This window comes from Myotis myotis, unplaced genomic scaffold (assembly GCF_014108235.1).
Source record: "Myotis myotis isolate mMyoMyo1 unplaced genomic scaffold, mMyoMyo1.p scaffold_m19_p_21, whole genome shotgun sequence".
Taxonomy (NCBI): Eukaryota; Metazoa; Chordata; class Mammalia; order Chiroptera; family Vespertilionidae; genus Myotis; species Myotis myotis.
Window position 1 is genome coordinate 13,394,138 of NW_023416326.1, and position 487,587 is coordinate 13,881,724.

At 51.0% G+C, this 487,587-nt stretch overlaps 2 protein-coding genes and 1 pseudogene across 4 annotated transcripts; all 3 read left to right on the forward strand.

The window, feature by feature from the left end:
* The first annotated feature begins 31,031 nt into the window (after window positions 1-31,031).
* Window positions 31,032-99,135, forward strand: EFCAB2 (EF-hand calcium binding domain 2). 3 transcript variants are annotated; one of them, XM_036355036.1, is made up of 7 exons: window positions 31,032-31,382; window positions 60,948-61,032; window positions 82,978-83,050; window positions 95,337-95,416; window positions 96,242-96,284; window positions 96,378-96,444; window positions 97,977-98,285. In XM_036355036.1, exons 1-7 carry the CDS (start codon window positions 31,352-31,354, stop codon window positions 98,198-98,200), a joined length of 603 nt encoding a protein of 200 aa, XP_036210929.1. In that variant the 5' UTR covers window positions 31,032-31,351; the 3' UTR covers window positions 98,201-98,285. The 3 variants fall into 3 exon arrangements, with proteins under 3 accessions (XP_036210929.1, XP_036210931.1, XP_036210930.1); XM_036355038.1 differs by lacking the exon at window positions 97,977-98,285 and adding an exon at window positions 98,959-99,135 and having other exon boundaries at window positions 31,052-31,382; XM_036355037.1 differs by lacking the exon at window positions 97,977-98,285 and adding an exon at window positions 98,558-98,920 and having other exon boundaries at window positions 31,064-31,382.
* A 20,474-nt stretch (window positions 99,136-119,609) lies between these two features.
* KIF26B (kinesin family member 26B) lies at window positions 119,610-476,568 on the forward strand. Its single transcript, XM_036354955.1, has 15 exons — window positions 119,610-120,618; window positions 121,296-121,697; window positions 250,657-251,193; window positions 287,604-287,770; window positions 373,940-374,120; window positions 414,680-414,886; window positions 419,545-419,638; window positions 420,704-420,966; window positions 424,337-424,520; window positions 433,820-433,979; window positions 461,589-461,751; window positions 462,604-465,946; window positions 468,382-468,584; window positions 469,108-469,258; window positions 470,285-476,568. The coding sequence occupies exons 1-15, from the start codon at window positions 120,556-120,558 to the stop codon at window positions 470,431-470,433; spliced, it is 6,267 nt and encodes a 2,088-aa protein (XP_036210848.1). The 5' UTR covers window positions 119,610-120,555; the 3' UTR covers window positions 470,434-476,568.
* Window positions 317,715-318,773, forward strand: LOC118678945 (annotated as a pseudogene).
* Window positions 476,569-487,587: the final 11,019 nt, after the last annotated feature.

Genomic DNA, 487,587 nt, shown 5'->3' on the forward strand with positions numbered 1-487,587 from the left:
TATTTTATTAACCAATATCACCCCAATGAATTCAGTAAATTAAAAAAAAACAACTTAGATCGTCTCTTAGATGCCAAAAGCGCAGGCAGGGTCACCATCGATCAGAAACAACGCGGGAAGACAGAGAGACAGAAGCTTGGTCACTGCAGCAGAACTGAGCCCAGGTGATGCCAGGCAGGTGGAAGGAGCAGGAGCCTCTGAATCCACAGGCGCATGGGCACTGAGACTGGCACTGCCTTGCACCCCACAATCCAATACTACAGTGTCCAGATGGTCTCCTAAGTCAGCTCTATACTCAGAGACCATCCCTTTTAGACCTTCTGATGGGGGACCCTTTGCTCAAGCCAGGAGGAGCACAGTGAAGAATGAAGTTGTTGATTCATTCTTCCATTCGTCCCTCAAAATGTCTAGGCAGGAAAGTACTATTGAGCAACAGCTATGTAGGAGGCACGTATCTATAATAATAAGAGGGTAATATGCTAATTAGACCGGGAGACCTTCAGGATGTCCTTCCGGACAACCATGGTGGCGGGGTGGAGGCAGAGGTGGTTAGGGGTGATCAGGCTGGCAGGGGAGGGCAGTTGGGGGCGAGCTGGCCAGCAGGGGGGGTGGGTGTGCAATTGGGGGCGGTCAGGCAGGAAGGGGGGGCAGTTGGGGAGATCAGGCGGGCAGGCAGAGTGGTTAGGGGAGATCAGGCAGGCAGGCAGGTTAGCGGTTAGGAGCCAATGGTCCCAGATTGCGAGAGGGATGTCTGACTGCTGGTTTAGGCCAAATGGGGCCTAAACCGGCAGTCGGACATCCCCCAAGGGGTCTCCTATTGGAGAGGATGCAGACTGGGCTCAGGGCCCCCCTCCCCCACCGTGCACGAATTTCGTGCACTGGGCCACTAGTCATTTAATAAATGGAAAAGTGGCTAGGGTGATGAGTCACAGCAGTACCATCATGTGGAAATTCAACCTGATAGTCAGGCAGAAAGATTTCCAAAAGCAGCCATTTGCATGAGGTTGGAACAGAGGCCTTCACTGTGAATTATTTACAAAGATCGTTCCCTAGGAGAGAGATAGGAGCCTGACAAGCTTTTTATATTTGTGTCAAGCTCTTCTAATTCTTGGAGGGTAATTTGGGGGAATTTGCATACTTCTGAGTGGCTAACCCCAGTCCCACAGAACACATAGATATACTTTTCAAACTGAATAGGATCTTAATTTCCAATGATGGGTTTTGTAAATGCAGAATCAGTGCAGTACTTCGAGTGAATAATGGGTCTGAAGAAACGATGCAATTTGCAACTTCCTGCCTTCACTGTGCACTGAAGTTACTATTAACTGCTCCAGTTATAACCTGCAAAGGAGAAAAATACGCACCAGCCCAGTCATTTGGAAATGGTTTTGCTATGACTGCACTTGTTTACTTGTTTGCTGTTTACCCTAAGCAAGTTGTTTTTACCTCCGTGTTCCTCACTTTCTGCATCTGTAATACAGGGATGGCCAAGGGAAGGGAGTAATAAGGGTTGTTGAGATTACATGAGTTTACATGTATGTAAAGGGCTTAGAGATCAATGGCTATTACATGGTGAATGCTTACCAAATGCCAGCTATTATTATTAGTACTAGAGACCTGGTGCACGAAATTCGTGTGTGGGTATGGTCCCTAGGCCTGGCCTGCGATCAGGTCCATCCTTCCCGACTGCTGGCAGCCGCCCTGACCCCTGCCAGAACCCTCGTCTCCCCCCGTTCCCTGTTCCCCATTGGGCGATTGGAGCCTGCTAGCCAGGGGGAGGGACTGAGAGGTTGGCCATTCCCCTCCACTCACTGGCCCTGCATCCCACTGCCAGTCGCCTTCTGTGTGTTGGGCGACTGACGGGGTGGGGGCCTTGACCTGGTGCCACCTGTGTCCGCAGCTACTCACCCCTGGTTCTCCGTTCCCCATCGGTCATCAGAACCCGTGGCAGTGGGGAAGGAGCAAGAGGTTGGCTGGCAGGTCTTGATTGGGCGATCGGGGCCTGCGGGCTGGGGACCGCTCCTGCGTTGAGAGTCTGCCCCCTGGTGGTCAGTGTACATCATAGTGACCGGTCGTTCCTCCATTTGGTCGATTTGCATATTATCCTTTTATTATATAGGAGGATTATCATTGTTAAAATACATACAAACCGCCACTTAGTTCATATATCCCTAGAATATTTAGTGCTTTCATTAAAACAATGCTAGTTTTTAAATTATTGGGTGAAGATATATTATTTTTCTTAGTGACTACCAAATTCTTTGGGTATAATGAGAATGTTAGATATTTCAATGAATTAGATTTGTCAGGATGAAAACTGAAACATGAGAGGATTAGGTGACAAAATATAGGTAAAGCACAGAGTCTCTGTGAAGATAACTTTGCAGGGAAAACTGTATTGTCTTCTAGATCAAGAACAGCATGAAAGAAGGTAGAAACAGCCGCAGAATATAAAAATGGGTTGCAAGCTGAGCCATGTAGAAATGACAGTGACTGGGGTGTGTAAGTACTAGCAAAGAAGCAGAGATGAGCCTGGTCGTGTAGTTCAGTTGGTTAGAGCATCATCTCAATACACCAAGGGTGCAGGTTCAATCCCCGGTCAGGGCACATACAAGAGTCACCAATGAATGCATAAGTGAGTGGAACAACAAATCTCTTTCTTTCAAATCAATAAATGAAAAAAATTAAAAAAGAAACAGATGAATGTGCATAATCAAGACAGACATAGGAAGTGATGTTTGGGTAGGTTTTATCATTTCTACGGGAGATTTAGGTACTGAATCAAGAATGTGGTGAGATAAAAAGAAAAAAAATGAAGACGATGGGTAGAAGGAATCGAATATCGGAGACAGCACTGCTCTAGCAGAGAGAGCATGGCAACCACAGGAGGAGGCCTTTCTGTGCCTCAGTTTACCAACTATAAAATGAAAATGAAATGGAGGCACCTTTGCTCTACATTGCAAAGTTAGAAATACAAAAGGAGTAAATGTTAAAGTTCCTTATAAGAGATATTTGTGAATATTGTCACATCATCACATATGGATATTGTCATATATCTCATATTGTCATGTATTTTCTTTTCCAGATTAATTTTGGAATCACTCTGCTAATTTCTAATGAAATTCCTCTGGACTTTTTGTTGATCCTTAATTCAATGTGTAGGTTAATTTGGGGAGCATAAACAATTTTAACATTAGGTCTTTCCTAATGGGACCGGGACATGCCTCTCCATTTTCGCTAATCTTTTGCGTGCTACAGGGGAAATTTTGACTTTTCTTCCTAAAGGCTCCTTACATTTCTTATTTTGTTTATACCTAGACATTTTACATTCTTTGGTTGCTTTATTGATTGATTGATATTTTTATTGATTTTAGAGAGAGGAAGGGAGAAGGGGGGGAGAGAGAGAGAGAGAGAGGGAGAGAGAGGGAGAGAGAGAGACAGAGAGAGAGAGACAGAGAGAGAGAGAGAGAGAGAGAGAGAACAAACATCTCAATCGGTTGCCCCTGCAACCTGGGCATGTGCCCTGACCAAGGATCAAACCAGCGACCTTTTAGCGCACAGGACGATGCTCAACCACTGGCCAGGGCGGTTGCTATTTTAAATTGGACATTTTCCCATTATATTTGTAACTGGCTTATGGGAAAACTATTTTTAAGATTGATTTTATAACCAGTCACTTTACTGAATTATCTTATTCTTCCCAATAGTATTGCAGTTGATTCTCTTGGAGTTTCCAACTACACAGCCATAGCAAGTGCAAAAAGAGAGAAAGAAAGATAATAATCTCTTCTTTTCCAATCATTAAACTCATTTTTTTTCATTATTTCTTAGAGTGGCTAAAACTACCAGAACAACATTGAATAATCGTGGTGACAGAGTACACACCTTTCATGTTTGCTCCAGATATTTAAGTGAATGTCTGTAGTGTTTACCATTAAATATGTCAGTATTCGAATTCAAAGAGAAAAATTGTATCACATGACAGAAGATTCCTTTGCTTTTTCCTTACTTCTGCTTTTCCAGTTGATTACCTATTAGAGTTCCTCTTGCGCAAAGTACTTTTCATAAGGCCCCATTTAGTCTCATTTTGGTCAAAAGCCTTTAGATTCATCCCAATTTAAAACTCATTATTGGGTTCATGGATTAGTAGTCATAATTTGCATCATCATCAGGGCATGAAATGTGAAGCCCCTTCTCAATCAATATGGTGAAAATTACATTATATTCAGAAGAAGAAATATTATACGTAAGTGCCATGTTTGTGTGTGTGTGTGTGTTTAAAGCATATTTTTATTGAATTCAGAGAGGAAAGGAGAGCGAGAGAGAGATAGAAACATAAATGATGAGAAAGAATCATTGGTCAGCCCACACTGAGGATCAAGCTCTCAACCTGGGCATGTGCCCTGACCAGGAATCTAACAGTCACCTCCTGGTTCATGGGTCAACGTTCAACCACCGAGCCATGCCGGCCAGGCGTGTGCCATGTCTTATTAGATGCTCCAGAGAAATGATTCTCAAAGTGGGGTCCACTGCTCACTTGAAGTACCTGTTAGAGGTACAGACTGATGACTGTACCCCAGGCTCACTGAAGGAGAGGTTATGGGGATGGGAAAGGGGAGTTGCGTTTTCAATGAGCCTCCCTTACGGTCGAAAACCCAGTCACAGAGAAAAAAACGAGCAAGCAAAACATACAGAGCTTCAACAATGAGAGGTGTTGAGTGCATTTGAACTTAACCGGCACTGAGTGCAGAGCTAAATCCGTCAGGCTATCGTGAATAACCTGGTTGTGAGCATGATGAAGCCACAACCCCCTCCAGTCGCTGTTTGTCCAGGCTTCATTCTGGCCATTTCTAGAAATTCCTTTAACCACTGATTTTCCTGGCCGGGCCGTGGAGGCTGCAGACAGGAACGAAGAGGAGGCAGAGATGCTGGAACTTTCTTCTTCGGCTTCAATCAGAGAAGCCCCACTTTCTCTGCTACAGATTTTAAGGTTCTGAGCAATATTTTAAGAATAAAAGTTTGACAATGACTGATTTATCGCCGTCAGCAGCATCTGAATTTTACTATAGAATCAGGTCGTTTTATGCTGGTGCACATGGTTAAGGCAAGGCTTGACTTGAGCAAGTTTGACAAAGTCCTTTTTATGTTTTCCTTACTTTATATATTTGTCTCAGAACATGAAATCTCTTTGACGCTTTGCATGTAACGTGTAAAATGCTTTATATAAATGACGCTTTGCATGTAACGTGTAAAATGCTTCTACAGCCCTAGCCAGTTTGATTCAGTGGATAGAGCGTCGGCTTGCAGACTGAAGGGCCCCGGGTTCAATTCCGGTCAAGGGCACATGCCTGGGTTGCAGTCTGGATCCCCAGTGAGGGGGCATGCAGGAGGCAGCCAATCAATGGTTCTCTCTCATCATGATGTTTAAAACATATATTTTTATTGATTTCAGAGAGGAAGGGAGAGGGGGAGAGAGATAGAAACATCAATATTGAGAGAGAATCATGGATCTGCTGCCTCCTGCGCGGCCCACACTGGGGGGATCGAGCCCACACCCTGACATGTGCCTGGACCGGGAATTGAACTGTGACCTCCTGGTTCATAGGTCAACACTCAACCACTGAGCAACACTGGCCGGGCTCTTTATATTTATTTTTCAAGACAAATTTTATTTTCTCAGGTAGGACTTTCCTTTTCTCCTGCAGTCGGCAGAGCTGAAATTTCAAATGCTTTTTGTTGTCGTTGTGTTCTATAATCTGTTATCATTGTCCACGGCTCATAACAAAAATGAATTAAGTTGAATCAGAAACCTGTTATCTATTTAACAAATACCCTCTGAGTCCATCCTGCAGTCCTAGCAGTGTACCAGGACATGGGAAAGAAGAAGGGATGGCCGTGACCTTGAGAAGCTCACCACCTTCCTGATGCACTGGAGAGAGGAAACCGTGCCACACGTATTGATGTCATGATAAGGATGATCCTTAATGAATCATCATTTTTACCATTTATTTTAGTTTTAATAAATAATTTATTGGCTGAGAGAATAATTGATTGGCTGCCTCCTGCACGCCCCACACTGGGGATCGAGCCCACAACCTGGGGATGTGCCCCACCTGGGAATCGAACCAGGACCTCCCGGTTCATAGGTTGACGCTCAATCACTGAGCCATGCTGGATAGGCTATTTTATTTTATTTATTTTATTATTGTTTTAATATATTTTTTTATTGTTGATAATATTACAGATATCTCCCATTTCCCCTCCCTGTTACCCTCCTCCACCCAGCCTGCCTATGTCTTCATATTTTTACCTTTTAAACAAAATTCCTTAGCAACAGTTGCTTGTGAAATACACATTTGAAATGTTAACTATATGGGATTGCTCTGAAGCAGAACTCTAGTAATATTTCCTCGTGGTTGCCAAAACAAACTCAAAGCCAAGACAATGAGTGGGGTGAAGTAATTAATAATACTTTGGTATAAGCACCACTAACAAAGCAGTAAAGACAAAAACATGGAAATGACAGCTGCTATAATACATATATTTTCCCTCCCTGTCCCCTTAGTGCTATTATACTACTTCATAAAAGAGAGCTTTTGTGGCCAGGGTGGCTCAGTGGTTGAGCGTCGACCTATGAACCAGAAGGTCAAGGTTTGATTCCCCATCAGGGCCCATGCCCAGGTTGCGGGCTCGATCCCCAGTGTGGGATGTGCAGGAGGCAGTCAATCAATGACTCTCATCATTCATGTTTCTATCTCTCTCTCCTCCCTTCCTCTCTTCAATAAAAATATAATTAAAAACAAAATGAAAGAGCTTTTGTGGTAAGGCATCTTAGTGGGAGGAAAGAATGTGCAGATATAACATACGGAAGGAATTTTGTCTTACCTTTCCCTTCATCCCAGCTTATGTTTAGCCTGGAGATTGCGTAGACATATTCCCATGAGGTCGGGTCCCACGTGTTTGGGTTCAATAACATACCTTACAGTTCTCCGCAGCCAGACTCTCACCTTGCACTTGGATGTGCCCTGCACGGTGTGAGCCCATACAGACGTTACATATGGTTGGTTCTCTTTGCTTTGCTGTTCTTTCCCGCGTGGCACAGGGACACTTGATAGTGTCCGCAAGGGCAGTGCTTTTCCTCACCTCCCAGCTCCCTCACTTCTGTGAATTAAAGTTAGACACTGCTAGAAGGTTCTAGAAGGTTCTTTGTTTCCTGCTTTGTTGGAAAAGCTTTCAGTGGCCATATCTGTGATCACTGGTGTATTGAATGTCAGGCCTCGAATAAGCATTCTGCCCTGAGCTGATGGCCAACTAAGAGGCTAACCCTGGACTTTTCATGCCGCACAAAGGAACTTTTCTTTGGATTCAACATATACAAGTCAGAAAAGCTCAGACCCAGCTCCAATGTGGATCCCACTCTATTAAAAAAAAAAAAAAAAAATTGAATTGAATTCACAGAATCCAGGCTAAATACTGCCATTAACGGAAATTGCATTCGCCACATTTCCATGAAAATGGCAGAGAGACCCAATATAAATGCCATAAAAAAAGAAGGAAATCTTACCTTTTGCCACAGCATGGATGGACCTGGAGATTGTTATGCTAAGTGAAATGAGCCAGTCAGAGAAAGACAATGCCGTATGATCTCATTGGGATCGATGAACAACATGAACTGAGGAACAAAATAGAAACAGAGGCACAGATACATGGAACAGACTGACAGCTGTCAGAAGGGAGGGGGGAGGGGGGACTGGATGAAAAAAGGTGAAGGGAGTAGCCAAAGAACAAATATGTATAACCCATGGGCACAGACAACAGTGTGCTAATGGCCAGAGGGAAGGGGGAGTGGGAGCTGGGAGGAGGGGGGGCAAAGAGGGGAGGAGTGGGGACATCTGCAAGAGTGTCCACAATAAAAATAAATAAAAAATAAAATGCATAGTCTATCTTGAAACAAAATTTTCTACAGCAATACAATTTATTATTATTATTTTTTAAAATATATTTTTATTGATTTCAGAAAGGAAGGGAGAGAGAGAGAGATAGAAACATCCATGATGAGAGAGGATCATTGATCAGCTGCCTCCTGCACGCCCCACACTGGGGATGGAGCCTGCAACCTGGGCATGTGCCCTGATCAGGAATTGAACCCTGACCTCCCGGTTCATAGGTCAATGCTCAACCACTGAGTCACACCAGCTGGGCACAGCAATACAATTTAGATAAAATATCTAAAATGCTAACCTAAAAAACAACAAATAAATAAATGCCAGAATACATCTTGGCTTTGAAATCCTCCTACGTGTTAAAAAAAATTATAGTCTTGCCCTAACTGGTTTGGCTCAGTGGATAGAGGAACGGCCTACGGACTCAAGGGTTCCGGGTTCGATTCCAGTCAAGGGCATGTACCTTGGTTGGGGGCACATCCCCAGTAGGGAAGTGTGTACAGGAGGCAGCTGATCGATGTTTCTAACTCTCTATCTCTCTGCCTTCCTCTCTGTAAAAAAAATTAATAAAATATGTTTAAAAAAATTACAGTCTCTCTCATGTAAGAATCTAGGGATCATTTTCGTCTTGTAATTTAATTTCTTGTAATTCATGTTCTTCTCATGTGCTCTCTGAAATTTTTTTTTAAATAGTACCAGTTTTCTTAAGTAGAAAGTGGAGTCCTTAAACAACTCCAATTAAGTGTGAAATATGTTAGGCACCGCCTGCCAACCGGTCATGTTTGGGGTTGTGGTTTTCAAAATATATGTAATTAGGTTCTCTGTTAAAATGATCCCCGAATCAGCAGGCCTGTGTCCGGGAACACAGGACGTGCTACTGGAGAATACATAAGGGGAAGCGCGGGGCCCTTTCCGAGGTCGGATGATAAAGATGAACGGGCTTCAGGCAATGAGGCAGCCGGCAGCCTGCGCCCCGGGCCCTGCGCTCCTGGGAGCCGCCGGCGGGACCCCGGGGGACAGGCACAGCCCCGCCTGACAGCCACTCGCGCACGGGCGGCTCCTGCGGCTCGGGGCGCACGTCCACCCGGAGTCAGGCGCGCGCGGGGGCTGCAGAGCTGGCCCAGCGCCGGGGGCTTGGCAGAGCCACGGTCCGTGTCCCTGTCGCACCACAGGGGATCTTGAGGGATGCATCTGCTGTCAGAAGCCAGCTTGCCTAGGCATGACGTATGTGCATACTAGTACAAGTTTATCTTATAGAGCAAGGCAAGGAGAGGTACCCACACACATCCAAACGTCAAAAGCCCTGTCTGCTCTGAAATCCCCCCCCCTTTATTTTATTTTTATTTTTTAAATTATTGATTTTTTACAGAGAGGAAGGGAGAGGGATAGAGAGTTAGAAACATGGATGAGAGAGAAACATCGACCAGCTGCCTCCTGCACACTCCCTACTGGGGGTGTGCCTGCAACCAAGGTATATGCCCTTGACCAGAATCGAACCTGGGACCTTCAGTCTGCAGGCCAATGCTCTATCCACTGAGCCAAACCATTAGAGCCTGCCTCCGCCCTTTAAATAAATATTTATTGAAATAATCAGAACAAGAAGTGCAAATGTTTATTTTAATATTTTAAAAATATTTTTAAAATTGATTTCAGAGAGGAAGGGAGAGGGAGAGAGAGAGAAACATCAATGATGAGAGAGAATCATTGATTGGCTGCTGCCCCACACCGGGGATCGAGCCTGCAACCTGGGCCTGTGCCCTGACTGGGAATCAAACAGTGATCTCCTGGTTCATAGGTCGACGCTCAATCACTGAGCCATGCTGGCTGGGCTATTTTATATTTTTATTGAGTTTTAGAGAGAGAAGAAGGGAGAGGAACACAGAGAGAGGGATGCCCAAACAACTTAGCTACACTGGCAAGGGCTGGCATTTTCTCATGGTTTTATAAGGAGGGGCGGGCACATTTACCTACTGGGACTGTTTTAAAGCACCTACCTTTAGTTGTCCAATTTGACATGTGCCTAGTGCTTTTGGTTGTCCTTTTATTTAGTATTTGCTCATTTTAGGAGGAAAAGAATAAATAATAAGAGTATGAACCCCCGTTAAGCTGGTAAGTCTGATCGAATTTTTGGCTTAAATACCTCAGAGGCTGTGTATTTTCTGCTGTGACACATCAAAGGTACATGGTACCTAGTGGCTTATCTTTTTGTGATGACATTATCTGCTGACAGGTACTATCAACCTGATACATCCATTGTACTGGTAAAGTTCCCCACCAGCTCTCCCTCTATGGTTTTAGCGGCCCTCAATAGTCCTTTATTAGAGAGTTTATTCATTAAAGATTGCAAAATGGCAATATTTTAATTGTATCACTCCTTCTTTATTAGAAGGCTCTCTTCTCATCAATTATTTGATGGCCTGAGAAACAGCTCATAGAGAAAAGACTTGATTCTTTTGAATCAATGCTTGATTCTTTATTTTTATTTACTCATTTTTGGCATGGAGAGCTGTTTCCTTCCCATCCTTCAAAGGTGACCAACAAATCTATTTTTGGAACGTTACTGCAAACCCGTGGATATCATCATGCCCGCTGTATCTCAATATGCTGCAGTTTATTTACTTATTTATTTAATGCTCAAAATAGCCCCTTTCGGCTAGTGGCCCTGGCCCCTTCTGCCTGACCCGGAAGGCTTTGACAGTTTCCTTGCTTCTGGTGTAGCAAGATGTTCTGGGTCAGAGGAACATGTTAAATGACACAATGAAGAAGCGATCAGCAAGACGGAGAACGTAAGAAACATGTAGGACAGTGATGGCGAACCTTTTGAGCTCGGCGTGTCAGCATTTTGAAAAACTCTAACTTAACTCTGGTGCCGTGTCACAGATAGAAATTTTTTGATATTTGCAACCATAGTAAAACAAAGACTTATATTTTTGATATTTATTTTATATATTTAAATGCCACTTAACAAAGAAAAATCAACCAAAAAAATGAGTTTGCGTGTCACCTCTGACACGCGTGTCATAGGTTCGCCATCACTGATATAGGACAAACTATTCGCTTTCTTCAGGAATAAATTGCAAAGGGGAAAAGGATGGGGGTGTGAAACCTATAGTTTGGAAAAGACTGCAAAGACATCGGATAAATGCAACGTTGGAACCTTGTTTGGATCCTGATTTATTTATTTATTTTTTGAAGCTGTAAGAAAAAATGTATGAGAGGCCTGACCAGCGTGGCTCAGTGGTTGAGCATCCACGTATGAACCAGGAGGTTACAGCCGTAGGCCCGGGTTGCGGGCTCGATACCAGGTGTGGGGCATGCAAGGAGGCAGCCGAACAATGATACTTTCTCATCATTGATGTTTCCATCTCTCTCTCCTTCCCTCTCCCTTCCTCTCTCAAGTCAATATAAATATACATTTAAAAATAAATAAATAATATATGAGAAAATCAAGAAAATTTTCATGCTAGTTGGCTTTTTTGATGATATTAAGGAATTACCATTAGAAAATTCAGATGGAGTGGTTGGTTGTGTGAAAAAGACTATATTGCAGAGATACATTACCAAAGCATTTATGGATGAAATTATATGCTTTCTGAAATTTGTTTCAAAATAATCTAGTTGGGGTGGAGAAAGTAGGGGTGATATACTAGTAGGTGGGGTGAGATTGCCTATGTGTTGATGACTTGCAGCTGAGCAATGACTACATGGCGGTTCCCCATGTTAATTTCTCTGGTTTGATATATGTTTGAAAATTGCATAACAAGAAGTTCAGAATTTATTTTACTAGAGAAATCACCCTAGAAGGAAGCTGAAGAGGAAGAAATGACGGTCGAGCTACGCCATCTCCGTAAGTTAAGGCTTGACTAATGCCGAAACGTGCTAGCCGCCTGCAGCCGCGGTAGCAGCGTGTGAGGCAGGGCTGTGACTGGGCGGGGGCAATACTACTTCGTGTCACTCGGGCGGGTGTGCCACGGGCCTGTGCTAGGCGCTCTGCTGCATTTAACTCATTTAATCCTCACAATCACTTTATGAGGTTGGTGCCATTAAAATGTCCACTTTACAAATGGACAACCTGTGGTTCAGAGAGACCATTCACTTGATAGACAACAGAGGGAGGCATCACCCATGGTCTGGCTCTGGAGCCCAAACTATTTTTTTGCTTTTTTAAATTCTCACCCAAGGATATTTTCCCATTTATTTTAGAGAGAGTGAAAGAGAGAGGGGAAGACAGAGAGAAATATCGATGTGAGAGAAACACATCGATTGGTTGCCTCCTACAAGTGTCCTGACCAGGGCCGGGGCCGGGGAGGAGCCTGCAACCAAGGTACATGCCCTTGATCACATTCGAACCTGGGACCCTTTGGTCCACAGGCCAACACTCTATCCATTGAGTCAAACTGGCTAGGGCTGGAGCCCTTCCTATCCTATATAATAAAAGCCTAATATACAAATTGTCCCCTCGACTGGGAGTTTGACCAGGGGGCAGGGCCAGCCAGCCAACTGCCTGCGGCCCCTCCCCCCAGCCACCCCTGCCCCCAATCAGTCCCCCCTACACCAATGAAGGGCAGGGCGGGCCTGCCAACCGCCTGCAGCCCCTCCCCCTGGCTGGCCCAGCCTGATCAGCCCTGATGGGTAAGGCTGGCTGGAACCTACCCATGCACGAATTCATGTACCAGGCCTCTAGTATTATTAATAAAAGCAATATCCATAGCTCCCTGTTCTAAGCGCTTTATGTTGATTAATTCATTTAATGTTCACAACAGTAGCCTTTTGGGGAAGGCTCTCAATAGACCCTTTCACTGATGAGAAAATTGAGATCTAGACAATAAAGTAACTGCAAGGCCACACAGCTAGCAAGTGGCAGAGCCAGATCCCAGGATTAGCTACTGGGCCTCACTGACAGCTAACTGGGCAGGGTGCCTCCCTCCTGGTTTAATCAACATTTATTGAGCTGCCTTTGTCAGAGGAGCTGGGTGTGGTGATGAACAAGACACATTTTTCTTGCCTTCTGGTAGCTTAGAGTTTCCCATGTCATCATGAATCTCTGGGATGCTATTTAGGGGGTGACAGGACTAACACCCAGAAGCTCATGCTACCTGTTGGCACGTCCTTGTTTGCGGTTGAATTAGAAAGAGGCTGAACCAGCAGCCCCAAGAAGGGCTCTGCGGAACCTTAGAATTTCCGAGTAAGTCTCTCAAGGAAGGTGCCTGGGGATCCTCTTGCTTCACACTGAGAATCTCCATGCTGGGGCCAGCTGTTCACTGTCCCCCAGGACACCATGCTCATTCCTGTTCTGGAATCTTCTTTCCTACTTTGGCTCTCAGTGAGCTTCCTTTATGAAAAATCTCAATGCCTTATTGTTTGCACTAATCATTTTAGTTTTTAATTATATACAAACCTCAACTGTTACCTAACAGATTTACTGTGTATATTGTGCCTCTTAAGTTGTAAATATTTGAAAGACAGAGCCTAGCTCTTCTACTTCATTAATATTCCCCCAGCAAGCACCAAACTATGGAGTGAGTGCTCACTACATATTATTGAAATGAATAAGTTATGTTCACAACAGTGTACTAGTAAGTTAGATGGCAATATATAGAGTGACTAAGAGCACAAGTTCTCTTTCTCTTATTAGTTGTGTGCCCTAAGGCAAATGATTCACATCTTTTATGCCTTAGTTTTCTTACCTGTAAAATGGACACAACAGTTTACTATACTTCATGCATGTAGAGTGCTTAGCACAGTGCCTGGCGCAGAGTAAATGTTCAATATGCTAGCAGCTAGCATTTTTATTATTATTCCCACTGCCTAGAAAAGTAAGGCTTTAGTGACTAACTAGAGCATTTATTCCTACACGTGATGTCAAATTAATCAGAAGGTTGCTTGGTAAGCATGATATAGTTGGCTGGGCAGGCGGTGGCCTGTGGTGGAAGAAGAATGGGCACTCCAGCTGGACCAGAGTTCAAATCTCATCTCAGCACTGACTGGCAGACCTTGGTTTTGGTGAGCCTCAGTTTGTTCATTTGAAAAATAGAAATGATAATAATAAAAATTTCATTGGGCTTTAGTGTGGTTCAGAAATGATACGCTGAGGCAACTAGCCCAGAGCTTGACAGAAAATGGATCTTAGATAAACTATTCTCTCAACATCAGCAAGCCCGTGATGTCCCTCTTACAAAGACTATATGTGCTTAGCATATGAGACATTCCTGGTTGTGCATTGGCTCTTCTTTTCTAGAAAGTTCTGGCCCTCTAAACTAACTAATACCTCTGTCCCTCTGACTTCTTGGTATTGAACTATATCTCTTGCTGTTCTATACTCCCAGGGTACTTGATACATGGTGAGCACTTAATGAATTTATATTGAATGACCCAATAACTTAGCTTTTGTAGATGCATATAAACCATCCTCCCCCTGTTAATACATTCTTTCTCAGCTTATCAAGCCCTCAATCTACCGATGACTGATCTCATCTATTACATTTTTTGTGCTTCTTAATGTTTTCCATTGGATAATTTTCACTCCAGTGCCCCTTAATTACGCTATCCGATTTGAGAGCAGATAGGAGAGGGAACATCTCGGGTTGGCAAAGGACGTTTCTGAAAGGGTTGAGGAACACCAAAGGAAGAGTGTGTGACTGGAACACAGAGTTCAAGACTGAAAAAAAAAATTCAGAGATAAGATAAGCTGGGGAGAGTGGGGACAGATTGCAGAGACGCTTTAGGATCGGGCTGAAGAATCTGACTCGACACCTTAGGCAGCTGGGAAGCCCTGTTGCCACTCCCCCGAGGCAGGCGCGTTCAGTTCCTTTAACTGTTTCGTCTGGTTATTTAAACCTACTTGTTTCCTTTTGTGGAGGATGGCTCCCAGCTCTTGCTCCATCACCTCTCTTCCATCTTCCGGATATAGTCACATCATCATTTTTTTTTCCCCTGAGAGAATAGTGACGAAAACAAGATGGAGTCAGTATAGCTAAGCTGGTTTGAAGTGGAGTCAGAACATCAAGCTGGCAAAACTGGTTCAGATCAGAGTGGGCTGAAATGGGAGGGGATGATGTTTATCTTCCTTTAGCCTGAGGACTTGTAAACTTTTCAGTGGTGCATCAATAGATAGCCTATAGATAACCATCTAAAGAATTTAGGATCACCTAAGAACCTTTAAACAGATTGCCTACATCTGCGAGATCACCATCTTGGACTAACCAGAGGCTAATTCTTCTCTCAAGAACGCACTTTTTACTATAAGAAATCTCAGGGTTTCTTTCTCCTTGGGAACACTCTGGTATCATCTAGTTGTGTGTGTGTGTGTGTGTGTGTGTGTGTGTGTGTGTGTGTGTGTGTGTGTTTAATATGTTTTTATTGATTTCAGAGAGGAAGGGAGAGGGAGAAAGAGATAGAAACATCAATGATGAGAGAGAATCATTGATTGGCTGCCTCCTGCACGCCTCCTATAGGTATGGAGCTCACAACCCGGGCATGAGCCCTTGACCGGAATCAAACCCAAGACTCTTCAGTCCTCAGGCCAACGCTCTATCCACTGAGCCAAACTGGCTGGGGCTAGTTGTGTGTTTTTTTATTTGAAAATCATAAAACCCTGAATAAAACTTTGTCTCTGGATTCATTTATTCTTGGTCAACAACCATTTACATTATTTTGACTGTGGAACTATAGTTCACAGCTAATTACATTTTAGTTCCTATACAGTTTTCCCCCTGTTGTTAATGATTGCTTCACTGTTTCATGTACTTAGTTTTCTACATACCACTAATTCAATCCCAAATGCTCTAGTAAAGATATAACTGATCAAACAGAATAAATAATCTACTGGGTTTTTTTTTTTTAAACTTGTCATATTAACTTGGATCACAGAAGTTAATATTTTACATTTTTTCTCATAGTGTTTTGTCAGTTATCTTCTTCCAATATTGAAAAACAACAACCAAAAAGTGAAATGATTCAATGATACTGACTGGGACAAATACCCAACTAACTAAGTTGGTAAACAAGCTAGGATGGTGAGTGCAGGAGCTTATAGAAAAAAGCAGGATGTTGTTGACTGCTGAGGCAAAAGTCCCTCAAATAATGCTAATATTAAATTATGTTTCCCAAATACAGTGGATTCTTTTCATCAGTATACCTGTTTTTATTCATCTCTGTGTCCCCAGCACACAGGCCACAATGTCTTTGGCACAAAGTAACTAGCACATATTACCTTTGTATACCTGGGATACACATCATCTAATTTTTGTTTTTGTTCTATACACTAACAGTGAGAAATCAGTAAAGGAAATTCAGAAAACAATTATATTTCTAATAGCATCAGAAAAATCAAAATACTTAGGAATAAACCTAACCAAAGGTCTGAAAGATTTTTACACTGAAAGCTACAAAACATTGCTGAAAGAAATTAGAGACACCAATAAATGGAAAGACATCCCATGTTCATGGATTGGAAGACTTAATATTGTTAAAATGTCAATACTTCCCAGAGTGATCTACAGATTCAATGCAATCCCTACTAAAATAACCAATGACATTTTTTCCAAGAATATCCTAAAATTCATATGGAATCTCAAGGGACCCTGAATAGCCAAAACATTTGTGAAAAAGAGCAAAATTGCAGGACTCACTCTTCCTGATTTCAAAATCAGGGTGGTATTGGCATAAATATAAATATAGAGACCAGTGAAATAGCATAGAGAGCCCAGAAAAAAATATACATACATATTTGACCATTCATCAAATGCTGTGAATCTATAATCCAGTAATGTCCTATAAATATAATTTATTTTCCAAATACCATTTAAGTTCTTGAAGATAGCTGTCATGTTCCCCCAAATTGTTTTTCTCTAGACTAAAATCCCTAGTATCATTACTATTCTTCCTGTGTCACAGATTTAATTTTTCTCACCACCAAAGTCACTTTCCTATAGATTCTCTTCAGATTGCTATTGTTGCCTGGCTGTAGTGGCTCAGTGGTTGAGCATCAACCTATGAACCAGGAGGTCACAGTTCGATTCCCGGTCAGGGCACGAGCCCAGGTTGTGGGCTTGATCCCCGGTGGGGGCGTGCTGGAGGCAGCTGATCGATGATTCTCTCTCATATTGATGCTTCTCTCTCTCCCTCTTCCTTCTTCTCTAAAATCAATAAAAATATATTAAAAACAAATCAACACAAACAGATTGCTATTGTTCCCATCAACACGGGGGATCCAGAGTTCAAAACATATTTCAGGTAGAGTCTGTTATAGAGCAAACACAAGAAATACCCTCTGTCTATTAACTTCATTCACTAGTTGTATCGTATTATTAACCTCTTTTGCGGTTCTTATCCATGGAAGTACAAACCGTCCTCGTTCCCTTCCTTCCTTCTTTTTCTCTTCTCTCCTCCTTTAAGTCACACTTTAAGCCTTAATGCCCATGTCTTCTCATTGTGAAAGTGACTGTGAACGCCTAAGTTTAGGATTCAACATTTATCCTTGTCAAATTGCATTGTTTTAGCTTTGACCTATCACATTTGCCTATTATAATATTTTAATCTTAAACTTCCTATTTGATATAAATTATTGTGACTTGAAACTTTGTGACAGCTAAAGATATGATCAGCACAATACAAACATCCTCATTCATTCATTCATTCATTCAATCGGTGTTTATATGTCCTACCATATTATAGTCATTACTCTGGTCCCAAGCATTAATAAACTGTTGATCAGCACAGGGCCAAAGACGAAGCCTTATGCACCTACTCCTGGGAATAACAATAGCTGCTAATAAACATTTTGAAGGATAAGGTTATTTTACCTTACCCTTATTATCACTCGCCTAAATATCTTTTCATCTAGTTTCTATGAGCATAGTTTGTTTACACGTGTCTTCAGGCTTCTGGCATATACCTTGACGGAATTAGATACACATTGTCAGCATCCCACCCTTTTTCTAGACTAGGAGATTCTGTGTTTCAAACAACATTGTGGATCATGAGAGCGAGGTGCGCATCTCAGCTTTGCACTCACCACTGTGAACCAGTGGCCAGTCACATTAGTTCTCAAAGCCCCGGTTTCTCATCTCCAGAGAGGACAACAAACCCAATCTTGCAAGGTTGTTATGAGAACTAGGCATAGTGCATTAAAAGAATATTACTTTTTGAATTTGGCAGATGAAAAAATAGTAGAAAGAGAAGGATTTCCAGGAAGGTGGAATTAGATTTTTTCAAGTCATTTATAAATTCATGAAAAGGTTTGATTCAGGGATTTGCAAATCAGAGAACTGAACAGTGTATACAAAACTGATTATCAAATAATTTTAAAACGTTTTATTATCTTTAACTTCAATGAAACTAGTTTTCTACTTTGTTAAAATATGCAACGTGATCATTTTGCTTATTTCCTTCATAATCTGTAGCAGAGGAAATTTTATTTTCTTTGGACTTCCTATGTAAAATAAGGACTTTGTACAGGATTCTGAAAAGATTATATACTATGACATTGGTCTGGTTAGTCGCAGAGGAAAGTAACAGGATATTAATCAAAGAATGTACATATTTGCATGTGGTTTTTTAAAAGCAGAGAGAAATAAACTGGCAACTGTATCTAGGCCGGGATTTTAGGTGAGTGGAGGAAAGGGAGGAATTTGAATTTTATGCCGCGTGCATATATTACTGATTGAAATAATAGTTAAATCTTTTTAACTTGTGGAAAAAGAATCTATAATAAGCTCGATTTAGATGTTAAAATATCAGAATCTATATTTTCAAAATATTCTGGGCAACTGTATAACTTTTATATATAAAACTTTTGTGACTATATATTTAAATTTTTGCTGACAAAATTGTATCATATGAACAATCAACAGTTTACATAAATCCTGACTGCCTGTTTAGGGTTAATGACATAACCATTATTCAAACAAGATTGTGCATAAGAGAGAGATATTAAAAATATAAGCCTCTCCAAGGACTACTTAGATCATTTAGCTTTATGACACAAAATGAGAGTCGTTCAGTTTTAAAATTTCATGCAAAAATACTTGTTTAGAAAACATTTAAGTCTTGAGGTATTAGATGGCATCGTGGGACTTTTCACTGTCCCAGCAACTGCTATGAAGCAGGCGACAACAACAGAGATCTGTATTAGGTGGTTTGGGAAACACCAGGAAATGAAAGCCAAAATCCTTGCTCTTGGACAGTGAATAACTACCTGAATATATAATAACTGCGTAAGAAAGTTCATAAGTCCCTGGCCGGGTAGCTCAGTTGGTTAGAGCATCGTCCCCATATGCCAAGGTTGCAGGTTCGATCCCTGGTCAGAGCACAGAAAAGAATCAACCAATGAATTCATAAACAAGTGGAAAAACAAATCAAGGTTTCTCTCTCTCTAAAATCAATCAACAGAAACAAATTTTTAAGTCCACAAGAACTTACAAAGCACAAGAACCAAATGATCAAAATTACATTAAAATATTCTGCAAATATTTCTTATAAGTACATCGCACAGTAGAAGGCTTGGCTCAGCAGTGGAACATCTGGAATACCCACTGATCGTCCAGTCTCCTGCACGCAGTGCAGGGTGACTCATGATTTGTTTCTTCAGTCTGCCCAGCTAACTAGAAAAAAATGATCTGCAGTATAAATCAGCTCTTTTTAAAACGACACATGGAACTTACTGCTAAGCAAACATCATGTTGGGGGGGCACTTCCTCCTACAAACCTGGTGAAAAGTTGTTATCCCCATTGTGACGTTCCTGGTACAAAAATAAATACTCAATACATGTGAGGCCTCTTCCTTCCTTCCTCTCTAAGCTCAGCAGCCAGGTCTCCAACGCCTGCGCCGAACGAAAGGAGCTAAAATTTTTCCATGCAAACAACTGTAAGCCTACTTTTGCCCAACCCCTGTGTCAGTGTCTCCTAACAGGACCGTCCAGCAGCGGACAGTGGAGAAAAACCTCACTGAAGGAGCCACTTGAGCAGGAGGAGGTGGGCCAACCCTCTTATAACTCCGTTGACATTCAGGGAAAAGTCAAAGTCAAAGTCACAAACTCAGACCACCCGGAAGAACGCCGGCCTTTGACCTGGAAAGCATCTAGTTGTTCTCTGGGAGAACATGGCAGGCATTCTGACATCTCCCCCGGGTGGTTTTAACCCAGACCCAGTGGGATGGAGCCTGAGAGCCATGGATTTCCCTTTAGGGGTGTGCATGCATTGCTACTCCTACAGCACCTTTGTGGAGAGCAAGCAGGCAGGGACACACCTACCCAAAGGTAATATTCTGTTAAACAATGACCAGAACTCACTCAGGAGGTTCCAGCGGACGTCTGAGGACTGCCAGGGGCAACAGACCCAACTAGAAGGTCTGGCTGTTGTTCAAGCGGCACACGGGGTTCTGCAGTCCCTTCCCACCACTCAGATGGAAACTGCCCGGGTCGCAGTTCCAGGGACAGCGTGGTGATCCTTTAACCAACACGCCTCTTCCACACTCTGGGAGCTTTTCTTTTCTTTTCCAGGCCGTGAAGAAACTCAGAACCATAAAAACACCACGGTGAGCACCAGCTCTGCGCTGCAGCTTGTGCCGCACGCTGTAGACGTGCCGAATACACTCCACCAAGCCAAGACATCATCAGGACACCTTGCAAGGAAGCATTCTTGTTCTCATTTGGTAAACGAAAAGGCTGAGGCTCAGAGAGGTCAGGTAACATGCCCAAGTTCACAGCGCTAGTGGCAGGGATAGGATTTGAACTCAGGACCCACTAGGATTGATACCCACACTCATCCCACTTGGGACACAGCTCCATAATTATATATGGAGTCACAATGCTTTTGGTAAGGCAAGAAGCCTCTAGCAACACAGGATTCTTTTTTTTTTGTCTGAAATGAGAAAATATATGAAAGCACATAGCCTGACACACAGTAGGCAATTTATTTATTTATTTATTTATTTATTTATTTATTTATTTATAAATCATTAGCTTACATCCTGGAACATATGCCGTGGAGTGCGATAGGCATACAAAGATATTCTTCTATAGGGCTTTAAACGGGGACAGCTATTATGTCTTTAAAAATAGCAACACTCACATGGCTCCCTAGTAAGTCCGTTGGCCAAATTAAAAATAGATTCTAAACATAGCAAGAGCAGAAAGTCAACCTCAGATACCAAGTCGTGGAAAGCAGGGACAGTGGTTGCAACAAAGAAAGGAGAGCGTGCATACACTGATTAGCATTTGTATAAAATCATTCACCTCCATTTCACATTTGGTCTATCACTTCTCTACAGCAGAAAATACACAAACACATGCATATATACATATGCAAATAAGTAAGCTAGGATATTTTTATATAGCATCATTTAGAAACCTATCAATTTCGAGGCTTCCGCACTTCCTAACACATCCTGGATAAGCTACAGCAACATGCATTTCCTTCAAATCTTTAGGTGGAGGAGAGAGGATAAAGTATAAAATGTTTTAGGTGGCCCTAGCTGGTTTGGCTCAGTGGATAGAGCATCGGCCTGTGGACTGAAGGGTCCCAGTTCGATTCCGGTCAAGGGCACGTGCCAGGGTTGCGGACTCGATCTCCAGTATGGGGCCTGCAGGAGGCAGCCAATCAATGATTCTCTCTCGTCATTGATGTATCTCTCTCTCTCTCTTCCTTCCTCTCTGAAATCAATAAAAATATATTAAAAACAAAATGCTTGGGGTGCAGATGCACACATGGCTAGACCATAGAGGACTAGAAAGTATGGGGACAAAAGCTACATGCATAATGACTCCCTCTGAGCCCCCTATGTTCACAGTGGCAGACTTAGAAAGTCAGGTTAGCATTCTGTCCTGCCATTTGAAACCGGAGAGGCTGGCTTGCCAGAGAAAAACTCCAACCCCTGTGTGAGGTCCTCCTCCCCAGCGCTTTCAGGAGAAAGCATGGAGCTTCGCCTCTCCTTTCATCCCCTACTTCACACATGTCTGGGGCACGCAGTTAGTTTTCTTTCCGTTGCTAGGGAGCTCCAGCTGTGGGTGTGATCACTTAGGGAGGAGCCATGAAATCTGCATCCTTACATCACAGCATCTTGCCCAGCCGGCGTGGCTCAGTAGTTGAGCATCAACCTATAAACCAGGGGGTAAGGGTTCGATTCCTGGTCAGGGCTCATGCCCAGGTTGTGGGCTCAATTCCCAGTGTGGGGTGTGCAGGAGGCAGCCAACCAATGATTCTCTTTCATCATCAACATTTCTATCTCTCTAGCCCTCTCCCTTCGTCTCTGAAATCAATAAAAAAATATTTTTTAAAAAAATCACATCATCTTGTTTCACAAACATGAGGAAGATCATGATAGATGGATGTGTATTATAACTTGAACTAATGGCTCATTGCATCAAGCAAACCTTTCCGTGAAAATACAAATGTAAAAACAGATACCTCTGATGAGGAGAAAAGAGAACCACAGTTCCCTACTGATGGGAATGCAGACTGATGCAACCATTATGGAAAACAGTATGGAGTTTCCTCGAAAAATTAAATATGGAACTGCCATTTGACCCAGTGATCCCACTTCTAGGAATATATCCCAAGAAATCCAAAGCACCAATCAGAAAGAATGTATGTACCCATATGTTCATAGCAGCACAATTTACAATAGCTAAGATCTGGAAACAGCCCAAGTGCCCATCAGCAGATGAGTGGATGAAAAGCTGTGGTACATTTACACCATGAAATACTATGCAGCTATAAAAAAGAAGACTCTCTTACCCTTTGAGACAGCATGGAGGGATCTGGAGATTATCATGCTAAGTGAAATAAGTCAGAGAAAGACAAGTATCACATGATCGCACTCATATGTGGAATCTAAGTAACAAAATAAACTGATAAACTGAGTGTGGAATCTCAGAGGGAAGGTGAGGGAGGGTGGGGGGAAGGTGAGAGGTAATCAATCAAAGACCTTGAATGCATATATGCATAACCCATGGACACAGACAATAGGGTGATGAAGGCCTGGGGCGGGGGGTGGAGGGCCTGGAGGGGGTCAATGAGGGGAAAAAAGGAGACATATGTAATACTTTCAACAATAAAGAACTATTAAAAATTTAAAAACACACACACAGAGAGAGAGAGAGAGAGAGAGAGAGAGAGAACCCAGTCAGGGAGGCAGTTCTACAGAATCGGGCAGCAATAGGTTATTTGCGGTTGTGGCATAACCACGGTTGTGAGGAATTTAGAAAAAAACAAAAACAGCAGATACCTCTGGGGAATGAATGTTTGGGAAACTGAAATAAAACAACCCAGTGAATGGGTTTAGTCAAAATACTTAAAGATACATTACAAATGGGTGTAACCCACCACGTAGCACCTGGAGAAGACGCCATAATGCAATGACACCCTTCCATGGTGTTCTGGGTAACTGGTAATTACCACATATTGGAGATACAAACCACTGCTGGGGACGCTGTGGTAGGGTGAGGGATTAGTGTGGACTGTACCTCATTTGAAGGAGAAAGTAGCTTTGGTGGGTGAGATTTTTCAGTCAATAATTTAGTAAACTTATGGACAAAACAACCCCCAAACCGAGACTGTAGCTTAAAAACTACCAGCTCTAAAAGTATCTGGGCAAAGGAGAGCAGCTTTCATGTTTGCGGACGCCTCACTGTGCGTGGCAGGCTGTCCCTCATTCATACTTTATACACACTTCATAAATATTTTCTGAAGATGGGTGAGTGTTCTTTTTCCACGAATGGGGAGGGCGGCTAAAATGAACAAGACTCCCACCCCCCAGGAGTTAGCAGCCACCTTCCTTTTATTAGGATTGTGAATGTGTAAGAAGAAATGAGAGGGGCTGGAGAACTAGTTATACCCTTTACCAGTTAACCAGCTGTCCCTTGGCCTGCCCCTCCCCCACCCCCATGCATAGCAGACTTTCCCTTCCCATCCAAGCCTTCCTAAAAATAACTTCCTTTCTCACCTCTCCTGTCACCAGGATTCGCCTCTGCCACCACCACCCCCACCCCCACCCCGCAATCTCACACCTGCCCTTCTTAAAAATATAGCTGACCTGAAAAACAAAAAAGTATTACAAAAACCCAGCAAACCCTGTGAAGATGTTTTTTAAAATATATATATATATATATATTTTATTGATTTTTTACAGAGAGGAAGGGAGAGGGATAGAGAGTTAGAAACATCCATGAGAGAGAAACATCGATCAGCTGCCTCCTGCACACCCCCTACTGGGGATGTGCCCGCAACCAAGGTACATGCCCTTCACCGGGATCGAACCTGGGACCCTTCAGTCCACAGGCCGACGCTCTAGCCACTGAGCCAAACTGGTCAGGGCTGTGAAGATGTTTTTAATCTTTGTCCGTTTGTACTGTTTTATTTAGTGATGGTCTCTGGCGGAAGGGGTTACAGATCCGTGGTCCAGGGAAGTTACTGGGTAATGTGAAACTTGATCAAGGAATTAGCTCCCAATTCACAAGAATGTTTAGTCTCAACGGATTGTTCTTCACAAGCATTTTGTTGAGGGTAAGTGGCCATGAGCACAGGCCGGGCCTATAGCATCAAGGTGAGTTCCAGCACTGAGTTATTCTCTCTCAATTCTAAAGCTGCAAAGGGCATTGGAATCACCTATAACACAAGATAATAGTACAAATGTACTTTTCAGTACATTTGGTGACAATAGATGTCAATTTAAAAAAATCCATAGGCAGTACATCTATAACTATCTATTTATTTATCTATCCCCGAGGCTATTTTTCTTTCGTCCTATAGGAGCCACATGGACTAGCATTGATCTGTGTTGACTCTGGGAAGGAAAATTAATGAGGTACTAGCAGGAATGGAAGGGTGAAGGAAGAGCCACGGGTACCAGACACACCCTCTTATCATCTCAGAGGGGGTCAAGAATCATTGAGCAAAAAAGAAAGAGTATAGAGAAAGAACTCATGGACACAGACAACGGGGGCCAGGGGTGGAAGGGGAGGAGGGTACAGGGGAGATAAATGGTGATGGAAAAAGGAAAGAATCAGGAACCACATCTGTAAACGTTTTCTAAGGTTCCAGGATGTTCATTGCATCCCCATTTGCTAATTTTATTGTCCTGTCTTTTTTTTTTTTTTTTTTAATATATTTTATTGATTTTTTACAGAGAGGAAGGGAGAGAGATAGAGAGTTAGAAACATCGATGAGAGAGAAACATCGATCAGCTGCCTCCTGCACATCTCCTACTGGGGATGTGCCCTCAACCCAGGTACATGCCCTTGACCGGAATCGAACCTGGGACCTCTCAGTCCGCAGGCTGACGCTCTATCCACTGAGCCAAACCGGTTTCAGCTGTCCTGTCTCTTTAGGTCAGCAGTGAAACCTTGAACATTTAAAAAAAGTGCTCTAGCCCTGGCTGGTGTGGCTCAGTGGATGGAGCATCAGCATGTGGACTGAAGGGTCCCGGGTTCAATTCCAGTCAAGGGCACAGGAAGGGTTTCAGGCTCACTCCCCAGTAGGGGGCATGCAGGAGGCAGCAAATCAATGATTCTCTCTCATCATTGATGTTTCTATCTCTCTCTCCTTCTCCCTTCCTCCCTGCAATCAATAAAAATGTATTTTTTAATATATTATTGATTTTTTACAGAGAGGAAGGGAGAGGGATAGAGAGTTAGAAACATGGATGAAAGAGAAACATCGATCAGCTGCCTCCTGCACACCCCCTACTGGGAATGTGCCCACAACCAAGGTACATGCCCTTGACTGGAATCAAACCTGGGACCCTTGAGTCCGCAGGCCAACGCTCTATCCGCTGAGCCAAACCGGTCAGGGCAATAAAAATGTATTTTAAAAAATGCTCTATAATGATATTAACCAATACCACCCCAATACATTCAACGAACAAATGCTCACAGGGTAGCAAGGAAAGTGGAGCTAGATTGGGATGATCCAGCCCCTTTCACATCCCCTCCTCACCCCATTGGATGGACGATGCCCCCTTTGGGAGACAGGGGAGCAAGCAGGTTGAGACCTTGGGGTTCGGTACAGGGTATCCAGGGTTAGATTCTGAGGCAGACCCGCAGGAGAGGCTTTGGGGGACTCAGCAGGAGAAAAGCCAGCTTTTCTATCCGAGAAGCAATTTGGGAATGTTGTCTTGGTCTCTTCACCTTTAATATGGGGATCATACTAGTATTCTTCTTTTAAAAAAATATATTTTATTGATTTCAGAGAGGAAGGGAGAGGGAGAGAGAGATAGAAATATCAATGATGAGAGAGAATTGCTGATTGGCTGCCTCCTCCACGCCCCCTACTGGGGATTGAGCCCACAACCCAGGCATGTGCCCTTGGCCGGAATCGAACCTGGGACCCTTCAGTCCGCAGACTGACGCTCTATCCATTGGGCCAAACCAACTAGGGCATTAGTATTCTTCTTATAGGGTTATTGTGATGACTAAGTAAGAGTCAGCAGAACATAGTAAATGCTCCTAACGTGTCACTATTGGTCTTAGAGCCATTAGAGTCACACACCCTAAGGTTCCAGCCGCGGGCAAACTACGGCCCGCAGGCCGGATCTGGCCCGTTTGAAATGAATAAAACTATTGAAAAAAAAGACCATACCCTTTTATGTAATGATGTTTACTTTGAATTTATATTAGTTCACACAAACACTCCATCCATGCTTTTGTTCCGGCCCTCCGGTCCAGTTTAAGAACCCATTGTGGCCCTCGAGTCAAAGTTTGCCCACCCCTGGCTTAGACCAAAGAAATTAAATCAGGCCAAAAGTCAAGGGAGAAGTCTAGATTGCCTTCATGTGTCAATTGGTCAATCTCCTTATCTCCATGTAGCCTCTATGTAACCTCAGATGGGGAAACTGAGGTGAGACAGAAGAAATAACACGTTCAAAATCATATAGCTAATGAGTATTGGAATAAGGCTCAATAATGGGTCCATTTACTTCCTAAGACTAATTTGCTTGGTTCTTCGATACAGGGTTATCTCCTAATGTAAATGTTAATATAAATGAAACTTCATTTCAAAGATTTATTTCGGGAGCCAGAACTAAAAAATCATTCCAAAGCCTTCCACACCTTTCCTCTACTCCCCCCCACGCACCCCCAACTTAAGGAGGAATGGGTTATGTGAGCAATTGTAAACATTTATTCAGTCTCTGGATCAGCTCCGGCTCTTCACCTGCCTGGTCTTATTTCCTTCCACTATTTCTTCAAACAAATTCTCTATTCTTTTCTCCCTTTCTGTCTCTTCTGGCACACCTGCTATTCTAATGTTGTTACATTTCACACTGTCCCACAGCTCCCTTAAGCTGTCCTCCTGTTTTATAATTTTTTTTTTTCTGTTTGGTTCTCTGATTTTTTTCAACCCTGTCTTCTAATTCACTGGTTCAATCCTCAGCTTCCCCTGATCTGCTGTGTATTCCTTCCAATGTGTTATTTGTGTTATGTCATTTTTTATTTATGACTGTTCTTTTTTTTTCATAGTTACTATGTCTTTTTTTCATGCTGTTCAGCATCTTTACCATCATTACTCTGAACTCTGTTTCAGATAAAAAAATTTTAAAATATATTTTTATTGATTTCAGAGAGAAAGGGAGAGGGAGAGAGAGAAACACCAATGATGAGAATCATTGATCAGCTGCCTCCTGCCTGCCCCACACTGGGAATTGAGCCCACAACCTGGGCATGTGCCCTTGACCGGAATCGAACCTGGGACCCTTCAGCCCGCAGTCCCATGCTCTATCCATCCGCTGAGCCAATAGGGTGTGCTCTCAGTGCTCCAGGCCACTCCACCCTCCCTCTGCCGGAGCACAAGGTGGGTGGCTCCACAGGGAATTTTGTGCGTTGGTCCTTTAATTTGAACGCCTGAATTTCCAGCCCTCCTTCCCTGGCAGACAGCACCCGCTGCTTTCACAGCCAGATGTTATGTGGGTACCCTTCTGAGTTCTGGTGCTCTCTGCTGGGGGGCCCAGCTTGGGGATTAGATCCCAGAGTTCTCAGCGGCAACCCCCCACAGCTGCGTTATCTCCCCGGGGCTGCAGTTGCTGTCTGTGGGCGCCTGGCCAGCACTTGGGAGCCTCTGCCCCTCCTACCAGCCTCTATGGTCTCCACTTTCCGTCCTCGGGTGTCAGGGTTCTCTCCTGCGAGCTTTCCGTTCGTTATTCAGGAAGTTTTCCTGTATTCCAGTTGTAATTCCAGTGTGTTCCTGGGAGCATGTCCGTGCAGCATCCACTTACTCTGCCACCATTTTCAGTCCCCCTGGTCTTACTTTCAATGAATCAAGAACAGAGACTCACCCAATTTGCTTCGCAAGGAGCGTCCCTGAAAATGCGCCTTAGGACAGGAAATGTTTAAGTAATGGGTTAAACAGTGACTTGCCGGGGCGATGTGTTCTTAAGGGAAACAGAAAGAAGCATGCTTTTGAAAGAAATAGATCCAGGAGTATGATTTTCCAAATGCTTTAAAGAGTTGTGGTTTCACCTGGCTGGCGAGGCTCAGTGGTTGAGCATCGACCTATGGACCAGGGTCCCGGCACATGCCCTGGTTGCGGGCTCGATCCCCAGTGTGGGGCCTGCAGGAGGCCGCTGATCAATGATTCTCTCTCATCATTGATGTTTCTACCTCTCTCTCTTCCTCTCCCTTTCTCTCTGAAATCAATAATAAAAAAAAAGTTGTGGTTTCACTAAGATTTACTTAGAAGCTGCCCGCAGAGCTGCAGTCCCAGCTTCCTGCTCTGGGCACTGAAAACGCTCTTGTCCAGGGCCAGGAACGTCACACAATTCTCCCTATGATGACAGGACGGAGCCTGCTGGAAGGCAGGCAGGCGAGAGAAGGTGGGCAGATGAGGGAGTCCCTCCTCCTCTCCTGCCACGCAACAGCCAGGCCTGTAGTTTAACTAGTTTTCTGGGCAGACAAGGACAACGTGCATGCCATCATCTGGCTCCCTTCGAGTCCCTAAGAGACCCTGCCAGTTGTTTTGGATGATGTTTTGAAGAAGTTAAAAAAAAAATAAAAAAAAATAAAAAAGGTAGGGAGGAAGATGACTAATCTCCCCCAGAATGTTTGTCCTTGGCCTTCTTCTAGAAATATTCAGGTTGCTAAATGGACTAGAACAATGATATATTTATAAAGGAACAGAGTAAAAAAAAAAAGAAAAAGAAAAAAAGCAGCAGCGTAGCACTAGAACCGGGATACCATTATCAGCTTCCCAAGGATTAAAGAGAGAATAGAATAAAGTACTTAGGAAAGTTCTTTCTATTATCATTAACTGTAATGAAACCATACCAGTGTTCTGTTTGGTTCCGATAAGGTTTTCCTTTTGAGATCACAGGGTAAAGCTACTGCATTATGGGTAGGGGTAGCATCTTCCTCCAAGGGAAGACACTTCATGTGAAGTGTCCTGGGAAGGGATGTGTCCTCAGTTAGGAAACTGGGTCTAGAGCTCAAGGCATCTAGATTCGCTCAAGGCCACTCCTGCTTGGTAAAGTTTAGGAAATGGCCAGGTGGAAACCAGGAAGGGGCCACAAAGGGAAGAGGGTGAACTCCATCATCTAAAGCAGACCCTGTCATTGCCCAAAATGCTTCAGTTTTAACTTGTTAGTCCCACCTTCTTGCGTCTATAAAATCTTCCATCTTGGAAACTCATCAGAGCTTCCTTCTTGTTGCTAGATGGGCTGCTGCTGGATTCATGAACGGTTAAGTAAAACCAATTAGATCTTCGAATGTACTCGGTTGAATTTTAACAAAATGAAGTCATTGCAAATCCATGTGAGAGGCTGTCTGATATGAATACAGGACGACAGAGAAAGAGGTTGTTGACAGGGAAAGCTGCAAATAAGCCTGACCTTCAGGAGGTCACTGACAACCAGGAGGGAACATGTGTGACTGTGAGATGGTGACTGCTGGGAGAGGGAGAGAGGAGGGAAAGGCATTCCAGAAAAGGGGAGCTGCGAACAGCACCTGAAAAGGCACAGAGGGCAGGAAGTAAACCTGGGACCAGAACCCTAATGATCTATAAGGCAAGAGGGACTCTTTACAAACAAATGACTAGACCAGAATGACTATGGAAGTTAAATAGAAATAAACGTTAATGATTACTTCCTCACATTTTGGGGTGTTACCCATTTACTGTACACAATTGTGTTCACTTGGTGTAAATATCTACCTTCTAAAATGAGCCATTTTATGATGATTTCGTCATTTGTATTCAGTTTCAAAGAGAATGCTGATCACAGCACCACTTGAGAATACCTTTTATATAAAAAACTCATTTTTACGAAAGAATAATAGTTTGCTGTAGGGTTTAGTGGAGAGACTACAGAAACAGAATCAATAAAAGGGGCATTAAAACTTAAAATCATTGAATCCTAATAACTTGCCTTGGGAAGGCCTCTTAAAATGTAGTAAACAGTTTAGAAACTTATGTAACATCATCATTTAAATTAGTACAAATACGCACTTACGATCACCTAAGATTAGCTTGACATATATTCGTTTGACCCTCATTAGGCAAATGATCAAAAAACCACTTTAAAGAGAAAACATTTTTATATTCGTGAACGTATCCTTAAAAAAAAAATGAGACCAAAACTTAACACCATATTCCAGCTGCAAAGCGGGGTCTAAAACTTCCCGGTCCCTGGAGGTCAGGCCCCACTTCACAGCCAAGCAGAGCCCGACGTACGGAATCTGATCACAGCGCGTTGGTTGCTAGGAGAACCTTCTATTTTGCATCAGAAATCGCAGCCCTGACGCCGCCGCGCTTGCGCCCTTTCCACACGTGTCTCTGCAGCCAGGCCCCTCTCCGGCTAATAGCAGCTTAATGGCTCCGGTTTCCTCCCGCACCCGCCCGTTTCCGTCCAGCCCCAGTTCTGGCTGCGCCGTCGCCGGCCTGGGAGCTGGCGGCGAGCCCGGGACGGGAGCAAACGAGGAGGCGGGAGGCGGAGTCCCCGCCCAGCCGCCCGCGGGCGCTGGGGGGAGGCGGCGGGGTGGCGGGGGAGTTCGGCTGCACCCAGCTCTCCTGCGTTTTAAAATCTGCAGTAAAAATACAATCGAGCAACGCCATGTCGTCCCAAAAGGGGGGGCGGGGAGGGGGGAGCTGTGATGTCTCCAAATGCGTCGGGAAGCAGGGAAAGGAGGCGCGCGGAACGTGATTGAATAAACGCGGGCTCGGGTTCTGCCGGGGAAAGGCTGAAGCCGGGCCGCGGGGTGCGGACGGGACTTCAGGTCTCGCGGGAGTTGGAGGGTCGGGGCGCGAAGTGGGGGGCGCGCGCTCGGAGCCTCCCCCTCCCCCACCCCCCGCGCCCGGGGGGTCTTCGTCCCTCGGGATTCCGAGGCCGAAGCCCGTCAGGCCCGACTCGCCGCGGGGCGCGAAGGGGGCCAGGGCGCCGCGTCCTCGGGGAGCGACAGGCGTCTCCCAGGCGACGGGCTCCACACAAGATGGCGGACGAGAAAGAAAAGGAAAGCGCAGGTAGGCCGCCCTCGCCGCCGCCGCGACCCGGCCTCAGGAGGCGCCGGGTGGGGCCGGGCCACCCCCGGCCTGGGGCTCCCGCCGCTGGAGCGGGTGACTGCGGAAAGGCCGCCTGCAGAAGGGCCGCCTGCAGGGGACGCCGCTCCCCCCGGCTCCCGCCGCGCCCGGCCCCGCCCTCGCCCCGCCCGTGCGGCCGCCGCCTCCTCCCTCGCAGGCCTCCCTCCCCCCGCTCCGCGGCCTCCCTCTGGGACCGAGGCTCGGTGGCTGCGCGGGTTACGGCCGAGGCGCCGGGCGGGGCGGGCCTCAATGGCGTCCTTGCTCACGGCCGCCCCCAGACCCTCGCCCGGGCTCTCGGGGCCGCCGCCCGGGCTGTGGGCCACTGGCCGGCCCGGGGGGAGACGGGTCTGCGCCGACAGCCGGCGGGTCCTCTCCGGCCGCCCCGCCCGGCCCGGCCCGGGCGACGGCTTCCGCGGCCACCATTTTGGCTCCTGGACGGGGACATGGGGGCGGAGGGGCGGCCCCGAGGTCACAGGTCGCCTCCGAAATGTCTGCTCGCGGCCGACATTTTCAACACAAAAACACGACGCAGTTTAATGAGGACGAAGCCCTGGCCGGTGTGGCTCAGTGGACAGAGCGTCGGCCTGCGGACTGGGGGGTCCCGGGTTCGATTCCGGTCAAGGGCACAGGCCCGGGTTGTGGGCTTGGTCCCCAGTAGGGGGCGTGCGGGAGGCAGCCGATCCATGATTCTCTCTCATCGTTGATGTTTCTCTCTCTCCCTCTGCCTTCCTCTCTGAAATCAATAAAAATATATTTAAAAAAAAAACAAAAAAAGACGGAGAGCTGACGGGGCGGGGACGCGCATGGGCGCGGGCACGGGCGCCCCCGGCGGTGGGAGGACGCGCGGCGAGGCTCGTGGCCGCGGGGCGGGAGGAGCCAGGTACCCCGTTTCTTCGCGTTCCGCAGGGATTGCAAACCCGACCCTTGGTTGCCGTCCTGCCAGTTACTCAAAGGTGATCGACTGTTTGCATTTGGTGGTTGTCAGACTTATCGCAAAATTACATAAAAAAGAGATCAATATTTTAGGAAGGAAAAAACCCTGCATTTGTCTCCTTTCCTGGATGCTTACGCCACACCGGCACCCCATTTTTCTCAGCGTGGAGCTAAGCGTTTCAGGTGAACAACCAATATTTACAGGTGGAGACACCAGTTCTGAGAGTCATTATTGGTCAAGGCGATCCCAGGAAAACCGGCGGAGAGACGCGTGAAATGGGGCCAAAGATCCCGCCATTGATAACAAACAGGCTGTTCTTTTTTCAATGGTCCCGTTACCCGGAAAAGTCAGAATTGTTTTATGCATGTTACCTTTCCTCAAATGTCCTGATAATTTCATTGTGCTGCTGTAAAGTATTACCTCCTAATCAAATCATATATTTTTAGATTAATTTAGAACTTCCCGTAAAACCCAATGATTGAATTTTTATTAAGTTCTTACTCATACAAACGGAAAAATTATCAGGAGAAAAATTAAGTAAATTGTGGAATTTTTTTTAAAAAAGATTTGAGCAGGTCAGCATGAGAAAATGCGCTGGATTAAGCTGCACATACACATTTCTTCTTTACCTTTTCAAACATAAAAAAATGGGAAGCTTTCCTGATTTTTCAGTTTTCAAAAATAGTTTTCTATTTAAAATAAAGCCAGAGGAGGAAGCAAGTCTGTATAAGAAGTAAGGACTGTTAAAAAGCTGGATGGCAGGTGAGTGCAAGAGTTACCGTATGATCGCTTAGCAAGTTATGTCTCATCACTGGGGTGTACGCCTAAAACTAATATAATGTATGTCAACTGTAATTGAAAAATAAAAGATGATTTTAAAAAGAGCTGGATGTCATTCATTCAGTTGGTGCAGATATAATGCCTATAATATGGAAGGAATTTGGAATTCAAAGGTGAAAAAAAGTCTTTCCCCCAAGGAAGGTGCGATCACTAAGGACAATCAGAGATCAGAAATGAAGGGGACAGTTAACTGGCGGAGCAGCCCGTGTGCCAGGTGCTGTGCCAGGTGTGCGACATCCCCTCCTGGTCTGTGGCTAGCAGCCAGCGTCACTGGGAGCTGATCAGAATGAAGGATCTCAGCCATGACCAGAGCCTGCATTTTAAGAGATCTGCCAGTGATTCATATGCACATTAAAGTTTAGAAGCACTGTTATATGCTATATCTCATTTATTCTTAACAATATTATGAGTTAACTATAATGCAATTTGAAGAGCATGATGAAATGAAGGTGTGTTGTCTGAGGGTAACCTAGGGACTCATTTATGATATCATCTTTGTATGGACATGGACATTCCACTCCTACATTTGGTTTTCAGTTCTGAGGATTTAGAAATTACACGTAACCAATTAATCAGAATTGCCAGGTTTTGGGATTCACTCAAGCTAACTAAACTCATGAACAGGGATGTGCACACCTGAGTAATGATTTATTAACGTCAATAGGGTACGTTGATACACTGACCAGAAAGCTGATCTCTGCAAACTATAATAATGAAAATGTAATATGCTAATTAGACTGGACGTCCTTCTGGAAGTCCTTCCGGATGACTTTCTGGACGAAACCGGGGCTGCAAGGGAGGCCCAGGTCCCGGGTGCTGGAGGGAAGCCGGTGCCCACAGCGGATGGGGGGGTGGGGGTGGGGGGGAAGGAAGGCCTACTCTTCCACGAATTTCGTGCATTGGGCCTCTAGTGTTAATAAAAAGTTTTGGGGAGGTGAATTTATATTGCAAAAGTTGCTTGATGAGCATAAACTCACACAAAAGAAAGGTTAATTTTGGAGGATATATACATGACACTGTAAGATCCGGAGGGTGGGGACCATTTTCTGATCAGTTACCCTAAGTAGTGTTTTGCAGCGTGCCCAGCACATGGTAGGAACTCAGTATTTGTTGAATTAGATCATTTGAGTTAATTAAATGTGTTTATGTTTTAACCAAAGCATTACTTTCTGTTTCCCAAAAATCTATACTTGAAGTATATAAAACTATTTTTAGGGTTCCCCCCCTCTTTGTTACAGATAAGCTATATGCTTCTATTTCATATCACCCAACAATTTTTTGAGAGCCAAGTATTCACTGGCTTGTCTTTAAAAAACAATTACAAAAGTCCTCTTTGTAGAAATAATGTTTTAAATAGCTCCTCTTGAATCTTAAGAGTTTTTTTGTTGTTGTTTTGTTTGTTTGTGTATTTATTTTAAAGCTGAAAGGAGGATTATGTTTCTGAGTAGTCATCATATCCAGCTTTTCAACATTTAGGGATTAATCTTAATACAAGTATTGAGAATACAGGAGTGGGCAGAAGTAAGTTTACAGTTGTAACATTCTTTTGAGTTAATAAAGCTATTGTAATAATCATAATCTACATGTCTTTTTCCATATGAATAAGTGTAAGCCTACTTTTGCCCATCCCAGTATTGGTTAGAAAAAGTTAACTCTACGGCAAGGGCTCTTATGTTCTATTTATAAAATTTTTCTGTAAGATTGTGTATAATGAAGTTGCTATGCTTACTTGTAGTATTTTGTGCTTTACCATTGTATAATTTAATTTTTCTGAGATTAAAAAATGTTGAAATGGAAAATCAGTGCAGAGTCTTTGGATCTTTACATCTTATTTTATTGGTTCTGTCTCCTAGAGAATTTTATATAGGAATGGAAGGATCTTCTGTTTGTAATTCAAATCATCCCTAGGAAACAAACTGCTTAGAAATAAAATTCTAACTTTTGGCAGGCCAGTGAGCTTTGGAAGATATGTCAGTTTTTCAGTAAGCCTCAAGTACTCAAAGCTCTCGTTAGGATTTACTATTATTGTTTTTACTAAAATATTCTTTGTTACTTTGCATGCTTTGATAACATTGCTTGGTAAATTTCCTCCAATATAGTTGTTAACTCCTAGATGGAAAAGTTTTACAAGTTTATCATCATCATTGTTATTATTTCTCTGTAATCATGCCATTCCCCTCAAAACCTAACATTTGGAAATCTAAGGTGAAAAAAACCAAATTACTGGTGAATATTATTTTTTAGAAAAGGGAACTGTTGATAGTACAGAATATGGTATAGAATAGTAGAAAAAGTGAGCTTTTGAGTAAGACCTGAATTTGAATTCTAGCTTCTCCAACCTCTATCAGATCTTAGCCAAGATTGTTAAGCCCTAAAGAACCTCAGGTCCTTCAAATGTAAATTGGGAATAATTGTATGTATTCATAATGTTGTTGTAATGGGGACAGTGTCTTTTTACTCATGTTTATATCCTCAGTACCTCCCACAATGCCTGACACTAAAGGAATGCAGAATAAATAGGAAGGGAAGTGCTTGGTACATTTAGGGAATAGCTATTAGTAAATGTGTGACTTGGAATCTAGGGCAGTGATGGCGAACCTTTTGAGCTCGGCGTGTCAGCATTTTGAAAAACCCTAACTTAACTCTGGTGCCGTGTCACATATAGAAACTTTTTGATATTTGCAACCACAGTAAAACAAAGACATATTTTTGATATTTATTTTATATATTTAAATGCCACTTAACAAAGAAAAATCAACCAAAAAAATGAGTTCGCGTGTCACCTCTGACACGCGTGTCATAGGTTCACCATCACTGATCTAGGGGGTAGAAAAACTTAAATCCAAGTCTTACCAACTATTGATCACATATGATGCATTTATACATATATTTGGGGCCATTTAACAAGTTTTGTCCCTGTTTTAGACTGATAAGTCTCTAGGTAGAGACTAATTGAAGAAGAAAACTGGCTTATTGAAATTTAACTTACTTCCTCTAATTCAGAAAAACTGGACTTAAATTTATCTTTGATTAATGTATAAAAACTTGTCAAAAATTCCTTACTTAAAAAATCAAATGGACAGTGTAATACCACTTCACACCCATTAGATTAGCTACTATAAGAAGTATTGATGAAGATGTGGAGAAATGGGCACCCTTGTATATTGTTGATGGGAATATAAAATGGTACAGCTTGCCCTGGATGGTGTGTCTCAGTTGGTTGAAGCGTTGTCCTGTACATCAAAAGGTGGTGGGTTTCATTCCCAGTCAGGGCACTTACCCAGGTTTCCAGTTCCATCTTTGGTCAGGGTGCATGCGGAAGCGGCTGATCGATTTTTCTCTCTCTCTCTCTCTCCCTCTAAAATCAATAAATAAAATAAAATGGTGCAGCTGCTGTGAAAAATAGTATGGTAGTTCCTGGAAAAAAAAAAAAAGATACTGAATTACTGTATGATTTAGCAATTCCACATCTGGGTTTATACCCAAAATAATTGAAAGCAGGAACTCAGAATATATAATTGTATATCCAATGTTCATAACAGCATTATTCATAATGACCAAAAGGTGGAAACAACTCAAGTGTCCACCAATGAATGAATAAACAAAATTTATTATACACATACAGTGAAATATTATTTAGCTTTAGAAAGGAAGGAAATTCTGACATGTGCTACCACAAGGATGAACCTTAAAATTATGCTAAGTGAATTTAACCAGTCACAAAAAGACAACTACTGTATAATTTCACTTACTCGAAGTACCTGGAGTAATCAGACTCGTAGGAACAGAAAGTAGAATGGCAGTTGCCAGGGGAAGGGGAAAAGGGAAGTTATTATTTAATAGAGTTGAAGTTTTGCAAGATGGAAAGAGTTCTGAAAATCGGTTGCACAACAATGTGATTGTACTTAACACTTCTGAACTGTACACTTAAAAATGGTTAAGAGGGTTAATTTTTTATATTTTACCACAATTTTTAAAAATCAAATGGACATGTTGAGCACACCCAAAATGAAAAAAAAAAAAAAGGGTACATTGGCCCTAGCCAGTTTGACTCAGTGGATAGAGCGTCAGCCTGCTGACTGAAGGGTCCCGGGTTCGATTCCGGTCAAGGGCACTCGCCCAGATTGCAGGCTCGATCCCCAGTATGGGGCATGCAGGAGGCAGCCAATCAATGATTATCATCATCGATGTTTCTCTCTCACTTCCTCTCTCTTCCTTTCTGAAATCAATAAAAATATATTTTAAAAAATTGGTATAGTGTTTTTGGAAGGCAATTTGGAAATTCCTATTTAAAAAGATGATATTCACATGCTGTGATTCTTTAATATACTGCTGGGTATTTTATCCTTAGGAGTATATTACTGAGTGTAATAAAGTAACTTCTTTTTTAAATGCAGCAATACATTTGGAGCCAAAAACCAGGGCTTGAATTTGGGCACTGCTTCCCCTTGGGCATCTCATTTAATTCCTCTGAACAGTGGGAGAGAGAAGGGAGTTTGTGTGATGTTTTTCTCATGATTAAATTGGGGTATGGAACTTGGGAAGGAAGACCACAGAGGTAAAATGCTATTTTCTTCACATCATATCAAGGGTGCAGACTATCAATATAATTTATATCACTGTTGATGTTGACCTGGATCACCTGGCTGTAGTTTTGTCAGGTTTCTTCACTGTAAAGTTACTCTTTTTCTCCCTTTTCCACACTGGACTCTTGGAAGGAAGTCATTATGTAGAGCCCACACAGAAGGAGTGGGGAGTTTGCTCTGCCTTCTTGAGGACAGAGAATCTACATAAATTATTTGGAATTCTTCTGCACAGATTTGTTTCCTGTCTCCTATCTATTTGTTTACTCAGCCATTCCTTTATGTCAGTGTAGACTCATGAATGTTAATTTATACTTAGAACTAGAGGCCCAGCGCGCAAAATTGTGTGCGGGTGGGGTCTCTAGGCCTAGCCTGTGATCAGGGCCATCTTCCGCCCGCTCGCCAGTCCCCAGTCCCGTCCTGCCCCGCCGCCACTCACCCCAGTTCCCTGTGGTTCCCCGTTTGCCATCCAGCAATTGGAGCCTGAAGGCCTGGGGGCGGAAAGGAGGGACCGAGAGGTGATCAGTGCACCTCATAGCGACTGGTTGATTGGTATTCTGGCTGTTATGGTCTCTGGCCTTTTGTTATTATTTTTTAAATATATTTTATTGATTTTTTACAGAGAGGAAGGGAGAGGGATAGAGAGTTAGAAACATCGATGAAAGAGAAACATTGATCAGCTGTCTCCTGCACACCCCCTACTGGGGATGTGCCCGCAACCCAGGTACATGCCCTTGACCGGAATCGAACCTGGAACCTTTCAGTCCACAGGCTGATGCCCTATCCACTGAGCCAAACTGATTAGAGCTCTGGCCTTTTATTATATAGGATTATAATTCAATGCTGCTTCGTTTTGTTGTTCAGATTGTTACAGCTCTAGCCAGTGGTTTCTGTGTCCATTTGATATAGGCCGAGTCAATGTATGGGCAAATATTGCAAGGTTCTTGATTAGGACTGGTCTTACTGTCCTGAAATGGTTTTGGATGGCTTTTAGCTCTGCCCTTTGGCTCTGGGTTCCACCCTCTGTGTCATGCTCCTTTTTATGAGAGAGAGTACATGTTTTTAACTAAGCAATTTTCTAAACCTGTTTACTACCAATATAATTTTTGGGAGTCCAGTTGTTTTGTTTTATTTTTTTCATTTTGTGCTGTCTTTATCCTCTTTCAGTCCATGCTGGAGCTGCAAATATAATTCTCTTAAAATCTTCATGAGTCTCTTATGAATCTTATTGTCTACTGGACAAAAGCCATATACACACATTTATTTGAGATAAGCCATTCTCTACTTTGGGCTTCTACTGAGATAGCTGAGAGATATTAGGCTTCTTTTGAAGCCTTCTTGTTTGATTAAAAGGATTTCTGAGACACATCCTTAAACTCCTAAGAGGTTCTTTTGCTAGTTTGTGTGGTGCCTGAGACTCTAGATTTGATCTTTCTGAGGTCTTAACAAAGGATTTTACAGTCGTATACTTTGTTTCATGTTTAAGTTGTGTTTTTCTGCCAGTGCCTCAAATTTGATTTTTGCCCAGAAGCCATTTCTTATCTTAGCATCCATTGCCATCTGGAGAGGCAGGTAATTTCATAACTAGCAATTCATGGCTCCTTTTTGTTTAAGTTTTTCCTTTCGACGATCTTTCTCCTCCATCCTATATAATAAGAGCTTAATATGCTAAATGTCTGATTGTCTGGTCAGCCGTTCAACCAATCAAAGCATAATATGCTAATGAGATTCTAAGGCCGCTCAACTGCTTGCTATGATGTGCACTGACCACCAGGGGGCAGACGCTCCGACTGGTAGGTTAGCTTGCTGTGGGGGTTGGGCCTATCAGGACTGAGTGAGATGGGCCAGACATGCCTTGGAGCCCTCCTGCGGTCCCTCCCCAGTTGGCCAACCTCCCATGTCCTTCCTGGCCCCAATTGTGCACCAGTGGGGTCCCTCTGCCTGGCCTGTGCCCTCTTGCAATCCGGGACCCCTCGAGGGATGTCAGCCAGTTTTGGCCTGATCCCACAGGCCAGGCCGAGGGACCCCACTGGTGCAAGAATTCATGCTCTAGTTTTATTATATGCAGCCAGAAGGAACCAAGGTGCACCTTTAGTGGTTTCCCTAGAAAATTTTTATCTAGACCTTTAGTTTATCACGAACATTTTCTACTTCCCATGTTAACAGCATTTCTTCTGCTGTTCATAAAAAGGGTCCCCTCCACAGTTTGCAGTGTGATCTTCCTCACTTTCCTTTAAGCTGTAACCCACAGCTTACTCAGAGGCCAGCACTTCCTGACTCTAAATCCTCTCCCATATTTTTTGGCATTTGTTATGGCAGCATCTCACTTTCAGGTACCAAAATTCTGTATTATCTATTACTAGTGGCCTGGTGCATGAAATTCATGCACATTAAAAGGGGATTAATTGGAGGAAATATTTTAATATTGCTATTTGCCCTTTCTCTATAATAGAAGTGTCAGAGATGAAAGAAAATTAGTAAAATGTATATGAAAATCTTTCTCCTGCCAGAGTCTGGGGTGCACCACGGGACCCAGAGTCAAGTCTCCGCCCACCCACGTGCACCTCAAAATTGCATGAGACCCAGACCCGTCTGCCTCCCCCCACCATTGGGCTAGATTCAGACCCGGCCAGCCCCACCCTTGTCAAGCCCCGCCAGGCGGGGGGGTGCAGCCTCAGGTCCCCTGGCCCAGGGTGGGGTTGTGGCCTGAGGTCCCCCAGCCCGGGCCTGGGTGGGGGCACACCTTGAGGTCCCCCATTAAGCCCTGCTGGGTGGGGGGTATGGCCTGAGATCCCCTGTCAAGCCGTGCCAGGTGGGGGACATGCCTTGAGGTCCCTGGTCAAGCCCTGCCGGGCAGGGGGCGCAGCTTCAGGTCCTCCGGTCCTGCGCTAGGAGGGGGGTGTGGCCTCAGGTCCCCTGGTGCTGGGGCGGGGGTGTGTGGCCTGAGGTCCCCTGTTCTGGTGCCGGGGCAGGGGGTGCAAGCCCTGCCAGGCGGGGGAGTGGCCTGAGGTCCCCTGTCAAGCCCTGTGGGGGGTACAGCCTGAGGTCCCCTGTCAAGCCCTTTGGGGTGGCGGTGGTGGGGAGGCGCAGCCTCAGGTCCCTGCTGATTGCCCATTAAGGCTCGTTTCAGGAACTCGGCCTCCATTGTGGGCGCCGCCATCTTTGTGGTGGAGTGACGGTCAATTTGCATGTTCCCGCTTTATTATATAGGACTAGAGGCCTGGTGCACAAAAATTTGTGCACTCGGTGGCGGGGGGTGGGGTCCCTCAGTCCGGCCTGTGCCCTCTCACAGTCTGGGACCCCTCAGGGGATGACCACTTGCTGGCTTAGGCCTGCTCCCCAGGGGATTGGGCCCAAGCTGGCAGTCAGACATCCCTCTGGCAGTCCGGCAGCCCTCGGGGGATGTCCACTTGCCAGTGGGGACCAGGCCTAAGCTGCAGTCGGACATCCTTAGCGCTGCTGAGGAGGAGGGAGAGGCTCCCACCACCACCCCTGTACTGGCAGCCGTCAGCCTGGCTTGTGGCTGAGCAGAGCTCCCCCTGTGGGAGCGCACTGACCACCAGGGGGCAGCTCCTGCATTGAGCGTCTGCCCCCTGGTGGTCAGTGTGTGTCATAGTGACCAGTCATTCCCAGTCTTTCTGCTGTTAGGGTCAATTTGCATATCACCCTTTTATTATATAGGATAGAGGCCTGGTACATGGGTGGGGGCTGGCTGGTTTGCCCTGAAGGGTGTCCCTGATTAGGGTGGGGGTCCCGCTTGGGTGCCTGGCCAGCCTGGGTGAGGGGATGAGGGCCGTTTTCAGGCTGGCCACAGCACCTTCAGTGTGGGGGTCCCCGCTGGGGTGCCTGACTAGCCTGGGTGAGGGGCTGATGGCTGTTTGCAGGCTGGCCACAGCCCCTTCAGTGTGGGGGTCCCCACTGGGGTGCCTGGCCAGCCTGGGTGAGGAGCTAATGGCTGTTTGCAGGCTGGCCACAGCTCCTTCAGTGTGGGGGTCCCCACTGGGGTGCCTGACCATCCTGGGTGAGAGTATGAGGGCTGTTTGCAGGCTGGCCACAGCCCCTTCAGGGTGGGGGGGTTGCCTGGCCAGTCTGGATGAGGGGCTGAGGGCCGTTTTCAGGCTGGCCACACCCCCAGCGGGGACCCTCACCCCATGAGGGTGTGGCCATCTGGGTGAGGGGCTGATGGCTGTTTGCAGGCTGGCCACAACCCCCAGCCACCCCAGCTCCCAGTGGAGGCTGGCTGGAAGCAGGTATCTGGGATTTATTTATCTTCTATAATTGAACATTTGTTGCCTTGAGTGCAGGCCACAGCTGGCCAGGGCAGGCAGGAAGTTTGGCTTCCTCCATTGCTGGGGCAACCAAGCCTCCTGCTTGCTCCAGCTGCTTGGCTGCCAGCTGCCATCTTGGTTGGGTTAATTTGCATATAGTCACTCTGATTGGCTGGTGGGCATGGCTTGGGGGGCGTAGTGGAGGTGCAGTCAATTTGCATGTTTCTCTTTTATTAGATTAGATTACTATGATCTATGTGGTATTCTGTCACTTTTGCCGTGTTCCTGCCTTTAAGAATTTAATAGTTTAGTTAGTGTTTATTAGTGCCTATGAGTTCTAAGTATTGGGTTAGACCAGTGGTTCTCAACCTGTGGGTCGCGACCCCTTTGGGGGTCGAACGACCCTTTCACAGGGATCGCCTAAGACCATCGGGAAACGCATTTATAATTACATATTGTTTTTGTGATTAATCACTATGCTTTAATTATGTTCAATTTGTAACAATGAAAATAAATCCTACATATCAGATATTTACATGACGATTCATAACAGTAGCAAAACTACAGTTACGAAGTAGCAACGAAAATAATTTTATGGCTGGGGGTCACCACAACATGAACTGTATTAAAGGGTCACAGCATTAGGAAGGTTGAGAACCAGTGGGTTAGACCAACTCATGCCGTTCATTTGGTATTTACAGTCCTGAAAGGAACTGCTACCCCAGTTGAAGCTTAAAAGGATCAACTAACTTGTCAATATTTCACTAGAGGACACAGATTTGAATCTAAATTTGGATAAGAAGACAGGAGCCTGGGCCGTAGGTAAAAGAGAGGAAATATTCTATAGGATTATTGCCTTTGTATTTAAATATGAATTTTCTTCAGCATACTTGTATTCAGCTGTTTACTTCTGTTTCATATGCAGACATCTTGAGTTATTTTCTTTTCTTGTGTTCCCTTCTTTATATAGCTCTGACCTTCTTCACCTGTCCTTTCTCTTCCTCCTGACTTTCTTTTCACTACTTTGTATGGAGTCCTTTGGTGCTTGAGACTTATTCTCATGTAAATAAATTTCTTTACCAAAACTTTTTTTTATTGTCTAAAGTTTTACATATGTCTCCTTCTTCCTCCCCCTTCCCCCCAGCCGTTCCCACCCCGGGCAAACCCCCACTGCCCCAGTGTCTGTGTCCATTGGTTATGCTAGTATGCATGTATACAAGTCCTTTGGTTGCTCTCTAACACCCCATCTCCTCTGCCATTTGTCTCTGGATTTATTTTTGTTCATCAAATTATGTTGATCATTATATCCCACAGATGAGTGAGATCGTGTGATATTTATCTTTGTCCGATTGATTTATTTTGCTTAGCATAATGCTTTCGAGTTCCATCCATGTTGTTGCAAATGGTAAAAGTTCCTTCTTTTTTATAGTAGTGTAGTATTCCATTGTGTAGATGTACCACGGTTTTTTAATCCACTCATCTACTGATGAGTAATCCCACTTCTAGGACTATATGCCAAGAAACCAGAAACACCAATCAAAATGGATATATGCCCTGGCTGGCTTGGCTCAGTGGATAGAGCATCAGCCTGAGGACTGAAGGGTCCCAGGTTCGGTTCCGGCCAAGGGCACATGCCTGGGTTGCAGGCTTGATCCCCAGTAGTGGGTGTGCGGGAGGCAGCCGATCAATGATTCTCTCTCATCGTTGATGTTTCTATTTCTCTCTCCCTTTCCCTTCCTCTCTGAAATCAATAAAGAAATAAAATAAAAAAAATGGATATATGCACCCCTATGTTCATAGCAGCACAGATTTGGAAACAACCTAAGTGCCCATCAGCAGATGAGTGGACAAATACTTTTTTTATAGAACACCCCGCTCATTCCTTTTTCTTAACTTAATCTCCCCTTTCTCTTAGCCTACCACTTCTTTTGGTGCCATTTCAGAGTAAGGACTATTCATTCTCCCATGTCTTTTTGCCTTCAAGTAGAAGTTGAATCAGCCCACTTTAAATTCCAAATTAATTGCTTTTTCATTCTTACATAAAAATTCTTCCTTTGAAATTTGTTCTTCTTCACCTTTTCTCTTTATTACTGTCTCCCTTTTGCTTACTGTTTGCTGATCAAAGCCTTTGCCATTTCTTTATCAGTTTTCTGTCCATTCCAAATTCCACCATCATTTTGGATGACTTCAGTGACTAGGTAGGCCATTCATCCAACACAGTAGTTTTTTTTTTTTCTCTCTCTCTCTCTTTTTTTTATTATTATTAAGGTATTACAAATGTGTCCTCATCCCCCCCATTAACCCCCAACCTCCCCCCCGCACACACAAACTCATGCTCCCATCCCCCCATTGTCCATGTCCATTGGTTTGGCTTATATACATGTATACAAGTCCTTCGGTTGATCTCTTCCCCTTACCCCTGCCCTCCCCTACTTTCCTTCTGGGGATTGATAGCCTGATCGCTGTTTCTCAGTCTTTGGGTCTGTCCCTTTTCATCAGTCTATGTTGTTCTCTATAATCCACAAATGAGCCAACACAGTAGTTTCATAATTCTTTATTCTTTCCAACTTCAGTGATCTTCATTTCCATTCTTTTTTAACATCTTACTCTCATATTTAGATCTTGTGAGATGAAAGGGCGAGGGCTACGCCCTCCATCTTGCCCCAGGGTAAGGGCTACGCCCTCCATCTTGCCCCAGGGTAAGGGCTACGCCCTCCATCTTACCCTGGATCCTCCAGTTTTGGGCAGCCATGTGCTAGGCAAGGAGCTTCTTCCCGGAAGCCCAAGCCTCTGCTAGCCACACCCAGGACTTCTTTAAACTAACCAATGACAATCAAGGGAAGTGCGCGCCATAGATATGATCACATCCTGTGTAACAAGACGCCGACTTGCGCCTGGCCAATTGGCAGGGCCCACAGTCCTTTCTCCTCCCCTTACTCCAACCCCCTATAAAACCCCTCTCCACACAGAGTTCTTTCTCTCTGCCACTTGACTTGCCGTTGTGTCAGTGAGTATGGTCGGGGAGCCGAGCTAGCTCGAATAAAGACTCTTTGCTTTTGCATCGGACTCGGCTGGCTCCCTGGTGGGCTTTTGGGGATCTTGAAATCTGGGCATAACATGAGACACTTTGAAATCCTGACCCTTTTATACTATCCACTGACCACAATCTCCCAGCTTTCCACTGGTGTTCTGTTTCCTTACATAAATTACCTGCTGTTGGACCTTATCAAGACCTCTGATTTCTTCAATCCTTCTATCTTTCCCCGTCCCAATTTATCAACCAAATAAAACAGATAGTGGCTAATGTAAGTAGGAAAGGAATTTATTAGAAGTTAGCAGGGAGCTCACAAAATCAACAGGGAATCTGGAGAATGAACTTGGACAACACAACCAGCCCAAACCAAGGAGGTTGTACGGCCAAGGTCATGCTACAAGGACAGTTTGGTTAATTTTCTACTGCTGTGCTGAAACTGGACAACCAATGGGACCAGGCTGCCTGTCACTATTTAAGCCAATTAAGCAGAGCCGGTGTTGAGTCATATATGAGTGTTTATTCCAGTCCTTCCGGCAGCATGGGAGAACAGCAGGTCATCCATCAAAATCTGCTCTGCCCCCCTCCGTAAGCCAGCTGCTTATATTCGGTAGGAGAAAGATTACATGGGAAAGTAGGCAAGAGGAAAAAAAATATGGGCATAATGGTTACACGTTGCAGGCAATGTGGGCTCCGGGCAGGCCATCATTATTTGGGCAACAATGTTGTTAATCTTTCTGTGATAATAGGCAGTTCTTGGATGAGAATGGGCCCCATTCCAAGGTTGACTCCCAGGGCCCAGGGGTGTTCAACCCCCAGCCAGGTTAGAATGTGCTTTCTCTCTCTATATTTTTTAAAATCTGTTTTTATTTATTTCAGAGAGGAAAGGAGAGAGAGAGAAAGAGAAACATCAGTGATGAAAGAGGGTCGTTGATTGGCTGCCTCCTGCATGCCCCACCCTGGGGATCAAGCCCGCAACCCAGGCATGAAAACTGATGAAGAAATGCCAAGGAATTGAACCATGAGCACTTGGTTCATAGGTCAACACTCAACCACTGAGCCACGGTGGGTGAATGTGCTTTTTTTAATCAGAATAAAACAATCATGGTTAACAGAGCATGATTAATATTTCTTACAACTAGTAGCTAGTCCCCAATATTCTATTTCTGTCTCTAACAGTACTGCTGCCCTTGAACCAATGTTAACTAAATTCTTGCTGTTATTGCTTTTTCCATCCCCATATGTAATTCAAAAACTCTCTACTTTTTTGTATTAGCTTCTTAAAATTCAAAATCCTGCACAAGAATATTGATTGGCTGAGCCTGGGTCACGTTCCTATTCCTTTACTACCCGAAGACTGGGAGAGGGAAGATCTATCCTTTTTGGCTTCTTTAGTGAGATGACATTGTATTCTGCTAATACACACAACAGGAATTCCCTCAAAATAGGAAGTATTTGGATCCTGGTGGCCAAAAAAAAAAAAAAAAAAAAAAAAAAAGGAAAAGGAGAGGAAGAGGAGGGGAAAAGCAGGAGAGCGAGGTGGAAGATGAGGTGGAGAGGGAGGGGGAAGAGGAAGAGGAAGAGGAGAAGGCAGAGGCATCCATGAATGTCTACTTTAGCCTCCTACTGGCTTGTGTGTGTGGGGGAGGAACTTTGCTTAAAACTGTTTGATCTAACTTCAACCTCCTTATTCTCAGTAGAGGATCTTTGTATTCTTAAAAATGGTCATCATTAGCCCTGAACTCCCTCAGCTTGTTGCCTCTACCTTGAAACACATGTTTAACACTCCTTTCCGGCCTTCCCTGTTATTTTAGTAGAAGAGCGCTCCTTTTCTCATTTGTATTCATGACCTCATCCACTTTTTTCTTCTCCAGAACTTACTTTCATTAATTAAGCCTTTCATCTTTTTAGTTAAGAGCATTTATTAATATCTCCTTTATGCCAGACATTGTTCAATGCCAGAGATATAAAAATGAACTTGATATAGATGTGAAGGACTTAATATTTAGTGGGAAAACAGACACTAAATATTCCTATTTTCTATTAGAATGTCAGCACATCAGTTCTGTTCTCTACGGTGTCTCAGTGTCTAGTATATCATAGGTTTTCAATGAATATTATTTCATGAATGCAGAGAAATAAGCACAGAGTGATGTGTAAGCATAGAGGACGAGTACTTGGCCTAGTCTAGAGAATGAGAAGGGAGATGGTGTCTGTGTGGGTGGAGGCTTGTTGGAAGAGATCGAAAGAGTGGCTTAAAGGTTGACAAGTTTGCCCAGCCAGCGTGGCTCAGTGGTTGAATGTTGAGCTATGAACCTGGAAGTTACGGTTCAATACTTGGTCAGGGCACATGCCCGGGTTGGGGGCTCGATCTCCAGTGTTGGGCGTGCAGGAGACAGCAGATCAATGATTCTCTCTCATCATTGATGTTTCTTTTTCTCTCTCCTGCTCCCCTCCTCTCTGAAACCAATAAAAGCATTTAAAACAAAAAAAAAAGCAGGGAAAAAATGGGAGAGTACCAGCTTGAGAGAGGAGCAGGAACAAAGGTAGGGAATGGGGGAGAGGTGGATGGTTTGAGCAGTTAAAATAGTTATTAACAGTTAACATCTATTTAATATTTACATACATATTGTAAGTATTTATATACATTTTCTCTTAATACTTACAATGTTCTGTGTTTAAGGCATTATTCTCATTTTAGAAAAGTATGTTTGATCTTTAGGGAAACTAAATAGCTTGCCCAAGCCCACTTAGTCTATAAAGGTTAGAGTAGGAATTTGTTTGGGGTTGTTTCTGGCTGCAAAGCCTGATGTTCTTTAAAACTACCCTGTTAATTAATGTAGTGATTCCCAAACTTGGCCACTCATCAGATCCCCTGAGGTACTTAGTAAAAATACCGGTTCCTGGCTCTATTCAGGATACTGAATCAAGTTAATATAAAGGATATCATTTTTAAGACCACATTTAAGAGTTAGTATCTAGTAAACACCCATGAGATTGCGTGGGGGATGGAAGGTACACAATAAATGCGTTCTTACTGTTTAACACAAAAAGTACTTCTAAGATTCTTATTTTATCAACATTGATAAACCTTCAGTCAGTATACAACATATTTTAAAATATACATGATAGTCTGAAATGTGGCATCTTTTGTAGTAGTTCTGTTATGAAAGTGTGCTTGTTAATTAGTAGTTCTGGTATTATTTCACCATCTGATCATCTTGTAAAGTGCTTATTTCCACATATGGTCATTTCACTTTTGCTAAATGGGCACTCTATAAAAAGTAACATTTTCTAGAACACCTGCTAACATGACATTTCTGTGAAAATAAACGTATTATTGCTAATATTTTCCTCCAAGCTTGGCAAAATTGCATAAACTTACTGAAAACCTACATATTAATTTTAGCTTCATTTAATTTTTGAGATATTATTTCTGATTTTGAATTAGATGTAATCATGAATTAAATAGAATTACTTGGATTACCAACCAACCAGTTTCTCATATATATCAAGGTTATAGTTTAAGCATGTTCTGTAGCTAGAAATTGTTTCCAGAGCACAATGATGAATTATGGCTTTATTTACAGTTCTATATTTGTAAAAAATATTTTTATTGATTTCAGAGAGAGAGAGAGAGAGAGAGAGAGAGAGAAAGAGAGAGAGAGAGAGAGGCTGCTCCCTGCACGCCCCACACTGGGGATAGAGCTCACAACCTGGGCATGTGCCCTGACAAACCCTGACCTCCTAGTAGTTCATAGGTCGATGTTCAATCACTGAGCCAAGCAGGCCAGGCTTTACACTTTTATTAACATGACTAATGGAGAGTTAGGTAAGATTTTTTTCCTGCTGAAGGGGAACTGAGTATGGATCTTTAAAAAACATTTTTAAGATCTCAGTAAACACATTTTTTCATTTGTGGTGGCCATAGTCAATACAATGCTTTTAAAAAACAAGTGATTAGTCCTTACAGTAGAGAAGAATAAACCAAACTCTGGTCCATGACCACATAAGCATTTTTCAGAGGGGATTTTTCCTGTAGTTGAGAGGGCTAAATGACATCAAATTCTCTTTCATCTTGAGATTCCGTGGTTTTTAATTGTGACTTTATTTCTGCACTGACCTAAATATGTCATTAGCCAAGCACTTCATGGAAGTTTCTAAAAATTTGTATAACATCTTAATCTGTTGTGTGTTAATAACTAATGAAGTGCCCTAACCAGTTTGGCTCAGTGGATAGAGCGCCGGCCTGTGGACTGAAGGGTCTCAGGTTCGATTCTGATCGAGGGCATGTACCTTGGTTGCGGGCACATACCCAGTGGGAGGTGTGCAGGAGGCAGCTGATCGATGGTTCTCTTTCATCGATGTTTCTAACTCTATCCCTCTCCCTTCCTCTCTATAAAAAATTAATAAAATATATTTAAAAAAATAACTAATGAAGATATATGGACTCCAATTAGTACTTTTGTGGCAAAATTGCACCAGATGTTACTGGTGATTGGACTTCGGTTCAGCAACCTTGGCACTTGAGCTCTGGCTGAGAAAGAATTCAGATCCAAGACTCAAATACAAGGAAAATTTTATTTAGAAAGTCACAGAGGGTCAGGCTGGAGTGGCTCAGTTTGTTGGGCTACATCCCATGCACTGGAAATTGCTGGTTGCATTACCAATCAGGGTACATGCCTGGATTGGGTGTTTGACCCCCAGTTGGAGAGTGTACAGAAGGAGACTTGATGTTTCTCTCTCGCTTCAATGTTCCTCTCTCTCTCTCTCTCTCTCTCTCTCTCTCTCTCTCTCTCTCTCTCTTTCTCTCTCTTTCTCTCAGCATACCCTTGTGAAGATTAAAAAAATTAATTAATTAAAGTTAAAAAAAAGGCACAGAGGTAGAGGAAGTGAGCTGTGGAAGAAGTGAGCCAGCTGGGCTGTGTGAGCTCAGGAAATAAGTTACAGAGGAAAAAAATGGGCCCTTGGAACTTAGGAGAAAGAAAGCAAGGATGTACACGCCTGGGGGGAAGGAGAGGGCAAAAGGTGAGGGGCGCACTCCAGAGAGAAAGAGCACGTACTGAGTCCTCCATCCTGAGGGTTTTTATTTGCTCTCTAAAGGCAGAGATCTTAGGGCAGGGGTGGGCAACCCCTGGCACACGTGTAACTTTTGCTAGCACGCGAAACCCTCTCTTATAATCTTCCATTTACAATTTTTGTGAACATTTGAATAACTTAAATGTTAAATTCCAAGGAACTGGCAAGACACTTGATGTTATGTTTGGTTACATAAAGGCTTTTGAAAAGAAACTGGAAGTCTTTAAGAGGGATGTGGATGGTGAGAGATTTAGATATTTCCAAACCTCAAGAGGCACATCAAAGACCTCCCAAAAGGTGACAGAACAGACTGTCAAAGCCTTCAAAAGCTGTTTTTAAACATCATCAAGTCAACTATTGAGCAGTTCTTCTCAAGATTTGCGAAATTCAGAGAACTGGAAGAGACAGCAAAATTCATGAGGTTTCCAGACAGCATGAAACTGGAGGAACTAAACTTACAAATGTTTTCATGGATAGACATGGCTGACTTTGAAATGCAGTTGATTGAATTTCAGAGTAGCTCAATTTGGAAGCAGAAATTTACTGACCTTAAAGTTGACTTGGAAAACATTGAAAAAAAGCGATTAGAGACAGGAGTACCAGAGAGAAGTGTCGAAAATGAACTATTGAGGACTTGGAATGCCATTCCAGAAAATTTTTTCTGTTTAAAAAACTTTGCAACAACGTTACTCTCCATGTTTTCATCCACATACGCTTGTGAATCTTTGTTCTCAGTGATGAATTTTGTTAAGTCTTTTAATAGGAGTAGCCTGACGGATGAAAGTAGTAGCTCGTGCATATCTCTGAAGGTCACGAAATAGAAACCTGATGTAAAATCTCTGTCATCAGTGACGCAGCAGCAAAAGTCCCACTGATAATATCAAATGGAGTCATAAAGTTTTCTGTCGGACTATCAGTGTACATGTATACATTGAAAAATAAATGTATTTTTCATCACATACTGTGTTTTTGTCACTCGAATGAATTTTATTATTTCTTCAAGGTTCTTCACATACGTACACCTTAAGAGATATCTAGTAGGCGTAACATGTTCTCAAAAAATTAGGGTTGGCACGCAGAATAATTTTGAGTCAGAAATTTTGCTGGTTTCGGCACGCACTCACAAAAAGGTTGCCCACCCCTATCTTAGGGAAAATCCCAGGGGAGGATCTCAATGGAATATTCATCAGCTTTCCAGGTGTTGTTCTTTCAGGGTTGTGGTTCCTACTTATTGGTTGGTGCCAGGGTAGGGGGTCATCAGTCATCACATCTGGTCCTACAGTCCACCATGGCATGTGTGGTGCCACCTTTCCCCCCTTCCCCGTACCCCCTCTGTTAGCCTTGCTGCTTTTCTGGGCCTGGAGCTGAAACACAACTGAGGCCCGGTTTGACCAAAACTCTGTCAATAGACCCGAGACTTTATTCCTAAGGTTATTTGATGTGGGTCAGAACCTCATTGTCCTGAGGGATTAATGCTTAAGGAGTGGTCATGCAAGAGCTCGCATGGAGTCCTTTCAGGCTCTTCTCCAGCTCCTTTGTTTCTCCTCTAAGGGAGTCGACCACATGACTGGCGACAGGCCAGGGGAGGAAAGTCAGGGGAGGGTCTGAACAGCATGACTATCGATATGGAAGTCAGGGGGTCTAAACCTCAAGGACAGCAATGCCCCAGGGGAGGAGAGGCCATCCCGGGGGTGAGGTCCCTGTTTTCCCAGTTTTGCCCATTGCTAGGCACCCGGGGCTTTCCACCCTGGTGATAGTCCATGCCAGGCCTGTTGCTCTAGCTCTGCGCACGCCTGTCTGTCTCCTACAGTACAATTTACACAAATATATAGAGAGAAGCACAAAATTTTTTACTCAGTGATTATACATTTTGTTCACATTACATTTCATCCTAATAACTATATAGGTTAAAATATATTTCTTTTTTTTTAAAATATATTTTATTGATTTTTTACAGAGAGGAAGGGAGAGAGATAGAGAGCTAGAAACATCAATGAGAGAGAAACATCGATCAGCTGCCTCCTGCACACCTCCCACTGGGGATATGCCCGCAACCCAGGTACATGCCCTTGACCGGAATCGAACCTGGGACCCTTCAGTCCGCAGGCCAATGCTCTATCCACTGAGCCAAACCGGTTTCGGCTAAAATATATTTCTTAAAACATAATAATTTCCTTAGGTACTGCATTCATTATATATTCTAATAATCCTCAAGATTTTCTTCTATATAAAAGTTATTTTTTTCATGAGATATTTTAAAATCAGAGGCATTGTTTCAGTTGTTTTGAAATGTTGATTTGAGCAGTGTAAGTTGCCAAATATTTTTGCAACCACTAACACCCATTATTTAGACATCATGCAGAGACAATTGTTATAGTTACACTTTCATTTAAATTTGAATAGTTTAAATGTATTGCTCTGACAATAAAATTTTCTAAAGCTTTTATTAGTTTGCCACATAAAAATGTTAATAGGTTAATATAACTTTCTGACATGTTATGTACCATCGTATTTTAGCCATTCTTTGGCAAGAATATACAGACAGTCTGACTATAATTTTCATGAAAAGGGCAAGAAGGGGAAAGTGATGCTTTAGTTTGGGTTTGGCTTGCTAGTTGGCTTCATTACCTGGAACCTTGGATAACAGTGTTCAGAATTGTTAAACCCCTTTTATTGTTTAATATGTGTGCCCTTTAATTTTATAACAACTGTACATTTGAATTAGGATGCAGTGTATATATTTACCATTTTAAAATGCAGTTCAGTGACATTAAGTACATTCACATTGTTGTGCAACCATCGGCCACCATCTATTTTCCGAACTTTTTCATCATCCCAAACAGAAACTTTGTACCCGATAGTACTCCCAACCCCACTGCTGGCAACTACCATTCTACTTTCTTTTCTCTATGAGTTTGACTATTCTAGATACCGCCTGTAAATGGATTCATGCAGTACTTAACCTTCTGTGTCTGGCTCATTTCACTTAATGTCTTGAAGACATTCAATCATTTTGTAGCATGCATCAGAATTTAATTTCTTTTTAAGGCTGAGTAATATTCCATGCTATGTATATACCACATTTTGTTTATCCATTCATCCATCTATGGACCTCTGGGTTGTTTCCACTTTTTGGCTATTGTGAATAATGCTGTTGTGAGCATTGGTATACAAATATCTGCTCAAGTTCCTGATTTCAACTCTTTTGAGTGTTCATCCAGAAGGGGAATTTCTGGGTCATATGGTAATTTGATGGTTAACTTTTTGAGGAACTGCTGTACTGTTTTCCAAGGATGATACTATTATTGTCATCATTTAAGTAGAGGAAACAGGCACAGAGAGACTCAGCCACTTGCCCAAGATCTCACAGCTCGTATGTAGAAGAGCCAAGTTTGAGCCTAGATGTCTAGCTCCAGGGCCAGTGCTCTTAATCAGATTACTATACGTACTGTCTCTGCTGTATCAGTTTTAGCAATAATGGAACATTATGCTCTCCTAATTGGGGAAGATTGGCTGATACCAATCTTTTGAGAATTGGACTATATCAAACCAATATTTTTCTTCCTAATATTTCCCTTTTGGGGTTGATTTTTTTTACATGACTAAGTTGTTATAATTTGTACTCTGAAAACTTTTCCAGAACAGTTCTAGATAATTGTACAGGAACGTCTTTAGCATTAGTCTACAAAATAAAAACAACAATGAAAGGACACTAACATAGTATATTAATAACAAGAAGCCTGACTCAAGAACTGTCATTACAAAACTTAGAAACATTTCCTTTAAAAGGATATTCTATACGTTGGCTGTTTCACTAGCATTTCCCAATGCTGTGTACTTTCGGCATCTGTGTAAAAATGCATCTGATGCTATACACTTAAACCAAAGTACCCCTAGAAATACAGTATAAAAGCCCTAAGCCCTTAATATCTCCCCTTAACTTGTGTGACAGATTAACATATAATAGCCATTTCCTTTTAACATGTACTGATTCCTAGAGCATTCAGAATACCTTACATCATTAAAGTATGATGTTCTTCATGGTTTAAAAAATATATTTTTTTATTCTTTTCAGAAAAGAGGGGAGAGGGAGAGAGAGATAGAAACATCAATGATGAGAGAGAATCATAGATCGGCTTCCTCCTAGGGATCAAGCCTGCAACCTGGTCATGAGCCTTCATCAGGAATTGAACCATGACCTCCTGGTTCATAGGTTGACGCTCAACCACTGAGCCATGCCGGTCCAGCTGGGTCTTTGCGGGTTTTTCATAAGTACCCTGTTGAGGAAGTTCCCTTTCATTCCTAGTTATTTGAGTGTTTTATCATAAAACAATGTTGAATTTTGTCAAATACTTTTTTTTTTTTGTCAATTGATATGATCATGTGGGTTTTTTTCCCCCCTGTATTCTATTAATGTGGTATGTTACATTGATTGATTTTCATATGCATTCCTGGGATTAATCTCATTTGGTCATGGTGTATAAACCCTTTTATATGTGGCTGGAGTTGATATGCTATTTTGTTGAGGATTTTTGTGTCTATATTCATAAGGGATATTGGTTATAGTTTTCTTCTGATGTCTTTTTTTTTGTATCAGGGTAACATTGACCTTATAATATGCATTGGGAAGTATTTCCTCCTCTTCAATTTTGGATGAGTTTGTAAGGGATTCAGTTAATTCTTTAATCTATCCACTTTAGATGTGGCACCATATATATGTTTGCATCTTAAATTTATGATTAGGAGCATACACCACAAAAATACATTCAACAAAAAACAAGTGGAGACATGATCCACACTGATATGTAACTTGCACTTTCAATATTGGAAAAGTAGAATAGAAGGCATGTAAAGAAGTCTGATGAGATTGCTTTTCTCAATTTATTGATTAATTGAAAGATAAATAAGGACCTGTTGTTAAGCTATTTTATAGCAATTTTTACCCTTTGAGTATAGGTACATTAACAAATGATGGAAGGCATGAAATAATGGCAATATATTTACCATATACAGTGGTATTTTGGAAATTTTTACTCTCTCTCTCTCTCCTATACTAAGGCTTTTGAGAATATTTCTACCACACAGGTTTTCTGGTCAATACTTAAGTAACTTGGCTTTGGAAAGGTAAGATTGGGAATGGGAATTATCGTAGAGTTGAGAAATTTTTGGCTATTATTAATATTTAAAACATTATTTTGCTATAAAAATTTTAAGCAAACATTTCATATTGGAATCATTTGGCAGGAAAATAAATGTCTGGAAACCTACCCTTACGTTATTAAGATGCTTCCAAAGAAAATGTTTATTTTACAGGGACACATTTGATTTAAAGCCAGTATATGTACAGACACATCAGAACTTATTGATGACGTTAAGTGAGGAATCACTGTGCTAAGCTAAACTTAGAAATTCATCTTTCACTTTAATCAAGTAAAAATAAATTTTAGATGGCTCAGCCGATGTGGCTCAGGGGTTGAGCTGACTCATGCACCAGGAGGTTGCTAGTAACCCAGGGCGAGGGGGCCCATGCAGGAGGCAGCTAATCGATGTTGAGGTCTCTCACTCATCCATGTTTCTATCTCTTTCTTCCTCTCAGTTCCTTTCTCTCTAAAGTCAATAAAAACATTAAAATAAAGAAATGAAGTTTTAAAAAATAAAATAAATTTTGGATGGATCAGAGTAAATATATTCTTATTTGTAGAAGAAAAAATAATTGACTATTCATCAGACATTCAGAAAAAGGATGATTTTGTCCTCCTTCTTGTTTTTTTAAAGAATAAGTTTCTTTTTCTTCCCTCTCTCTTCTGTTTTTTTTCCCCCCAAAATAAATGGAAGTTGTAATGTGTTCTTCCCACAACCCATTGAATTGTCTTGCATATACACTGGGGGCACATCTATTCTGTATTTAGACAAAAATGAAACATTAGAATAATTCCCCTCTAAAGAATTTTTGGATAAAATGAACATCATTTGTACTTGACTTAGGAATGTGACATTAGCACAGTATAAGAAAGTGTGCTGTAGCTTTGCGGTAGGCTGCCTTGGGGTGGTTTTCTATCAGCAGCAGTGGAAATATTCACAACTCCGATCAGGACTTGGACTGAGCATCCTCTGATATTCCTGCTAAGATCCTAACTCAGGAACAGCTGAGTGGAGAGATGCACAGGGCCAAGTAGGAGGGAGGGGCGTGGAACTTCCACGGGCTCTCTGGGTGCGATACTCCTCCAGGACCTCCACCTGTTCACCAACCCAAAAGCTCCTCAAAGGATATGTTTCTAAACTTTATAAGATAAGGAATCTCAACAGCTGTGACTACCCAAGAATGAAAGATAATGGACTTAAAAGATATTCTTAAATTTAAAAAGCAGATATCAGCTTTGTGCACTGGCAGTGTTCCAACCAGTGAGATCTTCCCAAGGTACTATCATGAGTAATAAGGACCTTTCCAGTGCCTCACACAAATTCAAATGTATTCAACTCATTGTATTTCATTTAGATAAGAAGACAATACACAAGGGTGAATTGTGCAAGATGGATCATCCTATATAATAAAAGGCCAGAGGCGTCATGACTGAAAGGACCAGAGACCAGACCACCATGGCCCCTCGTGGGCTGGCCCCACTCCCAAGCAAGCGGTTAGGGGCAATCAGGCAGGCAGGCAGAGTGGTTAGGGGAGATCAGGTAGGCAGGCCAGTGATTAGGGGTGATCAGGTAGGCAGACTAGCGATTAGGGGTGATCAGGTAGGCAGGTAGATTGGTTAGGGGTGTTCAGGTAGACAGACCAGCCGTTAGGGGTGATCAGGTTGGCAGACAAGTGGTTAGGGGCAATCAGGTAGGCAGGCCAGCAGTTAGGGGAGATCAGGCAGACAGATGGCCCCTCACCAGGCTGGCTTTGTCCCCAAGCAAACGGTTAGGGGCGATCAGGCAGGCAGGCAAGTGGTTAGGGGTGATCAGGTAGGCAGGTGAGTGGTTAGGGGCTATCAGGTAGGCAGACGGCCCCTCACAGGGCTGGCCCCACCCCCCAGCAAGCAGTTAGTGGTGATCAGGTAGGCAGGCAAGTGAAAGATGGAGGCCTAGGCCAACCAAGCCATCGCACCCCAGCCTGTCACCTGCAGAGGGAGGCCACCAGTGGCAGGGGACGGGGGACAGCGCTGCACAGATGGCAGGCAGTGGCAGTGGTGAGGGTGGGGCCAGCTGCCTGCAGCCTGGGAAGGAAAGCCCCAATAGGCCCTGATCTCAGGCCAGGCCTAGGGGACCGAGGGTCCCGGATTGTGAGAGGGCACAGGCCTGGCTGAGGGACTCCCTCAAGTGCATGAATTTTTGTGCACCAGCCTCTAGTTAAAGAATAATTATAACAATGAAAAATCAGAAACAACCTAAATGTCTACAATTTGGTGTTTGGTTAAATAAATTATGATAAAGCTCTATAATACAATGCCAGTCACTAAAATGATAATATAATATTTTTGAGAGTGAAAGACACTTAGTTTATTGTTGAAAAATTGGATTACAAAAAGACAAGAGTAATTAACTGTGGTAGGATTTGAAGTGATCCTTACTGAATCTAAACTCTTCCATATCCTTTTCTTCCTCCAGTAATCATGATGATCAGAAAGGATATAAGACCGTTTTTTATTTTAGAAAAAACGAATCCAAACTGACCTGGAAAATCGTTTGACACAGGTTGTCTTTTAAAAAAATCAGGTAGGCAGGTAGATTTTCAAAATCTTTATTATTGAAAGTATTACATGTCCTGGCCAGTTTGATTCAGTGGATAGAGCGTCAGCCTTCAGCCCAAAGGATCCCGGTTTCGATTCCTGTCAAGGGCACGTACCTCGGTTGCAGGCTTCTTCCTGGCCGGGCCCAGGTCAGGGCATGTGCAGGAGGCACCAGTTGATGTGTTTCTTTCACATTGATGTTTCTCTCTGTCTTTCCCTCTCTCTTCCACTCACTCTTAAGGATCAGTTGGAAAGGTATCCTCAGGTGAGGATTAAAAAAAAATTATTATATATGTCTCCCATTTTTCCCCCATCGACCTCTTCCAGCCTACTGGCTAAGTCTTTATTATTTAAAGAGCGCAAAAAATTTAAGAAAAAAAATGGAGGAACTTATGGAGAACATGAACAGATAATATATAACAGAAAATAGAGATGATAAACCTATGGATCATTATTCAGATTCATTTGTAATCAAAGAAGTGTAGATTAAAATGAGATGGCATTTATTTTTACTTGTTAAATCAGCAAAAATTGTTCACTGCCATGTAAGAAAAATTAATATCAATAATTGTAGGATATTCCTTTGGTACTATTAAAAATGGAAGATTATGGAGATTATGTTGCAGCCTGGAAAAAACATAACAGTTGAGTGAAATAATTAGGAATTAAGGTTTTTAAACTAGTTAGGTGGGATAGGGAATGAGAGAGAGCAGGATCCCTCAAGTGAGAAAAATCTGGATTCAGTCCCACTCTGCCACTTAGTAATTCTGCAATCTTGGGCCAGTGTATGAACCTCTCTGAACTTTGATTTTTTTTTTTTTCTAAAAATGAGATGCTTACCTCTCTGATTGTAAATGTAGACATAGCACCTGACCAGAAGCTGATATAGTGTTCATTCAGTAAGTTTTTGTTGAATGAATGAATGTGGTTACTAAGTGCTATATGTAACAGGTGTATATGAAGAAAGATTAGAGGAAAATACAGGAAAATTATGGTGCTTATGTAGGGTAAAGGGAATATGAGTTAATTGACATTTTCCCCATTTTCTATAATTTGATGGTATTTATAATTAAAATAATTATCTAAACTCATACTTTTAAAAATCTTTTCCTTTTGGGTGTCCTATTGTACTTACCATTTGAAAAACAAATCTTGAGACTTGATTGCATTTAAAATATTATTTCAAACACCTTGGTGTCAACCTCAACCCCTTTCTTTCTCTCTGCACCTTACATCAAACCTATCAGCAAATCTTGTGGCTCTATCCTTTAAAGTATATACCTGAAACCCTACCATTTCTCACCACCTTCACTGCTACCATTCTGGTACAAGTCACCATCAGTCTCTGACCTGGAATACTGCAATAGCCTCCTCTCTGGTCTCTCTGACTCCACCCTTGTTCCTTTCCAGTATATGTACTGATTTTTAGAGAGAGAGGAAGGGAAAGGGAGAGAGAGAAACATTGATTTACTGCCTCCCACATACCGCCTACCAGGGATGGAGCCCACAGCCAGGCATGTCCCCCAACTGGGAATTGAACTGGCAGTCTTTCAGTGCACGAGACAGTGCTCAACCAACGGAGTCACACCAGCCCGGGCTCTGGCATATTCTTAACACAATAGCCAAAGTGAATATAAGCCAGGCCATGTCACATCACCGCCGAGAAACCTGCAGTGATTTCTCATCTCATTGAAAGTGGAAGACACAATCCTTAATGTAGCCCCTGTATAGAATCTGTCTTCCACCCCAAAACTCATCTTTCTGACCTTATTTCTTGTCATTCTGCTTTTCTGTTCTCTCTGCCTAAAAATTATTCCTGCAGTTATTTATAGGGCTCTTTCCCCTCCTTTGGTTTGCCTTGATGTCAACTTACCACCCAGTAGGCCTCCCCAAGCCATCATACCACCCTTTTCCTCCACCGACACTCCTAGCACTCTTCACATCCCTTCCCTGCTTTGTTTTTTCCACCACCATTTGTCTTACTCCAAATCTTTTACCAAATATGTGTAAAAAATAAAAAAATCCCAGGGAGCCCTAGCCAGTTTGGCTCAGTGGATAGAGCGTCAGCCTGGGACCAAAGGGTTCTGGGTTCTATTCTGGTCAAGGGCACATACCTTGGTTGCAGATTTCCCGGCCTGGGCCCTGGTTGGGGTGCACAGGGAAGGCAACCAATCAATGTGTGTTTCTCTCACATCGATATTCCTCTCTCCCATTCTAACATCAATGGAAAAATATCCTCGGGTGAGGATTAAAAAAGTCTCATGGAGGCAGAGATTTTTTGTTCCTTCCTATAACCTGAGCACCTAGAATAGTGTCTAGTACAGCCGTGGGCAAACTACGGCCCGCGGGCCGGATCCGGCCCGTTTGAAATGAATAAAACTAAAAAAAAAAAAAAAAAAGACCGTACCCTTTTATGTAATAATGTTTACTTTGAATTTATATTAGTTCACACAAACACTCCATCCATGCTTTTGTTCCGGCCCTCCGGTCCAGTTTAAGAACCCATTGTGGCCCTCGAGTCAAAAAGTTTGCCCACGCCTGGTCTAGTACATAGTAGGTACTTCATAAATAGTTTTAAATAAATTACTTTTTAATTGTCTCAAAACCAGTTGTTGCTTTTGTATGCTTCCCATCCCCCAATTTCAGCCCTCAAGTGTAGGAAAAGCAAAGCAGGTGGGCAACTAGTGCACCCCAATCAATATTGGTGGCACTGATTCCTTGGCCTCTCAGGCTACGCTTGAGATAGAGGATAGGGTGTGTGGGAAATGTTCTATATCTTCATCTGGGTGGTGGCTCCATGACTAAATACTTATGTAAAAACTCATGAAGCTGTGCATTTAAGATTAGTGCACCTTTGGTACTATAAAGGTCTAAAAAAATTTTGTTCCCTTCTTTGAGATCGCCCAAGGAAGTTAAACACGCTAAATGACACATGAAGACGATTAGGAAAGAGTTCTGCATATTCTTTCTTATTGAGAATTTGTAGTTTATTGAAATTTTTCTGTTGAATTCAAAATTAAAGTAAAATAATTTTTATTTACTTTGTCTTTTACAGAGTTAGCAGTAGCAGACTTGCAAAGAAAAGTCAGAGAGGCGTTTGAAGTGTTTGACCATGAGCTGAATAATACAGTGGATGTGAGGTTTGGAAATATTTTTTTTGTTCTTATTCTAAATTACTGATATAATTCATAAAATAGAAGAGGGCTCTTTTTTCTTTTTTAAACATTCCTTGGATTTATCATGCTATTTTAAGTATTTGTGTTGCCGTGCCCTGTAAAAGGTCTTTTTGCTAACTACTGCTTCAGATCCATACTATTTCTTATTCTTTATAGTCTGGTGAAAAGAATATATCTACATTGCCTGTTCCAAACTAATTCTGTGAGTTAGAGAAAATCTACTGTAGCAGTAGTGCTAGACACAAAGTTGGCATTCAGTAAATATTTGTTGAGTGAATGAATAGATTTATTTTAAAACTAGAGTCCCAGTTTATGAAAATTCATGCCCTGGAGGGGGGTCCCTCAGCCTGGCCTGCTCCCTCTCACAGTCTGGGAGCCCTCAGGGGCGGGAGGCGACCCGGGGATCAGGGGAAGGCGATGCCCCATCATACCTCTGCTGCTGCCACAGCTGGCAGCGCAAGCCTTGGCAGCCCTGGGTGGCTGGGCAGCTGCCATTCAAGGCTTGCCTGTGTCTCAGGCTGGCCCTGGGTGGCTGGGAGGCTGAGGGGACTGGGGGTCTCTGGAGGCAGGCACACGGAGCAGCTGGGCCCGCCTGGGCGATCTTTGAGGATGGGGCAGCAATTAGCATATTCCCTCCTTATTGGCTGTGGGCACCACCATCAGCCACAGTGGGTAGAGGGGAGCCCAGGTATTGTGTCTGCCACAGCGAGTGGGTTTTCCATCACTGTGTGCAACATGAGATGCCTTGCTGCTTTCCACCAGCTCCCAGGGGCAATTCTGAGGTCTGGAATCAGACTTCCTGAGTTCCAGGCCTGGCTTTGTGACTGTGAGTGACTTACTGATGCCCTCTGGGCCTCAGTTTCCATATTCCCCTCATAGGAGTATTTGACACAGCAGGGTTAGGAGACCCCTGTGTGTCCCACAGACCCTTTCAGGGGTCTGTGAAGTCTAAACTATTTTCATAATAAATCAAAGACAGTATTTGCTACTTTCAATCTCATTTTTTTTTCACAAGTGTGTATGGAGTTTTTTAAAAGCTACATGTTATGTGATATTGCAACATATTGAATGCAGAACCAGATAGTAGAATTCAGGTGTCTTCTATTAAGCCAGACATGAAAGAGACTTGCAAACATGTAAAACAGCCATTCTTCTAATTAAAGTTATTTTTTGGTTTGGAAAACGTAGTTTATTTTCATGAAAATTATGTTATTAATGTAAACGCAGAATGGGTTTTTAAATTGTTCTTTCTAAATAAAGTAATAATATTTTTAAAATTTGATGTTTGATCTCTAATGTGGTACTTATAGATAAATATAACTCATATTAACAAACTCTTTGAGGATCTCAGTCATTTTTAAAAGTGTAAAGGGGAACTGAGATCCAAAAATTTGAGAACTGCTATTGTCAATGGGCATTTTATTATTTTATTTATTTATTTATTTAAAATACTAGAGGCCCGGTGCACAAAAATTTGTGCACTCGGGGGGGGGGGTGTCCCTCATCCCGGCCTGTGCCCTCTCGCAGTCTGGGACCCCTTGGGAGATAACGACCTGCTGGCTTAGGCCTGCTCCCGGGTGGCAGAGGGCAGGCCCAATCCCTAGGTACAGCCCCTAGTTGGGCTCAGAGTAGGGCCGATTGGGGAGTTGGGGCACCGCCCCCTGTCACACTCAAGGCTGGGTCGATGGGGAGGTTGTGGTACCACCCCCTGTTACGCACAGAGCAGGGCCAATCAGGGGGTTGGGGCGCTGCCCCCTGTCACACTCAAGGCAGGGTCGATGGGAGGTTGTGGCGCCACCCCCTGTCACGCACAGAGCAGGGCCCATCAGGGGGTTGGGGAGCTCCCCCCTGTCACTCACAGAGTAGGGCCTATAGGGGAGTTGGCACACCGCCCCCTGTCACACACAGAACAGGGTGGATCAGGGGGTTGGGGCACCGCCCTCTATCACCCACAGAGCAGGGCCGATCAGGGGGTTGGGGCGCCGCCACTGTCACACTCAGGGCAGGGCCGATGGGGAGGTTATGGCTCTACCCCATCACACACAGAGCAGGGCCCATGGGGTGGGGGGGTTGGGGCGCCGCACCCTGTCACACACAGAGCTGCAGGGCGATCAGGAGGTTGGGGAGCTCCCCCCTATCAGGCACAGAGCAGGGCCGATCAGGGGGTTGGGGCGCCTTCACCTGTCATGAACAGAGCAGGGCCGATAGGAAGGTTGTGGCCCCACCCCCTGTCACACACAGAGCCACAGGGCGATCAGGGGGTTTGGGCGCTGCCCCCTGTCACACTGATCCCGGTGCCGGGAGGCCTCTCAGCTCCGCTGATCCCAGTGCTGGGAGGCATATTACCCTTTTACTATATAGAATAGAGGCCTGGTGCACGGGTGGGGGCCAGCTGGTTTGCCCTGAAGGGTGTCCTGGATCAGGGTGGGGGTCCCCACTGGGGTGCCTGGCCAGTCTGGGTGAGGGGCTGAGGGCTGTTTTCAGGCTGGGACTGAAGCTCCCAGCTGCTCCTTTTTTTTTTTTTTTTTTATTCTGGGCCAGCTTTAGCTCTGAGGCTCCAGCTCTTAGGCCTCCGCTCCTGAAAGCAGGTATCTGGTTTGTTTCGGTTCTCGAAACTCTGTATCAACTCCAGCTCTGAGATCCCAGCCGGGTGAAAGCTGGTTTCTGGGGTTTTGTTTAGCTATATTTGTTACAATGTTTGAAACTGCAGGCTCAGAGGCCTGCAGCGGCCGGCGGGGAACGTTGGAGTCCTCCGTCACTGAAGCAAGCAAGCCTCATGTTAGTTTCAAGCTGCCTGGCTGCCGGCCGCCATCTTGGCTGACAGTTAATTTGCATATTGCCCTGATTAGCCAATGGGAAGGGTAGCGGTCGTACACCAATTACCATGTTTCTCTTTTATTAGTGTAGATATTATTATTGATTTCAGAGAGGAAGGGAGAGAGAGATAGAAATGTCAGTGATGAGAGATAATCATTAATTGGCTACCTCCTGCACTCCCCCTACTGGGAATCAAGCCCACAACCCAGGAATGTGCCTTTCACTGGAATTGAACCCAGGGCCCTTCAGTCCACAGGCTGATGCTCTATCCACTGAGCCAAACGGACTAGGGCTGTCAATGGGCATTTTTAAAACTCTTAGAACATTTTTAGTTGGTGACAGATTTGCTTGGGAGTTAATGCTTAGAACAATATTAGGTATTATTATTTAATTCCACTTTATATTCTTGTGGTAAATAATTTAGATTTATTTTTCCTCTATTTAATCTGGGTTAACAATGTTATATTGTACATACAAAATTCTCATAAGACCTTTTTACTTATTTCTGTTTTGATATTTTAAGTTCTGAAACAGTTCATTTTCCTTGTTAAATAGTTTTGAAAGTTGAGGTATATTTTCAAAATCATTAGGAGCAGTTTTATTTTGCCTCATACAAAACATAGGACATAATATATTTTGACTTACATACATTTTCCTGTTCTGTGTTCAGATTTAAATCAATAATATTGATTGAAAATTAAGGTTTTGAATAGACAGTATATTTATGTGGGATAAAATTCAAAAGGTATCAAAAATATATAGTGACAGGTCAGTCTCTTCACCTCTAACTCCTGGCTATCCATTTCACCTTTCTAAAGGCAAGATTTGTTATAAGTTTCTCTGATTCTTCTAGAGATTGTCCATGCAAATACAAATGTGTGTGTGTATGTATGTATTTTTATTATAAATATATATAACATAAAATTTAACATTTTAAAACCTATTTAAAAGTTTAATGTCTGATTCAGTTTGGAAAACTATACACACTGGTTATGCAGTTTATTTCTTTAAATCATTAAAAAATTTCAGTTAACAGCTGACAGCTGTATTGTTGGTTTTAGGTGTACAACATAGTGATTAGACATTTATATAACTTACGAAGTTATTGCCCGCATAAGTCTAGTACTCATCTGACACCATTATTAGTTGTTACAATACTAGAGGCCTGGAGCACAAAAATTCGTGCACTTGGGGGGTCCCTCAGCCTGCCCTGTGCCCTCTCGCAGTCTGGAACCCCTTGGGGGATGTCCACCTGCTGGCTTAGGCCCTAAGTTGGCAGTCAGACATCCCTCTGGCAGCCCGTGAGCCCTCGGGGGATGTCCGACTGTGGCTTAGGCCCGGCGAGCGGGGCTAAACTGCAGTCAGACATCCATAGTGGTGCTGAGGAGGCGGGAGAGGCTCCTGTCACTGTGCTCGCAGCCATCAGCCCGGCTTGTGGCTGAGCGGAGCTCCCCCTGTGGGAGTGCACTGACCACTAGCGGGCAGCTCCTGCATTGAGCGTCTTCCCCCTGGTGCTCAGTGCGCATCATAGCGAACGGTTGTTCCTGGTCGTTCTGCTGTTAGGGTCAATTTGCATATTACCCTTTTATTATATAGGATTATTGACTATATTCCCTATGCTGTACTTTTCATCCATGTGACTATTTTTATAACTGGTGATTTGTACTTCTTAATCCCTTCCTCTTTTTTGCCCACCTCCCCAAACTCTGTGTCTATGAGTTTGTTTCTTTTGTGTTTGCTTTAGTTTGTTTTTTAGATTCCATATATAAATGAAATCATATGGTATTTATCTTTCTATAAATTTAACATTTTAACCATTTTAAGGATACAGTTCCCTGGCATTAAGGACATTCATATTACTGCCATCTATCTCCAGAGTTTTTCATCTTTCTAAACTGAAGCTCTGTACCCTTTAAACCAGTGGTCGCAAACCTTTCAGACCTCATGGACCACCAGTGTTTGGGGAACCACCATTTGGTGACTGCTACTACAAAGGTTTCCTTAAACCAGCAGTTGCCAACCTTTCAGACCTCACAGACCACCAGTGGTCTGCGGACCACCGGTTGGCCACCACTGCTTTAAACAATAACTCTCCATTTCCCTTCTCCCTAATTCCTGGAAACCACCATTGTACTTCCTATTTCAATGAGTTTGACTATTCTAGGTTCCTCGTATAAGTGGAATCATACAATATTTGTTCTTTTGTGTTTGGCTTATTTCACTTAGCATAATGTTCTCAAGGTTCATCCACATAGTAGCATGTATCAGAATTTCCTTACTTATAAGGCTGTATATGTGTGTATGTACCATACACATATATTGTTTATCCATCTGTTCATGGACACTGAAATTATTCTTAACTTTTGGCTATTTGAATAATGTGCTATGAACATCAGTGTACAAATATCTGTTGAAATCCCCGCTTTCAGTTCTTTTGGGTATAAGCCCAGAAGTGGAATATCTGGGTCATGATAGTTCTGTTTAATTTTTTAACACCACACTGTATTGTTTCCCGGGAGCTACACCATTTTACATTCCCACCAGCACAACACAAGATGCTTCTTTCCAGTTTCTCCACATCCCCTCCATAACTTGTTAGTTTCTAAATTTTGTTTTTTTTCAAATAACCAGTCTAATGGGTATGAAGTGGTAATCTTGTGGTTTTGATTTTTATTTCCCTAATGACTCTTTTTTTTTTCCTTTTTTTAAATTTTTTTTTAATTAAATCTTTATTGTTCAGATTATTGCATTTGTTCCTCTTTTTCCCCCCCCCATAACTCCCCTCCTCCCAGTTCCCGCCCCACCCTCCGCCCTCACTCCCCACCTACTGTCCTCATCCATAGGTGCATGATTTTTGTCCAGTCTCTTCCCGCATCTCCCACACCCCTTCCCCCTCCAAGAATAGTCAGTCCATTCCCTTTCTATGTCCCTGATTCTATTATAATCACCAGTTCATTCTGTTCATCAGATTATTTATTCACTTGATTCTTAGATTCACTTGTTGATAGATGCATATTTGTTGTTCATAATTTGTATCTTTACCTTTTTCTTCCTCTTCCTCTTCTTAAAGGATACCTTTCAGCATTTCATATAATCCTGGTTTGGTGGTGATGAACTCCTTTAGCTTTTCCTTATCTGTGAAGCTCTTTATCTGACCTTCAATTCTGAATGATAGCTTTGCTGGATAAAGTAATCTTGGTTGCAGGTTCTTGGTATTCATCACTTTGAATATTTCTTGCCACTCCCTTCTGGCCTGCAAAGTTTCTGTTGAGAAATCAGCTGACAGTCGTATGGGTATTCCCTTGTAGGTAACTGACTGTCTTTCTCTTGCTGTTTTTAAGATTCTCTCTTTATCTTTTGCTCTTGGCATTTTAATTATGATGTGTCTTGGTGTGGCCCTCTTTGGATTCCTTTTGTTTGGGGTTCTCCGCGCTTCTTGGACCTGTAAGTCCATTTCTTTCACCAGGTGGGGGAAGTTTTCTGTCATTATTTCTTCAAATAGGTTTTCAATATCTTGCTCTCTCTCATCTTCTGGCACCCCTATAATTCTGATGTTGGTACGCTTGAAGCTGTCCCAGAGGCTCCTTACACTATCCTCGCATTTTTGGGTTCTTTTTTCATTTTGCTTTTCTGGTTGGGTGTTTTTTGCTTCCTCGCATTTCAAATCATTGACTTGATTCTTGCGCTCCTCTGGTCTGCTGTCGGGAGTCTGTATAATATTCGTTATTTCAGTCCGTGTATGCTTAATTTCTAGTTGGTTCCCCAATATAACATCGAGGGTCTCATTAGTTTTCTTGTAGATCTCATTAAGTTTATTGGCGGCTTCTAAACAGTTTTTGAGAGACCTTAAAAGTGTGGTTTTGAACTCTATATCTTCCATTGACAATTTTGTCCTGTTTCTTTGTCTCCGCATTTTGTTATGCTTCCTTGGTGCACCCCCTAGTGGTCTTTGTGCGCAGTCTTATAGTTAAACCTTGATTGTTGTAGCTAATACCAGGGAGGGTTTGACCTCCAGGCCAAGTGGCTATGAGAATCAGCTGTGTCTGCAGTGAGAGAACTTCTGTCCTCTAGGGAGGTGCTAATCTGGCCTTTGCCTGAGGCTATCGGGCAAATGCCTCTGTGAAGGGCTTGGGTGGGGCGGGTCGCACAGGATCAACAGGGTGGGCCGGAGAGAGCAGTTATGGTGGCTCTCAGTCCTGTCCCCAGGGGCTCTGCCTCTCTGAGTCCCAGCACCCGCTGCAAAGCTCGGAGAGAAAGCTGCACTCGCTCTGACCGAAGCCAGACAGTCCCGCTTCTCCCGTTTGAGTCTGGGTCCCCAAAGACTCGCCCGGATCTGGAGCTCAGAGTCTGTGACTCCCTCCCGATTGAAAGCGCCAACTGCGCCCTCCGCCGCCAGCCCGCTCCACGCACTCCGCACCTCAGAATTTGACTTCAGCACTGCGCCTCCTCTGAGTGTCTGTATGCGTTTCTCTTTCCTCCTAGTTGTAGGACTTCCACTCAGCCAGCGTTCCTGTGGTTCTGGGTGATGTCCGTTCCGTCTTTTAGTTTCACTTTTGAAGTAGTTGTTCAAGGCAGCAAACTCCGGCGTTAACCTATGCCGCCATCTTGGTTCTCCTCTCCCTAATGACTCTTGATGTTCAGCATATTTTCATGTACTTATTGGCCATTTTTACATCTTTGCTGCAGAAATGTCTATTCAAGTCCTTTGCCCATTTTTAATTGGATTGCTGTTTGTTTTTTATGTTGAGTTATATGATATATGTATATTTTTAATATAAGTGAGAGACTATGTAAACCTTTTGCATTTTTCACTGGTCAGTATATCTGTGGTTATTTCACTGGTCAATATATCTGTGATCTTTAAAAAAATTTTTTTATTGATTTTTTTAGAGAGAGAGGAAAGGAGAGGGGGAGAGAGAGAAATATGGAAGTGAGAACAAAACATCGATTGGCTGCCTCCCACACACCCCACCCCCTATTGGGGATTGAGCTGGCAACCCTTTGGTACACAAGACGGTGCCCAACCAACTGAGCCACACTGGCCAGGGCTGTGATTATTCTTTATTAATACACTAGAGGCCTGATGCATGAAATTTGTGCAAGGGCCTTGGCCCCAGCCCCCACCTGCTGCCGCTGTGGCTGGGGGCCTCTGCCGCGTCTACCACGCCCCCCACCTGCTGCAGCTTTGTCTGGAAGGAAGGACTTCCAGAAGGATGTCTGGTCTAATTAGCATATTATGCTTTTATTATATAGATAAAGAGCTTCCTCATTTATTTGTATGAATGAACCTTAATATATTGAATTAATCTCCCATCAGTGGCTATTTAGGTTGTTTCAAGACTTTTATTATAATAGTTCATGTTGCAGAGAACGTCACAGAATGCATGTTATTTTGCAAAAGTGAGAATTTTTCTCTAGAATAAATTCTTGGAAATATGTCAAACTGCATGAGGATTTTTGGTAGGTATTGCTATCTTGACAATATATTCTCTCATTTAATTATTTGAGCGTGCCCGTTTCCCCACTCCTGCTTAAATAAAGTTAAAATGTCACACTTCAATTTTTTTTTTTTTTTTTTTTTTTTTTTTTTTTTTTTTTTTACCAATCTGATATGTGAGAAATAGAAGCTTGGTGTTAATTTTCATTTCTGTAATTGTGGACATCTTTTCATATATCTAAATATGATTTGTATTTCCTTTCTGTTTGAACTGGCAGTTCATGACCTTTCCCCATTTTTTCCCCATTTTTTCAATCTCTTTATACATTAAAGATCTTAGCCCTAGTGGATAGAGCGTTGGCCTGTGGACTGAATGGTCCCAGGTTCGGTTTCAGTCAAGGGCACATGCCTGGGTTGCAGGCTCCATCCCCAGTGTGGGGCTTGTAGGAGCAGCCGATCAATGATTCTCCCTCATCATTGATGTTTCTATCTCTCCCTTCCTCTCTGAATAAATAAAAATATATATAAAAAATAAAAAAGTCAAAGGAAAAAATAATCTTGGGTGAAGATTAACAATAAATAAATAGCCCTGGCCAGTTTGGCTCAGTGGATAGAGTGTCCAGCCTATGGACTGAAGAGTTCCAGGTTTGATTTCGGTCAAGGGCACATGCCCAGGTTTTGAGCTTGATCCCCAGTGGGGGGCATGCAGGAGGCAGCCAATCAATGTTTCTCATCATTGATGTTTCTATCTCTCCCTTTCTCTCTAAAATCAATAAAAATATATTAAAAAAAAAAACAAATAAATAAATCAATCCTATATAATAAAGAGGTAATATGCAAATTGACCATCACTCCAACACACAAGATTGCCACCCCCATGTGGTCAAAGATGACCACCACAAGATGGTCAGCAGGGGAGGGCAGTTGGGGGTGACCAGGCCAGCAGGGGAGGGCAGTTGGGGTCAATCGGGCCAGCAGGGGAGCAGTTAGGCATCGATTAGGCTGGCAGGAGAGTACTTAGGGGATGATAAGGCTGGCAGGCAGAAGCGGTTAGGGGCAATCAGGCAGGCAGGCAGGCAGGCAGGCAAGCATTTGGGAGCCAGCAGTCCTGGATTGTGAGAGGGATGACCGACTGCCCATTTAGGCCCGATCCCGATGGGCCATTGACATCTCTCGAGGGGTCCCAGATTGGAGAGGGTGCAGGTTGGGCTGAGCGACACACACCCTCCCCGTGCACAAATTTTGTGCACCGGGCCTCTAGTAGATAAATAAATAAAAAAAATAAAACTGGGTGTTGTAAATGTTTCCCTCCACATCCCGCGTGGTTCAGGGTTCAGGATCTGGAAGAGGAGCCGCACACAAATGAAAGAGAAGAGACAAGAGATAATTTGGAAATATTGGGGTGCCGGGGTCCAGGCCCAGCAGGCCAGGGGCTCCCAAAGGTGTGGACGGAGTCGGCGAAGAATGATTTAGATGGAGACAGCGTTCATAGCTCTCTAGCTCTCCTTAGTCTCCGTGGATCTTCCTGTGCCTGGCTGAGGCCACAGTCCCGAGGCAAGCTGAGCCTTTATTTTATAGTCAGAGGTAAACAAGGTAGTGGTTACCATAGTTACACAGTTCTTGTGAGTTTCACTTGTTTTGGCCACTTCGTGCACTTCCCTCAGCCCTTTAGCTTCCCAGATAAGATCTGGGGAGCATTATAAGGTCAAGTCTAATTATGCTAAGAGGACTGTGCTCTCTAAGCTGGGACTTGTTTGTGACTTTGCCAACAGTTCAGTCTGAGGCTTAACCCTATATCGGCTCCCCACAACTGGGGTTTATTCATGCAATGATAGTTCACACATTTGAATGATAGGAATGACAAACTATGGGGATGTGTGTAACTTGGATAAATTTCAAAAAATGTTGAGTTAAAAAATTACAAAAGGAAGAAAACATATGTGAATTTTAAACACACAAAATAATAGTGTCTATTGTTTATGAATCCAAAGACATTCATGGTTGTGGTCAACATTCTCTTCAGAATTGTGGTTGCATCTGCAGATGGGGAGGAGGGACGGAGAGTGGGACTTTAGCTGTTTCTGCAGTTTTATTGTTAAGGAAAAAGAAGCTGAAGCAAAATTTGGCAAACTGTTAATATCTATTAAATCTTGGTATTGGGTATATCAGTTACATTTTTCTATACTTTTTCTGAAATATTTCACAATTACACATAGAAATATTTTTTGAAGAGTGGTTTACATCTTGTCTTTTCACTGTCTCACTTTCCAGATGCTTTGTAAAAAATTGGCTTGCTAATATTAGATTTTTGATGAACTGTGATTAAAAGAATCACTTAAAGTTTTTTAAAAAATATTTTTATTGATTTTAGAGAGAGGAAGAGAGAGGGGGGAGAGAAACAGTGTGAGAAAGAAACATTGATCAGTTGACTCCCTGCACACTCCCAGACCAGGGATTGAACCTGCAACCTGGGTATGTGCCCTGACCAGGAATTGAACTGGCAGCTTTTTGGTGCACGGGATGATGCTCAACCAACCGAGGGGGCAAAAGAATCACTTAAATTTGTAAAAAACCATCTTAAATTCTGTCTCCTGAAATAACAGTTGTTAACGTTAGAGAGCTATCACTCTAGACCTCTTTTTATCTATGTGTGCTAGGATAAGTGGATAGAAGGGTAGGGATCAAATAAGAAAGAAAGAAAGAGAAAGGGAAGGAAGGAAGAAGAAACAAGTTATGGGAGAAAAAATTCAGAGCCAGAGGCTGAGATTGGTGGTCTCAGGGAGTGTACTTCCTGGGGCTTCTGGGCATATAATTCCTGTGGCCTCTGGGTGTGTACCCTCTGTGGCTTCCAGGTTCATACTCCTCCAACTGTTCTCCTTAATGTAGAAATAAAATATTGGATTCACTTGAAAAATGTCAGCCCTATGAAGTGTGGGAGACTTAATGCAAATGCAGAACAGAGAACAGTTTGTGGCAGTGTCTTCCTTAGCTTTGAAAGGTAGAGGGGATACAAACCAAAGCATTGCCGTGTGCTCAGAGGACCACAGGCATAGTTGGAAATCTGGCTCCCTCTTCTTTTTCTGTTGGTCGTGTTCTTTGAGGCCAAATAATCTTTAAGTTTCCTCAGGTAATGCAAGTGTATTAAAGGGTATATTTGGAAGTGTGACACAAGGAGTAATTATTCCGATATGCCACCTCCATGACTGTAGTGTGAATGAAAAAGGGGCCCCCACTGAACCTGACAAGCTCAGGGGAAGCCTGCATCGTGGCCTTACAAACTCAGAGACGGACAGTGACCACATAGGACGGTCTGAAATGAACACTTATTAATTAAACGCGGGTGGTCATGTCCTAGGCTGGTATCTTCTTTGGCAAAGGTCAGTCTTTACTTAACAGAGCCTGTGTATTGTCTTTTTGCATCTAAAATAACATACTAATATCAGGGTAATTTCTTTTTCCAAACCCCTCAGGACACAATCACTGCTCCAGAGCAGAAAACACCCCCCCCCATTGTTATTATATGTTAACTAGAGGCCCAGTGCACAAAATTTGTGCACTCAGGGAAGGGGGTCCCTCAGCCCAGCCTGTGCCCTCTCACAGTTCGGGACCCCTTGCTCCTTACCACCTGCCTGCAGCAGAGGCTGGAGAGGCTCCCACCACTGCCACTGCGCTCGCCAGCTGTGAGTCTGGCTTTTGGCTGAGCAGCACTCCCCCTGTGGGAGTGCACTGACCACCAAGTGGCAGCTCCTGCATTGAGTGTCTGCCCCCTGGTGGTCAGTGTGCGTCACAGTGACTGGTCTTTCCACCATTCAGTCGATTTGCATATTAGTTTTTTATTATATAGGATTGTTAATTATCCTATACCTGCCTATGTAATAAAAGTATGTGTTTATTTCTTTTACTTTTTATCCAATCCCAGATCATTCCCCTCCACCCTTTGTTTTCTCCTGCCTCCCTAATCTATCACCTATGGATTTATGTCCCCCCCCCCCCCTTAGGGGTTCCCCTTTTGATTCTGATGTATAAAATAAGTGGTAAAACTGCCATTTTCCAGAGCATTTTCTCAATCCATTGAGGTTTTGCTTCCTGGCAATTGTCATCAGTTTGACTCAAACTCAAAAAATTTCTTACAGGTTTGGATGTTTCTTACGTTGACAGTAGTGTTAAGCCACTGGGTGGAGGAGTTTGTTAGAGCACTGACCATTATCCTCACAGAGAGGCAGTATTGAATTTTCTCCAGAAGAACCCAGGAAGGTTAGGGGCCCCTACACATCTTGGTGGGTTATGTCCTAGGCAAAAGTTGGTTGGTAGGGTGGCCTGTTCAGAGGGGGCTGAGGGGGTATAGAAGAAGAGCCATCATGGTCTTGCTACTCCTGTCAAGCATGACATGAAGAGTATCTCCCTTTATAAAACTTCCTCCACAAATCAGAAACTGTGGACAGCAGATACATTTGTAGTCACATAACACAGTCCAGGAGTTGTTTGAAGTTGCTCCCGATTTACTTGGTGGGGAGTGAGAAAGGGCCGTCGGGGATAGTAACGAGTGGTTCCACCTTGCACACAGAGCAGGTAACCCCATTTTCACAGTCAGTTGTAGCAGTGGCTTCAGTGCTCTGTGAATTCTAGATACAGGGGGTGACAGCACCTCATCCGTTCCATCTGCAGAGATAGTAAGGCAAGATAGCCACGTCTGTTCTCCGCTGGGGAGGCGAGCAAGACAGGATGGGATGGTGCTCTTGGAGTGGCACGGGAGGGCAGGATTTGGCTCCATTAGCAGGGTCCCAAGGAGCATGGGAATTCGTTATTTCTGTCTTGGAAGGACTCAGAAACAAGTGTTCAGAGGTGCCCATGTAGAATGCAGCAGTGAAACCAGGCCAGAAGCCAGCTATAAGTGCTGTAGTTCAAGTAGGCTTTTGGTTAATTTAAAGGCATGGCAGCTACTAACCCATAGCCACCTTCTATTTCCTTTTTTTTTTTTTTTTTAATTACTGAGAAGTGCCACTCAAGTCTCTACTTTTTTCTGAAAACTACTGATGCATTTACAAAACAATTTCCAACCTACTACTGAGAGCTTATTTAGGCCATCTTTCCTTCGCTCACCTAACTCTAAGAATATTGATGTTTTTAACTAAAAAATGTATATTTCTTGTCTCTCTCAGATATAAACTTAATAAAGACAAGATGGCTTTACTTTTGGGTTCTGAAATGTGTATAGCATTGTCTTCTATTTACATATAGTGTCAAGAATATTACCAGAGTGTATATAATTAGTTGTGTGGAGTTTTTAGGAAATGAATCAATTAAGGTGGGTTAGGGGTCATTTAGTGATGGATCTTGTTTGCTGCCCTAAGGAGCCCAGAGGGTATTATACTAAATGAAATAAGTCAGTCAGAGAAAGGCAAATACCATATGATTTTACTTATATGTGTAATTTAATGGACAAAATAAATGAACAGGGAAAACAGAAGCAAACTCATTGATGCAGAAAATAAACTGATGGTTGCCAGGTGGGAAGAGGGATGGGAGGCTGGATGAAAAGGTGATGGGGTTAAGAAGTACAAATTGGCAGTTACAAAATAGTCACAGGGATTTAAAGTATAGCATAGGGAATATATAGTTAATAATCAACACTAATAAAAGACAAAGATGCTAATTGACTGTACCTTTGCTATGCCCATCAGCCAATCAGAAGAGTATGCAAATTAACCCAACAAAGATGGCCGTTAAATTTGCATACTGCAGGGGGGCGGGACAGCACAATCCGCCACCCGTCCGCCACCATCCGGGCCTCCTGTGTGTGACCCAGGGCGGCAGGGCAGGGCAGCGTGATCGGCCGCCCACCACGCCACCATCCGGGCCTGCCATCTGCGACCCAGCATGGGATCCGGGCCTGCCATCTGTGACCCGGGGAGGCGGGGCAGGCACCGTGGGATCGGGCCTGCCATCTGCCACCCGGGGAGCGGGCCTAAGCCAGCAGGTGGTTATCTCCCGAGGGATCCCAGGCTGTGAGAGGGCACAGGTGGGGCTGAGAGACACCCCCCACCCCCCAGTGCACAAATTTTTGTGCACTGGGCCTCTAGTATTGTAATAATTACGTATGGTGTCATACTTAACAGGGGGTCACTTCATAAGTTCTATAAGTGTCTAATCACTATTCTGTACACCTGAAACTAATATAATGTTGAATGTCAACTATAATTGAAAAAGAAAAAAAGATTAATGCATTCAACCACATAAGATGTTTTTAAAGCTAAGAAAATTTAGAAAAATCAAGAGATAAATGTTATTTGCAAAACACTGATATCCCTCATATGTAAAAGTGGTAATTCTCTGAAATTATGATTAGCCATAAATCTCCATTCTTTGACCATAGAGAAAAAAGAAATTTAGTATGCCATTTTTGTAAAATTTAATTTATTCATTACTTAAAAAACATTTTATTTTGAAATTAATTTTAGAGTTATAGAAATCCAAGAAATAATACAGTGTTCCTGTGTATCCTTCGCTCAGCTCCCCCTAATGGTCATATCCCACAGTGCTAATATCTAAAGATCGTACTGGACTTTGACCAGCTTTTCCACTAATTTCCCTTCTCTCTTCCAGGATCCAACCCAGAACCCTATGTTGCATCTCATTGTCTTGTCTCTTTAGTCCTCCAATCTCAGACAGTTCTTCAGTGACCTTGATATTGTTGAAACGTCCTTGCTCAGTGATTTTTGTGGAATGTCCCTCATGTTAGGTTTGTCAGATGTCCTCTCATGCTTAGATTAAGGTAATGCATTTTTGGCAAGAATATCATAGAAGTAATTTCATATTCTTCTCAGAGCATGACGTCAGAGCATACTTGATGGTGCTATACTAGTATTTAATTCCTGATGATGTTAATCTTGCTCCCTTGGTTAAGGTAGTGTCTGCCTGTTCCCCACTATATACACTTATTATTTTTTCCCTCTGTAATTAGTAAATGTCTTGGGGGAGTTACTTCAAGATTATGCAAATATCCTATTTCTCTTCAAAATTTGCCCATTGATTTTAGCATCCATTGGTTGATTTACTTCTAACAACGATTACATAGTGATTGCCAAACGGTGTCTCAGCGTTGTGTACAGAAGGAAACTCCAGGACAGTGCGCTCTTTGTCTGGGCGGCAAGCAGCCGTTTGGCAGTGCTGAATTTGGAATTATTTAGACCTTTCACAACAATGACAAATGTTTCAGTCAGTTGATTTAGTAAATGTTAGGGTTGCCGAAGGAGGACTGCATGAGGCCAAGAGTGGTAAGGGATTCTAAATTAATTAGGTCATCTGGAGACCAGATGGGCTGAGCCCCCAAATGGCGCCAGCACCCAAGTGTGGGGAGGCAGAGGTTTCCAGGGACTCTAGGTGGGCTTTTTCTTTCTTTCTTTTTTTAGTATATTTTATTGACTTTTTACAGAGAGGAAGGGAGAGGGATAGAGAGTTAGAAACATCGATGAGAGAGAAACATCAACCAGCTGCCTCCTGCCCACCTTCTGCTGGGGATGTGCCTGCAACCAAGGTACATGCCCTTGACTGGAATAGAAAATGGGACCTTTCAGTCTGCAGGCCGATGCTCTATCCACTGAGCCAAACCAGTTAGGGCTAGGTGGGCTTTTTCGGCCGAGAACTCTCTGGGTCGGGATCCTGGGAAAGTCAGGAGGGGAAAGATAAAGATCTGAGCAATGGAATGTGGTCTGAGCGAAAGGGAGTGTGGGCGGTGACGTGGTCTAAAGGTCAGTTCCAGGGCAGGGGTATCGATTTAATGATTTGATCAGACCTAACAGTAAACATTTTTAAAAAGTATATTTTTATTGATTTTAGAGAGGAAGGGAGAGAGAGAAACATCAATGATGAGAGAGAATCATTGATTGACTGCCTCCTGCACGCCCCCAACTGGGGATCAAGCATGCAACCCTGGACATGTGCCTTGACTGGGAATCCTGATTCATAGGTTGATGCTCAACCCCTGAGCCATACTGGCTGAGTGTTTTAGTAAACATTTATTAAACCCTTGCTATAACCAAAGCATCTATGAGAAATATGCAAAAGGCATGCTGGTGCCGGTTTGCTCTGAGTCTTTTTCTCTGCCACTACTTTTCACCTCAAATCATTCGAACCACCGTGATTTGTTCTAAGAAGATATTATTGCAAAGGCTGCTGAGCGCCAGAATCTCCAGAGTCAGAGGCTGGGGACAACTTCCTGTTTTGCTCCATACTAGTTACGTTCTTAGAGGTTGAGTCAGGTAACTTCTGCAAGTCCTAGTTTCCTTACTTTAAGACGAGAGGCCCGGTGCACTAATTCGTGCATGGGTGGGGTCCGGCCCGCCCCATCGGGCTGAGTGGGGGTGGGGCCGGCTGGGGGTGGAGGAGCCGCAGGTGGTTGGCTGGCTGGCCCCACCCCCTGGTCAAACTCCCAGTTGAACTCTGGGTCGAGGGGACAATTTGCATATTAGCCTTTTATTATATTGGATGGGGATTCTAATATGGGCTGATATGAGAGTGAAATGAGTGAATGTATATGAAAGTATTTTTTAATTGAAAGGCATTTTTCAAACTATGAAGTTCTACAAATTAATTTACTATTTAACAAGTATGTATTGATTCCTCCAGTGTGTAATCTCCTTCTGGGTGTTGGAATATAGCAGTGAAAGGCCTCTGTCCTCATGGAGTTTACACTTAAGAGGAAAGAGACAGTATAAAAGTAAATAGATAAATAAATGCAATTTCAGGTAGTAATAGTGCTGTAAAGTGAAAAACCAGGATGATGTAATAAAATGTGCTATAAGAAAATAAAACAGTGATGTATTAGAGAACTAGGGGTGTTAGGTGGGATGAGACAGTGCAGACATTGTGGTCAGGGAAAGTGTCTCTGGAGCTCAGTGTTGAGTTGAGATCTTTAAGTTAGAAGGAGTCAGCCATGTAAAGGACTGGGGACAGCCAGTACAAAGGTCCCGTGAAGGGGCGGGGGTTAGTGTGTTACAGAAAACCAGACACGCAGTCCTGTGATGTAGCGAGAGTGGTGTGCAATGGGGTAGAACCTGGCAGCGGCAGCATGATGTCGCCGTATAGGCCATGCCCAGGAGGTTAGGGTATCAGTGCAGTGGGAAGCCGTTGGAGGGTTTTACGCAGTGGAATTACATGATGAGATCTTTATTTTGAAATGATTATTCTGGTTGCTGTGAGGAAATGGATCGAGGTGGTTGGTAAGAGAAACAGATTGACTAAATGGAGGCTATTGCGCTGGTCCTGGCGAGAGAGAATGGTGGCCCAAAGAGAGTGGTGGTGGCAGGAGTATAATAACTATTATTATTGTTATGGGCTGAGTTTTGACCCCTGAAAGTCATGTCTCTAATGCCCAGTACCTCAGAATATAACCTTATTTGGAGATAAGGTCTTTAAAGATGTGCTTAAGTCAAAATGAGCTCTAATCGAATCTGACTGCTTTCCTTATAAAAAGAGGAAATTTGGCCCAGCCGGCGTGGCTCAGTGGTTGAGAGTTGGCCTATGAACCAAGAGTTCATGGTTCAATTTTAGGTCAGGGCACACACCCAGGTTGCAGGCTCGATCTCCAGTGTGGGGTGTGTGGGAGGCAGCCGGTCAATGATTCTCTCTCATCATTGATGTTTATATCTCTCTCTCCCTCTCCCTTCCTCTCTGAAACCAATTTTTTAAAAAAAAATATATGTTTTTTTAAAAGAGGGAATTTGGCAGAGACACGAGGGATGCATGTGCAGGGAGGGAAGACCAAGTGAGGACACTATGAGAAGATGGCCGTCTGCAAGCCAAGGAGAGAGAGAGGTCTCAGAAAAGCCAGCCCGCCAACACCATGATCCTGGAGTTCAGCCTCCAGCCTGGGAGGAAATACATTCTGTTGTTTAAGCTGCCCAGTCTGGTGTTTATTATGGCAGCCCTAACAAACTAATAGTTATGATCATGACGATGGTGGTCGTGCTTTCTCATTAAATTAGATCATATGTGTACTTCTTGAGTGTATGTGCTTTCTCCCACTGGATTGTGCATTCCATGGTTAGAGCAGGGACCTTGTCTAATGCTCGACAGTAACCTCAGTGCCTAAGGCAGTGCCTGAGCCATAGGTCAGGGTTCTTCATTTGGGGGCTGCAAACTCTTGCACATAGGACAGGGTAAGAAATAATCATGTAACAAGTTAGAACCAGAGAGTTTTCTGAAAGCATATTTCAGTAGCAGAAAAATGACTCACTTCCTTAGAGGGATATTTGGAAAAAGAGGCTTTTTTTTTTTTTTTTTTTTTTTTTTTTTTTTTTTTTAGCAGTTCTGCAAATAAGGAGATTTAGCCATTATTTCAACTTCATTCCATGGCTTTGTCAAAGTAGGATTAATTTGTGAAAAACGCCTTCCTTGAGGGCAAGGCTTTCTCTGTGTTGTTTGCTCTACTATAAGGTGGTTCTAGGCACATGGTGGTGCGCAATAAATATTTATTAAGTGAATAAGAATAATTTCACCTCTTTTGTTCCTTCTTAGGAATTTTTGAATTGCTTTTAATAGTCTCTTATACTTAGCCCAATGTCAGTTATTCCATAGAGGGTAAAATATTTTGCCTGTTCTTTTCTCCCTTAGCATTGCATCAGCTGTCTTGAATCAGGTCTTCACTTTCTGATGTTTTTGACCTTAGATTGCCCTTAAACTGAAGTCTCACAACCTAGCTCAATGGCACTGGCTCCACCTTGTGTCAGAAACGTGATATCACACCCACTGCAGGCTGGCTTGCCAAGAATCAACCTGCCCCTCCCACCCCCCTCAAACATTTTAAATGGCCCAAATCTCTACATAAATCAAATGGTGATGTCACTCTTGGGCAACCTTATTGTGACTCATTTGTTGTGAAATGACTTTGTCTCCATGTTTAGTACTGTCTGTATACTCCAAGTACAGAAACAAATTCTTAATATATAACCATAAAGGCTTTTGGAGTTAGTTTGTAGTTCATACCTAGAATTAATGGCTTGGTCTTTTTCTGGCCTCTTTTTTTTCTTGCCCTGCTCCTTTTTCCTTAGCTGACCTTTGGGAGCCTTACTACACCTAAGTTGGCTGTATGGTTCTCCCAGAATGGCAGGTTCCCAGCTCCTTCCAGAGGCCATCTGGAGTTCTTCAGGGCCCACCGACCCCTCTGCTGCATTCCCAGGTCTTGACACAAAATTCCAGAGTGAAAGGAGCTCACCCTGTCACTGTATTCTGTCCTCTGGGCGTGTTTCAGAACAGAGAGCAGGAGAGCTCTGAGTCACCTGTGTTCCTGCTTTAACTTCCCTTTCCTGTCCTCCCAGGGACTCTGTGCAGGACCTGGGGAGGCCTCCTGAAGAAATGCACCTCATTCCATTGCCTTTTGAGGAAGGAACACATTTGAGAAGAATGGCTGTTAGTATTTAAACATCGCCGCCCTTCCTCTACCTCTGCCCTAGGTTTATGTTCTTAGTCACCCTCTACCTGGCCTTTACTGGGCAGTGCCATCAGCTGGCCTTCTTGGGCCAGAGGTCACTCTGATCGTTTTGCTGGGAACTGCTCATCTTTTGAGAGCCTGAGCCCAGTGCTCAGTACACGTCAACTATGCAGCCCGGCTCTCATCCTGTGGCAGCAGGAGCAGCTCACAGCGCTGCCTTCCTCATTGTTCCGCCATCTCTCCACATACTTCTTAAGAAAGAATTTGCTGCAAGGAACAGTAGACCCATAGCAGCCTCATCCCAGCTCATACTGCACGGTATTTTAGATCTGCTCAGTGTTGCCAAGTTTTCAATTTCAGTTCTACAGTGCTGTGTGAACAGGTTGCAACTCATGTATTTCACTGTGAAACTGAAGGTTAAGACATCCTTGATAATCAACATTTCAAGCCAAAGTGATAAAAATAGCATAACACAAAAAAAGCCAGTTGTTTTATAAGTAGTTTATAAAAGGCAGGATTTCTGTTATTATTCCTTATTACTTTGGTTTGATTGCTGAGACTGAAATGTGCTTATGTGTATATTTAAAATACACACTTTTTCATAAAAAAATTTCAAACTGCTAAACAAATAGAAGGAATGGTGCACCGAACTGCTATGCACTTTCACCTAGATTCCCCAGTTCTCAACATTTTGCCAAATGAGCTGTTGCTTGCATGGACTCACTCTCTGTCTCTCTCCATATACAGGGTGTCCTAAAAAATATTTACACACATGTTGAATAATTATAAAGGCAGTGTTTTTAAAAATACATTTTATTTTCAAAATTGAGCTATCAGCTGTTAAAGTGTGTGCACATGTTTTGGGACACCCTGTATGTACACACTTATGCATTTTATTATTTAATGATTATTTTAATTTTGCTGGACTATTTAAGTTGCAGACATTGTGACCTTTTTCCAGAAATACTCCAGTATATATTTTCTTTTAAAAAATGTTTTTATTGCTTTTTAGAGAGAGAGGAAGGGAGAGGGATAGAGAGATAGAAACATCATCGATTACCTCCAGCATGCCCCCTACCGGGGATTGAGCCTGCAACCTGGGCATGTGCCCTGACCGGGAATCGAACCAATGACCTCTGGGTTCATAGATTGATGCTTCAACCACTGAACCATATCAGCTGGGCCAGTGTATATTTTCTGAGAACAAGAGCATTCTCTTACATAAGCTACAGATTTTGTGTGTATTTTTAAAGATAATCTTAGAATCAGAGCATTGGGGAGGACTTTAAGAGTCATTTGCTCATTCCTCTGCTTCTTGCAGATAAATTCTTTGACAGAACAAAATTGATGTTTTCCAAGGGTGATAAACAGGGACCAGGTCTGTAACATAAGTGTGTGAATGAGAAGGTATACGACAGTTCTCATGACATGTATGTATGCACTGTATAAACACACCAACACTATGCAAATAAAACCTTCTCTGAGGGCCAGGTCTGTCCCCGGACCATCACTTTGTGACCCTGGATCTCTCTTCCAGGCGCCTGTCGGGTGGAATTTCCAGATCTCTCTTTAGAAGCACCTGTTACAGTCAAGAAGTTCTCCTTTAAGTCTAATTAAATTCTCAGCTGAGATTTATGCAAGTCAGCAGTGTGCGATGGTTAAAAATACGGATTCCACTTGCCTGTGTTTGAATCCTTTCCTCTTTTTACAAACATCTTGGGGTAATTACCTAACTTTTCCTCATCTGTAAAATAATAGTACCTACCACACAGAGCTAATGTGAGGATTAAGTGGATATGAATAGTTAAAGCACTTTAAAACAGAGCCTGGAAGACTTATAAAAACTTGCTATCACTGTATTCTATTAATACTAACCCGACAGCCTGGAGGTATTTTTTCTCACCTCCAGACAGATCATGATTATGGTATAAGGGATATGAGTGAGATGTGAAGACTGTTCTTTCTAGAAGTCTAGGGGAGATGTCTGCTCCTAAGCCAGAAAGCTAATAACCTGCTTTTCTCACCTGCCAGGGACTTTGTTTCTGTTCTCATCCCGTTCTACTTGTCCCTCCTCTCAGACTCTCCCCAGCTCCCAGATTCCCCTCGTCCGGTGGAGGTTGAATATGTTGGCTATAGCGGACTCTGAGCAAGTTACTTAACTGTGTCCTCGTCCCAAAAAGGAGGTTCAGAGTGTATGTTCTAAGACTCTTGACCACTTTCCCCCCAGAGAGATCGGAACCATCATCAGGTCCCTGGGATGCTGCCCGAACGAAGGGGAGCTGCATGATCTGATTGCGGAGGTAAGTGGCCGAGCAAGGGTAGTCAGCAGACTCTGCGACTCTGGCTCCTTATAATTGAAAACCTTTTTACCCGAAAGTAAAAATGCCCTGAGCTGCTAAATGTGCTCAATGAAAACATGAGGGTAGCTATGTGAATTATCCAAGCAGCAGGGTCTGAAAGAATTAATATCAGGTCTTTGAGAAAATGGCTGTAACTAAGTAACGCAATGAGAGCCCACATTAGGTGGTATCTTCTCTAAAATTAGCTGAAAAAAGGCTGGTAGCCACAGGGACTGACTATATACAGAAAGGGTATTGACAGATGACAGGAGCATCTATCTATCTATCTATCTATCTATCTATCTATCTATCTATCTATCTATATATAAAGCCAGTGACCTTAATGGCCATAACGACCATAATGATGGGTCGCTGTGACGTCCACTGTGGCCAGCCAACAAGCCCGATCGGGGTGGGGCCAGCTGGCCAACCTCATGGCCCCTCCCCCCCGCCAGCCTGCCCCTGATCAGACTCTCCCACCCCGATCAAGAGCCAAGAGCTGGCCGCCAGCCAAATGCCCCCTCCCTTCCCCCTGGCCAGCCCTGTTCCCAATCAGCCCGCCCCACCACAAGAGGCCCGTAGCCCCTCCCATTGGCCCGCCTGCCCCTGATTGCACTCCCCCACCCCAATAGGGGGCAGGGCTGGCCAGCCAACCTCCTGCAGCCCCTCCCCTTGGCTGGCCACGCTCCTGATGGGCCCCCACCACCCTGATCAGCCTGCAGCCCCTCCCCCTGCTGGCCCCGCCCCTGACTGCCCCCCCCCCCACCCCAATAGGGGGCAAGCCCACCAACCTCCTGCAGCTCCTCCCCATGGCCGGTCCTGCCCCCAGTTGGCCCCCCAACCCCAATCAGGGGTGGGGCCCGCCAGCCAATTGCCCATGGCCCCTTAACCCAGCCAGCCCAGCCCTGATTCGCCCCTATTGGGGCCAGGCCAGCCGGACGCCACCCTTGCATAAATTCATGCACTGGGCCTCTAGTTATAAATAAAATCAGTTCAAAGGGGATAGGTAGAAGCAGAAGTAGAGATTGTAAGGAATTTATATTTATTTGGAAATGTTGATGAAAGGGGCCACATGCTAACCTGACAAGCTCAGGAAAGGCCTACATGGCAGTCTTGCAAATCTAGAGACCTAAAGTAATCCAAAGGATGGTCTGAAATTAAACTTTAACTAAAAGCAGTTATGGTAGGTAGTTACGTCCTAGGCCTGTATCCTCACTGACAAGGTCAACCTTTACCTTAACTGAGCCTATCTGTCTTTTTGCATCTATAATAACATATCCTTGAAATGTCTGGGTAACTTGTAACTTCCCTTTTTCTGGACCCCTTGGGGCACAACCTAATGTGCCTGGGTGCCAGACAGATAGCACAAATTCCTTTATTCCCTCATGTTAATTGTTGACTGTTGGCTATCCTACACCCATCTAAGTTTGTGTCTATCATGTTACTTTTTATCCAGTCCTAGAGATTCACCTCTCCTCCCTTCCCCTCTCCCCCGCTTGGCTTTCTCCAGCTTCTCTAGTCTATCACCAGTGGATTTCATGTAATCCACCTATGTCCCTCCTTTGATTGTAATGTATAAAATAGATGAAAACCTGCCATTCTCCAGAGCACTATCCCAATCCATTGAGATACTGCCTCCCGGCAATTGTTGACAGTTTGGCTCAAATTCACAAAAGTTCTTTACGGGTTTGAATAAAAACTAGCTCGGAACAAGTAGTAAACAATAAAATAATAAGGACTACCTTGCATTGATCAAACAGTCTACGAATGAAATAAAATTGATTATTTGTAAGAGTGTAGAGGAAGGATAGCCTTATCTCATGCAGCTGTACTGAGCAGCCCAGGCCAGAGCTTCATGCCTGTTTGGTTTTCCAGAAAAGTGTCTGATCTGATTTCAAGTGCAGCTTTCAGTTCAACGAAGCAGAGGCCCAAAAGGAAAATTGCTTCTGGGCAGCCACCCGGAGAAGAGTGTTTTTCATAAATGCTCTTCTAGGTATGTGGGTTTTGGTGGAAGCCAAGGACAACTAAGAGAATAAGAGGAAAAGAGAAGGAAGTGGGATTTTATTCCCTTATTCCTCGCACCCAGCACAGTACTTGCTTGCTTAACGGGATGCAGAGGAGAAGCAGTTGAGGCTGGGTGAGCAGCTTAATCTCCGTATCAGTTTCTCCATAATAATACCTATTTCAAAGTTTGCTTCGAAGGTGAGTGAAATGATGTATAAGAAGGCATGTTTTGAGTCCTAAACACTATATAAAGTTAAGAAATGGAAGATTAGAAAGATGATTCTTTTGCCCGCATGCCAGCACCTCGGTAACTAAAAAGCACTACCAATTTTTCATCATCATTTTATTAAAAGTATTCAATAAAGCAGGAAATCTTTACATTGTTTTTCTATTGTGGGATCCAATGAAGCTATTACTTTTTGGCTACACATCTGTTTTGCCCCTAAGAATATATTTCCTGGGCTCCCTCTTCAACATTACTGGCCATTATATGCGACCTCAGCTTCTGTGGTTACACCACTCTGCCTGGCTTCCATTACTTGGGGGTGGGATGGGGCTGCTGGCCAGTCATTCCCTGGATATTACCACACCCAGGTCTGTGTGCGCCTGTTCCAGTTGGCTGTGGCCTGCAGAGGGCCACCCAGAACTTCTCAGGGATGCCCGTGCCTTTCTCACTAGCACATTCCTCATGTCCTTGGTGAGGGGGAGTCCTCGGAGCCCTCCCAGGGAACATAATTCTCTGGTGGGTTTTCTGTTTCATAATATACCTATTCCAGCCAGCCCCCTTTTCTCAGCTCAGCATTTCTACTTCTCTCAGGCTGGTCACCACTTACGCCAGGTGCCTAAGGAGCCACCCTCTCCTGTCATCCTTGCCTAGGGTGTTAGGTCCTGTGTCCTGAGAATATGCCCAAAGCCAGTGAATTCTTGCTGATCCAGTCTTCTATTCCAGCACCTTCGACAAACGTTCAGCCAATATCAGGGGCACTCCCTCAGCTCCTCCTTGTTCGTGCTAGCTAATTCCTTGGGCTGTTTCAGTGTATAGACTCTTTCTTCCCTTAGCAGGCCTGCACTTCCCAGCCTGATGGCTATTCTAGGGTTTAAGCCCAGTATTCCGTGTGCCTGCTAGGGGAGGAAAGGGGCAGTTTCTGAGGGCACTGTGGCCTGGCCAGGGACGTGTTCTGCAGCGCAGCGGTGTGCTGCCTCCTACCTGGGTGCAGACCAGCGTGTCTGGGGTCTCCATCGATGTCTCCACCCCATGTTTGAGTGTGCCAGGTTTTTCCAGCCAGGGCCCTGACCTTAAATACCGGTCTTGGCTGTGCAGTTCCAACTTTCATGCCTTTTATTTGTGGATGTCAGGCTGTGGCCCACAGGCCAATCCTCCCCACAGCCTGCTGTGGACAGCATGCTAAGAGCTGCTTTTACATTTTTCATGGGTCTGAATCCTCTCAACAATAAAGATAAATGGAAAAGAAAGACAAAAAGAAGTGCAGAGGCTGACCACCCTGCTTGATATGTTGCCGAGTCTGCTCTTGCACTGCCGTTGGAAAGGGCTTCTTTGTAAGCCATCAGGGAGGCTCCCGGCTTTCACATGTGGTTTGCACCTGCTTGGCAGTGGCCCTCAGTTCCTCCTCATTCTCCTGCAGGGCATCAGTGCAACTCACAGTCACCTCAACTGTTTGCAGGCAGTGTTCTCCCCATCTTTCAAATGCTTGAATCATGGCGCCTGCAAAGGCATTTCTCTTCCATGGATTTTCCCAGGCCACCTCTGGTTAAATCTTTAGCAGTGAACGGCCAGCGACTGTCCCCAACACCACTCCGGACAGATCCTTCTTGCCTACTTGGCAGAGAGGGAACCTGTCTCAGAGCTCCATCTCATCACCTGTTTCCTCCGGCCACTCCAGGCACCACTTGTGACACTTTGGGTGCTGAGAAGCAAACAGTGAGCATTACCTGGTCAAGAGGTTTATTGTGGAAAACAGTGAGGGGAACATCAGCCAGAGGAGGCCAGGAGAGCCATCAGAACACAGTACAGGTCTGATGCCTGTGAAAGAGGGAGGGAAGGAGAGAGGGAGGGCCTTAGACTGAGCAGCTCTAGGAGTGGGGAATTCTCAGTCCAAACTTGCCCATCAGAGGAGTCCCCCTCCTCAGCAATGGCACTTATGTAAGTACCCCCACCACTCAGTTACTGGCTGAGAGCAGCATAGTGTGGCCTTGGCATAGACTTGATGGCTAGAGACAGCATTTAATGATGGTTCCTGTGGTTGGGGGTCTGAGGTGGGTTTTCATGCTGCCGCAGTTGTCGTCTGGGAGAGCCGTAATGTGAGCCAGGGGTTGAATGTCCAGTAGAATATGGCCAGAGAGTTGGCTGCCCTGGATTTTCTACCTCTGAGCTCACCATGGCCTGCCTCTAGTGTTCAGGAACGGAACCGAGAAGAAAGCTGCTTAGGGATAAAATGAAAACCCTCATCAGGGCCAAGCAGCAGGGCCTGGGAGAGTGAGTGGAAACATTCCCAGCCAGGTAGGTCAGTGACAGATCAGAACGGGGCCTGGCTTATCCTGGAGTTCCGTCCAGGGGTAAAGAGATGATTCGATAGCAGCAGCGACTGCTAGTGTTGTCCTCAGCATAGCAGTCTCTTTAGTCAAACAGCGTTCCTACACATCTGGCATTGTGGAAGGCGGGAGAATGGAATAGATCTCTGACTTGTGTCCGGTTAAATGATAGAGTTAAAGAAGTGTAGACCTGAGGTCCTTTGGGGATTATCTAGTATTGGCTACCAGCCATTACTTCAGAATAGAAACAGGTGAAGTTGGGCTGGGAGTGGGTGCTGGGAGGAATGTGTTGTACAGAGAGTACACTGAGTGTGTTGTTTCATTGTAGTTGGAAGAAAATAATAAATGGTGCTAAGGCATGATCAACAGCAGGGAAATCGACAAAAGTGATTTTTCCTCTCTTACATACATGTACAACATTTATAAGTAAAAGTATTTCATAATTTTATATAGAACACAACCAGGACTAATACAAATTAAACTAATACAAATTTTTATTTTAAATATTTTATTGTATAAGTAACATTCACATTACAGAAAACTTTTAAATAGAGAAAAATATCCTTTCCAATAATCCATCACCTTAACATAATCTTTAGTATTTAGTGTACTTCCATGTTATTTTTCTGTACATGTTTTTAATGACTGTAATCTTACAGTATAATTCAGTATGTACAATTCTGAATCTTGCTTTTTTCATCTAATTATAACAAAACCATGTTATTACAGAGTTTTCATTATTAAAAATACATGCCAATTAATTAAAATTGGGCAAGAAAAAAGTAAGGGAATGATCTCTGTGGTAGCCATCATTCAAACACAACTGGAATACTTTTCTTTTTTTAAAACTCAATATTACATCAAAACAATTCTTCCACACTCTTATCTAATTTTTAAAAACTAACATTTCAAGAAGGAAACCCTGTCATACAACAACATGGATGAGCTTTGATGATATTATGCTGTGTGAAATATGCTAGTCACAAAAAAGGCATATACGTCATGATTCCATTTATGTAGGCAGACTCTTAGGAACAAAGTCTTTCTGTTGAAGATGCATTGAGTTCAAATACAATTGCTTTATAAAATGTAAAAATGAACAGTGATATTTAAAAATTAACATGTTATTATATATGTGATTTTGAGTATATCTGTGGACCTAATACGTTTATATATTCAAATTGACCAAAATTCCTTTAGGGAATTTTCTCATTAGGGAGAATGAGGATCACTCTTTATTCATCACTCTATTCAGATCTATATTGTTAGTAACCATGGCTCCCTTGCTTAAACCAAATCTCAACCCAGGATGAAGCTTTCCTCCCAGCTATTGCATGCAACAGAGTTTCAAACAATTGCTTTTGGTGTAGATGGGTGGAAGAGGACCTAGTGGTGACCATGGCTCCAACACTTACTGCTTCTGCCAAGTAGGAGAGGACACCACTGGGGTAGGAGGGACACTCGGGCCCAGGTGGAGAGAAGCTGACACTGAAGGGCCTGAAACACTTGGTGTAGCGGAGCCCCTCAGGCCCCCTGCCACTCCTAGAGGATAAAATGGGGAAGTTAAAGGCTTGATGGCCACTGATTCCCCCACGGCTCCAAATTGTAGAGACTCACAGTTGGAAGGGGCCTTATCAATGACCTGAGTTAGCCACCTGTTAATTCTTGGAATCTGATGGTTCAGTCATTTTTTAAAAATATACTTCCAATAAATAATAAGAAAGGGACTTAAAACCCCAAAGAATCTCATATCCTAATTTTTGCACAACAGCCTCTGGAATGTTTAGAGTAAATTATTTTTCTAAAATAGGCAGATTTACAAATTTCATATGATAGTTTTGACAAATGTTCAATGAATTTTTATTATTGTATCCAAGGTAGAGAAATATTTTTTAAATTATATTTATGGTTTGTTTTGAAACAGGATTTATGTTAAGATTTTTATATGTGGTATTTAGAGTTTAACTTGAAATATCTTATGGTTTTCATATTTTTACTACAAATAGTTAATTCATTTGCATATCGTATTTGGTGACCTGGAACTTGTTGAAATGGAGGTGCTTAATAAACCATCTTAACTACTGATATTATCTTGCTTTCGTGAAGCATGAAATAGTTCAGTTTATTGACTGATCGTTGTGTCACTGGGGAGAAATGAATTTCCACTGTGTGTTTTATTGTACCTGTTCAGTGAGTTTAGCATTAGAATAAATAAGGCTTTAATGAGAAGAGAGATGGCTGCTGATTTCACTGTGGGAATGGGAGCAAAGAGCTCTGGGCTGTGGTCCTTCCAAAACACCGGCGCCGGTGAGGACCAGGACGGGCACTTCACCTCCCTTGTACCCTCAAGACGCAAAATAGATGAAGAAAATGGACTTTTACCAAAGGAGAGTGAGAAGCAGTATTTGCCTCATGCTTTGAGATTTAGATATGTGCTGTTATATTTTAAAATCCCACGATATTTACATATTTATTGAGACTCCTTCATATTGGGCAAGAGGATGGAAAGAGGCTGAGGAATATCTGAAGGCACTGGGTAGCCTCTTCTTGTGGCAGTGGCTTTTCCCCTGGGCACTACTCCCATCATTCGGAGGAGGAGGAGAAGTCGGGTTGGTGTGTCAGGGCCTTGGTCTCCAGGCGAACATCTGCTCACACTATTGAGATGAATTCACTATACATGGTTTGTTAGGCTATGCTGGGGGATCTTCCTGCAAAGAGGTTTAATACATTTGCATTCATACATGCTGTCTCTATTACTTTCCCATCATTACCTCCTTTCAGCACATTAGCCTTTTCTTAGGTGAAACAAACTAGATTTTGCCTCATGTTTGCAATAGCAAGATATATTTGCTTTGTTTGTTTTTGCCTTTTGAAGAGGAGGGATGTGTTTGGTGGCTGTCTGTCACTCTCCTTGTATCATTCCAAGAGGCAGGTAAGGAAGCAGTGGAGGTGGAGGCCTCACGGCTAATGCACATACCCTGTCCACTAGGCACGGGTCCAGGGACGAGGGACGGGCTGGTAGATGTGCCCAGCAATTTAATACATTCTCACCACACTCCATGCTGCACTGTATGGTTGGGGGCAGAAACAGTTAGGTCTGTATGGTGAGCCAAGGACGATGTGTCTGAAATTTTAGCACCAGAAATTGATTCTTTCAGGAGGAGGTGTCATTGCATGAAATAGAACCCAAAGTGTGTTCACTATTGACAGAAATAATCTATAATAATAAAAGCATAATATGCTAATTAGACCGGACAGATGAACGACCTTCTGGACAAAGCCACGGCGGCCGTGGCGGCTGTGAGGGCTGAGGGCAGCTGTGAGGGCTGAGGGTGGCCATGGCAGCGGCTGGCAGCGGCATGGTGATAGGGGCGGCGCCTTCCCCTGATTGGCCTGGTCGCCTCCTACAGAGGGAGGCCAGAGTGCGGCTTAGGCCCCCTCCCTGTGGGCAGCGGGCCTAAGCCATCAGTAGGACATCCCCTGAGGGCTCCTGGACTGTGAGAGGGCGCAGGCCGGGCTGAGGGACCCCCCCTCCCCTGCCCCATGCACAAATTTTCGTGCACTGGGCCTCTAGTGATTGTAATAGAATCTCAAGGTTGACAAAGCACCTTCATGGCATCGCGTGAAACCTTCACAACAACCATGTTCTCCCTGAATTACAAACAAGGACCTGAAGCTGGGGATGACTTTAATCAGAATGTTTTAAACTAGCCTTGGCCTAGCATGGTGACTACGTTGTTATATTTTTCTATGAAGAGGCAACATCATTTTTTAAAGACCCTAAGCCATATTAAAGTGAAGTGATATCCCCAGCATGACTTTGCTGTTAGTGAAGAAATGGCAATGAATTCCTAGTCTTTGAACTTGTCTGCTGTAAGTTAGGGAATCTTTCTTGACTTCATTATAAGTTGGTTAATTGAGTTTTCTGCTGAGAAAGTAGGTCTGAAATGTATCATTTTTTTCTCTACCAACTCTGTAAAATCAATTCTAAATTTTGACTATCTGCTTTGCTAATCTCCAGTAGATGAGTAAGGAATTATGCTTGATGACAGTGATTCAGAGTCTCTGGATTAAAATGTACCATGCATAGTTAGTAAGTAAATATTTCTCACAGTTCCAGGTCAGGAGTCTGAAGTCAAGGCGTCAGCAGGCTTGGTCCTGCTATGAGGGGAGGACCTGTTCCAGGCCTTTCCCCAGGCTTGTGCATGACTATCTCTATGGTCACGTGGTGCTCTTCCTATGTACATGGCTATGTGTCCACATTTCCCCCTTTTATAAGGCTGCCAGCCATAGAGGTTTAGGCCCTACTCCAATGACCTCATTTTACTTTGATTACCTCTGCAAGTACCCTGTCTCCAAAACAGTTATATAGAACTTCAACCTATGGATTTTGGGAGGACACAATTCAACCCCAAATACTCCCTCTTACTCTTCATCTTTCTATCTTTATCACTATCTCTGTATGCTTACTATATGTGTATATGTACATATTATATTTGTGTGTTTATATATATGGTTCAGTATTTGATATATTTCTATTAAATCTTAAAGGCATTGCAATACATGGGATTTAAATAATCATTGAGCCATCACTGGATAACAAACATTTCTAGAAAGTAGTATATTTATATTATCTTACTAATGACCTCATAAATTAGCTATTATGCACCAGAAGTAATAGAACCTGTCTTATCCTCCCATATCTCACACCTGCTTCTAGATTCTCAGAAGGGCTACTCTACTTTGCTCCTTGTTTCTCTCCTATGATAAAGGAATAGACCATCTCTTTAAAATGCCTTTTAGATAAACTAATGGAATCCAAATAAAGCATGGAGTTTAGTGAATAATTGTGTATCAATATTGGTTCATTAGCTGTGACAGTGAACCAATATGTACTATAGTAATGCAAGGGTTGACAATAGGGGAAACTGGGTGGGAGGAATATGGGAAATCTATATCTCTTTTCTGTAAATCTAAAACTAAAAAGCTTATTTGAACAGTAAAAAACCTTTTATAATATAAAATAGTGTTTGATATATATAAAACAGTCTATTTTAGTGTATTTAGAGTCATATATCTGTTTTATGCCATTGCTCATGGATCTTTTTGTATAAAAAATGGATAAGATGTGGCCTCGAGGGGACAGTGTTGGGTCATAGACAGATTTTCACAATCTGCCCAAGTTGAAGATGAACTTACTTTTCCTTCATTTTGCGCTACATGGCTTTTATTCATTGTCCCTCTGTTTAAAAACGCCAAAGAAAATTTATGCCTCTTCTGCTATCCTGATTGGTTGGAGATCTGCTTTAACTTATTATTTTTGTGCAACTTTGGCTCCACACTGATCTGTCAGGCCAGAATGAAGTGCAGAATTTTCACCCTACTGTTCAGTGTTCAGAGCACCAAGGGCTCCTGGAGGTTGTATGGAAGCTGGAGTGGGTGCAAGTGGGGCTTTGTTAGAGAATGTCATGTGTTTGTGAATTCTCACGGAGTGGAGGGTGTGCTGTCGAGCTGAACTCCATCTGGAAAAACTAAAAACAGCTTGTAGATTGGTGAGGATGCTCTTGAAATAAAGTGGGATCTCTCTTTCACAGTGGAGACTCTTTGCTCTACAGTGGTTGTTGGGGGTGGAGGGAAGGAAAGCAAGCCATTGCTCTGGAGTAGATTTCTTTTAAAAAAAATATATTTTATTGATATTTTACAGAGAGGAAGGGAGAGGGATAGAGAGTTAGAAACATCGATGAGAGAGAAACATCGATCAGCTGCCTCCTGCACACCACACCGCCTACTGGGGATGTGCCCGCAACCCAGGTACATGCCCTTCACCGGAATCGAACCTGGGACCCTTCAGTCCGCAGGCCGACGCTCCATCCACTGAGCCAAACCGGCTAGGGCAAGGAGTAGATTTCTCGAGGAATCAGAATATAAACTCAACATTTTACTTTAAAAATTATCCCTCCAAAGGTAGTCTCTTGAGATTGACATTTTATTTTTAAGAAGCTCCTGGGTTTGGGAATCAGGGTGTGACCCATTCAGGCACATCAGGGCCATGTGAACATTCATTTGCAAAATGCTCGCCTTGGACCTAGAGGCAGCTGAAGACAATTGGTCATATATTGATGGTCTTAGAAACACATCATTCTATCATTAGACGGAGGACATATTCTGCCAATAGTGGAGTCTAAGGACTCCACTCATACTAGGCAAGGATCTAGTATAAACATTAAACAAATAGTGGTCATTCGGAAGACAGTGTGTTCCATGTAGCAGCAGCCTATAGATTTCTTATTTTTGTTCAAAGAATAAATCTGTTAAAAGCTCTTCTGTTGAGTTGGGATTTATGAGCCTTTTAATAGGATTTTTGAAAGGCAGTGGAAAATTTACAGCTCCTGGTAAATAACCTGACATGAAAGTTAAGATCGATGGTGTTTTGTTCAGCCACCATCACAGTTGAACCTAAGGGCAAGAGTCTTTCTCATTCTCATCTAACAGTGCTGGGTACCAAACACTCTCTTTCCAGGTGTAGTGTTCTCCTAACTAGTAGTGGTAGAACAAAGTTCTGTTGACCATCTAGGTATTTTTTTAATATATATTTTTTATTGATTTCAGAGAGGAAGGGAGAGGGATAGAGAGATAGAAACACCAATGATGAGAATCATTGATTGGCTGCCTCCTGCACACCCTCCGCCCCTCACTGGGGATCGAGCCCACAACCCAGGCATGCGCCCTTGACTGGGATCGAACCTGGGACCCTTCAGTCTGCAGGCTGATGCTCCATCCACTGAGCCACACTAGCGAGGGTGACCATCTAGGTGTTTAATAGCTATTTTACAGTGACTCAATACATGGTCATTGAGATCATGATTAGTCCCCTAACCTGGCCCCTTATGCAGTGTTCCTTCTCTCAGGGGAAACATCGATCCATCCCATTGGTGCAAGTTAGAATCCTATGAGTTGTCCTTGACTCTTCTCTTTTTTCCTCATCCTTGCCCACCAGGTCCTATTGATTTTACTTCTGGAGTAGTTTTTGATACCATCTACTTCTCTCTCCATGGCTACCAGTCTAACCCAAACCCTTAGATTTATTGCTACAGAAGCCACCTTACCCACAACCAGTGTATCTTTCAGACATACGTCAGTGATTTCTCATTCGCCTTAGGATAACAACCGAAGTCACTTTCATAGACAGTAAGGCCCTGCAAGGTCTGATCCCTGTCTCTGCAGGCTCATCTGGAAACATTCTCCTCACTCCCTAGCTTCAGCCTCCTGGCCTCCAAGGCATCACATCACACAGGGTCTTAGTGCCTGTAATTTCCTCTTCCTGGGAGTCTCTTCACTGCAGTCTTTGTCTGGTGACTTTCTACTCATCCTTTACTCATCAGCTCCAGGGTGATTTCCTCACGAATGCCTTTCCTGGTCTCCTGGCTGAGAAAAGTTTCTTTTGTTCTGTGCTCTAATAGGCTCATGCCCCTTGACTTCATTGTTCATACATAAACTTATAATTCGACACTCAGCTGTGTTGTTTTTTGGTTAATATACGTCCCCACTAGCAGAATATAATAAACTCTGGGAGCAGGGACCATGCCCAAGGATGCTCATTATCAAATCCCCAACACTTGGCACAGAGCTTGGGAAAAGTAGCTGCTCAATGTATTTGTTGAATGAATAAGTGACTTTTTTATTGAATGTTTAGGTAGAGGAAGAAGAACCCACTGGATACATTCGATTTGAAAAATTTCTTCCAGTGATGACCAATATACTAGTGGAAAAAAGGTAAGAAAGTAAGTGCAATGGTAAAGTAATGACTATAATTACATTAATTGCAAATTGTTTTTTTTTCACGTAATATATTATCATCACCCAGTATTTTTCCCAGGATTGCTTCCTTCTAACTTTTCACTATACTCTGCTAGTTGGTATTTATTTAAAAATATCAATCACTTCAGTATTAATCTAATAAGCAAAGTGTAATTAAAGGGCAAATAAGCTACAAAAAGCATAAGTCAACAACATTCTTATTATTTTGAATTATCAATGATAAATAAGAATTAACCCTAATTATTTTTCTTGAGAAAAAGTAGCATTATCTTAGTATATTTGGTTTATTATAAAAATTTTGTTCTGCCCTAACCGGTTTGGCTCAGTGGATAGAGCGTAGGCCTGCGGACTGAAAGGTCCCAGGTTTGATTCCAGCCAAGGGCATGTACCTTGATTGCGGGCACATCCCCAGTAGGGAGTGTGCAGGAGGCAGCTGATTGATGTTTCTCTCTCATCGATGTTTCTAACTCTCTATCCCTCTTCCTTCCTCTCTGTAAAAAAATCAATAAAATATATTAAAAAAATTTTGTTCCAAGATAAATTGATTTCTATGATGATGAAAAAATTAATAGGTAATATTAAACATGCCTGTGATTTTGAACTATTTCCCGTGGATGTGGAATGCTTCCAACTTTCATATCTAGAAACCAAAAAAGTTCAGTGAAGGAAGCATTATTTTTCTAGTATGTTAGCAGTGTTTGTTTTATTTTATGTGATCATTTATTATGTAGAGCCTGAGCTAAATACTGTGGTATTTACGTCTTTTTTTGCATAACTTAGATACAGACCAATTCCAGAAGAAATCCTTCTTCAAGCTTTTGAGGTATGTAAGCTCCAGATTTTATTTATATATATATGAAAAATTCATCATGTAGAATTTATTCATCAAATAAAAAATATAATTTCTGTCTTCTAGGTATTAGATCCAACTAAACGTGGATTTCTTTCTAAGGAAGAACTGATCAAGTATATGACTGAAGAAGGTAAGAATTATTTAATACATATCTTGTAACAGTGACTTATTTAAATGGTTAACAATTATGCAAAAATTCTAGGGGATACTTTAAAATCAGTCATTCTGGTTAAAAAGTTATTTACTATTCCTATTATTTTGGTATTGGGATGGTTTCTGTTTAGTAGTAGGTAAGAGGAAAAGGGTATGTAGTAAGGGGAGATGGATTTTTGCCTTTATAGGACTTCATTAAAGTATAATGATATTTCTATAAATTGAAGGCATTCTATTCACTTAGAGTATTCCCAGAATAAAAGGTATGCCACCTAGAAAACATGAACTATTGAAAATTTTCAGTTTTTTATGCTCATGGAACCAAAGATTCTTGCTTTGAACTTGAACTGTGCACACATACACACACACACACAGACTTATACATAATATCTCTACACCACATAAGCCAACACATTTCCTGTAGGAATTCTCTTTGCTTAGGCTGGTATGTCAATTTGTTTTTCTGAATGTCAGTAGCCTAATGGGCATTCTCTTGGCTATTCTCATATTGGTCATCTCCCCTTCTTCCATGCAGAGTTGTTAGAGTTCTGTCTCCTTTGCTCAATTTACTGGTTCACAGATTGAATCCTGATTCAGAGTTTCTCATCATGTGATACAAAATAAAAAGTACAAGTAATTTTGCGTAGGAAAGACTAGCACACGTAGTTCTCGTTTATTAGTATTCTTTTAAGGACTTCTTGTGCCCATCAAAGTTTATTGGTAGCATATTTAGTATTTAACAATCAGGCATAAGATTCAGAATTTGTCCTTTTAAGCATTTCAAGTAGTCTTTCTTTCTTTCTTTTTTTTTTTTTTTGTTAATCCTCATCTGAGAATATTTCATCCATTGATTTTTAGAGAGAGTGGAAGGGAGGAAGGGAGTAGGGGGGAGAGAGAGAGAGAGAGAGAGAGAGAGAAACTTTGATGTGAGAGAGACACATCAGTTGGTTGCTCTCGGGGCTCGGGATCGAACCTGTAACCCAGGTAGGTGCCCTTGACAGGGACTCAAACCCTTGCGTGCGTGGGCCGATGCTCTAACCACCGAACAACACTGGCCAGGGCAGGTATTCTTTTTTTCTTATGGATGTAAGCATGATTTCAAAAGAACTCAGTACATTCCCTTTGTTTGATAACACCCTCATCATTATCATCAAAATCCCCATTTGAATAATTCCTGGGTTATTAAATGAATTCCAATTTAGAAAGCATTGTTTGTAGAGGCAGGTGACTTAAGCTCAGAAGGCAGGTGATCCCCAGGCCTAGGTGACTTATCTGCTTGCATAAGACTCTACAGGTAAGGTGACAATTTGTATATTTCTGTATTTTTGTTTAAGATCAGGACAAAGTTTTTCTTAAACAGTCGACAGCCTTTCCAACATTCTTCCTGAGTTGGCTTCTCATCTTGTTAAAACCAATATCCAAGATGGCCCTCAGCCCTCAGCTCAGCCGTTACCTGAATCTGACTAAAGCCCACAGATTCTCTCTCCACCTTCTCGTTTCATTTGACAGCAACACTGGACGAAACTGTGAGAAACAGAAAGGAGAGCTTTGAGCGCCTGCTGGATGGCATCTGCCACTGGGGCAACTGCCGTCACTGCGTGGGCCAGACCTGGTTAGGGAATATTCAGAGATGTAATCGTTACAGTTCCAAGTCTCCGTTATCTGATCTTCAGCAGTTTTGTAAAGCAACCATTGAATCCGCTCTTCACACTCTTACTAACCATAAAAATTAGACTCCCTATAAAACCGGGACTTCAGGTTACTCCTTGGGCAATTTCAATAGTTTTAATTTAAGTAAATAAACAGCCTTATTCATGATGTCTTGATGGCCTCTGCTATTTTGACTGGACTGATAGATTCCAAGGTTGCTTGAGCTATGACATCTGCGAGGTAAAGTAAGTCCCAACCCTGCCCGGGTGCAGCAGCATGCTCTCTGGGCCCCTGGACTGTCATGGCGGGTGGCTCTCGGCCCCAGGGAGAGTGACACGACGGGGCTGGTGGGGTCCCGTGGCAGGTGAGCTGGCAGTGGCAAGAGAAAGAAAAGCACCAGAGGGCTGTGAATGATGAGTTTCCCTTCTTGTTCCTGCCAGGTGAGCCCTTTTCTCAGGAGGAGATGGAAGAAATGCTGTCTGCTGCAATTGGCCCAGAATCGAATTTCATTCATTACAGGGACTACATAACCATGATGGTGATAGATGAAAATTAAACACTCCGAAGGCTCACTTTCTAATTGAGAGGATAATTTTTAAAAATTGCTTATCTTTGTTCATTTCACATTATATCTTACAATTCCTTAATATGCTAGTCAGTTTCTCATGACAACTATTTCAAGATATTCTATTTTTTAAAAGATGATCATAACAATTTAAAACAAGTTTATTTGGTATGTCTTGCATTGTGGGATGACAAATTGCTAATTATTTAAAAACTATTCTTAAAACATTTCAACATTATCCATGGATGGTTGTTAATTTTCTGCAATAAAATCTAGGTTACCTTCCAATGAGTTAAGCTGACAAAATGGAAAATGCCTGGAATGACCGTAGGTTTGGCATGTAAAGGTCTGGGGAGGGAGCAGCTTGACCACAAATGGAAACAGTAGCATCGTGATGAAAGCTCCTTTTTAGAACCACACGAAGCACTCCAGCAATCTGAATGTGGAAGCGAGGTATGAAAGTGAACATTAATAATCAGTTCCTAATGAATGCCAATTACGGATCTCATTTGAGATGATAATAACTTACTAGTAGTGTAAAAATGTAAATGTGCTGATCCAGTGTGTGTCACCATTTGCGGAAGAGCTAAAGGAGCTGAGATAATTGAATCCAGAGAAAAGAAGACTGAATGGAATTCGCTCATGTAAGGAAGTGGCAATTATCTCCCCGTCTTTAGAATGCGCACCTCTTCAGACTACCTGTCGCCCGCCCTGATGCTGGGTGGGAGCACTGAGAGATCTCATGCTGTGCAGGAGGGGCGGCTGTGAAAGGGCAGGGTGCAGTTATCGAGCACAAGGAGTCACAGCGGAATCGGTGCAGGATTACAGGCAAAGGGAAAATCACGTCAGGAAAATTAATAATCTCCCATAGCCTGTATGTGCTTACACACACACACACACACACACACACACACACCCCTCTGTTTAAAGATGCTGCACCACTACATGTGTGTAGATACATAAAAGCATTTCATGTTGCCTGTGATCTGTCTGCTAGTACCCGAGACGCTCACTGTTCATTCAGGGAGCAGTCACTGTCGGAGCTGGCGTTGCAGTCACAGTTCAGTGAGGGGACCTGCAGGTCAGCCAGCAGCCGCATTCCGAGGGGCACATTCAGGGGCTGTGGACGCACCTAAGAGGGCAGCTGACAGCCTGGCGGGAGCTCCCTGGGAGACGAAAGACTGTTGTGAGTAGAGGGCTTCCAGAACCGGTAGCACTGGACTGAACACCAGCCATCACCTAAGTGGTGGCCGGGCACAGGGCATGTCCGCAGGGGACCCGCAAGCACAGAACCCCCAGACGTGTCATGAAGCATGGAGTGATCTGGGAACTGATGTCTGGTGTGTGTGAGATTTGAAAGTCGTGCGAGGGAGATGAAATTGGAATGGTGAACAGGAGCTGTGTCATTAAGGATATTAGGTTAGCCGTACAGTTGGGGTGTTAGTGTTAGAGTTTGGACTTTTTTTTTGAAGCTCAGAGAAAGAAAGATTATTTGTAAATAGCACAGAAAGTAGACGTGAAGGGTCAAGACTAGGTGGATGGGAAAAGTCAACATGAGCCTCAGGTCTCTGCGTGGACAGTGGGTGGATTGTAGTGTTATTCACTCAGTAAGAAACCCAAGAAGCCAGGCAGGGTTGGTAGGCAAAGTGATGTTTGGTATGGACATCGTGGGGTTGAGGAGCTAGTGGCGCACTCTGGGGAGAAATCCAATAATCAGTTGGATCAGGAGGAGGAAAACCTGGCGAGGACGTGGGTTGGGAGTTCCTGTGGGTAAACCAGGCTCGGACTTGCTGGGCACAGGACAGCGCTGAGCAATTTGCTGTAAGCCCGTTACCCTGCATGACCCGGTCCTGCCGAAGCAGTAGCCCCAGTCCCTCATGGTCAAACGGTGACGTCATGGTCTTCCAGGCTGTCTCAGGATTGGTTGCCCCCAGGTCTCTTTCTAGAACTCTTCAGAAGTTCTGGCTGATGTCAAACTTCACGCCCAGTCTCAGGAAGGAGTCACAAGGGTTAGCTTTATGGAATATGATTAATTTTTCATCTTTAGCACAAATTCGTTGGTTTTTTATTTTTATTTTTTTAAATTAAATCTTTATTGTTCAGATTATTACATTTGTTCCTCTTTTTCCCCCCCATAACTCCCCTCCACCCAGTTCCCACCCCACCCTCCGCCCTCACTCCCCACCCACTGTCCTCATCCATAGGTGCACGATTTTTGTCCAGTCTCTTCCCGCATCTCCCACACCCCTTTCCCCCCCAAGAATAGTCAGTCCATTCCCTTTCTATGTCCCTGATTCTATTATGATCACCAGATTATTTGTTCACTTGATTCTTCGATTCACTTGTCGATAGATGCATGTTTGTTGTTCATAATTTGTATCTTTACCTTTTTCTTCTTCTTCCTCTTCTTAAAGGATACCTTTCAGCATTTCATATAATCCTGGTTTGGTGGTGATGAACTCCTTTAGCTTTTCCTTATCTGTGAAGCTCTTTATCTGACCTTCAATTCTGAATGATAGCTTTGCTGGTAAAGTAATCTTGGTTGTAGGTTCTTGGTATTCATCACTTTGAATATTTCTTGCCATTCCCTTCTGGCCTGCAAAGTTTCTGTTGAGAAATCAGCTGACAGTCGTATGGGTATTCCCTTGTAGGTAACTGAGTTTCTTTCTCTTGCTGCTTTTAGGATTTTCTCTTTGTCTTTTGCTCTTGGCATTTTAATTATGATGTGTGTTGGTGTGGTCCTCTTTGGATTCCTTTTGTTTGGGGTTCTCTGCGCTTCCTGGACCTGTAAGTCTATTTCTTTCACCAGGTGGGGTAAGTTTTCTGTCATTATTTCTTCAAATAGGTTTTCAATATCTTGCTCTCTCTCATCTTCTGGCACCCCTATATTCTGATGTTGGTATGCTTGAAGCTGTCCCAGAGGCTCCTTACACTATCTTCATATTTTCGGATTCTTTTTTCATTTTGCTTTTCCAGTTGGGTGTTTTTTGCTTCTTCGCATTTCGAATCTTTGACTTGATTCTTGCGCTCCTCTGGTCTGCTGTTGGGTGTCTGTACAATATTCTTTATTTCAGTCAGTGTATGCTTAATTTCTAGTTGGTTCTTTATCACAATATCGAGGGTCTCATTAGATTTCTTGAGGATCTCACTACATTTATCGGCGGTCTCACCAGTCTTTTCGAGGGCCTTACTAAGTTTATCGGCAGCTTCTAGACAGTTCTTGAGAGACCTTAAAAGTGTGGTTTTGAGCTCTATATCTTCCATTTCTGACATTTGCATCCTGTTTCTTTGTCTCCGCATTTTTTTTATCTTTTCTTGGTGCACCCCCTAGTGGTCTTTGTGTGCAGTCTTGTTCTAGTTAAGCCTTGATTGTTGTCGGCAGTACCGGGGGTGATTTGACCTCCAGGCTAACTGGCTATGAGAGTCAGCTGTGTCTGCAGTGGGAGAGCTTCTGTGCTGGATCTCTAGGGCGGTGCTAATCTAGCGTTTGCCTGAGGCTATCCGGCAAATGGCTCTGCGCAGGGCTTGGGCAGGGCGGGTCCCCGGGGATCTACAGGGCAGGCCGGATTGAGCAGTTATGGCTGCTCTCAGTTCAGTCCCTAGGGGCTCTCCCTCACAGAGCCCCAGCAACCGCTGCAAACCTCAGAGAGAAAGCTGCCTTCGAGTTCCGACCGAAGCCAGACAGTCCCGCTTCTCCCGTTTGAGTCTGGGACCCTAGAGACTCGCCCGGATCTGGAGCTCAGAGTCTGAAACTCCCTCCCGATTGAAAACAACAACCGCGCCCTCCGCCGCCAGCCCGCTCCGTGCGCACTCCGAACCTGAGTATTTCACTTCAGCACTGCGCCTCCTCTGAGTCTGGGTATGATATTCTCTTTCCTCCTAGTTGTAGAATTTCCACTCAGCCAGCCTTCCTGTGGTTCTGGATGATGTTCGTTCCGTCTTTTAGGTGTACCCTTGAATTGGTTGTTCGAGGCAGCAATCTCCGGCGTTAACCTATGCCGCCATCTTGGTTTCTCCTCTCGTTGGTTTTTTAAAGGCCATCAAAAAAGTACAACACAGGCGTCCATAGAAATCTCACTTTGTCTCCTAGTTGTAGAATAAAGTTAGCATATTTGCACAGGGAACATTTTTCTTTGTACTCAGACCATTTCGGTTCAGATTTTGTCCCTCTCATTCACCTACTCAGCCCTCAAGATCCAGTCTAAGTCAGCACGGCCCTGGCCTGGCAGGAGGTTGCTTGGTGCAGAGTTCTCATATCCTTGTGACCTGGTTTCTGCAGAGCCCGCTCTGCCCCAGCTCTGGGGCCTTGGGAAGGACAGCTGGTTCCCACACCTCTGGGCAGGGAGCTGCAGGACTCAGCCTGGAGACCCTCGCCTCCATCCGGCTTTGCGGGCGACTCACTCTGGGTCAGGTGCTTCCCTCCTGTGCTCCTCTGTCTGGCCCAACTTCAGTCTTCTCCCTCCTCCAGGAGCAGTGCCGATTTAGTCCCCTTTGCGTGCACCCAACGTCCAAGTGGCAGATGCTGAGGGACAGAAAGAATGTCGAGAGGGCAGGCTGTGCGATGGTCACGGGCAGGACCGTCTTCCGTGGAGCCGAGTGAGGTTAGGTCTCTCTCCTTCCTGCTGTCCTCCCTCCTGCCTTCAGAACTGCTTGCTGCCAGCTAAGGACCCGTGTTGGTGCAGCCAGTTCCTTGTAGAATATCGGGGTCACTACACTGCCCCTGAGGGCAGCTCAAATCCGCAGCCAGCGTCCGGGGTGCACATGCCCCGCACGTGCCAGGCGTGGCGGCTGGCTCCGTGGCCTGCGCGTGTCAGGAGCGCGCCTGCCAGTCGTCTACTTCAGAGGCACCTGGGCGGGTGGTGGTTAAACTTCCAGACTCCAGCCCCTAGAGTCCCCGGGGTGGGGCCCAGGAACCCGCGTGTTCCTCAGGGGAGTTGTGCGCACAGCAATGTAAGAACACTGTCCAGGACGGTAGAATAGGGGATTTGGAGCTGGGCTTTGCCACTTACTGGTCAGGTGACTGGTACCGACGCTTAATGCTGTGTCTCTGTGTCTTAATTCGTAAAGTGGAAAGAACACCTACCTTACAGGGCTGGCGTGAAAACTAAATGAGGGAATAAAAGTGGAAGTTCTTTAACATGTGATTATTTGTAGGAAAGCAGCTAGGTAAGAAGAGAGGAAAGAGGGAGGAGTGAAGAGGAAGGAAAGGGGAATGGGGACAGGGAGGGAGAGACGGAGGCGAGGCTCGCTATCTGGGGTGGGCAGGCAGAGGGTGGCAGAGCAGCTAGGTAATAACTGCTCATCTTGGAATGAGGGCGGTGAGCTGCCTGAGGTACCGGTAGGGAGATGCCGGGTTTGCTACCAGGGTGCTGTTCATTACAGACTGTAAAGTCTATTTCTAGAATGCGAAATTAGGAGGTGTTTGTCTTTCTTTTATAAGAAATGGTGCTAAGACACATAGCATAAAATTTATCACCTTAACCACTTTTAAAGGTACAGTTCGATAGTGTTAAGTGCACTCACATTGGGAATGGGTCTCAGAATGTTTTCACCCTGCAGGTCTGAGCTGCTGCACCCAGGGAACAAGGCCCCTACCCCTGCCTCTGCCCCAGCAGCCACCACCCCACCTCCTGCTCCCTGAGTCCGGCTTCTCTAGGAACCTCACAAGTGCAATCGACAGTGTTTGCCTTTTGTGACTGGCTTATTCCCTTCGCACAGTGTCCTCAGGGCTCATCCGTGGTGTAGCACGTGACAGGATTCCTTCCTTTAAAGCTGGGTAATATTCCATTGTTGGCTCGACCACATTTTGTTTACCCATTCGTCATCCATTCGTGGGCATTTGGTTTGCTTTCCCTCTTGGCTATTGTGACTAATGCTACTAAGAACTCGGGAATACATCTTTGAGGCTCTGCTCTCAGTTCTGTTGGATACTTACCCAGACGAGAGATCGCCGCATCTTTCCTCTTTTTAAAAAATTGCCTATCAGTCACAGTGCTTTTAGAGCCGCATGAATTATTCACTGCCCCCTGGAGCAAACTCTTATCCATTTGTGGAAATGGTGTTTTGTTTTTCTAAACTCACCAGGTTGAAATGTTGAGGCAGCTTGCCATTTAGATGGGAGGTTAGCTAGACTAGCACGTCTAAAATTCAGGACAGTTTTACAGGAGGGGCTCTGCAGAGCACCGGGTGGCCCCTGGTAATGCCAGCAAGTCTTCTGTCCTCAGTCAGAAACCTTGAACCAGCTTCTCACCATTGATGACTAAATTCCTGACATTTATTCAAGTATGGATTGAGTATCGCCCTGAAGCACAGCTTAAAACGTGTCAAGGTTTGTTTGTGTTCTGAATGCTTAGTTTTTAAATGTCTTGCTAAAGGTGTTGGCTCCATTCTAAGCCTGGTCACCAGCTCAAGGCGTGATATTCACTTAGGCAAAGTAATTATTAGTGACAGTAAAGGTACATATATTTTCCAACTAGTATTCTTGATAATTTACAGTATTTTTTAGTTCTCATCAAATCAAACTAGACTATCATTGTTTTACCTTGTAACATGGCTGACAACACTCAGAGTAGAATCGAAGCTCACTTCCACTTACAGTATTAGTAGACGCTTCAAGGTTACTTCGTAGGAAACTTTTTAAATAATATTTTTATTGATTTCAGAGAGGAAGGGAGAGGGAGAAAGAGAGATAGAAACATCAATAATGAGAGAGAATCATTGATTGGCTGCCTCCTGCACGCCCCCACTGGGGATCGAGCCCACAAGCCAGGCATGTGCCCTGGCCGGGAATTGAAGTGCGACATCCTGGTTCTTTGGTCGATGCTCAACCACTGAGCCACACCAGCAGGGCTGTAGGCAAGTTTCTAAGCCTCTTATCTGTTTGTGAGGGCCAAACTAGATGACATCTGTGAGGCCCTCCACTTAACTGGGCACCCAGACATTTAGTGATGACCCTGCCCTGAGCCAGGTGCAAGTGCACGGGGTGAAGGCAGGGCAGTTTGGATAGTAGGTACAGCCATTTACTTCGTTCTTTTACTTAATTTCTCATAAGAAATGCTTCTTGTTTGTTTTTTTTTTTAGAAGCATGCATTTTATTCTTTATAATTTCGTGTGTGACAGGTGGGGTTTAAAATTGCATGTGCTTTTACCAGAAGTATAAGCCCCCATGTGACCTGCGTGCCGGTCAGATCTGCTCCAGGTGACAGTTCTGGTGACTCAGCGTTTGCATTAGCAGTCACACTGCTGTGTTTGTCACAGTGAGTCTGTCTTTTTCTCATGGGGGTGGAAGTGAAGTGTTCGGACTAGAGGTAAGTAAGTTGTAAATTGATAAAACAGTTTTTGAACATCATAGGGCTATAAGAAAAAATGATTTAGAATAACTACTTACGTAAATAATATGGCAGGAACTTATAAAAATTCTGAATATAACAATTTGCTAAATAAACACAAATAATGAACACATATTTTAGTTTATTTTGATATTTAATATATTTAAATCATATATTTAAAATAATATATATTTAAAAATAAGAAACCACTCACACACCTCAGATTCGCAACTTCTTAGTTCTGTGTTTCTTCCATTTTAAATTTGGTCATTCTACAACACATTGATTACCTCTGCACTGGGAGTTGTAAGCCAGGTAGAAATTTTTTTAATTTCTGCAATATTTAGGGTTAACCAGATAACTTCAGAATTTTCTTAAGCTAGGAATTAGGGCTTCATATGATATATAAAATAGAATTATTTCCAAACAGTTGTAACTTAACTCCAAAGAAAGGTTGCATTCTAAGTCCCTGAAGGACATTACCCGAATACCTGGCTAACATCAAGGGCTCGGGGCCCTGAGAGCAATGAAGCAGTAGGGAGGCTGAGAGGGCAGGCATCAGCACTAACTACCGAGAGAAGTGCAAACCATGGGCCCCAAAAGTAGACACCAGGAGAGGAAGGTGATCAGGGTTGGATATGGAAGCTGTGAAACCTACAGGCTGCCATGCCCAGGGCGGCCAGCAGAGGGGGCAGTTTGGGTTTCCATGTGCATGCACATTGCACAAGTGGCGGTGGAGCCAAGCAAGGGCCAAGGTGTGGAAAGTCATGCGTGTGCGTTCAGGTAACAGACTTTGCGGTACCAAGTGGGGTCAGGCTGTTCGCTGGCCCCGGCACTCTGAGACTCAATGCTGCACTCCACCACTGTCTCCTTTAATAACAGTAAAATTAAAGGCTGCTCCAGCGCTTGATAACTCTCCTGCAAGTTCTTACCCCACCCCTGGGCCTCTGTTCCAGTCGGAGGACCTGGCTTATTATTTGACAGAGAACATAGGAACCTTTAGACTTGCATATTCTCAAATCTCCCTTGTCAAAGACCACGTGGCACCTTTAAGATCTGGGACCAGAGGTGCAGCTGCCGGGCACAGGCCCAGCAGGGATTGTCGCTGGGAATGTCTGCTCCTTGAGTTGGCATGCTCCTGCCTCCCCACTGCCCCCTGCTGTGCTCAGTCCCCTGTAGGGCCCAGGCTTTGGGAGTTCCCTGTGCACCAGGTTAGGCTGGCCAGGCAATAGGTGATTTTCATTCTGGACAGTTTCCTCCAACAGACAGAAGCAGCCCCTGACTCAAAGCAAGGTATGATCTATCTGTTGTTTCTTCTCAGTTTCTGAACAGAAGGTCAAACTGTTAAAAAAACAAAACAAAAAACTCCTCATAAGCTCTTAAGTCTCTGCGATTTGGGGTATGTTTTAAAATTGTGATTAAAAAACAAAGTTTACCGTCTTAATCATTTTTAACTGTACAGTTCAGTAGTGTTAAGTATATTCACATTGTGAAACGGATCTCCAGAACTTTTTTATCTTGCAAAAGTGAAATTCTGTATGTTCAGTATTCTTCTCTCACTCAGCTGTAACTATCCCCAGAAGGAGGCAAGTAGGAGGCAGCCAGTCAATGATTCTCTCTCATCATTGATGTTTCTCTCTCTCCCTCTCCCTCTTTCTTCCTCTCTGAAATCAATAAAAACATATTAAACAACAACAACAAAACACCAGGACTGGGGACACCTTGAAAGTTCTCTGGTCTGCCCTGACTTGTTTGGCTCAGTGGATAGAGCATTGGCCTGTGGACTGAAGGGTCCCAGGTTCGATTCCAGTCAAGGGCATGTACCTTGGTTGCAGGCTCATCCCCAGTAGGGGGTGTGCAGGAGGCAGCTGATCGATGTTTCTCTCTCATCGATGTTTCTGACTCTATCCTTCACGTTTCCTCTCTGTAAAGAATCAATATATTAAAAAAAAGAAAGTCCTCTGGTCGACCTCAGCTCTTCTGCATGATGTAACTACTGTTGTTTTATATGAATTTAGTTATTTCATTTAAGGCCAACTGTAAGATGACTGGAGTTTAAAAGAGATAGTTACAGCTGAGAGAGAAGAGTACTGAACATTTTACAAATGTGTGTGTCTATGTTTAGAGAGGAGTGATTTTTAAACTTCTTTATACTTTTTTTACTGTGATAAAACTACGCAGCACAAAAGGTACCATTTTAACCAGTTTTGGGTACAGTAGTGGCATTAAGTACATTCACATTGCTGTGCGACCATCACCGCCTTCCGTGTCCAGAGGTTTATCATTCCAAATGGAAGCTCTGCACCCACTAAGAACCACTCCCTTTCCTTTATCCCTGAAAACCCGTCTTCCTCAGCCATCTCTAGCTCCTCCCTGTGGAAACCACGGCACCCAGCTCAGTGCTTGGCCAGAGGCCCGTGTCCGCCATTTTTCATGTCAGGCGAGGACTTTTTCACGAGGAAATTCATTGGTGCTTCAAGAGCCTGCCTGAGTGTTTGGTAAAATATGGCCCAGTATCTTATTTCTTAATTAAAAGTGTATTAAAGGGAAATGCTACCAGTTAACTGATTTAAGTTGTTAGTTTTAAAAACACTATTGCCCACTTGTGAGCAATGAGGAAGGAAGGGGGTTACTTCTTGGGTCCTCAAGTGTGGTTGTTAACCTGGGACGGCAGTTCTCCCAGAGACCGGCGACCTGCTCTTCCGTTGAGAAGGTGGCTGGCAGGACCTGGCACAACCAATTCATCTCCCCAGTCGGCCGTTTGGCAGCTGTGATGTGGGTCTCATTCATTCCTTCACTCGCTCATTTATTTGTTCATCAGTAAGTTCCTTCCTTGAGTGACGCACAACAACCATGGGCAGGGCTTGCTGCCTGTGGGGGAGTGGCATGTGAATGGGTAAATCCCAACCCCAGTGGCAATGGCTTCTGGGGTCATCTAGACAGGAAGTGACAGCTGAGCTGTGACTTAGAGGAAGTGGCCGGGCAGGGGGGCTGTTTCAGGTAGAGGGAGCATTTGCACAAAACCTGCAGAGACAGCTGGTGGTGTGCCTTCTCTGAGAGGGGCAGCTGTCAAAATGGGCACTCCTGTGGCAGTGAGAGAAGTGCTGGGCTGCGTGTGTCTATTTTGTACATAAATATAAACTCTTCTATACTTTTCTAAAGCTTTCAGCCACCTTGGGTTCTGGCTCTGACCTTTCTTTGTCTTAAACTATAGATACAAAGATTAATGTCAGCAAAGTAGCATAAAAGCTGGTCTTGTAGAAGTATTTTATCAGCTAAACACGGACGGACTGTATACTGAAATCCCGGCTCTGTGACTCCTGACAGGGTGCTGTGCGGTAGAGTATTTTGTTTTATCTCCCTTCTGTGACTAATGCTTATGGAGCCGGCAAGGATGTTACCCGACAGAGGATCAGTGCCAAAGCCTCTCGCCCTGGAAGGAGGACGGCTGCTTCGCTTCATTCTTTGCACCAATACTGAGATGCTCCCAGAGCTGCCCAGGGTTAAGCAGTCTGTATACAGCTTGTGGTTCCCAAATCTGGCTTCCTTCTATTGGAAATGATAACAGCGAAACTAAAGCGCATTCACTTAGTTTTAAATATGCATCAAATGGGAAATAGTGACTGCTGGGCGGGCAGCAAAAAGCCACAGGAACGGTCCATGAAGGTTACTAAAACTTGAGCCACTTTGAAACCAGGTGGGCCTGCTCTGCTCTGTATTTCTATTGTATTGGCAACAGAAAGGTCTTAGTGTCAAGAATATCCAGGATCTGCCAGGAGAAATAGACGAGAAGGGGATTAGAATGAACTCTGGCACCCAGCATGCATTTCTGATATTCAGACTGTAGAGCAGACTCTTCCAGGAAGTCCATGGAAAATCTTGAAGGAAAGAAAAAGGGCCGAGAATAATCTATGGGCACGTGGGCTGTGCAGCGCTGGTGAACTCAGGGGAGGTTGTCATGTTGCCTGGGTGCCCTTGAGGTTCACCTTGAAGCTTCCTCTGGAGAGCTGGGAGAACCCTACCAAATACTTTCGAGGGCTTTTAGGAACGAATGAGAAACCCTACAGCAGCGGTTCTCAACCTTGGCTGCACATTAGAATCACCTGGGAGTCTTTTTAAAATCCTGATTCCTGGGCCTCATCCTCCGGAAATTCTGTTTCTTTGTGATGGGGTGGGGCCACAACATTAGTAACAAAGAAACAGAATTTCCAGAGGATGAGGCCCAGAAGTCAGGATTTTAAAAAGATTCCCAGGTGATTCTAATGTGCAGCCAAGGTTGAGAACCGCTGCCCTAAAGGAAGGAAGATGCTACACGTTATAAAATAATGACAATTGGTGGAGTGCTTTGCTTTCTAGCAGACACTATATAGAAAATGGTCCCTGCATGGGAGAGCTGGCAAACTCTCAGGAAGAGGGGCATGGTTGACTCACGCAATGATAAAGCTAAGTTAAAGGACACAAAAAGAGGACTTCTATGGGCATGTATACACACACACACACACACAGCGATTTCTGGCTGGTGTTCTGTGAGTGACTGCTGAGCCCTGCTGTGGCTGTGGGACCAGTGGAGGTGTAATCTGCCTCACTGAACCGCATCCTACATGCACTGCCAGGATGTTTTACTCTATTCACTCAGCCTGGGAAGGGCAGGCAGAACACAGGCCACGGGGAGAGAGGAGAGCCCAGGGAGGAAGTTCTAGAGCTCTCTTCTCTCTCCCAAGCCTGTCTCCTCTGTGTACTCCCTTCTGCCAAGGGTCAGGAGAAAATGGGGTGACACCTTCCCCTCCCTGTCCCTGTCCCATGTCACCTCCCAGCACAGCACTCCCTGCACTGCCCAGACTCATGACAGACAGTGTGGCCTTTCTACTTTGGAAAATGACAATCCCCAGAAGATGGGCAGAAATGGACGCAGTAAGTGATGGAAATTACTGGGTATCAGGAGAGATGATGTCCCGAAAGAGAAGATTGGGGAGGCGTTGATAGGGTGGAATTGCCTGAGATTCTCTAATGACATGAAATTTGCTTATTTTCTGTGGCTTCTGCTCCAAATAAGAGTTTTGTTTCTCACATGATGCAGTGTGCAGTATAACCCAGTGTTCATCACGGGGACCCCCAGGGGGTTGGCCAGAGGCCCACGGGCCTGATGGAGGGAAGTTGGGATACTGGCACCCTAACCAGAAAGAAGCAGAAAGAAAACAGGCTGTCATGGACTGGATGCGTGTGTGCTCCCCAGTGCACATGTTGAAATGTAAGCCCAGTGTGAAGGTTGTTATGTGCTAGAGTGGGGCCTGTGGGAGGTGATGAGGTCATGAGGGTGGGGCCCTCGTGAACAGGATTTACCTTCATAAGAAGAGGCCTGAGGTGCCCTTGACCCTTCCCCCCTGTGAGGGCGCAAGGAGAGGTCAGCAGACTGCAACCTGAGAGAGCTCACCCGAACCTGGCCTCGCGGGCACCTTGGCTTTTGACTTGCAGCCTCCAGGACTGTCGTCTCCACTAAATGCCAGTTCCAGGAGGCAGGCCTTCTGTGTGATTTGCTGCTGTATCCCCAGGACCCAGGACAGCGCCTCGCTTGTCTTAGGCACTCAGTAGTTACTGAATGAATATGTTGAGACATCTCACTAACCCTAACCCTCCCCCAAAAGTATCACCCTAGGCCAGCGATGGCGAACCTTTTGAGCTCAGCGTGACAGCATTTTGAAAAACCCTAACTTAACTCTGGTGCCGTGTCACATATAGAAATTTTTTGATATTTGCAACCATAGTAAAACAAAGATTTATATTTTTGATATTTATTTTATATGTTTAAATGCTATTTAACAAAGAAAAATCAACCAAAAAAATGAGTTCGCGTGTCATCTCTGATGCGTGTCATAGGTTCGCCATCACTGCTCTAGGAACACAAACTTGGTTCACACCCTTCCTCTTCGGAACGATCAACTTTGGACTGAAATTGACTCTCACCTTTGGAATTTAGCATGAAAGGAACTGATGAGGATAAAATGACTAAGGATTGAAATGAGAGTCCAGGAGTGGAAAGTCTTTCTCAGCTTGTGGGATAGTGACCTCCCCGTAAGCTACAATAGTGACCACGTCCACAGATGAACATTGCCAGTTTTCTGATGACTGGCAGCCCGCACGTGATCCTATGATCCCCAGGACACCAGTAGATCATATGCAAATATTGTTTGCATATTCATCAAGATACCACATGGACAGTGTAAGCTGCTTTAATTATCTTCAAGAAGAAACAGCCGCCTCTGGCACATGCACTCGGCTGCCTCTGTTGGCAACCGACCTGGAAATTATTTCAGAAGACAGATATTAAAGAGGAGTGGAATCTGTTCTGTTCTGCCCTCTGCGTAGCAATTAGAAGTTGCCAGGCTGATTCTAGATTTTCATTTCTGATTCATACTTTTAGACATATTTTAGCTATAAAATTAATGAGCGACTTCTGAGGTATAAATAATGAACAAGCTAAATTGCATTTTATGAAAATATAAAAGTCCCATGAAGCATTCCCAAAGAAGTTATGTTGGTTTAATAATTAAGCAAGAAGGAATATGGAATAAGAATTTCATTCTCAGCCAGGTAATGGACCTTAATTTTTTGCATTTTGTGCTTAGGGTTATAACAGGGAGTCACTGTTTTCACCTAGGGATATCAATGGAATAAATAAATTGGTGTTTATAGACGCTCTGGACTTTTAGAAGCCAGTATGTAATTTTTTCATTCATAAAATGAGTGGGTTTTTTTTAACCTAACCTGAGGTTAGGTTAATAATCCTAACCTGAGGATGGATGGATATACATATATATATTCATATTCTCATTGCTTTTCAGAGAGAGTAGAAGAAGAGGGAGGGAGGGAGAGAGAGAAAAAGAGAGAATCATTGATGTGAAAGAGATACATGGACTGGTTGCCTCCCACACGCACTCCTACTGGTGACAGGAAGTGAACCTGCGATCCAGGTACATGCCCTTGACCAGGAATCAAACCCGGGACCCTTTGGTGCATGGGCTGACACCCTAACCACTGAATGAACAACACTGGCCAAGGTATAACCTAAATCTTGAAGTGAAGCTGTCAAATCCTTAGATGTGAAGACATGAGAAATCCATCAATCATCTCTCTAATTTATGTGTCAATGAATGGTTTGGTCACATCATTAGAATCTTTCAGCCTAATAGAAAATAAAATTATAGGTAGTTTCTTTAAAGACTAACTCTTTAGGCTGCTAAACCCACAGAATGAAAACCCTTGAAACTACAAGAATTCTAAAAACCTAAGTTGGACCTGAAAAAGCCACCATTAAAACTAAAGTTAGGGAGTACTTTATACACAATTGAATTTTCCAAAGGAAATGATGACAAACTGGGTAGCAACAACATGAAACCTGTATAGAGGCACTGGAGAGTGGCCCAAAGCAGGCAGAGACTGGCGGGGATTTAAAGACTCGGAGGGTGGATGGGAATTTCCAGTCTGCTGGGCCTGGGGATTATAATTTGAGGAGGTGGCCAGTCTTATTGTCTTGAGGTATTATCACATGGTGGAGTTCAGGGCTGTGACTGGAGAGGGAGAAGGAAAATCCTGTAAAGGAGAGAGCCAAAATGAGGCAACCCTAAAATCCACATTAAATTTCCCTCAAGTCCTTGGGTAGCAGTTTTGAATTTTGCATACATGGAGGAGTCCAGAGGAAAGAAGCATCTAGAAGCTGAAAGAGTTGAGCAGAGATTTCAGCTGCTATCTCTTCAGGGAAGCAGAGCTTGGAGTACAAGACCCAAGTTAGAGGGGCTCAGTGTCACTTTAGGCTTCCCACTGAAACCCCAGAAGTGCCATACATTAAGGCTAAAGAACAAGTCCCAGAACGCAGAGATTTTCCTTAGATCTAAGGGCAAAGCCTAAATAGAACCACTTTTACAAAGCATAGAGCCAACCCTCACAAGTCCAAGGTGATCCACCACTAACTTAACACCTTGCTGACCCGTCATGAGATAACTTGTATCTGCACTTACATTAATTAAATAATTTGAAGGTCTGAAAGCACTGTAGAGTTTTAAAATTACTTAAATTAATGTAAGTGCAGGCATGAGTTATCTCATGACTGGTCAGCAAGGTGTTAACTGCCTGCTAGAACACAAATCAATACTCCTCAAAGGAAGATAATAGAATCTAGTATCTCTAAGCCGTAATATCCACAATATTCAACATACAGTTAAAATTGGATGTGAAAGATATAGGAAGATGTGATTCACAGTCAAGAGAAAAATCAGTTAATAGAAAGTGACCTCCAAATGAGCCAGATGTTGGAATTAGCAGACAAGAAATTTAAAGCTGCTACTATAACTATGCTCAAGGATTTAAAGGAAAAAGAGGTAGAGTCAAGCTGGCGTGGCTCAGTGGTTGAGCATTGATCTATGAATTATGAGATCACGGTTCTATTCCCAGTCAGGGCACATGCCTTGATTGTGAGCTCAATCCCCAATAGGGGGCATGCAGGAGGCAGCCCATCAATGAGAGAGATAGAAACACCAATGATGAGAGAGAATCACTGATTGCCTCCTGCACACTCCCCATTGGGGATCAAGCATGTGCCCTGACTGGGAATCGAACCATGACCTCCTGTTTCATAGGTTGACACTCAACCACTGAGCCACACTGGCTGGATTATGCTTTTATTGAAAAGTATCTAATATGAAGAATTCACTGGATAGGGTTAAAAGATATTGGAAATAGCAGAAACAAGGGTGGTGAACTTGAAGGATCAACAGATATTATCTAATCTGAAGACTAGAGAAGTAAAGATTAAAATAATAAACAGCTTCAGCAACTTATGGGATAATCATAAATTTCCCCAAATTTGGTGAAAAACTTACAGATCAACTTATAGGTCCTAGAAATTCAGCAAACATTAAGCTGAATAAATACAGAGAACTGGATCCAGTAATACCATAATCAAACTGCTGAAAACCAATGGTAAAGAGAAAATCTTCAAAGAATCCAGGGGAAAAAAGACACATTACATAGAGGAGAGATCACATAAGAATTACTGCTGACCTTCAAGGAAGGCCAGAGGCAATGAATGGCATCTTTAAAGAGCTGAGTGGAAAATAACTGTCAACCAAGACTTTTACATCCAGTTAAACTAGTCTTCAAACACAAAAGTGAAACAAGGAAATGACCCATTTGGAGAGCTGGCTCTTTAGGGGGGAAAAAGTCCTAGAAATGGTAAAACTGAGTAAAATATAAAAACTACGTATTTAATTTTTTTCTCATTTCACTAAAAGACAACAGATTATTTAAAGTAAATGGATGATTATATTGTGGGTTTTATTTTATATACTGAGGGGTCCCTCAGCCCGGCCTGTGCCCTCTCACAGTCTGGGACCCCTCGGGGGATGACCATCTGCTGGCTGAGGCCTGCTCCCCAGGGGATTGGGCCTAAGCTGGCAATCAGACATTCCTCTGGCAGCCCGGCAGCCCTCGGGGGATGTTCGCTTGCCAGCGGGGAGCAGACCTAAGCTGCAGTCGGACATCCTTAGCGCTGCTGAGGAGGCAGGAGAGGCTCCAACCACCACCGCTGTACTGGCAGCCATCAGCCTGGCTTGTGGCTGAGCAGAGCTCCCCCTGTGGGCGTGCACTGACCACCAGGGGGCAGCTCCTGCATTGAGCATATGCCTCCTGGTGGTCAGTGTGTGTCATAGTGACCAGTCATTCCCAGTCTTTCTGCTGTAGGGTCAGTTTGCATATCACCCTTTTACTATATAGGATAGAGGCCTGGTGCACGGGTGAAGGCCGGCTGGTTTGCCCTGAAGGGTGTCCCGGATCAGGGTGGGGGTCCCACTTGGGTTCCTGGCCAGCCTGGATGAGGGGCTGATGGCTGTTTTCAGGCTGCCTGCACCCCCTTCAGGGTGAGGGTCCCCACTGGGGTGCCTGGCCAGCCTGGATGAGGGGCTGAGGGGCTGAGGGCTGTTTTCAGGCTGCCCGCACCCCCTTCAGGGTGGGGGTCCCATGGGGGTGCCTGGCCAGCCTGGATGAGGGGCTGAGGGCTGTTTTCAGGCTTCCCAAACCCCCTTTAGGGTGGGGGTCCCCACTGGGGTGCCTGGATGAGGGGCTGATCACTGTTTTCAGGCTGCCCGCACCCCCTTCAGGATGGGGGTCCCCACTGGGGTGCCTGGCCAGCCTGGATGAGGGGCTGAGGGCTGTTTTCAGGCTGCCCGCACCTTTCAGTGTGGCGGTCCCCATTGGGGTGCCTGGCCAGCCTGGACGAGGGGCTGAGGGCTGTTTTCAGACTGCCCGTACCCCCTTCAGGGTGGGGGTCCCACTGGGGTGCCTGGCCAGCCTGGATGAGGGGCTGAGGGCTGTTTTCAGGCGGGCCAAGCCTGCAACTGAAGCTCCCAGTCTCTCCTTTTTTTCTTTCTTTTTTTTTTTATTCTGGGATTTATTTACCTTCTGTAATTGAAACTTTGTTGCAGTTCCAGCCCCAATGCCGGCTGTCTGAAAGCAGGTATCTGGGGTTTGTTTAGCTTCTATAATTGAAACATAGTTGCATTTCGGAGCTGTTGCTTTCAGGCTCAGAGCTGGGCGCAGCAGGCGGGGAACCTTGGCTTCCTCCATTGCCGGTGCAACCAAGCCTCATGTTCGCTTCAGCTGCGTGGCTGCCGGCCGTCATCTTGGTTGGCAGTTAATTTGCATATCACCCTGATTAGCCAATGGGAAGTGTAGCAGAGGTATGGTTAATTACCATGTTTGTCTATTATTAGATAGGACTAGAGGCCCGGTACATGAAAATTCATGCACTGACTATCAGGGGGCAGATGCTCAATGCAGGAGCTGCCGTCATAGCGACCGGTCGTTTCATTGTTAGGGGACAATTTGCATATTACTCTTTTATTATACAGGAGGATATATTTCCTATATAATAAAACCCTAACATGCAAATCGACCGAATGGCAGAACCACCAGTCACTCTGACGTGCACTCACCACCAGGGGGCAGACAATGCAGGAGCTGCCCCTAGCCTGCAGGCCTCTACTGGCAGAGGGCGGGGCCGGGGAACGGGTGGTTCCAGGCCAGCTAAGGCAGGTGCCAGCGGCCACCCCCCCATCACCCCGCTGGTTGCCCTGCAGATTGGCCCTGATCGCCAGCCGGTCCTAGGGACCCTATCTGTGCATGAATTTTGTGCACCGGGCCTTTAGAGTGTGTGTGTGTGTGTGTGTGTGTGTGTGTGTGTGTGTGTGTGTGTATATCTCCTATATAATAAAACCCCAATATGCTAAGTATCCAGTCAACTGGTCGGCCATTCAACCAATCAAAGTGTAATATGCTAATGATGTGCTAATGTGCTCGCTATGATGTGCACTGACCACCAGGGGGCAGACACTCCAACCGGTAGGTTAGCTTGTTGCTGGGGTCCAGCCTATAGGGGCTGAGCAATGCGGGCCAGGCACGCCCTGGAGCCCTCCTGTGATCCCTCCCTGGCTGGCCAACCTCCCGTGTACTTCCCCGCCCCGATTGTGCACCTGTGAGGTCCCTCCGCCTGGCCTGCGCCTTGTCACAATCCAGGACCCCTGGGGGATGTCAGAAAGCCGGTTTTGGCCCAATCCCACAGGCCAGGCGGAGGGACCCCACTGGTGCACGAATTCGTGCACTGGGCCTCTAATATATATATATATATATTTTTTTTTCACAGATCAAAATAGCACAAAGGAGGGAGATAAAATAACTACACTGTTGCAAGTTTCTTATGTTTTGGGTGAAGTCACACAATGCTAACTCTAAGTAGTCCATGATAAATATGCATATTATAAACATTAGATCGAAAAGGATGAAAGAATACTAAAAAATATCCAGTTAAGAAGGCCGGAGAGACAGGAATGAAAAACAGGGCAAATAGAAAACAGGGGTACTAGCAACAATGTGAAGCTCAAAACTCGAGTTAAAGCGAAAAAGTCAAGCACTAAAAAATACATGTTGCATTGATTTTCAGCCAAAAAAAGTTCAAGATCAGGCAAAACTATGGTGATAGAAGTCAGAGCAGTACTTGTGTGTGAGGGATGGGGTTCACCTAGGAGGAGACAGAACTTTCTGGAGTGGTGGAAAGTTATACTTCCCTTGAGGCTGTGGATGAACCTCATTGGCTCGGAGGCTGTGGAAAGGTCCTTGAAAGGGAGAATACCTTTATAAGAGTCATATCAATGTACGCTTAAAATTTGTGCATTTCTCTGTAAATTTTACATCCAGGTTTTAAAAGCCTCAAATCCAAACTCTCTTGCGGGGCCTGCGACTGTAAACGTTGATCAACAGAGGGCGCTCCGAGCTCACCAAACACGTTTTAGGGACTCAGCCACTTGGGAATGCAAATCAGGCAAGCTGTGTGCCTCAGTCTCCACGGTAGCTCTCCCCGGGCCCCCCACCTTCCCCATCCCGGGCAGTCCATGTCGCCGGGCCATACGCTGCTTTTCGGCTGATAAGCAGCGGGTAGCTAATGGCGATGCTGTTTCCCGCCCCATCTCCCCGGAGAGCAGATGCCGCTGGGATCTGGCGTGGGCTGCCTGGAGGTGTACCCGCCCCCCACCCCTCGACCCCAGGGTCTTCTCTTGATAGGATCGCTTTTAATTTGCAAGTAGGAGCGTAAAGGAAACTTGCGCCCTGTTCTCGACATCTTCATTTTGACCTCCATTCCTCGCTTTGGTGACTGTAATATCCCCACGCAAGGGTTGTGGTGGGCGGGAGGGTGGGTGGATGGCAGCGTGGATGGCAACGCGAGGGAGGCAGGCTGTGTGTGTGTGTATGGCGGGGGGCGTTGCCCGGGGTTCCAGCACCCCAGAAAGCTGTCTTCCCGCCCCTCCCCATCACAGAAGGAAGCTAGTGACAGAAAGGCACCAAACGTCCTCTGCGCCCTCGCCTACCCCCAGGCCGGGTCTCTCCGGGCGCCGAGATGCCAGCACACCTCACGTGACCCCACCCCGGGCCGGTCCTTGCAGAGGCGTCTCGCGGGGTGTTAATTAAAGGTCACAGCAAAACAGACCCGCCGGCTCACCAGGAGAAATGTACTCCCGGGAAATGAAAAATGACTCCCCGGAGCAGCCACGTGTGGAGCCCGGCGAGGCGGGCTTCCTGCGCTCCCGGGCGCTGCGCCTCGGGTGGGTGGGGGGTCCGAGAGGGGGCGATGACTGACGCGCCCGGGACTCCGTGGGTCCCGAGGAAGGCGTGGAAGGACGGGTGCTGAGGGCACCGGCCCGGCAAGGCGAGGCCAAGTCCAGTTCGCACACACCCCTCTCCAGGCCCGCGCCGTCGCGCCGTGCGTGTGCAGCGCGGCGAATCCCTCAGTTTCCCCTGCCCGGGCTGCCTTCTCATCCCGGGCTCCCCTGTCCCAGCGCTGGGCGACTGGGCACCTCGCAGATAGGGGCGGGGCGGGTGGGGACCCCGGTCCTCGGGCTGGGGGTTGTCCTGGGGAGGGGGCCCGTGGCCGGCCGCGGGTCGGGAGGGCCATTCCAGAAAAGGTTTGCAGGGAAGGTCTGGGAGAACAAAGGGCGGGGGGAGGACCCGGCGCGTTTGCGGACTTGTCTGTGACTCAATCCCTTCTCCCCGGCGTTTCAAAGGCAGAACTGCACGCCTCGCCAGGAAGAGAAAGAACCTGGGGGAGGGGGAGGCGCGGGCGCAGCTCGGTCCAGCCCCGCGGGCTCGGCGCGGCCCCTCGGCCCCGGCGCGCGCGGCGGCGTTTCATTAGAGCCCTGGACGCAGGCCCCTCGCCGGGAAGTTCCCCGCCGGGAGCGAGATTTACGGTCCCCTCCCCCCGCCGGCTCGCGGCCTCTCGGTGTCAGGCAGGAGCGCCGCAACCTAAAATGGAGCCGGGCCGGCGCGGCGGCGGCAGCCAGGCGGCGGGCTCCCGGGCGGCGGGGCCGCGGGTCCCCACGCTCCGCGCTGCGCCCGGGCGCACACGCGCGCTCTGACCGCGGACGGCGCCCGGCCCGCCGAGCCGCCCCTTTCCCTGCCCTCGCGCGGCTGTCAGGCGGCGCGGGCCGGCGGATATTGGCTCGCACACGCCGAGGCTCCTCCCCGAGCTGGATCTTTATATTTTGGGAGAATTTCTTTGAACTCAGTTACCGAGCTGCGGGGAGGAGACGAGCGCCCACAGCCGGCTCGCTGGCGGGGGCCCGGCGGGGGCTCGCGCACCTTCTCCGCGGCGGCCACGTGCCCCGATTGTGAGCCTCCTCTCCCGCGTGGAGGAGCACGCACTTCCTCGGCTGCGGGAAAAGCCGGTGATCTGGCTGTGACCGTGGAAAGGGAGCGTGTGGCTGGAGGAGCAGAAGAGGATGCGGGGAAGCAGTATTTGAAGAAAGGATAAGCCGCCCACTCCAGCCCCTTCTGCAAATTGGTGCTCTTACTTCGGGGGCCCGTGTGCCTTTCTGCCCCCTCCCCCCAATTAAGGAGCCTTGACTTGAGGACCAAAGGACAGCCCCCCGCCACCGGAGACCCTTCTGGGCTGCAGACCTTGTGGATGTAGCGCTGGGGGACCATTAGACTCTCTTCTGGAAAAGCCACCATGAATTCGGTCGCTGGGAATAAAGAGAGGCTCGCCGTTTCCACCAGGGGCAAGAAATACGGGGTAAGTTGTGACGGGTACGAGGCGGAGGCGCGTTCCCAGACCCAGGGCGGCCGGGGTCCCCCTTCCCGGGAGCCGCGCGGCGCGGCAGGGCGGCTCCGAGCTCTCCGCCGGCTCCGAGGCGCCGCCGCCGGGCGTGCGTGCGCAGAGGCGGGTGTCGCGGGGACCCGCACACTCGCCCGGCGCTGGGAATTTTCAGCCCTCGCCGGCCTCCCCTTCCCCGCACCCCTAACTTTCCAGCATTCCTGCACTGAAAGGGAGAGCGGCGCCGAGCGGGAGGGGTTTCCATGGATTCCCTGCGGTTCCTTGGGATCATTTCCCGGTGCCTTCGGGACCCAGAGGCTGCACCCCGAATGAATGAATGAAGTCGCAGCCCCCTCCCCCTCCCGCCCACCCCGGGATAGCGGCTCCCAGGATCCCGAGCCAGGGCTCTGGCTGGGTGGGTGTCGGGTTCAAAAGCGCGGGGCTCTGAGTCTCCGGGTCCCCCTGCAGAAACCACGGGACCCCCCGAGCGAGCCATGTGCCCCGCCGGCGCCCGGGAACGGCGCTGGGAGCCCCGGGGCGTTGGGGACTCACTTAGGGAGCATTGAACGCGGCCGATCTGGCCGCGGGGCTCGGTCGGGCCCTCGGCGGCGCGCAGTCCCGGGCGGGCGCCCTGACCCCGGCGTGTCTCCCCGCAGGTGAATGAAGTCTGCTCGCCCACCAAGCCCGCGGCGCCCTTCTCCCCCGAGAGCTGGTACCGCAAAGCCTACGAGGAGTCGCGCGCGGGCAGCCGGCCCACCCCCGAGGGCGCGGGCTCGGCGCTCGGCTCGTCGGGGACCCCGTCCCCCGGCTCGGGCACCTCGTCCCCCAGCTCCTTCACCGGCTCCCCGGGCCCCGCCTCCCCGGGCATCGGCACCAGCTCGCCGGGCTCCCTGGGCGGCTCGCCGGGCTTCGGCACCGGCTCCCCCGGCTCGGGCAGCGGCGGCGGCTCCTCCCCCGGCTCGGACCGCGGCGTCTGGTGCGAGAACTGCAACGCCCGCCTGGTGGAGCTGAAGAGGCAGGCGCTGCAGCTGCTGCTCCCCGGGCCCTTCCCCGGCAAGGTGAGCCCCGCAGCCCCGGCGGCTGCCCCTCCCGCGGCCGCTGCGCGCCTGGCCTCGCGCCCCGGGGGCGCTGCACGCGTGGGGCGGATTCGGGCCGGCGTCGGGGACCCCGCCCGTCTCTTGCGCGCGGACACGGTGGGACGCAGAGCGCGCGGGCTTTCCACGTTTGGGGCCTCACCGCCCACGGGGGTGTGGGGGGGTTCAGGTGACTTGTCCTGCTGTCCCCCACTCCGGAGAGCCCCTTTGTGATCCCCGCACCTGCCCGCCATCCTGCTGGACCCCTCTCCCCGCGCGCCCGCAAACCTTTGCTGGGGTGTGGAGGGGGGGCTGGCCGGGGACGCGCCGAGACCCGCTCCGGGGAGTCCTGCCTTCGGCCCCGCGGGCATGCCCTCCCGCCGTGGGCATTCTCTCCCCACCCACCCGCGATCCTTTCCAGAAACGCGCGGGTGGGGAAGTAAAAGCGAGCGGGCTTGGTGCTTCTCCTTGCCTGTCTGTGGTCCTCCCTTCCTGCCCGGATCACAAAAGCCAGCATCTCCCCCAACGTCCACTCTGTCCGGGGAGACGCAGGGTGGGAGCCCCGGGGAGCACCGCTACCCCCTGGTCGCTCCAGCACCGAGCGCACGGGGCTCCCCATGGCAGGGCTCCCCATGGCAACCCTGCGGGCCCCGGCGCGGAGCACAATGCGGTTGTATTTGCGCGGTTGGGCCCAAGTGCTATCAAATGATAATATTGACTCTTGCGCTTCAAAGAGTTCTTATCGGTGGTTAAAATAGCAAGAACACAGGGGATGGCTGTGCGGGTCTGATAGGGTTTGTTCAATGGCGTTTCTAATTTATGTTTCGGTGACTTGAAACGCTGTGGTTACGAGTCGTGGACTTCAGGGATTAGGGCCTCTGTTTGCCTCCCCTGCTTGTCCAAACACACGCGCATTGGTGGTGTCATGTGCGAGGGTTACATGAAGCAAACACCACGCCCACAGACGCTGTAAAACTCTAAACGGGGAGGATCCCCACCCTGAGAATTGGTTTTGTGAATCCCGAATCTACCGCCGGAATAATTAACTCGTGGATTGCTGCCAGCGTGCCATTTTGGCAGTTTGGTGATACAACCCCAAGAATACATCTCGGGGAGTCTAAGACTTCTTTCCCTCCTTCGTTTTCACACGGTTTCTTCACTCGCAGGTTTATTTAAGCTCTTTGGGGCGTCTGTCAATGTTCTCTGATTTCCTGTGGCATTCAAGGCACCGTGTTAAGCACAGCAATGAAGTCACACGTGCCCACAGTCCTTGTCCACGTGGGGCTTATATCCTCACGGAGGACACAGACCTTAACCACAAAATGCACAATTCGTGATTTATGCTTCTACCAAGACGAGTGTGGGGTGCTATGAGAGCGCATAACCAGACCAGACCATGTGATAAATTTGGGAGAACCTTGGCTGTTAAATAGAGAACATCTGGTATTTGGAAGTCCTAATAAGTTGTGGTCTTCCAGATCACTCTAGAACATTCTTGAGGGCGCATTTTTTAAATCTTTATTGTTGAAAATATTACTTAGGTCCTCCTTCCCTCCCCCCACATTAACTTATTCCAGCTTGCTCCCGTCTCCCCCACCCCTGGCCCTCACCACCTCGTTGTGTGTGCCCATGGGTTAGGCATACAAGTTCATCGATTGATCTCTCCCCTCCCAGCCTCCCCTGCCTTCCCTCTGAGCCTGTTCCTGCTTCTGTAGGACTCATTCCTCTAATAGCTTCATGTTTGAGTGCTCTTGTATGCAAAGGGAAATCAAAATATACCCTTCTCACACGGATGGAGGAAGGGAAGGAAATCGATAGGAATAAGAAACACATGTTGGACGTAGATCCATCCATCTTGCCTTGTGGGGTCACGTGACAAAGGAGAGCTCTGGTTTTGTGGAAGCAGCCCGGAGATTCCTTCACAGGGTCGCAGCGGGCAGCTCCGTATATTTGCCCGTTTTAGTTACGGGATGAAATAAAAGAGATGCTGGGAGACGGATCGTATTGTCACAGTGATGGGTCTGCTACACCTCAGTGCCCTACGCCCACGGGGACAGTCACACGGGGTCCCGGTAGGTGCACATGGGAATATCACACAGTGCCTGGAGCTTCATATGTGACATAGCATGATGGAGCATGACCGTGGTACAGGGAGTGCCCACGACTCCATGAGAGCCAGTGGTGATTTGGATCACCTTGTTGTTAGAAACAATAATGTCCACTAAAAGGATCCTGCATGTCTCCGGGAATAATAACTTCAGTGTTAGCGTTCCTTTCTAAAGCATCGGTACCCCCGGATGAGGTACAGTTTTCATCACACCGCGGAAGTTTGCAACGTTTTAATCAAATAAGCGCTGTGCTCTCTCTCCGTGTTCCCTCGAGCACCACGGGCGGAGACCCATGTAACTCGGAGACAAGACCTCCCTCCTCCCCGGGCAGACTTTATGAGCGAACTGGGGACCCTCGCAGCCCTCAGGGCGGAGGCGTTAAGTTTCATTAGAACAAGAGTGTCATGTGGCTCCAGCGTGTAGTTTGCCCTCCGGAGGGAGAGTCTGGAAGATAAAGGCGTGTTTTGGAGGGGTGATTAGCCAAATCACCTTTGTAATTCGCTTAAGATGCTTAGCTGTATTGGGGGGAATATTTTCTCATAGATAGGGTATTACTTTCTACGAGGTGGTATTAGCAGCCTCCTGGGCAGGCCGGACCAGCACGTCCAGAACCTCATCATTTTGGGGTGATCTGGGCTTAGGTCTTTCTCCAGCGCTGATTACTGTTGTGACATTGAGTCTGTCGGTTTTTCCCTGTATGTTTCACTTCCCCACCGACACACGAAGGAAGGCAGTGACTCACACTGTTAGAATGTCATGAAAATTACTTGAGATGAGGTTAGAAAGGTGCTCCATTCTTCACAGATGGACGTGAGCGTCGGCCATTATTAGACAAGAGTCTGGTTGGTTTGTTTATGTTTCATGGGATGTAAGATTTTCCTTACAAAACATCTGCTTTCAGTTTCTGCTTTCGTCGGTGCATTTCCCAAATATCACACCGGCATATGATTTCTCGTGAGCGGTGCCCCTGGTAGGTAGAAGCCCTATTGAATTCCCCCAGTTGTGTCTCTGGGACAGTTGGTTAAGAAGGTCAGGTGAGCTCAGGCCGGTGTGGCTAGTGGTTGAACATCGACCCATGAACCAGGAGGTCACAGGTTCGATTCCCTGTCAGGGCACATGCCCCAGGTTGTGGGCTCCATCCCCAGTGTGGGGCGTGCAGGAGGCAGCCAATCAGTGATTCTCTCTCATCATTGATGTTTCTCTTTCCCTCTCCCTTCCTCTCTCTGAAATCAGTAAAAATATATCAAAAAAAGAAGGTGAGATGAAGTGCTGAGCACTCTCTGTAGCCAGGTGACCACTTCAGGGATGGGGGTAATGTTAATTGAGGCAGGAAGCGGAAGGAGACCCAGGTTTGGGTGGAGCTCAGAGCGAAGGACATTGGTATTGGATTTGGTGCTGTGCGTTGCGTTTGAGGCAGATTTAGGAAAACACAGCCTCTGGGATGTAGGACGTGACAGCTGTGAGCTCACGTAACCCTTAAAAATGCCCTGGATTCAGCCTTTCAGATGGCAGCTTACCTGGCCAGGCCCAGACCGGTGCCCAGGGCAGACTGTGAAACACTCGGGTTCGTTTTACCCCCTCGGCCAGTGAGAAGGGACCGCCTGGGGGTAGATCAGTGCTTTCCTAGCTGGGAAGTGGAAGTGGTGAGAAAAACACAAAGGAATGTGATTTGCAAAGTGTTGGGATTTTAAGTGAAACAGCCCTCTTACCCACTGCAGCGTTTCCATGTGTAAATATAAAACCATTTTACATCCACTGGCAAGCGCGCCCTTCCTGTTTTATACACAGTCGAGGCACCGCGCCAGGAACAGGGGCCAAGGCATGAGTCTCCCGTTCTGGGCGAGCCGGGATCATTCCGATACCAGCCGCAGAGCAGCCCTGCGAAACCTCAGCCCGAAGGAATTCCCTGGAGTAAGCAGAAACGGTCCAGCTTGGCGAGAGGTTATCAGACATCTGTTCATTTCCATATCAATAAAAGAAAAAATCTTCTTTTATGTAAAAAAAAGAAAGAAAAAAAAGGACCAGGAAGACATTCCTATCTGATTTGTTCTCAGTCACATACTCCGGGTCCATTTATGCCCCAGAAATACCAGGAAGATTAGCCAGGCACACTGAGAAGGGTGGCCAGGAGTCACCGAGATGAAAGCAAACAATGTGTCACGGGGTTTAAAAACACCAACCGTGGCCTCTAAATAGCCGGGGCCCAAGTGAGTCTAGACTTGGAGATTTCATCTGTACGTTCGCATTTTCCCAGCTCCAAAACGGGGGGTGGGGGGTGGAAAAAGAGCTCCACTTAAAAGGTCCCCTGGAAGCCATTGTAAGACACTCTGTAAGTAGATAAAATACACCGCCTTTTCAATAGTTATTAATTATGAGAAAATTCTATCGGAAACCTAAGAACACATGACTATTTTCGGAAAGCTTCATTCGAATCTTTTCCATCTCAGAAGTAGTCGAGATAAACGACTAGCTTACAGATACTGTCAGTAATGGAGAAGTCCCGTTAGCATTTATCATTCAAAAAAAAAAAAATTTCTGAAACATTTGAGGGATTATAAGAACATTCCTAGTCGAGACATGCGAGCAGAAACCTCCTCTTTAAGGCTTGGTGAGCTATGGATTGATGGCATTGCATTCTACCGGACTTTTAATTGTGAACCAACTAGGTCAATTTTTATAGTGACTTAATTCACTTTGTAAGAATCCCTGGCCTGTAGTAATTCCTCCCACACTCTCTGCAGATAGGATTATTGCATTAGAAATGTGATTTTTAAATGACCGAGGCTAGTCGTTTGTCAGCATTTGGAGGGATTAAGTCAATAAAATTTAGGCAACATTATTGTTGCTCTTTGGCGTGTCCGAGATCGTACTATTCATCAGTGAGTAGTAATGGCGACGGTAACGGTGATGATTATAAATGGCTCACAGTTACCATCGGTAGGTGCTAGGCGCTGTGCTGGCATGCACCACATCGATGCACAGGAACATACATGAATCTCATAGCAAAGCAAAGATGGACCTGATTCCTTTACCCCCCGATTTCCAGGTGATCGAAATGATTTAAGTCACAAAAGAAAGCAGCATTGAAGATGCAGGGAACAGAGAAACCCCAAGATGCTTGCATCCCAGTGCCATTGAGGGTCCCTCACTGTTACTGTAACTGCCCGAGGGGGGAGCTGTGCGTGAGAGAGTACGTTCCAACGCCTTTCCCTGGGCTCACAGATGGTGGGGGGTGGGGTGGGAAAAGTCTGTGAGCCGTCAAGATTCTGAGCTGAGTCATTTTCTCGGCTGGAATGAAGTGGAGGAAAAGGACCTTCCGCGTGTTTAACATTCACTCCGTTGAGGCTGTTGTCCGCTCTGTCTGTGCCGATCTCCAGCCGGACGGCCCAGTGCCAGGTCAGCGGGGACTTCCGCTCTGGCCGTTCCTGGCCAAGATGGCAAACGGATGGTGCCCTGAGGGTCCACTCTCTTTTCTGGAATGCAACCGCCGACTTCCTTTTAACCACTGTCTTGAGTCACAGGCTGATCGTAGCATCTTTTCTTGTTTCGTTGGTCAACCTCCTCTACGTGCTTACCCTCTAGAAGGGCTGCCCCTGCCCATTCATACTGACATGCGCCATCAGAAACACCTTCAAGTGTGTTCGCAGAGGTGCAAAGGGAGGGAGGATACACCGGCATTCCTAAATTACTTTGGAAATATTTATTGGAATAGTAAATCGGGCCCGGCCGGTGCGGCTCAGTGGTTGAGCATCGACCTATGAACCAGGAGATCAGGGTTCGATTCCCGGTCAGGGCACAAGCCCAGGTTGCGGCCTCGATCCCCAATGTGGGGCGTGCAGGAGGCAGCCGATCAATGATTCTCTCTCACTATTGCTGTTTCTATCTCTCTCTCTCCCTCTCTGAAGTCAATAAAAAAAACCTAAATAAATAAAAGTTTTGTTTTTTAAAAGAAGCTCCTACTGACGTCCATCCCCATGAAAGCGTCACCCAGAGCCCTTTACCACCAAGTTCACATGGACGCCCCCTCCTCTGCTTCGCTGGGATATGAGGGTGGTCACGGCACGTCCCGAAGGCTTTCAGAGTCGAGGGAATAAGTGACGAGAGCAGAGATGCCAAGACGTGGAGGCTGACGGTCACCTTGTATATTAACCTGGGGGATAGTTGGCATCGCTATGATGTTGAATCTTTCCCAAGGACATGGAACGTCTTTCCATTTGAACAAGTCTACTTTTCAGCAGTATTAGAGGTTCTTCTCGTATAGGCTTGGCACATTTTTTGCCCAGTTTATTCTTAGGTTTTATGTCTTTTGTTGCTATTACAGATGAGCTCTTCACTTGCATTATCTCTTCTAATTGATGGTTGTTTATATGTAAGAAGGATAGTGATTTATATATAAGTTTTATATCCTATTACCTTACTGCATTTTATTAATGTATTCATTAGTTTTTAAAATCGGTACTCGAATTTTCAAAAGAATTTATCTTCTGCAAATAGAGATGTCATTACTCTTTTTCTTTGCTGCTTTTCCTCTAATGATTTTCTCTTGTTTGTTACATTGATTAATGCTTCCAATACAATGTTAAATGGTAGTGATATATATACATATGAAAATCACCATCAATTTCTACTTTACTTTGTGTTCTTAGTGAGGAATGGGTGTTATATTTTGCCAATTGTCTTTCCAGTATTTAGGGAGATGATCATAAGATTTTTCTCCTTCTATCTATTATTATTGTGAATTATAATTGATTTCCTAATAGTGAACCATCCTTGCATTCCCGTAATAAACCCCACAATATATTTTTTTAAAATATGTTGCTGGATTCAGTTTGCTAATATTTTATTTATGGTTTTTGCTTTCTTTTTTTTCAATATATTTTTATTGATTTCAGAAAGGAAGGGAGAGGGAGAGAGAGATAGAAACATCAGTGATGACAGAGAATCATTGATCGGCTGCCTCCTGCACGCCCCACACTGGGGATTGAGCCCACAACCTGGGCATGTGCCCTTGCCTGGAATCGAACCTGGGACCTTTCAGACTACAGGCTGACGCTCTATCCAATGAGCCAAACTGTTTTTGCTTTCATATTCATTTGCCAGTAAGCGCTTTTTTACTCCCACGTATGTGCCCAGCTACAGTGCTGTGCCACATTATAATCAAGCTGTAAAAAAGGCTAAAATTCTTCCTCCGAGTCTATTATCAGAGAGAGACAGGGAACCAAAGAGTTGCAGTGCCGTGTACTGAGTGCCAGGCTGGAGCTGTGCTGGCTGCTGGGCGAGGCGCCAGCTGGCTGGAAGGGTGAGCAGGGGTCGCCTTATGAACAGGGTGACACACCGACACTCCAGGCCGAGGGAATGACAGGCCTCAGGCACAGAGGTCATGCCCGCTCAGTGCCCCTGGGAACTGGCGGTGTCTCGTCACAATAGCAGGGTGTTTGCATGGGTGAGTGACAGGCTGGGAAGGAAGGTTCCAGAAGGGTCCCAGGCTGAAGGGCCTTGCAGGCTGCAGGCTGATGTTATCCGGTGGCCGTGGGCAGGCATTCAAGGGCCTCCAGGAAGGGGATGCAGTGATCAGTTATGTTCATGTAGGAGAGATTGCTCTGATGGTGAGAGGGACGGTGGGTGGGAGAACAGTGTCGCGGAGCCCGGGTAAGGGGCTCCCTGGCCCGAGTGGAAGATGGCGCCGACCTGAACTAGGCAGTAGCAGCGGGAATGAAGGGACCGCGTGGACCTGGCCAACCTTGTGCCCAGAAAACCCATGAAGGTGGCAGCGGAGCTGTGGTGGGAGGGAGAGGAGGAGGTTAGGCGTCCTCCCAGACTTCTGGCCGGGGCACGGGTGCGGATGGGGCTGCCGTTCATGGAAGTGGAGAATACAGACAGACAGACAGAGGGTTTTTGTTACTGTGGGTCTGATTTCTGAGGATGGCTGTGGACAATAAAACTGGGCCGGGTTCTGTAGAGCTTGAGGTGGAATGTTCCAGAGCTGGGGGGCTCTAGGGTGCACCAGAGCTGGAGATGTGGCTCTGGGAGACATCACCCTGAAGAAGGCGGTGAGTCCTCAGACGGGTGAGGTCTCCACGGAGCATGTGTTCGGTGAGACAGGAGACACCTGAGCAGGGAGTCGGGGACTCTCTGACATCGCAGGGACGGGTAGCTGGAGGAGCGGGGAAGACAGACCTAGGGGAGGCCAGAGAGAGGGCAGGGGCGTGGAGACGGGTGTCAGGGACCCCGAGGGAGGAGAGAGCTTCAGGGGGTAGAGGTGACAAGAGGTCAGATACCTGGACAGCCAAGGAGGCGCGCGAGGCTGAGGTTCCCATTGAATCGGCAAATAGGGGGCCTCTTGGGGGCTTGGTTAGGACATTCTGGCGCCTGGGGAAGGACAGGCACTGACAGTGTACGTGGGAGTGGACGGGGAGGGGAGGGCGTCCGCGGCAGCCTGCCAGGCGTGGAGACTCTGAGAGGTTAAGAGAGACCCGTTTTTTCAGCTCTTGTGACCTTAAAGGTGAAGACCCGGGTCAGCCACCTGGTGCAGACCAGGCCACCTCACCGAGTGTGTGGCCCTGGGGAGGCCGCTCAGCCGCTCGGGGCCTGGAGACTCCGCTGCACATTGGGGCAGTGCCGACACCGCACCAGGGCTGTTATGAGACGACATTCAGCCATCGCCTCCTGTCTTTAGTCCAATGGCGTTGAATTTTATTTTTTAATCTATTTTTTATTGATTTCAGAGAGGAAGGGAGAGGGAGCGAGCGATAGAGACATCAATGATGAGAGAGAATCATGGATCCGCTGCCTCCTGCACGCCCCACACTGGGGATCGAGCCCCCAACCCGACTGGGAATCCAACCTATGACTTCCTGATTCGTAGGTTGAGGCTCAACCACTGAGCCACACAGGCCAGGCCCAATGAAGTTGAATTTTAGAAAAGGCTACCTCCCCTCCCCTCTCCTCCCCTCCCCAGACTCCATCTCTTCTCCCCAGACTCCCCCTCTCTCCTTCTTCCTCTCCCCTTCCTATTGCCACTGCGCTGACACCACATGGAAAAGCACAGCCAGAGAAAAGGCAACCGCCCAGCTCCCCTTCCTGTCTTCCCCTGCAAGTGAACACAGCACCTGGGACCGCCCTTCACCTGCAGCAGGTGGCTCCCTGGAGAAGTTCCGAGAGCTCAGTTGCCACAAACAGCGACTCCTTTTAGCAGTCGCCATGAACATGGACGGAGAGTCTGTCACAGAGGGAAGCCCCCTCCTTAAGCCCTGCCCCTCCCGGCCCTGCCCTGGGGGGAGCCTGGCAGGGAGGCATCTCAGCCCTGGATGAAGGCGAGCAGCCCTCCCGCAGCTGCGCACCAGGAATCCGGGCTTATCTGCCTTCCAGTCCAGGGCTGTCTTTCTCAGACAGTTTTCTCTGCAGTTATGCTTTGCTGATCCTATCGCGTCGGTTCTGACCAGAGCCCGTGAGAAGTCTGGAAGTAGAGACACCCTCCCCCACCCAGAAGTATTTCCTGCACCATCTCAGCTGGCAGCAGGCATGACCGCTGACCGCTGACCAGTGCAGGCGGCTCCTAGGAGCTGGAGGTAGAAGGAGTCGCTATTTTTGTGCTGCTCCATGGGGACCCGATCGGAGGCTCTGGTTAGAGTGTTTTCCGATAAGCAGAACTGTATCTAAATATAGCTTAGGCGTCACAGACCAGGGGACTGCTGAGGGCCTTTTTAAGCCAGTTTTTCCACTTAATGGAGCTAAGCTCAGTGCTGTTACCACCACAAGGAGTTCTTGGGAAGAGTTTTAGCTCCCCATCCAGCATGGTTTTAAAGCCTTCGCTTCGTTCTTACACAGAAAATGGCTTTGCTTTTAAAGCTCGAACTGCGAAGGCCAACTTCAGGTCCACCTTGTAGCACAGCAGCGACACATGTCAGCTTTCAGTCCTTCTCTATCTAATCGGAGCGATGCCTGAGGTGCGTAATGGCTAATTCAGGGTTTTTTCCCTAAGATAACACAGGAACTCATGGAGCTTGAGCTGCTCCTGGGCCGTAATTCCGTCTTTTAATGAGCAGTGATGAACGCCTGTGCCTTCCCATGAACGCTATCGTCTTATTTATGGCGGTTGCTTTCTTGGGCGCTGTAATCACTACTTCCCCACACCCCTTGCCACCCAACTGGCGGTTTCAGGCAGCATCACAGTCTGATTTATTAACCGATCAGAAACCACCACCACCACCAGCCAACACCGTTGAGCTCCCTAACCAAATGGTTACACGGAAAATGGACAGTTGAGTTCAGGCAAACAACTAGCACCCACCATTGTTTAAGGAAATAGTCAGCCCTGGCCGCTTTGGCTCAGTGGATAGAGCTTTGGCCTGTGGACCGAAGGGTCCCGGGTTCGATTCCAGTCAAGGGCATGTACCTTGGTTGCAGGGTCTTCCCTGGCCTGGCCCTAGTCGGGGTGCATGCAGGAGGCAACCAATCGATGTGTTTCTCTCACATTGATATTTCTCTCTGTCTACCCACCTCTCTTCCACTCTCTAAAAATCAATAGGAAGATATAGATATAGATATAGATATAGATATAGATATAGATATAGATATAGATGATATAGAGGAAGAGGAAGAGGAAGAGTCAGGTGCCTGGCTCAGTTGTGTATCTTTCATGGAGGACGGCTTGGTCTTGGACCCGGCAGCTGAAGAACTGGCCTGGAATGTCCTCCCGGAGGCCCCACAGCTGTGAATGTGAGCATCACCATGGCTCCGTGGGCTGAGGGATGGATGGGGGAGGGGAGAGAGGAGAGGAAGAGGATGGCGGGGAGGAGAAGGAGGAAGCAGGAGAGAGGAGAAAGACGGAAGTAAAGGGGTGGGTGGTTCCTAGGCCTTGGAGGTTGTCTACAACCCCAGATGTTTAGGTGAAAAAGGACTGTCCTGCCCTGGCCGGTCTGGTTCAGTGGATAGACGAGCATTGGTCTGCGGACTGGAGGGTCCTGGGTTCGATTCCGGTCCAGGGCTCCATCCTTGGCTCTGGTCGGGGGCACGTGCGGAGGCAACCAAACGACGTGCGAGAGAGACACATGGATGTTTCTCTCTCTCTGTCTCGCCTCCTCCCTTCCACTCTCTCTAAAACTCAATGGAAAAATATCCTCCGGTGATTAATTAAAAAAAAGAAAAAGAAAGCAAAGGACTTCCTTTATAAGACGAGGTGCAGGGAGTCCCCAGCACTAACTAGCACGCGATCCCAGGCACGTGGCATCCCTGGCTTGCGCTTTCTTTCTCTTTTGTAAACCACGGGGGCGGGAGTCGTGGTCTTTACACCCCTTCCAGGCCTTCGAGTCTCTGAGGCTGCAGAGGAGCCCGCACTGGATGGAGCCCCGTTCGTGCCCCAGATTCCAGAGGGGATGCTTCGCACAGTCCCCGATGGTCTCTGGCTGAACCAGGAGCCCGAAGCCGGTCCATGAGCTGCCAGGTCTGTGGGCCTCGGCCAGCAGGGCGTGTCCCCTCTCATGGCTGATGATTGGAATTTGGGCCATGAATAGACGGACAGGATTCTTCCTGCTTCTCAATACAGCTGTTTACTTTACTGTCCTCTGTTTGTAAGCAGAAGTCAATGTGGGCCTACAAAGGGACAATGGGTTTTAAAAAAGCAGTTTGGCCAGGAATGCTTGAGAAAATGTATTGTCCCACTTCTCTGACAGCCCAAACTTAGCTTTACATTTTAAAAAATGTGCTGCCCGTCCAGCGTGGCTCAGTGGTTGAGCGTCGACCTATGAACCAGGAGGTCGATTCGATTCCTGGCGGTTCGATTCCTGGTCAGGACACATGCCTGGGTTGTGGGCTCCATCCCCAGTGTGGGGCGTGCAGGAGGCAGCTGATCAGTGATTCTCTCTCACTGATGTTTCTCTCTCTCTCTCTCCCTCTCTCTCCCTCTCTGAAATCAATAAAAACATCTACATAAAAAAATAAATAAAAATAAAAATGTGCCGTACTCACTAGGATTTAGAAATAATTTGTGGGGAGCTCCTGTGCGTAGCAATCCAGGAACACCAGAACTCCAAGCATTTTATTCCGCATTCCTAAAACATTCTCCCCCTGAATTTCCCCCCAAAACCTTTTTAGCTCCCCTGTGATTTCTCCTTCCGTCTCCTACTCCTTCAAGCATCTGGATGGGGCCCTAGTTGTCCAGACCAATGTTTACGATTCCCGTGCCCGTGACACGGGTGTAATAACCCTGCAGCTTTTGATGCTGTGGTCTGCAAGCCACTCAGCAAGGCCGATTAAGTTCTTACCGATTTCATTTGTCTTTATCATCAGGCCAGGTGGCCTCTTAAGCTGTCTGCTTCCTGTGACTGTTCCCCTCCTATTTCGACGGTAATAATTTATATTTGTATTTGAGTCTAAACACAACGCGGGAAGCACAGATAGGAAAAGCAGAACTTCGTTTGGCCGCGGGCAGCCCAGAGCTCGTTAGGAGGAAGCACGGAGCAGCAGGGAACCCATTCATTACTCTCCTTCTTTCACTTTTTTTTTTGTACTTGAAAAAAAAAAAAGTCAACATCTTCCTCAAAGTTCCTCCTCCGAGAGAGGCAGGTCCGCACTAGGACTCTCTGCCAAACCCTGACCCTCCTAGAGGCTCAGCCCCCCCCCCCCCCCCCACCTCTCCCAGTAAGGCCGCCGTCAGAGCGAATGCTTCTCTATTCACAGCTCACTTCTGACCCATCCTCGCACCCGGGTCTCCGCACTGACTTTCAGGGGCGCGCTCTGCGGCCAGGACCCCGGCTCCGCAGGTCGCCGGCCGCCCCCCAAACCCTCCGCGTGCTCCCGTGGGTTCTGTTCTCAGCCGCTCCTCTCATCGCGTCTCTGGCTCTTGTTCCCAAACTTGCTCCTGTCGTTCTGTGTGAAATTGCCAAGGAGGGGCCTTTTTTAATTTTAATTTTTATATTTATTTATTCATTTTATTGCTTAAAGTATTACAAAGGGTATTACATATGTGTCTTTTTTTTTTTTCCCCCTGCCCTTGACTATCCCCTGGCCTCCCCCACCCCCCAGCGTCCCATGTCCATTGGTTATGCATATATGCATGCATACAAGTCCTTCGGTTGATCTCTTATACCCCTTCCTCCTGCCCCCCAACTTTCCCCGGCCTGTCATTCTTTGTGAAATTGCCAAGGAGGGGTCTTTTTTTAAATTAAAAAAAAAAAATATATATATATGTATGTATTGGTTTCAGAGAGGAAGGGAGAGGGAGAGAGAGATAGAAACATCAGTGAGGAGAGAGACTCATTGATCGGCTACCTCCTGCGCACCCCACACTGGGGATGGAGTTGAGCCTGCAACCCAGGCATGTGCCCTGGCCAGGAATTGAACTGTGAACTCTTGGTTCATGGGTCGATGCTCACCCACTGAGCCACACCGGCCGGGCGATTTCTGGTCTTTTGAAAGAAAACTCTCCTTTCCACTGTGTGAATGAAAGCGTCACTGGGGCTGAAGGAGGGGGTGAGGGGTAGGAGGTGATGCCTGGGCTAGTCCTGGGGGTGACACGCCGCCGTCCCCCGACACGTCCGCTGTCCCCTGGAAGAGTGAAATCACGGGGACCCGAGCCTGAGCGTGGGCTCCCCGGGGGTGTTGGTCTCGGTCTTGATGGACCAGCTGGTGGAGGTCCCGCATTCCTTGTTGGTCGACATGCCCTTGTTCTTGCTCAGCTTAACGCGGTTGTATTCACTCGGTCTTGCAGAAGAGCAGACTGGATGCTTAGAATGGGCCCCAGGGGTCCCAGGAGGAAATTTATTCTCCCTGGTTGGCACTCAGCCAAGAGGGCAAGCGTGAGGCCCCTCACCCAGACCCGGCCCCTCGCCCAGACGTGGGTCCCTCACCCAGGCCCGGCCCCAGGTTCAGTGTCTCCGTCGTCCGAGAAGTGGCCCTGCACAGTGGTGAGATGGTGACACGTGGTCACGTCCACGAGGAGGGTCTGGAAGAATGAAGGACTCTCTCTCCCTGGAAAGGCTTGCGGCTGCCCCAGAGCTTGAAGTGAGAGGAGACGTGCGGCTGCTGGCTTCGGATCATTCGGTGCGGGGCAGCGAGGAAGAGGGCTGGCTTGCCACAGACATCCCTGGGGTCGTGCCAGGTCTGGAGAGCAGTGGCGTGGAGTTCACGGCTCTGGCTACGGGCACCTTCGGTATCTCTTTAGTTGGGTCGTGGACTGTCCAGACCCCCTCTGCGAAGCTTACAGAGGGCAGAATTCAATTTAATTTCTCAGTTTAAATGAATGCCATTCGCTATTAACATCGTTCCTCACCTTTCCGCCTGGAGAGCTCAGAATGTCCTCTGTAGTCGTTAGCATTTTGTAAGCGTAGATCAGCAGACGGAAGGAACCGGGGTTGTGCGGCCTCGCATCGCTTCTGCGGTTGAACGCAGGGCTCCCGGCACCCGGCCCTCTGGGTTCTCATCTTTGCTTTGTCGTTTACCAGCTCTGAACGGAGAGAAGGACGGACTGCTTTCTGTCACGGTTTCCTCACTTGTCTCTTGGGGTTAATAATAGTTGCTTCGGCCCAGCCAGCGTGGCTCAGTCGTTGAGCATCGACCTATGAACCAGGAGGTCAAGGTTCGATTCCCTGTCAGGGCACCTGCTGGGGTTGTGGGCTCGATCCCCAGTAGGGGGCATGCAGGAGGCAGCCGATCAATGATTCTCTCTCATCATTGATGTTTCTATCTCTCTCTCCCTCTCCCTTCCTCTCTCTTAAATCAATAAAAAAACAAACACAATAATAATTGTTGCTTCATTGGCATGATTTGTCTGGCACATAGTAGGTGTTCATTAAATGCTAGTATCCAACTGCCGTCTTGCAGAAAAGTAAAACCTTACAATTTAGGCCAGTGATGGCGAACCTTTTGAGCTCGGCGTGTCAGCATTTTGAAAAACCCTAACTTAACTCTGGTGCCGTGTCCCATACAGAAATTTTTTGATATTTACAACCATAGTAAAACAAAGACTTATATTTTTGATATTTATTTTACATATTTAAATGCCATTTAACAAAGAAAAATCAACCAAAATAATGAGTTCATGTGTCACCTCTGACACGTGTGTCATAGGTTCGCCATCACTGATCTAGAGGGTGCTGTCTGACTCCAGGATTCATTGGACACATTAACATTCAGTTTATTCATTTTCATTCTCGCATTATCCACTTCTCTAGCCATCTATCTGTTCCTCTGCTTGCCCAACATTTCTTGGCCTTCACCATGTAGCAGTGTGGTCTCTGGGCCTGGTGCTGGGGATAGAAAGATGGCTAACACACAGCCCTGCCCTCGAGCCCTCACAGCCTGCTGGGCCGGGTGGGTACAGACACACCACACTGAGTGCAGCTGGGAGCACACGGGGGAGCAGCGCCCACCGCTCCGACCATTGTCTCGGCCCATTGCCAGGACTTTGCCACAGCACAGCACCTCTGTAAGGAATGGCATGGCTGGCTAGAGATGGTTTCTTAGAAGTAGTGCCTGCAGCCCTAGCCAGGTGGCTCAGTGGGTACAGCGCTGGCTTGTGGACTGAGGGGCCTTGGGTTTGATTCCGGTCAAGGGCATGTACCTCGGTTGCCGACTCTATCCCCAGGCCTGGTCGGCTGGCATGTGGGAGGCAACCAATCAATGTGTCTCTTTCACATCAGTGTTTCTCTCTCTCTCTCTCTCTCTCTCTCTCTCTCTCTCTCTCTCTCTGTCTCTTCCCCTCCCTTCCACTCTCTCTGAAAAGTCAATGGGAAAATGTCCTCAGGTGAGGATTCCCAGCGCCAGCAAAGACCTGGTGACTGCTCAGTTGAGTCTCATACGGTGAGTGGAATTGTGGGACACGGTAGCAGCACCAGCCCTCCTTCTCGACCGCATTAGTCACGGCAGCAAAAGGCAGAAGCCATGCAAGGGTCCGTCATGGGCGAGTGGATGAACAAAGCCTGGCAGGTACACACAGTGGAGCGGACACACCCTCCAGCCTTAGAAAGGACATGCCCACACAGGCTGCCACGTGGATGAGCCTTGAGGGCGCTATGCTGAGGGCAAGTAGCCGGACATAAAAGGGCAGGTACGGTGTGATTCCACTTAGAGGAGAGACCTAGAGCTGTCGCATTCATGGAGAGAGACCGATGGACAATGGTGGTTGCAGGGGGGGAGGGGCCTGGGGGAGGGGCAGTGGAGAGCTGTGGCTCAGATGGGCGAAGAGATTGTTCGGGAAGATGAAGAAGGTTCTGAAACCCGGCCAGTGTGACTCACTGACCACTGAGGTCACAGGGGTCACGGTCGGGCACATGCCCAGGTTGTGGGCTTGGTCCTCAGTAGGGGGCGTGCAGGAGGCAGCCGATCCATGATTCTCATCATTGATGTTTCTCTCTCTTCCTTTCTCTCTGAGGTCGATAAAGATTTACTAAAAAAAAAATAGGTGTGGAGTACAACAGGCCTGGTGTACTCAATGCCTCTGAACGGTCCACTAAACAATGGTTGAAATGGTAAATGTTATATTCTGTATATGTGAACACACACAGACACACACGGCAACACGGACTGTGCCACAAGTCAGTGTGCGTGGGAGAGGGACCCCCTGGCCTGTCCCCGGGAAGATGCTATCCCGGGATCGCTCGTGAAGGGCGACTGTGATGACATTTGTGGATCTAACCAGCAGCTGCATCTGGGCACATGGTGTGCGACATCACTTCTCCTCCTCACGGCGGCCCTGGGGCTTGGGGAGGGTCCTGTCCCCGCTTTGCAGGTGAGGAACCTCTGCCAGGTTGGGTACCCGGACCAGCATCCTCTTCTTCTTTCTCTTCCTCCCTCCCACCCTCTGAGGAGGAGACCGGCCTTGGCCAGCCAGGAGCCGTCAGCTCCTCCCTCTGCACTCACTCGGGGTGGCGTGTGTCCCGGGTGGGACCTCCGTCACTCTGTTCTGTAGAAACCAGCGCAAAGCGACTGTTTTGGTTTTTTTTAATCCTCACCCGAGGATATTTTCCATTGATTTTAGAGAAAGTGGAAGAGAGAGGGAGAGACAGAGAGAAACATCAGTGTGAGAAGCACATCAATTGGTTGCTTCCTGCACATGCCCAGACCAGGGGAGGAGCCTGCAACCCAGGTAACTGCCCTTGACCGGAATCGAACCCGGGACCCTTTGGTACCGCAGCCAAACCGGCCAGGGCGTAAGGGACTGTGTGATTGGTGCCTGTGCTGGTTTGGGACGGTTCCCAGGGCAGTCATCGTCACTGAGTAGACGCACGAAGCCGGCAAATACATCTTTGTGAGGGCGGCGCGCTAAGTGGCTCCCTGCAGAGCAGTTATTAACACGTGACGATAATTACGTGGCGCAGCTTGCAGTAAGCTCAGAAAAATGACGGTAGCGCCGGAGCTCGGCAGCGGCATGTTCGGGGGCGCAGCGCCTTTCCTAAATCCGTCAGCGCGTTTCGTGCGCCTCGCTTTGTTGGAGGAAGACCAAATGGGCTCTTTCGAAGGTCGGATACGTTGATATAACTTTATATTTGTTCAGCTGCTTCCTTCAGGTGACCGGGCCAGCCTCTGCCACCTTTCCCTTCTTTCTCACAGCATCCTTTTAAGGAGTTCACGGCTGGAGACGGGGTCGTCTGTCTTAACTTCATTTAAGAGACAAAGAAAGAAAGAGGATGGAGAGGCCAAGAGACTTTCTTTTTTTCCTCCTCCTCCTCCTCCTCCTCTTCCTCCTCCTCCTCACAACTATTTACACAGCATTCTCTCTTTGCAGGCCCTGGACCCTCAATTAAGGTCACCAGTGAGCTCAGGCTAGAGTCTAAGCCAGTGATGGCGAACCTATGACACGCGTGTGAGGGGTGACACGCGAACTCATTTTTTTGGTTGATTTTTCTTTGTTAAATGGCATTTAAATATATAAAATAAATATCAAAAATATAAGTCTTTGTTTTACTATGGTTGCAAATATCAAAAAATTTCTATATGTGACACGGCACCAGAGTTACGTTAGGGTTTAAGCCCCTGCCTACTCTTTTTTTTTTTTTTTTAAACAGATAAGTATATGTTTTTGTTGATTTCAGAGAGAGGAAGAGAGGGAGAGAAAGATAGGAACATAATGATGAGAGAGAATCATTGATCGCCTCAAGCCCACAACCCAGGCATGTGCCCTGACCGGGGAATCGAACCGTGATCTCCTGGTTCATAGATCCATGCTCAACCACCGGGTCCCGCCGATGGGCCCCGCCCATCCTTTTCTGTGCCCTGAGCTTGTGAGTCTCAGGGCTATGGAAATGCCTGACTTTGTATGGGAGCCCGACACTGGGGAAAGGATGAAGTCTTATTCTATTCCTTAGCTCCACCGAAAGGGAGTGCAGGTCTGAAACAAGGATCTTGGGAGGCTGAAACTCACCTCCTTTCTATGTCTCGGTGCAGGTTCAGCCTCATTCGCTTTGGGTGGTAGGTGGTCTGCGCTGTGAGTGTGAGGAGATTGGATTAGGGGGTGACATGAGACTGGAGACCAGCAGGGTGCTTGCAAGAGGGAAGATGCAAACACCAGCTGAGGGCAGGTTCCCATTGGCTGATATCCATCAAGATTCTGTCAAGATTTGAAAAACAAACAAACAAAACCAGGAACAAAACATTAAAAGATATAAATTTGTGGCAAGGCTCTGAAAGTCACGGAGTCCAGCCATGATTTGAAAATGACAGAGAAGCCAACATCTGAGTTCTCCGGTTTCCTTTATTGTTTTAATCTCCTCAAAAGCCTCTTTTTGTTGGTTCCATTTCTAGTTGTTTCCTCTTCCTAGATATGTGCAAAGGCAAGAGCCAAGAGCCGGGGAGCATGGCTTTACTTAGTGGTGAAATCTCGTTCTCATACACTTTACCTTAATGTCTACTCCCCGTGAAACTGGCATTATTACTATTGTTATTTTTAAAAATGTATTTATTAATTATTAGCAGGGGGAGAGAGAGAAACATCCATGTGTTGCTCCACCTACTTAAGCATTCATTAGTTGCTTCTTTGTGCCCTGACCGGGAGTGGAACCCACAGCCTTGGCATAGTGAGATGACAGTCTGAGCTACTCGGCCACTGGGCACACTGGCATTGTTTTTCAAAAACGATTTGTTGGGGGAGACATAGTTCCAGATCTGTGAAGGCCATTCCAGGATCAACTGGTGAGCAGAAAGTCCTTTCCCTGGAAGGGGACCAGAGAAGCTCAGGAAAGATACAAGGTGTACAAGGTGCCGAAGGGCCATGTGTCAGCTACTCCCCCAAGACGCTACTCCCCTGAAGACACCATGGGATCTAGTTCAGCTCTTACTCTTAATACAAGGCTCAGGGACACCTGGTGGCTCACTTCCTCCTGTGAACCGTGCCTTCAGCCACAGAGGAAGGAAGATGGCTGACAGGATGGCCACAGGTGATGGTCCTCTGAATTTCAGGTGATCCTTCCTGGGACCTTTGTAGGTAACGTTGACCTCTGAATAGAACCTGGTGTGATGCACCTGACTCTCTGTACTTTTATTTATTTTATTGATTTCAAAGAGGAAGAGAGAGGGGTAGAGAGTTAGAAACATCAATGCTGAGAGAGAATCATTGATCGGCCGCCTCCTGCACACCCCCTACTGGGGATCGAGCCCGCATCCTGGGCATGTGCCCTGACCGGGAATTGAACTCTGACCTCCTGGTTCATGGGTCGATGCTCAACCGGAGCATGCCTGCCGGGCTCTCTGGACTTCTTGGAACAGGTGGTTTGCAGAGAGCTCTGCACACCACTTGCCAGAACTTCTGCACAGACACCCAGAGGTGTGGCCAGTCCCCTATTTCATGAACAAAGATAGCCCTTCTTTATTGAGCCCTCATTCCCACTAAGACAACACAGTGTCTTAATAAAAGGGAGGGGATAAGTAACCCTGTTCAGAGCTCCTTGGGGGTTTGGATTGTGGGGTGTCAAAACCACGAAGAAGCTGGGCTACGGTGGGTGCATGTTAGCATGACAGTGCAGACGTGGACAGTGCAGATGTGGACAGTGCAGACGTGGACAGTGCAGCAGTGGACAGTGCAGACAGGGACAGTGCAGACAGGGACAGTGCAGACAGGGACAGTGCAGACGTGGACAGTGCAGACAGGGACAGTGCAGACGTGGACAGTGCAGATGTGGACAGTGCAGACGTGGACAGTGCAGACAGGGACAGTGCAGACGTGGACAGTGCAGACAGGGACAGTGCAGACGGGGACAGTGCAGACGGGGACAGTGCAGACGTGGACAGTGCAGACGGGGACAGTCCAGACAGGGACAGTGCAGACGTGGACAGTGCAGACAGGGACAGTGCAGACGGGGATAGTGCAGACAGGGACAGTGCAGCTGTGGACAGTGCAGACAGGGACAGTGCAGACAGGGACAGTGCAGACAGGGACAGTGCAGACGTGGACAGTGCAGACAGGGACAGTGCAGACGGGGATAGTGCAGACAGGGACAGTGCAGACGGGGACAGTGCAGACAGGGACAGTGCAGACGGGGACAGTACAGACGGGACAGTACAGACGGGGACAGTACAGACGTGGACAGTGCAGACAGGGACAGTGCAGACGGGATAGTGCAGACAGGGACAGTGCAGACGTGGACAGTGCAGACAGGGACAGTGCAGACGGGGATAGTGCAGACAGGGACAGTGCAGCAGTGGACAGTGCAGACGGGGACAGTGCAGACAGGGACAGTGCAGACAGGGACAGTGCAGACGGGGACAGTACAGACGTGGACAGTGCAGACGGGGACAGTCCAGACAGGGACAGTGCAGACGTGGACAGTGCAGACAGGGACAGTGCAGACGGGGATAGTGCAGACAGGGACAGTGCAGACGGGGACAGTGCAGACGGGGACAGTACAGACGTGGACAGTGCAGACGGGGACAGTCCAGACAGGGACAGTGCAGTCGTGGACAGTGCAGACAGGGACAGTGCAGACGGGGACACGATGAGTGGCTCATCTGAGCAGCCAGGAAGGCATGTTTCGGAGCCTGGCGACCTCCCCGGTGACTTCCCGGCCTCCTTGTCTGAACACCGTCTCTGTGAAGCCCTTGTTCCCTCGCTGCCTGTGGAACCAAGGGGTGGGTCCACTGCCCAGGGTTCTATTTCACTTGTGGGGTGTGTGCGTGTGCATGTGTGCATGTGTGTGCATGCACATGGTGTGTGTGTTTCCCCCTGGTCCTCTCATGATGGATGGCAGCGGCGGCGGTCTGGGCCTGTTTCTGATTAGTGACATGAGCCTTCCCGTGAGGCTAAGAGGAAAATGCTCTCCTTAACCCCGGAACTTGGTCTTTCCCGTCACAGGTTTAAGGGCCCCAGGTCCTGGGTTTCAGCCGAGAACATGAAGGCTTGGAGGGGGGAGTTGGGCGTTTTGTTGAGAGAGAAGGTAGGGGAGTTGCATTAAGAGTTGGCACAGGGATGGACTGGGCGTGGCTTCCCCTGGGGGGAGCGGCCTTAGAGGGGCTGGGGGTGCAGCAGGGAGAACCTCTGCGGAGTCTTCTTCCCCAGGGGAGCCACGGGCCACCTCTCCCCACTGCCCTGCGGCAGGAGACAGCCTGGCCTCAGACCAGGCCCGGGCTCGCAGCTGCTTAGTTAAGTGATTCTGGAACATTCAGGAAACAGAGCACCTACTAAGCGCCGGGCACTGCATAGGAGCTCAGAACTTCCAGGAATAACCAAATAACCGCGTGTGACCTCGGGGTTGTCCTCAGGGGCCAGGGCTGCATTTTAAACAAGAGGACGCGGCCTGAGGCTTCGCTCGCTGTCCAGGACTTCTCAGCCCCTCAGTGGCCGCCTCTGCCCTGGCCTTTGTCAGTCTCCTGCTGGGCTTTCTTTGTTTATCTGTTAATCCTCACCTGAGGATATATTTTTTCCATTGATTTATTATAGAGAGAGTGGAGGGGGTGGGGAGAGAGAGAGATGGAAACACGGATATGAGAGAGACTCCATGATGGCTTGCCTGCTGCACGTGCCCCAACCCGGGTGGGAGATGGAACCTGCAGCCGAGGTCCGTGCCCTTGATTGGGACTCGAACCCGAGACCCCTTGGTGTGTGCGCCGATGCTTTAACCCCTGCACCACACCAGCCAAGCCTCCTGGTGGTCTTCAGTCCAAGTGACTTGGTTAGACCCCCACGACTTCATTAACTCACTCGTTCACTTGTTCATCCCCCAGGCGCCCGTGCGACCCTCTGCGGGGCGCGCCCGTGTCACCTGCTACAGAGAGAAAAACAGACGACACGCAGCCTTTGGCCTCAAGAGGTTTACCAACTCGTGGGGGACACATGCCCGTCAGCACACAAGTCCCCACGGGGCTAGGAGGCCACAGGGCAGGTGTGGAGGGCGGCAGGGCGGCCACTCGCCTGAGCCTGGTGGACAAGCAGGTGTTTCCCTGGACAACGGGTCGCGGGGAGGGCCTCCTGCAGACCCGCAGCTGTGGGAACTGGGCCTGGAGCACCTGCGGCCGTGTGCGTGTGCGTGTGCGTGTGTGTGCGCGTGTGCATATGTGAGCGTGTGAGTGTGCATGGGTGTATGTGTACGCGTGTGTGTGCGTGTGCCCTGGTGGGCGGTGCGGAGGCGGGCGCGCAGGTGCAGGTGGTGGGCCCGGCCCAACCCGGCCGCCGTCTCCTGCCTGGCGCTGCAGCCGGGACCGGCCTGCGCTAGGACAGTCCTTCCGCAGCGTGGACAGCGGACAGCGGACAGCGGACAGCGGACAGCGCTGGAGGGAGGCCCCCCGCAGCCACAGGCAAGACCCCGGATAGCTTAAAGGGGCGGCTCGCCTTTGAGCTTGCTGGCGCCGCTGGAACATTGTTTCCCGGGCCGAGGGAATGCTCGGAGGGAGCCGGGGTCTCGGCGTCTAAGGCGGTCTCCTGGGTGCGCACCTGGAGCTTCAGACGCTGGCGGTGGGGCGGCGGCGGAGGGGGGACTGGAGTCTCTAAACCCGCGGCGTCTGCCCGCAGGCCGAGTGCGCTGGTTTTCCTGCCTGAAGTCGGTGGGCGGTGCGGGCCGGGCCCTGTGGACGTGGGAGGAGGACAGACCCGCAGGAGCAAGTCACGGGAAGTGTCACACACGAGCCTGGCCGGTGTGGCTCGGTGGGTGGAGTGTGGGCCCCGACTGAAGGGTCCCGGGTTCGATTCCGGTCGCGGGCACGGACCTCGGTTGCAGGTTCCCTGGCCATGCGTGGTCAGGTGTGTGCGGGAGGCAACCCACCCATGTGCCTCTCTCCATCGATGTTTCTCTCCGTCTCTCCCTCTGCCCACACTCCCTCCTGGAGTGACCGAGCAGATACCCTGTGGACAGTGGGTGAGACGGGGCGGACATGGAGAGGCTGAGCCGGTTCTTGTGCGGGAGAGGAATTCGCCAGAGCTCTCAGGCCCTCTCCTCTGCGAAGTTTCTCCTCTTTGTCTTTCGCACACACCGTCAAACCCCTTCCCCCTTAAATCACTTGTGTTCAGCTTAACCTCTTTACCCTGAATCCCCTCCCTTCTTTCCAGCAGTTTCTGCTAATGGACCCCCGGGCTGAGACTGCCCCGGCTTTGTGGGTGCCATTAGCGCTCACCCCGAAGGCGGCCTGGCCCGCAGGACGCGGTGGCCCATCTTTTCATTGGAAAGTGGGTCATCGATGAGCGCGGATGCCAGTTTACTGCTCGGGCTCTGGCCAGACCCCCCTGATCTCATTATGGTGTAAATGCGCAAGATGGTATCACAGGGGCCCAGAGAAGTCAGGAGAGGAAAATGCAGTAGCAAAGGAAAAAAACTCAAAATCCCCAGCCTCAAGAACGGGAATATTTCTTTTATGGCATTATAACTCCGGTAAAAATAGCGCGGCTCCGTTGGAAAGAAACTGGAGTCTCTCTCTCTCTCTCTCTCTCCCTCCCTCTCTCCCTCTCTCTCCCTCTCCTCTCTCTTCTCTCTCTCTCTCTCACCAACCACAGGTTTGAAAGTGCTTTCTGGTTTTGCTTTCCTCCTTTGATTTTTTTTAAAAGATTGATTTCCCTGGGAAATGATGATTTTAGGGGAAAGATGAGACTTATATTTTCCATGGCAAATCCTTTTACGTTCAGCTCTGTGAGATGGCGGGAGGAGACGGGACTCCTGAGCTGGGCGAGGAGGAAGCCTGGCCCGCCGGCCAGCTGTTGCTAATTCTGAACATTTGTGTGCAAGTCTTTTTGTGGACATAGTTTGTGTAGGCCAAACTATTGCACAGAAAGAATAAGAACATAGCTCGGCTGGTGTTGCTCAATGGTTGAGCATCGACCTATGAACCTGGAGGTCACGGTTCGATCCCCAGTCAGGGCACATGCCCGGGTTGCAGGCTCCATCCCTGGTGTGGGGCGTGCAGGAGGCAGCCGATCCATGGTTCTCTCTCATCATTGATGTTCCTGTCTTCCTCTCCCTTCCTCTCTGAAATCAATAAAAATATACTAAAAAATATAAAGAATAAGAATGGGAGGTTTTATGTTTTTAAATAGCTTTATTGAGACAGTTGACATGCCACAAAATTCACCTGGCTTAAATGTACAACTCAGTGGGTTTTAGCTTATCTCCAGAATTTTGCAGCCATGAGCACCATCTGCTTTTAGAATACTCTCACTCCAGGAGGAAATGTTGTGGCCATTAGGAGTCACTTCCCCTTACTCCCACGCCCCCTTCCCAGCCACAGGAAACCACGAATCCATGTTCTGTGCGTGTAGATTTGCCTGTTCTGGACATTCCATACACGTGGAATGTGGGCTTTGCGACTGGCTTCTTCCACCTGGAACAGTGTTCTTACGGCTTACCACACTGGTCCGTGGACCAACCTCCATTCCTTCTTACTGCCAGGTGGCCTTGCGTCCTGTGGATATAGCATGGCACGTGTCTGTTCGTCAGTGGCTGGCCGAGTGGGCTATTTTCGGTGTTTCGCTAGGTGTTTCACTGTTACGGAAAATGCTGTTAAGAACATTTGTGTGTCTTTGTGTGGACATAGCTTTTTTTTTTTTGGTTAGTCTTCACCTGAGGATATGTTTCCATTCCTTTTTAGAAAGAGTGGAAAAGGGAGGGAAAGACAGAGAGAAACATCGATGTGAGAGAAACACATTGATTGGTTGCCTCCTGCATGCGCCTGATCAGGGCCTGGGCCAGAGAGGTACGTGCCCTTGACCGGAATCGAACCCGTGACCCTTTGCTCCACAGGTCAATGCTCTGTCCACTGAGCCAAACCGTCTAGGGCTGGACATAAGCTTTTTAAAAAATATTTTTATTGATTGCAAAGAGGAAGGGAGAGGGAGATAGAAACATTAACGATGAGAGAATCATTGACTGGGGATCGAGCCCGCAACCTGGTCCTGTGCCTGGGAATTGAACCATAACCTCCTGGTTCATAGGCCAACGCTCAACCACTGAGCCACACTGGCCAGGGTGGACATAAGCTTTCATTCCTTATGAGGAGACGCTGGCAGTGGAATTGCCAGCTCATATGGTAACTCGATTTTTCACATTTTGAGAAACGTCCAAATCATTTTCTGAAGTGTCCGCACCCTGTCCGTCCCCACCAGCGGCAGGTGAGGACTCACACTCCTCTGCACACATGCTCACCAGTAGTTGCTTTGTCCGTCTGTGATTCTGGGGCTGTGCAGTGGTATGGCATCGTGGATTTGACTTGTCTTTCACTGATGACTAATGAGGTTGAGCATCTTTTCATTTGCTTATTTAAGGCCATTTATCTGTTTTCTTTGGAGAAATCTTTAATCAGATCCTTTGTTTTTTTAAAAAATTGGGCTTTGTTGGTACTGAGCTTGTAGGAGTCTTTTGTTTTTCTTTTAATGAAAAGCTTTATCTTTTTCAGATTTTAAAAAAATATTTAATTAAATTGATTGGGGTGACATTGGTCAACATGAACATGTAGGTTTCAGGTGTGGGCTTCTGTGTTATAAGATCTGCATATTGCACCGTGTGCCCACCACCCAAAGTAGGAGTCTTTTATATACTCTGGATATAAGTCCCTTATCAGATATGTGATTGGCCAGTGTTTTCCCCGATCGGTGAGCTAGCTTTTCACTTTCTTGATGATGTCATTTGAAAAAAGTTTTATTTTTGATGAAGTCCAACTTACTAATTTTTCTTTTATTGCTTTCTTTGCTTTTCATCTCGTATCTAAGAAATCGTGGCCTAACCCAAGGTCATGAAGATTTATTCTTACGTGTCCTTCTGAGAGTTTTACAGTGTTATCTCCGACTTAAGTCCAAGATCCATGTTTGAGCTACGATCATTCACTTCTCCTGTAGTGAGACATTTTCCCAGACTCATTCAGGTTTCAACAAGATAGATTTAGAATTCCACTGGATTTTTTTTCCTGCTCTTTATTTTCTAACAAAACATACAGAGTGGCCGTTACATGCTGGGTAGAGTCAAGATTCCGGGATTGGCGTGAGAGCTGGTCCGCGACAGGCGGGGGCTGGAGACCCTGCCAGGACCTCTAACATCAGCGGAGGGGGGAGCTGTCACAGGCAGCTCGGAGGTGGGAGACGGACTCCAGGCCTTTGGCACGAAGCAGAGGAAAGCTTGGCCTCTTGACCAGCATTGGAGGTGACAAAGGCGCCGAGCACCCGCGGGAGGCCGGGTGGCGGGCACAATTGAGTCATTGTGGCACCGGGGCAGCCCGCCAAGCGAGCTGTCAGAGGCAGACAGCGATCAGGTTTGCTGGGTGCTGTCATGTACTTATCTGATAGAGCTGTCTCTCCATTCCTGCTTTGTGGGGTTTTCATACCCCGCACTCAGCCTCCTGCACAAGGCATAGGAGCTTTCGTTTTTGTGTTTTGGTTTTTTTTTTTAATCCTCACCTGAGGATATTTTCCCATTGATTTTTATTATTTTTTAAAATATATTTTATTGATTTTTTACAGAGAGGAAGGGAGAGAGATAGAGAGTTAGAAACATCAATGAGAGAGAAACATCGATCAGCTGCCTTCTGCACATCTCCTACTGGGGATGTGCCCGCAACCCAGGTACATGCCCTTGACCGGAATCGAACCCGGGACCCTTGAGTCCGCAGGCCGACGCTCTACCCACTGAGCCAAACCGGTCTCGGCCCCATTGATTTTTAGAGAGAGTGGAAGAGAGAGTGAAAGACAGAGAGAAATATCGATGTGAGAGAAACACATTGACTGGTTGCCTCCTGCACGCGTCCCAACCAGGTACGTGCCCCTTGACTGGAATCGAACCTGGGATGCTTCGGTCCTCAGGCCGACGTGCTATGCACTGAGCCAAACCGGCCAGGGCCATCAGAGCTTCTTAAGCTCACCTCTGGTTTTCCTCCCAAGGCCCCCAAGGATCAGGGGGGAAGTAGGGGAAGGTGAGATGCTGGGCTTAGTTTCACCCCAAAACCAGACTAGTAACTCAAGCTAGAAGTTGCTAGATGGAATGACCTCATAGGATGTTCCCTCTTGAGGCACAATTGCAAAAGTAAATTGAGTGGTAGCCTGTCAAGATGAACTTGAATACTTTGTAACTTGAGCTCCAGGCCAGGTCTCAAAACGCTTTGTGGGCGCCTGGCCAGACACAGCTTAGCGCTACAGCGGATTGAGTGATAATGGAGAGGGATTGTGGGTTGGCCTTGGGTGCTGATCTTGGCATTTGTCCACACACATGTGACTCATCATGTGCACACACACATGTGACTCATCGTGTGCACGCACAATACACGGAGGGTGTGTGCACGGACTCTCGGGGAAGCTGGTTCATGTTTACTGCTCTTCCATCCACCACTTGATTTTAAAATCTTGGGGAAAGGATCGAAAAATCAGTTGTATTCATCCCTCCTGCATATAAAGAAGGAAAGAGCCAATATTTAAAACTGTGAGTTTATGCGACACATGAGAAATGGACCGTCAGTTCTCATCACAGAATGATGTACCCGGGGTTGGCCCTGAGCGGGCAGTTTCTCCTTGGTGCAGACGCAGTGGGCTTCCCAGGGGGCCTTTTATTACATATTAGAGCAGCGGTTCTCAACCTGTGGGTCACAACCCCTTTGGCGGTTGAACGACCCTTTCACAGGGGTCGCCTAAGACCATCCTGCATATCAGATATTTACATGACGATTCATAACAGTAGCAACATTACAGTGATGAAGTAGCAACGGAAATAATTTTATGGTTGGGGGTCACCACCACATGAGGAACTGTATTTAAAGGGCCAGAAGGTTGAGAACCACTGGACTAGAGGCCCAGTGCACAAAGTTGTGCACGGGTAGCGTCTTTAGTGGCTGCTGGCTGCTGGCCGGGGCCATCCTTCCTGCAGTTAGCCAGTCGGCCAGCCCTGCCCCCGGGTCGAACTCCCGGTTGAGGGGACAGTTTGCATGTTAGGCTTTTATTGTATAGGACGAAGTGCACCTGCACCTGCTGTCTCTGGGGAGCAGAGGCTGTGCCTTGAGGATGGATGGTTTTCAGAGATGGTGGCTGTGTGGGTGCCTCCTCCCGCACCTGCGAAGGGTGAGCTCAGTTACTTGCTGTTGCAGCAGATAGAGCCGTGTGCTGCACGTGCCCTAGCTTTGCACTGACAGCCTGTCTGTTAGTTAAACCTTTCTCTGGGTATTCACGTCCCAGTACAATGGGAAACCATATGATTCTAGATTGGAATCTAAGACACTCAAATCCACAGCTAATTTTCAGAGCCAGTTTTTGTGTGCATTGCTTCTCTGGGATTATGCTAATCATCCCATTCAGATTCCATCCAGCCCACATCTTTGAGAGCCTGCTGTGTGCGAAGGCGGTGGAGACACTTAATGAGGCCTCAAGAACAGTGTACCGACAGGGGCGTCTGGACAGTCTCCAGAGAGGCCTGTGTGTATCTAAGCTGAGTCTAAACATCCGTTCCCAGCTGTCTCGTTCCTCTGAGAGTCAGCGTTGTGCTCAGCCGGCGGGCACTGTGGTCTCTCTTTTTTCTTTGCAGAGCCTGGGGCGTGGCACATTGGGCAGTCAGCGGGTAGGTTAGCGGCCAGCGTCAGGAATTCCATCCATTTGCCGCCACTTTACTTGTGCATCTCATGTGTACATTTTCCTCCAAATGGTTCCCCTCCCCCCCAAACTGTGCTAGTTTCTTAAGTGACAGCAACAAGGACAGAGTTCCCATCCCTAAGTCATGGGCTGAGTTGGGTTGTGGAGATGCTGGACAGAAAAGGGACCCTGCTTCCTTAGCCTCGGGTTAAAGGTCATGCGACTAGCACCTTCGTGAGTCTCATTTTCTGCTTTATCTGGGTGTAACTAAGATCAGGGGAACAGCCTGAATAAGTTCCCCCTGGGATAAAGCGACCTCTCCCTGCCTGTGAGGTAAAAGGAATTTCAATAACTTGCTGTTGACAGGAGTTGTTTTTGGAGAGTGACCCTGAAAGGGATGGGAGTGGGAGGTCACGAGGTCAGGAGTCGGAACCCCTGCGGGTTCTAGTCCCGCTCTCTGCTCCGAGAGTCACGCGGTGGTGATTGACACCTCAATTTGGTCTTCTGTAAAGTGGGAGTCTTCATACCTGTTCTGCTTATCTTTGTGGCAAAAATCAAATGCAACAGACCTAGCCGGTTTGGCTTAGTGCAGTGGTCGGCAAACTCAGGAGTCAACAGAGCCAAATACCAACAGTACAACGATTGAAATTTCTTTGGAGAGCCAAATTTTTTAAACTTAAGCTATATAGGTAGGTACATTGTTATTAACTTAATTAGGGTACTCCTAAAGCTTAGGAAGAGCCACACTCAAGGGGCCAAAGAGCCGCATGTGGCTCGAGAGCCGCAGTGCTCCGACCACGGGCTCAGCGGATAGAGCATCGGACTGCAGACCAAAGGGTCCTGGGTTCGATTCTGGGCAAGGGAACGTACCTTGGTTGCAGGCTCCTTCCCGGCCCGGGCCCTGGTCAGGGCTCGTGCAGAAGGCTACCAATTGATGTGTTTCTATCTTTCCCTCTCTTTTCCCATTCTTTCTAAAAATCAATGGAAAAATATCGTTGGGTGAGGATTAACAAGAAAACGAACAACACAACAAAATCAAATGCGACAGGTGAAGTGTGTACTCAGTTACAGCGCCATCATTATCATCGTCAACACCAAAAGAACGATGAGAGTACTGAACAGAAGGCGCAGTACTTTCCTACCGGTTGAATTCTCTACAATAGAAGAGAACTAGACCTTGGGGTAGCTGGTGGGGTGGCTGATGGTGTGGGTATTTCTATGGTCACTTGCTCTGGGCCAGCCTGAGCGTCAGTAACGGAGGGTCCGGTTCCTGTCTTGACTGATGGCAGCACGTCCACTTGTGCTCTGGGAGAGGGTGGCCGGCGAGGCTCAGGCATTCTCAGTTTTGTGAGGGAAGTGGGTATTTATGTCAGGAGCTGACGCGATGGCAACTCCGTCTCCTGGCTCACCAGCTAATAATAAACAGTTCCTCGGACATTTATTGGCCACATGATAGAGTGGGTCGGTTAAGGGCCTGGGAGAACAGCTGCAAAGGATAGAGAATGAATTCATGTTCTTGAGCTCCAGACTGAGATCGTGAAAACGGGGGGCTGAGGGTTACTTCTCTGATCTTGGAGAGATTCACGTTTGAGTGATGAGAATCTGAACATTGAAACAGGAATCAAGGGGCAGATTTAAGACGCTGTAGAGCAGGTGTGGCCGCTGAGCCAGGTGAGGGCGTGGGAGGTGAGGCCACGGCAGGAGCAAAACGCCTTTTCGCCGGCGGCCTCTGCTTGTGCCAGGATCGGGTTTTCGTTGTCATCTTTGGGTTTGATTTAATAGCTCAGTTTCGGAGAGATACTTTAACTTTCCCATGTTGCTTTGCAAACAGATGACAAGATAAGTTTTGAGAAACTAGCCACCAAGTAAATTCCGCTTACAAAAATATTTAAACTTTAAAAACTGTCTACTGATGTGCATTGCTGGTGGGAATGTCAAATGGTGCAGCCACTGTGGAACGTGGTATTGTGGTTCCTCCAGAATTAAACATTGAATCGCCAGGTGATCCAGGAGTTCCATTTCTGGGCATATACCCAAAAGAATTGAAAGCAGAGAAGGGGAGGAGAGATGAGGGAGGGAGACATCAACTGGTTGGCTCCCATTCACTCCTGGATTGAGCCTGAAACCTCGGTCTGTGCCCTGACTCGGAGTCAAACCCGCAACCTTTCGGTGTACAGCATGACGCTCGAATCAACTGAGCCACCCGGCCAGGCCGCTTCACATTTAAATAAGGGGCGTGCAGGGGTGGTGAGCGACCCTGTCCCCACAGATGCTGGGAGATGGTCACCAGGGTTTCAGCTGCACCTTGTGTGAGTTCTTGGAAGACCTGGTCACGTGAACATGAACCTGCGATGTGTAGGATTGCGTGTCTGCATTTTCACTTCTTCCGTCCTCGCCTTTGATCTTCTCAGGCAGACCTTCAAGGCTGGGGAAGGAGGCGGCTGTGTAGGGGGTGCCCTGGGGAAGCCATGGGCTTGTCATCCTCCTTTGTGGGGACCAGAGCCCTCGCCTGGGACCCCAAATCGTCTTCTAGGCCCTTGCAGGGTGTCTGTCTGGGGTAGGAGGCTCCTGGGCCGTTCCTGTCTTTTGCCTGGTTTCGGGACCTTATGCATTATGGTCACAAATATGACACAGTGATCAGACGCCGTCTCTATGGCAAGACCCCATGTAGCAAAACTGCTTTTCTCCTGGTCGATGAGATTGAAAATATAATGTCTTTTCCCAGAAGCTACTCTGTGGCCCAATTTGAATCCTGTCGATGCCCACTTTGCCATGACCAGAGGTCAGTTCCTGCCTCTTTGCCTGGTTCCCCAGCCTCCTACCTGGTCTCCCACGGCCAGTTTTACCTCCGCCCCTGAGGCTCTGCATGGAACTTGCATTGTGGTTTCCAAGTGTATTTTCAAGCACAGGCTCTCATGTCATCACTGATCTGCTCACAGCCTCCTTCTCCCACTGAACGGCGAGCTCCCTGTGATGTCTCCCACCGGCTTCGTCTCCTGCATGTGCACTGGGCTCCAGACCAGACGTTTTAAAAGGCCGCTTGCTGCAGAATCACTTGGAAAACTTGTTAAAACATAGATCGCTGGGCCCCACCACCAGAGTAGGTCTAGGATGGGCCTGGGAACTTGCATTTCCTTTAAAAATACATTTTCATGGATTTCAGAGAGGAAGGGAGAGGGAGAGAGAGATAGAAACATCAATGATGAGAGAATCATTGATCAGCTGCCTCCTGCACACACCCTACTGGGGACCGAGCCTGCCCCCCCCGGCATGTGCCCTGACCGGGAGTCGAATCATGACCTCCTGGTTCATAGGTCAATGCTCTAGCTGTGGTTAGAACAGACCTCACATTCTCCCTTGAATTTTATTTAGTGCTTCTTCCTTCATTTGAAAGCTCTCCTTGCCTCATTCTGCCCATCAAAGTCCTGTGCATCCATCAGGATGCCGCCCTGGCCGGAAGCGCCTGCTGCTCCTCCAGATGGCTGTGCGCACCCCCTCTTTTGACCGCTCACGGTTCTGTGCCTCCCATCAGCGGCGCCCAGGTGCTGTGGTTCCCTGTATTTCGTCTTATTTCCCCCTTCTGCATGGTAAACGCTTCGTGAGGAACAGCATACTGGGAAAACAGCTTTTGAGATAAGAAACCCGACTTCTGGCTCATTCGTTCTGCGTTTACAGATTCTGGCGAATGCTCGGTGCTCCTGCAGGGCAGGAGCACATCTGGCCCATATTGGGTTCTCCGCAGCGCCCCACTAATTCCTGGCCTGCAGTCGGCCCTTCATACATATTTGTTGAATGAATAACAGGCTGAAATCTCAAGATGGTGCAGGCTTGAGAAAGACAGGACTCCAGGGAGCCACCTCACTTGCATGCCTGCAATCCTCTTAGAAACCGGGCCTCCAGGAGAACGGTTATTATCTTTAATGAACTGGTGTGTGGCATAGTGTAAACCTATTTATTATCCCTCAACACTTAGCCTTGAATAGCATCCATCAGGCGGGAAGATCAGAGGCGGGGCGGGGCCTGCCCATCCCCAGGGCACTACTTTTGCAGAGCGGAGGACTTTGAAGGGCAGCGAAGGCTGATCTTTGATTTTAGAGCAATGTAATTATAGTCACCTTGTTCTTACAGCACACACTCGCTCTCCAGACGTCGCTCGCGGCCAGGGACGAGCAGGTTCGAGAGGCCAGGGAGGAGGGGTATCCATTGTTTTTGTTTAAAAAAAATACATATATATATATGTGTGTGTGTGTGTGTGTGTGTGTGTATATATATTTAAATATATTCTTATTGATTTTAGAGAGGAAGGGAGAGGGAGAGAGAGAGAGAGAAACATCAGTGATGAGAGAGAATCATGGATTGGCTGCCTCCTGCATGCCCTGCACCAGGGATCAAGCCTGCAACCCAGGCATGTGCCCTGACCTGGAATCGAACTGTGACCTCCTGGTTCGTAGGTCAACACTCAACCCCTGAGCCCCATGGCTGGGCGAGGTATGCATTTTTAAGGATTTATTTTCAGAACTTGATTTTCTTAATATATAAATGTAAATAACGCTCACTGTAAACAACCAAGCAGTACAGAAGTAGATACCCAAAGTTAAGTCTCCCCGGGGAAGGGTATTTTAATAATTCAAAGTGGTATGTAGAGATTTTGACGTTTTAATGCCTCACAGTAAAGGGAACACGGCTCACAATACAGACCCCGATCGGCCAGTGTATCTGGGGTGATCCCCGCACGGTTTCCCGGCTCCCTCAGAGTTACTAGCATGCTGTCCGGCCCTGAATCTCACAGCTGTGTTCCAGCTTCTCACTATTGCCCTGTGGTTTCCAGCTCACTCCTAAGCAGATGCCCGCAATCCGGCTGTGGGAGAAAAAGCGAAGGAATGCCATCCTCTTTGGGGATTTCCCCTCGCCGCTTCCTTCCTTCCTTCCTTCTCCCAACAGATACTGAGGGCTCCCTCCGGGCTGCCTCCCTCGGGCACTGGGCCAGGCAGCAGGGGACAGTGGTGAGCAAAGCAGACCTGCCCTGCCCTTGGGGAGGCTGGCCTCAGGGGAGCAGTCAGTGCAGTCTCCGGAGCCAGGGGGCCTGAGTTCGAATCCCAGGTCAGGCACTTACTCGTGGCGCTGGGCCTCAATTTCCTCGTCTGTGAAATGGGGATAATAACATTACCCACCTCAAAGGTTATTGTCGGGATTAACATAAACAACGTGTACAATGGCGAGAGCAGAGCCCAGGACTTGGTACGCGCTCACTAAATGTTAGCTGTTATTTACAGTTGGGGTGGGGACAGGCATTAAATGAGGGCTAATGAAGTATGAAGTTATAAACCGAGACACGTTCTACAAAGGAAGGATGAAGGATGCTGAGAGAGAGTGTCACAGGGGGCCTAATTTAGAGTGGGAGTCAGCAAACACCTGAGCAGCTGGTGGGGGCAGGGAGGCTTGGGGGGCAGGGCGTGGGGTGGGGGGTGGGGAGTCTGAGCTGAGGCTGGAGCCCCAAGCAGGGCGGGGCTTCACTCATGTTAGCGATGAGGCCACAGAGGCCTAGGATTATCGCTTTTCCCGGGTTAAGACTGGTGACAGAGCCACCGCATGACACAGTGTCCTTACGCCCAGAAACCCCGTCCCTTCAACGTTTACCGCTTTCAGTTCTTTGCTGCTGCAAATCTAAGTGACCTCACACTGGTGCCTGGTGGGGGGCCGGTCCTCATACCAGAAGAGGGCAGAGTGGTGGTGACCATGGCATCCCCTCTGCAGGCGCACACGGACTCCCCTCCCTCCCTCTCTCACTCCCCCTTCCTTCCTGCCTTTCCTCCTGGGGGCGTAGGGTGCAGGTGTGTGTTGGATGGTAACGAGCTAAATTAGGGGAGAATGCAGGCTGCTCCTTTGTTTCCAGATTTAAATAATCTGTTGTATGTGTCTCTTTAGGTATGTCTCCTTCCCCCCACCCATCTATCCATCCGCCCCTCCCTCCCTCCCTTCTTCCCTTCCTTCTCCTATCCCTCCTTCCCTCCTTCCATTCCCCCATCCATCCATCCATCCATCTACTCACCCATCCACCTACTTGTTCATTCACTTACCCATTGCAGTCCACACATATTTACCCAAGGGCAGCTGTCAGTCAAGCATTTGCGCAGGTATTTTTGATAGTCACCTCACCAGGCCTGTTCTCTGCCTGCAGGAAGCTTACAGCCCGTCGGCAGTAATTCCACAGCATCTTGTCACGTGTCCACACTTCATATGTGCTCTCTGTATGGGATTCAGACAAGTAGCAGAGGTGGTCCTAACCCCACAAGGGATGGGCAGTCTCGTTGGCCCACCAGGCTGTTCCTGCACTGGCTGATTGATTCTTAATTTCCAATATAGGGGCATTGAGATTCCCACACGTCACCGATGGTCGGGGAGGGGCTGGGACAGTGGGCGCAGCGCACGGCCGCCGCCCCGAGGAGCCGAATGGCAGGAGCCGTTTCTGTACTTCCCTTCCGGTCTCTTGGGCCCGGCTGATCTTGTCTAGAGCCCTGATAATCTCCCAGACAAAATATTTAAATCCTCTGCAGCTCTAGGGACTCTGGGGAAGGAAGAGTGTGGCTGAAATCCTAAATATTTTGGAATATAATTAATGCAAGTGTTGCCCGGCAGATGCTGCTCACCACAGCCGCTACCCCAAGAGAATGGCCGAGATCCTTGCATATGGAAATGGACATGTGCGTGCATACATTTCTCCATCCTCCCAGCCCCCTTTCCTCTCCCCTCTGGGGCTACCCTCAGCTTCCCCCTTCAGCCCCTGGTTGCCTTCATATATATTTTTGTCTTTGTTTTTGGAAAAGGATGAAAATGATCACTGTCTAACGGACGTCGGCGCGGATTATTATTGTTATTTCTCCCAGGGGAACTTGCCTTTTCATAGGAATCAAAGCTTTAATCCAAAGGAATGACTCTCTAATTGTTGAATTTCAAATGTGCACAGGGCTGATTTGGGGGTAATAGGATTTCCCATGCATTATTAAAAAAAAACAACCAACTTTTATTTCAGAGAGGAAGGCAGAGGGAGAAAGATAGGAACATCAAGGATGAGAGAGAATCATGGATCGGCTGCCTCCTTCCTGCAAGTCCCCTACTGGGGATCGAGCCTGCAACTTGGGCATATGCCCTTGATGGGAATCGAACCAGGGACCCTTCAATCCGCAGGCCAACGTTCTATCTGCTGAGCCAAACGGGCCAGGGCTTTCCCATGCCTTTTTAAATCACAGTGTGTAGGTCTAGGCGTAACTGGCTCTATTGGTGAGGCCGTAGTGCCAGGCATTTCTCAAATAGGGTGACGGTCATTGTGCTGCCCTGGCCATTCTGTTCTGTGGAAAAGGAAGGTAACTGGGTTTTTAAAAAATGTTTAGTAATCCCCACACCCTGTGCTCAGTATCATCTCTACAACAACCCCGAGAAGGGGGCATCGCTATTGCATTTTACCCACGAGGCAGCTGGATATTAGGGCAGGTAAGGGACCTGCCCGAGGCCACAGGGCTGAGAATTGGCGCTGGGCTCGACCCGGGCCGCGGGACGGATCACCTGCCGGAGTGAAATACAGTCTCAATATCCGCCGCCTCACCTCCAGAGTTTCAGGTTATTACAGGTCAGTTTCATTTTGAAATAACGTAGTTCGAATGTAGATGCCGTGAACGCTCGGAATAAAACAATCCTGACAACAGAGGAAGCGGTTGTCAACAAAAGGGATTTGTTGGAAGAGAGGGCCTGTTCCGTGCGGGGAGGGCTTGCTCCTGGGGCCCCGAATTCTCGGTGTTTCCGGTTTGTCCCATCTGCCTTCTAACGGCAGCCCTGCCCAGGGTGTCTGCATCCACAAGGTTATTAGCCACCTGGGTAATTGCACCGTGGTAGCTTTTAAGACATCCACCCAGAGGCAAACGGCAATAAATGAGTTGTAATTCTAGGCCTTAGATCTCTGCTCGGATGTGAGCAGCTCCGCACTTCCTTGGGGTCACAGCCTGAAGAAATCACAGCTGACCGCCACCAGGACTCATTCTCTTTGTAACGGGGCTATAAAGTGGGAGCAGGCCTCCCTGGTGGGGGAGCGGGTGAGAGGCCCCACTCCTCATGCTGCCTGCCCAGCTTCTGCCGGTTTTTTTTAAAAACAGGGACAATTTTCCACCCTGGGCTATTTCTCACCACAGGAGGCAGCTAGACTTGCTGCTTCGGGAGGAGCCCGTGATTTCCTGTTTGGGTTTTAAAGTTGCCCTTGTCTGGGCTGTTGCTGTTTTATAAGCCCAGCTGAAGGCGGGGGCCGGGGGGCATGGGGGTGACAGAGCAGCATTGTGTGGAATGGCTGGGCCGGCCACATGGACTCAATTACCCCGTTCTGAACCGCGGGCCTGGGTACCCGTCCCCCTGCGAGCCCTCCCACGCGGCCGCCACTCACTGTGTCACTGAGTGTCACTGAGACCCGGGAAGGGTGGGCAGGCGAAGCTCACCTCTACCCCCGGTCCCTCCGTACCCCGCCCGCGTCTTCGCTGCCGACTCCCTGTGAAGACAGGTCTGCGCATCCCTCCCTGAACCAGATTTGTCCCAAGGCCACGATGGAAAGGCATCTCTTTACACGGAGTCCACGGGCGGACAGGTTTAGGGAAAGAGCGTGGGCTTTGAGGCCCGCCGAGCCCAGTCCCAGTCCCAATCTCTCTCTGCACTGGGGAGTGGACGGAGTTCGGGAAGGGGGTTCGTGCCCAGAGGACAGATGGGCAGGAGGAGGGCTGCTCCAGGCATGTTGCCCCCGATGGTTTCTGACACGGATGTTGAATCCGTAGCCGTGGTCCCCTCCCCCTACTTTTCTCCCCGAGTTTCACTCAACAAACACACATTGGTCGTCCCGTGGTGTTTCGAGACGTGTAACTGACTTTTATCTGGGAAGATGCCCAGCAAGCATTTCAAGTGGTAGCTGACCATGGGGTGGACCCTCCCTGTTGGTGGGGACTGCATTGCTGGGACCCCCAGTGGCCTCCCGGCCAGCAGCGTCCACTCGTACAGATCTCAGGGGTTTCCTTGCCTGTTTCATCGAGTCAGGCTTTTCATAGCGTCTTGTGGTTTCCATGCACTGCCTCCTGCCCCCTCCCCAAGCCCTCGCCTGCCTCCCACACCGTGACCGTCAGCATCTCGGCTCTCGTCACTATTCCCTCGACTCTGAAAACCTTCGGAATGTGCCGTGGCCACACTCATATCCCAGCGAAGCAGAGGAGGGGGCGTCCATGTGAACTTGGTGGTAAAGGGCTCTGGGTGACGCTTTCATGGGGATGGACGTCAGTAGGAGCTTCTTTTTTAAAAAAACTTTTATTTATTTAGGTTTTTTATTGATTTCAGAGAGGGAGAGAGAGAGAGATAGAAACAGCAATAGGGAGAGAGAATCATTGATCGGGGGCCTCCTGCACTCCCTCCACTGGGGATCGCGCCTGCAACCCAGGCATGTGCCCTGACCGGGAATCGAACTGTGACCTCCTGGTTCGTAGGTCGACGCTCAACCACTGAGCCACACCAGCCAGGCAGCAGGAGCTTCTTGAATGTAGTGGGGATTGGAGGCCTGTGCCCAGAGGAGTATGAGCCCCCGGCTACTTGAGCCAACGCACTGGTGGCTTACAGGATCGGCAGTTAGCGGACACCGTCACACAGACACGTTCTGGTTCATTTCGCACATTCTCACAGTCATGGTCCTGCCAGTGACACAGGGAAACGATGTGGGGGGACCTGGAGGGTCCCCCAGGCCGGGCAGGAGGGACAGACAGAAGCCACTGCCGCTCCATGGATGACAGTCACGCGCTCGTGCGCTACCCCAGCGGGAGCGCTAGCGAAGGTGCCATTTGGAACGTCACCCGGGAGCGGGACTAATTTGCAGTCATAGGAAAACGCATCGTTGGTGCTGTAAGGCGCTCTTAAACTCCCCTCGTGGCTCTGTCTCCATCTCCAAGCAAGTAATTCCCCTAAAATTTTCACGTTTTTATCTGTTCCTTATAAAGGGCTTTATTTGCTGAGGCATTTCTGAATTGCTCATTAACAGCCCTGACTGGGGCTGTAAGAGCGAGTCGCTGTGTTTGTTCAGCCTCCTCTGCAAATCCAGGCCCCCCGAGCCCCTTCCGGCACATGGAGGCCTAACACAGCGGTTGGTGCGCGCCAGGGTGCCGGCGTCTAGTAAGAGGACCATTGCTATAGCTTATTAGTTTTGTGAATGCAGTTTATCCTCAGCAGAGTATACCGGAGTTATTTCTATAACTCATGGTGGTGATTATCATTAAGGTGTGTGGGAAGGATATTTATTCTTGTTTCTGTTGGATAAAGTAGCGAAGGCACAGAAATAACCTGCCTGTTGCATCTTCTCCTAAGAATCTAGGGAAATAGTGCTCGAAGTGCATAATAATCTATATATATAAAAGCCTTAGCAACTGAACAACCAGTCGACCGGTTGCTATGATGCACACTGACCACCAGGGGGCAGACGCTCAATGCAGGAGTTGCCCCCTGATGGTCAGTGTGCTCCCACAGCCAACCTCTCGTGTCCGGCCAACCTCCCACAGTCCCTCCTCCTGGCCGGCCGGCCCCAATCGGCCCCGATTGACCCCAATTGGGACTGGGTGAGTTGGTCCTGATTGGCCCCGATCACCGGCCAAGCAGAGGGACTCTACCTGTGCACGAATTCATACACCAGGCCTCTAGTAACAATAATAATAAGCTCAACCAGCAACATCAGTCACCGTAAGAACGATGCGTTTGCAGACTGCATTTCCACACTGACTACACAACTGTCCCCAGCACGTGGGGAGGCACAGAGCCACATGCCACATGTGTGGCATTGCTGGCGCCCTGGCTGCTCAGTCTTCCGGGGGCTCTGCCGCCCTCGCTGGTCCTGGGCTAACAGAGTGGTGTTTGTGGGAACTTTGCCGATTGCTCTTTGCTGCCTATGTTCGGAGAACGGTGAGCCGGCCAGAGTTCTCTTCCTTGATGCGCACTGTGGGCGCTCTTGTATTTACTCAAACCTCGTGTCCTGAAGTGTCCGAGCCCCTTCTCACCCTCCGGCTCCCTGTGAAGGCTGCAGGCATAACTCTGGGAAAACCTTCTGCTCAGCTGGGGAGAAGTGGGGTCATTGGGTGCAGAAGTGGATGTGAAGCTTAGAACCTTCATCATAGCTACACCTAGTGTGGTCCCCATTTTTTCTACTGTTAGCATCCTGGTCTCTCTCCCCCCCCCCCCCCAACTATCTTTGCACAGAAGAGAATGCGTTTTATGTGATAAGTCTTAACGTTGATTTTCTCAGTGAGTGGTAAAGGGAAGTGGGACTAGAAGATAATTATTGAATCAAATGATGTGTTTTCTATGTGCATTCATGTGTGTTTTTTTTTAAAAAAGTAAGATTGCTTTCTTCTTGTAAAACATATTTTGATTGATTTCAGAGAGGAAGGGAGAGGAAGAGAGAGATAGAAACATCAGTGATGAGAGAGAATCACTGATCGGCTGCCTTCTGCACACCCCTTACTGGGGATCAAGCCTGCAACTCAGGCATGTGCCCTTGACCAGAATCGAACCGGGGACTCTTCAGTCCACAGGCCAATGCTCTATCCGCTGAGCCACACCAGCTAGGGCTGCACTAATGTGCTCTTGACATTGAAAGGGCAGCTTTAGACGGTGGAGGAGCATGAGGCAGTTGCACAGAGCGATGCAGCAGAGCCTGGTCTGCTCAGCTAGCCTAGTGGCCGCTTGGCGGGTGCGAAGCCTGGAGGCCGGGCTGGCCAGGAGCTCTCACCTGGTTCCGTGCTGCCTTCAGCTGCAGCGCTGACGATTTGGGGCGCTCAGGCCACCCCCAGGGAGGCCTCTGCAGCACGCCACTTCCGCTCCTTCTAGCTTTGCCCTTTAAAAATGAGATACTGCAAATCAGTTTAGAAAAAGTTTTATTTTAAGTGGAAAATTAAAATATCTTTATGTTTATAAAAGTTACACACGCACATTGTAATGATTAATTGCAGTGGGTTAAATCTGAAGAGAAACATTACTTGAGCTACCAGCTGTTAAGTGGGTGTACATTTTTTTGGGATAATTATATCCCCAAAATATATACTCTTTATAAAGTGTATAAGTATATATATATAATACCATTATATGTAACATATAATATATAATGTGTGTGTTTGCATATATATACATATATATGTAAATATATGCAAACACACACATATATATATACAAACACACACATTATAAAGAATGTAGAAAATATAGAAAGAAGCCAGGAATATAAAATCAATGCAGAGACCACAGAATTCAGGGTGATTTTGAGGGGCTGGGCGCTCACGTCTGAACGAGCGTGACGACACCTCAGTGGTGTGTGCTTTGCTGTGGGTCAGCCCCGCCCCTCTGAGGGAGAAGTGTGTGGCCGGAAGCCTCGCTGGGGGCTGGCCCAGAGCAGAGTGGGTTCGTGGCTGCCGAGCGAATGAATGAAGAGGATGCATGGAATAAGGCAGGACGCGCCATAGGAAACACGATAGATTTCTGGGGCGTCCCTGTGAATGACATCATAGGGTCTCTACGTCACTAGGATGTGGGGCTTTTCTCCCCTCTGTGCTAGGTTAGCGGTTCCCACTTTCCACTCCCCACCTTCCCACAATCCTACACACACACACACACACACACACACACACACACACATCCATGTTGCACACCGTCACCCATTTTGGTAAAGGAAAGCGTGCATTTCCCTCATGCCTTAGTCATTTGCACACCAGGCAGGGGCTGAGAAACGTGAAGCCAAAAGGAGCTTTCGTGGCCCTGGCCGGGGAGCTCAGTTAATTAGAACATCGTCCCATATACCAAGGTTGCAGGTTTGATTCCCGGTCAGGACACATATAATAATCAACCAATGAATGCATAAAAAGGTGCAACTACAAGTTGATGGTTCTCTCTCTCTTTCTCTCTTCTCATCAATCAATCAATCAATCAATCAGAAGGAGCGTTAGCAAGAGTGCTGCCTGGGGGGACTCTCGCAGGCTTCCTTCCAGCAGGTTGCTTTTCTGCACAGACGATCCTCCGTTAGCTCATGCAGGGCCCTCACGTTGGCGCTCCCTCGCCTGTTCTCATTTCTGCCAGGGACATTTTCTTGGCAATTGAAACCAAAGCGATGGGTTGGCGGCGGGACTCGGCTTGGCTGGGGGTAAAATAACCAATGATTGCACGTAATTGCGGAAAACAATTTCGAGTTTTGTTAATGAGGTGCTCTAAACAACGTCTTTTAGCCCTTCATCCACTTCACAGCGAAGTCTCAGGAGCCCACGTGCTGTAATTCACATTTCTCTCCATTCACACCGGCCTGTGTTCTGTAACCGACAAGCTGGTCCTTTTCAGGTGGTTCTTTCTCTAAGGCAGTGGTCGGCAAACTGCGGCTCTTTGGCCCCTTGAGTGTGGCTCTTCCACAAAATACCGCGTGCGGGCGCGCATGTTCAGTGCGATTGAATCTTCGTGGCCCGTGCGCAGAAGTTGGTATTTTGTGGAAGAGCCACACTCAAGGGGCCAAAGAGCCGCATGTGGCTGGTGAGCCGCAGTTTGCTGACCACTGCTCTAAGAACATGAACTAAGCAGGCGACGAGGCTCCTCCGCGGACCCGCCGGCAGCTCCTGCTGGGCCTGTCTCCGTTTGTTCTTCGTTCCGTGTTCTTCGTGTTCTTCGTGTTCTTCGTTCTGGGAGGATGTCCTTGGTCAGGGGGACTGAGGAGGAGGCGGGGAGGCAAGGGAACAGCTCTATAAAGTGATGCCTCGTTTCCTTTCACCGGCTTCCTCCCGCCCAGGGCCCCGCATCCCCAGGCTGAGCCCATATGTAGGGTTCACAGCAAGGTTTCGGGAGGGAGGCGTCTCAGAGGTCAGGTGGGGGTCTCGGAGGTCAGGTGGGGGCCTCGGAGGTCAGGTGGGGGCCTCGGAGGTCAGGTGGGGGTCTCAGAGGTCAGGTGGGCGTCTCGGAGGTCAGGTGGGCGTCTCGGAGGTCAGGTGGGCGTCTCGGAGGTCAGGGGGGGTCTCGGAGGTCAGGTGGGGGCCTCGGAGGTCAGGTGGGGGTCTCGGAGGTCAGGTGGGGGTCTCGGAGGTCAGGTGAGGGTCTCGGAGGTCAGGTGGGGGTCTCGGAGGTCAGGTGGGGGTCTCGGAGGTCAGGTGAGGGTCTCGGAGGTCAGGGGGGGGTCTCGGAGGTCAGGTGGGAGAGGGGTTGCTGGTGTGGCCCTCGGTTATCATTTCCCAGTGCCACGTCTCAGAACAGGACGGGTGGGTCACCAGTGCGGATCCGTGAGCCTGGCTTGCCCGTGTCCTACCTTCCGAATATGCTTGCACCCGAGACCTGTGACGGCTTCCATGTGTTTCCCGCACACCCTCGCGGCCATGGCCCTGGGCTGGGCGTGCAGGCGTGTGAGGGTGGACCCATGTCCTGCTGGCTGTGTTTCCCAGCCAGATGTCAGCCCCTGGAGCCGCGGAGCCTGTCTTTCCTGCTCTGCCTTTGGACCCTCTACGGCACCTGGACGATGAGAGAGTGTTAACAAGCGGGGAGAAGATGAGTACAGATGCAGGGGCAGCACCAGCAAAGGAGAAACACGGGAGGTGCGGAAAGGGCTGTAGAACGAAGAGCAGGGGCAGGGTGTTGGGGGAGGGAGGGGCAGGCAGGCTCAGGGAGAGACGGGAGGGGCAGGGTGTGGAGGTGAAGAGCAGGGGCAGGATGGCGGTGAACTCGGAGAGCGTGTGTGCACACGGGGAGAGGGCGCCTTTGCCTTTGACTGGAGGATTAGGCCTGTTCAGGAGGTCAAAGGGCGATGCAGGTCGCAGGGGGTGTTGAACGGCCAGGTGAGGGTGGGACTTGATTCATTCACTGGCCATGAGGTTGTTTTTAAAGGTTTTTGAATGTCAGGCCATATGGTCCTTCACACAGTGAGGCAGAGTCAGGAGCTTTAAAACAATATATATTTTTATTGATTTCAGAGAGCGGAAGGGAGAGGGAGAGAGAGATGGAAACATCAATGATGAGAGAGCATCATTGATCAGTTGCTTCCTGCACACCCCACCCTGGGAACTGAGCCCACAACCTGGGCAAGTGCCCTGACCGGGAATCGAACCAGGACCTCCTGGTTCATAGGTTGATGCTCAATCTCTGAGCCTTGCAGCCGGGGAAGTCAGTGGCTTGTGCATGGCGGAAGGTGAGGTGTGCTGGCTCCTTTGGCCCTTGGAGAAAGACAGTCCTAGGACAGGCAGGGGAGAGGGGCCCTCAGGGTCCTGTCTTGAATGAAGGTCCAACCTTCTCTCTTTGGGGCCCTTTCCTTTGTTCCCAGCAGAGTTCAGCAGGATCTCATTCCAGTTCTGTGGGCCCTGGGGCTGCGTGAGTGACAGTCAGGTCACCATTGAAACAGGACAGTAACGGTTTCCAGAGGAACTGTCACCCAGGGAGGACACGCTGACCACAGAGCCAGGGAGCCCAGAGCCTCTCGGGCCCAGGTCCGATCTCGGGTCACTGGTTCCCCACGTGGGGAGCTCGGGGGCTGCCCAGCAGGGACCCACAGTGATTCCAGCCCCCTTCCCAGATGCCCCGGTTTGCTGCAGGGCCCAGGCTGTCCCTGCAGGGGTGTAGCCAGGTCTGCGGCCTTTTCTTCCTTAGAGAACCTTCCTTTCGGGAGACACAGCTGCCTCCCCCAGCTCCGCCCTCTCTTTCCCCTCCCGTGATGCTGGGCTGGCTTTGGGTTACCAGCCTGGTTTGTTTCTTGAGACCAAAACTCTATCCTGAGGAAACATGGCAACCTCAGGCTCCCGCTGCGCGTGTGTGTGGGCTGTGTCTCTCCGTGTGATGGCTCACAAAGGGAAAGACCAGCCAAGTGTTGCTAAACATGGGCCTGGCCTGGCTGGGCGTGGGGTCCCCTGAGCTCCGTCTGAGCCCCTGTGTGGCCTGAGGCTCCCCACGAGGGATGCAGTAGGAAGTCCCTGGAGCAAAAGATCCACCGCCCCAGGGGTGGGTCCCCTCCCTCCCCACCACCCCAGGGGTGGGTCCCCTCCCTCCCCACCGCCCCAGGGGTGGGTCCCCTCCCTCCCCACCGCCCCAGGGGTGGGTCCCCTCCCTCCCCACCGCCCCAGGGGTGGGTCCCCTCCCTCCCCACCTCCCCAGGGGTTGGCCCCCTCCTTCCCCACCACCCCAGGGGTGGGTCCCCTCCCTCCCCACCACCCCAGGGGTGGGTCCCCTTCTCCCCACTGCAGCTGCCCAGCTTTCTGCCTCCTGATGGGACCAAAAATGCTCTGGCTGCAGAGCCAGCTTTGCAAACCCAAGGCAGCCGAAGGCAGAGCAGTCGCGGCAGGCGGTGTGGACGTCTGCTGTCCCAGAGCCCCATGTCAGCCTGGGAGCGGGCTCTTTCTTCTCCGAGCACCTGCTCAGGGACGTGCCTCGGCCGAAGCCTTCGGCTGTGACGGTCGTGTTATAGCCCTCGGCCGGAGCGTGGAGACGGTCCTCCAGAGTCTTCGTTATGCTCCTTTGTGTTTCTGAAAGAGTTCATGCTCGTTTCTTATAAAGACAAGAATCCTCTTCTCTTCCTTTGTCCACAGCAACGAAAGACCTTCTTGCAGGCGTCATTTAGTTCTGTCTTGGGCGCAACTGTTTTTCCTGCGTCTTAGACAGTGCAGACTGCCTTGTGGCTGGCACCCCAGCTATCAAACGCGTCTGCTTTCCACTCGGCAGGCACCCGGAGGGGGGCCTCCGGATGTGCCCTGTGGTGGTGGTGGTGCCCCTGGGCTTGAGGCCGGGGGGTCAGGGAGAGGCGGTGGATGCAGCTCCTCCTGCCCCTCGCCAGCACGACAGCCTGTCTCTGGGGGGAAGTGGGAGGTGGGGTGCGGTCAGGTCAGTCCTTGGAGTCCCCGTCTGGGAAGCATTTGGGAAAGAAGTGTCTGGCTCACCTGCGTTTTACAGGCTGGGAAGCGGAGGCCTGGAGAGATGCACGGCTTGCTCTCGACACCATAAACGGGGTGGAGCTGGGCTGGCAATTCCGAGACCTTGGAGGGCCCTGTGCCTCTCCCGCTGCTCTTCTCTGGCGATGGGTGCAGACCCTGGAGGTTGGTTTCTATGTTCCTCTCCATCCTCAGCAAGCCCATCGCCTGCTCCCATTCTCCCCTCTTGACAAATAGTTGTGATGCTTCGAATGCGTTTACAGTGAGAACTCAGGCAGGTTTTCTCTGCCCCCGTCCTCTGGGGCCCGGCTTCGCCCCAGTCCTGCCGGGTGAGGGGGCCGGCCTTTCCCCGATTCTGTGAAGGGCAGCAGCCCCGCCCCATTCAGCTCTCCCGCTGGCGTGAGTCAGAGCTGGCTGAGGTTTGGGGCCCAGGCATGCACCTGATGGGACTGGGTGAAGGTGCCTGAGGGTGTCATGGGCGGGACCAGCCACCTGGGCGTGCTCCGCCCGCTTTACCTGGTTGTGCCCCTCACGGGCGCTCTGCAGTGGAGGACCAGCCAGGTAATGAGCGCCTGACGCCGTGGATGCAGTGGGATGACTGCAGCCCGTTTCCGTGACTGTAATTACAGCAGGAGGCCCGCCATCGCCATCGCGTGGGTGGTCTGCCGGGGGCTGACTGAGGGAGAGGTTAACCCAGTTAGTTTCAAGCTGGAGGAGATAAACAACAGGGACACGGTTGTAGCCTGCTGACGGATACACCTTTAAACCCAGGGTGGCTTTCCAAGGGGGAACGGGGGCGCCTCAGGTAGCCGGAACATTCTTTTTTTTCAATTAACCTCGTTCGATTTTGACTTCCTTCAGGTTCAAAAGCATTTAGGTCAGTCTCAGATTTTTAAGAAAGAACCTCTGGAGGGAAAGGAAAGTCACCAGGCCCTAATGGGGCTGGCTGACACAATTAACCCCCAAGATAGACGCTCAGGCTGCGGTGGGGGGGTGGGTGGTGGGTGGAGAGGGGCCACAGGACTCCTTCAGGCTGCCCTTCGCCCAGAGGGAGAGCCTGGCGGCCGGCCTTTTTCCTCTCTTGCTGTCTGGTTAGGTGAACGTGGCCCGCTCCGGCGCCTGCTGAGGGCTCCCCGTTTCCCAGGCCCCTTCTCGCCTGTGTCTTCTCTTCTCCTGAGAAGAGGGGGTCAGCAGGTTCTCTACCCCCCAGGCGGTCACATGGGCGGGGTTCAGGGACAGGAGGGCCGCCTGATGATGCAGGGCCCAGGAGGAGGGAGGGGCTGAGGGCGGGTAGGGGCCGGGGCAGGAAGCAGGGCCAGGCTGCTTTCTCTTAGGAGCAGGGCTGTCACTCACTGGGGCCGGGGCCATCAATCACTCGCCAAGTCCTCGAGGCCTTTCATCATCGTTAAGAAGCGTTTGTGCAGCGTGGATGCTTGCGTGGCCCGCTCCGGACCTCCCGCCGCCTCACTCCTCACTCATGTGGATAATGAAGGACACGGCGCCTCCGCTCGGCTGCGGGATTGATTCCCTGATGGAGGGTGGAGCCTGATTGATTGATTCCCTGATGGAGGGTGGAGCCTGGGTGCCTCGAGGGGACCGTGGGGTGGTCAGTTCACCTGGAACACACATTGTTCTAAAGTTTGAAAACGACATGCAGTTTGCTGCTTTCCACACAGCGAGACTGGCAACTTCCACAGCCCTTCGCACCCCTTCGCGTGACATTTTCCTCCTTTTTCTGCAGAGGGGCCAGAAGCTGAAATTTAAAAAAATATATTTCTATTGATTTCAGAGAGGAAGGGAGAGGGAGAGAAATACAGAAGCATCAGTGATGAGAGAGAATCGTTGATCCACTGCCTCCTGCACACCCCACACTGGGGATCGAGGCAACCCGGGCATGTGCCCCGACCGGGAATCGAACCCTGACCTCCTGGTTCATAAGTCGAGGTTCAACCACTGAGCCTCGCTGACCGGGCCAGAAGTAGAAATTCTGCCCGCAGGGAAGTCTGTTTCACAGGGAGGAAGGACACAGAGGTGGGATGTGAACTCTGACTTGGTAATTTGGTGGAAACCTGATAAATGGGAGGCCCTTTGAGACGGGTATTCAGTGGCTGAGGGTCCCAGGTACACCTGGGTTTACCGTCCGGCGCCCACCCAGGGCCTCTGAAACGTAGACAAATCCCGTGTTCTCACACATCTGGTGTCAGGGCCACAGGAGCCATGGGAATGCCCACACCCAGGATACTGTTCTTGGCCATTGATCTGTGTCTCCTAACGGTCCGGGCATTCTCCTCCCTGGAGACTGGTCTGTCTGCCCACAGGCCAGACAGGTTTCCGAGTGGGAAGCCAGACTTCGTACCCAGGGCGTCATTTCCATCTCAGGCTCAGGCTCCAGCGGTTGGAACACAGTGAGTGCCTGTCAGACGCCTACCTCCTAACCTTCTCTGTAAAGCGAGGGAGCTAAAGGAGTTTAAGCACAAGTGGTCGCCATACCTTTTAGCATTCACACCGCTGCTTACCTGTCATCTGATTCCAAGCAAAGCATAGTATGTTTCCTGGTACAACTCCCCCAAATAAGTGATATCTGAGCAGAGTAGACAGGCAACTGAAAAGTATGGTAAGAGAAGAGCCTTTCCTACTTGCGACATATTTGCTCTTATGTTACCCAGACGACCCCACTTTGCTGAATTGGCAGGTGCGGCCCTGCTTCCTGCTGTCTCATTAGGGCCCAGCCCCATTAGGGCCTCTGTACCCTTGGAGGCCATGTGGATAGAAATCTTTGACGTTGATGCATTTGGGTTTACTATAATATTCTGACATGAAGATTAATGCAGAAAATTAGCATGTTCATGTCTTCCACTTTTCGGTTTGATTTTTGTTTTATCCTTTTCTTCTTCTTTGGGTATCTCTGACCTTGAGGTTCTGTTCTAATTGTTCCATCTTCATGTTATTCTTTTCTGAAATTATTGACTTACTAGAGGTCCGGTGCATGGATTCGTGCACTGGTGGTGTCCCTTGGCCTGGCCTGCGGGGATCAGACCAAAACTGGCTCTCTGACAAACCCTGAGGGGTCCCGGATTGCCAGAGGGGGCAGTTCTTGGGTGATGCACCCCGGAATCAGGCTCCCTCCTCTCTTGTTCCAGGTGCATCACCCGAGAACCGCAGCTGCCAAGTCACCAGAGCTGGGCAGCTCCTGCGTTGAGCATCTGCTCCCGGTGGTCAGTGCACGTCATAGCTACTGGTCAGACAGTCGAACGGTCGGCCGGTTGGCCGGTTGCTTAGGCTTTTATATATATATATATAGATAGCTTGAGTTCCATTTTCCTGGAATCTTCCAGATTCCCTCAGATTTTGTAATTTGCATCACTCTCAATTTCAACCATCCATCTGTCCATCCACCCATCCGACCATCAATTCATCCATCCATCCGTTCATCCATCCATCTGTTCACTCATCTGTCCATCCATCCGTTTATCAGCTCATCCACCCACCCACCCACCCATCCATCCTTTGATCCAGCACATGCCCATTCAGTGTCTGCTCCGCGTTAGGCATATGCTGACTTGGGGACTCAGAAGGTCATTGAGCCTGGCCTCTGCTCCGGAGAATCTCACGGTCGGTCCTGTGAGGATGGAGCTGGGCCCCGGGGAGCTGGGATAGCAGAAAGTGCGTCTCTGTGTGTCATCTCTGTATGTGTGTTTCTTCGGAGACTTACATAACCAGTGTCTTTTGGCCTCAGGAATAATCTGAAATTGTGCCCTCAGCTTTATCGCTTAGCATGGTGTCACTCAGCATGACCTCACCTTCCTTCCGACCTTTTGCATTTGGCGGCGGTGCTGTATGGCCTGCTGTTTCTTTAAGAGAGACTCCTTCTCCTCGAGTTCCGTTTTTATTGGCATGACTTGCTCAAAAATAATAAATAGGACTCGGAACCACCCAGCGCTGCGTTGATATCTTAGGGAGATAAACCACCATTTCTCTCGCTGAAGCTCCTTGCAAGAGCAGATGCATCTGTAACAGAGAAGCAGAGAGCGAGCGTGTGCCCTGGCAGGGGACACTCAGAGAGACCGACCCCCCTCTCTCCCACCCCCACCCCCACCCCCAGTCCGCCCCCCAGAGCCCCGGAAGAACAAAAGGCAATTCACATCGCAGGATATTTCTCCTATCGCCACGGCACCAAACTATTAAAAATAAAACTGTCCCTCAAGGCAAAACATTTCATTTATTTTCCTTTGAATGAGTAACTTGTTTATTAAGATGAACTAAGTGGCTAAATCTAGATTGCACGCAGGCAAGAACATTTGATTTATTGCAGCCTTTCGGAAAACGCGCTTTCTGTTCTCGGGAGTCGTCGCTGGACTGTGAATGAAGAAGAACTCGGCCGGGAGCCGGGCGCTGGGTGGGAGCTCAGCGTAGGCCGCCCCTGCGGGTGTGGCGCGTCACCCACCTCTGCCCTGGGCGGGTTGGCCCTTCGGGACCAGGTCAGGGAGTTGGGGGGTTTAGCTGGGTTTAGTGATCTCCAGGGGGACCTAGTCCTGCCTCAGCTGGAGGTAGAGTTTTCATTTAACCGGTGACCATGGAAGTGTTCCCTTTGCCTCGTGCGTATTGGAGACCATGTCCCCCGGCTCCCGTCCCGGTTCTGAGAGCACCTGGGGCTTCGTGTGTCCTGACCCCGCCCAGTCTCGGCCCCTGGGGAGGGCGTTTGTCTCAGCAGGGAGGTCCCACTGTCCTCATATCCTCCCTCCTTCCATCTGTCCTCTGGCGTTGGGTTTGGGAACCTTGCCCCCAGCTGGACAGGTAATTCCATGTGGTGAGTGGTGGGTGGTCAGGAAGTGGGCGTGACATTTCAGAGCAATCGGTCATCTGTGATGTCAGTGGGAGGACCAGGTGTCCCAGCTGAGCACGGGGATGGAGAGAGCATCCCTCCCTGGTCAGCATCCTCCCTGGTCAGTACCCTCCCTGGTCAGCATCCTCCCTGGTCAGCATCCCGGAGGAATGAGATGTGCGACTGTGTGATGTTCCAGTGAGAGCGTGTGTGTGTGTGCATGTGTGTATGTGTGTGTGACTGTGTGATGTTCCAGTGAGAGTGTGAGTGTGTGTGCATGTGTGTATGTGTGTGTGTGACTGTGTGATGCATGTGTGTGTGTGACTATATGATGTGTCAGTGAATGTGTGTGTATGAGTGTGTGTGCAAGTGTGTCTGAGTGTGTGTGCCTGTGTGCCTGTGAGTGAGTGTGTGAATGTGTGTGTCTGAGTGTGTGTGACTGTGAGTATTGTTGAGTGACTGAGTGTGTGTGAGTGTGAGTGAGTGTGTGTGTGTGTATGTGTGTGAGTGACTGTATGTGTGTGAGTGTGTGTGTAAGTGACTATGAGTGTGAGTGAGTGTGAGTGTGAGTGAGTGTGTGTGTGTGAGTGACTGTGAGTGTGTGTGGTGCGGGCTGTGGCCAAGCTTGAGATGTGTTCTTTGAGACATAAAATACTGTCTTTTGCAAAAAGAGGCTGAGATGTCGCAGCTGGTTCTCCTTACCTCCCAGCAGCACCAGCATTGTTTCAGAAGCCACAGACTCTCCAAACACAATGGAAATTCCAGGGTAGAGGCTGTGGGTTCTGGGACTGGGATGGGTGTGGACGGGCGTGGGAAGAGGACCGCAGCCGAACCGCCTTGTGCTTCGTGGGTGACGCGTTTCACACGGCTCCCCTGTGCTCAGCGTTGTCCCAGGTTAAGCCTGGGAAGGAAGGGGGTCCGGAGGGACCAGCCCCCGGGACAAGCCGCGGCCATAAACCAACTGTCGGCCGGGGCGGCCCCATTTGGCGTGACCTTTAGTGACCGCCCGGGGATCCGGGAGGCCCCTGGGATCAGCTACACTCACAGTGACATTTGTATAAGTCCTCTGATTAGTGGGAAGTTAACTTTTCCCCCCAGTCTTGAAAACTGCGCAGTCTGGCCCCAAATTTTTTCGAAGTCACAGCAGACGGGGAGCTAATGTCGCCACCAAGTCTCGTGGGGTCAGACCCATGAAAGAAAAGGAGGAAGTGAGCAAAACCAACCCAGCCTCCGCGGAACAGTCCCCACGGCCTGAGGTGCTCAGCAATCTTTGTGGCGAGTGTGACCCGCGGGGCGCGGGGGTGGCCGCCGACTCTCTGAAGTTGGACGGAAACAAAACAATTTTTCCTCGTCGTCGTCGTTCTCCTCTTGCTCTCCTGCTTCCCACTTCGCGTTTCCATTCAACTTTCCACTTGACCAACTCGGACCACCTGACCACACAGCTCAGGAGGTGCGAGTTAGTGGTGGAGCTGAAGCCACATCTAAGAACGCCTGTTTACCCACGGACGTGCAGGGCACCAGGCATCCTGGGTTCCAGGTCTGGCTGTTCTCTGAGCCAACAGGAACCTGTAATCCTGTCGGGAATTAACACCTGCTTCCCACTGGGCTGCCCTCACCTGCGTCTATCCTGGCTCTTCTGCGGCTCTCGCCCCAGCTTCCGACACCTGTGCAGGTGGCTGAGGCCAGAGAGAGGACACCCCCACCCCCAGCCCACAAGGGGCAGAAGGAGTTAAGCCTGCGTGTATTTACCCTTAGCAGAACACATCTAGCTTTTATTATTATTGATAATATTATTTTAGGACTTGGGATAAAAAGACCCATAAAAACGAGTGCATAAGACAACTTTCACGGAACACGCATCCTGCTGGTTTATTTGTGAGTGAACCATATGGTCTAGTTTTCCCTGAGACGCGCGAGGGGTTCGGGATTAAGGGAGCAGGCACTTGGCAAATTTGGTTTGCGTTTCACTGAACACATTGTGTTAAAAGAAAATAGAGCCAGGGTGCTCAGTGGCCCCGCATTCTCTGAGGGCTGACTGTGCGCAGGACGTGCTCAGGGATTCATATCCGTTACCTCACGGGATCCTCACCACAGTCCCGCAGACGGCGCCTTCGCACAAGGGCAGCCCTGGCACCGAGCTCGGGCCCTGGTGACCTGGGGGAGATGCGGGTGGAGCAGGGAAGACCTGGAGCCCAGGCACTGCTCAGCAGGGCCAGGGTTCATTTCTAAAACCCTCCACCAGGGAGGGAGCTGACACGGGGGTCTGACCTGGCCTGCAGATGAGCTGATCTGGGATTCCAGGGAGCCAGCTGCACCCTCCCTCTCTCTTTTATTTTGTTTATTGTGACTATGATTATTATTTTGTTAATCCTTACCCAAGGATATTTTTCCATAGATTTTTAGAGAAAGTGGAAGGAAGGGAGAGGGACAGAGAGAGAAACATTGATGTGAGAGAGGCACAGAGAGTGGTTGCCTCCTGCTCACCTCCCAGCCTGGGGCCAGGGATTGAGCCTGCAACCGAGGTTCCTGCCCTTGACTGGAATCGAACCCAGGACCCTTTAGTCCTCAGGCAGACGCTCTATCCACTGAGCAGAACTGGCTAGGGCTGCACCCTCCCTTCAAGGAGCTGGGCACAGTGGGGACTGAAAGCAGGGTCCCCCTGGCCGTCAGGGCCACAGTTGCCTGGGAGTCGCAGCCCATCGCGAATGCAGGCGTGTGTACCTCTGAGGTTTGGAAGGGAAGGTACTGCTGAGCCGTGTGCTGCCTGCAATGGTCATGCTGATGTCATCTCATTCACAATGGGCTGAAGTTTCTCGTTTGCGGTGAGAAATCCCGGAGGACGCGCCCTCTGCCCGGGACGGTGGCCTGAGGAAGCCTGGCTATTCCTGTTTGTTCACTCAGCACCTCACAGGCCCTGTTCCGTGTCACCGGCTTGTCTCTCAGGTGGCATTTCTCAGATTCCTGAAATGCAGGCAGTGTGTTCTGAATGGACTGGAGAGAACGGCAGGCTGTGAATTACCCAGCCCTCGGAGGGGCCGGCCCGTGTTGTCCTTTAGCGCGTTCTGAGGACGCTGCCCTTGGCGTGCCAGGCGACACGCAGTTCCAGCGGACAGCACAGCGGCGAGACAGTCGTCTGCTTTACATGGTGATCCCCGGCATTTCGTTCTCCGAGGAAGACGCCCCGAGGCATTTGAGAGGCTCTTCCTGAGGGAGACGGTGGCAGCGTGACTGGCCGTGCCACCTCGCCTGCTCGCGGTGCGGCCACATCCGTGCAGGGAGCGCTGTGCTTTTACAGGCCTGGGCTGTGGGCATAGCTCTGCAGGCTCAGCCACGCGGGAAAGACCTGTGCTGGAGGCGCCTCTCCTGGTCTAGACCCGGCTGTTGTGCTCGCCGAATCAGAGGGAGGCTGACGGGGGGACAGTTAAGGAGGGTCACGGCGTGGGAGAGTCTGGTCGCCCTCTGATTTCCAGTGTAACTCCCGTCCCGCCCGACCTCTTCTCACTGCTCCCAGCTGGTCGCCAGAACCAGACTCCAAACCGCATCACGTGTTTGTGAGAAAAGACACAGTCACACACACTCACAGCCACACACACACATACACACACACACACACACACTTCACAGTCACACACACACTTACACACACAGCCACTCACAGTCCTACACAGTCACACACACACACACACACACTTACACAGCCACACACACGCATACACACAGCCACACACACACTCACACACACAGTCACACACAGCCACACACACACACACACACACACACACTCTTACACACACAGTCACACACACAGTCACACACACACACACACTCACACACAGAGTCACACACAGCCACACACACAGCCACACACACACACACTTACACACACACTTACACACACAGTCACACGCACACTCACACACACAGCCACACACACACACACAGCCACACACACACACACACACTCACACACACAGTCACACACACACTCACACACACACTCACACACACACACACACACACAGCCACACACACAGCCACACACACACACACACACACACTTACACACACAGTCACACACACACTCACACACACAGTCACACACACACACACACACACTTACACAGCCACACACACTCACACACACAGCCACACACACACTCACACACACAGTCACACACAGCCACACACACACTCACACACACAGTCACACACACACTCACACACACAGTCACACACAGCCACACACACAGCCACACACACATTCACACACACAGTCACACACACACACTCACAGCCACACACAGTCACACACACATTCACACACACAGTCACACACACACACTCACAGCCACACACAGTCACACACACATTCACACACACAGTCACACACACACACTCACAGCCACACACAGTCACACACACATTCACACACACAGCCACACACACATTCACACACACAGTCACACACACACACTCACAGTCCTACACAGTCACACACACACACACACACACACACTTACACAGCCACACACACTCACACACACAGTCACACACACACTCACACACACAGTCACACACAGCCACACACACATTCACACACACAGTCACACACACTCACACACACACTCACAGCCACACACAGTCACACACTCAGACACTGACACTGCTGTGATTTGCTCTGATGTTTCTGGTCCGTCTGTTATGACCCATAGTGACTCCTCTCTTCTCCCAGTCCTTCCACCACTGGCCCAGGGAGGGATTCAGTGTGAGGGTCGGCTCATCGCCTCACAATCAGACAGTGAAAGTCGGGAGGGAACGCCTGGCTCTCGAGGGTTTTCAGTCACCGGTCACCCCAGGACGGAGCTCTGCGGCTCCCTTTACATCGGTCGGCGGTCGTGGTCCCACAGGGAGCGCGGGGACCTCGGAATGATCGGGAGAAAGACTCAGACAGGACACTGACTCGTGGTGGAGGCTGGCTGTTCAGCAGGTGGGGGCTGAATGGCGGGAGTGCAGTTGACAGAAGCCGGGGCTGTCTGTCCGCGGCCTCCGCTGGGGTCTCAGTGAGCGGTCTTTATCCTCACCCGCTGATGGGATCCATCACGCACTGGGCCCTGAGAGAGCTTGTGGAGTGTCTGTGAGGACCAAAGCCCTTGACCATGTGCCCTGCGGCTGTGCCCAGGATGGGCAGTGTCGGGAGCACGGGGCCTGCTCTTGTCCTTTCCTGCGGGGACGAGGCCAGGCCGGAGCCCGGCTTCCTGGCACAGTGTCGCTGCTTCTCAGGGGAGGGCAGGGCCCTGGAAACTCCTAATTCGCTTACCTCAGACTGCAGACCTCTGAGAGCTTTGTCGAGTAACTTCGTGTAGCTTTTTGGATGAATCATGGGTGGATTTAAGACTTACAGATGCATGAAGGACTTAAAGATACAACTTTACTTCACTTACTTCTTTAGATTCATGTATGCGTGAACTCATATGGCATTTGTCTTTCTCTGAGGGACTGACTTCACTTGGCATAATACCCTCTGGTCCACCCATGCTGTCACAAATGGTAAGATTTTGTTATTTTTTATGCCAAGTACTATTCCATGATATATATGTTCCACAGCCTTTTTATCCACTCACCTGTTGATGGGCTCTGGACTGCTTACATAGCATGGCCATCCTGTACAATAAAAGGCTAATATGTAAATTGAGTGAACGGCGGAACTACCGGTCACTATGATGTGCACTGACCACCAGGGGGCAGGCCTAAGCCGCCAGTCGGACATCCCCTAAGGGCTCCCGGACTGCAAGAGGGCACAGGCTGGGCTGAGAGACACCCCCCCCCCCCGTTGACAGGGGGCAGTCCCAAAACCCTTGCACCAACCCTGCGGCTCTGTGTGTGACAGGGGGCAGGGCCACAACCTCCCCTATCCACCTTGCTCTGTTCGTGACAGGGGAAGGCGCCCCAACCCCCTGATCAGCCCTGCTCTGTGCCTGATAGGGGGGAGCTCCCCAACCCCCTGATCGCCCTGCGGCTCTGTGTGTGACAGGGTGTGGCGCCCCAACCCCCCCTTCATGGGCCCTGCTCTGTGTGTGACGGGGTAGAGCCATAACCTCCCCATCGGCCTGCCCTGAGTGTGAGAAGTGGCGGTTGCCCCAACCCCCTGACCGGCCCTGCTCTGTGAGTGATGGGGCAGTGCCCCAAACCCCTGATTGGCCCTGCTCTGTGTGTGACAGTGGGTGGCACTGCAACCTCCCCATCAACCCTGCCTTGAGTGTGACAGGGGACGGTACCCCAACCCCCCCATCGGCCCTACCCTGAGCGTGACTGAGAGTGGCATCACAACCCCCCCCAGTGCATGAATCTCATGCCCCGGGCCTCTGGTTGTAAATAATGCTACAATGAATATGGGGGTGCATATATTCTTTCGAATTAGTGTTCTGGGTTTCCTCAGCTATATACCCGGAAGTGGAATTGCTGGTAAAAAAGGTAAATTTATTTTATTTTTTAAAAGATAGAAACAAAAAGATGCGGCCTTGGACATCTGTTCTCCAGATGTGACTTTTGAAAAGACCCATCGGTGAAGTTCCTCCTTTTAAACCTCAGCCCAGCCACTCAGGCGCCCCCTGCTCGGGGGGCTCTGCCCTGCAGTCATCGGTGCTCCCAGGGTTGGGTGCCTCGTCCCCGTCTCTCTGGTCTTCTGTGGCATCAGCCCAGCTGCTCTTTGCTGGTGCCCGTCCACATGCCACGCTGGCTGCTAGCATATCTGAACTCCCCCACATGTGCCTCATAGCTGCGTCCTGGGTCTGAGTCCCCTGGCCCCAGGCCACGCCTCTAGGATTTCTGGGACCCACAGCAGCCACGGAAGGGTTAACACCAGATACAGCAGGGCGTCTCCAGCCCTGCCCTCAACTCTGGCTGGTTTATAGTCTAATAGGAAGATAGACGGACAGGCATTCGCGCCCCCCCCCCCATTCTGGTTGTTGAGGAAGCCATTGTGATGGACAGAAGTCCATGTCCCAAAACTTGTTACATATCATGACTATCCAAACATCCTGGACAAAAATGTGGGCCCTTTGCTGTGACGAGAGGACAAAGGAATTCCGCTGTATGCAAAGCTATGCGCTGGGTTCTTGGGAGACGTTGTAATAATAGATGGTGCATGAAAATCTTGCTTGTCAGCGCAGAACACACACACACACACACATCCTTAAAGGAGCCGTGTGTCACAGTGTTGACACTCACGGAGGGCAGAGACGCGGGATGCGGAGGGTCTGAGAGCCAGAAAGCAGCCAGGCTGCCTGGGTCTGAACGATGTTTTCTGTGTTCCTTCGATGCCTGCCACCCACCGGGCTGCACTGGGTTTTGGGAAATTTTTACAACTGTAATTGACCGGTGGCCGGGGGGGAGAGGATGTCAAATCAGTGACATTTTAAGGCAGGATGGGCCGATGCAGAGAGAAGAGGCGGATGGGTGAGCACATGGGTGGGGGCAGGTGTGGCCAACTGGTGGGGAGCTGGGCTGCAACTGTCCTTTCGTTCTTGTATTTCTCTCTCTCAGGGATGCCATGTTCTTTGGAAGCTGGTTTAGTCCAAGTTCATGGCCTTTTGGGCTTCCTCCACGTGAATAGGAGTTCACTTTTTGAATAATAAGAATAATATGTCACAGGGGGGCATTAGGATTTTAGAGGTGCTTAGGTGGGGTGTGGCCAACAAAAGATGGGGAACCACTCACTGCTCTAGAGTCTCCTGGTGTCCCCAGGGCCAGTGGTCGCCAACCTTTCGGACCTCACGGACCACTGGTTGGCGACCACTGCCCAGGACTGTTTGAGAACAGCTTTCCACATTGGAAGGGACATCTGTTTGGTCCAAGACTTAGGCTATTTCCTGAACACGGGGACAATACTTAAAATTCACTCATTTTTCATGATTAGCAAATAAACACGCTGGCTTCTCCATGCGCCACCGTTCAGCAACTAAATAGTAAGGAGCTCGAAATGGCCATGTGCCCATCACAGCAGGGGTGTAGGTTTCCACGTTAACACTTGGCGGTTTTAGGGTGAGGCCCTCTCGAAAAAAAATCTCTCTTTAAGCTGATCATCCCTCACAGTAGTTCAAACTGAACTTGATTTGTGAATTTGCTTATTTTCTTTTTGTCTTACAGTTTTGTTAATCCTCACCTGAGGATATTTTTCCATTGATATTTAGAGAGAGGGGAAGAGAGGGGGAGAGACAGAGCAAGATGTGAGAGAGAGAGACATCGATTGGTTGCCTCCTGCATGCGCCCAGACCAGGGCCAGGGTTTGAGCCTGCAACCATGGAACGTGCCCTTGACCGGAATCAAACCCGCGACCCTTTAGCCTACAGGCCCATGCTCTATGCATTTGCTTATTTTCTCTTTTCTGTTTGAGATGTTTGTCAATATTTCTGACATGTCTCGTCCCATGGAAATAAAAACAAATTGACATGTCAATGAAATTAAGTGTAGATTGATCTGTACCCCAAGACGTGAATAAATTTAATATGTTGCATTCTCCCCCCACCTCTCTCTCTGTCCCCCGTTCCCCCCCCCCCCCCCCCCCCCCCCGCTTGCAGAAGGCCTTGTGGAGATTTTATAGCTCTTGGAAACTCCCGTGGGTTACTGTGAGAGAGACGTTTGCAGTTGGAACGGAGGAAGTGATGTGGTTGGGGTGGAAGGCCCTGGAATGAAGGAGGCCGAGGAGGTGCCTCTGTGATGTGGACGGAGCAAGATGCGTGCTAATGGCCACACACAGGACTCTTGTCTTAGGACAAGGACGTATGTTAGCCCCCTGCTCTGTGGACAGAGGTTATTACAGTTCAGCTTAGACACAGGATCACAGAGCCGACCTGGGAGGGTCCCTGTGTTAGTGTCTGTGCAGGGCAGGCAGGTCAGAACAACCCGAAGGCTAGGTCTGAAGGAGCCTTAACTAGTGTCTATAAATTACACACGGAGAAGCGGGAGAAATGCTGCGTTCCTACCTGGTAGGAGGTCTGTGTTGAACGCTGTCCTCCAAATGTCTACCCGTCTTCAAAACTATGACAATTTTCAAATATTTAAATCTATAAGAAATAATGAGCATGGTCCACATAGCCTTCATGTGTTTAGCATGATACCATATTTCCTTTGATACACTTTTTAAAAAATTATTTTTATTGATTGTAGAGAGGAAGAGAGAGGGAGAGCGATGGAAACATCGACGATGAGAGAGAATCATAGATCGGCTGCCTCCTGCACGCCCCACACTGGGCACATGCCCTGGCCGGGAATGGAACCATGACCTCCTGGTTCATAGGTTGACACTCAACCCCTGAGCCATGCCAGACGAGCTGGATACACTTTTTAATGTAATAAAACACTGTCGAAGGTCCCTCATTTCGCCCATCTTCCCTTGCCCATTCTACCCTAGAGATAATGGCCATTTGCTTCATCCGTGCTTCTGTGGGCACCTACAGAGCTTTGTGAGTCGGAGCATTACATAGCAGCAAGGTGCTGCTGCATGTTTTCAAGTTACTCACAGCGGTGGTCGCACCCTCTCCGTAGCCTTTGGAAACTTGCTCATTTCAGTTGATGACAGTGTCAAGACTCCCCTGCTGCTTTGTTCCTTTAACTACTGCCAACCCTCCAATGAAGGACCACAGCGTGACACACTCAGCCTTCCTCTTGTGACGGACACAGGCTGGTTCCAGCTTTTCACGATTACAAGTGATGCCACAGTAGATAGCTTTGCCCTAGACTTGTCATGTGACACGTCCCACGTGTCCTGCTCACAGGCTGCACACGACATCGGCTCTGCCAGCTGTTGTTCCTACGCAGCGGCTTCTCCACAGTCGCTCAGTCCCTCTGTATCTTCAGATCTGGACTTTTCTCCGTCCAATGACGATGAAAGGGTGTTTCTTCGTTTTCATGTGTATTTCACGGGTTACCAGTGAGACTGAGCGTTTTCCATAGTTTTCTTAACCGCGGGGATTTTCTCTTCTTTGTCCGTTTTCCTCGTTGTATTGCTTGCCTTTTTCAGATCAATTATTGTAGTTGAATCTTAGGAGGTTTGAGTGCAAGTCCTCGTGGGTTATTGTGTCGGGGTTCCCGAGACCTCTCGCAGGTTGGGTGACCCCCTGGGGGGCTCACAGCACAGACTCATTGCAGCAAAAGGATGCAAAGCGCAAGTAGCACAGGGAAGAGGGGCCTGGGGTGGGGGCCAGAGGAAATCAGGCTCGAGCTCCCCAACGCCCTTAAGCACCCAACTGTGCCCAGTGTGAGATGCTGTCCACAGAGAAGCTTATTAAGACTCTGGGCCCAAGGTTTTTATTGGGGGCCGGTCACAAAGGCACCGCCTGCCCAGCACAGAGCAGAGTTCCAGACTCCCAGAGGGACAGCAGATACTGCGTGAGCCGGAATATTTGTACCGACCACCAGGGCAGGCGCAGGGAGCCCCTCTTACCAGTGCTGGGGGTGGTGGGGACCCCAGTTCCCCAGTGCCAGCCAAGGCCAGCCTTGCACACACACCTTTCTGAGGATGCAGCCTCAGGTCTGCTATGTGTGTGTGTTTTTTGTTTTTGTTTTTTAGTTGTTGTTAATCCTCACCTGAGGATATTTTTCCATTGATTTCTAGGGAGAGTGGAAGAGAGAGGGAAAGACAGAGAGGAACATCGATGTGAGAGAGACACATGGATTGGCTGCCTCCTGCATGATCCCCAACCAAGGTCTGGGCTGGGGAGGAGCCTGCAACCGACGTTCGTGCCCTTGACCGGAATCGAACCTGGGACCCTTTGGTCTACAGGCCGACATTCTATCCACTGAGCCACACCGGCCAGGGCAGGTCTGCTATGTTAACCCTTTCTACACAGATTCATTTCAGATATCTTCTCCTAATCTGTGTTTATATTGCCTTTGGTCATAAAGTAGTCTATCTGTTTTTTCTGCAGTGCTTTATATTTTAATGTCATGCCAAAAATGTCTTGCCTATCCATTCAGAAAGGTAGCTCCTTATCTTTTTCTGGAATAGATTCCTCTCTCTATATGAGAAATGCAGCAAACTGGTTAAACTCTTTTAAGTGTAATGCTTGGTAGAGTCTCTTGAAATTTTTTGTAGATTATGATACTATCTGCAGTTATGGCCATCTCTTCTTGTCAATCCTATTTACTGCTTTTTCTTGTCCTACTTCTGTACGTAGGCTCTGTAGTGCCGTGTTGACTGAGAGTAGCGATGGGGGGCATCCTTATCAGTTCTAAGGTTTTTAAGGAAATGTGCCTCTCATCGGACCATTAAATATGATGTTTGCTGTGCGATGCGGGTAAATTTTCTTTTATCAAAGTAGGACGTTTTTGTCCCAGTTTGCTAATATGTGAACATTTTTATGAGTGGGAATTGAATTTTATGAAGTGCTTTTAAAAAACATCTATTGAGGTGATTACAAATTTTGTTCTTAATACATTAATGGGAAGGCTACATTGAGATATTTCTTATATTATTTGCATAAGGGTGCTTTGGTTGTTATTATTAAATGCACTGAAATTTTATTTAGGAGGTTCTCTTCTCTGGTTATGAGTGAATGTAGCTATAACCTTCTGTTCTTGTGCTGTGCTCATCTGGTTTGGTTTCAGAGCTACAGCTATTTTGTCAAATGACTTGGGATGTTTCCTCTTTTCCAATTATTTGGAAGAGTTTTCATAAGACTGAACTGATAAAATTGGGTAGAATTTGCCTGTAAAACTATTTTGACTGGGGATTATTGTTTTGTCAATTTTTGGCCACTAATTTAATATTAAAAAATGATTTAAGGATAGTTCAGTTTCCCTATTCTTTTTCTTCTTCTTTTTTTTATTGGTGGCACTATTATAGATGTCCCCATTCCTCCCCACCCCTCTCACCAAAACCCCTCCCTTGTCCATCTGACCATCATACACAGATTAAAACAAATTTTGATTATACTCTCTATATAATGTAAGTCCTGCTTTCCCCCTTCAACATTATAGGCATTTCCTAGATCCTTAAACATTCATGGAAAAGATGACTTTTAAAGCATTTACTTTAACAGTGGTTTTACCCGCGATTAACTTTATTTTTAGATGTTCACAGGTTACACGTGTAACGTACATAAGGTGGTATAACTAGCAGTGCTGGGCGCGGAGTAGGCACACGGTAATTCCTGCTGGACATCGCACCCAGCACTAACCAGGTCCTGTAACTTTCCAGAGCGAAGTGTTGCAATTTCCTCATGCTTTCCAGGGTGAGGGTAAAGGCAATTAGTTCTCTGAAAATTAACCGAGGGGAGGGGGACCTTTCCTTTTCTGCGAAAGGAAAAATAACATTCTTTTTGAATGATGACTCATTGTTGAAACGCATCCTGTCTAAACTGATGAGCTCAGCCCGGCCCGCGTGGCTCAGTGCTTGAGCGTTGACCTGTGAACCAAGAGGTCAGGGTTCGATTCCCGGTCAGGGCATACGCCCGGATTGCAGGCTTGATCTCCAGGAGGGGGCGTGCAGGAGGCAGCCCATCAATGATTCTCTCTCATCATTAATGTTTCTATCTCTCTCTCCCTCTCTCTTCCTCTCTGAAATCAATAAAAATATATTAAAAAAATAAACTGATGAGCTCAGATTTCTAGGTCTGAGCAATTTCTGTTGAAGCACATTTGTAGGCATTTCTGAAAGTGCACATAAGGGTGGCAGGTTCTTAGTTCTGAGGGAGGAGGACCCTGGGGAGGAAATATTTTTTCCCTTTTGTTGACCGCAGTTCAGCCGGCATAGCATATGCTTTTTCTTGTGCTGACGGCCACGGGAACCGCACCAGGTAGTTATCTGACCAGTGGGGTTAGATGGAAGGACCTGGGTTCAGCAACCTCGGTCCTTGGGTTCTGGCTAGGAAAGAATTCAGAGCCAAGACCCAGACTGTAAGAGAACATCTGTAATAATAAAGCATAATATGCTGATTAGAACAGACGGCCGAACAGCAGAACGACCATCCGGATGACCTCCCGGACGACTTTCCGGACAAAGCCAGGGCTATGAGGGCCAAGCCCCTTGCATGAATTTCATGCATCGGGGCCTCTAGTTTATTTAGAAAATCACAGAGAGAGAAGACGTAATTCGTAGAAGAAATGGGCTTAAGAAACAAGTTATAGAGGCAAAGGAAGGGCCTTTGGAGCTTAGAAGTGAGGAAGGTCAAGGTGACCTTGCTTGGGGGGAGGGGTGAGGAGGGGAAATGCATGGGTGTGCTCCCAGGAGGGAGTGTGTGCTGGTCCTCCCTGCTAAGGGTTTAGGGGTGGAGATTTTAGGGGAGGTCCCAGGGGAGGGTCTCAGTAGAACATGCATCACCTTTCCAGGTGTGTCTTTTGAGGGTCTCCACAGGCTGGCGTCCCAGGGACCTGGATGTGGCTGCTGAATTTTCACCCCCTTGTTTTCACTGTCACTTCCTCATCATTCCCGTCACCCACAGGTGTCCCCTGATAGCCATGCTGAGAGGTAAGACAGAGCCCCACCTTCTGGGAGCCTGGCTTCCGTCCCACCGAGAGGCAGGACCCACCCATGAGAATAAGCAACACGATGGGTTGCCTGGGCCAAGTGAACCGTGAACTTCAGGGCCCACGTGCAGGGAAGAGGGTCTCGGGGTCCCCTGGGGACTGAGCGGGGCTCCTGCCAGGGCAGTGTGGTGTTGGTATTGGAGCAGGATCAAGGCTCATCCTCCCTAGCCTGCAGACCTGAGCAGGTAAACAAACGGGACCGTAAAACACAGAGGCTGAAATGAAAGTTCGCCTCGCCGCGATTAGCATCTGGCCCCGCTCCAAATGCCACCTGCTCTGGTGGGGGGAGCGATGGTGCCTCGCTCCCAGCGTCTTCCCCCAGCGTCTGACCCAGGGCCGCGGTAACAGCGCGCTGCGGTTTGCCAAGGATAACAAGGCAGAGCCGCTACCCGGCACGGCTTGGGGGCAGCAGATGGGAGAGCCGGCAGGGCCTGCAGGTGGGGAGAGATCCGCTGCCAGGCAGGGCCGGGGAGGGCTGCTGACTCACAAGGTCTGCGAGTGAGTGACTCCACCTGCCTTTGTTCCCGCTTCCCCCTGTGGGGACCTGCTTGGGCGCTGGCTCATGGACGGGCCCCTGGCAGAAAAGGCACAGGCACTGAAATCACAGGTGCCCCCATTCTGTGCCACAGCCGTGCGTCAATCACATCACAGCAACAGTCATCCAGTCGCCAAACCTGTGCCACCCCAGGGGGTGGGGCGTGGTCGGGTGATGGAAACAGTAATAGGTCAGGAGATAATACACCTTAAAAAGCCACTGAAAGAAGAGGTCTTGGCCCAGCCGGCGTGGCTCATGGCTGAGCATCAACCTATGAACCAGGAGGTCACAGTTCAGTTCCCGGTCAGGGCACGTGCCCGGGTTGTGGGCTCGATCCCCATTAGGGGGCATGCAGGAGGCAGCTGATCAATGATTCTCATCATTGATGTTTCTATCTCTCTCTCCCTCTCCCTGCTTCTCTGAAATCAATGAAAATATATTTTTTAAAAGTTAACAGAATAATTCTGTTAAAAAACACACAGAAGAGGCGTTGGATTGGACGGGTTCTTAAGAACTTCCTCAGCTTGGTTCTTCTGGTTTGTGTGTCCACCTTGGTGTGCGTGTCCAGGTGAGGGGACTTGAGGAGCAGAAAAGACACCATGTGCCCCCAAATGTCTTGTCTTCCCGGCCCCGGTGGGCTGCCACTGCGTCTCTTCCTGTTGGACAAGGAATGGCGCTGTCCCTAGAACGGGCAGGGGGCGAGGGTCAGTTCCGGTGACATAAACACCCTCGTCAGATGAGCTGTCTGGATTCTGGAGAGGAAGGCCTCGGGGTGAGCACAGTGAGCCCGAGGGGCGGGAGAAAGCTGCTGCCTGGCATTGCACCTGGCCACTGACCGCAAACATCACCTCCTAGGAGCCTGAATAAGCCCCCTGCAATGTTCAGAAACATTTCCCAATGTCGATAATAACTGGAAAATGATCTTTAAAAAGGATGAGTTTTCTTTTTTCTTTCTTTTTAAATTTTTTTTATTGATTTCTGAGAGGGGAGAGAGAGAAAAATCAATGATGAGAGGGAATCATGGATTGGCTGCCTCCTGCACACCCCACACTGGGGATGGAGCCCGCAATCCGGGCCTGTGCCCTGACCGGGAATTGAACCCTGACCTCCTGGTTCATAGGTTGACGCTCAACCACTGAGCCACACCGGCCAGGCTCTCTTGAGTTTCCTTGAGGGGGAGCGTAGCTGGAATACAGCGTGGGGATGGGTGCTGTTGAGCTGCTGTCTGATGGGTGGAGGGACATCCCCTGCTGCTTTGCTGGGGGTGGGGCTAGGCGAGGGCCAGGCGAGCCAGGTGAGAAGATGAAATATAAGAACACTGATCCAGTTGACTTGCAAAACGGGCCTCTCCCAGTGGGCTGTGTGCCTGCCCCGTGGAGTTCCGTGGGAGCAGTGCCTACAGAGCCGGGCACCGTGCTAGCTGACGTGTAAGTCTGCCTGTTCTTGGTGCTTCCTGCCACTCACGGGCAGAGTGTAATCCAGGCCCTGCAGCGAGGGGGTGTGGAGTGTGGGGAGGGCCAGGGCAGCGGCGTGCAGGTTTGTCTCAGCCTGGCTGCCAGCGTCCATGTGGCCCAAGGCAGGTCTCTTAGCTTTTCTGGGAGCAGGTACCTAGGAAAGGAAATGAGTGTTGGCTCTTCCTAGGGGCCTGGAAGGAGCAGCCCATGGGCACGCTCTGGCGCTCCGTGGACGTGATGTTTTTAGTTAAGGCTTTCAGGGAGGCCCGTGGATGAGCAGCTCTTGAGCCTGTGCACTGGTGAGCTGTCACACCCCCCGGTGGAATTTCCTGCCTCTGAATGGCAAGGACGAGGGAAGTCCTCACACATCTGTTACCTTCTTATAGTCTCCGTGGCACCTAGCCTAGGCCGGGAACCAGCTCTCCCTACATACCTATGGGTAACTGCTTGGCTAGTTGATGCTGCAGTTTGAGCTGTTAACCCTTGCATTTCTTTTTCTTTTCTTCAGTAAATTATTTATTGATATAATTTACATAACAATTTTTTTAATTGTTTAAAGTATTACAAATAGTAGTACATATGTCTCCTTTTCCCCCCTGACCTCCCCCTGGCCTCCCGCCCCCCCCGCCCCCCTCATGCCCTCACCTCCCTAGTGTCTGTGTCCATTGGTTATGCTTATGTGCATGCATACAAGTCGTTTGGCTGATCTCTTACCCTGTCTAGCCCCCCTGCCTTCCAGCTGAAGTCTGACAGTCTGTTCCATGCTTCCTTGTCTCTGTATCTTGCATTTCTTGATGGTTTTTTACGTGCAAGAGTCTGCAATCTGGCAGCCACCAATCATCTCGGACTTCATATTCAAACCACCGTTCTTCACAGCAGCCTGCATGTCCTCCCTTGGCCACTGATGAGTGTGGTCAACATTTTGCAAATACCCTGTCTGAACTGGGGCATGAAATAGTCCCTGTGGGGCACAGCATCTCCACTGACAGGCAGATTGGTCATGAACTGGTATTTGTCTTTGGGGAGCCTGGCTTTCCTCCTGTGTGATGTATACACCTCAGTGCACAGAAATCAAGATGGCACCGGGCGAAGGAGCCAGCCACCCATCAAAGCCACTGATGGCAGACGCGACGAGGGGCTGCCAAGTTTGACGACTGGCTGTAACTTTGTGCTCGATTTTATTTCCTTGTGGGAGAGGCTTGTTTGCGTCCTTGTCGACTCTTAGGAGACGTCGGGAGGCACAGGGAGGGTCTTTTAAACATCTGCCCGTGCTCCGCTTTTTAATTTCTTTTCCAGGCATCGTCTCCAGCGAGGGGTGATTTCCTACCGGGAACTCTCGGGAGCCTCACTCCGGAAGTGAAATGGAATTTTCAGAAGGATGGGAGCCAGATGCTCATTTCGCGCACACATGTAACATCAACAGCAGGGACACTGCAGCCAGTGTTTGGGGTCGAGGCAGGAAGCGAGCCTAGTCCCAGTCATGCATGTGGATGATGGCAAAGCAGAGCCGTGCCTGGCGGGAAAGAAATGCTCTGGGAGTGTTCCTCTTCTTCCTCCTCCCCCCTCCTCCTCCCCTCCTCCCCCTCCCCCTCCCCCTTCTCTCCCCCTCCCCTTCCCTCCCCCGCCTTCTCCTCCTCTTCCTCCTCCCTCTCTTTCTCCTCCTTCTCCTCTTCCTCCTCCTCCCCCTCGTCCTCCTCCTCCTCCTCCTCCTCCCTCTCCTCCTCCTCTTCCTCCTCCCCCTCCTCCTCCTCCTCCTCCTCCCCTTCTTTTACTGTAGTCAGCGTCCGCGGCAGGCTGCACACGGGGTCATGACAAGGGACTTCACGAGGCTGCGCAGATCCACGGGGCCTTGCCTTTGCAGCCCCGTAGGCCGGAGGGGCCTTGATGGGCAGGTGTCCTTTATTAACAGCGAGAGCGGGCTGCCTGTGCCCTCTGGGACGCCCCCCTGCTTCTGACCTGTTCATGCCCCTGAATTGCCCGAGGTCACACCTCCAGTTGCTCACTCCAACCTGCAGAGAAACGGAGCTGGGCCTGCGCTCACGTCTCTGTCGCATCTGCCCGCAGAGCTCTAGGTTTGGGGTCTCGGCATTTCAGCGCTTCCTCCCAACTCTGCAGGCGTGAGGTTAGCGTGAGTGATGAACTGACGCGCTCTAGGGAGCAGCTCTCAGGGCATCAATCCAGGACTTTCCAGAGATGTGCAGACACTTCTCACAGCCACATTCACAGACACGGCTGAATACGTGCAGGTCCTGGGGCTGAGGAGGCACAGGACGGAGAGCCAGAGGCAGCCCTGGTGCCGCTGTCTCCTGCCTCCTGCCCTCAGGAGCTCGGGGTCATTGGCCCAGGAGCTGGCCGGCCATGAGGCTCCCTGGCCCTCTTGGGAGACATGTGACCTGCACGACCCATTTCAGAAAAACACGTAATCATCGTCCGGAGGATTCCCTTCCTCGAATCAGCATCAGTCCCTGAACCAGTGCCCGTGATCCCAAAAAATTCACTTGGGAAAAAGATGCAGTTGGCGAGCAGACACCATTGTGCTAAGTGGAGGCGCCGGCTGGTTCTTTTGTCGTCATGTGGCCGCAGTCCGCTTCGCGGAGGCTCCCCCTCAGGATCTGCGCCAGCCCCCCAACCCCATCCCCCCAGTATTTAGATGATTAAACTCACAGATGGCAGATTCTAAGCTATTATGCCACTGATTAAAGAATTGTTAAGGCAGATTTATTTCTCTAAACACAAACACATGCACAACTGAGATTTGGGCCCGAACTTGGCGAGACACAATAGCGTTTTGTTTCTGTCCTCGAGATGCATTTCACGCTGTCCCTGTGCTGTGAGCCAGCGGGGCCTGGCGTGCAGATCGCGAGGCCCGTCTCCAGGAGCTCTGAGCGCGCAGCCTCAGTTTCAGAAAGAGCCTCCGTCCTCCCAGTTTTTCCTTCACTTTCTTCCACTGTTACCGGTGTGCTCAGATGGGACAGTGTACATAAGCATGCCTTGCATTCGGTGGAGATTCACGAGTTCTGATTATTACGTTCATTACGTTTATCAGCAATCTGACACGGGTACTCGTGGTTCAACACGCATGGTGCTTGCTCCACAGACGGTGACTTTTTAAGGGAGCAAGTAGAGAGTTGGGGTGCATTGCTACCCCTTCTCTGTGTCCTGTTAACGTTTTATGCAAATAAAGTGGAAATCACTGCCCTAGGCGGTTTGGCTCAGTGAATAGAACGACAGTCTGCAGACTGAAGGGTCCCAGGTTTGATTCTGGTCGAGGGCACAGGCGCAGGTTGTGGGCTCGATCCCCAGTAAGGGGGCATGTAGGAGGCAGCCGATCGATGATTCGCTCTCTCATTGATGTTTCTATCTCTCTCTCCCTCTCCCTTCCTCTCTAAAATCAATAAAAATATATTTAAAAAGGAAAAGAAAATGGAAGTCACTGGTCCTGGTCTCATGCCAGCTGGCTTCAAATTATTGTTCTTAAAAAAAATAAAATAAAAGCCCTGTTATTACTCACTGATCTGATTTTGTATGTCAACCCCCCCCCCTTCCATTTTACAAATTATATAATAAAAAAATTTATCGAGGTTTCTGGCTACAAAGGCAATATACCAAATTAAGTTGTATTTATTTGCTTAGCCAGTAGTTTGATGATGAAAAAGTGCCCAGGAATAAATCTAACAAATGATGCACAAAACCTTTGTGGATAAAATTATAAAATTTTTTTCAAAAGACCTGAAGAATTTGAAGTGGACGGAGAACTCATCTTCATGGTCGGAGGCGGGGATGTTGTAAATATCAGTTCTCCACAGAATGGTCTAAGGACTCAGCACAATTCCAATCAGAACGACAGCAGGCTTTTGGGAGGATGCCGTAAATTGATTCTCAAATTTATGGGCAAGAATTGAAAGGGATGGGAAAGTTATTATAAGCTATAAAGAGTTAAGGTAGTGTGGCTTCAGCACAGGGAGAAGCAGGGACCAAGGAACAGAACAGAGAGCTGGAAACAGGCTTCGCGCAGGGAAGCTCAGTGTGACAGGCACACACGGACGTGTGGGCGAAGGCAGCTGAGTCGTATGTGATGCCGGACGACACAAAACCATGAACTTAAAGACTGAGAAATTGGACTGCATGTAATTAAAAACATCAGCTCATAAAATAATTACAGAGTGAAAGAACCTCCACAAATGTAGAGAAGTTATTTGCAATGTATTTAATGGAAAAAAGATGAGTGTCAGAATATATCAAGAAATACTGTAAATAAAAGATATAGTTCAATAGAAAATTGGCGAAGGACTTCAACAGGCATTTCAGAGGAAAGGAGACAGGAATAGCTAAACATATGAAAAGGTGCCTGACCACCGGGATTCAGGGATTCCAGCTTAAAACTGTAATGCAATACCATTTTATACCAGCCAGACTGGCAACAGGATGTCTGACACTGTCAAGTGCTGGCGACGGGTGGGAGCATTGGGAAATGTCTAAGGTGGCGTAACCATTTTGGGAGGAAACTTGTTCTCACCCCTATTCTCCAAGTAATGGGCTCACAGTCCCACCTCGCCAGCCCCTGGCATAGACTCTGGGGGGAGGAGAATGAGTTTTGGAGTCAGACCAGGAGTAGAATCCCCGTTTTACCCTCTCAAGTTGAATGAACTTGACCTGTGACTTTCTGAGTCCCTCTCTCTCTACAATGAGAGCAACTAGGCTGTTGTGTGTCATGACTGAAGTTTCTGGCCTGGAGCAAACCTCGCTAAATGTCTCTATTTTTATTACTATCTGACTGGAGGCCAAGTTCCTTGGGGGCCTCGTCTCGTCCCCCTGTTACTGCCCGCAGCGCAGAGAGTGGGTGGGCTTGATTGAAATTTGCAAGGTCTCCACTCAATGTCCACTTCATATGATGCACACTTAATTCTCCACCAGCCCTCCTGCCTGCCGCCCTGCTGTCACCTCTCTGTGACCTTTGCTGCTGGAGTCGGCCATAGCGTTGACCTTCAGCCGGCAGCGTACACATTCAGAACCCAGGAGGTTATTGCACGGGGGTGGGGTGAGGTAGGGGGAGGGAGGGGTGTGCTGTTTCTTTATCACGGGGCGCCTTTAATGCGGCTGGAAAGGTACAAACCCAGCACTGAGCAGGACAGGGTAGAGCAGGGGCTGTCGGAGACCAAGGGGCACCCCGGCCACCCTCTCTCCACGCAGCCGTCTCAGATGAATTTAGTCTTTTCTGACTGTTGCCTGCAAGCACCGTTGTATGTGGTTTCTGCGCGCAGCCGTGAACCAGCGTGGCTCAGAGCAGGTCTGCGGGGGCATCTGCATGGGAGCGAAGGGCAGAGGCAGTACCTCCAGGGCATTTCAGATCCCAAGGGCTGGCAGATCCGAAGGAATTCTCAGATTCCTCAGGTTCGGGTGAGAATAGCTGTCTTGATGGCTTAAACATTTTGGAGCGGCAGGTGTTTGAGTCAGGGGGGACAGACATTTTTCCGAGCTTCAACGGATGAACGCAGGAGACCAGCCCGATGCCGAGTTTCTGTGCATCTTGGGGTCTTTCTTTGGTCCAAGCGTTTTGTTGCTCAACAAAGACTGGGAAGCTCATCCCCATCACCGTGAAGATCGTAGAGGGCGACAGTCGGCCTGGCCGGGGCGCTCGGGGGTGGAGCGCCGTCCGGATGCGCCAAGGTTGCGGGTTTGCTCCCCGGTCGAGGCACACACAGGATTCCACCACTGAGTGTGTGGCAAGCCGGCTAGTTTGTGGGAATTTGTTCTGGGAGCCCCAGAAAACGGATGCAACCTGGGACGTGAGTTCGGGACATTTTTGCTTTTAGATTATTAGCAAAATCTGGGAGAAGTATTTTAGACTTTTTTTTGCAGCCCAGCCCACCTCTTCCCAGAGGGAGCCGCCTCCATGTGCAGCTGTCACCTCCATGGGCTTCTGTTGGTGGTGCCCCTGCAGTCCTCAGTGTCCTGGGCGTCTGGGGTGCCGTAGGGCTGTGTTGTGGGGAGTGTCCCAGGCAGAGGCTGAGCCTGGGCTGTAGATCTCTGACCTGCTTGGGCCAAAATGACTCTGTCTCAGATGAGCTACTTATGGGGGTTTAATTTAGGAGGGTTTTTTTTTGGGGGGGGTAGGCACTCTGCCACTTACACAAGAAAAGCCCATGAAAGCCGGACAGGTGGCATCCTCTCTCCTTCCTCTTCTAATGCCACCCCCTGCCCTGACAGTCTGGGCAGCACCCTGAGGGGGCAGCGGCTCCTGCAGCCCCGGGGGCACCACGCTGCTGTGATTTGGAAGTAGAGGCGGGGCTTGGAGGAATCAGTGCTTCCCATAAATCCCCAGCAGTGGCTGCCTCACTCCGGCCTGTGCATCTGATGATGGGTTCCCTCCCCTCTCGTGACCTCCTGCAAATATTCCCGTCCTGGGCCGGGGTCCCCGCTTTCCACACGGCCCATGGCCTTTCCCCCGGGGGAAAGGTGTAGGAAGGTGGTGAGTGGATTATTCAATGAGGGGGCTGGGCACGTGGGCAGGCGGGAAAATGATTTTAAAAGGGTCAGGGGAGGAAAGGGAGGGAGGCGAGAGCAAAGGGAGAATCTGCCTCTGCACTAGAGGGCTGGCATCTCCCCGAGTGAGTGTCGCCGTAGAAGTCACCCCTCAGACTGCGCCAGGTGCACCTTCGAGGGAACAATTTGCTTGTATTGTTCGCGCCGTGTCATCAGCCGCAGGACTCATTCCGCTCGTTATCACCTCTTCTGTGCAGCGCGCATGTCTTTTCCCGGATTTGGCCGCCCACACGTCCCCCTTTCGAGCCACGGGCGTCATTAAGGGCACTTTGGACTCTACAGGCTTCTTTCTCGTTTTCAGAGCTGCCTTCAGGTCATTACTTGGCATTCAGATGATCAGCCCCGATCAGTCGCCTGGACAGAGAGGCAGGCCCTGCTGCCTGTGTCTGGCCCAGCCAGCGCGTTCCCGAACCAGAAATTCTCTTTCTTCCCGGACGTCCAGGGTGGAAAACAGCCGCTTGGTAAATCTTCATTGTTAGAGGCAACGGCGAGACAGAAACGGGTGATGGTGATGGGAATCCCGTCCTGTCGGAGCCTCCTGGCCACCCCAGCCGTCGCCTTTCACACTGGTTTCCGTGTCTTCCTTGCATTTTCTTCCTCCTCCTCCTCCAAAGAAGGGACCCTTGTGCGTGGGACCCGTGCACAGGCTAAGAGCACCCCCAGCTCCGCACTGCTCCCTGCTCAGCCCTGAGGAGGCTAGCTGGCCTGCTGGGGAGCTTTCGGGGGATGAAATAGCTCTCCTCCGATTCCTTCTGTTCAGAATCTGGCTTCCTCTTCATCCCGCCAGAGGTGGCCCCTCGCAGGAAACTGGGAAGAGTGGCTGACTGCGCCCAGTGACCCCATGAATGGGCTCGTGCTGGGGACTGTGGGGCCCAGGACTCTGAGCGGGAGGTGTCTGAGAAGGAGGGCTGGGGTCATCTTCCTCTTTGTCCCGGGCACTCACGCTCCTTGGAGGGCAGAGGGCATGGGCTTTCCAGGTCACAGGAGACTCAGGCGGGAGAGGCGGGTGCCTGCCTTTGATTCCACCTGAAATGTCTGAGTCAGGGCAGCATGGCCTCCATCAAAGCTGGCGGTTCTCATTTCTCCCCGAGTAATCGATCCCGGCCTCCCAGACGCTTTCTTGTTAGTGTGGCTCCCCTCAGCACTGATGGCAAGTCCTTAGACCACCTGCCTCCTCCTCTCCCTCCTCCGCAAGTAGGCGGCCCCGGGGGCCATGGAGAAGCCCGCTGGCCGCGGCCGGGGAGTGCCTGGAGGTGGGCTATAGCAGTCTCAGTCCTCTGCAGCCACTCTCTGTGCTTGTAATTTTATTATAAAAGATGTGTGCAAAAGTGTTTATAGACATAAAGTTTAAAAAATAGTAGTAAAACCTGGCCAGTGTGGTTCAGGGGTTGACATCAACCCTGGAACCAAGAGGTCGCTGGTTGGATTCCTGGTCAGGGCACATGCCTGGGTTGTGGGCTCGATCCCCAAGGAGGGGCGTGCAGGAGGCAGCCGATTGCTGATGTTCCTCTCTCATCGATGTTTCTATCTTTCTCTCTCCCTTCCTCTCTCTCTAAAAATCAATAAAAACATATTTTTAAAAAGTAGTGTGTGTGTGTGTGTACATATATATATGTGTATATATATATGTATATATACATATATATACATATATATACACACACACACACATATATATACACATATATATACACATATATATATACACACACACACACACACACACACATATATACACATATATATATACATATATATATACACACACACATAGGTGGTATAAATTCTGGCTCCAACCCCTACATTGAGATGCAACTTTCATTTCATCTGCTCCACCCAGAGCCTAGTCTGAGAGGTGTGTGTGTCCACACTTTTCTTGGGTGGGGACAGGTGTCGGCCTTTGGAGAATCCTGTTTTGTGTGGAATCTCTGACTTAGATTTGTCCACTTCTAAGGATATTAGGTAGAAAGCCTGGTATAGAGCGTTGAAATAGCAAAACAGAGATTGGTTACCTGTTGTCCCTGCCGTGTCTCCAAACAAGCCACCACAGAACTCGTTATTAAAATAATAATCATTTCCTCTTGCTCCCTTGTCTGGGACTCAGCCAGGGTCTGTGGTCCCGGCCGGTCCCGCTCAGCTTGGCATGCCCGTCTGTGGGTTGGCCCAGTCCATTCCTCACGTCTCCCGAATTATTAGAATGTGGCTGTAAGTTCAAGGCTGATGAAGAGATTATTATAACCTGCTCTTTGGCTGGAGAGATCGCATTCTTATTAAGAGCCTCTGGTCTGAGGGTCCCTGAATGCCTTGTTCCTACTGACACCCGCCCACAGGGAGAAAGGGACAACCGCCTTTAACGCAGCTAAGGAATTTCAGCGAAAAGGAGCTGCTGCTAACAGTTTCCCCATCTTTACTTTTCTCACAGCTTCTGGGCTTTGATAATGACCTTTTGAGTATCCCGATCAGACTATCAGAGGTCTTACAAAAAATGAAAGGGGTGATAAGAGGAGGAGACAGCTAGGAATCCCACCGACAAAGCCCATTTCCTTGCCCAGATGATTTTCTCTCACTGCATTATCCCTCCTCCTGCTCTGTCTCGCGCTGAGCATTATTCCTGGGAAGAACTTTTCTGTTTTCCAGGAGTCCATCTGTTCTTCCTACTCATCTCCCACCTAAAGCCATAATGTTCCACTCTGAGCATCAGCATCATTTTCACAGCAGCTGAATGCGATTTCACTCACAGCAGAGGATGACGTCTGTGGAGAGTGAGCAGCGTAACGTTATCAACCCTTAGGACAAGGGCCCCACCTCACAGAAAGCTTCATAGCAACCAGTGGAAGACAGGACAATGGGCAGCATGCTTGGATTCGGGATAACAGAGCCTCCACTTTACCCATCTGTTCTCAAGGTCTCCAGAACGTAATCTCCTCCAGAAGTTGTAGCCGACACCACAGAGTGCTGAGCAAGGTTCCCCGGAGAACAAGGCACTCCTGGGAGGAAGGACGTAGGAATGTGTGCCATGAAGAATAGGATTGGGCCCGGCTGGCGTGGCTCAGTGGTTGAGTGTCAACCTATGAACCAGGAGTTCAAGGTTTGCTTCCCGATCAGGGCACATTACCGGGTTGCGGGCTCGATCCCCAGTGTGGGGCGTGTAGGAGGCAGCCGATCAATGATTCTCTCTCATCACTGATGTTTCTTTCTCCCTCTCCCTCCCTCTCTCAAATCAATAAAAAATATTTTTTAGGAAAGGGTGGGATTGGACCCATCCAAGATGAAGTCTTGCCCTGCAGCGGTGAACCCCTGGGCCAGTGCAGCTCCTAGAGAGACAGCATCCAAAGACAGATGGCAGGGGCCTGAGTAGGTTAAGCAACGAGTGGATGCTGATTTATGCCTAGTTTCCTCGTGTTTTGAGGAGGAAGAACAATAGGACACATAGGACTAGATCTGCAAATTCACACTGATTCCCAATAATGAACAGTAAGAATAACCCAAAGGTCTTGATTTCTCACCCACATACCTACAATCTCCTTGATACTTCATGCCCTGTTTTCAGTTTACTCTTGTTATTTCAGGAAGTAGTTTTTTTTTTAATCAACAAGAGGAGAATTAATCCAAATAGTGCAAATACGTTTTCGTATCTGCCCTGCATATGACACAGGTAACTAATGTGATGAGCGCCATCGTATTTGGTGACATCTGAGATTTGTGCTATCTTGTTCTACGTGCCTTATAAATAGAGGAAAGCTGTTAGAATTAGTGACAGAAAGTTGCTCAGAAATAAGATGTTTCCCTCTCAATCACCAGTAATTTTTGCATCCTCACCACAAATGATTGATCAAGTCAGGCGACCTTCTTCATACAGGGCAGTGTTATTGAACGTTAGTTAATCACAGGTCTGGCTAACGGGTGGGGTCTGAAAGCCTCTTCTGTTTCTTGAATAGAAAACTCTCATTGAAAAAAACCGAGACGTTGTCGAACCCTTCTGCTTTCCCCTTCAATTATTATTATTGTGATTTTCTACTCAGCAAGTGTATAGACTTGAAAAAAAATCACCTAATAAACATTTATTAGAGGCTGCTTTATGCCTGATAGCAGAAAATTAGCAGGCTCCAGATGCACCACTTTAATTAATTGGTGTCATCAGCAGTGGTATGCAGCATCATGGGTGGAAATTGCTCACTTAAATTGTGGCTTTGTGGCTCAAATGAGTTTCCCCTCCCCCTTGAATAATTATATAGTTAGGGCTTGTGTTTTCCTATCTCATCTATCTGAATGTTTTTCCTTCTTGTTGTGGAGGGTGGGAGGGGATTCCAATAAAACTGTTTTTATGGAAGGATAGGTTCCAAATTGGCATTTATTCTGCAGGAGAGTTGGGAGTTTATTCCTTGAATTTTCTCAGTTCATTCAAAAGTCCAAGAGCTTCGGAGATGTAACAGATACAATAGGGCGCGTGCCATTCTCCTTCTGGCAGGTGCTCCAGGTTGGAAATACAAGGAGCAGCCCTCTGCCTAGAAAACTCTTCTCCGTTTTTCCTGGCTGAGTTTGCTCATCCATTAGGTCTCTGAATAGATATTATTTTCTCTGGGACGTCCCCTCAAACTGTTCCCTCTTCACCCTCAATCCCACTCCCAACTCTGTTAGTGATCCTTACCCCTGCCTTTGTACTTAATCTGTTCTGTTTTGGAATTTCTCTTTATTGCCTATATTCTCTTCTACTTGGAACATGAGACTGTGTCTTGTTACCGTTATATCTTCAGCATCTAATGCAGAACTTGGCATTCAGTAGGTGCTCAATAAAACCCACATTGAATGAATAAATGGGTGAATGAATGAATGGAAGCAGTATCTATCACACTGAGGTGGTGGGATTTTCTATACTTCATTCATTTCTGCATCCCCAGTGCCTACTTGATGTATTAGTTATCTATTGCTATGCAATAAACCTCTCCAAAACGTAGTGACTTAAAATAATGGTCATTTGAGAGATTAACCAAAGAACTTATATGTGTTACCTATGGACACAGACAATAGGGTGGCAAAGGCCTGGGACCGGGTGGGAACCCGGTGGAGGGGGGGTCTGGGGGGAAAAAGGAGGACATCTGTAATACTCTCAACAGTAATGATTAAAAAAATACAGTCACTATAAACATTTGCAAAAAAACAACAACAACGGAAACCAGTCCTTTGTTCAGCCTCGAGTCTACAGGCTGGCAGTGCCGGCTGGGCTCAGCCCGGCAGTTCTTCTGGTGTCAGCGGGGCTCCCCCCTGGGTCTGCAGTCGGTTCCCCCTGGATCTGCAGTTGGGGGGCTGTGATCTTTTGTCTTCCACAAGGTTAGACGGGCTTGTTTAAGAGGCAGCTGGGCAGGTCCCCAAGGAGTGAGCACAAGGGTGCAAGTCTCTTGCCTAGGCTCAGGCTGGCACAGCTCCCGCTGAATTTCACGGCCAAAGAAACCACAAGGCCAGGCCACGATTAAAGGGAGGGAAAGAGACTCCACCTGTTCATGGGGATCTGCGCAGGCACTGCAGTGGGTAGGGTGCAGGGAAGAGAATAACTGAGGACATTTTTTGTGATAATCGATCACACTTGGCAGAGAGGAAATGCAAAAAAAAAAAAAAAAAAAAAAAAAAAAAAAAAAAAAGCTTGAATTGAATTAAATTTGATATATTAATTTAGCCAAAATCTGGGAAAACCTTTTAAAGAAGATCGTTTGTCTTTGTTTCCATTCCACATTTCCTCCGTCTCTACTTCCTGTTACCCTAACACTCAGGCCTTGCCGCTGCCCTGCCCGTGCCCTAGTTCTGTTCCACGGAGGAGTGTTTATTGGGCACCTGCTGTATTACTGAGCACCTGGTAGAGGCCAGACTCTATACTGGGGGAAACGTAGTTCTTGTCTTATAGTAAAAATATTTGTCTGGCCCTGACCGGTTTGGCTCAGTGGATGGAGCATTGGCCTGCGGACTGAAGGGTCCCAGGTTCGATTCTGGTCAAGGGCATGTGCCTTGGTTGCGGGCACATCCCCAGTGGGGGGTGTGCAGGAGGCAGCTGATCAATGTTTCTCTCTCTCATCGATGTTTCTAACTCTCTATCCCTCTCCCTTTCTCTCTGTAAAAAACCAATAAAATATATAAAAAAATATTTGTCTGAGTAGACGTTACAAGTGGGATTGGTTACAAAGACATAGGATGGAGAACAGGTAACACCGGATCTGTTGAGAGTATGACCTTCAACCTGAGATTGAGTGGAGATGGCCAAGCCAGGAGCACTCATGACAGAGAAGGCGGTGTGGAGTGCTGTCGGGCGCTGTCGGGGGCGGGAGGATGCGGGGAAGGTACCAGGAGGAAGAGAGTGCGCTGTGCGAGGACCTGGGCGGGCAGAATGGCTGGAGCCCAGGGGCCAGGGATGGAGAGCAACAGGAGCAGGTCTCCCCGGGCTGGACAGGCCCTGAGGCTATTAACCAGGAGGAAGGAACCGCTGCTGAAGGGTTTTAAACAGGAGAGATAGGACCCATAAACTTCAAGAAAACCCCCCTGGCTGCCTAGGGAAGAGATTAGAGGTGCGCAAGGCTAGATAAGAAGTCCGTTCCCTCCTCCGCCATCGAACTCCACTCCCCAGCCAGGTGCTGGGGAGAGAGCAGTCCCTCTAAATGGAACTCACGCTGCAGTCACTGATAACCTTGTCAGGGCATTTGTGCGAATCCGTCTGGAACGTGCACTCAGAGTCCGCCTGAGCCTGTGCTCAGCAGCGACTCTTCAGCCTTCGTGTGCAGTGGTGCTTGGAAGCCGAGGGACAGAGAGGGACTGAGAGTCACTGCCCAGCACAGAGCCTCCCATCATCCTACCTGGGCTGCCTGCAGGGGAGGGGCCGGGGCCACTGCTGCCCACGTTCTCCAACAGGCCAGTGCCTGCTCCCCTTCAGGCCACGTGGTTGTCCACCTTTGTACCCTTTCATGGGGCATCATTTAAGAAAATATATACATTTTTATTGATTTCAAAGATGAAGGGAGAGAGAGAGAGAAACATCAATGATGAGAGAGAATCATTAATCGGCTGCCTCCTGCACGCCCCGCACTGGGGATCGAGCCTGCAACCCGGGTATGTGCCCCAGTGGCACTCGGACCTTGACCTCCTGGTTCACAGGTTGATGCTCAACCACCGAGCCACACCGGCTGGGCCATGGGGCGTCATTTAAGAAGCTCTGCAACTTGTCAACACCTCTTACTACCTTGGGCGCCTGGTCTTCAGGGCAGGGCGGAGGGTTTCCTCTCGGCTTTGCCTGGTGGGAGCATCTAGAACAGTGGTTCTCAACCTTCTGGCCCTTTAAATACAGTTCCTCATGTTGTGACCCAACCATAAAATTATTTTCGTTGCTACTTCACAACTGTCATGTTGCTACTGTTATGAATCGTCATGTAAATCTCTGATATGCAGGATGGTCTTAGGCGACCCCTGTGAAAGGGTCATTTGACCGCCAAAGGGGTCGCGACCCACAGGTTGAGAACCGCTGATCTAGAAGCACCGCTTCCCTAGCTCCCTGGTGCTTTGGGAATGACGGACAGGTCTCTGTCAATGGAGTGAACCTAGTGTGTGTCCGCAGCTCATGTCCCATCCAGCCCGCCCCGCTCTCAGCGGGTCCCGGGAGCAGGGTGGTACCTGCCCGCGTCTCCCTAATGGGACGTTCAGAGCCCTTCCCCGGCCAACGCTCCACCACCAGGCCCACCGCCTTGCCGGGCCCTGCAGTCAGACATCCGGGGTTTTCTTTAAAACCCAGCTCCCGCTTACCAATCGTGTTCAATGTCAGGTTACCTGCAGAACCGAGTCATTATCTTTAATGTTTAATAACTGGGCCACAAAGATAACACAGTAGAGTCCGAGAAATGCAATTTAGGGAGGCTTTCGACTCGAGCCCTGTGTGTGTGTGTGTGTGTTTAATCTTTCACAGTCCTGTCCCCGGTGCTGAGAGAAACCTCGTTTCCCCTCTGTCTTCTTCTCGGCTTGTCCCTTTTATTCTGTCCTTGTTTCTGCGGGGCCATGTCCTGCTGGGCCCCGGTGGGGGTGTGCCGTGTGGGAGTTGGGAGCAGAGGCGACTTTGGGGACGGAGGGCCCTGAGCTGGGTCTGCGCGGCAGGACGGGGCGGTGGCCACCTCGAGTCTTGCAGGACTCCTTGCTCTGGGTGCAAACGAGCAGTGCGTCCCGGCCTCCCGGGAGGGGTGACGGGTCCCCCAGGCTGGGCGGCTCGGGCCCCACGTACAATGTAGCTTCAGAGCAGGTGGACGGCTCTCAGCGCTGAAGGGGTTCTGGGGTGGAAGCCGGGCGACGAAGAAGAAAGAGTTCTTTCTTTTTATTTCTGTTTGGGAACACGTACAGCCTCTGTCTTCTGGGTTGAGCCTCAGGTTGGATTTGCTAGTTAAAACTCCGCGTTCCCGCGGGCAGCGTCCCCCGAGAAATAAGGCAGTCGGCCTGTTTTGAGTTCTCCCTTTAAGGCGTGTAGACCATAATGGTGGCCCTGTTTGGGATCCTGAGGGGATGTGGACAGGAAGTCTGTGGCAAGGTTCATAAAACACGGAGAGCTTTTCCAGAGAAGGGAGCCATAGACGTGTGAGGCCCCGCCTGGGGCGGGCAACCTCCCTCTGAGCTTTCACTCCAGGCCAGAACGGGAGAGGGTCTGTAACACGTTCCCTCCCTTCCCTCCCCTCCCCTCTCTCCCTCCCCCACTCTGTCCTCAAGGAAAGAACCAAAGGCTCAGAGTCCAGCTGTGCATGAGAATCCCTTGGACAGTTTAGCCACATCCTCTCCTGTTACATCTTCGAAGGAGGAGACTCAGGCGTGGGGAACCTGCTTTCGGCCCAGGGCCTTGTGGATATTTTGTCACATCATTCTCGGGCCATACACACTTATCAGCCTAAAAATTGGCCTGCTCTATCTGGTCAAACATTTAATTAGCTCACTCCTCATGCTTGGCAGGGCCAGGCCAGTTGGTTTCTCGGGCCTCATACGGCCCATGGGCGGGACGTTCCCCACCCCTAGAGTAACTCTCTTCTCGGAATTTTACAATTTTCCCTTTATGACTTACTTTATAGAGAGTTGAGTTGCCTTCTTACGTAGTCCAGGCCAGCAAGCCTGTGCCTTCAACAGCTCAACATGGCATCCGGCACCCAGCGGCATTTGCTTTTCCATCGAAACCCCCGGATAGCTCCTCTAGGGCTGTTATGCTGGGAATAGGGCGGGGGAAGTTGCTAAAGGTGGAGGTGAGGGAAAGGGCTGAGGCCAGTTTTTTTAAAAAATAAATTTTTATTGATTTCAGAGAGGAAGGGAGAGAGAGAGAGAATCATCCATGATGAGAGAGAATCACTGATCGGCTGCCTCCTGCATGTCCGGGATCAAGGGGATGGAGCCCACGACCCGGGCATGTGCCCCGACCAGGAATCGAACCGTGACCCCCTGGTTCATAGGTCAGTGTTCAACCACTGAGCCACGCCGGCCGGGCGAGGCCAGTTCTTAAAGCAGGTGCTCCTAAGGGGGCCAGGCTTTCGTTCCATGGGCCCTCGGCTGTTGACTGCTCTGACGTTTGCTTAAATATATCCCAGTCCTCCCCTCATGCAGAAAGGCCGCAGAGCCTGGGAGCTCACAGTAGTCGCCACCCCCGGGAAGACATGCGTAAGGAAGCAGAGACGTGGTAAAAACCTCCACCTGGACCACAGAGAAAGGCCCCCTTTCCAAGCCTTAGGTCCAGCTCCATCTATGGAGGGAAATGCTCACACACACCATCGGTTTAACATTCTCACTGAATCCATTAGACACACCAACAAATGGCCGGTTCACTCAGCTGCCTAAGGGATGTGTAACAAAACCGAACCGATCAGCTGCTTGGATCCAGTGGTCACTTGTGGGGTAGACACGCAGGCTCGGGACGGGTGTGAACTGCTCAGTGACAAAGGGCTGAGGTCAGACTCCAGGGAGAACGGAGAACTCTGACCACGAGCGTAGCAGTACCTCCTGAAATAGTAAATGCAGCCACGGCCCCACCCCGCGAGCTCTCATCCAATTTCCCAGTAAGTGGTGTTTTCCGTTCATGTTGAAAAGCATCTGAGCAGGTGTTGACACTTTTGGGGGCGTGGTGGGCCATGAAGGAGGTAACGGGGGAACTTTCCAGAAGTTCAGGACATAGAGATGGTGATTCTATTTAGAGTTGTCTTAATTCCTTTTTTTAAAAAATATTTTTATTGATTTCAGAGAGGAAGGGCGACGGAGAGATAGAAACATCAATGATGAGAATCATTGATCAGCTATCTCCTGCACGCCCCCTACTGGGGATCAAGCCCACAACCTGGGCATGTACCCTGACCGGGAATCGAACCGTGACCTCCTGGTTCATAGGTTGATGCTCAACCACTGAGCCACGCCAGTGGGGCCACACAAACATTAATTTCCTGAATATCATCAGCTGTACTTATAAAGACGATTCAGGCCAGAGGGAGCTAGAAATGGCCACAGCGCACAGTCTTGGGCAAACAGAAGAGTCGCCACATGTCAACCGTGTGTCATTGGTGTTCAGAGCGATCCTGGGGCGGCAAGGCCTGGCCGGGACGGGAGGCGCTGGCACAGCCGATTGGGCGATGAGCAGAGCTGTCCGCGCAGCGAGAACGCGTGTATTGGACGGCGCCTTCACTCAGGGGGCCAGGTGGCGTTTCTGTGGTTTCACAACTGTGACTGTGGACTGAGTACCGAGCCTGTTCGTGTTCCTGCCCCGGCCCCCTCCTCCCTCCTCCCGCCTGCCTTTTAGCTTCACCTCCTTCCCCGAGCTGGGGTTGAATAGCCGCATTGTTTTTCTCTTTTCCTTATTATTTTTATTGCACCAGTGCCAGCCTCGACTGCCTTCAGCCTGCCCAGCGTCCAGCACAGGAAAGAAAATCCTTTTCCCAGCACGTCTGACCAGATGAATGGCTTTCACTTTGCATTTCTATTCAATTCTGGGTTTATTATTTTTATTTCTTTATATATTTTTATTGATTTCAGAGAGGAAGGGAGAGGAAGAGAGATAGAAATCAATGATGGAGAGAATCATTGATGGGCTGCCTCCTGCACGCCCCACACTGGAGATGGAGCCCATAACCTGGGCATGTGCCCTGACCTGGAATTGAACTGTGACCTCCGGGTTCATAGGTTGACGCGCAACCGGTGAGCCACACTGGCTGGGCCTGGGTTTGTTTTTTTCAAGTTCGGATCACAGCCTTGATGGATTGTGAGAGGACGAGTTCCGATCCCTTGTCGACTTTTCCTCACCCAGATGACCGTCCTCCATCATAGGAAATGTAAAGTTACTTTGCATGTAATGTGAGAAAACATAATAAAATGATAAAAATATTACAAAGCAATATTTGCAAAACATTTTAGAATTCTCAAAAAACACTTCATGTAAATAACCTCTCTCGATCCTTACAACAGTCCCGAGAAGGAGTGGAGCAGGCATCCCCACTTTTTAGGAGGAAACTGAGGCACAGAGAGGTTAGGTGGTGTGCCCACAGTGGCCCAGCTCACACTGGTTAGAGCTGGAGCTGGAGGCTTTATCTCCTGGGTCCCCACCCAGCATTCTTTCTGCCGTCTCACAGTACCTACTGGAAAAGAAAATCGAATTATTGTAAATAATGCCAGCGTATCTATCATTTCGAGCTACTTACCAGGTCATTGTTGTTCTTTATTAATAAGTCATAGTGACCATTTGAACTTTGCAAAGTCATCTTTGATACTCTTTGTCCTTCAGTCAGTCTTGAGACAAGTGTCTACACTTGACCCATTTTACAGACGGGTAAAGTGAGTCAGAGATTGAGCACTATTGGAGGAGAGACCCTGAGAAGAGGACTGGGCTCAGGGCCTCTTGAACTGCATCTCTGCTGTCCAGCAAGGGAAGTGGAGGCTAGCAGACATCAGATGCAGCAAATTCCACCCTGAGAAGCTTCTGGAGACTTCCAGGAGTTTGGGTGAAAATGGCACGTGCTGCTGCCCAGCTGGACCTTCTGGGATGGCTCCGGGAGGGAGGGAGTGTGTCTTATCTACCATTTCTGGCACCCAGGGCTTGTGATGCCACAGGAACGAAGCAACACGGTTTAGTGGGCCTCTGAGGGTACCTGTTTCTTCTATGGGGAATTACAATCCATTGTTTTGCTCGATGGAAGTTTATTATATTACGATTTCAGACACAGCCCTTCCCACTTTAAGAAAAGATTTTTCATGCCTTTGGTAAGTTCCTTTTTTTTTTAAAAAATATTTTTTAATGATCTCAGAGAGGAAGGGAGAGGGAGAGAGACAGAAATGTCAATGATGAGAGAGAATCATTGATCAGCTGCCTCCTGCACGCCCCACAATCGTCGTCCTATCCCTGGTAGAGGCACAAATGGACTAGAGTCTCATTGAAACTACAGTGAGTTGTGATGGCTCCCAGGTGGCCCGGGACTGTGGCCGCCCCGGCCGCCCCTCCCGTCCCCGAGTTGCCAGAGGTGAGGCGGGCTCCCCGGCGGTGCTGCTCAGGGTGAGTGTAGGGATAGATCTTGGCACTGAGCGTGAGCCGGGATCAGCCTGTTTCCTGTTGGAATTGATTTTCTGTCCTGCTTTCATTTCCTATTGTACATTCCTTTGGGGTCAGCAGCTTTGCCTCACAAAGGCAGGCTTTCCCCTTTGGAGACAGTCCGGGGTTCTCTTCAGCTGCGTGTTCATACAGATGGGAAGCCAGGCAGTGCCGGAAAGTGGCTGCCCGGCCGAACCCTGGCTGTCCGGCCTGGTTATCCTCTGGGGATTGGACTCCATGGGGGTCTAGGACTTGGGGGGGGAGTCCCAGGGGTCCTGTCACTCGCGCTGTATCGGAGCTTGCGGGCCCTTCTTCGTGCGTCTGTTGGGCTTTGCTCTCTGAAGCCTGCATTGGAGAGCTCCTGGAAGAGAGGAAATATTGGGTTGCTGTTATCATTTGAAGTGTTTACTGCTGAAATGATCTGGTTCAGAGCTTCCCAGCCTATTGGTGAACCACAAAGCTGACTTGGAACTCCAAGAAATCCCTCATCAAGCTTTCTGCCCTCCAGTGCCCGATTACTTGCCAGAAAACATGAGATTGCAGCTTCCAGACTCTCAACACCTGGTGAGCTGCGTGCAGAAGCCCTTAGCACCTTAGGATGCTAAGTACAGACGACCCAGTTGTTGGTCCCCTTTCCAGACCCCCAGTCTCACTTGTTTTTTTTTGTCGCTCCATTTCTTTCCCAGGGGTTCTAGGGTGTTGAATCAAGTGGAATAGCAGTGTCAATAAACTACCATTTTATGTAGTTCGCCAAAGATGAGGGGCTCTGTTTGATCTGCTGCTGTGCCTTGCAGCAGCACTTCTGCGAGCCATCACTCTCCATCCGACTTCGTGGGTGTATGCTTAGTACATCACATCAGTCCGTTCGCTCCTTCACAATCAAGGCCCTGCTTGTTGGTGTGTAACCATGGCGGTGGGATTGTATCTGTCAGCGTGGTATTATCAGTAGTAGTTAGAAACACCGAATATAAATGTGCCGTAATGCAAGAGAGAAAGCCAGTGATGTGGGAAAGATATCGAAGGACTTGTTTTGGAATTATTTTTAAAACTTGATGGTTGATGGTACGCAAACATGTCCCAATGAATGAAGGCATATGCGAAAGCGTCTTATTCAGCTCTACATTGGACACGGTATGATTTGGCTGTAGGATTGAAGGAAGGTGTTCTGTAAATTCAGCAACAGAGAAGGTATTAGCCTCCTTACTGCTCCGCTGTTCGCCCCTTGTATGTGTCACGGGAGCAGGAAGAAGCACTGAGGATCTCCCAGTGCATCGGAATCGTGGTCATTTCTTCCAGAACGCGAAGGAGTACATGGTGGTGGCGATGGGGAATGGTTATCTGTACGGCGACTAAGAAAAACAGAATAAACCAAGAGGTTTGAGTTCTGTGCTCAGTTCGGATTCTGACACCTCCAGTGACTTGAGCAAGTCTTCACCTCATGGACCTGAACTTGCTTGTGTGTGGAAAGACCGGGTCAGACCGAATGCTCTTGCAGGCCCCTTCCAGTTCTTGCAATGAACTCAAACACCACTGACGTGATTTATTTACACGGTCTCAGCTGAAGTACGTTGGGGTTGTGGATTGTTTGCATCTGGGTAACGGCCTGCACCACTAACCGAAGGTACAATGAAGGAGGAGACGTGGACCCCCCAAACCAAAGCTGGGAGCAACTGCTCTTCAGAGCGGGCGCTGATGAAACCGTCTGCCCCTTCACGAAGGCCCGAGGTTTCAGAAGGGACATCTCGTTCGGCTTTGTGACATCATGGCAGGAGGAGGAGGTGTGAGGCTGTGGAGACACTCCTCCAGGTGCTGGCTTCACCACAGGGCAGCGTCATGATTCTCAAGTTCATGACTTTGTCGGAAAGTTACCCGGTTTCCCGATCTTCCCTGCTCCACATGAGGGTCCTGGGGGAGCTCACGGAGCGGAGAGCCCTCTCACTAAAGGGGAATAAAGAAAGCATTCCTGTCCTGGGAGGTCCACAGCCCCTGCTCGGAGCAGATTTGCACGGTCCTTTAGAGAAAGGAGAAGCATCCGTGACAAGTAAGCCTGGGGGCCTTCACGTGGGTTTCAGCCTCCTCCCTCCTGCTGCCGAGAGCTGAGTTACCATGCACTTCCTCGGGGGAGGTTCCCAGCCGGAGACCCAGGGCTGCACCCCACTCCCCTCTCCGATCCGTCCAGGCCCTAACAAGGCCAGAAAAGGGCTCAGCAGGTGATGGTCAAAATGGTGGGGCGCCAGGAGGGTGTATCTGGTGAACATGTTTTAGATTCAGCTCTAAAGGAACTATTGGCCTTCCCTGACTCCGAGGAAGAAGTATTCCTTCTCTTCTCCTCTTTGGCCTGGGGAGCCTTGTCTCTCCTACTCTCTCTGGGACCAGCTTCAGCCGAGTCTTCAGTTTACAGACAAACCCAGGTTGAAATAAAAATCAAACGTCACTGCATCCCGCAAGCCTCTCTTACTGTCCTAACTGCCCACCCATTGTCCAGCGTTTTGTAAAGAATAAATGTTTATTTTTTGGTTACAGTTCACATGCAATATTATGTTAGTTTCAGGCGTATAACATAGCAATTAACATTCATATAACTTATAAAGTGATTACCACAATAAGTCTAGTAACCACCTGGCATTATACATAGTTATTACAGTATTATAGACTATGGTCCCTGTGCTGTAATTGAAATCTCCATGACTTTTTATAACTGGCAATTTGAACATCTTAAGTCCATCCTCTTTTTCACCCATCCCCTTCCATCCAGCAACCATCAGTCTAGTCTCTGTGTCTTTGAGTCTGTTTCAGTTTTGTTGGTTCATTTATTTAGTTTTATAGATGCCACATCTAAGTGAAACCATAGGCTTTTGTCTTTCTCAGACTTCACTTAGCACTGTACCCCCGAGGTCTATTCATGTTGTTACAAATGGCAAGCTTTCACCCTTTTTCATGGCTGAGTGATATTCCACTGTGTGTGTGTGTGTGTGTGTGTGTGTGTGTGTGTGTGTGTGTGTGTGTGTGTACTAGAGGCCTGGTGCAGGAAATTCGTACACTCGAGGGGGTGGGGGGGTTCCCTCAGCCCGGCCTGCCCCCTCTTGCAGTCCTGGTGCCTTTGGGAGCAGGCCTAAGCCAGAGGTCCCCCCTGTGGGAGCGCATTGACCACCAGGGGGCAGCTCCTGCATTGAGCGTCTTCCCCCTGGTGGTCAGTGCATGTCATAGCAACCGGTCGTTCCACCATTCGGTTGATTTGCATATTAGCCTTTTATTATATAGGATAGTGTGTTCCTTATTCATGTGTTGGTGGCACTGTCCAGCTTTTTGAAAGAAAAAAAGTCACATCTACTGCCTCACAGTGAACTCTCTTCTTCATCTTTTGCAATTGGTCGTAAATTCCTCACACTGCCCAGAACCCACTCTATAAACTATGGCCAACAGCTTTCTCGTCACCAAACCTAATCGTGGACTTTGAAGCTCTTCTGTCTTCATTGTTTTTGATTTTTTTAAAAACAGTGTCAGATATGATTGACTTTCTATTCTGGGATTTATTCCTTCTTAGGCTTTCTCTCAGAGCATTATGACGAGTCCCAGATCAAAGTATGTGTAGGAAGCTCTTAGGAACTGCTCACATGGACTCAGTAAATATTACCTGTTGTTACTTGGGAACACCAAGTGTGCTTCTCGTTGGCGGCTACCTGCCTCTTTCTTCTCTGTTGGTTTTATTTATTCTTTGTGCTCCTTAAGTACCGCATCTCCCTGTGCTGTAGGCCTTAGCCCCCCTCACTCCTAAATGTGCCCAGAGTGGATTCCCTATGAAGCTGGTGAGTTGAAGCTTTAGGGCCGCTCACCTGCACAGACCTCTCCCAGGGTGTAGGACCCATGCACGCGTGTACACGGCCCCGTCTTTCCTCGGGTGTTCCGAGGTGAGCTGCCTCCCTGCAGTCGGCTAAGACCCTCTTAATGCCCCTCTTGGCCTCCATTAGACTCCTCCCGTCAGGGCGATGGGAGGAGCTGTGGGCATCTTTGACATCCTGGTGAGCAGAAGTTGAGCTGGAGACACAGTTAGTCCCATGCTGGGGGTTATATTTATGTGGTTCTCAGTCACCCCTATGTTTAGTTATTGCTGGGGGTCCCCGGGTAGGAACGGCCCACCAGGCCCAGAGGGTGTGTCGTGCTAGGAATAGATGGTCTGGTGTCGGGCACCTGAAATTGGAGCAGGGTGGAGGAGAAAGGCATGAGACAAAAGCTAGACCGAGGAAACCTTTCTAAACGGCCAATTTGAAAAATCCCCACCATGCTAGAGGAAGGAGCGAATCATGTTTCTATCCTCTCTACAAGGACTTACATTACAGGATTGTGTCATGTGAAGAGAAAAATCAAAAGTGCACGGACAAGATATGTAGGAAAACCAAACGCACAAGTGACAAAGGAAAACTTAGACCAACTGGGATACCGGAAAGTGAAAAAACACTTGCTTCAAATAATACCATCAAGAACGTGAAAACCACCCCACAGAATGGGAGGGAACTTGGCAGATCATTAACCTTACACATCTGTAAACCTTGCACATGAACTGTGTGCCGTGATTCCTCAGACGGGATGGGTTCTTCATCCAGGTGGCCATTCCCTTCTCCCTCTCTTGCAGCCCTTAGCATAGTGCCTTATGTTGCATTTAGGATAGTGCAATTAGGTCTGTTTTTTCTTCTTCTTAAATTTCTATTCATTGACTTGAGAGACAGAGAGGTTGAGTGAGAGAAAGAGATTGATTGGCTTGTCGATCCACCTATCCAGGCATTCATTGGTTGGTTCTTGTGGGTGCCTTACCTGGGGATCGAACCCGCACCCTCGGTGTATCAGACGATGCTCTGACCGACCGAGCTACCCACCCAGGGCCTGTGTTTGTTTTAATATCTGCGTCCGACTGAGAGCAACTCCAGGCCAGGCAGTGAGCTTGCTCATGTTAGCGTCCCTCGGAGCGGCGGCCCCTCATCTTATCTGCCTGATACGTGATCAGTTGTTGTCACTCATAGAATGAGCGGATCACGGAGTTATCAGAAGTGATCTTTATCTCACACTGAGCCTCCTCTTTCGCAAGGTCTTTCAAGAACAAAGCGAGAGCGAGCGCATGAAGACATTTTTGGAAACTTAAAACTCTGCCTGTCGGGTATTACTATCATCTGTCACCCTGGTAACTGTTCAAATTAGTGTCAATTAACTCCTGGCGGCACGCTGAAGATTCCTTATCGTGTGCGTTCGTCAGATGAGGTAATGCGCTTTCCTGGGTACAGTTGTCACTGGCGAGATTGGCAGCGTTTCATGGTTGTAAACAGAACCGTCTCGTGCGGGGGACCATGACAAAGAGGGAGTCGGGCGCCAGAAGCGCTGTGGTAACACGTGCTTCTCCGTTCCAGCGAGAAGGAACTGTGATCTGGCAAATGAATGTGTGGGCCGGCGTGTCCTCAGCTCCCTGCTGGTGAGGGGCCTGGACACCCTGGTCCCGGCGTCATCGCCCCCCTGAAACAGCCTTCTCTCCAGGGAGCTTTGTTTAAAAACAGAATTCTCTAAGTAAATATATTTATCAAGCGAAAAAGATTTCAGATATACAGAAACACACAGAGTATGATATAGCAAACAAAGCCACCACCGGCATTTAACAAACGCTAGCTTTTGCCGTATCTGCTCTGGATTTTTTCTTTTTTTTTCTCTAAATATATTTTACTGATTTTTCACAGAGAGGAAGGGAGAGAGATAGAGAGTTAGAAACATTGATTAGAGAGAAACATCGATCAGCTGCCTCCTGCACACTCCCCACTGGGGATATGCCGCAACCAAGGTACATGCCCCTGACCGGAATCGAACCTGGGACCCTTGAGTTCGCAGGCCGACGCTCTATCCATTGAGCCAAACTGGTTCCGGCTGATTTTTTCTTTTTTAATGAAAAAACCTTTCAAAGACAGTTGAATGGTTTCTTTCCCTTCCCAATCCCATTCGCCTTTCTTCTCTTCAGAAGTAACTATCACCTGGCCGTCATGGCTCAGTGGTGAGCATCAACCTATGAACCAGGAGGTCACGGTTTGATTCCCGGTCAGGGCACGTGCCCGGGTTGCAGGCTCGATCCCCAGTAGGGGGCGTGCAGGAGGCAGCCCATCAGTGATTCTCTCTCATCATTGATGTGTCTGTCTCTTTCTCTCCCTCTCCCTTCCTCTCTGAAATCAGCAAAAATATATTTTAAAAAATTTAATGGAAGATCAGCACATGAAATACAGGCCAATGGGTGTGAAGTTCTCTTTAGAAGTGGCCTACAGACTTGGTCATGACCTTCAGGTAGTGAAAGAAGTGCGGGGATCAGTGACACAGTTTAGGGCCCTTAAGATAAAACCATCCAGTGGACCAAGGAGGAATCGCTACCCACTTCCCTCGACTCAAACTCAGCTCAGGAAGAGCCACCTGGCGGTGAGGCCAGGGTGCGTCGTCCCTGGGACGGGGTGGCCCTCGCTGGCCGGAGGGCGGTTCTCGCAGGCGTCAGTGTGTAGGTTTGTGCCTCATGGAGCTGTGGCTGGAGCTGAGGCTGGGCCCTGTGCTGCCGTCTCTTCCCATGACAGCAGTGCCTGTCGGCCCTGTGGGGGAGTTAGCCTTGCCTGCTCTTTCCAGAAATCCCCCTAAGTCAGAGCCAGCCCAGCTGGATGGAGGGGGGTGATTGGAGGGGGGGCGCGGTTATAGGTGTGTGAGATTGAGGGCCTCCTGGGGTGTGGGCCGGGCTGGGGGCTGGGGGGGTGCACAGCAGGGAAGGCTGCGGGGGGGAAATGGGTGCTGGGCCTGGAGGAGCCTGTGCACCCCTCCTACCTGTCACTTCTGCGCCTCCCTTCCCACCAGGTGAGGGTTGCTCCGACATCAGCTTCCGATCACAGCTCTGTGATGGACCTCGTACCGAGGATGCCACTGATGGCCCGTGTCAGGTTGTTGGAGTTAAAAAATATATTTTAATTTGTTTAGCTCTCCGGGGAAATTACCGGAGCCTACGTGTGATAATCAACTTTCACATGAGCTTTCAAAAACCCTGAAATTATTCGAGCCACAAAATGAGATTTTTAATCTACATAAGTACGGAAGTCCCCCCTTCCCCCCCTCCCCCTATTTTTTTGAGAAGAGGGGAGATTAAAAATTTCTAATTTATTCCTCCCCTCCCCCCAGGACACCATCGTTAGCAACTGGTAGGAAGTGATCAAATGAAGAATGTATTGCATTCATCGCAAACATTTTTTTCCTTTTTTATTTGAAACTTAACACCACCTGCTCTAGAGAGGTGACACGCATGTGCTAATACATGCTTCATGGTAACATGTCTCTAGGTGCCGGCATTATTTGATGATGATCCCCATTAGAGTTACTGTTTTCTGGGTACGGAGTTTCATTTTGGGAAGATGGAAAGTTCTAGAGATGGGCAGTGGTCACGGCTACACAGCAGTGTGAGTGAACTTAACCCCCCGAACTGTACGCGTAAAAAGGGTTGAAATGGCCAATTCCACGTATGTTTTACCACAATCAAAAGTAGTTTGCCATGATGATGTGACTCACGAACCCCCCAAATTCAGCCAGACGCCCTGAGCACACCAAGCTGACCGGACTGTGGCCGGACAGGACCGCACCACCTTGCGGCCCTCCGCCTGCTCCCGCCCCGGCCAGTGTGGGGCTGCGCGCCAGGAAGATGGCTCAGACCCAGAGCGTTTTGGTTGCCTGGCAGCTTCTTGGTTACGAAAATCATTCCCCCATGAAACTCATGCTGGCTCAATGGAAACGTTCTCCCACCTTCCCCCCGAGATGAAAGCCCAGGACAGCGATTTCCAGTTCTGTGTTGAGCTACCACCAACCTCTTTTGTTTTATTTTTCTCTGATAGAATTTCCTTAAAAAAAAAAAAAAAAAAAGACATGAACTATTTCCTACCCTGCGTTTATGAAGTAACGATTCATTTATCTCTTTCGTCCCCTTGAAAACTACCCAGACACACATAACCACCCAGCAGCATTCGCACTGGCTTCGGCGCTGGTTTCCCCACATCCGGGTGACATGGCTGCGCATTTGTTACTGTGCCGACGTGTGAATCGGTGCGATTTCCAGGGGCTCTTGTCGTGGCTCAGGGCACCCGGTATCACCGTCCAGGAGCAGGGCGACCTGCATGCACTCGCGTCTGACAGGGTCCCTTTAAGAACCCCGGCACCGGTGCGCTGGAGGCGCGGAGCCCGGTGATGGATGTCCCCTGGCCAGGGCGGCATATTGGCTCTGCTACGCGGGTGATGTACGAGGTCCACGCTCCAGGTGGTTTGGGCTTTCCGTGCTCCCTGCCTGGAATCCCGCCGCCGCCGTGTTTGGTGCTTTGCTGTTCAGCGAGAGGAAAATAAATCCAGGGGCCCCTGGAGAGGGGGCGCCTGTCTGCCGTTCTGCGTTCGTAAAGGATCTTAACGCCGAGGCCTCCGTTTTCTTACCTGCGGAGGGATGGAGTAGAACCAAGGTCCCTTCCAGCTCTGGAAATTCTGAGTCCCCGCTCACTGGTAGCACGATTAAGGGGGGGGGCTCACCGATGAAGGGGGGCCTCACCGCCCTGACATTGCCTGCCTGGCAAGCCCAGGGGGCTCATGGCCTGCGGGTTTCCAGGGGCTGCTACCACCCCACCAGCTGGGTGATGTGTTTGCTCTAAGCCTGAGGCCAGAGAGCAGCCAGGGGCATTGTGTTGTGGGCAGCGCTGAGGAAGCAGCCTGGTCCCCTACAGCCACCTGGGGAGTGAGGTCCCGCTCGGAGCCTGAGGACATCTGGGAGGTGCAGCCTGGCCCTGGAGGAAAGCAGACCGCCTGCCCGAGGGGTTTCGTTTACCAAACCGTCCTGGATGAGACCCATCCAGACGCCGCTCCTGCCTGCCCATTCCCTGTCCCTGTCCTCCACCTCCAGACCAGGGGAGGCACAGCTCACCGCCTTGGGGTGTCACCTGTCACCTTCCTTGCCAGCCGGCAAGGTTTTCAGATGAATAGAGTTAATCCCTAAACAAGAAAACTGCTAAAGTAGAATGGCCCCTGGGATGTATCTTTCAATCGTCAGGGGCCCTGAAATACGGGGCAGGCACGGAATTCAACACTTCAAGCAAGCGAATGCCCCAGAGGTTATGGGCCTCACGCCGCCTGACTTCCAGGTTGGAGCAGCGTCAGACCTGGACTCAGGTAAAAGCAGAGGCAGGCAGATCCGTTGTTTCTCTTCGTGGTTCGTATTGCCTCCGAAATGAGGACCGAGAACGCTGAGCAGTGACCTGGGAGAGCCGTACGCACATTAGGATTTGACTCTGGGTCAGTCCAGCAAATATTTATTAAGGACTCACAAAAGGCAGGGCACCATAAGACAAACACAAATCAATGAATCAATACCAACACTTGTCACCGGCTGGGGGGAAAGACAATACGATGAATGACTGGCAAATACAGGTGTGAATTCCACTTACTCTCAGTGAGATGAAGGAAGAGGAGGCGCCAGGAAAGGGAGGCTCCACAGGCGCCCATCCACCCCAGCGTCCCCCAGGGGCGTGGCCTCTCCCCCCTCCCCTGTCGGATCTGTTTGTTCTGGGAGCTGTACAAGCTGGGAGGACCACGTGACTGCTAGCATCTGCTTGACCCATGGGCTGTGGGTGGTGGCCCAGCGCTGGGACTGTCCTGGAGTTCAGGACTGTCCTCTCAGGTGACCTTCCACAGTAGGGACTTTGCTGTGACTCCTCAAGGCCACTTGACTAAGTCAGGAGGCAGCGAGCACAGTCTGGGAGACTGTAGCAAACGCATTCGCGTCCCAGGGTGAAAGGTGCTGAAGAAAAGTCCGTAAGCGGTGCATCACTTGACTCCTCTGCCTGCTGATGTGTCTGTCCTCCTGGCCATTCACGCGGCCAGGCTGGGTCAGCGTGGGCTTGTGAGACAAGCGCCAACAAGACAAGGTGAAGAGAAAAGGGTTGCTCAGGAATGAGGTAGCTTTTACCATCTGAGACCAGCTAAACCAAGACTGACCGGGGGAAGAAAGGATTGTGTCTTCTCCCTGGACAAAAGGATTCTTTTGCAAACAGGAGCATGCAGGGGTATTTGGGTCATGAGGGGAAGTCCAAGATCCATGAAGAATCATGCACCGCAAGAAAGAGCTAGGGCTGGGGCAGGGCGGGGAGAGAGACACGTGCAGTGACTCTTACAGAAAAATGCATCCTGAGGTGTCGGCAGATACAAGGAGTGGACCATGTTTTGCTTTAGGAGTTAGCAGATCTGGCGGAACCACACTCTTTTCTGCAAGAGATAAGAGCCACGTCAAGGCCTACAAATAGGCCAGTGGGCGGGTGGGCAGCCAGGAGGAGCTAAAGGTGTGGCTGGCTCCAGAGACTGCAAGGGTTCTTAGCAAGGATGGGGCAACCTGGCGAGATTTTTTGAGGCCCGAGTTTTGAGTTTCATGTGATCACTGTGCTGTTTAGAAAGTAGACCCGGCTCGGCCAGCGTGGCTCAGTGGTTGAGTTCAACCTATGAACCAGGAAGTCACGGTTTGATTCCTGGTCAAGGGCACATGCCTGGGTTGTGGGCTCCATCCCCAGTGGGAGGCGTGCAGGAGGCAACCAGTCAATGATTCTCTCCCATCACCGATATTTCTATCTCTTCCTCCCTCTCCCCTCCTCTCTGAAAACAATAAAAATATATTTAAAAAAGAGAGAAAGACCCAAGGAGATAAATTCTGTACAGTCATGGGTATTTTTACCCTTTAAGTTGTAACTCCCAGGATGTAAGCAACAGAGAGCAAAACACAGGCTCTACAGTAACATGTCCAGATCCAAGTCATTTATTGACTCAGACCCGTAGGGCCTCTGTCCTCAGGCCTTCATCCGCCGGACTTTCTGACTTGGAGACTTGTCACGCTGTCACCATGTAGTATAAATAACAGCCTGCTGAAGGGTGGGTGACAGGGTGGCACTTTGGCGGGCCACCCCTTGCTCAGCATTCCTCACGAAGTCTCCGTCCCTGGCCGCGTGCCAGGCCTGACAAAGAGCCGTGAAAGCGACTTGGCATAAAGTGATTTTTAAATATTGTTGCTGAGCTCATTTCATGATGACATCTTTCGTGCTTGGCAAAACAATTACTATGCTTTCTTGAAAAATCAAGTACACATTGATCAGATGCTTTCCCATATATGGGTGCGGAATAGTCAGTGGTCACTGAGCCCTGTCTGCGCGTGCCTCTCACGCAGCCCCTGTCCTCCCTGCAGGAGTGTACCCGCCGGTTGTGGCTGGCGGGAATCGGGCTCTGCCACGGGGTCACCAGAAAAGCGTGTCACGGACCCACGCGTGGGAGATCGTGGTGTGGCAGGATGGTTTACTGTGGGTTCCCAATGTCCCATCTCCGTCCGTCCCGCCGTGGAAAAAGTCCAACCTTGTCTTCGTCGGGGCCAAAACAAAGGCCCGTGTCCAGAGTCTCTGTTTCATATTAAACGTGGTCTGCGGGCCCGGTTGCTGCTAGACCTCCATGGATGGCTGTGACTTCTTGGCAGGAGAGAATGTGAACAAAGGGGTGAGTGTGGGGCAATGTGGGGCAAGGAGCAGGAGAGAGAGAGAGGGGGGGGGGAGAAAGAGAGAGAGAGAGAGAGAGAGAGAGAGAGAGAGAGAGAGAGATACGGAACCTGTAACCGTGGCGTATCAGGACAATGCTGTAAATGACCCATGGAGCTATCCAACCAGGGCCCATTATTAACATCTTGCATTAGTGCATTAGTCTGGTGCATTTGTCATAATCAATGAGCCAGTATTGGTACGTTATTAACTAGAGTCCATGGTTTACATTAGGGTTCACTCTTGGTAGTATGCATTCTGCGAGTTTTGACAAATGTATGAGGACACGTACCCACCATTACAGTGCCACGCAGAATGTAGTTTCACTGCCCTAAACCCCCGATGTCCCACCTACTCATCCCTCCACCCTTTCTAGTGCCCAGCAACCCCTGAAGCTTTTACTGTCTCCATAGTTTTGTCTTTCTCTGAACATCACATTGTTGGAATCTTATAGGATCCTTCTGCTACCTTTAAAGTCCAGTATTCCACCCCCCCCCCCCATTTTTTTGTTTTTATCAACAACAAAAATGCACTGTTTTCTTCTCTTTCTTAGTTAAATTTTTTTAATGAAGCTAGGTACATAAATAAGACCCCCTCCCCCCAGACCCCCCATTATCTCCCATGCCTGTTCTTACCATTGGCTGGAATGTAGTCAGTAGACTTTTCTCTTGGTTAAGATGTCCTTGCGTAATATAGCACACCTGACTGCTGGTCGATATAAGAATTTTGCTCTTCTGAGAAAAATCAGCAAAAATCTTCTAGGGTAGCCTAAGCATGGTATGTATGCTTTCTTGTAAACCTGTTTTACAAGAGAGTTGTATCGATTGTGATGGAGAAACAGAGGCACTGAAAGAGAAAAGGCCTTGCCCAAGTAAAGGCATTGGGACAGTGATGGCGAACTAAGACACGCGTGTCAGAGGTGACACACGAACTCATGTTTTTGGTTGATTTTTCTTTGTTAAATGGCATTTAAATATAGAAAATAAATATAAAAAATATAAGTCTTTGTTTTACTCTGGTTGCAAATATCAAAAAGTCTCTGTATGTGACACGGCACCAGAGTTAAGTTAGGGTTTTTCAAAATGCTGCCACGCCGAGCTCCAAAGGTTCGCCATCACTGCTGTAGGAGAACAGAAAATGAAAGCCAGGAGGGGCGGGGGGAGGGGGAGGGGGAGAGAGAGAAAGAGAGAGAGAGAGAGAGAGATGCTGCAGAATATAGCCATGAGTGGTCAGTGCCTGGAAGGGAGAGATCAGGCCCGTGAGCTCAGCCGTTCAACACAGAGGCTCTGCCTGTGGTCCTCATACAAGCTAGTGAGTCACCTGGAAACACCTTTAGCTCCTGGAAGCTGTGGGGGCCCAGGCGGTCCCCCTGGATCATGAGGGGAACCAAGACAGTAACATTAGATCTCACCTTCCGCTCACCCTGGAATAAAACAAGGCAGACGCGTGTCCTGCCAGGAGGCAGACCAAACACATGACTTTTTTTTTTCTTTTTGCGTGAAGGAATTGAACACTAGCATTGATTGATGAAAGAGACGACATTCTGAAACCATGTTGTAGTTAACAGGGGAATAAGGAATGCATCTAGTAACGTAGGCATTTGCTTGGGGTACCTCCCTGTTAGCCATTTCCTGTTGCTTGGGAGGTAATTGTTTACAATCATTGGAGCTATCCGTAGTGTCAAACAGATGAAGGGTCATAAACATTTTAAAGAGCTTCTTGCCTTTTAACAAGGACGGTATCTTACTTAAAAGGTAACCCAGGCTCTGGTGAGCAAGGATTCCCGGCGAGCGCTCGCCCCTCTCGGCTGCCGTCGTGCATGTGGGTGTTTTAACCTGGTCAGTCAGCGGCAGCGCGGACAAATTAGTGGAAACAGCTCTAGCGTGTGGGTCAAAACCTCTTCAGTTCGCTCCAAAGTCATGTGTTGATGTCATGTTTGGGGGACCTGGGAAAGTCACTTGATTTCTTTCGGTGTCTCTTGCCCTGTCTGAAATGGGAGCAATCATAGCGACCCTGGGCCCTGACTTGGAACGGATGGGGGTAATGCATTCGGAGAGTTCTGTGCTCTCAGTGCACAACTTGAAGTTACGCAAGTTTCAGATGAAAAGCGTCTTACCATTAATATTTATTCATATGACATATGTGTTACTTTGTATATGTCTCTTATTGATGCTGATTGCATCTGTGTGCATAGCCACATATGTATGTGTATACCCATGTATGTGTATGTATATGTGTGTGTGTGTGTATGTACCATACATGTGTTTTGTGCTGTACAGTTTTACAGAGCTCTTTGCAGGCCTCATTTGACCCTCCCAACAACCTCAGAAGAGGGATTAGCTTATTTTTTTAAGCTGCTTTCCTTTTTTTCTTTCTTCTTTTTTTTAAATTGAAGTTACTGGGGGTGACATTGGTTAATAAAATTACATAGGTTTCAGGTGGACAGTTCTGTAATACAGCATCTGTCTGTTGTGCTGTGTGTTTCCACCCCAAGTCTCCTCCCCTCACCACTGATCCCCACACTTCAGAAGAGGGGTGGCATGGCCTTGCATTCATCTTATAAATGTGGTTGAGGGAGGTTGTGGTTCCTGAAACTTGATAACATTATCACGACTTTGAAATATGGCGAAAAGAACAGCATTATAGACAAAGGTCACAATTTCACGTGCTTTTGTAATAACCAAATTGGGAACAAGTTTGGAAACGTTACAAAAATCTGATTAACCAAAATCAGGAAGGCTAGCCTTCAGACGAAGGTCTCTCACGAGCCCTTCTCATTTATCTTGGTGTCTTTGGGAGGAACAAGCAGTATCTTTCTCGGAACCACAAACATGCCTGTTGGGTTAGAGTTCTAAGGAAGGTTCTGTTCAGTACAGGGTTCTTCAACAACCTTAAGAAAGGTTCCCAGGGGCCCACTCTCCATAGAACCACCCATTCACGTGGTTGGTAATTTGTTAATTAGTCCATCTATCCATTTATCCATTTGCTCAAAAGCATTTTCTAAGCTCCTACTGTGTGCCTTCGAGGAGTACCCAGCTGCATGGGTGGGCAGGAGCAGACCGCGCACAGTGGGTCTGCTTGCTGCACCGACCCAGCTGAGCAGGAAATACATTTTCAGGCCTGGGATAAGCCCCATGTGGTGGACAGAGTTGCTGGGGGGAAAAGTGAAGTCAATATATTGTTGAGGACATGTGATCTTCAAGACTCTTCTTATAGAACCTTGCGGTGGACTCGCTGGCATGAAAAGAATTCTTTCAGTGGGAGCAATAAACAGTGACGGTGTTTCATACACGGCTCACACGGTCATAGAAAACCTCTGTGAGGGGCCGGGGGAAGCTCTGCGGAGAGAGAAGTTCCTACAGAGGCCGTGGAGGGTAAAATGGAGCTGAGTGCTCTGGGTTGAGATATGTTCTTTTCTCTCGCTTATCACTTTTCCTTAGCTTAGTGCCCAGGCCACCTGAATATCTCCCTCGACTTGAGACATCTACTCTGGTCCCTACACAATCTTTGGTGTGTGCTCTATCCTGAGATACCACCCACAGGGCCAGGCAGGAGACACGGCCCGTGACTCCACACATCACTGTCACGGTCTTGCCAGCTTAACACAGCGCGGGATCCAAGATACCATGTCCCTGAGACAATGGCCATCTGTTGCCCGTGCCCTCACACACACAGCCCAGGGAGAACAGTCGTGTCCTCCTCGGTAGACCCACAGGAATTTGTACTCACGTTAAGTTGAACCACATGAAATTGCCATTGTTCACCGTTTTCACCTACCAAATGGCAGTTTCATATCCTCCAACCTACTGTTTATGTCACCTAGGGTTATGTCACTTTATGGGTGTTTCTGTAGCAATGGGATAGGGCCCTTTCATCATCTATCTTTGAGTCCTTGTCACTTAACAGAGTTCCTGACCCATAATCGACGTGTAACAAAAAATACACTAAGAGCTGAAAAGAGGCTAAAAGTTCTCCTGTGTATTCTGTTGACTAAATGACAGTGTTGGGTTGGGCCAGTTAACCATTTATAGGAAAGGGCATTGAAAGAAATCACAATGACAGAAGTTATACGTCTCTGCGTTTATAGGCAGAGCCATAATACGTGTAGATTTCTGAAGTGTTTATGGTTTTTAAATACTTAAGGTCCTTCCTTATGACAAAACCACGAGCCTTATTGGAAGTCCTTCCGGCTTGGGGGAAGAATCTGATGTCCAGTGGAGGGAAGGGGTCCCTTTCGTCGGGATCAGGCTCACTTGTCATGAAAGCCCCTTTGCCCTCAGGCCCCGGAAATGGTCAAGACAGGCTTACGAGTCCATTGCATCCAACCTCCTGATTCCAGCACTGGGTGCTTCATTCAGCACAACCCAGTGAATATTTGAGCCGCTTCCCCTGCGTCAGGTACAAGGTGGGGCTGTAGGCTGTAGGTTGTGATGGAGGCTTTCCAGCCGGAACTGCTGCTGTGGGCTTGGCCGTGACCTCCGCCTTCTCCGGGGGAGGTCCTGAGAGTGCGAGCAGAGCGCGTGGTAAACTGGGCCTGATGCAGGGCTGGGCAGGAGTTCAGCCCACTGCTCGCCCACTCAGAAGGGCAGCTGTGTGACCCCGAAGAGGACAGATGCCTCTGAGGTCTGGGGGAGCTTGAATCCCTCCCAGGGAGCTGTGGTCTTTGCAGGGCCCTCCGTCCACGGAACCTAACTGACGTGTTCCAGATGTGACAGGAGGCATCCACAGCGACACTTCATCTCTGGACTTCATTTTTGCTGCCACAGAGGTGTTCTGTTCAGAAAGAAAACAGGCTGTGAGAACCCTGTTACCCAACAGAGATATCGGTAACGCGATTTATAGGTGGGCCGAGGAGGGTTACTCAGCAAAGCAGCAGCACTTCCGGACGGTGGTCAGTTTGTTCCACGCACACAGATTCAGTGAAATGGCCTTTTTTCCTTCCCACCCAGGTGGCTATCCTGTCCTCGGCCCAGAGACTCAACGGCTGTCGGATTGATGCCAGGGCAGCCAGGCACAGGTCCTGGGCCGTTTTCTTTACAATTCCTGTGGCCTCACGATGCTCAGAAATGTTGCCTTCCACGCAGAGGCCAGGAAAAGTGGGCACGCGTGCCAGGGCTGTGCTGCGTGCTTGGCGCAAGGGCAGGCAGCTGGTGAGGATGGAGGCAGCCCGGCTCCCGGGGCTCATGCTTCACACGGGAACTAATTCAGGACAATCTTGTGGTTTCCATAGATCTGCCAGGCATTTCTCTGTTCCTAAAAATTATATTCGTGTTTTCAAAAATTCATCTACTTAACCAATAATGGGGAAACGTCGTAGACCTGGAAGGTGATTTGACAATCATCCTCTGGCCCAATTCCGGTCCAGTTTGTCCTTTTGTAGATGAAGACTCAGGCCCAGGCTTAGGGGGGGCTTTTCTCCTTGCCTTCCCTTCCTCTCTCTGTCTTCACTCCTCCTTCTCTCTCACAGTTTTTCTTCATTTCTCTCCTGTCGGACTCTTTACAGCCTGAAGAAGTAGAAAAATAAAATAAAATACCATGGCCACAGCAATGTTGGGACCAGGGACAGAATCAAGTTTTGTGGGGCCTCGAGCCTTAGACAATCAGAGGGCCTTTCCGAACAAGAATGCAGTGTCTTCCGACCTGATTGTGGTAAACTCACACAATGGTAACGTCAAGAAAGCGGAGAAGAATGCCCTAACTGGTTTGGCTCAGTGGATAGAGCATCGGTGAAGGGTCCCAAGTTCGGTTCCGGTTAAGGGCATGTACCTTGGTTGCCGGCAGCTCCCCAGTGGGGGGTGTGCAGGAGTCAGCTGATCGATGTTTCTCTCTCATTGATGTTTCTAACTCTCTATCCCTCTCCCTTCCTCTCTGTAAAAATATCCAGTAAAATATATTTTAAAAAAAGAAAGCGGAGAAAAATCAAAATCAAAGAATGGAGACCCATTGTCTTGGAAGGGACCCCTGCAACAGAGGGCCCGAAGCTTAAGCTTTCATCTCTGGTCAGAATCATTAAGGCTTCTTCCTTTATTTTCTCCGCCCCTCCCCCCCGCCACACACACAAACCCTACTCATAAGCTATGTAAATAGAACAGTTTTGAGGGTTTGAATAAAAAAACCTTTCTGTATATAGTGGTGTCATTTTAGGTGGTCAGAGCACACAGAATAAGTGTAAAGGAGCCTTAATTATTCAGATTGCTTATTACATAGATTGTTTTAGTTGCCTTTTCTTTCTTACTTGTTTCCTCCCTTGCGTTCTCGTCTCCCTGCCTCCTCCTAACTCTTAGCTGTGAGATTTCCTAGGGTCCACATCTGCAGGGTGCAGTCGAGGCTCTTGCCTGGGATCCATGAGTCCTGACCCCCCTGATGCCAGAGGGCTCTGTGGCTCTGGAATGTCGAGAATCCGTTTCACAGCATTTACTGTGAGGGAGCCTTGCCTCTGACATCTTTTCTTCTAAGACGTCTGCAAAACATTGGCATGCGTTTAGCCTTTTTTTCCTATTAAATACTAGAGGCCCTGTGCACAAAATTCATGCACGGTGGGACGGGGGGGCCTCAGCCTGGCCTGCACCCTCTCCAATCTGGGACCCCTCAGGGGATGTCCGACTGCCAGTTTAGGCCTGATTCCGCAAACCGGCAGTCAGACATCCCTCTCGCTATCCAGGACCACTGGCTCCTAACCACTCACCTGCCTGCCTGCCTGCCTAATGCCCCCAACTGCCTTCTCCTGCCGGCCTCATCGCCCCCAATGGCCCTCTCCTGCCAGCCTGGTCACTCCCAACTGCTCTCCCCTGCTGGCCTGATTGCCTCTAACCCCTGCCAGCTTGATCTCACCCCTAACTGCTCTCCCCTGCCAGCCTGATCTCATTCCTAACTGCTCTCCCCTGCTAGCCTGGTCTCGCCCCTGACTGCCTCTGCCTTGGCCCCCACCACCATGGCTTTGTCCGGAAGGAAGTCGGACATCCGGAAGATGGCCGGTTGACCTGGTCTAATTAGCATATTACCCTTTTATTAGTATAGATACTTTCCAGTGTCTTTAAGGCACTAGACCAGGGGTGGGTCTGGCCCATGGTATAAGGCCTGCAAAATCATTTGGCCTGGTCCTGCCTAGACATTAGGGGTGAGTTAATGAAGTGGTGGACTACATAGAGCAGGCTAATTTTTAAGCTGATAATTTTGTATGGCCCGCGAATGATGTAAATATCCAAATGGCCCTGGGCAGAAAGCAGGTTCCCCACCCCTGCACCAGACCAATGGGAAAAAGGATGCTTGTTTATATATTTACGAAGGTAATGCTTTCAACGATAAAATAGAGTTCATCAGACCTCACGAACTCATGACTTCCAGAAAGGACTGACTGTCAGCCATGGTCTCACCTGACTTTGGAGGAATGTCTTTATCGTGGACACGCCAATCAGCCCTCCGCCAGGCTGGAGCGAAGAGTGGTGGGGAGCAGGCCTATCTGGGCCTGTCACAGCCGTCAGGGGAGCGACAGTGAGGAAAGGCAGGAGGCCCAGCGAGTGGCCCTGCTGACAGGCCGCGGGCATAGCCCACAGGGGACCGGAGACTGGACACACTCACTCCTGCAACAGCCATCATGGGGGCCATTTATGTCCTTTTTGGGTCTCGGGCCTCACATTTGCAAAAATGAGGGATTATACTAGGACTAAGGGCCCTTATGGTTCTGGTTTATTTCTTTCAATCGGTTATTCTCATTCATAAATATATCTCCAAAGCGGGCCAAGATGATGAGAGCCCGTAGCTGTAATTTTACTTTGTAAGGCTGCCTGCGGCGTCTCACAGTCACGTTAGGTGGTAATTACCTGCGCTTGTTAAGCGTGCAGCTCAGTCGAACGCCCGTGCTAAGCTCTAAGCGTCCGGCCTTCACGCGTGCTGTGTCTGTGATGTGGTTCATGCGGCCCACAGAGTGGCCGGCTGCGCTGTGACACCCCTACACTGGGCTCCTCCCACCAATTCCAGGGGTGTGGGGATGCCCCGGTCGGTTTCTAAAGGCCCAGGTGCCGCTGTGACCACTGCCCACCCGGTCCCCGCACTCAGGGCCTTGGTCAGGACGAGGACAGCACCAGGGTTTCGGACAACGGCAGTGGTCTCTCCCGGGACTGTGGGAAGAGGTGGGGGAGATGCGACTGGGACGTAACCAGGGTCTTTCATTCAACCTTCCAGTGAGGGCCGTGTCTGACAGCTCTACGCCAGGCGGCACCTGTGACGTGTTGCATGTTATTACTGTCTTAGGATCTGTTAGAGGGCAATTTTGTCCAATTTTCTGTCATTTTACAGTTCTGTGCAAAAGGCACTAAATTGTGGGTTAAAATGCAGACATCTGGATATCGCTGGATAAAACCGGCCAGAAGCACAGGCCCTCAGAGTGTCAGTCTGTTTGAAAAGCTTGAGCTATTTCTGCATCTTCCCTTTTTTTGGAGGTGGGGGCAGGAAGGAGGGGGCCCTGGTCCCTGGTCCCTGGTCCCTGGTATGTTTCCGATGGCTGGTTCCTCGGGGAGTTTGCAGGGTTTCCACTGACTTCATCCTGGGATTGGGCTCCATCCCGACGCCCCAGGGCCGGGGCTCAGAGAGGCGCTGATCCTGAGAGCTGTCAGCCACCAGCTGTCGCTAACGCAGCCGGAGAGGGAAGCAGGCATCGCCGTGTTGTGCATTAGAGGGCAGAGCGGGTTTTAAAAACATATTCTTATTGCTCTCAGAGAGGAAGGGAGAGGGAGAGAGATGGGAACATTAATGATGAGAGAGAATCATTGATCGGCTGCCTCCTGCTCGCCCCTTACTCGGTGGGGATGGAGCCTGTAACCGGGCAGATGGCCTGACTGGGAATCAGAACTGTGACCTGTTGGTTCATAGGTTGATGCCCAACCACTGAGCTGCACTGGCGGGGCCAGAACAGTTTTTATGAATACTGTGTTGTTCTTGACTGTAGCTGCAAAGCTCCACCCCCCACCCCCAACGGGCTTTCTTGGGATTTGAACCAGAGCAGGTGAGGTGCATGGAATGAACTGCGGGCTCACCGGAGGATCCCTGGGAAGAGTCTGGAGTCCAGACCATCCACACGGAATGACATGGTTCAGTCCCTCCCCCCCCTTTCCCACTGATTGGTTGGAGGCCTTGGTGATGGGCATCACATCCATCCACTCACCATTCACTTCACCTCCCTGTAGTCCCTCCTTCCTGTCTCCACTGTGTGACCTGGGGGTTCATTTGATGACATCACAGTGGACACTGAGGAAATATTTGCTAAATAAACAATGGAGTGGTGGGTATACAATCAAAGGATATTTAATATCAGGAGCCCGAGTTTTCTGCAAGGACACAGTCCTCTCTGGTCCCAGGGCCCCACGGGGTGTGGGGGTGGCTGTCACCTCTTAGAGCACAGACCCCGCCTGGGCCAGCCTGAGGAGGGGTCAGGAGTGGGGGTGCTGGCTTCTCCTGACAGAGGGGTGTGCTGAGCCCCTCTGGCGGGCGGGTGATGAGCGAGAGCGTAGCTCTCTGTGAAATCGAGTTTAGAACTCGAGGCAGACGGCCTGGGACAAGCAGCAGGAACACTGGCATGGGGGGGCGGGCAGGGTGCCAGAGGGGGTCTGACTCAGTCACTTATTCTCCTAATGGTTTCAAGGTCAGGGACAGAAAAGACATGTGCATAAGTGAGGTGGGGGGACCCCAACAAAGACAGAAAACCTGAGTTGGGACCAGGCGGGATTGGGGCTCTGGAGGAGGGGGCTGGCCACCCCCCGAGGTGACCTGAGACCGCAGTCCTGAGACACTGAGCGGGGCGACACACCCCTCCGAGCAGGAATGGGCAAGGGAGTCAGGGGCATCTGCGATAATGATGAAATAAGCCAGTATCAAAAGGACAAGCATTGCATGATTTCCACTTTTGTGGGGTCCTGGACAGTCAGCTCATGGAGACAGAAGCAGGGTGGTGATTGCCGGCAGCTGGGGGTGGGGCTGGGGGCTGGTGCAATGGGTTCCGTTTGGGAAGAAAAGCCGTCTGAACAGGGTGGCGGTGATGGCTGCACATCAGTGTGAATGCGCTTAACGCCCCTGAGCTGTGCGCTTAAACATGGTCTCACATGTCCGACACCGTATCTGTTTTACCACAATTAAAACAGAAAGATTGGAACGCTCTGTGTTCTATTCCTAGAGCCTTCCTTCTGACCTCTCTAGACCTTTCACTTCTGGGAGGCGGGGGGAGGAGGATTTACTAGGGGCTCAGGGGACGCAGGGCAGTTTGGTGCCCCCCCCCCCCCCCCCGTCACCCCTCCACTAGGGACAGGAAACAGTGTTTGGGGCCGCGGTGGCCTCTGTGGTGTTTAATTTGCAGCGGAAGCGGCAGTAGCACCTTTAAGTTCACCTTGAATTCTGCGAGGCAGCTTTGCCATCTGCATCGACATATTTCAAGCGTCCCTTCGCTGCCTACTCCCTTAATTGGTGTTTTGCTCGTTCCTGATGCCCAGGAATGTCGTTAAAGGTTCCTTCCTGGTCTTAGCTCGCACTGTCATCCCCGCAGCCTGGTGATTAATGGCGGGGTGACCGCCCTCTGCCTTCGCCTTCCTCCACCGCAGTGCACCTGGGTCTTTACTGCCCTGGAAGCAGATGTCTTCTCAAAGAGTGAAATTCCTCCCACGCAGCCCCTCCTCCCCCAGCACTTAGGTGAGAAGTCGGGGGGGAGTCGAGGGGGCACAGGAAGGAAGGGGGGTGCAGCAGCCCTGCAGGAGCCTTCAGAAGAGCCACCCCAGGCCTTCCCAGACGAAGGATCTCTGACCCTGCTGGGCTCAGTGCTCCCCGGGGCACCCACAAAGGAGAAGGGTCACGTAGGGAGGAATAGGGGGCCGCCTATTCCTGTTGTCTGGGGATGGGCACATTTTTGAGCTTCTCTGTCTCTACCTAGGCCAAGCGCTTCCTATCGTTACTGTCGGGTCTGCCTCATGGTAACCCTGTGGGGTAGGCCTGCCTGCCCCTTTGGTTTTGCACATGAGCAAACCACAGTGCAGAGCGAGGATGTAGCTGGACCCAGGCCATGCGTGTTTGGTGTCAGAGCTGGGATTTGAACCCGGATCTGGGTGATCCCAAAGCTTGTGCCTCCAGGCCTAGTCTGGAGTCCCCAGCATGTTCCAGAGGCCTGCCCGTGGTTCCGGTCATCCTGATGAAAGCAGGAGATGGACAGGCGGCGGGGCCAGGGCGAGTGGGTGTCTCTGCCTGCTCCTGCCTGCCCTTGCCTTTCTCACCCACAGACACTCTGACCAGCATCTGGTTTCTGGCTTCTGCTGCCCAGCTGGCCCTTCTGTGCTAAATGTGGCTGCCTTGCCGCCCAGGCAAGGGCACGGCTTGGTGACCTCCGTGGCTCCTCTCAACCCATCCCCAGTGCTGGCTGGCCCCTTTCCTTTATGGCCTCGCCTCGGCCTCCCCGGCCTGGCCTCCCACCCTCGTGCATCTGGTTCACCTGTGGCCCAGGGTGCTGCACGTGCCTGCCTGCAGGAGGTTGGTTTTCTTAACCGGAAGAATCAGCATCTTTGGACTGGATAAGGCAGAAGGATCTAAAGGGTGTCCCAAAATTCACGCAAGAAGTAATTTTGATAGAAAACTCATGTTTATAATTAAAAATTGTAAATTTTTTATTGATTCATAAAGTATACAGTATAGGGTTATGGATGGAATAGCACATCGGGTAAATGGCCTCCACGGCTTTGCTGGCACAGACGCAAAGCCATGGTCTTCATTGGTCTTCATTGTCCCTGCTCCTGGGCCATCATTGGTACTTGGTCATGCTGATCAAATTGAAGGGATTGAAATCAAAGGGCAACAGATATTAGAATCTGATTCAATAAACCAAGTAAAATTAGGCTTTTATTTTTTGTTGTTGTTGTTAATGCTCACGCAAAATTCAAATCTTGTGTGAATTTTGGGACAACCTTTAGCAGGGGCTGAACAGGGAGTGAGGCTTGGCAAGGGAGTCAGAGCTGGACTTTCCCTCTCACCTTTTCCTGGAAAACTGCCCTCCTCTCTAGCTCGTACCTTTATGCTCCGGGATGCTCCTCAGAGCAGCGCCGCCCGCGGCTCCCGGGAAGGAGACGGGTGGGCCATGGCGAGGCCTGCACAGGGGCCCACGTGGGGCAGTGGGTAGCAGTGAGGGCGCGCGGCCAGGCAGCGGCACAGTAGTTTGTGCGCGTTCTGTCCAGGCTGACGGTCGATCTGGACACTCGGTGAAGGTCGTGGCGACCTTGATCAGCTCTGGGAGGGGAGGTGGTTTTGATTCTCTGTGAAGGGGAGTCGTAGGGGGAGATGCTCTCTGTAATGATGACTGGCACCTGGGAGAGCTGCCCTCCTCACGCGCATGCTGCGGGCGCCTTGCAGTTCGTACCTTTTCTTTCCCCAGACGCTCGGGGGGCCACAGAGGCGGCAGCATTAAACTGTGAAGACGGCCCTTTGCTAAGGAGTCCATTTCAAATGAAACTGAAACCCAGGCGCGGATTTTTGGTTCACTTCCCAGATCCCAGGAATTTATTGCCTCATTAACACTCCCATAAGCAGTTTTAAATGATTCCAGAGCAGGCTGGCCGCTTGGAATCGCAGGTCATCTTCTTGGCCTCAGGTCTGTTAGCGAGTTCACGACTGACTTTTGCTTCCAAGGGGGCCCCCGATGGGGAGGAAGGAGGCAGGAAGGGGTACAAAGAGGAAATGGGGGTGGGCGGGCTTCTATGGGGGTGGGCAGGCCTCTGGCTTAAGTAGAAGGGACTTTATTGTGTGTGTGTGTGTGTAGGGGGGGGGTGGGATTTAGAAGTTTTGTAAATAAAGGTGGTTAGTCATTTAGCCTGGTGACATAGAGGTACGTGTGTGTGTGTGTGTGTGTGTGTGTGTGGCGGGGATTTAGAAGTTTTGTAAATAAAGGTGGTTAGTCATTTAGCCTGGTGACTTAGAGGTACTTGAGGCGTGTGTGTGTGTGTGTGTGTGTGTGTGTGTGTGTGTGTTGGGGATTTAGAAGTTTTGTAAATAAAGGTGGTTAGTCATTTAGCCTGGTGGCATAGAGGTACTTGAGGCGTGTGTGTGTGTGAGTGTGTTGAGTGTGTGTGTGTGTGTGTGTGTGAACAGCCATGTGTCTTTACTGACTTTGATCTGTTTCCACTTTAGGGCCAAGATGGTTTGCAGCTTTAATTATCTGTCTCATAACGCTCTAGTGCAGTGATGGCGAACCTTTTGAGCTCAGCGTGTCAGCATTTTGAAAAACCCTAACTTAACTCTGGTGCCGTGTCACACATAGAAATTTGTTGATATTTGCAACCATAGTAAAACAAAGACTTACATTTTTGATATTTATTTTATATATTTAAATGCCATTTAACAAAGAAAAATCAACCCAAAAAATGAGTTCGCGTGTCACCTCTGACACGCATGTCATAGGTTCGCCATCACTGCATGTAAGCTCCTTCATGGCTGCATTCATGTGTGTGTGTGTGTGTGTGTGTGTGTGTGTGTTTCATTTTTCTGATCATTTATTAGTAATGTATCCCAAGTACTTAGAATAGTGACTGGCACACAGGAACACAATTACTATTTGTTGAATGAATAAATAAATGACCGTGGATGTGTGTGTGAGTGCGGTTGTGTGTGTAGGTAGGTGCACAGACACGAGTAACATCTCACCTGCACGTTACTTATGGAACAGCCTGGAGTGTGGAGAATGGGGAGACGTCAGAACCCAATCCACAGCCGGGGAGTAGCCTCGTGGAGGTGATAAAGCTCAGGCCCAGGTTTCTTTACTCCCCAGAGAGACTTTTCGTCCTCACAGCCAGGCCTGCTTTCTGCTGGGCTGGCCCAGAGCAGGTCAGAAATGGCCAGTTTGAAGGTAGAGATCATCAGAAAGACAAAACCAGCAGTGACAGCCGACAGCCTGACAGGAGGAGGGAGGACAGGAAGCAGGCCTGCACGTCCTGAGGACAGCCTCTGGGACCAGCTCTTACACCGACTGTCCCTTTGGACATTGCGTCCTACAGCATGGGTGAAAGTAATGGTGTTCTTAGTAGACACTGAACCATCAAGAACTTAAAATATGTCGCATCTCTATATATAAAAGCCTAAGCAACTGAGTGACAGGTGGACCAGTCGCTATGATGTGCACTGACCACCAGGGGGCAGATGCTTAATGCAGGAGCTGCCCCCTGGTGATCATTGTGCTCCCATGGTGGGAAGCACCACTCAGCTGACCAGCCCATCCTGGCGGCCCACCAGCTGGGCGGCAGCCACTCACTCCCTCAGTAGCCCTGCAGGTCCAATCTCTGGAGGACAGACCAGGCACCAACGGACCTGTGCCACTGGCATGATCGTGACAGCACTGCCGGCCTCCTGGAAGTCGGCCTTGGGCACTGCGGCTGCTTCCCCTCCCTAGACGCTCCGCAAGGAAGAAAGGATATAAAAGCGGCCTCCAGGTGGCTCCTGACAACTGGCACAAACATCAGCAGGATGGATCCGAATCCCAGGCCAGCAAGGGCACCTTACCGCCCGCCAAGAGGGCCAATTGCATCCTGGCCCCCCACCACCGCCCTTGGGACGGGCGCCAGATGCAGGGCTCATGGCTGGCGGTGCAAGCCTCTCCCAATCGGGACTGACTGGGTGAGAGCCCGGGGCAGGTGCAGCAGGGCTGGGATGAGAAGGAGCGGCAGGCAGGAGCAGCAGGCAGTGTTGGACTGCGGGTTTCTGCCCGATCCCCGCCAGCCACCCGAGGGACCCCACCTGTGCACGAATTTGTGCACTAGGCCTCTAGTAACTTTGTAAGAAGACAAGGTTACCCCTAACTCTGTAGAAAGAGTCCTTTGGAATGGGGTAAATAGCTGTTTCTGGAAGTATGTGCTTCCTTGATCTATACCAGCAAGCCAAATCCAGCTCGCTGCTTGTTTTTATTAATAAAGTTTTATTGGCAACTTTTGCGCTCTAGTAGCAGAGTCGAGTAGTTGCAACAGAGAGACATGGCCCGCAAAGCCAAAAACACAGGGGCGGGCAAAAGTCGGTTTATAGTCGTGAGTACGCAAAACACAGTTTGTTCTTGTCTTATTATTTACTAATTATTGCACTAGTTTCCATAGGAACAACCATAACCCCGCTTTTGCCCCACCCTGTACTTATTGTCTGGTCCTTTATAGAAAAGGCTGGCTGATCCCTAATCTAAAAGTTGGGTCCCTCCTGGATGTCCCTTTCTGCTTGTGTGCACATCTGATTCATTTGCACACGTAACCACATGGTCCGTATACATGCATGTGTACACATGCCCATCCCTGTGTGGTAGCAACTGCAATTACCATGTTAACACCGCATTCCTCTCACTTGCCAAACGTATAGAAAAGACCTTGGATAAAATTAGCCATTAGCCTTCCCGCTTCATTCAGGAGATGGAATGTGTGACCTCTGACTCAAAGGGCAAAGACATTTGGAGGCCGATGGCCCCTTAGACACCCCGCTGCACGCTCCCCGTCCCCCATGGCTCCTCGAGCACAGAGCACAGGCGTATAGACGGACTCAGAGCTTCTATAGGTGTGAAGGACTCGACGATCATGTATCCCACACTACGTAAGGTGCTGTGGGATAGTGAATGGAAGCCAAGCTCAATGGCAAGAAATGTGCACCATAAAATGCATCGTATGCATCATAAAATGTAGGCTGTATTCCAGGTTGAATTTTGCTTCCAGGTGATTGCTGTGGCCCCGGCCACTGACGTAGTGGAGAAGTTTCCGGCTCAGGCGGCACTGGTGGATGGCTCTGTGCTCATATATCTGTGCCATCTCTGACTGCGTCGAACTCCTTGCTCAGCCTCACTCCTATGCTGCACTCGATCCTGTTCATTTTCAAGTACCAAGAGCCAGAATCCACCACGAAAGGCAGGCTGCCGAGACTAGAGGCTCCTATGGAGAAAACGTGCGCGTAACATTAAAATAAGCGCGAAATCACAGTTTGGTTTGGGGTGGTGAACGGAGTGCCTTTTTAAAAAATTAAGATATCATTTATATTTGACCCTTGTAATGTGTAAGTTCAGTAATTTTTAGTGTATTTACAACATCATGCAACTATCTTTTTTAAATATACAAGCTGTTTGTTCATTTTTGAGGCACTCCACGTAATCCACACGGAAGTGGCTGTTGGAGTTGCACTGAAACCCACACACGTATGCTCCGTTGAGATTTTACAGATGCCTGTGTGCCCGGGACTGCTGAGCATGGGTCCTGGCAGTCCCGGGTCCCTGAGTTTATTTTACACAAATGGTTCATTCCTGTTGGGCGGGGTCCGGGAGCACCAGGGCCACTGTCCCAGGCTTTATCCTAACTGTGGGCCCCAGGCTTACCTGCTTCTGGAAACCTCTCTCCCTCTATTACAGTGAAGCACAGAGTGTACCAGACCCTGCTCTGGCCGCGTTCTCGCCGGAGTCTGTGAGAAATGACATGGGACCGGGGGACACCCCTGATTTATAAAGGGCGGGTTTCTGCAGGTCCCGTCCTGAGCTCGCTCCCAGGAGCCTTCGCTGGGGAAGCCAGAACCCAGAGGACCTAGAGGAAAGCCCAGGGACGCAAAGGCGCGTGCATACACTTGCGTGCACGCAGCAAACGACATTCCCCACACGGAAAAGCTCCTCCAGCTTTGTGAGTTTCATTTCCCAGCTGGTGGCCGGGCAGGCGGCGCAGCCATATGGTGCCAGGCTCCCGGGCTCCCCTAACTCTGCTTGTCGGTGCCATTTCCCTTCCCTCTGGGTTCACACGACATTGACTACCCGGATGTCGATTTTCTTTTCACTTCCGTTCTGGATTTTCAAATTCTCAGACTACAAAATGAGTTGGAAAGTAATTCCTTGTTGCCTCTTGCGATGAGCGAGAATCTGTGCTTGGGCGACCGCTCCGGGTGACGGCGACAGCACATCCCCTAACCTGGCGCCACTTTGGTGGGGGAACCCCACTGCCTCCCGAGCCCTTGGTGGGTGGCGCGTGGGTTGTGTGTGGATTGCGTGTGGGTTGCACGTGGATGGTGTGTGGGTTGCATGTGGATGGCGTGTGGGTGGCGCGTGGGTTGCGTGTGGATGGCGTGTGGGTTGCATGTGGATGGCGTGTGGGTTGCATGGGCATCAGTAGTAGAAAACAGGCCTGGCTGCTTAAGGGTTTCCACACATTTGACGTCTTGCCTTCAGTGGGTTTTTATTTCAAGACCAGCAGCCGTGGGCAGACGGAGTCATTCATAGACTTACAGCATCAGGGCCAGCTGGTTGGTTTTCGGTAGCCAGGGGCCCACAGAGGCGCAGCCCCGGTGCCTGTGTGTTTCACATAGAATTGCCTTTCCGGAAGTATGCTGTCCTGTGGTTGAGAGTGTTGGTGATGTGGATTGAAACAGGAGGCAGCTGTATAGATGGGGAAAGAATAGACTCTCACCCTAAGGCTACAGCCTCTAGTGATTTTGCCTTTGAACTTTCTTCTGAAGTCGATATTTTTTTTTCTTTCTGTTTTTTCCCAAGGACTTGGGGCCCCAGGGGCTAAAGGCACCACTCCATGATTTCTCAGCAATTCAGGGCCGTTTAGGAGGGTTAGAACTCGCACTGCAGAGCCTGGAGGCCGGGAGCCAGCTGCAGGAGGCCTGGTAGGCGGAGGGGGAGAGAGACAGCAGAGGGAGAGGGAGGAGGCAGGAACCTAAAGCAGGATTTGGGTTCAGGTTTATTTTGGAAAGAAACCATCATAAACATAGACGCCAGGCCTCGGCCTTCACTGTTAGTTTGCTCAGGACTGAACCTGAAAACGAAATTCCTTTGTTATCTGCAGTGTATTCGTTGCTTGGGCGTGATGTATTGGAAGAAGATAGTTAATCCATTTTATGTGGGGATCACTTGAGATTTAAGATTAGAGCTGGTTAACGACTTTAATGTACAAAAACTTGAAAATATTTAGAAAGTTGCGTAAAATCTATTTTTTTTCCTACCATGGCGCATGCATTCATGAGAAATAAGCCCCACTTTTGCCTCTGCTCCGCTAAGGTCATTACTAACCTGCACCCCAGTCTGGGTCCAAAAGAGCACAACGAAGGCCAGGGTGGAAACGAATATCACATTTTCACAAAGTTCTCACTAAATTCTTAAACTTTAGATTTTTCTACTTTTATTTTTTAAAAAACTAAAAAGATATATATTGTTTATTGATTTCAGAGAGGAAGGGAGAGTAAGAGGGAGATAGAAACATCAATGATGAGAGAGAATCATTGATTGGCTGCCTCCTGCATGCCCCCTGCTGGGGATATAGCCTGCTACCTGGGCAGGTGCCCTGACTGGGAATCTAAGCATGACCTCCTGGTTCATAGGTCGATGGTTAGCTGTTGCGGCCAAAGGTAAACTGAGTGGGGGGGTGAAAGGATTAAGGAAAGACAGATAAGAGAATGAGAGCTGGGTCTCGGTGGGACGCTGCTCCCTGATGAGGAGACAGCGCCAGCGCCCACAAGCCGTGTCTTTATTTTATAGCAGATGCCACGAGGCAAAGTAGGGGCGTGATCACGTGGTTTACAGCATTCTCGTGAGCTCCAACCTCACTCAACTACATGCACCTGAACTCTACCACAAGGCACGTGGGGCTACGTGTTCGGACCACAGGTTCAAGCTTACAACCACAGCCGTTGGCTATGATTGTGCTGGGAGGGCCCTGCCCTCCAGCTGGGACTTGCACGTGGCAATGAGAGGACCCTGTCCTTTCATTAGTCCGAGGCTTGAACCTGGCCAAGACACTGTAGCCGCGCCCCACAGTCAGCCACTGAGCCACGCTGGCCGGGTAGATCCCCCCCTTTTTTTTTTTTTTTTTACTTCTAGCAATAGTTTGGAGGTAGGAGAGGAGTCACCTTCGTAACTGACATTTAAACGCATGCTTTTCTCTGAATTGAGATGGACCTCATTCACGCCAGCGCAAGGACCGAGTTTATTATTCTTGTAGGCTGACGTGTCTGACAGGCTGCAAAATCTCAAGTGAAATAGATGTGTTAGCGCGCGACGTTGACTTGTAATTCATGGAATTGCTGCCTCCCGGTAAAGGAAGGAATCAGCAGAGGTGTGCGTTTTATTTATGTGGCAAAAGCCAGAAAACACACAGGAAAACCTTTGCTCTGCCGGCACAGCTGAAGGTGAGTGTTCCAGGAATCCAGAATGCTCCCTGCAGTCGGTCCTCAGGAGCAGGGGTACCGGGAGGCCCAGGGATTCCCGGGGTTGGTGGAATTGCCAGGCTTGCTTGGGTGCCCCTGCCCTGCTTTAGCCGGAATACTGTGCATGGATCCTCCCCCCTCTCCTTCCTTCCTCCTCCCCTACTCTGTCTCTCTCCCTCCTTCCCTCTCTCCCTCCCTCCCTCTCTCCTTTCTTCCTTGTTTTCTCCTCTACTCATCAGCTGTTATCTCCCAGGTTGTTGTTTTTTTCTTGGTGGTTTCTCATCTCCTCTAAAGAGACCCGGAGAGCTCAGTCTTCATACCTCTCCTCTGTCTACACTCACTCCATCCCTATGTCATCCCTCCTGTCCCAGACTTGCAATACCCTTGGCCTGGAGTGGACTCTAGCCTAGGCCTTGAACCTGAACTCCAGACTCGATACCCACCCCCCCACCCCTGCCCTCCACACTCATCTCACTCTGGCCTTGCTGGCCTCCCTGCTGGTCCTAGGTATGCTAACTGTGCCCCCACCTGGGGTGTGTGTGTGTGTGGTGTGTCTGTATCTGTGTGTGTGTGTGGTGTGTCTGTTTCTGTGTGTGTGTGCGTGCGTAGTGTGTCTGTGTGTGTGTGGTGTGTCTGTTTCTGTGTGTGTGTGTGTTCGTAGTGTGTCTGTGTGTGTGTGTGTTTGGTGTCTGTGTGTGTGGTGTGTGTATGTGGTGTGTGTATCTGTTTGTGTGTATGTGGGGTGTGTGTGTGTGTGGTGTGTGTATCTCTGTGTGTGTGTGGTGTCTGTGTGTGTGTGTAGTGTGTCTGTGTGTGTGTGTATCTGTGTGTATGTGGGGTGTGTGTGTGTGTGGTGTGTGTGTGGTGTGTGTGTGTGTGTATCTGTTTGTGTGTATGTGGGGTGTGTGTGTGTGTGTGGTGTGTGTGTGTGTGTGCGTGCGTGTGACTCTCCCCGCCTGATGTGCTGCCCTCGATGCCTGCTGGGGCTATTACCTGCAGGTCTGTGTTGAAGTGGCCGTGGGGGAGGCCGTCTCTGAGGGTGTAGAAAAGGCCGGCCCTGCTCCAACTACAAAATCCCCTTTGACCCGCCTGCCGCATGCCTTTCCGTGGATTTGCTTTTCCTCGTTTTCCGCCAGAAGAGAGCTCCAGGCTGCAGAGACCTGGCTTTGTTCTCTGCCCCGTGGCCAAGGTGGGGCGCAGAGTAGGTGTGCTGAGTGGATGCATGAAGTCACCGCAGGAAATGCTAGGCACATGCCCTGTAGAACTCCATGCCTTTAATTTTAAAAAGTAAATGGGTTCATATTTACGAAGTGAATAAAGTCACAGATGTGTGAGTCATTCCTCCTCCCTTCTGATTTAAGACACTCACAGATGCACCTGAAAGGGCGAGGACAGGCTGCAAAGGGTTACAGCGAGCTCACAGTGGATGCTAATGGCCAGAAATAGTTTAAGTAACAGCATTAGCAGCTCAGTGGTTTTGCTAAAGGACCGCAGTATTTTTTAGAAGGGAAGCTTCAATAATCCCATTTTACTACTTCCCCAAACCCTTGAAAAACACAGTACTCATTAGTGTTGAATTCTTTACTAGATATCCACCCCCAAACCCACCCTGCTACTAGTTGTCTGGGGTTTAAACGTTTTTAATAATGCCTCGATAATATTGGCTTAATGAATTAAGTTCTCAGAAAAGTGGCCAGGCTTGGCTTACAATAAATCACGTTATGCTTTTTGCAATAAAAGCAACTGAAACTCTGCTTGTAAGTAATAATGGGGAAAGATCTGGCATTAATCAAACCAGCGGCCACAGCTGGGCTCTCTCTGGTGGTGTTAATACGGAACGTATCCGTATTTGAGGCTTAAAGCACACAGTTAGGCAGTCCTTTGAGAACAAGCTTTTGCAAAAAAAACCCAAAACGGTGGGGAATTGCACCTGAAACGTCCAGAAGATCCTATTTTCAAAGTCTCTGTCTTAGAACATTTTATAAAATTACGTGGCTAGCCTCTTGACCATTTAGCTCCTCCTGGGATAAAGGTGTTGGGGGTGTTTTTTGCGTAAGTAATTGCCCTTCACAGTTCCTTGAGGGGATGAAGACGTTGGCCTGGCCCTGTTCGGGTGGGGGGATCCCTCCCAGTCTGTGCCAGGTGCCAGCCCAGCCTGCCCGGGTGGGGCATCTTGGGTACAGCAGAGAGCCATCCATCTGGACCGTGGCTGATACACAGGAAGATCTTGCCGCATCAGAATCGCCTTTTTCCTGAAGGAGATTTCTTGAGAGCTTTCTACTAGTTTCAGCAAAAAAAATACTCCCAACACTTTCTTCCTAGGACCAACCACATGGTCAAGAGGCTAGCCACGTAATTTTTTTTTCTAATGTTCTAAGACAGAGACTTGGAAAATATAGTTTTCGAAATGTTTCAGGTGCAAATCCCCACCGATTTTTTTTTTTTTTTTTTTTTTTTTGCAAAAGCTTGTTCTCAAAGGACTGCCTAATTGTGTCCTTGGTGTAGCATCTCATCCACCCCGAGACCCTTGCCCTTCTCAGAAGCCTGCTAGTGTCCTGGGCCACAGACTGTCTGCCAGTCCTGTAACAGGGTGGGGAACGTCTGGCCTGCGGGCCGTATAAGGCCCGTGAAACCACTTGGTCTGGCCCTGCCAAGGCATGAGGGGTGAGTGGATTTAATCTTCCAGCAAATATAGCAGGCCAATTTTTAGGTTGATAATTTTGTATGGCCCCTGAATGATGTTATAAACATGCACATGGCCCTTGGCAGGAAAAAGGTTCCCCACCCCTGGCTTTAGCAGATAAATACAACTGTTCTGTCCAATCCTAGGCTCCCATGTGCTAGGATGGCTGGAGGCAGCAGCGAGGACAGTCCTGGTGTCTGTCTGTCTCTCTCTCTCTCTCTCTCTCTCTCTCTCTCTCTAACGTGGGCTTGTGGGTGAGCCCCTATAGGAGCATCTAGAAGGAATCATTCAAAGCAGACGGCTGCAGCTTTTGCTCAGATCCTCAAGCTGTTCTGCAGCTCTCCGTCCCGGGAGGGCCCTCTGTGGGGGGAAGACGCCACACCGTGGGCACGTGTGTGGTCGTGTGTGGAAATCTCGCTGCCCGGCAGTCACCCTGGCCGGGGTTCGTGGGGGGAGCCTGCGTGGAGGATGTCTGTCTGGTTCTCTGGCGTTGTGGGGTGTGACCGTGAACCAAAGCTGCCAGGAGGTGTGGCCAAGTCCCGGATGGAGGCCTTGTGTCCCTCTGCCCCAGCCCTGCCTCCTGCACGGGCAGAGCTGTTCCCACGAAGCTTTGCTCACGTCCAGAGCTGTGCACGTTGGCCTGGGGCACCCTGGGTACAGCAGAAGGTCTCCCTCTGGCCAGTGGCTGATAGAGACAGATCTTCTACGTCAGTGGAGACTTTTCCACTAAAGATCTTTATGGGAGAGAGAAGGGCAGGAAACCTGCGGACCGTCCCAGGATGGCTCCCTCCCACCCCAAATAAACAAACATGTCCCCGATGGATGGTTAGGTCTGCGCCTCCAGACAGGTCACGTCTGGGTCTCAGAGCTAGTCTGTCGGGTGTCGCTGGGACTCCCTCTGCCCACAGGTGTGGGGCACCGTCTCTGATGTGTTATGAGGCCATTGTGCCTTCCCTCACCGGGCCTGCTGTCCCGAGCAGCCTCCAGGGGGCACGAGTCGGGGTTGTCCTTACTGTGAACATTACGGCACGGTTTCTGCCCCCAAGGAATTTGCCTCGATGGTGGAGATACAGCAGGCACCGCTCTAACTCGCCAGGGAGAGTTTGCCAAGTGGTGTGAGTAACTCAGACCAGAGAGGAGCCATGGAAATCTGGGGGAGTCAGACCTTACGAGGGGGGACAAGTATTTTGTTTTTTTAGCTGAATGGTTATAGAATTGATATTCAGTGAGCTGTACACGTCTCCAGTGTATGATTTGCTACGTCTGGTCATAGGTACACACCCATGAAACCAGGGTCACAGTAGTGAACATGCCCGTCACCCCACATGTTGTCTTTTGGTTTCTGAGGTGGGATGGGAACTGTCGGGGTAGGAATGCAAGCAAAGGCCCAGCACAGGGACTGCAGGACTCCCGTGGACAGAGGGGATGCCACCCTGACTGTACGGGAGGGTCACGTGAGGACCCTGAGAGGCGATGATGAGACAGCGTGAAGTACCTTACATGGGGCCCAAAACCAGGGGTGCAGGGCAGGCCCAGCGGAGCCAGCAGGAGTGTTTGCTTGTGGTGGGATATGTCAGGACAGAGCTTATCTGCTAAAATTTCATCTTATAGAAGCAATAGCAACAATGTCAAATTTTAGGTGCTTTATTATTATTATTATTATTTTTATTATTTGGTAGTAAGTCCAGGAAAACATAGCCAAATACATTTCTGCAGTATTTCATGCATACAAAATCAATTAACGGAGAAAGAAACATTAGGCAATTTCATAATTGGATAATTAACAGGCTCCTTAATAGCCTTGTACTAATACAGCTACTTGCAGATTGAAAATAAATCCATTTGCCATCTGATGGTACATGGGCGCCTGCCCATAAAGAAATACATCTAATCCAGATAGCCTTTAATAATTTAAAGTGAAATTTCAGTGTGCCGTACTAGGATCGCAATTAGTGTTTCATATTTGTGAAGTCCATGTTGAACTTTGGAGTCATGTTGAACATGAACTTCAGAGTTCAGGGAAGCATTTTAAGTGGGAAGCACTCTCCCATCCTTAGCTCTCCCTCCATTGGGATTGGGTCCCAGCTTCCCACGGCTAAGGGGTAGACGGGGAGCAAGATTTTCATGTTGGAAGGTAGGTAGGCTAATGTGAAGTCATCTTTCTCTTTCTCCTCTCCTGGGAGGGGCTGGCAGCTGCCAGGAGATGCTGGAAGTGATGGCTCTGAGATTCTCACTGAAAATCCTGCAGAGGCCCTTTGGAGCATTATGTACTCCAAACGGAGAAACTAAGAATACTTTCCAGTTGAGAAGCATCGCATGGAAACTCAGATCCATGGAAATGAACTACTCTTAACCTAGAGAAGAAGGCGAGGAGCCATCCGGTCCCAGCTCAGGAATGCCGGGACCCATTCTTATTTGGGTTTCATTTAAGAAGACCCTGACTTACCCTAATGCAGGAGGTGGTCAACCAAAGATCAGTTCTAAGTCACTCTTAATTCCAAAAGTGTTTGTTAAGTCCTCCCAGATAATAGGCTGCTTAATAGCCTCATATCAATATAGTGACTAAAATCCTCATCGCTGTCATCGTCATCATCATCATCGGTGGCGCTATAGGCCTATATACAAGGTGCTGTATCACATACTGAGAAGTATAACACCTATAGTAAGAAAAGCATAATATGCTAATTAGACTGGACAGCTGAACGACCTTCCGGACGTCCTTCTGGATGACCTTCCGGATGAAGCCAGGGCTGTGAGGGCTGGCCGAGGCAGGCAGGGCTGCGAGGGCCGAGCCCCTTGCACAAATTTCATGCATCGGGCCTCTAGTTGATTTTGATTGCTTACCATTTATGTCGCATTTATTAGAACCAGGATGATGCTAAACATGTCACATGTTTTAACACATTTAATCCTTGCTTAACACGATATAGGGCAGGGGTCCTCAAACCCGCGGGCCACATGCAAATACAAATATTGTATTTGTTCCTGTTTTGTTTTTTTACTTCAAAATAAGATATGTGCAGTGTGCATAGGAATTTGTTCATAGTTTTTTTTAAACTATAGTCTGGCCCTCCAACGGTCTGAGGGACAGTGAACTGGCCCCCTGTTTAAAAAGTTTGAGGACCCCTGATATTGGGGCTGTTGTCAATTTCTAATTTTACACCTAAGGAGACTGAAGCTGGGATAGGTTTTTAAAATATAGCTCCTGGTCACACAGCTCCTACATGACCCAGGAGGGACTTGAACCGCCCATATCCTTAACCAGAAGTCTTCAGAAGAATCAAGAGACACCATCCATGTTATGCAGTTGGAAAAGATGAGACTTAGACATTAAAATACTTTTTCTGTGGTCGTGATAAGAAACCCCTCGCTTGTTCTTTCAAGTAATTCATGAACTGTTCTTAATCATCTTAAGTTCTAATAAAAAAAACCCAACCCTTTTCCTTTGAAGCAGATAAGTCTTATCATCTGCGACACTTTCCACGCGTGGCAGCGGCAGTCCGGCCATTCCTGGAATCCCACCCGCCTCTGACTCCCATGGTCTTCCGTGTGGGACCCGTCACTCAAACCCCAACCTCCCTGGCGTCTTGAACAGGCTCCGTTTCTGCTTGAATCTGAGCAGAATTGTGTAGGCTGGGCACCGTCACTACATTCCGGGTTAATTTGGCTTCTTGTGTAGAACAGCTCTGGTCTGACATTTAACATCTCTTCCTGCGACGGGTTTTGGTCTCTCTGATCTCATTACCCAGCGTGCCTTTACATCCATCCTTTTCACCCGCTCGGATCCTGGGCGTGTGTGATCCGTGTTGCTGAGTGAGTGCTTTGGGCCCACGGAGCAGACTAGTGATCATGCGGACCCTGGGGTTCAGAGGAAGTTTCCAGGGAAGTTCCGTGTTAACGAGGCAGGTCTGTGAGGTCAGGGCATGGTGAGTTGCTACTGCCCCTCCATTTCGGCTGTCAGGTCACACCTGAGCAAAAAAATTCTCACACATTCTGGTAGATTCAACGTGACCACTGGGTGAACAGCATCTCACGTGAGAAAGACAAGACTCCAGCTTGTCCTGGTCCTGTCTGTCCCTTTGGCCTTCCACACCCGTCTAGCACATGTGGACGTGAGAGGTGAAGGTCAGGGGGCTGGTGACCATCGAGGAACCAAATCTTCCTGGGAAAGACATTACGTCTGCTGGCTGGCATTTTGGGCCCATCCTTCGGTTTCAGATGTTCAGATGCCCCTTTCTGCCAATGCCGAACTAAGATTCTGCCAAATATCTGACTCTTCTTTCCATTTCTACCGACATGGAAAAACCACTTTTTGAGACATACCTGAATCCAAAAAAATTTTTTCATTGTAAAATTTTTCTGTTTAGCATTAGGCAGCTGGACTCAGGTTAGATGATCCAATTGTGTTGGCAACATCCGAAGCAGCATCGTCAGGAGCCGGTCGAACACAGGCCTTCTTCTCGCCATCAGGCCTGACCAGGGTGCTGACCTTGGCTGTGTCAATGTCATAGAGCTTCTCCACAGCCTGTCCGACCTGGTGCCCGTTGGCTTTGACATCCAGTGAACACAGTGTATTGCTGTCTTCCAGCTTCTCCATGGCTGCTGCGGTGGTTGGGGGGATTTGATGAGGGCAAGCTTGTTTCTCCTGGGGGCGCTCTTCTGAGGATATTCAGGCGGTCTTCAGACCCTCAGTGTCTTTGGCTGTCAAAGGTGGGTGACGTGTGGGTCTTTTCTTTGTGGCTGTGGACGCCTTTCTGCACTTGGTTTGCCTTCAAAGCCCTTGCTTTGGCTCCTGCTTTGGGAGGGGCAGGGGCCTCCCTCTTAGCTATTGGAGCCATCTTCGTAAAAAGCCGAATCCAAATATTTGAATGGTTATGAATGAGTGTTTGTATTCTTGGTTCAGATTCACTTGGGGTTTGCCATCCATTGTTTTGCAAACTTTCACTTTCATGTGTTTCTATGTTATTAAGATAACTAGAGGCCTGGTGCACAAAATTCGTGCACTGGTGGGGCGGGGCGGGGGGGAGTCCCTCAGCCAGGCCTGTGCTCTCTCGCAGTCTGGGAGCCCTTGGGGGATGTCCATCAGTTGGACATCCTTAGCACTGCCGTGGGGGTGGCAGAGGCTCCTGCCATCACCGCTGCGCTTGCCAGCTGTGAGCCCAGCTTCTGGCTGAGGGACACTCCCCCTGTGGGAGCACACTGACCATCGGGGGGCAGCTCCTGCATTGAGCACCTGCCCCCTGGTAGTCAGTGTGCATCATAGCGACTGGTTGTTCTGCTGTTTGGTCAATTTGCATATTAGCCTTTTATCTTATAGGATTGTTTGGAGGCGGGTGGCGAAGTCAAGGCTAGCGTGATGGTGGGAGGTGGTGGAGATGTTAGAAGTGCTGAAAGCACCAGCATGGCCGGGGGCGTGATTACAGGGTCAGCTCTGGCCTTGGGAAGTACCATCTCCACGTTTGGCGACGGATGGAAGAGAAAAGGGATGGACGTGGGAGGTTTCAGACTTCCAGCCTGGATGCCGGAGTGAATAACAACAGTATTCACTTCACTCCTCACTGTTGGAATAAAAACAGGTTTAGGGGCAAATACAGTTAATTCTGACTTGTCAAGTAGAAGGGTATTCACCTGGTGATGTTTTCCCGGGGGTCAGGGTATAAGGTCAGAGTTGAGGAGAAGGTTGGGCAGGGATGGAGATGGAGAACTCCCAGTCACGGGCCTGGCCTTGGATGCCTGCGAGAGGAGAGAGAGATTTCACAGCATCTCTTAGATCGAGTCTTCCCAGGACATGAGTTAACCGATGATGGCCATTAGACGACAAGAGGCCTTCAGAGCCTGGCAGCACCCCTTCCCTGAAGTGCCCCTAAAGGAAGCAAGGGACCGGAAACCGTCAGGGGCATATGCTTTGTTCTCTGTGGCGGTCACTGCTCGGGGAGACTGAGGTGCCCGAGCGTTAACTTCATTCATCCCACCTTCCTTCTGGGGAACTTCTCCAGTTTTCTAATCGGTGACGTGTTTTCTTGAATTCCTCTTCCTGGCAGATGGGGGATAAACATACTTTTGTATTATTTTTGAAAGATGAGAGTGTGTTGAGCACAGAACCTTAACCTTGAACGTTTAGGATGACCACGTTGCCCAGGTACCCCAGTGGCCCATTGTCATACGTGCAGAAATGAAAAACGGGACTTTAAAAGCCAAGGGTCTCCCTGGCTGGTGTGGCTCAGTTGGTTGGGTGCTGTCCCGTGCACCGAAAGGGGACGGTTTCGATTCCCGGTCAGGGCAGATGCCCAGGTTGCAGGTTGAGTCCCCAGTAGGGGGTGTGTAGGAGGCAGCTGACTGATGGTTTGCTCTCACATCGATGTATCTCTCTCTCTCTTCATCTCCCTGCCTTTCTCTCTTAAAATCAATTTAAAAAACCTTCTAAAAAGTGAGAGGTTCAGCTGGTGCCTGGCTTCCCGCTGTTCCTAGTTGAGTCTTTCCTGACGTCACAGGATGAATCAGCACAGACAACATGAATGTCTCTGAAGGCCTCGAGCTGGGAAGCATGCGATTCTGGTGCCTGATTCATTCCTCCTGCGGCCCAGGTGCCTGGGTGTCAGCTGGTCAGTGCTGCTCTTCTCTTTGTCTGCGGGGGCCACTGGGGCCACGGCGTCCTGCTGGCGTCTGCGTCAGGGAAGCTTAGCATGCGTGAGTCACCCACGGTTCTGAAGGCTCCTGTTCTCTTTCCTTCCTGCTATCACCAGAGGCTCTGCCTCGCAGCGCTCTCCTCTATTCCAGCACGCACAGAAGGCTGTGCCTGTGGGCCGTTCCTCTTTGAAGGTTTGAGTTGCACTGAATATTTATAGCGTGTGGACAAGCACTTAAAAGGGGTTTTAGTTCCCCCAGGATGGATCTCTTGCCTTACGGAGGCCTTTTGATGATAAGAATTCCCACAGGCTCCAGATCAGGCTGCGTCACGTTAGGAACTCCTCACGGACATCAGGGGGCAGTTGCTCATTAAAGGGCCCATCTCAGCTTTGCCCTGGACAAGGCGACAGCGGGCTTGTGGCTGGCTGTGGCCGCGTTGCTCAGACTGGTGGTCAGCTGCGTTGTTGATGCCTTGGGATCCAGGAGGGGGGCACCGAGCTGCGTGTGTATGTGTGTGTGTGTGTGTGTGTGTGTGTGTGTGTGTGTGTGTGTGTGTGTTGATTGATCTGGACTAGAGCTAGAGGTGGCAGCACAGGGACATGGCATTAGGTAGTCCAGGCACCAAGAAGTGCCCTTGACTGTGAATCAGGACAGAAACCGTTCCCACACATGCTGCAGGGCCTGGCTCGTTAGGTGGCCGACATGTGTTACTTGTTAGTTGTTAGAAGTTGCACAGCAAAGGGCAGTACGTGGAGCAAAGAAGGCACCGCCTCCAGGGAGAGTAGTCGAAACCAAGAAGAAGAGAGAACAGGCTCACGGCGGTTCTGTAGAGCAGATGTGCCATCCAGCTGCAGATGCCCGAGTCGGTGCAGCCTCTATAAGGACCTAAAATCAACTGCCACGTGCAGATGGCCCTGGTCGTGTGTCTGCCTCCTTCCTGTGACGCTTCTGCCCATGACTGGGGTCACAAGCACTCTAAGTGAGCAATCAGAGGCTTCTCGAACCCAGTCTGTGGGTGCCTGATGGCAGAAGCCGTGGGTTGCGGATTGGTTTTGAATGGTGGTCTCTGATTTCTCCCACCGCCGTCTCCAATTTCTCCCACCACGATGGTGGAAGGTGGAAGTGAATAGATGAATTATGAAACACCTGAAGGATAAACACCATGTTGTCATTAAAAAACCACATTTTCAAATGACATTTGCGGATACGGGAAGATTCTCATTATGTAATGTTATGCGAAGAAAAGCAAGAGGCTATATCTCGACCCATATGGGGGTCCAAATAAATTCCTTTTGAACAAATGACCATTTCCCAGATGAATGGGGAGAAAACCTCAGATGTTGGTGCAAAAAATGTGAGTCCGTTGATGACTTCCACTCTTGGGCTCCTGCAGTGAAATGTTGTGGACTCGTGGCCAAGAGGTCTGGGCGCTGTCCAAGCTCTGAACCCTTTGGAGCTCATCTGGAAGCAGAGGGGACAGTCTGCTCTGGAATGGTCCAGAAGGGCCCCTGTGGGCCCCACGTGCTCCGAGTTGCCCTTTGAGACTGTGGACAGAGCACAGGCATCGAGACAGACCCCGCGGGCAGGTCTCCTTGGTCTGCGTCACTTTGTCAGCCGGACCTGATCAACCTTGACCTCCTCTTGCTCCCCATTGTTTCATATGACCGTCTCGAGTTTCTACCTCCGGAGCCACTCCTTGCTGCTGCTGGGTAAAGAGGCCTCTTGATTTATTAATCAATTAATCAGTGCACGCTGAGGGGCTGTTCAGGGTAGTGAAACAAGGAAAACAAGATGCTGGGGACTGTGATCAAGATGGATCGTAATGAAGAACGGCCCTCCCGCCGCTGAGCTTCCTGCCGCCCTGGTGACCCACACCCCTGCCCTCACCCTCATCCTCAGCTCATCCAGCCCCGCTCGGCCCTGAGGGGGCTCCCCCCCCCCCCCCATAAAAGCTGACAGCAGGTTTCAGGAAGGCAGGTTTTCTCCTGGGTCCTTGAGGAAGATAGGCCTCGAGAGAAGCCTCATCAGTTATTTGCAACAATTGTTGAATCTCAAAAGTTCAACCAGGCCCCAGATATGGCCGGTCGCCCTGTCCACAAGCATGGGCTCTGTGTTCTTCTGTCCCCGTTTCCCTACAAATGGAGCCGGAAGGGCCTGACGACAAAGGTGTGTGTGACCGATGACAGGTTCCGGGAGGCTAAGGCAGTTGTCCAGGGTCACACAGCTAATGCGTGGCAGAACTGGAGCTGGACCCCACGTGTTTTGATACCCAGTTAACACACCTGCTGCTTAGTTCTCTGTGCAGTCCTGCCTTCCTGGAAAAAGTAAAGCAAAGGAAATGAAAGAAAGCGTCCTCAGTCATTTCCTGATCTCTCTTGAGTCAGGGCTTCCGCGCTAACGGGTTTTTAACAGCAGTTTTAGATGAACTTCGTGGGGACAGTAACTTGGGCTGTCTGTCAAGGGGATGGTTTTCTTCTGATTGATCAGGATATCGGGATTCGGAATCAGGCACGGCCAGCGTGCCCCTCAGAGGTCGGCAGAGTGAGTCTGCGAGGTTGGCTGGCCGCTGGAGCTGGCTGGGTCTCGGGCCAGGATGGTTGAGTCTGGTTTTCTCCCCGTGGCACGTGGCACACGGTGCTCACGAGGCTGAGGTTTTGCTGGAACAGAATCTCTGCTCGAGGTCACAGGCAGCACCTCCATTCGTTACCAGCTTCCCATGGTTCCCAGGGGCCGGGTCACAGGGCACTTGTCCAGAAGGACTGTGCTCAGCCCGCCGCACCTGGACAAACATGTGTGCCTACTAGTGACACGGTGGGGGACCCAGGTGCGGTCATAATCCTTCAGACACAAGGAGAAGAACCTGCAATGTATTGACTGGCCTGGCAAGGAGGGTGCTGAGAAATCTTTCATTTTTAACAATTTCTTAAATCTCTGCTATAAAAGCCTTGTGTTTGTGAGATGTGCTTGTCACCTAGGGGCTCTTCTGCCTTATTCCTGTGCTCATTTCTGTGGGATGTCAGTCCAGCGCTTTGAGTAACTCTAGGACAGCGGTTCTCAACCTGTGGGTCGCGACCCTTTGGGGGTCGAACGACCCTTTCACAGGGGTCGCCTAAGACCATCGGAGAACACATCTATAATTACATATTGTTTTTGTGATTAATCACTATGCTTTAATTATGTTCAATTTGTAACAATGAAAATACATCCTGCATATCAGATATTTACATTACGATTCATAACAGTAGCAACATTACAGTTATGAAGTAGCAACGAAAATAATTTTATGGTTGGGTCACAACATGAGGAACTGTATTAAAGGGTTACAGCATCAGGAAGGTTGAGAACCACTTCTCTAGGACTTAGTGTATGTAACTCTAGGACTTAGTGTATGTAACTCTGGGACTTAGTGTATGTAAACCGGCATCTGAAGCGTGCTCACCAGGCTCCCCTTTGTTCTGCTTGTGTGTTCCACAGGACCCGGCCTTCTCAGCTGTCATACACGACAAGCTGCAGGTCCCCAACACCACCCGCAAGGCCTGGAATGACAGGGACAACCGCTGTGACATTTGTGCGACGCACCTGAACCAGCTGAAGCAGGAGGCCATCCAGATGGTGGTGACCTTGGAGCAGGCAGCGGGCAGCGAGCACTACGACGGCTCCCCCGGCTCGCCCCCACCCCTGCCCAGCATCCCCGCGCTGGGGGGGTCCCGGCACGTGGGCGGGCTGCCGCAGCCCCGGGACTGGGCCTTTGTGCCCGCCTCCTATGCCTCCTCCAACTACGCGGCCTTCGTCACCAACAAGCACAACGGCAAACCCAGCAGCCTCGGCGTCAGCAATGGGGCCGAGAAGAAGAGTGTGTCCCCCACCCATCAGGCCAAGGTCAGCCTCCAGATGGCCACCAGCCCCAGCAACGGGAACATCCTCAACTCCGTGGCCATCCAGGCTCACCAGTACCTGGATGGCACCTGGTCCCTGTCAAGAACCAATGGGGTCACCCTGTACCCCTACCAGGTGAGTAGCCGCTGAGCAAGGCAGAGCAGGGCTGGTCGGAGTCAGAGCAGAGAAGCGGGCAGGTGATGCTGCCTTTCTCCACTCTCGTGCTTCTGGAAACTCCCCAGCTCAGAGCCTGATGCTTCCACGTGGCCCCCGTGGACATTGCTAACCACGGATAAAACATGCGAGAAGCCACTGACCCACGGAAGGGAAGGTGTAGACTCCCTTCCCAACCTCTCCCACCTCGAGGGACCATAACCCTTTGCTGTTTGCCGGGAGGTTACCACACGGGTTTCCACTTTGGTCATTATCTTTTCTCAGTTGTTGAAGTTAGCACAGACTCCCAAGTTTTCCTATAGGAATAAGAGAGCAGGTCTTAAATCTGCCAAGGAACTGAAACAAATTCTCTTAATTTTTCTTGGCTGAGTTCTCTGTTGGACGAGGGTTGGGTTTGCTGTATGTGTTCCCTTTGTCCCCGGCGAAAGCGTTGACTGACTGTGGAGTGAGAGGTGCCCAGGGTCATGCAGTGTATCAGTCAGGGAAGATAACTGGTGTAACAAATGAGCTCGGGGTATGTATTTCTCATATCTCTGTTGTGTTGATGTTTGGGCGGAGGGTGGCCTTCCACTGAGATGTAGGGACTCGGGCTCCCCTACCTAACATGCCAACATGTTGCAGGGGCCTTGGGGCTTCAGAGCCTTCCACCAGATCTTGCACAACCAGCCAGGACCTGGGTAGAAGGATGTGCACCAGACCATTTTATTTAGAGTAGCAAAACTCTAAACGATGCCTGGTCACATAAATTAGGACCCATTCCTATAATGGATAGTACTTATATAATGGAATATTACGCTACCATTAGACTTCACATTTCAGCAAAATAGATAATGGCATGGGAAAATGCACTCGGTATATGAAGCAGCAAGCAGGGAAGAGGGAGTGTGGAGGATCTCACAGGGAGGCTTGGGGGCCCAGCCTGGAAGGGTGTCGTTAACGTCCATCCACTTTCCAGTGGCTCCTGGCCCCACCTTCCCTCTGGGGAGCCTGGGAGAGTCAGTCCGTCCATGTGCCCGAGAGAAGCAAGCAGCAAGTTGAGTGGACACAGAGCGTCGTTTTTGTTCACGGGGCACAGGTACAGGGAAACATAAATGAGTTGACCGTGGCCGATAAGCTTCCTGGTAACTTTTCTAGAGTGCAAGAGGGAATATAGATCGCTTCTCATGATTTCTTGCAATAAAAATAAAAATTGGGAGCATGGATCATTATTTTATGAAGTACACATTCTTGGGTGGGCAGACATTGATTCACTGGGTGCTCCGTAGCTTACAACATACAGCGCACCCAGGATTGTGTTGAACCCTAGAACAGGCCTACGAGGGGGGCAGGGCAGATGTCAGCTTTTCGTTTGAATTTGAAGTTGAATGGCCTGTGGCTACAGTTAGTGACAGAAGCAAGACCAGCTCTCTCCTGCCGAGAGGAAGGGGTTCCCCTACTTGGCTGCTCCCGGCGCCCCCAGAGCTATCTGCTGCCCACAGCGTTTCCGGGGTGGCTCCTTTGCAGACACGCACCCCAAATAAAAGGGCTCCTATTTTGACCTGCAGGGGCCCGGCTGCCACTTCACTTTCGGGCAGAACTTCCTGGGCTGTGGGGATAAGTATAACGAGGAGCCAGTGGCACCCTGGGTGGCTTCGCGGTCCAGAGCTTGAACTTGACCATCGAGGGCAGGAGCAGAAGAGCTTCTTCCCGTTGGCGAATAGCATGCCTCCTCCGTTTGCAATTTTAAAACAGGCGGTTTTGAAAATGACAAAAAGTAACCCATGTCTGTGGTAAAACAAAATAAAAAAAAAATATGAAAAGGTTCAAATAAGACTTTAAAAAATCAACATCCCCCAGAAATAGATGGTGTAACATTTGGGTCTATTTCTTTAAGTCCTCTGTATACCCACAATTGATAAAATGGTGACCATGTCCCATTCTGTGATCTGCCTTTTGCTGGATATACTGGGTGCATTTCCCATGGCGTTGTCTATTTTGCTAAAATATGATCTAATGGTAGCACAATATTCCATTATATGAATACTATCCATTCTGTGACTGTGACCTAATTTATGTAACCAGGCATCAATTCGTAGAGGGCAGGGTCTTGCTACTCTACGTAAAACGGTCTGGTGCACATCCTTCTACCCACGCCGGATTTCCATCGCGTCTCAGGTTGTGCTTGTCACATGATCCCGTTTCAGGGATGACTCCCACTTCACCCTCCCGGCCCGAAGCACAGGTAACATGAGCCAGTGCTGAGTAGAAGGTTCGGCTGCTGCCCAGCGCAGATGAGCACAGACAGAGGACCCGGAAGCGGCGCTTTCATGTACAACATTCCAGGTGTTGGAAGGCTGGTGTGAGGCGGAGGGATAGCTGGAGATGCTGCCTAAGGGGAAGATCAGGGTGGTGGCACATTTATGTAATTTGGGCAATGATGCTCTCTGTCCCTCCTCTTCTCCAGCTCCGATGAGGAGTTTCCTGAGCAGTAACAGATGTTTATTGAGCTCTAACCGAGTGCCAGGCGCTGTGCTAGGTGTGGGCGGAGCTCCTGCTTCGGGCTGGAAACTCAGGTTCCTGTCTGTGGTCCTTAGGGGAGGAGGCAGCTGAGCCTCCTCTGATAAGCCAGGGAGGTCAGTGCAAAGGTGGAGAGATGCCCAGGCCGCGTGGGGGACACACAGAAGGGCTCCCAGTTCAGCCCATGGGGCAAGGGTGGGCCGCTGTGGCCTAAAGCCAGCTGCAAACAGCATTCCCGCCAGCCACAACCTGCGATTGTCCTGGGCGGATCTGATGGCTTCTGGCCAACCCCAGAGCAGCCCGATTCATGCATTTCCCTCGAGCAATAGCTGAAGCTCGGGGAGGAACTCTCTCTGGGATAAAGCGACTCGGTGCCTGGCTGGGAGTCAACGTCCCCGTGGCACGGCCGTCCTCCCGGTGCCCTGCGGCGCGGGCTCCGGGCCAGGCCAGACTGCGTGTCTCCTGCTGGGGACATCTCCCTGCTGTAAATTCTCTGCAGTTCACCGTCTGGCCCGCCTGGCAGAGATGGTTGACTGCTCTGAGGGTGACCTCACTTTTCCTGCTCACTCTGCCTCCTTCCCCACAGAGCAGCTGGCCCGCTGGGGCGGTGCCAGGGCCGGTCCCGGACAGAGAGGCACCCAGGCTCTGTCACTGCTGGGGTGCTGCTCCTCACTCACAGCCCGGGCCTGAGAAGCAGGAGGAAAGGACACTGTCCTTTGACATTTTAAGGAGGATGGCAAAAACCAGGACAGGTTTGTAGTGAGCAGGGGAACCTGTGTGTGGGTGATAGGAGGCTCTCAGATCCATCAAGCCCCGTTACCCACAGCACCGGGCAACCATCTGTGATCAGCTTCCGAAGAAAGACTTCCTTCTGTGAGCTTGCAGACATCTGCCACAGTCTGTGTGCAAACGTGAAGGCAGAAAAGGCTCTAGAACAAGCATGCCAAACTCAAAGGCTAACACGGGCCAAATAAACGAGGCACGTGGCCCGCGGGCCGCGAGTTTGACATGCTTGCTCTAGATCAGTGATGGCGAACCTATGACACGCGTGTCAGAGGTGACACGCGAACTCATTTTTTTGGTAGATTTTTTTTGTTAAATGGCATTTAAATATATAAAATAAATATCAAAAATATAAGTCTTTGTTTTACTATGGTGGCAAATTTCAAAAAATTTCTATATGTGACACGGCACCAGAGTTAAGTTAGAGTTTTTCAAAATGCTGACACGCCGAGCTCAAAAGGTTCGCCATCACTGGTCTAGAACCTTCATGGACCTCATGAGTTTTGACTGATTAGTTCCTTGTAGTCAGCCATACATTAACTGGTTTTGAAGGGCAGCTGCTTTTGCCTGCTTTCCATTCATTACAGTAAACAAACTGCAGAAAAGACTGTACACATAACATCAGCATCATAGAAGGTTCCAGAGTCACAGAATGACAGCATCCACTCCTGTAGGATGGAGGAGTGGATGCCTCGTTCAAGTCCGTGGCCCCGCCCGTTGTTGAACCTCAGTTTAGTAGCTTAACATCTTAGTCTGTTTTCTTCCTATGAAATCCCTACCTTGTACGACTATTGTGGAGGGCAATTAAGAAAAAAATGAAACTGTTTTATAAAGGATAAGGCAGGGATACCGATGTGGATTGCCTATTTCAACCCCCTCGTTCGCTAGAGGAGAACCCCGAGGCTGAGAGAGAGGAAGTTTCTTTTGTTCAGCTTCCTGAATCTTGGTGTGGTCTCTTCTGCTGGATCACAGGCTCACTGAGGACGTGGGTCCATTTTATTCTCATGTCCCTCCCAGCAGCTAAATGTGTAAAACTGGGTGCTCGTTAGAGAAAGCTTCAGTCTCAGGGAAACACGAAAGGTGTTTCTTATGATGGGCCCTAGATTTTGGGGAAAAATTGCAGGCCAAAAAAATCTATTCGAACCCTAAGATTTTTGGTGGAAATCCAAAAATCTTTAACCCAAAATATCCTTGACGATACTCATTAAGTCCTTGGTTGCAATGACTAGAATTTTGATGCCACACTCAATCCAGGGAGATTTGAAAGGTAGAAGTACCTTGTTTCTTAGGGTTTTGATAAATTGACCTTATCAAGAAAATTCAAGAAGATGTTAGATTAGTGCGTGAGTCACAAATCCAGATGGATCATTCAGCATGCATTCCTCGAGCGAGGGATGCGGCTCTGGTGAGAATGACCCTGCTTTCTCACCAAGCACCGTGGGAACCCAGGGCCCAGGAAATGCTAGACTGAACTCCGGCTGAAGTCAGGGAGGGAGTTTCCTATTACATCTTTAGAAATGCATCGTGTCTAGAAAGCACGGGCATGAGGGAGGTTACTCTTCAAGACGGGTGAGCACGAGGGACGTGGCAGCAGCACCAGCCAAAAGCCACCCCAGTTCGCTAAGCCGTGGGGTCTCTGCAGGACCAGGCCTTGCTCTGCAGCGGTCGGAGGCCTGGGGGGGACAGGGTGCTGCCCCTTTATTAAAAAAATATTTTTATTGATTTCAGAGAGGAAGGGAGAGGGAGAGAGAGGGGAACATCAATGATGAGAGAGAATCAATGATCGGCTGCCTCCTGCACGCCCCACACTGGAGATCGAGCTCACAACCTGGACATATGCCCTGACTGGGAATTGAACTGTGACCTCCTGGTTCATAGGTCAACGTTCAACCACTGAGCCACGCCGGCTGGGCAAGTGCTGGCTCTTTTTCTGGAGGACCTCCTAGTGCTGGAAAGACAGGCGAGCCTCAGGGAGGCAGCTTGTGCTCCGGACTCAGAGCCCTTGTTTGTGATGGACTCACGGAGCCCAGAAGCAGCCGATGTCCAAGGCGCATGGTGCCCCTGTGCGCTGGGTGTTCTGGCTGAGCCACGTGTGGAGGAGGAGCAGGGCCAGGTGCTTGCCGTGGTCCAGGAGCAGAGAATTCCCATTCACGTCCTTTGCTCAGCCGTCTGTCCCCTGAAATACACAAGCGCCCTTCCGCTTCCGGCCCCGGTGTGTCCGTCTGCTGCCCCCTCGGCGCTGCTTCTGCCCAGCCAGGGCAGGAGATGTCCCAGTCTGCAGATGTGACATCAGAAGGCCTTTTTTTAGCATCACGGGTTTTGTTTTGTCCTGTTTATGGAAGGTCACGGGAGTTATTTATCCTTATGCTTCATGACAAACCATGGGCTTAAGAAAAGGAATCAGTTGTGTATTTGGTCGCAGACAGGACTTCTCAAGGAAGTGCTGCTCCGGGTGGAATTCCAAAGGGGTTGTCACATCCCCGAGGCAGGGCCACGGTCGGAAGGGAACCCGCAACCGTCATCAGGAAATGTCAGAAAGTGTTTCTCTGGCCGTTGCCCTGGTGTGGGAGGCTGAATGAGGCCCCCAGACATTCCTGCCCTGACCCCCTGTGCATTGTCAAGTGGGTGTTTGGCAGGTGTGATTAAGTTGAGGACTGAGATGGGGAGACCATTCTGGGTTATCCGGGTGGGTCTGCTACAACCACGAAGGCCCTTATAAGAGGGAGGCGGGAGGTCAGAGGCAGTGTGAGCATGACAGCAGAGAGCGGAAAAGGGCAAGAGGCCACGCTGCTGGCTCTGAAGCTGGAGGGTGGGGCCAGCAGCCAAGGGGTGAAGGCGGCCTGTCCACCAGGGGTGGGGAACCTTTTCCTGCCCAGGGCCATGTGGATATTGATCACATCATTCGAGGGCCATACAACATCATCAGCTTAGAAATGAGCCTGCTGTATTTGGTCAAAGGTTAAATCCACTCACCCCTGAAGCCTTGGCAGGGCCAGGCCACATGAGTTTGCTGGCCTTATGTGGCCCTTGGCCTGGACGTTCCCCATCCCTGCTCTGGAAGCTGGAAACGTCAAGGAATTTACGTCTCTCATGAGCCCCCAGAACAGCCCTCTGACCCACTTCAGACTTGCGACCTGTAGAACTCTACGCGTAGAGACTGCATTTGCGTGCTTTGAAGCTGCAGAGCCTTGGTAATCTGCCTCAGCTGCCATAGGGACCCAGGCCCCTGGCAGGCGTTGGTAGCTGAACAGCTGGGCAGGAGATGCTGGATGAGGGGTGCGGCCCGAGGAGGTGCTGCAGAACCTGCGGTGTGGCCAGGACCCGGGCTGTGCATCCCGCCCACCAGCGGCAGGGCCCTGTGGGCCAGACAGCACATTAGCAAGTCAGATCATTTCATTTGGGCGCCTCCACAGAATGAGGGGTGACTCCCTGCACGCTGGCTTTCCGTGGTCTCAGACTTCCCTGTTGTCACAGCATCATAACACGCAGGCCGCAGCCCTCTCCACTGTAGTAGCAATTAGCTCCATGTACGGCTCATGCTATGGACAGAAAGCACTCCATACTGGCAGGCAGGGGGTGGGGGGTGGGTGCAGAGGGACTTGAACTTGTGGGGAAGGAAGCTCATCCTCCCTGCAGGCTCTTCGGACCTGGCGCATGGTCTTTCCTAGAACCGCCCCGATCGCTTCACCATCGCGAGGATCCTGTGCATGGAAAGTGCTTGGGAAATTGTGGAGCAAAATGTGTGACTGGGATCACTTTTGAAGTTGGTCGGCAGGAGGCAGTCACTGGGGGTTTTGGAGCGGGGTAATGGGCTTTCCCTTGCCAGGCAGCAGGAATCCTCACCCTCGGGTGCACACCAGTTACCTGGGAGCGTTAAGGAAATACCAGTGGCCCTGGCTGGTGTTGCTCAGTGGATGGAGTGTCAGCCTGTGGACTGAAGGGTCCTGGGTTCGATTCTGGTCAGGGACACATGCCTGGGGTGTCGGCTCAATCCCCTGTGTGGGGTGTGTAGGAGGCAGCCAGTTGATGATTCTCTCTCATCATTGATGTTTCTATCTTTCTCTCGCTCTCCCTTTCTCTCTGAAATCAATAAAAATTAAAAAAAGAAAAAGAAAACGCCAGTGCCTAAGCCATACCCAGACCTACTCCATCAGAATGTCAGGGGCTGGGACCCAGGCCTTGGTGTGAGCCACCAGGGTCAGGGATCACAGCTTCAGAGGGCTGGTCAGAGGAGAGTCTCTAGATCGGGGTGGGGAACCTTTTTCCTGCCCAGGGCCACTGGATATTGATCACATCATTCGCGGGCCATACAAAACTATCAGCTTGAAAATTAGCCTGCTTATTTGGTCAAACATTAAATTCACTCACCCCTAACGCCTTGGCAGGGCCAGACCCAATGGTTGTGTGGGCCTTACCCAGCCCGCGGGCCGGACGTCCCCACCCCTGCTCTAGATGTAGACTGTCTTTCACAGGCACCTCTTGTCTTCCACAGCTTCCCGCACCCTCTCTCACTTGAGCCATCCTCCCCAGTCTCGGTTTCTTCAGGCAAAACTTTTGCGTTCTCTGTAGAGTTGGGGGGCAGAACCAAGGAGTCCCCACTGTCCGCTGGGGGCTGGCTCAGGGGTGACACAGCTACTGCTGCTTTAAATGACCAAGTAAGCAGAGTTATTTTACAAAGTCTGAAGCTGATAGTCACCGATGGCTCCTCCCACGTCTCCAACGAGGAGGACTCGATGTGGGGTCAGGCCACACGCGCTGCTCACGCACCAGGAATAAAAGCCCAGCCCCTTGCTCCCCGTGGCCTGCAGCCGGCACCCTAATGTGATGAGCCTGCGTTTTCTCCTGGAAAGCTCCAGCTGCCATGGAGATGACAGGAGACAATGAATGGTGAATGCTTGGCACGTGTCTGACACTGTGACCCTCAGTTCAGGAACTTGGGGCGCCATCTTGCCTTAGTCAACCCAGGCTCACATGGCTCGAGACCCAGAGGAGTCAGGGGCGTCTTTCCAATGTAAGAGCCAGTGGGAGAGGCCGTGGGACAAAGCTCGAGACAAAGAGGGGCCCAACCCCCTAAAAACGCTGTTGGCAATGCCGCCGTCTGGTGAGACAAGCCCTCGCTCACGGGCCCAGGGCCTCTCCTGGCACCAACGGGGTCTAAGTTGACATTTATTGGGGGAGCGCAGCTAATACTTATAACGTCCAGATATACATTATAACACGGCATCTGCACGCACTGTTGTGTGCACCACCTGCGGGGTCTCCCTGTACCGCAGGGATGTGCGTTTAAATTCCGCGCCCGCCCAGACCCTGCAGCGAGGCCGCGGCCGCCTGAGCAGATCTGCGGTGGAGGTGGCACTGGGGTTGGTGCAGTGGAGGGAATGTCCGTTCTGCACGAGAAATCTGGCTCCTGCGATCACATTTAAGAATGTATGTTTTTATTGATCTCAGAGAGGAAGGGAGAGGGAGAGAGAGACAGGAACATCCATGATGAGAGAGAATCATGGACCGGCTGCCTCCTGCCTGCCCCCCACTGGGAATCGAGCCCCCAACCCAGGCATGTGCCCCAACCGGGAATCGAACCCTGACCTCCCAGTTCACAGGTCGATGCTCAACCACTGAGCCATGCCGGCTGGGCTGGCGTGGTCACATTTGACCACACAAAACTTCAGTATCCTCTGCTCTAGTATCAGTGTCCCAAGTAGATAGTAAGCGTACTGGGAGGATTAAGCCCATTCATTCTAAAATATTTTTTGAGTTCTAAGCACTGGCTTTAAGTGAAGTTTCACACACACACACACACTTGCAAAATGACATCATGACATCCCAGACTGAGAAAGTCTACAGAATGGGCACCTGGGCTACTTCAGGGTGTAGAGCGTGGCCGTCTGCCCTTCCTGCATTTGGAGCGCGTTTGCAGGCGAGGGCCACACCCCGGGCAGCACGCAGACCCTGGGCCCGGGGGGGACGGGCCCCAGGAGGCGGAGGCAGCTCCGTGAGCAGCGGTCGGGTCGGCTGTGGTGAGTGTGCGGACGCAGCTCCTGCAGGCCCCGCCCGGCGGCCTCAGCCCAGGGCACGGCGCCAGCCAGCGAGATGGGGGTTGGCGTGTCTGGTGCAGACAGCGGGTTGCTTGCCCTCCCAGGACTGATGGCACTTTCTCTGGACGGCGACTTCGAGGGGCGGCAGGTGCCCAGGGAGGCATGGCTGCCTCAGGCCGGGGCCCACGCCCTCCGCTCCCTGAGGGAACAGCCAGGCTCCCAGGAGGCTCGGGATTGAACAACCGGGCGCAGCCGTCTGCGGGCCCTCGGGTCAGAGGCAGACGTGCTGAGGGTCAGAGGGATGGAGGCGAGGCTGCACTGTGTACAGGAGGTGGGTGAGGGTGAGGGTGAGGGTGAGGTGGGTATAGGTGAGGTGGGCGAGGGCGAGGTGGGTGTGGGCGAGGTGGGCGTGGGAGAGTTGGGTGAGGGTGAGGTGGGTGAGGTAGGTGAGGGTGAGGTGGGTATAGGTGAGGTGGTTGGGGGTGAGGTGGGCGAGGTGGGTGAGGTGGGTGTGGGTGAGGTGGGTGAGGGTGAGGTGGGTGAGGGTGAGGTGGGCGTGGGAGAGGTGGGTGAGGAGGGTGTGGGTGAGGCTAGGCGGGTCAGAGAGGCTCGTGCAGCTAGTTCTTCAGGACCCAGGCCTTTGGGCGTGTTCTCCTGTCGCTGTCTGGTCAGTGCCCAGACATGGGAAGCAGTGACTGCTGTGACCGCCCTGGAGAAGGCCCTCTGTTTATTCATCCGCGCAGCCAACGTCTGAGCCAGGCGCTGTCCTGTCCCTGGCGACACAGAGACGGGCGTTAGGCCTGAGGGGGACTTTGCCTGTTGTCAGAGTGTCGGTGTCGGAGCCAGGGAAGCGCGGTCGACTGCTCTCTCCTTTCCTGTGCTGCTGTGTGGGCGTGGGGTGCGGAGGGCACCCGGGGTGTGTGTTCAGGAAGGTGTCAGTGACCCCCGTGCCCTTGGTGGTGGGCAGAGCTGTGGCCCACGCTGCTGGCGGTGGGCTCAGGGCTCCTGCTGCCCAGCGGGTTGCAGCTACGGAGCACTCACCTTCGACCACCCAAAGCAAGACCCTTGCCCGCCCCCCCCGCCCCCCCCCCCGCTCTCGGTGTCCCCAAACACCGCAGGGTCACAGGGACCCGCTGACCTGGCTGTGAGACCTGCGTAGCACCGTGTCCGCCTTTGAACAGCCTCCTTCTTGAGCTGCCCATTGATGAGCTGAGTGATGGGTGACTTCATCAGCTTGACCTATGAGATGTCCCCACTCATTCGTCCCTCTGACCTGGGAGGAGAAGGAGTTTAGTCGAAGAAGCTCATTCAGTCAGTGTTTTCAGACACCCACCATATGCCAGGTGTCAGGGGTGGGAAGTCCAGATGAGTGAGGCTTAGCCCCATGCAGGACAGGCTGGGGTCGGTGCCAGGACAGACACACAGACACCATGCTGGGGGGAAATAGGGTAGGAGCCAGGGATACGTTCCATCCAGGTATCAGGAAAAATACACTGTGGGTTGTTTCGTGACTATGACTTAGATGGACTTTTATCTGAGCAGTAATCCAGAAATAATAGTAAGTCTTGTACCAGTGGCTAAAGTAGAGGATGTGTTACCCAGCCTAGCTCTTGATTCCACCTTAAAAAAATATCTTTATTGATTTCAGAGAGGAAGGGAGAGGGAGAGAGAGAGGGAGAAACATCAATGATGCGAGAGAATCATGGATCAGCTGCTTCCTGCACGTCCCCTACTGGGGATCAAGCCCGCAACCTGAGCATGGGCCCCGACTGGGAATCGAACCGTGACCTCCTGGTTCATAGGTTAACGCTCAACCCCTGAGCCACGCCGGCCGGGCACGATTCCACCTTTAACAATATCTCCCAGTGTCCCTGGCACGCACGGTGCTAGCAGCGGGCAGGGCTGCCCGCCACCTCCCCTAGGGACCTGGCCTTGGTGTGGCCCCGTGCAGACCGGGCAGAAGGGGAGGCGTCAAAGACCAAGTTCAGGTTCCACTTTCCCCTCTTCTGCCCACTCGGCCTTGGGTCATTCCCGCAGGAAGTGGCCAGGGCCCTGGGCGGCCGTTACCAACTTCGGTTGAATGTGTTCTTCTGTTTTTGAGGCAGAATAGGCCGTTTTGAAGCCTGGAGTTAAGAGGCCGCTCCTCTCCCCCTGGTGGCCCTTTGTTGCTCATGTCATGAGACCGGAGGCGTTTCCAGTCGTGACGTGGACCCTCGCACGTAAAGCTCACTCTCAGTGTTTGGTGAGATGCAGTCTTACAGGAGAAAGGCCCACGCTCTGAGCCTTTGGTGGTTTTGTGATACTATAAGAAAAACACTCTCCAAGATTTACACAATAACTGTCTTTCTGGGCTGATGCTTTGTGAAGGAGTAGAAAAGTATATGAAATAGATTTAAAAGATTTTTTTCTTTGAAAAATGAGACTAAAATGACTAGTAGAATTATGTACCTTTAATTATCAGTTAAAAAAACCAGCTGCTTGCCCTGACCGGTTTGGCTCAGTGGATAGAGCGTCGGCCTGTGGACTGAAGGGTCTCGGGTTCGATTCTGGTCAAGGGCATGTACCTTGGCTGTGGGTACACCCCCAGTAAGGGGTGTGTAGGAGGCAGCTGGTCGATGTTCCTCTCTCATCGATGTTTCTAATTCTCTATCCCTTTCCTTTCCTCTTTGTAAAAAATCAATAAAATATATATTTAAAAACCCCCAAAAAACAAACAAACAAAAAAACCCAGCTGCTTTAAATGCCCAGTCACAGAGATGTCACAGTCACAGAGATGTCACAGTCCCGATGGGCACAGATTTGCTCTTTTTCCTTGTGTCTTGCACACGTGACGCTGTTCGCATTGACCGCCGGGTCTGAAAACTGCCGAGATAACGACCGTGATCATGAACCTGGTCCGATGTATTTCCACCACGAAGGGCGTGACTGAGCGGGTCCGGGTTCCGGCCACACCTGCCGCCCGCTTCCTGTGAGGAGCGAGTTGTCATCTTGGCGGGCTGATGCCGAGACTGCCTCACGGGCAGAGGACTGGCCTCCTCTCGCTCCCGCCTTCACTGCTGGGAGCCTGACCTTCAGTCCCATCTGTCCGTCTAGGATTCGGTTTCTACCAGGAGTGCTGCTCGAGGTGCGACTGGGAGGAAGGGAGGATGTCAGATCCGGGGGTTGGTTCTGAACTTGGGGCCTGCGCACAGGAAAGCCACTTTGGGCTTGAAGTGTGCCGCGTCGCGTACGTGCCGTCTCCTCCGAGGTGACCTGGGGCGGCGGGCAGCGGCCCTTGGACTGGTGGAGCCGCCGCGGGAGTTAGGCTTACAGTCTGCAAGAAAGCGTATCCAGGGGTGCATTCCAGCTCGGATGGGAGCAGGAAGTTCAGTTCCTGTCACATCTGGGGCTTGATCATTCAAGATTTCACAGCAGTCTACTTCATGCACACTCACTCACATGCACACCCCCCCACGTGCACACACTCACATGTGCACACATCCACACGTGCACACATGTGCACACATGTGTGCACTCACATGCACACACGTGCATACATGTGCACCATACACGTGCACGCACACACGTGCACACACGTGCACACATGCAAACGCATACACACACGTGCACACACACTCAGCCCTCCTGGCTTCACGGGAAAGGTTATAATTTATCCTTTATTGCAGGAATTGGCTGACAAAGAGCTATTGCTTACCTTCCGTCTGCATTAACAATGGGATTATATTTCAAGCTCAGTGTACGTAGTTGTGTTTCTCCTTTGAAGGGTTGTTCTAATCCCTTGAATATGTGAAGCAGTAAATTACATTTTGGAGGAATGCTGCAGTTACTTAGGGTGTTTAAATTTTTAAAAATTGCCTTTTGTGTTAGTTTTCAAAATCCAATTGACACGTAAGTGAGAGTCCATCACTCGCCACGATGACAGGGGAGACGCCGCCCACCGCTGGGAGTGCGGGCGCCTCCTGCCCGCAGAGGTTCACTGATGTTTACCTTCAGATCATGCCGCGCCTTTCATTTATTTAGTTTTTGATTTACTATCGATTTATTTAGCTGTAGCTTGCCTATCACAGCAGTTCTCAAAGTGTGCAGAATGAATGATTAGAGTCCCTGAGACCCTTTCATTGGCTCCATGAGATCGAAACTGTTTTTGTTAGGTGGTGGTAAGTTGGGTGGTGGTAAGTTGGTGGTGGTAAGTTGGGTGGTGGTAAGTTGGGCGGTGGTAAGTTGGGTGGTGGTAATTTAGGTGGTGGTAAGTTGGGCGGTGGTAAGTTGGTGGTGGTAAGTTGGGTGGTGGTAAGTTGGTGGTGGTAAGTTGGGTGGTGGTAAGTTGGGCGGTGGTAAGTTGGTGGTGGTAATTTAGGTGGTGGTAAGTTGGCTGGTGGTAAGTTGGTGGTGGTAAGTTGGCTGGTGGTAAGTTGGTGGTGGTAAGTTGGGCGGTGGTAAGTTGGGTGGTGGTAAGTTGGGCGGTGGTAAGTTGGGCGGTGGTAAGTTGGTGGTGGTAAGTTGGGTGGTGGTAAGTTGGGCGGTGGTAAGTTGGGTGGTGGTAAGTTGGGTGGTGGTAAGTTGGGCGGTGGTAAGTTGGTGGTGGTAAGTTGGTGGTGGTAAGTTGGCTGGTGGTAAGTTGGTGGTGGTAAGTTGGGTGGTGGTAAGTTGGGCGGTGGTAAGTTGGGTGGTGGTAAGTTGGGTGGTGGTAAGTTGGGCGGTGGTAAGTTGGTGGTGGTAAGTTGGGTGGTGGTAAGTTGGGCGGTGGTAAGTTGGTGGTGGTAATTTAGGTGGTGGTAAGTTGGCTGGTGGTAAGTTGGTGGTGGTAAGTTGGTGGTGGTAATTTAGGTGGTGGTAAGTTGGCTGGTGGTAAGTTGGCTGGTGGTAAGTTGGTGGTGGTAAGTTGGTGGTGGTAATTTAGGTGGTGGTAAGTTGGGTGGTGGTAAGTTGGCTGGTGGTAAGTTGGGTGGTGGTAAGTTGGTAAATTGTTGGTGGTAGTTGGGTGTTGGTAAGTTGGGTGTTGGTAAGTTGGGTGGTGGTAATTTAGGTGGTGGTAAGTTGGCTGGTGGTAAGTTGGCTGGTGGTAAGTTGGGTGGTGGTAAGTTGGTAAATTGTTGGTGGTAGTTGGGTGTTGGTAAGTTGGGTGTTGGTAAGTTGGGTGGTGGTAATTTAGGTGGTGGTAAGTTGGCTGGTGGTAAGTTGGTGGTGGTAAGTTGGCTGGTGGTAAGTTGGGTGGTGGTAAGTTGGTAAATTGTTGGTGGTAGTTGGGTGTTGGTAAGTTGGGTGTTGGTAAGTTGGGTGGTGGTAATTTAGGTGGTGGTAAGTTGGTGGTGGTAAGTTGGCTGGTGGTAAGTTGGCTGGTGGTAAGTTGGGTGGTGGTAAGTTGGTAAATTGTTGGTGGTAGTTGGGTGTTGGTAAGTTGGGTGGTGGTAATTTAGGTGGTGGTAAGTTGGTGGTGGTAAGTTGGTGGTGGTAAGTTGGCTGGTGGTAAGTTGGCTGGTGGTAAGTTGGTAAATTGTTGGTGGTAGTTGGGTGTTGGTAAGTTGGGTGTTGGTAAGTTGGGTGGTGGTAATTTAGGTGGTGGTAAGTTGGCTGGTGGTAAGTTGGCTGGTGGTAAGTTGGCTGGTGGTAAGTTGGTAAATTGTTGGTGGTAGTTGGGTGTTGGTAAGTTGGGTGTTGGTAAGTTGGGTGGTGGTAATTTAGGTGGTGGTAAGTTGGTGGTGGTAATTTAGGTGGTGGTAAGTTGGCTGGTGGTAAGTTGGTAAATTGTTGGTGGTAGTTGGGTGTTGGTAAGTTGGGTGTTGGTAAGTTGGGTGGTGGTAAGTTAGGCCTGGGAGGGTCGGACCTGTAGGGTGACCTGGAGGAGCCATTTAAAACATTTCCTTAGCTCTTTTCTTTGGGGTTGTTCAGATCCCCCCGAAAAAATGTTGGCTTCCAGTTTTCTGGGAGCAGAGAGGAAGGAGACAGGGAGACCTCGGATTATTATGTAAATTGGCTGAATTGCTACTTCATGAGTTCCCTTCGCCTAACTTCGCCTGACAGGTTCTAGTCTAGAGACCCTGGGTTTTATCCTCTCGGAGGCTAAACCTTTAGCCCCTGCCAGGTGGAGGCGGACTCACCTGGAGCAGAGAAAGGGCAGAGCTCTAACTGCGTCATAAACAGGATTCCAGCCAGTCCCCTTGGTTCAGCCCCACCGTCACCCCCACTTCCCGAGGTACCCGGTGCCGTCAGTTCTTGAGTCTTTGTGGGGTGTTGAGGTGTAACCTGGGCTGTTTGCAGCTTTGCCCATCACTAGCTTGAGACTCGTCTTTTTTGGATCTAAGTTACTTAGCACTCACCATCCTGGTTCCAGCTTCCAAAACGGTGCTGCGTTTATTTCCTGCCATTTGTTTCCTTTGGCCTTGCGAGCCTGTGTCCTCTTAAAAATTTCTTATTGTCATCTTATTAGGATTGCAGTAAAGAGCATTGCTAAGGCACGTATTTAACCCACCATCTCCAACCAGAAGTGTTTTTTTATATATAAAAGGCAGAAATAATACCTCTAAGGTATTTTCTTAGAAGGTGAAATTGCTAATAGTAACAAGCATTTATTCAACTCCTACCACTTCTTGAACAAAGATTTAAAAAAAATTATTCATTTCTGAGATCTTATAGACCTAATAGAAAAGCAAGCAGTTTGATTTTAATGTTGAGCAGTCATATGTAATCAATATCAGGTTCAAACGCAGTAGATCTGGGCACGGGTATGTATTGAAGATAAAGTCGCTATTGAGGCGTTTTAAGGTTGCTCTGGCTTTCCGAGATGGGATTTCCTGTGACCTCAATTTACTTGCATTGGCCCATATGTAGTTCATTCTCTCCCTTCCCTTTCCTCTTCCAGAAATGGCTCAAATTATGAAATTAAATTAAAAGGTAAGGTAGGTGTTGGTGGAGGCGATGCAATGTAAGGGAAATAATGGAATTTCCCTGTTCACTGAGGAGCTACAGGTGCAAGTAGACTTTCTTGGAGACGACCACCTGGGAACAAGTCCTCTAGACCCAGTGGTCATTGGAGCCTGTGCCTATGCCGCAGTGGGAGTATTTACACCTTGGGAATTGGCAGTGCCACAGATCAGGGTCTATTTTTCTGGAAACTGGTTTTTAAATCTTTTTTTCAGCCTAGACCTGACTTTGCTCACAGGGCAGCCCAATGAAGCCCCAGAGCTTCGTAATTATGTCATTATATGTCCGTTACGTGGCCTTGTATGTACTCACCACACCGTGGCCCAGGGAGGCCAGGTGACACAATGGGCGAAATACCACATTTAGAGGCAGACAGCTTGACATTTCGACCCTCCCGTGGCTACTTCCAGCTCCGTGACCTCTGGCAAATTCCTCTGAGCCCCAGCTTCAGTTTCTGAATCGGTAGAACCTGAGAAACAGTTTCCACCTCGCAGGATTGTTGTAAAAAGTAACGACTGTGACAGTCGGCCCTCCGGACACCATGCCTGCAGGAAGCCTGGCTTTACGGGGAGGGACCTCTGTGGCCTCGTCCTGTATTTCAGCAGGGTTGTGACATCTTTGGTTAGGATTCTTATTTTTGTAACAAAATACTAACTTTACCTTATGTTTATCTGGTCTCCAAAATTTATGAAGCCACTTAATCAAGAATCTAGGATCTGTACCTTTCAGACTCTCCCCAGAGAGTGTAATCTCAAACCTTCTCCCCTCCAGGGTCAAAATCCCGGAGGAGGAGGCGTGTGGTTGGGGGTCAGTAATCTAAAGCACAGCTAACACGTGGTCCAGCGGCTCTCAGTTGCTTCCTGAAGTCAGATGAAAATACTAAAGGAGATATTTACATATCTGGGCCAAATCCACACGTAACCCTTTTAATCACCCACGCTGGCTTGTGTCTTGATCTTTCACCTTCCAGCTGTGATCAGAAATTACGATAAGGGGCACTTGTGTTAATTCTGCCTCAGCACTGGCTGTGCATTTTGAATAGAGGATGTTGAGTGGCCATCACGTGGCTCCATTTCCCTGGTGTACACGCCCGTCCTGCACGAGACACCCGTCTTCGTTACAGGGAATTACCTTGTCTTTTCTGAGGAGCTGGCCTGTTCTCCCCCTTCACACAGAGATGCAAACTCAGGCCTCCCTGCTCACCTGTGGGCCAGCAGCATCCAAATCCAGTTTCAGAACCAACCCCAGGAAGGGTGTAAGCTTTCTGTTTGGCCCGTTAGAGGTCTCCTCTAGGTCCTGGTTGCTATGACCATATCTGTTTTATTAATTATCTTGTATTTGCCTTTTTATAAATGAGAAATCATACATCATGTAGTGTGAGGCTCGGTTATGGATTTGCCGGATTTTTGTCTGGACAAGAGAAGACAGAGGGGAGCATGAACCGTGTTCAGGTGTTTGAGATGCTGTATTTTGGGAGAGATGGGGGACAGGAAAGTTGTGCTCCTGAGGACAGAAGGGGAGCCCCCAGGGAGCTTTTCCATGAACTGATACACGCGTTCCAAAGCGATTTCTCTGGCGCCTCCATCAAGCGTAGTGAGGCCCAAAGAGGAAGTTCCGCCCCTGCTCTCCGTTCTGCCTTTCCAGGGAGGCAGTTTTTGCCGCCTGCAAAGGAGAACTTTCTAAGAGTCAGTTACCCCACAGTGGTCTGATTTCCAAAATTATCTTTCAAAGCAGGAGCTTCCCATCTCTGCAGCACCCCAAAGGGGCGGAGTGACCCAGCTCCCTGAATAGTGCCCCTGCGTCAGGAGAGGGGGTGGGCCTGTTGACTTCCGAGGTCTGGTCCTCCTCCGCTTCCATGATTCTCTTTTATGTGGAGGTTTTTGTATTAAATGGGAGGTTTAGGTTGATTCCGAGTAAGTGGGTGTTCCGAGGTGGGGAAGGAGAAGACAGTCAAAATGCCGTCACAAACCTGCCTCTCCCCTGGGACCCAGGCTGTTCCCACCGGTACTGTGACCCTTGGGCACTCCTGGCAGCAGGTGGCGGCTGTGGTGGCAGGGTTCCAAGGAGCCTGTGGTTGCTTCCTTATGGGGAGTCTTACCCGCTGTCTGAGCCACTGTAAGGATGGCTCCAGCCACCCCAGGGAAACGAGTGCAGGAGACAGAAACCTGGGCCAGCACTGAGACTAACGACCCCAGTCCATGCTTCTTTCTATGGAGACGTCAGGAGGAGGGACTCAGGTTCAGAGCGAGAGCCGGGGCAGGGCAAGGGAGGGGGCCTGTCACCAGATGCAGGCCAGGCACCACTCCCCCCCTTCTGCAGTGACGTCCAGAGACTGTCTGAACCATTTGAGAGTGAGGTGCATGAGCCTTTAAAACACACACACACACACACACACACACACACACACACACACACACACACACACACACTAGAGGCCTGGTGCATGAAATCTGTGTGTGGGTATGGTCCTAGGCCTGGCCTGTGATCAGGGCCATCTTCCCCGCTGCCTGCAGCTGGCCCTGCCCCCAGCCATCACCCACCCCCGGTTCCCCATTAGCCATCCAATGATTGGTGCCTGAGGGCAGGGGGAAGGAACCAAGAGGTCGGCTGTTCCCGCACACTTGCCGGCCCCACCCCTGCTGCGGGTCGCCCTCTGTGTGTGGGGCAACTGGCAGGGTGGGGGCCTTGGCCTGGCGCCACCAGCGTCCCCGCCACCCACCCCCAGTTCCCCGTTCACCATCAGGCAATTGGAGTCTGCGGACCGGGGAAAGGGACCGAGAGGTGGTCAGTGCGCCTCATAGTGATTGGTCCAGCGGCCGTTCTGGTCGTTCCACCCTTAGGGTCAATTTGCATATTACCCTTTTATTATATAGGAAGGATGTATTTTTATTGATTTCAGAGAGGAAGGGAGAGAGAGAAACATCAATGATAAGAGAGAATTATCAATCGAATGCCTCCTGCACACCCCCCACTGGGGATTGAGCCCACAACCTGGGCATGTGCCCTGACCAGGAATCGCACTTGTGACCTCCTGGTTCTTGGGTCGACACTCAACCACTGAGCCACACCAGCCAGGCTGCATGAGCCTCTGTGCCTGGGTACTTCGTGTGTATTTCCTGGGAGACAGGATGTTCTTTAGTGCAGTCAGAGCACAGTTTCAGATTCAGTAGAATTAACATTGACGGATGACTTTCTCTGCTCTGCCATCCGCTGTGCATTCTAGTTTTTTGTCAGTTGCCCCAATAACGTCCTGTATAGCATTGTTTCCCTTCCGGGGCAGGGTTCTGTGAAGGGCTGGTGACAACCCGTTGTCATGTCTCTTTCTGGAGATCTTTGGACAGTAACATTATTACAGTTAACTGGTCATTTTAGCGGCTGAGTCTAATTCTTTAGATGAAATGACTTCTAATCTTAGGCTATATTTAACCCCTTTTGTTTACTTGAAAACCAAGGCTATATCCTTGGAAACCAAATGTCCTTCCATAGAAAATGCTTTTACATGGGGGGGTGGGTAGGGACGGGGATAGAGCATGGGGTGTGCACTTTAGACAGGGGTGACTTTTTATCTGACTCAAAACACACACATGCAGATCAGGGACTTGGGGAATCACACTCTGGTGACCCCGTTTTCAATCCGCCTTCTTGCCAGAGGCCTTTCCTTCATCCTTGAGGAGAAACAGAGACCATTTTGAGATTCTTGTATTTATTTATTTTGAAACACGCACTCTTACGAATCTAGGAACAAATAAAAAGAAAATTTACCTATGCATTTACTCAGCGCTCTCATTACATGATCTCAGCACTTTTCCGTGGTTTATGAGTCAACAGCAGCAACACACGTGTAACTGAGCATTTCTACACGTACAGTGTCGTGGCAGCTCAGGAAAAGGTACATTCAACAATTTTGGTCTCCGCCCTTCAGAGCAACTTGCTTCACGGGCATCAGTATGCATTTCTAGCGATAATAACACAGCAGGGAGACATGCAAGACACAACACAGACTCAGAATTGTGGGCAACGTTTAACCCCGAGAAATGGAACAATTTGCCAAAACTTACTTTAGAAAAACCAGAACTATAGCCTGGCTGGCGTGGCTCAGTGATTGAGCGTCGACCTATGAACCGGGAGGTTATGGTTCGATTCCTGGACAGGACACATATCCAGGTGTACAGGAGGCAGCTGAGCGATGTTTCGCTCTCAGTATTGATGTTTCTATCCTTCTCTTCCTCTCCCTTTCTCTCTCCCAAATTAATAAAAAACGTATTTTTTAAAAATCAGAGCTACAATACTGACTTTTTGGTTTATTCCCTCACTTGGAAAATGCCCTATATGAATGTCTTCTTTAGAATCCACTCTAACAGAGGGACGGTGGATATAGAAGATACCATTTTTTGAAGGTTACAGAAAGCTGGTCCCATAGATTCTTTGAGAAACATTTTTAAATGAAAAAAAAAAAATTTGGCTTCTCATTTTCCAAGGGTGCAGTTTTATATAGAAGGGACCGCGTGGTGGTCTGTGTGTAAGAGGCTCAGGGGCTCTGATTGGCTGGGAGAGAGGTCAGATTGGTAACTTTGAACTTACCTCTGATAACTCTTGACATATGCTGGGGTCCAACCCCAGCAGGTCCAGGGGTCCCCAAAGGTGTGGATGGAGTCGGCGAAGAAGGAATGACATGGAGACAGCGTTCAGTTGATCAGCAGCCTAGCCAGGATCTCTAGCCAAGTTCTGGTCAGGATCTCCAGCCAGGTTCTGTGTCCATGTTCTCTTGCTAGGTTCTCCAGCCAGGTTCTATAGCCATGTTTCCTCGCTAGGTTCTGTCCAGGTTCTCCAGCCAGGTTCAGTCACCAGGTTCTAGTCAGGTTCTCTTGCCATGTTCTATCCAGGTTCTGTAGCCAGGTTCTGTCTCTAGGTTCTGTGGCCAGTTTTTGTCCAGGATCTTTTGCCATGTTCTCTCCAGCGAAGTTCTTCTGTCTCTAGGTTCTGTGTAGGTTCTGTGTCTAGGTTCTGTGTCCTGTTGTCTTGTTACATCTGTATTTATACCAGTTGATTCCAATCCTATCTATCTCTATTCCAAAGGTTAGGGCGTTTCTTATCTCCATTCCAGGGAGTAAAGATTATGTAGCTTAAGCATGATTGTTTGTAGTTAAAGTGATTAATTACCCACTTGGCACTTAGTTAAGGGGTTTTATTCCCTCCCTAACTTCAGGGGAAAATCCCTACCTGGGGAAACAACCTTTCTCAGAGAGGTGACCTTGGTTAAAACACATAGTGCCAAGAAGGTGAGCAAACATATTAAGAACAGTATGCCATATATGCCAGGTCCCTTGAAACAGCAAGGATGGACCGGCTCCCGGCAGACATAGACTTTTTTGTTGTTGTTGTTGCTCTAAATATTTCTCCTTTCACCTAGTTTGGTTTCCCTTTACCTATTTTACTATGAATCATTGACAGAAGAAATGGACTTTAGAGGTGACATGATTTTAATACTTTTGAGTTTATGGTATCTATAGTTTGTAGATTCTGAGTTTACAGTGTCTGGCTCATGGTATCTAGTAACTAGTATCTAGTTTATAGTGTCTGTTAGAACACATGCAGGTTGCCTTGTGGATTCCTTTATATTTCTGTTGGACAGTGTATTCTAGAAGGAAAGGAAATGCAAGCCAAAGCCCCAACTCATTTAGTGAATGTGAGGGTGCGTTCCTGTGGAAAGATGAAATCTGGCGAGTCCCCATTTTGGGGGGGTTTCATTAAGCTTCTTTAATTAAATCTACTGTAAACCTGCTCCAAGGTCCCAGCTGGGACGAGAATTGGATCTTTTTGTTTGCTTACAAGAATTCTAAGAAAATACTGAACTCATTTAAAAAGTGATTCGTTTTTAAAAGTTTCGGAAAAAGCTTCCCTTTTACTGAGACTGGAGGTGTGATTGATAGTGAGTCCTTAAGAGGCTATAGAACTGTGAGACGTCTCCAGAAATCTCGGAAAGGACTTTCCTGGCCTCACAGAGAGGCAGCCAGGGAGACGTAAGGGCCCTGGGAAGCCACGGATCGGCCATAGGCTGTGTTCGCACCTTCCCTCCAGCAAACGAAAATATTGGCAAAGATAAAATTTTTATTCCTAAGTGTCTATAACCGGATTTATGGGTGTAACTTGCTGGGTGTTATTGCCTGTGTAAACCCACGTAACTGTGCACGTAAAGCATGTTTTTATTAGTTCCGACATAAAGTTTTTATGATAATGGCAAACAAAGGGCCAATTTGGCTTAGCTGAGTTTGTTCTTATGACTCCGCTTTGGAGAGATAAGCAACAGCGCAAATAACAGCAGGCGACAGGGAGAAGGTCGGGCTCCCAGGCCGGGGCGCCTGGCCCCATGGGCCACCGAGGTTGGAGGCTGCCTGCTGGGAAGCCCCCAAAGCCTGGCCAGAAGGTAATAGGGTGCAGCTAGGGTGCGGGGGGGAGGGTGGCTGCCGTTAGCTTTCAAGTCGGTTGTTGAGCAGTTATATACCCAGTTGGTCACTGTGGCGTATTCAAATTTAGTTTCTGAAAAGGCCTGCATAGCTGCTATTGAAAGAACTCCCACATACTGGATTTCAGCTGGAGACTTACAGAGAAAAGAGGTTCAAGTGGCTATTGTGGGCCTTCTCCCACTCTGGGAGTTAGACAAAGCACACCCAGAACAAAGTTCCTTTAACGGGGTGCCTTCATCTGAGTCCCTCCTGTCTGCGGTTTGGCAGGCTTGCGGGGTGCGGAGCGAGCCCGCGCCTCTTGTTCCCACCACCGCCTTTTCATGTTTGACCCTTGAATGTGGCACATGATCCCCACGGTGACCTGGATTGGAGGGGAGTTTTTCTAGAATTTGAAGATAAGGCGGCTTTCAGACAAACGGCATTTTCCTTCCCAAACGACTAGTTAAAAGTTGATAGTAACTATGTAATCCGGAGCAAGTATGATTCCTAAACCAAAAAAAAATATTAAAATTCCGGAGACAGGATTTGACACATGTAAATCTACTTAGGGGACAGTAACATGAAATAGTTTAAGTTGAGTGAGGCTGGAAAATGAAAGATGCGGTTATCAGAGATAGGCAACAATGAGGACTATCTTAGAAAGCAATCAACTGAGACAGCAGGCAAGCCTGGGACACGCTAGGTTCACGCTGGGCTAAGGTCTGTCTGGGACATTGGTGCAATGACAGCTGGGTGGGTAGAGAGCGGCACTGGCCTAGATTGTAGACATTGGGAGTAGTTATGCATCAAGATCATGTGTGAGGAGAGTTCTCGTCCAGGCATCTGGTATACCTCTCCCTCAGTAGAGCTGCACCAGAGTCACTCTGGACAGCCGGCTACTTTGATTGACCTGAAAGATCTCTACAGAAGGAAGGACCTTCCAGAACTTCTAGCAGCCTCACTTTGGGGACGTGTTCCCCGATCCAACCTGAGGTTCTTTAGTCTATGTATTTCTTCAGGAGACATGTTTACCGGTTTTCAACTGCGTCTTCGTATGTTTGGCAAGTTGTTTCTTAACATTCTTTCCCCCAGGGGAGGGATAGTCATTCTTTCTCAGAGACACCGCTGGAGCGGAATTCCTCTCCTAAAATTTTTATTAATTTCATTGGGATGACACTAGTTAATAAAATTATATAGGGTTCAAGTGTCCAGTTCTATAAAATATCATCTGTATATTATGTGTTCACCACCCAATGCCAAGTCTTCGTCCATCACTGTTGATTCCCCCTTTATCCTCTTCTACCTCCCCCACCCGCTTTCCCTCTGATAATCACCATGCTGTTGTTTGCTGGAAGGACAGTTCTGGTGTGTGTGTGTGTGTGTGTGTGTGTGTGTGTGTGTACGTGCACTTACTTAGACTCTGGGGGGAAAACAACCGACTAACTTTTAAGTCAACTGTGAAATGAGTGTACGTTGTCCTGCTCTGGCTGTTTACGAATGTGCTGGTGGTAAGCCCTGTAGAAAGTCAAATAGCAGAGTGTCCCCCACTTCCTCCGCGGGGGTGACTTGGAGTAGGAACAGTGCTCCAAAGGCAAGCTTTGTTTCTGCCTTCACAGAACTGACCTTCCAAAATGGAGATGGCGCTGTTCATGCGGACAAGGGGAACTAACGTCCTGTGTCTTCTCAGTTGGTCTTGAACTTTGTAGATGTTGGCCACCCTGTCTTTCTGAGATGGCCTGGTGGATGCCATGCTCTGGATCCAGACCTGGCTCTTCCTCTGCATAGAAGTTCTGTAGACGTCACATTCCTTTGTGTTAAGGGCAGATTCGTGGTTTGGGGAGTTGAGGAAGACGACAGACTTCACTGAGATGTTGATGTTGCTCTTTCTTGAGGCTTCTAAGGGAATAATTCCATTTAGGGGAATTGCAACAAGACCGATTCGTTAATACAGCTTAGTCTTTTAACTCAGCATTGAATGAATAGCTTTTCAAGTGTGTATGAAAGGCAAGAATCCCAAAAGATCGGTTCTGTTTTCAAGAGTAGACCCCAGGGACTCAGGGTCTGCAACAAAAGGGCAGATATGGAAGAGAGGAAGCCCAGGTCTAACTGTGTTTGAGAATAGAGTGCGCTGGCCAGGGCCCCTGAGGGGGCAGGGCCTGCCAATCTTGCTGGCTCTGGTTTGTCAGGAGGGGAATCTAGTCAGATTGCTCACAATAAGCGTGCTGGCATTGACTTTGCTGGGCCTGACCCACATTATAAAGTTCGAACAAGTGGAAAGTATAGCTGAGCTTTGGGAAAAGCCATAGCCTGTACAACAGAAGAAAAATCCCAACATCTTAAGAGAACGGAGGAGAAACTTGAGCGGGATCACCACGTAAAGAAATCAGGACACTGATGGAATGTTACAGCCACAGCAGAAAAAGAAAGTAGAATATTCATTTAGTGAAGACATAATGAGATTATACAATTCCCCGGTGCCAGCTCACAGAAGATCCTCGTCTCTTTGCTAATTGTATTCAAAGCAAGGGGGTGCTGAGAGACTATACAGACCTCAAGGAATCTGACAACAGCAAAATGAATTTCAGAATTCGGTTTTACAACTTACGAGGCCCAAGATTTTTAAATATCCCTAAGTTTGAGAATTCAGGGTTAATAAAGAAGGATTTAAGGACTATCCAAACATTATTAACCTTCTAGATCAGTGGTTCTCAACCTGTGGGTCGCGACCCCTTTGGCAGGTGAACGACCCTTTCACAGGGGTCACCTAAGACCATACTGCATATCAGATATTTACATTACGATTCATAACAGTAGCAACATGACAGTTATGAAGTAGCAACGAAAATAATGTTATGGTTGGGGGTCACAACATGAGGAGCTGTATTTAAAGGGCCTGAAGGTTGAGAACCACTGCTGTAAAGCATTCTCAGTGTCAATTTTACTAGTGAGATAGGCAATGAAAACACACATATGTAAATAAATGTATTTCATTACTAATCTGAATTAACTGGGTGAACCGATTTAGAAAACCATCAACTGAGAGTCCGCCCTGGGTCAGGTGGCAGGGGACAGGCCGATCCTGAATGGGATGAGGACCCAGAGTTGCCCAGTGAGCAGCCCTGCTGAGCTGATCACTGAATTCTGGATGGTAGGGACGATATGAAGGGTTTTTTTTAAAAAAAAATATTTATATTGATTTCAGAGAGGAAGGGAGAGGAAGAGAGAAACATCAATAATGAGAGAGAATCATTGATCGGCTGCCTTCTGCACACCCCCCACTGGGGAGCAAGCCTGCAACCTGGGGGTGTGCCCTGACCGGGAACCGAACCGTGACCTCCTGGTTCATAGGTCCATGCTCAACCACTGAGCCACGCTGGCCGGGCGAGATGATGTGAAGTTTAAATGGCCAGCTTTATAGAGGGAGTGATCCCCAACTCAGACGGAATAGGCAGAGGAACAATCCCAGACCTCTTCCTGAGATGATTGGCGGTCAGCCCGCCAAGGTTTGCCGCCTCCTGTGCAGGTTTCCAGTGAGGCTGTGAAGCGTTGGTCTTGAGTCGGAAGCCGCTGTTCTTTGTGGAGAACGATGCTCGTGAGTGTGTGTATTTATTATTCTTGATGCCAGAGCCCTGACTTTGGGAGCTAAGTTGCAGCGAGGTTAATCCACTTTATTAAGGCCCCACAGCTGGCCACTTGGCTAGAACCGGGCCCCTGGCTTATGACCAAACTACGGGCGCTCTTTCTGTCTTCCAGGGATTTGCAGTCATTTTGGAATCCTCCCTCGTCCTGCTGCTAGTTTCTAATATGCATAAGTAAGCCCTGCAATTGGCAGGCTGCGCCGCAGACGAGGTGTATGATTTTGGACAACTGGCCTCACCCATCCGGGCCATGTCCCTTCACGTGGACACGGTGAACGTTGGCCTAGAATACACCTAAGGACTTTTCCGGCTCCATCAAAAGGTGGTTTTGAAAATTGCTTTTGGATGGTGTAGCATGTGGCCTTTCTGCAGCTGGTAACCAGGAGAGCAGAGACGTGAGGTCAGTCAAAGCCGGGACCACGGAAGTCCGTGCGTCGCTGTGGAGCCGCCAGCGGACCCCTAGACTCAGGCCCCTGTTCCCCGTCCGAGTTCTGCGACAATGTTGGAGAACGTTGTCGTCTTCTTTGATGTGTCCAGACAAATGTTCAATCAGGGACACACTCTAAAGATGATCAGGACTATTTCTAAATGCCCCTGCGTTATATTTGGTCGTGACATGAGGAACCACAGGACCCTTTCAGCTATGTTACCCCACTTCACCCCAGACAGTCTGAGTTCCCCCAGCTGGGGAGTCAGGGCTGAGAGAGTCCCTCGTGCTGTCATCCACCAAGCCAGACCCAGACGTGGTTCTCATCATTCAATGCAACGTTGACTGAGGCCGAAGCATGGTCCACCCTTTGGTGGGCACTGGGATCGCACTGGTAGTTCCATTTGGTCCAGCCCGTTTCCAGTCTGACCGTCTGTCCATTGAGGCTGTGGTTTGGAGCTGCCAGGGCTGAGCAGGGTGAATCCTACCATCTGGAGCCAGGCTTAGCGCAGCCAGGCTCAGTGCTGTCGCCTCCTTAAAGGTCCCACACAGGGACTGTGTTCTGAGGGCTCCTGCTGCCGGGGCTCCAGCAGCTGCTGGCCTCGCCCTTCTGCCTTATGTGGGCTACCATCCCAGCATCCTGAGGGGTGCATGCATGTGTATGTGTGTATGCATATGTGTGCGTGCATGTGTGTGTGTGCATGTGTGTGAGTGCATGCCTTTGCTTCCCCAGTTTTGCCCAGAATGCAAGGTTGCTTTTGCCTCTAGCAAACTGGCCATTCTGCAGACTTGAGGTGGGTCCCTCAGAGCCAAGAATGGTCTACAGGTCCTCTTGACTTTTTCCTCAGAGCAGAATTAAAATAGGAGGAAGTAAGGTGCCCACAAGGAATGCATATTTAAGATTCCAGGCCACAACGCACCGCTGGTTTTCTGGAAAGTTTTCCGAGCATTGGCCAAGACTCGGGTGAAGGACTGTGCCACGTGCCCTGGGAAGGGCCTGCTTCTTAAAGATACATGACCACGTCCTCTACAGACAAACAGCCGGCTGGGCAGGGGCGGAAAAGGCCATGGGCCCTGAGAGGATTAACTGCTGCATGAGCTCCAGCGAATCTGATGTGCAGCCTCTGAGTCTTATTGTGTCCCCACCCCCGTAGGAAACGGTGCCGTTCTGCAAGGGTGACCTCCCGCAGGGATTCGGGAATTCAGAAGTTCCAAGCCCTTTCCCAAAGGTTAGGAGTAGTTTTCTTAATGGAAAAGAGAGAGAGTGGCTCCGTTTGTGCCCTGGATCTTCCGGTTTCTGTGTGTACCTTTATCTTCCAGGCCTTGGGGTCAGAGTTTAGCGGAGACTCCTGTCTAGTACCAGGGGCTCCTGGGCCGGTGCTGGGCCCTCAGTCTCTGGCTGGCTCCTCCTCTCCCGGGAGCCCTGGGCCTAGGGTCCCTTGTCCAATGTTCCAGAGGAGCCCAGCTCCCCACCCGTGGCTCTCACCCCCTCACACTCATGCTGGCCGAGAGGGACAGTCACTGGTCTTCTCTCCCCCTTGTTAAATCTTTTTATGTAAATTTCTTTTTGTTTTTCTCTTTCTTTTTTCTTCCCCTTTCTCCTGTTTCTCTCTGTTTCCCTGGGTCCCTGTGCTTGCCTTTTCTTTTTTCTTTTTTAAATATATTTTTTTGATTTTTTATAGAGAGGAAGGGAGAGAGATAGAGAGTTAGAAACATCGATGGGAGAGAAACATCGATCAGCTGCCTCCTGCACATCTCCTACTGGGGATGTGCCCGCAACCCAGGTACATGCCCTTGACCGGAATCGAACCTGGGACCTTTCAGTCCGCAGGCCGACGCTCTATCCACTGAGCCAAACCGGTTTTGGCGTGTGCTTGCCTTTTCTTTCCGCCACTCAGTCACGTGTCTCCCCGCTATACCGAATTACATGTATGCTGAAATACGTTATTTTTGTTGAATACAGCTTTATGCACCCTAGCCATAGTTTTTTAAATCAGGTGAAAATAACCTGTTTCTTAAAATCAAACAAACTCCAGCAATCCCAATTCAGCTAAATGAAGTTCATTTTTATTTGCATGTATTTGTTAAGTAGTGTATTAATTGATGTATTTATTGGATATATTCCATATCTAAACTCTGTGCTGTGCTGGTGATACTGAGGTGAGCAAAACCCAGTCTATTGTTTTTTTTTTTTTAAATTTATCTTTATTGATGAAAGTGTTACAGATATCCCCTTTGTGTGTGTTTTTTCCCCATTGACACCCTCCTCCCCTCCTAAGCCTTCGCCACACTACTGTCTGCGTTCATGAGCCATGCATATATGCGTACAAGTTCCCCGGTCCATCTCCCCTCCCCCCACCCCCACCATCCCTCTGAAATTCATCAGTCTGTTCATGGTTCTAGATCTCTGGATCTATTTTCCTCACTAGATTCCACATATGAGTGAGATCGTGTGATACTTACCTTTCTCTGACTGCCCAGTCCCTATTGTCACAGGGCTGGCCATGGTTAGGCAGAGAGACTCGTGTCACCAGTTACAAGACAAACAACTGCTCTTATAGCCTAAGGACAGGGCTGGGGACACACGGAGGGTTGGCCTGGACCGTCAGTGTGGGGACGGGTGCTCAGGACACGCGTTCTTGGGCCCTGGCTCTTGGCTGGGTGTTTGGGGGTGGGGAGCAGTGGGAACCTTCCCCCAGTAGAAAAGCAGCTCCCAGTCATCCATACAGGACTAACAGGGTCAGTCCGCCCGGCCTTGGGAGTCGCCCCTGGTGTGCTGACCCCGAGGTCAAGGTTGGGCTGATACGGCTTGTGATTTCCTCTTGATTACTCAGTCTAAGTTCGCTCAGTTGCAAGCTGAACATGAGATCAGTTACATCAAGATCCAGACCACCTGATTTTAGTTTCATTCGATTATAAAAGTCACAAAGCACTTGGATAGCGCGAACTCTTTGTGCACATTGAGAAATTATTCAAATAATCGTGCTCTCTGCTCTTTATCAAGTCTTTTGTTGTGGCCCCTGTTCTGAGTGGGAGCCAGAGTGGAAGAGCTATACTGGGGCCAGGTACACCCGAGGACAGAAGCCACGCCCGGCGGCATTTCCTCTTCCAAGGCTTTCCATGGGTGGAGTTGAAGCTGTTACTTGATAATAATGGTGCCTACTTCATAGGGTTTTTATCAGGATTAAGTATGACAGGACATATGCAAAGCTCACCTGATGCCGTTCCTCAAAATCATGTCAGCTGGACTCCTTGTGTCGTTAACATGTCATTGAACATGTCACCACAACCACCCCGCAAAACAGCATTGAGGATTAAGTATTAACATTATTGGGATTCAACGTATCTGCCGGGTGAAGTTAAATGCACACGTAGAAATACTGCAGGCTCCATGGCACGGCTTTAGCATTTGTCAGAAGATACTCTATACAAGGATATTTGAGCCATGGGCTGCCCTCTTGGAAGGAAGGAATCTCAGGGCAGACGCCAGAACAGAAGTGTCAGTGGTCCTTGCTTCATCCTGCAGCTCAGTCCTTTCTGAGGCCTGTGGGTGGCCCTGCCCCTTTACCCTCTAGCAACACAGAGAAGGAAAGAAAACAGCCATCAGTCGGAGGGGCCCGATTGAGTCCCGATAAGGGGCCTCCTGCAATGGAGCTGCCTCTTCTGTTTGCCGAGGCTCATCCCACAGGGCAGACCCGGGTGGCGGTGCGGCTGTAAATACAGGTGGAGGAGAGGAGGGCCTCTCTGGCCCTCACCAGCCCGGTGTGCGGAATTCTCTTCTGCAAGAGGTCACTGAGTCAAATGCTATGGCTGGATAATTTTATGGCTGCTAATAAAATTTATAGCCGAAGCAAGCTGAGATAATAAGGGTAATCAGGCACCCAGCCCTGGGACAGGAGAACCCCGCCTGGGCCCCTTGGTGCTGGCCGGGGGCCAGGCAGCAGGGGTTGTCTGTCTGTCTGACCCCTCCAGGCCAGTGGCAGAGGCTGCGAGGACTGGGCCAGGCCCGGGGGCAAGCTGCAAGCTAGGTGGTAACTGCTGTGCTTGGGGGCAGCAGGCCAAGAGCCACAGGAAAATTATCTGTGGTATTTATTTAACTAAAAAAAAGTTTTTAATCTTCACCTGAGGATATTTTTCCATTGATTTTCAGGCTGAGTGGAAAAGAGAGGGAAAGACAGAGCGAGGCATCGATGTGAGAGAGAAACGTCGACTGGTTGCCTCCTGCACGCTTCCCGACCAGGGCCTGGGCCAGGTCAGGGAGCCTGCAACTGATGTACCTGCCGTTGACTGGAATCGAACCTGGGACCCTTCAGTCTGCAGGCCGACGCTCTATCCACTGAGCCAGACCAGCTAGGGTTCTGTCCTATTCAAATGCCTAACAGCAATCAGTGAGCATAAGAAAGGATCAGAACCAATGAGTTCTGGAATACCGAATTGTGGAAAGCAGGTTAACCGACTGCTTGGCATGACATGACTCGGTGTGACTCGGCTCGGTGTGATGTGGGGCTGGGGCACCCTGACCTGCCCAGGCTCTGCAGGAAAGGAGGTTGTCCGGCTTCCCAACCTCCCAGTACTTCCCTCTAGAGTGGGGTGTTTCTTTCATTTCTGTGCCTGCAAAGAGAACATAAGCGTAACTCAGGGAAGGAAGCCTTCTGGCCCCAGAAGGAGTGGTACCAAAGCAAACGCCATGCACCGTGGGTGCTAAGGCAGGAGCCCTTTGTGCAAAGTGCAGGCTGCCAGGGGGAGGGCGGAGTCTGCTCTGTGCTCCGAGAGGGGATTGCCGCATCTTCCTGCAGCCAGAGATAAGACTCAGATAAGAAGATAAAAATAGCTGGGGTGCATTTACACCTCAGAACACTATGAAGCAGCAAAAAAAGAAGGATCTCTTACCCTTTGAGACAGCCTGGAGGGACCTGGAGAGTATTACGCTAAGTGAAACAAGCCAGCCAGAGAAAGACAAGTGTCATGTGGTCTCTCTCATATATGGAAGATAAAGAACAAAATAAACTGATGAGAAAAATAGATCCAGAGACATAGCAGCATAGAACAGACTGTGGAATCTCAGGGAAAGCAGGAGAGGGCGGGTGGAGAGAGATTAATGGGTGAACTTATATGTATACTAGAGGCCTGGTGCACGAAATTTATGCACGTGTAGAGTCCCCAGGCCTGGCTGGTGATCAGGGCCGATCGGGGCCTTCTAGCTGCTGGCCAGGGCCTTCCTTCCACTGCTCCCATCTGCTGGCTGGGGCCTTCCTTTGTTCTGCGCACCCCCTGGTGGTCAGCACATGTCATAGCTGGTGGTCGAAACTCCCGAGGGGGCAATTTGCATATTAGCCTTTTATTATATAGGATAAGCATAGCCCATAGACACAGACAATAGGGTGATGAAGGCCTGGGGCAGGGGGCAGGCTAGAAGGGGTCAATGGGGGAAGGAAAGGGGGCATCTGTAATACTTTCAACAATGAAGATAAATTATTAAAGTGTGGCCTGGATGCTGCACGGAGCAGATGACTTTCTGTGCACATCAGCATCCCCGTGGCTGACGTGGGGCATTGCGTGCGCAGTGCACTTAGTTTGATCTTTGGTTTGGGAATACATTTTTAATCTTTTTTGTTGGCAGATATGCTTCCCTGGTTTATATTTCACATGGGCTGTCTGAGAATGTATCCTGGCATCCTAAGTGTTCGGCAGCCAACAGCGTAGCTGCATCCCATGACTGTACCAAGGGTTACCTTTTCTGAGAGAATTGTAAGTTGGTTTGTGCGCAGAAATAGTTATTGGGCACCCACTGTTTGCACAACCATGAGAACATTAAGTAACAGGGTTAGTGATCAGTGACAATCAGAGATGTCCCCAAACAGTGAGACGGTGACTGCCCGAGAGAAAATGCTGTTACATGTTAGCTACACGTGATTAAATGTGGTTGGAGACGGATGCACCTGCCGCCTCTGGGTGCCTCTGCACAGGAAATGGATGCTGCCGGTCCCGGCAGCCTCGGCAGAGCCAGAGGAGGCAGCTTTCTGGGTCAGGAATGCCATTTGAGACCAACCCCACCCGGAGACGCTGGCAGCTCAGAGTCGCTGGCAGCAGGGGGTTAGAGGCCAGTGGCTCACAGACTGCCATTCGAGATGTGGAAGCGACCTGGGCTTGTGAGAGCCAGACATCTTTTGTCTTGACTCTGTGGGCAAGCGCATTGCCAAACTGAAGATTTTCTATTTCTTTGGGGATGAATTTACAGCCCTTCATACTGAACGATGAGAGCAAATGTGTATGTGGTTGAAGACGTGGAGCTGGCTTTGTCTGTGAGGTCTGCGAAGAGCAGCCTCCGTGCACATGAGTGATAGCTGGGGCTCTCATGCATGCTGAGGGCCCACATGGACAAGCACACACGTGCGCAAACACACATGCACAAGCACACACATGCAAATGCGCATTCACAAGCACACATGTGCAAACACACATGCACACACGCTCAAAAGCACACACGTGCAAACACACATGCACAAATGTACACAGGCACACACATGCTCAAAGCACACATGTGTAAACACACAGATGTGCAAAAATGTACAGGCACACATGTACAACATACGTGCAAACACGCATAAGCACACATGTGCGAACACACATGTGCACACTCTCCATGGTGTTTTGAAAGTAACAGATACCATTGCTTCAGTGAACTGGTTCTGAGGAGCCGAGTGGAGAGCTAACGGCAGGTTTTAATCAGAACTAAACCCAGAAAACCCTGCGCTGAGACATCTAGTCCCCCGCCCCCTAGTCTGTGAGTAGGACCTACCCGCAGGGTTCAGCCGGCTGCACACACACCATCAGAGGAACAGACTCCCCACCGGAGCCTCAGTTTCCCAATGTGTTAGCTGGAGGGTTTCGCACCTGAATCTCTCTCGGGTGTCGTGAGAGAGGACACTGATCCAGAGCGGCCGGGTAGCAGAGGCCAAGCCTCGTCCTCTGTACACGGGCTCCCGCTGTGGTCCCTGCGCTGCAGCAGGCACTCCGGCTCCCACCCTCGGGGCATTTTCTCTCTGTGGATGTGGGAGGGGCCGAGAGCAGCCCCGGGACAGGAAGTGGTCCTGGGGGGGGGTAAGGAGGGGAACTGGACTGAGGGTGGAGTGCAGAATAGAGATAGTCTCAGAGTTAAATAAACCGGGTCCAGCCCTGGCTCCCCCACTCCCTGTCCCTGGGTAAGTGGCCCCATCCTCCTGCCCATCAGCTGCCTCAGGGGGAAATGGCTAAATCTTAGAACCCAGCTTCCACAGGCGACACCTGAGGGCTCCCACCCAGCCCATCCGCCAGCCCTGCGCGTGAGCCCCACGTGGCCTGGGAGCAGGAGGTGGGGCCGCTGAGCGGCTGGGCAGGGGCAGGGAGCCTGGGGGCTGGTCTCCCCAGCCTCGGAGCAGCCCATGCTTTCGGGCGACTTACACACAGCAGGGCCCGGGCCAGAGCTGGCAGCCGCAGCCAGCCCCCCGCGACGCTTTTGAAGGGCGTGCGCTTGGGCCACAGGTCTGAGAGGCCGCAGCCGCGACATGAAATGCGCCGCCAGGAGAATGCTGCTCCTGGGAGGGGTGTGCCACCACGGGTGGGGGCAGCGACAGAGCCTGGGGCGAGAGTGACATGAAGGGATCACGCCTCAGATCTTTTAAGGACTGCGGTGTCTGCCCCACGCCACTCAGAGAGCCAGTCCCGAAGCGGGGAGACTGAGTCACGGTGAGGCCGAGGCGTGTGGCAGCGTCTCACGCATACGTGTTGTAGGACCGACCAGGGGCTGCAGCTGGTGGCCCGGGTCTGTTTCCTCCAGAAGCAGGTGGGAGGTGACCCAGGTCCAGCCCCTCCTCCTCCTCCGGCCCCCACGCCCAGGGGGGGCCTCAGGCTGCCCCCCACGGACACTGGGCTGTTTTGTGGTGAGGACAGTGTGATGGCCGTATCTTCAGCCCCCTGGTTGTTCCAGGGGTCCCTGCAGGAGTGGGGCAGGTGGTGGAGGGGACCCCACCGCAGCGGGCAGCGGAGGCAGCCCAGGGAGAGGTGGCCGGTCCCTGCCCTGGGCAGCGCCTTGCTGAGCCCGGGACGTGCTCCAGTCACCGCGGCCTCTGCTGCCTCCACTCGCGCTCTCATGTGGGTCGGGTTTCCTTACAGCGCGCTGAATGAATGAGAAGGAGAAAGTGTGCGTGGGCAGAATTTCAGCGGCTCAATGCCAAGGCTTTCCAAGTAAGCGCATGAATTTAAGCCAAGTGTCAGGTCGCCGGGGCTCAGAGTAATGGCTGTTCGGCCAGTAATGAAAAGCGCAAATGCGTTTGTGTTCCAAAGGGTAACAAATGGGACTCTCCCCATCTGCTCGGTCACAAAGAGGAAACTGCCCCCTGCCCTCACTCTATTGCACTTGCATTTTCTAGGCAATTAGAAGCACTGTCCACTCAGCTTTAAGAACTTGGAGCTGGCTGCAGGCTTTTTTTTTTTTTTTTTAAATCCTCACCCCAGGATATTTTTTCCATTGATTTCTAGAGAGTGGAAGGGAGGGAGGAGGCGGAGAAAGAGAGAGAGAGAGAGAGAGAGAGAGAGAGAGAGAGAGAGACAGACAGACAGACAGACATTGATGTGAGAAAGACACATTAATTGGTTACCTCCCCAGGGCTGGGGAACCTGCAACCGAGGTACATGCCCTTGACCACAAATCTAACCCCCAACTCTTTGGTCCACAGGCCGATGCTCTAACCACTGAGAAACCGGCCAGGGCTGTCTGGAGACACTTTTTTTTTGAACTAAAGTTTCCCCTTTTTAAAACAATTTTTGGTTTTTACAAATAGACCAAAGTTTTAATGTCACAGGTTTTCGAAATAGCACTCTGGACTTGCCTGCATTATTATTCCATTTGTCACGGGATTAGCGCTTTCCTGGAGTAGATTTCTACACAAGTATCTCATTGTGGCCAGAAGTATAGCTCTTCATGGTATATGATGTGGATTTAGGCAACACGGACCCGGCCCCAGCGGCTAGAACTTCTGTTATGAAGGCAGTGATTGCAAATAAAACGGGAGCCATTTATCTTAATGATCCAGGAGGAAAATGAAATGATCTCACCCTCCCCGTGAGCCCCCCTGAAATTCATGGCGACTCTGTCTATTTCTATGAGCTTTTGGAAGTCATCTGCGTGCCGACTGCCTACAGCAAACAACAAGTGATGCTTCAATTCCTTATGCCAGCATCAGCAGGCTCATGTCTCCCTTAACAAAATGATGCCTTGGCCCCCTCGTCTGTTGGAGAGCACTTGGGGCCACTCCTGGTAAGACACTAGCCGGCAGTGGTCGATGGTACCGGCCTGGTCGTGGGCTGCAAACATTGCGGATAATGGTTCGTGCTCTCCCCTCCAAATGCAGGGGAGACAGACATAATGGAAACTTACAATGTCAGCGGGTGATTTTATTCCATTATTCTGAACGCAAGTGAGGAGGCATACTGGCTGAAATGCTGAGAAACGGCCGTGGAGGGGCCCTGAGCACCGTGTATGCTGTGTGATGGGGGGATGTGCTCCTTTCCCTGCCCCCCGACACTGTCAGTGGTGGTCAGGGCACGTGGCGAACCCCAGTAATGAGCTCTGTGTCCGTTTCCTCCTCAGATCTCCCAGCTGATGACAGAGACGGGCCGGGAGGGCCTGTCCGAAGCGGCGCTGAATCGCTACAATGCAGACAAGCTGTCCGCCTCCGGCGCCCCGGCCTCGCAGGGCTCCTGTGTGGCCACCGAGACCTCCACGGGCACCTCCGTGGCCGCGTCCTTCTTCGCAAGGTAAGAGAGGTTTCCAGAGCCTCGGTTCTCTCAGATCAGCCGTCTGGTTAGCCTCTCACGTGGGCCAATTCCGACAAAACACTAGGAAGGGTCCTGGCTGGTGCGGCTCAGTGGGTTGGGTGTCTCGTGCACGGAAAGGTCGCTGTTTGAGTCCCAGTCAGGGCACAAACTGGGGCTGTGGGCTTGATCTTCTGGAGGGGGGTGCATGAGGCAGCCCATCAGATAATCGGCTGTTTTACTCTCACATCAATGTTTCCCTTGCTCTCTTTCTCCCTTCCTCTCTCTCTAAAAATCTATAAAAAATATCTCTATATAAAAGCCTAAGCGACCGAATGAGCGAACAACCGGTTGACCGGTCGCTATGACGTGCACTGACCACCGGGGGGCAGACACTCAAAGCAGGAGCTGCCCCCTGGTGGTCCGTGTGCTCCCACAGCGGGAGCGTCGCTCAACCAGAAGCTGGGCTCACGGCTGGTGAGAGCAGCTGCGGTGGCACGAGCCTCTCGCGCCTCATGGCAGTGCTACCGCACGGCGGCAGCGGGCACAGAGGGGCCGGGATGCGGGGAAGCGGCGCCCGGCCCCAGCTCGGGCTCCTCCCTGGCCGCCTGCCACTTCCCGCACCGCTACATCCCATGGCTGAAACGGGCAGTTCGACAACCCCCAAGGGGTCCCGGATTGCGAGAGGGCGCGGGCCAGGCTGAGGGATCCCACCAGTGCATGAATCCGTGCACCGGGCCTCTAGTTGAAAATAAAACACTAGGGAGACTTTGGGGCCATTCTCTGACCTCACCCTTTAAGACAGGACTCTCCGCCTCAGCACTGTGGGCATCTTGGGCCAGGTCCTTCTGGGTTGTGGGGACCGTCCTGTGCGTCGGAGGGTGAGTAGCCTCCGCTCCTGGCCTCCGCTCACTGCATCCCTATGGCACCTTCCCCATCGCACACGTCCCCTGGGTGCTGAGAACCGCGGTTCTGAGAACTCGTGGCTGTAAGGGTGCTATTGCGTGGGGTGAGGGCCTTCGTGGGTGCAGCCTGTGGCCGGCGTGTCCAGATTTATCTTCTTATCGCAGAAGGAGCTGCTTAAGCATGAACACTGTGGAGATGGCAGTTTTCTTCCTGCTTGAGGGACCCGCTGGGAGTCACCAAATACCGCCCAGCTAATCTTAGAAACTGGAAACACAAGGAACAAAAGAGAAAGGCATTTCAGCCATCTTCTCTGCCTAATTTAGCAACTTGGTGGAGACAGGGCCACAGACGGGGGACAGCTGGGAGTCTGACCTCAGTCCCCCGACCTTATGAATGAGGAAACTGGGGACCCGCCGCCTGAACCTGGGGGTTCATTCGCAGCAAAGCCCGAGACAGAACCCGAATCCTCTGCTATTTTTTCCCCTCTGCAGCTCATTCTTTATTTGGTTCTTGGAACTTAACCTTAGAAAACTTGTCCTGCCTCAGATTGCTAAGCTCCCGACATTGAAATAAATAGGAAATCAGATGACCCTTGGGTTCCAGGGGTCCTCAGTTCCAGGTCTGCCTCAGTTTCCTCCTGTGTAAAGCGAGGAGGACACCCACCCCTAGGGCTGCTCTGAAGATTGCGATGAGTGTGGTACAAAGGACTATGCAGATGTTAATTCAGAATGGACGTAGCTAGCATGTCAGTAGGGGAATGTTGGATGGCTTTTCCCGTCACCCTCATGAATGGTAACATCGAAAGCACAGACGTGAGCAAGGGGCTCAGGTTGCAAGAGGAGGGTCGGAGGGCTGATACCCGGGGTTAACATGCAGGCCAGGCAGCAGGTGGGCTTGTGGAAGACTGGCTTTGAGGTCCCGATTATACCGTGGTGCCATGTTTATTGTCCTATGAGCAATCGGGCCAACTTGAATGCATGGGGAGTAACAGGAAACATGTATGTGCAGCCACCATCCATGGGGGCCATCGTGCTGGCTCTGGGTGGACATGGATTCCTGTGTTGTTGGGACCTTTGGATGGGCTCCCTGGGAGGCCATGTCTGTGCCATTCAGGGAGGGAATAGAGAGATGGAACAGAGTATGAGGAAACGCCACAGCACAGAGGACCCCAGGACCTGGGCAGGCCATCGGAGCAGTCCAGAGGGGAGGTGACTGGAGTATTGAGGAACCTGGAAGCCGCCTCCTGGCAGGCTTAGTCCGGAGAAGGGTCCTCAGCTGCCCCGGGGCCAGCACGTCAGAGAGATGTGGTTGGTTCCATAGGTCACCCGACCATGTGGGCAAAGGCTGAATAACACCTAGTGATGGCAGGCAGATAGCTCCCAGGTCAGCACGCAGGCGAACTCGCTCACCAGGCAAACTGCCCAGGAGAGAGCGAGGTCCCTGTCCCTGGGGAAGGTCAAGCTTGCATTGGAGGGCGACCTGGCCTCACTGCGGGGGAGAACAGGCCGTGCTCAGCTGGGTGGTGATCTTCAGCAGACCTCCTAACCTGAAGTTCTTTGAATGGGAAGAGCCTTCAGGTCAGAGTTCACCCACAGCTTTTTTTTCCCCCCAATGTGTTGACTGACTAACCCCGGAGGAGGATTTGAAGCAGGGAAGCGAGGGGTTGAGGCTCTGATGGGAGTGTTTAGGGAGAACAGGTACTTCCTGCCGCCGGACAACCCCCAGCATCTCCGGCGCTGGGGCATGGCTGTCGGACTGAGATCCCTGGGAACATCCGAGGGCAGGACAAATGCGTGCTGGGGGCCAGCTTTCAGGGTCACCCGGGAGGACTCACAAACAGGCAAGCGAGCATCAGCGGATGGAAGGGCAGATGGCTGGCAGGCCGGTCCCGAGACTTGATTGTACAGCCAGGGGCGAGTGGGGACACTGGGTGAACCCAGGACGGCTGGGCCGGAGGTGGCGGCTGGGAGGCCCTGCAGGGAGTTAGCGGTGAACTGCGATGGGACTCGTGGTTTCAGAAGCCCAGCGGCTGTGGTGTGAGCGTGCGCAGAGCTGGACACATCCCCAGGGCGGCCTGGATCGTCATTTCATCGAGGGGGATGCTGATAGCACTCGGGCCTTCATGGCGCAAGGCGTTAAAAGCCCATGGATTGTCAAGGGTTTACAGTGTATAGTTGCAGGGGTGGGGGGGAGTACCATGTGAGAAAGAGTAATTCTTCATATAGGTACATACATGTAGGGAGTAGAACACATGTAGGGTTACAGGTGTGAGTATGCGAAACACGGAGTTTATTCGTGAATTATTATTTATTAACTAGAGCCCTGATGCTCGAAATTCGTGCAAGGGGCTCGGCCCTCGCAGCCCTGTTTTGTCCGGAAGGTCACTCCACTGTTTGGCCATCTGGACTAATTAGCATATTACGCTTTTATTATTATAGATTGTTGTGTTATTTTACTTATGAACAACTGTAAACCTACATTTGCCCCGCCCTGTATCTCTCTCTCTCTCTCTCTCTCTCTCTCACACACATGCGCACACACACACACACACACACACACACACACACGTACATTCATTCCCCCTCACCCCCTGCCCTGCTGTTCTTGTCAATCCCTCTGGGCTATGTCACTCCCAGGGAGTGAGGCAGCATTCTAACCCCCATCCCACACCCCCCGTCCCTGATGGGGCCTAAGCAGAAGATGGAGTGTCTTGCTCACGGTCAAGAGACAGAACCAGGGATGCCTCCTTGGACCCCCGAGGTCCACGGGATATGACGGCAGCCTGAGCGCGTCCAGGGCTTTCTGTCCCGGCTGAAGCAGCGCCGTGTGCGGCAGCTTTGGATGCGGGTGAATCTGGATCTGTCGCTGGAGCCCAAACCGGAGCCCTTCAGCGACTGTGGGCTGATGCTGAAGAACAGGGTCCTTCCGCACAGGGTGTCGGGGCAAGGTCAGCGCCTACGCCTCAAGCCCGTGCTCACCACTGTCCAGTGCCTTCTGCTACTGGGCAGTGGAAGCACAGTACCCCCAGTTTGCTTATCAGAGCTCTGGGTAGAGGTCGGGGTGGACCCTGTTGCATTTCAGAGATTTAACGTCTATAAAATAAGAATTCCAGTCCTGAAAAAGGAATGATGCTTTTGGCCAGGGCCACCCCAGGTGTGGTCTGTGGTCTGTGGATGGTGGCCAGGCTGATGGTGACTGGTCTGTGATGAGGGGTAGAAGTGGAGAGGAGGCATTTAGGAACTTCGGGAGCAGGTGACAGAGTGACTTTATGTCTGTGGAACCCAAGAACTGAAAAGTGGGGTTGAGCTCTGACTGGTGTGACTCCTGGGCTCCGAAAAGTTACTGGTTCAATTCCGGGTCAAGGGCACATGCCCAGTTGCCGGCTCCATCCCCAGTTGGAGGTGTGCAGGAGGCAGCCCATAGATGTTCCCTCTCACATTTATGGTGTTTTTTTCTCTTCTCTCTCTCTCATCCCCTCTCCCTTCCTCACTCTCTCTAAAAAAAAAAAAAATCAATAAAAAATATTTTTTAAACTTACATTTTGAATATAACTAGAAATTCTTCATCACAGTCTGAGAAGCACTGCTTTAGAAAGCGGTGAAGCCCAAAGCGCCTGTCTCCTGCTTCTCTCCCCAGAATTTCCTCCCCTCCCCGAATTTCTTTATGAATTTAAATCTCAGCATCTTGGTGAACTACCTGTGCTTCAGGATTACTGTGCCCGGTTGCTGGAAGAACACGTTATTTTGAGGGGAAATATAGTAACACTGGCATAGTAAAAATAACACTGAAAATGTTAACGGTAACCCAACAAGGATGTTGACACAATTGGTCATCGAGTTGGTTAATGATCGTGTTGGCTTTGAACTCTTCAAACGAATGGCCTTTGCATGATTCCCATGTCGCTATGAAGTGGTGCAGGAAGTAGGTGTGATGCGATTTTCCCATTTGTTGACGGTTAATTTTGGATAAAGATTTCATTATGTACTCAGCCTTAAAGGTACGAAGTTGTAGGCCAAGGCGGTGGGGACTTTATTTTTATGTGAAGAGCCGTGAACAAATCCTGGGTTGTGCGTAGCATTGCCTTGAACCCTGGTCCACAAGGCAAGACGCCTCTTCCAGATGATCTCATCTCTTCGCATCGACGTCCTTTCCCAAATAACCGTTAAAAGCCGCGTCGTCGTTGTTTTCATTCGTGGAGCAAATGAACCTCTGGAGGATTTTCATCGACAGGGTTTGAAAGATGGTGAGCACTGCCAACTGTCACAGGCCCTTCAAAGAGAGGAGTTCCGCATGGAGAAGTGTAGAACCCTGCCCTGTCCGGCTGTGGCGCTAGTGAGCACGTGTGGGTTCCGTCCAGTCTGCAGACACCACTGCCCAGGGGGATAGTGTTTGCTTCCAGCTGTTACGTTTAGGTCACAGCCTTTGTAAGACCATTACTTTTTTTTTATCAAATTCAAGTCAGATTTTCAAGCAAAATTATTTCAGGGCCTTTTTGATGATCAATGATGTTTTGTTTTGTTTTTAAGTTCCCTATATTCTTAGTGTAAATAAATGCCTTTAAAACCGGTTTCCCTAGGTTTTGGTTCACTCAGACGACTCAGTGCCTTCAGATCCTCGCCTCTTTGTCCTGTTGCTCATTATGTGGTCCGTCACATTAGTTAGAGCGTCTACCTCTTTCTCTCTTCCTTTCTGTTCTTCAGGAACAGGGTCATTTTGTGCTTCCTTCTTCAAGATTGTATCTTTTACACAGTTTTTTTTTTTTTTTTTTTTTTACTGTTGATTAAAAATACCTCCGTCCTTGGGTTTGGAATTTCTGGGTGAATTTCGTGTTCACCTCACTAACCGGTTGCTCTGAAATTCTGAAATTCACTCTGTGGGACCCATTTGCTGTTTTCTCCTTCCCACTTGCCAAGCTGTCCCTCATTTCCTTCCCCCAACTCCTTCAGCTCCTTGACTTTGTCCCAAACTCACTGTTTTCTTAGGGATGTTACTATATTTCTGTCCATCTCTCTCTCTCGTGTGATTCCTTCCATCTTTGGTTTTTGACGGCTCCTGTGTTACCTGACGGCCGTCTCCAAGCCCCTGGAGCACATGGCTGGCACCATGACTGACTTGATTGGTGTCCCACTGAGACCAGAGGTTGTGGTGGCCGTAAAACCAGGACCTGCTCAGGTTCCTGGGGTCCACCAGCTGAGCCGAGAGGGTGGACCCTGGCCTCTGAGGCCCTTGCTTAGGTCGAGGTCGCTCCACGCCTCACCCCTGGTGGGACCTGTCTCCGTGCTGTGTACCCAGGGGCTGCGGTGTCTACAGGGGAGGTCCTGCCTGGAAGCCATTTCCACATTCCTGCCCACAGCCAGCTCCGTGGGGCCTGGTACACTGGTTACGGCAAATGCTTTTCTTATGGAATCTGTACAGCGAAGGCTTTTGTGAGTCCCTGGCAAGTTCGCACACAACAGGAGTGCCTGGCTCCGTGCTAGGAGTGTATTAAGTCCAGGAAGGATGAGGAGGGGAGTGAAGCTGCTCTTGGTCCTCTGGGTCTTCCATCAGGTACAGTTCCCTCCAGGGAAGCTCAGGGCTTCCCGTTGTAAAGACACCGACGATTATGACCAGAGAAAATCCATGCCCTGCACGCCACAGCTGGTCTCGGGCGGCCTCGGAAGTGGGAAATGGGGACAGGTGCACGAGACCTGACTCTTACCTGCCCGTCATGGTGGAGAGAGGCAGCGTTTCCGCCTTGTCTTACAGAATGGAAGTCACTTTCTAGCACCGTGTCCGCTATGATAAAATGATGCCTCTACAAAACAAAACAAACAAAACGAAAGTTATGTTCTTCCTGTTTCTGGTTTTGTTGTTATTGAAGCACCTTGCACCTACCCTGTACCTACCCTGCCCCTTCCCTCTCGCCAGCGTCCCACTCTGACTGGTGTCTTTTGTTCCCTTTGCCTCATCATGCACCCTCCCCCCTGCCCAGCTCCCGCCCTAGTCCAGGCTTCCACAGAAGAGGGGCTTTCCCTGAGCTCCTATGGGACCTCGTGGTCGGGGCCGACATGTAGAATCGGAACAAGAGCAACAGTTGAAGGAGCGGGTCGGCGAGTGGGGCTTCTATGTGGCGCCGCTCTGCTGGCTGGGCCCAGTGCCCCCTGCTGGGCCCCATCCACCCAGATGGGCATCTTTTTCTCAGTTGTGCAAAGGTACAGCCTGTGCTCCCGTTACACCGACTGTCCCTGCCCCTTCTCTGGTGGCCAGGCAGCGGCGGGTGTGATCTTTGAAGGCCTGAGCGGGAGGCTAACCCCCGCCCTCTGGGACTCCTGCTTGTTTATTTCTGGCAGGTCACACCTTTACATTTCTTGGAAAAGACTCCATGGACTTCTCAGAAAACAAGGGACTCTTTCTCAAGTGCACTGGTGAAGCGAATGTTTAGGAATCAAAGTTAGTGTAGGAATATAGTTTCGCTGGAACGCACATCAGTCACAGTATGAAAGGAAAACATTGAGAGGCACATGTGTATTTAGTGCCATAGGGTTACAAGGGCCCCCAGAAAGTTTCAGGTGTTTGCGGAACAAAGCGGTAGATCCTTGCCCAGCTCAGTGGTTGAGAGTCGTCCTGTGAACCAGGAGATCACAGTTTGATTCCCGGTCGGGGCACATGCTCAGGTTGTGGGCTTGATCCCCAGTAGGGGATCCATGATTCTCTCTCATTGATGTTTCTCTCCCTCCCTCCCTCCCTCCCTCCCTCCCTCCCTCCCTCCCTCCCTCCGCCTTCCTCTCTGAAATCAATAAAAATATATTTAAACTAGAGGCCTGGCGCACGAAATTCCACACCCCACCTGTGCCCACTCTCAATCCAGAACCTCTTGGGGGATGTCTAACTGTGGGGCTGGCCCTTCCCCCTCCCCCATTGCCACGGCCAGTCACCTTCCTCTCGGGAGGCAGATGCTCAACACAGGAGGCAGCTCCTGCATTGAGCGTCTGTGCCCTGGTGGTCAGTGCACATCATAGCAACTGGTTCTGCCATTGGGTCGATTTGCATATTAGGGTTTTATTATATAGCATAAAAGGGGGTAAATCCTTGATGGCTTATGAGAGGCAGCAGTGGTGCTGAAGGAAAAGTGGCCTAATTCAGTGCCTGCACTGTTATCCTTTATGTTCAAAAAATAAATTCTAAAACTCTCCACATAGAGAACCGAACCCCACGGCCCCCAGGACTATTCGCTTTGGGGCTGTGCCGAGCGTTACAGAGCGGCATTCATGGCCGGTCCATGCCATCCTGGCTGGTGATCTGTCCTAGAGAAAATGGCCAGTGTCTGCAGCCCCGTCCCCACCTCCCGCTGCAGGGTGTGTGTGAAATAGGGCATTTTCTGATTAAACAAGCCCTTTGTCCGACGGATGGCTGGTTGGGGTGTTGGCAGTCAGCTCACAGCATCTGGGAGTCATTTGCACAGCGCTGCCTCGGTGAAAACCCAGTTCCTGCCTTGGTGTGGATGTTTGAAGGCAGAGGGAGCCTGAGGGACCCAGTGATTGCTGTCCGGTGTCCCCAGGGTTAGGCGTTTCCGTTCTTAGTGACACTTTGAATGTCTTCTTGACTGATGTGGGTGAGGGTGGGGAAGAGGGTATTGGGCACAGCCAAGGAAAGGCGGCGGCCTGTGGTGGATCCAGCCCTTGCCACGGCCACGCTGACGTCAGGCAAGTCACTGAGCCTCTCTGAGCTTCGGTTTCTTCTACCGAATGGCGATCACCAGGTCTCCTTCCCAGGAGTGGGGCAGGGTTAAATGCACGGCGACAGTTCTGTGCAAAGTCCATCTAAATCCTAGAGCTGATTGAAGACGGGGCTTCTTAAGGAGGAGGGAATCGGCCCTCAGTGGGAAGTCCACGAGTTCTCAGCGTGGTCTCTTGAGTAGAGGGCTTGTCAAGCTGCCTTTGCAGCGTGTTCACCTGGCACTTTGTAACCGGCCTCAAGACAACCTGGGCCTCTGTGGCCAGGTGCAGGGCAAGCATCATGCCTCCGAGGACAGAGGCGCCTCCATGGGGCGAAGGAGACGCTGAGCCCTGAAAGCCTCAGCTAGACAGAGCCAGGCGCCCCTGCTGGTGGGAAGCGATGTGGACCCACGCAGAGAGAAACTCCGCCCTCCCCAGCCAGCGGGGCTTCCTCGAGCTGCCTGTGCCGTTCTAAACCTCTCGAAAGGCCTCATTTTGTAGCTTTATGCTCTAGAAAAACTCACACACAATCAGGGAGACAGCGAGGGGAAGGGAGGAGCACCGAGGAATGCTGCTACCACATGGCTTGGTGGTGACTCAAGAGCAGGGAGCTGGGACTCGGCCATGACACTGACCTCGGACATGAACCAGAGCAGGAAGTGAATAGAAGCGAAAGGGGGAAACATTCCCCTCGTTTGCTGATAGCCTCGGGGTGTGAATGGGGGCTGAAGAGCGAGAGTGAGGCGGGGGGTCCACGCAGACGGAGCACAGGGTGACCGGGTCCTGGAGGAGAGGGTGGGTGGGGAGAGGACACCGTTCTATCTACAGGTTTCCTTAAAATGTGGTTCCCAGGCGACGCTTCCACCACCACCTACTGCCACGCCACCGGAGCGCATTTCCTTTCGTCAGTACTTGCTCCTGTAGCAGCCATGGCCTGCATTTGTGGAGGGTCCCCTGCACTACTCTCAGTTCTTTACAGAAATTTAAACTTTGAATCCTCCCGCGCCCCCAGGTGGTCCTCTTACTGTCCCGTTGTTTGGATGTGGAAACCACGGTCAGTGGCCAGCAGGCGATGAGCAGGTGCCTGAGCCCGGCCATCGGAGCCGTGAACCGAGTGTAAGCCACAGGGTCCGGCCGTTGGTCTCTCTGATCTTGGCTGAAGCCGCGATGCCTGCAAGAGCCCCTGAGAGATGCCCGTGGAATGAGTCAGCAGATGCTCCCAGCGCCTGTGCTCTCCTGCCGCCACACTCAAGGCTGTGGTGGGCGGGTTGCCATGTGGTCTCGGCACGAGGATGGCGAAGGAGACCAAGGGAGGCCGCGGATGCGCAGCAACCACAGAAGCTGCAGGGAGGACATTGGACCAGCTTCTGTTCATTGGCCTCATTTCTCTGGTTACTAAAATATTGCTTCCTCTGTCACTCAGGGAAGCAGTCAGGAGGGGTGTGAACCTGCTGAAGGGTTTTCAGGGACTTACAAGGCTTTCTCCACAGTCTGCCCTTCCCCCCACCCTCTGCCTCTCTCCCTCTTGCTTACTCTGCTCTGGGTACCGGGACCTCCTTGCTTTCCCTCAAAAAGTGCCAACCATCCATACCCCCTGGGCTTTGCTCTCTCTGTTCCCTCTGCCCTCCCCAGGTAATGTGTGGCTCAGGCCTCCTTTTAGACCTTTGCTCAGATGCCACTTACTGGCAAGGTCTTCTCTGCCCTCCCTGTTTAATATCACAACTATTCCGTCTCTGCATGTCATACCTATTGTCTTCAGAATATTTGTTGAATGAATGAGTGAGTGAGTGAATGAATGGATGAGTCTCAGGCTAAAAGGGACATGGGCAGCTAAGTCTCTGGATTGTTCTCCACTCCAGTTCTTGGAGAAGTCCACATCTTTCCTCAGCGCAAACGACATGCTCAGGATTTAAATTGTTCTTTCAGCTTCAGGACTTTTTGGGGAGATAGCATCATAGTACAGCGTGGGCAAAGGCTTCGCTGGGAAATTGAGATTCTTATCAAAGCGTAAGTACCTCGTTGTCTTTTCACGAGGTTTGCAAGAGATGGGCCAAGCGGTGCTGCCCGGGACAGTAAACCCAAGAAGGAGTTAAAGCTCAGAAAGGAGCCTGAGTTATAGGACAAGCACCGAGGCCGTGGGCTCCCATCTTTTTTCCTGTCTCGCGGAAAACCTGCCTTTCCCTCCCTTGAACAAACCTCTCTGCGTCCTGTCCCGTGTTGATTTATTATTTTAATTCGATAGCTGTCTTGGTGAAGTATGTAAAGCATTTGGGGATAAAGTCATGTGGAAGACATTATGGGAACTAAAGATGGATTGTGTTACGTGGGACCGGCTAGAGCGTCGGGGTGCTGATGAGTCACGTTGCTGATGAAAACACAAATCTGTCCCTGCATCGTCTGGCGACGGAGGAAGAAATCGGCTCCTCGCTGAGAGCGGGAGGGAGGATGTGGGGAGCACAGCTGTGATGCTTTGGCTGGACGGAGGTAGAACCGAAGCACGAAGAGACCTAGTTGAAGGCTCGGCTGTTTATGCTCCCAACGTGTCACTGAAGGTGGGGTTCTTGTCTTCTTGCCTCTAAAATGGAAATCGTGAATTTTCCTTTGCTTCTACCTGGTTCCTAAGGTGTAGATTTTATGAGAATGGGAACCGTGTGTAACTGCCCCCCCCCCCACACACACATGCACACACACGTCAGTCATGGCTGGTGTAGAGGACCAGCTCAGTAAATGAAAGTTGCAAGAACGAATCAGCCATGCTTGCAAGCTTAGGCCAGCCCTGCTTCTCACAGGGTCCAACGCTTCAGGGAACGAAAGCGGAACAGCAGTGGGATTGTGCTGGAAACATCTACGCTTGTTGTGCAGCTTCTGGGCTGTCCTTATCGCAAGCACCAGGATTCTCGACAAAAACCATTCTGATGACACATATGTAATATCTTAATAAAAAAATGTATATAAAAAAAACAAAAAAAACCCATTCGGATGGATAAAAAACAAAAGGAACCCTTTTCCTTGTTGATTTCAGCACAGATTCCGCAGGACACTCTTTCTGATCACCTCTTTCTGTCGCTCATGCAGAACCAGGGAGCGTCGCTGTAATCCGATGCTTCTCTTAGCACCTGGCTGCTTGTTTGTGGAGGGCACTGGAATTTGGGAAAGGGGCTTTTATGAGCCTGGAAATAATGGCCTGTGTCATTTTCTTGGCATCCTCCAAACCCAGAGCCTTAAGAGTCCCCATTCGTCCTTTTAAACCCCAGCAGAGGACAGAAAGGGCCTGGCAGTGACAGAGAAAGAAAAACCCCTGGGGCACCTGTGGTGAGAGGGTGTGACCCGCCCCAGACGAGCCCCTGGCCTGGAAACCAACAACAAGCACATAGAAACCACCCCCCACCGTTTACTGCCAGTCTTCTAGGTGCTTCAAAAAAATAAATGTAGTTCATTTTCCTCAAATAAATTTTCATTTATTATCATCTCAGGCTCTTTGGTGCTCAGCCTGATGTGACGAGGTGGCATTTGTGGGGAAAGCAGACTCCAGTCTGACCTGACTATCCAACATTTTAGAGGCACCTTCTAAGGTAGTGATGGCGAACCTTTTGAGCTCGGCGTGTCAGCATTTTGAAAAACCCTAACTTAACTCTGGTGCCGTGTCACACATAGAAGTTTTTTGATCTTTGCAACCATAGTAAAACAAAGACTTATATTTTTGATAGTTATTTTATACATTTAAATGCCATTTAACAAAGAAATATCAACCAAAAAAATGAGTTCGCGTGTCACCTCTGGCACGCGTGTCATAGGTTCGCCTCTAGGGATAAAATAGCTAGTAAACAGCCTTAAGCCCCTATATGTACTTGAACCACTTACAAGTGTTTAAATACCAAAACAAGCGCTTGTTTCCACCCTTGAGGAGCTCCAAGCGTCAGGTTGAAATTGAGAGGGAGTGGAAGAGGGCCAAGGATTACCGGCAAGGCTGCAAATCTGCCCTGGCCCGAGTCCAGGCTGTTCCCAGAACCTCCCCTCCTCCCCCGCTCCTCCACAGCCCCTCACACAGCACTGTCTCCAGGTCCCCCCGGAATTCTCCAGGTGGATGGAGGTGGCTGCAGCAGGTCCTGTGGGCCCCCAAGCCCCCATGATTCTCTGCTCATCATCCTCTGAGCAAAGCCTTTTGCTCCCGGCCTCAGCCCTGTGACTGCCCCAGGGTTTTCTCCTGCTGCTGGAGCCCCCTGTGCTCACGTGCGGGGTAGGCCAGGGTGCCAGGGAGGCGGTCCTCTTGGGGCTGACAGGGGGTTGGGGAAACGTACCCCCAGCTTCATTGGTCCTTGGTTGGGATAACACTGAGACAACGTCCACCGTGTGTCTCAGATTTCGTAAGTAGGATTGAGCCTCAGTTGCCCACATCAGCTTCATGCCACCCCCCCCCCCCCCCCCGTCTCATTTTCCCACTCCCCTCCTGCTGCTTCCTGGAATTACCTCCTGATTAAACCTGCTAGCACTCTCATCTTTTCTCAGAGATGCTTCTACAGAAACCCAGCATAAGATATTGGCAATATATCCTCATCCACCCATCCATCTATCCATCCACCCATTTATTCATCCTTCCTTCCTTCCATCCATCCATCCATCCATCCATCCATCCATCCATCCAGCTGTCCATTCATCCCCCCTCCCTCTCTCCCTCCCTCCCTACCCCTTCCCCCCTTCCCCTCCCCCCAGCACTTGGCAAACCCATACTGTATTCCAGACATTATATTAGACACTGAGGATAGCAAGCAGCAGCCATTGCTATCAGGGAGCGCCTAGTCCAGGGGTGGGCAAACTTTGACTCGAGGGGCACAATGGGTTCTTAAACTGGACCGGAGGGCCGGCACAAAAGCATGGATGGAGTGTTTGTGTGAACTAATATAAATTCAAAGTAAACATTATTACATAAAAGGGTACAGTCTTTTTTTTTTTTTTTTTTTTTAGTTTTATTCATTTCAAACGGGCCGGATCCGGCCCGCGGGGCGTAGTTTGCCCACGGCTGGCCTAGTCCAATGGGGTAGCCAGTCCTCTGCTGGACAGAAGCAACAGGGACGCTCAGGACACATGCTTCCCATCGTCGCTCTCCCTGAGTCTTCAGGTTGCCTGGAAGTTAGAGATGACTTCCCACACCTGCGATGATCAGAAACTATCTTAGCCACCTGCTTCCTTATTGCTGGTCTCCCCTCCCAGAACGTAAGATCCAGGGCACTTGTCTGTCTCGTTCCATCCTCGCCTCCTCAGCTCTCAGAACAGGGCTGGATCGCAGTGAATGCTGGGTGAGCACCTCTCAGAGGCCTGGTGGGGCCTGCCAGGAGCCTCTCTGTGGCCCGGCCCCGGAGGAGCCCACCTGTGTTACAGTAAAGCTAGGCTCCTCTCTGAAGGCAGTGTCTCCAACGCACCCTGACAGCCTCGCTCAGGCAGGAGGGAGAGGAGTCCGTCCCCCCCCTCCCCCCAGGCCACCACGCTGAGGGCAGGGCTTCCTTCCAGTCCCCCCTCCTTGGGAACTAAGGACTTTGCCCAACCCTTACTGAGGCGAGCGCTCTCCTTTAACACAATGGAGGGTGATGTGCTTTCCTGAGTCTGTTGATCTAAATGTTAGTCACGCCCCAAAACACCTTCAGAGCAGCACGCAGACTGGGGTTTGACCAGACAGCCGGCACCCCAGCCTCGCCAGCTGCCCGTCACACCGAGAGCCAGCACCGAGTTTCACTTGAGAACACTTCCCATCCCTGCGGGCTGCCCTGCGGGTGCTCAGATGGTGTGCCTCGCGGCCCTCCCTCGCTCACCTTCATCTTCCTGTGCTTCCGTGGTCTCTGCTGTTGGCATGTTTAACTGAATCCTCATGCCTCGTGGATAAATTGGAGGGTCCCTTATCATTGACAGGTTAAGATGTGAGCATTTAAGTTTAGCCTTTACACCAAAGCCTAAGAAAATACAACCGGATATCATTCACCTTTAAGCTTCGCCGTGGTCCTGATCGCCCACCACAGCCTCATGGACGTGCAGTGGGTTTACTACTTGCACGGTCTTATTTCCTTTGAGCTGGACCCGTGAGGGAAATTGATTTATGGAGCCTAGATCCTGCTTAGTTGTGGGGAGGGAAGCAAAGTGTTGTTAAAGCAAGTGGCAGTAAATTTAAAAATCTCTAGTATTTTTTTACACATTCAGGAAAAAAAGTCAAACTTACGTTACTATTGCTGTGGGGGCTCATAAATAAAAAACAACAAGTCTGTATCCTATACACCTGGAAATTCAAAATTACAAATCTGTTCATTCCGTGATTCTCCCTTTGCCAAAGGGGAATGGGGGGTGGTGGTGTTATGGCTCTAACAGGCTCTCCCATCATAGCTTTATAATCCAAGCAGTGATTCCTCCATGTCTTTTGACTGTTGCTTAAAATAATTTTTTTTTTTGGGGGGGGGTATAAGAAAGTTACTTACCTGAAATGTAGACTCTAAGAATTTGTGCCATTATTTTCCCCCTCTAACCTTCCTCTTTCGTTACTTGTTACTTCTCTCTCTCTCTCTCTCTCTCTCTCTCTCTCTCTCTCTCCCTCTCCCTCCCTCCCTCCCTCCCTTCCCTCTCTCTGGTTTTGGATTTGGATTTTTTATTTTGCACATATTTCAAAACAAGTCTAGTAGCATCAGAAACAAAACATAAGAAAGTCTTCTTTACGTTCTCTCTGCTCTGAGCCATAGCTGCCTCCATGGACTCCAACAATCCACCCCCGCAGGCTGGGAAGAATTTGATTGGCTCGGTTGTGTTTGGGCACCTGCTCACACAGAGCTCCCAAGAGTGGGGAAATGCTTTTCCTCCCATCGCTGTGGGAGGGCTTGCTACCTGGGCCAGGTGGCTCTGTGTGCGAGGTCAGGACTGAGCAGCCCTGTGACAATGTCCTGCAGAAGCAATGACACAACTTGGAGCCCCCATATGCGTTTACTTCTTCATTTTGTTCTTTGAGAACTATGTTTACTTTTTTTTTTTTGAGAAAGTGCATAAATCAAGGAGAAAGAGAGGATATACTTTAATTAGATTATTAAGTAAGCCTTTAAAAATAAGTCATACTGAAGCAGTAGAAATAAGTTTTCACTACCATACCACCCAGCCCTCCACACTTAGGGTTTCCCGAAGAGAAATGAAGGCATGTTCCCACAAACACTTGTACATGAATGTTCATAGTAATCCTATATAATAAAAGGGTAATATGCAAATCAACCGAATGGCGGAACAGCCGGTTGCTATGATGCACACTGACCACCAGAGGGCAGACACTCAACACAGGAGCTGACCCCTGGTGGTCAGTGTGCTCCCACAGGGGAACTACTGCTCAGCCAGAAGCTGGGCTCATAGCTGGCGAAGGCAGTGGCCCGCCTCTGCGGTAGCGCTAAGGATATCCAACTGTGGATCAGACCCCCTCTCCATGGGGAGTGGGCCTAAGCCACAGTCAGACATCCCCCAACGGGTACCAGACTGTGAAAGGGTGCAGGCTGGGCTTTTGTGTGCCACTTTGCAGGGTCAGGATTGAGGCCCCCTTCCCCCGCTCCCCCTCCCCCCCAGTGCAAGAATGTCGTGCACCGGGCCTCTAGTATTATTCATAATAACCAAAAACTGACAACAACTCAAGGGTCCACCAACTGATAAATGGATAAACAAAATGTGGTATATGCGTACTGTGGAATGTTACTGAGGGTATTTAAATTGTTGGTATATATAGCAGCATGGATAAGCCTCAAATAATGATAGTGAGTGAAAGAATCCAGACTCCCCCACAAAAACAGAAGACTGCATATGGTATGATTTCATTTATTTTAAATTATAGGCTCTACAAACGAATCTATAATGACAGAAAGCAGAGCATTTGACTAGGAATGGCCGTGAGAGGGAGAGACAGACAACAAATGGGCATGAGGAGAATGGGCGTGCCCATTGCCTTGTCATGTGTACATAGACACAGGTGTACACATATGACAAAGCTCATGAAATTGTCTACTTAAATATGCACAGTTGATTCTGTATCAGTTATACCTCACTAAAGCTAAACAAACGCGTTTTACTGGGATTAGAGAAAATGTTTTGAGATGGGGAGAGAATGGCCTTAGAGAGCGAGTACAATGTTGGGATATTTGGAGGGAAAAGTGTTCATAATGGGAACCCATAGAAAAGCATATTGAAGGGACCTTCATTAACATTTTCCCAAGGGATCAAGATGAAGACGTACCATGGGAAATTTCCAAATGCGTGTGCAAAACTAACTTCTTCCAGGTAATACCACATCGTCAGGGTAGAATGAACAGGAGAAGAGATTGGCAGAGGCGCTGTAACGAGAGCAAGGAGCGGCCGTTGAGGTAAAACCACTCAGACAGTTAGTTCTGTGAGACGGTAGAGAAGCTGAGGACTTGATGCCTGTAGGACCCTGAAGATTATGGCCAGGGGCACCAGCAATGGCAGTGTGATGGACATGATCATAAAGAATATTGGCAATAAAGGGAAAGGTATCATTTCCCCTTGGACAAAATGAAACTCTGCACCTACAAGTTCCTCTGAAGTTCCGGCAAGTACACCTTGTGATGCAGGAGAGAAGCCAAACCACGCAGTGGTCCGTCTCTCCCGGGAGGTGCGCATACCGTGACCTCAACATTCCGGAGCGTCCCCACCAGCCAGTGCGAGCAGCGGGCGCTATTCCATTCTCTTTTCCCCTCTGTCTAATGTGCTGTTCACCTCCTGCTGGGACTGAGCCTGGATTATCCGTCTCCACCTGAAAGTATAGGACGTCCTGTTCCCGCGTCTCTCTCGGGGTTGCTCCTGTTGCCCGTTCCCGTCAGAATCACACCCTCGCTAGATGGTTGGAGGTGACCGATGGAGTGACTGATGGATGGGATGGTCATCTTCCCTGTGGTGGCTTATCTCGGTGGCGTCAGCTCTGCCCCTCCCCTCCCTTCCGAACATGGGGTGGGGCAGGCCGGCCCTGGGGCTGGTGGCTTCCTTGCTGGCTCACTGGGTGCAGCTGCTGTGCTCTTGCCCATTCAGGTACCAGCTCCCAGGGTGCTCAGGTCTCTATGTGCAATGCACTTGATACCCATGGCGCTCACGGGGCGTGCTCTAGATCTGATGCTTTCACTCAGGCCTGTCCACCTTGTCTTTTGTCTTGAGTTTGGTTCTGTCTGCCAAGTGAGTAAGAATATGCCGAGTACTGGGATGCCAAACCATAACTCTTCAGAGGACTCATCTTGGGAAGAAGGAGTGAACATGGACCTTCTGGGCGTGTGGCTGGTGCCACGAGCCCGGAGGAGACCTGGGGTTCTCTGTGTGGAGCTGTGGAGCGTCATGCAAACATCGCAGGGCTGTATTCAGTCGGACGTTTGGTAACTGTTGTTAGATTCAGAATGGGCCACAGTCTACGAAGTGTCGAATCCTCTCACGTACATAGAGCGACCTTGGGTTTTAATGACTTCATGTTCATTGAGAAATATATTTCAATGGATTCCAGATAGTCTATGGATTCCAGGTAGCAGGGCCTACTAGGCTTTGGCTAGCCCCGTATTTTGAAAACCAGAAGCACCCAGCAGCTAGCAAGTCCTTACAGCGATACCAGACATTCACAGCCCAGCCTTCTGAGAGTGAAGAGCCCTGGTGCTCAGTTTAGCACATCTGTCCGTGAGGATCGAGCCTCTGGGCTGTTTTTGGCTCACAAGTTCAGAATAACATCATGTGGAGTTTGAACCGAAGTGAATATAGCGGCAGACAGCCCATCACCATAATAGAAAGGCCGGAGCCGCAGCTGCCATGCACATCAAGGCGCTCGCTTTCATGGCGCTCTGCGCCCCCACGGGCCCTGCTCATATGGAAGCGATTGGGGTGAAGAGAACCCAGATGTTTCTAAAAATCAGTGAGAACGATTTGCAAGCCCGAGTCCAGACACAAGCTGGACACGCCACAAAGGAAATGCATTTCCCATCACCTGCTTCGGAGGAGGCTGTAGATGACTTGTCTTTGAATTGCGTTTGCTGTGAAGTGTCCAGTCATCGCTGCCACGGTGGCTGGACCGGGAGGGCGGCATTTCCTTCGCAGACCCAGTTCCTGGGAGTGGGTGCGCCCTAAGGGCTTTGTCCCCATCGCCCTCTCCGTGGCTGACAGACGTTTCCACTCTGTACTGTTAACTGGGTACGTCACTAGGAGCTGGGAAGTGCGTTCACTAACCACCTGGCTAGCCTCGGGCCCCTTACACGGGAGACAGAAATGATAATGGCTTTTCCATTTGAGACTGGATTATGGAATTCTGTAATCAAGATTACTTCAAGCCCTCAGTTGACTAAAGAGGTAAAATATCCTTGATACTTTACAGCTGGGAGGAAATGTATCCAACAGAAGACAAAAACCTCCATCTCAAATAACAGTGTGTTCGAGGACATTCACCTACCAAAGATGCCTTTAAAAAAATTTTTTTTTATTGATTTCAGAGAGGAAAGGAGAGGGAGAGAGAGACAGAAACATCAATGATGAGAGAGAAGCATTGATTGGCTGCCTCCTGCACGCCCCCTACTGGGGGTCGAGCCCACAACTTGGGCATGTGCCTTTGACTGGATTCGAACCCGGGACCCTTCCATCCACAGGCTGACGCTCTATCCACTGAGCCAAACCAGCTAGGGCTGTAGATGCCTTTTACAGTCGGCTTGATATTTTAGGTGGTTATTGCCAATGCTTTCCGCTAACGGAGTCACTGCAAGCGGGTTTACCATACGTGGAATCTGCCCTTTCCTGTGTGAGCATTCTCCATCCTTGTCCGGGTGAGAGATGTCCATCTGTGATGGACGAGGCGAGAAATGCGTCGGGGTGGCCTATACGTGCGTTTTGCCTGGGGCAGCAGCCAGGTTGGATAGAAGAGGCAGTGGGTGCCTGTCTAGCAGGGTGTGCCGAGCTTGCCTCGCTCTCATTCCCCTGAGCGGCCCTCACCGGCTTCCCCAGTTGGCCATCCGCTCTCTCTCTCCTCTGTGGACTCTGTGGTTCCATCAGCAAGGTGCGTTCTCTGGCCGACAACAGAGCAGCTCCTTCCAAATCCCTGAGCGTACAGGCTGAGGGAGCCTGCCGGGCACCCGCATCAGTTGACTGGGTTCAGATTTGAACATGAAGTTTGGAAGGGGTGGGGGTAGGGACTGGCATCGAAGGAAAATGCCTCCTCACCTCACCTGGTCCTGGCTCTGGGTCTCAGCCTCCTAGTATTAGTGTGTTTCTGTCTGGTTCGTGTAGGATCGTTCTTTTAAAAGTGGCTGCTCTGCGTCTGGTGCAAAAATATTCATAAATGCTATCCTACTGCTGTGAGTCATGGCTTTAACTATTACAACGGCCGTTTGTCTTGCTTAATGCTTTTTGACCTGGGTCCTACCTTGTCTGGTATCAGAATCACGGACTCTGGGGAAAACTGGAGGTTCTAGCTAGTCCGCAGTTTACATACAATGACACTGAGGCCCAGGGTCGTGGAAGAGGGTGAAATAATTATGCTCATTAAGATAAAAATGCCGATCGCTTTGCTTGTGAGTACTGATATGGTAACAGCCTCAGTGTACTTCCATGTGGAGATGGCATCATGCTGAAATTGTGCAAATAAAAACTACAGCGACTTTCCTTCTCACATGCAAGCCCTGCACGGGCCACAGGACAGCCAAGCGCTTGGGAGGGGCGGGCAGGTGAGCTCAGGCCGCACGCGGTTCCGCTCAGGGAACTGACGCTCACACCCACACGAGGGGCGCTGGCGAAGGAACGCCCATCGGGCGAAGCAGCGTGAGCCGCCTACTCGGTAATTTGGAAGTTTGGTTTTAGTAATGAGATTCTGGGCCTCCTTTCTGAGCTTCTAGAAGTTTTTTTTTTTCTTTAATGGGGGCGACACTGGTTAATAAAATTAAACAGGTTTCAGGTGTACCATTCCATAATCCATCAACTGTATATTGTTTTGTGTTCACCAACCAAAGTCAAGTCTCCTTCCATCACCATTTATCCCCTGTTTACTTGTGTTTTTTTTCTTAATTCCTCATCTTTTTTCACCCAGCCCCCCCAATCCCCCCCGCCACACACACACACACACACACAACTGCAGTCTGCGCTCTGTCTCTGTGAGTCTGTTTCTATACTGTTTGCTGGTTTGTTTGGTTCATTAGATCTCACATGTGAGTGAGGTCATATGGTACTTGTCTTCTCTGACTGGCTTATCTCATCAGCATGATGCTCCCCAGGTCCATCTGTGCCATCACGGAGGGTCAGCGGTCCTCCTTTTCCGCCCAGTAGAAGTTTCGTGAGGGAAGAAGGGAGCTGTTTTGCTGCGCTGGGCAGAGCTGAGTCCCCTGATCTTTCCCGTTTGTACTTCTTCCCGGAACTCTCAGTCTCTGCATCATCAGCGGCTGCATTTGAACCGTTCCTCGCCCCGAGACCTTCTCATTTTCTCCCAAGTAGCACTTGTGTCGGCGCTTCTAGCATCTCAGGAGGCGCATCTGGAGGTGGAAATAAAATATGGCTCCATTTCGGCCTCAGCAGCCCCTTCCAAACGCATTCGTGCCTCTCCCAGCACAACGGGCTGCGTGAACGGGAAGAAAGAAATGACATTTTGGTCCCGCAGGCTCCCCCTTTGTCTCCCGGGGGGCTCAGAGCAGCAGGGGCAGCGCAGGGAGGCCCTGGCCCCCAGCACGCAGTCTTTCCCTTTGAAACGTCCGCTGGGAGCCGCCACACAATGCACTTTGTCCAGGGCTGCTGCTGGGGTGGGTGGACATGAGAGCACCATTGAGGCCTTGGGCAGGGATCTGATCTGCCCCAGAAACTGCCCCAGTTCCCGGTCAGGAGCCCCCTCCCCAGCCTTTCTTCTGTCCTGTTGCTCTCCTTTCTATTGTAGGAATGTGGGAACGCTCTGGAGATGGAAATAACCCTGGGGCCCGGCTTTGTTTTCCCAGGTGGATAAATGCCTGGATATCTCTATCCACCGGTGGAACTGCAGTCTCCGCTTTAGATGATAGCAGACTTACTTGGGACAAACGCAGGAGTTCAAGGAGAAATAAGTGCAAGGTAGTATTGTGTGTATGTTTCTTAAAAGTAATTTATTTTTTATTGATTTCAGAGAGGAAGGAAGAGAGAGGTAGAAACATCAGTGATGAGAGAGAATCATTGATCAGCTGCCTCCTGCATGCCCCACACTGGGGATCGAGCCCACAACCTGGGCATGTGCTCCTACTGGGAATTGAACCCTGACTTCCTGGTTCAAAGGTCGACAACACTCAACCACTGAGCCACGCTGGCTGGGCTTGTGTGTATGGTTGTTAAAAGCACCTAAAAATTAAATGCGTGGTCCCCAGGCTGTGCCAGGCAGCCCGCTCCCCTCCTCACTGGTCCCTGCTTGACGCGTCTGCTCCCGGCTGGCTCCGTATCAGGTTTGTTTGGTATCCAAATCTCTCGCCACCACCCCTTGCTCGATTTGAATCCCTTCAAGTATTTCTGAACCCCTACACGTCTATCAGTGGTTGAGCATCAACCTATGAACCAGGAGGTCACGGTTTGATTCCCGATCAGGGCACATGTCACTTGGTCCCCACCGGGCGAGGGCAGGCGGGAGGCAGCCGATCGATGAGGCTCTCTCCTCATTGATGTTTCTATCTCTGTCTCCCTCTCCCTTCCTCTCTGAAATCAATAAAAATATATTGATTTTCAGCTAATAATTAAAAGTCAGCTTATAATTAAAAGAAGAACTCTACTTCATTACTTTCTAATTACAGTTGCAGCGTATGTGATAAGCAATACTTAAGCTGGCGATGCCACGGGAAATGAACTACAGTGGGGCCTTGACTTACGAGTTTAATTCGTTCCGAGACCGAGCTCGTTAAGGAGCTCATTAACTCAAATTACTCTGTCAACTCAATGCAAAAAATCGGCTGAGGGACAGCTGGTATCTTAAAAAACTCGTTAGTCGGGACACTCGTAAGTCAAGGCCCCCCTGTATTGAGCTTGCCTTCTTCTCTCAGTCATTGAGATGAGCCCGAGTGGGTACAGATGGAATATTTGAGAAGTGAAAGGGCGTCCCAGGAGCCATTCTCCCAGGAGTGTGAGGAGTTTGTTCTGCATGGCCCCTGGGCGGCAGGGGTCTTGCTGCTCCTCTCTGGGGGTCCCTCAGGACCTGGCGGCCAGGCCAGGAAGGGGTGCAGCCACCCAGCAGTGGTACCACCTTCAGTTCATCCTTCCCATCTATACAACCGAAGCGTCCTTCCTCGGTCTCAGCTTCTGCAATTATCTAATCATTTATGTTTTATTCTAATTGTAAGACAGGCCCCTTGAAAAATATTTGAAAACAATGTAAGGGTGTAAAGAAAGGAGACACCCATGACTGAGCCCAGGCTTCTGAGTGTGTTTCCTTCCAGTCTTTTTTCCATGCATAGATAGTTATTTTACAGAATTGGATTCCTATGCAGATGCAATAGTGTTGTATCCTGGTTTCTCCACTAACACTCTCTCTTAAACACTTGCCCGTGTCATTTAACATAAATTTAAAAATAAATACATATGAGGACTGCAGGTTATTACATTGTGTAGGAAACATTTAACAAATACTCTATTATATATTTAGGTATTTTGCTTTGACAAATGATGCTGTAGTGAAAATCTTTGCCCATAAATCTTTGTGTACATCTTGAGCTATTTTCTTGGTACATAATCCTAGTAGGACAATCATTGGGTCAAAGTGTTTGATATTTGTAAGGCGCTTGACACATAACGTCCAATTACCCACCAGCAGTATGTGAGCGCCCAACTTCCTGAACCTATACCAGTAGCAAATATTACCTTTGCCAATTTGATAGTTTAACTCTGCTCATTTTACAATTTGTCCAATGTTTTTTGCTCATTTGCTTGAAGACTTTTTGTGTCCCTTTTGCCATAAGAAGTACTTGTGCTAAAATGTTTCTGTCCTTCATTCATCCCTCCCATTAGGACATTTGGGTTTTTCCTAGTGGTTTTTAAGGACTCTAAAATTCTGCTGTTGTGAAGTGTGAACTAAGTTAGCAAAACATTTTAAATTTTAATGAAGCAACAGTAGTCGGTCTCCTTTTCCCTGTAACCCTGTTATCATTTCCAAGCTGTATGCCAGGAACAGAGCTGTGCATACTCAAGGGGCTGCATAAATGCTTCCTGCTGAGAGGGTGATCCATTACCGAAGCACGCCACTGAGGCACAGGCTGGTTAGTAGAGCTAAGATGCGAATTTTTAGTTCACTCGGAGTTACAATAGGAAAGTTTTTTATGAGTCATCCCAGAAAATGAAGACAGAAGAATAAAAATAAATTATATTCATAAATGTGACCGGACATCACAAAGGACGAATGTTATAAATCAAAGTAAAAGTACAACTCAGAATTTTAAAAAAATGAAGCAATACTTCATGCAAAATATAAATCGAATGATCTATATCACTTACTTTAAATCTTTATTTTCTGATAGTATTTTAAAGAAATAAAACATTCCCAGGATCATAGAATTACTGCATCCCTTTCTCCCATCTCATCCCCCCTTTCTCCCCAGAGGTGGCTGTTATTCTGAATATGGTACTTTTCACTCGAGTGCATGTTTTCATATTTTTATGACTTAGGCATGAATCTGTAAGGAATCTGGTGTCTTGTTTTTCATTTTTAAACTTTTATAAATGGTATCATGCTATAAATTTCTTATTGCAACATTTCTCTTCTCATTTAATGTCAAGTTTGGGGGCATTGATCCATTTCCATGGTATTTCATCATGTAAATTTCACAACTTATTTATCCACTTTCCCACTGGTGTTCATTCCACTGTTTTGCTCTTGCAAATGTCACTGTGATGAACAATGTTGATTGTGTCCCCTTGCTCACATATGTGGGTTTCAATGGAATGGCTAGTAATGGAATGGCTAGGGTAGCAATGGAATGGCTAAGTCATAGCTATGTGCACCTCCTTTCCCAGAAAGTGCCCAATTGTTCTCACGGGTTTAAGCTATTATATAAATACCTGAGTCCCCCCATGGACATTTAGATTAATAAAACCAGGGACTATCTTGTGAGTGCTTCCTGTGGACCAGGAAATGTTCTAAGGGTTTTTACATGTTTCGGCATATTTAACCCTCACCTCATCTATATATATATAAAAGCCTAAGTGACTGTTCGACCGTTTGATCATTGCACCATTTGACCGATAGCTATGACATGCACTGACCACCAGGGGGAAGATGCTCAATGCACAGGTATGGAAACATGAAACAGACTGATGAATCTCAGAGGGAAGGTGGGAGGGGAGAGGGAGGGAAGAGATTAGTCAAAGATCTTAAATGCATACTAGAAACCTGGTGCACGGATTTGTGCACCGGTGGAGTCCCTCGGCCTGGCCTGTGGGGATTGGGCCAAATCCATTCACTGGGCCTCCAACATCCCCTGAGGGGTCCCAGATTGTGAGAGGGCGCAGGCCAGGCCGAGGGACCCCACCCGTGCACAAATCCATGTACCAGGACTCTAGTCATTTTATAAATGAGGAAACCAAGACACAATGAACTTGCAGTTCTTTGCCTAAGGTGAGACAGTGAGCAACAAGGGCCCGTTCAACCCAGGCCATGTGGTTCCCAAGCCCCATCTCTGAACCCTAGACTATGCTCCCGGCATAGAGAGGTGCCACCCAGGCCACATGTATGATGGTACAAAGAAGCAGCCAGTTGGCCCACAGGAAACCTCTGAAGAAGGAGGCAGCCTTGCTAGAGTTGCTGCTCCACGGATTAGGAAAAGGCACCAGATGGCTGCTTCATGTGCCCAAGTCCACAGAGCAGCAAGGGGTCCAAGTCCAAACCCAGGCCCGGCAGCAGCAGCAGCGAGCCAGCCACACGGCTTCTTTCCCGGCTCCCCCACCTGTGTGAGCCCGAGGGCACGTAGCTCCACCTTCATGCCCTTCCGTTTCTTCTCTGGGTAGACAGCTGGCAATAGGAAGGTCAAATGCATTTTTTAGGAGTGGAAACGGATATCATCTTGTACCTGCACCTTTCAATCGCAGCGCTTTAGTCCCCATTCCCAGTGCCAAACTTTCAGGATTAATTTGCTGCATCTGGTGGTAACAGGGCACTCCGTCTTCAGACCAGATTCCTTGCCCAAGGGCCCTCATTTCCTAATGAGTAATCGCTGCAATGTTCAGAGAAAATGCTACTGGTCCCATCCTGTGTGGACATTCATCAAACATGACGCAAGCCCAGTCGGGAGCGGTGGCGGTGTCCTTAGCCTGCAAATAAGGGCATGGAATTCACTCTCCTGACCCTATAATTTTCCAGGGTTAGCGCTTCCTTCAGCGTTTGGAGCGGCCGATGACGACACTGTTCTTGGCCCTACAGCCCCAGGGAGGGGACCAGGCCCGAGTCGGGCTCACGGAGTGGCTGGCCGCAGTCCTGCGTCCACTTGCCTTTTACCATCCAGGCCCCTTTGTAAAAGGAGAAGGCGGAGGCGGGAGGAAGCCGCCGCAGGGACGCACCCGCCCTGTGCGCACATCACAGACACGCAGCATCGACAGACTAATTACAGCTGCGGGTTGAGCATGTCCGCCTTCGGCGCTCGGTTTGCAAACAGCCAATTATTTCCATCCTGCAGGCTGCGAAACACAACTCCAGTGGCTCCTCAGTTACGTCTCCAGGGAAGTCCAGCTGGCCACCGCCTCCCCTCTTTTGCTTCGATTGATTGATTGATGGGTGGAGGTTGGGATTCTCACTCCTCTTCCATCCCCGCCCGGTTATTTATTGATTTTGTTGAGTCTTTCGGACCTGCCTTCAGACCAGCGGCCGGGAACGTCAGGGTTCTGTCATCTCACCTGTGTGCAGCCTTCTCTGCTGTGGAATGTGCTTCCAGGAAGAGTCACCAAAGCTTCATACTTACACTCCCTCAGGATCACAAGGACCTCTGTCCCCGGGCATCCATGTGTCTTCCCTCTACAACGTGAGGCTGGTCACTAGACAATGGGGTGGAATACAGGGGGGAATGTGACCTTGTCATGAAGGGCTTTAGGATTGACTGAGTCGATGAAAGGATGCTAAGGTACTTTGGGGTCACGGGGACTGGGAAAAGAACTAAGTTCTAGAGAAAGCAGCAGAACCAGAAGGCAGTATGGAGGTGGTGGAGTGGGTGAGACACCCAGCACACGGCCCTGGCTGGGCCCCTGCTCTGTCCCGGCGCATGGAAGAGCGAAAACCCCTGACATGAGGACTTGTGACTCGTTGCAGCCTGATGCCAAATCTACGATTCCAGGTTCATAGGTCGCTCCCCGGCCCTCTCACTTGTTTCCGCCGGTGACCCAGTAGGATGAGGAAGGCAAGAAAAGCCCTGGATTAACTGTCGCCCGCGTTATGGACAGTTTTCTTACAGCTGAGTTAGCTTACCATCTTCTCTCTGGATCATGTTGCTCTTAGGTCAGGAATGAGCAAAGGTGGCCAAGGGCCACATCCAGCACGAAGCCACCTGAGCTTGTAAATAAGGTTTCGTTGCGACACAGCCGCCCCCGTGTGTTTCTGGATGGTGTGTGGCACCTACGATACTGGAGGTGAGTAACTGAACAGAGACCGCTCAGCTTAAAATGTTTACCAGTTAACTCTGCAAAAAGTTTGCCCGCCCGCCACCCCCGCCAGAGAGAAGACGTCAAGAAATGCCAGTGTGGGAGTTCCTGGAAAGCCCTCTGGCCCCGCAGAGCTGTGCGAGAGATGGGTGTGCTTTCTGGAAGAAATGCAGGCGTGTGGTCAGGTGCCAGCTGCCTCCTCTCCCAGTGGCAGGGAGCACGGAGCCCGCGTCTGTGTGGGGGCAGGTAGCTGGCTCCTGAGCGAGGCCACCCTCCCTAGAGGGATTTGGGCCATCATGGCCCAGGTCTGTTCAACAGACATTCTTGAACTTCTGCACTCAGAACAGGAGATCAAAGATGAGGAAGGCAGAAGCCGGCCCTTCTGAGAAGTGGGGGAGGCAGACATGCAAGCAAATTTTGCGAACAGAAGTGCCCAAAGTGCCCGGCCGGCGTGGCTCAGTGGTTGAGTGTCAGCCTATGAACCAGGAGGTCACGGGTTGCAGGCTCCATCCCCAGTGGGGGGACATGCAGGAAGCAGCCGATCAATGATTCTCTCTCATCATTGATGTTTCTGTCTCTCCCTCTCTCTTCCTCTCTGAAATCAATAAAATATATATTTTTACAAAAAGTGACCAAAGTCAAATCTCCCAGCTTGAGTCCCTGTAGACACACGGGAGCAGGGTTGGCGGGAACCCCAGGAGTGCACCTCGCTCTCCGCAGGAGACTGGAGGAGGCCCAGCACTGAGGCTCTGGGGTTCCCCTTGTTTCTTTCATTCCCGTGAGAGACTTTTCCTGTCCATCCCCTGAGTCCACGAAGCCTCCCAGAGCCATCTTCCCTGGCCCAGCTGAGCAGACACTCAGAAACACGTTCTTAGGGGGAGGGGAGAGCCCCTGAGTCCTGGACCAATTCTCCAGCAAGGTTTGGGGGAGCCCATTTGAAAGCCTGGGTCGCTGAAACCCGGACTCGCTCTCCGGCTCTGCTATCTCAGCTCACTTTCCCAACCTGTGATCAGTTGGCTGAGCTGATACTGTGTTCAGCAAGCAGACAGCGACCAGCCAGCATGCGTGACGACAGCAGTCAGTGTAATCTGTTGCAAGAAGCCCACCAAGGAGGAAAGAAATTAATATCCATCTTTCCCTCCAATTAGCCGGAGCTGCTTGAGCCCTGCCTTGGCCCGAGGGAGCCTCCGGGCCTGCCTGTGGCTCCCGGGGAGGCTGAGAGCTCTGTGCGCGGCTTCCAGGGGCATCTGTGGTCTCCGAAGTCTGGCTGCGCGCATGGCGTGCTAAGTGGCGCTGTCTCAGGCGAGGACAGTGTCTTCCTGGAGGTGGAATGCAGAAAGGCCAATGAGTTCCCATCGCCGCAGGAATTTAATGTGAGGTGTCGTGAAGACGGGAGATTCTGACTGGGAATGGTGGAAGAATTTTACAAACTCCAGGAACCCACCTTATCACTCAGGAATACCATTGAGAGTATTCCACCAAAGAGTGAGTGAGTTACACCAAAATCTGGTCAAATGGGGCCCGGCTGGTGTGGCTCAGTGGTTGAATGTTGACCTATGAACCAGGAGGTCACGGTTCAATTCCTGATCAGGACACATGCCTGGGTTGCAGGCTTGATCCCGAGTGTAGGGCGTGCAGGAAGCAGCTAATCAGGGATTCTCTCTTATCACTGATGTTTCTGTCTCTCTCTCCCTCTTCCTTTATCCCTGAAATCAATAAAAAAATTCTGATCAAATGCAGCAGCTTCAAGACACATCGAGGGAATGCCGTTACACGGACAGACTTGTTTTTCTTTTCTATATAATATTTTTTAAAAAGTTAATCTCTAAATTGTTTTAAAGTCCAGTTTTGCACTAACTTCCTGAAACATATAACTTGTGCATATGTTACATTAGTGAGTATTTCCGCCAGCAGATCAATGCCACAAGCAGACCCAGCTCTTTTCAGTCTGTCCTCAAACTTCTGCCAATTCCCGCGTCTCTGACAAGAGAGGAGCCCGCGGTCAACACAGGAAACATACCAGGAATGGAAACGCCCATCAAAAGAATACGCTGGTCTCTGACTCCACAGCTGCTACTGCCGACCCATCGGCGGCGCTGGGCTGTTTGAGAGCCAGGGGCCGGGGGGGTCGAGGCTGCAGGAGATGGGGGGCCAGACAGAGAGAGGCGGGTCCACTGACCTGGTGAGCGCGTGTGTGTGCTTGTGTGTGCGCATGTGTATGCGTGCGTCTGGGCACATGTCTACACACACGGACTTGTGTGTACATGTGCATGTGCACACGTGTATATGCAGGTGGGCATGCAGTGAACATGTGTGTGTGCGCGCGCATGTGTGTGTGTGTGTTTCTGTGTATGTGTGCACAGCACAGGGTGTTTCTTACTGGACAGGGTTGTGGCATCTGTATCCAGAAGACAAGCACCCAGAGTTGTGTGCTAAGAGGGCCCCGATATCGCATCTAAGGAGCAGGGCGGTGGCATGACATTCTCCCGAGAGGGGTCTTCATTGCAAAACGTCCTGTGCGTCATGTGCCATTTTTATGAAAATATGAGGAGGTTGGAGAAAAGAATAAGAAAATAATGAGGCTTTTGCTGGAAAGAAGGGAGCATTTGCCAAAGGAGGGAGCCGGGCTTAGAGAGTTATCGTTTGGGCCCCTTCCCCAGCGAGCTTCTAAAGTGAACGCGGCCAGTGGGTGCCCCCAGCCATGGGGACGGTCATTTCTTCAGGTAACCCCCAGCTCTGGAAGACGAGGGTCCTCAGAGACCCCAGCATCCAACATCAGTGTGTCTACTTCCTTCATGAAGTCTCATCGCTGCTATGACCTGATTCCCACAAGCTCCAAATTGGTTGTGGTTGACACTTCCCTGCAGGTGAAAAAAGCTTTCTTTGCTTTGGTGACTAATGGTGTGTGAGCTGCCCCTTTGAGGGCCAGTAAGTAGCAAAGTTTTGTGGGCATGCTGACCATCACCGATTCCATCAATATTCTGCACCGCGACTACAAATCAGCCTTGGGACAAATCTAGGAGCTGGAAGAACACAAGATGGAAACTTGGAGAGAAATATACTTACAGGACTCCTTAAACTACGTGCCTGCATTTCTCCTAATGCCAGCTGGTTTGATGCTGTCTCTTCATGAATCCGGAACAAGATTCATAGGCTGCCAGTTACTGACCCAGAATCAGGCAACACCTTGTACATCCTCACCCACAAGCGCATCCTCAAGTTCCTCAAATTATTTATCACCGAGTTCCCCAAGCCAGAGGTCATGTCTGAGTCTCTGGAAGAGCTACAGACTGGCACCTATGCCACCATTGCTATGGTCTGCACTACCACCCCCGTCTACGTGGCTCTGGGCATTTGCGTGCAGCACCGAGTCCCGGCCCTGCCTGTGGTGGATGAGGAAGGGCGTATGGTGACATCTCCTCCAAGTTTGGTGTTATCAATCTGGCAGCAGAAAAGACCTCCACAACCTAGATGTGTCTGACCAAAGCCCTCCAGCAACGATCACATTGCTCTGAGGGTGTCCTTAGGTGCTACCTGCATGAAACTCTGGAGACCATCATCAACAGGCCGGTGGAAGCAGGAGTTCACCGACTTGTAGTGGTGGATGAGAATGAAGTGGTCAAGGGCATTGTCTCACTGTCAGACGTCCTGCAGGCCCTGGTGATCACAGGCGGAGAAAAGCCCCGAGCTAGGGGAAGGGGTCAGGTGGCACCGAGGGTTATGCCCACTCAGTGCCTGCACCAAGCTTGGAACCACAGATGGAACCTTGAGAGAATTGTGACTCTGTTCCCTGCCCAGGAGACCTCTACCCTTCTACCTGAGAGCCAGGGAAGATATGGGGAAAGGAAGGAGAATGGATTTGTAGCTGTCCTATCCTCACACATGAGGAAAACTTTCAGCCCAGCCCCGTGGTCGGCAAACCGCGGCTCGCGAGCCACATGCGGCTCTTTGGCCCCTTGAGTGTGGCTCTTCCACAAAATACCACGTGCGGGTGCGCACGTACAGTGCGATGGAAACTTCGTGGCCCATGCACAGAAGTCAGTATTTTGTGGAAGAGCCACACTCAAGGGGCCAAAGAGCCGCATGTGGCTCGTGAGCCACGGTTTGCCGAGCCTCAGTTTGCCGACCACTGGCCTAGCCCATCCCAGCTCCTGTCCACTTAGACATGCCCATTCTGGGTGAACTATGGGCTCTGTGCCACTTGGACAAATTCTGACCTCTAAAAGAGCTGGTCTATGCCTCTCTCTCTGCCCCTGACTCCCCCCACCACAGCACAACTCTTCATAAAAATATTTTTATTCATCCTGTTTCATGCTGTATGGAGGAGGCTGAGTCCATTTAGTCACATTTCTTCCCATAGTGGGAGTGGGGAGGATCATGGGGAGGAAGGCCTTTGGGTTCCTGTGCGATATTCATACGAAGAGAAGTGGGGTTGGGTGGAGGAGGACTGTAAGGGATTAGTTAAGGCTATTGCTTTTCATGGAAAACCTAATTAAAATGAAGAACCTCTTAAAAAAATTTAGTTTTTGGAATTCTTCTACCTTAAAGGAGAGAAAGAGAGCTTGGGGGGCTGGGGGGGGGGAGGGCGAAGGGGAGACGCCCTTGTTACTGAGTTGAGTGACGTTTTTCTTTATTAAAAGGTTATGAAGTCTGGCATTCGAGCCGGCTGATAACAGCTCAGTTACACCCTGTGGTTTGGTTTGGTTCGTTCCTGCGAGCTGTGCTCTTGGAACAGTTTGCATCTAGACTGTTGGATTAAGGGTTCTTGCAGGGGAGATATTATTGATTCAGCAAGTAAGGCTGCTTGCTGAAGTAGTTATTTAAAATATATATATGTTTTAAAATATATTACATACACACACTATGTCCAAACACACTAAATACATGTGTGTGTTGGTTTGTTTTGTAACCTCAGCTGGTAGAAAGAGAAGGGTGTCGCCTGGCCAGAATGACTCAGTGGTTGAGCATCGACCAATGAACCAGGAGGTCATGGTGCGATTCCCAGTCAGGGCACATGCTTAGCTTTAACGTGGGGATTTTATAGTTCCCTTTTCTCTTCATTTTATTTTTTGTGTGTGTGTGTGGTTCATTTTTCTTTGGTGGTATCCATTAAGGGGGGTATCCATTAAGGGGGTGGTAGCCGAATTGATTGGCAGAGTCCTCAGGCATTTCGGGTGTATTATGAATATTTGGATGTATTTTAACTTTCCCTACCTGTAGCAAAAGCTATGTGCCCTGACCGGGAATCGATCCCTGGTGTGGGGCGTGCAGGAGGCAGCCGATCGGTGAGTCTCTCTCATCATTGATGTTTCTATCTCTCCTTTTCCCGTCCTCTCTGAAATAAATAAAAATTTATTTTTTTTTTAAAAAAGGAGAAGGGTCTATACTGGGAGAGTCGTTGCCACCTGGGGTATAAAGAGACTCCAGCTGCCACTGCAGTGACCTGCCTCCTCCCCCACCAGCATGGCCCCCCGTCCAGCACCAGCACCTGCTTGTCATGTGGAAACACTGCCTTAGTTTGTCGGCTGTGCTTCTGAGCTGCGGCGACAGACACACTAGGTCACTCCGGGAGAATGTCGGGAAGGGGTGACCTGCCTTCACTTGGCATTGTCTGGCTCCTTATCTCAATTAAAATCAAGCCCTTAACTTGGCTTTAATGTGGGGATTTTGTGGTTCACTTTTCTCTTCATTTTTTTTTTTTTTGTGTGTGTGTGCAGTTCATTTTTCTTTGGTGGTATCCATTAAGGGGGGGTGTAATCCATTAAGGGGGTGGTAGCTGCATTGATTGGCAGAGTCCTCAGGCATTTCGGGTGTATTATTAATATTTAGGTGTATTTTAACCTTCCCTACCTGTAGCAAAAGCAGTCGTGGCTTAATCAGGGTTATCTTTTACTCCGGAATTAAACCATGTTTTTTGTGGTTACTGTGAGGTGAGCACAGCGAAGTGACTTTTTCAAGTGACTTTTGTATTAGTCAGATCTTTCAAAACTGCCACACAGACTTGTAAAAACTTGCACTCCCACGTGTCCGTGATTGAGTGGCATTGTTGCTGCCGTGTTTAACGAAAGGACAACCTAGAGCTCTAATGCAATGCATCCCAAACCCAGTTGCCTTAAACATTGAATCCTTTTTACCGTCCACCTATGGTGTGTGCAGTGCCGTGCTGCGCTCCGTGAGGGGGATGTGATCCAGTCCCCGTCTTTAGGGACCCAAGATCTCATTCGAACGTCTTAGAGGTGCACAGGGAAACGGATGCAAAAGGCAGTGGAGGGATATAGGCCCGTTGAATAGAACCAGAAGGGAATTCCCTGGGGTCAGAGGAACCGGAGGTCACGGTGGGTTGGAGTGGGGAGTCATAGGGAAGAAGTGGGGTTTGACTTAGGTCTTTAAAGAACCAAGAGGGTTCGGATGAGCAAAATGCTCCAGGGCACACGTTCTGATCACTCAGAGTTTGGGACTCTCGGCCCAGGGTGCTGTGTTGGGGTGAGTGTGACTGGAGGGCGCCTGATACCAGGCTTAGTGGCTGTGGCCGGTGGGGCGCTCCCTGAGGGATTGTGAGCACGGAGAGCCTGGCATTGCTAATGGATCGGTCAGAAGGGGGATGAACGTGGCTGTTGCGATGGTCGAGGCTGCAGTTACTGAGGATCTGGATCAGGCGGACGCGCACAGAAAGCAATGGATTCGAGTCATGGGAGGGGAGGGGGAGGATTGGCAAGGGCAGCCAAGCAGTTCACGCCTGAAGAACGCTGTGGTCTGGAGCACTCCACAGTCCTTGTCTGACCTCCTGAAGGACGAGAGGCCTTCCTGGTGTGTTTGAAATTCCCTGACCATTGGTGCACAATCTATGTATATAAAAGGCTAATATGCAAAGTGTCCCCTTGGGAGTTTGACCGGGAGACTGGGAGTTTGATTGCTTGCTACGCGATGTGTGCTGACCACCAGGGGGTGGCAGGAAACATGGCAGGCTGAAGGAGTGAGGGAAGGAGGAACATGGGGCGCTGAGGGAGCGACAGAAGGAGGAGGCGGGGAGGCGGGGAACCTGATCGGCCCTGATTGCCGGCCAGGCCTAGGGACTCTACCTGTGCACGAATTTCATTTACTGGGCCCCTAGTTTTAAATAATCTCTATGTAACTTTCCGATGCTCATTTCCTTCTGGATTCCCCGGCACAGTTTCACATTTTCTCTTTCTCTCCTCCCCCTCTTTCTCTCTCAGAAATATATATGTTTGATTTGATAACTGGCTCAAGAATTTCCAGTTACATTCTGTTCCTCTTCAGCTTCTGGAGACACTTGGGAGGTAGCCAGTGGGAGAGAAAGTGAGAATATAAAAATAAACCCACAGATTTGGGCTTGAGCGACAGGAAGGATGAAGCTGCCATTAGTGAGACAGAAAAGGCATGAGAAGGAGGAAGATGGGAGTCCGGTTGGAAATGCGGCGTTGAACTGCCCCTGACATCCAGGAGGTGCTGTCTCGCGGGCGGTTAGACAAATGAGTCTGGCGCGCAGGAAGCCGTCTGGGCTGGAGATATAAATTTGGGCTCATTGGCATAGAGACGGTGTTTAAAACCATGAAACTGAGCAGGGTCACCAAGGTTCCCATTTATCTTAAGGACCAAATAACATAAACGCGGGGAGAATGGTAATATTTTCTGTTTACTGAGTTCTAACAATGAGCTCATGTCATAACTGAAAACACAGCACAGATAAGCTTCCCCAGAAACACACGTGTAACGTGGTTGAGCTACGTTACATATGTCCACGTTTATGTGTGCAGGCACCCGGGGTACATGTACAGAGTCATCGGAAACGCCTGGGGCCATGGCATCCCTGGTGGGTGAGGCCTCTCCTTCTAGCTCTGCTGTCCACGTTGGGGTTGTTTTCCTGTCCTCTTACGGGCGCCTTGCTTTGTGGTGGGTATGTGAAGGCGCAGGAGTGGCTGTTCGGCTGAGACGTTTGTAAAACGTGGGCGGAAACCTTACCTACTAGTAACTTGACCCATTGGCGGGCAGAGGACGGTGAAGAGCAGCCCTCGACGTTGCTAGATGTCTGACCGCTGTACCACGGCATCAAGTTCATCCGGAAGAGGTGAGTGGGACGCTGACTGGCCCAGAAGCGTGTCAGGGAGGAGCAACTGTAGACCCGAGGGGTGGAGCCAGGAGGAGAGGGGACGAGGAGGAGTGGGAGTTATCGTCAGATATTTGAACGGGCACAGACTTGTATGTTGCTCTAGACCAGTGATGGCGAACCTATGACACGCGTGTCAGAGGTGACACGCGAACTCATTTTTTTGGTTGATTTTTCTTTGTTAAATGGCATTTGAGTATATATAAAATAAATATCAAAAATATAAGTCTTTGTTTTACTGTGGTTGCAGATATCAAAACATTTCTATGTGTGACACGGCACCAGAGTTAAGTTAGGGTTTTTCAAAATGCTGACACGCTGAGCTCAAAAGGTTCGCCATCACTGCTCTAGACAGAACTAGGATTTGCGGGTAAGGGTTGCAAGTAGATGAATCTGCATTTAAATAGAACTTCCGTGCACCCACCACCCTGTTGGCGTAACATGTGTCAGCGGGGTGACCACCAGTCGGGGGCACAACCAGAGGGACTCCCTTGGGCCAGGACCTCTCAGCTCTGCCAGTGATGAATTCCATGGGTCTCCGTTGGCATGTCTCACAATCTAACGATGGGATGGTGTGGGGGAGGTAGAGGAGGGAGTGGGGGGCGGAATGGTGATGGAGAGAGACTTGGCTTGGAATCAGGAAATATTCTCAGTAAAACAGACAGAGATCACCTGGTCTAATCTCACTTTATAGAAAAAGAGATGACAGGATCCACACAGCAGTTTATCGGGAGGAATACGTTGATTCAAACCTTCTCCTCTTAGTCCCTCTCCCAGAGTTATGTTACGTTTCAGATTGGGCAACAACTGCCACACGAGAAGTACTTGTCACGTGCCAGGCATTGGGCTGGCCGGGCCCTGTGCATGCATTTCCTTCTTTAAAATGTCACCTGTCAGCGGTGTCTCTTAGGACCGGCGGTGGGCCATTACCTTTCTGACTGTGAGGGGTTCCCCATCAGCGGTAACTGGCAAACCCTCTCACCAGGCCTGGGCACAGGGAAGGCCCACAGCCACCGCTCAGCTGGGCAGGACCGGTTTGGGTCCTGTTCCCCCTTTTCAGTCAGTCTGTCTGGAGAACAGTGGGATCCCGGGCCATTCTAATGCTCCCCCGGAAGTAAGGAGAGACACCTCCCAGCTTTCTGTGTATGCACTGCTCCCCGGGGCGGGCTGGTGGGAGAGGACCCGCAGTACGCAGGCAAACTCTGGACTCCAGCATCATTTAGCGCCCTGGTCCGTGCTGCAGAGCAAGCATGTCAAACTCAAAGGCTAACCCAGGCCAAATAAATGAGGCATGTGGCCCGCGGGCCGCGGGTGTGACATGCTTGCTGTAGACAGAGAGATGCCACACTCGTCCCAGCTCTCAGATCTCCCCACATGGAGCTAATGTTTGAAGAGATTCTTTCTTTCCCTGGAGTGTCAGACCCCCTGTCAACTCAACCCGAAACAAGGAAGAGGTTTCCTTTTCCATCACGCGAGGACAGATGTGGCCATGTGCTGGCAGCATCGGGCGCGATGAAGGCAAGAGCTGTCATTGCCAAGCACCAGCCTTGTTTACCTCCCAGAAGCCCCTGGGGCCCGAGGCTGGGGTTTCACCCGCAGACCCTGGTCCACGTCCTCGCCACCCTGAGCGGACTCTGGCGGCGTGTGACAGTGTGTCATCATGTCACCATCCTCTCTCTCATCAGCGACACAGCGGCATCCACCACTCGGCACCTGCTCGGGCCCCGGGGGCACTGTCCTGTCCTCGCTAATGAGGCCCAGAGCGAAGGAAGGAAAGGACGAGGGGGCAGTCGTGTGGGTGGAGGAGTCGGTGTGAGCCACGGCGGAGAAGTGAGGGGCCATTCCGTGGGAGAGACATCTATTTGTAGGTCAGAGCTTCCCGTGAGTGACCCTCTGTCACCAACATCAGACGGGATGTCTCCCTGGGAGCGGTGTGTTCAGAGGCCACGCTGTTCTGCACGCAAATCCAGAGGCAGAATGTAAACATCATTAGCCGGCTCGCCAGCGCCGGGAAGACACTGCCCGAGGGCACCTGCTTTCCGCCGTGTATGCCAGCCGCCCTGTCTCCTGTGGGTGGAGAAGAGAGAACACCTCCGGGTGGGATGGGTGGGCAAGGGCATGGGACTCACTTCACTGATGGACTGTGGAGCCTTAATTACCATCTCATCCTTCTTTAAAAAATATTTTTATTGATTTCAGAGAGGAAGGGAGAGAGAAAGATAGAAACACCAATGATGAGAGAGAATCATTGATTGGCTGCCCCCTTCTGGGGATCGAGCCTGCAACCTGGGCATGTGCCCTTGACTAGAATCAAACCTGGTACCCTTCAGTCCGCAGGCTAATGCTCTATCCACTGAGCCAAACCCGCTAGGGCAGCAACGTCCCATGCCTCTTGAGCCTCCCCGTGGGTGGGTATGATTACCAGCAGTGCTCCCACCAGTGAACGGCTCCCCAGGGGCACATGTGGATCCAGGAAGGGGGTGTGTGAGTGCCCGGTTCTAAGGGACTAGTGAACGCACCAGTGTCTCTGACGCTGGGGGCTTGGAGCACGGGCGTGTGTGCGGTGTCGTGGTAAGAAGCGCCTAGATCAGGGGTGGGCAAACTTTTTGACTCGAGGGCCACAATGGGTTCTTAAACTGGACCGGAGGGCCGGAACAAAAGCATGGATGGAGTGTTTGTGTGAACTAATATAAATTCAAAGTAAACATCATTACATAAAAGGGTACGGTCTTTTTTTTTTTTAGTTTTATTCATTTCAAACGGGCCGGATCCGGCCCGCGGCCCGTAGTTTGCCCACGGCTGGTCTAGATCATCACTTCGGAGCGTCCACGCCATAGGAGAAAGCCTCCCCTTTGGGTGTGAGCGGCACCTTGGCTGGTGGCAGCTGGCACTCCTGGGCACAGCTTCACTTGGAAGGCAGGGAAGTGGGTGCCCGTCAGCGCTTCTGGGCATTTCCTGTTCTGTCCCCTCCAGACCTCAGGGGCCTCATGGGCCGGGGTCTGAGGTTTCATGTGGAATCCAAGAGCCTGGTGGCGGGAGGCTGTCGCAGATCCGATCGTAAGAAAAACAACAGTTACACATACAGCACGTGCACTGCCCCAGCAGGTGCTGAGCCTTCGTGTCTCCGAGTCCCCACGGGTTCTAGTGTCCCCTTATAGGTGAGGGAATGAAGTTTCCAGAGGCCAGGAGAGTAGTCCAAGGTCGTCAGTTGGGGTGGAAATGCAGGTCTGCATGACCCCAGGGCCCAGCCTGAACTGCAGCCTCTCCCAGCCCTGGCTCCGCCCAGCCTCCTGTCACCTCAGCCACCTGACCTGGCTTCAGGGCAGCAGGGGAAGTGCAGGAATTACGCTTAAATCCTTAAGGAGACCTAGCTGGTTTGGCTCAGTGGATGGAGCGTTGGCCTGCAGACTACAGGGTCCCAGGTTTGATTCCGGTCAAGGGCACATGCCTGGGTTGTGGTCTCGATCCCCAGTGGAGGGCCTGCAGGAGGCAGCCGATCAGTGATTCTCTCTCATCATTGATGTTTCTATCTCTCTCTCCCTCTCCCTTTCTCTCTGAAGTCAATAAAAGTATATTTTTAAAAAGTTATAAATCCTTAAGGAGGAATTTCACCCACTGATTTGGGAGGGCTTGCGGAGCACGTCTGCCCGCACACGTTGCCTCAGGTACCCGCCCAGGTGGGCACAGAGCTGCGAGTTCCCATGACGACCGGCCGGTGCGGTGGCTGGATCAGAAGGTTGAAAAGGAGAAGGCAGATCTCAGCTCTGGAACATTTGTCTTGCTAATTTCATCAGGGTTCCTGTGGAAACCCCACATTCTGATTACTCAGAGCAACTGCTTGGGATCGAGTCAGGATATTTCTTTCTCTCTTAGCCTATCAAATGTTTTTCTCTTTCTTTTCAGCTCTCAGTAACATATTAGTCCCATGTTGATATAAAAACCTGTAAGTCAGATTTCTTCATCTACCTTTGTGTTTTCCTTATGTCTTTTCTTCATTCTGATGCCTCTTCTTGAACTGGAGCTCTTCACTATAATAACGGTGTTTGGTCACGGAGACCTTAAACCAGGGCGCCTTTTACTTCTCCACTCCAGGGCGGTTCACCTTCATATCTTTTCTCTTTCCCTTTACCTCTCCCCTGGCTGCCTTCCCTCCATGATCAAGTGCCAATCATCGTGGGTTATCTTTTTACTCACTCTGGCCGATATTCCGCACCTCGCCTGCTAGAGAAGGTGCTGAGGAGCTGTCCCGCATTCTGCACCTCTGATCTCACACATGCAGATGAGCTGCGCGCACCTGACGCAGTCACCGGAGCCCTGTTCCTGCGGGGCCCACAGACGGTGCGTGGAGGGCGCTGCCCATTGCCGTCACCAGGTCAGCGGGCAGATGCACCACTCGCCCTGTAACCAGACACGGTAGCTTCTCTGACGCATGTTAACTGACCAGTCTCTGCTACTCCACGTAGTTGCTGGGATGCGCTTCTGGAGTATTGGCTCACAGACGAGACTGATGGAAATTGTGTAGCGCCATGAAACAGGGATTAGAGCATCGTTCAAAGATTGGAGTTTGGATTTTGTTCCAAATCACGGATTTGGAGATCGTTCGAGCAGTTTGGAACTTTTTGTGTGTGTCTTTAACACAGTATATAGAGTGTCCCCCAAACTGTATACACAGCCTTTGAATGATTATAAAGGCCGCGTTGATTAAAATACATCACATTTTTTTAGCACCCTCCTCCCAGCTGTTATCCCAGCTGTGGAAGTGTGCACACGTTTTGGGGACACCCTGGAGTGCGAGGGCCTGTGACTGTGCCCTGAGAGGGGCTTTTCCTCTCTGGGTTAAGGGGGATGACAAAAGATAAGCAGACTCCTGAGTATGTAAGTCTGTTTTCCCAAAGGAAACTGAGATATAAAAATAACACTGACCAAGTATCCACCAACAGATGCCTGGATAAGCCAAATGTGGCTTCCCCAGGAATTGCCCGTGAAAAGGAATGACGTTCTGACACACGCCCCAACATGGGGAGCCTTGCAGACATTATGCGGAGTGACACGTGCAGGCACAGGACAGACAGTGCCCTGCCACGTCTCTGAGGAACCCAGAGGGGGCAAGTTCATAGGGACGGAGGCCTCGCCGTCGTTATCGGGGAAGAGACGGGAGTTAGTTTAATGGGCACAGACTCGGTTGGGGAAGAAAGTTCTGGAGTGGATAGTGCTGATGGTTGCCCGACAGTGTGACTGTACTTAATGCCACTGAAACGTACACCTAGAAAGGGTGAAAGTGGCAGTTTTTATGTTATATATCTATTTACCATAGTTAAAAATATTTAAAAAAAAAATGCTGCTCTGGCCCTAACCGGTTTGGCTCAGTGGATGGAGCGTCAGCCTGCAGACTCAAGGGTCCTGGGTTCGATTCCATTCAGGGGCGTGTGCCTTGGTTGCGGGCACATCCCCGGTGGGGAGTGTGCAGGAGGCAGCTGATCAATGTTTCTCTCTCATCGATGTTTCTGGCTCTCTATCCCTCTCCCTTCCTCTCTGTAAAAAATAAATAAAAAATATTTTTAAAAAAATGCTGCTCTGCAGTGCCCTGTGAACCGGTGCCCAGTGGAGCCCTTCTCCGTGGGCACAGTCCTTCGGGCGACGCTGTCCCTGGCACATGGTGACCCTTCCCCCAAGTGACACTGACATTTCTCCATCATGTGGTGGATCAGTAAGGGAAGGAAAGAGGTAAAGTCCCATATCGCCCTGCATCCTGGTCAGCGGTCATTCGTGTTCCGGTTAAATGAGAGTGTTATTTTTTTAGCACCCTCCTCCCAGCTGTTATCCTAAAGCTGCTGGCATTTTCTCCGGCTTGACCCTTCCGAAGGGCTTGGGAGGAACCCGCGCACCCTGATTAAAAATAGGAGGCATATGCTTTCTCAAGGGTTAATGCCGGCAAAGGGAAGCAATGTGGGTTCTAATTTAAGTGCACATTTCTTAAGGCTCCTTTGTAACCCATTCCTGTTTTAGCCTCTCCCTGTGGGCTAACACTGCTTCACTGAGCATTTCTTAAAAATCATTGAGAAACTCCAGAAAAAGATTCCTTCCTTCCTTCCTTCCTTCCTTCCTTCCTTCCTTCCTTCCTTCCTTCCTTCCCTTCTTCTTCTTCTTCTTCTTCTTCTTCTTCTTCTTCTCCTTCTCCTTCTCCTTCTCCTTCTCCTTCTCCTTCTCCTTCTCCTTCTCCTTCTCCTTCTCCTTCTCCTTCTCCTTCTCCTTCTCCTTCTCTTCCTCCTCCTCTTCCTCTTCCTCTTCCTCCTCCTCCTTTTTTTTTTTTTTTTTTTTTTTTTTTTTAATGAGGGTCATACTTGGAGCAACAGAAGGAAGAAAAGCACTTGTCAGTTGGATAAATCATTTCCAAGAAAGAGGTTTTGGCAAAGTGTAAGATTGAGCAGGCAATTCAAGGGGAAAAGGAGAAAAGAACATCACAGGTAGTACTACACAAATGGTTTTCATACAGAACTTTGAAATACATCATTTCCTTTGTAGTATCTCATTTAATGCTCACCATGGCTCAGCAATACAGAGATCATTGTTTTCCAGTTGAAGCAATGAAACTTCAGCTTTCATAGGTGGCCTGCTCAAGGTCACACAGGCGTAGGAAGACGACCAAACTCTAGGAGAGTCACGCCCCTGTCCACAGCACCTGCTGTCCCGATGCGTAAGGCCCAGGCCTGAGGCTGGCTTTGTCTCATGGTGCTGGCTCCCCACTGTCAACCCTCGTGGCTCCATGTACATGTGAAATGAACCTCTAATTGCAGAAAATAGAGGCCCCGTGTGTTGAGAGTCCCTTGAAGCATTTCGGCAGTGCCATGTCTTTGCGTGTGTCCTGTACATACAGTCATGCCCTACATTTCTGAAATGGCCTGGAACTCCTGAATTTGAGCTCTTAAGGTGAACAGGTTTAAACAGATGGGAGGCTCATACATAGCTAAGAGTGCGCCACTGCCGGGACTTTATAATTTGCGGGGCCCAGGGCAAAAGCGGCCTCTTGCTCAAAAATTACTGAAAATCGCAAGATGGTGATAAGCCGATGCGAGCACCTCTGCAGGTCGCCTCTGCACGGTGCACAGGGGGGCTGGGGGCGGCCTTCCCTCACCTTCCTTTTGTTTGTTTCAAATTGTTTATTTCCCCCCAGCTTTATTGAGGTATAATTGACAAATTGTAAGATACTTAAAGTGAGCATTGTGATGATTTGAAATACTGATACATTGTGAAAGGATTCCCATCTGGTTAATCATCACATCCACGCCCTCACATATTTCGTGTGTGTGTTGTGTGTGTGTGTGTGTGTGCAAGAGAGAGAGAGAGAGAGAGAGAGAGAGAGAGAGAGGAAGAACATTTAAGTCAGGGGTCCTCAAACTTTTCAAACGGGGCCGGTTCACTGTCCCTCAGACCGTTGGAGGGCTGGACTATAGTTTTAAAAAAAACTATGAACAAATTCCTATGCACACTGCACATATCTTATTTTGAAGTAAAAAAACAAAACGGGAACAAATACAGTATTTGTATTTGCATGTAGCCCGCGGGCCATAGTTTGAGGACCCCTGATTTAAGTCCTACCCCCTAAGCCAGTGGTTCTCAACCTCGGCTGCACATTAGAATCCCCTGGGAATCTTTTTAAAATCCTGATTTCTGGGCCTCATCCTCCGGAAATTCTGTTTCTTTGTGATGGGCTGGGGCCACCACATGAGTAACAAAGAAACAGAATTTCCGGAGGATGAGGCCCAGAAATCAGGATTTTAAAAAAGATTCCCAGGGGATTCTAATGTGCAGCCAAGGTTGATAACCACTGCTCTAAGCAAATTTGAATTATACAATAGAGTATTATCATCTCTGGTCACCATGTGAAGGCCTCATTCATCGTATAGCTGCAAGCGTGTCCCCTCCCCCACACTTTTATGGGCCCCGTGCCTCTCTCCTTGGCACAGGTGAGGAGTTAAAGGAAAGGTGGCCGGCCGTCCCGAGACCTGAGCCCTCTTCTCAGACCCACAGTTTTTGGTTGGACGTCTGCTTTGTGTCCTCAGGGCATGAGAATGTTCCATGGGTGCAGCGCCTTCTCTCTCCATTGCTTTGCTGGCGACTGTTGGGCTCATGTAGCTTGAAAAGGCCCCCCCGGCCACATGATCAAAGGGAGCAAAAGGCTTCACACCCCCCGACGTTGGACCACAGTTTTGCCAACAGATCCCAGTAGTGGACGCACTCCCTGAAAACACCGAATAGACACCGGTCCTCACAGGGTGGGCGTGCACCAGAGAATGCGAAGGGGGGGAGGGACTGGTGGTGGTGTCTGTCACATCTTGGGCTGAGCAGGACCCCACAACCCGGTTCCTGGAGGAACATGCTCCTGGGAGTGATTCCCCGATTAGCCTGGGAGACCCCGCCGCCTCCTGGTGGGCCCATGATTGGGGTTAGATCTGGACCAGAGATCACATCACTCCGCTGGGCCCTGTGCTCCTCCATCTGCCTCCTGGTGGACGGAAGGCCAGGGTCTGGGCTGTAAGGAGACTTACAGTAGAGGGAAGCGTTTCAGCCGTAAGATGATGATTATAATTATCCCGAGGCACCACAGCCGGGCTCCATTTGCATTTCAGACGCTGAGATCAGAGGGCAGAGCTCTCAGAGGTTAATTTTGTGAGGGAGCCCTTAACAACAGAGGCGGGAGACGAGATTCTGTGGGCCGTGGGCTGGGTGTGCAGTTGGAAGATGCAAAGATCCTGGTAAGATGAAAGCTCCGCTAGGACTCTTAAGCAAGCTGCACGCTCTTTTATTTGCAAATGCCCTCTCGCCTCCATCTCGGAGGACTCCCTGGGCTCCAGCTCCCCGGGGTCCCTGTGGATTTCAGGGACAGGAAAGCAGCTCCTCCTGTCTTACAAGTCACTGCGAGGCAGGGCCAGCTAGTCCCGGCAGCTCGACCTCCGCGCTGGGGACCCAGGGAAGGGCCGTGTGTTGATCGTCATACGCGTGTCCATCATAAAGCAGTTCCTTCGGCATCGCAGGCTTTTTCTTGGACAAACTTATTGAAACGCAGCCCAGGGAGGACTAATGCATCCTATTCAACCCCCAAGAGCAGAGGAGAGAGAGCGCCTCTTTTGTTAAATTGCAGTTGCATTCAATTACGAATAGACATGGGCTGGGCTGGTGATGCCCATGCAGGGAGGATATGTATACCTCCTGGGAGGAAATCTGATGGCTCGTTTTCTTTTAAAATGATCCAATCTGCGATCAAGTCCTGGGGTGGAGACCCACGAGGTGGCCAGCCACACGGGCTGAAACGACTTGCGGCAGCCCGCAGGTGTCTGCTCAGCGGCCCACTTCCAGGGATAGACAGACTCAGTGCATCTTAAATATATTTCTATTGATTTCAGAGAGGAAGGGAGAGGGAGAGAGACATAGAAACATCAACGATGAGAGCAAATCATGGATCGGCTGCCTCCTGCAGCCGCCCTCTGCTGGGGATCGAGCCCACAACCCGGGCATGTGGGCCGACTGGGAATCGAACCGCAACCTCCTGGTTCATAGGTCGACGCTCAACCCACGGAGCCACGCCGGCCGGGCCAGACTCAGTGCATTTTAAACACAGGACTGCATCCCTCTCGAAAGATTTGATTGTAGTGTTTGTGAGGCTTGTCATTTTTTTAAAGCAAGAAAACGTGTGTTCCATTTCTGAGTCCTCTCTGGGCGGTGGGTGGGCAACGTCCAGGGTTATCAGAAGGAAGAAGCACACTTGTTGCTCAGAAAGTCTAATGCGACGTGGCTTAGTGGCACACACACCAGAGCTCTCTCTCAGACACGGCGACTGATGTTCCCATGATTCTATCCGTGCTAGTGACAGCCAACACCCGCTGCATGCCAACACCCCTGGCACGCGGCTAAGAACTTCATCCTAGTTGTATTATTTAATTTTTACAAAATCATATTGACGGAGAGCCTGTGACTAACCTAGTTTTATAGAAGGAGGGTCAGAGGGCCGGGGAGGATAAGACACATGTCCCGGAACAGTTCACGAGGCAATCGCCTGTGGGTAAGCCTACGTCTTTCTGTGTCCGAACCTCGCGCTGGTAACCGCCGTGCTGCCGACGGAGAACTGTGTCACGCCCCGGGATAGGAATCGGTTTCAGCTTTCCTGCTCGCGACACTCAAAGGTTGGCCTCTGCCTTCAGATGGCGCTTGGCAGGAATGTGGCTGTGATTGAGGTGTGATATCTGCAAAGGGCAGAGCCAGCACAAAGGAAGGATGGACCGGAGTCGCCATTCCCACCCCCAGCCTGAGTGTTCTATCCCTGGGGACTTCCGCCCGGGCCCCCTGCCACCCGGCTTCTGTTGAACACATCTTTATCATCAGTTCTTCTAGCCCAGCGGTTCTCAACCTTCTGGCCCTTTAAATACAGTTCCTCATGTTGTAACCCAACCATAAAATTATTTTCGTTGCTACTTCATAGCTGTAATGTTACTACTGTTATGAATCGTAATGTAAATATCTGATATGCAGGATGTATTTTCATTGTTGCAAATTGAACATAATTAAAGCATAGTGATTAATCACAAAAACAATATGTAATTATAGATGTGTTTTCCGATGGTCTTAGGCGACCCCTGTGAAAGGGTCGTTCCACCGCCAAAGGGGTCGCGACCCACAGGTTGAGAACCGCTGTGCCTGTCAGCAGGCGACAGAATAGACAGTAGGCAGTTTGCTCTGAGCGTCTCATTGAAAGCAATGCCCATTTCCCATTAATTCTACTACTGAATTTTTTTTTTTTCTTCCTCAGCATTGAATCCTTGGGACATGGTGTGTAGGGTGAAAATATTTGGGGATATCTGAGGGTGGTTTTCTGGTACCTCTAGTGTTGCCTGTGAGTCTTTCTCTCAAGAATCCCAAGTCCTTTGTGAGTTCTCATGTATAAAATACACTCCAATTGTAGCCGGAGACATAAAAAGCGAGCAAGGAAATGGTGTTTTGAAGTATCTATGATATTGGCAAATCAATCAGATCCTTGTAATTTTCCATTTTTTTACAGAAAATTCGGCCACATGCCCATCTCTTCTGTAATGAAGAATTCTTCCCCTTTCGTTTTGTTGCTTAGATTGGCATTGGCCCCACGAGAAATCACTGAACAGATTTAATTCTGCTTATTCTTTCTTTTGAGGCAGCGTATTTCTTCTCTGCTAGAATTACCCAAAGAATGAAATGAATTCCAACCAGAGATGGAAGGGCCTCAACATTTGGGTCAAAGCTAACACGTAAGTGGCTTTGTCTGGCAGTTCCAGCATTTTCACATTTCTCTCCTGGACAGAAAATAACTCTATATTGCAATTTCAGAATTACAAGCAGTCCACATCACTGACTGCTGCTGTTTCCTGTTACTTGGATGTAACACACCTAGTTTCATTGTCTAGGGCAGTGGTCGGCAAACTGCGGCTCAGCAAACTGCGGCTCGCGAGCCACATGTGGCTCTTTGGCCCCCTGAGTGTGGCTCTTCCACCAAATACCAACTTCTGGCATGGGCCACAAAGTTTCAATTGCACTGTACGTGCGCGCCCACACGTGGTATTTTGTGGTATTTTGTGGAAGAGCCACACTCAAGGGGCCAAAGAGCCACATGTGGCTCGCAAGCCGCAGTTTGCCGGCCACGGGTCTAGGGCATTCTGCTCATGTGCAGGGAAGCTGCATGGGCAGGGGACCTAAGAGTCCTGGGCCGGGTGCAGCGTGTGGGGCCCTAACTTGGTCAGGTGGGCAGAGCTAGCCCGAGCCGTGTCACCAGGCCTGACGGGCCCGGGCCTCCAGGGGCTCCTTGTTGGGGACAGAGAGCAGGGAGCCCTAAACAGCACAAGGGATTGAAAGCCCAGCAAACCGAGTTCTGGGTCAGGTCTTACCTCCTGTGTGAACTTGGCTAAGATACAAGCTGCTTTTTTCTTTCAAAAATTTAAAAAAAAATTATTTCAGAGAGGAAGGGAGACGGGGAGAGAGAGAGAAACATCAATGATGAGAGAGAATCATTGATCGGCTGCTTCCTGCACGCCCCGCACTGGGGGTTGACCTGACTGGGAATTGAACCATGACCTCCTGGTTCATAGGTTGATGCTCAACCACTGAGCCACACTGGCCAGGCCTAAGCTGCTTTGACCTCAGTTTCTCTGAGGATACAATGGAGATAATGGACCAGGAAATCTCTTAAGTTCCTGCCAAGTGTAAGTTCAAGGATCACAGGAGGGCAGGCTGTGATCGATGCTCTTCCACTCTCTGCATCTGGGAGGGAGGGGTCGGGGAGCAGTCCCATGGAGCCCCCTGAGGACACGGGCTGAGCCCTGCCAGGTGTGGTCCAGGAAGTGCCACTTGGCGGCCTTTCTAGGTCCTTGATGTATTTCACTAAAGCAGAGTCCGATTCCAATATTCTCTTTGCTTAGGGCGAGACCCACAAGCCGTGTGAGCTTTCTTCCGACGGGGAGAGGGAGGGTCCTGGTCCCTAGAATACAGTGCTATGCTGTCAGCTTTAGGGAGACCTTCCCGTGACCCCAGTTCCTCTTTGTGTGCAAGGAGAACAGTAAGAAAACGGGGCTAAATCGGGCCAGGAAGGAGCCAAGATGACAACAGCTCCCATGATGTTTTAAAAGAAAAACAAAGGTGCAAACCCAGCAAATAAGGCCCCGGGGCCACTAAGGTCTTCAGTGGACTTGGGTGCAGAGGGCACTTCCATTCGTCTTTCAATGGGGCTTAGGTTGCTTCCACATCCGGCTGCTGTGAGTCACGCTGCCGTGAACTCGGGGTGCCTGTGTCAGATGGCAGAGGCTTATCGGGGTGAGCACTTCATCAGTTACGTGGAGTCTACTCACGAGGCTATACACCGGAAACTAATGTATCGTATGCCAACTGTAACTGAAAGAAATATTTTTAATGAAAGTTAACTGAAAACACAAAAGAAGGCTTTCACTCTGACCTAGGCCAGCTGGGTGCTTTGCAGTGATTTGGGTCGGGATTGTCAGCCTCCCTCCCGTGCGGGTAAGTGGGCCATAGGCTTCCTCCCACAGAACCTTTCCAGGTGGTGGTGTAAGGAGGAGAAGTCTTACCCCAAATTCTGCCGGAGTTACAGCATGTGCCAGCAAGCTCGCAGGGCGTTCCCCGGTGTCAGATGGGAGCTAGAACTGAGGGTGCCCGTGTCAGATGGGAGCTAGAACTGAGGGTGCCCATGGCAGATGGGAGCTAGAACTGAGGGTGCCCGTGGCAGATGGGAGCTAGAACTGAGGGTGCCCGTGGCAGATGGGAGCTAGATGTATTGGTGAGATCACTTTGTAAGTTACATCGATGGTGAAGAGCCACATCGCTGCCCTTCCGGTCCACACTCTGACAGCTTCTGCTAACGGGCACACCGTAGGCAGGTGGGAGTTGCAAGGATTCTACGTTGGCGTATAGCTTGTAGCATAGCTCCAAACGCAAGAAGCAGAAATTAGAATTAAAAGGATAAACAAACAAACCCATAGTCATCGTGGGGGCTTTAACACCCCGCTCTCCAGAACTGATAGGACAGTCAGACAAACAAACCAGCAAGGACGTGGATGATCTGAGCGACGCTATTCACCCACTCACCCGCGTGATGGACACAGACCACGGAACTCAGCATGAAGCGGCCATTTCTTTCCTAAGTTCCCCACGCTGACCGGCTTGCTGGCTCAAAATACACGTCAAAGGCCTGACTTCATTCAGACTGTGTTTTGGACCCAATTAAACTAGAGATTAATGACAAAGAAAAAAGAAAATGTCCAAACCTTTGGAAGAAAGAAATGTCAGTGGAAATGAGGCACTATTTTGAAATTAAATGATAACGAAAAGCTGGCCCATCAAGTACTAACTAACTAACTAACTGACTAACGAACCATCCTGCAGCGTGAATTCCCAACTGAGGCACTTGAAATGTTAACTCACTATCCCCAGAGGGTAAATCATTATTAATCCACACATATAACCCACTATCTATGCCCAAGGACTGTGTTTTAAAGTAAGTTGCTGACAGGGTAACAAGAATGGAGATCATTAGAGTAAAGCCAGTGTTTTAGGTGAGAAGTCCAATTATTAAATAAAAAACAATGCTTGGATGAAGCCATTGTGAAACACACTTATTCTATTCTCGTCCATCCAAACCCCCCCCCCCCCCGCCTCCCCCCGCTAATTCTATCATGTTCTATTCATCCATCTAAAGAATAATGCAACTGAACGTGTGATTTCCAGGTGATTTCTCAGCTTTCAAACATCACTCATAATCTGTCAATTTTCCACCTTCTTCCCCGTCTCTGGGTGTCTCTTTCCCTTGTGGGAGTCTTCCCGGGGGCAGAGGGAGGTGGGCGGGCTGAGAGCCTGGTCGGCCACACTTTAAGTTCTAACATTTCAGCCCAAAAGCTTTATCGATCAGAGACCTCGAGGGCAGCCAGTGATGAGTCAGCCTGGAGGGAGGTTATCAGTGTTGGCTCCCGGAGCTTAATGAGAAGCTCGTGGAATATCATCCTTTGCTCCGCCAGGAAAATCTTCACTTGAGCGGCCTCTGAGTTCAGGAAGAACGAGCTGAAGGCAGAGGCTGTGAACCACGACTGAAAACTGTGCATCCACAGCATCTCCCAAAGAGGGAGGGCTGGGCAGGTGCAGCACTTGGCGGTCCTCTCACCAGGGGATGGTTTCTTTGAAGGGCTATCTGATGGCACTCGGTCATCTATGCTGGCTTCTTCTGGAAAAGCTAGTGTGGAACCCTGGAAGGTGTGGCTCATTGGGTTGGGCGTCATCCCATGCACCCAAAGGTTGCCAGTTTGATTCCATTGCCAGCCAGAGCACCAAGTGAATAAATTGTCTCCTGAATAAGAGATGGAGATAGATATACATATAGGTACACATTCTATATAATAAAAGCCTAGTGGCGTGATGCGACATCATCACAAGATGGCCAGCAGGGGAGGGCAGTTAGGGGGGACCAGGCCAGCAGGGGAGGGCAGTTAGGGGGGAGCAGGCCGGCAGGGGAGGGCAGTTGGGGGTGATCAGGCTGGCAGGGGAGCAGTGAGGCATCAATCAGGCCAGCAGGGAAGTGGTTAGGGGCAATCAGGCAGGCAGGCGAGTGGTTAGGAGCCAGAAGTCCTGGGTTGTGAGAGGGATATCCAACTGATGGTTAGGGATTGGGCCTAAACCGGCAGTTGGGTATCCCCCGAGGGGTCCCGGATTGGAGAGGGTGCAGGCTGGGCTGAGGGACACCCCCCTCCCATGCACGAATCTTGTGCACTGGGCCTCTGGTATAGATATATATATCTGTAGAAAAGATAGTGTGGAATGTCAAGTTTTCTTCCTCTCAGTAATAGAGTCATTAATATTTGACTCCCTTTTGTCTGGAGTTTTCAGTAATTTAGTCGCTGCCCTCCTGAGCTACCCCTGGGAAAGGCTCATCTTGACTGTTTGCCCCTTGTTCTGACCTCCATGGTTCAGACTCTGAGTGCACCGGGCAGAGAGGCAGGAGCAAGGCTAGTCTCCCTCTCGCCTGACCTTTGCCTACCTGAGCTTCCACACTGGCTCCCACTGCCCTCCCCCCCGCATCAGGTAGTGAATGTGGCTGAAGAAGTGTGTGTGTGTGCGGGGGGGGGGGGGGGAGGACGAGGAAATGAGCAGGTGCCCTTTAAGAGAATCAGACACAACTCCATGAAGAGGCAGCAGGTTGCCAGACGAGTGTGGCCACTGCCAAGAGAACTTTGCATTTTTGTACCATTTTTATCTCCGTCGGTATCTTTCCAGCAGGCCAGGCAGGACTCGGGTTCCCTTTGCTCAGGGAGAAAGGTGTGTGGAAGCTCCCGACGTGGGGCAGCTCTCAGTCCGCGTCCTCAGCGGTGACCCATATTAGAATGTGAGAGAGAACTCTACAGTGACGGTGTGTGTGTGTGTGTGTGTGTGTGTGCATGCGTGTGCACGCACATGCGTGCCGGTGGCTGCCTCCCCCTGGAGAGGGTCACAACACGTTACAAACATCACCTAGGTTAATCCAATATCATCCGAGTATGAAGAATTTAAATAAATCTGCTCGGACGGACGAAGGGACGCAGCCAAGGCTACGCGGTGAGGTTGGAAGTCAGAGCCCCTCCCACACATTGACTTCCCGCCATGCCTCTGGGAAGGAAGGGAGAGGTCAGCATCTGATGTTCCTTTCTCAGGCCAGGCCAGCCTACGTCGCTGGAGGCCCACAGCTGACCGTAGTAAGCAGGTGCCTGCTGACGTAGTAACCTCTCAGTGGCCGAGAAGTTCCCACTCACAGATGTTCCAGATCTCCCCTGACAAGCCAGGGAAGGGGCCAGGCGGGCCGGGGCACGGCTTCGAAATCACCTGATTCCTGGAAACGGCTTGTCAGTCACGTGGCTTCCAGATGCACCAACTGCAGGCCTGGGCCAGGGGGACGGGGGACTGGAGAGAAGCTTGCTCAGTCGGGGTTCTGCCTGTGGTGTTCTGGCTGGTAGGATAACGGGTGCCAGGTGAGTGGCGTGGAAGGCGTGCAGGGGTCCCTTCCCTAAGGGGGGGTGCTCCCTCCTCCGGATTCAGGGGAGCCTCAGTGGGTGGGAGTGGCTTTCCTCCCTGCTCCCCGACTCTCCAATGCACACTGTTTCGGGCTGGGTAGCTGCCTGGCACCCATTGGAATGTAGACTCTCGCTAAGGACATTGGGAGTTTTCAGACTCGTGCCTTAGACACCCATCCATCCCTCAGCCCAGAGCAGAGCAGGGCCTTCCAGGCATCCCTTCCAGACCTGAGAGCCAAGGATGAAGTTGCTGACTTACCTCCAGAGCCGATGCCGCCAGGGCACCGACCTCACCCCCGGGAGTGTGACTGGCTGAGTTCTGGGAGTGACAGTTGTCCCTTTAGAAATGGTTTGATCTGAAGAAATATGCCCGGCAGGCGTGGCTCAGTGGTTGAGCATTGACCTATGTACCAGGAGGTCATGGTTCAATTCCCGGTCAGGGCACTTGCCCGGGTTGTGGGCTCGATCCCCAGTGAGGGGTGTGAAGGAGACAGCTGCTTCATGATTCTCTCTCATCATTGATGTGTCTATCTCTCTCTCCCTCTTCCTTCCTCTCTGAAATCAATGAATATATATATATAGTATTGCTCATTTAGCCCACGTCCTGATTCCTAAATAAGACTCATTTGCAATAAGTTTAGCTCACATCTGAGGACTGAGCTCTTCAGACACATTCTGAGTTTTCCGAGTTAGAAAAAAGATGCGGCTCTGTGAAGCACAATCCTGTAACACTGGCCCACACACTAGGCTGAGAACGGGGTTTGTTGTAATAACACCTGGTGTAGTACCTGTTAACATGCTCAGTGCCCGGAGCAAATTGGCAGGCGCTGCCTCTACTCTCGCCAATAACTTGTCAGAGACCGACTCAGAGTTCCTCCCAAACTCTCAGAAGAACATCCAAGATGCGGGGTGTGCGTCGTCCTCAGCCTTCACCAGGGCAAGGCTGGCCCCGGGCCAACTCGAGGGTCACCCGGAATTCGAGGGGGAACCCTGCAGAGCCGGGAAGGGGCCTCGGGAGGGTGGGCGAGAGGCTGGGTAAGAATGGGATGAGTTCCTTGAATGGTGTCTTCCAGGAAGTTCAGGGTGAGGGTCAAGGTGAAACTCATTCCCCTCCCCAACTCTGCTCCTTGCTCTCTGGAGCTCAACTGCTGCCTCCATCCCCTGGCAACCAGAGGCAAGTGTGCATGGAACCAGGACTCCGTGATGTCACAGAGGCCAGAAAGGGGGGTGGGGGTGGGGATGGTGGCTGGGCACTGCTAATAATTAGAGACTAAGCATCTTTGGGCTTTATCTCAGCATCCTGGCGATCCTGGGCTCAGCACCGTTCTCCCCATGTCGCAGATAAAACAAGACCGTAGAGAACTTGAGTCACTTATACAAGGGGCCCCTACAACCAGACCGCTGGGCTCTCCGTCCTGACTTTGCCTCTGAGTAGCGATGCCGCCTCGAGAGAAGCTTTGAGCTTCCCTGCGCGTCAGTGTCCTCCTCTATAGGCTGAGGGCAGTAACGCACTTGGCAGCGTTGGACTGAGGGTTAAGTAAGACGATGGGCGGACAGCCCTGCGCACCGGCCTGGCACGGGGTCGGGGCTGCCTGGGTGTCTGTGGTCGAGGGGGTTGGTTGCAGCTGCGCTGAGAGATTTCATCTTATGTTGGTTTCATACCAAGGCTCTTGGTTACCTGTTGTTCTGTGACTTTACAAAAGCAAGTGGGATAAATTTCCAATTTCTCTTACATCTGAAAAGGGATGATAGTCCTGCTTTAGAGGACAAAGCGATCATGGAGGTGTTTTTTGTTTGTTTGCTTTTATCTGCAGAGCACTTTTTAAGTGGAGGCTAATTGCTGTCCAGGGCTAGTCTTTAGAATTCGTGTCACCATTAGACTCTGTAATGTGAAGAAATGCAATTGCAGTTTTGCTAAGATTAGCCACATAGTTGGAGGCATACAGCCGTCCACAAGAGTCCTCGTGCTTCACCAACACGCAGGCCTGTCGAGCCTTTTGCTAGATGTGGCTGCTCCACTGTCTGCAGAAGCAGCCCGTCCTCGTCATGCACACACTGTGCGTCCCTGGTATGTTGGTAACTGCTGCCTGCAGCACACACACCAGCTGGGCATCTGGGGGTCCTCTGAGCATCTGGCTGACACAGACACCCCGAGGCAGCAGACCCTTCAGACCACAGACTCCGCGCCCAGCCAGATCCCTCGGCTCTCCTTTCTGATAAAGTCATTTTGTCTATTGTTTTATGACTCCTTAATACCAGAGCTCTGTATATTATGACTAGAGGCCCGGTGCATGAAAATTCATGCACTGGAGGGGGGGGGTCCCTCAGCCCGGACTGCCCCTTCTCACACCCCCGGAGCCCTCAGGGGTGGGAGGTGAACTGGCGATCAGGGGAAGGCAACGCCCCATCACACCTCTGCTGCTGCCACTGCTGCAGCGCAAACCTCAGCCGGCCCTGGTTACCTGCGTCTTGGCCGGCCCTGGGTGGCTGAGGGGACTGGGGGTCTCTGGAGGCAGGCACGCGAAGTGGCTGGAGGTGGGCCTGGCCTTGCTGTGCACCTACCACCCCAGCAGGGCTAAGGGGGACTGGGCACTGCCATCTTTGAGGGCATGGTGGTCAATTAGCATATTCCCTCCTTATTGGGTGTGGGTGCTACCATCTTTGAGGGCGGGGCAGTCAATTAGCATATTCCCTCCTTATTGGCTGTGGGTGTCCCATCTTTGTGATGGTGTGAGGGTCAATTAGCATATTCCCTCTTTATTAGATAGGATTTCTACCAACTAGAGATTCAGAGTTTCATGAAAAACCAGATAAAACATACCCACTTCCTGTCCTGGCCAGTGTGGCTCAGTTGGTTGGCGTCATCCTTTGCACGAAAGCCTGCTGGTTCCACCTGGGTTGCAGGCTCAGTCCCCAGTAGGGGGCGTGCAGGAGGCAGTTGATCAATGTTTTGCTCTCACATGGACGTTTCTCTCCTTCCTCTCCCTTCCACTCTCTTTAAAAAAGGAAATCAATAAAAGCCCACATATTTTCTTGCATCTTTTCAAGATCCAGATGGAGTGAGGAGAAGAAGCAACAATTATTCTGGAAAACCATGACTAGTTTACCTTAGACTGCAAGCTCAATGAGGATCAAAGCTAGGCTGGCCTTATTCCTGGTACTCCCTACAAATTTGGAGGAAAGAAGCAGAAAGGAAGGAAGAAGGGGAGGGAGGGAAGGAGGAAGGAAGGAGGGAAGGAAGGATCAGTTATGATTATAAACATTATCTGGGTGTGAAGAAAATGCCTCCAGGACAGGAAAGAGAAGTAAAATGTCAGTGGGACTAAAGGACCCAGGATGTCAGCCGGTACCAAATCCTTCCTTGCTATGGTGGGGTGGTGGGGGGGTGTCTCCCGGAAAACCTATCTATATTGAATAGAAAAGCACCTTACAGTGAACTATTTAAACCACACATACATTTTCCTAATTTGTCTTTTACAGATTACATCTAGAATTTCATGTGTCAGTTTTCCTCATGCTTCTACCTCCTTCACACATGGATTTCATGTCCACTTGGCTGTATAGGGTATGAATTAAACTCCTAATTTGTGTAAAATGCCACGATTCTCGGTAGTGCCGGCCACCCTGTATATACCATGTGTCAAGTTAAGATACTGGCTTTCCCCCATAATGGCATTTACAGTCTTTAAAAGTGCTTCCTTTTTCTCATGCAGATCTAACTGAATATTAGAGGTATTTGACCTTTCCTTGAAAAAGAAATGTTTGATGTCCTGACTATTCTCACAAAAGACCTCTGTTCTCAAATGCATTCTATGGAGAGAATTCCTCAGTTCTTTAAAGGGAGAAAACCCTCTCTCAAGTCCCCAGACGGAAGATCAAGGGCCTCGCAGGCCCACTCATCTGAAGAGAGATTGTGGCCCATGGAAGAAAGCTCGATGCTGATGGATGCTTCACCCCCCGGACAGACCAGTGGCCGTGGAGCTGGGGCGTCGGGGTTTTAGTCTTGGCTTTGCCGTGGGGTGGCTGTCTGCCTTGGGAGGGTTTGCGCATCAGTCTCTTCTCTCGTAAGACTCTCATGGTTTCCAGCGCCACCCCAGCCACACTGTGGGGTTTGATGCCACATGGCTCCTCATGGGCCTATCCCAGGGGTACGAGGCGTTCTTCAAAGGGTCTCCTAAGTGGGGTGATGTCCCAGTGCAGGGGCTCCCTGAGAGGCTCCCCGAGGGAAGGAGCCTCGTCCTGCCTGGGTCATTTTCTTATCCTCTTCGGGGCCACTGAACACATACCAGTTCCCAGGCTTTCAGAGCATCCAGTCTTCTCTGCCCACTTAGCAGGTGTGGGCAGGACTGAGGGGGGCAGAGCCAGGGGGCAGGGAGTGGGGGGGCAGGGGCAGGGGGCAGGGCCAGGGGGCAGGGCCTGGGTGGGTGGGGTTGAGGGGGTAGGGAGGGGCGCAGGGTCAGGAGGGTAGGGTTTGGCTGTGGGAATAGAGGAGGCTCTGGGCCCAGTTTTGTCCAGTAGCTGACTCCCACCCATGCTCACTCCCCCTCCTCTGGGCTTAGACCTTCACTGTAGAAATTAACTCCTCTCTGCCTTCCTTGCTGTACACTTTCCTCCTTCCTCACTCTCTGTTCTTTCTCTTCTCCCCCCGTTAACATTGGTGCTGTGTCAGGGCTGTCCCATCCCAGAATGAAGCTAGGAAAACAGGCTACAAAAGACTATAGGAACCTACAAAGGAAATGGTATGGTTTAAATATCTTAAATGTACACATCCTTAACTTTCTACTGAAAGACAGACTGCATAATGACTGACCTTTGGAAAATTAGCCAATAAAACATAGTATTTTAAAAGAAAAAAAGCTAAAGCTATGCCCAGGCTTCCACAATGCTTAACAGCTCCGAATAGTGGCAGAGGGACGGTCCTCTCATTAGCAGACTTGGGATCCATATTTGGGGACAACGGAGATCTTGAAGGTACAGAGGGCTGTAGACGAGGCCTGTGCACAACTCGCATCACATTATACTGCCCCTCCTTCAGGCTCACTTTCTTTTCTGAACAACCTAGATCTTGAAAATAATTACCAAACATACATGTAAAATGTGTGGACTTGGTGGCTCCACACGTCAAGGAACACACATGGCTTTTTAACCATCTCTGCGTTGGACTTTTGGAATACACATGGCTTAGTTTTGTCTTGGTGTCTTAAATGATTAAGGATTTTCCAGTGTTTGGTATTTCCCCTAGGGCAGTGGTAGGCAAGCTCATTAGTCAACAGAGCCAAATATCAACAGTACAACGATTGAAATTTCTTTTGAGAGCCAAATTTTTTAAACTTAAACTATACAGGTAGGTACATTGTTATTAACTTAATTAGGGTACTCCCAAGGCTTAGGAAGAGCCACAGTCAAGGGGCCAAAGAGCCACATGTGGCTCGCGAGCCGCAGTTTGCCGACCATGGCCTTAGGGAAATTCACAGGTAACGTAGGTCTGATTCTTTTAGAGTTTAAAAAAATTCTAACTATTTGCTCACCGCTAAACATTCTCCCTTGCATACGAATACATACATGTTTATGTAAAATGTTTCAGTAGACCTTAGCTTCTTGGGTTTCTTTTCTTTTTAATTAGTACTTGGCATAGTATTTCCTTATGAAAGGAAATAAGGAAATACAGTAGTCTCTCTTGGGCTCCCTGCAGACACAGTGGGTCTAATTTCTATGTCCCCCAAGCCAGTCCTTGTCACACACCACTCACTGTGCTTGGAGCTAGGAAGGAGGACGTAACTGCAGACCACAGCCAGGGAATGTCGTTCACTTAACTGAAAGCTCTTCCCTCTACTTGGCCATCCTGAATTCTTCCCATAACCTCATACGCTGACAAGTTATCCAAATCTTCCAGGAAACAATTCTTAATTCCCTCATCATTTATGCAGTTTTCATTTTGCGCAATAAACCGAGGCTGTCACTTAATCTGTATCATGCTCTCGTCTTTATATTCGTGTTGATTTGTTTTCTTCCAAGTCAGTGGATGGCCCAGGGCACGTGCCCTTGTTCCACTTTTTGGGGTCCCCTGAGGACAGAGCATTACTGATGATGGGAGGGGTCTGTGGGATCATCTGAACCATGTTTTCCAAAAATATGTTTCACCATAAAGGCCCAATTTCAAAGGAAATCCTCAACACAACGAACGGATAAAAGTAGAGCGTCTCTGGTTGAAGGGGGATCGCACTTCCTTGTGCCCCCAGAGCTCACCGCCTCTCATTTCCTCCAGACGAGGGGACTCAGACCTGGAGGGAAAATCAGTTGCCCAGCATTTGCTGGGCGGGAGAGGGGGGGGGGCGGTTTGCTTTGTGTTGTCTTGCAGCTCTGACATCTCTAGAGGCACCTGTGTGGGGATTGCAGGTAGTTAAGCTGCAGTGACTGAGGGGGTGGGGTTCAAGGGCCCAGCACAAGGACACCACTGCTCTGTCCCAGGGGGTTGCAGGTTGGGTTCTCTGGAGACCGAGGTGGAGTTGGCCACGCAGAATGTTTATTATTGACACCTGTGGGATGGTGACGAGACACAGGGGTGCGCAGAAGGACCATGCCAAACTGCCTAAGGGGCCCCACAGAGACTCGCTGACCCACAGGGACACGCTGGGACATAAAGGGCCCCTGTGGTGACCTTTCTTGGACTTTAATGGCTTTCTTGGGCCCTTGAACCCCCACCTCCATCCGTCTTTGGATGTGGGCCACCCGGGGAAGGCCATGCTCTTGGGAAAAGTGGCTTTTTGCAGCGGAGGCAAATCCTAAATGAGCTGACTGCCGGAGGCTGGCTGTCCACAGCTGGGACAACAAGACCTCCCTTGAAGCACGATCTAGAAGGCACTTCTGTCTCCTTGTCTCCACTGCAGAGGGCCACTGGGAGTTCTGGAGAGCACAGGGAAGTGGAGAGGAGGACGCTGGAGGCAGTTTCCCAGCCATCTGCTAGGCCACCCAAGACTTCCCCTAGGGATTCCCAACTCCATCATTCGGAGTGGGATGCTTGCTAAGCAGATGTTTTGACAAATAGGCCAGTCTTCAGATAGCTGCCCCTTTGTGTTTTAAGATGGAATCCTGTGGATGTTTTTCATTTTCACCAAGTTTAGTGGCATTTTCATCTGTGAGGGCTTACTTCGGTACAGTGGCAAAGGCAGCGGTGTATGTGTGGAAGGATTTGGGTTCTAGAGCTCATTCTGGAAGTCATTAGCTTTGTGACCTTGGGCAGGTCATTTACCTTTTCTGACCTATGATTCCTCAGTTTATGGGGGACTTGATACCAAATAAAACACTTCGAAACTAAAATAGTATTTAAAATGCCCCTTAGATAGTGATAAACCCCAGAGTTGTTTTGAGCCCTCTTACTCTAGCACTCATCTAACCATCCTTCACTCACATATTCACTCATCCATCCATCCACCCATCCAACTCATCACCCCTCCATCTATCCATCCATCCATCCATCCATCCATCCATCCATCCATCCATCCATTCATCCACTCCGTCCATCCACCCATCCATCCAACCAACCATCAATCCACTCATCCATCCATCATCCACTCCATCCATTCGTACATACATACATACAACCAACCATCCATCCATCCATCCAACTATCCATCTACTCTATCCACTCCATTCATTCATCATCCATCATTCACTCCATCCATCCATCCATCCATTCATCCATCCATTCATCCATCCATCCATCCATCAGTTCATTCAATTATTAATATGAGTGATTCCTAACTTTTCATTTATAATTGCTCCAAACTTCTTAAGCCAAATCAGTGGGAGATTTTTTTTTCCTGCTGGTTTTGGTGGTCCTCCAGGGTAGGTAGTAAAGCTCTGCTCCCACTTCATGCGGCCCAGCTCTGTTCAGGACACCTCTTTGCCACCACTGATGGCAAACGTGAGACCTTCCTGAGCCCCAAACACATCCGCTTACCAGAAACCACCTCCACACATTGCACGTCTCCTGGGCCCACGCCCTCCGGTGCTCCCTTTGCTTGTCCTGCGAACACTAGGGGGTCAGTTCTTTGCGATTTTTTTCCTCTTTATTATCCACTAAGTCCTAACTTTCTAGACCAGGGGTGGGCAAACTTTTTGACTCGAGGGCCACAATGGGTTCTTAAACTGGACCGGAGGGCCGGAACAAAAGCATGGATGGAGTGTTTGTGTGAACTAATATAAATTCAAAGTAAACATCATTACATAAAAGGGTACGGTCTTTTTTTTTTTTAGTTTTATTCATTTCAAACGGGCTGGATCCGGCCCGCGGGCCATAGTTTGCCCACAGCTGTTCTAGACCAAATCTCAGATGTTATAACTTGTTTAAACTTTTTGTTCAGTGTATTATGCACACAAAAATAGTATCTGGAACATGGAGGGATGCTCAGTTTAACGCCCACTAAGAGAGCAAACGTCTGTGTACCAACCACACAGGTGAAGAAACGCTCTCATGATACATTTGGCCGTTTAATCGGTGCCTGTTTACTGAGTGCCTGCTTTGTGTCCAGAACTCCAGGATGTGTAGCACCGGCTGAGAGATCATCTAGTTTATGTGAAACAGCTCACCGCCATCTAACGGGGAGAACGGGACTGGCTGATAATAATCAGCGCGCAGAGGCTGCTGTCGGAAATGCCGGCAAACGCGCCTGGCGCCACCCCTGCCCCTGGTCCATGTCCCGGCTCCGTGAGGGTTAGAACGGCTTCCAAGAGGATGAGACTTCGGACTGAGTTTTCAGGGACGGTTTGTCTGGGGAAGAGGAGCATTCTGGGAGTTATTAGCCTTGAGGACATGCGGCATGTTTGGAACGTGGCAAGTCATTCCTTCTCGTAACTCTCATTTGGTTCCTACGATTCTCTCTCCTGGCTCATCCCTTCCCACCTCCCCACCTCCCCACCTCCCCACCTCCCCACCTCCCCACCTCCCCACCTCCCCACCTCCCACCTCCCCACCTCCCCACCTCCCCACCTCCCCACTCATGTTAGTCTTATTCTGTCCCTCCACCCGCCACAAACGCTGGGTTCTCACAAGGGTTCCCTAGGGCAGTGATGGCGAACCTTTTGAGCTCGGTGTGCCAGCATTTTGAAAAACCCTAACTTAACTCTGGTGCCGTGTCACATATAGAAATTTTTTGATCTTTGCAACCATAGTAAAACAAAGACTTATATTTTTGATATTTATTTTATATATTTAAATGCCATTTAACAAAGAAAAACCAACCAAAAAAATGAGTTCGCGTGTCACCTCTGACACGAGTGTCACAGCTTCGCCATCACTGCCCTAGGGTCTCATTTCATTTGATTTTTCATTCGTCCGGCCACTCCCTCAACACCGATGACGACATGGGTCTTCTCGAACTTCACCAGAAGTTTGCATCTGACTCACCGGGGGGGGGGGGGGGGGCTTGGGAAACTGCAGGATCTGTGGGGGACGGTCGGTGTTTCTAACGGGGAAGATTGGGACCATCGCTGGAGAAACACGTGTAGAGCGGGAGGGCAGTAGGGGACATTCAGGAATGCGTTGCAGGTGGTCTTGTTCTGCCCACCTTCATAGCTGCCCCTCCCAGCGCGCCTGTTAGTTCCTCCTCCTTCTGTGTCGCCCCTGCCCCTGTGCCCCCTGCAGAACCCCGTGTGTGCCTGTCCCTGCTCCATGTCACTCCGTCCCTCGGGCATAATCTGTGCCTTGCTCTGTCTGTGGAGGGTCCTGGGCTGCAGTGCCACAGACAGTGGCGTGTGGCATGCGGAGAGAGATGAGTCACACGAAAGTCCCTGCCTTCTCCTTTTTGGGGGGCTCCTTTCCTGAGGCAGGAAAAAGAAACAGGATCCCCCAGAGCTGGGGAAGGCACGATCAAGGATGGTGTCAGAGGCAACAGGCTGCCCCTCTGACATGCACTTCCGTCGCCAAGAGCATCTGAATAGTTTGAAGACACGTGAACTGCGAGACGAGACATTTTCACTGGAACACATGCGTGTGGATGTTATTCTCATGGGGACGTTTGCCTGCATGCGTGTCTACACGTGTTTAGTGACAGGGACGCACACGAATCCGGAACCTTGGTGCCGTCGGCTTTGTCTGCTGGATGTGAGTGTGGAGGGGAAAGGAAAGATCTGAACAGTTTCCTTTTGCGAGTGTGTGTGGCCGCTTCTGTGCTCAGGGAATTCCTGAGCTACTGTGGTTAATGGGAGTTTTAGCGAGTGTTTCTGTCTCCGCTGGGCTCTCCCTCCCTCCCTCTCCCTGGCTCTCCCCTCCCTCCCTGCCGCCTCTGCTCTCCCCTCCCTCTCTCGCAGATAGCAGGCAGGAGAGGGAGCTGGCAAGCAGCCTCCTGACTGGACTGGCAGCCTCTGTGTCCCTCCATCCATGCGCTGTTCTTGGAGGGCAAGGCGATGTTGGGGCCGGGGCTGAGCTGGACGGGGCAGGTGGCCGGCAACTCTGGGAGGCCAGGGTCCTGGCTGAGCCGCAGGCTGGAGTGGCAGGAATGCTGCAGCGGGCTCTGCTCTGAGGATCCCCAGGCCCCCATGGATTTTGGGATTTCCCAGCCTCTTCTCCTTCCCTTGGCACTTCCCTGCTTCCCCCTGAGATGGCCCAGAGCTGCGAGACACTGGAGAGGAGCTGTTTGCTAGCCCACGGGAAGGAATGGACTCTGCTCTTGACGAGGTAGCCAGGATGTCTCGATGATGGACTGGCAAGCGGTGTAAGTAGCGGTTGTATGTGCTCCTGTAGTTGGATGGTCTGTCGTCGTGGCTTTTTTCTTTGTCCTGTAACTTTTTCAGCAAATTTCTTTTTGAGAAAAGTGAAAAGAAAATGTAGAAAGTACTTGAAAGAAGTTAGGAGGGGCCAGATTTTATGAGCTGTCTTCCCGTTCGACTGACTTGCAGGATTCATGGACAGCTGTGTGAGCCGAGATGCCCAGACTCCCCGGTAGAATCTGCAAACATCCCCCAGGATTTGACTGAAACAGGAAGTAAACGAACCAGGTTTTGAACTGACAAACTGACGATCGTGGCTATAATCTGACTTTTTCTGGATTGCTAAAACACTCGGCATGATTTTAGAATCAAAGACGGGTTTCAGATGTGTTCTCTGGACAGGATCATAAAAGAAGGTGGCCTGTGGCTTTCAGGAGAGGTTCTTTCTGGTGACATAAATGAGACCTTTTGAAAAACATTTGTTCATGTTAAATGTCGATTATGTTTCTCTTCCATTCCAGCTTGTGAGACGGGACACTTCCCCCTTGTGGCACCGAGTGTCTGGTCACCCCTGGGTGCAGACACTGTGGTTTGAAAGCCCCTCTCTGCCAGGCACGGGGCTGCCCGCTCTGCTGTGCTAGGGCTTCATGTGAGCGCGTGCACCCCCCAGGATTCAGGGGCAGAAAAAACGCACAGAGTAACTCGGGGGCCACATTCAGTTTATTTCACAGGAGACAGGAACAGCATCGAAAAGGTTAGAAATACAAATGAAAGAGCATGCGTTGCCTTCTCTTGGAAGCTTGAAGCGAGGTTAGTTTTGTATAGAAAGAGTAACTTACGCTTTCTTGATCAAAAACCAGTCTTTTAAAGGCCACTTTAAAGGTCATACCCTAGTTAGGTGAGGACATCAGAATAGATTGTGGATTCCTTGTTTTTAATGACCAGTTGCAACTTTTTCTTTTAGCGTCTGGGCAGCGGCGTTAATGCAGATGTCTGGCGTCTGAACACCTGCTCAGGGTGGGCGTGGGCTTTCTGAGAGGGCACTGCAAAGAGCTCCGGGGGACCTTGGCCTTCCTCTCCTTCACATCACACCCCAGGCCGGGCCTTGCCCCTCCCACCCCAGCCCCCTGCCTGCTCCCCGCCCCCGTCCTTCCCTCTGAGTCCTGGAACCTCATGAAAGCCGCCTCTCAAGACTCCCCTGCCCAGCTGCACAGAGCAGTGCTGTACGCAGCGCACACGGCTGCCAAATCTGGAATCGCATGAGCTCAGTGAGTCCTGAATAGTGAGGCAGTGCTCTCAGCAGCCGCATGAGATCCTGGCCGACTTGGACATCATCAAGGGCCGGCCGTGACCCTGAGCACCTGAGGGGCCCAGCGTGAAACCGAACTGAACCCCCAGAGGCTTCCAGATCCCTGCTGGCAAGGACTCCCAGGGCCACGCCTTTTAAAATCTGCCCTTTGTTATCGGGGAACCTGAGACAAGACACAGGTTGGCAGCCTCACGTGGGTCTGCGCACGAGGTGGTTGCGTCGCAGGGGAAATGCTTTCAATCGTGTGCCGTTTCGTTTTGGCTTCTTGTTTAGACGGGCTGTGCCGGGCTCGGCATCTGGAAGATGGGGGGCGGGATGGGGAGTGAAACCATGAAGCAGTGCATGCTGGGACAAGGGAAATTACTCACGAGCAAAGTCACATGGAAGAGGAGTAATTCTCTCACTCACATCCCCGCCACCTTCCCAGATGTGGTTCCGTTTGTTCAAGCAGGTGCGTCCCTTCAAGCAGGTCTCCTGGCCTCGCCGAGACAGAGATGCTCGCGTGCCATGTGGGAGGGTGAGCAAAGGAGGCGGTTTTCCCCAGAAAGATAAAAAAGCCAACTAGAAGCAACCTTTCGGGTTGCTGCTCACTTCAACAGAGCAAGCCCCCTGCCCTTGTCCCCAGCCGTCCTGCTCTGCCTCCTCCGGCCCCGCCTGCCCGTCTGAGCCTCTGAAGGGTCCCCTGGAGCGGCTCGTCCCCCAGGACTCTCCTGTGTCCTGTGAAGGCCACCGGGAGCCGCCAAGGGCAGGGTTTGCGTGGAGGGCGGAGAGCGCTTTGTGGCGGTGAATGAGCAAAGGGGCCAGATATGCTGATACCTGCAGGCAGCCTTTGAGAGGCAGCCGATTGGCATCAGTAAAACTGCTGAGCAATGAACAAAACGGGAGTCAAGGTGAGAGGAGCGGGGGGAGGCGCTGTCTCTGGGGAGTTAAACCAGTTCTGTGAGGCACCCAGCAGCTCCTTGATGAGGCCGGATGGGGAAGGCCAGGGCCCTGCAGGTGGACGGAGCTCCCATTCCGGCCTCACATTCTGCTGAAATGCTTGCCCCCATGCACTGCCCGCCCTCGCATGGCCCTCCTGTCCTGCTGGGCTCTCACTCTCTCTCTGTCTGTCTTCCTAGCCACTGGTTTGCACCCAGAAGCTGGGAGCTAAGGAAGTTCTCACAAGCTGAGGTCTTCCCATCCTCAGCTCGGAGGAGAGCTTCCTCCAAGGGCCTCCTCTATCTCCTTATTTTGCCCTTTTCTGAACAAATAGGCCTCCGTTTGACATCTGTCACCATTCTCCTCACCACCAATACTGTTCCTCGCTCATGGCACCTGTGCTCGAGGTTCTGGAGAGTTCTGCAGAGCCAGTGCCCTGTCGACACAATGCACCCTCGCCTTCCCTCCCTTCCTCCCTTCCTTTCTTTTTTATTACATTTTTATTGATTTCAGACAGGAATGAAGAGGGAGAGAGTGAGAGAGACATCGATGATGAGAGAGGATCATTGATTGTCTGCCTCCTGCACACCCCACACTGGGGATCGAGCCTGCAACCTGGGCACGTGCCCTGACCTGGAATCGAACCGTGTCCTCCTGGTTCATAGGTTGACGCTCAACCACTGAGCCACGCCGGCCGGGCACACCCATTCTTTCCTTCTTTTGTTTTTAGTAGAAAGTACTTGCTGGCATCACCTTCGTCGGTTCTTTATTTTGCATGCGCCCATTCTTCACCTCCCCTGCCCACTCTTCCCGGGGACGGGCTGAGGGGAGAGTCTGTCTCTGATACACACGGACAGCAAGGCAGACCCGCGAGAAGGGCCCGCGCACCTGTTCCTGGCGGGAGGACGGACTTGCCATCTCTCCTGGACCGTTTTCCTTCATGGCTTCCTCTGGGGCCCGGGGAAGAGCTGCTGTGAGATCACATCGAAATCAGCAGAAGCGACTGGTGTTGGGCACATAGGAGCTACTGATCAGCACGTTGCGTAGCTTCTCTAAGCTTCTGTTCTTTGCATCGATGCGATGCGTGCAGAGCTTACCTCGTGCGGTTTTGCGAGAATTAGATGCTCACACGGGGACTTGGCCCAGTGCCTGGCTGTGGGTCTGTAACTGACATGGTGCTCTTGGTCTCCTTCAGCAGCGAGCCTGCCTGTCGGGGGCGGGCCCAGGCCCTGAATGCGGGGGCTCCGGGGAGACCTGTGCTAGAATGGAAAGGGTGGGAATCCAGGCCCAGGTGTTTTAGTCCCAGCTGTTAGTAGCCACTTGCATGACCTAGGACAGTGATGGCGAACCGTTTGAGCTCGGCGTGTCAGCATTTTGAAAAACCCTAATTTAACTCTGGTGCCGTGTCACATTCAGAAAGTTTTTGATCTTTGCAACCATAGTAAAGCAAAGACTTATATTTTTGATATTTATTTTATATATTTAAATGCCATTTAACAAAGAAAAATCAACCAAAAAAATGAGTTCGCGTGTCACGTCTGACACGTGTGTCATAGGTTTGCCATCACTGCCTTAGGACAATGACCACCCTTTCCCAGGCTCCAGAAATGGGAACCCTTCCATTTCCCTAAAGGGTTACTCCACGATTCATGCTGGTTCCTCAACCCGGCATGTTCTCCTTTCCGCCTGCTCTTGGCTGATTCCTTTATTTTCTTCCCTTCTATGAAACGTTCCCAGGTCCCCTGCTCCTGGGTCAGGGCCCCCTCCACAATTCGGGGACCCCTGCCTGCTTTATGTGAGCCTCCACCCCTGACATCAGTGTGCCTGCCCGCCTCTCTCACTAGGCTGCAGTCACCTTGGCCATGACCCCTCTGTCTTGAAGCTCTGCATTTGGTATCAAGACCAGGACCTGGCCCTGGCTGGTTTGGCTCAGTGGGCAGAGCGTCAGCCTGCGGACTGCAGGGTCCCAAGTTCTATTCTGGTCAAGGGCACATGCCATGGTTGTGAGCTTGATCCCCAGTAGGGGGCGTGCAGGAAGCAGCTGATCAATGATTCTCTCTCATCATTGATGTCTCTATCTCCCTCTCCCTCTCCGTTTCTCTCTGAAATCAACAGAAATATATTTTAAAGAAATAAAAAAATAAATAATAAATAAAAGCAGCAGTGGGGAGAGAGAAGACGTGCTGGGCCCAGACAACACACGCTGCCCCCTCTCTGGGCTTCATGGTGCAGGCGGCCCATCCCAGGAAGAGCGGGGACCTTGCGTCTGACCCGCCAGGGTTGGTCTCCAGCCTCAGACTTGGGTCTTTGCTGTGCTTCTCGCGGATTCTCTCTGGAGCGATGCTGGAATCTGGTTTTGGGTGAACCAGGCTCTTCTTGGCATTAGGTGGGTTTTTCCTTCAGAAAATGGCCTTTGCAGGAAAAAAATTAGGCATGTTTCGCAGCCATAGTCACTCCCAATGGCCAGTCCTGATGCCGAGTCGCCAGGCGGCCCAGTGGGTGACCGCGATCTTGGTCACGTGCTTTGTGAATGGGCTGCTCTGTGGGGACGCGTGTTGCTAACACTGTGCACGTGTGTGGGAAAGCCCACGGCAGCGCCACTGCCACCAGAGCGGATACACGGCAACTCTACTGTTCACCCTCCAGGCCCTGCCCGGGGCTCCTTCCTCACTCACTCTCCTGACCCTCGATGTCTCCACAAATGAGCCACCTGCTGCATGTTGGGGGCAGGGCGGGGGGTGTGGGAGTAATGAGCCCACCGGCCTGCCCGCCCCCATTGGCCGCTCCGAAGGGGATAGAGGAATCCTGCGCGGCCACCGATCAATCGGAGCTGTCAGCTCATAAATATGTGAGCTCCTCGCTAGGTAATGAGCTCCCTGACAGCCGAGCTGTCATTCGCACGTTCTCGTCAGCCGAACACAAAGTCCCCGTCGCCAGACAGTCCCTGGACACTGGGGACTCCAGCCGGTGTGAGTGGGGAGGGGCTGGCTGGTTGCTCTGACACTGCTGGCTGCTCTCCAGCCTGCGGTCCTCGCCCTCACCCACACTCCCCGCCCCCATCCCCCCCTTCCCGGCAGGGGCTGTCTCACCTGGTATTTTGATTCCTCCGTGTAGATGACATTTTTACAGGATGGCACTCAGAATAGGAAAAGAGTTGAATATATAAATGGAGACGGGAAAAGTAGCTGCTAGCTTTTAGCTTTTGGCCATAGTGCCTACATCCGTACAAGTTTCAATCTCTATTGTGTTATGTTTTAAACTCTATCAGGTGCTTAATAACAACCATTTCAAGGGTTTACTGTACATGTAACTTTAAAGTAAAGGCCTGCAGATGGGAGTTAGGGCAGGAAGCAGATATTCGGGACACAAACGTTTACTGAACACCTAATACGTTACAGGCACTCTGCAGTGAATCCAAGAGAGGAGTGATTAAAACAATCCTATTGTAACGCACGGTGGCGGGGAAGGGGTCACAGGCCGGGAGCCTCGGTCTAGAAGGGTGAGCAGGAAGGTGGCTGGGAGGGAGGACGTCTTAGGGGAGCTGGCATGAGTCTCTGCTTATGCATAGAGGCAAGAACGTGTAGGGCAGTGGTTCTCGACCTTCCTGATGCCACGACCCTTTAATACAGTTCCTCATGTTGTGACCCCACCATAAAATTATTTTCGTTGCTACTTCATAACTGTCATTTTGCTACTGTTATGAATCGTAATGTAAATAAATATCTGATATGCAGGATGTATTTTCATTGTTCGCGACCCGCAGGTTGAGGACCGCTGGTGTAGGGCATCATGCAATTATATGCCTATTGCATGCACATTGAAACAAAATACTTCTCCAGATTCTCAAAATAGGCAATGGTTAGTAACACAGATCACATCGATTAGGATGGCATGATGGTGAAGATCAATTGTATCAGATAAGAGTCAACGTTATGTCACATTTTCACGCCGATTAGAAACGGTGGGTCCTGGGTCAGGCGTAGGAAAGGATGTAGGAATGGACCCCCGCCTGTGCTGAGAGCCTTGGTTCTGTGACTCAGGGGGTGGGTGTCTCATTCTACTTGTTAACTCGTCTTAACTGAGTGTCCGTTCCTGCAAATCACTGCTCCAAGAGAGAGATCCGACTATTGAGTCCTAAGGACTTGATTTCACTTGAGAATTCAGAAGAAATCGGAAACTGTCGACAGTATAGCACAGGATTGAGTAATTCAGTCTTTTTACAGTTGTAATGAATAGCTACCTACTTGTCGGCATTCTGTTAACCAGTTACTTTATTAAGGTGCGCACCCCAAATTTACGATAGTGGGAAAAAGTACTGATGAGCCTTCTAAAACACCCAGGGAGGGTGGAATCAATGTTTTGGATGCTTTTAATAGCAAGTCAAAGTGTCATGTTGCTTACAAAATCTATAGCATTTTAGAGCTTGGGAGTCGTTCGGGATCATCTGTTTTGATGACTTTTTCACATCTTTGGAGAAAGGCATTCCGGGTGTGGGAACTGTGCAAACGTCTGAGAGCAGAGTTGGTGGGCACTCCCACACTCCGACACATTCATTCTTGGATCCATCTGGGCACCCAAGTGTTTTCATTCAACAGATATTCTTAAAGACGTTACAACACGCAGACTAAACATTTAAATGAGATACTGCTGTCCCTTCCAGGAGCTTACAGTCCTGTGAGGAGGTGAGACATGCGGTAAAGAGTGTAAGTGGAAAGTTATTTTTGAAACAAAAGTTCAGAAATGGAAAATTGCTTCCAGGCAAAATGGACGACTGTGCCTGAAATAGAGAATGTGTGCATTAACTCGGACTTTGACACCTGTATTTGTTTTACGTAAGGAATTTGGAGTCTCCAGCAAGAGAGAAAAAGTTGGTGAGATGAAGTGTTTTGACTTAACGCCTGTTTTTGTGCTGGGGGGAGCAGAGCAGGGTGACACTGAGCTGTTGAATTGTCACTCTATTAAGAACATGTTGTTCAAGCACAAGAGCATAATTGATTTAATTACCTTGAAAATACAATTTTGAAAAAATGGTTTTTAAAAATTGAGGATTCATTAGGGAATAATAAATGTAAGCAGTACCTAAAGGCACGTCTCCCATCCCAACTACCCCAGGGACCAGCTCAGGAACGTGGGCTTGGAGCCCCCTCTGGAGGAGAGAGGGAGCCCTCCCCTGCTAGCCTGGCAGCCAATGGCTTCTCCCCTAAAGGTCAGAAATGGAGAAAAGGATCGTCTAATCAAATTGACTTTTGGAATTAACCTTATAAAGCAGAAATCCACAGCCCTCACCTCCTGGAGAACCGGGGGAGGATGTCTGCTTCATTAGGCAACTTCAAAACATCCCTCCCTCGATGCAGACGAATAAGGACATGGACAAATAATTACAATGAAGACAATAATTATATTTGTTTTATGAGCAGAGCCTGCAAAGCCCCATGCCACAAAATCTCTTATGGAGTGTCATCATTTAAGAAGCCAATGGACTCTAAAAACAAACAGAAAAATCTGTTTATTCGTTCACTCATTCTACAAGTGTTTCCTGAGCACCTGCTGTGTACCAGGCACCATTCACAATAAAAGCCCTGGCTCTCATCGGCACGGCTTCCACTGGAGAGGTGATAGTAAGAGCCCTGACCAGCGCCTTCCCTTAGGGGCACTGTGGTGTGAGTGAGTGTGGGCAGGGAGGCAGGGGCACGGGTGGGTCTGGGAACCCTCAGGAGACTAGAGCCAGTGGCTGGCAAACTCATTAGTCAACAGAGCCAAATAGCAACAGTACAACGATTGAAATTTCTTTTGAGAGCCAAATTTTTTAAACTTAAACTGTATAGGTAGGTACATTGTTATTAACTTAATTAGGGTTCTCCTAAGCTGGCCTTTGCTAAAAACGTCCTCAATCTGATTGAGGTACGTTCGCTGAGGTCGACCCCTTCCAACTCTCCCATCCACACTTGTCTTGTATACTTGTTTCCTCTATCTCAGTGATGGCGAACCTTTTGAGCTCGGCGTGTCAGCATTTTGAAAAACCCTAACTTAACTCTGGTGCCGTGTCACATATAGAAATTTTTTGATCTTTGCAACCATAGTAAAACAAAGACTTATATTTTTGATATTTATTTTATATATTGAAATGCCATTTAACAAAGAAAAATCAACCAAAAAAATGAGTTCGCGTGTCACCTCTGACACGCGTGTCATAGGTTCGCCATCACTGGTCTATCTCCTTTCCGAAAACCGACTTCTGCGCATGGACCACAAAGTTTCAATCACACTTTACGTGTGCGCCTGCACGTGGTATTTTGTGGAAGAGCCACACTGAAGGGGCCAAAGAGCCGCATGTGGCTCTCCAGCCGCGGTTTGCCGACCACTGGACTAGACCATGCCATGCCCTTTAAAAAGCAGTACACAGTCTGATTTTAGCCCTCCAACAAAATGAAAGCCTTCCCCAGAGATGATGAAGAACTTGTTACTATAACTCGATAGGCTGGTTTTGGAAGATACTTAGAAACTTACATATATCCAGTCTGCCCCAAAGTACAGCTTCACAGAACCTCTGGGTGGAGGAATCTTAAGCTAAAAGCCACCAACCACATAGACCAGTGATTGTCAACATTTTTCATCTCACGGCTCACATAAACTGATTACTAAGATTCTGCGGCACACCAAAAAATGTAATTTTTTTTGCATATCTGACATAGAAAGTAGGTATAATTTTGATTCATTCACACTGGACGGCTATTGTTGCATAGGCTATTGTCATTTTTATATTTGACAGTCTAAGGGGGAAGAGGTCAGTGCCCCTGACTACATAGTTTTAAAAATCCTTGCCGCACAGAAGTGGGAAATCGCGGACCTAGACCACTGTTTCCAGACTCTTGTATGGATGAAAAGCATGTGAGGATCGCAGGGCTGGCCCATCAGGAAGATGAGCAGCCAGAGTTTCTCCTTCTGTGTCAGTGGTTTGGGCCCACTGCTCATCCGACCACCCCTGCTTATTGTGGAGCGCGGCTACAGTGTTTGGACAGGTTCAAGCCTCAGACTAATGAGAGGGCACAGTCCCACATGCAAGTCCCAGCTTGGAGGGCAGAGCCCTCCCAGCACAATTATAGCCAACAGCTACAGTTGTGAGCTTGAACCTATGGTCCGAACACGTGGCCCCACGTGCCTGAGTGATGTGGGCTTGATGGAGTTCAGGTGTATGTAATTGAGGAGGATCAAAACCCATGAGAATGTTGTAAACATCTTGACCACGTCCTTACTTTGCCTTGTGGAATCTGCTATAAAATAAAGACAGGGCTTGTCGTCTGTGGCGCTCTCTCTCCATCCAAGAGGGTGGCGTCCCACCCAGACCCAGCTTTCTTCTCGTGCCTGTCTTTTCTCCATCCTTCACCGCCCCCTCTCAGGGTCCCTGAACCAGGCTGAGCTGGTGCGGCACATAAGGCGCCCAACGTGGGGCTGAGTATGCCATGGCCGTGCCCGCTCACCACAACTTATTCGCTGGGACAGGCGGTGCTGGGAACACAGTCGTAGGGAAGGCAGACCTGGCTCCGGACTTTGTGGAGCTCTTGATGCTGCAAGGAAGACCCATACGACGTGTCACTTTATTGACCATTTCAAGGTCATGATGAGCTTCTTCATTCTGTTGATTTTCCAGGTCTTAGTTGCATTTAACACGGTTGCCCACTCACCCCTTCCTGCCCCTCACTTGCTGGCGCCCCTTTGCAGTCTCCTTGGCTTCCTTCTCTGTTTCCTCCCTAGGGGGATGTTGAGGTTCCGCATGTTCTATCAGGTCACTTTCTGTTACGCTTCTGCTCTGGACCTCCGGGGCCATGGCGTCCCTCCTCGGAGCCTCAGTGGCCGTCTTCGTGCTGGAGACACTCCATTCTGAAAAGCTACCCAGATAGGCGACGCCTCACACGGCACATGATCCAAACCAAGACTGATGTCTTCAAAAGAAGTGGGTTTTTCTATGGAGTCAGAGGCATTTTCCAAAATGAAAAATCCTCTCTATTTCGGACCCGTTTCTTGGTAATTAGGAGGCACTTCTGTGCATCTTCAAAGGCAGCATCGGCCAAGTGTTTGCATTGGTTGTTGTTAGTAATTTGTTTGGCGGAGTAGGAGGAAAGCACAGAAATTTAAAGATAAAGTGTAGCCCCTCTCAATGGAATATCATTCATAAAGAATACGAATGTCTCTGAAATTTTCATAGAAATCAATGCGAAATAAGATTTAATTTATTAAAAACTCAAATCACAAGCAATTCATGGAAGCATATCTGCTGTGAAGTGTGAGGATCCACATGAGGAGAAGGTGATGGATTGGGTTTGGTTGATTATGTGACGTGAATTGCATTCTGACCACCGGCACAGCGGGTTGGACCAGGGAGCAGGACTTCTTCTCCCACAGTCTGTCCCTAGGAGCCCTGCTGGTACATATAAATGCTATTTTCCTTATAATAATATTATTTTCCTTATAATAATATCAGACCTGGGAATATTTTTTAATAAAAATTTTTAAAAATATTTATTTTTATTTATTTCAGAAAGGAAGGAGAGGGAGAGAGAGATAGAAACATCAATGATGAGAGAGAATCATTGACCGGCTGCCTCCCAGGATCGAGCCCTCAGCCCCATCATGTGCCCTGACTGTGAGTTGAACTGTGACCTCCTGGTTCATAGGTCGATGCTCAACCACTGAGCCATGCCAGCCAGGCCAGATCTGGGAATTTTGATATTAGCCAAGGGTTCTGAGTCAGAGAACTAGTTATAAGTACCAATGTGTGTTAGTCAAGTTGAGATAATACTCTAAACCCACATGGCTACTTAAAATACTGTAACCATGCTCTCGATTCTGTGAATATGGGTCTCATTTAACTTAGGATCCTAATAAGTCAGAGTAGCCCCAGCATAAAATTCTGTTTCACTTACTGTAGATTTCAACTACTAAAAATAACACACCCCTAGAACAGTGATGGCGAACCTTTTGAGCTCGGCGTGTCAGCATTTTGAAAAACCCTAACTTAACTCTGGTGCCGTGTCACATATAGAAATATGTTGATATTTGCAACCATAGTAAAACAAAGACTTACATTTTTGATATTTATATATTTAGATGCCATTTAACAAAGAAAAATCAACCAAAAAAATGAGTTCGCGTGTCACCTATGACACGCGTGTCATAGGTTCGCCATCACTGCCCTAGAAGAAACATCAGTGACGTGTGCAGTTCCACAGGCTCTAGCGTCATAACAGAGATAACCAGGAAGTCAGAACGTCTTCACTCAATTTAGATAAATCTCTCTGTTGCCTACAGTTTCTCTCAGAATAATTTGCTTTCTGTAGATCTGTGTTTAATTGTTTCAAACACACTTATTAGCTACACGACAAAAAAGTAACCATGAAGGATGTAATAAAGACACAAGTTGAGAGAGATGAATTACTTGAGGGGAATCCACTGAGTTATCTGCTTATTTTTAATTTGCTTATTCTTCCTGCCTTCTCCCTCCCTCCCTCCCCAGACCGCCCCCCCCACACACACTCATACTCACACTCATGCACAGCCCCAAGCTACTTAGCCATAGCATTAGAGAGAAAATCATTGTAAGAAAGGGAATAGGAAGGGTGGAGGGAGCCCCTTCTTCATGCCCAAGTTAGTTCATGTCCTGTCTCTGGTGGCTGTTCCTGTCCCATGCGACGTCACAGCATAACCACCCTGCACCTGCAGAAATAGGCAAATAAGCAGGTCGGCTCAACAAAACGTTAAGTTTCAGGTCTTTGTTAGCAAAAGGACTTGGCCGTGGAGTCTCCAGAGGCCACGATTCCTATGGGATCTCCTTCCTTTCACAAGTTATTTTGCTGGAGTAATCAATCGCTCATCTATACCGTCTGCTTCGTGGAGGCCACTTCTCTACTGAAAACAAAAGCTGCCTTCTTTCCTCTGCTCCGGGCTCCTGAACCTGGCCGTGAGCGGTGTACTTCGTCGCAGGGTGCGTTCGCCATGGTTTCCCGCCATCTGCGCAGGCTCCATCCCAGGTGGCCTGGCAGGGCAGTGGGTGGGAAAGGGCTGTGAGTTCTGCCTCTGTCCCTCTCGGGCTGCCGCAGGCCGGCAGTCTAGCACACAGTCCGGGTCTTTCAGTCTAGCACACAGGCGGGGGCAGGCGTCCCAGCCACCACTGTGTCTGATCCCTGCAATGCGCAGACCCCATGCAAAGTGCTGTCCTTTGAAACAGCTTAATTATTTCTTCAGATTTCAATTGTAGTAAATAATTTGTTCAACAAGGAGAGATTTTGATATGAAAGGGCAAAGAAGAAAAAACTTCCTTTAGCAAGCAAAACCAGCGGTTGTGTTCAGTTTTAATTAACCAGGAAGCCCCCAAACCCCAGAGCGTGCCACCCCGCATTGACGATTAATTAGCGCTGCTCTGAAGGGGCTGCAGGCATTGAGCTGGGAGGTCTGGCGCGAGGCGCTGTTTTCCCTGCCAGCGCCGTCCATCCCCAGCTCCACACCTTGATGGCCACGTGCTGCTTCAGGCCACAGCTCCTGCGAAGTGTGGGTTTTCACCTCAGTTTGCAATTTCGCATGATCAGCAGAGGAGGAAAGTGAGACGGGTGCACCGTTTTTTTGTAAAAGACATTAAAGATGAACAATGCAATGCTTTCCAGCTTTCGATGCTTTTCAAGAGGATTTTCTACCAAACTGCTGAGGAAGATACATATTAAGGAAAACTCCTAAGGAATGAGTGGTCACCCTTGGCCTTTAAATGGCCATCCGTTTATGGTAGGTCATGTGGGTTCCTTTTTTTACATTACATTAGCATATTTATATACATACGAGTATATATATATATATATATATATATATATATATGTATATATGAATGGCTTAACTAGAAACTACTGGAGTTAGCATCTAAGAGGCAGCATGATGTAATGAAAAGAACATTAGACGCATTAGATTCTTGAAATCAAATTATCTGGAATATGCGTATTCCTTGAAGGAATCTTAATTTTAGTTGGATCGCCCTTGAACTCTAGAGGTTTATATATACATATATTATGGACAGTGGTTTCTCAGCAGAAAAATCAGGCACTGCTGGCCCAAAAGAAATGGGCTTTAATAGTGTAGGGTTGTCTCTTTCTCTGTCTATGCTTACGGGCAAGTGAACTAGTTACATGGTTTCATCAATTCCATTTCATAAGGCGAGGCAGCTCTCATGTACTCATGTTTATGAAAGATACCAGGAATGGCAATGAACTCAAATCAGACCTATCTAGTCTGGATTTTTAAACACGTTCACCTTTACGTAGGTTTGGCGTCGTAGGTATTCACAGTTCTGTTAATTTTTTTGTGTTGTTGGTCCTCACCCGAGGATATTTTTCCATTGATTATTAGAGAGAGTGGAAGGGAGGGCTATAGACAGGGAGAGAGAAACATCGATGTGAGAGAGACACATCCATTGGTTACCTCCCGCATGTGCCCCGACCAGGGCTGGGGATTTAACCTCCAACCGAGGTACGTGCCCTTCACCAGAATTGAACCCCGGGCCCTTCAGTCCAAGGGCCAATGCTCTATCCACGGACCAACCGGGCGAGGCCTCTGTTAATTTCTGTGTTGAGCCCATTGGCCAGGGCCTGGCTCCGGAGGGGGTTACCTGGTACCGAGCAGGCACCAGCGGGACATAAAGATCTGCAGACGGCGAGCATCTGGTCAGAGGGATGGATGACTGGAGAGGCCAGTGAGCGCAGGAACCAGAGCCCGGGGACCTGCGTGCAAACAGGAAGGACACCAGTGTGGTCTGTCCAGGCCGGAGGACCCAGACCCAGGGCGTGGCCCGGGCTGCACAGCAGGGATAAGAGCGGGAGGAACGGGGGCGCAGCTAGGTCGTCACACCTGGTGCATGACCGCTGGCATCAGATCAGACAGCAGGCCAGGCTGTGCCCCCCTGGCATTGCCCAGGGACCTTAGTCCACACTCTGCAAGCGGAGTGCCCTGGAGAGGCCCCTCCAGCCTATGTGTTTCCTATGCTTTGTCCTCCCTGATAATTCAGCTCTGTCTTACGAGTGTGTCCAGCGGGTTGGAGCGCATCCCTCCAGGACCCCAGGGAGCGAAGAAGGGGGCCCGGAGGAACACTGACTCGGCCGTGAGGACGAAGCCGGTCGCCTCCGAGTCACAAGCTGAAGTGCGCGTCACGTGGTGTCAAAGGCAGTTTCCACGTGTAGTGTCCCCTTAGCCTTTCCCAGCACACGTGAAGCAGGGTATATTTGGGTTAGCACATCTTCCAGCGTCCTGGAAAGAGTGGGGGTGCTCGCTCCCAAACTAAGAGAGGTGCTGAGGCTCAAGCAAGTTGAGGGCATTGCGGAGGCCACCGCGTCTCAGAAACAGAACCTCCCTGTTTGGGGGGCGGGGGCGCCTTACTCTAGGTCGTGGCCTGGAACGTGATGTCTTAGCAGCGCCTGGGGCTGACTTACTGGGTTTGCCGAACACACAGAAACAGAGAAGTGTAATGAGAAAGGCCACCCGTCCGCAGGCTGCCCATAGAGTGTGGCACCAAGTCGCCAGGTTCTGGGTGAAATTCAGTCCATTAGAGCAGAGGTTCCCATCCTTCTCTGGGGCCCCTGGACCCGGCCCCCTGCAGATGGCATCTCAGCTGTTAGTGCAGCACCAGGCTTTACACAGAGGAGAAGGTTTGCCTTTGAATAGCTTTTGTAAAAAAAAAAAAAAAAAAAAAAATAGTTTCTGAATGGGTTCCCTTTTCTCCCATGAGTCTCCCCTTGAGTCATATTTTCATTTACCCGACATATTGTCACTCTGTCCATGGAAAAATCCAGACACACATGGATCAGCAACATCCACCAACAGCATGGCTTTCAAATACTTACGCATAGTTGGTATACAATGTTATATTGGTTCTGTTGGTTTCAGGTGACAATGTGGTGGTTTGACATTTTTATACCCGACAGTGCGATCACTGCACTAACTCTAATGATCTAATGATCATTTGTCACCCTGCGAACTTACCACAATGCTACTGACTGTATTTTCCCCTCTCCCTTCTCACCCGCCCTCTCCTGTCGTGCCTTTGGGCCTGAGTGAGTGCTCTGCTCCCCAGACATCACAGTCCAGGAAAAGCTTTCAGCTCCAACATGACGGGAAGCTCTTTAGCGGGTGCTGGGCTTACGGCTGCGTGCCTGCAGGCTTCTCCCAGCGCCTCTCTCCATCTCTGCTGCATGTGGTGGAGCCCACACAGTGATCAGGGACTGCTGGTGACGTGGATCCTTCTTACCTGTGTAGCTTAGGGGGGGACTGTCGAACCCAGAGCAATTGCTGGGTGACTCAGGATGACCTTAGGGATGTGGATAGCCTATGGATTGCACAGTTCTTTTGTGAATTCAGTGAATATTGATTGACTGCCTCCTAAGCAACTTCCAGCATTCTGTAGGTGCGGGAGAGGCACGAGGGGGCCTAGCGATGTGCCGTGGTGGTGGTTGTGGTTGGATGGTTCTCGTCACAAAGGACTCGCTCTGGGTTGGGGTTATAGAAACAGAGAAGCCATTTCCCTGTAATTTGCCTTTCTCATCCTCATTCTGGGCATGACCTAGCTCACTCAGCTGAGACATTTTCCCCCTGTGATACGGAGCTATGTTGCTAAGCAACTGGATCAGTAATTGGTAAATGCTTATATATGATTTGATTTGAGTTACATATAAAAATATGTAACTGCTTTTTTTTTTTGGTCTTTATTACTAGGCAAGTGATTATCATTTGGTTTTATTTTGCCCAAATAAAATAAAATAACTGCTTTCATTTAGCAAATTGCATAATAGCACGATGCACTGGAAAGGCCCTGGCTCTGGAAGACAGAAAACTTAAATCCTAATCTCAGGCCTGAGAAGCACTAGTCCTGTGACCGTGGATGAAATCCGGGAACTGCTGAGCCTTCATTTTAAAAATCTGTCATTTGTAGTCCAGTCACCTCCCCTGCTCACCTCACAGGCGAGTGAGGATGGATGTCACCATGTGTGGAAAATGTGTCAGGAGGAGTGAAACATGCCGAGGTCCAAGCATGACCGACAGCTGCAGGCCGCTCCCTCTCGGGACTTGGCGTGTGTGGGTGTGGATCCACAGTGGAGCCATGAAGCACCGAGTGAGCGTATTCTATGCCATCAACAGGGCACACAGCCACGGGCAGGCCCGGGAGCCGCAGACGGAAGGAAACACGTGGCATTGACCTTCAGCGAGTTAACAGTGCAGTGATGGAGGAATACTAATAACGTAGAGAAGTGAAAGGCCTCATAGCAGGACAGCATCTCACTAAGCGTGAAACCGCAAGGCATATACTCAAGTCCAATGAATGTGAGGTTTCAGGGGAACGGCTGGTGGTCCCTGAAGGAGTCCGTGAGGGCAACGTGCACAAGCCCTTGAAGAATGGGCTCACTTTTGAGAGAAAAATAACGGGAAATTCGGAGCCATCATCACTATGGGTCAACGTTATGCATTGAGTTGCAAAAATCAGTCCATTTTCTAATTGCAACCGTGCCCGGCTATGGCATCTTCACAATATTGTTGGAGGTTGCCGGCCGGCCATGTTTTGCCTCCTAGCAGTAAACATTTTATTTGAAGTCATGTCATGAATTATTTCCTGCACTAATGAAATGGATCATTTACATAAACATCAGGAAAAAAAAACCCCAGACCCATATGCTTTGGGTCTCTGGGGACATGGAAATGACCTTGGTGACAGCCAATTAGAAAAGGGAGAGGTGAGGGAGGATGCCCTATTCCCACTTGGAGAGTTTCCAAAAGGGCTACCGTGCTTCGTGGCAGAGCCAGGAGACTGTGAAACGGGTGCTGTGTCAGGATGGAGCCGGGCTGGCGTGTTTTCTTTCCATGTAGACAGACATCTTCACTGTTTCCGGAAGCCAGCTCTGCCCCAGACCACTGCCGCTTGTCACGTGGCCTCCCGCTTCACAGTCTATTGTATTTCCCTCTCCCCCGTGTCACTGACCCCGCGGATTCCTGGAGCTGCTGCGATCTGTCACGTCATTGCTCATTATCAGGTAGCCTCCATCCTCAGAGCACTGACATGCCTTCTAATGGCACGGAGGCCACGGAGCCCGTGGCTGCCCGGCCATTGTCACGTTCAGTCGCAGCTTGGGTTGTCTTTTTCGTGCTGATGGTGGGGATTTCTTCCTCTGGGGTCAGGACCCTTTCTCTGCGGCAGATGTGGCTGCTCTGGGGGCCTCCCCCGGCCTCCTCTGCGGCAGATTTCCAGTTGCCATCTCTCCAATCAATCGCCTGGTCCGATCGAGGGGTGCTTGAATGACCTCTTAATTTTTACAAACCGTTACCCACCTCTCAGAGCATCCCACACTGAACCCCCCCCCCCCCCCACCACCATTGGGCAAGATGAAATGCGCTCAGGACGTGGTTAGCAACACATAGTGCGTCAGAATTTTTCAAAGGAAAGCAAATCTTTTAAGAAATGCCTCTGCCGCCCGCTGTTCCTGCCTGTTGCCTAAGGAAAGTTCTGTTCCTGAGGAAACTAATCATTCTTAGAAGATCGATAGGTCAATATTTCAGGAATCCCTGACACTAAGGTTGGGAGGCCCCAATTTAGTTCTCATGAGAGGCACGTAGGCCGAAGGGCTTTCCGTTGAAGCATTTCACAATTCCGGAAACCCAGCGTAGAGTAGTCTGCCACACAAATGCCAAAAAATGTAAAAGACAGAAAATCTCCGTAAGTTCTCCTTCAATCTACGTAGAGACCTAAGGCATTTCCCCCACCTAAACCAGTGAAATTCAACAGGTAATTGTTGACCTGATTTGTTATTTTAGATGTGGGTAGATTTGGACAGGGAGAAAAAGTCACCCGCCCATGGGAAGGTCACCTCAGTTCTACGCTGGTGTCTGAAGTCATGTGCCATCACAGTGATGTGTGAGGGTGGCTGTCTCCTGGGGGAGATGAGGAAGGCTACGGAGGCAGAGGGGGAGAACCCAGAGGGAATAATCGAGCTCAGTAGGGTTTCATTCTTGCCATCGCTCTTCTCCTCGCAGCGTGATCATGCTGAGCATGGCGCCGACTTTTCCATAGGTGTTCAGAAAATACTAATTTCATCCTGCTAGAGGAACTGTCTTGTTTTTCCTGAAATAAGGCGCAGAGAATGAAATGAAGCTCATGGAGGTTTAAAGCTGTATGCTGCGATGAATAAATAGCTTTAGGAAAAATGTGATACTATCCGTGCTAGGAATGAGACGAGGAAATATTACTTATAATGGCTGTTGAGATTAATTTTTTGTTGTTTGAAATCTTGTACAACCACCACTCATTTGTTTTTTCTCCGTATGAACAAAGAACTTGTAAGGCATTAATTACACAAAATACACCTCTAGCCAGAATGTCTCTCTACCTTTTCAATTCTTTCCTGACTGCTTCTCCTTTGTGTCACTGAATAATACAATTATACAGGAGTGATTCCCTGACCTTCACCTTCTCCTGTCTGCATGTCTGAGGTACTATATAAAAAGAACAGAAGCTGCTGACTTCCAAGAAATTGGAACACATGAAATAGAGATCCAACAGCTGGTTATGATGATGTCAAAATTAAAATAAATGTTCCTACAGATTACAGAGATGGCTGTAAAATGTGACTTATTAATTTCTAAGTTGTGGAATTCTCATATATTTTTATATACATGTTTAAGAAGAACATAATTGCTAAAATGTATTTTCTAATTTTTCAATTGCAGTGGGCATGCAATATCATATCAGTTTCAGTATACAACATAGTGATTCCTCAAGAAAATGATTTTTAAATGTAATGTCAAAATAAACTCCTCCATTACTATTTTTTCTGCATGGAGGCCAACAGAGGCTTCCCTAAATGGAATAGAAATTCCAGGATCCTTGCAGAATCTCGGCATTGGCAGAGATTTTGGAGTCGTCTGATTTTCCAGATGCGTGCTCACTTATCCTGATATTCTATGCAAATGGGTTTTTAGCCATTACTTGGAAACGTCTAGTCAGTGACAGAAGGCTCACTATTCCATGAAGCAGATCCATTGCTCATGGTTTATCCAAGCTCACCAACATGCCCCTTATCCCTACTGTTACATCTCACCTTATTTTGCCCCTGGGTAGAGATTTTAGGGTGCAGTATGAGGCACACAGACCTAGATTCATTCTGGGCTCCACTATTTAGTATTACATACCTTTGAAGTACCACCTATGAAGCTCTTCCTGTGTACTAGCCACTTTATATGCACTCATTTAATTTTCATAAAAAGTCTATAAAAGTAGGTTCTATTTTTGCTGTATCTTGCTATGCAGAAAGTGAGGCTTGATGCTAATATTTGTGATAATGATAATGATGATAGTGTTATTGAATGCCAGCTATGTGCCAGGTGCTGCGCTAGGCCCTTTATGTACATTATAAACATTACCAGAATTTGAGTGACTTGCCTATTATCTACCTAGTATCTGGAAAAGCTGCATGTTCAAAATCAGGTCAGATATGAAAAGGACTCTGAATTTAATTCTTTAAGCCTCATTTCTTTGTCTGGTCAATAGGGAATACTATTATCTTCCTCACACGGTTTCCTGAAATTAAGAAAGTTGGCCGAGGAAATTATTGAGAATTCTTGCTTGAAAAATACTTCCTGGCACATATCATTTACTCACATTTTTAAAGACAGTTTTTTAAAAACTCGCTTCCTTCCCCCTTTTCCAGGTTTATATTCCCCAGTCTCAATATCCCTAGCTCCTTCAGTCTTGAGTCATTCATTCAACAAATATGTCTGAACTCTGTCCTATCAGAACTTACATTCTAGTCAGGAAACAGCCACTAAACAACACACATGATAACTAGTCATCCTATATAATAAAAGCCTAATATGCAAATCGTCCTAACGGCGGAATGACCGGCAGCACAACCAGTCGCTATGACACACACTGACCAACAGGGGCCAGATGCTCAACGCAGGAGCTGCCCCCAGCGTGCAGGCCCCAGGCCAGCCAAGATGAGTGCCAGCCCCCGGCCCAATCACCCTGCAGGTCGCCCCGCAGAGGGAGGCGACTGGCCGCAGTGGCGGAGGGTGGGGCCAACAAGTGGGTGGGGCCAGGCGGCCAAGGTGGGTACCAGTGGGGGCCCCCCGATTGCCCGCCGGTTACCCCACAGATCAGCCCTGATTGCCAGCCAGGCCTAGGGACCCTACCCATGCACGAATTTCGTACACCGGTCCTCTAGTCTATTATGTTAGAAGATAATCATTGCCATGGTGGTGAGGAGGGGTGGGTAAGGCAAGCAGGACAGGTGAAATAAGGACATTGGAGTGGGTGGTGTATCATTTACTATGGCTATGTAACCAGTGACCCCTAAAATGTAGTGGCTTGAAGCAGCAGTGATTGCTCATGGTTTCCAGAGTTCAGAAATTCAGACAAGACATAGTGGGGATGGTTATCTCTGCCCCATAATGCCTATAGTGACTATTTTTCCTAGAGGAAATTGCGAAGGGAGGACCTAAGAAAGCAAGTGTGTCAGGCAGAAGGACGCGCTCAGTGCTCTGAGGGGTCCCATAAGGTGGGGCCGAGACCATCGCACCCAGGAGCCCTGAGGGTCGTTGGGGGCCTCACAAGGGCAGTTTCAGAGGAACAGTGAGCCGGTCACCTCATTGGAATGGGTTTATAGCGAATGCGAGGAGAGTTGGAGAAGCAAGTGTACACAGGTTCCATGAGTTCCGTTGCAAAGATGAGCAAGGAAACAGAGCAGTAGCTGACTAGGGAAGAAGAATCAAGAGAAGGATTTGTGTTTTAGCTTTGAAGATGGGAGAAATAACAGCAAACTTGTATGCCGTTGGAGATGATCTAGTATAGAGGGAAAGTTTATATTGTGAGAGGGAAGAGAAGAGAAGGGGTGGGGAGGGGAGGGCAGAGGAGAGAAACCCTGGTGTTATGTTCTTGTGTCCTTTTTTGTGCTTCACTTTCCCCTTGGGCAGGGAGTGTGGGCGTGGGTGGGACAGATAAGAAAAAGGAAAGCAGCAGCAGGCCCTTCTAAGTTGCCTTTCAATAGCATTTTCTTCTTCTCCCTTCTCCTCTCTGTCCTCCCATTTGGACTGGGAACCCCAACTGGTGAGGGAGTGGGAACCACAGCAACCGACTGGACAAAAGAATCCTATTGTGAATGGAGAAGCAGCACCTGCCAGTCGTGGGTCACCATCTCCCCCTCTTCCTGACCCTCTAAGGCACAGGCAGCCAGGCTGCCAGGAGAGCATGACGCTGACACGCACGTCCATCCACACGAGTCACTGTTGGTTTAGGGAGAGAATCTCAGAGAGAATGAAAGCTGCCACGCGGCCCCGCCTCCTCGCTGACCACCAGCTCTGCCTCGCCTGTCGCTGGAGGGAGAGTGGCGAAGAGGCCATGAAAAGAAACGATTCCAAGGTTTTCTGTCCGCCGCCTGGCGCGAGGAGTTCTGTGGAAACCTTCCAGTGCCCTTCGTTTTCATCACCCTTCACCTGAGTGCCCATAGGGTTCCCTACGTTCGGGATTGGGGCTGTGAGGTGTCATTCCAGCAAGATCTGTTCTTCCTCCCGTATCCCATTGCTCTCTATTCATTCTCGTGGATCCGATGTTCAGTTTTATGGCTCAGAAAAGCTAAGCTATGAAATAGTAATTCTTCGCTATACTTGTGCAGTGGTAGTTTTGTAGCTCAGGGGACTGGTCGGTCAAAAGCATGATAATTACTACCCTAGTCAGTGGTCAGCAAACTGCGGCTCAGCAAACCGCGGCTCGCGAGCCACATGCGGCTCTTTGGCCCCTTGAGTGTGGCTCTTCCACAAAATACCGACTTCTGCGCATGGGCCACAAAGTTTCAATAGCCCTGTACGTGCGCGCCTGCACGTGGTATTTTGTGGAGGAGCCACACTCAAGGGGCCAAAGAGCCGCGTGTGGCTCGTGAGCCGCGGTTTGCTGACCACGGTCCTAGCTGGTTTGGTTCAGTGAATAGAACATCGGCCCGTGGACTGAAGGGTCCCAGGTTCGATCCCGGTCAAGGTCATTTACCTCAGTTGCAGGCTCAATCCCCAGGCCTGGTTGTGGGTGTGGCGCATGCAGGAGACAACCAATCGATGTTTCTCTCTCTGTCTCTCCCCCTCCCTTCCACTCTCTCTAAAAATCAATGGGAAAAACATTCTTGGGTGAGGATTAACAGTAGAAAAAAAGCTTGATAATCACTGATACAAAAGTAAAACTGACTTTTCCAGATCCTCCCAATGCGGAGGCCGGGGAGGGAGAGGGAAGGTGGAAACGATGCTGATTTTATCTTTTCGCTTCGCCGCTGTTGCGACCTGCGAGGTTACCGCTGGGAACACCGGCTGGTGATCAGGTTTTGACCTGCAGAACGAAGTCCTGGCCGTCCATTTGCTTAAGCAGCAGCTCACTGTGTTGAATGATATTTGATAAGGACATCGAGATTCTTTGAACAAGAGTCTGGAAACACTGCGAATTAATCCAGAAATGAGTATAGCATAGTCCGTGAGATGCCTTTCGCCCGACCCTGTTCCCTGTGTTCTCCCTCTTCGCTGTGATCAGACGATGGTGCGTTACCTGACACAGAACATTTGAACGAGGGAAGATGCGGTGGAAATAGCCAGTGTTGTCAGTGGCGTGGCAGCCTCGCCCCCGCCCTCCCGGCCCCTTGGTGCCCTCGCTGGCTCCGACCCACTCGCCCTCCCACGTGCCCGGGGACCGTATTCTGTGTTGGGAGACCACCCCGCACAACCAGCCTGTTTCCGGGCAGCAGCCCCATCCCAGCCCTGCACAGCCGTCCGCATTCATTCCGATTTGCTGTTCCGTTTCTAAAATCAGCTGGACTTATTCCCCCACAGCTGGGGCGTGTGTTTCTCTCCCACAGGCACGTACATAGGGTGCCTTGATCGGCCTCCCCGTGGCCCTTCATCAGGCCGGCCTGGCTTTACAAGGCGCTGGTATTTCTCCATCAGGCGTAAGGCCCCTCCCTGGAGTTCATGCTGGAGAAGTTACGGCGTGATTAGCCTGATAGGTGCTGTTTACCCCTAAAGACGCCCGGCCTATTCCTGCTTAAGCCGCGTGTCTGTGGGTAACAGACAATCCTGTGTAAATCTCCACCGCAGACCCGGGCACTTTTACGGCTCTTGGCTGCCGTAGAAATGATTGGGGAGCTCGTTAAGTCGACTCCGCTGTAGTTTAGGGCGGCTATGGAGCCCACGGAGGATGGAGAGAGAACGATTAAGCTTCAGCGAGAACGAGGAGGTCCTTTAAGGGCGAGAGAATGAAGTCACATGCATATCTGTGATGGCACCAGCCTTTCCCCTTATTGTTCACTTTCTGCATTTTCCCTCCAGAGCTGCCCAGAAGTTGAATCTGTCCTCTAAGAAGAAGAAGCACCGACCTTCCACTTCCGTGGCCGAGCCCCCTCTCTTCGGCACCAGCTTCAGTGGCATCCTGCAGACCTCTCCGCCCCCCGCCCCGCCCTGCCTGCTGCGGGCCGTCAGCAAGGTGAAGGACACACCGGGCCTGGGCAAGGTAGGCACCCCGCCGTCTCCACTGGCTCAGGGTGTGGGGCCCTGTATGCGGGGAAAGGAGAAAACCAGGGCTCCGGTTTATTTGTTTAAAACAGGAGGTTGACCTATGAACCAGGAGGTCACGGTTCAATTCCTGGTCAAAACACATGCCCAGATTGCGGGCTTGATCCCCAGTGTGGGGCGTGCAGGAGGCAGCTGGTCAGTGATTCTCTCTCATCATTGATGTTTCTCTCTCTCTCTCCCTCTGTCTTTCTCTCTGAAAAAAAGAAAGAAAAAAGGAGGTAGCAGGGAGAAAAGGAGACAAAGTGGAATTCATTGGAAGTCCTGTAGGGTTTTCTTTGGTTACATGTACTAAACAGTAAATTCAGACATTCCAGTTAATGGAGATCTGATTTGATTTTGGCACAAAAAAGGGGTTTCCCTTGTTGGACAGAATTGTCACCCTTGAAAGAAACACAAAAGACGGCGGGCAGAGGCAGGAGGCAGACACAGCGCAGGAATTAGACCTGAGGATGCTTTGTAGATGCGGTGACATGCTCACTGTGTTCTCCTCCTCGGAGAAATCACAGCTCTGCTTTGGGGCCTGACTCCTGGTGGGGCTTCTGGGGAGCGACTTCACTTGTCCTGTTCTAGCCAAGAAACGCAGTTTGAATTTTGACGAAGACTTAGAAAGAGAGGCAGGGGCACTGTTTCCAGGTGTTGCTCAGCTACGTTGGGATAACTTGGTTTTTCAATGCTCTCTCGTCTGATAAACATCTGGGTGAGGCAACTGCGGTTGAGTCTTCAGTTGGTAAAGAAGCGGAGATGGGTAGAAACCTGAGCGAGAGAACGAGGTGGCTGTTTTACTCCTCTGGCTTCCGGCAGGCACGGGGAGTCAGTGCCAGCGCCATGGGAGGCCCCGGCTTCATTTGGAAACGTGCAGATCTGGCCGAAGGTTGCTGCGGCCGTGTATTTCGGTCACTGATGCTCTTTCCCCTGGGCCCTCAGACATGGTTGTGCCAGGTTCATGGTCATCAGTGGCCTCAGCCATGAGGCAGTCCTTCTGGTGTTCACCTGGGGCCCTCTTAAGGAAATACAGTGGAGTTTAATATAGAACGTAAGTAGTTGATGCTACATATCATCTAGAATAATAAAAGGGTAATATGCTAATTAGACCGGACGTCTTCCAGACATCATTCTGGACGTCCTTCCTGAGGAAGCTGGGCCTGGGGAAAGCCAGCCAAGTCCCAGGTGCCAGTGGGAAGCCGGTGCCAGCAGCCAGGGGAAGGAATTTTCGTGCATCGGGCCTCTAGGATATATATAAATCGGTATGTTTGATGTTGATAAACTTGATTCAATTGCCAAAAGCAACCTAATTATTTAAACCCCAGAGCTGGGGCCTCATGAGGGGGCAGAGGGGAGCAAGCCCAGCCCAACCCCCACCTCATGCCCAGCCCCCAAGGACTTCCTCAGTGTTACGGTCACTGAAGGAGAAACGCACGAGGCTGAAAGGGGTAAAGAATTATGGATTTACTAGAGGCCCGGTGCATGAATTTGTGCATCGGTGGGGTCCAGTTGGCGGGCCCGCCCCGATCGGGGCTGATAGGGCCGGGCTGGCCGGGGGAAGGGGATGCAGGAGGTTGACTGGTTGGCCCCGCCCCCTGGTCAAACTCCCTGTTGAACTCCCGGTCGAGGGGACAATTTGCATATTAGCCTTTTATTATATAGGATTAGGTCATCTGGAGACCAGATGGCCTGAGCCCCCAAATGGCGCCAGCACCCAGGGGTGGGGAGGCAGAGGTTGTCAGGGACTCTAGGTGAGCTTTTTCGGCCGAGAACTCTCTGGATCCGGATCCTGGGAAAGTCAGGAGGGGAAAGATAAAGGTCTGAGCAATGGCATGTGGTCTGAGCGAAAGGGAGTGTGGGTGGTGACGTGGTCTTCAGGGCAGTTCCCAGGGGAGGGGCAGTGTGGGAGGGCTTTTAGGGGTCCATTGAGAGCTCCCCTCTCATGACGTAGACAGGAAGACTGAGGCCCAGAGAAGGTAAGTTTTTTCCGGTGCCTCCTGAATCAATGCAAGGAGTCCTTTATTTTCTGCTGTCTCACTGGGCTGCACCTAGATACACAAGCCCTTTCAGAATCTGGGCTGGAGATAAGCGTGTCACAGAGCCATGATGATAGCAGACGAATGCTGGGAACCAGCTGCCTTCATCCAGTGGAGAAGGACATGTGTCCCTTTTCAGAGTCATGGTTGGGAGAGAAGAGGCAGGAAGAGGGAGAGCAGACACAGAGGAGATCTGGGCGCTCCATGCCACCCCTCCCCTGGCTCCCACTCCCTGCTGTTTCTGGGGCAACTACCCACAGCCACCTCTACTTGGAGCCATTGCTGGCCACTGAGCACTTCTCCTCAGCACCTAGAGCAGATCCAGGCTCACGGTGAATATTTATTGAGGACCTACTGTGTGTCAGGCACCGGTGCTGGGCGCTAGGCTTGCACTCAGGGCAGAGGAGGCAGAATCCTGCTCTTACAACACTTGTAATCTGGTGCAACATGCAGGACGGTTTGATCTAAGAAGGTGGAATTACAGACTTAAAACATTTCTGCCTAACTTTGAAACGATGTAATGAAACTGTGCTACTGCGTGGCCTTGTAAAGACATTCATAATGAACTGGTAGAGATGATTAGTGGATCAGAGCAGCTTGGTCCCTGTTTGTATTTCACTGATCTGGCTTATATGTAAACGATGTGGCTAATCTGTTTGGAAATGGTTCCTTCTCCTAAGTCAGTATCCACTCGTAGTGAAATTTGTTTGCACAATTAATTAACATCCTTGTTTAAGGCTCATGTATCAGTGTGTCACAGCTTAATGTCAGAGCTCTTTGTCTTGGGTGATGAGCTTTTAGAGCAATTCCCATGATCTGTTAACTCACTATGTCTATGACTCTAGCCCAGCCGTGGGCAAACTACGGCCCGCGGGCCGGATCTGGCCCGTTTGAAATGAATAAAACTAAAAAAAAAAAAAGACCGTACCCTTTTACGTAATGATGTTTACTTTGAATTTATATTAGTTCACACAAACACTCCATCCATGCTTTTGTTCCGTCCCTCCGGTCCAGTTTAAGAACCCATTGTGGCCCTCGAGTCAAAAAGTTTGCCCACCCCTGCTCTAGCCATACCATGGGTGCATACATGCTTTTATTTTTAAAAAATTTATTTTTCAACAATAGCTGACATACAGTATTATATTATTTATTATTCTCAGGTGTACAGCATAGTGATTAGACATTTATATACCTTCCAAGGTGAGCATTACTCAGCCCTAAAAAAAGAATGAACTCTTACTATTCGTGACAACGTGAATGGACCTAGAGGGTACTATGCTAAGTGAAATAAGTCAGGCAGAGAAGGACAAATGCCATATGATTTCGCTTACACGTGGAATCTTTAAAAAACCAACATACATGAACACACAAACCCATGGACGCTTTTGAAGGTAAGAATGGTAATGGCGAAATCGCGTTGGTGATGACAGTCTGCCTGGGTGTTGGCTAATTCTCTTCCCAGAAGAATATCAGGAGGGAAATAATGTCTTCATAATAATTCCTTCATCATCTCTAGGAATGCCTTCCCCCCACCCCAGCATGCTTGGGGATAAAAGAAAACTCTTGGAGATGACTACCAGCAGCGAGAGGACGGACTGTGGAATTTGCAAAGTTCACTAAAAATTGGATGGAGCAAATGTGAAGGGGGATGGTGGGAAATTAATTCGGGGACAGAGTGAGGAGGGTTTGCCACACCTGACTCATTCAGTGAGTATCCACAGCCGTACTGCGTTCCAGGTACTGCAGTAGGTGTCACCGCAGGGGACAGCACATAGGGGCTGAGTGGCTACTCGGGCCACATCCCTGCAAAGGGAGAGGAAGGAGGGCGTATCCTGATCTCCATGAACTCTAGGTCCCCATGAAATGTTTGCCTGGCGTCAGCCCCAGCCACCACTCCTGGGCTAAAGTGATGGTTCCTTCTCTTCGGGTCCTCTGTTAGCCTCGTCTGGGCAGCAGAAGGGGGTGTGGCATCCGCTGTGTGGATCCCCGTCACCGCCCATGCCCATGCCCATCCGCCTGTGCATTCCTGAGCAGCTTCACTGAGCTTCCTCCTCCGTGGACGGTGCAGCCCAGGGCAGGGCACCTGGTGGAATCCTCCGACTGGTAGTTGAGAAGCAGACTTGCTTGTCTGGCCAGATTATGTCTCTTACGCATTAAAGGCTGGACCCATTCGTCTCTGTTCTTCTCAGTCCTGGAGTCGAAATCGCACCTGTCTCTTATTTGGCACTGTTTTCAAACCCAGTAGCAGCATATTTGACCTCTATTAAATGATATGACCATATATTCTCTCTCTCTCTCTCTCTCTTTCTCTCTCTCTCTCTCTCTCTCTCACACACACTCACACTCACTACTTGGTTCATGTCACCAGGTCCTGTATTGTCTATAATTAGTCTATTTCTAAACTTTCTCTTGTTTGGTGTGTAAACTAATAGCATAGGGCAGTGGTTCTCAACCTTCTGGCCTTTTAAATACAGCTCCTCATGTGGTGACCCAACCATAACATTATTTTCATTGCTACTTCATCACTGTCATGTGGCTACTGTGATGAATCGTCATGTAAATATCTGATAGGCAGGATGGTCTTAGGCGACCCCTGTGAAAGGGTTGTTCGACCGCCAAAGGGGTCGCGACCCACAGGTTGAGAACCGCTGGCCTAGGGAAAAAGGCACCTAAAAGCATCACTCCCTTTACAGAGTTACGGCCATTTTTTAGGGTAGAAGTCCTTCAGTTACCGAGCCCTTAGCAAACACCGCGTGGAAAGGAAGCCAAGAGTCTTGTCCAGTTGACATTCTGTTGACAAGAAGGGGAAACAATGCGAGAGAAGCATTTGATTAAGACCTTGACGAGTTGCTAACGTAGCTCTTACTCATTTATCAGCAAGTAGACGTGGCTGGTGCAGGGGTCTCTGGCTCAAGAAGCGATGCCACGTTCCATTGAGGAGGGATTGTCACGCCGTCCAGCCCACCGCGGGCCGGGGTGTTTGAACAGACAGTGTGCAGATTGTTGAATTCCTCATCCTTATTTCTACCATCCCTCGTCCTGCAGCTCTGTCAGAGAGAACAGGTAGGCAGGTTAACTTCAAGTAGGCGTGAAGCCATTTCAAGGAGCTGTGCAGCAGTGGATCCCTTGTGATGGAGAATCCTGGGTTCCACGTCTCACTCACCCGTGACCACTCCCTCCTTAAACGTACCGATGGGAAAAGCGACTTGTGCGTTTTCTGTTTTGGTGTGTGCGAGCCGAGCCGAGGGGAAGACTGTGGAAACGCACACGTGCACATTCATCGGGATGAATTAAATTAAATTAAATCATCAACACTCCCGGGAAATACACTCGTGTGACCTTCCCTCCTAATTACAGTTGCCTTTTCTGCGCTCTGTTGGTTTTGGTCGAGCCTGCGAAGGCCACGTACATAGCTCGGGTTCGGGTCTTCCTCTCCTTTTCTTCCTTATGTTGGCCCCTCCTCCAGCCCGCGTCTCCAGAGAAGGGGGACTTGGGGAAATGTTCCCGCTCATTGATCTTCGCCGTCTCGTCTCCTTTTTCCCACGGAGGCCGAGGTGTCCCCGCAGTCCCAGCGCCGCCGTCTCCGGCCGCACATGTTCAGTGTGCAGCTGCGCCATCCCCGAAATTCAGGGCTCACAAGTACAGGTGCGGACCCTCAGGGGCCAAACCTGAATGACCTAAGTCGGGGGGACTTTTTCCTACACCCCCTGCCACCCTAAAGGGCGTTAGCATTCTTCATTCTTGCACACGGAAGGGACGTATTAGGGGGATATTCTCTATTGAGGGGCGACTGGACAGGAAGGTCAGGGTAAAACATGCCTGAAAAAGGGCCGTGCCAATTTGGTTTTCATTTTAGTATGACGGCCTTTGGCACTGCTAGTCTGGGTATAATTTTCTCTTGTCTTCATTGTTAGGTGGAGAGCTTGAAGGGTAGGCAGCACATTTCAGCTTAATTAGATCGTGATAAGAAGGCACAGTGTTCCACATAAAATACTCGTTTTCTGGCTTTCTTTGCCCAGGATGTCCACATGGAGCAAACGGGATGGAAACTGGCTAAGCAGGGAGGAGGCGTGTGGTCTTGACCCCAGAAAGTGACCTGCCTGATAGCCCAGGTGCATTAGTGTAGCATTGGGGGCATAGAAAGAGGAAGCAAGTTTATATCCATTTTCTTAAAAAAAAATTATTTTTAATTGATTTCAAAGAGGAAAGGAGAATGAGAGAGAGAAACATCAATGATGAGAATCATTGATCGGCTGCCTCCTACACGCCTCCTATTGGAGATCGAGCCCACAACCCGGGTGTGTGCCCTGACCAGGAATAGAACTGTGACCTCCTGGTTCATAGGTTGATGCTCAACCACTGAGCCACACCGGCCGGGCTCCATCTATTTTCTTTATGGCAATTCTGCATTTTCCAGTTCTCTGAACTGCCCGGCCTGCTTTAAGGCAGGAGCTGGGGTCTTCTGAAAACCTCCTGGTTTACGTTCCTGGGACACTTGGCCTTCCAGACACTGATGTCTACAGCCATCGGCACAAGAAGCATGTGGGCCAGCTAGCTTCATCCCTGCATTCCTGGCAAAGTGCCCTTCTCTGTTTCACTCATCGGGTCATAAACTCATTGAGAGCAGGGAGTATGTTCTTTTCATCTTTGTGCCCCATCAGTGCCCGCTTACAAAAAGGACCAAGACTGAGTATTTTTATGTAACTCTGTGTAGAACTTGTGAAGTCCCAAGCAGGTAGTCAACGCTGGGAAGGACCCGTCCTGCAGGATGAAGCTGTGATGATGAGACAAACACTACGGGCATCCAAAGGACAAGACCCCACTGGCCCTTGGCCCCACTCTCCCTCAGCATGGGAGCTACCTGGGCAGAGTGCCGTCAGGTGCTGCCTCCTGCTGGCGGGCTGGCACACTGCAAGGAGGACTCTGCTCCGAGGGCATCTTGTCCAATCCTCACATTTTCAATACAAGGAAACTGAGCCCCAACAAAATGAACTAACTTGTGAACCCATTTACATGAGAGAATTTTAAAGTTTGAGTCTAAGAGATGGTCAGTCATGAAGACTTTAGGGCAGAATTTGAATTCTGGGACTTTCAGCCTCAATTCTACTGGCTCTGCTTTTTATTATTTACTTATTTATTTCTTCACGTGAGGATATTTTTCCATTCATTTTTAGAGAGAGTGGAAGAGAAAGGGAAAGACAGAGAGAAACATCATGCCTCCTGCATGAGCCCTGGCCAGTGCCCGGGCTGGGGAGGAGCCTGCAACCGAGGTACGTGCCTTTGACTAGAATCGAACCCGGGACCCTTTGGTCCACAGGCCAACACTCTATTCACTGAGCCAAACCAGCCAAGGTTGATTCTGTTTTTTAGACATTAAGTGGCGATGGTAGGCATGTGCGTGTGTGTGTGTGTGTGTGTGTGTGTGTGTACGTACATGTGCAAAGAGAGGAATAGGGAGGTGATTTTTCTAAGGGGCCTTATAAAGACTAGAAACCTTTATCGTAATTGGAGGATAGGTCTGGGGCCTCCCAGAACACCTGTAATCCCTAATTAGCATCCTGAATTATGGAATGAAAACATGAGATAAAATGAGGGAATTCTCTCTGGAATAAATGCCACTTTCTCAATTAACCAAAGGGCAATAAGATGGATTATAATGCCAGAATAAGGCTTTTTTGATCATTCTTTGTCCAAAGAAAACACACAAATTTTAGTCAGCTCAGCACAATTAGACAATTACTGATACCAAGAGAAGGGGAATAGTAGGTATATTTTAAGCTAACATTTCTAGCATCTTATCTTTCTGTGTCTTTCTCTTGCTAATGGCTGAAAGGAAAGTTAATCGTGATTTGCTGTAATTATCCCATTAAAATGGGATTGATAGTCATTTTTATAAAGAATGGGGAGTCCAAACTGCTGAGTTAATTAGAAAGTTTTCCTTTGTGCCTCAGAGTAGAAAATGCTCCTCTTGCCTAGCGAATGGCTTGTATAACAAAACATTTGAATTCCTTTCTCATGCTTCATGGAACTGAACTGTATCATTACGGAGGGGGCGTCACTCTGATACCTTATTAAAAGCAAAATATAGTTTTCTTTAGATTGGTAAATGGTTTCTGATTTAAAAATCCTCTAGCTACTCAGATCCGCACTATAATACCCTCTGTGTTCGCTCAAATTGCTTGACAAGTCCTCCAGTTCTGTTCTGTAACTACTGTCTTAGTCCGCTCCAGCTGTTATAACAAAAATACCATAGATCGCGTGACTGAAGCAACAGAAACGTATTTCTCACAGTTCTGGAGACTGGACATTCAAGGTCAAGGTGATGGCAGACCTGGTGCCTGGTGAGGGATCTCTTTGGTTGGACCATGGTCATCTTCTTGCTGCACCTCACATGGTAAAGAGGAGAGATGGGCAGGGGAAAAGGAGACAGAGAAAGCCAGCACCCCAGTCTCTTCTCATAAGGGCACTAATCCCAGCATGTGGGCACCACCCTCCTGACCTAGTTATCTCCCAAATCATCATCTCCCAATGCCATCCATCACCTTGGGGGTTAGAATTTCAACATGTACCTTAGGGAGGGACACAGTCACGCAGCCCACAACACTGACCTCTAAGCCCCAGCATTGGATTAGAGTGGCTGACTTTTCAGATAAAAGAACCAGAAATAGAACCATTATAGTAGCTGTTAGTGCCAGAGACGGAAGTCCTTTCAAGTTTCCCTCCCTGTCCCCTTGGTCCGCTCAGTGACCCATGCCACAGCCAACTACTCAGAAGTCTCGTCCACGAGTGGTTCAGTTGAGATCTCTTTGCCACCAACAGTGAGCACTTGGTGGATTCTTTAGTGGGCATTCTACCAGCTGTAGCTTATCAGATTTTTTTCTTGTGAAGCAAGCCAGCGATGATAAATCTGGTCTCTGTTTCCTGGCGCTAGCTTCCTGGGCTGGTAAGTTCTGTTCTCTTCTTCAGGAGTGTGAGCTCACAGAGGCATGCCACCCGCTGTGGGAAGAGGTGTGCTTATCTGCCCCACCCCAGGTGGCCCAGCTGACCGCCAGGGCCCTGCAGTAAATGCTCAGCACCCCCCCCCCTTACCCCTAGAACACAGCTACCTGTCCTGCACTTGAGACCGTGCCTGTGTCTGAACGCCTGCAGCCGTTCAGGTTGGGGAGGAAGGCAGAGGATTGAGACTGTGCAGTGAGCGTGGCTGAGCTGTGCTGACGGAGTAGCTGCTGGGGGACAGGCAGTGTCCTGGAAAGGCTCATGGGGGGTGGGGCAGGGAGAAAGACAGAGAGAGAACAATTGTGGAGGCTGGCAAATCCGAACTCGGCAGGGTAAGCCAGCACATGGGGCCCCGGGGGATAATTACAGTTCAAGTGCAAAGGCAGACAGTCTGCTGACACAGTTTCCTCTCCTTCCAGGCCAGTCTTTCGTTTTTTCACTAAGACCTCAACTGATTAGACGAGGCCCACCACATTATGGAGGGTAATCTGCTTCCCTCAAAGTCTATTGCTGTTAATGTTAATTTGATCTTTAAAAAAACCCACAACTGCCTTCATAGAAACATCTAGAATTATATTTGACCTAATATTTGGGGGCCTGGACCCAGCCTGGTTGACACATAAACTTAACTAGGTGAGTGAATGGCTAGAAGGGACCACGGCCTGGGTCTCCTCTCCTGCTCTGAAGATCCTTCCTACCTGTGTGAGGCCTTGCTGCTCACACCCCCTTTACCTGTATCATGTCCCTGGATCTTTAACACAACCTGAGAGGTGGGCGTTGGGAGGGAGGGGAAGTGTCTGGCCCTGCTGAAAGGTGAGGACACACCCACCCGCTCTTCCAGACCTGCCTATGCGCCCACTTTTGTCCACAGGCCGTATCTACCCCCAACCGGCTCCCTCGCTTCTCTGATGTTTGTACTGATTCTTCTCATGACCCACTTGCTGCTTCAAGTGGCGTTGCTGTCATGTTTTATGGGTGCGGTTTATCTTCTCCGCTGAGTCTTGAGGGTGGGACCTTGGTTTCTATGCTCTCATACCCCCGAAATGCTTAGCCCAATGCCAGGCAGACAAAGCTCCCTGAACCGAAAGCCATGAGAACATAGAGTATAGCAGATATTTTCGGAATACATTTATCCATCATCCATCCATCCACGTGTCTGTCCATCGATTCATGCGTAAGGCATGTATTATGCACCTGCTGTATGCCGGCTACTTTGGGATGCACGGAGGAGTTCAAAATAGTCTCTGTTCTCAAGGATCCCAGAAATTGCCATTCGAAAGAGTTAAAAGCCATTCTTTAGGCAGACAAGGCAAACTAAAAATACCTCTTGTCATCATCCCTCCGATTCTCAGGGCGGACAGGGCCGCAATTTGTGCATTGATAATTGGCTTCCCGGCGAGTTTCCTCCTTCTCACTGAGCGCACGGCAATGTCCCGCGTATTCACACTGCAGCGTGGGGCCGCCCGAGATGCGGCAGGCGGCAGGACGTATTCTTGTTCCATTTTTAACACTTGGATGTGCTACCTGCAAGTCCCTGCAGTTCCTTCGTGTGAACGAATCTCGGGGCGTGCAAAACACCTGCACTGACACAGGCTCTTCCTGAAGAAAACTCACTCACCCTTTGCTTATGGATAGAATCCCCTGACGCGTGTGATAAGGAAGTTGTACCCCACTCCCCCCAACAGGTGGTGTGGAGCGAGGGGCTTGCTCAAGGTCACACAGAAAGCAGCCTACCCTCAGGTTAGGCCCTCCATCCCCGTGCACTCCCCACTCTGCTTCCCTGCCTGTCAGATGCTGGTGCTGCCTCGTTTCTGCGAGGAGGTTGCTGCTGAGATAGGAAATGGGCATCAGCAATGGGGGATCTGGAGTTACCGTGAAAGCTATGCGTACAGTGGGGCCTTGACTTACGAGTTTAATTCGTTCCAAGACCGAGCTTGTTAAGGAGCTCGTTAACTCAAATTACTCTGTCAACTCAATGCAAAAAATCGGCCAAGAGACAGCTGGTATCTCAAAAAACTCGTTAGTCGGGACACTCGTAAGTCAAGGCCCCACTGTACTTGAGGGCGGTAGCCTAGAAGGGGGTGGGAGATGGGGCTAGAGGAGAATGAAAGGGATTTTTGTATTAATTAGAAGACTTTAGTTTCAAGCAACAAGGAACTCAAACTCTCAGGAGCTGGAAGGGCCTGGAGCGGGCCGGGGTCCCTGGAACCTGACGTAGGAGCTCAGACTCCCGGGAAGGGCTGGGATCGCCCAGATTCAGGGGGTGGGTGGGTGGGAGGAAGTGGCCGATCCCACTGTCAGCACAGGGTTGGAGGAGGAGGAGCATGTCCAAGGAGAGGAAGAGCCACCCTCGGGAAGGCTGGCGGACACGTGAAAGCCACCCTGAATTTCCAGGTGACTCACAGGAGGCATCCCTGAGCGCTCAGGAGGGACCCAGGGCGAGATAACGAGCCTCCAGTGCAGCCGTGGCCCATGCCGAGCCAGCCAGCGTGTGCTGAGCCATTACCGTGTGCTTTTGAGACAAGGGTTTCTTTGGGAGCTCCCTTTGTGGACGGCCTTTCCACAGCCATCTAGCAGTTTATCTGGGAGAATAGTCACTCCCAGAGCTTAGCGAGAAGCGGCAGGCAGAGCTTAGCCGGGAGTGAGGGGGAGACATGCATCGGGAGGAGAGTCTAAGCCCTTGGAGGCCTCAGCGCCCTGGGGCAGGTGCGTCTCTCTATAGAGACAGGTGCAGCCCCGAGCCAGCACTCTGCCTGCGGAGGCATCGATTTCAGGCGGATGGTCTCGCATCCACCAGGGAGTGCGGGCCACACCTGCTCGGCCTGTAGAACAAAAAGGCCCAATTTCTGCACGTTAATCTTTTTGAAAAGGTTTGTTTCTCCGGTTACCACAGTCACACACGGCTCCACAGCCATCCCACTGGCAGGAGGGAGCACAATGCGGATGACCCCCCCTCTCTGAAATTAACCGGCCTAAGAGTTCTTTGTGAAACACACGCCTGAACAAGGTAGTAAGTGAGGCCTCTCAGTCTGAGCCAGTCTGACTCCCTGTGCTACCAGGAAACGCTAGACCAGCACTGCGAGTGCCTACTCAGGAGCCCCAGGCAAGCCCGGCCGTGGCTCAGAGGTTGAGCGTCGACCTATGAACCAGGAGGTCGCGGTTTGATTCCCAGTCAAGGGCACATGCCTGGGTTGTGGGCTCCATCCCCAGTGTGGGGTGTGCAGGAGGCAGCCGATCCATGATTCTCTCTCATCATGGATGTTTCCATCTCTCTCTCCCTCTCCCTCCCTCTCTGGAATCAATAGAAATACATTTTTTTAAAAAAGAATTCAAATCCCATTCACGAGGGCTCCATCCTCGTTACATAATGACCCCCCAAACGCCCCACCACCTATCATCACCACCTTTGGGGGCTAGGATTTCAGTATATGAATTGGGAGGGAATGCAGGCCAAGTGGGGACACTATGCTTTCTCCCGGGTGACTGAGGGCTCCGGCGGCTGTGCTGGAGGATGCGGGCCTGAGCCATGAGGGTGGCGGAAGGCCTCTCCCGTGGGCCCGTGGAGCTCAGGCCGTGGATGCTTCAGCCAGGCAGGTGGGGCTGAGGTTGCCGTGACTCGTGGGTGGGGACGCATTGCGTGGGTCTTGGGAGAGATGGCTGTGGGGGAAGTGAGTCCATGTTTAGGACCCGAACTAGGATTGAAACTCCGAGGAGAAGCAGCACAGGTGAAACATGGGCGCATTTGCCTAAAGGTCCCAACTGAGGCCCACCTCAGAGATTCCCACCCAACCCCAGACAAGGCATTTAGCCCGCAGCTCTCCATGGTCAAGGGGCACGTGGCGATGCGGAGGGAAGTGATGGCAGCTATTCCTGGACCCCGGTTGCCGGCAACCTTGGATTTCGAGGATGAGAAATCCATCTTGGATACTCACAGGGCCGTTGATTCATAGAAAATTGGGGTCTGGGATAGAGCCAGGGCAGCATGGAGCGGCCACGGCCTGCATGTGGGCCCAGCAGGACTGAGCCTGGATTAGGACAAGGCTGCCCTGCCTCCACTAGAACCCAAATGACCCCTCACTCTGCCCAGCTACCGCATGGCTTCCCCTTCAAGCTCCTCAGTGGACACGCCACTCAGTGGACAAGCCACTCAGTGGACACAACACTCAGTGGACGCTCGAAATTACACAGCGCAGGGCTGTGGAGCTGCTGCCCTCCAGCTCTGCCCCCTGACTGCCCCTTGGACGCCCATGACCAGTTGTTAGTCCTGCAGGGAGGCCACGCCTCCTCCCACTTCCAGCCTCTGTCCCCCTCCCTACCGCCTCCCCCCTAATCTTCCTCCTTTACTCTTATTGTCTTCAGGCTTGACTTCGGGTGCTATTCCCCCAGGACGTCCCCTGAGGCCCCCGCTGGCCCCTGCCCCTGTGCGAGGCCCCCACTGGCCCCTGCCCCTGTGCGAGGCCCCCGCTGCCCCCTGCCCCTGTGTGAGGCCCCCGCTGCCCGCTGCCCCTGTGTGAGGCCCCCGCTGCCCGCTGCCCCTGTGCGAGGCCCCCGCTGGCCCCTGCCCCTGTGCGAGGCCCCCGCTGCCCGCTGCCCCTGTGTGAGGCCCCTGCTGCCCGCTGCCCCTGTGCGAGGCCCTGTCTGCATGTCCTGTGCTGGGATGAACTTGGCCTCCTCCCCTCCCCGGGAGCATCTGACCAGGCCTCGTCCCCGTCCCTCCGGCACCAGCCAGGGGCTGGATGGTGTCTGCTCACTCAGGACCAGAGCTCAGGCAGGGGCAGGCCCGGCGCCCCCCGGTCATTACCCGGCCTGCCTCCCGGAACACTCCGTGTGCGGAGTTTCCGTCACTGTTGACCCGCTAACGGTGTAACTCACGCTTGGGAAAGACTCGTCTATTTGCAAAGCACGACGCCTGATGTCACTCGGAGACCTCCGCGTCGCGGGAGGTGGTGACGGGGAGAGGGGAGGCCGCGCCTTCTCCGGCGGGTGACTGAGCATCGCCCACGATGCCCTCAAACCTGTGACAGGAGCCGAGGCCGATGCTGCCAGGTCACGTGAGCGAAGCAGCTCCTGGTCACCCTCACGTGGAAGCCGCCACGTGCGTTCTCGCAGCCTCTGTGGGCTGCGGGCTCATCGCGTGGAAATCAAACGTAAGGGATTCTGGTTTCTTTATTCAAAGTTTCACTGCCCGATGGACAGCAAGTCACAGGGCTTTGCTTTTTCTGGGGATCGCCTGTTTTTCGCGATCAGTCTCGTCAACATTTTGGCTCCCGACAGGAGGTTTTGATGCCACGCCATGTGCCACGGACGTATGAGACCCTCCCCGCCTCCCTCCTGCTCCTCTGCCCTCGTCTCTGCCAGGGACGCTCATCTCTCCGTCATGTCGGCCTGGAAAATTGCTGCTCACCCCTCGAGGCCTGGCTCCCATGTCACCTGCCCCCTCCGCCACCCTCCTGCACGCGCCGCACCCCCCCTGCAGACCGTGAGCGGAGGGGCCGGGCTGGGACCCACCGTGTTGGAGTGGGTTCACGTGGATACAGACCCCCACTCACTGCAGCCACGGAGACCCGCTGTCTGCCGGTTCCCCTCCTGGCGGGACCCAGGCCCGAGACACGGCCTTCCCTTCTCGGAGGGAGGAGAGAGCCTGTGAGCTGGGCGTGCGCTACCGCACACAGGCCCGGCTGTTCTAGTTCTTTCCCAGGAGAGAAAAGCGTAGCTGCGGATGCTGCTTCCTTCTAATCCCGCCATGATATTTGTTGTAAAGCTCAGAGCTCGCCGGATGTTGATTTGCTTTATTATAGTCTGTTGTTAGTTATATGAGAAGAAACAAGAGGGATCTGGGGTCTTGTGCTGCTTCCGCGGGGCACAGGGGTGTAAAGCATCCCACTGGCTTCGTGTAGGTTCTGTAGATCTTTGCTTTTCTGGGGAAGGGGGGAACGCAAGCCATCAGTCCCCCCAGCCCAGGGACTCTGATGTGCATCTCAGGTTGTTACTTGGCTGTCAGGTGGGCTGTCTCCCCTGAAGGCATCTTGCCTCCAGCACCCGGCTCCCTCCCACCGCACCCCCACTCCCTGTCCCTCAGGGTTTTCTTCAGACAGCGGGACCCGTGCGAGACCCTGTCTCCACCCAGGTAGCCTCCCCCAGACCCCTCTGTGCCCGGGAGAGAATCAGTTTGGGACTTTGGAGTCTCACCTTCAACATCACAGTCCTTAAGGGTGGCAGGTACGATGCAGGCCACGCCCATCTGGTCCCGTGGGAGGTCTGGTGGGTAGCAGCCAGCGCAGATGCGACAAACAGAGGGTGGCCCCTGCCCCTTAGGAGAAACCAAAGCACCCCAGGGAGGGGCGAGAGCTGCCCCCGGCCCATCGCCAGGCACCAGGGTGCTGGAACCTTCTCAGCTCCTGGTGGCTGTTTATCAGGAGGGGCACCAGGCAGACGGGGGCGGTGCTGAACCCCACAACACCACGCTGTTCCAACTTGAGCTTGGCCTGATAACAACGAGAAGCAGTGGTGTGGGCACAAGCGGACAGGCAGTGGGTGTGTGTGTGGGGGGGGCAGCCTGGGCCGCTGCAGACACGGGGAGCCACAAGGAGACCCTCTGGTGTGTGTAGCTTCTCTTCCTGGGAGAGAAAGGGCGTCATCCTCACGCACACCCCCAAACGTTAGTGACGGGCTTTATCGCTGAGGGTCACGCAGTGTCACTGCGGAGAGGACACTGGAACATTCTCTGGGATTCTAACCCTTGTTGACGTTTGAGTCCCAGCCAAGCGGGTAGCATTCCTGTTCTGATGTAATGAGAATAGTAGCTGATAAGAGTAGTTAGCACATATTATTGTATATTGAATGCTCTTCTGAGTGCTGTATATACATTAACTCATTTACATACCAATACATTTATATAATCAACTCATTTACATACATCAAATCATTTACATATATAATACACACAGCACATTTACATACATTAACTCATTTACATATATAATACACACAGTACACTTACATACACAAACTCATTTGCATACATAACACATTTGTATACTGTCTTAGTCCATTCAGGCTGCTATAACAGAACTCCATAGACTGGGGCTTAAACTGCAAATGTTTATTTCCCACAGTCTAGAGACCGGAAGTCCCAGATCATGGTGCCGGCAGATCCGGTGTCTGGCGAGGGCCCACTTCCTGGTTCCCCAGCGGCTTTCTTGTTCCTGGGTCCTCACTGTGGGAAGGCCAAGGGAGCTCTGTGGGTGGGATCTCTGTTAAAGGGCACGAACGCCATTCAGGAGGGCCCCACCCTCATGACCTAATCAACTCCCAAAGGCTGCACCCCAGATACCATCACATTAAGGGTAGTTTCAACATAGGAATTTTGGGAAAGATACAAACATTCAGTCCACAAGACATGCATGAACTCTTTTAGATACATAGCCATTTACATGCATGAGCTGATTTACATACACAGCCATTTACATACACAGCCATTTACATGCATGAAGTAATTTACATACATAGCCATTTACATGCATGAACTCATTTACATGCATGAGCTCATTTACATACATGTCATTTGCATGCATGAAGTAATTTACATACATAGCCATTTACATGCGTTCACTCGTTAAGCCACCTGATGAGAAACTGAGGCAGAGTCACGTGCCTGAGGCTAAGCAGGTCACCTCTAGCTCCAGAGTCCGAGCTCCTGGCCGCTGGCCCACGGCCCCCCTGCCTCTGCCGCTTGGACCGGGGTCCACGGCCCGTCTCAGTCTCATCCGCGATCCCCCCTGTAAGGAGGTGCCTGTGGTTTAGCAGCAGTTTCCTCCGCCCCCGACCCGCACAGCAGACCCGCACAGCACTCTGCAAGGGAGGCAGAAACCCATCCCTAGCCGTGGCGGGTTCAGGGGGGACGAGAGGGCTTGCCCAGCTTCCTGCCCCCAGGCCTCCTCTGTATGGTCCATGCCACCCCTCGAGCAGCTGCGGTCACCGGTTCACACCTGGATGGTTGATGGGGACCTCAGGAGGGGCTGGGTCAAGCTTGGGACTGGCCCTCCAGGCTCTCTGTCTCCTCCAGGGGACTCGGCTCTGAAACACTGCCTGTCGGGACTAGTGGCCGCCTCCGCGAGCAAAGCCCTGAGCCTGGGAGGGGCCGGGCGTGCGGGTGGGGAAGGGTCAGGGACACTAATTCTGTGTGTGGCTGACTTGCCTTTTTCATTTAATATGACAGTCAGACTCTTCAAGTCACATCTGGGTGGCAACAAATGGCAGTTCTTAGGTTATGCCCTTAAGAGAGGAGGACCCTCACATTGCCTTAAGGGATCTTCAGGGAGGAATGTACCCCAAATCTCATGGCTGGCTCTGTGTGTTGGCAAATTCTCGCCAGAGAGCTCGGCAGGCCTTGGGGGTGGAGCTCTGTTCCCAGTTTCTATGAACGCTGATTCCAGCCGTGTCTTCATGACCAGTCAGTTCCCATCTGTGAACAGTCACTGAGTCTGCCTGTTTGCACGTGGCCGCGGCCCCAGCCCCTCCACCCAGGCTCTGCTCTCTGCCTGGCCAGCCCCTTTCTCTTGGGGAAATCCTGGAGAAACCCCATAGAGTCCCCCTCCTCTGTGCCCCAGCGCTTACAGGCTGTGTTGTCATTATTGACCGAACGTCCCATCAGAGAGAGAATTCCTCGGAGCAGCTTGAAAAGCTCATCATCATCTTTGCATCCTGCTCTCCCCCCCCCACCCCGCCCCCAGCACAGGAGCAGGCCCTTCAAACGCGTTTGCTCAGGGAATGAATGTGGGTCACCGGCGAATGGTTCTGAAAGAGTCTGTTAGCGGTGGGAGCCAGCGAGATCCACACGCCGTGCATTAGGTGCCACTGCAGACACCTCCACGTCCCGTGGGGCTCTGTCATCTTCCTGTCGGTGCCTCTCTCTGTGTCTGCTCCTTCTTCAAAGTGTCCTCCCAGCCGCCTCATCATTGTCCTAAAGCCCAAAGCCATCACCACCCTGAACAGCTGGATTGTGGTGAACAGCTAAGCAGGTCACGCGAGGCTCAGGCACAGCGAGGCTCCCAGTATCCCTCCTGCCCCCCCCCCCCCCCGATGCCACCTCCCACTGCAGCCACACGGAAGCCTCCGTGTCCCCTAAACGGGCCACAGCCTTTGTGTCTCTGAGTCTTTGCGCCTGTTTCTGTGTTAGAAGAGCTTCCCACGGTCTCCTCCTGTGGCCGGTTCTGCCTGCAGTGTCCTGCCCTTCCTCCGTCTCGTGGACGGTCTGCATTCTGGCCTCTGTCTTCCATACACTGAGCCCTCCGCGGGCAGCAGAAGCTGGGTCCAGTCACCAGCGCGAGTCCTGCCCCCACGTGATGCCCGTGGTGCCGCCCCCGCCCCTTCAGCTGCCACGGCGTCCCCTGTGTGAGAGCCACGGCGAGGCCTGGCTGCAGGGATGCGGACGCAGGGACGGGGCTGCCTCGGCTCGGCATCCTCCATCAGGCAGCCACGCCGGCTTTTCCACGGAACCCAGGCCTCCAGGTGCACACAGGGCCCCGCCCATCCCGGCGGACGTCAGAGTCCAGGGACCAGGGACCGCTCTCCTTTCCAGAGCAACATTTTAAAGAGCAACATGCGAATTCCCACCGATTTGGGAGCTCGCGGTGGTGGAGGGTTTTACTAATTCAGACGTCACTGTCAGGAAAGGTGCTGCTGGTGGCCCGAGGGCACGTTACGTTCTCGGTTCTGACGGGGCCTTGCCAGTTGGTTGTGCAGCGTTCCTCGATCGTGAGTTCTAGTTTGGGGGAGAAATTCAGGGTGCGACACGGTGCTGCCAGGTACTGTCCCACCTCCGAGATGTGTCCACATGGAACAAAGGTGACTGCACCTGCCCACATGGTCCTCCCTAGAGGACACTCCTAGTTCGTTCATGGCGATAACGCGTACGTTTCCCACAGGAGGCATCCGCCCTGCTGCAGCCACACCAGCCCCGGGCCAACGTGGAGTAGTCATGTTTGGCTGTGGCGCCTCTCTTCTCTGCGGTTCAGCCTTTACCTGCTTCCCGCCACAGCCGCCCGCCACCTCCTACCCCCAAATAGGTTCCACTATTCATTTTCCGTTCTCTCAGGGTCCTGCAGGTTAAAGGCAAATTGAATGATAATTGCGCTCACTGTACAAAGTCTCTTCTGGAAGACGGCGGAATGTGAATGAAAGAGGGAACAAGTGGATAAATGCCAACTACAACTGCTTGTGCCGACATTTACAAAGCGGGGGCAGAAAGAAAAGATGGGCAAACGTATTCTCTTCCTCACCTTCCTCCAAAGCAAACGCGTTCCGTTACCCCACCCCGGTTTCTAACCCTGCCTTCTCGAGCCCAGAGCGCGGAGTCCAGCTCGGAATGGCAGCTGCCCACTCCCAGATCCAGTTCCCTGTGGCCAGCCCCGCCCCCAGCCAGGGCACAGGGTCAGGGGCAGCCACCGGCGATGAATCAGGTGGCTCCTGTCTCAGGACACAGTCAATGGTTATTGTCTCTGCAGACCAGACCCGTAAAGGCCGGCAATTAGCATTTCCCCGGAGACCTTCCAGATGCTGCGGGAATGACAGGAGACCTTCCAGATGTGGCGGGACTGACATGGCAGCCCTTCCTGCTGCTGATTTATTCCTCCTCCCAGGAGTTCCCACAGAGGTCAGCCCTGGTGGGTTTCAGGAGCTGTTTCGCGGCTTCTGATTCAGCCACCCTTTCGGTGCCCGGTGCTGGGCAGAGCTGACCCCCAGAGTCCCACCTTCCCAAAAGGTGACATGGCAGACGTGCCTTCTCCAGCCACCATCCCCCCTCGGAGCACCCGTCCCTCCTCCGGTCCCCAGGAGCTGCAGAGTAGGGCCATGGGAGAGAGACAGTGGCATGAAGTGACCCATCCCGTCCCCACCAAAGCTGACAACTTACGGGATGACCAGGGGCAGGAAGACATGCTGTCCTTCCAGGGAGGTTTGGTTGGTTGGGGGGCTTTCTCACATTCTTCAAAGCAAACCGTGCTGATGAAACGGATGAACCGTCTCCCTCGCTGCCTGGTCCCCTTAGCTGACCTCTGCGAACTCGGGGGTGCTGTGTAGCTGGGTGTCAGGACAACATGTCTCTCTCTTTAAAATACTAAGCGTGCAAGTAGGACAGGGCTGCAGGGGAGTGTGTCATTGCCTCTGTTCTCTGTCACCATTCCCTGGCCCAATGTTTACCTGTAAATCAGAGTCTTAGGTTAGAATGAAAGGGGGAAGGGCTCTCAAGGCCTTGTTTAAAAGCCCTAAAAGGCACGTGAAGCATCACAGAGCTCGGGCTCGTCCCTGGCTGTGTGTAAAGGCATCAGAAGGAACGGTGACGGGGGGGCGGGGGAGGTGAGGGGGATGGGGTGGAGCCCCCTGAGTGTTTATTGAGTAGCCGGTGGTCTGGACCAGTGGCGTCACCCTCTGGCCTTTGGGGTCTCAGGGCTCCTTGAGGGATTGCTTACAAGGAGCGGAGGTCATGGAGAGGCGGTCCGTGTTCTGAGTTCTCTTGCGTGTTCTGACTCATCGCTCGGTGTCAAAGCAAGGGCCAGGGACATGGGAAACAATAAACAATCGCAGGACTTTCGTGAGCTCCGAGGACCTGAGCGCCCGTGCAAGCTGTGCGTCTGAATTGAGCGGAACGAGTGGGTCCAAGAGGAGTACGGCACAAATGGGTTTAAACCGGAGACCGAGCCCTGGGATTTCCCCGCTCTGCCAAGGGGAGGGCGCAGCTATTGCCACGTGTAAGATGATGAAGGTGATTGGTTCTGCTCCACGTTCGCTGGGCTAAGATGAGACGTTGGTTTAAGGTGCATCCAGAGAGTGTGGCTGGGTGTGACGAAGAAGAATCCGTGTAGGCAACGAGTAAGTGCTGTTAGGCCGCCAGGGGGGTGCGGCGCCGCGTGCTGGGAGTTGCTTGGGCTTTGGTTTGGACGCAGTGTTAGGCAGATGGCCTCTGAGTTCCCCTTCTTTCTCTCTGTATAATTCACCCCCCTGTGCATCGCCCGCCTTCCGGAGCATTCCACTGGGCCTTGAGGAAAACATCCCCTCAATGGTAACAGAAGGGAAGAATCCAGCTAGGGCCTTATTGAATAATCAAGAGTCCTTTTTGTCTCTTTTCTGAGCACTTCCTTTTCATATGACCTTCCCCTAGGACAGTGATGGCGAACCTATGACACGCGTGTCAGAGGTGACACGCAAACTCATTTTTTGGGTTGATTTTTCTTTGTTAAATGGCATTTATTTTATTTTATTTTTTTTAATATATTTTTTTATTGATTTTTTACAGAGAGGAAGGGAGAGGAATAGAGAGTTAGAAACATCGATGAGAGAGAAACATCCATCAGCTGCCTCCTGCACACCCCCTACTGGGGATGTGCCCGCAACCAAGGTACATGCTCTTGACCGGAATTGAACCTGGGACCCTTGAGTCCGCAGGCCGACACTCTATCCACTGAGCCAAACCAGTCAGGGCTGTTAAATGGCATTTAAATATATAAAATAAATATCAAAAATATAAGTCTTTGTTTTACTATGGTTGCAAAGATCAAAAAATTTCTATAGGTGACACGGCACCAGAGTTAAGTTAGGGTTTTTCAAAATGCTGACACGCCGAGCTCAAAAGGTTCGCCATCACTGCCCTAGGAGCTAGGTAGGGACAGATGTCTTCCGGTTCCACTTTCTAGATGAGAAAACTGAGACTCAAGCGTGTCAGGTGATCACGCCACCCATGATTGAAACGGTAGCCTCGTTGTTCATATTTCCCCTGGAGTGTCCGTGCGTCTTTCTCTCTGTATCCATAGGGGTTTCCTATACTGCCTCCCAGGGGCCAGTCAGCTCCTCCTTGACGCCTCCCCTGAGTTTCTGGATCTTGGGAACATGAACCCACACCTGGGCCCTGCATTGGCCGCCTCCAGTGGGTTGTGGGCACAGAGTGGAGGCGGCCTTGGGGTGCTTGTGACAGGAAAGGCTGTGTGGAGGTTTCTGACATGCTGTGCCTCTCGGCACCTCGTTCCGACTCCCAGCAGCCCTCAGCACTCGCTTCTGGATTGTGGGCCTCTGTCTACAGCGGGCACATGGCTCCCCTGTGCCATGCAGCCAACCGCCTCAGGGCACGAAGGTCGGTGAGAGCTCCAGCTGAAATGGCTTTGTGCTCTCAGAACGGGGACCCACTGGTCTAGCTGCAAACTGGGTATCAGGGCACGTTACTCACCCTTGTTATATCATGTTCACATGACTCTACGGATGTCACCAAGTCTCATTATAAGTAATTTGTGGCCTCTCTAATGTCTGATATTAGTTATGTCTAATATTTTTAAGTGCCCATCATAATAATTTAAAATGTGTCATTAGGATGCTAATACTGCTCACCTTTCAACCCGCATTTTCATTGTATGAAAGAACAGCATTGCATTCTGTCGTATTTTGTTCCTATCATAACCGTCCTCGCCATCTAGATGGGCAGTCCCTCCATGACAAAGAGGCGTCTTCGTTCATGGATTCTGTTAGTAGAATATCGTGTGCCCAGTGTGTGGGGCGCATGCACTTACCCCCTGGCCCTGTAGGAGTGGTGTCATTGGCTATGAGTGATGCGCCCAGGAGTGGGGGTTCATAGTGTTGGGGCTGAATGGGGCTCCTGCTCCCCAGTCCCACCTATGTCTCTATCACGACACCACGTGGCTTCCACGCATCGTTGTCTGTGAGAGAGCTCCCAGTTATGACACAGCCCGCGATGGAGGGGCAGACGAGCGAGGCTCCCAGTTGGAGAGAGCCTCTGACCCCCGGCCTCCTGCTCCCCCACAGACGGAGCTGGTCAGGGATCACGAGTGCAGAATCTTCCCAGGTCCATACCCACTTGCTTCCTTGGATGGTGCTTGTCCATCAGCTTCCGCTCTCCTCCCGTTAGGCTCCCTCCACACGCCAAGGCACAGAATGAAGGAAGCCTTTCTCCCCATGCGAGACACGCAAGCAGAAGCTCTGCGCGCAGTGGCTCCTGGGCTGTGGCCCCTCCTGCCTCCCAGAGGCTTGGGGTCTTGGTGGTAGGTCCTGGGCATCTTTAGTGTGTGTGCGGATTCCCGTGAGCCTCCGGATCTGCCCGTGAGGACATTCGTCCCTCTCTGCCCTTGAGAGACGCAAGACATCACTTCCTGGTGCGATAGATACCAGGGCTTGGAAGAGGCAGCCTTGCACGAGGTTCCTGCCACCGAAGGGCTAACCGTCCCCACGACAGATCCCCCGGCGCCGTCCCTCTAAACCGTCGGACTGACACAGGATGAGCCTGCCGCCGGCTTTAGCATGGAGGCTCTGCTAGAACCACGCCCTCGGGGAGCAGCCTTGCCGGCTGAGGATGACAGCTGGCAGATGCGCGCACACGAGGCCCAGCCCCGGTGACCTCAATTCGGAAAGGCTGCCAGGCCAAGGGCCTGCGTGTCAGCTCCGCAGGCGGCCCTCCCCCTCCACTCCTGCAGGGGCCCCACCCTGGGCAGGCAGGATTCACCTACCTCTTGTCGTCCGGCCCAGAATGTTCCAGATTTCCCGTCATACTTGGCGGGGCTCCCATGGCAGCAGTCACTTTTGGAGACGGAAGGAGGTGGAGGATGTTACTGTATTTCAGACACGGAGGGTGTGGGGGCCCTGGGGACTCATCTCTCAGTGACTGGCCTTTCCTGGGGACAGAGGTGCTGCTGGGGGTGTGGCTGGTGGGAGGGTGTGGCCCTGGACGGGGCCGGACACACGCTGCCCCCTGAGCTGTTTTCAGGCATGAACTTTACATACTGGCGCTGACCACACGGGGGCCCTCTCAGTGGCCCAGACCCTCGGGCTCCTCTGTGCCGTCCTGTTCCCAGGACAGTGGGCATGTGGCTGAGGCAGCCATTGGCATTCCCTCTCGGCATCCATCCTCAGGCGTAACCATAGAGACAGGAGGCGGACTAGTGGTTGCCAAGGGACTGGGGGAGGGGACTTGGGAGTCACTACTAACAGGTATGGGGTTTCTTTTGGGGGATGGAATATTCTGGAACGGGATAGTCGTGAATATTGTGTAATATAGTAAATATATCTCTTTAAAAAACCATTTCTCCCTGGCTGGTGTGGCTCAGTGGTTGAGCGTTGACCTATGAACCAGGAGGTCACAATTCGATTCCAGGTCAGGGCGCAAGCCTAGGTTTCGGGCTCGATCCCCAGTGTGGGGTGTGCAGGAGGCAGCTGATCACTGATTCTCTCTCATCATTGTTGTTTCTCTCTCTCTCTCTCTCTCTCTCTCTCTCTCTCTCTCTCTCTCTCTCTCCCTTTCTCTCTAAAATCAATAAAAAATATTTTTAAAAATGTGTTAACTTAAAAAAAAAATAGAAAAACCCCGAAACAAACCATTTCCCTCGCGGGCATTTTCTGGGTCTTTCTGCCTCCGACTCCCCGGTGAGCCGGTTGCGGGAGCCGTGGCTCAGTAGCGCCTGCATTCTCTACCTGCCCCTCCGTGACTGTTCAATCAGACGCTGTCAGGTGGTGAGGATGGTGGGACATGAAGATTTAAAATCTGTAGCGTTATTAGCGCTGTCAATTCAGTAATTTCACAAGCGGCCCCATCAGGGACAGGGGCTACCTTTCCAATCAATGTTGTTTTTGTGTGACATTTTCCCGGAATGACTTTTGTTGAATTATGCAAATGAGCCGATGATCCGTGGAGAGTCTGTGCCCTGAACTCTCTCCTGCCTCTTGCTGTGTCATTCCTTATCCTGGGGGCCTTCCTGCCATGTCACCAGGACCGCGCCCTGCCCCCACTTGCATGCCCTTGACAGCCTTCAGGACACGCAGGTCAAAGCTCAGGCTCCATCCCTGCTGGCTGCCGGCGGAGTCAGGATGCCATCACCCTCCAGGGCCGGCTCTCAGGCCCTGATTTCTGGGGAGTCCAGCTGGCCCCGTTTTTCCCCAATCTGAAAATGAGGGAATGAAATATTTAAGAGAATGAAAGCAGGAACCCCCGGGACTCACAGCACAGTTGTCAGCGAGGAGGCCCAGCAGACGTACCCTGACCCTGAGCCCCTGAGCTGGGCGGCCTCGGACCTGGCCTGGCGGTACCAGGGCATCGCTTTCCGTCCCAGTCGGCACCCGCCTGTCATCGTCACTGGGGTCTTCTCTCTCTTTCTTGTGACCTTTGTCCCCCCCTTCCCCACTCCCAGTGATCACATTTGCCATCAGTTGTCTTTGGGAGGATTTAGTGACTTTTTTAGGGACAGATGCTAACTCTGAGGCCCTCCAAAGAGACCTATGACATCAGCCTTTGCGATGGGGGAAGGTGCCCTGATCTAACTGCCACCATCATGGTCAGAAAGACTCCTGGCGGCCTCGGAACCTGCGCGCTGCGTGCCTGGGCCTCGGGCGGGCTTCCCCGGCCCCTCCTGGCTCTCCTGCCTGGTACATGGGTTCCACAGCGCGCATTCCGCTAGGGCCTGGGGAGGGAGGCCTTGATGGCAGCGCCTCTGAAACCCATTCCACACGCTCGCCTCCGCCTTCTGCTGTTCGGAACATAATTTAGACAAAGGGGGTTTGTAGGTATCACTCCCCACCAGACCCTCCCAGGGGAAGCCTGGGACTCGGACCTTGGACTCTCCGGCCTCGAAGTGGATGCCTGGCCGGGGAGGCTGCTGACACAGTGTGGCTTCTCGCATCTTTACAGCACGAGGGCCGCTGGAGCCTCAAGGACTTGTTTCCTGGTTCCTCCCCCAGGAGCAGCCTCACCGACTGTGTGTACTTGGCGGGACTGATTTTTGCTTCTCAGCTTCATCTATGATGTGATTCGTATCTAAATTTGATACAAAATTATCTACTTGCCCAAATACTTCATCTGCATTTCAGAATTTTGTCTCCGAAAATGTGTTTTTTTTTAAATGATCTAATCCAAACCTCTTATTTTACAGATTAGAAAACAGAAATCTGCATCAGGGTTTCTCAACAGTGCTCTGTTGACATCTGGGGCCAGTTGAGTGCTGGGCGGGGGGAGGGGGGACGTGCCTGGTGCATTGTAGGGTGCTTAGCTGGCTTCCACCCTTTAGATGCCAATAAAATCCCCCCAACTGTGACAAACAGTGTCTGTAGACCTTGCCAGATGTTCCCAGGTGAGTGCCACTGGCCTGGCGGTGGACACACAGTGAGGCTGTGGCAGAGTCCAGAGTGGGACCCCGGTGCCCTGGCTCCCAGATTGGGCAGCAGAATTAAGCTCTGACTGCCCGAGCTCAAGGTGGTCTTCAAGGGCACTCCCGGCTCGCGAGGGGGGCGAGGGCGCAGGCGGCTTGGGAGCCAGGGCCAGCACGAGCTCTGTGGGACTCTGGGCAGACGCGTTTCTCTGCCCGGTCTCCCACCTCCGGGTAGAACCGGCCCGTGATTCACTGATTCAGTTTCCACGCGTGAACTTCTCTGCGGGCCGGTATGTCTCAGGAGCGCAGAGGGTGTGTGTCCAGAGCGGACAGACTCCGGGGAGGAATGCAGGGAGCGGAGGACTGTCCTCCGTGTGTGCTGACCGTCCACGCAGCCAGAACCAGGGACCAGCCCGAGGCAGGGGCTGCACGGCCCCGGTTCATTCTCCGCCAGGTGGACACGGCTCGGCTCCGAGCCCCTACCCCTCGTGGAGTCCCGAGTCTCGATTTCTTGGGCACTTCCTCCTCGGCTGTTCCCCGCACCGACGGGTACAGGGCTCCCTCCCGTTTCTCCTTTAAGTCTAGGTCAGTCTTCTCTCCTGGCTGCAGGTTTGGAGGACGCCTGTAGGCCTCGGCACGTGGACCGTGGCAGGTAGTGAACGCCCAGGGTTTTGCCACTTTCCGATGGAGAAGGACGAGTGTAATTCCCAGGGATTTCATAGGCGAGAGGTCAGCTCTCGGCTGGGCGCTTCTGGCCGGCTCTCAGCCTGGTTTCCCTGCGACAGGTTGGCATGGAGTCTGGTTACTGCGCCGTCTTCGGCTCTGAGCTCCGTGGAGCTGCCGGAGGTGCCTTTCCTAGGAGACGGGATTTCATCCGGGGCCGTGCCCACATGCCAAGCAAAAGCCACTCACCCCTCCCAGCCTCTTGCTGACATGGTGCTAGAAATACCGAGATAGACACAGAACTTTGGGCTGAAATGACTTCGGGATAGTTCCAGAGGCTCCAAGAACATAGCGAATGGACTGAGGAATGAGAGGCTCTGGTTTTGCTACTGGCATTTGTGGTTTTGTCCTGAGAAATCGTTGCTGCGGAGAAAAGGCTTCTCAACGTGCCCTGTGCTGCTTTCTTTGACTTTTTGAGGGAACAGCATTCTCTGTGTTTCTGAGTATTCCCTGCGCAGCCACCTGGTCATCGTCCCCAGGGAAAAAGCAGTTCGTTGGTTCTGTGAGCTGCGTTTTATCGCCATTCACGCGGAGACCACAGCGCCCCATTTTCCACCACGTAAAGGAGGGACATTCTGGAAACTTCTGAACAAAGAAAAAGCCGTGCTTATCTCCACGGTTAAAATTTCCTAGGGGGGAATAGCAGCTGGGTGAGTAGAGGGGGCTCACGTTCCACTAATCCAGCCTGTGTTTGTGAGGGGCTCCGCGGAGGCTGTCTGCTCCGTGACCGTGTGGTGGGGGGAGGCTCTCGCTCCCTCGGCCGCGTCCCTCAGCTGTGACGTGGGGACAGAGCTCTGCCAGCCGTCCTGCCGGTGATGCTCGGACACAGTGGCTGTAACAGCTTTAAAGAACCCAGACTTTTACCACGGACATCATATCATCAGGCCAAAACCCCAGCATCTCCCCCAGTATTTACTTAAAAAATATTTTTGTTAATTTCAGAGAGGGAGAGGGTGAGAGAGATAGAAACATCAGTGATGAGAGAGAATCATTGATTGGCTGCCCCCTGCTCACACCCCACTGGGGATCGAGCCTGAAACCCAGGCATGTGCCCTGACTGGGAATCAAGCCGTGACCTCCTGGTTCACAGGTCAGTGCTCAACCACTGAGCCACACCAGCCGGGCCCTTCCCACTCCTCCCCGGGCATCCTTCCCTTTGCTGATGGAATATCAGAAGCAGAGTCTCTTCTCCCCTCCTCTCCCCTCCCCCAGCAGCCATGGCCTGCACGCTGAGGGAAGCCAAGAGAAGGATGCTACCTCAGTGTCAGGGGTATCTCAGGGTCCTGACGGGGAAAGGGCTGTCATCCTCAAATCGGGAATTTTGAGAAGAGTTTCATGAAAGGATTGTTTACAGAAGGATGCAAACAGGAAACTAGAACAGTCGCCCAGGGCCAGTAATGCCAGTTGCCCGTATCCCCTAGGTCTCAGGCTCAAAGAAGGAGCTGTCTCTGACCCAGAGAAACGGAAGTATCCAGAGACTTGCCTTCCTCCCTCCAGATGTGGTCCGGAAGGCCGCCCCCCTGGACCAGCAGGATGGCCAAGGGCAGACCGTGCATCTGGAGGGCGCGGAGGAAAATTGGCCCAGCATGGATCGGACCAATTCCTTCAAAATAGCCTTCCACTCGCTGAGACTAAGAGGCACCCTGCCTCCTCTCTCCATCCTTCTTTGTCCTGATGGGTATAGCTGACGCCTCCCACCCCTGCCTCCCAGTCATTCCCATCCTGTTGGCTGCCCTCATTCCTTCCTCTGTGCCATAATAACGGCTGGAGAAGCCAGAGGCTGTTTCCGATCATCTCTTCCACTGCTAACAGCACGCGGTTTGTTCTGCCACCCGAGTGACCCGCACCTACTCCGAGCTCATGGCACCGATTTCCTCCGGGCAGACCGTCTTTCTCGGCAGCCCTGGCTGACCATATTCTGGCTGCGTGGGACACGGTGGGCAGGGATGGCTTTGGCCCACTCGCTAGCTGGGCTGCTCAGATGTGGATTCCAACCGTGGGGAGAGAGCAATCTGTACGCCCCTTGGATGTTGATCCTTTTGGCCTTCTTGAGTAACAAGTAGAAAGAGTTTCTTCAGGTGCGTGGACACCAAAGAGACCTGCCAGAGCTGATGCTGCCCATGTGGGTGTTCACCAGGTGCTCTGCCCCCTGCATTCCCCAAGTTCAAACCAAGAGCATTGATGAGATGTGGCCCTAGAGCCAAATAGCATTGAGTTTCATGCAAATGCGTCCTGGAGCATTATAATGACAAAGACAGATGATAGAGAGATAGATGGATGAATAGATAGATAGATAGATAGATAGAGTGTGTGTGTGTGTGTGTGTGTGTGTGTATGTGGATGTGTGTGTGTGGTTTAAAGAGCGGGGTCAGTTGGCTTAGAGCCATCTATTCTCTTACCATGACCTCCATTCGGTGAGTGGCTTGTATGGGCAAGATGGCTGAATGGGGTTTCAGTCTTGGGGTTGTCAGTTCTTACAAGAGCCCATGGCCACAGACTCATCAATGCCTTGCTACGCTGGTTCAGCACATGGAAGTGTTGAACTTGGTACATCACTTGAACTCTCTGTGCCTCAGGCGTCAAATCTGTAAATGCGACAGTGAGCGCAAGGTGGCTCCTACTCTCCAACAGAGCAATGCGAGTGCCCTGAGAAGGCAGGGTTCTTAGGAAAAGACAATAATTCTGGGGGAAAATACAGGGAAAAGAGGACGCGCACACAGGAGATGGACTGACTCCCTAAAAAAGCCACGGGCTGGGTCTGCAGGGGCTGAGGACGGCACTGTGGGCTGCACTCATTCAGTGTGTGGCCGGGAGTCAGAGCGACGCAACGGCACGTAACACAGGTATAACCGTTCATCCAGGCAACTGCTGAGGCTTGGCAAAGACGTTATGGCCATCGGAAGCCAGATCAATGGATACACGAGAAAGGATGAAGGTTGCCATAGTGCCACCCTGAGTTCCGCTGTGTGCCTGCTGGGTGACCAGCCACCCTCTTGACTGAGGGCTAATGCATGTTGTGAGTTTACCGTGCGCCCACCAGGGGGAGGGGGGGGCATCGTATTTGGCAACCTGTCCATAAGCTGCGCCGTAAAGATTTGAATAACGGAGCAGAACAGTTTTCAAAAGTCTTGTTACAGCCCATCGCGCCAATAACTTACAATTTTTGAAAATCCCTGAATACAAATTTACACAAGTTTGAGTTGTTTTACAGCTTACCAGGCCATTAATTTAAGTTTTAAAAGTCCCTTAATATCCCTAATCGTAGCCTGTGCTTTCTTAAAGGGATGAAATACGTTTCCATAAAGCGCAGCAACACAAGGAAAAGGGGACTCGAGGGAATTCCGTAAAACCTGCCAAAGCACCATAAATACGTTGGGCGGGGGCCTGTTCTGTGCACAGTTTAGCTGCGATGGGTTGGGCTTGACCTCAAGTTCTTCTACATCTTGCCTGGTCCCACCGGGTAGGCAAGTCGGTAGACGGGACGTGTGCACAACCTTCACCAGAGCTGGGGCTGAATCCCTTTCTGCTGCTGCTTCCTGTGAGACCTTAGGGACGCCATTCTGCTCCTTGGGACCTCGTTCTTGCATCACAGGAAAAGGCCCCCTGGACAGGGCAGCTGGGAGGGTTGGTCCAGCAGAGGTAGGACCTTAGGAGATGCTTGTTGAATGGAGACCACGTGCAAGAGCTGACGTTGAGCATAAGGGCCGGCAGCATTCTCTGCCTCCCCCACATCCCTACACACACCCCGTCCCTCCGATAGGCCAGCAGTCAGCATGCACTTACCCCATATCTTTTGTAAATTCAGACACACTCCCTACCCCGCCAGTCAGCATAACGACCCCCTCCTACCCATCCCCCTAAAAATATAGAAGAGTTTAGAATCTGGGCAGGCTGCCTTTACAACATTTCCAACCCCTGATCCAATTGGTCATGATCACGTCTAGAGCCCTCTTCCTCTTCCTTCATATCGCCGTTCATTCTTTCATTTCCCTTTGTAGCCTCATCTAGAACCTTCCCAGGAAAGACCCCATTTCTGCAAACTTCCATCTCTCCTTTCTGACTCTCAGGTTGGAGAGCTGAGCTCCAGCTGGGAGGGCGGCTCTGTCAGGGATGCTGGGGAGGGAAGGACACGTAAGATGCAGGCTGGCTTTCAAAGCCCTCGCAGTTTTACAAATTGGAATATGAGGGGTTTTGCCTGGAGCATAACCGCCAACTCTGTGTACCAGCTCCAGCTAAGAGTCTCTCTCAGCCGCCACCCAGACATCCCGGCCCCACCCAGACGTCCCTACCCTAAACTCGACCTTCTGGGAAAACGCATTACAGGCCCATTTTCTCTAGTTTTATAGATGAATGCTTCTTATCACACACGAGAGGGTATGACATCAGCTCCTGCCGCCCGGAGACGCTGGAGCCCTCTCTAATGTGCCCGGGGCCCTTCGCCATCTGGACTGTGTCACAGGTGGGCAGCAGCATAATGAGATCTTCTGGTACCAAACTGGCCTTCGCTGGGATCTGGGTTACATCAGCGTCCTCACTTTCAGTGTCAGAGCTGGAAGAAAGGGCTGGAAGGTTGCCAGTCTCCACCTCCCCAGCAAAGCAGCACCCTCGGCCCACCCCGTGAGGGCCACGTGTTCTCAGTGACGGGTTGATTCTGAAATCCTCCCGTCAGATTCAGACACGTTTCGGACGAACTGTGACCTAGAAGCGGAGGGGCCTTCCCCGGAGAAGGGAGCCCGCGTCTTCTCATTTGAATAACTGTTTTCCATCCGAAGTAAATATTGACCGCTCTACCCAACCGACATGCTTATTGATTCTAGAAAATGTTAGATCAAAGCGTTAAACGTTGTCCTCACAGACACTCACACACACACGCGCGCGTACACACACTGTAGAGCCCGGGGAGTGTCTCTAGGGGGAGAAATGGTCTGGAAACAATTGCTGATTTTTGTTCTCATATTGATTTTTCTGATGAGTATAATTCTCTCCAGTCCCAAATAATTGTTTGTTTGCGGAAAGAAGAAAAGAATCTATAGGACGAGTTGGTTTGGCTTGTACTGTGGGACGTTTATGCGTCCATGACGGTAGTAAAAGCCGTTGGAAGCAGAAGTTAAAGAACCAGATAGTACGGTTGCAGGACTTGGGTTCCGTTTAGAAAAGTTTCTTAAACTGTTGCTTCTTCCTAAGGTTGACACATCTTGTTTCACTTGAGAACTCAAGAGTTCTCCTCAAGCAGATCATGCAATAGAGTCAGAAGCCACTTCTGTTTGTTCCTTTTAAATATGTTTTTATTGATTTCAGGGAGGAAGGGAGAGAGAGAGAAATGGAAACATCAATGATGAGAGAGAATCATTAATCATCTGCCTCCTGCAGACCCCACACGGGGGTCGAGCCGGCAACCCGGGGCATGTGCCCTGACGGGGAATCGGACCGTGACCTCCTGGCTCATAGGTTGATGCTCAACCACTGAGCCACGCTGGCCAGGCACCACTTCTGTTTTGACAGTGCAAGAACCTTCTTTCTCCAGGAACCAGAATCTTTAAAATGAATCGGACTGTCGCTTGCCCAGAATAGGACTGTCACATGAATTGTGTTGTGAGTCACAGTGGGGCTTGAGGGGAAGACTTCAGGGGGATGAGCCTGTGAACTTCCTGAGAAGGTGCGACCCAGACCATCAGCAGCAGCTGGGACTCGCTAGGAATGCGGGCCCTCGGGCCCACCCAGGCCACCGAATCTGAACCCTGGGAGGGGCTCCAGCCCCTGGTTTTCCACAAGTCACTTCACTTTGAGTGGTTTGCTGTCCTTGAGTAAGGAGACACAAGCTTGCCCGGCCGGCGTAGCTCAGTGGCTGAGCATCAACCTATGAGCCAGGAGGTCAGGGTTCGATTCCCAGTCAGGACACGTGCCTGAGTTCCAGGATCAATCTCCATTGGGGGGGGCGTGCAGGAAGCAGCTGATCAATGATTCTCTCCCATCATTGATGTTTCCCTCCCTCTGTCTTCCTCTCTGAAAGCAATAAAAATATTAAAAAAGAAAGAACGAAAGGAAGGAAGAGAGGGAGGGAGGGAGGGAGGGAGGAAAGGAAAGGAAAGAAGGAGAGGAAGAGAGAGAAGGGAAGGGAAGGGAGAGAGAAAGAGAGAGAGAGGAAGGAAGGAAGGAAGGAAGGAAGGAAGGAAGGAAGGAAGGAAGGAAGGAAGGAAAGGGAAGGGAAGGGAAGGGAAGGGAAGGGAAAGGAGAAGAGAGGAGAAGAGAAGAGAAGAGAAGAGAAGAGAAGAGAAGAGAAGAGAAGAGAAGAGGAGAGAAAGAGCTTCCCTGTGGGCTTCTGTGAAATCAGTTCCCGGGAAGCCGTAGTTACTTGAACCCAATGGGGCTCGGAAGAGGGCCAGTTGCCTCGGAAAGGCTGCAGAGGGAAGAGCCAGCACTGCACCTTGTGGGACAGACACCCAGGCGCTCACTGGGACCGTGAATCAGGTTCAGGGAAGAGGAATGTCCGGGGGGAGAGGAAAGAGATGTGTGTCTGTCAGGCAGCTCCCGCCGCCTGCCTGGCCCGCTCCTGGTCAGACAGCCGCCCCGTGGACCCGTGTGCGCACACAGAGCAAACATCCGCTCCCGGAGAGCCTGGCGCACAGCTGTCTTCCATCTTGAAGGCAAACAGCTCGGCGTGCTTGCCCTCCTGGGTCAGGAGGGAGCCTCGCGGGTTGGCGTTTTAATATTTATCGTTGCGTTGAGTGATTCATTATTCTCCTGGTCGGGCCACGTGGCTGGCACTCGCACACAGACTCCTAACTGCACGGCCGTGTCATCCACACAGACCCGCAGTGCACGCGTGGCACAGGCGGCCGGCACGCTTGTGAACGTTGGGCTGTAAAGTACAAGCTGCACCAGCATTGCCCCCTGAGGTCCTAGCAGCCCCGGGTGGAGGATGTAGGCAGTGCTGGCAGCGCTGCGTTCCAGATGGGAAAGCGTGGCCCCGGGGCCTCCCAGTCACCTCCATTCTCTGTCCTTCAGGCCCCCGATTATCCGGGTGAAGCACAGACTTGCATTTGGAATAGAAGTCTCCCACAGTCTGACATCCACCTCTTTTTCCAGCTGAATTTCTCGACCCCCCCCCTCCCCTCGAGACTCCATCAGAGGGAAATCACAGAGCAACACCCACTGAGCCCAACCATGTGCCAGGCTCTTTGCCAAGAGCTTCCCGGCAGCCTCGCATGCAGCCCTCACAACTCCCAGGAGGCATAGGCCAGCTCCATCCCCACTTCACAGATGAGAAAACCGAGGCCGGAGAAGCTAGGAAACTGGACGCGAGGCCCCATGGCTCCTTGTAGGTCCCAGCCACGTGTTTCCCTGCCTTTGCCGCACACTCCCCCTGCGCGGGGTGCCCGGCCCCACCCGGGGTGTCTGGCTACACCGACTCCCCTTCAGGTCCCTGGAGCCTCTTCCTGGCCCCACACTCCTGGCGGGAATGCCCGGTGCAGAGGGCCTAGGGCCACTCTGTTACACGGTTGGGTCTTATCCGCTACACTGTGGGCCCCAGGGAGACAACAGCTGGCTGTTAAGCTCTTTACAACCCCAGAGCCTCGCATGGTGCCTGGCCTGGAATCAGAGACACCAACAGATTTGGAAGGAAGGAAGGAAGGAAGGAAGGAAGGAAGGAAGGAAGGAAGGAAGGAAGGAAGGAAGGAAGGGCTGGAGGGAGGGCCGGAGCTCCCGACTCCCAACCTGGTGTTTATTCCTAGAGTAGTTCCAGCGGGTGGTCAGGAGTCTGGGAGAGGCCCTGGCCAGGCTCTGTCCCTTGGGCAAGTCTCTTCTAGCCTGAGGTTTCCTAGTTCAAGCAAGATGAACCCAGCGCCCTGCTCTGATGGGGCGGAGCGCAGGCCCTTGGGGAACACAAGCAGGGTGGTTGGCGGGCCAGCTGGAAGGGGAATTAAACAGGCCTGTGTGCGCTGGAGCCCAGGGACCAGGCTCCGGGGGGGGGGGGACCCGCAGGAGCAGAGCCTGGGTGGGGCCCACGATGGGGCTCCCCCTGCCTCCGCAGCCGCGATGATGCTGGTTCCACACGATACACAAGGGCCTGTCGAGGGCTTTGTGGGCCTGCGCTCAGTCGCTCTCGTAGCTCGGCGAGTACAGCTGCGCACCGTCCCTCCTGACGCGTGATGCATGCTCCGGCATTGCGTCAGACGCAGCCTGCGAGGAAGGCTTTCTTTTAAAAAACAAAACATTTTTAGTGACTTCAGAGTGGAAGGGAGAGAGAGAGAGAAATAGAAGCATCAATGATGAGAGAGTCACTGATCGGCTGCCTCCTGCACCCCCACTGGGGATCCAGCCTGCAACCCAGGTCAGGAATCCAACTGTGACCGCCTGGTTCATAGGTCAACGCTCAACCACTGAGCCAGGCCCTACTCCACACGGTCCAGGAGGGCGCTGACATCCAGCGCCTTTAATGTTGAAGGAGTCCCCAGGGATGCCTCAGGGCCCAGGCCCCGCCTCCCTCCCACCCCAGCTTGCTCTCCCTGAGCGTGCGTTTCATCAGCTCCTTAACCAGCTCCCAGCACTGAGCGAGAGCGAGGCCTCGAGGCCTCTCCGACAGGCGGCTGTCAGGATCCGCCTCTGCTGACAGCCCAGCCCGGGACGCCTGTCTCGTCTCCCAGCCGGGCCAGCTGTGCCCGCCTGCTAATGGCGGTGCCACGCAGCGCCTCTGGGAAGGGCTTGCCCTGGCTTTATCCCCGCTCCGCGCCGCAGTCCCTGCTGGCGACAGGTTCCTGCTGACAGGGAGCTCTGGGGAGCCTCCGTCCCCCCACTCCCCGAGCGCTTCTGTCCGGAGAACATCTCATTACCCAGCTCCGTTCTGGCCGCCCTGAGCTTTATTGTGCTGCCACTGTCACCGTCCCCAGCCCGGCGTCCACGCATGAGCATCTCCCTCTCAGAGGGCCTCGCGGCTCATCACTGGCCACCTGGGGCCACCCAAGGGCCCCCTGGCACCTCTGAGAGCCGGCGTCCCCAGCGCAGGGACAGCCTCCGGCTCCTCAGAGGAGGTTCACCCAGGCCCAGCCCGGGGAGAGCGTGCCCTGGCCCTGCTGGGCGGGGCTCGACCCGGACACCTACCACAGGGGAGCCGGTCCCAGGCCCCCCACCACTGCCCCTGCCCCTCTGCCGGGCAGCGGGCTTTGGACCAGCCTCGGAAGTGCCCGACCTCAGCCTCCCGAGCCTTCAGGAGGGTGCAGGAAGTGATGGTAATGATGTCCCCTCACACAGCTGGCGGGGAGCCACGTGGAGTAGTCATTAGTGAATGTGAGGTTTGTAGAACTTTGAGAGACGTTATGGTGGTGGTGCCCAGGGCTGGCTGGCTGAGGGGTTGATTTGTCAGCAGAGCAGACACGGCCCCAGACTAGGCCCGGGGTCTCACCCCCCATACCCCCAAACTCGGCGCTGGATCCCCCCACTCAGTACTTCCTGCCGGGAATACAGCCCCGTGACCTTTGAATAGGTCACGTCGGATTAGTACTGTGTTGTATGCAGAGATTCCATCCCGTTTGGCTTTGCTCTGTAACTAGCAACTACACTGAGCCTAGCGCCTTTGGGGTCCCGGCAGGTGCGGATCTGCGATCCTTAACAGTAACTGTGTCTTCCTGCGATGCTGACACTGACGTTGCAAATGCGTTCACAGCGCCCGCAGTCACTCGGGAGCAGGCCTGCTGGCTCCTTCCCAGGCGTGGGGGTGGGACCTCCAAGGTCACTGCTATAGGGATATGGTTCTGGTGGTCTCCTAGGAAACTTCTGGAAACTTTCAGTCCCACGAAACCATCAAGATCTTCCTTCAGAGAAAATAACTTCAGACCATTGCTTGAAATGTCATTAGAAAAGTATTTAAACCTTTGCCTTTTGTAAAACCCAATTTAAATTTGCTTCTCTCTCCTATCAGGTTAGGCGGGCACATTGGGTAAGTTAAAGGGGGCAGGGGAGGTCTCATTCAGGGGGTGCAGTGTGCCCATGGGGGGCTGGCAGTGGGGTCCAGTGTGCCCATGGTGGGTTAGCAGTGGGGTCCAGTGTGCCCATGGTGGGTTAGCAGTGGGGTCCAGTGTGCCCATGGTGGGTTAGCAGTGGGGTGCAGTGTGCCCATGGTGGGTTGGCAGTGGGGTCCAGTGTGCCCATGGTGGGCTGGCAGTGGGGTCCAGTGTGTCCATGGTGGGTTAGCAGTGGGGCCCAGTGTGCCCATGGTGGGTTAGCAGTGGGGTCCAGTGTGCCCATGGTGGGTTAGCAGTGGGGTCCAGTGTGCCCATGGTGGGCTGGCAGTGGGGTCCGGTGTGTCCATGGTGGGTTAGCAGTGGGGTCCAGTGTGCCCATGGTGGGTTAGCAGTGGGGCCCAGTGTGCCCATGGTGGGCTGGCAGTGGGGTCCGGTGTGTCCATGGTGGGTTAGCAGTGGGGTCCAGTGTGCCCATGGTGGGCTAGCAGTGGGGTCCAGTGTGCCCATGGTGGGTTAGCAGTGGGGTCCAGTGTGCCCATGGGTGGGCTAGCAGGGAGTGGTACATTAATTATATCAGAAGAGGAATGTGCTCTTTAAATCAGGCTTGGGAATCGCCCGTCGCCCCTGCAGTGTGGTTTAGAAGTTGGCACTTCACTAAATCATTCCCAGGAGCTCTGTCGGACTGTCCTGAGCACCGAAGGACGGGGAGGGCTGCTAACTGTCTTGGTTGATCAGAAAAGCAAGTGTGCTGGGAGGAGCACACATCGAGGAGTGAGTTTAAAGTTCAGTGTCTCTGTCATCTTACGTGATGGACCCTAAGCAGACACTGTGAGCACATCGATCACGTCTGATCAAGACAGACAAGAAGGGAGTGAAATAAGGGAAGAACTCACTTCCCTTTCAGATGCTCAGGGCAGGTTTCACGTGGATGACTCCCCTTTACAAACATGCAGCAAACGTGTAGCCTTTGATTTTATCGTTCGGGGAGGAGGGATCATCTGCTCTCTGTTGCCGTGGATGTGTGTGCGCTAAATAATATTTTGCTTTAATTTTTAAAATTAAGCTTAGGAGAAAGGCTTCTGATGTCAGCAATTTGATAGAGAAAGGAATAAAAATTCCCTCCCCCCTTTCCCCTTTCTTCTCTCTCCCCCTCCCCTCTCCCCCCTTCCTCCCTCCCCCTTTCTTTCCTTCCTTCTTAGAACAATATTTTACATGTGTATGCTGCTTTACTTGTTTTTGTTTGTTTGTTTCTTTTTAAAATATATTTTTATTGACTTCAGAGAGGAAGGAAAGGGAGAGAAAGATAGACACATCAATGATGAGAGGGAATCATGGATGGGCTGCCTCCTGCACATCCCACACTGGGGATCGAGCCCGAAACCCGGGCATGTGCCCTGACCGGGAATCGAACTGTGACCTCCTGACTCATAGGTCGACGCTCAACCACTGAGCCACGCCGGCCGGGCTCTTTAATTGTTTCTTCACAAATGCCCTTCAAGGGCGGTAGCACAACAGGCCCATTTTGGGGGTAAGGAAACCGAGGCCCACGCCTTAGATGACACAGCCACGCAATGGTGGTGAAGCTTGGATTCGAACCCAGTCTCCTGGCTTCTACTTCACTGCAGGGCCGTTACACCCGGAGCGTTTAAGAAAGGAGATGCGCTCGTGAGATACAATGGACCCTTTGATGTCCCTCCACATTTTTCCCTCAAGAGCTGGATCCCCCCCAAATACCTCGAACCGGGAAGACCTCCTGGTCTGTAGGGTGCCGCGTCTCCGCTCGCTCTCAGCTGTTATCAGGCTGGGCCTGGGACCCTGGGCTCTCCCATCGGAGGCAGAGTCTCCCGTGAGCCACAGGATGGCCGGCATTCCCAGGGCGCACACTCACGTGAGGACACCAGCATCCCGTCGCTGCTCAGCCCTCGGGGAGGGAAGCAGGCCCCGGACGGGTGTCGGTGGCGAACGTGCTCTGCAGGTCGGCTGCTCTGTCCCAGCAGGTGGAGGACTCCCTTAGGATGTGGAGTCCCTCTGGCAGCCTCACTTCTACTCTCCCCACCACGCCTCCGGCTGGTGGATTCTGAGGAACCTTCTTTTTGGCCCTGACTTGCCTGGGAGACACGTTTCAGGAACTTAATAGACGCGGAAGGCTTAAAGGTAATCCCAGGACTGCTGGGATGGAGGCAAAAATGATGTCAAGTGGACTTTCTGGTTAGGTCAGTGGTCGGCAAACCCCGGCTCACATGCGGCTCTTTGGCCCCTTGAGTGTGGCTCTTCCTAAGCCTTAGGAGTACCCTAATTAAGTTAATAACAATGAACTTACCTATATAGTTTAAGTTTAAAAAATGTGGCTCTCAAAAGAAATTTCAGTCGTCGTACTGTTGATATTTGGCTCTGTTGACTAATGAGTTTGCCGACCACTGGGTTAGGTGATCTGACCTCACCCAGACCAGTTTCTACTAAGCTGATTGTTTAAAAAAATCAATTAACTTCACCCGGCCGGCGTGGCTCAGTGGTTGAGCACCAACCTATGAACCAGGAGGTCACGGTTCGATTCCTGGTCAGGGCACAGGCCCGGGTTGTGGGCTCGATCCCCAGTGGGGGGTGTGCAGGAGGCAGCCAATCGATGATTCTTTCTCATCATTGGTATTTCTCTATCTCTCTCCCCCTCTTCCTTCCTCTCTTTGAAATGAATGAAAACATATTTTAAAAAATTAAGAATCGGTAAACTTAGACATCAGTGCGCAGGCTCAGAATGGGCCCCATCCTGTCATAGAAAAGGTCTGTCTGCCCTGCCACCTTAGGCATCGCGTGTCTGTGCAGCCCTCGTGCCTAGGCTGGTGCCTGGCTCTTAGTAGATGCTCACCACCGTTGGGCTGAACGGGCGGCATCTTAACAGAGAGCTGGTCAGGGCGTCAGCGCTGTCCCTGTCCCAGGACCCGAGTCTCCAGAGCTGCGTGTGTGGCTTCAGCTCGACCCCGCTCAGCTCAGGCCCAGGGCAGGCGGGCGTTCCCATAGGTAGCACCTTTGGCCGTGGGGAGGGGGCCAGTCATGAGCCCTGGCGACGTCCATGTGCCGTTCCAGGCGTGGGTCAGTCCCCCACCGAGATGTGCCTTTGTGCCCTGACGAGGCGACTTCCATGCCCTCACTTAATGGGACCCCAAATACCAGCTTAAACAGACCTCTCCTCGCGGCTCCCTCGGAACACACTTCAAACGCTGCCATGAAAGGCCGGTCAGTGCACAGGCCCTTAACGATGACACGAATCACTTGGGTTTTCCTCCGAGGCCCGACGCGCGGAGGCGAGGAGCGAATCGCGGAGCTCACTTTTATGTCCGGGCTCATGGATCTGTGCGCTTCGGGGACGGGGACGGTGCCAGCCCCGAGAGGTGGCAGTCGGGCTACCTTTTCTCCTACGTAATGGGGCCACCAGGGTGCTGCTCTTCCCGCTTCATATGAATAGGGGGGCAAGGAGCCTGCTGTGCCATTTCTGTAATAAAGCCCAGGGCACGCCGAATAGGCCACCTGGCAACTGTAAAGGCACCTGTTCCCCCACGGCCCACGGAGACGCGTGCTGCGGCCATCGGGCACATCGTCATTTATCGCGTGAAGGGCCCGTGCGTGTTCCATGCACCTCAGTCCACGCCTGTCCCGTTCCCTATTCCCTAACAGGTGAAAGTCATGCTGCGCATCTGCTCCACGCTGGCCCGCGACACCTCGGAGTCCAGCTCCTTCCTGAAGGTGGACCCCCGCAAGAAGCAGGTCACGCTGTACGACCCCCTGGCGTGCGGAGGCCAAAGCGCCTTCCAGAAGAGGGGCAGCCAGGTGCCTCCCAAGATGTTCGCCTTTGACGCGGTTTTCCCGCAGGACGCTTCTCAGGTGGGTGCGGACCCCCCCCCTCCCCCCTCCTCCAGGGCCCGGCAGTGCCCAGTCAGTTCCCGGACCCATGCGCTGGAGGTGGCGCCCAGAGCGCCCTCCACCTATGAAGCCCATGTGGGCTCCATTGGACAGTCCGTTCTTTGGAGTGACTGGAGTTACACTGTGGGCAGGACCACTGTGCCAGGATTGCAACAAGACAGATCCCTGGGGAGAAGGAGGGGCGAGCCAGCCGGTGGGTGCCACCCAGAAGCGGGTGGTGGTGGAGAGAGTTGGAAGTTTCAGAACCACGACCTGGAGACCTATTAGGACCCCGCTCCCGCCCCCACCTCTGGGAGTGGGTGTGTAAGAGGGGAAAAGCATTTCCGGGAGCTGGGTTAGATTTAGGTAGGATCCTAGAAGCTATAGGAGGCTGGTCTATAGTCCTGATGGGGAACTGGAGCACAGGCAGGGAAACTGAGGCTGGCATGCAGTCCTGTGGCCTGGACCGTGGAGTGGACGAGAAGAGGGGAGAAGAGGGGGTAGGGGTAGCTGTTGAACCAGTCAGCTACTGCTGCGTTACGAACCACCCTAAGATTCAGCGGCTTAAAGCGATAAGCGTTTACTACTGCTCATGAGTCGGTGGGTGCACTGAGCGTCCTCCTGCTCCCCGCTTGGCTCACTTCTGTGTCTGTGATCAGCTCTGCTGAGCTAGGCTGGATGCTGTCACATGCCTGGGGGGTTCTAGAACGGCCTTGGCTGGTCACCTGGTCTCCCTCCACATCGTCTGGTCTTGGACTTACTCTCGTGGCCATGGCATGGCCCCAGCCTGCAGCCCTTAGGCCCAGGTTCAGAACGCAAGCACCAGCTCTTGTGCGTGTCCCATTGGCCCAGGTTCGAGGGGCGGGGAAGAGCCCCTCTTGATTGGAGGGGCTGCAAAGTCACATTGCCAGGGGCATGCGCGCACAGACGGGTCGGGAATTGTGGCCATTTTTGTTTATCGGCTCTGACTATAATCTTGGGAGCTCAGGGTGCCAGGATTCCCACACCCACGCTCCTGGAGCCCATCCCGGCAGGAGCAGATGTCTGATGGGAGATTAGCTGCGCCATCTGGGGCCGTTCCTGTGCAATGAGTTGGAGCAACTGAACCTTCTCGTAGAGACTCCACCCAGGCTGTAGGGATGCAGTGGCCTGCTGAGCCCGCATTTTCACACCAGACGCCTGCGCCTCCCTGATAAATGCCCAGCGCTGTCCAACACTTACACACGACAATGTGCAGGACAGGGGCCGATAGCCTCTAGAAGCGGGAACGTTCCAGCCGCCATTCGCACCCCCGTTACTTTCCTCCACGTGCGTCTTGGTGCCGGAAGACGTGATGTCCACACGGGCGTCGGCGGGTGGCCCGTGCTGTGGGCTCCGTTCGTCCACACGCCGAGCCTGTGCTTTCCCCAAAGCGTTTGCCACGAAGAGACAACGTGCTCCGTGAAGAAGTTCTGCGGTTTCCCGTCTTCTTTGCATAGGTTGTGTTTGGTACCAGCCCCTGGGCTCCCCCATCTAGACCCGACAGTGGGTCCAACAAATGCCCCACAAGTCATTTCATTAACGCAGCGAACACTTTCCAAGCAGATCTCCCCAGGTTGTAAGAATTCCAACGCAAACCCTGAACTCAGCTCGGACTACCAGTGCACGTCAGATTCATTCCAGGGCAAGGAGGCGCCTTTCTTGCCAGCCTTTATTTACACTTCCTGCTCGGTTCAGAGCTCGCGAGCTCGATGGGACAGAGCATTCTCTTCAGATGCTTAATGTTTGCTAACATTGCCAACATTAGCATCGGTGACAGTTCGAAAAAATCCAGTGTCAAGAAGTTGCCTCTAACTTGACCCACTCGTCTTCCCAGAAGGCTCTGGTGTCGGAAGGGAGGCACTGCTCGTTGCACATCCGGACGAGGAAACTGGGACTCAGATCTGACGTCTTGTTCATGACCCCTTCCCTGCGCGGGCGTCTTTCCCAGCCCCTTCCCTGGACCTCTGTGTGTCCTGCTCCGTCGGGGGTTTATCTGTGACCACCTGTCACTTCACCCATGCTTCCCAGCAGCGTGTCCGTGGACAGTCAGTGTCCCCATCTGTGGATGGAGACAGAGCCGAAGTGCACCTCCTTCAGGCTGTGGTGGTTCGGGCAATTAATGCACACGGGGGACTTAGAACCTAGTCAGTGCCCAGCACACGTGAGCTGTTGTTGCTATTCAGTCATCACTGTTGCCACTGACGTCGAGCTGCTGGCCGTGGCCAGCCCCAGCCTCCCGGGCGAGCGCCCTTCGAGCCCCCACGGCAGGGAAGCCGGTGGTGCAGGAGGCGGGCTCTGCCGAGGCCTGGCTGTCGGCCTGTGGGTCTGCAGGGGCCCTGAGCGGCCCAGACAGCGATGAATTGTGCTTTCTCTCCTCTCTAAGGACATTAGCTTTTTTAAAACAAAATATTTTAAATATTTTTGTATTGATTTCCGAGAGAGGGAGACGGAGAGAAACATCAGTGATGAGAGAGAATCATTGATCGGCTGCCTCCTGCAGGCCCCACACTGGGGATCCAGCCTGCAACCCAGGCATGTGCCCTGACCAGGAATCGAACTATGACCTCTTGGTTCAAGGGTCAGTCCTCAACCACTGAGCCACCCCGGCCGGGCAGGACACCAGCTTCTTGACGCTAAGCAGTGACAGAACCTTCTTGCTCCTGTTGCCTTTATGAGCATCCTATGTCCTTCAGTGGCCGTGGCTGTCGCCAGCTGCCTGCGGCGGGGCAGCCCTGCTGGTCTGGCTTCGTGGAGGTGACCTAGTCCCTCTGGGTGGCTCATAACAACAGAAATGCATTTCTCACGTTCTGGAGGCTGGAAGCCCGAGCTCAGAGTGTCTGGCGAGAGCCCCTTCCTGGTTCATCGACAGCGGCTCGCTGTGACCTCACAGGGTGGAAGGGACTCAGAGCCTGGGGCCTTCTCTCCTCATCCCATTCATGAGGCTCCACCCCATGACCTCATCGTCTCCCAGAGTACCCGCCTCCTGACACCATCACTAGGTGACTGGAGGGGACAGATCCGGGCCTGCAGGAGGGTGGGGGAGGGCTCCCCTGTGGGAGAGCAGGGCTGCCTGGGGCCTGGGCCCTCCCTGCTCTGGGCTCAGGAGGGACACCTGCGTCTCTGGGCCCCAGGAAAGCAGCCTGTGGCCCCAGGGGCTGCGGGCAGCTCCTAACAAACACCAGGTGGACAGTCACCCGCCACACTCCTCGGTGGACACGGTGCAGGGACTCGGCCTGTCCTGTGCGTGGAGGCCTCTCCTGCCTCCTCTATGGCGCAGGCGACTCGCTGATGGCCCTGTGGTCCACACACAGCCTGTGTGCTCCCTGCTGACCTCGCGTCCGTGCCGTTGATTTGGGGGATGGATGGGGGGCCTCTCAGCCTCCAGCCTCTGTCTCCCCCATGTCCCAGGAAGGCAGAGTCGCTCAGCCTCTGGCAAATTCCACCGAGATTCTACAGCCCCAGGCTCGCGGGGCCCAGGTCCCGGGGGTGTGATGGATCCTGGGGTCCCCACCCCCCGTCAGCCCCGTCCGGCCCTCCTCCCCTGGCGGTGCCCCCAGCAGGGCTGCTCTGGCGACACTGGGACAGTCCACAGCTGCTGGGAGTGTGGCTTTCCATTTCGGTCCGGGAGAGCAGGTTGCTTTCTGAATACTTGGTTCTCGCTGCCGCGGTGACCTGGTGCTGAACAGCCCATTCATTGCGAGGCCGTGGCGCTGGCTGCAGAGCCGCCTTTGGTTCGCACACCCCCCGGATGCTCCCGAGGGATCTGGCTCCGCTCTGGGATAGAGAGGAAGGCGGCGGGCGCAGTGGATCCCTCTGTTCCCCGGCTGCTGTGAGCTCGGCCCGGCCAGGGCATGCCCCGTAGCTCCTACGTGGTCCCCAGAATGGACTGAGGCCCTAGGGTTGACGGCGCAGCGCGGGAGTGTTAGTGGGAAATGCACAGGGTCTTCAGGAGCCTGCCCCCCTGCTGCCCCCCCCCCCCGCCCCGTCTCAGGATTAGCGTGTTTTATTTGTGGGGGAATTGTATACGTTGACCATATCGGTGCAGAAAGAAAGCAAAGAAGGATTGAGAAAGAGGAGGGAGATGGGGAGAGAACGCAGACATCACCAACCTTCTGCTTAGACTGGAATGACAGTGATTCTCCAGGTCACCTTCCTGAAGTGGCCGGTCACCTTCCCCTCTAAAAGGCTGGCCCGGTTTATAAGGGGGTGTGTGTGAGTGCGTGTGTGTGAGCGTGTGTTGCGTGTGCGTGCGTGTGTGTGTGAGCGTGTGTGTGTGTAAGGATGGATCTACTTAGCAGAGAGCAAATGGAAAGTTTAAATGTCTCCTCCGGAGGCCAGAATAGCGGCAGGGGCGGGCGTGAGGTCCATGACGGCTCCTGTCCCCTCCGCGGCTCCTGCCTGGTCTGCAGGCAGCGCTGAGATGCACCGGGAGGGAGCAGAGGGGCTCGCAGTGACTGCGTGTGACGCCCGGCGGGATGGGCAGGAGGCACCGAGGGCTGAGCATCTCCAGAACCTGTTAGCGTCCCCTCTGGGAGGTCCGGGACCCCAGCCCGGGAGAGCCGGCTCCTTTATGTCCGCCAGCGAGGCCCACTCACCGCGCTCTCCTCCCGTGTCCGCAGGCGGAAGTGTGCGCTGGGACCGTGGCGGAGGTGATCCAGTCCGTGGTCAACGGGGCGGACGGCTGCGTGTTCTGCTTCGGCCACGCCAAGCTGGGTGAGTGAGGCTGAGCTCCCCGCGCGCTGCTCCTGGGGTCCCGTCACCCCGCTCCTCCCGCTGCCCCGTCCGATCCTCAGGCGAGAGGAGAGGCTGTCCCCTGGGTGCCGAGTTAAAGGACCCCGAATGAGCATCTCGCTTCCGAGATGAGATTTCCATTCTGCGTGGATCCCCGTCATCTGGGAAAGCCCTTGAGTTCAGGAGACGAGCAGGGGAGCTGTGGGGTGTTCCCAGTGGTCCAGGTCAGGGTCACGCCCAGAAAGCCAGAGGACAACGTACCCTCCCTGAGCGGGGGCCGCCGGGAGGGTGGGGGCTGGAGGTGGAGCCGACGTAACAGTCAGAGGAGCAGCTCCAAGCGGAGCCCAGACCACGGCTGCCCGTCGGCGGTTCTGGCGGCCTTGCTTCCCCCCTCCAGCCCAGCACAGCCCGCCAGGCCCCTGGGAGGCAGGCAGCTGAACGCCAAGGTGCCTCCTCCACCCTGACCCGTGGCCGCCGGCTCACAGGCCGCCCCTCGGGCTGGGGGTTAGTAAGAAGTGTCCGTTGGCCGAGATGCCGTCAGAGGCCCCGGTGCTGGAGGGCAGGTCCAGCCGGAGCGGAGGGCCCCTTCCACCGCCCCCCTTCTCTTCTCCATCTCTGATCAGAGCTGTGACCAGGTTTAATAGGCTTTGCTCATGCTGTAAAGAGACGCACGGCATTGAACCTGCGGGGGGATGTAGTGTGAGGAGGTGGGCGGTGAGATGACGCACAGGAATAGCGAGGAGTCCCTGCCTCCCCCTCTGGGTAAGACAGTGCAGAGCTGGGGGGGTGTGGCCTTGGGGTCCTCCTGGAGGTACCTGGTGACTCAGTCTCGTCCCCTGCCAGGGCTCTGCCAGGGCTCTGCGGTCTTCATTGTAGCCATTTCATCAGAAGCGCCAGGAAGTGGCCTTTTGTCCTTGTCGCCAGTGCTGACTATCTCGTTCACCATCATCTCCTCTCTCCCTCCCCTCCCGCCTCCGTGCCTCCCCGGCATCCACTCCTGAGACTGTGGTGACACTCACACGCCATCTCCCCCCCCCCCCCCCCCAGGCAAGTCCTACACCATGATCGGGAGAGACGACTCCACGCAGAGCCTGGGCATCATCCCCTGCGCCATCGCCTGGCTCTTCAAGCTCATCAATGAACGCAAGGAGAAGACCGGCGCCCGCTTCTCCGTCCGCATCTCGGCCGTGGAGGTGTGGGGCAAGGAGGAGAAGCTGCGGGACCTGCTGTCCGAGGTGGCCACGGGCAGCCTGCAGGACGGCCAGTCCCCGGGCGTGTACCTGTGCGAGGACCCCATCTGCGGCACGCAGGTGACTGGCAGCTCGGGGCCGGGGCTCCGGGGGCTCTGGGGGCTCCGCCCACCTCCGAGGCTGGGGCCGCCCAGGCTGACTCCCGGCGCGGGAACAGGGCGGCTCACGCGTGTTTACGCCCACGTGGCCTGGAGCTTCACGGGCGCCAGCTGCGGGGCCATCTGCTCGCCCAACCTAAATGTTTGTACCTCGGACCTAATTGACAGTAAGCAGGACTCACCACTGTGGTCGCATTTGGAGGAAATTGAATTTCCATCCTTTACACCCCTTTCAGGCGGGGAGGGAGAAAGTGCCATCTTTCTTTTGTTTAACAGCAAACGGAAATGTTTGCTGCTCTGCAGCCATGGCTGCGGCCACGGCGGGGCTGTTTACGGCTCTGTGCGGCCTTCCTGGCCCGGCTCACCACAGGCGAGTCCTGCTGCCGTCACACGCGTGACCGCTGTCCGGTTAGAACCGCGATGAGAGTGCTGGGACTGTGGGAGCCAGGAGAAGCTGCCGCGCTCTGTCAGCCTGTGCTCCTGTCCAGTGCTTCTCTCTTGCTGTTCGATGAGAGATGGCACAAGGCTGGGCAGCCTGGCTCACGTCCAGGCATCACTTCTCCAGGCTCCAGCAGTCGGCTCTCTTGCCTGGTCCTCCCCGATGCCTCCTTTTTCAGACAGGCGTTCAGGCGAAGGTTAGGATCCCCCTCCTCTCACCCGACCGCGTTCTTCCCCCTGCTCAGGGGCTTCCATTCCTGTTGTGAGTCCTCCATCCCCAAGCTCTTTGTGACTCCCAAGGCCCTACATGGACCTTCCTAGCGCCATCTCTTACCTCCCCTCTCGCCGCTCCTAATGAATTACCTAGAAAGCGGTGCCCGCACACTTCAGTGGCCTATGAATCTCTGGGTATCTTGTTACAAATGCAGACGCTGGTTCAGCAGGTCTGGGTGGTTATGCCTCTCCCATGAGCTTCCCAATGATGCCCACGCTTTCAGCAGCAGAGCTCCAAGGCACTGGCGTTGCTCCCTCTGACCCCGGGGCCTTTGCACGCTCTATTCCTTGTGCACGGATATCCCTCTCCCCTCCGCTCTTCATCTGGCGAACTCCTCATCCTTCAGGTCTCAGCTAGCTTGTCGCTTCTTCCAGGAAGCCCTCCCAGATGCTTCTCCTGTCACTAGAACACGGGTAGCAGTTGTATTGTGATGGCCGATGAGTTCTCGGCAACTCCCAGAGGGCGGGCACCATGTCTGACCAGGATTGGCCGCTCATAGTTGTAACAGATGCATCCAACGCCATTTGGACGGGAACCTAATTAGGACGCAAACCAGTAGGTCGGGGAAGCTCTAATGCAGTGATTCTCAAACGTGAGTCTTCATAGGAGCCCCCGGGGGACCTGTTAACACAGACACCTGGGCTCTGCCTGCAGCTTCCCCAGTCAGTGGTCCTTGGTCAGAGCTCCAAAGTGTGGGTTTCTAGCGAGTTCCTAGGTGCTGCTGCTGCTGGTCTATGGACCCACTCTGAGGACCACCCTTCTGTAGCAGAGGACATGCTCAGATGGCACCTACCCGGCGCCTATGATGGAGATCAGCCCCCCTCCCGCCCCCCCGCTCCTGCTCCAAGAATTACCTGCACCCTCAACTATGCTACGGGGTCCACCCACTGTGCCTTAATGCAGGTCCCTGGAGGTGAAGGTGCAGGTTAGCTGAAGGTGAAGAAAGAGAGACCCACGTGCTCTTTATGTTCACTCTTCTTGGTGAGAAATCTTAAGGGGTCTTCGGCTTATTCTGTCAAACTGAGTACAAAACAACGAACACGACAGAGTCTCTCTTTGAAGCCTGAGGATGTTTATGGTCTCAGATTCCAGATAGCAGCCTCACCGTTCAGAGTGATAGGGATTGCTGCCGTCAGAGCAGAACGTTTTCAGAATTTGTACCGACCCTAAGACATCTCCTGCAGATCATTCCTTTGGAAAAATCAGGAATAATGAATTTCCTTTTCTCTCCCCAGAAAGGGCGCCGTTGTTCTGTGGAGGGTTTACTGTGATTGCCAGGGCGTCCGGGGCTCAGACACGCTGCCCACGATGCTGTCTTTAGCCCATTAATGAGGATGCCAAGCACATGAATTGAGTGACTGCAGATAAAAATAGACGCCCCTTAAATAGCGTAGAGGAGGCATCCAAGCATCCGGGGTGTTTTCATTCGTCTTTGACACTTACGTCTTGCTTATCACCGTGCCAGGAAATGTGGTCTAGAATTGGCTTTAATTAAATGGCTGAGGAAAACAGAGAGTTGAGCTAAGCTACCCAAGTTCTTCCACTTCTCTGGGGCGCCATGCAGTAAATCACCGAAGTGGAATCACACTTCACGGCCTGTCTGCCTGCAGCCATCTCACCTGTGAGGTCAGACGCAGGCCCCTCCCCGGGGTTCCCTTAGGTCAGTGGTCAGCAAACTGCGGCTCGCGAGCCACATGCGGCTCTTTGGCCCCTTGAATGTGGCTCTTCCACAAAATACCGACTTCTGCGCATGGGCCATGAAGTTTCAATCACACTGTACGTGCGCGCCCGCACGTGGTATTTGGTGGAAGAGCCACACTCAAGGGGCCAAAGAGCCGCATGTGGCTCGAGAGCCGCGGTTTGCCGACCACAGCCTTACGTGAACGGACTGCCCCGCGTGTTGGTGGGCTGTCCTCTGGGGCCTTCTGCTCCCACTCAGATACACCCATTTGCTTATTTATTTATTTATTTGTTTTTTTTATGTTTTTATTGATTTCAGAGAAGAAGGGAGAGGGAGAGAGATAGAAACATCAATGATGAGAGAGAATCATTGATTGGCTGCCTCCTGTATGCCACCCACTGGGGGACTGAGCCCACAACCTGGGCATGTGCCCTTTACTGGAATCAAACCTGGGACCCTTCAGTCCACAGGCTGATGCTCTATCCACTGAGCCAAACCAGCTAGGGCTGCTTTTATATATATAATTATTGATTTTAGAAAGGAAGGAGAGGGAGAGAGAGAGAAAAACATTGATGGGCTGCCTCCCGCCCACCTCCACTGGGATCGAGCCTGCAACCTGGGCATGTGCCCCACCCAGGAATCGAATGGTGACCTCCTGGTTCGCAGGTCGACGGTTGGGCCATCCACTTGCTTTTCACACCTGCTGTTTACAGATGCGGCTTAAATTGTAAAGTGGGGAAATGCCCTCCAGTAAGTGTGCCCAACGGGAATCATTGGCAATGAGTGAATGAAGCTGAGAGCTGCACGTGCGGGTGGCCCGCGTTCTGGAAGGACTTGGGGCCGTGGACGGGCACGCAGCTTGGCTGTGCTGAGCAGACAGCCGCGGGAGGGCAGGCCGGGCCCCCGGACGGGCGTCAGCTCTCGGCTTGTGTCTTCCAGCTGCAGAACCAGAGCGAGCTGCGGGCGCCCACGGCCGAGAAGGCCGCCTTCTTCCTGGACGCCGCCCTGGCCGCGCGCCGGGGCCACCGGCAGGACTGCGACGAGGACGACCTGCGCAACTCACACATGCTCTTCACGCTGCACATCTACCAGTACCGCATGGAGAAGAGCGGGAAGGGCGGCAGTAAGTCCCTCCCCCGAGCCCCCGGGCGGGCGGCGTGACCTGGTCCACGTGGCGGGTCCCCCAGCCCGTGCCCCCTGGCCCCCCGTGTGATTCACGGTGGCTGTGGAGTCCGGGCTGACGCCTACCTTTGACCTGGCCGAGGGGAAGGGTCTCCTGGTGAAGAGAACTTGAGTGTCCCTGCCATGGGCGTGGAGAGAACAGAGGTAAAAGGCCAAGCAGCTGCTTCGTGGTATCGTTTTGTTCCCAAACCCTGAAGGTGCTCATCACCAGGGCACCTGGCAGTGTGATTAATCGTGAGCTTGAGTCTGCTGTATGGCCCGGAAGGAAGCAGGTTCTGCTATTTAAGTGGCCTGTGATCAGGCGATGGAACAGCCAAGCGGGAATATTCTGGCTGCCCCCCTCCCCAGGCCCCGCCCCTCGTGGGGGTTCCCTGTTAGCCCCACCGCGGTCCCTGTGGCAGCTGCAGGGCCAGGACCCGCTTGGGGGGAGGCTCAGGCCCCGGGCTGTCTGCAGTGCGCACTGACCGTGGCCGCGCTCTGGCCTGTACTGCCAGGCGTGTCTGTCCAGGCTCCGTGGCTGGTGCCAGCCCTCCACCGAGTTCCTCAGGGGGACCTGGGACCAGGGCAGGGCGGCCTGCTGCCTCACGGCAGGTGTGGGCCACGGCAGGGCTGGCGGGCGTCGGCTCCCCTCCCCCCCCCCCCCCCCCCCCCCCCGGCAGCTGGGCCCAGTGCTCCCGGAAGGATTGACTCAGGTGCTTAATGCCAGTGGCCCTGCCTGAGGAGGCACCCTCGGGCTGGAAACGTGAGCTCAGTGACTAACACGGAGGCAGTCAACTCACCTGGTTGGAGTGGAGCCTGGAATTCAGATAGCTCCCTGGGATCTGGGGATGGGCTCCCCAACTCCTCCCAAGTGTCCTTGTTGCCCTGGGAGTAGTGCTAAGGGGTGCCTGTTGCCCCCACGTGGAAGCTCTTCCGTTCCCCCGTCTCAGTGCCTCTGTTGACCCAGTTGTTCCTCCTTTGTTCCTGCTCCTTGGTCGCTGTTTAATTCCGCTTTGATGAGGCACGGTTTACACTCAGTAACACCCTTGCTGTGTGTCCGTGGTCAGTTCTGGGAAATCTGTGCAGTGGTGTGACCAGCACCGCTATTGAGATCTAGAGCAAAGCCCCCCACATCCAGCCCCCTGGGGTCCCTGTCGTCCGCCCCCTGAGCGGCCCCGGGCAACGCGGATCTGATAGTTCTGCCTCCATCCGGAATGTCAGACAGGTGGGATCACCTGGCCCAGGGGTGGCCTGGGGTCTGGCTCTTTCATGGGGCTTCTGCGATCCACCCACGTTGTTGCCTGCACAGATCATCCGCTTGTTCTTGCTGCCACTCACAGCTTTGACTGGGCCTGAGGTCGCGTCCCGTACCCGGGTCCCCGGGACTGAAGTCTTAGCGAGCGTGGGCCTGACCTGGGCTGGAGTCCCGTTCCCTGAGGCTGGCTTCGTGGCTCTGACCAACCATCAGCCTCAGCCCCCGGCACTGGCCCTCCCTTTCATTCATGCCCTGGGCACCAGTGCGGGGGGGGGGGGGGGGCATCGGGTACTCTCTTGGCAACCAGCAGGGGTTGGGGGATGGGGGAGCAGGCCAGATGGTGTGAGTGGGAATCTTTCAGGGAAATGGGTTCTCGAGGAGCTCGCACTGGGTACACCAGGGGTGGGGAACCTTTCCTGCCCAGGGCCATGTGGGTGTTTATAACGTCATTCTCGGGCCAAACACAATTATCAGCTTAAACATTAGCCTGCTGTATTGGTCAGACATTGAATTCACTCACCCCTAATGCCTTGGCAGGGCCAGACCCAATGAGTTTGCAGCCTTATATGGCCCACAGGCCAGATGTTCCCCACTCCTAAGTACAGCAACTTTCTTTCTTTTTTCATATATATTTTTATGATTTCAGAGAGGAAGAGAGAGGGAGAGAGAAATAGAAACATCAGTGAGGAGAGAATCATTGATTGGCTGCCTTCTGCACGCCTCCCACTGGGGATTGAGCCCACAACCCGGGCATTGAACCGGGGACCTGTCAGTACGCAGGCCGACCCTCTATCCATTGAGCCAACCCGGCTCAGGCTAGAATCACTTTCTTAAAGAAGGAACCGATGAGAGATGAGGAGGGAGGTGAGAGGATCCAGACCTGAGCATCAGGACAGACGTTATCCTGACAATCAGAGCTGCTGTCAGTCCTGCCCTCGCTGCGCTTCTGGCCGGTGTCTCAGCCGCGTGCACGTGGGAGTCTGAAAAGTGGTGATTTATTCTTTTAAGCTGTTAGTAGTAATAATAATAATAATAATAATAATGGTCAGAGCCTGCAGTGAATCGGGGTCCTCTCAGCAAAGGGTGGCTCGCCGGAGGCCTGAATCTCGGGCCAATGGCTGCCACACGCCCGAGGGGAGCACTTGGGGCGGGTCCCCTCCCCCGGGGGCTGCAGACCTCGCTGCGGGCAGCTCTGCTGCTGGCTTCTCACCCTGTGCTGCCTGGTTCTGCTCTCAGTTCGGAATCGGAAAGTCGGGAGGACTCTTGAAAGCAAAGAAGCCGTTAATGAAATTATTTCAACTGTCAGAACTTAAAACTTGGCCTCCACAGAAGTGCCAGCTAGGACCTTCCCTAACCCGACAGTCCACCCCATCAGCACTTAACCAACCTGGGGTGCTCGCTAAATACCTAACCTCTACCTCATCTTCTGCCTATTGATAAGCTGTGGGCGCGAGTTGCTCTTAAATAATAAATTCAGGGTAAAGGGAAAGCCACGGACCGTTAATGGCTTCCCACACTTCTTCGGCGTTTCTAACCATCTGCAGATGAGAACAAGGAAGGGGGAGGCCAGGCGCCCGTGGGGCGAGCCCGGAGGCCCTGGAGGTGCCCCTGCCGGCCACGCGCCTGGCTGTGGGGAGGGGTCAGGCCAGAATGCACGCCCCCAGCCCAGGGCTCGCGGGACCTCTGTGCGTGAAATCTGTTTAACATGTAAGGAGGAGGTTTGGAGTGTGGTTCAGAATGGAAATGTCGTTTGCTTAAATGTAGGGAATAACCCCTGAGGCCTGGCATTCGGACTCCGTGACGGGGACGGTTATTGATTCGCCACCTGCCCGGAGGCAGGGAGCCGCGGGTCGCTGTCCACTGGCCATGGGAAGCGGAGATGACGGGTTCAGCGAGGGCTCCGGGCAAGGGCTAAGCACCCGTGAGCACGTGCCTGCATCTTACACGCATGCATGCGTGCTATACACACACAGATCCACATAGATCAACATGTGTTAGACGTGTCCAGGATGGGAAGGACAGGTCATGTGGGCGTGCACTGCTCTGCAGATGCCCTAGGTTACGCTTAGAATGTTTCCTGGTTTACAAAGTCTGTGGAGCATTAGTGGGAGCCCCTGCACCCCCCCGCTTTGCTAATCTGTCCAGGCTGCGGACCCCCTGGGAAGTCTAGCTCTGCCCTCAGAGTCTAAAGCAAGACGGTGCTACTCACGCCTCCTGGGAGTATGTCCCTGGTCCAGAGACTTAGAGTCCAGGTGACAAAGGTGCTGTTTGAAAGCCTCGCTTGGCTGAGCGACCGCAGCTTGCAAGCCACGTGGTCCAGGGCCAAGGGTGGCACTGTGTCTCCGGCCCTTTCATTCCCCTCACTGCCCCCGGGAGCCTCCAGGCCGAGGGCTGGGCCGGCTGGGCCTCGGGCGGGGGTGTGTGCACGTGGGCACCCAGCTGTTGACAAGTCTGATCACACGGTGTCCCAGATCTCAGCTTTCTTTTCATGCAGCCACTCCTTCCTCACGTGGCGGGAATGGCTGACTCACTCGTGCCCTGTCCGGCTGTGCGTCGCTTGGGTGGTGGATGTGGGTGTGGGGCGAGATCTGGGAAAGAATGTGGCTTCCAAGGGAGGCACAGCCGGACCTGCTGTCCGTGCGGGAGGGACACCACACGCGCAGGTTCGTGACCAGCTCTCATGGCCCCTTGGTCAGGAATGAAATGTCAGTTTTAAAAAAATATATTTTTATTGATCACAGAGAGGAAGGGAGAGAGAGAGAGAGAGAGAGAGAGAGAGAGAGAGAGAGAGAGAGAGAGAGAAACATCAATGAGGAGAGAGAATCACAGATCAGCTGCCTCCTGCAGGCCCCACTGGGGATCGAGCCCACAACCCGGGCCTGTGCCCTGACAGGGAATCGAACCCTGACCTCCTGGTTCCTAGGCTGAGCCTCGCCGGCCGGGTGAAGTGTCAGTTTTAGATTTCTAGGTTTCTGTAGTGTGACTGTCCTATTCCTCGGCCAGGAGACAGCACTGCAGACACTGCAGCCTGGAATCCCCACGCTCGTCTGCATGGTCTCCCGTCACCCTAGGAGAGCGGCAAACCCTCGACCCTCGGCCCGGCACCAGCACAGAGCCGGCTTCCGCACAAGGGACGAGCGCTGAGCTGCTGTCGCCTCGGCCGCCCTCCTCTCGGACTCAGAATCCCTCCTCCTGTGCCCGGGCCCGGCTCCTTTCCTGTCGGCCCGCCTGCCCCGTCCCCTGGACCCCGATCCTGCCCCTTGGCCTCTCTGGGACCCGCCAATGGGGACCCCATCAACCGTCTTTTCAGGCTTTCATCTTCCACCTCCCCTCCCAGCAAGGTCAGGGCTGCCTCCTTTTGGAAAGAAGGGAAGGGACGGTGACATCAACAGTGAAAACAAGCACCTTGTCTGTGTCTCACTCCCCCCTGAGCTGCCCCCTCCACAAAGCGCTGCAGACTCCCGGGCCGTGCGCCATCTGTCTCCTCCGGTCCCGGGCCAGGCTGGGGTGGAGCCGGAGCCTTCGTCCACCTTGCGATTCAGTCATCTGTGGGCGCGTCTGAGTCTGCGGAGACTCCCCGTCCCCTGAGGACAGGACCTTTGTCCGCCTGCCCGTCCTCCACGGGCCTACTGTGTGCCCGCACGCCAGCGCTCGGTCCTACGGTAAATCGCAGGAGCGTGTGCCGTGTTGTGAACAATGACTTTCTCTATCCTCTAGTTCAGCTGCGTTTCCGAGAGAGAAAGGCCAACCTGTCACCCTGTGATTCAGAGACACGCCCGTCTGCAACAGTCAGGAGCCGGCCAGTAATTGAGGGAATTAGTTTAAAAAGGGAAATCATATGAAATGGTCCATGCATGTCATCCACATGTGATTCCCACTTACGACACGCGCGCGCCGCAGGAATCGGTCTCAGGGCCAGGGCGGGGCCTCCTCTCTGAGGTGCTTGTTCAGATTGAGGTTCTGCCCCTCGTAAACCACGTTGATGGGCATCGTCTGGCCTGTGCTTTACATTCATTCCGAGTGACTCAGGGACTTCAAATGCCCTGTGCAGCCCGCGGGAGAGACTTGCTCTAGATTCCTACCATGTTTCCACTCTGTAATTTTCCATTCACACCTATTTAGCATCTTTTTAAAAAACAACTCATTTTTATCACATCTTTCCAAAGCACTGGATTTAGTTTAGAAATACTAGTCTTCACATAATCTTGTTACTGCTTTTCATAATAGATAGAGGCCGGGTGCATGACATTTGTGCACTGGGAGGGCCGGGGAGAGGGGAGTCCCTCAACCCAGCCTGCACCCGCCTCTCGCAGTCCGGCAAGTTGGACATCCCCCAGGGTCCTTAGCGCTGCCGCAGAGGCAGGAGAGGCTCCCACCACTGCCGCTGTGCTCGCTGGCCTTGAGGGACCGCACTGACCACCAGGGGGCAGCTCCTGCATTGAGTGTCTGCCCCCGGTGGTCAGTGCGCATCATAGCTACCTGTCGTTCTGCCGTTTGGTCGATTTGCATATTAGCCTTTTGCTATATAGGATGATTGTATTCTATCTCTAATGCCAGTGAAAGAGGCATGATTAGACTTAGGGAGACGCCCCGCTGACCTAGAGCTCACTTGTGGGGGGAAGAAGTGCACATGCTCAGTGGGGGACACGGCCTCAGCGAGCGGGGTCGCCGTGGAGAGCGCTGTGTACCTGGCCAGGTGACAAGGTGGTGGTTCCCACACTTTGCCGCCATGAGAAGCGTGGAGAGCTGTTCAGTGACTCCCAGTGCCCGGGTCACACCCAGTCAGTCACATTGAAGGCGTGGGATGGGGGCCAGGCGTCCAGGTTATTCTTTTTTTTTTTTTTAAATATAAAGAGGCTAAGACTCCGTGTCTAATTCTAATAGCACTTCTTTTAAAAATATATATTTTTATTGATTTCAAAGAGAAAGGGAGAGGAAGGGAGAGGCAGAGAGAGATAAAAACATCAATGATGAGAGAATCATGGATGGGCTGCCTCCTGCTCGCCCCACACTGGGGATGGAGCCCACAGCCCAGGCACGTGCCCTGACCTGGAATCGAACCATAACCTCCTGGTTCACAGGTCGAAGCCCAACCACTGAGCCACGCTGGCCATGCCATATGTGTTATTTTTAAAGGTTCCAAGGTGATGCCAATGGGGGGCAGCAAAGGTTGAGAACCACTGGGTTAGGGGGAGGGAGGTCAAGGGTTAGGGGGAGGGAGGTAAAGGGTTGGGGGGGGGAGGTAAAGAGCCCCATGCTGTATAGACAGCTCTGGGCGTTCGTCTTACGCTCAGCATTCATCTTCTGTGCGACTCAGGCCATTTACGTAGCATCTGTGCACCTCACCTTCCTCATCGGTACCCTGGAGCCGGTTCTGGCCTGACCGGGCGTTGTAGGAATTGAGTGGCAGCAGGAGAATTTCGCGTTTCCTGGCCCCTGCGGGTGGTCAGGAGCACCCGGGACAGTGGTGGGGGTGGGCAGGGTTGTATGTTGCTCTGCGGGGCGAGTACACCTGTGAGGAATTTGGTTCGGCCAAAGACGACTTAAAATACCCACACTGGACGACAGACAGAGGGTTCCTCAGGGCCGACTGAGCTATGGTCCTGTCACGCCGCACTGCGACCCCAGATCGCAAAAGTCTCTGCGGAACCTGCCGCTAGGCGTCACCCGTTTCGTTCACGGCTCCCAGAGCTGCCCTCTCGGCCGCTGTAGTGACGCGATTCTCGCTCACAGCGATGGCCCTCTCGCTCACCTCGCGCCTCCAGCTGAAACGCCGCGTGCGAGACTCAGACCCTGGGTGGGTGAGCCGCGCCCTTTCCCGTGTCGGCCTGGCCTGTCCGTCGCGTCGCGCAGGTGTAATTACCGGCGTGTCGCACCGTCCCTCAGCACCGCCCGCACTGCGCACTTGTTCTCTGTTCACTGCCTGTGCGTCAGGCACTCGGTTCCGTTACCTCAGACGGCCCGTCTCTGCCCTTTAAGCTGCGGTGCACGGGGGATGGCCGAGCTTCTGTCTGTATAATTACGTTGCAAAACAGATGATATTTTGCTTTAAAAATAGCTATTTTCCTTGCGCGGTGCCGTGGCCTGACCTGGCAGGACAGGAAATGGGATAAAGAGGAGGAGCATAGGGCACCTCCCTCTGCAGGATGTGCTGCTGGGCACACTGGCAGGGAAACAGCATCGCGTGCTGAGTGTGAAGCGCTCTCCGCCGTGGCTGCGCCGGGGAGCGAGGGCCGGAGGGACGCCTGCGGCCCGCATTCACCTCCTTCGCCTTCTCAGCGCGAGAGCTGGGAACTGAGGGGGGCGGGGGGAGAGCCGAGGTTAGGGCTAGGACCCAGGTCCCCGGATGTCTTGCCCTGCAGCATGAACCCTCCCTCTCCAAGGCAGCCCTGTCATGTGGCCCCGCCTGCAGATCCAAGGATGCCCAGACACTGCACCCACCCCCGCCCCCCCGCACACACATCCACCAGGACCCAGACGGCCACACCCACCCTGCATCCGCTTTCTCTACCAACCCCGTCCCCCCCTGCCCCCACCAGCTGGTGCCCACAGGAAGCTTCCATGCCACCTCTGCCATGTCCGTGTCCTTCCACACAGAGGAAGGGAAGGCGGTGGAAACAGGAAGCTATGGGGTGGGCAGGTGGGGGGTGTGAGCTGGGCACCTGGACGGGTGGGGATGCAGAGGCGGGGGAGCGAGAGGGGGACGGGCGGGTATAATCTGGTAAGGTTTGTTAGATGTGTGCACCCACAAACCACACAGCCCAGAGTGCACATACCCATCACCCCAAAGTCCCTGGGGCCTTTGCGGTCACTCCCTCCAGCTCCCCTCCCCTCTCCCTTCCCACCCGCAGGCACCCACTGACCGGCTTTAGCTCTTCTACATTGGTTTGCATTTCCCAGGATCTTACACGAATGGAATTTAATCTTCGAGTCTGTCCTCTGTGTCTTTCGTCACTTCGCACACTTACTTTGAGATGCGGTCATTCTGTGGCACTTGTCCGTAGTTCATTTATGTATATCTCTGAGGGACAGCCCATCGTCTAGGCCAGTGGTCGGCAAACTGCGGCTCGCGAGCCACATGCAGCTCTTTGGCCCCTTGAGTGTGGCTCTTCCACAAAATACCGACTTCTGCGCATGGGCCACGAAGTTTCAATTGCACTGTACGTGCGCGCCCGCACGTGGTATTCTGTGGAAGAGCCGGTATTCTGTGGAAGAGCCACACTCAAGGGGCCAAAGAGCCGCATGTGGCTCGCGAGCCGCAGTTTGCCGGCCACGGGTCTAGGCGGATGGGCCACCGTTTGCCTGTCCACCTGCTGATGGACACTTGGGCTGTTTCACTAGTGGGTTCAGAGAGGATGTGTCCGGTCCCTGTCACTTCCTCTGGGCCTGGCGCAGAAGCACCTGTGGGCAAGTTTCTTCACTTTCCTAAACGTCTGTGTTCTCATCTGTGAAGAGGACGAGGGTGTCTGGCCTGCGGTTTTACCGCGGGAACCGCAGGCGGCTGTCTGTGCGGTGCCTGGCGCGTGGCAGACACTCGCTCACATGTGGGATCTTCCTTCCCGGCACCGGCTTGGCCTCTGGCTGCTGTGACCCTGAGTTATACCCCGATGACCCGAGCTCCGGTCGGGGCCTCTGTGATGGCAGCCAATGCAGATGGTCACCCCTGGGTCATTCAGGTTCCAACTCGATCAGTTCCAGGATCCTGCGGCCCACGGACACACCTGCTCTCCTTTCACTGGGAATTTCCTTCCCTGCGGTCCCATCCAGCCCCACCCTCAGGCATGCCTAGGACGAATCGGTGCACGTTAGAGACCGGCAACGCGTGCTGGACGGAATGCCAGGGAACCATGGCGTCTGTCACCCGGGCGGGATTTCGTTGAGTTTTCTACTAGACCCTCTGCGTTCTCTTCTCTTTTTCCAAAACCTCAGATTCCCCGAGGAGCTACCGAAGGACAGGGGAGTGTCTGCCAGGCCCTAACCCTTCTCTGGCCCTCTCTCCCCGACAGTGTCCGGGGGCCGCAGCCGCCTGCACCTCATCGACCTGGGCAGCTGCGTGAAAGCGCTCAGCAAGAACCGCGACGGCGGCGCCGGGCTGTGCCTGTCCCTGTCCGCGCTGGGCAACGTCATCCTGGCCCTCGTCAACGGCAGCAAGCACATCCCCTACAAGTAAGCGACGCTCCCGCGGACGGGGGGCGGGCCGGTGTGGTGCCGGGCGGGGGTGGACGGTCGGGACCGCGTGTTCAGTGCCAGAAACCAGCCGTCGCTGACAGCCGTGTGCCGCGTGATCCCCAAGTTCAACCACGATGGGAATGCTGACGCCCATCCCGGGCCTGGCTTTAGGCTGCTCAAGTCAGAGGGAACAGGAAGGCGTCTGAGTTGAGGTCTCCAGTCGCCATGGCCCTTGGTGGGTTTGTACCCATCGCACGGATGTCCCTGTCTCATGGTGATGAGAGCAAGGGGCAGACGATGGGCTGGCCCACCCCTTAGGACGAGGGCGGCCAGATTTAACCAACGACACTACTGGCTGCCAAGTTAAGTTTCAGATAAACAGCACATCACCTGTAGTATAATTGTGCCGCCCAGAATTGCAGGAGGTGTGTGGGAATCCTGCATTTTATCTAAAAGCCCTAGGAGCAGAGCTTAGAGAGCTGGGGGACGATCACCCATCACCTGTGCGAATGTGATTCCCACTGTGAGGGCTCCTTCCCTCTTTCTGAACCTTCGCTCGGCGTGACCTGGGGTTGTAGCTGCACATCCGAGGACGTGTCAGGCTGATACGACGCGTGGGGAAGGTTTTGTAAGATTCAGAACACCGTGACCAGTAACCAACGAGACACACCGGGTGCCGTCCTCGTCTGTTTAAATGGAAATGACGCCTGCCTGACATCGTTGCCATGAGGGTTAAGCAGTATACCTGGGGTCATGGTTTCCATCTGTAACAGCCCCCACCTGTGAGGTGCTGTGTGTGGGGGGTGCGGGGGGGAGGTGGGCCAGGCAGCGTATTCCAATGACTGAGACCCGGGCCGTCCTCGAGTCCTCTCGCCCCTCTGCCCTGAGTGGAGGCCAGCACCGTCTCATTCCCACCAGGATCGCGGTGGACTGGCGGGAGGAGCTTAACCGGCAATCTTGATTCTTGAAATTTGGAATCCTACTTGGATAAACCTAGAAATGGTTCCCCCAGCCCTTTTCTATGAGAAAAAATCCAAGTTGAAGGTTTATGAAGTTTCATCGAATATTATTTCTGCAGTTGAATATGCGCAACTTGTAATAAAGGGAGAGAGAGAGGGAAGGGAGGGAGGGAGGGAGGGAGGGAGGGAGGGAGGGAGGGAGGGAGGAAGAAGGGAGGGAGGGAGGAAGGAGGAAGGGAGGAGAGAGGAGGGAGGAGGGAGGGGGGAGGGAGGGAGGAAGGAGGAAGGGAGGGGGGAGGGGGGAGGGGGAGGGAGGGAGGGAGGGAGGGAGGAAGGAAGGAGGAAAAGGAAGGCTGTTTGGTACTGTCCGGGTGGAGACCTTAGAAAGAGAGTTACTGATCCTGGTTGGTTTCCCCGTCCATACAAATGGAAACGTGCCTGTTACTATGGTAACATAAATGATAATAATGCAGATAAAATTCCAGATACCACCCTAAGAGGTCACCGATTAAGTGTTTTACCTATTTCTCTCCCCCATTGTTTCTGCAGAGTGACATGCTTTTATGATTTCAGTAAATATTTGTTGAATCGATGCTGGGAAGGATGGATGACTATGAGCCTATGCAGTCACTTTTGCTTTTCAGCGATTCTCAACCTGTGGGTCGCGACCCCTTTGGCGGTCGGACGACCCTTTCACAGGGGTCGCCTAAGACCATCCTGCGTATCAGATATTTACATGACGATTCATAACAGTAGCAACATGACAGTTATTTAGTAGCAGCAAAAATAATGTTATGGTTGGGTCACCACATGAGGAACTGTATTTAAAGGGCCAGAAGGTGGAGAACCACTGCTTTAGATGAAGGAACTTCCTTTTGGTCAGAGTTGGGCTTTAGTATAAACTTGTAGGGAAACATTAAGAACTGTCTTAGGCCCGGCTGGCATGGCTAGGTAGTTGAGCGTCGACCTTTGAACCAGAAGGTCATGGTTCGATTCCCAGTTGGGGCACATGCCCGGGTAGTGGGCTCGAGCCCCATTGGGGGCCGTGCAGGAGGCAGCCGATGGATGATTCTCTCTCATCATTGATGTTTCTCCCCCTCTCCCTTCCTCTCTGAAATCAATATATATATGTATGTATGTAAATATGTATATGTATACATGTATATGAATTCATATATATGCGTTGTTTTTATAGCTAGTTCAAGGTTTTGGTTCCCTTAAACACCAGCCAGCCACAGCGACTGGCAAGTCCCTCGGGAGGGCCGAGAAGTGTGAGGCTCCGTTCTCGGCAGGCGCCTGTCTGGCTCTGAGGGAGGGCGATCCTGGTGTTTCCCGGCCTGAAGCAGGCGCAGGCACAGGCTTGGGCTGACGGTGGAGCATCAGGGCCACGGCCACCGCGCCGTCCCAGCCACCAGGGCTCCTGGGGACCTCGCGGGGCGCCCGCTGCGTCCGTGGCCCTGATGCTCCGCCGCGGCCGGATCCAGGCCGGGTGTGCAAAGGGGTTAATCAACGAGAAACCACCCTCCTCTGCGGCTCAGGGAGACCAGGCAGCGATGTGCTCACACCCCAGCCCGTCGTGGCGGCCACACGGCTCCGCGGCCCAGAGCGGCAGAGATGGGGTTCCGAGCCCAGGCTGCCGTCCGCGCGGCGGATCTGGACCGTGAGCTGCCTCTGCTCCGCCCAGTGTGGGAGGGTGCCCAGCCCGAGGGGGGGACCGGATTTCTGTCTGTTCGTTGGGCTCCACGGCCTGGCCCTGTCACGCAGCATCCTGCACGCCTTCCAGGTGCAGGAAGCTCTGAGAGGGGCGGTTCCTGTTACCTGCTGCTCACTCACAGGAGAAGAGCAGAAAGCCAGGCTCCAGGTTTGTGACCCGCCCCACCCCCACAGCACACAGGGGGACCCGCCCCACCCCCCACAGCTCACAGGGGGACCCGCTCCCTCCCCCCTGTCACCCAGCAGCTCTGTGCGGAGCCGCGGTCTGTGCTACTTACGGGACATTAACGGGAATGTGCACATAGCCTGTCCCTTCTCCTCACCCCCAACCAGACTCTGTCATGTGAGCAGGACGGGAAGCGAGGTGGGTCCCTTAGCTGTCCCCGTGCCCCCTCCCCTGGCATCTGGGTGCCCCGGGTGCTGCTGACTTTGCAGATGCCCCCCCTTTGTGGATGACAGACGCAGGCGCATATGGGTTCCCAGCTCGGCCATTGCGCCTCCCAGGCTTGCTGGCCAGTCCAGGCGCCATAAACCAGCCCTCTATGGTGAGACCCTTCCGAAGAGCATTCGGGGGGCAGAGACCACCCAGGGCTCCCACCCCGGCCTCCCACCCCCTAGTTGGTCCTGCACCGAGAGGCTGCACAGGTGACCTGAGTTTGGGGACCCCTGTCTGGGGAAATCTGCTATAGTCCTGAGCGGCTTGGCGGCTCATTGGCAAGCTCCCACCATCGCTCATTACAGCCAGTTCCCCTCCCCCCCACCTCCCGGCACCAAGGTAACAGGACTCTCCCGTTAGATTAGAAAAAGCAAGCAGAGGCAATAAAAGGATTCCCATCCCCAAAGCCAGCACCGGAGCCGGTCCCCAGCGGGGCCACCCACAGATCTGTCCAGGCCAAACCAGCTGTGGCTGACGTCCTGCCTCTGCTGTCCTCAGACTCGGACATTTTGTTGTTGTTAATCCTCACACGAGGGTATTTTTCCATTGAGTTTTAGAGAGAGTGGAAGGGAGGGGAGACACAGAGAGAGACGTGATGAGAGAGGCATCGATCGGTTGCTTCCTGCACGCGCCCTGACCAGGGTGGGGTATCGAGTCTGCAACCGAGGTAGGTGCCCTTGACCGGAATGGAACCCAGACCCTTCAGTCTGTGGCTGCGGCTCTATCCACTGAGCACACCTGCCAGGGCAGACACGTGGGCATTTTCACCACCACCCGGTTCTCTCATAATAGGGTTTTGGTCCCTTGGGGAGGTTGGGGGACAGACCCCGAGGAGGCACAGCTGCCCTCAGGACACCCGAGTCCCTGACGCAGCCCCTCCGTTGGCGACGGCTGCTCCGGGGGGCGGGGGTGGGGGGTGGGGGTGAGGAGTGAACGTCTGTTTGCTTGTTTGCCGCCCGGTGCTCGCACTCTGGTTCTGGGCAACAGGCACTTCCACTCGTCGGGCCTGGGGGCCGCAGGAGGTCATGGAGGCCCCATCCCTCATGACCCTGCCGTGCTGCGTGGGCCCCAGGCGCTCACCTACCGCGTCACGCTGGGCACGCGGCCCCGTGCGGGGCGCTCGGTGCCTCCTTTAGGCGTGGCCTGTGGTCGGGACCCGGACCTGGTCCTGTCGGCTGGACTCAGTCGTTGCCTTCCTGCTGCCCCTTCTCTCTGGGCCGGTCTCCCCGAGGAGCGGGTGGAGCCGGGCTGTGGCTGTCAGCCCTGGTGAGGAGTCCGGAGCCCAGGTCAGGAGCCCGGGTCATTTCTGGGGACGGAGCCGCCTCGGGGCCCCGCCGTCATCCACACCAGCCAGCAGCCTGGAAACGCACATTCAGGTCAGCGATGGGGGAGAAATGGCAGCTTTAACATGGAGGCGGCTTTTTACAGGGTTAGCGCTCTCCTCGCCGTGCGCGCAGTGCAGGCAGGACGGGCGGCCGGAGGGCAGGAGGGGCTGGGCGGGCAGCGCTGCGGACGCACACATTCCCGTCCTGCTTTCTCCCGGGGCCGGTTATTTTAATTTTTACAATTTTTATTTATTGATTTTTTAGAGAGAGAGGGCAAGGGAGAAACACCGATTTGTTGGGCCATTTATTTATTTTTAAATATTTTTATTGATTTCAGAGAGGAAGGGAGAGGGCGAGAAAGATAGAAACATCAATGATGAGAGAGAATCTTGACCACTGCCTCCTGGACGCCCCCCACTGGGGGTGGAGCCCGCAAACCAGGCCTGTGCCCCGACCGGGAGTCCATTGTGCCTTTCTGGTTCATAGGTCGACACCCATCCGCTGAGCCCGCGGGCCGGGCTGTGCCACGTCCCTTTGCATCCATTGGTTGCCTCTGGCATGGGCCCTGACTGGCGATCGAACCCGCCACCTTGGCGTATGGGGACAACGCTCTGACCACTGAGCTACCCGGCCAGGGTCCCGGTAGCCAGAGAGGGAGGTAGAGGGAGGAGCTCATGGTTGGCATCAGCCTCAATATGCAGCTCCCGGCTCCGTGGGAGTGAAAGGTGTGAGCCCCGGGACCTGACGTGTGCCATTTATGCTTAACACGGCATCAAATAGATACTTTCCAGGGAAAATGCAAGGAATATCCGTGCTTCAGATTTGCATAGACGGCGGGTAAAGGAGAGAGCTCTGTGTAAGGCGTGTGCGTGTGCATGCATGTGCGTGATGTGAGACATGCCCACACACGTAGGTGCATTTAGCAGCCTTTATACGCACACGGATGCTGTATTATCTCCATTTACAGAGAGAGAGTCAGTTCGGAACTATTTGCACGAACTCCAGGCCCCAGTTTGTAGCATTCCCCGTTTAGAAATAAAATAACCAAAGTCTCCGGTTGCCAAGCAACGGCCTCAATGCTAATTCTCAGTGCGGCTGCTTCAAAAATACTCGTCTTTATACATTTTAATGGCCGTAAGGAAGGATGCGGAGGAAGTGGGTCCGGGCCGTCGTCCGGACACAGACACCCCGTGGTCCCTCCCTTCGTCCTCTGCCTCCATGCACTTCCTGCCCAGGGCATCTCCACCTTCAATCACGGAAAATCCCAGAAGCGGGTCTTGTTTCCCTGGGAGCGGCAGCCGTGAGGGGACTACGGGCACGACGTCTGCCAGCTCCATCATGGAGCCACCACGTCCCGGGAGAGACGGGCCGCCGGGGACCCGCTGGGGTCACCACCCGGGTCCTTCGCGGCTGGGTGGACACGCAGACCCCGCCCGCCACCCTTTCTGTTCCCGAGAGCCACGCTCTGGCCTCCGAATGGGAGCCGGCTGCTGGGCCGCCCCCCTCACCGCTGGGCAGCCACCGCACTGCGCATTGCTCCCGTCGCTGCGCGAGTCCCTCTGGGCTCGGGCCGTCGGTCTGGGGCAGAAGCCTTCCTCCCTGGCCTTTCGCGTCCCAAGGTTTCTCCCTTGACTACCGGTCAAACGCTTCTCTGCAGATGCTGAACCGACCGGCAGATCGATACAGGAGTCTGATGGGACTCGAACCCCCGTCTGCTCAGTCCTGGCAGGTGGAGGGGGACCCCAGGGCTCAGGGGTGGGCAGGTGTCGGCAGAGCAGCCACTCACCCGCAGAGTCTCGGGGCGCAAGTGGAGGACTGTGTGTGAGCGGCAGGGAGACAGACAGACGGACAGACGGCCCCCGGCTGCCCGTGCCCAGGTCACTTTCCCAGCTCCCAGCAGACCCTCTCCTCCCACGGGGAGAGGGAGCTAAAAGAGGAGGAGTGGGACCTTTTTCTCTTGCTTCCAGGGGGCGAGGCTCCTGGTTCATAGACTTGCTGGGTCGTGGGGAGGAGGAGGATGTCACCCCGATACCCACCGTCCGCCTTCACCTGCGCTCCAGGCAGTTCGCACGGCGCAGCCAGGAGCTCGGACGGAACCGCTCACGGTCGTGGCTCTCTCCCGGGGCAGGAGCTGCTCTGAGATCTTTATGGGCCTTTAACTTACTTAACAACGTGGGTCCTGTGATGCTCACCCTCGAGTTACAGATGGGGAACCTGAGGCAGGGGGTGAGGGGCTTGTCCACGTGGACACAGCCAGGAAGTGGCAGCGCTTCGCCGTCCCGTGTGTCTCGCGTCCTCACGTGGCGCCTGCAGGGCGTGGTGTGCAGTCCGCGTTTGCTGACACACATGCGGCAAGACCAGGTCCCAGTGTCTGCAAACCTTCCATGTGTGTCGCTGGCTGTGGGGGAGGGGGGGCCACGGGGCGGCCGGCTGCGGCCAGTGACATTCAGGGCTGTCTCCCTGTCTCCCCTCCTCTGTGATGGCTAAGCTGACGGTCTGGACACTGGCAGCGAGGAGGGTGGGACTAAAATGGGGAGACAGGAGAAAAAATCTCCCTCTCAGAACCTCAGCCCCTCACGGGCTGGATCAGAAATGCCAGGGGGCCCGGCCGCGTGGCTCGGGTTGAGCGTCCACCTGCGAACCAGGAGGTGGCGGTTCGATTCCCGGTCAGGCCACATGCCAGGTTGCGGGCCCGATCCCTGGTGTGGGGCGAGCAGGAGGCAGCGAGCATCGATGTTTCTCTCTCTCCCTCCCCCTCCCTCTCTGATGTCAATAAGAACATCTAAAAAGAGATGCTAAATGAGAAAGTGAAAATCGCTGAGGCTCTTTGCTCAGAGCCTGTGTGCAGGGCCCGGGAGCAGGCGGGAGGCGGGACGTGGGCTCCCGCGTTCAGGGGCTCTCGGGGGGGGGGGGGTGCGGGGGCCCACCAGGCTGAACCTCACCTTCTGGGCACCCCCAGCGGCCGACCTCAGCCATTTCAGCTAGTTCCCGAGTCTCTTCTTTCTTCATCATTGTCCCCTTCCTCACCTCAGAGCCTGGGAGTCTGTGGGGACCTTTCAGCCCCCCACCCCCGCCCGCCCCGGTTGGTGGGAAAAGCGAGGGCGCTCCGGGCTCCCCTGGGTGCGGCCTCGCCGGGTGGGCCCAGCCCGGAAGGCTGGCCGTTCCCACAGCCTCCCGATAAGACGGGGTTCGGAGCCCCCTCCCTGCGCAGTGCCCAGCAGGCTCGTGGAGGCATTCCTGGGAGAGAAGACGTCTGCCAGGAGAGCAGAGGCTATCGCCCGTCTGTGGCTGGACGTTTGGCCGAGAACAAGGAAGTTCAGGGAGGGATGGGCGGGAGGTGAGCGTGATGGCAGGGCTGTCAGAGGGGAGATAACGAGCTTCCAGGACATCTACCCACCCCCGGGGCCGGGGTTCCCCCCCCGCCCCCCCCGGAGCGGCAGATAAGATAGTCGCCTGTCGCCGGGGTGTGAGGAGGCTCTCCAGGCCAGGCTCCCACAGAAATGCGTGCGTCCAGCTGGTGGCTTGGCCCTGGCTGGCGTTGCTCAGTGGTTAGCGCGCCAGCCCTCGACTGACGGGTCTCGGGTTCGATTCCGGTCAAGGGCGTGTACCTCCGTGGCAGGCTTGATCCTCGGCCCTGGTCAGGGCTCGTGTGCGAAGCAACCAGTCGATATGGCTGTTTCTCTCGGTCTCTCCTCGCTCCCCTCCACTCTCTCTAAAGTCCATGGAAAAATGTCCTCGGAGGATTAGCTCCTGAGAGAGGTGATGGCAACGGACGGGGGCGCTGACCCTGAGCCGAGACGGGGTCCCGCTTCGAACCCCTTCACTAGACACGCTTCCCGGGCTTTCCCGTCTCCAGCAGCTGAGTCAGAGTGACGGTGACCTCCTCTCCCTCAGGGACACCGTGGGGGCCGTGGGGACAATGTGTGTGGCAGCCCCTTAAAGCCACGAGCCCCCGAGACGGAAATACTGGGTCTCACGGGGTTTCAAGAAGGGACCCAGGCCGGCCTGCACTGTCCCGTCTTTATCGGCGCCGTGACGCTCAGAGCGCGTCTCCTTGGCCAAGCGGGACGGGGGGGGGGGGGGGGGGGCGTTCCTGTCCTGGAGGCGACTCGTGTGCCTGATGCGCAGACTCCAGTGGCCCCCAGTGAGGCCGCCCATGGGCAGAGCGGGGCAGACGCTGCACCCCCAGTCCTATCTGCGTACCCCGCGGACTAGCACTCAATTCAGGTACTTGAAGACACGACTTTTTCATATGATTTGGCCTTTAAGTGCTAACCAGGTACTCCTGGCTCAGCAGGCAGGGCCGGGCTGGGCTTGGGGAGAGGGTTCTCTTTCCCGTTGATTTTCACGGCTGACAGCCCTGATGGTACATTTCACCTTGTGCTTCAGCCCCAAGGGACACAGGCGTTCAGCTCCACTATTCGTGGTGCGCGGTGCCGTTCTGATCCGCCGGCGGCCCTGGCTGGGAGTGTGAGCGGCCGGTTTGTTGCAGGTCTGACAGAGGATAGCGAACGTATCCGGGAACTACTTTGGGAGACACATAGCAGAATGCCTGTTCCTTTACCAATTCGGTAATTCATTCCCTCATTCATTCATTCAAAAATGCTGCTGGGACGCCTGCGTCTGCTCACGGCCCTGGGGATGGAACGGAGAGTCACGCAGTCTGTCCCACTCTGGGAGGACTTGCCGTCCAGCGGAGATGCAGCCATGACAACCAAGTCTGACGCCTGGTGACAGGTGAATACCAGGGCTGCCCACTCAGGACAGAGGCCCAGGGAAGGCCGGCCGCACGGAGCTGCTGATTCTGACGCTCTCCTCCTCCCCTCCGCTCCTGCTTCATCCCTGCTCGTCCGTGTTTTCCAGACGCCCACAGTCCATCCTTTAACTGCCGAGCCCTTCACAGCTGGCCTGCCCTTGGCTAGGATGATGTAGCTCCTGGGCCAGGGGCAAGTCCGAGTCCGTGGCTGAGTGTTGTCTTTGATGATAACCAATCATCGTCTCGCAAGTCCTGTTGCTACCAGACGAGAACAGCCACAGGGGAGGGAGGGCTTTGGGGGAGGGAGGCCGGGGTCAGGGCGCCCGCGGAGAGCCTGCTTAGGCACAGCGAGGCCGCCGACGGGATGGCGCGTACAAATGAGTCGGGGCTTAATTCATTAAAAAACTGCCTTGAACGTTCATAGAGCGTTCGTGGGAGCATCCAGCCATAAACTCTCACCTGCTTCACAACTGGGTCGGGCTCAATTGAGCAGTAATAGATTTTGGGGGCCATGCAAATGAGGTGCTAATTCATTTCACGTGTCATCGCACAATTGTCAAACAGTCCTATCCGTGCAGCAGCTACGTTGTACCAAGTTGCCTTGCGTACCTAGTAATTTTCTCTAGCTAAAGCTGAGCTGGATTTTATTTGGACTCAATAGAGAACTGAAGAGATGGAGACGCTGAGGGTGAACGGGGTACCGGTTTGAAGAGCCAGGGGGCTGTAGAGACTTTACGACAGTCACGCCTTTGGGGTGACAACCCCAACAATCGCTAGTTTCGTTTGTCCTTATCACTCTTTCTCATCCTCCCAGTGAAGTCGGTCACAACTGTCGGGGGTTCCCGGTTTGAGTGAAGGAAGGGGTCGGAGGCCCCGTTACCCGCATGCGTCTCCTGGCTGCGCCCTGACATGCGTGTTGAACAGGCCTGTCCTGAGGCCCAGGGCGGCCCTTCCCTCAAAGCCTTTCCCTGGCCTCATGTCTCCCAGGAACCCCGCCCTCCCCGAGCAGGAACCCCCTCTCGAGGACTCACTGTGATTTCCCTGTGCATTGTGAGCATTTTAAAGCGCCTGCCCTGCCCTCTTCCCCACGGGAGAGCGCCGTAGCCGCTTCTGTTGTTTCTTTTGGGTGAGGCAGAGACTATTTTGGCTTCTCGCCTCCACAGGGCGGCCAGGATGCCCTTTGAAAATGCAATCCCATGTCCCCTTCCCTACACCCTGCAGGGGCGTGTTGTTGGTTACAGGACAGGGTTCAAACCCTTTCAGGGCCCCTGAAGCCCTTCAGAATGTAGGCCCCACCCACCGTCTGACCAGGAGACGGGGCCCAGCTTCCTGACCCCTCCCCGCTCACACCCTCCTGCTTGAAGGAGATGCCACTCACGCTGACGGCCATGGTCTGCTCCTCCGTGTCCTTCAGTGATGGCGACCAGAACACGCGCCCCAGGGCTGTCCTGGCTCCCCCGTGAGCGAGCGCCTTCCCGCTTCTCTTACATGTGTCAGTGGTGAACGTGTCGCAGATACAGATAGAGACGCCGCTGCCAGTGCGAAGGTAACAAATGGACTCCCTGCCTGCCCGCCCCCAGGTGAGCACCTGGGACATCTCAGTGCCTTCGAGGCCTGGGGCTCCGCCTTCCCGGGGGCCGCCTGCTGCTTGTGTGTTTACAGGCCCCTGGCTTCCTTTCCGGTTTTACCACCTACGTTTATGCCCCTGAAATACGTTGTCTAGTTTTGTCTGTTTTTGGCCTTTACGTAAAGGGAATCACACTCTCTTCCCGGCCCTTCGGTAACTGGCGTTTTAAAACCGATATTTCATTTTTGACGCCTGATTGATGTTGATTAATTCCCATTGATCATCACTTCCCATTGTGGGAAGATTATCACAGGTACTTGTTCTTCTGTTGACGAATTGCTAAGAGATTTTAAAAAACTGATTGTTGAATTCTGTCGAGCCCGTTTCTGCATCTAATGAGATGATCACGTGGTTTCCCTCCTTCAGTCCTTCAATAGGGCGAATTGCAGTCATCAGTTTTCTAACATTAAAAACCCTCGCATTCCTGCCTGCTCACTGGTGTTCTTCATGGCTTCCTCTTCCCGCCGTACCTGCTCTCCTTGCTCCTCTGCTGACTTTCCGCCCCAGCAAAGTCATTTCCCGGCTCTAACCGTGTCGTTCTGCGGGGTTTATTGCAGCCACTGGTGTCGAATTCTGTTTATTTGTTCACTCACTTTCTCTCCCACCGTACGAGCTCATCAGGATAACGACGGAGGCGTTTTCTTCAGCTGCCTTATTATCTTGCACTAATTTGAATCGAACCAACCTGCTCTAACGCTACGTCCTTAGGCGCAGATAGGAATCCGACATCCGCCTTCACCTCTGTGATGGCAGCCTCAGACCTGGAGGCACCTCTGGGCCACGAGACCTGCTTTGTGGCTGTCAGAACCCCTTCCCAACGAGCACGCCGGGCGCCCTTTCCTGGTGTAGATGATGCAGGCGTTCTGGGGGCCTGTGGGTTCTGGGCTTCCCGCAGGAGGAATTCCCACCTGAGCCAGGGGAGCAAGTGAGAGTGAGTTACTGGTGAGGCAGGGAGGCGGGGAGTGGCTCCACAGGCTGAGCAGCCCCTTCAGTGCAATTTGCTTCCTTTATTGAGGCTCCTTCATTGGGGGAGGGGGACAGGGCGTTCCCGGGGGGAGGGATATCAGAATCTCCCCGGGGAAGGGGCGGAGATTCTCAGAAGAGCTGCTGGCCGTTTGGTGTCCTCCTGTGGTTTCCCGTTTCCGATCGCGGTGGCCGGGGCGTGTCGGTAGGTGCTCACCTATTACAGTGAGTGTACAGTGAGGCTGGGGTTGCCCAAGGCGGGTCAGCCACCATGTTGGATCGAGCGGGGCTCTGCCAGTTTGAAGCCGTAAGTTCGCTGGAGGGTGGTCCTCCTTCCTGGTTCTGTAGCTTTTCTCAGTGGCAGCCATTTCGCCACGTGCCCATCTCAGGGTGGCGGGCGAGGCTCTGGGGTTCTGGCCGTACTTCCTGAATCAGACAGCAAATACATCCGCTCTGCCGGGTTGTTATGACAACTGATCCAGCCCCTGTGAGGGGTGAATTCCAAACAGGAGGGTGCGAGGCACGTTGTAAAGTACGTTCTAGGGCAGTGGTTCTCAACCTTGGCTGCACATTAGCATCACCTGGGAATCTTTTTTAAATCCTGATTTCTGGGCCTCATCCTCCGGAAATTCTGTCTCTTTGTGATGGGGTGGGGCCACAACATGAGTAACAAAGAAACAGAATTTCCGGAGGATGAGGCCCAGAAATCAGGATTTAAAAAAGATTCCCAGGTGATTCTAATGTGCAGCCAAGGTTGAGAACCACTGCCCTAGGGAGAGGTAAGGATTTCAGGAAGTGTCTGTGAAGGTGTTTCCTATGCAGTAATAAATGGCGATGGATACAGGCTGCAGGTCCTTATTTATCGCCTCGGCTCTCCAGGTGTCTAGGATCTGTTCGGAACCAGTAAGTCTTCACGTTCATTGCAGAGGGTTAGTTACTCAGACTTCCTCGTGGTGACATGGCTGTTTGCAGGCTCTGGAGCTGGTGCCCGAGGGCTGGTGGGAGGAGGTCCCGGACCCCGTGAGTCTAAGGCAAGGCTGCCATGACCCATGTCCCCAGAGGTGGGTGGCAGCCCCCCTCTCACAGGACCATCCATTCTGAGCTGCACCTGGAAGGCCACACGCCCTGGTTCCCGGACACCCCGGCGAGGCAGGGAGGGCTCCGTCCGCTCACCATGAACTTTCTTAATAAGCGAGATGGAGTCTCTCCTGGTGAAAGCCCAGGCAGCTTGCAGGCCCTCTCACTCCTGGTTCATTTAGCTCCCGTCCACTCCAGGGAAGCGGACAAACCCTCAGCCCAGCGCCCTCCCCACCGTGACGATCGAACTCTCAGAAAGGAAACCTCCCTGCCTGATTTCTTGCTGGGATCCTGGGAACCAGCGGGGCCCCTGCTTGACAATCTCCTTTGGAAAAGGGGAAAGGCCACCTTTCAAAATCATGCAATTTGACTCCCCAAACCCCAAGGTCCTTTCCTCACCAAAGTCACTCGTGTGACCTGTAATTTGTAAATAAAAAGAGCCGTGTGATGGTTCCTCTGAAAGCCTTTCTGACGGAGCTGGACTCTCCCCGGGTTCTGGCCTCTGCTCAGGGGCCATCTCACAGGTCTGGGCCCCGTGCCGTGTTCACAGGCAGCAGAGCAGCCGCTCTGGGAGGCGAGGGCCTTGCTGGGTGTGGGCCTCCCTCTTCGGCAGGGAGCCGGCGCACACTGCTCAGCGCTGTCTGCTCCCTTCTTCCAATATCGCCTTCCTGTGCTGCGGTTGCCCCGTGTCCACACCCGTCCTCTCTATTATTCTCTCTCGTTTGCTAGTTATTTAGTCTGGAAAGTACATCTAGTTTCTGTGTTTCCAGCATGGCCAGGAGCAGAAATTGGTCATCCCTGATATTGTTTTATTTCCTTAGACATCTTAGTTTACTTAAACAAGCCCATCGACTTCCTGCTGTTTATCTGTGATCTACGTAGGAACGTCTCCTGCTGCCCGGCTGGGTCTTTGTCGAGGTGCCTGTTTCTCATGTGTTTATTTCCGTGGGGCGTTCATGCCTCACTGGACTTTCACGTGTGCGGTTCCGTGAGACGTGGGTGAACAGGGTTTGCCTTCGTCTTCGCGTTTGCTCTGCCCGCTGCCTGGCATCGCCAGCAGCTGAGGGTCATCTGCATGACGTCCTCAGCCTGAAATACTTGGCACCACCCAGATATTGAGAATGAAAGCTACAGACCTGCATTAATCTGGCCTGTGGTCCCAACTCTCGCGATAATTTCTGTCTTTTTTGCTCAGGGCTGAATTCCCAGACAGTTGTGTCTTGTAGATGTGAGTGGGAGGAGGTTGTGGAGGGGAATTTTCTCTTAAAACTCTCACGTTGGGCAGGCTGTGGGCTCTGTCTTCTGTTTCCATGCCCGTTAAGGCTCCATGAAATTAAGCCGGATATTACCTGGTTTGGCAAATGTCTTCAGGGTAAGAGCAAGCCTCTGTGTTCTGCTGGCTTCTCTGAGTTGCCAATTCATTTATTTTTTGGCCACAGAATTCCTTACTCTCTTATGAGCCCAGCAATGCATTTAATAAGATTTGTGAGAATATCTTACCCACAATTGTACCTGGTGCTTAAAGGACTTCTTAGCTAAGGAGGCTACAGTATTGCTTTGTGCTACTTTTCTCTACTCATCCCTGTTCTAAATTATAACTAAGAGAACCACAGAATTTACTATCCAAACCTGGATACTTTTGAGAGTGAAAAGTGGTCATCAGTATTATTAATTTTCTGAAATATTTTCTGACAAGTCCATTTATATGAGTGGACTTATAAAATAGTTCTGTTCAAAAATTACCTTCAAAAATAAAATAATTTTTTTCCTTTTTTTTGGTTAATCCTCACCTGAGGATATTTTCCCATTGATTTTTAGAAAGAGTGGGAGGGAGGGAGACAGAGAGAGAGAAAGATCGATGTGAGAGAGACACATCAATTGGTTGCCTCCTGCACGCAACCCTAAACTGTGGCCAGGGACTGAGCCTGTACCCAAGGTACATGCCCTTGGCCAGAATCGAACCCGGGACCCTTTGGTCCGCGGGCCGACGCGCTATTCACTGAGCAAACTGGCCAGGGCAATAAAATAACTTCTTACAAAAAAAATCCATGCGTCAAAGTAAAACAATTAAAACTTTCTTTGTACTGTTTGTTAGAACATTGGAACAAAGTAGGATGATTTTTCTTGAGACGCCTTTGTGTGTTTTCATTGTTTTCACCACACCTGTACCCAGTACATGTGAATGGTATTTTCCTTAAGAAGAATTTCTTTCCATTATTGTCTTAGAGCCTCAGCATTTTCTTCTTCGTTTACCTAACTGCCTACCTGTGTATTTGTGTATATGTACGTGCATGTGTGTTAACATACAAAATGATCTATTTCTCCTGATAGGATTAGCGTAGTCTGGTGGAAAATGATTTAGAATTTACGTGCGCCACAACCAACCAACGTTCATTTCAGTGGGACAAGTTTCTCAATTCATAAGACTGTTATGCGTTAAAGTTTCCAAAGACCAGCCCGGCTGGCTGGCTCAGTGGTTGAGCGCCGACCTATGAACCAGGTGGTCACGGTTCGATTCCCGGTCGTGTGCGTGCAGGAGGCAGCTGATCGATGATTCTCGCTCATCACTGATGTTTCTATCTCTCTCTCCTTCCCTCTCCCTTCTTCTCTGAAATCAATAAAAATATTTTTTTAAAAATATTCCAAAAATCCCAAGTCAGTGTCAGGAGCACAGTCGTGGAGTTTCCCCTTTTCTCCTGCGGGTTTGTGTCTGACCCTCCCCATTGCCCCGGCCTCTGCAGGGTGCAGGTAGCTCTCCCTGTGGGCAGTTCTGTTCCGTTTAGGAACTGCAGCTCAGTTCAAGCTTTGGGGGCCGAGGGGTTTGTGTTTGACCTCATTCCGGGTTTGCAACTTCTTTGGAACAAAATGGAATCAAAATTTAGTTGGTTTTCAACGCTCCAGTGCTGTTCTGCAGGCCACTCAGGCAGACATAGACCATGTCTTACAGGGAAAGCTGTCTGGCTTTGTTGACGGCTTCCTTCTCTGTGAAAAATCTAAAAAAAAAAAAGTTAAAGACTGTCATCTGTCGGCTTTTAATTTTATGTCATTTAAACTGGTTTTAAAGTCTCAAATATTTCTCAAACCCAACTGGTGACAGACAGCGAGAGACCCGCGCGCTCCCCGAGGGGCCTGGTTTTCATGTCCCGTGAGCTTCGTCACAGAACGTCCGCGGCTCCGTCTCTCTCAGTCTGTGTAGACGGGGCAGATGTTGGCGACAGCTTGTATTTCTCGGGCAGAAATAGCTGCGTTTCGGCAGTTACGGAGCGTGTGTGCGGCCACCAACTCCCATGCGCTTCGGCACAAGTTCCTCCGTTGGGTGGGGACGCTGTGTCCTGAAGGGTGAGCCGTCCACGGCGCCTCTGCCTGTGCCGCTCAGCGAGACCGTGAGATAGACAGTGAGGGTCAGCCTACGTCTCCCCATCTTCTTTTTTTAAGTCTTCATAATAGCACATTATTTTTAAAAGATTCAGGACAAAATACATTAGACAGGATGCAGTATAACAGGCATAAACTGAGACCTTTCGGGGCAAAACAGGACCTCTGCCCAGACCAGTGATGGCGAACCTTTTGAGCTCGGCGTGTCAGCATGTTGAAAACCCCTAACTTCACTCTGGTGCCGTGTCACCTATAGAAATTTTTTGATATTTGCAACCATAGTAAAACAAAGACATATTTTTGATATTTTATATATTTAAATGCCATTTAACAAAGAAAAATCAACTAAAAAAATGAGTTCGCGTGTCACCTCTGACACGTGTGTCATAGGTTCGCCATCACTGGCCTAGACTAACTGCAAGCCCTCCATACCCGGGCCGTGTCTCATTTGTGCTGGTAACCCCAGGGCTCGCAGCGGGCCCGCCTCTATCCTAGGTCCCTAACATCGCAGCGGACCTGCCTCTATCCTAGGTCCCTAACATCGCAGCGGGCCTGCCTCTATCCTAGGTCCCTAACATCACAGCGGACCTGCCTCTATCCTAGGTCCCTAACATCGCAGCGGACCTGCCTCTATCCTAGGTCCCTAACATCGCAGCGGGCCTGCCTCTATCCGAGGTCCCTAACATCGCAGTGGACCCGCCTCTATCTGAGGTCCCTACCACTGCCTGTTGGGTGAGCCACCCACATGGATGCTTGCTAGTGCGAACAAATGTGCCACAAGCCTATCTTTTTATCAAACAAAACAAACCTCACTGGGAAGCAAGTTTTTCATTTTTTTTTTCAAGAAATGCATGATTCCTTCGTGTCCCTGCCCGTCACAGTTCCCTGGGCTCCGTTGTAAGTTATTAAATGAACGAAACGTGCCTTCGTGCGACATCTGCCCCCAGACTTGTACGAGTCACGGAACCACTCTCTAACGTCACTGCCTTTAATTCTTTCTAGTCTCTAAACACCGGTCTTTGTGCCAAAAGCCAACCCGATTGGTGCCTTTGTGGAGGAGCGTGAAGTCATGTTTTTCAAACCACACGTGACGCCCAGAGGGCACGGCGCTGCCCTCATTGCCCTCCTTGGAGTTGGTTACACGTGATTTCAAAAGAGGTTTATCCCCGGGCAGCGCAGGGCACATGTGCTTAACAGGCGTCTTTTAAGGTTTCCCAGCTGCGGACTGGCTGGTGGTCAGCAAGTAATGACCACGCTGGACAAGCATCTTCAGCACCGAGAGCATCGGCGATCTGCGGTCACTCCATGGACAAGCTTACCACAGGAAAGCCAACAGGGGAAGGCCGTGGGCCACAGATGCTCAAAATGCTGGTTAAAATCTAAAACTCTGCAAGTGTTACCAAAAGATGAAATGGCGCGTTTGGGCATTCAAAGGACACTATCAAGAGATTGGAAATCAACCCTCAGACTGTGAGCTAATGTTTGCTCACATTAATCATATTGAATCATATTGAATCATATGAATCATATGAATCATATTGAACATATGATTCATATCCAGGATATATGAAGAATTCCTACTGTTCAACAACTGCCAAATTCAGTTCAATTACAAAATGGACAAAGGCCCTGGCCAGTTTTGCTCAGTGGATAGAGCATTGGCCTGCGGACCAAAGGGTCCCAGGTTCGATTCCAGTCAAGGGCATGGACCTTGGTTGCAGGGTCCTCCCTGGCCTGGGCCCTGGTCGGGGCTCATGCAGGAGGCAACCAGTCAATGAGTCTCTCTCCCATCAATGTTTCTCTCTGTCTTTCCCTCTCTCTTCCACTCTCCCTAAAAATCAATGGGAAAATATCCTCGGGTGAGGATTAACAACAGAAAATGGACAAAGGACTTGAATAGACATTTCTCCAAAGAAGATGTACAAAATAGCTAATAATCACGTGAAAAGGGGCACCCCGTCGTGAGGGAAGTACCAATGAAACCACAGTGAAGACCACTTCCCATCGTTAGGAAGACTGTTGTAAAGAGAGAGAGGAAGTGTCGGCAAGGAGGTGGGACGCGGAGCCCTGTGCTTGGCGCTGAGAATGCCAGAGGCTCCGGCTGTGCTGTGCAATCACGTGGCAGCGCCTCTAAGCGCCGGACGAGAATTGCCGTGTTACCCAGCAGCTCCCCTCCTGGGTGCCCACCCAAGACAACGGAAGCAGCACCCCGACCAGGTATGTGCGCACCCATGCACACAGCAGCTGCCCTAGAACAGGGGCGGGCGGGCACAGTGCCGTGCCCTCGGGCAGGTGAACGGAAGACAGAAGGCAGCGTGTCCGCACCTGGAAAGTCACTCAGTGGAACCAAACACGGAAAAGCGTTAAAACAGGGCATTTATGTTGTGCCTGTTTCCGACAATAAAGAAGGGGAGGAAGGGCGGGTGATTTCCTGGGACTTGGGTCACTAGGAGTGGCTGGGACTGTTCCCTCGTTTTTCCTGGGCCCGTGGATTGCGCTGGGGGTGGGCGAGTTCCCACAGAGACATTTCGGGGAAGGGCCTTCGGGGCTGAGCGCCGGGGTGATCACAGGCAGGGGAGGCACGAGGCCACCTCGGTCAAGGAGCCGCAAGGGGAGGTGCAGCCAGAGTCCCCGGTGCCCGGAGCGACCTCAGGGTATTCTGCAGCTTCCCCATCCCCAGGCTGCCCCGAACCCAGTCCAAAGCCACTAACTCACCTTTACTGTCACCCATGTGCAGGATGAGGCCTCCCAGACCCAGTCAGTGAGGTAACGAGGGGGTCAGAGCCGTGGCCGTGCTGGTCGGCAGCCCATCGGCACCGTCCTGGTGAATAGCGGACTGGGTGGCGGTGCGTCCCCGGGCTTCTGGGACCTCGGTTTCCCCTAGGACCACGGCATTAGCCCCAGGGCCTTGGGAAGGACACTGGCTGGGGGCAGGGCCACGGCTGGAAGAGGGAGCATGAGAGGCTCGTCCTGACCTTGACAGTCAGACCCCGTGTTAAGCTCCACGTGGCTTAACTGACTTCAGAGAAAGGCGATCGCGCAGGGAGATGAGCTCGAGATCACAGGACGGGACACGGTTCGTCATCTCAGCCGTCCAACTGACGGGCCCTCTGTATCCCGCTGGCCTCGCCTGATACGCCAGCCATGTCTTCTCTCGGGAGCTTGTCTCACACACGAGGGCGCCCCAGACACGGACACGCAGGCCGACTGAGCAGAGATCAGGACACGGTCACGTGGATGCAAATGAAGGGACTGCTCCTGCTCATCTCTGCATTTTCTCTATTTTATTTTGAAAGAGAGAAAGCCTGGAATCAGCCAAATGGACCCTGGAGACTGGAATAGTCCCGATTGTAATGCAGTGTGAGCATCAATGCCGTTTAACCCCTTGTTAGCCTGTCCCTGGGACGTGGCACCAGGCGGCTGGCCGAGTGTCTGGAGCGGGAGGAGAAACGCCCCCTCGTGCACCCGGCACCCCGGCTGCTCTGTCATCCTCAGGTTTTGCTTAGAGAGACGGTGGGAAAGTAGATGAGGCCCTTCCAGATGTTTTCCTGCCCTTTTTTTTGTAAACACGTTTCTTTAGAAAGAACTTGACATAAGCTTGCGGATTCCCAAAGCCCGACTCCACCGAAGTCTGATGTCACCCCGAAGGACACCACAGACCGAGCTATGGAAGAGGCACCCTCAAAAGCCACATCAGTCCTGAGCTTCACCTGAAACAGACAGTAAAACTCACGGGAAAGCACAGGGAAGCTCTGCAAATACAAGTCGATCACTGCGGTGACACGGGATAGGGGATGGGGGGAGGGCGCGATCTGAGAGAAGGCACTAGGCAAGAGCGTTTCATTATATCAAGCATTCCGCTTACGATCTTCACGTTCTTTCATCTGGAGAATTCTTCAAACACCCACAGGAAAGGACAGGAGTGAGCGGAAATCAGGGGGGAGGCTCTAGTTACCATGACAACATAACTCCGGAGTCCATCTGTGTCCCCCACCGGTGCCCAGCTCCCTTTTGGGGTCCCGCAGCGACCTCCGACATTGGAACGGAAACAAGCTCTTAACCCTGAGGATGAGCTGAAGCTGAAGAGCAGCTAAGTTCCCGATAGCACAATGAGCTCGTCCTTACTCAGATACGCGTACTGGGGAGAACGCACCACAATCCAGCTGCTTCCTTATCCTTCCCCAGCAGAGCGGTCACAAACCACCAGGAAGGCTCGACGCCAGCGGTTCTCAACCTGTGGGTCGCGACCCCTTTGGCGGTCGAACGACCCTTTCACAGGGGCCGCCTAAGACCATCCTGCGTATCAGATATTCACATGACCATTCATCACAGGAGCAACATTACAGCTATGAAGTAGCAACGAAAATAATGTTATGGTTGGGTCACAACATGAGGAACTGTATTTAAAGGGCCAGAAGGTTGAGAACCACTGCTCTACGCGAAGCCGCAGGGCCAGGCGGGTGTCTATGGCAAAGCACCGTAAGTCATGGCGATGGCTGGGGCCAGGTAAACGTGGAGAAGGAAGTGAGATTTCAGATAATGTGACAAATGAAAGAGCAGTGTTCACATTGTAAGTTGCATCCTGTTAAAAGTTATTACTGCTAACCTGGTCCTGCAGGTCGGCTAACAAACGCGCTAACCAACGAGCCTGCGTCTGTTAGAGACCTGCCTGCGTGCTCAGTAAGCACAGAGGGTTTGCTGTTAAATCATTAAACACCCCTTTATAGCATCTCAGACGTCATTAGCATGTGTGATTTTTAGCATTCTATTCATTCAGGAGAAATGTATGTTTTTAACGCTTTCTGTTTGTCTGTGAGGTCTACTAATTTGCCTTCTAAGTTATTGGGGATTTGTAGCTTTGTTTTTCATCAAAGTGATGACGTTCCTCACTCCTGATTATGTGAAACTAAGTAGAAATAAGTACAGGATCCCTTCCCTTCTTTCCTAGGACTAGTAAGTCATAAACTTTTCCAAAGTTACTGTGAAGAAAGGTCAGAATTAAAGATCAAGAAGCACAGCTCCTGCCTCAGGGCCTTAGGATCCTGTTGGAAGAGTAAGCTGTGGGCTCCTCCACTCCCTCCTGCTTCTCACCAGCACCACCCCAAGCTCAGGGTCACGGAGGCACCAGGTCTAGATAACCACGCGCGAGGAAGAAGGCAGCTGCTGTCTGTGTCAGGGGCACCCCCACATCCAAAGGGGGGCCGTTTGCTCCTCGGGGTCTGCATTGAGAGAATATTACTGTGCATCTGTTATTGTTAGAGAACAGTAGGTACACTTGTCACTCTGAGTGGTGATGGTTTTAGGACCTCTCCAACAGGTGGGCTTGGTAGAACAAGGCATGAGCTCACGCCAGGTGACGGGATGGCCGGCCACCAAGCTGGTCCTCCAGCCGGAGCAGGTGTGCTCTGCAGGTCCTCTTCTCAGCTCTCGTCTGCGGGGCGAACTCGTCATCTCGCACTCTGAACGCCAGTGTTGGCAGGGGCACCTCCGGCCCATGCGCCGGGCCCAGGAAACTGCTGTTACCAAAGCTTTACTCTCCAGGCCCGAGTCTGTGCTTGTCTATCGAGGTTGCTGACAGCAGGCCCTCTCCTCCCAGCACCCTGAGGGGCCTGCCTGAGCTGCAGTGCAAGTGGGGCAGGAGCTGAAACTGGCCGCAAGCTCTTTCAGTTCAGGCGACTCCCGGGGAAATTCCCGTGGGACGGCTGGGCCAGTGCCAAGTTCTCGGTACCTCTCTAGCACCAGAAACCAGATCATCTGTGCCTTCAAATGTTGGCATCCTTGCAGGGAATTGCTAGGAAAAGGCCACTCCTGCCCCTCAGGTGACTACCCCGGAGGGAAGGTGTATAAAGTCTTCTCCCAAAGACATGAATATCCATGAAGCCATCATGACCGGGGCTCACCGAGTCCCGTACAAACACATAAGCCCAAGGGAAGTGGCTTTCCCCCGTGGAGCCATGGCTTTCAGTCTGTTTCGACTTAACAGTGTCACTTAGGGGCTTGCTTGGGACCCAGAAGGTAAGCAGGCTCAAGGATCGCCCTCACCCAGTGGACTGTGGCGCCATGCGTCCTCGGCACAGCCTCTCTGATGGGTAAGGACCTGTAGATGGTCCCACCTTGGCCAGAGCACTGGGCCCGGATGCCGGTGTCTTGGCAGCTGGCCCCAGGTGTCCTGGGCTTCAGGAGGTCACCTGTGGCCCTTCAGGTGCCAGTAGAAAAGGGTGCTCACAGACCAACAGCAAGTGAACGGGAAGGAGGTAGGAGGGAGGGTGCCAAGCGCCACTCGAGGAGCCAGAAACGATGTCAAGTTCGTGACTTTATCCCACCTCCCGTCTGTCTGCTTTTCCTCTCCTCTCCTCTCCTGATGGCCAGCAGGTGGGGGCAGGGCCTGGGGCTTGGGGCTCAGGGCTGGGAACTCCTGCCCAGCATCTCGTCCCTGTGACGCCCCACGACACACCCTGGCAGTTGACGGGTAGAGGGCTGAGACGGGATGGTTCCTGGGATGCAGAGTGGCTTCACATCCTCCAGGACGTGAGGGATACGGGGGTGGTCTTGACGTTTAATGTTAGTTGTCACCTTGACACCTGGGCATGTGTGCGCATGGTTACGGTTTCTATGTCTGCTTCGGGTCTTGCTGACCACAGGAGTTTTCCTCTTGCAAATTCTTCTGGAGCTGAGTTAGTTTCTGGGTTAACTCAGCTCCTTTCTTTCAGTGTATTAGGAACTGACGTAAGGGGAGAGGCCGGCCTCTGCCTGTCGGTGTTTGTACTGAAGGGCACTGTGTCTGCTGTAAGTGGCAACCTTGGCGACCTCCGTAGAGATGCGCTCCTCCAGGGAGAAGCAGGCCCTGGCGGAGGGGCTGTCCGTGGTGCTGAAGCAGGGCCGCCCTGGTGCTCCCCGCCCAGCGCTCGTCCTGCTGCAGGAGCCGTGGCCACACCTGCCCACCTTCTTCCTCCACGTCCGCCACCTCCTTTCTGGAGAAGTGGACTCAGCGCTGTCATGAGAGGAAGGGCCTCTTTCTTGTGGAATTACCTGGCCACCACTGCAGCCTGCCCTCTTACGCCACGGCAGCCTGCCAGCTCAGCGGCTGCCCCTTTAGAAAGGAGGTGAGTTCCGTTGGGTGTTGTGGGGGCCTCAGCAGATAAAGGGTCTCCCTCCAGCCTTGGATCCTGCCGTGTGGGAGACCCCGGGCAGAAGACAGGACTGCCCAGTACCCCTGAGGCCTGGGTGTTCTCCAGCAGGGAGGGACAGTGACGGGGGGAGGGGGGGGACACCTCCAGCCTCAAGGCGTCTTTCCTTATCGTGGGCTGCGGTTTGAGTCCTGGCTGGTTTTGCTCAGTGGTTAGAGCGTCGGCCCTCAGACTGAAGGGTCGCAGGTTCCATTCCGGTCAAGGGCACGTGCCTTAGTTGCAGGCTCGATCCCCAGCCCCAGTTGGGGTGCGTGCAGGAGGCAACCAATCGATGTGTCTCTTACACCGATGTTTCTCTCTCTCTGTCTCCCCCTCCCTCCCACTCTCTCTAAAAATCAAGGGGAATATATATCCTCGGGTGAGGATTAACCACCACAACAAAACGTCATTCTGAAAAACTGTGTGGGAGGGAGGAATGTGTGCGGATAGAACGTGGCTGTTTGAAGAATGGTGCTGTTCTCCTGCCCCCAGTGTCTCTGCTCGGGGCCCCTGCTGCCCTGCCCAGCCAGGACCCGCCCCCAGCCAGGACCTCCCCCAGCCCAAGTCTCTAAGTCCCTCCCCCAGCCCAGCCAGTGGGGCTGGGAAATGGCAGCTCTGCACCCGTTCCCCTCCTCTGGCCTCACTCTTGGTGCGAAGGTGCGGACTGAGTTTGTGCTGACCGTTGCCCTAGAAGCTCTTTAAACCCTTTTATTTTCCCACAAAGACACCGAGTTAAACCTGCCGTTTGCAGCCTCCGTCCCCTGCCCGGTCTTTCACCCCGTCCCCAACGCCGTCGTCTGAGTTACAGGGTCAGGGTGATGAGGGGAAACCGCAGCTTTATCGCCACTATTTCTCACTCCCGCGACGATGTGCTCTGGAGTCTGGAGGCCCAGGTGAGCGCGTTGCTGGCAGCTTCTCTGGCTTCCCGTAAGGGGAGCCGAGCTGCTGGTTGCCAAGCAACGCACATCCCTGGCTTCTTCCCGAAACGTGGACTTAAAAAATGTCCTGGCTGCTCACGAATGGGGATCACGTGGGAAACACGGGGCAAACGGTTCGCTCTGACGGCATCGCCCGCTCTCTTCTGTCCTCAGTGTCTTCCTGAGAATGTACGGGGTCATGCGGGTAAAACGCACCCCTTACAGGGCTTGTCATGAGAAGCTTCATGGCGGCCGCGTCATGTCATTTGCAGAGCCCGTGTGGCAAACCTGCCGACTCGCTAAGATGCATTTGTAACCCGAATCGCCACGCGTGTCGCTTCCCGCCTCTCGCCGACGTGCGTGGTGCTGAGGCTGAGTTGCCGATGGGCGTGTTCCCAGCCGGGCTGGACGAGGCCTCGCTCTGCCCTCTCACCCCCTTCGGCCTGGGAACAGCGTCCTCTTACAGTCTGTGCAGTGGTGCCCGCGTTCTGCATGTGTGAGCTTTCCGCTGGCGATTTCACTGTTTAAATTGCCCGCCCCCACCCCCGCCCCCGCCCCATGTGGCCTGCGGTGCCATGGAGAGTCCTGTCGGAAGAAGGCTGGGCTGGGCGTGCCTTCCGGAGGACACCCGTGGTTACAGAGGTTCCTCCGTTCGCTGTTGGCGTGAATCTAATGTTCACGAACCAACGATGTGGTGCATCCGGGAAAAGGAAGAGGATGCATGGATCTGTAGTCAGGCTGGAATGGAAAGTCTTAGGTTATATCTGAAGTGCACGATGGATGGGTCAGGCCGGGTGGCTCAATTGGGTGGGGCGTCATCCTGTACACCAAAAGGTTGTGGGTTCGATCCCTGGTCCAGATACGTGCAGGAGGCAATTGATCGATGTTTCTTTCTCACATCAATAAAAACAGAACCCTCAGGTGAGGGTTAAAAATAATAATACATTTAAGAAATAAAGTGCATGATGAAGCTATGGGAAAGTGCTGGCGGTATCTGTAGGCTCACAAGACGAGGACTGATTAAATAAGGAAGTGTAGCGGGCAGGATCGCTGTGAGCTGGAGGCCACAGGAATGTACGTCCTGCTGCCCAGGGTCAGGCGGGTTACGCCCTCCTCAGCCAGTGTTTCATTAGAAGGAAGTCAGTGCCTCTAATTCATTCTTTGTAAGAAATATCCATTTGATAATAAGGTGTCTTGAAACAGAAACACATATGCAGCCAGGTTACGTATTGACCTACGGACACCCTGTGACCGAGGCCTCCGGGACCTCATCGTGTGTTCCTGGGAGCAGCCGTGCCGTGTTATTCAGTGTTAGCAGAACTGCTGTCATGAGAACTAAGAACTGGCTGTATGTGCGCACAGCTGACCCCATGGACGCCATCTCCACTGCCCCACCCCCACCCCGCCCCGCCCAAGAACCCGCCACGGCTCAGCCAGGTATGGCGCCTCCGAGCCTGTCTGCCTGGAGCAGAGCAGGCATGACTTCCCCTCGGTCGTCAGCACTGCTGGTGGCTGTGAAAGGCGTTAGATGTTTGCCGCCAGGCCGGCTCCTCCTCTCCACACCCCATACTTTTCACTGAGTCTGGGCTCCTGTGACAACTACCACAGACGGGGTGGCTTCAACCACAGAAGTTTATTTTGCACAGTCAGGGGTTTGGGTCCAAGTTCAAGGCACCGCAGGTTCAGGGTCTGGAGAGGTCCCACCTCGCGGTTCCTGGATGGCGTCTTATTGCCATAACCTCACGAGGTGGGAGGAGTGAGGGGGCTTCTGGGGCCTCGTTTACAAGGGCACTAACCAGTTCATGGGGGCCCCACCCTCCTGACCTAATCACCTCTCAGAGGCCCACCTCCTAACACCATCACGTGAATTTGGGGAGGACACACATTCAGCCCCTCTCCTTCCTCACTCTGTCACTGGTTATTTTGCTTGAAAGGAAACCCTGGTATATTTTTAAATTGCCCTGGAACTGAGCCCGAGTGAGCCCAGCAGCCCCGAACTGGCACCTGAATTGGTCCCAGATGGAAAGGAAAAACGATTGTCCTCACACCGTCTCTCCTCCCCGAAGGCGGATGCAGGTCACGTGAGAAATGTCTTCCAATTTCCCAGGTTTGATCTCTGAGGACGGTGCCTGCGTCTCACACTGAATCAGCCGAGTGGGCCCGTCCCCCTCAGGGAGCTGTGCAGGGGGGCGGACAGGGGCACTGAGGGGAGGACAAACCCCTCAGATGACGCTGTGAACACACACAGGAGTGTGAGCACACACGGTGTGAGCTGAGCGCGCATAGGGCTGTGAGATGAGTGTGCAAAGGTCTGTGAGATGAGTGTGTACAGGGCTGTGAGCTGAGTGTGTACAGGGCTGTGAGCTGAGTGTGCAAAGGTCTGTGAGCTGAGCGCACAAAGGGACGTGAGCTGAGTGTGTCCAGGGCGCCTGGGAAGTGGGCCGCCTCCCGAGGTGAGATGAGGCGGCAGCTGAGCAGACCTGTGGCTGGAGATGTGAGCCGTCCTCTGGAAGCCAGGCAGGGAGGAGCGGGGACAAGAACAGGGAGGAACCCAGAGCCGCCTCCAGGTCCATGTTTAAGGATCCTGGAAACCATGTAAACGCCTGGGCCTCCTCACGGCTCAGGGCCCTGCCCCCCAGCCCCGCAGAGTCCCCAGAGGAGGCTTTTCTAGGAAGTTCTGTTCTGTTGCTGACTGAGTGCTCGGCTGTGTCTGTGTTTCGTCACTTTTAGGAACAGGAATTCCTTTATTACCACTCCGTGCAAACATGAGTTACATGACAACAGCAAGAAACAGGGTGCGACTCCATGGCAAAGGGCCTTTGTGTGTTTTATAGACACCCAGATCTTCAATGCAAGTTCCCAGCGGGGGGGCTGCCTTTGTGGCAGGGGTGGCCCGTGAGCAGGGGTGGCCCGAGACGGGTGGCCCGTGAGCAGGGGTGGGCCGTGAGCAGGGGTGGCCTGAGACGGGTGGCCCGTGAGCAGGGGTGGGCCGTGTGTGCAGCCAGCGGCGGCATCCCTGGCCACAGCCGTCCTCCCGCTCTGTTCCCAGGCCTCTGTGTGCCATCTGGGTACAGACACAGGGTGCCCGTCACGGCCGGGCGCAGGGGCCAGGGGAGGCGCCTGCATGAGCTCTGTCCTTGGGGTGAGAATCTCTTGCCCAGCTGCCAAGTGCGAAGAGCCTTGTGCTAGAGAGTGAGCTGACCAGTCCGCCATGAAAACCCACGGCCCCCAAGCAGCAGCCTGCAGAGGCCCGAGCCCGGGGGGCGCCCCTAACGCAGCCCCGTGCCCGCAGGGACAGCAAGCTCACCATGCTGCTGCGCGAGTCCCTGGGGAACGTCAACTGCCGCACCACCATGATCGCGCACATCTCGGCCGCCGCCGGCAGCTACGCCGAGACCCTGTCCACCATCCAGATCGCCTCCCGGGTCCTGAGGATGAAGAAGAAGAAAACAAAGGTAGGGAGCTGGCGGGTGGGGGAGGGGTGTGGGAGCCGTTCAGAAAAACCAGCTCAGCAGCCTGCCCGCCCACCTGGGGCAGGAGCGTCCGTCACTCTGGGCCCCACCGTCGCTGCCTTTCGGGGTCCAGCCCGGACCCCTGACTGGGGTGCACGTCCACATGGGAGGGACGGAAGGACTCACGCACAGCGGCTCCCACCGGCCTTGGTCCGACGGAGACCAAGACCGTGTCCCGTGTCCCTCAGTGGCAGGCCCCGGACGACTGCTCATCCCTCGCTCAGGTGGCCCTCCCCCTGCGTGTCCAGGAGGCCTTCCAGGCTGCTGGGCTCTGCCCTGTGAGCTCAGGGGTTGCTGGTTGGTGCTCAGAGTCCGCAACACACCCCTGGGCTCACCTGGCGAGGCAGAGGCCAAGCCAGCCAGCGGGGGCGTGAGACGACCGTGTGAGGAAGTGACCAATGGTGGTCGCTCTGATTCAGGGCCGGCTGGTGACGTGGGCTTTCCCCTCCTTTCTGTAGCTTTTCATAAATAATAACAAGCAAGTCTTTCAAGCCAGTGTTTCGTGGGACAAGGTGCCACAGTGACTGGGGGGCCAAGTTCATGACCCCCCGCCCTGAGGAGCTCAGCCCAGCCCGGCTGGTCACCCCTTCAGGAGCGGACTCTGTCTTGTGTGCCACACACGGGCTGCCCTTGGCACAGGAGGTGCACTGGCCGGGCACAGCCAGGCAACTGCCCACATGCAGGGCAGCCAGCCCGCAGCCGGGAGCCTATAGCCAACCGGCATCCCTGGTGGTCCCTGGGCGGCTCCTGGGGGGGCCCTGAGGCAGCCCATGCTGACTGTCCTCTCGCCCACAGTACACCTCGAGCTCGTCGGGGGGAGAGAGCTCCTGTGAGGAAGGCAGGATGCGCAGGCCGACGCAGCTGCGGCCCTTCCAGGCCAGGGCCGCCGTGGACCCTGACTTCCCCGTCCCGCAGCTGTCCAGCGACCCCGACTACTCCTCCAGCAGCGAGCAGTCCTGCGACACGGTCATCTACATCGGGCCCAGCGGCACGGCGCTCTCCGACAAGGAGCTCACGGACAACGAGGGCCCCCCCGACTTCGTGCCCATCGTGCCGGCCCTGCAGAAGCCCAGGGGTGACAGCCGGCCCCCCGAGGCCGGGGCGGCCGCGGCCCGCAAGCCCGAGAGGGACTGTCTCAAGTGCAACACGTTCGCGGAGCTGCAGGAGCGGCTGGACTGCATCGACGGCCGCGAGGAGCCCGGCCTTTTCCCGTTCCCGGAGCTGCCTGCCCAGGGCGGGGCGGAGCAGGCGGGCAAGGGCCCCCCGCTGAGCCCCGCCGCCCGGGCCAGCCTGCTCTGTGAGTCTGACAAGGAAGACGCGGGGTCAGACGGCCAGCTGACCGACAGAGGAGGTGCTGACGCCCCGGCCTCCGGGATGCCCAGGGGTCACTCGCCTGTCCCGGCCGCCACCCCTGCCTCGCCCCGGAGTGTCCCCGGCGGCACCAGCCAGCAGGGCGCCTCCCAGCTCGTGCGCAGCCCCAGCCTGCAGAGCAGCCGAGAGAGCCTGACCTCCTGCGGGTTCGTGGAGGGCAAGCCCCGGCCCCTGGGCTCCCCGAGGCTGGGCGTCGCCAGCCTGTCCAAGACGGCCGAGTACCGGCCGGCCAGCTCGCCCTCGCAGCGGTGCAAAGTCCACACCCAGAAGGGCGTCCTGCCCGGCCCCGCGCCCCCGTCCCCCCTGAGCACGGACTCGGGCGTGGTGTCCGGGGAGGCCCCGCCACCCGAGGGGCGCACCCCCCCGGTGGGCATGAGCCCCCAGGTCCTGAAGAAGTCCCTGTCTGCCGAGAGCCAGGGGTCCTCCCACAGCCCCTCCGATGACACGCGCCAGGCGGCGTCTCCAGGCTCCAAGGGGGTCGTGAGCACCACGACGGTGACGGTGCAGCAGCCGCTGGAGCTGAACGGCGAGGACGAGCTGGTGTTCACGCTGGTGGAGGAGCTGACCATCAGCGGGGCCCTGGGCGGCCGCCCCGCCAGCATCATCAGCTTCAACAGCGACTGCTCGGTGCAGGCGCTGGCCTCGGGCTCGCGGCCCGTCAGCATCATCGGCAGCGTCAGCGAGGACCTGGAGCGCGGCCCGGGCGCGGCCCCCGTCTCCGAGGTCAGCATCACGCAGTTCCTGCCCCTCCCGACGCTGGGCCTGGAGGAGAAGGGCCGGGAGGCAGGCAGCCGGCGGTCCTCCATCAGCTCCTGGCTGAGCGAGACCAGCGCGGGCAGTGACGGCGAGCAGTCCTGCCACAGCTTCATCGCGCAGACCTGCTTCGGGCACGGGGAGGCGCTGGCGGACCCGCCGGCCTCGGAGCTCCTGGGCAGCGTCCAGAAGGCCGCCGTGTGCCGAGAGAAGCCCGGGGCGGGCCCCGACAGCGTGCTCATCCTGTCCGAGCTGGGGGAGGGCTCTCTCCCCAAAGCCACCGCCCCCCAAGGCTGCAAGGTCTCCGCCCTGGGCAAGGCCATGGTCACCATCTCCAACACGGCACACCTGGGCGGCGGCGGAGGGTGCGTCCCCGTGAAGACCAACATCACCGTCTACCCCTGCATCGCCCTGAGCCCCCGGCGTGGCCCTGAGGCGATCGGCGCCACCGTCCCCAAGGCAGCCCCGCCCCAGGAGAGCAAGGAGGCCAGCGCCAGGAAGGGGATGACGTTCGAGGACCCGTGGCTGAGACGAGAGGAGGAGGCCAAGAAAGAGACTGCGCCTCCCAGGGAGGACGGGGTGAGGCCCGAGGCGGCCACGGGCCCCCCACAGCCCGAGGCGGGAGCCGAGCGGGACCAGCCCAGGCAGACCAGCCCCGGCCACAGGCTGAGCGGCGAGGTGGCCGCCTCCCCCGGGACCGACAGCGTCAGGAGGGTGGTGGACGGCTGTGAGACGGCCCAGCCCAGCGGGGCTGCCCAGAGCCCCGTGCCCCCCAGCAGGAGCCTGCAGTCCGGCAGCCTGCCCCGGGCTTTCCAGAAAGGCGGCCGGCAGGAGCTCGATGGCCTCTGCTACCACTGCGCCCCCGAGACCAACGGCGTCGCTCTGGGTGGCCAGGCCTCCCGGGCGACCCTGGAGAGGAAGGTGGCGTCGCCCAAGCACAGCGTCCTGGCTCGGCCCAAAGGCACCCCGCCGCTGCCCCCCGTCCGCAAGTCCAGCTTGGACCAGAAGAACCGGGCCAGCCCCCAGCACAGCGCCGGCAGCAGCGGCACCAGCAGCCCCTCGAACCAGCCCCCGCCCTTCCTGGCCAGCTTCCCCGACGAGCCGGGCGGCAGGACGAGCACCAGCAGCAGCAGCAAGCTCTTCAGCGCCAAGCTCGAGCAGCTGGCCAGCAGGACCAACTCTCTGGGCAGGGCGACCGCCAGCCACTACGAATGCCTCTCGCTGGAGCGCGCCGAGAGCCTGGCCTCCATGAGCGCGCGGCTGCAGGCGGGCAAGGACAGCACCATGCCCCGCGCGGGCCGGAGCCTGGGCCGCAGCGCTGGGGCCTCGCCCACCCACCCCGGCCCCCCGCCCTCGGCCGGGGCCTCGCCCAAGGCCAGCCAGTCCAAGATCTCGGCCGTGAGCAAGCTGCTGCTGGCCAGCCCCAAAGCGCGCAGCCTGTCCACGCCCCCCACCAAGACGCTCAGCTTCTCCACCAAGTCCCTGCCGCAGTCCGTGGGCCAGAGCTGCACCCCGGCCGCCGGCGGGAGGCACATGTCCTGGTCTACGCAGTCGCTGAGCCGCAGCCGGGGTGCCAGCCTGGCCGCCAAGCTGCCGCTCCGGGCCGTGAACGGGCGCATCTCAGAGCTGCTCCAGGGCGGCGCGGGGCCCAGGGCCGTGCCATCGCGAGCCGGGCCCGAGGAGGAGCGCGCCGGGGTCCCCGAGGACAAGCTGGCGGCTGTGCCCCTGCTGCCCTCGCCCTACAGCAAGGTCACGCCGCCCCGGAAGCCGCACCGCTGCAGCAGCGGCCACGGCAGCGACAACAGCAGCGTGCTGAGTGGGGAGCTGCCGCCCGCCATGGGCAAGACGGCGCTGTTCTACCACAGCGGGGGCAGCAGCGGCTACGAGAGCATGATGCGCGACAGCGAGGCCACGGGCAGCGCGTCCTCCGCCCAGGACTCCATGAGCGAGAACAGCAGCTCCGTGGGCGGGCGGTGCCGGAGCCTCAAGACCCCAAAGAAACGCTCCAATTCAGGTAGGCACCTGGGCCCGGGTGTGCAGGGGGGGCACAGGGGGCAAAGAGGGGCGCAGGGCCGGACCCCATGCTGCCTGCCCTGCGGGTGGTGAGGGCGCCCAGGCAGGTGGCACCGACACCTGGTCTCTCCTTTCCCAAGCCTGTCCCCTGCCGGCCACGCCTGGGACAGCATGGAGGGTTCACTGTGAATCAGACCTACTGTTGGGGTGTGACGAGGCCTCAAGGCTGTGACTGCCCCTTGGTCAGCAGCCTGGTGAAAGGCGGGAGCTGGGGCAACCAGTGGTGCCCCCCACACTCACCCCTGTGGGCACAGGCTGCCTGTCCCTCCCCGGCTCCCCCACCCAGGCCCAGAGAGGTGGCTGCTGGTTCCCCAGGGAGCAGTCAGAGCCGCTGCGCTCTGACCTGTGGCTGCAGAAGCTGATGTGGGGCTGGTGGCCCCAAGTCTCTGGGACTGGGATGACTCACTGTGTGCCATGGAACGTGCAGTCTGGTGGTCAGAGCCCTGCGTGGCTTTGGTCACGTGGCCGTGGGTGTGGGCACCGAGTGTGGGAGATGCTTTGTGCTTTCACTGGCCTGATGTGGTGGCGCGGCTCATGCTCCGTGTGATCACTCAGACGGACTCCTCTGTCCTCTTACCTCTGATGTCTGTGGTTCCTTCCCTCGCTGGGGCCTCATGCTTTTTGATTCGTGTCTTCCTAGCCCCACACCTGAGTGAGAGGGAAGATGGGGAGCTGATGAGGGGGCTCTCGGGGCCCGGACCGATGAGCGTTCCCCGGTGCTGTGAGGCCTCGCGCCCAGGTGCCGTGTTCCCGACATTTGAATAAGAGGCCAAGTTTTCAGACTCCATGTGGCTCTTCTGTCCAGACTCTGATGTTGAACATGTCAGACTTCTCCTGGGGCCGTGTGCTGCCGGGGAGAGAGCAGCTGTGAGCGGTCAGGGACCCTCCGTGCGTGTGGTCAGCCGCCAGGGCCGTGGGGACTCAGTCCCTGTTGGGGAGCGGGCTTTCTCAGGTCAGATCTGGGCCATTTGAGGCAGCAACAGCTCACGCAGTTAGCGATCAGCCTGCACGCCTTCCCTACCTGCCCTCTGCGCTGGGCGGGCTGGGCTGATGAGCAGGGAGGGACGGAGGAGGAGGAACCCAGCGGCCGGAGGCTGGTTCAGGCTATGGCCAGGCCCCACGCCGTTGGCGGCCGAACTGCTTCCCTTGACCTTCTGGCAACTGGAAGGCAGTGGTCGTTGGCAGAGACTGAGGTCTGCAGCGGGGGTGGCGCGTGCAGTAGCCCGAGAAGTCACATCCATGCGGGACCCAGACCCAGGCCTGTGGTCAGTGCTCTCCCAGGAGGGTGCAGCTTGTGGCCCGTCCCGCCCTCTGGCACTCACAGTTCCTAGGGTCCCTGCCCCCCCAACACACACCCCCTACACTAGGCTCCCAGTACCTGGGGGGAGGCGAGAGGGCAGGGAGGCCCCGCAGTGGTTGGTGGGTGCCCCCAGTTCGTTCTCGGAATGGATTTACTGGTAACCGAATCTGAACCGCTCAGGAAGTCCAAGGTACCCGCACACGAGTGCCCTTTACGTTCAGTGTTATTTGGCACTAGAGGCCTGGTGCATGAATCTCGGGGTGGGGGGGGGGTGTCCCTCAGCCTGCCTGCACCCTCTCGCAGTCCAGGAGCCCTTGGGCATCCTTGGCGCTGCCCGACTTCTGGCTGAGCGGCGCTCCCCCCTGTGGGAGCGCACTGACCACCAGGGGGCAGCTCCTGTGTTGAGCGTCTGCCCCCTGGTGGTCAGTGTGCGTCATAGCGACCAGTCGTTCCACAGTTCAGTCAATTTGCATATTTGCCTTTTATTATATAGGAGAGGGTTAGTTTCAGGTGATTAGACATTTACATAATTTACAAAGGGGTCCCCCTGTATTCCAGTGCCACCTGGCAGCGCACACGGTTCTTGCCGTGTGATTGCGTGTGAGTGACTGCTCCTCGCCTGCACTTGGCCTCCCTGGGCTGTTGTGTCACTGCACTTGCACTTCTAGCTCCTGCCCCGATGTTATCATCATCATTAGAGTGTCGCTGGGCCTCCCATTACTCCACGACCAAGCACCAGGCCTCTGACCCCTAGAACAACCCTGTTAACCCCACTGCAGCCTGTCCCAGCCCAGGTGCCCGGCGGGGCTGTGATGAGGCGCATGTGGGTGTGTGCGCAGCTCAGGTGGGACTGCAGGTGGTTCTACGGTGAGGCAGGGCTCCCCGCGCCTCGGGAGGTAAAGCCCAGCCTGTTTGAGGGGTTCAGTGCTGAGTCGCTCAGTGAGGGGCGTTGGGGCGTTTCAGACTCACCTCTGCTGCAGGTTCCAGGCCCTGGCACGGCCCCACCCCGTGCATCTCAGAGAACCTGCTTAAAAGATGGGAATTCACAAGATGAACTTTGGGCTCAACCCCTCCAGGTTCCCAGAGACGGAGGCTCATCCCCGCGCTGTCCCTGGACACGCCCTCGCCTGCGAGGAAGCCAGCCCCGGGCTCGGGGCTCCGCTGGGTGGACGGGCCCCTGCGCAGCGGCCAGAGGGGCCTTGGGGAGCCTTTCGAGATTAAAGTCTACGAGATCGATGACGTGGAGCGGCTGCAGCGACGGCGGGGGGGCAGCGGCAAGGTGAGCGCCTCCTCCCGCCCCGGGTGGGGTGTCCCCCGCCCCCCAGCAGGTCCCTGGGGCAGGGATGGGGCAGCGCCCTTGGGGGGCTCGGGCCAGGGGACTCCCCAGCCGGCTTCCCGGGGGGTGGGGCTCAGTCCCAGCACAGGACCCGGGAGGGCTCCACGTTTCCCGTCTAAACGCCTTCCAGGCTCCAGGGCTGGGAGGCCGTGGTGATGGGGGCTTTTCTGGCTCCAGCTCCCAATGCAGCTGCTTTAAATGTAACAGGTGCCTGTGGTGGCCCTGCCCGTGGTGGGGTGTCTGAGCTGAGAGTGGGCTGGGGTTTCCCCGGCCCCCCACATTCCCTGTGACCAGACCTTTCCTCCTCCCCACTCACTTCTCCCCACCTCCTGCCTCTGCCCCCCACCTGTATCTCCCACCTGCCGCCTCTCACCTCCACCTGCCACCTCTCACCGCCACCTCCTGCCTCTCCCCCTGACCTGCCGCCTCTCCCCCCCACCTGCCGCCTCTCCCCCGACCTGCCCAGGAGGGAGTGGGCTTCAACGTCAAGCTGAGGACCCTGGAGCGCCGCCAGCAGAGGATCGCCGAGGTCCGGGCCAAGTACGAGTGGCTGATGCAGGAGCTGGAGGCGACCAAGCAGCACCTGATGCTGGACCCCGACCAGTGGCTCAGCGAGTGTAAGGCCCGGGTCGCGGATGTTATCTCATTAGCAGTGTCGCCGGGCCTCCTGTCACTCCATGGCCAAGCACCAGGCCTCTGACCCCCAGGACAACCCTGATAACCTCACTGTAGCCGGGGTCGCTGCTGAACAGCCTGGCCTGTAAGCGGGGTGAGCCCGTGTCTAGTCCGAATCCCAGGGCCTCGGTGCCCATCACATGGAGACGGTTGCCCCCTCATAGGGGGCGGCGGGGAGGGGTGTGAGCATCACTCTTGCAAGATGACTGCCCTGGGTCTCAGTCCAGAGCCCCTGCCAATGAGGGTTCCCTCCTGGAAGGGCGCCCACACGCGGGCAGCATGGCACGCCTGCTCCCGGCCACGGAAGCACGCGGGTGGCATGGCACGCCTGCTCCCGGCCACGGAAGCACGCGGGCGTCTGGCCTGAAACCGACAAGGGTTTACGGCTCCGCGCAGGGTAGAACCGCGGCCTAGGGAGGCCTGCAGACCGTGCAGAAGCAAGACGAGCATTCTGAGCGAAACAATCACACGCCGTGAGATTTCCCCTGGGCAGGCAGCCCAGGATGAGTGACACCTATAGCAAGTCTGTCTTTGAGAGACAGATTCCCTGGTCTCTTATGTATTTGTTCCCTTTACCACAAAATAAAGCCCAAATCTGGTCCCGAACGGCTGCACTGATTGGGGACCCGATACGGGAAGACAGCATGTGGGGCAAACGCATCTCTGCCCTTACAGCTCCTTTCCCGTGGCCTCCCAGCTCCACCCCAGCCCTCAGCCCCGTGCCTCCCCTGGCACACGCCACCCGCTCGCCCGTGGGCCCTGCCCGTGGGGGAGGCACAGCGGGCAGAGTGTGGCCCCGAGGCTGAGGGAGGAAGGGGTGACGGGGTGGGGGAAGCAGCAAGGGGCAGAGCCAGTCCTTACCTGCTTGGGGGCAGCCACATGTGAGGGCGGGGCCCAGGGTAGGGGGACGGGTGCAGCTCCGACCGGGCCGTGCGGGCACCTTTCCCACCTGCCTCTCTCGTTCGCAGTTGACCTGGAGCAGGTGTGGGAGCTGGATTCCCTGGAGTACCTGGAGGCGCTCGAGTGCGTGACGGAGCGGCTGGAGAGCCGCGTCAACTTCTGCAAGGCCCACCTCATGATGATCACCTGCTTCGACATCACCTCCCGGCGCCGGTGAAGCCAACGCTGCCCCCTGACCCCGACCCCCGGGACCCGCAGCCAGGCCCACGCTCCAGGCCCCCGGGACCCGCAGCCAGGCCCACGCTCCAGGCCCCCGGGACCCGCAGCCAGGCCCACACTCCAGGCCCCTGGGACCTGCAGCCAGGCCCGTGCTTGAGGCCCTGTGCAGGCGGCGCTGAGCCCACGGAAGGAGGATGAAGGTTGGTGGCAAGTCTGCGGTGGCGTTGAGCAGTGCTGTTTCTGGAGGAGAGGTGCCAACACCGGACACACGTGGGAGGAGAGAATGATGGGAGGCCCAGGGAAGTGGAAGCCCCATGAGGCTGAAAAAGCACTTTGAGGAACTTTCTAGGACTTGTTTGTCCACAAGGACCGCTGGCAAAAGACCCCCCTCGGGCCCTGGGCTGCTGAGGAAGGGCAGGTGGGCGCGGGCTGCCGTGGAAGCCGAGACCACGCCGGATCGTCACCCCGACGACTGATTAAGTGCCTTGCAAATCTTCACTGTCACCCACACACTCACGTCCTCCTCCGTTGTGGGCACATGGTGCTAGTCAAGACGCAAACCACAACACAGCGCGAAGCGAGCCGTCGGGACTGTCCCCGCTCGCTGCTCCGGGCGCTGCGCCCTGTTCCGACTTGTGTCTCCGAGTCATTGTGTGTAGAGCTGTTTCCTCGTCAGTGTTGCGTGTGAATAAATGTTACCCGTCTCTCACGGCTCTTCTGCTGAGGCCACCCGGCCACACGTGGAGGCCCCAGGGCCCAGCTGCTGTTTCTCCCACGGAGGGGGTAGCGGCAGGGGGTCTGGGCAGGCACCTGAGCTGGAGCGATGAGAGGACAGGGCTTCTCTAAGGGGAGGGGCCTCTGCACCAGCCCCGCGTGTCCTGGGGGCGGGTGCGTGTCCGCACCGTGCCCCTCCATGTCCCACACGTTCAGGTTCCGTTACCCGATCATCCGGGTGTTCAGGGCCCTGCAACGTTCTCATTTCATTCCAAAGACTCTGGACTGGAAGCTTGAACCCACACCGGCGCCATCGCCTCTGTGCTCTGGGTTTGTGCGTGGATCAGAGCAGGGAGTCTGCTGGTTCCGAGGCCTCCTGGGCGTGGATGCGCTCGGGGGCGCCAGCCGTGCCGCTGGAGACTCGCAGGTTGGGGAACGGCTGGCCCGCGGGCGGTGCGTCATGCCAAGGCATGAGGGGTGAGTTAAACATTTGGCCAAGTACATCAGGCTGATTTTTAAGTTGATGCTTGTGTATGGCCCACAGATGATGTGATAAGTATCTAAATGGTGGGGAAAAGGTTCCGCCCCTCTGCTGGAGAGCAAGAAGGGACGGGGGGTTGCACACACACGTCCTGCTGTCCAGAGTGCTGCTCAGACATCGCCAGCCCAGGAGCCGTAGGAGCCGAGCCGGCCCACAGCCCCTGCCTGGGCACCCAAGCATTCCCATCACATCTGTGAGCACAGCCCTTCGGGCAGACGGTCAGACAGGGCTTGGCTCCGGGAACTCTGAGCCTTGTTCTCAGATGAGGATACTCATCCTGCCACACTCCCTGAGGTTGTTACTGTACCCATTTTAGTGAAGGGAACCGTGGCCCAGAGCGTGGGGGGACTGTCTCATGATACCAGCTGGGAGCAGGGCATCCCCTGCCTTCTGCTCGCCCCCCCCCCCCCGCCCCTGCCCTCACCCACTGGGAGGTGCCAGGGTTTTGCAGAAATGTGTACCCTCCAGCTCAGCATACCTATGAGCCTGCTTCCTGCTCCCGAGCCCCAGCACCGGCCCGCAGCCCGGGCCCCGGGGAAGCCTGTGTGCTCCTCGTCCATGTGCCCCTGGGTACAGGTGCCCAGCCGCTCAGCCCCGCTCGGCCGTAGGAGCCGAGATCTGGGAGTTCTCAGTCCCTGATCTTCCTGCCGGACAGGGTTCCTCCAAACGGACATTTCCCCTTGTTTCCCAGGCGTCCGTCCCCTTGGGGGGCGGGTCTCCCCATCCCCTGGCCTCCCCACCCGCAGGCTCTGCCCACCTGGTCGCAGCATGTGGTGAGCCAGCCTGTCCGACAGCAAAGTCGTGGAAGTGCCTCGGCCCCAGGGGACCCCAGTCTGGGTTTGAGTTTCTATGTGGCGCCCTTCGGTGGCGGTTTGAAAGGAGAGCCTCTCGCGGGGGCACCCATGGTGAGGGGCCTGGTCTTTGCTGGGAACAAATCCAGGTCAGCAGGCAGCGCCCCTGGCCTTTCCCCGGGCACATCCCGGGTCCCTCGCTGGGCAGACGCCTCGGGCCTGGCACCTTGCCTGGAGGGTCACGTGGCGGAAACAGCACAGACTTCGCTCTTCCCAGATCTCCTTACCTGCCTCCTGCCACCCGGCCCGGTCTTCGTGGCCTCCACGAGGTCAGAGGGTTGCGTGAACCAGGAGCTGCCTTCCGCCGGCCTGGCTGTCCCCACGCTGCCCGTGAGCCGACCCTCAGGGCGCCGGCAGCGGGAGCGGGAGCAGTGGGTGGAGGCCGTTGTCGGTGCTGCCACCTCAGGGCACTGTGGCCGCCTTAGGATGAGTCCTGTGAACACGGACGAAACACGAATCTGGGCTGCGATGGTGTGTCCTGGCCCCACCTGTGCGTGGGGCCACACAGAAGCCGGTCGGTCCTCAGGCCCGAGGAGCAAGGCTGGGGCAGGGGCAGGGGCTGGGGCTGCTCTGCAGCTGCTACAGTGACAGCGCGAGGCGGCCCCGCCTCCTTTCGGTCTGAGCAACAGAGAAGCACGAAGGCAGAGGGATGTCATCACCCACACGTGACAGGACAGAAACTGGGACTTGAAATGAGCACCTAGAGGCAGAGCCTGATCCCCTGCCTGAAACCCGCCCCTCCCCGCCCCCTAGTTCAGGGTGAAGAGGAAGCATTCGCAGCAGAGCAAGCTGGGATCCCAGAACCAAGCGCGATGCTGTCACCCGGGAGTGAGGCCATGCGTTCACGATGGTGTTTCGTGTGGAGGCGACGTTGCTTTCTCCCGGGAAGTCTGCCCCGCCCACGAGCTGCGTGTTTGATCTGGTCCTTGAATTCGCCCCACGTTCGTCTCCTCCAGGTTCATCTCCGGCTGCTGTTCCGGGCGCGGGGCCTTGTGTGAAGGCAGAGGTCGGCCCCACGTCGACAGGCTGGGAGGAGACCGAGGCCACAGCCCAGCGTGGGGACAGGAGGCAGGAATCGGCCGTTGTCGTGTCAGCTGGAGCCGAAGGGTGTGCTCCGGCAGGTGGCCCTGGCCCCACGCGCCCGCACCGCCCAGGGCGGCGCCTCCAGCGTCGGACACGCAGGCACCGGTGCTGGTTCTGGTTCCCCTTCACACTGAGCAAGAAGCCCTGCTTTGGGCTGCGGTTCTCACGCTGATCTGGGTTGGTTCACCCATCACTTTTCTCCGGCGTTCGATGGGAAAGCAGCCGTCGGCCCGGGCAGCTGTCTGTCCTGGGCCACCCCGACCCCTCGCTTCCAAAATACCGATTAGTGAATGTTCTTCAGTTCCTTGTTCTAAGAGGGATCTTTGCCTGAGAGACATGACTGAAGAGGAGTTCTCTTCCCGCTGAGACCAGACGGTTCACGGACTTCCTGGCCCTGCTTTCCTGCGGGACACTGGCCCAGCCTCAAGTGCATCGGAGGAGTTTCCACGCGGTCAAAGGCCATGAAACTGGGCCAGGAAGAAGCACGTGGAAAGTTCTGTCCCCGACCAGCCGACGCTGGATAAACTGTCTATGCCCCTGTCCCTGGAGCCTGTCCACGGCGGAGGGTGCAACTCAGCAAGCCGCACGGAGCCCCGTCTGCCCGAGGGCCGGCCCTGCCCGCTGTGGTCTGGGCCGGGTGGAGCAGCACAGGACACCGTGCTGCCAGGGCACTGAGGGGTCTGCCCTGGGGGACGGGCACGCACAGGACGTGGAAGTAGTTTCCTTGCGTTGTCATAGCTCTTCCTCCTCCTCCAGCAAATCCGTCAACACCCATAAAAACCCACAAACTGCGTCGCTCAGCAGTCTTCCTGACAAACACATATTTTTTCTGTTATAAACGGCTTATCATTTCCAGATAAAAACACGGTTCCAAATCCACGAGACGTGCTTACCGTTCAAACTCATATTCTCCCGAAAAAGCTTTTTGAAGATTCTTAGAAGCTGCTTTAATCCACCTCGAAACAAAGACATCTGCCTTTGGGCGGCCCGACTCAGAACCGATGGTGTCACAGTGGGGGGCACGTGGAGCTGGAGGCGGTCAAGCCTTCCTTGCACGTAGCCGACATCCTCCCCCCATAGCTGTCCACGCCCACGTGGAGGGGTGAGGCCAAGGCCCCGCGTGCGCCCCCTCGCGTGGACATAGAAATCACCTCCGCAGCAAAAAAGGCTCATTTCTTGCATCCTCCCTTCTGCTGCCCGACACCCCCTCGTCGCCTTCGACTAAGAGGCTGCAATTTACTTGTAAATCGGGATGTGGCTCCGGAGCATCGCTTGCGACTTATCACTTACCTGTGCGTCAGGGTGGGCGCTGCCGTCCGCGACTCCGCGTCCCCATGCGTTCGGTGGGTCTGCGGGGGCTCTTCCCCTCCCTCTGGCGAGTCAGGGGCCGGGGAGGGAAGAGAAAGAAAGAAGCCAGGAGAACAGGGATGAGGGCCCAGTCCTGCCAGCACAGGGCCAGCTCCAGGCTGAGCTGTTTCTATGTGAGCAGCTGATGGGGAAGAGGTACCTTCCTTCTGCGTTTGATGATGAGGGGCTTGGAAATCTGCCTCCGTGGGCCTGGGTGGGGGGCAGTGGAGAGGACCCGGCTGGTTCGAGGCTGAAATCTGAAAAACAATGGCACAGGGGTTCGGCTCCTGCGATCCCCTAAAGCCCGCCCGCTGCCCCTGAGAGGTGTGGAAAAGCAGCCAGAGCTCCTTACCTGGGACACACAGCACCGCCTTTTCCTGGAGAAACCAAAGCACTTTAGTGAGTCTTACAGCCCGAAATGCGTGGGGGGTCTGGTCCCCTCCCCCGGCGGGAGCGGGAGGGCTGGGGTCCCTGGCTCATGGCAGAGGCAGGTGAGCAGGAGGGACGCCTTGCGCTCCTGGAGTGAGGACACCTGCTGTGCAGCCTGGACGGGTCGCTGGACTGTGCTGAGCCCTGGGCTCCCCATGGAGGGTCGGGGTCCCGAGAGCTGCCCTGTGGGGTCCTGTGGAGAGAAAGCGGGTAGCAGAGCGGGTAATGGGCTTTGAAGGAGTGGGAGCCGCGGCGGGAGACAGCGCTGAGTCAGCAGGTGGCCGTGCACCGCGGGGCTCCTGGCAGGACTGGCTCCAGCCCGCGTGCGTCTGGGGCTCCTCCACGAGCTGCTGCGGCTCCAGGTGCGTGTCCGGTGGCGCACCACACGGAGGCGCTGACGTGTGTGCATGGGGCGGGGCGGGTGCATGTGTGCGAAGGTCTGCGGCGTGGTGAGGAGGCAGGACAGGGGCCCGGCTCCGACCCGGTTCTGACCCTGGTCCTGTGGCTTTGGGGGGTGGCCTGACTTCCCTGGAACTCTCTGGTCTGTAAAACGGGGACGTTGTGATAAATGCCCCTGTGGCTCCTCCAGCTCCGTCACGTATGTATGTGTATGTAAATATGCTTCGCGTAGCCACGGGCCCGCTGGACGTTGGCGACAAGGCCTGCCCAAGTGCATTTATCGTGTCTGAAACAGAACATTCACCAAGTTCATGAAATCCTGTTGGCAAAGTCAATGGTTGTATTTAATGTCATTGTTTGAAATTCACTGTTTAACTGGATAAAAGATTGGTGCCGTTTTGAACATGGAGTTCTTAGCTTACGAGTGTTTGCTGTTAAAAATGTTTAATAAAGTTCATCTGTTAAAGTCAGAAATGCAGCGACTCTGTCCGTGGGCAGGGCCCGGCAGCCCGTTAGAAGGAGGCTGGTCTGCGCCTGGGCCTGTGCACAGCTGGGCGGCCAGTCAGCCGTCCCCACGGGGGCCCGGACGGCAGGCGACCGGAGGACCCCCTGGCACCGGGAGTGATGGTCGCGTAGACTGGGGCCGCGAGCCACGAGCTGCTGCCATTTCCGTGTGAGACATTGTCTGCGGCATAAGAGGTGCACAGTGTTGTCAAAGGAGATCCTGGTGTTTAAGAAGATCAAATGGTGCATTAAATGTTCACTTTCATTCTGCCGAGTCATGAATTCCTCCTTATCCAATGTCTGTGTGTGTGTGTGTGTGTGTGTGTGTGTGTGTGTCTGTGTGTGTGTGTTGGGGCGGGGGGGTTTGGCAGGGAGCAAGTCCAGACCAGGGAACAGGTGGTCTCAGGAACAATGCCCCCCAGGCCTCAGGCCTTCCTAGAAGAGGCCTGTCCAGTGCCCGGTGGGACGGGCCTCCCGCAAGTGCAGGAGCTCACGCGGGGGGCGGGTGGGGGTGGTGGCCATTCCGTGTCCAATAGAGTCAGGCGCTGGGCTGTGGTCACACAGGGCAAGTGTCAAACAGCGTGGTGTCGATGTGGTGAGAATATGTATCTATCCTTACCCCAGGAAATGTTTACTGATTTGGGGGTGGGGGTCGGCGGGGCAGGGAGGGGGGGAGAGAGAGAAACATGGATGTGAGAAACATCAATCAGTTGCCTCCCATACATGCCCCGACTTGGGGTTGAACCGCAGCCTAGGGATGTGTCATGACTGGGAATCGAACCCGCAACCTTTTTGGTGCACGGACGACAGTCCACCAGCTGAGCCACCGTCCAGGGCTTCACTGTGGTGACATTCGTGTTGGCCTAGCGACACGCCCTCCGCCCATGTCTTAGGGGCCCCACGAGTAGAGGCAGCGCTCTGGGCCCGGACTCACGGCCCTGTCCCCTCAGCGCTAGTCTCAGTTACGGCTCAGGTGGGAAAGCGAAAGCAGATCGGAGGCGGGAGAGGCCTCGCTGCCTCCCGGACACGCTCCACCCGCCCCCCACTTCCTGTCCCCGCAGCACGAGGCACTTTCCAAGGCGCTGGCACCACATCCACACCCTGACTCACAGCCCAGGACAGGGCCAGGGCCTCAGAGCAAACACGCCCTCCTGGCCTGACCTGCCCAGGCCCCGCCCCCTCCTTCCCCCCAATCCTGGACAGGACCCTCCTGGGCTCCCCTTGAGCCACTGCGGCAGAAGCACAGGGTTTCCTGGAAATAATTCCTTCACCAGGGGCAGTGGAGGCCCGCCTCCCGGGCCACGCCCCAGGGGAGGCATCCAGGCAGCAGCTGGAAGGGTCCCCACCACCCCCTCTCCCTTAGGAACAACCGTCCACATCTATGACCCTAGCTGTACTTGTCCCTTAAGCCACGAAGCTCTCAAAATTGTTATTAGTATTATCTTTAGTCTTTTCACCCTTTCAATCCTGTCTTTTGCCTCCGGGGGGACATGGGCACCGCCCACGGGCACTCCCTCCGGCAGTCCCTGGGCATCCAGTGGTCCCTGGGCATCCAGCGGTCCCTGGGCGTCCAGCGGTCCCTGGGCGTCCAGCGGTCCCTGGGCGTGCAGAGGACAGAACCTTGGCCGGTGATGCCGTCCCCACCCCGCAGTGGCCAACCCCTGTCCCCACTCCTGGTGAGGAGGCGCGCGAGCCTCCCACGGCCGGCAGACCCGACGCCTGCACTTGCTGGGCTGCTTCTAGGACACCCGTGTGCGCTGCAGAGAACTGGGCTCAGGACACCTGTGTGCGTTGCAGAGAACTGGGCTCAGGGCACCCGTGTGCGCTGCAGAGAACTGGGCTCAGGGCACCCGTGTGCGCTGCAGAGAACTGGGCTCAGGGCCCGCCTGTCGGGGCTGCGAGCTCCTGGCACCATGGGGCCGTGTTCCTCTAGATCGCCAGCCTCGGGAACAGAGCGGGACCATTAGCTGAATGAACGCCTGCCTGACTGACTGACTGAATGAATGTGGGAGAAGAACAGGAACAGGAATCCTGGCAGGACCGCAGATTCCCGTAACGAAAGGGCTGAGGGTCTGCGCGGGCAGGTGCCCAGCTGGGCTGGAGCCCTAGTGCACAGGGAAGCAGGGGCGCCATGCCCCATGGGTCCAGCCCATGCCCTTGGCTTATTACACACAGCCACTGGCCGGCCTTGGCCTTCTGCCTCGGCCTTCTGCCTCCGAAAGCATCTCTCTGTCCACGAGACAAGAAAGAGTCGTGTCCAAGCCCTTGGATTCCTCGCCGACACCCTAACGCCATCGCTGGACCAGCTGCCGCGAGCCCTCGCTCTGTCCCAGACCCTGCCGGCCGGGGACAAGGAGACAGACTCGGCCTCAAGAACTCAGGGACGTTGGAAAGACTGGCACACGGACACCCCATGACCAACAGGCAACCATACTCCCCTCCGTGTAGGGTGAAGGCTTCTCCCCCCAACCCCTTCCCTCTCGCAGGGCCCTGGCCAGGCCTCACCTGCAGAACAGTCTCCCTGAGGCTGGAGGGCAAGGACGGGGAGGGACTGCAGCCTCGCCCCCATGGGACCCCCCCCCCGCCCCTGTGGAGCCCCCTTCCCCAGGGCCCTCAGCGGGGCCTCCCAGCCCTGGCCCAGGCTCTCCCTGCCTCTGCCGAGAGCTGGGGGGTAAGGCAGGTGGCCGAGGCTACGGGAGAGAGGGGACCCAGATGCCGCCGGGCGCTGGGCACAGCGCTGCTGCCCCGTCTGACACTCATCCCACGGCCCTCGCTCAGCCACCGTCCTCCCCGCTTCGGCCCAGGCACGAGCGTGACGTCACCTGCCTGCGCTCAGGAGAAAACTCAAAATAAAGGCTTTCCGCCAGACCCCTCCTCCCCCCGGGGCCTGGAGCCCTGGCAAGAAAAAGGCCTTTCCCCCCTTTTCAACCAGACTTTTGAAAAGCTGGAAATGGAAAATAAAGATGACCTTTAAATCTCACTCCAGGGAGGCCGCTCTTGTTATTTTACACACGCACACGCACACGCACACGCGCGCGCGCGCACACACACACACACACACACACACACACACACACGTGCCTCTACAAATCCCGGCCCCAGAACAAGCCCTGTGGAACCTGCTCTCCCCCTTAGCAGCCCCGGGGCGCACTGCTCCCCGCCGGTCACGCACCCCCGCGGCCTCCCACGACTGTGGGAAGTCTGCCAGGTAGACAGGCCGTCACCGAGGCACTATTTACCCCCTGCTGTTGGGCCTTAAAATTGTTTCCACTTTTCCGCTGTGATAAATTGCACTGCAGTAAACACGCTGCACATAAATCTCCTTTTTGCCCCCTGACAAGCCCCTCTGGAGAGTCCTAGCAGAAGCAGCTGTAACAGGAGGCATGAAGCCCGGAGGCACTTCCCGCGCCCAGCGGGGCCCCGCTCACCCGTCCGCCTGAGTAGCGGCCTCCCCTCTGGCCCCATGTCCCACAAACAGAGGCTCCCCTCACCCAGGCCCTCGGTCCCCTCACCCAGGCCCTCGGTCCCACAAACAGAGGCTGCGGAGCTCCAGGCGGACGGACACTCGCGTTCTGCGCACCGGTCCTGTGTGTCATCATGTCAGAGGCGTGTGGTCCTGGGATGCTCTGTGTTCTGAGCACTAGTCCCGTGTGTCTTCATGTTAGAGTCGTGTGGTCCCGGGATGCTCTGTGTTCTGAGCACTAGTCCCGTGTGTCTTCATGTCAGAGGCGTGTGGTCCCGGGATGCTCTGTGTTCTGAGCACTAGTCCCGTGTGTCTTCATGTCAGAGACGTGTGGTCCCGGGATGCTCTGTGTTCTGAGCACTAGTCCCGTGTGTCTTCATGTCAGAGCCGTGTGGTCCTGGGATGCTCTGTGTTTTGCGTACCAGCCCCGTGTGTCATTATGTCAGAAGCGTGTGGTCCCGGGACGCTCCGTGTTCTGAGCACCGGTCCTGCGTGTCCTCATGTTGGAGGCATGTGGTCCCGGGACTTGCGTTCTGCACACCTGGTACTGTATGTCATCATGTTGGAGGCGTGTGGTCCCATGACACTCTGTGTTCTGAGCACCTGATCCTGTGTGTCCTCATGTTGGAGGTGTGTGCTCCTGGGACTCGTGATCTGAGCACTGGTCCTGTGTGTCTTCATGTTGGAAGCTTGTCATCCCATGACGCTCTGTGTTCTGCACACCTGGTCCTATGTGCCTTCATGTTGGAGGCGTGTGGTCCTGGGACTCTTATGTTCTGAACACCGGTCCTGTGTGTCAGCATGTCAGAAGCGTGTGGTCCCAGGGTTAGGGCATGTCACCAGGTGCCATCCTTAGGGCTGCCCCTGACCCTCAGCGCCGCCCCCATGAGGTGAGGGTGAGCTCTCACCTTTGGACCAGGAGGGCCCACCCAGCGAGGGGGAGGCAAGGAGGGAGGCGAGGAGGGCATTTGACAGGACCGGCAGGAGGCCTGGCGGTTGTCACTCCCGCTTCATCGCACAAGTATTCACTGGCCACCACAGCCTGTCCGCTGCAGTGAGCGAGGCGGACACGGTCCAGACCTGATGGAGCTCACGGTCCACAAACCCTTCTGCAGGGCAGGCCCTGCCAGGCACCGCAGGCAGGTCCCAGTGGGCGGCGGTCCTGCTGGATGGAAGGCTTGGCAGCTTGGAAAGATGCCCTCCCGTGAGCCGCCGACCCCCAAACTCACCACCGTCACGGTCTTGCTCACTCTCCCTGACACAAGTGCCCGTGCTCCTCTCCATCTGCCCCTGTTGGCCTGGGGCCTCCCCAAGGGAAGGCCCTGCTCCTCCCCGCCCTGCTCAGCGCCTGCCACATCCTACGGCACATTTAGCCAAGGAGGACCCACCATGAGCCAGGGGTGGTGTCAGCAGCTGAGGCCACAGAGAGGAAGAAGAGAGCGGATCGGGAGTTTTGGGGAGAGAAAGATAAACAAAGAAGCCCTTATTTGAAGTGATAGGTTTCAGGGCGTCCGGCAGCGCAGAGGACGAAACGCTGGCAAGGTCAGGGGGAGGGGCAGAATGCTCCCGGGCCTTGGGGGGAGAGAGCGAAGGGCACTGGAACAGAGAAGCAGCGTGAGCACAGGCAGGAGAGCGAGGGCCCCGGGCGTGGGGCGTGGCGTGGCTGGAGGGCAGGAGGCCGGCAGGAGGGACCTGCTGCTGAACTCGGCTGGCAGGCACAGGGTCAAGGCTGGCAAGGCGTTCGGCACTGGTGGGCAGGACCCAAGAGCTCTGCCCTTGCACCTCAGGGTGGAAAAAACGCCACCCAGACATAAAAGGACCAAATGCGTGTGTGGGAGTAACTCAGAGGCTATTCGTTTGGTCCCGAGGTCAGTGTGTGGAGGGGATTTCTCCCAGGTCACAAAGCTTCTGGGGGAGACGACACAAGACGTCTCCTTTCTCCCTACCTCACCCCCCAGCCCGGGGGAACGCCTGCATTTTCATCTTTGCAGAAAGAGCTTTCAATAACCCTTTGTTTTCCTAAGATGCTAATCAGTCCAGCTCACTTAGAATCTTCGCCTCCTTTATAGAAAACTCCCCGGCCTCAGTGCACATGACCCTAGTAATCAAAACAGCATGGCACTGGCATAAACAGACATATAGATCAATGGATCAGAACCGAGAGCCCAGAAACACGCCCATGCCTGTAGAGTCAATCAGTATCTGACAAAGGAGGCAAAAACATACAAAGACAGTCTAGTCAATAAGTGGTATTGGGGAAACTGGACCGAACATGCAAAGAAATTGAACTAGATCACCTCCTTACACCACGCAGAAGGATAGACGCGAGATGGATTAAAGACTTAACGTTAGCGTGGAAACCACAAAATTCCAGACAAAAGCATAGGCAGTAAAACCTTAGACATTTCTTGTAGCAATATTTCCTTTTTGATAGCTCTCCTCAGGCAAGGGAAACAAAAGAAAAATAAGCAAATGGGACTATATCCACCTACCGTTTCTGCACAGCAAAGGAAACAAACCATCAACAAGATGAAAAGACAGCCCACTGAATGGGAGGACATATTTGCCAATGATACATCTGATAAGGCGTTAATATCCAAAATTTATAAAGAATTTATAAAACTCAACACCAAAACAACAAACCATCCAATTAAAAAATGGGCAAAAGACCTGAATAGAATTCTCCAAAGAGGACATATGAATGGCCAATAGACACATGAGAAGATGCTTAACATCACTGATCATCAGAGAAATGCTAAAGCCGTGGTTCCCAGTGTGGGGCACACGCCCACAGGGGGGCAATTCGAGAATGAGTTATCAACAGTGAACTTTTTACATTTCTTACGGTCCTAGGGGTCTCATCTACAGTATATAAATATATAGTGTGCCATATTTATACATTTCAGTTCTCTATTATATGTTTTGAAATTTTATTTACTATTTTTTCATATCACTTCATATTATTATTATTATTTTTTTAACAATGTCTTAGTGATTTCTTCCTCAGCACTTCAACTGTCCTTTTATTCTTTCATTTTTCTCTTTCATGGATGTCATGTTCTTTGGAAGCTGGTTTAGACCAAGTGAATGGCCTTTTAGGCTTCCTCCATGTGAATAGGAATTCACTTTTTGAATCATGAGACTTGGATGTCACAGGATTTTAGAGATGCTTAGGTGAGGCGTGGCCAAAAAAAGGGCTGGGAACCACTGTATTTAAGCCACCATGAGATATTAGCTCACACCGATCAGAATGGCCGTCATCCATAAATCAGGAAACAACAGGTGTTGGAGAGAACATGGAGGAAAGGGAGCCCTCATGCTCTGCTGGTGGGAATGCTGATGTATTCCCTGTGGGAAGCAGCAGGGAGTCGTCTCAAAAAATTAGACATGGGACCGCGTATGACCCAGCAATCCCATTTCTGGGAACTTATCTGAAGAAACCCAGAACACGAATTCGAAAGAATATGTGCACTCCTATGGTCACTGCATCGTTATTTACAACAGCCAGGATCTGGAAGCAGCCCAAGTGTCTACCAGTAGATGAGTGGATAAAACAGCTATGGTACATTCACACCATGGAATACTACTTGGCCATAAAAAGGAAGGAAATCTTACCTTTGCAACAGCATGGATGGACCTGGAGAGCATTATGCTATGCTACATAAGCCTGTCAGAGAAAAACAAGTACCATATGGTTTCACTCATATGTGGAATTTAATGAACTGAACTACCAAACAAAATCTAGACCAGGGGTGGGCAAACTTTTTGACTCAAGGGCCACAATGGGTTCTTAAACTGGACCGGAGGGCCGGAACAAAAGCATGGATGGAGTGTTTGTGTGAACTAATATAAATTCAAAGTAAACATCATTACATAGAAGGGTACGGTCTTTTTTTTGTTTAGTTTTATTAATTTCAAATGGGCCGGATCCGGCCCGCGGGCAGTAGTTTACCCACGGCTGATCTAGACAGACCCATAGATAGAAAGCAGGCAGAAGAACCAAGATGGCGGCATAGGTTAACGCCGGAGTTTGCTGCTCTGAACAACTACTTCAAAAGTGAAACCAAAAAACGGAAGGGACATCACCCAGAACCACAGGAACGCTGGCTGAGTGGAAGTCCTACAACTAGGAGGAAAGAGAAACGCATACGGACACTCAGAGGAGGCGCAGTGCTGAAGTCAAATTCTGAGGTGCGGAGTGCGCGCATGCAGCGGGCTGGCGGCGGAGGGCGCGGTTGGCATTTTCAATCGGGAGGGAGTCGCAGACTCTGAGCTCCAGATCCGGGCGAGTCTTTAGGGACCCAGACTCAAACGGGAGAAGCGGGACTGTCTGGCTTCGGTCAGAGCGAGTGCAGCTTTCTCTCTGAGCTTTGCAGCGGGTGCTGGGACTCAGAGAGGCAGAGCCCCTGGGGACAGGACTGAGAGCCGCCATAACTGCTCTCTCCGGCCCACCCTGTTGATCCTGTGCGACCCGCCCCGCCCAAGCCCTGCACACAGGCATTTGCCGGATAGCCTCAGGCAAACGCCAGATTAGCACCTCCCTAGAGGACAGAAGTTCTCTCACTGCTGACACAGCTGATTCTCATAGCCACTTGGCCTGGAGGTCAAACCCTCCCTGGAATTAGCTACAACAATCAAGATTTAACTATAAGACTTCGAACAAAGACCACTAGGGAGTGCACCAAGGAAGCATAACAAAATGCGGAGACAAAGAAACAGGACAAAATTGTCAATGGAAGATATAGAGTTCAGAACCACACTTTTAAGGTCTCTCAAGAACTGTTTAGAAGCCGCCGATAAACTTAATGAGATCTACAAGAAAACTAATAAGACCCTCGATCTTATATTGGGGAACCAACTAGAAATTAAGCATACACGGACTGAAATAACGAATATTATACAGACTCCCGACAGCAGACCAGAGGAGCGCAAGAATCAAGTCAATGATTTGAAATGCGAGGAAGCAAAAAACACCCAACCGGAAAAGCAAAATGAAAAAAGAATCCAAAAATGCGAGGATAGTGTAAGGAGCCTCTGGGACAGCTTCAAGTGTACCAACATCAGAATTATAGGGGTGCCAGAAGATGAGAGAGAGCAAGATATTGAAAACCTATTTGAAGAAATAATGACAGAAAACTTCCCCCACCTGGTGAAAGAAATGGACTTACAGGTCCAAGAAGCGTGGAGAACCCCAAACAAAAGGAATCCAAAGAGGACCACACCAAGACACATCATAATTAAAATGCCAAGAGCAAAAGATAAAGAGAGAATCTTAAAAACAGCAAGAGAAAGAAACTCAGTTACCTACAAGGGAATACCCATACGACTGTCAGCTGATTTCTCAACAGAAACTTTGCAGGCCAGAAGGGAGTGGCAAGAAATATTCAAAGTGATGAATACCAAGAACCTACAACCAAGATTACTTTATCCAGCAAAGCTATCATTCAGAATTGAAGGTCAGATAAAGAGCTTCACAGATAAGGAAAAGCTAAAGGAGTTCATCACCACCAAACCAGGATTATATGAAATGCTGAAAGGTATCCTTTAAGAAGAGGAAGAGGAAGAAAAAGGTAAAGATACAAATTATGAACAACAAATATGCATCTATCAACAAGTGAATCTAAGAATCAAGTGAATAAATAATCTGATGAACAGAATGAACTGTTGATTATAATAGAATCAGGGACATAGAAAGGGAATGGACTGACTATTCCTGGGGGGGAAAGGGGTGTGGGAGATTCGGGAAGAGACTGGACAAAAATCGTGCACCTATGGATGAGGACAGTGGGTGGGGAGTGAGGGCGGAGGGTGGGGCGGGAACTGGGAGGAGGGGAGTTATGGGGGGGAAAAAAAAGAGGAACAAATGTAATAATCTGAACAATAAAGATTTATTTAAAAAAAAAAAGAAAAAGAAAAAAAAAAAAGAAGAAAGCAGGCAGACAGCTCTGGGGATTGTGGGGTGAAGGGGGAGGGATTGAGCAAAAAATAAATAAAAGAGAACTCATGGACATGGACGACAGTGTGGTGACTCGGGGCGGGTGTGGAGAGAGGTGGGTAGAGGTGGAAGAGGACGTAGAGCAGTGGTTTTCAACCTTGGCTGCACATTAGAATCACCTGGGAATCTTTTTAAAATCCTAATTTCTGGGCCTCATCCTCCGGAAATTCTGTTTCTTTGTTTATGGGGTGAGGCCACAACATTAGTAACAAAGAAACAGAATTTCCGGAGGATGAAGCCCAGAAATCAGGATTTTAAAAAGATTCCCAGGTGATTCTACTGTGCAGCCAAAGTTGAGAACCACTGACATAGAGGGATAAATGGTGATGGAAAAATAAAATTAGATTAAAAAAAAAAACACAAACCTCTTGGGAACTTTCTGGCATGTCAGCCACTTAATTTCAAATAGTCCAGAGAAACAATTTTTTTTGGCCTGTAACTGGAACTTTTCTGGAATACTGAGATTGTTTCTAAAAAATCCCAATAGGAGTAAGATTAACGTATTCGCTTGCTAGGGAGGCAATAACAAAATACCGCAAACTGGGCGTCTTACACAACGGAAATGTATGTTCTCACAGTTCCGGAGGCTGGAAGTCCAAGGCCAGGGTGTCGCTGGGGTTGGTTCCTCTGAGGCCTCTCTCCTTGGTTTGCAGACGGCCACCTTCTTGCTGTCTCTTCGAATGGTCTTTTCTCTGTGGACGGGTGTCCCTGGTGTTTCCTGTGTGTCTAAATTTCCTCTTTTCATAAGTACACCATATTAGGGCCCACCCTAACTCAATCACCTCTGTAAAGGCTCTTTCCAAATCAGAGTCGTATTCTGAGGAATTGGAGGGGGTTAGGACTTCAACATATGAAGTTGGGGGCGGGGACACAATTCAGCCCATACAATTAATTCCCTCATTTTCCCATCTCCTCTCTCTTGCAAGCCAATGCTCTCTATTTTCTGGGGGTTAGCGACAGAGAGTCTGGCAAGGCCCATCCCTTGTCTTGAGCACCAGGCACTGGGTCACCCATCACTGTTGTTCATGCTCAGACGAGTCTTCACTATTAGACAGTAAGCTCCTGGCTGTGCACAACAAGGTCTGCTTCCTTCAACACCTAGCACCGGGCTTTGCAGAGGGTAGAAATATTGTCAATGGTGAACGGGCTCAATCGTCACACACCAGGGAACCTGAAGTCTTCAAAGAAAAGCGGGGGAGCAAAGAAGTGGGTAAGAGTTAATCCTTTAGATTAGTTAGAAATGTATACTTTACGTGTAGAAAGTCCTCACCCACAGAGGGAAGTCCCAGAGCAGGGCTGTCACATGTCTTCGAAATGTGGTAAGTCACTGTTCCCTCACATCTCCTAAGAACCCAGTAACTGTCCAATATTTAATGTATGAAAAAAACTATTCAAATCTCCAGGTAATGTTTCTTCCCAGGCAAATCTTTTTTCTTATCTAATTCTTATTTTTATTTCACATGCGTGACTGCAAATGCATGTTCAGCCACGTGAACATCGATGTCAATATCTGGTCTCTACAGTAGATTCTCAAAAGGCAGGAACCTACGACCTGCCTCACCAGCCAGCATTGCACAGAACTCGGGGCACTGCCACGCCCAGGCACCCTCAGACCCTGACACCCCCCGCAGGCCAGCATTCCACCGCAGGGGCTTGCTACCTTCACCGGCTGTGCTTGGAACTACCAGTCACTCTTCCTCAAACTCTGATCCCAGAGCACTGGTGTCTCACAGCTAAGAAGGATAATGCCTACAGGAGAGAGGAAACAATCAGAGGGGCTGATGCTCTGGGGGAAAAAAAGGGAAAGTCATTCCAATGCCCTCAGA

Excerpts from the sequence above, each read along its gene's own strand:
- EFCAB2 (XM_036355036.1), top strand. The coding sequence starts at position 31,352 with ATGGCGGACGAGAAAGAAAAGGAAAGCGCAG. Across the intron at positions 61,033-82,977 it reads AATAATACAGTGGATGTGAG|AGAGATCGGAACCATCATCA; the intron begins GTTTGGAAATAT and ends CTTTCCCCCCAG. Across the intron at positions 83,051-95,336 it reads TGCATGATCTGATTGCGGAG|GTAGAGGAAGAAGAACCCAC; the intron begins GTAAGTGGCCGA and ends TTGAATGTTTAG.
- KIF26B (XM_036354955.1), top strand. The coding sequence starts at position 120,556 with ATGAATTCGGTCGCTGGGAATAAAGAGAGGCTCGCCGTTTCCACCAGG. Across the intron at positions 433,980-461,588 it reads AGCAAGCACATCCCCTACAA|GGACAGCAAGCTCACCATGC; the intron begins GTAAGCGACGCT and ends CCGTGCCCGCAG. Across the intron at positions 461,752-462,603 it reads TGAAGAAGAAGAAAACAAAG|TACACCTCGAGCTCGTCGGG; the intron begins GTAGGGAGCTGG and ends TCTCGCCCACAG.